Here is a 556,772-nt window from a genome sequence, read left to right as displayed (position 1 = left end):
CTTCTTACCCAGAAGACTCAGGAGACACGGGCCCACGCAAGAGACTTTATTATCTGAAGGAGAGAGTGGCTGCCCTGGACAGGGGTGGGGAGAGAGGGAGCAGCAGAGAGAGCAGGGAGAGCAGGGGGACAGAGAGACAGAGACAAAGAGAGAGACAGACACAGCTACAGAGAGAGTGACAGAGACACAGAGACAGAGACAGAGAGCAGCAGAGAGAGAGAGCAGCAGAGAGAGCAAGAGACAGAGCAGCAGAGAGAGAGAGAGACAGAGAGCAGCAGAGAGAGAGAGAGAGACAGAGGGGGGTGGGCAGCAGCGTGGTGCCTTTTATTGTGGCGGATCCGCTGGGCCGTTGCTTTGGGGGAGCGTTGGGATGTTTAGAGATGAGGCGGGGTCAGCCCAGCAAGCCCCAGGCCAGCCCTGGCATGATTCTCACCGGCTTATGTGCTTGGGACCATGGGGCAAATGGAGGATAAGTTACTATATTCTTACATTCCTCCCTTTTCTGTTTTATCAGTGGTAGAAGATTCGGGAAGGGGTGCAGGTCAGTCTCCAGTAACTGCTTGCTGCTGATTAGGGGCGATGAAGTTCATTTTTGTACTGTTGGGGGGCGGTCCTCAGATGAGCCCTTGGTCTGCAGTGGCGATGGCGTGTTCCAGGTTCAATAAGCATCATCGTGTTTGGAGAGGGGTTGGTAATCCTGTAATATAAGCTGGTTAAAGGTTTGGTTAGAAATTTTTTGCATTTGGGCTGATTGCTATATTTACATAGGGTGGCTGAATTAATAGCATTTTGGGGGACCTATGTGTAGGCAGCAAAGCAACCTGTAGGGCAAAGGGAATCCTTGATGGCGCAATCTTTTGGACAGTCTGAAAGAGAAGAAAGGGTTGGCATTGGGAAGATGGGTCTGGTGAGAGAGTAAGTGCTGAGACCAGGGTTAACAATCCTGGGGCATGACGCACGGCGGTTGTAAGGGGGGTCTTAGGACTCCGTGCTGGCAGAAGCTTCAGTGATGAGTGGAAGCACAGATGAGCAGCGCGAAATGCGGAGAGTAAGAGGTCCCGTCAGGGTGGAGGAGTCGGAACCTGTGGGAGATTTGGGGGGAGGGGAATAAGCTGAGACAAACGGCTTATGGCAGGAGTTGTGTACCTAGAGGGGAAGACCCTGGAGTTTAACTGCAGTTGGCATGGAAAGGATCACTGTGTACCGTCTTTGCCATTTGGGAGTTAGGGATGGTGTTGCTTGGTGTTTGGAACGGGGATGGTTTGGAGAAGTTTTTTCCTGTCTATGGTAATGGCCTTGTAGCGCAGGGAGAGCTGAACTCCCAGGTATGCGACCTGAGCGGCAGACAGCTGAACTTTGGAGGGTGAAACTTGACAGCTGTGTTCTGAGATAAAAGTTTAAAAGGAGAATAGTACCCTGTTGACAGGTTTGTAGGGAGGGACTGCACAGGAAGAGATCATCTACATGTTGAAGGAGGCTGGAGCTCGAGAGAGTAAGGGATTTGAGGTCTTGTGCTAGAGCTTGTCCAAAAAGGTGGGGACTATCCCTAAAGCCTTGGGGAAGGACTTGTTAAGTGTTCTCTGAATATTAAAAATTAACAACATAAGGAATCTCCTGCCTTGATTTTTCTCTGGGACACCGGCGTCTTGGTCTGGGAGCGTATCAAAAGGCTGCCTGCTCAGCGCCCAAGGTGGGCTGAGGTCCTGTCTATTTGCTAAAGAATCTTGCCTTTTACCATGTCGTCTACACTGTGTCTGCAGCTAAGTTAGTTGCTCAGTTTGCAAAATCACCTCCTCAGATCTGGAAGAGGAAAGACAGCACATAGGCCTGGGCCTTTTAGCATGCTAACGTGAACCTTACACATGGTTACAAATGATTAGCATAATAAAACATGTGCTACTCTTCTTTATCTGGGGAACATTAACTGATCTCACTGAAGAATGATTCGAGAGCTTAATGTTCAACATAGTTTTAGCAGGGGGGCGGTTTCCTAGCATGTAGTTTTATTGCTCTGACTGCAAACATCCTGCCTTGCTTTCTCCAGAGGCTCTCACCTTATTCTAAGCTATGGTCCCTGTCTCATTTCCCCTCTACAGATGGAGACCCTAGCTGCTGCTAGGGAAAGGGGGCGACGACCGCTCTGGCTGCTTCATGCTGAGAGGGGGCGCAGTAAGGGGTGCAGCTTGGTCTCCATCACTGGTCAGTTGAGAGGGCCTCAGAAGGTTGGCGCTTCTATTCCGGGTTTCATTTCTATTATTATTTACAGTTTTGTGGCTTTTAGGCTAGAGCAAATTCCTCTGACATGTTCCAGGGGCCCTCTGGAAAATATCAGAGTGAACTAGAGGTTAAAAGCACCTTGTTGCATTTGATTTTGGGGAAGCTGTTAAAAGTTTTAAGGCACTTGCTTAAATAGTTACTCACATTAGACAAAGCTACACTTCACTTTAAGCATTTTTCTTTGAAAGATTTAACAGATACCATCAACTTAAATGACTTTAGGTAAACTTAGGCAGCTGATAACCATAAGGACATGTCTATTCAGTTCAACTTAAAGTAGCATTAATGCTTAATATCTTCTATTAGAATTTTCTGGAAATTTTAGAATGCCCAATTTTCACAAGCGCTTGTCTTTAAATCAATTTTTATTAATACCATCCGGAGGTAGAAAAATATTTTTCATTTACACACTTAGACACAAACATACAGATTGAGACATAATGATACAGTGAGAGGACAGACAGAGCTCCTGGCGTGAGCCAGGATGGGACAAGAGAGCCCGTGGTGGTGCATTGGCTAGGGGTTTTATAGGCAGTTGAGGATATTTGGGAATGTGAGAAAAGCTTAGGGGTGTGGACTTTAAGGCAAGTAGTAGGTGTTTAGGATTGCAGGGGAGACAGAGAGAGAGCTGGGTTCGGAGGTAGGAGAAAGCCTGGATATATGGGACATCTTCCCATTTGCCTGTACACTCACAGAAGTTGTATAAGTCGTGGAGAATTTTAGGATCTAAAGAGCCGTTTGGGTCCATTTAGACTGACTGTCCAAGGGATATTGTGGCCAGATCTCATTACAGTAGCAAACAGATTTGAGGTCTGGAGTGAGGTGGAGGGGCTTTAGATTATTGAGTAAGCACCCTAGCAATGAATCTGCGGGAATGGAGGGGCCAGATCCCATGGTGAGAACGAGACCGTTCAGAAGTCGCTGAGGCGTCCCTGAGCGATCGAGAAGGTCATGGAGAAGACCAGGCACAGTTAGAGGGTCATCACCACCTCTAACTGTGGGGTCGAAGCGAAAACACTGGGGAGGCTCGGTACCTGGTACCAGGAGTTTTCGAGTCAAGTAGATATGTAGATAAAGGGAGACTGGGCCTCAGTGGATGAGGATTCTCACCATGGGGAGGCAGAAAAGGGTTGACTATGGGGATCAACTGTGACTCTGAAAGTCGTGGTTGGGGGTGCCCCTGTCCTGGAGGAGCCCTTGGAGGTGCCGGACACTCAATGGTCACTTCCCAGGTTCCAAAGGGACATTTAAGTCAACCATGAAGGGGAGACTCACCAAATCGAAGGTCGGTGTTGGGCGAGAAGACGAGCAACCAGGGAAGTGGATGGTGAGCCCGTGGAGGAGGATTGGGCAGTGAGGGTTCCCAGAGCAGCTCAGGTTCCCGGAGGAAGAGCAAAGTCAGTGGGAGAGCCTCATCCGAGTTACGGCACCAATGAAAGGGTATCTCGCCACTACCTTCCTTACCCAGAACAACTCAGGAGACACGGGCCCACGCAAGAGACTTTATTATCTGAAGGAGAGAGTTGCTGCCCAGAGGGGGGTGGGGGTAGAGAGAGAGAGGGAGCAGCAGAGAGAGCAGAGACAGAGAGAGAGAGACAGAGAGACAGAGAGAGAGGGAGAGAGAGCAGGGAGAGCAGGGGGACAGAGAGACAGAGACAAAGAGAGGATAGCAGAAGGAGAGCAAGAGACAGAGAGAGTGACAGAGAGACAGAGAGAGAGAGCAGCAGAGAGAGACAGAGACAGAGAGAGAGCAGCAGAGAGACAGACAGAGAGAGAGAGAGAGCAAAGAGACACAGACAGAGGTGGAGTGGCAGCAGCCAGCATGGTGCCTTTTATTGTGGCGGATCCACTGGGCCCATTGCCTTGGGGGAGGGTCGGGATGTTGAGAGATGAGGCGGGGGAAGCCCAGCAAGCCCCAGGCAGGCCCAGGCATAATTCTCACTGGCTTATGTGCTTGGGACCATGGGGCAAATGGAGGATAAGTTACTATGTTCTTACACCGAGGACTTGCAGGAGCTCTGGGAAGCTAGGAGGAGGTGGGGGAGGATTCCACCCCGGAGCCTTCAGAGCTCTTCCAGCACCTTGATTTTGGACTTGCGGCCTCCAAAACTGGGAGAATAAATTTCTGTTATATTAAAGACACATAGTTGTGATAATTTGTTGTAGCAACCCTAGGAAACTAATACCGAAACAAATGCCTTTCTCCCCACCCTCATTCTCTGTTGCATCACGAAAGCTTTGAGTGCGGGACTGAGAAATTCCAACTATGTTCTAAAGGCAGTGGGAACTGAATGAAGGTTTCCGTTTTGGAGCCAGGCGCCGACCCGTTGGCAGCGTTCTGGGAGCGACTCCGAAGGCCCATGCAGACGGCTGGCGCGGTTATCTGGAGGGGCAGTGGCGACGCCTGGGACAAAGCCAGTGACGGTGCGAGTGGACCGCCGGAGGAGACGCAGGACTCTGCGGAGGGCACAGCGGGGTGACCGAGCAGCAACGGGATGTGAGGGGTGAGAGAGGCAGCAGGGCGGCAGGCGACTGGGAGGGTCCAAAGGGCGATGGCCCGTGGTGTGCCGTGATTCGATGCTAAGAGGCACACACGGGTCTGACGTGAGAGGGACATGGTTGTTCGATGCTGCTGCTTGAATAAACATTTCCCATCGGTTCTGCTTTCCACCCTCACCGATCTTCCCCGACTCTAAAGGTCCAGATTAGTCCTTACAGTTTCAAAGGAGGGTTTATACAAAGAGTTTTAACCTTAACTCGTTTGGAATTGTATCTCTTTAGATTAGGAAAGTGCCTTTTGGGGTCTTCTGGACCCTTCTACATTATCAAAAGTGGTCATCCGTCTGCCTGAGCATGTCTGCTGCCAGAAGGCTCACCGTGGGTGACTCTCTTCTAAAGTTCCACCATATTTATAGACGGCCTCCGTGAAGAATCAAATTTGCATCCCTGTAAATTCCAGCTGTTCATGTTAGTGCTGCCTCCTAGAGCTTCAAGTCAAACTCCTATATATATGCATATATATATATATACACATATATAAATATACATATATGACAGCCCTTCAGTGCTTGAAGATGGCTCTCATGTCCTTATGAAAACTTATGTTCCTCAGAATATGCTGTTCTGGTTACTACTGCTGTATAATACATCCTTCCAAAATTTAGCAGCTTAAAAACAATTTGAGCAGGGCTCAGCCGGGCAGTTCTGGCTGTGGTTCTCTCAGGAGATTGCAGTCAGATGGTCATGGAAGCTGGAACAGCTGGAGCCAGCCATGCGTTTCTGTTTCTCCAGGTAGCCGCGAGGGTTCTCCAGATGGTCTTTCTGCGTGGGTAAGCTGAGCTTCCTCACACCATCGTGTTTAGGTTCCAAGAGTGAGCACTTCAAGAGTGCCAGCACAAGATGGATCGGCTTTTATGACTTACCTTAGAAGCCTTTAGTACCGATTCTGCCCTAGGCACACAAGTGCTCCCAAATCCAAGGTGAGAACTGTTGTCCATCCCTTCATCTCAAGGGAGAAAAAGGGGCATGTCACAGTTAATATTTTGAGATTGTGTGGGGTGAGAGATACTTGTTGCAGACCTTTCCGAAAACACAATTTGCCACATAATTCATTCCCTCAACTGTCCTAGCCAGCCTCCTCTGAAAGTGTGTTATAATAAAAATGAACTGTGGTTTAGGAAGTAGATGAGCTCTGTTTGAATCTTTTCTCACAGGCAGCCTGGAACCAGTTTAACTCCCAATCTTCCGTTAGTTCAGGGTAAATGAGGAATCCGAACTCCCCCCACACAGGAAGTAGCAGACACCTTTTTGTGTAAATACTTGACATTCAGTATTCCACTTTCTCTTGAGCACTGCTGTCCCCTCTCCTCCCACACTCCACCCCTTGGCTCCTGGGCTTCAGCTGCCGTGTTAGTGATGTAAAAACCCCCTTGCCTGCTCAAGTTCATTGGACCCCCAAGGCTCTTCCTGCCACAAGCTGAATTGATCAGATTATTCTCCCTGGAAATCTGGGCTTGGGATTTAGAGGGTTGTGACTAAGGTATGACCCTTGGAATTAGACTCTCTGGTTTAAATCTTAAACCTTTCCTTTCCTAGCAAGAAAATATGTATTAATTCTTCTGGGCCTCAATTTCCTTATTTGTCAAATAGGATAATGGCGACTGATGTCAGGAAAATAACTCCTTCACAGAATTGTTGTAAGGGTAACATGAGTTAATGCCTGTGAAATTTTCACCCAGCCTGTGTACGGGGGCCGGCGCGACGCCAGAGCACTTTGGAGTGCCTGTATCTTCCTCTGGTACAGGGAGGCCCACCGTGCTGCTCTGAAGACACGAGACCATTGTGCAGGACACTTACAGAAGAGAGACCTGTTGGGGTTTCTGACAACCTCCTGGGTCCCACTTCAAGGCTCCACCAAGGCTGAGGGCATTCCTGCCCCCAGATTCTACAGTGAGGACAGAATTAACCTGGGAAATGCCCATGGGACCGAGGAGACACAATGTTCAATGAACAAGTATGTATGTATTCCGTCAGCATGGAGAATGTCAATAACTGTCATAAAATATTGCTGAAATCGCCCTCTATCCTTAAGTCCCTTCAGAAGAGGAATATTTAGGGTTGGAAACACATACATCTACAAGCCCTGGGAAGAGAACTGCTGTTCTCATGTAGACGGTAAGCATGATGAAGAGAGAAAGGCAGCTTCGTGCAAGGAGTGAAAGCATGCTCTCGGGAGTTCTGCTACCCAGTTGGCATTCCAGCTCTGCCCCTTGCAAACTGGGACCTTGTTGAATCGTTTATCCTCAGTCTGATCCCTAACATGGTGACGATGGTGATGGCACTTGCCTCACTGTGCCAGGCGCACAAAGGGTGAAATAATCGTCAGCTCTTGCTGTTACCGTTAAGATGGTATCACTATTACTGACTGATCAGAACTCCCATCAGTGAGCCTAGGTTACTCAGCATTATTTAGTACATGGGACTCTACCGTATTCCTCAAGGATAGTTCACCGCCTGAAATGACAAGGGTCCTTAAAACAATCCCCACTAGGGTATGCTCTCAACAGCTCAGGGCTCCTCATTCCCTCCGCCATCACCCCCATTCCTTCAGAAATGCAAATCACCCACCCAAGGCCCCAAAGGGAACCTGTTGTGGCCACACAATTGGCACTTTAGGCCAGTTTGCAATGCAGGGGTGGGGTTGGGGCCTGCCCAGGGACAGTCCCAAAGAGCTGTGGGGGAGGTTGTGGGCACCTCAACCACGGACATTTGACAAGCACAAATCCAAGGGGTTATCCATCCAAGAGGGAGTCAGAGACCAGGAATTTTAATTGATGGATTTAAGAAGGGTCTCGAACTTCCTAATGTGCCCATGCTTGGTTTTTTTTTCTTTCTTATCTTTGCCTAGTTAATCAAGTATTAAGTAATTTTGCTTAATAAAGTAAGCAGCAAAAATAGGCTAATGAAAGGATGGAAGTGCCTTTCTCGAGTAATAGCAAAGAAAGTTCTGGGAACTAGACAGTGTCCCACTGAGGAATCAGAGGGAAAAAGCTCAGAGCACAGCAAGGCAACTTATTGGGGTCATGGGCTTGTTGAGTAAAGCTCACTGGAGAGGCGGCCTAGCTTGAGAAGAGCCCCGGGCTGGGGCTGTAGGTCAGGTGGGCTCTAACTGGCAGCATAGCCTGGCCTGGACATTCTTTTCAATCCTCTCTACAACCCCAGGGACCAGCCTAACCCACTCATAACAGCTGCTGTGAGTTGAGTGCTAGTCACTAGACACATCCCGGTTTATGCACTTTCCACACATGTCCTTTGTTACAAAAAGCTCGTTACTGGGGCTTTACTTTAGACACTGGATATGCCATGGCTCCTGAGGAACTGGCGGATGCCTGATAACAAACATCCCAGGGACTCTGGAATCATTTGATTTCTATAAGACAAACTTCCAAAGCCATTCCCGTTAGAAGTGGGCTGACAGGCTAATAAAAAAACTGATAATGGCTTAAGTCAACAGAGAGGATCACAGAGTAATGACAGAGCAGGCAAATAATTAAATAAGAGGCTTTCTATAAATCTGATTAACAACTGTATCTGTCAGCTCATCCTAAGTTATAGAATGGGGACCACCCACCTTTGAATCTCAGCGGCTTATAAAAGCACGGCTTTGCCTCGCTCACATGACTCGTGCAGCACAGCCTGGCTGAGGCTCCTCTGCTCACATCATTTCCATTCCAAGCCCCAGGCTGAGGAATCAGCCCCTCGCTGGGAACGCCAGGTTTGGGGCAGAAGGAGAGAAAGCGGCAGACCACACGGGGGCTCTTCAAGCTCAGCTCAGAACCGCCACGTGGTGCTTCTCAGCTTTCCCTGGACGAAGCAGATCACATGGTCAAGCCAAGCGACGACAGGGCAGGAAAAAGTAATTCTCTCCCGGGGAGGATGTTATATTATCATGTAGTGAGAAGTATACATTTTGTCACTCATCCTTAGTTCCTGGCTCACGGCTCCTAAAACTCTCGTAATTACCGAAGTGATTAGAGCATAGGAGTATCTCTCATTACAGTATTTGGTTTTTGCCCTTCATTCCTAAATAGTAGCAGAGTATTAATGGAGAGAGAGGTTATTTTTGGAAAGCTCCTAGATAACTACAAGATGGGGCTGGTTACCAGGGCAAGCAACCACGTGGTTAGAGGGTATGAACTTTCATCTCCCCCCCAACCATGACCCCTATGTTGGGGAATGGGACAGGGGCTTGGAGGTCGAATTGGTCACCAATGGCTAAGGATTTAGTCAGTCGTGCCTACACAACGAAGCCTCCATATTTAAAAAGGGGGTCTGGGGGGACCTTCCACGTTGGTGACCACATGGAGGTGCCAGGAGGACGGCACGCCTGGACAGGACACGGGAGCCCCACACCCCTTCTCAGACACCTCGCCCTGGGCATCCCTCCCGTCTGGCTGTTCTTGAGTGGTGTCCTTCTATAATCAGCCAGTGGCCTAGGAAGTAAACTGTCCTGAGATCTGCAAGTGGCTCTAGCAAATTGTCAGACAGAGGAGGGGCTCATGGGAACACACGGGAGCACCCTGGACTGTGACTGGCACCTGAAGTGGGAGGAGCCAGTCCTGTGGGACTGAGCCCCTAACCTATGGGATCTGATGCTAATGCCAGGTACAGTTAAATCATAGGACACCAAGCAGGTGTTCCCACAAAATTGGAGGACTGTTTGATGAGGGGTAGAAGCTCACGCATTTGGAGTAAAGAAGTATTCGGTAAGTAGACAGAAAACAGAGTTTTTTCCTTTACAGAAGGACTCCAAAACATCTACCGCAATAAATTTATATTTCACAATAGTTAACAAGAGCAAACATTTATTAAACATTGACGGCTTACCCAGCACAGGTCTAGTGTTTAATCCTCACAAAACCCTTGGAGGCACACACTACTATTATTATCCTTCATTATACAGACTGGTAAAACATAACGAGAACATTTCAGTAACGTGTTCAAGGTCGCGTACCTGGGATGCAGTGGCCCTGGGATTTAAATGCACATAAAAATTGGAACATGCATGTGAGCATTTTCCCTAAGGGTGATCATGGATTGGTACCTGACCTAATCATATTTTCTGGCATAAAAGGTAATACAAATAACAGTCTGTTAGTATTATGCTTTACAGTTTAATGTAATATGTAGTTTCCACAAAAGAGACACAAATTACTAGGGGAGATGGAAGAAAAAATAATTCTTTACTTGGCAGTGATTGAGGACACAGGGGTAGCATTTGCTGAGAATACTGGGCTCACAGTGGCTTTGTAGGAAAAGCAGGCCTTTTTCTGTAGGACAAGGCGGACCATGGTTTGTTTCCCCCTGTAACTCTGTGCTTGCTTTGGGCATTCAAGCCTCTGGTCATTTGTATGTGAATTGGGCACAGTAATACCTATTTCACAGGGTTGTCTTGAAATTAAATGAGATAATGCATGTAGAATGCCTGGCTTGGTGAGTGGCACCTACATAGGAGACATTCAGTAAGTGGTAGCTGGTATTGTCACTACTGTTACTGAGTAGAGGCTAGAATTCTCATAGGAGTATTTGAGGAAGATCAGTGTAAGTCAGGGACCGTGGGAGTGGAAGCACCGTCGCAGGAAGATGATGAAATGTGGTTTGTTAGGGAGCCATCAGGGAGGGAGCACTGGAAGGGCCAGCCCCAGGAGAGATCAGACACTGAAGATGGTCTGGGAATGGGCTGTCCGGCTGGATTTGTGGAGGGCCTGAGGTAGGAGATGAGCAGGGACTACAGCGGGGAGAGGGTCGGGAGACATTACTGGAGGGAAGCCTCCGTCTACACTGCAGATCAGAGGGGGCCTCTCGCAGTAGTGAAATCAGAACAGGATCCGAGGTCTCTCTCAATGCACAAACCCGGAACCCACCAGCGTAGGCGCAGTGACCTAGCCAGGGGGTCCCAAACCTGGCTGGCCCTTCTGCGGAGCTTGCTAAAACGGAGTCCTGTGTGGAGGCAGGGCCAGCTGATTCTGGACTAGCCCACGGCTGGACTGGCATTGATGAATAGCTTGGCAAGGCCCCCCCAGCCACACCGGCTGCAGCCCACAGCGTTGGGGATCATCTGCGGCTGCCGTAAACCCCTAGTTCTCAAAGACGGGCTCACGGAATGATTTGGAACTGGCCCAGACAAAACAAGGTGAGCAGAAGCCCACACAAAGCTTAGGCCTTTCCCGACCAATATTCCCACCTATGAAGACTTCAGGGGGAGCCGTATGGCCGGGCGCACAGGAGCCAGAGCACGTTTGTTTCGATTCTACAGAGATCACTGGTAGGGTACAGAGCTCACCCCATGCATCTACTCGTCAATCCATTCATTTATCAAATGTTTACGGGGCAGCTGACACCAGAGGTAACTGTGGGACTTGCCGGGGAGTCAGACACAGACTTTGTATCTGCTGGGGATTCGGACAGACATTATCTCTGCCCTGAAGGGGTTTCTGGGCAGGGGAGGAGAATCTAGACTCCATTTAAAGTGGCCATGCTCAAGGCGGTATGACCCAGTTGGGTGGGAAGCAGCAATTTCCACCCTGAGGGAGGCTTCACACTAGAGTAGACTTGAGGAGATCCTAATGGCTCAGGAGTGGTTTGCCAAGCACAGAAAGAGAATAGCTTAGGAATGACTGGGTTGCAAGAAACAGAGACACACTGGGGCTGGCTGAAGCGGGAGGCGGAGGAGAATGGGAGAAGGCATCTCTCGGGGAGGTGAGAACCGCAGGCCCCATGAGGGGAACAGCCAGTCGGGAAGGCTGAGAACTCAAAATCCTGCTCTGTTTCCTACCAGCCCTGGGTTCTTGCATCTGCGTCTGCATGTCTGATTGATTCTTTTTTCTCTCTAGATGAGCCTTTACACATAATGAAAAACAACCCCCTTTGACATCTTGTGTGTGTATCTTGTTCTGCTTCCCAGTAACAGCTCACCACACAGGGCAGTGATCAAAATCTTGTCTCCTGTGAATTCAGGTCCAGTAGAAGTCAGCTGTGCACTTGTGCACACATGTGTGGGCGTGCTAGCCATAGAGGCAGGAGCCAGAAGTTTTGGCAGACTGAAGCAAAGGCAGAGTCTACTGGGCCGAAGCGACGAGTGTGCAGGGGAAGGTGGGGGGCCCGCGGACTGGGGGAGGGCAGGAGATGAGTCATGGGCACAGGGAACCCGAGGGGCAGGCGGCCGGGCAGGCCTCCTCTTCTGGCCTGGGGTGCCAGGCTGGTGACTGTCCTGCCCCCACCATGTTCATTCTGCTGCTGTGTTTCTACCACAGAGGGTATTTTTCTTTCACTTGGCAGAAAAATCAACACGGATTATATCTCTGTGTCACCTTTAAGCGTGCAGTCCTCCAGCCTGACCCTGTCAATCTGCGGTGTCCCTTCTGGATGTGAACCACATCTAATCAGCCGCAGGAAGGGGAGCGCCTGGGACAGTGCGCAGGGGTCGCGTCTGGGCTGCCTGCAGGTGCTGCGCGCCCTGGAAGAGCAGGGTTGGGGCAGGGTGTGGGGGTGCAGAGGGGGCGCAGTCAGTGACGCCGAAGGACTGGCGAGCCTGCGGGGGTGGCCGGAGCTGCTCCTGAACGGCCTTGTCACCTGTGGGTCATACACAACATGTCCTGCCCTGTCGCGACCCTTCAGGGACCGAAGCAACACGCCCAAGGTCTTGATTCTTCTCTAGGTTTTATTGTCTAATCTCTCGCGGCAGTTACAGCAGTTGTTGGGCAGCTCTTCTCCCTCCCGGTGGGCTACCTTATATTCAGTCACCCAACCAATCCGGGACAGTATCACGCGTGACCTTTAAGCGGATAGGTGTCACGCGCCACTCTAAGCGGGCAGCACGAGCTGTGCACGGGTACAGAAGTCTGCTGGGCCAATCCCCAACAGGGAAGAGGGGAAAGGGTGGTGAGCAGGAAGCAGGCGCCATCTTTAGGGCGTTGTCCAGCTAGAGTGGGGCTCAGCCTCGGCCGTAGGCCGGGCCCCCACACTGCCCCAGAACGAGAAGGTCCCAGCACATTCACTCAGTGACATGGAAGGAGGGGATGGAGGAGTGGCTCAGGGGAAAGTCTGGGGCTAGAAGGCCGGTGCTCATCTTTACTTCCCAGGCCACCTGGGTGCCCACTGCCCTCGCCCCCTTCCTTCCGCAGGGACTCTGGTCTGTTTCTTGGCTTGTGGCCTGCATATTCTACGACACCCTCACGTGGTTTATGTATCAGGCGGTAGGGAGGGATTTATGAAACCATCAGCCCTTGCGTGTCCTGCTCCTCGTCCTATCCCAGCCCTCAGGGGCAACCCCTTCTAACCTTACCGACCTACCAGCTGTGTGACTTTGGGCAAATCACATGACTTCTCTCTGCCGTAGGTTCCCCATCCACAGAATGCCACTGATAACAGAGCTGCCGCACAGGGCTGCTGACAGAATTAAGCAGCAGCCGGCATTGTTCCTTCACAGCGTAAGGCGCCAGTAAGTGCCAGCTGGCGTTACCACAGTGTGTCACCATCACTGGTTCTATTGTCTCCCCCTGGACTGTGAGCTCCTTCAGGAACTGGAGTCTGTAAAGTGATGGACGCAACGAAGGGACCCTGTAAAAGGTAGTTATTTGCGTTATTACTGTTGCTGAAAATGGTAGAAAACTTGCCTTGCTCGTCTGCGTATCACCAACCGGGGCTCGGAACCGCAAGCCCGGGGCCTTCTCGGTGGGACGGACGCGGCGTGATGGGTCAAATAGCTGGGTCCGTGTTCTTTTCAAAAGAGTCAGCATGGAAGTGAATGGGCGGCGATGGCGATGCCCCTGAATGCTTTCCTTTCAGAGCCTGAGCCCCACTCTTGTGAGCATTCTCAGTGTGGGCAGGTTTTTGCTCACCACCTGGTCCTGGAATTTTCAAACTGGAAGGGATCTTGGAGATAATTTAACCCAGTCACTTTGCCTTAGATACACTGGCACCTGAGATGTTAGGTGGCTTGAGTAAGATCACGCCGCCCGTCAGTAGCAAAGCCAGGAAGGTGGGCCTGATTCTCATCAAATTGCCTGAAGCCACTTGCGGTTAAGTCCAGCGGTAAGATGGGTGAATCAGCTGGGAAATGGTTGGTTCAAAATTGGCATATGAGGCATGAAGAATATAGTCAATGATTCTGTAACATGTTTTTTACGTTGATAGTAACTGCACAAGAGGGGGTGAGGATTTGATAGTATGGGTAGCTGTTGAACCACTGTGTTCTGTGTTTGAAACCAACATAAGATTATACATTAACGGTACTTCAATTTAAAAAAAAAAAACCCACGCCTGAGTGCGAACAAAGCAGACTGCCTGCCCTCATGGGGGCAGCTCCGGAAGAGTCCCAGAGGGCGGAGCCCTCCTCCCCGGCATGGGGGGCTCCGAGGGGCTGTGCTGACCAGCTCCACCCGCGTCCTACCCGCTCACGGGTCCTTAGCCCCTGGCCCGGTGTTGGGTTTTTCATGTAAAAGAGCCCCTTCCCGTGAAGGTGAATCTGGCCTGGAGAGCCTGAGCGTCTCACCTTGCCTACGACCCCAGACGCGGGTTCCCCGCCTCCACCCGGTGCTCTGCCCGCCCCTTCTAACTGGACGCTTTGGACGTGCCTGTTCTGAATGAGAGAACACAGGAAATGAGAAGACTGATTGTTTTCTCAACCCCCAAGGCTGTTACATGAGTAGCCCCTCCCGAGGTGCCTAGGAGACCCTTACTGGGACACACAAGGAGGCCTTGGGGCGCCAGGGGCCTAATTCCCTTGGCACACGAGGCGGAATGCTCTGGTAGAGCCCAGGGAACCGGTGAGGAAAGGTGCCAGCTGCCCGTCCCTTAGTTCCCAGTCCGCCAGACTCCGGCGTCTCTGCTTCACACCAAAGATACAAGCCCACTGCACCCCCAGCCTCACTGGGGTGTTCCCACGGGACAGCGCTCTTGTCAATGAACAAGCGCTGGTGTATCTGCTTTTTTTAAAAAAAAACAACCTAACATTTTATTTTAGTCACATTAATATCAAGGTTGACAACTAGTGAAAATTCTATGGGGAAGTTACAAACTGGTCTTGTTGGAGTCAGTTAAAGGCAGCTGTAAATTAATATTTCCCTCCTCATGGAAGTGAAAATACTCTTTTTCCTTATCTAGAAGATTCAGGATACACACCGGCTCCTTTGAACTGATTCCTAACCCCCTGGGGCCTCGTTAGACACATCTACAGATCTTCCCTCGCCCACTGTAGTTGCCTCCCAGAAAGTCTTTAAGATGAAGGAAAACAGTAAGCTGTAAAATCTTTCTCCAGAAAAGCCCCGTGGCGAGAGCTGGGAGTTCAGGTTTCCGGAGGAAGCCCTTGCTGGGGATGGATTACAGCCCTGCTCCTTCGCTCTGCTTCCCAGGGGCTGCCTAGGTATGGCTTTGCGATCTTAGAAAGCATTTCCTAAGGACTTTGCCGAGATTCTGAGACAAGGGGGAGAGATATGGCTCTAAAAATGACTGTTCCCTTTTGAACAAGATGATCCCACATTTCTGTGGAGGGAGTGATGTGCTGTAGTGGCAGAGGGCAGATGTGTTTCCAAAAATAGATCGCAAGGCAACAGTGTAAGGCTATTGAGAACCTCCTGCTTGTGTGATGCTCTCTCAGGAAGAGCTAAGCCAAATTCAAGCATCTATTGGCCTTAAAGAAGACTTCAGCTCCACACATATTTATTGCCTCCACAGTCTATGAAATCATTATGATAAAAGGTCAAATATCTTCATATGACTGATGAAGAGAGAGAGGGGTGACAATAAATTCTCCTGTAAGAGCTTTTTGTACAGAACCAAATGCAGCATGTGGAGTGTTGAATACTGATTCAAACAAACTAAATATAAGCAGACATTCTGGGGTCCAATCAGAAAAATTTTACCATGGATTAGACAATAGATGATAATTAAGGAATTATTGCTACGTTTGTGAAGCAATGGTGTTTTGGCTATGCAATTTAAATTTTTTAAAGATTCATAATTAAACCAAGGCAAATATATCTGGGATTTGCTACAAGTACTTTCTCAAATATGTATAACAGATGATGCAAAAGTGTCTAAATGTCAGTTATTAATATAGGTGATTGTTATGTTGAGGTTTGTTATGATAGATTTTATAATGTTTGAAAATATTTCATAATAAAGTGTTTTTAAAATAAAAAATACAAATACAAATTTTTAAAGAAAGTCTCTATTACTACAAACAGATCACTTCTCACAGAAGAAATATAGAGGCATTTTGCAAATGAAATAAGGAAACTTAAATAGATTATTTGCAAAGCACATTTAGTTTTTCAATTAACTTGGTCAGTAATTCACCATCAGACACAACGATGGTACTGAACACAGGAGTCTGACCACAGTGAAGGCATCAGATGGTTAAAATAATATAGAATAGGTTTCACATGAATCTCCAAATGCACTTTCAGATTTTAAAAAAGTCATCTTTTTTTAGTCTATGATTTATGACAAAAATTATTCTTATGCATGTAAACAAACTGTAATATCTTTAGTATTTGTTGGTTTTTAAAAGTATACGAGTTAAATGTACAGATTCTTTACATTAATGGGAAAGTTGCACAAGCCCTACCAATCAGGAGGTGGTTTCTCTGGTGTCTAACAGGTGACAGGACTGCATGTCATTGCCAGGATCCCCGTGTGTCTGAGGACGTGCAACCCCAGAGACATGTCGCTGCCCTGTGACCGGCCTCGCTCCGTGCATGCTGACTTAACTGAGCTGGGATTGCAGGCAGAGCGACAGCCCTGTTCTGGCCACTGGGCCGGCGCAGCCAGGCTGCTTCTCTGAGAGCCTATCAAGACTGGCCCGAAGGACGTGCGTCTGAAGGTAGAGCGGAGGGCCTCCTAGGACAGAACTCGTTCTAAGGAGAGAAGAAAGTAGCTATTTCCCCCAAAAGATGGGGAGGGTTCTGAGTAAAACAGAGGGGGCCAGGCTCTAACTGGGTCAGTCGTGGCATCCCAAAGATGAAACAGGATCCCTGTAAATTAGGGTAACTTGAGGAGAGTTGGGGGGCCTCCCACAGGGTGAGGGGCCACCTCAGGGAGCAGTGGCCTGGGTTAGAACCAGCGGCGGCCTTGCCGCATGGATGCGGGAGGGGAAGGGGTGGTGGCTCAGCAGATGGAGGCAGTGGTGAGGAGAGGGCACCTTGCGAGGAGCGGGGACTCAAGCAGCCCAAGGCGGCCCTGCAAAGGAGAGAGGAGTGTGTACTCCCTCCCGGTGGGGCTGGTGGCCCCCTGCCCCTCAGCCCCATACCCACTGAGCAGCCACAGCAGCCAGAGAATTGTCCCCCAAATCCTTCTTAGATTGTGTCTCCCCATATTGAAAACCCACCAGCTGCCTCCCCTCCACCTGGAGGTAATCTAACTACCCCGAGCCCCGGGGCCATCACGGCCCGGACCTGCCTGCCCTCCGGCCTCGCCTCTGAGCACCCTCGGCTCGGCTACAGTGGCCTTCCTGCTGGACACACCAGGCTTTCTCTACTCAGGGCTTTCATCCTAGTCTCTGCCTGGTTTCTTTGTGTCATTCATGTCACAGCTCAAGGGCCACCTCGGAAGGCCTTCACTGAACCCTGTCCAAAATAGCCACTGGTCCCAGGCGTCCCTCCTCTTGCCCTGGGTTCAGCGCTCTCCCTGTTCCTGGGCACGCGTGGCCCCTGATCTGGGTGCTGGGCTTTAAGGGTGGCCCTGCTCGGCCATGCCCTTCCCGTAGGGCACGTCCACTAGGCCAAAGGGGCTTGTGCCAACCAGAGCCCACACCTTTGAATTAGGGTGCATCTGAGAGGCCAGATCACTAGGGGAGGTATGTACCCTCACACGCGCACACACACACACACTTGGAGAGAGGGCTGGCAGTGGGGGGAAGGGGCTCCGTCCCAGGGACCTGACCTCCCGCGGAGGAGGACCCAGCAGCCCCTGTAAGGATGCTGTCCCCGGGTCTGATGTCGGAACTTGGGGCCGGCAGGGCAGACATTTGGAAGGGAAGGTGGATGTAAAGTGGGGCGGTGAGAGCGCAGTGGAGCCCACAGAACAGACCAAAGCCGCGCTAGTGCTTGTTGACCCTGACCTTATGGATTTGGGTGGCCTGCACAAGCCAGAGCCCTGTGTCACAGAACTAAACACACACCTGGCTGGGGAATCAGAGATGCTGAAGGGGAGCCAGGGGGAGACAGAGCAGGTGCGGGCTGCTGCCTAATGGGCATGAGGTGACGCTGCCCATTAGCAAGCACACCTGTCATTTGCAGAATGTTGCTGTGTCCTTTCTGCCCTCCACATCTTGCACAGGAACCCGGGAAAGAGAATTCAGGCTAGCCAGCTCCGTATGTTAAAAATCCCAAACCCTTGCTCTCCCCTGCTCTTCAGGCATCTCATACCCTGAAATGCCCCAATGCCTTCCCACTGCTCCCATAGTCTTCATGGACCTCTTTCCCCGTCCTGTCTTCCTGGGGCCGCCCGCACTGCCCAGAGGCAGGCCCCAGGGGCGGCTGTCTTCAGTGGTGTTTGAACGCGCAGGCCGGTGCACTGTGCATGGAGGCCACTCAGGATTCAGGACAGAGGGGGAGGTGGAAGAGAAAAGGAAAGATCACGGGCCAGCCCTCCCCCGTTATTTTATCCCAGAACGAAATCCTGAAGAACCAAGAATCCCAGATTTGAACATTGCAGACCATTATGAACCAAGGTCCATTTGTCAATGTTGATGGATAAAACATGTTTTATTTAACTTTTTTTTCTGTTGATTTATACATTTTTAATATTTAAACTCTAGAGGAAAGAGTATCTATGCCAGTTACTGGGAGGCTGACAAAGGTAATTTATGTTGAATAAATAACCCCTGCATGAACAGTATCCACTTGTCACATATTTAGGATCCCAACAGGATGGATGAAGTCAGAAAGACTCTTAAATCCTGTTAAAATCCTTGATTAGTTAAAAAAAACCAACATCCAGAAAATTCTGTTTTCTCACTTTAAGTATAATTTTAACTTACATTTTTCTTATGACTGAAATTGGGCATGTTCATGTATTTAAGAATCATTTACACACATTTTTCATAAGATATCTCTTCATCTCCTTTGCCCATTTTTTCTGTTGGGTTGATGGCCTTTCTTAGTGATTTATAAGATTTTTTTTATATGTGGGGGAAATTGGGCCTTTGTAATATGAATTGCAAAAATATTTTTTATACTTTCTGTCTTCTGTTTTTGTTTAAGGTGTTTTGCCCCTAAGCAAAAACTACTTATTTTTGTCAAATTAATTATTCTATTCTTTCATAGCATCTGGGTTTTGTTTCACATTTTGAAAGTTCTTTCCCACTCAGGATTTTAAAATTCTGCCATTTGTACTTTTATTTTATTATTAACATTTAAATCTCTAAACCTTCCTGAATTTATGATGATATAACATATGAGTTAAGATCCACGTTCCTTTTTTTCCCGATGGCTACCAGTTGTTCCAACCCAATTTATCAAGTAATCTTTTTCCTACTAATTAGACATGTCACCTTCATCCTGTACTGAATTTCCATTTGCACTTGGGTCTCTTTTCTGTATGTTTCATTTGATTCCACTGATCTGTCTCAGAGAGGTGCTTTGGCCTGTATTTTATTAGACTAATATTATAAAAAAATAAGCAGGCAGATATCCAAGACTCTGGCAGAAATTTATTCGAACTCCATCCAGAGCAATGTATTTAACAGATGAATTGCTCTTTGGAGGGAATTTGCTGAAGCCCTACATCTGCTGAAATCCAGTCTTCTTCATCTTTTGAGGCTGAAGTCCAAACCATAACTATTGTCAGTATTAGTTAATGAATCTTGACTTTTTTATAGCAACATAGCTGGCCAGGGTCAGCTTTGCTTGCTTTCGTGGTTAGCATGTTGGCGAACTATGCTCATGGTTAGGGTAACAATCGGATCCCACCATTTCTCTGCTCACCTTCTTACGTTGTCCCAAAGCACAGCTCTTTGTTTCATAAGCTGCTTGTATACATTTAATTTGTATTATTTCCACAAACCACTCTGTTCTCAGAACTAATGGAGTCCTGATTAGTAGGCCGTGTTGAGACGGCGCCGACCTCCAGCTCTGGGAGTGGGACTGGCCAACCCAGCAGCCGCTGTGCTCTGAACTCCACAGGAATGTGTGTGCCCAGCACATGCCCCCCGAGGGAGGCGCCTCCCGAGGGAGGTGCCCCCAGCTGTGACTAAGGGAAGCAAAGGTGCCAGGGCAGACTGTTCTGGAAATGGGGAAACCTCCCTCAGCTGCCACTGGCTTCTGGCCACCCCACGGCCTTGCTGAGCCTTCTTTCAATGGCACAGCCGGACGTGTCTGCCCACCTTCCTTCCCTTTCGCCTTCACTCAGGGCCAGATGTACATGCTGGTCTCATGGCGCTCTGAGCCTCACGCAGCTTTCTCCTCGGTTTTGTCTCACACAGGTATTTTCCCTGCTAAAATCCTTTCACATTTAATCCCGATGAGATATCTGATATTTGGAAGATGTGCGCTCTCAGGCTTCCTGTTCTTACAGCCATTAAATATTCTTCTTGGCGCTTTTCCTACATACCATCACAGCTGTGCGTGTGTGTTGCTCCTTGGCCCCCCGCCACCTGCTTCACCCTCTGATTGTGCAGTGGGAGCAGCTCCTTTTCTCAGCCCAGCACAGCGTCCTGCCCCTTAACCAGGGATGCAGTCAGAGACCAGTCATCACATGCCGGTGAGTTAGCACTTTCAGACGGGGGAGCTCCTGTCGCCGACAGGAATGGGATCTTCACCTTCAGAACAGACGGCGCCTGACTAATAATACAAAGAGATCATTTCAACCCGAGCTTCCTAAGGGGCGTACCCACAGAACGGAGCTGCCCCTGGGAGCTGAGATCACCTTTGTGACTGTAGGCGGGGCAGTACTCATGCATCATCTTGATCCACCCGGTGACGAATAGACACACCCTTCAATTTGGTTAAATATCCACCCCTCCCTCCTGCCTTTTCTCAAAGTTCAGTGTTTCCAAGGCTATGGTTTAATTGCGAACATTCTTCCTCTTTCTTCCTTCAGGGATGCTCATATTCTGGAGAGACCAGATGGTGTTATCTGAAGGTTAAAGCTCTGTGTTTAATCCTTTCTCAGAGTTCCAGGATAACATTATTCGTTTTCAAGCCTGGAATGCTTCACAGGAGGGCTGTTGACTTCCAGCCTGACCAGTTTTCACGTTGTGGCCTGTATGATGCACAATCGGCTTGGAATGTCTCTGTGGTGACTTCTGCAGGTGAGTCTTCCCTGTGAGTGTCTTTGAGGCTAGATTGGTCATGTCCATTTCACTGCTGACGAGGTGTTTGCATGAAAAAGGACTTTTAGATGGTTTACTCAACAGCTCTGATTAACATTTAGCCTTTGGATCCTAATGTATCAGTTATAGACATTTCATCTCCCATCATTAAACATTCCTACTGCGCAAAGGAGGATATGTCTGAGCAACATATGGGTGGAGTGGGTTTTTGAAAGAATTTAGGGTGGAGAGAATTACACAATCTTTAAGGGAAAGCATGCATTTTCACCAGGCTTGCCTCAAACAACGTTCCTGTGTGTTTACAGACCATCCCATTTTTGTACTCCAGCTGAAATGATATGCGACTCGACCGCATTCCCTCTTCCCTGGCCCTTCATGCTCCGGCGTCATTGGGATGCACTTACCCCAGACTAAACTCTAACAGGTTCCTCTCGCTGTAAGTGTGGCCGGCAAGCCAGCGCTGGCACTCCTCCCTGCAGTGGACTGTGAAGAGCCATTGCCACCTGTAGATGGACTTGAGTATTAATGAAAAGACCAGCCTTCCTAAATTGCCTCTGGACATCACTGATCTGCCATTTCAGCAATTTAAACATGCTCCAAAGAAGAAACTCTAATTAAAATAATGAAAAATCTCCATCCATCCTCATGCCACTTACATCTCTTTTATAACTGTGGACCTGTTCCAATCTGTTTTGATGTGTGCATGTAGCTTTCACATGGTTAGTTAGATGGTTGTGTGTATAGAGAGTTGTGTCCTACTTCTTTCACTTGTTCAATGCTATGACACAACCATCATATTTATTATTTTTAATAGTTACATAATATCCGGTCATTCATATGTAATTTACTTATTTCCCCCAAATTGTTAAACATCTAGATTTTTTTTTGGTCTTTGGCTTTTAAATGTTCCTATTAATGCTACTATAAACATCACTGTATGTAGTATTTTCAAAATGCATTTTCCCTGGATCAACTCCCAGAAATGGTACTAGTGAATCAAGGGATATAACTATGTTAATGACTTTTGATAGGTAGCCAAATGTTCCTCCAAAAAATACAATACAGATTTATAAGGCTACTAGTATAAATAACATCTAAGACATGTATTAAAGAAATAATTCATTATGTGTTGTTATCAAGCATAAATAAGATAATAATACATTGTGGAACTTAAAATCAAAACAAAAGAGAGTGAACAAAACAGCAGTAAACTCATAGACACTGAGAAGGGACTCATGGTTACTAGGGGGAAGGGGTTGAGGTGGGTGGGAGGGGAGGGGAAGGGGGACAAAGGGGCAGAAAAATCTCAGTCATAATATAAGTTGGTCATGGGGATGGAAGTGCAGCCTGGAGAATATAGTCAGTGGTTCTGTGACACCTTTGTATGTTGACAGATAGTAACTGCACTAGTGGGGGGAGAGGATTTATAATGTGTGACTGTTGAAACACTGTGTTGTATATTTGAAACCAATATAATATTGTGTATCAACTATACTTCAATAAAAAGCAAATTATAGTACAAAAAGAATCACCTGGGGAAATCTCAGAAAAAAAAAGATTATAGTAAAGTGCCAATGAACAGTTCAAATTAGCAAGACTTAAGGAGCAGTAGGACAGGGGAGAGGCTTAAGGAGCGCTGCCCCCTCTCATCTGCAGAGGCTCTGAGGGTGCTGATGTCACTCGTGAGGTGTTAATCATGTGCGATGTTTCTTTTTGAGAGAGATCGGGTATGGAGAGATTTTTAAGCTGGGATTGGTAGAAGGTTACGTATTGTAACAAGGGAACCCGTATCAGGGGACTCAGAGCAGTGGAGTGGAGCAAGGATGGATTTGGGATCTAGCCAGACACGGGTTGAAACCCTAGACACATTTTTTGAACCATGTTGCCTTGGACAAGTTCCATATCCTTTCTCAGCCTCACGGAGAGTTGCAAGGATTAGAGGTGGAGCATGCAGAGAGAAAACTGTCATGGTCTGCAGCAGTCTGACGCGGCGAGTGCCAGAAGACAGCACATTCCAGAGATGGTCACGGCTTTGGTTGCAAGGTCATGAAGCATACAAAGGTTATGGAGGACGAGGGTGCGGGAGAAACAGAAGACAAGGAGGGGGTGGCGGGAGAAGAGGGGGCAGAAGAGCAGCAAGAAAGAAGGGTGACGATACGGGATGGGATGGACCCCACGGCAACTGATTAGGTCCTCAGGTTTGCCCCTGGCGATGGCCCAGCACTGACAGTCCTGCAGGGGGTAATCTAAGATTTGTGGGCGCTTGAGTTCAGTGCAGTGTGACATCTCTATCTGATGTGGGAGGACAGGTTTGACCCAGTGTAGTAGAGATTTTTTATAAGTGACAGATCTGCTTGTCTGGTGGCCCAGGTGTTTGGGAGCAGGATCCCAGACAGTGAAGAATGGGCCTACGGGGCACTCTCCAGAGCGCATGGTGGTGGCTGGACAAATTGGAGAAGGTTTTGGGAGTCAGAAAAGGGGACCAATCAGGCAGGATTCAGTCTCAAGAGGAAACTGGGGAATTAATTAGGCTAAGGTAAGACACCCGGGTGTCCAGGCTGGAGAGCAAACGGATTGGGGAGAGGTAGCAGGTCCCAAGCAAGAGGATAGCCAGGCATCTGACACCAGTCAAACATTGAAGAACTAATTCCAGACACCATCTGATAGTTCATTCATTCATTTCTTCAACAATTTTAAATTGAAGGCCAGACTGCGTGCTTGGCCCTGGGAATGTAAGGGTGAGGAAATCACCGCCTTACCCTGAAGATCTCTGGTGTGGGAGACAGGTACATAGAGACAGGGTGACCAGTGCAAGGAAAAGGAAGATACTGTGGGGAGCTTTCCCATGAAGCTTGGGCTAAGTCTTAAAAATGAATAGAGAGAAATCGGACCCTTCCCATATGCGGGTGGGAATGTAAGATGGTGCAGCCCCTGTGGAAAGCAGTTTGGCAGCTTCTCAAAAAGTTAAACACAGAATTACCATATAACCCAGCAATTCCATTCCTAGGCATACCTCTAAGAGCAGTGAAAATGTGTGACCACACAAAACCCTGCACATGAGTGTCCACAGCAGCCTGATTCCTAATAGTCAAAAAGGTGAGAACAACCCTTTCTGATGTCTAGAAACTACTCAGTGATTTACAAAATGTGTTAGATTTATACAAGGGAGTATTATTCAGCCATATAAGGAATAAAGTACCAATGCATGCTGTAACAGGGATGATTCTCAAAATTATTTTAACTGTCAGAAGTCCATCACAAGAGGTCACATATTGTATGACTCCATTTATATGAAATATCCAGGAGACAGAAAGCAGATTAGTGGCTGGGGGGCTGGAGGGGAGGGAATAAAGGAGAGTGACCTCCTCGTACATATGGGGTGTCTGTTGGGGACAATGAAAATGTTTGGGACTATATACAAGTGATGGTTATTACAGACACTGCGGCTGCATTAAATGCTGCTAAGCTGTACAGCTTTGACTGGCTACTTTTTTATGTCATGTGAATTTTACTTCAATAATAAATGAATGGGGACTCACCAGGTGTACAGATGAAGGAAGACATTTCACAGAGTTCACATCACCTGCCATGGCCCCGAGGACAAGCATGAATTGTTTGGAAGCAGGAGGTATGTTAGCGTGGCTGGAACATACCAGCGAGCAGCGGAAGAGGAGACCAGAAATGTGGGCCGAGACCAAAGGGGTAGGGGGGCTTTATTTGGTGGAAGTAGGCAGGTCCTAAGTGAAGGCTCGAGAACTGGGCAGGGCTGAAGGGCAGGTGGAGACCCTCTCTCCAAGGTTGGGGTGGCCCAGTGCTGCTTGTCTTTGTTCACAGAGTGTTGGAAATGGAAAAAGGCCTTGGAAGACACTCAGCCTAGTCCTTCCCAAGGTGGAACCATGACGTGCTGGTTGGTGTGGGCTTCCAGGGGGAAAGGGCTCTGTGACCACGTTATTTTTCCACTGCTGTGCCCCCAGCATCTAGAACAGTGTGGCACACAGTAGGCATTCAGTAAGTCATTGTCAAATAGATGGCATGAGTTTGGGAAGAGCTGCACATTGTTTCTCTCCTGGAGAGCAACCGCACACATTAGCCAAATTAAGCCTCGAAGAGGCCCGTAGTAAAGGAGCCAGTTTCCAACCAGCATTTCCTGGCCCGTGTGCCCACACGTCTCTATCTTCACAATGCTTAGCCACATCCTATAGATCTAACGCTCTGCAGAGAAGTTTGGGAAATGATCGTCTGGCTCATCCCCCTCATTTTACGGAAGGCCAGATGAGGAATTTTCAGTCAGACCCAGCTGCAGTGCCGGTCAGAAGTAGCCAAATGGCAAGAACCTAAACCCCAGGAAAAACAAGGCTTAAGATGATAATAATGAGTCAGGGGGTGAAACTGTCCCCTGGTTTGGATGGAAGCAGAGCTGCCGGGCAGCCACTCATTTTTCCTGCCAACATAATCTGCGCTATGCCCAGGTTGAGGAAGAGCTATTTCCCCTGATACCCTCCAGTCCCTGTTGGTACCTCCCTGGGTTGACAGCAGCAGAAGGCTCAGTCTTACCCCAAATCAGACACATTAAACCAACACCAGTTTTTCTTACCTGTTAAACTGAGATAAGACATCACCTCTCTCCCCATCGGAGGATTTACTATGGAACACTTGAAACTTGAGTCTACAGTCTTTCATTTAGGTGAGCCTCTTCTATAATTTTTTGCAATTTCCATATTCATAAATATTTGGCACTGTGAATTATATTCTCTTTCTTACAGAGCCCTCTCCCCACCCCCGCCTCATATACACTTGGGTGCAGCGCGGATCCCAAACTCATGCGTCAGGTGGAGTGACCAGACCGGAAGCTGGGAGGGCAAGAATCCCCAGCACTTGGCCTGCAAAGCCTGCCTGACGGTCAGGAGGAACTCAAAGGTCTGGGGGGGACTGACTGTAGAGATGCTGTACGTTCAGCACTTGGCGACTTAGTCTTCATTACACGGTGTTTTTATCAGTGAGCGGTCAGGCAGAAAGGTTAAGTGCTCCCAAAGTTGTTTATATGCAGAAGTCACTGGTTTTGAGCCAACCCACAATACCTATGAAGATTATTCAACATAGGTACAAATTACAGGTTTGGGAATGTAAACTTGTCTCTGCTCCAGAATGAATTTGCTCTTTCTGAACGTCTACTGTCCAAGACTATGATCCCTACTCATTCGGAAGGCACTGCTGCAGTGTGCCCTTGTCTGCAAAAGTGTGACAAGGGGACTCGGATGCAACATTAACTATATCCTCAACTCCGTGAAGTGCAGATGAAGTCATTAGGAGAGCAAACACTGTCTAAGTTGCTTCAGAGACTGGGGATTTTCTCAGTTGGTGAAGATTGACATTCTTTATAATAACGATGGGAAGCCAGTCAGAAGGCTGTTGAAGAAGTAGGAATAGGGTGGCACGCGGGTGTGTGTGTGCCTTGGCTAGAGCTGCCTGTGTGCACGGAAACCCGGCGAGTCCTCCGGGAGCGGTGATCACTCGCAGCAGGGAGTGCCTGCGCTGTGGACAGTCACGAGCACAGGCAGCGCCGGGCATGAACGGCGCTGCCCTCCCCGCTCCGCACCCCCCACCTTCTCCGGAACCCTTCCCAGAAAGCACTCACCCTCCTCATCACTCCCACGAGGAATGGCTGGGACGTGAGGGTGGCTGGACCGAACCTCTGCCGCTTTGTTGTCTGTCTGAGGCACCGCTCCAGTCTGGTGAGAGGAAGTTAAAGTGGAGGGACAGCCCAGCTCATAAACGCTGGGGACCAGATGCCAGTGCCACCCGCTGCTGGCTACAACACTGGGCTACCGGTCACACAGAGCCCCATCTGTTCAAGGCAGAGGAATGCTACTTGCTTGGGGAGGAAAGGAAGAATTGATAGCAATATTCCCTAGCTTTTTCATCAGAGGGCTTGAAAAACAGCCTTTCAAAAGAAAGACACCTTTATATTCCAACTGGGTCATAAATGTGGAAGCGTCCCTGGGCTGAGGTTCATCATTTGCCTCAGTTGGCTCTGAGATGCCGCAGAACTCCAGGCCGCTCCTTTCAGAATTCAGCTGTGCGAATAAATCCCCTGAATCATTGGCAGTTTCTTGCTGCCAAAAATACAAGCAAAAAAAAAAGACCAAAAACCATTTGGCTTATTATTTTATGGTGAGCAAAATTCTAAAGGTAAAATGAAGGGAAATGATAATGGCTTTAGTTAAGAGAAAAGAGCATTTGCAGAAAACTTCTACACAGTCACCTCAGTCCTCAGCAAGGGATGATGTTGAAGACAAATATCTAAAATTAACTAAATCCTTCATTTATCCACAGTTTTCAGAAAATTCGTGATGCGCGCCTAGTACTTTCTTATTATTGTCATCCTCATGTTCATCCTCATTGTGATGGGTTTTGTCATTCTTTTAAATCTGGACATTTATTTTGCAGTTCTGAAACTTTTCTTCATTACCTCATTGATAATTTTCTCCTATTTTCTTCATTCTCTCTTTTGGGAAAATCTGTTAGCTAGATTTGGAGTCTCTTGGAATGATTCTCTAATTTTTGTATTTTTTTACTCCTGTTTTCCACCTTGTTCTACATTCTGGGAAATTTCTACTCACATTACTATCCAACGTTTCTCTGGAATTTTTTTATTTGGTTAGCGTATTTATCTTTTATTTCCAGAAGCTTGTTCTTGAATGTTGTTCTTTTTGCTTAGAATCCTGTTCTTGTTTCTCTTGTTCTTTTGAGTTTTTTTTCTTACTGCTCTGAAGGCTGGTAATTCTAGTTTTGTGTTTGAGGTTTTCTTCTATTCTTTGCATTGTTTTTGTTTCTTCTGGATTATGCTGTTTGTCTGTCTGCTTGTTTTGGACTCTCTTGTGGTCACATCATCAGGCATTGCCCAGGTAGGTCCCTCCACCTGGAATCTCTCTCTCCAGACTAACTGAGCCACTAGAGACGCTGCTCACCGCCTGCCCAGCAGGAAGAGTTCTCCCCATTCTCCGCGGCCACTCTAGAGTAGGGCTGTAATGCAGCCGCTGTCCAGCTGGTGCCACTTTGTAGTGTGAAACAATCTAGAAACCATTCTTGAATCTTCATCTGCAGTCTAAGTAACAGGCACTCTGGTGAGGCCGTACGCATGGGGTGGTGAGAGGCAACCGCACAGCAGAAGTACGTGGGATGGAAGTGGTGCCTTGTGCTCAAGTCCATGTCCGTTCAGTGGTGGGTAAAGCAGTGAACAGCTGAGTGGAAGTGGTGTGAGTGGAATGGGGGTGCTTTTCCACTGGCAGGGCGGAGGACAGGGTGATCATGTGCCAAGCTAGCTTTTTCATTGGAAAAACTGAAAAACACTGGAACACTGAGCATTAGAAATCCAGTTTCTAGAAGTCTTTTTCTGGGACTGTTTTCTACAGAGAAGATTCCTTTCATCTTTCTAAGAAATATGAGCCTGACGCCTGATCACGAGCTTTCTGGAAACAAGGTGAAATGAGAGTTACTTGCTGAGGAGCCCACTCTGCAGCACACACATGCTCACTTACCACCCTCCGCCCCGGCCCCCTGTGCCTGCTAGTCTTGTCTGGAGATGCTCTTGTTCGATTTCTCCAGAGAATGAATCCCTAGGTACACGGGGAGAGAATGTGCCTCTCTGCCCACATGCGGGGGGCTCACTTCTTTCTTATACAGACTTCCAGAAAGTATACAGATTCTTAGCCCTTGTGTCAGTCCTGCTGCAATACCTTGCACCTCTGAAACCTGAGATTCCCTTTACCTGTGATGATTCCTCCCCAGGTTTATTAACATATAACCGATATACAATATTGTGTAAGTTAAAAGTATACAACATGACTTGATATACATATGAAATGCAAAATGGTTACTATGATAAAGTCACACATCCATCACCTCATGTAATTACTCTTTGGGTGTGTTTTGGTGAGAACATTTAAGATCTACTCCCCTAGCAGCTCTGAAGTATATTACAGTCTTGTTAACTCTACTCACTGTGCTGAATGCATTAGATCCCCAGAACCTCTTCGTCTTATAACTGGGAGTCTGTACACATCTCCTCATTTCCTATACACTCTAGTGCCTGGCAATCACAATTTTACTCTCTGTTTCTACGAGGTTGGCTTTTTGCAGATTCCATATGTGGGATCATACAGTTTTTGTCTTTCTTTGTCCAACTCATTTCATTGGCATAATGCCCTCAAGATCCAACCACGTTGTCACAAATGGCAGGGTTTCCTTCCCTTGTGTGACTGAGTGACAGTCCACTGTGTACAGATGCCGCAGTTTTGTCATCCATCCACCTGTTAATGGGCACTTGGGTCCTGGCCATGTCTTGGGTATTGTGGATAATGCTGCAGTGGACATGGGGGTGCAGATATGTCTTGGAGACAGTGATTTAATTTCCTTCGGATATATACCCAACAGTGGGTTACATCTTATTAGATCACAGAGACAAGACAAAGTAACTCTAATGTTATAACAGTGGTACTGTCACCAATAGCAAATTCATCCGTGATCAGCCTGATTCCTCTGTACAGAATCATATACCAGACCAGGAACGAGTCTTAGAAAGCTTATGAGTACATTTCCTTCATTTTATAAATGAGCAAGTTAGTGCCCCACGTCTTACCCAGAAGACAGGCAGCTTTGCATGGAAGTGTGGGTAGACTACAGGCCACCAGATTTTTAGTCCACGTTGGCCTCAAGGGAGAGTGGAAGGATCCAGGTATGAACTGTCAAGGTGCAGGACGTTTTGTGACTTTGGTGTGAGGCAGTGGAAATTTGCTGTGACAAACAGACGGCAGAGCTGCTGAGAGGAAGCGTCGGGCCCTCTTCTTGTATTGACCCTTTAGGACTGGTTTCCCCAGCACTGCTGACCATTCCTGGGCTGTCTCCCACCTGAGGGCCCCTGGGTAATGGGAAAAACATTCTAGATTGGCTTCGCTCAAGCATGTAATCCAAATAGCTCTCTTCTTTCCTTGGAGACCTTTTCTGAGGCCTGTCTCTTCTTGTCACTAGAATGCTAAGATCTAAAGGACTGATATTAAAATGAAGGTTTGGAGCAGGGGTAATAGTGGGTTTCAACTTATGTATCATGTTAGTTGATGTTTTGTAGGTATTCAGAAGGCTGCTTTGAGGACGACCCTGAAGATTTATCCAAGCTCAGCAAGAAAAGGCAAGTATTCTGATAAATGAGTCATGTATTCTGACATGGCCACTGCGTTGGGTGGATCCCACGGGAACAGACTGGGACCCAGAGCCCTGCTTGCAGGAGATTTATTAGGAGACATGCTTGAGAACTACACTTATAAGGAAATGAGGGAAAGAACATGAAGCACTGCGGGTGCAATAAAGGCCTTAGCCGCTCTCCTGAGGCATTGCTGAGGACGGGTTGTCCCTAATGAGACAATGTGCTAGGGCTGCGTCACTGGCCTCTTCCCCTCATTCACCCCAGCATCGGCCCTGGATGGCTGTCACCTTGGGCAAGGCCATTCCCAGAGAACATGCAGTTCTGAGCCAGCAGCAGCCAACACCCCCAGCAGCTGTGGGAATGCATGCGTGGGTCCTGAAAGGGGGAGCTGGGGTGCACACCCCCATACCCACTAAGCCACAGAAGTGGGAGGGGCCATGCACGCCAGAGACATTCATCATTCTGGCCTCGGGGAGAAGGGCAAGGGAGTCACCTGCTGCAAGAAGGAGCAGCCTTAGGCCAGAGGCGGGGCAGATCACGCAACATACAGGGGCCCGTCCAGCTCTCTAGAGGACGAGACCAAGTGGTCAGACCCAAAGCCATTGGGTCAGAAACCACTCCTGAGCCTGGTCATGTCTGCTGTCCATATGCTTCCCTTGGGAAACTCGTGTGGGGTGACAGCTGCTTCATTAGCAACTGGTGAGGGTTTAGGGATTTGGGAATTTGAATTCTGTCATCTTTCTTAATATCCTTCCACATTGGAGACATGACTAACATCTAATTAATGCCAGCTCATCATAACTAATGGTATGATTCTCCGTCACTTACCCCACCCTGCGTCTCTGCCACGCCTCCTGGCTCTGGGGGCGTCCATGTGAGAGGGTGTCAGGGCCCCAGCTGGGCTGTCCCCAGACTCTGCACTGACTGCAGAAGAGCCTAGAGAGGCGGTCATTTAAAGCCTAGGGTTATCCGCAGTTCTACTTATTCCCAATCCCCCAAAGTCCTTAACTCTTTCCCCAAACTTTAACTGTAAGAAACTCCAGTATTGCTAGTCTGTGAAGCCAGCGTTAGAATCAGAATGTCCCCTAGATTCATAATACTTATTCTTCCATCCAGGTGAATTCATACTGTGTTGCTGCCAAATTTTTAACATTCCCCAACTTAAATAATGGATAAACTCACCAGCAGCCGGCCTTTTATACTCTTTGATTCACCTTAAGTTCTTGTCTCCCTTATGATTAAAGAAATAAATAACCAATGACCTAAATATGAAACCTAAAACTCTGAAGTTTCTAGGAGAAGCCATAGAAAAATATTTTTATGACCTTTGGGTAGGGAAAGATTACTTAGACTAGACACAAAAAGCATAGAAGACAAAATTGAAAACTAGACTTTATCAAAATTAAAAACTTCTGCTTATCAAGACACATCATTAAGAAAGTAAAAAGATGTAGACTTGGGGAAAATATTAGTGGTACACACATTTGACAAAGGACTTATATCCAGAATACATATATATAAGCTTCATACATGCCCATAGTAAAAAGACAAACAGTTCTGTTAAAAAATGAGCAACAGACTTGAGCTGGCACTTTATAAAAGAAAATAACCAAAAGGCCATCAGGCATATGACAAGGTCCGCGAAATTATTATTCATCAGGGAAACTCAAATTAAAACCACAAGGACATATCACTGCAGACCCGAATGAATGAATAAAATCAGAAAGGCTGACAAGAACGCATGACAGCAACGATGCAGAGGGACTGGACCCTCAGGATATATTACTGGCGGGAATAGAAAACGGTGCAACCGTTGTGGAAGCCTGCTTGACGGCTCCAGCGATGTGGACCATGTGTCTGTCTTACAACTCAGCAGCTCCACTTCTGGGTATATGCTCATAAATGAGTGTGTATGTGCACAAAAAGACTTAGTGTATGAATTTCATAGCAATCTTATTCATGAGAGCCAGAATGGATAATCAAAGTGTGGCATAATATAATGGAATACCTCTCATCTGTAAAAAACAACAAACCATTGATTTAGGCAAAAAAAAACATGGATGACTACCAAACACATGAGGTTGAAAGAAAGAAGCCAGACACCACTAAAGAATACAGATGGTGTGACTCCATTTACATAAAGCTCAAGAATGGGAAAATCTGATCTACGGTGATAAGAGTCAGAATGTAGGTGGGTGAGTATTGACTGGAGACAGGAGGATATATGCTATACCCTCACCCAGAAGGTGGTCCCACAGCAATGTAGATGTATAAATGTTCATGATGTTTTTCATTGAAAAATTCATCTTAAAACATACATTTTACCGTATGTATATCTCAATAAAGTCCTAATGAAAGAACACATAATCTTAACATAGAAATTGGAAGTGTAAAAAAGCAGAGAACAGTTGCCCATAATCCATCACCCCCAGGCCATCTCTAACACTTCCCCCAGTTTTGCACCACTGTATGTTTTGTGTGGATGAACTATTATCGTACACATTTTATTTTGCTTTCTCCCCTTAACATCACATCATAAGCACTTTGTCATGACATGAAAAACTTCTCATGATCACAGTTTAAATGGCTGCAGCGCACTTCATCATCCACAGTAGCAGTTCCTAGGCATTGGCCCTGACCCTGGACGGGGGCGGGAGTGGGGTCTGCTCCAGAGACCTGGGCCTCCTTGAGGTCTCTCAAGGGACACTCGGTCCCTCTGCTTCTTCCCTTGGCACCTCTCTTCCCCCCTCTGGGTTTTTTCTGCTTATTCATGTTTCCATTGCTTCTTATCTTTGGTTAGGTTTTCATGGGCACAAACCGACCTTGGGCATCATTGTGGGCACCCGCTGGCTTCGCGCTTCCAGTGGCTAACTCCTTTTCTTGTTATTCTTCAGTTCAAATTGCTGGTGGAGAGAAGCCACCTGGCCGCGTTCAGGCTGGGAGTCATGGGCAGCCCACGGAGAGTACATACCTGTTTGGGCCAAGGGTCCCCTCTTGGGCCCATCAGCCACGTCTAGAAGAGGCTGTAGGAAATGCCAGACCCTGCCATTTGGACGGGGGATGCTCGGCGCAGCACTGACCTTTCCGGGGGCGACAATGACCACACGGGTACAGATTTCAGCTGGCTCCCCTCCAGGAACTCCCAGTCAGGGTGAGTTATGCTGAGGGAGTCTCACAGTGAAGATGGCCAAAAAGCTTCTATTCATATTAATGTGTGTCTCTTAGACTGGGGAAACTGAGGCAGTTAGGCAGACTATTCTGAAGGGTAGCCAGCACTGGAACACAGCGCATGCTCTCTGACCTGCCGTGGCCCTGAAGCCGGCCTGGCCTCCCTAACTGTGAGGCGGTGGGGCCAGCATGGCCACTGTCCAGAGCTGTGTCCGTTGTGCGTTGCACAACTCCAGGGAGTACTTTTTTCTCATCATCTCTAACTTGGCCTCCTCTTTGCCCCCCAGGACCATTCATGTTTCTCCAGCTAGAGGGCAGATAGAACAAAGGCAAACAAAGAGAATTCCCACCCTTCTCCTTATCCTCCTGTCAAAAGGTCTTCCTCCAAATACGTGCCTGCGGTGGCCCAGCTCATCTCCCTGTGCCGTGGGTGTGTCCTGGGGTGCAGTAAAAGGCTACTTGTCCACTCAGGCTTCTGCACCTAAATACCGCAGCCTAGGCAGCTTCAAACAACTGGGCTGCAAGCCCAAGACTGGGGCCAGCAGGGTGTGTGTGACGAGGCCCTTACTCCTAGCTCAAAGCTGGCACCTTCTCACCGTGTCTTCAGTGGTGGAAGGGACAAGGGAGCTTCCTGGGGCCTCTTTCATGAGGCCCTCACCCTGTTCATGAGGGCTCTGCTCTCTTGATTTAAGCACCTCCTGAAGGCCCACCTGCTAATACAACACTATCACCTGCGGGATTGGGGTATGGATGTATGAGTTTGGAGGGGACACACACATTCAGACCATGGCATGGTTTTAATTCCTAAAGGTGACTTAGGGACGTGTAGGAAGCCCCAACTGCCTCTTGACTGTAGTGTCTGGAAGGGTTCTCTTCCCAGCGGTGATGGAGGCGCCGAAGAGCAAAGTGGACAATGTGCGGAGGATGGACCCAACCTGCTGAGGGGTTCTGGCCAGGCCAGCCCTGGCCTGGGAACATCCCATGACCATTAGCGCGAGGACAAGCGGCCTGCATCCATGGGCCCCGGGCAGAAGCGGCCGCATCGGGGACTAGAGTGAAATCAGACAAGAAGGCCCATGAAGCTTATCCCTCCTTCCCAGCACTCTCTGCGTCCCTGTTAAAGCGGAGAAGGGCTGCAGAGCTTGGAGGGGTCGCCGCTGGACGTGGAGCCAGGCAAGGCCGCAAAGAATTCTGTACAGTAGCTGCTTCTACTCAGTTGACAAAGAGGAAGGGAATTACTTCTCCCTGGTCTTTCCTTATCAGTTCATATTTCTTGGTTCCTTGAACACACCCAGTAATTTAGTGCCTAAGACTATGCCAGTCTCTGCTTTGAACTCTGCCATGTTCAAAGCTCATAATTCTCCTTAGCCAAGATGTTGAAAAAAAGTTTTACAAGGAAAAATGTTTGAAAGACGAAAATAGAAAGAACAATATAATGGTATAACATGCCCAGGAGTGAGTTGAATGGTAGCCCTAAGAAGGTGTGTCTATGTTCTAACTCTGGAAATCTATGAATATGACCTTATTTGGAAAAAGGGTCTTTGCAGAATGTAATTAAGTTAAGGATCTTGAGATGGATTATCTAGCAGACCCTAAATCGAATGACAAGTGCCTTCATGAGACAGAAGAGGGGACACAGACCCAGGGTGACCCGGGGCAGAGACGGAAGCGATGCAGCTGCCAGTCAGGATGGGCCTAGAGCTGCCAGCGGCTGGTAGGCATGAGGAAGGGTGTCCCCTAGAGTCTCTGGATGGAGTGTGGCCCTGCTGACACCGAGGACGCACGCAGCCCTGCTGACACCGAGGACACAGCCTACTGCTGTCACTGAGGAGGACGCAGCCCCGCTGACACCGAGGACGCAGCCTACTGCTTGCCGTGGCTGAGAGAGTAAGCTCATTGCTTTAGGCCTTTAAATTTGGAATAATTTGTTATGGCATTTGCAGGAAATGAACACACTCCACAGACCCATCCCACAGTTACCAGATCACAGTTTTGTCATATTTTCTTCATCTATTTTCCCTCCCCCTCTCTCACTTCTTTCTCTCTCCTTTTCTTCTGAAGGGTTTCAAAGCAAATTCCAAATATCACATCATTTCACCCCTATATACTTCAGCATACATCTCAGGATTCACGAACATTAAAAAATTTAACCACAGTACCCTGATAATAACTACGCAACTAACTAAAAATAAGTCCTTGGTTTCAAAAATGTCTTAACTTTTTCCTTTATCTGTAACTCTGACATCTTGTTTGATTTTTTATCACTGTTCTTTGAATTGTCTTTGTTTTCTAGCTATCTTTCTGGAAAAGCAATGCCCGGGATGAAACATACCATTGCAGGTTTTGGCCTCTGTGTACGCATGGCAAGTATATTAACGTTTCTGCACTCACTGAGGAAAATTTTTGGAATTCTTCCTCTAGCTAAAAATATTCCCTTTACAATATGAGCTTTTGTGTAGGATTGGCATTCATAAGTTCCACTTCACAGTCATGTTGGAGGCAGACAAGGATAAGGTCATGACAGAGAAAAGTAAGCTGGACTCCCCTGTGTACCCCACACTGCAGACGAGCATTGCTTTGGAAAATGAAATAGGAAGAGTAAAAGCCAGGAAGTTACTCGCCATTGACTCGTAAATGGTTTTCTCATAGGTTTCCCTTTTCTCCGAGAAATGTCTCCACCCGTTTAAAACTGAAAATTTATGCTCTGAATAAGGGCATGTGGGAAGCTCTTTCAAGAAGTGTGGTGCCCACGGGCTGTGTTCCGGTGTTTTCTCTTGCGGAGATGTGTTCCCTTTGCTTACTTTACCATGTTCCCCAAGTTGCTTTTCTCCTTTAAGGAGATTAGTGGTGACCAGCCCCTCAGACTCCTAACCAAAGGGACTGAGGATAAATCACTGTTACAAAAAGGAGGGACTGGTACCCTCCCTTTGGGGGTATGATGTAAGCGGGGCAGCTAGAATCCTCAGCCTGAGAACTGTACTCTCCCTATCTTAGATTACTATCTTAGAAGCTTCTGATTTTAAGATGTCCCTTGGAAAGCTCATACTTTGGCACCTACTGAGATGTGCTGGTGATGGGAACAAGGTCAAGATTCTCGTGGCTGGCCCCTCGCTGAGAGCTAGACTTGCCAAAATCCAGTATGAATATTTCAAGGAGACAAAGAGAGGGCGGTGCCATAAGGGGTAGAGAGAGTCAGCCTGAGTGACAGAAGAGTGGCAGGGCACCAAGACTACAGCCCTCTGCTTCTCCCATGTCTCTCCCTCCTACCCTATGCCTCTGGGCACCCGGCTGACTTGGCCACCAGGGTAACTGCCAAGTGCAATTTTTTATGTCTGAAAACAGTGGAATCTCAACATCTGAACTGGGTTTAATCAGATCTTGAGATCTAGCCAAGTGATTCCTTCCTCTTATCTCTACTGATATGTGTTCCATGAATGGCATCTTTCAACAAGGTAACTACACCTCCCTCCTAGAGACTTTGAAGCCCTTGATTCATACAACTTGGTTGTTCATGCATAAATGAAGCCCTTGGCAGAGTAGAAAAGCTTGTTCACATCTCTTTTACTGGTAATATTTTCTTCTACCATAATCCCCAGTCAAGGGAAGGAGGAATGTATCTAATAAGCACACAGTTTATAGCATAAAGAGTTAGGACTAAAATAACGCAGCTTGAATTCCATCCCTTGCCTACCTTCTTCGGAAAGTGTCTTAGCGTTCTCAGCGCCCTACCAGAAGGAAGGGGGGCAGATCGGGAGAGGTCTCTCAAAGCACAGGACCGCTCTGGTTTCAGCTCTGACATTGACAATGCTTGGAAGTCATCACTCCTGTCCTTACAACAAGAAAAAGCTAAATAAGCTGAAAGGAATGACTTTTCTTAAACCTATTAGAGAAATGAGGTCACAATGCAAACTACCATCCTGAAATCTGGAGAAACAGATGAAAATAGAGAAAAACCGATCTGCTTACCTGGAGCAGCAGCTGCTAGAGCCATAAACTCGCAGCAATATTTAAATGGTAATTTTGACTAATTGCTAGAGGCTGAGTGTGGATCAGCTTCAGAATGAGAAACTCAAGGGGTCCCAGGCTCCTGGGGACCCCCACACGTCCGTGGGTTTCAACCTCTGGGAATCCCCTTTACCAGAGGCTTATATAGGTGGCATAAGGGCAAGGAGCCAACGCCAGCCATCTCCAGCCCTCTGTTTCCTTTGAGGGGAAGAAAAGGAGGATAAGAAACATTTCTGAATGTTGCAGCCCAGGGACCCAGGCCCACTAGGAGATCGAGATTCAATTGTAAGATCATAGAGCACTTGCCCTTCCCCACGCCCTTCCATCAAACACGCGGGGCTCCAGCGCATTCACAGTCAGTCACAACTAAAGGAAAAACAAGAATAAACTCTGCTGAACCCCTTAGGGAACCCAGGGGAAATCGGGCAGGAGACACCAGCAGGGCACGAGGGGAAACGGAAGCCTCCGGCATCTACACCAAACGGCTCACAGCCAGATTGACATCACAGCGCGAGGAAGGCTTCCTACGTGATGTCGCCACAGTTCTTACTACCCAAACGTAATGTCCCACTGTCTGCAAAAGATGACAAGTCATGCAGGAAGGCAGAGGGAGATGCACTCTGAAGGGACGAACAGAGCACCAGGTCAGACTCAGCTGTGGTACAGACGTCGGGATTACAGAGGGAATCTGAACCAACGATGGTTAATACATTAGTGACTTTAATGAAAACAGTGTAAGACAACACACAAGAAGAGATGGGTAAGGGAAGCAGAGAGATAGAAACCCTAAGAAAGAATTGAAAGGAAATGCTAGAAATTAAAGGCACTAAAATAGGCTCATCAGCGTGCTGGGGTGACCAAGGAAAGACTCAGTGAACTTGAAGATATGTCAATAAAAACTCCCTACACTGGAATATAAAGAGAAAAAAGAGTGAAAAAAGAACACAAAGCAGAACTATGTGGAAAAATTGCAAAAGGTGTAACACGGGTGTAACTGGAATACCAGAAGAAAGACTGGAGGGGGCAGAAGAAATATCTCAAGTTCTAGTGCCTGAGAATTCTCCGAAACTAATGACGGACATGAAATCATGGAACCAGGAAGTTCAGAAAACAGCAAGCAGGGTAAGTCCAAGAAATTAGTACCTTGGTGTATCATATTCCAAGTACAGAAAGCCAAGGAAAAAGAGAGAACCTTGAAAGAAGCCAGAGGGGGGAAACACCTTGCCTAGAGCGGAGTTAATTTAGGAACTACTGACTTTTTATCAGAAAGCGTGCAAACGAGAAGAGAGCGGAATGAAATATTTAAAATAAATGATAAAAGAATACCCCCACCAACCTATAATTCCATATCCAGGGAAATTATCCTTCAAAAATGAAGGGGGCAAAAAAAAAACCTGACTCAAACAAACAAAAAAATGGAGGAATTCATCACAGTATGTTAAAAATAATTTCAGAGAATAGGAAAAGATATAGGTCAGAAACTCAGATCTACATAAAGAAAGAAAGACTGTCAGAGAGGAATAAATGAAGGTAAAATAAGATATTTTGTTTTTCTTAATTTATCTCATAGATAACTACGTGTTCAAAGTAATACGAGTAACAATGTATTGAATGATCATAGCTTATGTGGAAGTGAAGTCAGAGGCAGCAGTGTCATAAGGGACGGGAGCCAGGAATCAAGGGCACTCCAGGAAAAGCTCCCAGCACTGTCCACGAAGCTGTTCAGTGTCACTTGAAAGTGACTTAGGTTAGTTGCAAACATGTATTGCAAATTCTGCATCCACTAAAAAAATGTTTTTTTGAAAAAGACATGTAATTGATATGCTGAGAGGAGAGAAAATGGAATCATATAAAATACTCAATTAAAACCAGAGAAGGCAGGAGAAGATAAGATTTTTAAAAAGCAGCAAAGAAAGAGTGCAACAAACAGAAACCTTTACAAACAAGTTAGATATCAACCCAACTGCATCGACAGCCACTTATATGAATGGTCTAAATAACATCATTTAAAACAAAGGGACTGACTGAGTGACTTAATAAGACCTAACTATATTTTGTTTGCAAGAAACCCACTTTCATTATAAAGATAGAGACAGGTGAATAGTAAAGGGATGGAGAAAGATATAGCACACCAACTGTCACTAAAAGTAAGCCTCAGTAGCATCTTAATTTCAGACTTCAGAATAAGGAAAATGATCATGGATAAGAGGAGTATTACCCGGCAATTAAGGAGTCACTTTTTAAAGAAGGCTTAAGGATCCTTAATGTGTATGTGCCTAACAACAGACAGTCAAATTACACGAAGTAAAACTGAGAGACCTGCAAGGAGAAGTAGATGAATCCACTGTGAGCTGGAGGCTTCAACACCCCTGCAACTGTGATTCATAGACTCAGAGGCACAAAGTCAGCATGGATGTAGTTGAGCAAACAGCCCTGCCAATCAATTGGTCCTAACAAAATTGGGAATGTGAAAATATACACTTAGGAGTCCAATGAGTTTAGGTGTGATTATTCGGTATACAAAAGGATTCTTCAATTGACTGAAGTATTTTGATTCTATATTCTACCTAATAACTTTTACAGATTTCCTTTAAGCATTTAAGTTATGGCTCCATTGAGAAGTTTCCAGCTTACCTAATCAGAAATTGAACTGTGAAATAAGCCGTCACAAACCCCTCTAAGCCCCTCTAAGTTTTGGAAAAGCACCAGTGGATGCCAAGGGCATCCAACCTCTATGGCACTCTCTCCAAGGGGCTTATCTTGTAATTTGGGGTTTTTTCCTTGCCAAATCTGAAGGAGAGAGTGGCAGAGGCCTGTTGTTGGTCTAAACTGAAGGTCCCACCTTTTAGTGGCAGTCACAGAGGAGAGTGCACAGGCAGCTCCTTCTCCAGGGGCGCCAGGCTGGTTTTGTCAGCAACTGGTCAACCCATGACATTCATTCTTTCTTTCAATAACATTCATGAGCACCTGCTGTAGGCCAGGCACTACCCCAGGTGACCACAGGCATACAGACAATTGGCAGGTCATCAATATCACTACCTACAACAAAACAATGACAGATTAGGATAAAAAAAAAAAAGGACATTCTTAGCACAAGCTTTTCACCCAATTTTGCATCTGTTATCAACCACATGGTTCTCAGGTGGCTAGAATGAGAGTCACAGCATCTCAGGGCCACCTCTTTATCTCTTTCCTCTTCTCCTCCCCCATTAGCCAGTTGAGGCTCTTTTCCTGGGAGAATTTAATGAAAGTTTCATTAAACTTCTTATTAAATTTTTTTCCATTGAACTTTCACTAAGTTCTCACAGCGACAATGAACCCTCGGTGAGCTTCCTGTAGGACTCTAGAAAATTGTATTCCTTCAGTCCTTCATTCATTCAGGCCTCACAATAGGCTGTGTTGAGGACTGTACAAAATGCACAAATAAATAAACCTCAGACACTGCCCTAGGAGTTTACAATCTATCATATTCCTTCCAAACAGTTCCTGTAAGGTTCTCACCTGTGTCCTGCATTTCAAACAAATTTGGTTTCTTTCATTTAATTGTTTTCTTCCTCACTTTTCATATCTTTTGAAAGCAGCATGCATGATATGGGGATAATATATAATAATCTATTTTTGTATGCATATGTGTAATTCCATAATCATCAACAAAGCAAGATATAACCCTCCTTAGAACAGATTTAAGAATTGGAAAATCTGGGTTTGAGTCCCAGCTAAGCCTGTGTGGTGTTTGAACCAGCCACTGAACTTCTCGGAGTCTCAGTTATTTTGCCTGTAAAATAGGATGAAATATTTCTGTCTTCTGCACAAAACTATTGTGTGTGTATCAAATAAGCAAGTTTATATACAACCATTTTCTAACAGAAAATGATATACAAATGGAAGTTGTTATTATTAAAAGCTTGTAATGGAGTCAACCCCTGGGTTTGCTTATGTGTACAATACAAATGCCATAGAAATAGTAACTAAGGGCAGAATTTGGCCCAGGGCATGGAATTGCAGCAATTTTTCTTTTTTAAAAAAGGGCAGTAGGAAAAAAAAAATCAAAGACTTATTATTCAAAGCAGAAAACTTTCAAATAAGAGTCACTATTTGTCAAAGACATGGTTACTAAGTGGATCTTCTTGAGGGAAATTCAGAGCATGAAGGCAAGCTTCAGAGAGCAGGAACTGAAGGAGAGAAGTCTTTAATGTTATCATCTTCCTCCTCCACCCTTGCTTAGAATTCCTTATCTAATCAACTGGTGACACACATCTTAACAGGCAAACAATAAAAATGGGATGCAGTTTAAGTGTGGATCCAACAGAGGCCAAAAAACTTTCCGATCAGGCTGCTAATATTGTGCCCAGAGGGCACTAGATTCCACTTTCACTTTTAAGGGAACTACAAGCAGTGTCTTTCTCTCCTGAGTTTCTGAAGTGTTTTGTTGTTCAACCTTGTTAAAACCTAGTGCTGCAAATTACAGTATGTTCCCAGAACCTAGCAAAGAAACAGTCTATGCTCAGTTCCCCTGATGTGCTTTGGCAAGTAGAAGGGAACACAGGGCCGTGGCAGGAAGCATGGGCTGCAGCCACCCATCCTTCCAGCTTGGACTCCTGTGTGTTCTAGAAAAGTAGAAATAGGAGAGGTTAGCAGAAGTTTGCTTGGTGTGAGAGACCAGGTGGATAAGATGAGAAAGGGTGAAAGGAATTGGAGAATACTCACTGCTTCAGTGAAAAACAAAGAAGAAAATCTCACACCCACTAGGATGGCTACTATCAAAAAACAGAAAGTCACAAGTGTTGACAAGGATGTAGAGAAACTGGAGCCCTTGTGCATTGCTGGTGGGAATGCCTGTGAAATAGTGTGGTTTCTATGGAAACAGTATGGTGGGTCCTCAAATAATTAAAAATACATTACCATGTGATCCAGCAATGCCACTTATGGGCACACATCCAGAAGAATTCAAAACAGGGTAAACAGGGCATCAAAGATACTTGCACATCTGTTTCCATGACTGTATTATTCACAGCTTCCAAGAGATATGATAATCTGTGTCCATCATAGATGAATGAATAGACAAAATTATATAATATATACATACAATGGAATGTGAGTCCACCTTTAAAAGGAAGGAGATTCTGACGCATGCCACAGCATTGATGAACCCTGACATTACGCTATGTGAAATAAGCCAGTAACCAAAAGACAAATCCTGTATGATTCACTTACATGAGGTACCTAGAGCAGTCAATTCATAGAGACAGAATGTAGAATGCTGGGGGGAACTAGGGAGAGGAGGGAATGGGGAGGTGCTATTTAATGGGTACGAGTTTTCATTTTGCAAGATAAAAATTTTGTGGATATTTGTTGTACAAAAATGTGAATACTTAACACTACTGAACTATGCACTTAAAAATGGTTAAGATGGAACTTCAAGCTATACTATAAAGCTGCAGTAATCAAAATAGTATCATACTGGCACAAGAACAGACCCATAGGTCAATGTAACAGAATAGAGTCCAGAAATAAGCCCACACATATATGGTCAATTAATATGCAATAAAGGAGCCATGAATGTACAATGTACAAACAATGTACAATGTCCTTCTGTACAGCAAAGGACACCATCAGCAGAACAAAAAGGCAACCTACAGTATGGAAGAATATATTTGTAAATGATTTATCTGATAAGGGGTTAACATCCAAAATATATAAAAAAACTCATATGCCTCAACACCCAAAAAACAAAATAGCCCAATTTAAAATATGGGTGGAGGACCTGAACAGACAGTTCTCCAAAGAAGAAATTCACATGGCCAAACAAGCACATGAAAAGATGTTCCACATCACTTATCATCAGGGAAATGCAGATCAAAACCACAAGGAGATATCACCTCACACCAGTTACAGGGCACCCCATCCAAAAGTCAAGAAGTAAGAAGTGTTGGTGAGGATGTGGAGAAAAGGGGGCCTCCTACACTGTTGGTGGGAATGGAAATTAATGCAGCTACTGTGGAAAGCAGTATAGAGGTTCCTCAAAAAACTAAAAATTGAAATACCATATGAACCAGTAATGCCACTTCTAGGAACTTACTCAAAGAAAACAAAATTCCTGATTTGAAAAGATATATGCACCCCTATGTATATCACCACATTATTTACAATAGCCAAATTATGGAAGCAACCTAAGTGCCCATCAATAGATGAATAGATAAAGAAAATGTGATACATATATACAGTGGAACATTATTCAGCCATAAAAAAAGAAATCCTGCCATTTGCAACATCATGGATGGACCTATGGCTGAGTCCATCCATGATGCTGAGTGAGATAAACCAAGTGGAGAAAGACAAATACTATATGATTTCACTTATTTTTGGAATATGAAAACAAAACAAGACAAAATTAATTAAAGAGCAGTAGACTCAGAGACACCGAAAAGTGACTGGTGGGTACCATGGGGGAGGGGTTGGGGTGGGTGGGTAGAGAGGGTGAGGAGGGTAGAGTGGCACAAAAATTCTCAATCGTAACATAATTTGGTTATAGGGATAGAAGTACAAGATGGAGCATATAGTCAATGATTCTGTAACATCTTCCTATGTTGACAGTAACCGCACTAGTGGGGTGAGATTTAATAATATGGGCAACTGTTGAACCACTGTGCTGGGTACTTGAAACCAATGTAAGATTGTATATCAATGACACTTCAACTAAAAATATGGTCAAGATGTTTTTTTTTTATTTTTTAATTTTGATATCATTAATGTACAATTACTTGAACAATATTATGGTTACTAGACTCCCCCCAATACCAAGTCCCCCCCACATACCCCATTACAGTCACTGTCCATCAGTGTAGTAAGATGCTGTAGAATCACTACTTGTCTGCTCTGTGTTCTACTGCCTTCCCCATATCCCCCCCGGCCCCCCTACATTATGTCTGCTAATCATAATACTCCTTTTCCCACCTTATCCCTCCCTTCCCACCCATCCTCCTCAGTCCCTTTCTCCTTGGTAACTGTTAGTCCATTCTTGGGTTCTGTGATTCTGCTGCTGTTTTGTTCCTTCAGTTTTTTCTTTGTTCTTATACTCCACAGATGAGTGAAATCATTTGGTACTTGTCTTTCTCCACCTGGCTTATTTCACTGAGCATAATTCCCTCCAGCTCCATCCACGTTGTTGCAAATGGTAGGATTTGTTTTCTTCTCATGGCTGAATAATATCCCATTGTGTATATGTACCACATCTTCCTTATCCATTCATCTACTGATGGACACTTAGGTTGCTTCCATTTCTTGGCTATTGTAAATAGTGCTGTGATAAACATAGGGGTGCATCTCTCTTTTTCAAACTGGGCTGCTGCATTCTTAGGGTAAATTCCTAGGAGTGGGATTCCTGGGTCAAACGGTATTTCTATTTTTAGTTTTTTGAGGAACCTCCATACTGCTTTCCACAATGGTTGAACTAGTTTACATTCCCACCAGCAGTGCAGGAGGGTTCCCCTTTCTCCACATCCTTGCCAGCATTTGTTGTCAAGATGTGTTTTTAATGCAGTTAGAAATAAAAAGCTATTTAAAAAATTGAAGGTAAAAAAGAAGGGAAAGCTAATGAAACCTCACTGTCCAGATTAACTTAATAGCTAATGGCCAAGCTTATGGAGTGTGATGGTTTTCCAGGCCTATCAGGTCCAAACCATTTAGAACAGCCTTCCAGGGCTTCTTGGAGGTGGCCCCAAAGACCCATCCCCTCATTCGTGTCCCCTGCCACCTCTCACAAGCCCTGCATATGTGCCCTGGGCAGCCCTGTCCTCTCCCAGGTCTCCCCACACAGGGTCCCTGCTCTGCTGGCACTGCCATCATCTTTTCCAGCCTAAGTCTCACCCACCCACTAGGTCCCTTCAAGTGTCCTGGTGAGACTTCCCCGACCTCCTTGGAGGCGGGGAGCGTCACACGCCCTGCCCTGTGTGGTGAGGTCTTGTGATCTTAGCAGCCGTCAGCTCTCCACAGGCAGGGCTGGAGCCATTCAGTGTCTTGCCAGAACCAGCAGCCAGCGTGTTGAACGTGAGGCACATCATGTAACTCTTCTGCTGAGAATCCTCCAATGGCTGCAGTGACTTACGCAAGGGCTTCAAGGATGGCACCATCTCCACCAGCCTGCATCCCCACATCTGTGTTCTCATCTCCTGCCATTCTCTCCTCTCACCCTCTGCTCCCAGCTCCTGGCCTCCACTGGACCCACTAGGTCTGTTCTGTCTTTGGGGCTCTCCACAGGCTGCTGTCTCTCCCTCGAATGCTCCTCCCCCCGATTCCCACCGGGTTCACTCCTGTTACCCGCTTCAGGTCTTTGTGGACATGTCCTGTCCTAACCATCCTATGAGAGCCACAGCCCAGTGCCACCTCCACCCAGCACCCCTGGCCCCTTTCCTGCCTCTATTTTCTTCTACCACACTTACACCAGGAGACATATTTCATTTATTCATTTGGTCTCTGCCTCTTCATTGGAATGTCAGCTGCATGAGGGCTGGTATTAGTTCACTTTTTTATACACTGTTTTGTTTTGATTTTTAAATCCTCAGCTCCTTGTATAGTGCCAGCACATGATGGTCGTCCAATAAATAGTTTTCCGATTAATTCAGTGATTGATGACAGAAAGCACTTGCAGTCTTAGATGGTGGAATACTTTCTAAACGTTTGTAATCCAAGTCTTTTTTTCTGTGAGTTCTCATCCTGGGCTTGGGGGAAGAAAAATTGCAATATAATCTCTGCTTTGTCTCTACTGCACAGGATTTGACCTTACTAAGTAGCCAGTCACTTGATGTTTTTCTGTTGGCTTACTCTTTCATCATTTGCTGTCAGAAGCTCAGCAAAGGTCATGTTGGATAAGCACACTCAGCTACGTCCTTAGATAATGGTGATGTATACGCAGACTTACTGATCCATACCTGTAATTAATTCTCACACTACCTTGCAGGTTGTTTTAACACTGGGGTGACACGATTCCTGATAACTTGTTCTCCTATTCCATTCTGAGTTCTGATCTTTTCGTAAGGCTCCGTCCCAACATTTTATTGTGAAAAATCTCAGAAGTATAGGCAAATTGACAGATTTAACAGTGACTCTCTATATACCTGCCCCCTAGATGCTATTAACATTTTAGCATATTTGCCTTAATATTTAACTATCCACCTCTAATTACATCTTTTTTTTTCTTTTAAGCAGGGAGTGGTGTACTTTGTTGACGGTGTGTGATAAGGTACGGTTCCCCGAGCCCCGCCACTTCCTCCGGGGCTGTGGGGTAGCACCTGTGTCAAGGATGAGAGGTTCTCAGGGTGTAGTGGGACTGCGCTGGGACAGGGACCTCCAGCAGCTGAGCGCCTCCCTCCTCCTCTCGTGCCCACCTGGGGCTGGGGCCGGGGTCTCTTACTCCATGAAAGCCATGAGACATAAGGTCCAAGGCCCTGTCGCTGTAGCCAAATTCGCTGTCAGACCACAAAACGAGCTTGGCAAAGTGGTGGCTGAAGGCAGCACCAACTCCAGCTTGGAAGACGGAAGAGGGGTGTCGCTGTCGAAGTTGCAGGAGACCACCTGGTGCTCAGTGTGGCCCAGAGGCTCCGTAGGGGACCCCCCAATGCCTGCTTCTCTACCTTGTTGATGTCCTCATGTTTAATTGGAATATTAATTCCATTTATATTTAATATGATCACCGACATATACATGAGGGCAGGGCTGGGGTTCACAGAGGTGCTCGAGTCTACAGCTTGACACCTTCGATCAGCGTAAGTTCTTAGCCACTAGCTCTTTAAATGCGGATTCTGCCTCTTGTCTGCGCCCCTCCTGGGGCTCTAGCCGTGTACGTGTCAGGTCCGCCCGAGCTCCCTAAGCCCCCCACGGCCCCACTCCGCGTCCCGGCCCTTGCTTTTCCTGCTGTCCTTCCGTCTGCGGGTTTCCCAGCCATCTGTCTCCAGGCCGTGGCTGCTCCCTTTTGCTGGGCTCAGTGTTTGATTTGGGTGTTCTTTCTTCAGTGTCCTCATTTCCCTTTGATTTTTTAAAAACAGATTCCATTCTTTTGGTGAAATTCTTCATCCTTTAATTAATTTCGTGTACACATTACTCATGCTTATTTTAAAGTCCTTCCCTGATAACGCTAATATCTGGGCACGTGCAGGTCTTTTTCTGTTGTCTATTGTTTGTCTTGGTTTTAGGTCATTTGTTACTGTCTTCTAGAATGACTGCTAAAGATTGATGAAATTCCAGACACCGTGGGTGTAAAGTTTGAGAGGATCTGGCTGTCGTCATATTCCTTCCAAGATCTGTTTTTCCTCCAGCATGCAGTTAGCCTAAGAGCCGGTCAACGATCCAGTCAGGGATTGAGGTGATTAAAACTGCATTTCAGGCTTTGGGAAGGTGGGCCTATTTCTGGTTTTCTTTAGCCCTAGAGCAGTAGTTCCCAACGGGAGATGGTTTTTGCTCCCAGGGGACATTTGGCAATATCTGGGGACATTTTTGATTGTTACATTGTTACACGGTGGGGATGGGTGCTACTGACATCCAGTGGGTAGAGACTGTTCCATTTCCTGCAGCACACGAGGCCTCCCCCCATGCTCCAAAAATTATCCAGTAAGTCAGTGCCTTATTGTTATTATCCGATAAATCCTTCCCAGGGCAGAGTCCTCTAAGATTCTCAACTGAAAACCGGAGTATTTACATGGCTCTGCCCCTTTGACAGGCCCAAACCCCAGTTTTTGTCTCCCGGGCACTGCAAGGCTGCCAGACCTTTGCTCACCTGCACAGACTCCCAGTGGCTGCTTCCTGCTTGGCGTTTCAGCCTCTTGCTCCGATCACACAGTTTCGGAAGCAGCGGACTCTTCAGGTGGGAAAAGCCATGTTGAATGTTGGCATCACCTCTCCAGGATCTTGGCCCCTCAAGGCCCGGCTGCTCTGGTTGATTTCTGATGCCTTGAAAAACCTATGTCTGTTTGCTCATTGACTCATTTTGGTGGTTGTTATTATTGTGCATTTATTTCAGCTTTTATTTTTTTTTTGTTGGCATGGTTATGAGGAGCCAAGCTACTCTCATAGCCAGAATTAAATAAGCCTGCCATGCTTACATGTAATTGAGTCAGTTTAATTCCACTTTGGAAGTCTTTCAGTTAATAAAATCTCCAACGATGACTCGGGTGACTAGTTATTTAAATAAGAACATGTTTAGGTTTTATTTTCTGTCCAGAAAAATGATATGTGAAAACACTCAAATGATAATATGCCTTTTAAATATATGGGTAGATAATGTAGAAAAATTAAAAGGACAAAGAAGAAAATTAAAAATAAAAGCATTTCCACCACTCAAAAATAGCCATCAACAAAACTTGGTATAGTTTTTTCAGTGTTTCTTCTGTGCATTCCTAATGTTTCTTTCAGGTCCAACTCACAGGCCTTTATTCATTTATTTTGCATTTTAGAAATAATTTTAGTGAGGAGTAATTTATGTACAATCATATTCACTTGCTGTAAGTGTACAATTCAATGATTTTTAGTAAATTTACAGAATCATACAACCACCACCACAATCCATTTTCAGAACCTTTCCATCCTGCCAAAAAGAAAGTCCATTTGTTGCAACTTCTTTTCCCACCTCCAGTCCCAGGCAGCCCCCCTCGTCTACCTCTGTCTCTATGGGTTTCTGCACATTTCACCCAAATGGAATCATACAATATCTGGCTTTTTGTTCTGTCTTCTTTCACTTGACATAACATCCTCACAGTTCATCTGTGGTGCGGCGTCTACCGATCAGTCCTTCATCCCTGTCATGGCTGAGTGACACTCTGTTATATGGATATGCCGCCTTTCGTTTACCCAGTCATCACTTGACAGACATTGGAGGTTTTTCTGCTCTACCTAAAAATATTTTAATTACAATAATTTAAGGCGATGGGAAATTACTGATATAGGTATTATATCCATATTTTTAAAATAGTCTCAGGAACACTTTAAGCAAAGATTATAATAAAGAATCAAATGATGTAACAAATAAGAAAAAGAAAGTTTAACAGAAGAGCTACACTTCTTTTAATGATGCTCCTGCTTGACATAGAATAGCTTCTATGCCCAGATTTTTCTTTATGTAAAGTCTACTGAGCAACAGTCTCAAATGCTTTTATGAAAACTGAAAAATAACTGCATAGAAATTGCACAAAAATAATACTTTGCACAAAGAGGCAGTGTATGATGGGGAAATGGGGAAATGATTGCAGTTGGGTTGACCCCGACTGGATAGTTTATTGCTGATGCTGGAAACCTCTGGAACACTGCATCTCCACAATGGCAGCATGGCTAAGAAGAACGGCATTTACTCCCTAAACCTCCTCACTCTTTGAGGGAGCATCTTTGCCTTTTACCCAAGCACTTCCTCAAAGAGTGCACCAGCTAGTTCAGTTGACTAGAGAAAGGGGCTTATGAGGTGAATGAATTCTGTTCATTTTCAGTGTGATAGACAATCTTAGTTTTGATGGCTATAACACAACATCATAGCCTGAAAAAAGAAATATTTATTTCTCACAGCCCCAGAGGCTCGGAAGTCCAAGATCAACGTGCAAGCAGATTCAGCATCTGGCGGGAAACCTTTTCCCGGGTCGTGAGCGCTGCCCTCTTTCTCTCTCCTCACATGGCACAGAGAGAAAGCTCTCGTGTCTCTTTTTCTTTTTTCACAAGGTCATTAATTCCACTGTGAAGTCTCTACCCTCATGGCCTAACCAGACCCTGATCACCCCGCAAAGGGCCCACCTCCAAGTGCCACCGCACTGGGGGTTACATTCAGTGTAGAGGTCTGACTATCATCCTAACTTCAGGCATTAGTCTGTGCAAATTGGGGCATTGTGAGAAATGATGAGTAGTTTGATCCCGAAACTGGTTGTTCATTTGTACACATACACACAACTTCCTGAGCCCAAGTCTCACCATAGGAGAACCTATAGTTTTCTTAGGTGTCCCAAGTGATTGCGATGTAGTCAATTCAAAGATCAATTCAAAGCCATAAATGAGGTACACACAAAGGCTAGCAGAATAGGACTACATTGTAATTGTTCCCAGGGCAATCTTCTTATTGGAAATGTTTAGGGACCTTGTAACGTGGGTCCCACAAAGCACCTGTTAATCAAAAACTGTTTGTATCTTGCTCTGGGCGATGGTGACTTGAGTATATATCACACAAAATTCATCAAGCTGTATGCTAAGATTTGTGCATTTTATTGTATGTACCTCAATATAAAATATATTTTTTAAACAGTTAATAAAATAAAATAAAATAAAAATAAAAAATGGACTGAATGCCTACAAGTGCCAAGCACACACTGTTTCTGTGGTAGTCGCTGGGGTGACAGTTGTAGAGCAGACAAAACCTCCTGCCCTTGAAATCACGCGTAGGCCGTAACTACAATGAATGGAGGAAGTGCTCCGAGGTGGTCAGCACAGGGAGGTGAGAGGCTGTGAGAACTGATGAGAGAGACATCAGAGAGATAAGAGAGAGAACTGACCGGAGGGCGGCCTTCTGTGAGGGCAAGGCTGGAGGCATACCCTCACCTCAGCCCTCACGGGGATCGCCCCCAGGTGACCCAGCCCTCTGGCACTCCTGCCCTGGAACGAGCGGGAGGTGGCCGGGAAAGTGAGACAGGAAGGGCATGTCGGAAAGAGGAACCTGCCAGGACACGAGGGATGATGCTGTGTTTGGAGAAACAAGACTAGGACGTGTGTGCGGGGTGGCGTGGGGCAGAGGGGCAGTGGGCTCAGCGCCTCAGGGGTGTGCGTGCTACATTCAGGATTTTAAATGCTGTCTTTTCAGAAAGTGGAGTTCAAAGTGGAGTATCGGAGCAATGTTGGAAATTCTCTCTCTTTTCTTTTTTCAGGAGAACCAGGCAGAGGCTTTTATTTAGAGATAGAGAGGACAGAGCTCCTGGCTCAGGCCAGGAGGGGACAAGAGAGCCCCAGAAATTCTATTTCTATTTACTTATGTCATCCTCTTTAATTTCTATCCTTACATGTCTTACAGGACACAAGGATGTTATTTGTATAGTAGAACAGGTATGTAGACACATGTGTGGGCACATGTATTTGGGGCCCACTCAGCAATCCTTCTTTGGGGGACTTGCAGCCAGTGTTGTGGGCAGAGAGGAGCAGGTGAAGGATTCTGAGCAGGGGAGTGGCACCGTCGGGATGGCATTTTGGTACCGGGATGCCCCTGGCCCAAGGAGGGGCTCTCAGATCGCAGCTTGGGCTCCGGAATCGAAGGCCGATCGGAGCCTCCCTCCCTCTGCGCCTTTGCGGCAGGTTGGCACCCCTGCTCTGGTTCAGCCCTGATTCCCGTCGGCCCTGGTTCTCTGCCTCCCCGTGGCGTTCAGCGAGGTGCTCTGTCCGGGCAGGCGCGCGGCTCCGGGTCCCGCTGGGAGGACGCCCCTGCCCCCCGGCTGGGGTGTGCGCTCAGGGCCTCCCTACAGTGTTGGCAGCCGTGCTCAGAAAATAGCGCCCCATGCAGGGCAGCCGGAAGGCCCCGAACTTCCTAATGACAAATCATCCCACACCACTAAACTACATGCTAATTGCGCCTTGGCATAAGGACCAATGAGACCCACCAAATGGTTATGCTAATAAGGCATATGGAGCCGCACCAACCAGGTCAGAGCATGAGAACTATATAAGCAAGCCTCTCCTTCCCCTCTGGGTCCTGCCCAACTCATTTGTTTCACAAAGAGCTGAAGAATAAAGCTTTCTGCAGAAGAATCCTGCTGTTGTTGCATGCTGTTCTTGCCGGCGAGGACAGGGCACGCGACAAGTGGTGCCGAATCCCGGGAACCAGAACATCACCGGCACAGGGAGGACCCTTCAGACATCTGGAGAGGATTCAGAACTGCAGGTCAGAAGAAAGCCCGGAGGGGTAAGTTCCGAGAGGCCCCTGCTTTTTAGGATAATGGTTGATGGTTCTCTGTAAATAAGGAGGCACCATGGGGAATGCACCGTCATTAGTCACGGCGCTGCAGACAGCTCTCAAAGAGTGAAACTTGAAGGTCTCCAGCAAAGTCTTAGGATCTTTTGTGAAGGAGATAGACCGTGTGGCCCCCTGGTTCATTTGTTCAGGGTCCCTCTCAATCCCGAGCTGGGACAAACTGGGGAAAGATCTTGATAGAGAGGAGGAGGAGGGTAGCCTGAGGGGAGGCACCAGGCCCCTCTGGAAACTGATTAGAGCTTGTCTGCAAGATGAGAGATGTGAAAAGGTAATAAAAGAAGGTCAGAGAGCATTGAGAGATATCCAAGAGAGCATGTCAGAAACGGAACGGGAAACAGAGAGCGCGCGCGGCCGAAAAAAGGCCACAAAAACGAAAGTAAAGAAACCCCAGAGTGAGGGAGAAAGCCCGCCTAGGGCAAAAGCGAAAGAGCCCCGAGAAGCGAGTGATGATCGCCTCGGAGAAAATAGTAAATACCCCTGGAAAGAGTTGAGGGACCTCCAACTCTCCAATAGGGAATCTGAGGAGGAATTAACGTCTGCAGAGGAAGGGGAAGAAAATAAAACCGCAGAGTGTAGAAGTAAGGGAACCAGCAAAGTTGAAAAGCGGACCAAGGAAAAAATGAAAGTAGGGTGTCCCCCGACGCCCGTTGCCCCGCCACCTTACGTGAGTGGCGCACTCTCCTTTTGCCACCCAGATACTCTTCAGGCAATTAGACAAATGTTTCCTGTATTTGAGGATAACGGTGTACGCTCTCACCAACCCCTGAGTCATAAACAAGTTAAAGACTTAGTGGAATCCGTTCGAGCGTATGGGGTCAGTGCCAACTATACCATAGCACAAGTTGAGAGATTAACAGAGACAGCCATGACACCCGCAGACTGGCAATATGTAACTAAGGCATGCCTTTCTAGTATGGGGCAATACATAGAATGGAAGGCATTGTGGCATGATATCAGTATGACCCAGGCACGCGCAAACGCGGCCGAAGGACAGCCTGCATGGTCATATGATATGCTGACGGGCCAAGGACAGTGGGTAGCCGACCAGACCGCCTTCCCCTTACAGGTATATGCACAAATAAACACGTGCGCCGCCAAGGCATGGAAAGCCCTCACCAACAAAGGAGAAGTATCAGGCAATTTGACAAAAATTATTCAGGGGCCGAGCGAGCCATTTTCTGACTTTGTCGCTCGTATGATGGAGGCCGCAGGCAGAATATTTGGAGATCAGGAACAAGCAATGCCCCTGGTAGAGCAATTAGTATTTGAACAATGTACCAAGGAATGCAGACAGGCGATAACACCCTGGAAACAGAAAGGGATACATGCTTGGTTGAAAGCCTGTAGAGAAATAGGAGGGCCACTCACCAACGCGGGCCTAGCCGCAGCCATATTACAGAGCCACAAACAAGCCAGGATCACTAACAGAAGTATTAAATGCTTTCACTAATCTGTCACAAGGCCTGTCCCAGTATCTTTCAGGAAACTGGTCCCAAGACTTCGATGGGACACTAGAAGAGCTGCGGCGAGAAATTATCCACATCAACTCCACCCGTCTAGATATCTCCGTAGCAGAAGGACTCTCTTCCTGGTTCCTCAGAGCTCTCTCCCACGTCAAGGAGTGGGCGGGCATGGCTGGGATGGGCGTGTTCATGCTTGGAGGTCTCATGCTCCTACTCTGGTTGTTATGCAGACTCCGCAATCAACATAAGGACAAGGTGATCCTTGCTCAAGCCCTAATGGCGATAGACATTGGCGCCTCTCCCCAAGTGTGGCTCAATATGCTTAAGAAGGAAGCTCAGCTTTAGCTTGAGGTAGCTCTTGCACCCTGAGCCCATGTGGCACTGCACCAGGCCCGAGTACCTCAATGCTTAATCACAGCTTTCTTTAAGAAGCTCATGGTGCAAGAGGGTTGAGAAAAAAGGTCCAAACCCTTTGTACCAAGCGGTCCCAACGCCAGCCAGAGGATGCGAGGCAAAGCACTGCAAGAGGTCTTGGACCCCTCTGAGAGGCATGCCTGACTGCATAGGGGTAGATGCCCAGAACCCCTCTCCAAAAAGGGGGCATCAGGAAGTATGATGGAGGTCAGGCCTCTGTCTCCGCCTCTGCTGGCAAGTTCTGCCTTGAGCTTCTGTTAGACAAAAAAGGGGGAGATGTTGGCAGCCGTGCTCAGAAAATAGCGCCCCATGCAGGGCAGCCGGAAGGCCCCGAACTTCCTAATGACAAATCATCCCACACCACTAAACTACATGCTAATTGCGCCTTGGCATAAGGACCAATGAGACCCACCAAATGGTTATGCTAATAAGGCATATGGAGCCGCACCAACCAGGTCAGAGCATGAGAACTATATAAGCAAGCCTCTCCTTCCCCTCTGGGTCCTGCCCAACTCATTTGTTTCACAAAGAGCTGAAGAATAAAGCTTTCTGCAGAAGAATCCTGCTGTTGTTGCATGCTGTTCTTGCCGGCGAGGACAGGGCACGCGACACTACAGAGCTGCTGCGGCCGGGCCCTCGCTGCCGCCTCTGCCCTCTGCCCTCGCCCCTTCCCAGGCACGGACCTCCAGCAATATCCATCGCGTTACGCTGCCAAAACAAATAACTGGCCTGGGGGGCTTACACCACAGACATTTATTTCCTCACTGTTTCAGTGGCTAGAAGTCCAAGGTCAAAGCGTCGGGGGGCTGGTTCCCTCTGATGCCGCCATCGCCCCACGTCCTCACACGGTCGGCCCTCTGTCTGTGCTGTATCCTGATCCCCCCTCCTGTGTGGCTCCATTCGTAGTGGAACAGGTTCACCCCAACGACCCCCTTTTAACTGAATCACCTCTTCAAAGACCGTCTCCGCAGGTAGAACCAAATTCTGAGGCACCGGGGCTGAGGACGTCAATGCTTGAACTCAGGGTGGACGTAAATCAGCCCACGACACCCATTCCATCTGTCCTGGCATCTGCCCCCCAGACGGCAGGTCAGTCTACTAGGACATGTAGCCAGGTGGGGGCTCAACATGACCAGCGACTCTCCTGCCCCAGCCTGACTCCGTAAATCCAAGCACAAATGAATGAATATACAAAACATGAACAAATATGTTTCAGATATGAAACATGTCTCCAGTTTCTTGGGTCCACCCCATCCTTCGGAAATCTGTGAGGAGGGACATCATAACATGGAATGCAGTGGCGTCCAGAACCAAGACCCTTCCTCTCAGCGGACCCCCAGCCAGCAGGCCGACAGGAGGAAGCTACAGACCTGCTCCCTTGTGCTCACACCAAAGACCATCCCCACAGCCGGGAACAGTCCTCTCCAGCCAAGGCAGCAGACGCAAAGCTTAGAATGCTGGGGTGGGCAAGAATGTGAGTGAAAAATAAACTCTATCAGAGATCTGGTGATTGTCATTTATTGGGTGACATCTGAACGTTATTGGCAGTGTTTTAGGGCATATTTTGCTTTAACAAGTAGGGAAAATGCTGTCATTGGTGCCTCTTATTTACAATTTTCATCATTCATACCCATGGAAAATTCCAATATCTTCCATGTACATAATTTCTGGGGCTTTGGCAGCATGCTAGACCAGCAACTGTTTCAATAGAGAAAATCTTTTCTTTCATGCAGCAAATATATTTTATTGCTTAGAAGATTGCTCTTCATTCATACTACCTGGTAAATCTAATCTGATCCATAAGTTTAGGGCCATCTCCCACATGAGTGTGTTTTTTATGGCCCCATTTTTTCTCAAGGGTTAGTCAACATTTCATGAGGGCTCATGTATGACAAATTCCACGTGAGCTAGGACTGGGTTTCCAACTGAGGTTCCAACCCCATTCTTCTCTGCATGGATATCTAGTTGTTCCAGTGCCACTTGTTGAAAAGACTATGATTTCCCAATTGAATAATCTTGGCATCCTTGTAAAAAATCAGTTGGCCATAGATGCATGTATTTCTGGACTCTCAATTTTATCCCACTGGCTTATGTGTCTATCCTTATGCCAGTACTGCATTCCTTTGAATACTTTAGTTTTGCAGTGAATTTTGAGATCAGGAAGTGTAAAAAGACATAGTCCTTTTACACTTTTGGCTGAGGTCCCCTTTACCTCCCTATGAATTTGAGGATTGATTTCTCAACTTCTGCAAAGAAGACTGCTGGCATTTTGATGGGGCTGCATGAACTCTGTAGATTTGGGGAGTACGGACATCTTAACGATATTAAGTCCTCCAATCCATGAACACGATGCAATTCCATTTTGTAAGGTGTTATTTCATTTCTTTGAGCAACGTTTTGTAGGTTTCAAAGGACAGTCTTACACCTCCTTGGTTAAATTTGTTCCTAAGTATTTTATTCTTTCTGATGTTATGGTAGGAAAATTTAAAAAATTCACCCCTTTCGAGTGCACAGTGGGATGAGTTTTAGTTGATCTGCACTGTGGTGCAACCCTTACCACAGTCTAGTTTTAGAACACCTGCGTCGCCCCGGAACGCTCTCCTTTGTCATCTGTAGCCAGTTCTGCTCTCCACTCCCATGCCCTGCAACCTCTGACCTGTTCTCTGTGTCTACAGTTTTCCCTGTTCCACCCGTATCATATAAGCAGGTGCCTACATTTATATAAAATGTATTTGGAAATAACACACCATTTCTTTCTTTTGTTCCTTCTCTCTCTCACTCAGGACACAAAACACACATCTTAGTTTGTCTAAATCCTGGCCTGCCCGAAAGGACCTCAGCTCCTGAAGCACCAACTCGTTACCAAGTGAGAAAATCTTGGCTCATCCTTATGTCAGGGGAGGATGTCAAGAGCCAGGCTGGCAGTGCCGCCTCTGAGGGACTAGTTCTTGGGAAAACACCAAGGTGAGTGTCTAGTCCTCCAGGCATCTGAGGCTGCTGAGCTTCTCTTGGGTAAATTCACTGGAGAGAGAGACTCACCAGGACTGAGGATGCCCTGGGCTCTTTCACTTCACTGAAAATCCAAAATTAGAGGCATTGTTTAGCCATTGTCTAGAATCCAGTCTAAACTGCTGTGTGTGGTTAGCTCATTAGAATAAGGTCGTGCTGTGACTGAGGTTTTAACCCTTCAATCGTGTGAAATGCGAGGTTGCATTACTGCAAGGCGGATGAAGTGACACTAGGGGCTGGCGGGGGATGGGGCCCATCACGCATCGTTTGTATTGGATTCAAATACAGCGAGCGCTCCAGTCCAAGCGTGAGCCTTGTGGAGGATGGCCCAGATACCCCAGTAAGTACCCAGCTTCCTACAGCCCCTTCCCGCTGGTGGCCTCTGTTGACCCTCCCTTTGAATTCCCAAGACACCCTGTCTGTGTTGTGCTCAGCAGTTCTCCTAAGGAGGGAGATGCTTCCGGCAGCTCAGACCACAAGCTCAGTCAGTTTAACCCCCTTTTCCAGGACAACTACAAAGGCCAGGCAATGCTCAGATGCCTCTAGGAGTTGCTGGGCACTTTATTCTTCAAAAGAATAATAAGATTAGGTTTCCTGGAATACAGTAAACCCTTTAATCCTCAGCTTTATAAATTATTCAAAGGGTGAGAGACAGGACAGCATTTTTGGTGAGGGTGAGGGGCAGAGCACCTAGAAGTTTGTTTGAAATTAAGAGGGAAAATATGGAATCAGAATTCATTTGAGCTATTGTGTCCTTGTCAGCTCTCAAGGAGACAACAACTATTTATCGAGGACCTACTATGTGCCAAGCATGGTTCTAGGTGCTGGGGATACCGTAGTAAGTAAAACAAAGTCCCTGCTCTTCTTTCATGTTAGTGGGAGAAGACACACAATAAACAAAATAAACCCGTGGGATGTAAGTGGTACACGGTGCTAAGCGCTACGGAGAAAAGGGAAGTGGGAGGAGCCCGGGGTGTCTGGGTGCAGAAGGGTGACTGATGGCTGTGATTTTAAACGGAACAGTCATGGAAGGCTCCACTGAGAGAGAGGAAGGTGGACAAGGACAGAGAGAGGTTAGGCAGCAAATGCCGCCAGCATCTGGAGGAATGAGCGGGCCGGGTAGAAGAGCAAAGGCCCTCCTGCACGAGTGAGGCGGGATGTGCAGCCCTGAAGGGCGGTGGGTGCTGGGGACAGAGGGAGAGGGGGAGCCAGAGCAGGTGGAACAGAGGGCAGTCAGGGAGCATGCAGACCGTGTGGGGCCCCCCGGGCTGTTAGGAGGACTTTCACTTCTGTCCCGAGTGAGATGGGAGCCATGGAGGCTTCGGAGCAGAGAAGGGACTAGACCCGACTGAGGTCTGAACCCTTCTTCCTCTGGCTGCTCTCCAGATGGCATGGGAAAAATACTTGGCACCCTGCCGGGCATGAGCTCTGCATTCTGTGAATGTCTATGGTTTGTTGTGTTCCAAACACACGCATGCCATACCTGCACTGAAATTCAGAACATTTTCCTACAAGATTACATGTCCTGAAAGGCACCTTCTTTAACGTTTGGGCAGGTTGAGAACATTCAGCCATTCATTCACCTACCAAATATTTATGAGTAGGTGTCTACAGTGTACCAGGCACCATTTGTTTTAAGCACTGGGGACACAGTGGTGAGTGAATAAGCTAGAAAAAGCCCATGTCTCAATGGGGCTTTCATGCAAGTGGTGAGAGGGCAGAAAATGAACACAGTATATGAAGGAACACATACGTATGTAATGTCAGGTGGTGATAGGTGCTAAGAAGATGAAGTAGGTAAGGGGACATTGAGTGACAGAAGTGAGGGGTTGCTTTAAGTGGACTGGTCAGGGATGTCCTTCTCTAGGGCAACACTATTTGCTGAATTCTCTCTATAGGTAAGGCTCTGAAGCGTTCTCCATACTATCCCCATCCTACAGGGACTTAGAAGCCGTGGTAGGTGGAACTCTGTGGTGGTCTCTTGGATTCCTGGACCCCAGGGCACACATCCTGTGTGAGCTCTGAGACTTGGGATGCAAAGTACTGAGAACCCGTGTGGTTAGGTCAGGTCATAAGGCGCAGCTGGCTTGAGAAAAGGGGTTTTATCTGGGTGGGCCTGACTGGGTCATGTGAGCCCTTAAAGAAGGCAAGGCCCACCCCAAAGGAGAGACCCAAAGCATGAGAGAGATTCAACCCCAGGAGGGTTCTCCGCTGCTGGTTTTGAAAATGGAGGAAGCCAGAGGGAAAGGGCCTGACAGCGGCTTCTAGAAACGGAGAGGGACTTGAGATCAACAGCCACCAAGAAGACAGAGCCTTCAGTCCTACAGCCACAAGGAACTGAGCTACGCCAACAATCTGAGTGAGCTTTAAAGCAGATTCTTCCTTGATCAAGTCTTCAGATGAGAACTCAGCCCAGCTGGCACCAAATGTCAGCCTTGGGAGAACCTGAGCAGAGAACTTGGCCATGTTGTGCCTGAATTCCAGCCTTACCGAACTGTGATATAATCAATGAATGTAATTCTAAGTCGCTAAATTTGCAGTACTCTGCTATGCAGCAGTAAAAAGTAATACAGAATCTAATAAGACTTTGGGTTTCTGTTTCAGCATAAGAAGCTGGAAGTCACCACCCCATCCTAACAAGTAAAAAGCTGAACAAAGTTGGAAATCAATTCTTTTTAAATCTGTAAGGGAAATGAGGTCATAGAGCAAAGTGCTGCCCCCAGACTTGGAGACCAACAGGCAAACACAGAGAATCAGGACTCACCGGCCGAGCAGAACCTTCGTGGGGACTGGTGCCGGTGCAGGAACCTGGCTGTAACCGACAACTTGTTGGAGGAGGCTCCACGAGGGCAGGATTCAGAGATGAACACTCCACAGGGACCCAGCCATTGGGAGCCTCCCACAGGTGCGCCTCCAGGACCTCCACCAGGTCCTCACAGTGAATGATCAGAGAAAAGTCCCCCCAAGCTGCTGGCAAGGGGAGGGGAAAGGGACTGCTCTGGAAGGCACTAGGGCGCTCCAGTCTTCTTAACAAGGTCTGCCCTCAGGAGAAACTGTTTAACCTGAGCTAACTCACCCAGGTTTTAGCAAAGCCTAACTGATCTGAGAGAAGGGAAACACCCAAAGCCAGCCCACCCTGCCCCACCTGAGGGGAGGGGGCACCTGATAAGCATGTGTGAAGTTCCCAGGCTGGAGGCATAGGACCTAATCATAGCACCAAAAAGTGCTTCCCCTGCCCCATCCCTTATCAACCCATTACCGAAGGCCTATTTACGGGAGTTTGTTTTCCTCAGTGTATCGGGTCCAACTTTCAGAAGAATATCATAGAACAGACTAGAAGGCAAAAATCACAGCTTGAAGAGACAGAGCAAGCAGCGGGCAGACTCAGACGTGGTAGGGATGCCGGAGTCATCAGGCCAGGAATTGAAGCACCTGTGATTCATATGCCAAGGGCTCTGAAGGAAAAGAGCAACGTTATTCCAGAAGGTGCCTCGTGTAAGCGATGAAACAAATTCTAAGAAAGAGCTAAAAAGAGGTGCTGGCGATAAAAAGCACTGGAACAGAAATGAACGCCTTTGACAGGATTATTAGCAGACTGGACATGGCAGAAGAAAGCATTTCTGAGCTTGTGGATATCTCAATAGAAATGTCCAAAACTGAAAAGCAAACAGAAAGAGACAAACAAAAACAATAAACAAAAAACACCCCAGAACAGAATATACAAGAACTTGTGGGACAGCTGCAAAATGTGTAATATACCCGTAATGGAAATACCAGAAGGAGAAAGAAAGAAAGAGAGGAAATATTTGAGATAATAATGACTAAGAATTTCCCCCAAATTAATGCCAGACACCAAACCACAGGCCTAGAAAACTCAAGAGGACATCAAACAGGATACATACCAAAAAATTACACCTAGGCATATAATTTTCAAACTATAGAAAATCAAGGATAAAGAAAATATCCTGAAACGATCCAGAGGGAAAAAACAGTTTACTTATAGATGAGCAAAGATAAGAATTATATCTGACTTCTCCTCAGAAACCACCCAATAAGAAGAGAGTGGAGTGAAATATTTCAAAACAATAACTGAGATAAAACAACAACAATAATAAATAAAATAAGAAGTGTGTAATGAATAAATCAACAATGAAAACATGTAGAATTCTATTCTCTGTGAAATTATCCTTCAAGAGGGAAGGAGAAATAAAGATAAACAAAAATAGAGGGAATTTGTTTTCAGTAAACCTGTCTTGCAAGAATTGTGAAAAGGAGTTCTTCAGAAAGAAGGAAAATGGTATAGGTCAGAAAGCTGGGTCCATATAAAGGAAGAACTTTTGGAAAGGACTAAGTGAAGGTAAAATAGAATCTAATAAGTGGAAATGAAACCTATATTGGCATCTATATTACAAAGGACACTCACAAAGGCTGGGGACAATCTTTGCTTTACGAATAACAAAATGGGTAAACAATGAGGTGGGCAGGCTCACACAGAAACTGAGGCGATTGCATCTGATTCCTGTACTCACAGCTTCGCCTACAGTTCCTTACTTGGAACTCTTCACAGCGTCCGGGTCATGGACGGGGAAGCCGGCACGGCTGAGCGGGACGTGCATTCCAGCCCTGCCGTCTTCTCCATGACCTACTATTCCCGACTCAGCTCTTACTGTCTCCCAGACTCTTGCCAGACGTGGAGTGTAGCAATCCAATACGCTTTGGACACCCAGAATCCTTCTCCACCATTTCACACCACTCCTCCAGCCCAGAATAGAGCAGAATCACTGCCGACGAGATGAGCCACGGCCTCTCCAGGCCCACTGCTCTCCCCGCCCCCCCATGTGTTTACACAGGGAAGTCCACCAGACTCCGCCTTTTCAGGGTTTTATGGAGGCTTCCTTACATAAGCATGACTGATCAAACATTGGCCTTTGAGTCAAAGTGACTGACTCCAACTTTGGCCCCCGCCTCTCCCTGGAGGTTGCAGGGTGGGACCGAAAGTTCCGACCCTTTAATCACATGGATTGCTCTACGGATAATCAGTACCCATTTTTAGGTGGGGGTTCAAAGGTCACCCTATTAACATGACAGTTGACACCTATGTCTGCTCTCCTCACTTAGGAAATTCCCAGGATTTTAGGAGCTCTGTGTCAGAAACAGGGGTACAGAGCAAATGTATATTTCTTATTATAAAATCACAATATCAGAATATATTTAAAAATTGGAAGATTCTGAGATAATAATATTAGTATCTTCCAGTCTTATTAATTGGCCATTATGAAGCTCAGGTAATGACCTCCCAGTGACCTCTGACTCCTGGTTCATATCCACATGGAATTCCCTCCTCTTGCACGTAGGTTGGACTCTTTGGCTCATTTTTAAAGAATAGTTGCCGCAGAAGGGAGGGATGTCATTGCAGACACTAGGTCATAAAAAGACTGTGGCTTCCCATCTTGGCCATGTTCTCCTGAGCTCTCTCTTGGATTACTACCCTGAGAGAAGCCACGTATCTTGTCCAGAGACAGCTCTTTGGAAAGGTTCATCTGGTGAGGGGTTTAGTTCTGCTAACAAACATGTGTGAATGAGCCTGGAAGCAGCTCTTCTTACCTGACACCCCCGTTGAGCCTTCAGACGAGGCCACATGGCCAGACAACACTTTGACACCAATCTCATAGGAGTCCTTGAGTCAGACCCACCCAGCTAAGATGTTTCTGAATCCCTGAAACTGTGAGGTAATTCATATTTCTTATTTTAAGCCACTAAATTTTGGGTTAATATGTTATGCAGCGATAGAAAACTAATACAGAAGCCTTATCCATCAAAATTAAAAGATTAATTTAAAAATAAATATCATCAATAACAACAAAGTATATTAATATCAAGTAATTCAGGGCACTTTGTGGGATGGGGAGAAATCAACATTTGAAATTAGGAAATACAAGACCTCTAGAGATTAAATTTCAAAAGCTTCCATCAAAAGTGGGGTGCTGTTATTTATGTAGCATCTGGCATATTATCATGCATTATGCTCATATCAAATTGTAGTGGTATTGCAAACTTTCAAACTTTAGACTGAAATTTTCAGAGGAAGAAAATTGTAAATCATAGGCTAGTACATGGAGTCTCACTGGCTTGGTTGCAGCTGAGCTCCCCACAGGGGAGGGCAGTACAATAGTGCCAAGTTTTCCCCAGATGATGAGGGAGAGTCCCCCCAGGCAGGGCATGGTCCTCCCGTGTGTGGTCTGTTAAAGGGAGCCAGACACCTGTTTAGCCAGCATTAGTTGATCGTCTACACTTACTTCTCTGAGACTGAATTTGAATAATCTGAACTAGAAAGAGATTTTTTGGTGAGCATTATCTATGTACTGGGAATCCCAACCCCACAAGAAGAATGAGCTTCAAGTCAAGGAAGGGGAGTTTGAAGAGAGCCACATTCAGAGCTTGGGGTTTGGGGACCCAGGGACAGTGCCTGACTCTTGCCAAGAGACATCTGGAGGTGAGGGCGCACCTCTGGGGCTGCTCCCGCTTTGCAGGGGAGTGAGGACAGGGGGCCATGAGGGTCAGTCGCATTTCCGTTCATTCTTCCAGGGGCTGGATGTGAAGGCAGATGGCCTGGATTTGCTTGCACGTAACTGTCCCGGAGGCCTGCCCAGATGGCAGTGTGGCACAGACAGACGCAGGGGGACACTGGGGGCCCAGCAGTCACGAGCAAGCAGGTGGAGGCACACTGTCCCCACCAAGGAGCAGCTGGCAGACTTCTGAGGAGGCTGCCGAAGCTCACCATGAATGAAAACATCTGCCATCCAGAGGCCCTGGCAGCAGGGCCACGGCAACTGAATGAGGCTGTGTCCTTGTCCCGCGTCCCTTCTCCCCAGGCCCCAGCCTTGGAGGGTTGCAGATGCAGCTGGTAAGTGGGGAGCAGAGGAGTGGGGAAAGAGATAAGAAAGTGACATACCCTCAATCCTGCCTCCTGGCTTGGCCAGGTCCAAACTGGGGAGGGAAGGAGTGTTAACTGGATAAAATCTAGCATTCTGATTTTTGCACTAGATTAGATGGGAATTATATCATTAGCAAACAGATTTACTTTTTAATGCCCAAACAAGGAGCTTTCTGTTTATTTTCTAAGAATGACTGTGAAAGCCATGGGATGTGCCCATGATTCCATCCTCAGGTAGGGAAAAATTAGACCATGGAGTGGTTTGAAAGGACAGTGCAAGAAAGAATAAATATATCTTATGCTTATACCCCACCAAGTCTAGCACATTCGACAAAATGACTACAAGTGTTTATGAAAAGAAGGAGGGGAGGGTCCTGATGCTTGGAACAAGCCTTTCGCTGCAGAGGACATTTGGAGCACTCGTTAGTTCCCAGTGAAGAGCTTAAATGTCTCCACTTGAGTAGGAACGACACCTGCCCCACGGTGTGGGACCCCGAGAACACCGGGAACCTCAGGGCCCTGGTCCCACTCAAAAGCTGCTCGGGGAATTGATCTCCTTGAGCATACCTCTGTTTTCAGAGCTGTTTCTGTGAAGCATGACACCCCCAGGACTTATGAAGAGGAATTACCAAGGAAGACAGGGTCCTATGGTTGAAAGGTTTGAAAAATGCTAAGTTAAACAGAGCTAAACAGTTGTATTTTCCACAAGACTTCTCAAAACCTTTACTAGGCTAAGGTATGCTGCTCATGTTTCTTTAAGAAAGATTGCATGGAACAGCGTTTCTTGTGGCTTCTTTTATCGCAGAATATTTCTCTTCATGCTAAGGAATATTCCTTAGGAAACATGGATGTAGAGAGTTGCATCCAGGAATAAACCCACAGCTGCTGGAGAGAGGCTTACAGCCCTGGGGCATCAGGACAGCCCCCTGGCAGCTCCTTGGGTCCTGGGCTGGCCCCTTGGGGTATCTGCTTTTCCCATCCAGCCTCTGACGTTGTCCTGCCAGCCTCCCTGTGGCTCCAGGACTTACCTCTGATCCTGTCCCTTGCCTGTCCTACCCAAACGTGGTGGACTGTTCTCCGATACAAGCCCTGTGTCATTGTATCCCAGAAGCCTACAGCCTGCTGAGGCTTGCAAAGCTTTGAATTAAGGAGAAATTTCATTCTCCTCAACTACTGCGCTTCTGCAAGATATATTGTGGGAAACGTCTAGGGCACAATCTAAGATTTTATGTTAAATCCCTGCTTAAACATTTCCAAGGCCCCCTTGTTCGTACTCCGTACTCTAGCCACGTGCCTGACCCTGTTTCCTCAACTTGTTTTGCCTGCCCCTCCAGCCCTGCTCCCCAAGCTCTAGCTGCATCCCCTTATTGCAGCTCCTTGCAACTTGCTTTTTCTCTTTCTTTCCCTCCCTCTTCTCTCTGAGTCTCTCCCAGACACTGTTTGGGGCACATTCCCTGTTTGAGGACACTCTTCCTTCGGGGTGTCTCCTACCGAGTCTTCACCTGAGCCTCCCCTCGCACCACCCTGACCAAATGAGGTCACTCTCCCTGGTAGCCGCTCCTTAACCCAGCCCGAGACCGTGGCCAAGCATTTGCATTTGGGATTGGGGTCCTTAACGCCTCGAGGAGCTTGGGTTGTGACTATTCCTTAAAATTCAAAGAAAGCTTATATTATCTGCAGTGTGTTATCATTAAGGTTCACAGGGTGCATTCATGCCTTCAATTCTGCAGACTTTTTATTTCCGTGCAGAAACATCGCCACGCCTTCCTGTCACTCTCTCAGCCCTTTCAGTCAATTCCTAACCCTGCGGAGGCGTTTCCTGTGGGGATGGGCAGTGGGCTCTGATTCTTCTGTTTCTCATTACATTTGTATTAATATAGACTCTCAATTCATAAAAATCTGTTCTCATGAGGAAGTGATTAAGTGTGAGATAGTGTTTCTGTGGAGCTGGGCCTGCTTGGAAAGACAAAATATGTAACTTTAAATTCAGACTTAGGCTAAAAGAGGGCATCCCTCTCATTGTCCAAGTCAAAGCATTTCCCACCTCCAGGGAGCTGTGTTTTGAACTTACAGGGAGTCCTCTCCCTCGGACAGTAAGCTACCTATTCAAGAAATCTTTCTAGTTTCCAGATAGATCATGAACATATATAGCTTTACCCTTTTCTCTCACTCCATGATAATCAAATAAGATAGTTTCAGCCTTTTCCATTAAAACTATCCTCCCAACATAATGTCTCAATATCAAGAAATTATTGCATGAGGTGGATAGTAGAATTGAACTCTCTAAGCTTAAAATGGAAAAAACAGATTTCTGCATGGGAGAGAAAGGTGGACCAGGTGAACCTCAGCTAATTGTAAAGTTCATATGCTGGTCAGGAAAATACAAAGAGTGATGGACAAAAGGCCTTGGGGAAAATCACATGTTTGGAAAAACGACATGCCGATTTGGCCATAGGAAATGGTCGGTGGGGTGTTTGTGGCAGGTGTGGCTTTATTCCTTGGCTCTGCGCACTTATTCTTACCTCCCTGTCGTTGCTCGTGCTTCTCCTCTGCCATCCCCTTCATCTGGCCACTCTTCCGTGCTCCTCCCAGCCTCTGTGTAGATGTGATTTCCTCCACGAAGCCTTTCCTGCCCTTTTCCACTGCCCGGGCCTGGTGGGGCCACTGTGATTGATCACAGCCCCACCATGTGGCCCAAACTCATCACGTGTGTATCCATGGCTGTTAAACAGGCTGGTGATCTCCTTTCCCCACTGGATCGTGAGCTCCTTGGGAGCAGCCAAGATGTGTCATTCACCTTTAGCCTTTGCACATAGTTACAGCTTCTTATAAACCTTTGTGGAATGGCTGGGTGACTGGCTTACTGCCTGAAAGAGCCCTGCATCTCCTTTGCAAGAGCCGTGACCACCCGCGCCTCTCCCCGGTGGAGGGAAAGGCGGAGGGCAGAGACATTCACTGTCCCGAAAGCTCAGGAAGGACCGCCCTCCCCGGTGGGTGACAGTAAGAGCTGCCAGGAGCCCAGGGCGCTCCCAGAGGGGACGTGTGCTCTCAGACCACACCCTGGGACACGGCGAGCTTGTCCTTATGTGAGGGTGTGTCACTTGCTGCTGTCATGCGTTACACCCCAGAAGAATAATAAAATTCCATCTTAAACAAGGCATGAAGTAGGTGCCCTGAGTCTCTGAGCCTCTTATTGAGTGAAGGGCTTTCATTATACATAAACTGGCATCTTGGTATAAGGGACTAAGGTGCCCAGAAGGCGGGAAGGAAAAAATGAGCCAGCCGCTCAGCTCTCCTCAGTTCATTGTCCTCTAGGCTTTACAAACACGCAGAGGGGTCAGTGAAGACGCTGGGAGATGACTTAGTGGCGGGCTTTCAGCGAGAACTGGAGTCAAGTTCCAGGGTCTTGGAGCCCTTGGACAAGCCACTTAACTTCACTCGGTCTCCAACTGATCAGCTTTAGAGACTGTAACATACCTAATTCTGTAGTACTGTTGTGAAACTTAAATGGCACAATTCAATTTCTATACAGGTTCCCTAAAAGAAGATTATCAATAAATATGTTTCCTCCTTTGCCTCCAAAAGATCTTATTTAGCTCAAGATCATTTGCTCAGCAGCTTCTCTCTGGCACCCTTCCTCTGAAGACTGGTTTTCAGCCCTCCGTGGTCCAAGATCCCTGTGAAAAGGCGGCTTACTGGCCCAGAGATTCCTGAGCGGTGGGTCTGCGTTACGGTGCAGGCAGTTTCATCTTTAACCGTTGTCCCAGGTTATTTGGTCAGGTGGACTGCTGTCCCCACTACCAGAACCATGATTTGAAAGCTGTAGTCTTTCTTTACCTTAGCACTAAGCAACGGCCTGAACACCTCCTTTAAGCCAGAATATTTAACGGCATTCTGTGTCTTGGGAAGTGGTGAGAAAAACAGGCAGTAAGATGAGAAGGTGATGGAATGGGGAAGGCTGGCATTCATCAGCCTACAGAGCGTGCTGTGCATCCTCCTTGGGGAGGGGTGGCCAGGGGGAAACCGAGCAGATGGCCACATTGCAAGCGGGGTGCCAGGAGGGGGCACCGCGGGGTCTGGAGGGCTTCCATCCTAAACCAAGCTGAAGCTTTGGAGCAGAGCTCTGTGTCTTACTTCGAGGGTTATGAATTCCCTCTAGGTCAGACCTGCTCAGATTTAAGCACCAGTATTCATGAATGTTCCTAAGTCCCGTCTAAGAGTCCTCGCTGTTTACTGTCTGGGTGCCCGGTCCGTGCATTATCCCTGGAATGGCAAAGTGATTGGCGAGCGGGCATCTGTGCAACCTCCCTCTTGCAAAATCCTTACCCAGGCTGGAGGTGGGCAGGGCCGCAGGCTGCCTCCCTTCCCAGGAGCTCGGCAGGGCGTTTTGCCCAAGAACACTTGACAGGGGCTCCCCAGAGTGTTAACTAGCTAATTAGGTGTGGACTATCTGTGGAATTTCTCTCCCAGTTCTTATTTTCCACCCTTCATCCTGATTTTAAACATCACTGGAATTTGGAATTCATTGCCCTTTAAAGAAATGCAACCTTTCAGGATTTCAGGGCCCCTCTGCCCTGTGTAGCGCCCCCACCTTTGTCCTGCCACTGCTGAGTCCTTGGTACAGAAGGTTAAGTGCTATTCCCTACTCTGCATGTATTCAGTAATCTTTAAAGAAAAAATTGTGATAAGATACACATACTGCCAAATTTACCATCTTAGTCATCTTTAAGCGCACAGTTCAGAGGTGTTGAGTAGGTTCACTGCTGTGCACTCAGCCCCCAGAACTCTTTTCTCTCGCAGAACTGGAACCCCGCACGTTACACAGCTCCCCGTCGGCCTCCCAGAGCCCCCGCACCCCCATCTGCTTTCCGCCTCTGTGGGTTTGAGAGCTCTAGATACGTGATGCCCCAGTGGAATGGTACACGGGTTGTCTTTTGGTTACTGGCTTACTTCACTTAGCCTAATGCCCTCAAGGTTCACCCCTATTGTAGCGTGTGTCAGAATGTCCTTCCTTGTTAGGGTGGGATCATAGTTCATTGAAAACACAGACCACATTTCATTTATCCTTTCGTCGGTCATCTTAAGGACACTTGAGCTGCTTCCGCCTTTTGGATATTGTGAATAATGCTGCCGTGAGCATCAGTGGACAAGCACCTGTTTAAGACCCCGCTTTCAATTGTTCAGGATATCCACGCAGAAGTTGTACTGATTAATCGTATGGTAATTAAAAAATTTTTTTGAAGGACCACCAAGCTGCTTTCTGCAGCACCTGCACCATTTTCCGTTCCCATCAGCAGTGCCTGAAGGTTCCAATTTCTTCCCATTTCTGACAGACTTGCTATTTTCCGCTCTGTTTCTTTGCACAGTAGTCACCCTGATGGGTGCGAGGGAGTCGGTATCTCATTGCAGTTTTGATCTGCATTTTCCTGGTGATGATTAGATGTTGAATATCTTTCATGTGCTTGTTGGCCATTCGTGTATCTTCTTTGGAGAAATTCCACAAATTTTCTCAGCTGTCTGTGGCTCACCTTGCCAGCAGCCGTTTCCTCTTGACCTCTTGGCTGACCTCCGATTCCTTTTCTCTCCAGTACAGTTCAGGGATGAATCCTGACTCACCTAAGTCGGTGGTTCTCAATCCTGGCTGCACATGAGAGTTACTGGGGGCAGCTCTGCAAAGCACCTCTGGCTGGGCCTCCTCCCCAGATTGACTAAAATAGAATGTCTGGAGGTGACCCTGGGTACCGGTATTTTCAGAAGTTTCCTCCTTAGCCCCAGACACCCAGACAGCTGCCAGGAATGTGAGCACGGCTCCAGACCAGCCAGGGTGGTCCCATCTCTCTTGCCGGTGACTGGGATAGGCCTGGTCGTCTGTCCGGTTCCAGTCAATGTGATGGGACGGCTTCTAGGGAAGAGTTACGTTCCCTGAAATGAGACCTGGGACAGGGTGGGAGGTGGGATGGAAGGGTTCCTCTTCTTCCAGAGAGCGTGACCCTTCCAGCTAGGGCAGTCCTTTTGCAGCTGAGAGGCTCCAGCCTGCGGGTGTCCGGGGAGGAAGACACCGCAGAGCCTAGGTTCAGCAGCCACCCCGCTCACTCTGGGGCCAGCCTCCTTCCGAAATTCGAATACGTGATACATGCCCTTCCTTTTTATGCTGTTTTGAGTCGGGCTCTGTACTTGCAGCTGAAAACATCCCCACGTTACACCTCCTCTGAGCTGGAGCGCAGAGAGGCACAGGGCTATGCTTATGCCTGTTGTGATAGAGGAAGGGGGCGGAGACAGTGTTTCGAGCAGACTGGGAACCTGGACTCTCACATTGGAAGTGTGGAGCTCTCCTGTGCCAGGCGGTCAGGCTCCATTCAGATGCCAGGTGACGCGGAGAACCAGGAACGCTGGGTAGGCCTTGCGGTCAACAGGCAGACCCGAACTGGAGGCCTTCTGAACTCAGATCCCGTCTCCCTTCAGCTTGCCCTGTGGGCCAGGACCAGTCCTTCAGCCTGGGTCAGTTACAGAGCTTGAATATAACACGAAAAGACAGAGTAATGTTCTGTTCTATCCATGAGCACTTTCTGGGTACAAACCACATTTGTCTTTAGAGATTAAATCCAGCACCTCAGTGTGATACCTGAGCCCAAATAAGTAACTTATTTAAATTAATGGCAGCCAGATAGTACTTATCATGTTACTTGATTCTCAGTTTTATAGCAGGAGTGACCTTGAATTCTTCTTTCCTATAGATATTATCAGATCACATGACATTTCTGCTACCATTTCCTGAGTAGGCAATGGGTATTGCCATTTAGTGACTCTTAAAGCCAAGACTGTGAAGGGAGACCATGGGATATTCTGTTGCTGGTCACGATTCTCTGCCTATGTGCCAATTAGAGCTCATATGCAGGACTGACACATCCTAAGACACCAAGATCCTTCAAAATGACAAGAGATCGGCTGGCACCTCACAGCACTGCATGATGAGGCAGCCACAGAAAGGTCTGGTTCGACATAAAAGAGTGAAAAGGGTAGGCATGTGTGTCTCTAGGAAAACCACTGTGTGGAAAATACTAAAAGCCTACTTACTGTCAGCTTTTCAGAATCTATTTTCTGATTTATTCTTGGAGACAGGATCAAAATTTGAAATGAACATTGATGAGCATTAGGTCTGTCCAGATCGCCACCTGCCAATAATTCACACGTGACCTTTGAATTGCTTGTCTTTGTGGTCCCTGCACCGAAGCCACAGGCTTGCATCAGAAGGGAGGTGTGCATAAAATGCCTCTCAGTTTCAGAACGAAGATGAAAAATGTTGGGGAAAATGTGTGTGAAGGAGACAAGTCAGGGGGTGTTCCCCTAATTGGACCAGCATTAATGTTGGTGCAGTTGCATCCTCTCTTGCTGCTCCCAAGTCTGTCACTAGGTCTGTGAATAACCCTGAAATAAGGAGCTTTGAGTGTGAAAACCATAAAGGGAGATAAACCCTACCCATGTGCAAAATAGATTCAGAATTACTGCTAGAATCTTGAGGATGCAATAAAGCAAATGTAGAAAACACGGAAGGACACTCCAGAAAGGTAAAAGCAGCATCATTTCAGTGATAGTTACTGCAAATCTTAAGAAGAGAGGGGGAGTCCCTCAGCCAATCTGGACGGAGCATCAGCTTGTCAGGAGAGAAGAGGCTGCCTGCTGAGCCTGAGCCGGTGCTGGGAGGCAGGAGAGAGGCTCCCGGGACTGGATGACTTGCAGGGATGTTCTGCTGCTGGCCTGGTGGAACTCAACAAGCAGGATGGAGGCTTTCATGGGCCTTCTGGGCAAACCCTGGAAGGCGCCTGTATGTGCTACTCTTTCCCCCAAGCCCAACTGCAGTGTGGGAAAGTGGAGCAGGACTACAGCAGATGAGTGAGTCTAAGCTGGTCCTTCTTCCTTAAATCTGCCAGGGACATTGTCCCACCACATCTCTTTCCTCCAAAATAAAGAGACTGCCTGCAAGTCTGGGGAGAGAAAATCCGGGGGCAAAATACCTCTAAAAACCAAAATCAGTCAAAGGGAGAAATAGAGCTTAAAACTCCTTTATTGCTTACAAACTGCAGTCCAGCACCGCCTCTCTCCCCTGCCCCGGAGGAAGCAAGCCAGCCCCTCCCCTTAGCCCTTCAGGTTCAGATAAGCCCTTGGTTGCCCAGGTAATTACCCACTGACAAGGAGATGGACTTCTCTCCATCCCTGAGGATATGCAAATGCACCAAAACCAGGCGAGATATTCTGGAAATATTACAATTTTACCCACACTGTCACACCCAAAGAGACTGAGAGAGAAAACCATCACCACAGAAGCAACCAAATATACAAACCTGGGGAAATAGAAGGATGGGGAGAGTATGAGAATTGGAGGTAAGAACTGAAAATGGAGATGGAGAAAGACCACCAAAGAAAAGGGCAGAATTGAATGGGAGAGAAAAATGAAAATGTTCAGCCTTGGAACAAATATGAAAAATCATGCCTCTAACATGGCATTTCCCAGAACTGTAGATTTTTGCTCAGTTAAGTTTGGAAAACGCTAGATCTTATATCTAACCACCCCTGACATTTTGCAATTTTTAATTCAAAATAGCTTATTAATGACTCTGAGAAATGCTGCAATAAAGAAGTCCATTTAACTCATAAATTATTATTTAAATGCATAACCTCTTTGTCCATATCACCTCATTCTAGTAACACCCTGTAGAGCTAGAGTTCTGCACTAGGCATTTGTTACACGCTCTAGAGAACAGGAGGCGATCATAGCAGCCGCAAAAAGAGTGGTTACCTACAGGAGGAAGCACAATACAAACGGAAAACCAAACGCATTAGGAGGCCGGAGAGCTGACATCAGCCGATCACTCTCTCCGATTCCGCATATTTATGTAGGAAAAAACTGCTGTATGCAGCATATACTGCTGAAAACCCAAAGGCAGAGAATTCAAATGGCAGCAAGGGTTAGAATTTGGGGTTTTCTCCTAAGAAGATTAATCGCTTGTCCAAAGTACTTAACCTCTCCAGGGCTTCAGTTTCCTCACTGAGAAAGCAGAGGCATTAATTAGACATCAAGATTTCTAGGATCCTGCCATATCCTAAAACCTTATACCTCAAAGGCACTGTGATAATTCAAAAAATCCTTTCAATTGGTACTTCTCCTCCCACTGGTCAAAATAGCCAAACAACTTGTTAGGAGTTTGATGTGTCAGTCAAAACTCCAGGGAACCGAATTATTTTCTTCTGCGTTGGAATTCTGAGCACAGACTGAAACCCAGCTTTGTGCAGCCTGGACATAAGGTGTGAGGTTAAGTCCTTGTAATGTTTTCTAGAAGTGTCTGCCTTGCACTCTCTTAAAGCTCCTGAAGGTGGAAGTCACAGACACCAACTCAAACTTATTCAAGGAGAATGGGGAATTTATGAACGCGGATAACTAGGACATCCAGGGTCACATCCAGCTTTGGGAACAGAAAAATTTGGAGACCCACATACTGTTCCATGGATGTTGTCTTCCTTAGTCTCCCAGCTCTGCTTTCTCGTCTGTGGGCTACATGTGGGCAGGCTCTCTCCTCATGGAGACTAAGACGGTTCCCTGCAGGTCTATACTTGCTTAAAAAGAGAGGAAGTGCCTTATCCCAAACTGGTCAAGCAAAGTAAGGGTCATTGTGCACTTACCACATGCCAGGGACTGTCCTAATGCACATGGACAAAATTCACACCTCACAACAATTCTAGAAAGTGGGTACTAGAACATTTCTATTCTACAGATGGGAAATTAAGGCTCAGAGAGATTAAATAATTTACCTAGACTCCATATGTGTGATCTTGGGCAAATTATTTAGCCTCTCTGTGCCTCAGTCTGCTCACCTGTAAAAGTGCCAACAGCAACTATTGCCTAGGCTGTGGTGAGGATTCGACGAGGTTCTGTAAGAACTGCAGGATGGCATATCCAACACAGAGCCACCACACTCAATGAGAAGCCAGTCATTCTCAGTGCCATTTCCACTCGCTATTCTCTTATCTTCTGCCTCTTTCCCTGTAATGGTCCAAAAAATTCGACTTGAGACATTCCATAGTTTCTAACAGCATCCGGTAAGCTAGACAGTGTCACAGTGGAGCGCAGCTATGGATTTTGGGATATAGGGGGGCCCAAAGCAGCAGCGTGAGGGCCACGCTGAGACCAAAATGTGGTTGCCATGTTAGGGCCGTGGAGCTGAGGGCGAAGGCCAAGTCAGGGCTGCCAGACAGCCTAGACGGGAGCCAGGGGTGAGGTCTCTGCCCTGGATGGCAGGTCCCAGGCACCGGACCGGGAACCCTTTAACTGGAAGCCTCTTCCACAGCTCCTGCTGGGGCAGAAGCCAGCTTCAGAGCTCGCCAGCAGGAGAGCCGCGGGTGGGAGCCCATTCCCCCCACGAGCTGAGTGGGCTAAAAGAGAGAGTGTGGAACCCAAGCGAAGGTCATATCCTGACAGGAAGCCTTTCATTGATGGTGATCACATGAAGAGATGGCGCTAAATATTATTCATAAATTATTTGTCAAGTTTCACAACAAAGACAGGATGTTACAGACAATTTAACACACACTCTGGCAAAAAATACTTCTTAACTCCATTATGAAATGTCTTGTCGAATCAACACACTTTTGAGGGTGGTTTCCACTGGATTTGAAGCTGTTCTGCATTTCCTGGCCAAGTGATGGGTGTCTGGAGTTACAGCTACCAAATTCATCTAAAGTATTTCTTGATTTATGAGAAAAGGAAAATGACTAATTTTAAGATGCATATTTAATGTCTGCCAGGGGGACTGGCGCAACCTTGCGGAAACTAACTCCAAGATGGGGAATTGGTCCCCTGAATCATCAGTTTCATAGTCGGTCCGGATGTACAAGTCAGTGGCTTGAAAATGGAAACTGACTGCATGGCGCTGGACACTTGGGAAGAAAGGTCATTTTGCTGAGGTCTCTTTCAGAACACCTCACTCATCAGAACACAGCCTGGGCACAGGGCGCGCGTGTCTGACGCGAGGGAACTGGGGTGGGGGCTCCTCCGAGCCTGCAGGAGCCACTGTGCAGTCGCGGAGCCCACGGCACAGCCCAGCCCTGCCGCTGCAGGTGGGCTTCACGTGTTTACAGGGACTCTTCTCCCTCTGTGCGGCAGCAGGGGACAATCGCCCTCAGGATTAGTGAAAAAAATGTCTTGAAAACATACACCCAACTGAACTTTCCTGAAGCTTTACAATAATGTAAAAGACCAGGAGCTAATTTAGAGTCCACTTAAATTTTACTGTATGAAATCAAAGTACAATATTTTTGCCCTGTGAATAAACTGTGATACGTCATGGAAGTTCAGACCTCTGCTCTACCTCAAAATTCACCTGCGTCTTTACTCTTCCTTCTTCGTCCCCCCCTCACAGACCCTGTGCTCTGTTCACAGCGAGAGCCGGTTTCCTGGCCGCGCTGACCTCCGGGGAGCAGCGAGGGGCGGCGGGCAGGTGGTCTATTTGGCTAATCCCCTCTCTCTGCACCATGAAACTTTTGCTTCCGTGTTTCAGGATCCCTAAAATTGAACTCCCACTGAGGGCCACTAATGTTTACTTTGCTGAAGAGCTCGCAGTTTATGTGGTACCTTCACTGTTTTACAAAATTTGGATCTAGGAGATGATTTCCAGGAACACAAATTCCACAGTGACGAGTCAACTCAATTAAAAAATGGTAAAAGTAGTTTTCTCTAATTAAAAGTGTTTAAATATCTACATGCTTATTTATGTTTTCCAATTCTACTGCAAATGTAGGTTACTTCTACAATGGTGGGAGTGGGGGGGAGACAGCATGTCGGGGCATCTATGTAACAAAGGAACAGTAACGTGACAGGAGGGAGCCCCGAAAGGAGCACTGGGGCCTCGGGGTCTGGGAAGCGTGGCCTTTCTTAGCCAGGCTCCTGCCTCTCGGGCTGGCTGTCCACCTCACGAGGGAGGCCTTGCACAGCGCTCTGGACACCAGATCAGAGAGCTCCCAGCCCAAGAATTACACTCTTGGATTTTTGAAAATAAGAAGTACATTTCATGTTCCTTTAACGAAAGTGTTCCATTTAGGGGAATGTCAGAATTTGACTCCTTCGCTCGGAGTCCTCCTGAGGCCCGGTCATAGGCTTTGCCCTCGCCATCTCTGCACAGCCGCTCAGAGAAGGCGCCCGCGTGTGGACCGTGTGGCACTCAGAAACCATCAGGACATGGAACTGTGCGCTGAAGCCCTGACACCCGAGGTTCTTCACACAGAACCTTCCCTGCACTGATACAAGTTGACAGGAGCAGTAGAGGTGGGGGCAGAGACACCACAAAGGGGCAGTGGGGTTGTTTGTGCCCTAGAGAAGTGGGGCCCAACCTGGGCTGCATACGGGGCCACCTGGGGGAGAGATATAAAGAGACCTGCTCTCCCCAACCCAGAATGCAACAGGCTTTGGTTATGCAATCCTGGTGTCACTTCCTCTGTGTCGGTCTCGGCTTCTTCAGCTGTAATGTCCCCTTAATAAGACCTGCTCTGTCGCCCTCAGAGATATTGTGAGGATCAGATAAATGAGAGCTCTGTAAAACAATTTTCAAGTACTGTGGACATGTTGGCTAGTTTCAGGTCTTTAATCACGGTCCCCTACCACCAAAGGTCCCCTTTTATTACAAGACCAGGTTCTGCTGGAACCCTCTGGGTGACACGAAGTGGGGTGAAGCTGCCTGGCCCCCGTTGGGACAGACCCTCACCCCCATCGGGACAGAGCCTCACGACACGGGACTCAGGCAGGGACTCAGGAGACTGGCTTCCTGGGTATGGCTTGGAAATCTGCGGTGTCCCTGTGGGCCGCATGTGTGAGCCCACATGCTATGTGAGAAAGAAACAGCAAGACTTTCCAGGAGATGCAAAGAAACAATAGAAATGGACTCCACGGGGCAAAAAAGCCCGTTTCTAAGGAGTTTAAGTACTCTACCAGTAAAAGTCGAGCGTCAGTGCAACTACGTGCACATACGTTTACATGTGTCCCCAGCCTTCGACCTTCATGTCCTTTCCCACTGCAGAGGTCACCGTGGAGCATGGAACAACCCAGTCCCAAGTCCTGGTGCTGCCTTTAACCACCTGGTGATCCAAACCAGTCCTTTGATGGCTCTGTAGGCCTCAGTTGCCATCTGAGTGCATGGTCATAGAAAACTCCAGTCCTAAAACTCTATGGCTGAAGCACAATTTCATAGGATCATTCTGTAAGTCATCTTAGGTTTTCGTCACAGCTGTTGCTATGACATTGTTAGTCAAACCAATGATTGATTTGATCAGAGTCTTGTCAGGAAATTAGCTCCCTATAATATCATTGTTTCTACAGGAAAATATGAGCGGCCTTTCAACTACTGAAATGGATATGCCACACATTCTATATAATTTGGAGCCAGCCAGTCAATAAAATGTCCATGGCTCGGCTTCCCAGGCAGGACGAGTACCTCCAAGGAAGCTAGAATCGTCTTTCTGAACCCATTATTAGCCAAAATTAACCCAGAGATGACTTCAGCATGCCCCCAAGCCCACCAGCGGGTGGGGATGGAGCAGCACCGGGTTCCTTCCCTCCATCCTGAAGCCCCATCAAGGCTGCACCGTGGAGGGTCAGCACACCGGTGCTTCTCCGCTCCTCACCATCTGACAAAAGTCATGACTCCTGAACACTTGGGCAACGCACACACCTCAAAGTCCCACATGCCTGGTGAGATCGGGAATGCGGTGGCTGAGAACACGGGGTCTTCGGCCTGTCCAGCCTGGGCTGCCACAAAGTCACCGCTGTGCTTCTGTGACTCCCTGCGGTCACTCAGCGAACCCACCACAAATTGTTTTCTTTCTAGCCCAGCGTCCCCCCACTGCCCTGCTGCCTACAGCACTTCTTCTTCATCAGTGAAGGGAATACACAGTCTGGAAAAACTCCTTGGGAAAAACACACTAACTCAGCAGATGTCTGTGAGCATCTACGGTGTGTGAGGTGGTGTTCCCGTCAGGTAGGAATACGGTTGTGAACAACACAAACACCTTCGCCTCCATGGAGCTCACATTCTAGTTGTTGGAGGCTGACAAAAACAAAAAACAAAAAACATGCTTTCTAAATTACTTTTCAGGCCTTTTAAATGTACTTTAGCTTATCATGATTTTTCTTAAAATGCAGCACCCCAAAATTGAGCAAACACCCCACCCAAGTATTCTGCAATGGAACCTGGCCTTCTAGATTGTAGCGAAAGTGTATTTAAAACTTAGAGTCATGTTTGTTAAGGATAAAGTGCATTTATTTAACATTTTTCTGGCTTAACTTATAACTCAAATATTTATAGACCAGAATGTGGGGCCCCACTAGGGTCTCGGGCCCCCCAGTATTATGGAGTGGGTGTGTTAGTGGGAGACTTGTTGCACCCCTCAGCATTACTTTCTTACCCATCAAAACTGGTTGGCTTTAAAGCAATCTATAGATTCAATGCAATCCCTATCAAAATACCAACAGCATTCTTCAACAAACTAGAGAAAATCATCCTAAAATTCATATGGAACCACAAAAGACCTCGAATAGCCAAAGCAATCCTGAGAAGGAAGAATAAAGCAGGGGGAATGACACTCCCCAACTTCAAGCTCTACTACAAAGCCACAGTAATCAAGACAATTTGGTACTGGCACAAGAACAGACCCATAGACCAATGGAACAGACTAGAGAGCCCTGATACAAACCCAACCATATATGGTCAATTGGTATGATAAAGGAGCCATGGACATACAATGAGGAAATGACAGCCTCTTCAACAGCTGGTGTTGGCAAAACTGGACAGCTACATTCAAGAGAATGAAATTAGATTATTGTTTAATAATCCATACACAAAAGTAAACTCAAAATGTATTAAAGACTTGAATGTAAGTGATGAAACCATAAAACTCTTAGAAGACAACAGAGGCAAACATCTCCTGAATAGAAGCATGAGCAACTTCTTTGGGAACCCATCTCCTCGAGCAAGGGAAACAAGAGCAAAAATGAACTCAGGGGACTACATCAAACTAAAAAGTTTTTGTACGGCAAAGGACACCATCAACAGAACTAAAAGGCATCCTACAGTATGGGAGAATATATTTGTATATGACATATCTGACAAGGGGTTAACATCCAAAATATATAAAAAACTTACACACCTCAACACTCAAAAAGCAAATAACCCAATTAACAAATGGGCAGAGGATATGAAGGGACAGTTCTCCAAAGAAGAAATTCAGACGGCCAACGGACACATGAAAAGATGCTCCACATCGCTAGTCATCAGGGAAATGCAAATTGAAACCACAATGAGGTATCACCTCACACCGGTAAGGATGGCCAGCATCGAAAAGACTAAGAACAACAAATGCTGGTGAGGTTGCAGAGAAAGGGGAGCCCTCCTACACTGCTGGTGGGAATGTAAGCTAGTTCAACCATTGTGGAAAGCAATATGGAGGTTCCTCAAGAAACTAAAAATAGAAATATCATTTGACCCTGGAATCCCGCTCCTTGGAATATACCCAAAGAATACAACTTCTCAGATTCAAAAAGACAGATGCACCCCTATATTCATCGCAGCACTTTTTACAATAGCCAAGATATGGAAGCAACCTAAGAGTCCATCAGTAGATGAATGGATAAAGAAGATGTGGTACATACACACAATGGAATATTATTCAGCCATAAGAAAGAAACAAATCCTACCATTTGCAACAACATGGATGGAGCTGGAGGACATTATGCTCAGTGAAACAAGCCAGGCAGAGAAAGACAAATGCCAAATGATTTCCCTCATTTGTGGAGTGTAACAATGAAGCAAAACTGAAGGAACAAAATGGCAGCAGACTCAGAGACTCCAAGGGACTGGTGGTTACCAAAGGGAAGGGGTGTGGGAGGGCGGGTGGGGAGGGAGGGAGAAGGGGACTGAGGGGTGTTATGTTTAGTGCACATGGTGTGGGGGATCACGGGGAGAACAGTGTAGCTCAGAGAAGGCACATAGTGGATCTCTGGCAACTTGCTGCACTGATGGGCAGTGACTGCATTGGGGTGTGTGTGGGGGGACTTGATAATGTGGGTGAATGTAGTAACCACATTGTTTTTTCATGTGAAACCTTCATAAGAGTGTATATCAATCATACCTTAATAAAAAATTTTTAAAAAACCTGGTTGGCTTAAATTCAGTTTTCTCCAAACACATCAACAACACAGCACACTTTGTTTAGGTCCTGTTGGAATGAACCAGTGCATACAGGTTAGCATTCCCCAGGCATTTTCTTCTCCTATTCTTACCTGGATTTCTCATACTTGCGCCTTTCTTCTGCCCCCTGGCTTCTTCTCACTGTGATTCCGGCTCCCTCCCTGCTGCTCTGTGCCCCTCGCACTGAGCATGCTTCTAGCAACCCCCACCCCCCAGGCTGCCATCTGCCTGAGCTGCTCATATTTATCAATTTAAAATTTCAGGGACAAGAATGTGCTTGGATGTCCTTGCTCCTTTTTTGGAAAACCTGTCCCCCCCAGGCCACTGTGTGTATGCCAGTGTCCTAGCCTAACGAGGACCCTGGGCAGGACGCTGGTGAGCAGGCTGCTCTTCAGTTAGGTGTGCGCCCTTTCCAATCGGCTCTGAAGGGGATCAAGTGGTGGAAAACATGGTGGCTGAGGGCTGGCTCACCAGCAGGGCCTGGGGGAGAGAGTTTTCCCTAGAAGTGGCTGTGGGCATAGCTGACACCATGATTGTTCAGCACGGTAGTTGTGGTGAGTCTGGCAGCCTCCCTATCAGATTTTCTACCTGTTCTTCAAGAAAACAGTTCATCTCCTAATTAACCACAGTGTATCACTGTGAGTGGAGTACTGACCGCCAGCACATGCCAATCATCCGTGGCAGGTGATTAAATCTGCTAGCATCAGGGGTCCTTCCTCACTTTTCTGAGGTATATGGAATACTGCATCCTCCCTCAAAAGGTACATGATTCATTTCCAGGGGGGTCTGCACCCCCTTTAGTGAGGGCTCACAGAAGTTCTAGATAAGGCACTAGCAAAGTGGGAATGGTTAAGGTCCTGGGACCCAGAGTGAGACTTGCTGGAGAGGAGATTTATGAATCTGAGCCAGAGTCCTTAGCAACCGCCATGGCAAACAGGTCAGGTGGTTTGTCCAGAGGCAGAGCAAGGTCAGAGACAATCTGAGGGCCGGGATTTGAGCAAAACTAGAACAGGAGGGTGGTGTGAGAACGGCTAGAAGCAGAGCCCAGGGGTCTGCACCTGCCTTCAGGGCTCAGCAGGTGGCCCGCGGGGGCAGCACTGGTCAGAACACATGGGCTTGAGGGTCACTTAGCGAGAGCCTGTTTCTTCCCTGCCTTCATCTGCTCCTGCTCACATGCTTTGGCCTTGTGTCCCTGGAGAGTCATTCCAACTCTCCTCCATCCCTTTTATTTTCTGCTGAGATTACATCTTCCTGCCTATCTCAGACTCTCTAACCTCTTTAATAGCCTGGAGCTCGGGGAGACATGTCTCAAGCCCTATAAGCAACCTGCCGCAGGGACACAGTCCTGGAGATGAAATCAGCACCTGCCCTGCAGGTCGCTGGCCTGTTCCCTTAGTGCATGGATGTGCGGACATCAAAAACAGCAAGTTTTGTGTCCTCCCCGGGGAAACTGGCTTCTAGATTGTGCCATTCCTGGGAAGACCTGCTTTCTTTTTACATCGCGCATCAGCAGCCCCCAATGCCAAGCCCGGTCCTCTGCCAAGGAAAGGAGCCAGTTGCCAAGGTCACTGGTTATCACCTCTCTGATTGGCTTTCACCGTCTCTCCCAGACTCACACCCCATTCTGCCGGTTGGGTGATCCCCACGGTCACAAGTAATCCCTCGATCACATACCTCCATGCATGCTGCACAGTCCACACCTATGAGTGCCCTCTGGAAAAGACACTCGCACAGCTCTAGAGTCAAAGACGAGGCCACTGATAATCCACACAGAAGGAAGTCTTGAATTAGCTCATCTGAACTTGACACCATTAAAATGTCATTGTTCCTAAGGAAACCTTTTTAAAGGTCAAGTGTGAACCCCTGTCTCCACCGGAGGCAACTTTTCTTGTTAACATAACTCAGACGAGCTGTGAGGTCACTGGCCCAAGGGTGACCTCTCTGGCGGTTGGCCCCAGATCCCTACTTGGAATGCGTTTACAAATGGAGGTCCAGGCGCCCGAAGTCTCCGTAGAGCCGCATGACGGGAGCTCTGAAAGCAGAACGGGCTTCTGTGGGCTGGCGTGGGCACCAAGCTCTTTCAGCTCCAGAGGACAAACCTACCATCTGGGCCATAGCTTACTTGTGACCAGGGCTGTCCCTGTAGTGCGTACACTGCATCTATTCACACTCTGTGTAACAGAATCCCTTGTTGGTAAAGTATCAGCTTTTACCTAGAAGTCTTGCTATCCAAGAGCAGGATTTTCTCCCTGAGGAAAACTTCCTGCCGCTGCTCCTGAGGTACCGGTTATTTGGTGCTATTCCAGCAGCCCTAGGCTCCGAGGTGTTCACACTAGCAGCAACCACACAACTCGTAAGAACTAGCCACTTCCCCTGGAATTCCCACCTATCCACGTACTCAATCGCGGCAGTAAAGCAGGCGTTATCCTGGCCAAGGCCATACTTCAATTCAAGTATTTAAGTGTTTACCAGGGGCCGAAACATTGACTGAGGCTCAGGGAAACGTTTCATGAAGTACACGGTGTTTGCAACACATGGGACAAATTTAAATCGCATCGAGAAAAGCCCCAGCATGAAGTGCTTCCGGTCACCACTGATGATCCAGAGTCAGACAGACATTTCTGCCGTGAGCTAAGCGCGGCGACCTATCTCTTAGTTAACATGAATATGTAACAGGACTGTCATCCAGCCTTCTAACACTAGCACGGATGGAGAGGATTCTACAGCAGCTCACAACTTACGCCAACACAGGCCTTTCTCTAACAAGGATTTCCTGAGTGCCTCTAGCGGCAGAGATACAGAAATTCCAAGACACGCTTACCTTTCGAATAAAAAGTTCAACTGCTTTTCTTATGCAGGTAACTCAGGACCCAGTGTGACTCCACCTACTGTGCCATCAAAGGGGTCCCAAGTTGAGCTGAATGTCCACCACAAAATCCTTTTTCCCTCGACCTCTATGAAGTCTCCTTTCTCTGTGAGTCCAGCTAAAAGAAATAGCTTCTTGTAAATACAGTACACGCCAAAACAATAGACATTCACATGTTTTCCCCCACATGTTACCCTGTTTAAGAGCAAGCGGGTTTGGAGTCAGAATGGACTGCCAATTGTGTCTGTCACAGTAAATAAACATGGCCTTGGGGAAGCCACTTACGCTCTCTGGGTCTGTTTTTCACCCCTAAAATGGAATAATAACACACATTGATTGGGTGGTTGTAAGAATGATATGAGCTAATGTTTGCAAATTTCCTAGTATAGGGAGTACATACTCAGTAAATGGTAGACTTAATTATTCTTTAATAATTGCCTCAACCTTTGGAAGTTTGCCAGGCAGTTATGATCACCCACATTGGGTAGGTGAGATGAAGTTATCCAGGGTTAGATGATTGATCAGTGGCATCCCTGGGGCTTCTGACTCCAGGCCCCAGGCCCCACCACACCCCATCACCCCCAGTCAACCTTGTAGACTTTTACAGAATGAGCTCCACTGTCCAGCACAAGAAGGGAATTCTCCTTGGTGAAGGTCAGCGCCACAGGGTGGGAAAGCCCCTGGGTGATGAGGGGCGTCAGTACGGGGAACTCCTCAGGCTTCCCTAAGCATAGGACGGCCTGACCAGAAGTGTCTGCAATAATCACGTTGCCCTGGTGGTCAAAGGTCACGGCAGAGGCAGTTATTTTGGAGAGGAAAAACAGGCTCAGCCCAAAGGTCTCCACCTGCCCGATGAGCTGCATGCTGGAGCTGAACACCTTCACCCTGGGGCTGCAGGCCCCGGTGCCCACGGCCAGGGGCCGCTCCAGGACTGCGATGGCCCCGGTGAGCCAAGAGACCGCCACCTGGCGTGGACCGCACAGGTGAGCCTGCAACCTTTCCGTTCTCCGAAGGACCCCTTCTGGAAAGTCGACTTCGAGGAAGTGCAGGGACCCTGCCTCCGCATCGGTGACCACGATTCCATTCTGAGGGGTGGTCTCCACCCCCCAGGGTAAGGAGAACTGGCCTCCAATGACAAGCTTGACCTGGCCAAAGAAATCAAACACTTTGACGGAGCGGTCGCCGGCGTCGGTGACAACCACATGGCAGTCGTTGGTGACGGTGACATCCAGTGGGTACCTAATGTCCTGAGCAGCGTCGCCCTTTTCTCCAAACTGATGCGCACATTCTCCTCCGGAATCAAAGACCTTGACCCGCCTCTTGCCGTCGTGCACCACCACGACCCGCCCGGTCTTGGGACACAGCGCCAGCCCGGTGGGGTTGACCAGGGTCCCCCAGCCGCCGAAGACGAGGCGGCAGGCGAGCGCCGCGGGGGCGCCGGGGGCGGCGCGGCGGGCGGCAGGGGCCGGCGGCAGCGCCGAGCCCAGGAGCTCCAGGAGGTGCAGCACCGGCAGGCAGTCGCTGGTGTCGCAGCCCCGGCAGGCTCGCCGGCAGAAGGGGCACTCGAGCGCCAGCGTCCGCGGGTGCGCCAGGGCCGCCACGCAGGCCAGGCAGACCACGTGGCCGCAGGGCAGGTTGCGCGGGCGCCGCTGCTGGCGCGGCCCGAACCTCTCGAAGCACACCTTGCACTCGAGGAGGCTGGCCTCGGCCTGGCGCGCCAGGGCCCGCAGCGCGGGCGCGCTCCCCGCGGCCTCGGCGCCCATGGCGCAGCCCGCCCGCCCGCCGTCACGGGGCGGGGCGCCGGGGCTCACGCCGCCCGCCGCCGCGGCCTCCGCCTCCGCTGCCCCCTGGCGGCCGCGCGCCGCACCGCGCCGCTGGCCGGGCCCGGGGTCCAGCGCTGGCGCCCGCGGTTTCCAGGCCGCAGCGCTGGGGGCCGGTGCTCGGGCGGCCGGGCGTAAAGCGCGCTCTCCTAGCTCGCGGTGCCCCTGTTCTGACCGTGCAAACGCACTCGGGAGAAGTTAGCCGCCAAGGGGCGAGCCAAGTGTGTGCCCGGCTTCGGGGTCTCCTGTCACACTTGCAGTAGAGTAGACGCTTGATACTTGCCAGATGACGTAGGAACGATAATTGTAAGATGATGATACTTGTAAGATGACGTAGGAACGAAGGAATGTTGTAGGACAATACAAGACTCACCCCCCCCAGGTGAATGCATAAGGAAGCTGTTAGTCGTAATAGTTATAAAACTTACTCCATGTCTGCCCTGTTTTAAGTGGTTTTTATTTAAACCTCGTAACAGTCCTGTAAGCGTATGTTATTTTCATCGCCCCTTTTCCAAAATACAGTTTATAGAGATTTCAGTAGCTTGCCCAGGGGCACACGGCTAGGAAGTGGCTAGGCTGGGATTTGAAGCCAGTTTGAGTGCAGAGCTCACACTCTTGACTCTCCCAGTGATTTTTCGACCTGGTGATGTGGTTCATGGTAAACAGCCTGGGTCCCATCTGGAGGTTTAATGGGTCCAGGGTGTGGCTGGGGCAGCTAGAATTTGTAAAAGTTCCCCAGGTGATTGTAAAGCGCAGCCGAGGTTCAGAACCGCAGCACGGTGATATCGCTTCACACAGCACCGAGTTCCCATCTTCCACCCTCAGTCAGAAGGAAAGTAAACAGTCTGCCCTGTGTTGGAAGGTCTTCAATAACATCATCTCTCAGGAATCCAGTGTGACACTAGTCCCATTTTTAGGAGTCCTTGCTCACCCACATGAACGGTGTCTTTATAAAACCACTTCTCAGATCACTTCTCTTCATTTAGATGTCATTGTCATGGTCGCTTGCCCTCTTAGGTGCTGGACTTCTGATAAATGGGATTTTTATCCCCTGTTAAAATCCCGGGAAGGAACTTCAAGGCAGCAAAGAACATTTTCTTATGAAATGTTAACACAATCCAAAGATTATCTGTGTATTGGGGGGACACAATAATCGACTTACATTTTAATTTCAGACTATAATGCATTTCAGTTCCAAATAAATAGCCAGCTAAACTCACATCAAGTAGAAATGACTGAAGCAATCTTTAGGTCAAGGAATGTACTCAGGACAATGAAAGCAGAGTATTTTTACAACTTTAGTGTTGTCCAGTAGAAATAGAACGAGAGCTATATATGTACTATTACATTTTCTAGTAGCCACATTTTTAAAAGTCAAAAGCAACGAGTAAAATTTAATTGCAGATTTTATTTGACCCAAAATAGCTGAAATATTTCATTTTGACAGATAATCGCCAAAGAACTTAATGATACATACACCCCTTTTTTCCCTAAAATCCAGTGTGTATTTTACACTTACAGCGCTTCCTGTTTCAGACCAGCCCCATTTCAGGGACTCAGAAACCGTATGTGGCTGGTGGCTGCTGCGTGAAACAGTGGAGATCTGGAGGAAGTTTGTCCTGTGATATATTGCCTTCTCAAGATGCTTTCCGGGCTGCTTCTTTGATCCTTGACTTAGTTTTGACTTGTCTCTGCTCCAACATTGTTTTTAAATGGGTGCAACTCATTGCTGATTGCTGGCTAAGCTTTTGCACCCCGCCCTCCTCCCCCTCAGTGACTTGCCAGCCTGTGAATGAGTCTCGGGAGAGGGGCTGGAGGGCTCAGCAACCGTGCGGGGCTCCCTGATACTCTTACCTTCTTCTTAGTCCTTTGCTGCCCCTGCGGGGCAGTCAGCGGTACTGCACCAAGAGGCCGACGGCGCCTAGCGAGGTAAACAAAGCTGCAGATCGGACCTATTTAAGGATGTTAACGGTCATCGCTCCAACTTGGTAGTGGACGGCACAGCGGTTCTGGAAAGCAGTGGGGCAGTAACACAGACGATCCACGGCCATCTACTGTCAAGACTCTAATGGGAAACGTAAAGTATGGAGATAGAACTTTGTGGCCTTTGGGAGATAAGGTTATCTCAATTACCCAGAGCTTCAGAACTAAAAACATGCAGGTTTCTCAAAATACCTTACAGAGTATAATCCTCATCACATATGTACACAAGTTGATTAATAAAAGAAATGCCCTGAGTCCAATCCTAACCTTTTTTCCTTTGACGAGTTACCTGTGATGAATGCTTCCTCCCCTGTGGCTGAGTCTCCAAGCATTCGCTCTGTGCTTTGCCCCAGCACTGCTCACTCAGCAGGGCCGGGGGCAGCGTGCCCATCTCCTCTCGCTTTCCCCCAAAGGAGCCCTGGAGTTTGCAGGGGGCGAAAGACTTGAAGACCAGGACCTGTGGTCAGCGGCTGGCTGTGGGCAAACTACCGCCAGCAGAGGGGAAATGGAGCCCCAGCTCAGGTGGCTGCAGTGGGGAAGAGGGTGCACAGAGGTCGGGCTGGGGAACCTGGGCAGGGAGGCAGCACTTCGGCAGGCGGGCTCCTGGTTTTGCCGTTTGGTATGTATGTCACACACGTGCAGCTTAGAAGGACTCCCAGAACAAGTGCAGTGACGCAGGTGCATCCCAGACTGTACCTGTCGATGACGCGAGGGGAAGGAGGAGGGGCGAGGCTCGTAGAATAAAGCATCTTGATGAGGGAGGAGGCGCGCGACTATTAGAAAGAGGAGCAAAGGCGGCAGGCGCTTTAGCCTGGGCCCGGAGTCCGGAAGGACGAGCTTTACCGACCGGGAAGCACCTGGCTCAGCCAGGTTTGCGTTTCAGGCCGGCTCCACGGCACATCCTCACCAGGCCAATGTCTGCGGCGCGTGTGGCTGTTGGGCTCTGACCTGGGCTACCGTGACATGTCCGGCTTTGCTCTGCCCCAGGGACAGCCTGTCTTCCATCACCCACGCTGACCACCTATTGAATTTCATAACTCAGGCCCCATGTGCTCGGCTTCTCAGGGGTGAGGGATTTGGTGGGGAGGGGAGAGTAGTTCAGGCTTGAAGCTTTTGAGCACCTACAGAAAAATGAGCTGCAGATGTATGGTTGGAGATGAGGATCTGGAAGTTTTAATGTCTCTCAAACTTGAGTGTTCTCCTTGGCCATCCTTGGTCTTTTTCTCTTCTCTTCCCACCTGCTGTCCTTGAGCAATGTCATACTCACGTGCTCATGGTTTAAGTGGCCACCTATTTGCCGACAGCTGCCGGCGTGTACCCCTAATGCAGCCTTACCACACCATATAGTAATAATGAGCATCCTGTCTCTGCCACTAGACTCTAAGATGCTTGAAACAGGTCCCTGCCTTCAGTCATCAGTGGCTCCTCCTCTCCCAGCACTCTCAGGAGTCCCTCGGCCCTGGAACAACATGGCAGATAGGGGAGCCATCCTTGTGTGGTCAACTGACTCTCCCCAAACTTAAGCACTAATAGCCTATTGTTGACTGGAAGCCTTACCAGTAACATAAACAGTTGATTAATACATATTTGTATGTTATATGTATTATATACTATATCCTAACAATAAAGTAAGCTAAGGAAAATATTTTTTCAAGGGTCAATGGCATTTACATTTGAATGACTTGAATACTGAGGAAAGATTAAATAATTATGGCACTACTATATGATAGAACATTATGAAACCACTAAAAAATGTTGCTTTTTAAAAAAATATTTAATGACATGAGAAGGAACTGCTGAAAATTAAGACTAGAAAAGCAAGTAGAGATACAATACTGTATCCATAAGAGGATCTCAGTTTTGCAAAAGCCTACACACGTATGAGCAGACGAGGAAGAGAAGAAAATGTCACCATTTTTAGTTAATTATCTTGTGATAGAATTTGGCTGCTTTTGTTTTTCTTTTTTAGACTTTCCTATACTTCTCACATTTTCAATGAGAAGGTATTATTAATTAAATAAAAATAAGTGTTAATATTTTATGGTGTATTTTACTTCTAAATATTTCCCCTGTCTTCCTACCTGCTACAGATAATACCAGCATTCAAACAAATTTCTCTGAATACCCAGTGGTTACAGATCGGATTTTCAGACATGTATTTTCAGCTCACACACATAGCAAATAAACCTGGGACATGATTAAATACCACAGACCAGCAGAGTGGCTGGGCTTAAGGTACTGTATGGAGTTCTAGCCTGTCCCCACCAACTAGCCATTCCAGTGAATTTGTAATGCAGTGTCTGATAAGAAATAATGCACACTGGGTAAGAATGATGGAAAGTCAGCTGAGCTGTAAGAATTAAAAGCAATTGTGATTTTTTTAAAGCAGTCAGTAGAAATATTTAAGAGAAAGATCTTTAAAGAGTGTGTACCATATACCTATATACCTGTATGCATAAACACACATCTAAATTGCTCCTTCTTATTAAAATGACGACCTGTAGTTTTGCCCTGTAGTTGTGAGTGGGAAAAGTGCTTGGACTAATTTCTCAGTCAGTCAGGTTTCTACCTTCTGCCTCATGGGCGAGTCTCTCTCACGGGGGACATTTTTCAGACCACCTTCGTGGTCTCCATACCATTAATCCACTAGAGAACCAAATCTCCAGCTTGGATACCCAAATAGGCATTAAAAGCTCTGGATATATTCCTAAGCGTTTTCCTTTCCACATTCACCCAAATGGACAATTACATCCTTGTTTCGTCCTCTGCCGCTGAAAACACTGACGGGAATTATGCTAATGTGTTCACACCTGCTTTCTAGGGAGGACAGGGCACCCCGTAAATCAGTTTGCAGGACACACAGACTCAGGTAAACTATTATTTAAGTTACAAAATTAAGTGAAAGGCATTTTTAGGCAATTCTGAAAAGAATTCAATTGCTCTAAAATAACTTACGTGTAGTATATCTTCCATCTTGAGACTTTTTAAAAGTCTCCCCCAACAAGGTCAGTATTCCCCCAACAAGGACACGTAATACATAAAAGATCAAATACATAAGGATATCTGCATTTTATTATTTAAGATTCTTTGGGAGCAAGTGATAGAAAGCAATTCTAACCAGTGAATGAGAAAAGAGGTCTACATCAGAGGGACGCAGGGCAGCTGGGTTTCAGGAAGGCGTCAAACGGAAGCCCAGCACGCCTGGCCCCCCAGCTCTCTGCCTCTTTCTGCGGATCCAGGTCTCTGGGTGCCTCACACCTGTAGGGGGAGTGTGGCTGCCCTGGAGTCCCTGGGTCCACATGTTCCAGTTTTACCCACTCTGAGCAGCTAACTTGCTTTTTTCAGTCCCCAATTCTAAAAAAATCTCGGATTGGCCTGGCTCTTGGCCCCTTTACCTGGTTGCAGAGGTGAGGCCAGAGTGACAGCTTCCGGAAGCCTGCACTATGCACTGAGGCAGGGCTCAGAGAAGTGAGAACCATTGAGAGCTGGGAGACTACAGACTAATAGCCTTGTAAGTATCAGAATAAGACCTGTACCAGAGAGCATGTCAGCCAGGCGTGTAGCATAACCAGGGGCAGAAAGAGAGGTCAACAACTCTGAACCCCAAGACACATTCACAATATTCTGCTTATGACACAGTTCTGGGGAGAGATCTACAGCTCTCATCAACATTACAGGGGTCTAGAAACTCCCCCATTAACAACCTTTAATAAGGTTTAATAATAACCTTTAATAATACCCACCATCCTGTTAACACGGGCTAAACAATCTCAATCATTTAGTTAGTGCAGCCCTAGAAAGGAGTGTCTGATTTAACAAGACATGACTGTTAATGAAAAACGGGTAGGTTTTGAATCTAGACTGTCATGAACAGTTGAGAATCTACCCCTGGGTTTACTGTACTTTGTAAGACTTTATCATTTAAACAAGATCAAGGGAAGAGAGACAAAAAGTTGCCAAACCCAGAAAAATGTCTTTCTTTAAAAAATTTATTTTTACAGTTTGAGAAAAATAATTTATTGCATATATGTTGATTTATTTAGTTTTAAAATTTGTTTCTTGATCCTGTTACATATAAAATTACATAAAGAGAACAAAGTATACCAATTTTTCTATGTCTATCATACTTCTTGTACATACACTGCATTTCTTTTATTTTTAATTATACAAGGAATGCTGATTCCAAACATTTCTTGCAGTCTGTAAGTAAAACACACAGGTAGAATCTTGCACCCCCGATCATGCTCTCCATTCTAACGGCAGCTACTCTAACAATGAGGTAAGTGGTTTTCTGAAAAGTTACATGCATTTTGGAGCAAAGATCTGTGGTAAGATTTGTGAGCAATTTTTTTTGAAAGTCACCCGTTATAGTTTCACATCATAACATAATCTTCAGTTGCCCCAAAGCTCAAAAAACAAGTGGATATTACTTGCTTTTATTTATGTCCTGTTTACTTTTCTGTAAATAGGTATAACTTTTCAACAATGGAGTCAATTCCCCAACTTTTATGTCGCTCCTCAAAAGCATCAACCTTCTCGAGACAGTGAATATTGCACAAGGAACCTGAAACAAGAAGAGAGGGTGACCATCATGGACTTTCCTAACAACACATCAGATGGTCTTAAAAACAGTATGTACTGAAGATTTTACGTTATAGTGAAAATGAGAACATGCTAATGGCAAATTTTCTAAACTCTGAATTGTTCATAATTATATATATATATAAATCACTTCTAACTCCTAAGGCCTAAATTAAACATACTATTTCTCCAGAAGAATTCAAATATCTTTAGCAGAAGAATATCACTTAGCTAAAAAGGCGTTATTACAGAGATTGGTCCCTTTTCTAGGATAAAATAGAGTTCAATAAAATGGCTTCTGACTTTTAAAAGTTATATTTCTAGGAGGCGGAGCCAAGATGGCGGCGTGAGTAGAGCAGTGGAAATCTCCTCCCAAAAACACATAGAGCTATGAAAATATAACAAAGAAAAATCTTCCTAAAATAGAGACCACAGGACACAGGACAACATCCAGACTACATCCACACCTGCAAGAACCCAGCGCCTTGTGAAGGGGGTAAGATACAAGCCCCAGCCCGGCGGGACCCGAGCGCCCCTCCCCCCGGCTCCCGGCGGGTGGAGAGAAACCGGAGCGGTTTTTTTTTTTTTTTTTTTGGCGAGCGCTTTTTGGAAGCCTTAGAGGGACGGGCCCCCGTTGCTGGGGAGGCAGGGTGGCGGGACCGGTGAGGAGGTGCCTGGGAACGGCGCCGGAGGACAAAGAATATCCTGCGTTTCTCCCTGCGAGACCTGGGGGCGGGTGCCTGAGACCGGTGCCTGAGGACGGAGGAGGTCGCGCGTTTTTCCCCTTTTTTTTTTTTTTTTTTCTCTTTTTGGCGAGCGCTTTTTGGAAGCCTTGAAGGGACGGGGACCCCAGTGCTAGGGAGGCACGGTGGCGGGACTGGTGAGCGGGTGGCTGGGACCGGCGCCTGAGGACAAAGAATATCCCCCGTTTTTCCCTGCGGGACCGGTGGGCGGGTGCCTGAGACCGGCACTTGAGAACAGAGGAAATCGCGCGTTTTTCCCCTTTTTTTTTTCTCTTTTCTGTGAGTGCTTTTTGGAAGCCTAAAAGGGACAGGGACCCCGGTGCTAGGGAGGCAGGGCGGCGGGACTGGTGAGCGGGTGCCTGGGACCGGCACCTGAGGACAAAGAATATCCCGCATTTTTCCCTGTGGGACCGGTGGGTGGGTGCCTGAGACCAGCACCTGAGGACGGAAGAAATCGCGCGTTTTTCCCCTTTTTTTTCTCTCTTTTTGCCGAGTGCTTTTTGGAAGCCTTGAAGGGACAGGGACCCCGGTGCTAGGGAGGCAGGGCGGCGGGACTGGTGAGCGGGTGCGTGGGACCAGTGCCTGAGGACAAAGAATATTGAGCGTTCCTTCCCTGCGGGACCGGTGGGTGGGTGCTTTTTGGAAGCCTTGAAAGGACAGGGACCCTGGTGCTAGGGAGACAGGGCAGCAGGACCAGTGAGCGGGTGCCTGGGACCGGCACCTGAGGACAAAAAAAAAAAAAAAAAAAAAAAAAAAAATCGCTTGTTTTTCCCCTTTTTTTCCTTTTTTTTTTCTCTTTCTTTCTGTTCCCTCTCTCATTGTTGCTGCTGTTGTTTTGGTTTGGAGAGTGCTTTTTGGAAATCTTAAAGGGGCAGGACAGGTCACTTAGACCAGAAGCAGGGAATCTGGGGATCTCTGGGCACTCTAACCCCCTGGGCAGCAGGGAGCACAGAGGCCCCTTACGGAGATAAATAGCCTCCTGGCCGCTCCCCCTCCAACGGGGCTCCACCATTTTGGAGGAACAGCCCCAGCCAGGCCAAGCCCACAGCAACAGCGGAGATAAACCCCAAAGCAACTGGGCAGGAAGCAGAAGCCCTGTCTGCGCACAGCTGCCCAGCACAAGCAACTAGAGGTCGCTATTCTCCCAGGAAAAGGCTACAAACCAACAAGAAGGGAAGCTCTTCCAGCGGTCACTTGTACCAGCTCTGCAAACTATCTCTATCACCATGAAAAGGCAAAACTACAGGCAGACAAAGATCACAGAGACAACACCTGAGAAGGAGACAGACCTAACTAGTCTTCCTGAAAAAGAATTCAAAATAAAAATCATGAACATGCTGACAGAGATGCAGAGAAAAATGCAAGAGCAATGGGATGAGATGCAGAGAAAAATGCAAGAGCAGTGGGATGAGATGCAGAGAAAAATGCAAGAGCAGTGGGATGAAGTCCGGAAGGAGATCACAGATGTCAGGAAAGAGATCACAGAAGTGAAACAATCCCTGGAAGGATTTATAAGCAGAATGGATAAGATGCAAGAGGCCATTGAAGGAATAGAAGCCAGAGAACAGGAACGTATAGAAGCTGACATAGAGAGAGATAAAAGGATCTCCAGGAATGAAACAACACTAAGAGAAATATGTGACCAATACAAAAGGAAAAACATTCGTATTATAGGGATACCAGAAGAGGAAGAAAGAGGAAAAGGGATAGAAAGTGTCTTTGAAGAAATAATTGCTGAAAACTTCCCCAAACTGGGGGAGGAAATAATCGAACAGACCATGGAATTATACAGAACCCCCAACAGAAAGGATCCAAGGAGGACAACACCAAGACACATAATAATTAAAATGGCAAGGATCAAGGACAAGGAAAGAGTTTTAAAGGCAGCTAGAGAGAAAAAGGTCACCTATAAAGGAAAACCAATCAGGCTAACATCAGACTTCTCAACAGAAACCCTACAGGCCAGAAGAGAATGGCATGATATACTTAATGCAATGAAACAGAAGGGCCTTGAACCAAGGATACTGTATCCAGCACGACTATCATTTAAATATGATGGTGGGATCAAACAATTCCCAGACAAGCAAAAGCTGAGGGAATTTGCTTCCCACAAACCACCTCTACAGGGCATCCTACAGGGACTGCTCTAGATGGGAGCACCCCTAAAAAGAGCACAGAACAAAACACACAACATATGAAGAATGGAGGAGGAGGAATAAGAAGGGAGAGAAGAAAAGACTCTCCAGACAGTGTATATAACAGCTCAATAAGCGAGCTAAGTTAGGCAGTAAGATACTAAAGAAGCTAACCTTGAACCTTTGGTAACCACGAATCTAAAGCCTGCAATGGCAATAAGTACATATCTTTCAATAGTCACCCTAAATGTAAATGGACTTAATGCACCAATCAAAAGACATAGAGTAATAGAATGGATAAAAAAGCAAGACCCATCTATATGCTGCTTACAAGAAACTCACCTTAAACCCAAAGATAAGCATAGACTAAAAGTCAAGGGATGGAAAAACATATTTCAGGCAAACAACAGTGAGAAGAAAGCAGGGGTTGCAGTACTAATATCAGACAAAATAGACTTCAAAACAAAGAAAGTAACAAGAGATAAAGAAGGCCACTACATAATGATAAAGGGCTTAGTCCAACAAGAGGATATAACCATTCTAAATATATATGCACCCAATACAGGAGCACCAGCATATGTGAAGCAAATACTAACAGAACTAAAGAGGGAAATAGACTGCAATGCATTCATTGTAGGAGACTTCAACACACCACTCACCCCAAAGGATAGATCCACCGGGCAGAAAATAAGTAAAGACACACAGGCACTGAACAACACACTAGAACAGATGGACCTAATAGACATCTATAGAACTTTACATCCAAAAGCAACAGGATATACATTCTTCTCAAGTGCACATGGAACATTCTCCAGAATAGACCACATACTAGCTCACAAAAAGAGCCTCAGTAAATTCCACAATATTGAAATTCTACCAACCAGTTTTTCAGACCACAAAGGTATGAAAGTAGAAATAAATTCTACAAAGAAAACAAAAAGGCTCACAAACACATGGAGGCTTAACAACATGCTACTAAATAATCAATGGATCAATGAACAAATCAAAATAGAGATCAAGGAATATATAGAAACAAATGACAACAACAACACTAAGCCCCAACTTCTGTGGGATGCAGCGAAAGCAGTCTTAAGAGGAAAGTATATAGCAATCCAGGCACACTTGAAGAAGGAAGAACAATCCCAAATGAATAGTCTAACATCACAATTATTAAAACTGGAAAAAGAAGAACAAATGAGGCCTAAAGTCAGCAGAAGGAGGGACATAATAAAGATCAGAGAAGAAATAAACAAAATTGAGAAGAATAAAACAATAGCAAAAATCAACGAAACCAAGAGCTGGTTCTTTGAGAAAATAAACAAAATAGATAAGCCTCTAGCCCAACTTATTAAGAGAAAAAGAGAGTCAACACAAATCAACATAATCAGAAATGAGAATGGAAAAATCACGACAGACTCCACAGAAATACAAAGAATTATTAAAGACTACTATGAAAACCTATATGCCAACAAGCTGGAAAACCTAGAAGAAATGGACAACTTCCTAGAAAAATACAACCTTCCAAGACTGACCAAGGAAGAAACACAAAAGTTAAACAAACCAATTACAAGCAAAGAAATTGAAACAGTAATCAAAAAACTACCCAAGAACAAAACCCCGGGGCCGGACGGATTTACCTCGGAATTTTATCAGACACACAGAGAAGACATAATACCCATTCTCCTTAAAGTGTTCCACAAAATAGAAGAAGAGGGAATACTCCCAAACTCATTCTATGAAGCCAACATCACCCTAATACCAAAACCAGGAAAAGACCCCACCAAAAAAGAAAATTACAGACCAATATCCCTGATGAATGTAGATGCAAAAATACTCAATAAAATATTAGCAAACAGAATTCAACAGTATATCAAAAGGATCATACACCATGACCAAGTGGGGTTCATCCCAGGGATGCAAGGATGGTACAACATTCGAAAATCCATCAACATCATCCACCACATCAACAAAAAGAAAGACAAAAACCACATGATCATCTCCATAGATGCTGAAAAAGCATTTGACAAAATTCAACATCCATTCATGATAAAAACTCTCAGCAAAATGGGAATAGAGGGCAAGTACCTCAACATAATAAAGGCCATATATGATAAACCCACAGCCAGCATTATACTGAACAGCGAGAAGCTGAAAGCATTTCCACTGAGATCGGGAACCAGACAGGGATGCCCACTCTCCCCACTGTTATTTAACATAGTACTGGAGGTCCTAGCCACGGCAATCAGACAAAACAAAGAAATACAAGGAATCCAGATTGGTAAAGAAGAAGTTAAACTGTCACTATTTGCAGATGATATGATACTGTACATAAAAAACCCTAAAGACTCCACTCCAAAACTACTAGAACTGATATCGGAATACAGCAAAGTTGCAGGATACAAAATCAACACACAGAAATCTGTAGCTTTCCTATACACTAACAACGAATCAATAGAAAGAGAAATCAGGAAAACAATTCCATTCACCATTGCATCAAAAAGAATAAAATACCTAGGAATAAACCTAACCAAGGAAGTGAAAGACTTATACTCTGAAAACTACAAGTCACTCTTAAGAGAAATTAAAGGGGACACTAATAAATGGAAACTCATCCCATGCTCATGGCTAGGAAGAATTAATATCGTCAAAATGGCCATCCTGCCGAAAGCAATATACAAATTTGATGCAATCCCTCTCAAATTACCAGCAACATTCTTCAATGAATTGGAACAAATAATTCAAAAATTCATATGGAAACACCAAAGACCCCGAATAGCCAAAGCAATCCTGAAAAAGAAGAATAAAGTAGGGGGGATCTCACTCCCCAACTTCAAGCTCTACTACAAAGCCATAGTAATCAAGACAATTTGGTACTGGCACAAGAACAGAGCCACAGACCAGTGGAACAGATTAGAGACCCCAGAAATTAACCCAAACATATATGGTCAATTAATATTTGATAAAGGAGCCATGGACATACAATGGCAAAATGACAGTCTCTTCAACAGATGGTGCTGGCAAAACTGGACAGCTACATGTAGGAGAATGAAACTGGACCATTGTCTAACCCCATATACAAAGGTAAACTCAAAATGGATCAAAGACCTGAATGTAAGTCACGAAACCATTAAACTCTTGGAAAAAAACATAGGCAAAAACCTCTTAGACATAAACATGAGTGATCTCTTCTTGAACATATCTCCCCGGGCAAGGAAAACAACAGCAAAAATGAGCAAGTGGGACTACATTAAGCTGAAAAGCTTCTGTACAGCGAAAGACACCATCAATAGAACAAAAAGGAACCCTACAGTATGGGAGAATATATTTGAAAATGACAGATCTGATAAAGGCTTGACGTCCAGAATATATAAAGAGCTCACACGCCTCAACAAACAAAAAACAAATAACCCAATTAAAAAATGGGCAGAGGAACTGAACAGACAGTTCTCCAAAAAAGAAATACAGATGGCCAAGAGACACATGAAAAGATGCTCCACATCGCTAATTATCAGAGAAATGCAAATTAAAACTACAATGAGGTATCACCTCACACCAGTAAGGATAGCTGCCGTCCAAAAGACAAACAACAACAAATGTTGGCGAGGCTGTGGAGAAAGGGGAACCCTCCTACACTGCTGGTGGGAATGTAAATTAGTTCAACCATTGTGGAAAGCAGTATGGAGGTGCATCAAAATGCTCAAAACAGACCTACCATTTGACCCAGGAATTCCACTCCTAGGAATTTACCCTAAGAACGCAGCAATCAAGTTTGAGAAAGACAGATGCACTCCTATGTTTATCGCAGCACTATTTACAATAGCCAAGAATTGGAAGCAACCTAAATGTCCATCGGTAGATGAATGGATAAAGAAAATGTGGTACATATACACAATGGAATACTACTCAGCCATAAGAAGTGGAAAAATCCAACCATTTGCAGCAACATGGATGGAGCTGGAGAGTATTATGCTCAGTGAAATAAGCCAAGCGGAGAAAGAGAAATACCAAATGATTTCACTCATCTGAGGAGTATAGGAACAAAGGAAAAACTGAAGGAACAAAACAGCAGCAGAATTACAGAACCCAAAAATGGACTAACAGGTACCAAAGGGAAAGGAACTGGGGAGGATGGGTGGGCAGGGAGGGATAAGGGGGGGGAAGAAGAAGGGGGGTATTAAGATTAGCATGCATGGGGGGGAGGGAGAAAGGGGAGGGTGGGCTGCACAACACAGAGAGGACAAGTAGTGACTCTACCACATATTGCTAAGCTGATGGACAGTAACCGTAATGTGGTTGTTAGGGGGGACCTGATATAGGGGAGAGCATAGTAAACATAGTATTCTTCAGGTAAGTGTAGATTAAAAATTAAAAAAAAAAAAAGAAAGAAAGAAAGAAAAGGGGGATTACTCCTTAACAGGATAAAACTATTGGTAAATCAAAGATCAACGCATGCTTTAAATATCCTTAATGTTGATCACTTAAAGGGTGTCAGATGATCAGCTATGGAGGTACTCTTTTCTGATAATATTCCTTTCTCTTAATTAAAAAAAAAAAAAAAAAAAAAAGCAGTTACTGTGTGCTGACCTCCAATGAGTTCTGCACAGTGGTATAGAGGGCATGTCAAAGTGTGGGCAAAGGGTCTGTTTGTTTCTACGCAGAAGATCAAGGCCTAGCTTGGATACCCAGAAAATGAACTAAGATACGATATGAGGAGGAGCTTCCGGCATCAGCACTCTCTGGAGGACTCGTGCCGGGGGATGATCATCAAAAAGCCTCCACAGGGATCCGGACGATGCTGCGGTTGTGGCTGCATCCAGCCCACCGTCTCCTGGACTTGCCATAAGAAGGAGGAGGGAGATGTCTAGGCTGGCATGTGCATACAGTGAGACAACGAATTTGACTGGATCTGTACTGTTGGAACTCTACCAGGAGTTGGGAGGGGTGCAAGTTGTAGCACCCCAAAATCTCATGACTATAGACTATCTATGGTTAAAAGAACATATGGGATGTGAACAGATCCCAGAAATGGGCTGCTTTAATTTGTCTGATGGTTCAAGTACAGTTCGAAAATATCCATCATATCATAGATAAATTTTCACAAATGCCTAGGGTGCCTAAATGGTTTTCTTGGCTTCACTGGAGATGGCTGGTAATTATAGATTTGCTTTGTTTATGTCACCGTATTCCTATTATGTTAATATGTGTGTGCAAATTAGTTAGTAGTTTAAAACCTATACATACTTAAGGTACTCTACAAGAAGATATGTCAAAGAAATAATCAATCCTCCCAAGTTTCCTTCATATGCTACATCTATAGCTTTTCTTCTTCCTTCCTAATTACAAACCTTAAATAGAATTCGTGCCTCATATCGAATTTACCGAGTATCATAATTCCTTCAGGTGGTAAAGATACCTCGAGACAAGTGCTGGGCATAGAAGCCACAGGGCATAAATCTGCAAAGAAGTTAAAAGCTAACCTTTGCAAACAATATGGCTTCTCTCTCACTTACCAACTTTACATTTCCCTGTATGGCCCCGGAAGATGACTGGTTAGCCAGAGACGGGTAAGATTCCTCAAGGGAGGAACAACCTAAGACAGGCACAGTCGCAGGGGGGCCATCAGGTGAGAATTTGGGGATCAACAGAGGTGAGGCTCAGAACCTCACCCCCCCTGCTTTGAGAGAAATCTTCTGCATCCATGGATGTCTTGCTGCCCTTGTCTAGCCTGGATTAATACTTAGTCCATAGGCACACACCTGATCATCTGATCATCTACATTTGCCTTCTTACAGCACTAAACTATGTTTTCTACCTTTATCTTGCATCTACCTACCACTTCAGCATTTTATTAAAAATAAAAATAATAATAATAATAGGAGAAATGTGGGATCAACATATAAATCAAGTACAAAAATCAAATGAATATTCATATTTGACCTGATGGTTTATAGGTCATATTGCATGATCAAAACCGAAAGTTTCTGTGATGAATGCCCTTGTACTGTTCACCATGTAAGAATTTATTCACTCTGTAAGAATTCGTTCACCATGTAAGAACTTGTTCGTTATGCTTCAGAAGATTGGAGACTGACGAGAATTAGGCTTGAGATGGATTAATGATTGTACATTGGGCATTGACCCCCCTATACTGAATTTTATTGTTGTTAACAACCATTTGATCAATAAATATGAGAGATGCCCTCTCAAAAAAAAAAAAAAAAAAAAAAAAAAAAAAAAAAAAAAAAAGTTATATTTCTAGATGCTAATAGTTTGCTAACAGCTCAAAGATGTTAACTGTTGACTTTAGTTCAAAAGTGACAGTGCCTATCCGTAACTTACCAAACAGGCTTTTAATTTCAGCATCTGGGACGTAGAAGGGTGGGCCTAGGTGAAAGAGAAACATGGTGAAGATTAATCTCTATAGATCTAGTTCTAAGGGGAAATGAATTCTCAGGGCCCACCCCCCTGCTTCTGGGCAGTGACCTCGGTATGCTTATGCCCTACACACAACTTCATCATCCCAGCAGGTGAGGATGCGGCGGGTCTCTCTGCTTGCTCTTCTGCACATCTCGTACCAAAGAAGTCAACTGAGGGGCGGCAGTGGGCGACGTGAGGTGCCCAGCAACCGCGCCGGTGAGCCCGCTGAGCCTGCCACGGGACCTGGGCACGCTCGAAGCAGAGTGGAGCTCAGCCACAAACTCCCCTGCAGTTTACTTCATCGTCCGGAGCACGGGCTTCCCAGGACTCCTGTGTTCACCCGCACTCCCCCCCGTTCTGTGCACTCTTCCCGCTTTGCTGCGGGCCATTTAGTTTAAAGGAAATTTAGCCTCTACCCTTTTCTAGAGCGGTGTTCTGAGCTCCACCCCACACAGAGCCTCCTGGTCTTCTGCCCACACGCCCTTCCCTAAGCGCCCTGTTCAGGAAGGGAAGTGAAATCAGATTAGCAAAGCTGATGCCTGTCTCCATTAATTTCTATTCCCATCTGATTGCCCCACACTTAATTATGGACACTAGGCCTTATCTTTTAATGAGTTTTAAAGATCTGATTTACTCAAACAGAAACACAATACTAATACATATAAAAACTTAGAAAACACGGCACTTTTTAAAAAGTTTGATTAACACTCAAAAAGGAGATTTTACAAATTAAAAGTCTACGTGTTTGCTTTTCACTTCTTTCTGAAAATAAAGCTCAGCTATGACACAAATTAAATTTGCAATGTTCAAGTAAGTCAAAGAGAGTCCAGAAGAAAATATCATTTTTATAAATTCAAGACAAAGATAAATGATATAATCTCAGAAAGTAAGAATAGCAATAGTTTAGAGATTTTCCTTCACATCCCCTACCCCCATGTCCGCTCAGCCCATCCTCTGAGGGTGTTTGTGTGCTTACAGGCATCTGCCGGACACAGCCACCATGGATGACACCGATACACTATGCCCACAACAGGGTGACCAGACCTCTTCCTCCTAATCCAGGGCTCGTGCCATCTCTCTTTTATAGTAGGGCCATCCTTCTAAAGTTTGAGCTCTGAATGACGAACAAAATGGGAATGGAGTACCAGAAAGACATGTCAAGTGTGAAGAGAAGAAAATGTTTATACTTTCCATTAGCCAAAAAACAGACTTATTTTCATATATATAAGCAGTATGCTTCCTATGAGATAAATCAGGAGAGAACAATGCGATCTATGTCACAGAATTAAATTAGGAAATGGAGCAACTAGAAAAGCAAAGAAACCTCACCTGCATATTTAGTTGGATCGTAAGAAAGGACGCACAAGAGGTAGTGACACCCTTTTCCCATTAGGGACAGCATTATATCTGCATAGCTAAAAAGAACACAGAAAGTATGTGTTACATTTCTCTACAGACAGAGCCTGCAGGGGACAGGAGGCAGGGAGGGGAACCTGCATCTACTTTCGTCTACATGACAGTTTAATTCTAACCACCATATGAAGCCAATTTTCATTCTAAAGCCCAGGAATAGGGTTAGCAAATGATGTCACCTGCCTAAGCTGGGAAAGAGTAAAGATGGGTCTCAAAACGAGCCCTGCTTCCAGAGCCCACCAGACAGAGATACGGAGATGAGCAGCGTCTCCCTCCAGCCGGTGGCCCTTGCAGGCCTGTTGACTTTGCACACATACTCCTGAAGGCCCGCCAGCCCTGGGGCAGCGGCTCCCCACCAGGCTGAGGACCACAACCCCAGGTGCTTGCTGAAGAAAAGCTGATTTCGCATCATTGACTCAGTGGGTTTGCTGTGGGGCCTGGGATACTGCTGTTAACAAGTACCCGGGATGGCAGAGTCCTCCCCAGGGCCCCTGTAAGAGGTACAAAATGCAACCCCTTTCCTCTGTTTGGCTGGGGAGAGACAAGATGAACAAACACGCAAAAATTCAAGGTGGTGTGAAGCTGGAGCTGGGCCAGTACGGCGTGACCCACGGGACCTGGGGGAGTGCCCTCATGCGAGGTGCCCGGGGAGCAAGTGACACCGCCTCCCGGGTGTGTCTGATTCGTTCAGGGGGGGACCCCACTCTCACGGGACCCATCCGTGCAGGGCCTGGGAGCCAGCGCGGTGGGTTGGACCAGTCTGATGACTCCACCGGGAAACTGACCCAAGAGACCAGAGAGGACTAGTGGGCTTGTCAGCTATGATCACCGCACCGTGGCTGGAGCCCTGGTGTGTTGGGTGGGGCTGGGGCGGCTGAAGGCCGTGAGCAAGGGAGGTACGAGGCAGCACCAGCGGGACGAGGGGAGGAAGCGCAGTGGCCAGAGGGCAGAGCAGATGCACGCAGGGAGGCGGACAGACACCCAGCAGGGAGGAAGGAGCCCTGGCTCTTGGCACACCTGTTTCCGGGCACGGCCATGCCAGGCTCCCTGGCCAGAGTTCTGTGGGAGGCGAGGGAGGCTGCACAGCGCGGAGGTCAGGAGTGCGCCTGCCGGGGGCCTGAGCCCAAACCCCAGCTCCTCCCCTTACTAGCTACTTGGCTTCATGGTGCTGCAGTTTCCCCACTTGTAAACTGTTGTGAGAATCCGGAGTTTGCACACAGGAGTGCTCAGCACACCGCCTGGAATGCAGGGTGCGCTCCGGGCTGGTGTCTGCCATCCCCCTGGGCACGCGCCCCTGGCCGGCAAAGGAACCAGACTGTGGGTAAAATTGTAACATTTCTAGAATATCTTGCCTGGCTTTGGTGCATCTGCATATGGGGTGGAGAGAAGTTCGTCTCCATGTCAGTGGGCAATTACCTGGGCAACTGAGGGTGTGTCTGAACCTGGGAGGTTAAGGGGAGGGGCTCGCTTGCTGGCTGGCCTGCTTCCTCCTGAGCAGGGGAGAGAGAGACGATGCTGGACTGCAGTTTGTAAGCAATAAACGGGTTTAAAACTTTATTTCTCCCTTTGACTGATTTCAGTTTTTATTGGTATTTTGCCCCGGGATTTCCTCTGCCAAGACTTACACGGACCAAAGTGCTCTTTTAAGCGGAAACCTTTCTTTCCTACCTTTCTGATTCTTGTTCTTAAGAAGAAGAGAGCAACAGCCTGCTGTCTCCGTGAAGGGGTCAGACTGGCCTGTCAGGCTTCCGAAGGGGGCAGACCGCACTCTGCTCGGAATGTGGACTTTCACTCTCAACCAGCTTCAACAATTTCAGGAAAATGAGAGAGGTATGCCCCACTGACTTATGTTAGGCAAGAGACCTGAGGGGCGCAGCAGAAAATACCCAGGACTAACGACTGACAACAGGAATGAGATAAAGCACCACGTGCCATGTACATGCACTACGACCAGTTTACCTTCTGGCAGCTCAAAGTAAGCAGTTATTCTGGTTAACAAGGGCCAACATGTTCTCAGGTATGCCTGGAGCTGTGACCACACACACACATAACTCCTACTTGCTCCCCCCCACACACACACCCCTACATGCACACACACATATGCACACACCCCTACATGTGCACACATAACCCCTACTTGCTCACACACATACCCCTACAGGCACACACACTCCTACACACACGACACACACTCCTACACGCACACACACATATACACCCTTACATGCACACATACACACACCCCTACAACACACACATACATGCACACACACCCCTACATTCACAGACACATGCATACACACCCCTACATGCCCACACAGGGCTGGAAGGGGAGTAAATACTCAGTGTACAGCTGGGGGGACACACAGTCTGTGGCCAAGCTAGAACTGATTCCTAGTAGCAGCCTCACTACTCTTTGTTACCCACGAAATAAACAGTTCAGAGGCCACGGAGAAGGAAGGCCTTTGTGTCTAGGACAGAGGAGGTGGTGGTGGCTGGCAGCCAACAGTGTATTTCCCTTGCTCTGAATCTGCTTTGCTTTCATACATTAATTCAACAAATATTTATTAATGAGGCTCGTACTCCATGTTAAATGTATACTATGCCAGATGGTGGGGATGTAACTGAGCACATTGTGGATGGTCTGCCCTTGAAGTGAGCTTTGTGACTTCCTGTTTGTTCCCCACTGACTGGTGGATTTTAACAGGCACACCTTAAGGAAGAGGATGACCACCCTTAGGAAGTGGGGGACACCTTCAAGATTAGACATTTAGCAGAACTGAGTTTAGTATACAAATGTAGTATTTTCTGGAGACAGAGGCTGCAGGAGATACTCTGAGCTGGTAAAGGACACTGATGTCACACGGGAGATGCAAAGCAGACCCTGGAAATGTGGATGTTTGGGAGGAAGAACAGAGCTGGAAAAATTAAAAGGATGTGGGCAAATACCGTGGGCGATTTGCTCAGTTATTCCCCACCATCCAGCAGAGTATATACTTGGAACATAGTATTTGTTGAATGACTAAATGAAAGCAATAGGACACCTGAAGCGATCACTAGACAAGCAAGTGTGAGAGAGAGGCTGCCAGCACAGAGGCTGGGTGGGTCCCGGAGGGGGTGGTGCTGTCCGGTGACCCCGTGGGGAAGGGCCCAGCAGAGAGATGCAGGAGGAGGGGTGACAGACAGAAACGGGGAGAGGAGCGGGGGTCAGCTCTGGGGGAGCAGGTGGGTCGAGAAGATGCCGCATGATCTAATTAAAAAACATTAGCTCTGGCAATAAGCCTTACTCATGAAACAATTTCTAAAAGTAAGCATTTTATCTCACCGATGTGTATCCCATTTTGCTGTGTGTTAAGAGTCCGCCTCTGTACAGCTAAACAATTCAAATTTTATGTGCTCCATCCAAGTAGCGTGTGAATGACAGTTCACCCAGGAAGTACTTGGGAGCGGGCACATCTCAGCATTCTTCCTCATATTTGAGTTTTGTTTTCTGAGCAGACCGGGCACAGTAGCAAGGGTCACCAGAAACATCAATCACAAAAGCTCTAATATAACAGCAGCTAACATTTCAACAGTTTTACACAGTTGACAAGGCCCTTCCCCATGTGTCATTTTGTTCAAGTCCACAGTGACCCTCGGAGGGATCAGGAGCGGGCGCTTTGAGGCCGAACCCCCTGAACCTGAGTCTCATTTCTGTCACATACTCGCCGCCTGAGTTTGGCTCAGGGACTTCATCTTTTTGACCTTAGTTCCTTATCTGTAAAGAGAGTAAGACAACACATTCCTCACGGGGCTGCCTTGTGGATTTAATGTGTCCATCCACAGAAAGTGCTTCAAACAATGCCTGGCACATGGGGTACCCAAGTGTTAGCTGTAATACCAGCGGACGTGGTGGTGACAGTAGAGTCGACACGCCACAGTTTTGCACAGGAGGACACTGAGACTTAGGGAGGTCAGAGACATTGATCAAGGCAACACAGCTTAGAAGTGACAGAGCCACAAGCCTTGCACCCAGGTCCCTAGAGCCAATCCTATACTTTTTAGACAAAGCTGGTATTGGATTCAGGTCTTCTAATCCCAAATACAGTCGGCTATTTCTACTAGACAAAGTCTGGTTAATTTTCTGGAGCCCAGAAAAAGAACAGGTCACTAAATTAAGAAGGGGAAGGAGGGAAGGAAGGAGGGAGGCAAAGGCACCTTAATTAAAGAAACCAAATCACTGACCGTTTATGATCACTCGGGTTAACAGCAACTAATGCTCCTCTATCCCAAATCCTGTCAAATTTGCCAATATTTGCTCTATCAAAACAAAAAAGAAAAAAACATATTTTATCTGAGAAAACTCGAATCTTTAGCAAGATGAACAGCGCTCCGCACCGCCTGCTGGTACTTGCCCAGCGGCTGAGGAGCTGGGGCCTCACACCTGCCCACCCGGGGTCTCGGGGGTGTGCGGACCCGGGTGTGAGGAGCTGTCCATCTCCCAGTTTCCGGAGGTGGCGGCCGCCGCCGTCCCTTCTGCTCTGACGCAGGAGCACAAAGAGGCGCCAGAGGAGGGTTTGTGACGACTCTCCTCCCAGCCCTGGGCCGGGGACCGGGGACCTTCGGGAGACGACACCTCGCCTCGCTCCACACCTTGAAACTCGTTTCTTCACTGACCCAGGTGTGAGGTGGAAGACCCTGCCCGCCCTCCCTTCCTTCTTGCTGCCTGCCTGGAGTCACAATGACGTATTCCATACTGTGGGACAAAGATAGCAGGTGTGCAGACACCCCGGCTGCAGTGAAATAAGCGCAGGACAGGGACTCCAGTCGGAGCCATGTGGCTGGTGCGGGGAGCGGACGGGAGTGGCAAAGACACCCGGCCCCCGCCGCCAGCCCTGCTGAGGAGGCCCCCACTCACACAAGTGCAGAGGCAGTGCCCGGCCTACCTGGGCAGGTCAAAGAGGCTGCAGCAGTACAAGGCGATGCTCCCGGGAGAACTCTGTAATGAAAAGTCGAGAAAAAGGCTCTACACACCTAGACAGACGGCCAAGGAAAGAGCACAAAGCCGAACACAGACGGTGGAGAGGGAACACAGAATTCAACATGAAGGACAAAATTTTGCTGCAAATGAGTTTTTACATAATGTTTTAAAGGCACTTTTAGACAAAGACCTGTATGGGGTTCTTTTGGACCGACCCGTAGAGGAGAATCACAGCGCGGTCAGCCCTGAAGATGAGGCAGCCGGCTAGGCCGCTGGCTTTGCGGACACTGCATTTTTTAAAAAAAAAACTGTAGGTCTGTGGCCACCCTGTGTGGAGAAAGTCTACAGGTACCATTTTTTCCAACAGCGTTTGCTGACTTCATGTCTCTGGGTCTTGCACTATTTCAACCTTTTTCATTATTATCATATTTTTTTATCATGATCTACCATCAGTGATGATGACTAGCTGAAAGCTCAGAGGGTGGCCAACATGTTTTGGCAAGGAAGTGTTTTTTAATTAAGGTATGTACACCTTTTTTTAGACACGATGCTATTGCACACTTAATAGACTGCAATGTAGTAAACATGACTTTTATACGCACTGGGAAACTAAAACTTCATTCGACTGGCTTTATCCAGGTATTCGCTGTATCACTGCGGTCTGAACTGAGCCTGCCGTATCTCCCAGGTGCACCTGTATCCATTTCAGAGCATGTTAGATTTTAGCAACACTTACTCTAGCAGGGTCCTGGCATTTTGACTCTTCTAAAGATAAGTATGCAGGTCAACTGATTTCCAGGCAGGCTGATAGGGAATTTTAAAACTTATTCATGAAAAGTGCAATTGTACTGACTGCCCGGTTTCCACTCATTCATGAATAATGAGCATTTATTTCCTGAGCATCTTGTGGGCAGGACTATCCTGGGTCCTAGAGAGTGGATGTGAATTTGACAGTCTGGCCACAGCAAGCACAGCCTGGGCGGGGCAGAGAGGCGTGGGCGCAGGGAAACGGCCCGTCCTGTTCTGGTTGTGTGTCGGACAACTGTGGGGCCACGAAAACAGATGGGTGGCTGCCTGAGCACCCCGGGAAGCCTGGGCAGGAGGCGACCGCTGAAAAGGTGTCTCGATGACTGTGCGAACGTCACAGGAGGCGGGCTGGGGGCCCAGGCCAGGGGGAGTTCTGTGACAGGGACTCTGTCACGTCCAGGGGTGTGAGAAGTCTGGGGATGGAGGTGATGGGCAAGCTCGGAAAGGCAGGACACAATGTGAAAGTGTTGGATTTTATTCTAAATGAGGTGCCGAGAGGTTTACAAATAGGGGAGGGAGGGCCTCTGAAGACCAGTCATTTTCTCTGCCTTTCCTCTTGCTTCTCCTTCATCCTTTACCACCCAGCCAGTTATCTGAGCCAGAACTGTGAACGCATCACCCCCTGATCCCCGCTCAGCGAAGCACGGGGTCCAGTGTTGCTTTGATCTACCCATCCCTCTAAGACGCCCACCATGCCCTCCGGTCAAGCCTTCAGGAGCCCTCTCCCGGACCGCTCGCGCAGCCTCACAGCTGGGCTCTCTGCCAGGAGGCAGACTGTCTCAAAGGAAAGTCTGTCCATGCCACCTTCCCACTTAAAGCCTCACTGTGCAGGGCGAGGTACCAGCTGCAGAGGGCAGCTGAGCCCGTGGACCGGACTTCCTGCCTGTCCCAGTCCCATCTGTCACCCTGCTCCAGGAAGCTGCCCCAGGCTGGGTTTGGGAACTCTCCTCTTTGTCCCCTCCACACCCTGGGTCACCACACTTTGCTCCGTGTCCGACAAACAGCTTACGCTGTTTCTCTTCTCCCCTAAGCTAAGAGATTCTTTAGGGCAGGGTCTGTTTTTATCTCTTCAATGTCTTACTCAGGGTGTGGCACACGCCAGGCTCTTAGAACTGTCAGTTTACAAATAAAAATCAAACAAGCCCAAACAAAACACTCAAGTACAGACAAGCTTTGACCTCAGCTTACATATATATATTTGTCCATGTCTAGCTATCATCTACCTTTGTAAGCCCTAAGGCCTGACACCGTACGCTGTCTAGGTGACCCTGGTGATTGGGCGGGTCATCTGGCACAGGTAACAGCAGCCCCATTCACTCATGCTGAGAAAGACCTTCTTTTGTGGGGGTAAGAAAATAATTTCTCACCGCGACCAAAACAAACCTTGAATACTCTGGCTCCAGGAATTTCCATGACTGGCTCTTCTGAGTAAGAAAGATCCTGCTCTTTAAAAAATTCCCGTATCCCAAGTTCGCTGATTTCCACGCCAACTACACTGTGTCCTCGGTCTGCAAACCTGCATAAAATCACATATTTATACTTAAAATTTTTCTTCAAGTATAGTAGTAAATAAAAGCATATACCTTATAAGCATACATTTCTCTTAATTTTAAGAAGTTTGTATGAATCCAGGCTTATAGGGTTTCAGATAACATACAGATCTATAGAAAATGGATCTAGGTAATACTCTCAAACTTTAGGTAATATGGAATTCTGAAAAATTGATTTAGATGACATTAGGACACACACTTTTTTATTTGGGAAATGATACCTTAAAATGATGATTTACTACTAATGGACTTGATGAGAAGAATTAATGATTTAAAAGCATCCTATAGATTATAAATGCTTTACAACATTTCTGAAACAGCTCTGTCCATTAAACCTTTCAGTAATGATGGACATGCCTACAAATGGACGTGCTGTCCATTCCAGCAGCCAGTAACCACTAGTAACCACCCTGAGAAGCAGCTAGTATGATTAGTTTAAATCCAAATAGCCACATGTGGCAGTGGCTATGGAACTAGAGCATTCAGCTAGAGAACACTAGTATCCATTTCTGTAATAATCTTATAGTTTCCACTTAACATACAATAAACACTATCTAGAAGTTTAATTACCATAGACAAATAACTAGTATTTCCTGCTAAGTTTTATAATTACAGAATTCAAAGTCTTGGGATCTTGGTCTCCAGAAAAAACAGTATGAGTGGCACAAATACCCAGGCACAGTACTGACCTTATGCCACATTCAATAAACATATACAGTCAGTTCTGCTATAAAGCAATATATGCTTTTCTGAAAATCACCACTATGTGACAGGCAATAAAAATCAAAAGGCTTATGGGGAAAATGGTGATAGGGGTATAATATTAAAAAAAACTTTGCCACAACGGAATATTACTCAAGTCACAAAAAAGAATGAAATTTTGCTATTTGTGACAACATGGATGGACCTTGAGGGTATTATGCTAAGTGAAATAAGTCAGAGAAAGACCATATGATCTCACTTACATGTGGAATCTAAAAAAAAAAAACAAGCTCATAGATACAAAGAGCAGATGCCAGAGGTGGGGGCTGGGTGAAATGGGTGAAGATGGTTAAAAGGTACAAACTAATAGTGACAAAATAAATAAGTGACTATAGTTAATAATACTGTATTGCATATTTGCAAGTTGCTAAGTCTTACCACAAGAAAAAAGAATTCTGTGACTATGTATGATGATACATGTTAACTAGACTTATTGGGTGGTCATTTTGCAATACATACACATATTGAAATATTATGTTGTATGTCTGAAACTAACAATGTTCTAGGTCAATTATACCTTAATTTTTTAAAAATGTTTTTTAAAAAAACCCTGTTACACATTTGTCATAACTTATCTCTGTGGATCAGGATTTTCTCAACAATATACAATTAAAATCTGGAAATAAACTGGATGAGTATTACATAAGAAAAAAAAAACTTTGCCAATGCCACATTAAAAAGAAAAAAAGAAAAGAACCTAACAGAAATGGTGCAGTTAGCACCCTACTGCACAGGTTAGGCGGTTACAAAATACGTAAGAACTACATGACACTTTACCTGGAGTGAGACCTGAAGTGTGCTTGCAGAAGTGGGTGTTGGAAGGGCTGTACTTTAAGGTGTTGTGAGGTGATGGCAGGGGGAAATAAAACAGGAAGTTCTAACACCAGCTGTGGACGGGAGGGGCTCTGGGCACACAGGGTGAACTGAGGCATCTGGGAGCTGGTTGAGGTGTGTGGCATGCATGTGTTTCACCTATTCATACATGGCTTGGTTCAGCTGGGTGCAGTTTCTGCTTTCAGATGAAATTGCACATAAGCAAATGTGAAATTCACATCACATCCAAATTATTTCCAAATATATCAACTGTGAGAACTAAATTAGCATTTTCAAAACAAGACTTGGAGCAGGACTGGCTGTACTTATTAGCCCACACAAGACTACACACTTCGAAGGTGGTCAGAGCATGAACTGTTTAGAGTTCTCAAATAAACATACCAATAACTTGCCTTTCATACTTCCTAAGAAATATCTAAGTTAACAGACAGGAAACTTTAAAAAATTCTCCATACAAAGTTATCCAAACTGGCTGTGTGGATTTTTATTTCCATTCAACATATGGAAAAACAAAGCCTAGCCTGCTATAAACTGGCATAGGCTAGTTATTATATCAGGATATACTGTCCTTAAAAAAAAAATAAAACCTAAGAAAACATCTTAAACATTTTATTTTGATGCTTGGGCTGTAGCTTGCAGTTTATTCATATCCAGTTACTGTACAGACCTCAATATACAAATTAGTTACATAAATGAAAAAAAATCCTCTATTATAATAACACACAATTACAATAGCTTAGTTCTGGTAGTTTTATTGCAAGTGACTTTAGACTTAAAATATTCAATGATCACATGTGATTTGCGGTTTCACATACCATTTCCTAATCTCATCTCGCAACCTCTGCTCGACTGTGATCGGTCACGGTACTGGCAATAAAGCAATCTGTACAGAGGTAATGTTTTATCTCACATACAGGTTTCAAAGTAACTCCTCCCTCTGGTTCAGTGAGTTGGTTAGGGTACAAGTCTAGTAAGTAATATAGCTTAAATGTTCTCAGTTTTATGGCCACACCAGAATCTGAAGCTGTGAGCAGCCATCTTACAAATGCTCTCAGCTACAAGTTGAAATGCTGCAAAGTCCCACCATCTGTCTGAAAACCCATTCTCCATGCATATGTGTGTGGTGAGCCGACCACCTATGTTTACTTAGGGACCAGCACATTTTTAATTTACTGTATATTTCACTTATTAATCTTTTTTCATATATAATTCTTTGTTTTTCTTTCCTGTTTAATAATCAAAATTCGCCACATTCAAGCTTACAAATTAATGGTATGTCTTAGTATGTACAACAGTGACCGCACATTATTATTACAATTGACTTCTGTTTAGGAAACGCACTGTCAGGTTTGGGGCTGTAGGGTAACCCATAGTAACAGTGGCTTGTTAATTAAAGGGAATTCTCTTCACAGAGAATTACTCACAAGAAATTGGTTTTATAACAATGATTCATGAAAACAAAACCCCTATGTGCTCATGAGTGGTGGGGGGCAAGAGTTAAGCTGAAGTGTGGGCTGTTCATACCATCTTGTGATTACAACCAAGTTGCAATTCATTTTGAATTTCTCTGTCCACCTCTAAAATCAACTTAGCTAAATTCCTCACCACCTACAGCAACGCTACTGTGCACAAAGATACAGAATTGGTAAGAGGGAAGGCTGCCCCCTGCCACTACTGGTCCCACACTAATTCTTTTTCTTAGAAACTCAATACACAAAGATAAGGCTGCACCTCTGTTTCTGCCAAGTCTTACTGTTAGAGAGCATTATCTCTATGAACCAGTAATCGTCTACTAAAAATAAATAATTCCAGTGCATTTCCTGAGGAGGGAATTTTAAAACTTATATCCTATTAAATATTCACCCAGCATATTTATCATCAAGACAAAATGTGTTAATGCTTATGTGCTCATACCATTTCATCTCAACTGCTTTTCCACAAAGAGGAAAAAATACCCTCAGTCCACTCTTGCCTTTAAGAAAAGAATCCAAATACTTCTTTAATAGCCTGGGGAGAAAATAAAAATTTTTAATTTTAATTAGCCCAGTGCACAGAGGAAAGGACCACAATTGGATGAGTCTAAGCACTTTCATGCATTATGTTGCTTAATATTCCCAGCAACTTTGCACAGTAGGTGACATTAGTTGTTATAATCTCCAGCTTATATATGAAGAAACAGGAGATTAATTAACTTGCTCAGTCATATAGCTAGTGACTGGCTAATCTGCCAGAAAGCTGGGCCTTTCCTGATTAGTAATTTAAAAAAATTTCCTTGGTTGATATGCTTTTAAATTCTTTATTCACTTCCAAAATGTACACTTGTATGTGTGTGCATGTTATGTGGAGTGGGGGGCGTCTGAACCCACTGAATTTTCCAACATTCATTGTATGATAAGTTCTGTAAACATGTACTCAGGTCTTAGAAGTATCTCTGAAAAGTTTAATTCTTGGAGTTAATTCCTTCTGTGAAGACATGCTCTTCTAAGGCCATCCACAGGACAGACGGAACCCGTACAGCGGTTCTGGGAAGATGACCCACTCAGTGTACGAATGTAATGACGACTACGCCCCGTGGGAAGTCAGGGTGGCTTCCTGGAACAAGGACCTTCTTCGTGACTATTTCACACAGCACTGGCCCATGATTTACTGCCGCTGTTCTGAAGCCTGCTTCTTCGTGTACGGTGCTTAACACCCCAGCTCACTTACTGATTTCTCTCAACTTCCCTTCTTCCATAATATAGATAATACTTGAACACCTGAATACATACTATTGGAAAGCAAAGTCAGAACACCACTCTTCTGTGCAAAGATGCAGAAGACGTACAAGAATACAAGCATTAATGTTGCTTGAGCATCTATTATACATATGAATATGCATAACTAATACCCTGATGTTAGAGGGGCCTAAAAAAAGACATATTTCATAAATCTAAGATGACTTCAATTGTGAATCACACCATCTCTTATACTCTGTGGGAAGAGATATTAGCAACTAACCTATGACATGCCATAGATGCATTCAGGTATCAGAGATGCTAAAATGTGAAAAACTAAAAACGTGCATCATAAAAGCAGTTAAATAGCATGTACATATATTGTTTTTTCTATTTACAAAGCCAGTTTCTGATAGAGCATTTCTCTGTTATATATCAAACATTTCTTACTGATGTCCTTGCTCTTGATGAAATGAAATTTTGTGGTCCACCCACTTTTCTTGCCATTCTTCCAGAGTTAGTACTCGGTTTTTCTGAATCTCAGGATCAGGGTACTCTTTAATATCAAGTAAAGTTCTAGTATCATCCATAGTCCTGCCGAGAAGTTTGCTTTGCAAGCAGATGTCTCCAATGCCTAAATGGAAAATATTTGCAATGTTGTCATCTAAGGGTATTCAGTTGATGAATGAAATAAAAACCTGTTATCTTCAGCAGCACAGCTATTAAAAAAATATTTCAAAATCTAAGAAAAAGCCATACAAGAAAAAAAGTGACAGTTGAACCCCTGAACAACAACAACATGGGTTGGAACTGTGTGGGTCCACTTACACATGGATTTTTTTCAATAAATATATTGGAAAATTTTTTGGAGATTTGTGACAATTTGAAAAGACATTTTCTTTTATGCTTTAACTTGCCTTACTGTAAGAATACATATAACATACAAAATGTATGTTAATTGAATGTGTTATCAGTAAGGCTTCTGGTCAAGCTATTAGTAGTTAAGTTTTTGGGGAATCAAAAGTTATATGCAGATTTTCAATTACCCAGGGAGGAGGGAACCCATGTGGCTCAAGGGCTGACTGACTGCGTTTCAGTGAGTCTGATGGTAAAGGCACATCACACATACATATGAGAAGAGATCTTTAAATAAACTGAATCATATCTTAACATTAGAGGAAAAGGGTTAAAGGTTATAAAAAGGAGAGGACAAAATAATAAGTAGTCGTTCCACATTTCCTAACTTGTAAGCTTGGAATTTTTCTTAGCATCTCACCTACTTTTTAATTTTTAAAATTTTATTTAATGTTTACTTTCTTTTTGATGTTATAATGCACACAACTTAAAGAGTCCCCATTCTCAGTGAGAAGGACAACCATCCTTAACTCTTTTAGTTGAGTCTTGGAATCTAATTCTATGTTTCACACTATCAGATTTCTTTTCTCTTCCTTATTTTTTCATTTCTAGATGGCATCTAGAGAAGATAAACTTTAGCTCTCCTTCAACTTCCCAACACACCCACACCCACTTCCCACTTTTTCTATCCTTTCAATATAGACATAGCATATACACTTTTTGTAAAATATCTGGAGTACACATTACTAAGTACTATGCACAGCTAAGCCATAGTATTTACTTTTCCTTTTTCTTTATTCTGTAGTTAACAGCTTTTTCTTTTTCATTTACAAAATTTCTATGTATTTGTTACTAATTCAACTCTAGGCTCTCTCAGCTGTCCTGATTGCCAATCAATACTCTGTCTCTTCAGTCATCCAATCATCTGTCTGTCTCGTGCTCTTGGAGAGCTTCCAGGAGCTTTCTGACCCGGAAGCTTTCTAATCCTGGTATACAGCTAGTATTCTGGAATCTCTCTTGCTCATCATCCTGGACATTTCCTTCCAATCTTTTGATTAATCTTCCATTTCCTTTATCTGATGGTTTCCTTTTTTTTTTTGGTTACCGCCCTTATGTTTGTGAAACACAACCTCCAGTAGCTTTCTGAGGAAGGATGCATGGGAGAAAAGACTTTTACAATTTTGCATGTATAAAGTGCTTTCATAGCACTCCTGAGCCTTGATGTATAGTTTTGCTGGGTATAGAATTCTTGGTGAGAAACCATTTTCTCTCACAATTTTGAAGGAATCATTCTATTGTCTTTTAGCATCCAGAGTTATTACTTAAGTTCTAAGACATTCTGATCCTGATACTTTCTATGTGGCCAATATTTCTCTCTCTCTCTCTCTCTCTCTCTCTCTCTCTCTCAGCTTTTCTCTGCTTTAGTTTTTGCAATTTTATAATTCTATGCCTTATTTTGGGTGTATTTTCATCCATTTAGCCATGTTTTTAAAAATCTGGATGCTCATATGCTTCAGTTCTGGAAAAATTCTTTAGTTATTCACATGATGACTTATGTCCCCCCTTCCCTTTTTTTGCTATTTGTCTTTCCGGGACCCCTTTTATTTGGCTGCAGAATCTCTTTGACCTAATACTGTAAAGTTCTCATATTTTGTCAATTTTCCATCTTTTCATCGTTTTGCCCTATTTTTTGGAGACTGCTTTAATTTCTATCTTTCTATCTTTCTGTTTAGTTTTTCTTTTCTGTTATCAAGTCTTTAATTTTCAAGAGCTCCTTTTTGTTTCTGATGCTCTCTTTTTATACTGTTTTGTCCTTAATTTATGGATAGAATAGATGTAATATTTTATTAATCTGCGTTCTCTGTTACAAGTTGCTTTTTCTGTTGATCTGTTTTGTCTTCTATATCAAACTGGTGAGTTTCTTCAAATGCCTAGCAATTCTTATTATCTGCTCATATTTCAGAGCAGATGCCAAAAAGCTGACTAGAAGTTTAAGTATATAGGTTGGGCTAACTGACTGCAAGCTTCACTGCAGGATGATGAGAGTGGATGTCATTTAGACACCTTGATGTTATTATTTTTATTTTCTTTGGACTGGTCAGACTTCCCATAGACAGATGTCCCAATTCCTCTTGTAAGAATGAGGTCCTTGGGGCTGTGGTTCTGTACTCACAAGAGAAAGGATGGAATTAGGGGAGGGTCCCAGGACTCAGTTTGCCTGTGTTCTGTTAATCTCCATATTTCCAGTATGGTACTCCCGTCCTCAACTGTGTATTCTGTCTTCCCAATCCACAGACTCTTCACCCTCTTCAGGAAATAAACCCCCAAAGTCTGCTGGTGTGGAAAGGGGCAGATTCCCAGGGAGTTGGGAAAGGGATCTGGGGATTCTGCCTTTCTAAGCCAGAATTTCAAGCAGCCGTCCAAGTTTCAAGCACGCGCTTCTACCTCCTGGATGTGAGCTGATTCCCGAGCATTTGGTGGTCTACAGTGCAAACAGGATTGCTCATTGACTTTCCTCACTGCAGGTTTAGAATTTAGCTTTCTTCAGTCTACAAAATCCTTTACTACATGTCCATCTGCTTTCTAGATTTTGAAATTTTATTGTTTTTGTCTTCTGTTCTGTCCTTCCTATCCTCGTGGTTTATTACTTTAAAAATCCTTTTATTGTTGTTTTGATTTTTCAGAAGACATTAAAGTGTATGCGTGGGTTCAATATCGTATTTCTATTCCATAAATTTGTACTTTCAAATAATTTTCTTCTAGCTTTTTCACATGGGAAAATGCACAAAGGGAACTAGTAAAAGGATGTGTAAACATGCAAATCCATCTGAAGGAATGAGGAAAATGTCCCTTCAATGTGAACTTAATGATACTAAAGATGATAAAACACCATAATTTAATATTCCCTTTGAATCATTAGTGAAATCAATTCAGTTTGGATTATATTAGCATGATATTTTTGGTGGCTTTAATTAAATGAGTTATCCATGACAATAACAAACACCACATAAAAGCCGATACTTCAGGAATAGTTAGTTCCCTTTATGCAAAATTTGGCTTCAATGTCCTTAGGATTTAAAGAGAAGGCACCTCCCTTAGAATTGGGAGGAGAAATTCACTTCTCAGCAAACATGTGTTAATAAATGGCTTTTGCAAGCCCCTGATGCTGTCAGGAGGTGAATCCCAGAGTGTTCTGAGAGGTCGGGGGCGGGGGGTGCGGGGAGTATCTGATTATACTGGGTACAGAAAGCAAAAGAGAGTTGCAGTTTTCCCATCTCCATTTTCAGCCCAAAACTTTGTAACCTGAGCTTGAGCATTCATAATGCAATTCTCTACTTAAAACAAAAGGGAAGCATAATTTTATCACAGAGCCAAGGCTACTTTGAATCGTACAACTCTATTCCTTTCACACAAACTTGAAATACAATTTACATCATGGATATAACTTAATCAGTTCTTAGCTGTTCTAAATAGCTTCTCAACGTGTATTTAACTTGTCCATGCCCTTTACTGGAGAAATAAAATGTTTCTTTCCATAACAAGATAAAAGTGCAAATTATAAGAACCAGGAAGGCAAAATTCGCAACCATACCCACCCATGCGCAGAAATAGCAGCAGTGCTAATATGGTCGCCCAAGTCTTCGGGTGGACGCCCAAGTCTAGTTTCCTCCGGCACCTTGTCAAAAACATGTTTCTGCTTTAATTTTCAAATTTTGCTAAATTGAAGAATAACTTCCCCGAAGCACACAAATGTTATTAGGACTATGGCTGAGTGAACTTTCACAAGTCATACACCTGCGCAGGCACCATGGCGCAAGACACAGAATACTTACAGCCCCCAGGCCCCTCCGCCCCCCACAGTACCACTCACGATCCCAGCAGGTGCTTCTCCTTTCTTGCAGACCCCGACTACACAACAATGCCGCGGGGGGCGCCTTAAATCCTGGACGCCGAAGCCGTTCCCTGCCGACCTCGCTGTTCCCGGTTCCCACTCTGCTCCCCGACCCCTTTCCAGCGCGCGGACTGCCGGGCCGTGCACGCCCGCTGGGGCGCCCCGTCCCGGAATCCTACCGCGGGCTCGCCCCGCCCTCTCCGCGCCGCGGGAGCCCACCTGGCGCGCTGCCGGCCGCCCTCCGCGGGCTCTGGCGCCGCCGCGGCCGCCGGCCCGGGAACTGGACGCCCCGGGCCCGCCCCGGCCCGCGCCGCGGCGGAAATAGCCGGGGCGGGGCGAGCGCCGCGGCGCAGACCCAGGCGGGGCCCGCCCTCCCCGCTCCCGCGGCCCCGCCCACCGCGGGTCACGCCGTGGCAGGGGCGGAAGCGGCGGCGGCCGAGCGGCGGCAGCGGCGCGCGCGCGCGGGGCCGGCCGTGCTGGGCTGTGCGCGCGGCGGCGGAGAGGCGCTCGCGGCCCGGGGCGGCGCGCACCGGCTCGCCCGCGCTCCGAGGTGGGGCCCGCGGCTCCGGGGACGGGGGCGGTTGACAGGTCTGCACAAAGCGGCTCGGCGGAGGTGCGGGCGCCCCCTCGCCCCCTGTGCCGCGCCGCTCGCCCGCACGGGGCGTGCACCTCCGTCCCCGGGTGGCAGAGGGGGTGCGCGGTGGGGATCCCGGTCTGAGGAAGGGGAATCCCGGGCCGGGAGCTGCAGCGACGGGGCTCCCCGGGTCGCCGCGGCGCCGAGGGTCCCTCCTGAGCCATACCGCGTTTCCTCTCTGCTCAGCGGTGTCGCCTCCCCGCGACTCCCGGCACCGCTTCGGCGCAAAGGTGAGCCCCGGAGGCTGTGGCTGCTCCGACTTCGGAGAGGAGGCGAGGAAGCTTTTCAGAAATCGAGGCGGCTTCCCTGTGCCGGCTGGGGCGCCCCGCTGGGGGCTCCCAGAGCCGTGCCCCCCCCGGGGGGACCCCAGCCCGGGACCAGGGGCCCCCTCGCCATTCCTCCCGGGCACCCGTACAGGTGTGCGCTCCCGCCCGGCGCGGAGCCGCGTCGCAGGGCCGGGTGGCTGGGTGACTCCCCGGCTGGGGACCCGATTGCGGTAGCTGTTGGTCAACAGGGTGGCAGCTGGACGTGAAAGAGGAAGGAAGAGTCAGGCCCAGCTGTGGAAAGTTGGGGTTCCGCGATGGGGAACCGAGCCAGATGGGGGCCCCGCCGGCTGCTGGGTGAGCGTGCAGAGCGCACGGTCCGTGTGTTCGGGGAGATGCCCCTCCGCATATGCACACACAGCTCAAGGCTATGGCGTTTTGTTTGGTTGCTTTTTAAAAAATTCATTTTAGTGGAAGAAAGGCGAGTGGGAGGAAGGTGTCTTCAGGAGGTACGGGAGAAAATGACCGTCAATTATTAGTTGTCTTCCAGGCAGAGAAGTAGCCACAGAGCACCCAGGCAATTGAACTGGATCCGTATTTCAGAAAATGTGATTAGTGTGGGTGCAGGAAGGTGCTAGTCCTGCGTTATTGTAAGGAGCCCAAAGGGAAATTCTTGTTTCTGTTGTCTCTGAAGAAGTTTCTAGTAGTATTTTCCACTTTTAGGTATTAGGCTGCCCACCACTATAAATTTTTATTACAAACTGAAATCCAGTTAGGATTATTCCAATCCAGTCCTTTTGATTGGTATTTTTATGAATTCTGTGTATAAGTGTTGTAATGTTTCTGAATAAACTACTTCAGAAAAACTGGAAATTATTAAAATAGAAATCTAGACATTGATATATCCACATATGTATACACCCCCAAAAAACCCACCACTTTTTTTCTTTCTTTTGTCACAATACAAGAAAACAGCTAGGAATTTAAAATTAGGAAGAAATATGCTTATAAAATTCTACTGAACATGAAACAAATTGATGATATTTAAAGTTAGGAGTGTTTATTAATTTGAAGAACCAGGTGGGAAAACTTTCACTTTACTAATTCATTTTAATGACACTTTTGATCAGTATTTCTAAGGTCATATGTAAAAGCACAATAACTGTAGTCCTGCCAACTTTACTTGAAATTTTTTCCTCCATATTAACCCCCAAGAACCCAGCAAAAGTGAAATTACAGTGTCAACTATAGGTGAAAATGTACTACCCTAAAAGTTGTCAATCATGGTTTTCCCAGACAGCATAGATTTAGTAATGGCTTTCACAGCTAATGTTTAGGAAATGTCCTGTTAGCCATTTCTTGAATCATGTCATTGTTTATTGCAATTAAATACATATTTTCCAGTATACATCTGGATTAACAAGTTTGATGAAATGTCCAGAAACTGCTTGCTTTTGAGACTGCTTGCATTTCTAGGTGACAGGGTCAAATGTTGCATGACTGTAGGCTGATTTTATTTACATTCCTAAACATCACATTAGACTCAAGTGTCTTTGCCACCATACTTATGTATATTCTGCATTTACATGTACTATGTACATGTTCATATGTGCTTTGCTTGTGGTTCAGTTTATGAATAATGTTGCTTATGTTTTATATGAAGAGATTTGTTAAGATTGGACAGCCTTTTGAAAATACAGATGCGATCGGGGAAGCCTTGCTTGGCTGTAAGCTCTCCGTGGACAGTAGTGCTTTGAGCATCGCTGGTGGTTTATCCAGCAGTGTAATGGGTGCTGTAGAACCGGTAATTTATTTAATGCTTAAAAAACTATCATGCAGAATTTTAGAATCTGTGTAGGGTTTCAGAATGTTCATTTCACAGTATGGATAAGGGTTTATGTACACATGTAATGTTATCCTTGAAAAATGTTCTTGTGTGTGTTAGTACAATTCATAGATATGAAATAATAGGATTACAAGCCCCTCAAAGTTTTTCTTCAAGGTCAAGATGATATATGTGGAATTTGTATTTTATGGTAATACTTTTCAAATTCCTTATCCAAAGGTACGTCCTATTTTTCATGCTCTCATTTTGTGTTTTTTGTGCATAGTAAATATGATGGATCAGGGAAGGAGATGTGTGATAATTGTAGAATCCATATATTATTGAATTACTCAACTTATGCCAAGATTTTTCATTCCCAGGAACATTTCGTCCCCTTAGCTAATTACATGAGATAATTTAATCTGAAAAATACTAATTTGATAAGTCTTAATCTTTCATGGTTACTGTGAATTATTTTTCTCATAGGCTTTTGGTTCTTAATGTTGAACTGTACTGTTATTAGACTAGTTTGAGAACTCATAAAACTTCCACTAGAACATACCAGTGACTATCTAGCCAGGATTCCTGCGTTCAGCAGTGAGTATAGTGTGCCTGAGATTTAGTTGTTGAGCTTTATTGACAAAGAATGAACGAATTGTTGTTCTTCTTAAAGCATAACATGAGATTAAAATTCAGCAACTGCTAAGAAGGCAGTAAACTGGAGAGAAACATAACAGACAAAAACTAGGTGTTTTTACTCATTTAATTTTATAGTCATGTGATTTGCTTATTGGTGATCCATGTGATAAGTTTCTCTTTTTAATATTTTCAAATGTATATACTACTAATGGATAATATTTATTGTGTACTTATAATTTGCCAGGCCTGGTACTTTAAATGCGTCCTCCTAGGCCTCACACTAATGCTGTGTGCGTGCTCGCTAGACCCACTTCATGTATGAGAACACTGAGGCTTAATTTTGAAAGCAAGGGCTTCACACTCAGGCAGACTGACTGTAAAGCATGCAACTCCATGACTTTGTTCCAGAGTGTTGAAAGTATTATTTAACAGTCTATTTTTTTTTTTAAAACAGATTTTCTGATACAATGGCAACCCCACGGAGAAGGACAAAGAAAAAAGCATCTTTTGATCATTCTCCGGACAGCCTGCCTTTGAGGAGCTCCGGCAGGCAGGTATTACTCGTTTGCTCATTCACTGCAGCCGTGTCTGGAGTGCACAGCATTATTACGGTGGGGCTTGAAAAGTTAGAGATGAAAAGACAAAATTGCGGTCCTCAAGGAACTTGTAGGCTAGCGGAGAGGTTGGACCCTGGGGCAATCACAGTGTGATAAAGTGACAGATCGTAGCAAAGAGCATACCTGGCGGAGAGCTGCAAAGATAGGTGCACAGAGTGCGAATCCGCGTGGGGCGTTCAGAGAAGCCGGGGCCAGATGACGCCTGGCTCCCTATCCGGCATAGGGATCTGGGGTTGGCTTGGAGTTGCTAGGGTGCTGTGGGTGGGTTACTTTCTGCCATCTCATTTGCAGGGCAGATTTTTTTTTTTTAAAGAAAAATAATGATGTAATTCTCTTTCTAGAATTATTCTAGTTTTTGCATTACTGGGAGGCTGTAACTGCCTTTAGTAAATAAAAAAATCTTACTTTGAGAGGGGCTTTTATTTTGACTAATAACAGCTTTTTCCTCAGAAAGGCTCACATGCATTTTCATTCTCGGAGCCCGATCGTTGCAGGGCTGGTTCTGTATCTCTAGCCAGCTAGTGAATTATTTGCACAGTGCAGTTTCAAGAAAGTGGTTATACTGTCAGCCCCTGACCTACTGTCAGGCTGTTGTTGATTTTCACGTTTGGGACAACTCCTAGCGGAAATGATTTCAGGAGTAAACCCTCACCGTTGGCCATTCTGGCGAAATCTCAACCTCAGCTGATTCTTCTACAGGCAAAGAAAAAAGCAACGGAGATGACGGACGAGGATGAAGACGGCGGGTCTGAGAAGAAGTACCGGAAGTGCGAGAAGGCGGGCTGTACGGCCGCGTGCCCCGTGTGCTTCGCCAGCGCTTCTGAGAGGTCTGTGTGGACGGGGCGTCGGGCCTTCCATTCCTGCCCTGAGGCCCTCTTTCCGGTGACCTTGCCCTTGAAGGTCGTTCTCCTAAAGATAGCTGGAGATGCCGCACGCCATGTGACAGCAGCGGGGTTCCCTGCGTGCTCTGCACACACCGACCGCATCGGGGGGCCCAGCCGTATGAGCTGGGCACAGGGACCAGTCGGTGTCCTCAGGCCCCCCCCAGCTGTCCCCCTCCCAGAGGTTGAGGAAGGAATGGGCGAGGGGTGGGGACACAGTGGAGAGACCATGAGCTCCCTGTGGAGACCTGCGTGTCCTCTCTTACCCCGGGCCTCTGCCAGCGGACACAGGCAGGCCTCCCCGAAGCCAGGTAGCTAGCTGCACCCTTGCCATGGTCACTGGGCCCTCCCAAGCATGACCTTTGGCTTCCAGAGAAAAAACTTCAGTTAAGGCTTCCAATTCAATAAAATCTGGAAAACAAATCCCATTTGTTAAAAAAATCACAAAGAAGTGGTGGTGGTAGTGTTCTTAGTGGCAGTATATTTCATTCTTTGCCCTGTTACTGGCTGTGTGGCAGTTTCTGTTCGCCAGATTGCCTACGTGATGATCGCCCTGCAGCTGCCCAGACGCATTCCCTGTTTGATATTTAGGCAGATACTCTTCCAGTGCCACACTTCCCCCCCGTCACGCACACGCAGCCCGCCCAGGCCGGCGGCATCTGGGTCATGTCATTAAACCCTGTCACCCACCGCTCTGAGGAGTCTCGATGAAACCCCCGAGCCCCAGGCCTCCCTGACGTTTGGCCGCCTGGGTCGGCGGCCTCCACGGCCCAACACCTGTGTCCTCGTCATGCGTTATTAGGAATCTGTCATCCAGTCCATTCCCCTGTTGTTAGCTCCAGGATGGGAGGATTTAAGTGGAGATAACGCAAAAAGGGCTCATAGGAGGTGCTTGATATGTGCTTTTTTAAGAAAGAGAGTGTGAAGAAATATTCATTCATTACCAAAGCTACATGTTTTTGCTGTTTTCAGATGTGCCAAAAATGGCTACACATCCCGATGGTATCACCTGTCCTGTGGGGAGCATTTCTGTAATGAATGTTTTGACCATTACTACAGAAGGTTTGTCCTGTAATTGCTTGAGATTCCCGTGGGGGAGGGGATGGCGGAGTTGGGGGGCAGCAGAGGGGGTCAGGAGGTTAAGGCTGTGCCCCCGAGCTTACTGAATTATGCTGCTGTTCCAGCCACGCCGTGCGAGAATTCTGATGCTGTAGTTTGTGTGTGCGTGCACCCTCAGGGCCCAAAAACACCTGCTGTGAGACAGTTATCCTCTCGTAGACACGGAAGTTGATAGGAATGCCCTCTTCCCGCCCCACCTGGTAACATGGCTGGTTAAGTCCTTTCAGTAGGATTTACTAACCTGCCTCCTGTTTGGAAAACCTGATTAATTGTATCTTGATACATTTGTTTTTTATTCTTTTTCAGCCATAAGGATGGATATGACAAATATACCACATGGAAAAAAATATGGACTAGCAATGGGAAAACTGAACCTAGTCCTAAAGCTTTCATGGCAGACCAACAACTCCCCTACTGGGTAAAAAAGATAAGGCCTCATTGACCTGCGAAGCATTTGTGGAGCTAAAAACGAGAGCAGTGGGTGAAAATACTGACTTTTAGGAAATTTTTCTTTTCTTGTATTTATTGTTCTTTCTGGACCTATTAAAGCAAAATTATATTTTTAATCTTTGTAGAAAACCTAGATATAACTCACATAGTATAAAGAAGAAATGAAAGACTCAGCACCAGCTGGTGATTGTCATTGCCGAGCTTGGTACCTGTCTCCCTAATGTTTTTTTATGTTCATATTTTCATGTGTGTGTTTAAACAGTTTGATGCTGCATACACAAATCCCAGTTAGGTTTAAAATCATACTTCACATATAATTTTTGGTAGCTTTTATTTTTTTGTTACTAATTTAACTTTATTTTTCCATTTAGCCATTCTTTGAAATTATAGTTTAGTGATTGCATATATAAGATAAATATAAGATGGTTTAATAAATAATTTGCTGATTTTTAAAATATAGCATTCCTGAGCTTCTCTTGCATACTTAAAAAACTTTTTTATTGAAGTGGAATTCACATAATGTAAAATTAAAATTAAAGTGTACAATTCAGTGGCATTTAGTACATTCAGTGTTGTGCAGCACCACCTATGGCTAATTCCAAGCATTTTTATCATTTATAAAGGAAAACCTGTGCTCATTCCTCTCTCCCTCCAGCCCCTGACAGCCACAAACTTGCTTTTTGTCTTTATGAATTTACCTATTTTGGATGATTTATATAAAGAAATCTTGCAGTTTATGACCTTTTGTGACTGGCTTCTTTCCCTTAGCATAATGTTTTTGAGGTCCGTCCATGTTGTTGCATACATTAGTACTCCATTCCTTCTTATGGGCAAGTAGCATTCCACTGTACGGATTGCCACTTTTATTTTTCCATTCATCTGTCAATGGACACTTGGGTCATATCAGCCTTTTAGTTATTGCAAAGTGTGCTACTGTGAACGTTTGTGCGCAGATGTTTATTTGAACTCCTGTTTCCATTCTTTTTTTTAAAAATTAAATTAAATTAAATTTATTTTTATTTTTTATTTTTATTTTGTTATTATTAATCTACAGTTATATGAAGAACATTATGTTTACTAGGGTCCCCCCTTCACCAAGTCCCCCCCCACAAACCTCATTACAGTCACTATCCACAGCCCTCCCCATTCCCCAACCTGCATTATACATGCTAATCGTAAGGCCCCCTTTCTTTTCTTCCCCGCCCTTATCCCTCCGTCCCCTCCCATCCTCCCCAGTCCCTTTCCCTTTGGTAACTGTTAGTTCAATCTTGGGTTCTGTGATTCTGCTGCTGTTTTGTTCCTTCAGTTTTTCTTTGTTCTTATGCTCCACATATGAGTGAAATCATTTGGTACTTGTCTTTCTCCGCTTGGCTTATTTCACTGAGCATAATACCCTCTAGGTCCATCCATGTTGTTGCAAATGGTAGGATTTGTTTTCTTCTTATGGCTGAATAATATTCCATTGTGTATATGTACCACCTCTTCTTTATCCATTCATCTACTGATGGACACTTAGGTTGCTCCCATATCTTGGCTATTGTAAATAGTGCTGCGATAAACATAGGGGTGCATCTGTGTTTTTCAAACTGGGCCGCTGCATTCTTAGGGTAAATTCCTAGGAGTGGAATTCCTGGGTCAAATGGTATGTCTCTTTTGAGCATTTTGAGGAACCTCCATACTGCTTTCCACAATGGCTGAACTAATTTACATTCCCACCAGCAGTGTAGGAGGGTTTCCCTTTCTCCACATCCATGCCAGCATTTGTTGTTGTTTGTCTTTTGGATGGTGGCCATCCTGACTGGGGTGAGGTGATATCTCATTGTGGTTTTAATTTGCATTTCTCTGATAACTAGCGATGTGGAGCATCTTTTCATGTGTCTGTTGTCCATCTGAATTTCTTCTTTGGAGAACTGTCTGCTCATCTCCTCTGCCCATTTGTTAATTGGATTATTTGCTTTTTGTTGAACTGCGTGAGCTCTTTATATATTTTGGATGTCAACACTTTATCGGATCTGTCATTATGAATATATTCTCCCATACTATAGGGTACCTTTTTGTTCTATTGATGGTGTCCTTTGCTGTACAGAAGCTTTTCAGCTTGATGTAGTCCCACTTGTTCATTTTTGCTTTTGTTTTCCTTGCCCAGGGAGATATGTTCATGTAGAAGTTGCCCATGTTTATGTCCAAGAGATTTTTGCCTATGTTTTTTTCTAAGAGTTTTATGGTTTCATGATTTACATTCAGGTCTTTGATCCATTTCGAATTTACTTTTGTGTATGGGGTTAGACAGTGATTCAGTTTCATTCTCTTACATGTAGCTGTCCAGTTTGGCCAGCACCATCTGTTGAAGAGATGGTCATTTCCCCGTTGTATGTCCATGGCTCCTTTATTGTATATTAATTGGCCATATACGTTTGGGTTAATGTCTGGAGTCTCTAATCTGTTCCACTGGTCTGTGGCTCTGTTCTTGTGCCAGTACCAAATTGTCTTGATTACTATGGCTTTGTAGTAGAGCTTGAAGTTGGGGAGTGAGATCCCCCCCACTTTATTCCTCCTTCTCAGGATTGCTTTGGCTATTCAGGGTCTTTGGTGTTTCCATATGAATTTTTGAACTATTTGTTCCAGTTAGTTGAAGAATGCTGTTGGTAATTTGATAGGGATTGCATCAAATCTGTATATTGCTTTGGGCAGGATGGCCATTTTGATGATATTAATTCTTCCTAGCCAGGAACATGGGATGAATTTCCATTTGTTAGTGTCCCCTTTAATTTCTCTTAAGAGTGTCTTATAGATTTCAGGGTATAGGTCTTTCACTTCTTTGGTTAGGTTTATTCCTAGGTATTTTGTTATTTTTGATGCAATTGTGAATGGAATTGTTTTCCTGATTTCTCTTTCTATTAGTTTATTGTTAGTGTATAGGAAAGCCACAGATTTCTGTGTGTTAATTTTGTATCCTGCAACTTTGCTGTATTCCGATATCAGTTCTAGTAGTTTTGGAGTGGAGTCTTTAGGGATTTTTATGTACAATATCATGTCATCTGCAAATAGTGACAGTTTAACTTCTTCTTTACCAATCTGGATTCCTTGTATTTCTTTGTTTTGTCTGATGGCCGTGGCTAGGACCTCCAGTACTATGTTAAATAGCACTGGGGAGAGTGGGCATCCCTGTCTTGTTCCCGATCTCAGAGGAAAAGCTTTCAGCTTCTCACTGTTCAGTATAATGTTGGCTGTGAGTTTATCATATATGGCCTTTATTATGTTGAGGTACTTGCCCTCTATTCCCATTTTGTTGAGAGTTTTTATCATGAATGGATGTTGAATTTTGTCGAATGCTTTTTCAGCATCTATGGAGATGATCATGTGGTTTTTGTCCTTCTTTTTGTTGATGTGGTGGATGATGTTGAGGGATTTTCGAATGTTGTACCATCCTTGCATCCCTGGGATGAATCCCACTTGGTCATGGTGTATGATCCTTTTGATACATTTTTGAATTCAGTTTTCAAATATTTTGTTGAATATTTTTGCATCTACGTTCATCAGGGATATTGGTCTGTAGTTTTCTTTTTTGGTGGGGTCTTTGCCTGGTTTTGGTATTAGGGTGATGCTGGCTTCATAGAATGAGTTTGGGGGTGTTCCCTCCTCTTCTGTTTTTTGGAAAACTTTAAGGAGGATGGGTATTATGTCTTCTCTGTATGTCTGATAAAATTCCGAGGTAAATCCATCTGGCCCTGGGGTTTTGTTCTTGGGTAGTTTTTTGATTACTGCTTTAATTTCTTTGCTCCTGATTGGTTTGTTTAAATTTTGTGTTTCTTCTTTGGTCAGTTTTGGAAGGTTGTATTTTTCTAGGAAGTTGTCCATTTCTTCTAGGTTTTCCAGCTTGTTAGCATATAGGTTTTCATAGTAGTCTCTAATAATTCTTTGTATTTCTGTGGAGTCTGTTGTGATTTTTCCTTTCTTGTTTTTGATTCTGTTGATGTGTGTCAATTCTCTTTTTCTCTTAATAAGTTTGGCTAGAGGCTTATCTATTCTGTTTATTTTCTCAAAGAACCAGCTCTTGGTTTCATTGATTTTTTCTATTGTTTTATTCTTCTCAATTTTATTTATTTCTTCTCTGATCTTTATTATGTCCCTCCTTCTACTGACTTTAGGCCTCATTTGTTCTTCTTTTTCCAATTTCGATAATTGTGACATTAGACTATTCTTTTGGGATTGTTATTCCTTCTTTAAATATGCCTGGACTGCTATATACTTTCCTCTTAAGACTGCTTTCGCTGCGTCCCTCAGAAGTTGGAGCTTTGTGTTGTTGTTGTCATTTGTTTCCATATATTCCTTGATCTCTATTTTAATTTGTTCATTGATCCATTGACTATTCAGGAGCATGTTGTTAAGCCTCCATGTGTTTGTGAGCCTTTTTGTTTTCTTTGTATAATTTATTTCTAGTTTTATACCTTTGTGGTCTGAAAAGTTGGTTGATAGAATTTCAGTCTTTTTGAATTTACTGAGGCTCTTTTCGTGGCCTAGTATGTGGTCTATTCTGGAAAATGTTCCATGTGCACTTGAGAAGAATGTGTATCCTGTTGCTTTTGGATGTAGAGTTCTATGTATGTCTATTAGGTCCATCTGTTCTAGTGTGTTGTTCAGTGCCTCTGTGTCCTTACTTATTTTCTGTCTGGTGGGTCTATCCTTTGGAGTGAGTGGCATGTTGAAGTCTCCTAAAATAAATGCATTGCATTCTTTTTCATCCTTTAGTTCTGTTAGTATTTGTTTCACATATGCTGGTGCTCCTGTGTTGGGTGCATATATATTTATAATGGTTATGTCCTCTTGTTGGACTGAGCCCTTATGTAGTGTCCTTCTTTATCTCTTGTGACTTTCTTTGTTTTGAAGTCTGTTCTGTCTGATACTAGTACTGCAACCCCTGCTTTCCTCTCCCTGTTGTTTGCATGAAATATCTTTTTCCCTGTGTCCATTCTTTTTGATATATATCTGGAATAAAATTTGGGGTCCTACGGTAATTCTGCATTTAACTTTTTGAGGGCCTGCTGAACTCTTCTCCATAGCTAATTGCTACAGCATCTTTCATTCCCACCAGTTGTGTGTGTGAGGGTTCAAATTTCTGTACGTCCTCACCAACTCTTACTTTCCTTTTTTTTTTTTATTCTGGTTCTTCTAGTGGGCATGAAATGGTGTCTCATTTTGGTTTTAATTTGCATTTCTCCAATGACTGATGCATCATGTGCTTATTGGCCATTTGTATACCTTCTTTGGAGAAATATCTGTTCATCTATCTCTTTTGCCCATTTTTAAAGTGGGTTATTTGTCGTGTGTTGTTAAGATGTAAGCATTCTTTATATATTCTGGATACTAAACCCTTATGAGATACATGATTTGCATATATTTTCTCCTGTAGATTGTCTTTTCACTTTCCTGACAGTGTCCTTTGATGCACGAAAATTTTTAATTTTGATGAAATTAAGTTCACCCCATTTTTTCTTTTGTTGCTTGTGCTTTTGTTGTCATGTCTAAGAATCCATGATCATGAAGACTGATTCCTATGTTTTCTTCTAAGGCTTTTATCATTTTAGCTCTTGTATTCAGGTGCATTTCGAGTTAGTTTTTATGTATGTGTGAAGTAGGGGTCCAACTTCATTCTTTTGCATATGAATATCTGCACATCCTTTTAAAAAAGTAATGTTTTTATTTTAGAGTAATTTTAAACTTAAACTTACAGAAAGTTGTAGGGATAGGGTACAGAGTTCCCACACATCCTTCAGCCAGTTTCTCCTAACATTATCAAACACCCCATGATTATTTGTCAAACTAAGAAGTTAACACTGGGTCAGCACTAATGACTGTGTTGTAGACTTTATTTGGATTTGACCAGTTTTTTCACTCGTGTCTTTTTACTGTTCCAGGGTCCAATCCACAATACCACATTGCATTTAGTGTGCATTTTCTTTGACTAACTGTAACTAACCACACTTAACTGAGTATTTCTTCTGCTTAAACATTTCTGACAGCAGTGTTCAGATCTCCTTTACACTTTTCTGGTGCCCGAGCTGTTGTTGCCTCAGAAATGACCTTGATGGGATAAAAGTGGATTACGGGTGGCGCCGATAGGAGGGGAGGGAAAGTACTGACATGAGAAAGTTGTTCCGATCATGTGGAGAAGACGGCAGAGTGAGTGGTGGAGGGTGGAGATGCTAGTTCCCACTCATCCAGCTCGCTGACCTCAGCACATCGCTTTCTGTCCAGGTTCAGTGCACAAGCCCTGCGTGCAGAAAGTGGAGGCAGCTCACCAAGGAAGTCCAGCTCACTCCACAGATGGCGAAGACCTACCGGTGTGGTGTGAAGCCAAATACTGCTGCCAAGGTATGATCTCTGGTAGTTATTTTTTTTTAACTAATTGATGGGTTTATTTACTGGTTGCTGTATAGTAATGGGAGCAACATCTGTCCAAGTATTTTTTTAAAATTGTCTCTGTCTTGTCCCGTGGGAGTTCCTACGTGATCTGGATGCGGTGGCTTGGATCTTGGGTATTTTTGCCCAGTCTTTGTTCTGCCTTTTCATTTTCTTTGTAGGTCTTTTGATGAACAGTTTTAATTTTGAAGCTTAGCGTATCCGTTTTTTCTTTTATGCTTAAAACTTTTTGTATCTTTTCTGAAAAATCACTGACTACCTCTCAGCTTACACAGATAGCTCCCTGGATTTTCTTCAAAGAGCTTTGTAGTTTGAGCTTTTATATTAAAGTCACTAATCTAGCACGTGTTAGTTTTTGGCTTTGATGGGAGGTATAGGCCAAGATTCAGGGTTTTTTTTTTTTCCTATAAATATTTCATTGATTAGTACCATTTGTTGAAAAGACTTTTTTTTTTTTCCTCACTGAATAATCTTAGCTCTATTACCAAGCATCAGTTGGCCATACATGTAGGTCTATTTCTGGACACTGTTCCATTTCTCTGTTTGCTTATCCTTGCCAAGTACTCTGGTGTCCTGGTGATTCTATCTTTATAGTTAGTCTTAAAATCAGGTAGTGTAAATTCCTCCAACTTTGTTTTTTTTTTTGCAAGATTGTTTTGGCTATTTTAGGTCCTTTATGTTACTATATAAATTTTAGTATCAGCTTGTCAATATCTACAAAAAGGCCTCTGGGATTTTGATTGTAATTTATTCAGTTTATAGATTGGTTGAGATTGGTTGAAGGAAGATTGACTTATTTATATTTTTCTGTCTTCTAATCCAGGAGTTAAACACTGTGGGCTAAATTTGGATCCCTGCCTGTTTTAGAAAATAAAATTTTATTGGAACACAGTTTGTGTTGAATAGAAATTGGAGAGAGCAGGCATCCCTGCCTTATCCTGACCTTAGGAGGAATGTGCTCAGTATTTTATCGTTTTGTACGATATGGGCTGTAGATTTCTGCAGGTGCCTTTGATCAAACTGAGGAAGTCCCTTACTGTACCTAGTTTGCTGAGAACTTCTTGAAATGAGTGAATGTTGAATTTTGTCAAATACTTATTGAACATCATTCATGATGTTCATGTGGTTTTTCTGCTTTAATCTATTACTGTGTTGAATTATACTGATTCTGGAATGTTGAAATCACCTTGCATTCCTGGGGAGGCAGGAATCCCACTTGTTCTTAATGTATTAACCTTTCAGTGTATTATTGGATTCAGTTTGCCAGTATTTTGTTGAGGATTTTTGTGTCTGTTTTCATGATGGATATTATCTGTCATTTTCTTTTCTTACAATAGCCTTCTCAGCTTCTGCTGTCCGAGTTATGCTGGCTCCATAAAGTACATTGAAATGATGAGCCCCTTCTATATTTTGTTAAAGAGTCTGTGTAAGGTTGATATTATTCTTTAGTGTTTAGTATATGTCATTGGTGAAGTGATTTGGGCCAGTTGTCTGTGAGTTGTTTGGAAATTTGGGGTTCAGTTTCTTTAGCAGATCCATGGCTCTTCAGGTGGTTTGTCCTACCAATTTTAAAAAGCTGTGTTTTTAAAGAAATTTGTCTATTTTGTCTGCATTGTCAAAGTTGTTATCTTAAAGTTGTTTGCACTGTTTTCTTATTCTGTTAATGTCAGTGGGATCTCTGGTGGTGTCTGTGTTTTATTCTGATGTTGATAATTTGGAAGTGAAGGGTAGAAAGCACAGATCTAAGACCAGGATCCTATAATTAACAAGTCTTGTCCTAAAACGTTTCAGTTTAGACCTACATTGATTCTTGACCTCCATCTTCAGAGCAGAAGGCGTATCCGAGGGACAGAAGAGAAAAAAGTGGGAGGAGGCTGACATGGTTGGGGAGCAATTCATTTTCCCAGCTGAGTGGTGCCCTGGTGAGAACTGGGGTTTGAGCAATGAAGGTAGCATGAGCCTGTGTGTCGAGGGGAGTGTGGCTAGCCGGCCCAAACAATGTGGTCGCAGTGAACCGAACTAGCACCTGTGCCCCAATTACTTCTCAAGTGAAAAGTATCGGCAGTGGCATTTCATTATAATACGTAAAGCAGAGTTCAGCCAAAGAGCCGTCAAAGGGGGCAGACTGTCTTAAGAGGTACTAACCTTTGGGCTATTTTTCCTCACCCTATTTCTACAAGGTTTCTAAACAATTTAGGAAATTTTGGGGGATTTACATAATAATGTTACGTTACCCAATAGTAAGTGTTATTTTACATGAAAAGTTTCTATTAAAATCGTTTCTTACTCTTCTCTGACTAGCTTTGGTTTATCTGTGCCTCGGAGCCACCAGGGTTCTTCTGTGTCCTTCCTGCTGGTTATGGAGTGTGCGGCCTTGACTGCAACTCTACTGACTGTCCAGGTCATCCGGGTCCCTCTTCTCGTTCACTTGATGTTTCTTTGGGTGGTAATTGTCACTTCCAGTTTCTTCAATTTAAGTGGTTTTTGAAAAGTCTAAGATTTTCTATAGGATGCGTTTGTTTTTAGACAAATGTTATGTGTGCATCCTTGAAAAATTCAAGCAATAAAGAAGAGAGCAAAGGTGGTAACCAAAAAATCATGCATTTATCACTGTCCGTAACCATCACTGAATGACATTCGTCCGGGAGTATCCCTGCCTACATCCAAAGGGAAGGCCTGGCTGATAAACACATGCTGGTTTTATATGACATGAGTGAGTTTACTACAGTGAAATTTCAAGTAAGAAAAGGAAGCCAAAGTGAAACAGGAAATTGTTGAACATATGATAATAATGTCTTCATCTCAAAAAATAGTGGTTTCTAAAGGGACCCAAAAAGGCTAAGAAAATATATAAGAATGTTAAGAGATTGGGATCACTTTTTAACAATTGCATGTTCCAATTAGAGAAAGTGACTCCCTGCTGTGAAGAAGAGAAAAGGAATGACGGCCCCCTTCGGTCCGCCCGCCCTCTCCGGCTCCCAGGTGTTGTTAGTGTGTGTTGTTCTGTTTGCTTTCCAGTTCGCTGTGTTGGTATAAGTGTTGTGTCTACTTTCCGCGACTGTGCCCCCTCTGTTGTTCACTCTTGCTTCTGGAGTTAGCAGCTCCCACTGTGTCCCTCGCCGCAGTTCCTTCTACCCAAGATCTCCGTTTTGATTTCTCACATGGTTGGTGTATTTGAACATGAAGTACCTTCTTCCAGGAGGGCTCAGAGGTGTCAGATTCCTTAAGTTTTTGAAAACTTAACTGCCTTTCTCTCTTCCCACTTTCTTAAAATTGAAGGCTTAGGATCTTAAGTCCCAGCTTCTAAGTGCGGTGTCACATCTTTCAGATCTCTTTTCCCCCCAGGAATCCTCCTCTGAGACCCTGCTGCTCCCGTCTGAACTGATTGCCCGATCTGCACCCTGTACTTTTGAAATATTTATTTAAATGTTATTTATTGACCCAGAGTTACTTTGTCTTTTCAGCTTGGTATTCTGTCAAGGACAAAGTCTGGAAATGCTTATTTGTCAAAGAACATTAACCAGAATGGTAGCAAAGGACACACACTTTTGGAGCTCGCTTTTGTCATCTAATGTATCTTAAAGATGACTTCATATCAGTACAGAAAGATTTCTTTCTCTTCAGAGGTTGTATAATAAATAGTCAACTGAATGGAAGTATCAGGATGAATTTTGCCCGATTGAATGGGTTTAGGTGACTTGTAAACATTTATCATTACTGGCAGTGCTGCAGGGAATAGCTTTATATCTATGTCATCTTTTAATGTATTTGTAGGGTCCATTCTTACAAATGGAATTTCTGTGTCATGGAGTACATGCAGTTATTTTAATATGAAATGAATCATAGTCACAAAGAGGACTTACAATTTGTATATAAGGGGTAAAGAATTAAAGCAAACATGTGCCCAGCACCCAGTCTTAGAGCTCAGAGCCTGACCAGTGCCTCTGACTCCCTGGGTGCCTGCAACCGGCTCTCTTTCTCTCCCTGCCCTGCGAGGGTAAACAGGCACCTGAATTTGGATTTATTATTCCCCTGCCTTTTGTTAGATGGAGTCAGTACCTATTTATGAAACCCTAAACAACATGTAAGGCCTTCCACGTTTTTGTGCTGGTTCTGGATCGTATCATATTCTTTGTATTCCTCTGCCACTTGCTCTTTTTAACTCAGTGTTGAGGTTTCTCCTCTGCACTCAAGGGGATGCCTAATGCTCTGGGTCGTGAGTTTTTCCTTCTGCTCCGTGTGTTATGTTCCTGAGCACTAGGTGTGATTTTACATAAAAAGGGCTTTGGAGTATCCACTGTGTACATCTATCTCGAGATGTGTTCTCCCATCCACGAACGTGAGGCTGTACCTAGTGTTGGGCTGTTCCGTGCAGCGCTCCTGTGAGGCGCTTGCTCCCCCACTCCACACGTGCAAGGGTTTCTCTGCAGTATGTTCAAGGGCCAGATTTGCCCGGCCATGGGCTATGCCAGTCTTCAGTTTCTTGGGGAACGTTTTTATCGAGATATAACACACAGACAGAAAATGCACACATCAAAACACACACAGCTCAATGAATTCTTACAGAGTCTGCATTGGCGAGCGCCCAGTGAAGAAACTGAATACTCCCCAGACCCTCCAAAGCCCCCTCATGCCCCGTCACTCACAGCCTCCCACCCTACTCCCCACCCACGAGGCTGTTCAGCTTGCCGCGCTTTCTCGTGAAGAGAATGACAGCGTGTTCCTGGGGGTCTGGCTTCTTTCTCTCACTACGACGTGTGTGAGGTGCGAACCCCCTGCGGGGGGGAGTCGTAGGTTGTTCATTCTCATTGCCGTGGCCGGGGCCATTGTTTGAAATGTAATGTTATCTATTCATCCATGTGACCCTCGATGGACTTCCAGCTTGTGTTCAGCCTTTTCCTATTGCAAACAGTGTGCTTGGGGCATTTTCTAATACTTCCGTTGGCACACATGTGCACGGGTCTCTCTGGAAAGTACAGCAGGATTAGAATTGCTGGACATGTATGTACATCCTCAGTCATACAAGATGATGCCAAGTTGTCATGCATTCAGGAGTTTCATATCCTGTCCAGTTGCTCCCAGAGCCTTACTGCACCGTTAGATCCCCCCACACCCTCGAGGGAGCAGCTGCTTTACTCCTGTGGTGTTTAATCAGTTGGGTCGTTTGCCAGCCTGATAGATGCAAAGTTGTATCTTATTGAGGGTAAATTGACACTAAAACTATATTTTATAAGTAAACCCAATTAACACGTGGTTTTCTTTTGCAGCCTGAGACCTCGGATCATTGTTCCCTTCCGGAGGATCTGGTGAGTATTTCTGCATTTTCTGCACTGGAGTTCACTGTGCCTTCAAAAACAAATAAGTACTCTACGTAAGTAACTCTAAGAGCTTTACGAGTGCCTTTATCTGGCTGCTGGTCAAAGGCTTTCAATCTGGCGTGGTGACTGTGATGGGAATACCAGCCATAGTGGCAGCGCGGGTCATTACCCCCCAACTTAAGAAAAGGTGAAGTTGAATCGCTGTCTTACTCCAACAGCCACACTGTTAGGCTTGTTTTTCGTGGGTGACTTTGTGACCTCACCTCTGCTTGATGCCTTCTAAGAAAAGAACAGGAGGACCATCATTTGATGGTCGTGGCCCAGATCCAGCTGCGAGGGTGTTCCCGGGTGTCCGACCTCAGCTCAGCTGCCTTGCCCTGCCCGCCCCGTGGTGGGTGGGGCACCTCCCCCGCCGGCAGAGCCCGGCGCCTGTCATTGTCTTAGGGAATGTTGCTGTCTCGGCTGCCAGACTCCACGGGCCCTGGGACCACATCCATTTGTTTCACAAAATGGTTTTTTAAATTTCCGAGTTCCTAAAATTCTGAGGTTCTGAGTTATTCTGCATTTCAGTGATTGAGGATTGTTAATTTTCAGTTTTCCTAGATGTCTGAAACTCAGGGACTGTGATTGGTTTTTAGACAAAAGAGAATTGATACCAAGCAAATCTGTTTTAAATCTGTTTTGTTGTGTATGAGATACACAAACACACACACACACACACCCCCACACACGCACACGTACACATACACTTTAACAAAATAATTATTTGAACCCTCAAACATTTCCATAGTAAAGCAGTGGCCTACAGAATTTCTGGATGTGGAGTAGATAGACTGAAAGCATAGAAAGAAAAGAAAAATAACCTTAAACACAGTTACAGGACCTTATGAATCTGTCTCCTAATATTCAGACCATTTTGCATGCAGAAGAGTCTGAACTTCAGGACAGAGGCTGTATTCTTGGAATATAAGAACTTTTACAAGTTTGGTAGAATCCCTGGATGTTCATCTACTAGTTATTTATTTTTGAGTTTGGTTAAGAAAGAGTCAGGGGCAGGTTTATAGACATATCACCTAACTCGACTGTTTTCTGTGGATTCTCGGGTCACTTTTAAACAGTTCCTAAATTGAGTGCCCACGTTAGTGCCCTTGGCCTGCACAAATCACCACGGCAAACGGGTGGCGTAAAGCGACAGGGATTCATCGTCTCACGCTTCTAGAGCCTAGAAGACTGAAACCAACATGTAGTGAGCAAGAGAATGTGTGCTTCGGGTTTGGACCCTGTGAGTTTCCAGGGCAAACAGAAGGGCGTCCACAGAGGGGATCCTCCCTGTTGGCCTCGAGCTCTCAAGCCCTTGTCTGGTGGCAGGTGGTATTCGGTCGGGCCTGGGGAACTGACATCGGAGGGTCCCTGGCCCCAAGGTTTATCCCCCATCAGACTGTCATGATTCTTGGGGCGTACATTCAAGATGACGTTTAGAAAAGGCTGTCTGTTCCAGGACCCGTGGCAGTGGTACCGTAGAGGCCAAGTACACTCGATTTTATTCCAATAGTCAGTCATCGTGGGGTTACTTTGACCCGATGACTCCCTGTGTTAAAGCAACTCTGGAATGTGATCAGGTATTTGAAGACTGAAATAGTTTTTTTCGTTCTGTTCTACATTTAGCATCTTATTTTGATGATTGTTGTGCACTTTTCTCTGAAGATGTTTTAGTAGCCTCTGGCGAAAAGCAACAATGCTAGAGAATTATTTTTTTCTGCCCACGTTCACCATTTCAGTTATCTTCAGATCCTCAGTAAAAAATGGGGGATGGAAGGTAAACGGTTACTGAACAGAAAGAAATGTCACATGTCAGACTTAAACCTAGGCTTGCAGTATCGTCAGCCGGTGTGGGTGGGATTTTCCGAGCGGGGACAGGGGTGGAGGCAGAGCAGAAGGCTTGGGGAGGAAGGGCCTGAAGGGAATCCTCCCCCGTCCTTGGCCGAACCTGCCGAACATTTCCTCCCGCCCTTGCCTCGCTCTGCCCCACTGCAGAGGGTGTCGGAGGTGTCCAGCCACTGGTGGTACTCCATGCTCATCCTGCCTCCGCTGCTGAAAGACAGCATGGCGGCGCCCCTGCTGTCCGCCTACTACCCCGACTGTGTGGGCATGAGCCCGTCCTGCGCCAGCACCAGCCGCGCAGCCTGCAGCGCCAGCCCCGGCAAGCTGGAGCCCTCGAAGGCGGCCCCCGCCGCCCCGGGTGAGAACTGGGCCCGGCCCTCCCTGCTCCCCGCCCTCCCCGCCCCTGGAAGCGTGCGTGGCAGCGTTGGGTCCCGGGTTTGGCTGTGTCAGGAGCAGTTGTAGCCTTTGTATACCGGGCACAGGTCACTTTCCCCTCGGTAATTTGGGAAGCCTGCAGCACCTGCCCGGTGAACACACAGGGATGTGCGTTGACAAGTATGTATTTGGAAGTTGGGTGGCCGCGTGGTTTGATGATGTAAACTCTGATGTGCCAGAAGGAGTTTCGACTACACGAGCAACCCTTTTTTTCTCTCTGAGTCTTCTCTGTCTAATTATGCCGTTGATAATCTCAGCAAAACAATCCACTCTTGCAAAAATTCAAAATTTCAGGTCAGGGCAGGCATGCTGTTGACCATTTACAGGAATCTTTAAAATTTTCGGTGTATAAGCAAGAATGAATTCTAGATCTGCCTGCACATAAGCAAGCTTCATAGTTAATGGTGCAAATAGATTTTGACCCTTGCGGTCCTCTCACAAGGTTTTTAGCTAATCACAACGGGCCATCTGAAAATGCAGACATGGCTGCTATCAAAGCTGACGTGCTGACTCCTGCGGTTAATTTAGGCGGAATGAAGCAGGCTCTCTGGGACTAGCAGGCGTCTGCGTTCATGAAGGACAGTTTAGCAGTGTGAGTCAAAGGCCTGACTGTATATACTCTTTGGCCCTGGGAATTTATCTTGCATGAACTATCAAACTTATTATCATAAATCTAAGTTTGTGTTGCATTGTTTATCATCGTGAAATTACTGGATGAAATTTAGATGTCCAGTGATTACATATGGTTAAAAAATAAGAAAATACTGTATGGCCACTGATGTCATACTTCATGACATGGGACAGTGTTCTTGCAAAGCAGGTTAAAAAACAGCATTTCTATAGAGTGTTTTTCAGTATTGTAAAAACAAATACGTAATGTATTAATATTCTCTATTCATAGAGACAGATTTAAGGATGGACTGTACCGTTCAGTGTAGCCTGCCGCTCAAGGACTCTCAGGGCTTGGTGGTGGTTACTTACTTCTGTGAATCTATCCATTTTATAATCAGAGAAGTTCCAATAAAAGTCACTCTGAAAATACGTGAGGAACGTCCACAGAGAATGGGTGTTCAGTGGGTTTAGAGTTTCAGTCTTGCAAGACGAAGTTCAGGAGGTCAGTTGTACAGCATGAACACACTTAACACTGCTGAGCGACACCCTTAAACATGATTGGCAGGGCAGATTTTATGGTATGTGCTTTTTACCACGATGAAAACTTAAATATTTTTTTTCCCATACCATGGACATGAAATCTGTTAAGAAAGAATGGGAAACACAGTTGTTGATTTCACGCCCGTTTGGTCTGATGGGCGGAGGAAGCAGAAGTCGTTGTGGAGGACGGACGGGGGAGCTGTCGAGGCCGCGTTCGTGGCTTCGCTGCCCGGCTCACGCACATGCAGAGGGTGCAGCCTGTAGGACCCCCCGTTTGTGTCTCCTGTCAGTTCCAGGCATGAACCGGTACTTCCAGCCCTTCTACCAGCCCAACGAGTGCGGCAAAGCCCTGTGCGTGCGGCCGGACGTGATGGAGCTGGACGAGCTCTACGAGTTCCCGGAGTACTCCCGGGACCCCACCATGTACCTGGCCCTGAGGAACCTCGTCCTCGCGCTGTGGTACGCCAGCTGCAAGGCGAGTGTGCGGGCGTGGCGGACACGCCTGCGGGGGGACGAGAGCTGCCCCTCAGGGCCGGGAGCTGCCCGTCAGGGATCTCCGCCTCGGCCCCGCCGACTTTCTGGGTGGATACTCTGGGGGCAGGGCGCACCTCCTGCGCATGTGGGGTGTTTAGCGGCATCCCTGACCTCTGCCCACTAGGTGCCAGTAGCTCCCCCACCTGTGACAACCAGCATTGTCTCTAGATATTGCCAAATGGGTGCACAGCCTCTTGCTGAGAACCACCGCTCCGGACTGTATGTTAGCAGAATTCTTGACTCTCCCGTCAGTGAGTTTAAGGTGCGAAGTCTGGCGCCCAGAGTCTCAGTGGCAATGCCACAAGGAAAAGCAAGCAGGCATCCAAGACTGGGTCCTAAGCCCCTGGCGGGTGGGGACTCCTGTTTACCCATTTACTCAGACAGCTGAGGCCAGGGCTTCGCCCTCTCTTGGGACTGAATGAATGTCTGGGGCCTCACACGGCACTTGCCTGGAAAGGGATGGGGCTAATGGAATATGAGCTTTTGGTTTTAAACAAAAGCTTGCCTGAACCTAGTGTTTTCTGATGTAGTAATTTCTTCTTCAATTACTTGAGTGGCTGCTGAATGCAGAGCATTTTGCAAGGTTGCCAAAGTAATCTTGGTCAGAGAAAGTTGTCCGCTTCCCGCCCTCCACTGGCACATCACTGGATCAGAATGGACTCATACTCTAGGATGAGGGGACCTGACTGAGGTACAGCTCTTAGTGCCGTTCACAGAATTATACCCGGGCACGTAGGCGGGGCAAGGCAGAATTGCTCATTTCCTCCCAGAAGGCTTGGGGCAGGTGCTCAATAAACACTGGCTGAACTGAACACAATTGTGGTCAGAATTTCCTGTAAATAAGTTGTAAATATACACTTTTCAGAAATAGCCTCAGATTCAGTTTTCTTTGCATTTCTTTTTACTTGACTGTGAAATTGTCTTATACTGGGAAAAAGCCTCATAGAAAAAAATCCTGAGTTTGTGAGCCTAGATCTACTTCAACTTTTAATAAGATGTATTATATATACTTATACAAGTATATATATAACTGTTTCTATATACTTACATATACATACATATATATATAGACACACATACTACATATGAATATAGTATGTATTATATACTTAATCCTTTAGTAGAAAGTCATAAATACGGTCGCTTTGAAGGAATTGAAGACTTTGGAATGACTTTTTAACTTCATGAGTGCAGAGGTTTTTATCTCCTTCAGCAATCTGAGCCAATGTTGTGCGTGTTATTTCATGAATATTTTGAATATATGGTCATCTTCCCGTGATCGGGCTCCGTTGGACGGGGGTTGGTGACGTGCAGAGGAGAGGCCAGAAGTGAGGACTCACCCCTGCTAAACTCTGTGCCTGTTGTAACTTCGTGATGCAGGCCGAGGCTGCATCTCTTTCGAATGTTTGAAATGGACCAAGGCCTTGCCAAGGCTGGGTTGAGCAGAGAAAGGCAATGTCTTTCCTTAAACTTTCTGGTTCCCCCCCACCACGTCTTATCAGTGATGAGAACCGAGCTTGTCCTGCCGCCGGGGTGTCGCAGTGGCCGCCACTGTTCGAGTCGTTGACCCAGGGGTGCGCTCGCAGTGCGGCCTGCCCTCTGGCGTGGGGGTCCTTCTCGGCAAGGGGAATCGTAGGTGGCAGGACTCGGAGTGCCCTCTTTTCTTCTGCCCCTTTTTTCTTCTGTTTCTTCCCCAGGCAGGCCTCCCTGTGATCTCGCTGTGTCTTAGGGCTGAGTGATGGGTTTGAATTACCCCGAGAGCTCTTTTTATTGCTGTAAAATATACACAAAGTAACATTTCCCATATTGACCACTTAAAGCGTTGCAAAATGTGCAGTTCATTCGTCAGTATTAAGCACATGCTGTGTACAACCATCGCCATGGTCTAGTTACAGAACTTTCTCGTGCCCCGAGAGGAAACTCCACATCCACTAAGCAGTGACTTGCCATTTTTCCCTCATCGAGCCTCTGGCAAAACACTAATCTACAGAGTTGTATTATTTGCCTTTTCTGGGTATTTCAAATAAATCGATTCATTCGGTTTGTGGCCTTCTGTAAGTAACAACTTCGCATGGTGTTTTCAATTGATGTAGGACGGGTCACTACTTCATTTCTTTTTATGGCCCCCAGTACATTTTGTTTACCCACGCACCCACTGATGGATGGCAGTTTGAACAGTGTTGCTATGAATTCCATTTGGACGTACGTTTTCAGTTCTTTTTGGTACATGCAGGAGTGGAACTGCTGAATCATGCAGTAGTAATCCTATGTTTAACTTTATGAGGAATGAAGAGTTGTTTTTTTGTTTGTTTGAACAGTTTAGTTTTATTTCCAAACACAGGAAGCTCTTACTCCGCCGAAATGTATTCCTCACATCATCGTCCGGGGGCTCGTGCGCATCCGATGTGTTCAGGAAGTGGAGAGGATCCTTTATTTTATGACGAGGAAAGGTCTCATCAACACGGGAGTTCTCAGTGTCGGTGCCGACCAGCGTCTTCTTCCTAAAGATTACCACAGTGTAAGTGACGCCAGCGAGCCACACCGTTGGTCATCACATTATCCCTTTTGTACAGTAAGTGTGTCTCTGGCGGGGAGAAGATTGAGCACTATTTCCGTACACTGTAGAAAAGAGGAAGAGATTACTTACAAGTAGCACTGTTTTCTTTTTCTTTTTTTAATTTTTTATTAAGCTATTATTGATATACACTCTTATGAAGGTTTCACATGAAAAAACAATGTGGTTACTACATTTACCCATATTATCAAGTCCCCACCCACACCCCAGTACAGTCACTGCCCATCAGTGTAGCACTGTATTCTTTAGGAAAAGAAATTCTGACAGACATCAGAGAAATGTAGGTGAACCAACATTTACTTGGGATACCTTCTAGATTAAACTAGAACAGTGCATTGTTTTTGTTGCTCTAGTTGGATTTTTGTTCCTTTTTTCTTTCCTAAAGAAATCAGTCATCATCATTGGGGCTGGTCCGGCAGGCTTAGCAGCTGCGAGGCAACTGCATAACTTTGGAATTAAGGTAAGATTTCGGGACGTGGAGATAGAAACGAGTGGTTAACCTTCAGGTCCAAGTTTTCTAAGACTCAGAAACCAGGTCGTGATTTTAGCAAAGAAGGCTAAATACAGTATACCTTTCTGTCTTTACAAGGGAGCCTAGAAAAGATACACAATCTGAAATTGGTTTACTAGAAGAGAGGTAGTTAAAAGAGAAATTCCCGACAGCTTTGGAGAGCATTTTGGACTCTTCACAAGCAAGTCAGAAGAGATTGTAAGTTTTATTACAGCAGAATTCTTGACAGGTGGTTACTGACCCCATATGGGAGACATTGGGGAAAAGCCCTTGTCTCTGTAATAGTTTGAGACGAGTAATAATAACAGCTTGGAAATTCACCGTTTCTCGTATAATAGTTTCCGAAATTCCCAGTTAAAATTTTCTTAAGCAAATCAAGGCACACTTTGCATCTTCCTCTGGAAAACAAAAATACTTGCTTTTGGAAGCAGGATTGAATTAGTTAAACCATGGTTAAGACATAATTGTATGATTTTAGAGCACTGTATGTATCTGAGGTAACCTGCTTTCCCAAGGTAGGATAGTTTTTCTTTTTATCTGATATGTTGCCTTATTCCAGTTGTTCAAAATTAGCCAAAATAGGGACTATCGTTAAAAAAAAGTGCAATTCAGTGTCTAATTTTTATTAAATTCATTTAAATTAACCATCCCCTGGATTTCTCTTATTTCCTAGGTCTGACACATTTCTCCTTTTTAGAAAGTTACTTTGCAAGGATTTGCTTTTCAGTTAAACCGAACGTGAAAAATCAATTTGGTAAAATTGAATTAGTCCCTTCTCTGTTCTCTGTCTGGCTAAAAAAATGACAGCTTCTTTTTCACCATGTCTTCTCTGCGGGACAAGTTTCTGAGATGAAAAATTTTCAATAGTTGTGCTTAAGAGAGATTTTTTTCGTCCGAGAAATCTGATTTGGATTTACAGGAAATGAGTTTGCCTTTCAGAGTACTCGGTGGTATTAAGCTATGAGGCATTTTAATTGATCATTTGTTTATTTTAGTGTTAGATATAGGGCCAGTGTTTCTCATTTGTTTTTTACTTGGGAAACCCACAGATTACAGGGAAAGTTATTAATATCCAAACTCTAGGAGGCTGTCTTTGATGTTCAGCTTTCCTCTTACACTAAAAAGACACTAGAAATAAACGGTTACGTGTTGATATGAAGTCAGGAAAGAGGGTGGGGAGGGTAGAACCATAAATAGCTTTCCCAGTTGGAGAAAATGAGGAATTTAGGTCTGAGGAGGAGGAATATGAGGGCCTCTGTTACTCTCCCCTTTTTCTTGCCTGGTGATGAGGGAGCCCCCCCACAGAGACCGCCCACCCCTCTCCTGGTTAGGAAATAGATGCCTCTGAGTAATGTAAGAGAGGTTAGGTCAGGGACTTCCCGAGCAGTTCCGGGGAGCCCTTTCGGGGATCCAGAACTGAAGTGACTGCCTTAAACTGAAGCAGGCTCATGTTTCTGGTGAGTGCGACCCGGGAAGTGTAGCGGTTTGTGTCCCAGGGCCGCCCACCCGGAGGCGGCTCCTCCTGCTGCCCAGCGTTAGAAATGGGAGGAGATAAAATAGTCTGGGTGGGCGAGCCCACCTGCTTAGGCCAAGCCTGTATTATAATCTATATATTATCTATTGTAGTAGATAAAGTGACATACAATTTAAAAAAAAAATTAGTCATAGAGATCTTGCCATTTGCACTGACATGGATGGACCTAGAGGGCATTGTGCTCAGTGAAAATCAGCCAGAGAAAGAGGAATACCTTATGATTTCACTTACACCTGGGATCTGAAAAACAAATAAATGAACAAACAAAACAGAAATAGACTCATAAACACAGAGACCAGACTGATGATTAAGGGGAAGGGGCAGGTGAAATAGGTGAAGGGGACAGAGGTACAAACTTCCAGTCACAAAATAATTTAGCCATGGGTAGAAGTACAGCAGAGGGAATGTAGCTCAAAGTATTATAAAATTTTGTCCAGTGACATGGCAGCTACAGTTAGGGTGACAATTTAATAATGTATATAACTGATGAATCACTAAGTCGTTTATCTGAAACCAGTAGAATATTTATATATAAACTAAAATCAGTAAAAAGTTTTGAAATTCATCAATTCAAACAATAAAGCATTTGCCACACCTGCACACCAGTAAAATACATATATAAATAAATAGTCCTATCTTAGAGAAGTTAAGGACGATTTGCAATGCTACAGGAATTTTGCTACATACATAGATATTTCGTAGGAAAAAAAATCACCTTTCACTGAGTTGTTAATAGTACTTTTAAAATTATGGAATACTACTTAGTAGAAGCTTTCACCGTGCCTTCCTTGCTCTGCATCATCAAATCTTATCGCCATGGGATTTGAGAGGAACGTGTTTGAGGGGTCTCTCCAGCAGACCATTCGTCTACTCCTCGCTAGAATCTGGACTTTGTTTCGACATCTACTTCGGCTCCTGTTCACGCTGCCCTCTTAAAGCCGTTTCCCTGGTGACACGACACCTTAGCCAAGTACGGAGCTGCGTGTGTGGTACTGCTTTAGACCGTTCCAGCTTCTCTGATTGTCTTTGTAGGTGACTATCCTGGAAGCCAAAGACAGAATTGGAGGCCGAGTCTGGGATGACAAATCTTTTAAAGGCGTCACGGTGGGAAGAGGAGCCCAGATTGTCAATGGCTGTATTAACAACCCAATAGCACTGATGTGTGAACAAGTGGGTTTCTTTCCGATTTGCATTGTAGATAAAGAGATGGAAAAGTTGTGTCATTGTGCTTGTGTGTGATAGTAATATGCTTCGAGATAACATATTGTGTAACAAAACTCCAGAACAAATCCCTCATCCCCTCTGCAAAGTACGTAAAAACAGTAATGGTTCTTCCTTTCTGTGAAGGTGGAACTAGAGGGCTTAAAATATGTATTTTTTTCTTTTTTAAGATTTTTAATTATGTTTGTGTGTTATATGCAGGCTGCTTGATTAGCTCATCATTTGTTGAATCAAGCAAATAAAAGCATGGAATGCCCAGTTGAATTTGATTTTCAGATAAACGTAATGTTTTAGTGTATGTCCCAACTATTGCATGGGATGTTTGGCATGCAATAGTTGGGACATACTTATGCTAAGAAAACAAGTTATTTGTTGTTTATCTGAGAGTTAAACTTACCTGGGCAACCTGACTTTATCAGGCAACCCTACATAGTTTCTATAAAGACCTGGCAGGAGCCAAGTTTTCCCGGAAATATTCATTGGCTGTAAATTCAGCTGAACTGCCGTGAGAGTGTGTGTGTGTGTGTGTGCGTGCTCATTACACGGGCGTCCGCAGAGGAGGCCGCGTGTCGAGCAAGGAGAGGCCAGGCACAGCCACAGCAGCGGACGCCCGGGGCCACGTTCTGAAACGCGGCAGCGTGAGGTCTGGGAGCAGTGCTCCGACCCTCAGGTCCTCATAAATAACCTCTCAGGTTCCGTGCTCCGTTTCCACTGCCTGCTTTTGCTGCCCTTCCCCTTAAGCATATTGAGCTGTACATTTGAAAGGTGCTGGGCCATTTTTGCCTTCAGAGCTCTGTCTGATTTCAGCTTAGAACCTCTATATATGTTTTCCAGGGACTATTGTTGACCTTGTTATTTTTATTGTCTTAAAGCTTGGCGTCAGCATGCATAAATTTGGAGAAAGGTGTGACCTGGTCCAGGAAGGCGGGAGAGTCACCGACCCCGCCATCGACAAGCGCATGGACTTCCACTTCAATGCTCTCCTGGACGTCGTCTCTGAGTGGAGGAAGGACAAGACTCAGCTGCAGGACGTCCCTTTAGGAGGTACGCGGAGGCGCTGCTGTGGCCGTGCGCCTGTGCCTCCCAGCCTCGGCTGTCCACGCGGTCCTCGGGGCGTCCCGTTGGGACCGATGAGCCTGCGTGCCCATCCCCACAGGGGAGCCGAGCTTCCGTACGGACCTGGAGCTGCTTGTGTGCACACGTGCAGATCTTACTGTACGTGGTTTCTGGTGTTTAAATGTTCGATCGCATTTCCCAGAGGAGCTGACTTTTAAGGAAATGCGGTAAGCCCGTGGTGAATGGACAGCCACCACGTCATGTCTTTTCTAGACAAGACTTTCTGTATGCCAGGATTTCTTTTCCTTTTGTTTGGCCAAGAGGGTAAGAAATGTTCAGTGTATTTTGTTGGAGAATGCAATGTGATTGTCATTTTAAGAATTTTAATTCAAAAATCTTAAGGCTTGGGTACTTAAATGGTAGTTAATAACCCTCAACCCTTTAGAAAACTTGACCATCTGACTCATTTCCTTGAGGGTGCCAGCTGAGATTCTACCCTGTTGCTATGTTGATATTTATTTAACCTACAGTTTTTGACCTGAGTATATTCACTCGCAGCTCTTGGAAGCATGGCAGAGTTTCTTAAAGGGGGAACATTTGAACTCATTTTGCAGGGTATTAGCTGGCTTCAACTCTGTTCCTTCGCAAGGGCTCTCAGTTCCTCACCCTGGTGTATTTCCCATCTCTGTTGGGGACTCACTTCCCGGTAGCAGGGGTTCCCTGTCTCTTATCCTGCCCCTCCTCCTCACCTGTCCCAACCCACCACCTCTGGACCCACACTCATCACCCGGAGTAAGTGTTGACCAACAAGCCATGACAGAACATTTTCAGAAATGCATGGGGGTGGGTGGACCATTTGATCAAACATGGTAGTGTCCAGACCAAGCAGTGAGCTGTGGAATTTTCTGGAATTGAGGACAAGTGGGCCGACCTGCAGGAGTGAATTACTGTTGGCACAGGGCTGGCAGGCACTGGATGAGGTTTTTAAATACTTCTTTCAGGGTCACCACACAAAAATGCTAGCAATATTGCTTTGTCTTGGCCTTACTTAAAAAAGTTCTTAAGGAAGGGTCAGCTATATATATATCAATAGGTATTTCATCTTACTGTTATTTTTTTGGAAAAACCTTAATATTAATGCACATGTCCCTGTGTAAACCTTCAGTCCTATTTTGCCTGGCAGTATCTCAGCTGTGTGACGTCTCACCTTATTAGCACAGAGCTGGGAAAACCAACCTGTCAATACTAAGATGCTGGAGTTAATTTCACCAAGCATATGTTAGTTAACATAAATATTTTTAACTATAATATTATTTACCATAAATACTATCCATATACAAAATCTTCATATTACATAAAAATCACAGTAAGGTTTCTCTCAGTCTGTTTATACCTAATTGTATACACTACTCTAGCAATCTTGCTTCCCAAATCTCTAAACATAAAGGCAGGCAGAAACTGCACAGTTAAGAAGCAGGCATGGGACTGTTACAAGAACATCCTGCAAGGGGCCCAAAATCCAGCGGTCTAGGGGCAAAAGCCTGGCACAAATCCAGAGGTGCATGGACATCCCCACTGTACAGTCTGGTGGAAGAATTGGAAAATTGTAGAATCTAGGGTTGTCAAAAAAAAAAGTTAGCTGATTCTTAGTTTTGTTCTGGTCAAGTAAGTGCACAAGATATAGGAGCTTTAGGCTGCAGTGCGTGTTGGATGGCATCATCACTGGGAAGGTTAGAGAGAAGCAGCCTGTGCTAAGAGTCTTTCAATTTATCAGCCATGAGCCTCCCCACAAGCAGGGGAAAAAAGGAATCTAACATGGTAATTGGAACGTATCCCAGGGCTGTGTACACGTGGTTGAAAGTTCCAGTTGGATGGGATAGGTGAGAGCTGGGGCTGATACCAAGGAGCGATTCCCGGGGCTGGTCATGGCCAGGTGGTGCTGGGCTGGAAAGGACGGGTGGGGTTGGCATGGGGAGGGCACTCCGGTGAAGGGTGTGGGGGCAGCAGACCTTGCAGGGCTGGAATTTGCCAGGAAGAGGTTGCACAGCAGCGCAGCAGAGCCTGTGCAGTGGGCAGGGAGTAGTCGCTATCGTTGGAGAGGCTAAAGATATGCTAGGGTTTGGATTTTATTGTAGAGGCTGTGAAGAGCCAGTGATTAGAGGCATGGAGCAGAGGGCTGACGTGGTGAACGTCCGTGACCGAGAGACCCTGGGAGAGAAGCTAGCACATAGTCAGTCTATTATGGGTGTCTTGAGGTGAGATGTTATGAGAATCTGACTTTCAGGGGCTGGCAGTGGGGTCAGATAGGGAACGGGAATTCTCTGTGTGTGTGTCTATATGGGCAGGGGGTGCTTCTGCTAGGTCTTGATCAAAAGAAAAAACAGTTTTTCAACTAGGCAGAAATGAAAGATGGTTGAGCATACAGAGCCTGCATCATTTTGTTACCGGTTAAGATAAGCGTTTACTTCCTGAGAGGAACCAGCCTTGTTGAGATGCCACCCCCTGCCCCGAGCTTCCCTGGGGGAGGACTTGGGAGTCGGGGATGTTTGGGGTGGAGGGGATTGAAAGCACAGAATAGAGTCAGAACACAATGTTAAGGCCGTTGTTTCTGCCTCGACCCCTTCTCATTGCAGAAAAGATAGAGGAGATCTACCAAGCGTTCATTAAGGAATCGGGGATCCAGTTCAGTGACCTTGAAGAGCAGGTGCTCCAGTTCCACCTCAGCAACCTGGAGTATGCCTGCGGCAGTAACCTGCACCAGGTGCGCCGGGGCCGAGGCGCATGCGCTTCCGGAAAGCCTGATCTTGGGTCTGTGTGTGTATCTTACATAGCGAAATGCTGAGCCCGGGCCGCTTTGGATAGCAGGAAACAATGGTGCTGCTGCTTAGAAGTTCAAAAACCACGACTTCAGAGCATATTAATGCCCCCAGTGGTTTTTGAAACTTTGTTTTTTTAGAAGCAAGAGAAACAATCCTTTCTTCAAATAATGTCTGTGAAGCAGCTCAGTCAGTAAACTCAGAACAGGCAGGCTCTTGGGAGAACCCGGGAGGGGCCCGGAGGCATTTCTGTGGCACCGTGCACGCTCTGAAAACACTCGCGAGACCCCAAGAGAAATGCACGTGCAGTTACGGGCTGTTCATGCTGCCAGAGCGCATGTAAACCTGCCTGATTTCACCAGCTGCGGTCTCAGCGCTCAGATATTCTGGACCGTGAATCGCAGGTCACGGATGCCCCGCCCTGCCTGTCCTCTTCGGGGCCTCTGTCTTCATTTGATTCTGCTCCTTTCAGCCTCTCTAGAGCTTGTGTGAAGACAGATAGGTGGCATAGTTACATAGGGAGCTGATGAAATGCAGATGCACTGTCATGGACTTCTCCTTTGCAAGGGTCACTGAAAACGAATACACCTTGTGTCTTTACCAAGGCCTGCTTCCCACTGCCAGGGCATGTCTACTGTGTGCTCCTGCGAGGGCCCTTCCTTGGCTGTGCTGCCCGCCTAGGTTGGGCTGCTCGTCTCCTCCCTTAGGGTTTTGCTCTGCGGCTCTGCCCTCCTGCCTCGTGGCTCCCACCCCTAGGGACCCTTTATTGTCCCTCTGGCCAGGCTCAAGGGGTCACGCTGCCTCTCTGGGCCCAGCCTCTCCTGTTGTTCCCCAGGTGTCTGCTCGCTCCTGGGACCACAATGAATTCTTTGCACAGTTTGCTGGTGACCACACTCTCCTAACTCCCGGCTACTCAGTCATCATTGAAAAACTGGCTGAAGGGCTAGATATTCGGCTCCGATCTCCAGTGAGTATCAAGAGCGGTGAGGCTTCCCAATACTCGGTGGGCAGCCCTGGCTTGGCTTGGCTTTGGAGGACGTGAAGTTTGGGGCATGTGGCTCACACAGGAGACAGGTGCTGCCTGTACGTTCAGTCTCCACGTGCTTTCCTGGTACAGTCACAGCCTGTGATGAGTGGCATCATCTGCTTCAGTCATGTAACTGCTGCTGTTTGGAAGCAGTAGTGGGTCAGATGCATTTTCATTAATGATACAACGTTCGAGTTGCTGACAAACTCGCTGACTCAGTGCAATTATTTTTGCTCTTAAATTTTCCCTTCAAATATCTGCCCCTGTGCATTTGTACTTTCTGATATTATAATCACAGGGACAGTTGTTTACATGCATATTTCCCTTCCCACTATATTACAATGATTTTCCATACTCTGACATAGAGTGTGTAACTTGTGGCTGAGTGATGGCCCCCTGAAGTTAGCTGGGACTGTTGTTTAGATCTCCAAATACCAGGAAATGATCCTCCATGGCCTCGGAGACGCAAACTCACATAATGCGAGAATTGGAATGGGTCCTGGATCCTACGACTCCGGCCCTCATTATGTTTTTCAAATTGCTCTTCTTGAGCAGGTGCAGAGTGTAGATTATTCTGGAGAGGAAGTGCATGTCACCATTACCGATGGGACGGGGTATACGGCCCAAAAGGTGAGTCCTGGCATTTCTCCCCGTGTCGCCAGGGGCCTGGGCATGAGGGAAACAATCTTTTCCACCAAGATGTTTGTCTCTGGCAATCTGCCTGGAATCTCGTTTGATTTCTGAAGAGTTATGTATGTCCACTTAGTTGTGTGTAAATGTGAAAATCTGATTTAATTTAACACTATCTAGATTTGCAGCAGATGGGTTCTGAAAGGTGTTTATTTAAGTGGGTTCTATGGTACATTCATCCTGAGAATTGAACAAGAAAATTTTTTGGCCAACTAAATGTGGGAAGTATCATATACTAAAGTCTAGTTTTGTTGGGGTTTATTTTTTTAGTCTGTTGATTTGTTTCATGATGTAACCATTTTTCTAATCAAGAAAGCTCTGTTTTCATTTTGAGATGGGCAGAAATACTTTCATATTATTTGAATTTTTTGTAAATATCTTTAGTAGGTAGACAAGGAAAGGCTGTAATGTAATCAGATGAAATTACACTGAGATTTCTGCAGTATTGGAAACAAAGGTGCTTACCCGGGGGTGGAGGAGGGCTTAATAAACCCTATAAGTTTATTTAAATTTAATTATATATGAAGTGATTTCCAAAAAAATACAACTGATGAACTGTCCTTAGGTCCTGGACTAGCCATGTTCTATACTTTGTTACCTGAAAGTATTTCCCAGGCCTTGACATGCATGCAGAAATAAAGGATTGCATGTCAAGTGGGAAAAACAGGGGTATGGATGTAAGTCCAGAGGTATGTGGCCTCATGTTATTTCTGCCACTCCCTAGCTGGGTAGTTAGAGTAGTAGTATATTTGGACCAGAAGTGGTTTTCAATCCTGGATGCACATTAGAATCACCTGCGGGTGATTTACAAGAACAGTTGGAACCCCCCCCCCCCCCCCCCGCACAGACATTCTCATTGAACTGGTCTGGTCACATCTGTAAGGCTTCCCCCGTGATTCTGACACATGGCCAGAGCTGAGAACCTCTGGGCAACCCGTGTCCTTACCTGTGGGCCCCTCGATGAGAATTAGGCTAATATTGTGAGTTCATGGTGGCACATTTTTTTTTTTAAATACCCATTTTTAAAATTGAAAGAGCTGATGGCTCAACCCTGTGTATTTTGTGACTCTGCCTCTGGGTGTCCAGCAACATCCTGGTCTGGCTTCTCTGCTGGGTTGCCCTGTGCCTGACCCAGATGCCATGGGTCTCTCTTCACATTCTGGCATTAGTTCCACAGAAATTAATGGGCATAGCTTCAGGCCATGTCCAAAGCCTGCGCTGAAATGTTGAAAGCAAATATTTTTATTTTTATGGTAGTCAGCACACATCACCTGGTTTGAATTGGAAGTTTCTCAGCTTGTAAGTGAAAGATTTCCAGCTCAACGTGATACACTGATAACATTGACAAACTGTAATTCAGTCCAGGCTGCTTCCACCAAGATCCAGCTTTCGTTCCCTACCAGGCTGTGTTTGTATCTTTTGCACATTTGTTTACCTAAGTTCATGTGCTTTGAAACCTTTTTTTGTCATGGAGAAAGCATCTAGATCTTATTTCCTTGCAGTTTTTATAGATCCAAGAGAAAACAAATCTTGTTTTCTTGGAGGGGAGGGAGGTTGCATGAACTATTACCTATAACCAGATTGAGGATAGAGAAAATGCTTTATCCTTGATAAAATTTTCATGTGGCAGAAAATAGCAACAAATCTCAGGAGGAACTTGGACCCCCCTGTGACCTTGGAGTTGGGGTTCAAGGCAGCTATACCACTTTTTTGATGAGAGTGATGGTAGATGGGTGCTTGGCATTCAGCAACCCCCCATTCTCACCCTCCCGTGTGGTCCTGCACTGCATGCACGCCCCCCACCCCCACGCACACATGCACACCCACCTCCCAGACTCCCTTGCAGCTGAGGTTCTAAATGTGAACTGTAGGAAATGATGCAGCCACTCAGATGCACTTGGATGCGATTTGGGAGGATGGCTTTGGCTTGACTTCTGCCCTCTAGGCAGACACATATAATGGTCAAGGTGTGAGTTGTGCCGCAGGGCCAGCGGAGGTCCCAGGACCCACACATGAACTATATGGGAGGCAGCAGGCGGGGCAGGGGAGCCCATTTTTACGTGCAGGTTGTTGTACAAGTGCAGGATTCCGGAGCTGGTGGCACTGGTAGTGGCTCCTAATTGTGGCAGTGGTTCTGGAGGCAGAAATTTCTGGAGCTCTCTTGGATGGCCTGGTTTTACGATGTCACTTTGGGAGTCCTTCATGCAGCTGTTAGCATGAGTTACTGCAGGCCTCCTACGTGATTCTGTAAGCCATTTGAGACCCTGCAGTAAATTGCTTTGTTGTTAAGATACTTCACGTGTCTCTACATCATTATAATGCATAATGTTGGGATGTGCTTCACCACTATGAAGCGTACCGACACACACTGTGAGGCTTTGAGTTTTAAGCATTATCCCAATCCTTTGAGGTTAGTAGGGGAGCAGTTACCTCGGTCACACATGATAAAATGTCAGGAGTGATACACAGATCTCTTTGTCCTAACTCATATTTAGGGCCATTTCCTCCAGTCACACTGCTTTTCATGATTGGGACTGGTGTTCATGGTTAACCCCTCTCACCCAGGGTTATCCTAAACCAAGACCTTCCTGTTCCTCCAGTGGGTCTGCATCTGCTCAGCCCGGCACCCTTGTGCAGTGAACAACCTGCACAGCTGTACGTGGCAGCCTTGCTCTTGTCAGTATATCTGCAGGGAATGTTGACAGTCTCCCGGCTGGCAATAGAAAGGAACATTCTTTAGGTGCTGAGGTTTTCTTGGACATGAACTCCCCAAGTAGCTGTGGTGTTAGGTTCAGCTGCTGTTTGTGTGTAACTTACTTATTTCCCTTAGGTATTAGTCACCATACCCCTGGCCTTGCTGCAGAAAGGCGCCATTCAGTTCAGCCCACCACTGTCAGACAAGAAGATGAAGGCTATCAACAGCTTAGGCGCAGGCATCATCGAAAAGGTACCTAAGCTCCTGAAGCCTCAGAACTAGTGATTGATGTCAGATTGCTGGAGTTGCTTAACTTCTGAGAGTGAGAAGAAGTGGGTAATTTTTTTAATCCAAATAAAGCCCAAAGATTTCCAGAGAATACAAAAGGCTATCAAAACAATGGGAAAAACCAGCTATGGTCTGTGAATTTTGACTTTGAGTGAATCTGATTATTCAGAATCAGAATTTGGTATATAAATAAGCAATTCTTTTTGGGGGGTTGGGGGGATTTCCATGTCTGTTCTCCATTAATTGGCCCCATGGTGGAGTGTATTTTACTTCCTTTAAAAATCTCCCTTATCAGAACCTGGCAGTGCTACCTGCAGGTGGCTGGCAGACCCACGAGCCATGAGGGTTCACCTGATGGACATGTGCTTCCAGGCCAAGGCCCAAACTTCTTAGATCAGTCTGGAGGTTGTCACTGGGTCCCCCACTAGCCGTGGGACTGAACGACGTAAAAGCCAGGTGCTCACAGAACAAAGGAGGCAGGGAATGGCAGGGGGTGCTGTGGTCGGTGTTTAATATGCTTTAGCTCAGAGCTATGGGTTGGTTCCTAGAGACTGCTGTGTTTTTGAGTCAAGAAACTTTTAACCCGCCCTTCTTGCTCACTTTCCAGATTGCCTTGCAGTTTCCTTATAGATTTTGGGACAGTAAAGTTCAAGGGGCTGACTTTTTTGGTCACGTCCCTCCCTGTGCCAGCAAACGAGGCCTTTTTGCTGTATTCTATGACATGGATCCCCAGGTAAGTCCCCAGTAAAATGGCTTGAATTCCTTTATTGCAGCTTGGAGTTTGGTCTGGAAATTGTGTGTCAAGCTCAGGAACTAATGCACGGTGTAGCCACTCCGGGTAGATGCCATATTCTGGGGGGACGTTTGGACTGGGATGTTATCCTGTTGGAAAGGAGCCCAATATCCACATTTTCTTGCAGTACCAAAGCTGCTGCCTGGGAAGTGAATTAGTCACTTGTGGAGTCTGTGTTATTTCAAGTTAATGGAGGAGTTCCTCCTGGGGAGAGTCAGCCGAGCCCAGGAGTGAGTGGTGCTTGTAAGGCGGTCTCCCAGGGTCCTGGGGGACGCGCGTGACGCGTGGATGTGATTGGCTCAGGGGAAGGTGGGTCTCGGGGGGTGGATGTGATTGGTGGGGGAAGGATAACCGGGTGGGCTTGCAGGGAGCCGGAAGCTTTGGCAGGTCGGTATCATGCAAAAAAGAATGGCAGCTATTTCGCTTTCTGTCCTTCCAAGAGACTTTATCTTAAAAGGTTTCCCATGGGAGCCGAGGGCAAGATGTTCTTACCACTTGAAAAGGTTTTTTCCATTGTTTTGTTTGCAACCTCGTTCTACCTCTTCTAAAACAAGTCCTTATAAGGGAAGAGCCCAGAGAAGCCTGATTGACGGTTACACAGCTTCCTGAATTTTCAGCAGGGGTCAGTAAAATGTGTAGATGCATAGTGAGTCTGTGTGAGGCAATGGGCTGGTGATGGAAGCGAGGGTCGGGGACAGGAGGAATCCTGAGTCTGTGAGCGCCGGGGCCTCGTCTGCCTGGGCCCCTGCATTCGACACGTCTTCCCCTGTGAAGCATGACCCGCTGTCCCCCCATGTCGCAGAAGCAGCACAGCGTGCTGATGTCCGTGATTGCCGGGGAGGCGGTGGCGTCCGTGCGGAACCTGGGCGAGAAGCAGGTGCTGCAGCAGTGCATGGCCACCCTGCGGGAGCTGTTCAAGGAGCAGGTCAGAGGAACCCCCCGGGGGCAGAGGCAGGCTTGCCGTCACCTGGAGCGCACTTCGGGGCGGCGTGGGACCCCAGGCAGGGGCGTCACCGAGAGTGGAGGGAGCCGAGGCCGTGGCCACGTCATTCTTTCTCCCCGTAGTCCCGGATGAGTTCGCCAGGGTGCCTTGAACTACCACACACCCTGGGCGGTCTAAACAGTAGACGTGTTCTCCCCGGTCTGCAGGCTGGAGTCAAGGTCTCGGGCAGCAGGCCTGGATTCTTCTGCGGGTCCTCGGCTGGCAGGTGCCGTCTTCCGCTGCGTCATGCGGCCACCCCTCTGGGCCTCCTGGTCCCTTCCTGCAAAAGGACACCAGCTGCACTAGATTAAGGCCCACCCTGATGACCCCATTTTAACTTGATGCCTCATGAAGGCCCTTTCTCAAAGCCGCATTATGAGGTCTTGGGCATTAGGGCTTCCGCATAGGAATTCCAGGGGGACACAGTGTAGCCCAGACACACCCTGTTGCTTTTACATGACGTCTTGCTTTTCTCTTACTTCATGTGAAACACCTGTTTCTTTCCTACGTAAAGGCCTCAGCATTTCCCACGGATCCTGTTTACCAAACCCTAGCAAGCTTTGTCCCTTTCCTTTTAAAGGTACATTGTCCAGAATTTTCTCCCACCCCGTGCAGCTGTCTTTCCTCCAAGGAGCTCAGGGTACTTGATATTTGCCAATTGATGAAATCTCCCCATCTCTAGATCACTAAATGCTCTAGCTTGTATCTTTTTTCAAATGAAGGAGAAAGACCTGAGATGCCTCAAAAGTTCCATAAATTAGCTGCATAAACATCCAGGAGGTGTTGCTTATGTAACATGATGTACTTGTATCTCACAGTAGCCTCCGGTCTGTGGTTTGTGTCCACAAATCTGCTTCAGATTAGTTATTTGGGACTTAGAATACATGTTCTGTGGAAATATTTTTCATGGTGGTGCTTGTCAGAGAGAGGCCAGCCTACAAAACTGTTTGAAACCTGCTGACTGTGAAACATACCCTGGTGTAGCTGAGACACCGGTTGAGAATTCCAACCTGCAGTCCTAGGACAATGCCCCTCCCTTTTCTACTCTGGCCAGAGACCTTTCCCACCATCTCCAGCACATGCCAGGCCACAGGAAAGGGAATGCCCAAACCCTTAGCCATGGGTGACAGCCCCCAATAGGTAGGGGTCTGTGTCCCTGGCAGGATAGGGTGGAGAAGTGAGCTGTGTGGGCGCTGCACAGACAGAGCTTGGGCAGGAGACTGAGGATGCCGCACACATTAGTGGCCTGGGAGGAGCTGCAGGGCAGCGGCACGACGGACCGAGAGCTGCTGTTGCAGAATGCCGCAGGAGCTGACTCTGTCCTCAAGGGAGGGAGGACTGTGTCTGTCCTGGCACCACTCGGGTATAGCAGGCTCAGTTCCAGGCCACCGCAGTTAGGCGAGCATCACGACAGAACACATCAAGTGAGTGGTTTTCCCAGTGCATAGCAAAGCTGTGTTCACACCGTACTCTCATCTCTTAAGTGTGCAACAGCATGGCTAAAAAACACCGCATACTTTAATTAAAAAATACTGTGCTAAGAAATGCCATCTCTCAGCCGAGCTTTCAGTGAGTAGTGATCACTGACCACAGGTCACGGAACAAATGCAATAACGAAAGGGTTTAAAGTATTTCAAGAATTACCAAAATGTGACATAGAGACATGAAGTAAGCAAATGCTGTTGGAAAAATGGGCCCAAAAGACTTGTGTGAAGGATTTCTGCAAACCTTCAATTTGTAAAATACTCAGGGTCTGTGATGCGCCAAAAACCCAAGGTGCGCTTGTACTCAGGCTGCACCATATCTGAGTCTTTGTGATCCTGCCACTTGGCCCAGGAAGTGCCGGACCCCACCAAGTACTTCGTCACCCGCTGGAGCACAGACCCGTGGATCCAGATGGCATACAGCTTCGTGAGGACGGGGGGCAGTGGTGAAGCCTACGATATCATAGCCGAGGAAATCCAAGGAGCCGTCTTCTTTGCAGGTGAGGTGAGTATCGTGGTCCTGAAGCCAGCCATTTCCTTTGCTTTGTTAATGTGCCATATGCCCAGAGGTTAGAAGCAAAGCCGAATTCTGCCAAAAGCCTCATGACAACAGTAGATGCATCTCAACATAACTCCTCCACCTCCTTGAGCAGCCATTTTTAACCCTTTCTGCTGTTCCTTCTGAAATGTACTTGATGTTTTAAAACATGTGTATGTCTTCTGATTTAATAAGTCAGACACTATCTACTGACTTCCTGTCAGGTTAAAGATTTCGCCCACTGGTCCTCTCTGCAGGTTGCTTGCCACGGAGCCCAGGTGGTTTTTGTTTCCTTTCTTGCACAGCTGTTTTTGACGGGCATAATGGCTTTTTTCATTAGCTTAGTTCTTCTTGTGCGTCTCCTTAAGCCTCTGCACCCTTTGGTCATCTCCAAGCCTTAGTTGAATTCCTCTGTTAGTTCCAGTTTTTGAGACGCCCCTTCCTGGCATCCTCTGCCCTCTGCTCCATCTGCACTGGTGGATCTCTGCGACACCTGCAGGATCCTCCTCCGGGGACTCCTACCCCTTCCCAGGGTTGAGATACTTTTGTGCATCCCTCTCTTCTTTCTTATATCTAGTTCTTAAATTGTGGTAAAACATGTAATATAAAATTTATCATCTTAATTGTGTCTAAGTGTACAGTTCAGTGTTACTAAATATTCACATTGTACAACCATCACCACCATCCATCCCTAGAACTTTTTCATTTTCCCAAACTGTACCCCTTAAACATCTCCCCCCTGCTCCCTGGCAACCACCGTTGTACTTTCTGTCTCTCTGGGTTTGTTCTAGGGAACCCACCATGGAAAATGGAATCATACAGTATTTGTTGAGTGGCTCATTTCACTCAGTATGTCTATCAGGTTCATCCATGTTGTGGCATGTGTCACGATATTCTTCCTTTTCAAGATTAAAAATACTCCATTATATGCAGATACATTTTGTCTATCCCTCACCTGTCGTGGAACCTCAAGCTGCTGCCACTGTTTGGCTGTTGGGAATAATAATTGCTGTGAATGTGGGTGTGCGGACCTCTCAAGAACCTTTCAGTTCTGTGGGGCATCTCCTCAGAAGAGGTATTGCTGGATATGTTAGTTACATCTTTAATTTTTTGAGGAACTGCTCCTTTGTTTCCCATAGCAGCTGCACCATTTTACATTCCCAGCAACAGTACACAAGGGTTCCAATTGTTGCCGTCCTTGCCAGTACTTCCTATTTTGTTTTTTGATACTAGCCCCCTAATTGGTGTGAGGTACCTTTCTTCCCACTTTTGTTGAGAAATGTTATGCTGTCATATTCTTTCTGTGCTTTTTAAAAAAAATTCTTTGTAATCTAGAAGCGCATGTCCTTCAGTCCTGGTTGGCTTGTTTTTTTGGTCAGTCTCTCCACCCTTTTTATTTCTAGATCTTCTGTAACATATATTGGAACTCTTATCTCACTCTCTTTGCTCTTATTCATCTCCATCTTTTTATTCTACTTTTGTAATGAGATTTATCTTCCAACCCTTGCACTGACTTTTTAAATTTGGCTTTCATTTCATAAGTACTTTCTTGTTCTCAGATCATCCCTTTCTGGTAGCATCTTCTTGTTTCGTTAACTTGTCCCTTGCATGGCTCTTCAGCGCTCCTGTTTTTAGCTTTACCCTCTGCCTCCCACACGTCCAAATATCTAGTCCTTGACCGTCTGCTCAGATTTAGGTGAGGCAGTTTTTAAAAAGCCAGCTGAAAACTCCAAACTTGCCAGCTGGCAGTGGGGTGCCCGGGCATCAGCATCCCCCTCTTCTCTGGGAGCCTGAAGCCCCGCTCGTAGTTGAGGACCTCACGTGAACCATCTGAGCACCTTGCCCCTGCTGAGGGTAGTGGGGAACCTGCAAGGTCAGCCTGCTCTCCCCCCTTTAACCCTCAGCTCACCCATGCTGGACATCTGCCTCCATGGGTCTGATGCCACCAATGGCCATGATTTTTGAAGGATTCTTTGGGGTGAATTGGCTTTTCATCACCCCATTTCCCTCCACCCCCCAAACCTAGCAGAGTAAAGTGAATTCTCCACACACTTGCATACTTCATATATTTTAGTTTCAAATTACTGAAGGTCTCATTTCATCTAAAAGTGTTATTTTTTTCTCTTCTTAATTTTTGAGTGATTACAAAAAGATGTCATTTTAAAGCCAGCTGTCTTTGATTATTCACTTGTCACAGATTCTAACAGACTAGATGTCTGTTGAGAGGGACTGTGTTCTATTCTTAATTCTAGTACCTGGCATATATATTCATGTATGCATTTAGACAATCATATCTAGATAGTTATATGTATATATAATCATGCAAGATATTTAAATATCTTAATGAATTCCACACAGTACTACCCAGGAGTGCTGAGTATGTTTGTAGAATGAATAAATTCAGTGACGCCTGCTGAGTTAACCAGAGAAGTTTGGGTTATGATGGGTGAGTAGAGTGTTAATGTGAACACAGAGAAGAGACACAAATTTAGGTGGGTCAGAGAACATATAAACATATCACCCTGCAATTATTCTGAATTCCTTATACGTGACCTCAAATTACACAATTATATTTTACAGGCAACAAACAGGCATTTTCCACAAACTGTTACAGGGGCGTATCTCAGTGGGGTTCGAGAAGCAAGCAAGATTGCAGCATTTTAAATAGAATTTGTCTGGACCAGCTTTCTTCTGCACCCCAAACAGGAAAATATGGAATACAGGTTAAACCTCATTTTCATAAAATCAAACAAAAAAACCTCGCTGGAGAGCAAAACGGAAGTTTTTCAGGCGGTGGCGGTGTGATAATACAAACCCATTTCACTACTCCGAGGGCACTAGCCCCAAGAATCTTTTGTAAGCACTTGTCATTGCATTGTACACAGGTTTGACTGTAGTGCTGTCTTCTGGATTTCACAGCAAGGCAGAAAGAATATAACCTTAAATTAAGAGCTTGAATGTGGTTCTTCCATGGTCCCTTTAAATTGTGATATTCTGTTTGATTAGTTTTCAAACATTGAGAGACCAAGTCGGTCAAACAGCAATTATTAAAAATTAAAAATGAATTCCACACAGTTACTTCCCAGGAGTGCTGAGTATGTTTGTAGAATGAATAAATTCAGTGAAGCCTGGTGAGTAAACCAGAGAAGTTTGGGTTATGATGCGTGAGTAGAGTGTTAATGTGAACACAGAGAAGAGACACAAATTTAGGTGGGTCAGAGAACATATAAACATGTCACCCTGCAATTATTCTGAATTCCTTATACGAGACCTCAAATTACACAATTATGTTTTACAGGCAACAAACAGGCATTTTCCACAAACTGTTACAGGGGCGTATCTCAGTGGGGTTCGAGAAGCAAGCAAGATTAAAAAACCAGATATTAACCAGATAAAGCCATGTATTTTTCTTCTATAATTAGTATCTTTGCCAGTGAGCCTTACAGTTTTTATATAGCTCCAATATTGAGCTTTTACTTAAAATTTAGGCAGAAATCTTTACTTTTTGGATATAGCACATACTCTTCAAAAGCAAATGAAGCTTCTAGATGATTTTATATTGTATATATTTCTTCCCACTGGGTGTTCAAGAGAATTTTAAATTTCAGGTATCTTTTGTCATGAGACATTTTAGATGTGTGCACTCATTGGCAAAACAGCAAACATTTAAGTCCTTAAACACTGAGGGTATCAGACATGGGGTTGGGATAGTGTGGTCTTCATACTTTAGAAACACAATATGGCTATTTTTCTTCAAGACAAGTTTGGTCAGATGGCACCTTAAACAGCCTTAATTTTGGCAACTACTAGCAAAAGGTCTTGTCAGAATAATTTAATAAAAGCCTCTTCCCACTGCCTCTTTAAAATAATTGATTCAATCTCTAGAATATTTTTTACGGGTGTTTTCAGTACTCCATGGGCAGGGCCACTGGAAAACTGCAGAAAAATGTGAGATATCCTGGTTAATATTACACATTTTATAAGCCGTATCATATCTTAGCCTGAGAACATGGCAAATATTTTTTTTCACTCATGACAAAAAAATGTCACTTAAAATACACTAGTTTCAGGGGCTTCAGAACCCTTTCTTGCAAAGAAACTTCAGTTTAGAGGCTAAAAACATGGACAACTTAAGTGCTTTTGTTCTAAAAAGTCTGAACAGTTGTTTCAATTATATTGGTGTTTAAAAAAGGAACGCAAAATTAATTTGAAGCCACTTTCCGAAATACCACATACTTTTTAAATTCAAAGTTTTTAAGTAGAAATAGTGTTTTATGCAAAGAATGTAGTGAATATTTAGAAAGTTTAGACATACCTCCCTCCCCTTTTTGATGGAAGTGCAAATGGAAGTATAGCACTATATTAGTTTCGAAGTTAACACAGGAAAATGTTGGTATGTAGGTGATGAGACTCACTGGTACTGATTGGGAAGTATTCTGCTTTCAAGTGTTATGTATTAAAATGTTTAAAAAATAGCATGTGTTAAGTGATTAATGCAAAATATTTTAAGTTTAAAATGGCTCACAGTAAATTATTACTTTAGTCTCTGGGCACTTAAAGTTGTACTGTCTTACAAGCAAATTAAGGAAAAACCTACTAAAAGTACAGTGAATGTGTATTTAAAGAAAACCCTCATTTCCTCTCTCAAATGACATGTGACATTGTTAAGGAACCATGGTACTTTTCTGTTATTCTTGAGTTACTTTAAATATGTTTTTCACTGTTGTCTGAAGATTTTGTAATTGAGTAGCAGTGGATACACAATGTTTTAACTGCAGCTTGAACTGCTGAATAAAAGTAGATTTGTTTTTCCAATACACTGTGCACTGTAGTGGTGGAAACACTCCTGAAACAGTCCACCTTCGACACAAGCACGCCAGCTCACTCCCCTCAGACGCCCAACTTACCTCCTTCTCAAGTAAAAACAAACAATCGTTAACCCTGATCGGCTTCACTCGGAGACGGCTTGTGATTTTTGGGTAGTGTAGGGACCAAGCAGAAGTGGTCTCTGTGAGCGTGCTCCAAGTGATGTAGGCCTTGGGGCTAAGTCCACTTAAAATGCCCTGTTCTCAAGTCCTCACATAGGGGAAATGCTACAGAGACCTTTAAGACATCAAATGCAAGAGACAGCACTGATTCATTTTACTGATGAGGTTTATAGGAACAAATTAAATATTTAAAATCAAAGGCCAATTCTTAGGTCTCAGTTGTTTATTCCATTCATCTGTATTAAGTATATCCCTCTAATGTCTTTATAACTTTATCAAGAAACAAGTCAGACGCTTGAAATACCTGTTAACAGTCAACAAAAATCATTTTTATGTATTTCTGTTCTGTGGACACAGTATTTTTATTTTAAACACTCAGTTGGTTTATCAAAGGCCTAATTCTCTCATAAGCAGCATGTTTTATTTTAAAACTCAGAGATTACTTAATAAACTGATTAAGACAGTCACTTAAGAGATAAAATTAATTTCATTCAAGAGTGGTCCATATGTTGATCACAGAGAATCCTGATTGGCCAAAATTTAAAATCCAACAGCCCTAATTCCACAAATACATTAAATTTCTTTAATGTTAAAAATAAGTCTATTATCACTTTTGAGAAAAACTGTCAGAAATGTGCATTATTGCCCACACATTACCTCTGGCATTTCACCTGGTAATTTCATCACAATTATAAAGGTAAGTATCAACATTTCACATGGGCAGAAAGTTTTAAAAAATCAATTCATTTATTATAAGCCCACAATGTACTTGTACTTAATCTCACTCTCTTCCAAATTTTTGAACTTTGATGTGTTGATTTTGGTCTATCCTTGATATAAAATATATCTGCAGACACTGCTGCAGAGTCAACATTAAAACTGTAAATGGACACTTTCAAGGCAAAGCAGAGACTATCTGTCCCTTCAATGTTTTCCCCACTGAATTCTGACTTTCGCTGCTCTGTCACACCATCTGGCTGAACACTGACATTTCATAGTTTATAACTGTAAAGGTATCTACTTGTGTGAGTTTAAAAATTGCTCTGCACAAAAGAAATAAAAAACTATATACAACAAATTTGTTTTTAAAAATATAAAAATAACATCTGTCACTTTTGTCATGCTGACAATCTGACATATACACATGCAGGAGAAAATTTCCCATTTAGTCATCTGGACAGCTGAAGCTTGTATATTTTTAATATGATGAACACACTGCCTCTGAGTTTTTACACTGACAAGGATGTGTATTCAAAATATTTCATATACTAAATACTGCAATTGTCTCTGCATGTATAAATGCCAGTTATAAAAATTTCTGTTCTACTTGATTAAAATTATGTCTGAAACAGGCTAACATTAAGTGCGCTAAAAACTACAACAGTTCAGGAACCTATGACCTTATATAAAGAAATCCAAAATGTACAAAATACAACTATAAAATCAAGATAACTGCCATGCAAAATTTTAAACTAAAAACTGCATAGAAATGCAATTTAAAAACAAACTCATGTTTACGTAACACTCAGGATCAAAAAGGTCAGCACTAAGTTCTACCAATACAATGCTTGCAAAGATTTAGAAAAGGAAATACATTTCTTTGCTGGTATAATGGTATAAATCAGATCTTTAAATCCATGGGAACAAGTCATCTGTCTTGGTCCTGTAGCTCAAGAAATCAGCTGCAATGACAGAAGGACATTTGCTCACTGACACGCAATTAGGTATGCATAAGCCATAAATACAATTTCCTTTTGTGACTTATTTAACTACTGTGACCTTGGGAAATCAGTTGGGGTAAGTACACAGTTATGGCTACGGAAGGTCTGTGGCCGTGTGGATAGGCACGTATAATTGAGTTTGTGAGCTCCTGAGATGCCTGGCTGGCTTGTGTACACCGTGAGCCCCAGCTTCATCTCAAGTCAGGTTTTGTTCAGAAGACTTTATTTTTAGGCTTTAGAATGGAATAAAAAGAAATGTCTTCCCCATCTACTTTGAGGAAATTTGAGGATCAAATGAAAAATGTGCAGTATTTGACAGAACTTTTTTTCTCTTCCCTGTCAGTAATGATCAAAGTTACAAAAAGTGGCTATATTACCTCTTTAACAGTTGTTTTTATGAAATCTTTTCTTTCAGTTAAATCATAAGCAGGGTAATTTTCATATACCTATAGTGAAAAGAAAAAATAATGTTAAAAGTCGATTCAAAAAGTCCAGTAATATCCTCTTATCTTTGGATAAAGAAATATATGCAATGTACAACCAGCTGCATGTGCATTCTAACAGTACTCCAGTTCACCATATAGAAATCTATTGCAACCAAGTAGTTTAATAATAGTGTATATAGAGCAGAAAATACATTAGCATACAAACATGCTCATTGTTTTATAAACGAGGAGTATCAGCTGAATTAAACACGGGTGAGGAAAACATTTAGCCGGACCTTAGCGAAATGGGTAAGTTCCGCAGGCCGGCAGGCCGGCAGGCCGGCAGATCCTCTGTAGAGACGCTCTCTCACTTCCTTGTCTGTCACGTCATCCGACACTACTTAGGGTTCCTCAACTTACACCCTAACGAACTTCAGTCTCCACTCCTCTGCTCAATCCTGAGTGAAGCTAAATCAGTCAGATCCAGGGGTCTCTCAGGAGACCTCTTCTAAAATTTTACTCCCTACATTTCCCTCTCCTCTGTCAACCTGCTCCCTGCCTGACCCCACAAGGACGCCTAGTCCTGACTGTGTGCACCCTGTAGGCGTCACTCCCACGGGACAGTTGAAAGAAAGCACACTTTTCCTGTAAAGGGCCAGAGAGCAGGTGGTTTCAGTTTTCCCAGGACACAATTTCCGTCACAACTACTCAGCTATGCCAGCCACTGTAGTGTCAAAATAGCCACAGGTAACACTTGAATGGATGTGGCTACATTACAATAGAACTATTTACAAAAACTGCCAGTAAGGTGGATTTGGCCCACGGGCTGTTGTTTGTCAACCCCAGTGAACATGGTCAGTCATTTACATTATCTCATTGTTTACCCTTTGTTCTTTCTCTGCAAAACCCCAAACCTGAATTGGCCTACCTACCAACTTTTCTATAGTTAAGCTAGAGGAATGAATACTGTGGGAAAATGTAACTTTGAGAAGACTGGCCCCATTTTGAATGGGCAGCGTTCACTGTCAAAGCCTCCCTGCAGTCCCACGTCTCTACTCAACCCCTCTACGTGCAGTCGCAGGTCCTCCTTTGAGTGGTCCCTCCATCCCGTTACTCAGGTGTCCCACACACTTGCTCTCAGCCAAGACGCCATTACTATGAACCCCTCCCCCTTCCTGGCACAGCTCTTCCCCTTCAGTTTATCTGTATCTGGGCCCAGAAGCGCGCCCCGTCTCCTCTGCCTCAGCAAGGACCATCCACGCGTCCCGTGCCACAGCCTCTCCAATCTCCCCGCGCTGTCCCTTAGCCTAACCGTGCTTTGGGCTTTCTCTCCTCGACCTTTTTAGAAATACTTCATCAGCTTGTAGCCCCGCCATTAACCATCTCCCTCTAGAGCGAGCCGTTTAAAACGAGCTTTAAACTTCCCTTTCCTCAGACTCGTTAATGCGCAATCCAGTCGTGTACTTACCACTTATTAAATTTGTTCTTACTACGTGAATAATTATCCTGAGTCCAAAAAAACCCTCAACTCATTCTCACTTGACCTCACCATGTTATTAATAATCCCCTTTAAAGATTACATAAACGATTTACAGAAATCATTCAAATGGGCAGAACTAGGTCGCCCTGATGTGCCCTCTGCGGGAGGAAGGAGTCACCAGCTAGCTGGGTGTGCCTCCAGGCCTTTGAAAACAGACCTGCACATGTGTATACATGGGTCGACAGCAATAGAACTCTTTTACATAAATGGGGTAAATTCTACACACTTAAAAAGTTTGACAATACTTGCATATTTTTCCATGTTCTTTTGAACTGCTACATAGTATTCCAAAAATATGGATGTACTAGTTTAAACATTTCCCTACTGATGGTCATATTTAGGTTGTTCTGATTTTTCAACATTACTTATCAATTTTTGCAGATGTGACTATGCCTTTAGGATAGAGACCTAGAAATGGAATTGCTAGGTTAAAGGGTATTTGCAGTTTAGATTTTCAGATATTCCCAACTGGTTCCCAAAGTTGTCACAACTTTAAAGCCGTAGAGTACTTTGCCTGTATCCCTGCCAACCACAAAAACTGTTATCTTTATAAAGATTTCTCAAGATAATAAAAATATTTCAGTTTCTATCTTCCCCGTTAGTAGGGAAATTCCAATGTGTTTTCATGTGTTCACAGGTCATTTACATACTTTCCCCGTGCAATGCTCCCCAGAGCCGCCACCTTGCCCCCGTCCCTCTCCGGGCTTTCACGGGGCCACAACTCTCTGGCCGGCCCTGCACTGCCCTGACTCTACACTTTCTCACATTTTATAGAAATTACTTCTCGACTCTGATGGTAACGGTCTCCAGGACTCTGCTCTTGGTTTTCCTCATGCTTTTATCTTCACCCCTGTGCAACTGTATCCACACTTCCGGTTTTAACTCCCAGCAATACCTCAGTCTAGGTTTCTCTTCTAACCTGAGAAATTAACAATGTTCACAATGTCTCCCACTTGGGATGTTCAAAGCACCCCATCTCAAAATGTCTAAAACAAAGCTCACCTTTTCTTAAAAAGCGTTCCTTTGTTTTAGTTCCTACTATGACTGATGCCCCCGAGCCCTGGCACCACAGTCAGGCAGCCCCTGGTCAGGCTCTCCCGATTCCTCACTTGGATCACGGTGACCCTGTATCTTTAATCATGACCCCACAGTGGGTTTCTTGCCTCTCGGCTCTTTCTCTACCTGTCTGTCCTCCTTGATGTGTCCAGGACGACTCTTAAAAAAATAAACACCTGACTCTGTTATGCCTCAATAGCTCTCAGTAATTACGCAACCTCGCAGTCCCCCATTAGTTTGAGAGAAAACCAAACTCTGTAATAAAACATATGTAAGATCTGCAAAATACAGTGTTCTCTCCTAACGTCTGTGAAGACTTCCTTCCAGCTCCAGTCTTCAGCCAATTAAATGAATTCCTCGCAGTCATTATTTGTCATATTTTACTTGTACTTGTCAATGTATCTCAGCTGATGGACAGCTGATGCTGAGACCTCTGCCAAGGTCTTTCCTGCCCCCAACCCCAAACAGGCGCTTCCTGCCCTGCAGTGAAGCAGCACCTGCAGCCCTCGCCCCCTTCCAGCACAGTCCTCACACTGCTTGAATCCTCACACATCCTTCCTGTCCCACTGGACCCTAAGTTTCCCCCAGCCAATTGGAGGAACTGCCAGCGTCTTCGGCTCTCCCTCTAACTACTACCCCAGTGCCTGATAGGAAGTATTGGCTCAGTGAATACTGAATGAATGAACAAAACAATAATCACAGTCTTCAAAAAGCCTCGAGTATTTCAACTTCAGTATATTTCAAATTTTAAATTCATTTTACCATAAGAAACTAAAATTAAAAATCCCCCAATTTTGATGTAGGATAGGCAATCTCTATAGAATCATATTCAACACTAAATCAATTTATTTCCTGAGAAGTATTAGAACTTTACAGAAGTTTGAGCTAAGAACCTAATCTATAGCATCCCATTTACCAGAGTAACACTGAGAATATGGTGGCCCATCAGATGCTGCTTTTTAAAGTTAACATAATCTACAGATACATCAATAAAAGCAGTCTCCAGGTCAGGAAAAAAAAAGTGTCCTATGCAGTTTGGAGTACGTCACTTAAATTTTATTCACCATATACGTTCTAATGTTATTTCCAAAATAACCCCAGTAGGCCACAAGCTTTGACAATTTAACTCAATATCCCAGCACCTCTAAGCATGCACATAAAAATCTAGCTTTGAACTGGGGGTAAGTGAAATAATTTTTCAAATAAAAGCAAGATGATGTAAGCATTTGTCCAATTACCTCTTTGCAAATCTGCTTCATTGTGACTTCCTCCAAGTTAGCATTGGCCAATAATTTCTTTACTGTTTCCTTTAACTCTTCATCTGTAGGAGGTTTCTTCAATTTCTTAATTAAAGGTTCATCATCTGAACTATCCTCAGATTCACTTTCTAAAAGTAAGATATTTTACTACATTTGAATAAAAATTTTCTTATATTGCAAAATAAATTAATATTCAAGACAGACTAGAAAGACTTCCATAAGAAGCATTCATCAGATATCCTGAAGGGGTATTAGATCAAAAAAATATTCTAAATCACCACTCCATAAATTACTTTAAAATGTGTGGGAATTCTTGTCAATTTTGAAAAATTATAAACTATAAAAACTTGGTATACTACTTTCTCCCAATGTTCTTCACCATTTACTTATTTTCTACACACATTTAAAATGTTATAGCATATAAAGTGCACCCTGGAAGTGGCCGAGCATGTGTCATTTCTAGCATACCTTTTTTGGAGCTGTTTTGATTCTTCTTGGTGGTGCTGCTGTCTGCCTTCTTAACATTCGCACTTTTTACAGATTTCTTACTTTTAGAAGTAGCTTTCTGTTTAGGTTTTTCTCTTTTAGATGTCTTTTTTGGTGGCTGCTGGGAAGGAATGCAAAGGTACATACACTCATGAGATGACCTGCCATCCCTCTACACCGCTCAACAATGTTAGAGAAAATTAATGTATTCAATCAATATCACCAATGAAAATTATTACTTATCATCAATTTCTGAGACAACCAATATGCTCAACAAACTTACCTTTGTCTCAACACAAGACTGGCCACATGTGAAGCTCAGAAGCAAACACTAAGAATAGGAGATGCATCCCTTTATTCCACACTAGACAGCAAGCTTTACATGCGTTGCCTCACTTAATCCTGAAAAAAGCCTAAAATTTAGGTACTACTAATATCCTGCTATTTACTGTCAGTCTCTCTTGAGGAATGTGAGTTCCATGAGGAAAGGGATTTTTTCAGTCCTCTTAGGTTCACTAGGGGCCCCTAATTCCTAAAATAGTGCAGGATGCACAGCAGTTGCCCATTAACTGTTTATGAAATATGAGAAAATATAAGGCTCAGAGATTATTTTGTCCAGTCACATTAACTAACAGAGTGAGATTCCAACGACTCCAGAACCTGTGATCTTCACTGCCGATAAACCAAGTACAAAACACGTGCATGTTAAAGCAACAAGGTTACAGTTTATAGTCACTGAGTCCCACCAGTCTGTGAAATGAGGAAACATTAATTCCTCTTTAATTAATTTTCCCAAAGGTAAAATATAAGCAAATATCCCAAGATAACTTAAAATCTCATCTTTTCACACCAAAAATACTGCAAATCACTTTTGACAGGACGTCTCTCCAAAAGTTTTACACTCTTAATTTCTGATATTGAAATTCAACCATTTTTTAAAAGGTCAGAAATGTGACTCACCCTTTAAAAAAATTAATATGTATAGAAAAATCTGTTCCAAAAGTTAGGTGGGCTTGGCTATTTCTAAGTACAGTTTACTGGATTATTTATTTATTTATTATTTTGGTATCATTAATGTACAATTACAGAAAGGACATTATGTTTACTAGGCTCCCCCCTTCACCAAGTCCCCCCCACATATCCCTTCACAGTCACTGTCCAGCAGCGTAGTAAGATGCTGTAAAATCACTACTTGTCTTCTCTGTGTTGCGCAGCCCTCCCCGTACCCCCCATGCACTAGACATGCTGATCGTAATGCCCTCTTTCTTTCTCCCCGCCCTTATCCCTCCTTTCCCACCCATCGTCCCCTGTCCCTTTCCCTTTGGTAACTATTAGTCCATTCTTGGGTTCTGTGATTCTGCTGCTGTTTCGTTCCTTCAGTTTTCCTTTGTTCTCATACTCCACATATGAGTGAAATCATTTGGTACTTGTCTTTCTCCGCCTGGCTTATTTCACTGAGCATAATACCCTCTAGCTCCATCCATGTTGTTGCGAATGGTAGGATCTGTTTTTTTCTTATGGCTGAATAATATTCCACTGTGTATATGTACCGCATCTTCTTTATCCATTCATCTACTGATGGACACTTAGGGTGCTTCCATATCTTGGCTATTGTCAACAGTGCAGCGATAAACATAGGGGTGCATCTGTCTTTTTCAAACTGGAGTGCTGCATTCTTAGGGTAAATTCCTAGAAGTGGAATTCCTGGGTCAAATGGTATTTCTATTTTGAGCATTCTGAGGAACTTCCATACTGCTTTCCATAATTATGGTTGAACTAGTTTACATTCCCACCAGCAGTGTAGGAGGGTTCCGCTTTCTCCACAACCTTGAATATGGCATGATTTTTAAGCACACAAATTAAGAGCAATAACAGTCTAAGTATAAAAATTTGCAGTGATAAAGGATAATCAAGCCATCTCCATAAAATGTTACTATGGGACAAACGTAAAGACTTAAAATGAGGCTATATTTAACATCATCTTCTAGAAGGGATAGTGTTCCAGTTTAAATGGACAACTAGCCTATAATCTATTAACAGGAAAATTCCACACATCGTCGTAAACACTACAGAGGCCTAACAGGAGAGGGTGTGGGCTCTGGGGGCGAGCTCCTTGGTTTCAAATCCTATCCCAGTACAGCTCGGGGCCCTACACTCCTCATTTACAAAATGAGGGAAATAACAGTACTTAATTATCTTATAGGAGTAAATGCATTAATATGGGGAAGTACTTTTATTGGTGCTGAGCACGTAGGAAAGAATATTAGCTATTGTTACCATTATGAGTGCTTCCTTTTGCAGTGAAAAAGAAACACTTTCATCATACAAACATAATTTCCTCCAATAACCTGAAGTTTGTTAAGATTTCTTTAAAGGCAAAGCAGACATGTAGAATACATACATAGAATGCAGGTGATTAGACTCAGTGGCACCTGTGTTAAACACGGTGCATCATGCTCATTCCATTACATTCAGGCAGACAGCACTGGGCTAACCAACACCCTCTCTGGCATGACAAACTACATTATTTATACTGTGTTTGACTTCTCTTTAATAACTGGTTAACAGATGATTCTGTGACAAGCTTAAGGTAGGGTTTCAGTGAACTCTCTTTAGGCTGATGAATGTTGCCATGAACAATGAAAGCTGAGAAGGGCAATGATCAAACTCAGTAGAAATGCGTCCCCTCAAGCAGGGAGGCAGTGAGATGACTGATCAGCCCACATCGTGTGCGTTAGCTCTGTATGTGTGGACACACTGCAGGTGCCCTCAAGTTATTAGGTATGGAAGGAAGAGGTCGACACTGGAAAATGGGACATCTCAAAGAACAGATCTGGTTTTTGGCAGTTAAGGTAAACATGGATAACCTGGAATTGTGGAGGTAATGGAAAGAGGTCCTGGGAGAGCTAAGAAAAATTAAACCATACACACTTAACTTTTACATGAACTTTCAAATCTTCGTTCATTTCCCCTCCTCTATTTAGGAAAATCTCACTCATGATTCTAATCCAACTTAGCAATCACCTACTCTAAACCTTTCATAACACCACCAATTTGATAAACCCACAGTGCCACATTGTCTGACGTACAACTCATTCATCCCTACTTTAGGGAAGGCGTTACGAAGCAGTGCTAAGAACCGGGTTTTAGAGCCAAACTTCCCGGTTCAAACCCTACTTCCACCATGGGCTGATTTTGCATTCTCAGACAAATCCCTTCCCTGCCCTGTGCCTGTTTCCACATCTGTGAAATGGAGTAATAATACCAACTTTGTGGAATTTAACACTTTCCCCCCTACACATTTTATTTCAGACATTGGGGTACACTTTACAGTTTACATGAAAATGATGCCTTATAGGTCCTGTGGATTCAATGAACTATAGAATGAGGAGAACTGTTCTGAGGATCAAATGAGTAAGTATATGTAAGGCAGCAAACAAAAACATTTTTTGATGTACTTACAATTAAACTAGCTACTTCCATCTGTTTCCCCACTATACTGCAAGTTTCTTGAGGGCAAAGCTGACAACTTCCATGAGGAGAGAGACTGGACCATCTCATGTAGCTCTACCCACTCCCAGCAACTGGAGTGTTTGTATAAAGAAGCTACTTAAACATTTGTCATGTTTATCTCGGTGTCATCTGTAGGACAGAGCTTATTACTCTGAACCCAGGACATGGTTAAAAAAGGATTTGTCTAGCACTCCTGTCACATGCACTATCTCCTAAGAGCCAAGAAATAATCCGAAGGCAAGCAAAGCATTTATGTCATTAGAAATGGGGACACTGCCTCTGAGTGGTGAGCGAGCCAACGCCTTACAGCTCTAAGAACGAGACCTTTAAGCCCAGTGTGTCACCGACATTAGGTGCTTATAATGAGGACTAAGCTACCCATTCATTTCTTACCAAACTGAAGTATAGTAACAGCCAGTAATACTATAACCTATTTATTATACTATTAAATCTAACCTTTCCCATTACATACAAATGTCATTAATGGTGACAAAGATGACAAACGTCGGCACAAACCACGGAATGACAGGCCTCTGTATCAGGGCTATCTCTGGCCCTTGGCCTCTAGACTTTGTATGGGCTCCCAGGTCACATCTTCACATTTTTTTTAAAGCTAACATGTACCTGGTGTAATCCAATTTTGTATAAAAAATGTTTTCTCCAACTCCCTTTCTTTCATTATGCCAAGATGTCCTGTTTATCCTCTTAGAGTCAGATTGAACCATTACCTCCTGTGAAGGTTCTGTCTGGATCTCTGCTCCTCACATGCCCTAGAAAGAAGTAAATACGCAACTCCTGTGCCTCTGTTCTAGCCGATCGTATCTCCTCGGAGCTCTAAGTCATATTCTATTGTATTTTTTTCCCTCCTCATCTTTGACTTCTACCAACTAAACTGAACTTCTAAGGTATAGAGACACTCTGTCTTACTTGTTTCTTTATTTCCAGTGCAGATCTTAGATCTGGTCCTTAGTAGTTGCTGTGAAATTTGGAAAACTGAGATGGGAACAAGATCCTTGGATACTAGAAAACCTTTAATGATCTATTCCAACACTGCGGTTGTTCATTAGAATCACTCTGCTTGCTAAGACAAGCATGTTTTCTATTAATAACAGTTAGTCAAACTTCTCGATTGTAACATCACTGTCTTCTGGCACAGACTTGCCTATATGGTTGTACAGGAGGGAAAGGCCCCCATTAGGTCAAGTCATCAAGGGTGGTGCCTGGGTACCTATGTGTGTGTGTTTTTAAGCCCTACAGCTGACTCCTTCAGTGATAAACCATATAGAGTGAGAAGTGAATTTGTCAAGATTTGTCACCAAGCCTTTTCTATTAAGTGCCACATAAGTATTTTAGATTTTGCTAGCTACATACGGTTGGTTGTTTTTCATAAATCTTTTTAAAATGCAAAAGCCATTCTCGGCCTCCAGGCTATACAAAAACAGCCCAGTTTGCCAACTCCTGATCTAGATCATGAATCACTGGAGATACAAAGGTAAAAGACAGGAACCAGATAAAGCAATCATTAGGACAAACCCTCAAAAGTTTATACATTTGTGGCAAGAGCTTTTAGTTTTAAGTTTTTATAAGCAGAAGTGAATATACACTCATAGTAAGCTACTGCTTAAATCAAAGCTGGATCTAACTCGGCAGTTCTGTATGGCCAACTCTGAAGAAAGAAGTATGAGAATAGCAGCTCTGGAAATAGTAATACAATGAATGCATTTAAAAAATTGTTATTCATAACATCCTTAAAGTACAAAAATTAGGATATATATATACTCTCTCATGGAGTCAAGACTAAGTAAGGTGTAAGATGCGAAAGCAGATGACACAGCAGATTTTCGGTAGTTTCCCCCTTGTATGTACCAATAAATTCTTGAACAACCGGTAATTCTCCCCAGGTAGACTATGTCTGCAAGACAGAAGCCATGTCTCTCTTTTTACGCACTTAGCAGAATACTCAGGGAGAGTAAGACAATCATTCTGAATGAACAAGAATGATGAATCTATCACCAAAGGCTGCGCAATCCACACAACGCCCAGCCCACGGATTCTCCAGTGAAGTTGAGTGTATGCTGCTCTAGCTCGCCTCTCACTGCCTTACTCCGGACACAATGCCTAATCACACTCCGTACCCTGGGCTTTTCTGCTCCCCATCTTTCATACTCACAAGGTCAATTTCAATGGGTACTTCCATTTCTCCCCAAAGCTTTCCCTTATCCACAGATAAGGAGATTTTCTTTTGAAAGCCTGTAATATTAAGTATCACTCAAATCGTCTCTGGGTATAAAAGAACTTCTGTAACCCCAACAGCCCTTAACACACTCCCGATTTATTGAACTGGGCAATCGACAAGTGATTACGTTAAAGCAAGTACTGGCTGCCTATTAGTCTCTCTTAAAATATTCTGAGAATGTTAGTGATTATAGTAAACACACTATGTGGCATTATAAAGGAAAAATGTTGGAGGTACTCAGGATAGTTAAACCTTTATTATTTAATCAAGTGCCAAGACTTCAGTCTTTCAGCAAAATGGGAAATGAGGTGGTAACTAAAAAAAAGAATAAAGAAAAAACTAGTTTCAAAATTGTTATGGGATTTATTTTTAAGATTCTGGCTTGCCATTTTTGAATATACTGTGATTCAATTAGGACCATTCAGTATTTTAGGTATTTTTGATGTGCTAAAGGGAAACAGATAAAAACTGATGGCTGCCATTAATTTCATACAGTATAATATACTGTAATCTAAATTTTAACAAGATTAATATAAATTTTTAAAAATTTGAAGGGACTCTTCCATGGCTCTGATAACCGTGAAGGTATAAATCAGAGGAATGACACAAGCGCTTTTTGAAGGAAGGCAAAAAAAATTCCTGGGAGAAAAGGCTTACCTATGGCTTATAGGCAGCAGGGCTCTTGAAGAAGGGTCTCCAAAAAAGACGCCTGTCACAGAGCCAGAATTCTGTCCTCACAGCGGAAAGGTACTGGGTGAACAGATGAACAAAATTAATATTAGCTTAAAACACACTATTCTTTTAACAACTTGGCTGAGAAAACTCAAGAAAGCCAAGAGGAAAGAATGTGCAGGTCTCGCTATATACGCCACAGAAGATTGTAAGGGCAAGTTGAAGTCTAAGCAGATTCCATTACAGTGACCAACTTTGCCTTCCAACAATAGGTGTCAATAGCTGATAAGGTTTTGAGATTCCTCTGATCAAATTATGAGTTGGAGGAATACTTATTTTTTAAAACACAATTAAGGATGAACAAAACTTTCACATTTACACTCACACCACTACCAAATAATTTCCTCAGTGGTCCAATATAAATATATAAGTTTATCATAACCTGTAATGGAAAGTTTCTCTGATCTGGCAAACAGCATAGGATGGCTCACTCAACATCCTTTTTCTTCACCTTCCTTCCGTAGAGGCAGGAAAGCTAAAACCTGCATCTCACAGCTTCCCTTGCCGCTAGAGGTGGCCAGGTAATAAAGTACATGTAGACCTCTCCTAAAAGGCACCCCTTCTAGGAGAAAAAAAGCCAAAACACCACCAGAACAAAGCCCCTTGCTCTTCCCTATGGGGGAACAGGGGAACAATGCCCATAGGTACAACAATCATCTTGTGATCATGAGATTAAATGCCACATATAAAGATGATGGCTCAAGAAGAAAGATGGTACCCAAACTCTCAACACCTTTCTTGAGCTGCTACACTGGCCCAGAATTCCCTGTCTGTGATCTTCCTGTCATGATAGACGTTAACTCCTGTTTTGGACATTCTTAGTAAGGTTTTACGTATTCACAGCTGAAGACAGTCCTGATACATATGGGAACATTCAGGCAACTGTCAATACAAAGTAAAAAAACACTGTTCATTTTATACTTTTCTAGGGATAAGTGCTATAAAAACACAGGGAAACAAAAATTGAAAAAGTATAGGATAAAATCAAAAAAAGAAATTTAAGCTTTAAAGGGTCTAAAAGTATCAGAATTGTTTTCTGTCATGTGGTAAACCGCTTCTCCTTTCTCAGTACTCCCCAGGAATTCTCTGTGCTCGAGGCGTAACTCCTGGGGTGAATGTCATGGCTGAGCTTGGTTAATCTCACCAGTTCATTTTAGCAATCCCAATTATAGATGCTAACCCAATATGGGAACGAGTTTTTTTCAGAATACGTCCACAGAAAATAACTGAACCTACCATTTCCTCTTCTCTCACTTTTATGGACACTCTACCTACCGTTCTCCTCCTGGTTCTGAACCCCCCTTCTACTCCCCTAGGTAAGGACATGTCCAGGAGCCACAAGGCTGAAGTTTAAACCAGTTCTTTCATAAAGGAATTACCACCCAAGTCACTGTCAGAAGGAGCCCCTTCTCACTGAATTCTAAAGAAAAGAAGGATTAAGAGCTGCTGTGAGCCGCTTACTTCAGGTCACAGAAACAGAGGGACAAACACGGAGACCCTCCAACAAGCTGTCTCGGCAATCACGGGCTGACATGCTAACGGTGACATATTTTCTTATAAAAGACTTTTTAAGAAACACCAATTCTGTTCTAATTATGTAGTTTTCAATGTCAATACATTTAAGAAATAAATTTACTTATAAATTAAGTATACTCTTCTACACAGTTAAATATATGAAAATTAGCAGGTGAATAGTATTTGACCTCACATGGCCAATGGACAACTAACTTGACCTGTATTTCTGCTGGAGTTAAGATTTCTGATTGCAGTAATACAGCCCTCAGTGTACAGAGAAAACAAGAAATGTTAAAATTAATCTACCCAAGTTTATAGTTACATACTCTAAGAATCTAAAACAGAACAAGAGGCTGATGATCTTAATGATCTTTTATTTATGAAGGAAAAATTTATTCCAGGAAATAAACAGATTAAATAATACCAACTTAGCAATTTTCTTTGAAAAAAACTCCATCTACAGGTAATCTACAACTTTTCCAATCAACCTGCAACTCTCCTTTATGACTTCTTAAAAAAGAGGTTCTCTCACAGCATAACAAAAATACTTCTTTTATGAAGTTCCTAACAAGAGTGCCACTTAACCAAGTCTTCAAAACAATGGAAGAATAAGGAAAAACAAAGTTACCATAGAAATACTGTTCTTCCCGCTAGCACTTACCTTTCAGAAGCAGTTAGGACCTTTCATACAAGTGGAAATCAGGAGCAAAGGTTTGAGGAAGTTAACACTAAGTTTTGAAAGCATCTTTGGAGCAACGAAGAACACCTATGCTGCTGGAGGGGCATTTAGTGGGGGGCAGGGGGGAAGCTTTCTCAGAGCAGATTTCACTGGATTGCACTTTATTAAGTCTTATCAGTACCAAACCAAGCAGAAAAACTGGCAGAAAACAGAGCATTATGATATAGCTTTTATATTGTGTGACATTATATACTCAATGTGCTTTTAAAAGCATTTTTGTTTTCTTTTTTCCCTCCATGGATTTTCATCATTTGATCTGGGTTTCCAGCACAAGATCTTTGCTTGTGGCCCTGTAGAAGAAAGGCTTTGATTTATAGTGGTATTATTCCACTTGTTACCATGACCTATGAACCAATATGGTTATAAATCACGGTTATCCATATTCGCAGACCTCAACTAACTCTATTTAGAACAATGGGACAACAAACTGGAAAGCAAGTAAGCAAATGAGTATGAAATACCTTTAACCTTTAACACAATCGTTTGAAGCTGATAGCATTCTTACCCCTCATGTTACAGACAGGGAGCTTAGGTATAGGCAATTTATAAGTAACTTGCCCAAAATCAAACAATGATAAAGATACAGCTGAGATATGAATCCCTGATAGTTTCCAAAGTCCATGCTCATAATCATATTGCCTCTATGACAAAACTTGTGTTTATCCTCTATGACAACTTTTCATGCTTTACGTCTGCCTTTAAAAAGACTTTAGGAAGCATAGTGAATACACTTAGCAGATAACCAAAAATTTCTTGAATAGGAATACTATTATTGCAAAATTGCCAATAATGTATATTCACATATAAACAACATGTCTTTCTCCCCAATATCCTTAAAATCTATTCCATAAAAACCTTAGTATTCAGATTACTCATCTTCCATCACACTAAAAATGTATTGATATTTATGAAACACATGCTAGATCTGCAACACTCTATAATCAAGAAGCATTTCACAATTAGCTTTACAAAACTCTATGAAATTTGACATTAAAATAATTGTGGATTTTAAATCCCAAAAGACAGACGTATACAAAATATACACACATGTGAAATCAGAGTTCACCACATCTTTACTCCTTCTAATGCAGGGGTTATCAACTGATGGTGACTTTGCACCCCAGGGCGACATTTGGCAATTTGGAGACACGTCTGGTTTTCACAACAGGAGACTGCGGATGGGTGCTACTTGCATCTAGTGGGCACTCTACGAAGCTCAAGATGGCCCTTCACAATTAGGAATCATCTTGGCCCCAAACCTCAGGCCACATTAATCAAGTTCCTAAATAAGACAGGGGAGGTGACCCAATTTACAAAGCAAGTTCTGACCACTGAAGGGGTCACCAAAACACTGTTAACATAAGAAATCATCTCCTTGTACCACTTTTATTTATCTCCTTGACTAAAGACACACATCAAAGAGAGGATAAAATTAACCCTTTAAATGGTTTGGCAAACTTCTCCTCTTCCTGAAGTTTCACTTTGGAAACTAAATATTCTCAGCATTTTACAAATACTCCCAAGTTAAAGAAAATGGCAGGAATTCCTAAGTGATAAAAAACCTCCCCACCAATCAAATAAAGTTCAAGTGCTGTTATTCTCATTAATAATCCTCAAGTTGAGAAAACATGATGGCACTTAAATACTTGCTTTTTGTATAAAACAGGATAAAATAGTTCAAGTCAGTGATAAAATATGAATACACAATGCAAAAATACAAAGAAAAAAAAATCTGCTCCTTTGTGTTCCCGCTCAGGACGTGCGCCCCTCCTCCCGTCCTCTCATGTCCCACTTACCTACCCGAGTCTGCAAGGTCCAGGTCGAATCCGCCCCACACCAACCTCAGTCTTTTCCAACCCCTACACTCTGGCGTGGCAATACAACTAAAAGCGACTTAAGGGAAAGAAAGGATTATACTTAACTATTTCTCTGTCTAAAAGCAACCAATATGGTACTGAGAGTTCCTGGAACTGTTTTCTGGCCATAACTATTATATAGCAGGATATTTAATTAACTCTTGCCATACAAACAACTGAGGAAACACTCAACATTTTACCTCGTCTTCACTCTCTTTATCTTCATCATCTGAAGACTCCTCCTTGTTTCTCTTCTCATCTTCATCACTGCTAGACTCATCTGACAGGATCTCGGGACATCTGGCTCGCTTAGCTTTCCTGGCCATTCCAGAACTATTCCGTTCCTTTTTGTTGCCTTTGCTAAAAGACTTTTTCGATTTTGGCAATGGCTGCATGAAACACAGATAACACCAGTGAGGTAATATACTTCCAAGTCAATCAATTACTTTTGATATCCACTCAATTAATAAAATTTCCAAGCTTAGCAGTTTTACAGAGAATAATCATCTTTAATATGAGAAGTTCATTTTTGGTCTGTTACCAATGACCATTCACTCTTAACATGCAGGCATTCTTAACGTTCTACAAATGTTGAAAGAAGTACATACTCTGTTTCTGACATGGAACCAGAAGCCCAACTACACTCTGTAGCAAACTCAGATAGTTGTTCACACCTTACCGAGACAGGACTTTGAGTGAAACTTGTAGTTCATCTCACTACTTAGAGGACTGGGCAGGACCATCCATGAAGGAAATAAAACCCTACTTTACACACCCTGAATTTATGAACCATACAGTTTATATTCTTATTACCTCTGGGTTCTACTTTCAATAATGCCAGGATTATATTCTCACTGATGATTCTAAATATGCAATTAGTGCTGAGGATGTTAATTATGAAACTAATTAAGAACTACAAAACAAGTGCACTGCTATTCCTCTGATAGTCAATTAAACCATGCATATTTAAAAAGCAGCATTGCTCAAATGAGGAAAATGATTTGACTGTATGACCCAGCATAAATGCCTTCTTACGGGAGTGTTTGCTAACTTCTGAAATTGAAAACCATAATATAGTTCTATGACAGCTTGCATAAAGGATCTGAAAAGATAATATACTAAGGAAATAAAATTCCTGATTTCTGAAATCATGGGTATCTTCTGTTTTATTTTTGCCCATGCTATTTTACTCTCAGCAATAAGCAGGAACATTAAGGAAAGTTCCATAATATAACTTTAAGATGCACAGCTGTATAAATGTTAGTGCTCATCTTTCATTAAACTAGCAGAGCCACAGGCCCCTTCTCCCAGGAACTTCCAGTCATCCGGGTGACTGTCGCCTGCACAGAAAACTAAGCAGAAGTGGCTGCTTTGTGACGTAGTGCTCCCAGGCTGTCTGCAGTCCACAGGAGCCCCTAGTTTGCCTAGACCGCCCAACTTCTCAAGGGCCAACTGAGACCACTTCAGAGATGTGAAGTTCATAGACCAAAGATATTTCTCAGAGGGGCCGTGTACAAGAAATGTCCTGGAATGTGTAGATACCCTTGTTATGTGAATTATTACCATTACCGACTATTACCAGCAACCGAATCCATTTGGTAAAATCCACTGACTATTATAGAGAAGAAAAAGTTAGTATTAAATTTTTATAGTGTCTTACTTAAATTACACAATTGTATGGAAGCCCAGAAAAGAGCTTGAGATCAATACTATCAGATTACAGCATAACATTATGGAATCAGATATGAAAAACAGATTTAAGAGTTAGCTTCCTTAGGAAAGGATAAGACAGTGGTTCTCAAAGTGTGGTTCATGGACCCTGAGGTTTCATGAGACGTTCACAGAAACCTACAAAGTCAAAATTATTTTCATAACATCAAGGCATTATTTATTTGCTCTTCTCACTGTGCTGAAACATGCAATGCTTGTGCACAAGCAAAGGCTGAGTGGAACGGTTGGCCCCGCACCGTGCTGGCAGTCATACTGCACAACCACTCACGAGCGGGAGGTCGGCGCTTCACTTGAATACTGATGAAGTTGTATTAATCGTACTAACTCTCGACCTCTAAATACATGTCTTTAACAAAACGGGAGGTATATATAGAGTACTTTGGCTGTATATTGAAGTTCACTGGCTTTCTCAAGGAAAATCACTTGTGTAATTGAGTTGTGAACTAAGCTAGCTACTTTTTTACAGAATACTGGTTTTAAAAGGTGATTGAAAAACTATGCTTATACAGACATACATATTTAACAGACATGTTCTCAAAAAAGAACCTGAAAGCCTGTCACTTCAAGGAAAACAATTGACAGTATTTACTGTCAACGGTAAACTTCAAGTGAAAATTAGAATTCTGGAAAATTCACCTCTATGCACTTGACAGCCTCCCAACACTGAGATTTTTTTTTTTTTTGATGAGATGGTGGTTATATTAACAAATATAACTTTCTGACGTTGTTCAATGAAATGTACCAACATTTGGAAAATCTGTGTAGTTCAGGGAACCAATTATTTCCCAAATGGTGAATGCGTATTATAAAATCATACATAGGTAAAAGGTGCAAGTTCACTGCCATGGTTTCACATAACACATTACAACTAACCTTTAAGAAACTACTACTGTGGAGTTTTGGTGGTTTATCAAAGGAGAATATCCACATTTATTTGACAGGGTTTTCCAAATATTCCTTTTTTTCCAGCTATATACCTGTGTGAGGCTGGATTTTCTCCATATACGTCAAGCAAGACAATACATTGCAAAAGACTGAAATGCAAAAGCCAATGAGAATAGAGCCATCTTCTCTTTAAGCCACACATAAACAAATTTGCAAAAACAAAGTACCATTCTTCTATTTTTTGTGAAAGTATAATTATTTTTCATTCACAAAATATTACTTCTGCTAACATATAGTGGGCTGTTAGTTTAGAATTTTTCAGTTTAATTTAGAATACAATAAATATCAAAACAACCCACATAAACAAAAGCTCTTGGGATATTCACTAATTTTTAAGCGGGCAATGGGGTCCTGAAACCAACACATTTGAAAATCACTGAGGAAAAAATGAATAGCAACACATTCCTTATACTTAGGTAACTGTTAACTTAGTATGTACTAACTATATACTTAATGTATGTAACTACATACTTAGTAACCTTAACTTAGTTAACTGTTTCTGGGGAAATAGTGTTCAACTTGTCACTTGAAATTCTAAAGTAGAGGACGGCCTTTAGTAAAAGTTTAGAAAAACAGGTAATTTCTCATCTTTAATAGGCCAGTCCAAAACATCAAGAGAATCACCATATACCCCTCGACATACACGTCACTCATCTGTCCCTGCCCAGCTAAGGGTAAACAGGACCAGGAGCGCAGAAACAAAGCCTCAGGGCTGGTTTCCGGTCTAGTCTTTACGCCTTCTCCCCTCACCACGTGTTCCTTTGGGCCCTCAGGCCCCCTGGATCTCTTCCAAATTTCTTTGCTATCAAAATGAGCAAGAAAATGAAAATACTTAATGACAGACTTAAACTGAAAACGAAAGATCACGTAACATTTCAATAGATGTTTTAAGTCAGTGATATTATTTGCTATTGCTAAACAATTAGGGCAAACCTAATCCACATTTTAGGAAGAATGGGAGAAATTGTAAGGCCATTTTACCTCCCTGTCGTGTTCCTGGGCCCTGCTGAGGATTCTGGAAACCTAATCCAAGAAACTGGTAAGCATCAGCTTTCCGAAAGTCATGTGTCATAACCTTATTTCAGTACCTAGAAAATCCCCAGTTCTAACACCCCCATCCTGACTTTCCTGTTTACAGGTTGCACATCCTCCCCCACCAGCCCATCACCTACCTCATCCTCAACTCAACCTGTTTCTTTTCCTAGTGCCTTCTAGATACACAATCCTGGATACTTAGTTTGTATTTCTATCCCATATGACATCAATTTGGCTAATAACTATTTTTCTTTATCTTATACATATTACATCTGATAACGAAGAACATATCCACGTTTTTCTTGTTGTTTCTATGTGAAACTGTTGTAGATGTCAATGGAAGGCGTATTCTTTGGCTGTAGAAGATATTTTTGAATGTTGACAGCAATACTGCTCACTAACTAAATTGTTCCATAAAAGAGAAAGTAAGCAGAGACTATAAATAAGTGATGTTACTGAAACAGTAAAAACTGGTCTTTACTTTGCCAGAAGGCTTTGGATGCATTAGGAAATTCAAAATCCTCTTCACTAGTTCACTATTTACACCCGATCTCTCCAAATCAAGAACCTCGCAGATGCTCTTTAACATGGCATTTCTAAATCTGAAACAGAAAATGGAAGAAACTAGGGTGATTATGTAGGAACGTTTATAAACATTATCCACAATGAAGACAACAGCTAAGCAAACTGGCTCAGCTACAAACATTAAAAAGAGCAGCCAACCTCCTCCGTCTTAGAAGTTCTTCTAATAAACTTGACTCATGTACAAAGTACAACCCGACATGATTATTAGTAAACTGAAAACATCACTTAAGTTTTAAAGGCAATAAGAGAATAAACCAAGTGAATTACTAGAAAACAGTGTGAAAAGTTTTCAATATTATAAAATTCATGGACATGATAATTCTTCTGGCTGGTGATTAAATATTACATTTTCCCCTTAGCATTCCTACTATGACAATGTTTCAGCGAAGGAATAGGTAATCATCTTTATAATTTAGAGTACTTAAACTACTGGGGATTTAATAAACTCTAAGAATCTACATTTTGCTTACAGTGAAGGACAGTTTTTATCACGTTATCTTCACAATAGCTTCAAAGGCACTTACATGTGTGGGAGCAGAATGCCTAACAGGGCACAGGATTGGAAGAACTCTACCTTCCCTATATAGAATTCACTGTATTCCCCTTAGACCTGCTTTTTGGTCTGTATGAGTGATTTACCTATGTCTATCACGCATCTAAAAAACATAAAGGTCTGAGTTTTCAGTAATCTTAGTAGTCACTATTCATTAGAAAGTAGTGGACATCCCAAGTTGATGGTTATGAAGACAAATCAGGTCTTGGTATTTGGCAAAGAATTAACAGTCCACTGAAAATGTATGGGGGGTCATATTTAAATGTTTTAAAATAAATGTAAAGCACACTGATCAAATCATGATATTTATAATAAAACTTACTTTTTCAACATTTCTTCCTTCTTTTTGTATTGGACACTTCCTTTTTCAAATGGAAAGCCACTGAACTGACCCACATTCTTCTTTAATGAGGACACCTGAAAATGTTTCTTATTATTAATGCAATTTATTACCTAGTAAAGTACACAAGAAAAAATTCAAAGCCAATACCATTATTAGCACAATGTCTTCCAAGTTACCATATTGGTTTATTCAACAGTTCTTATTCACAACTGAAAACGGTATTTGTTACTAAAATATTAACATTACAAAAGGCTTACAAACTTAGTTATGTGAAAAACAACGTGAAACTGAATGAATTTCCATCTGGGAATTTTTATTGGTAATGATAAAACCACAACTAAATGCTGTCTGACAGTTGCAGGGAATAAAGTGACTGTGCTACAGTTGATCCTTGAACACAGGGATCAGGGGTGTAAACCCATCATAGTCAAAATCCACGTATCACTTTTGACTCCCTAAGAACTTTACTGTTGATAGGAAGCTGTACTGATAACATACACCGCTGATTAACACATATTTTGTATGTTATATGTATTATATACTGTATTCTTACACTAAAGTAAGCTAGAGAAAAAATGCTTTTTCAAGTTGTTGCAAATCTCCAAAAGAATTTCCTTATTTATTGAAAAAAAATCTATTTTTAAGTGAACCTGTGCAGTTCAAATCTGTGTTGTCCAAAGGTCAACTGTACCTAAAAAGACATCTTCTCCCCAAGTAATACAAGTCACTAGAAATATTTCTTACTTTCCAAATTAGGAAGTCAGATATTTTATTCTTTGAAAAGTGAAGAACAGCGCTCCTCTAAAAGTTAAGCCACTGAGCAGTAAGGAAGTGGTGTAAACGAGGCTGCTGAGGAGCGAATGAGATCACACACATGAAAATAATTACACCATGATTCAGACATTCTCTTCTAACACGGTCACACTTTATTCTGATCATGCACAACCCAAAGCAAAGTTTCCTCAGAATAATGAAGTTGTGTGTACAATAATTTAGTGAGTGAAACACTGACTCTAACAAATCCACTGGCAAATATCTACCACCTAATTTATCAGATATTTGCTTGCTCAAAATAAGATTCAGTTATACTGTATCATTTATTCCAAATAACAAGAACTATCCAAAAAATAAATGTTTCAATACATTTAAAGATCACTAAAACCGTAACAATCTGAAATTTCAGTTTGACATAAAAACTACAGTAGAAAGGACGTTGACAATCTTTGTTGCGAATATCCAGCTATGTGTCTAAGTCATTTAACAAGAACACATCTCAAGTTTACTTACTTGTATGGTACAGACATCAAACTAGCCGATGCCTAAAGTCCTTTCCAGAATGAAAATTACACTTCTATTGTGAAGTATCTTAATGCATAAATCTGCTACTAAGTTAAAGGTATAAAAAAAAGTCTTACTGTGCCTGGTCTGTTGTAAAGCAGTTTATGTAGATTTCTTAGTTCATCCGTTTTCTTCTTACTTAGAAAGAAATGTATCCTTTCAATTTCACAAAGTTTCTGCCCCTTTCCTAGGGGGGAGAAGAAAAAAACCATAGTAATTAAATCTAAAACCCCATTAAGTGTTAATACATTTACAAAGGTTAACTTAGTAAGAATTATTTTTACAGAATATAAATATAACTCGTACTCTGATAGGGCTGATTAAATAATATTACATCAATAATGTATTACTACTTAATAAACATTAAAAACTAAGCACTGCTAACCATCATTTTGCATATTTAGATATTTCACTGTAAAATGAAAGGAACAGAATAAACTTACCTTGTGCAATTGTAAATGGCTCTCTTTGTAAGGAAGAGACTTGCATAGTCAACCTCTCTACTTTTTTCTTTTCTCTCTTGCCTTCCACGATGAGGCTCTTTTCTAGAAATTAATTTGATACTTCTTAAATAACAAAAGCTTAAAGAATATTCACTTTGTTGCATAAACATGTAGGAAAAAAATCACAGAAACCTAATACCTTACTATTCTCCTGTGCATAACTTTGAGAAGCAAATGACCTAACAAAGATGAAAATATTTGTTTGTTAATGAATGCTGAACCATTATAAAAAAAGAAAAGAAAATACTTGTTAAGTTTATGGCATCACTGAACTGTTTTTAGAGTAACTTTTTATTTACCTGGCAACCTTACAGGGGATCCAATAAAAAAAAAAAAATCAGAAGGCAAACAAACTTTTAGCCAACTGCAGTGACTGCTATAAAAGCCCAGTCACTTTGTGTGAAAAATCGCCTTCACCAAGCCTTCTCTTTCAATTGGGACTCATAGTTTACTGTACATCAGAAAACATCAAGTTTAGATAGAGATTATAAGAACCTCAAAAGATGCACACAAAAAAGCATTAATTTAGTAAACTGACAAAAGAAAAACAAGGACCTTAAAACAGCAATCAGGAGTTAACATGAATAAGGTAAAATTCTACAAGTTTACATTTCCTGCAATCAATTGGAAAAGGGTTACTTTATAGTTTAATAAATGATGCCAATAAAGGTCATAAATCATTCTAAAGAAGTTAAATTGTTTAGTCTGGACTTTTTTTTAAAAAAAGGGTAGGAAATACATACATAACATATACTTCAAAACAACACATTAATTTTGATTTTCTAAAACCACGTACCTGACTGACATTAATTAGATAAATAAGAGGACACTACATATCGTCGGAGGTCCTTCCATTCATTCAACTGAATGCCTGTTCTGCACAAAGCTGCACTAGACACTAAGGGGGCACGGGGATGATAAAATAAGACACTGAGTATCTCTTGAGATCATGTCTGTCTACTAGGGGCAATGAGATACAATTATACTCTAAAGTACTATGATAAAACACCTTAACAAAGATAGACATCAAAGTTTGGTTAGTTGAGGAGTAATTACTTTTGGATTAGGGAAAAACTATCAAAACATTGAAGCTGGCTTTGAAGGATAGGTAAGATTTGTAAATGTAAGGATTTGCAAAGAATTGGTAAGGAGAAAGTGGTTCCAGCAGGCCTACCCTGGCGACTGGGCACAGAACGAAGGGAAAGCACCCTAAAGCAACCCTGGTATCACCCTGCTTCCTTTCCGTGAGTGATTTAAACCATTTGTTTGCCTTTAATTCCATCTATAAACTGATGACTTCCCTGGTCTATCTCCAGTCCAGACCTTTCTCCTGAGCTTCACATCAACCAACAGGGCTGCCAACTAGACACTCCACTTCATGTCCTACAGGAACCTAACTCAAAACATCAAAAACAGGAGCCATAATCATTTCCAAACTTGCTCACCTTTGTGAGTTCTGTTTTTCAGGAACAGTAACAGTATCACACAGCTGCCAAAGACAGAAACCTAGGAGTCATCTTTTACCAGGCATCCCCCCCACCACACCACCCACAAGTTCAGCCAGGCCCACCCCTTATTCGGCAAAGATGCACTGCCTTGTATTCTATGATGCCTAACTAGCAGAGTTAAATTTTCAGAGCTAAGTAGGATAAAAATGTTCACAATCTTAGTTGTTCTACAAACACCTTGAATGAGGGACACAGAAAAATAACAACTACAGAACTACATGGAGATTTTTTTTTTAATGTTCATGTTTTAAAAAAGAAAATCACAATTTGAACTACCACTAATTCCCCAAGCATTGCTGTGTTGGCCATTTACAGTATTTTTAAACCTAAAATTTTTCCTGACATTAAGAAATTCTTCATCTCTGGGGCATCCATACTTTGTCTTAAAACAAAAACAAAAAAATTGGAGGAAAACGCACAGAGAAAGCTTCGGACTAGCAGTGAGACACTGCAGCCAATTCTCACTGTATTTTAAAATATCATTTATACTTTTTTCTAAGCATTTGTGTACACAAGCGGACATGCTCCCTTCTTAGAGCACCTAACCACTTTAAACATCAAAAGACATACCCTGTGATCTCAACCCAGGCTGTTACTTACAAAATGCTGACCATGGGCTGGTTTAGGCATAAAAGAAATGGGCAAGTAAAACGCAGGTTTGGAAAGGAAACTTCAAACCTCTCCGCAAGTTTGGCAGAGTTGTGACCACATGCTGAGTAAGCCTCGCCCAGGCTATTATCAGCAGAGAATGCCCAGGCCGGGGGTGCGGAGTTTTTAAGTGGCTGGAAACATGTTGGGAAGCTGTTCCTAAAGATCTGGGGCAGCTGCCCATGCGTCCGGGACCCACCGCCGCAGCACCGGCCCTTCGTCCCGGGAGGCTCAGGCTCACCCCCTCAGGGGACGGGTGGTCCGGCTCTCCTTCCACTCCGAAACCGAGAGCGCTCGGCTACACGGAACTTTCACAGCTCGCTGCTTTCAGTTAACTTTCTCGGGCAGCCACAGCTTTCCCCGGGGCTTCCCCGGGCAAGGAACTCCCCCTAAGCCTTTCAAACTCTGCACCTCTGCTGAGGCTCAGCAGGTGTATCAGAATTATTAACACAGTCCCAGGACCAGCACTGATGAACCCCTTTAAGGTCTGATCTGTGGCTCCCGAAGACCTTACAGCGACTTCAAAACGCAGACGACGAGTACTAAGTGCATCAGCAGGAGACTGAAAACGTTATCTCGGGGACTCCCACGGCTGTGCTGGGAACAGATCTGAAACGTACAAACTTCCTGTCAAATGGGAAACGCTTTGGACGCGAACTGCTGGCGGGAAGTCAGCTCAGCTCCGAAATACGCGTGACCAGTACTTCTGAAAACTGGGACTCGCAGAGTTTAACGCCCTGCTTGCTGAACACAAGAGCAGGGCGATCGCGCAAACACTCCTGCGGAAAACCACTCGCACGCGGCGTCGGGCACAAAGACCGAGCCCCGCTCGCGCGGCGGCCCCCCGGAGGCCTCCCCACCTTCCTCCTCGTCGTCGCCGCCGTCCTCCTCCTCCTCCTCACTCTCGTCCCTCGCGTCGGGCAGGTCGGGCTCCCTCTCGGACGCGGGCTGCCCGGGGGCCCCCTCTCCGTCCGCGGCGGGGCCCGGGGAGGACATGCTGGCGGCCTGCGGCGGGGAGGCCACACGTCTCGGTGCCGCGGCCCGGGCGGAGGCCGCCGCGCCCCCGCCCGCCCCCTCCGGCGCCGCTCCCTGCGCGGCGGGCCCGCGGGCTCCGCCGCCGCGCCCCCCGCCCGGCCCCTCCCCCCACCCCGGGCCGCCGACCGAATGGCCGCGGCGCCGCGCGCGCGGGCCCGCCGCCGCATCCTGGCCTCCCGCCCCGGGCGCAGCCCTCACCGCCGGTCCCGGCCGCCGCGGGTCTGCCAAGGGCACGAAGGGGCTCTGGAGGCGGAGGCGGGCGCCGAAGGGGAGGCGCGCGGGCTGCTCTCCGGGGGACACTCGCCACGCGCTCGGCTCCCCGAAATCAACAAGATTTTCAAAATGGCGGTTCGGGAAGGAGAGCGGGAATGCGGCGACCAATCAGCGCAGCGGGCAGCGCGGGCGCGCGGGGGGCGGGGCGGGCGGTGCCCCCGCTGGGGGGCGGGGCCGCGGGAAGGGAGGGCGGGGTCCGGCGTCCGGCCTCGCGCGGGGAGTGCGGCCGCGCGGGTCGGGGGCGGCCTGCGCGCGCACTGTGTCCGCCGCGCGCTCCCGGAGGAGGGGCTGCGGCGCCGCGCGGGGGAGAAGTTTCCGTCCCGCGGAGTCGCCGGCGCCAGGGGCCAGCCCGTCACGCCGAGAGTCCGTGTCGCGGGGACGGGGCCGCCCGGGCGGCCGGAGGGCCCGTGCGCCGCGCCGCAGCCCGGCTGGACGCCACCTGCCCGGGGCGGAACTCGGGGCTCCCCAAATGCTCCCTCTTTCAGTGTGTCAGCCCCTTATTCCCCCCAACTCCTCCCCCGGCTGCCCGAAGGAGCCGTTCACTCTGTGGCCTTAAAGGAAATAAGGTCAGTGACATTTACCTGAAAGGCCTCTGGGTTGCAGGGCAAAAATTAAACATTTTCTTTAAATCCTTTTGGGCGTCTAGCGAACGCATAAGCAAATTCTGTCATTTCTACCCTTACGTTCTATGCCATTTTGCACCCTGCTGTTGCCATTCAAACCTTGTCCACTCCTTTTTGTTTTGCTTGGATTTCTTCATAGCCTCTCACTGGTCTGGTGGCATCCACAGTGCCGCATAGTCTAGTCCCCTACTAGCCACATAGCAGCCAAGGTGATTTTTTTCTTTTTAATTATCAGATTGCATAATTTCTTGCTTAAAACTCGCCAGTGGTTCCCAATCCTAACTGGAATAAAATTCAAAATACTTACGGCTTTTGAGGTCCTACGTACTCCAGTTGCTGACAGCTTTTACCTCGTCTCCCCGACACAGTGGCTGTTTCAGTCCCACCAGCCTCTGATGTTCCCCCATAAAGCCAAGCTCATTTCTACCTTCGGGCTCTCGCCTTCATTTTTTCTCAGAATCTTCGAATGATCTGCAGCCTCACGTCCTTCAGCTGTGCGCTCACGTGCCTGTCCTTGCCCAGTGCCGGCGCTATTCCCTTGGCATTGTAGTGAGCAGCTGCGCTGCCTGTCACCAGGGCTTGGCAAGTAGGACTAAGTCCCTCTCGTCTTCACGCTCATATTCTAGCCGAGATTAGGAGCAAATACACAAGTGAATATATTGTATGACAAATGGTGGTAAAAGTAAAGCAGGTTAAAGGAGATAGGAAGTACCAGTCCGGGTGGGTGGGACTTGACTTTACATATTTGATAATTAAGGAAGATCTTAATAAGATGACATTTGATAAGAGATCTTAAGTAAATGAAAGCAGGGCAGAAAGACCGGATAAATTCTGAAGAATTCTTCAAAGTATTTAGCGTGGGGTATAAGAGAAAAGTCAATGATGACTTTGGATTTTTGGTTCGATAACCAGAAGAACTCAGTAGCCATCTACTGAGATGAGGAAGACCTCAGGGATTGGGCAGGGGGCCAGAAGCGGGGTGCATGCTTTTGTTGGTAGGAGGAAGAGGTGGCGGTGAAGGGGATCCGTTGTTCTGTTTTGGACATGTTAGGTTTGAGGTCCCTGTCATCGTCTAAATGGAGATGGAGAATAGGCAACTGGATGTGAGAGTGGCATTCAGGGGAAGAGGCTCTAGCTCAGGATACAGATTTAGCAGTTGTCAACATGTGGATGGTATTTAAACCTGAGAGTGGGTGAGATCACCAACAGAGTGAGTACCAGCAGGGTGAGGAGAGGGCCAGGATTGTACCTGGAGCTCTCCAGTGTTTGGAGGTTCAGGAGAGGAAGAACCAGCAGAGATGAGAAGGAGCAACTGTACCCAGTGATGTGGGAGGAGAATGAAGTGGAAATCGTGTCTCCAGAAGACAAATGATTAAGAAGTGTCTAAGAAGGAGAGTGATCAGCTCAGTCAGAAGCTGCTGAAAGGTCACAGGTGGGATGAGAACGGAGAATTAGCCATTGCCTGTAACAAGGATGAGGTATCGGTGACACGGGAGCAGTTTCCGTGGAGTGGTAAGTACGGAGTGGGGACAGAGAGAGACAGGCAGGCAAGGAATGGATTCAGTCACTCTTTCCAGGAATTTTGCTATTCAGGGGAGCAGAGAAATGGAGTAGTAGCTCAAAGGAGGTTTTTTTTTTTTTAATACATTTTAAAAAATTGAACTTTAGCTGATACACAACTTTATATTAGTTTCAAGTACACAACACAGTGGTTCACCAGTTATCCACATTAAATCCTCACCCCAACTAGTGCACTTACTATCTGTCAACATAGGAAGATGTTACAGCATCATTGGCTATATTCTGTGTGCTGCACTGCCGTCCCCATAACCAACTTATATTATGCTTGAGAATTTTTGTGCCCCTCTGCTCTCTTCCCCTTCTCCACTCACCCACCCCAACCCCTCCCCCATGGTAACCACCAGTCACTTCTCAGTGTCTCTGAGGCTACTCCTATTTTGTTCATTTCATTTTGTTTTTAGATTCCACACACAATTGAAATCATATGGCATTTATCTTTCTTCACCTGGCTTATTTCACTTAGCCTAATACCCTCTAGGTCCATCCATGGTGTTGCAAATGGCAGGATCTCTTCTTTTATGGCTGAATAATATTCCATTGTGTATATGTGCCACCTCTTCTTTATCTGTTCATCTGTTGATGAACATTTTGGTCGCTTCCATATCTTAGCTATGTACATAATGAGGCAATAAACAGGGCTGCATATATTTTTTTGAACCAGGGATTTTGTTTTCTTCAGGTAAATTCCTAGAAGTAGAATTGGTGGGTCATGTGGTATTTCTATTTTTAGTTTTTTGAGGAACCTTCATACTGTTTTCCACAGTGCCTGCACCAATTGACATCCCCACCAACAGTGTAGGAGGCTCCCTTTTCTCCACATCCTCACCAACACTTGCTATCTCTTGTCTTTTGAGTGGCGGCCATTGTGGCTGGTGTGAGGTGGCATCTCACTGTGGCTTTGGTGTTCCTTGATGATCGGTGATGTGGGGCATCTTTTCATGTGCCTGTTAGTCATCTATATATTCTGCCATATTGTAGGTTGCCTTTTTGTTCTGTCGATAGTGTCCTTTCCTGTGTAGAAGCTTTTTAGTTTGATGTAGTCCCACTTGTTCATTTTTTATTTTGTTTTTCTTACCCAGGGAGATGTGTCTAGAAAAAACTTGTTCATGCTTATGTTCAAGAAATTTTTGCATGTTTTCTTTTAAGAGTTATATGGTATCATGTCTTACATTTGGGTCTTTAATCCATTTTGAATTTACATCCGTGTGTGGAGTTAGACAGTGATCCAGTTTCATTCTCTTGCATGTAGCTGTTCAGTTTTGACAAAACCAGTTATTGAAGAGGCTGTCTTTTTCCCCATTGTATATTCATGGCTCCTTTATGGTACACCAATTGGCCATATATGTGTGGGTTTGTATCTCTGGGCTGTATATTCATTCCATTGATATATGGGTCTGTTCTTGTGCCTGTACCATAATGTTTTGATTACTGTAGTGTTGTAGTACAGCTTGAAGTCAAGGAGTATAATACCCCCAGCTTTGTTCTTCTTTCTCAGGATTGCTTTGGCTATTCAGGGTCTTTTGTGGTTCCATATGAATTTTAAGATTATTTGCTCTAATTTATTGAAAAATGCCATTTGTATTTTGATAGGGATTGCACTGAATCTGTAAATTGCTCTGGGCAGGAATGCTATTTTGACAATATTAACTTCTTCCTATGCATGAGCATGGGCTATATTTCCACTTATTTGTGTCTTGTTTAATTTCTCTCATGAGTGTCTTACAGTTTTCACCTCCTTGGTTAGGTTTGTTCATAGGTGTTTTATTCTTTCTAATGCAATTTTAAGTGGAATTGTTTTCCTGATTTCTCTTCCTGCTAGTTGTATTGTTTGTATATAGGGATGCAACAGATTTCTGTGTATTAATTTTGTACCATGAAAGGAATTTGGCTTTTAAGAAGGGAGGTATTACTGTATGTTTATATGATGATGGGAATGAATCAGTAGAGAGGGGACAACTGCTGATGAAAGAGAGAGAGGGAATAACTGGAGCCAGCCTGAAATAGGTTGTCAAGTTGGCTTCTCTGTAAGCAGATGCTGAAGCAGAATTTGAGGGTGCCAGAAATACTTATTAGGGATCAATACCTCTGAAAGGAAGGGGAGGACACATGATGGGGCAGGGGAGGAGGTCAAAGCTTGAAGCAGACACAACAAAGCCTCAGCCAACCCTCTGGGGGGGTCTGGAGTGAGTACTGTTCTGCAGAGTGTCCAACCTGGCTGGGACTTTACACCCTGCCTTGCTCAGTCACTGCACACAAGCTGCCCCAGGAATAGCGTGACCCCAGTCAAAGTGACTCTGCAGCTGTGGCAGGCCAGAGGCAGCTGATGGATGGAGGCTGCTGAGTGCGGGCTCCAGAGCTGGGCACCAGGACCTTCCTAGAAGGGGGGTCTGGGCAGCACATCTCCATGGTGACCGCAGGAGACGGCATCTAGCAAGTGGAGGAGCTGCCCTTAGATGGACGATGGGCTGTTTCGGCACAGTAACAGGAGGAAAGATAGAGGGTATAGAGACTGATGCAGGCTGGGGGTTGGCAGATGTGGTGGGGGCTGTAGAAGTTTGGATTTCTTCAAGTTTCTCAGTGAAATTAGGAGCAAAATCACTGGCAGTGAGGGAGTGTGGGAAAGGACTGTTGGAGGTTTCAGGAGAGAGGAAATGTGAGCTCGTCCCATAGGAGAATGGGGGATGAATGGATTAGGGAATGTAGCAGGGTCCCTGGGAAGCTGCACGGGGCCCCAGTGAGCTTAGTGGCCATGAAGTTGAAGTGAGACCAGTCCCCGGTCAGGGTTATTGTTTCTCTCCAGCCATATTCAGCTACCTGGGAGTTAGCATGAAGATGGCAAAGATTTCAGTTTAACCAGGTTGGGATTTTGCCCGGCATGTGTGAAGAAAAGAGAGAATGGTGAGGTAAAGATGGGGGCAGGGCAATGGATATGATGAGGGAACACAGAATCGAGTAGGGAGAAAAGTAAGGATGGGAGGGGGTAGACAGAGAGAATGGGACAAGGTCGAGAAGCAAGGTCCTTGTTGCTCTATTGCATTTACCACCAGCTGAAAAATTCTATTGTCTATTTTCCCCAGCAAAACGTTTATAGCTGCAGGGACTTCTCTCATCACGGTATTCTCAGCACCTGAAGTAGTGCCTCACTTACACTAAGTGGTTAATAGGTATTTGCCAAATGAATGCAAACCAAACTCTTACTATGAAGATTAAGAACATTTTTTGTTTCATGTGATGAGGTAGTGTGTTATTTCAGGTTATTGCAGAAAAGTTTATTTAACATCAGTTAAACAGTTCTAACAGCAAAACTTTATTTCTTACTCTATGAACTCTGTCAGTTCAGAGAACTCCCCAGAGCTTCCCTTTATGTGTTATACTCTTCGCTTTCGACAACTTTGATCTTGTAGATGCACCATCTCAACCCGAGTCCTTGGTGCCCACGGTGGTAGGGAAGCAGAGCAGGAGAGAACTTACTCCTGTGCTTTTATGATTCTGCTCATTGGCCAGTGGCCAGATCAGTCGTATGACTCCACCTAACTGCAAAGAATCTAGGCAATATGGGAGCAACGCATGGAAAAGTTGTTGCACATCGCTAGCTCTGCACAGAAGGGTGTGTTAATTGCAACCAGAAAAGGTACAGTTAGGATGAACGGTTGTGTATGAAAATACCTTCTGGTTTTATTTTGGAAATTCTAAAACCGTGATTCTAAAAACCCTCAAATTCTAAAACACTAAGCGTAACTTTTTTTTTCATTTTGTCTTCAGAAGTTTTTATACACACCCATGCACATCTCTCTTTCTCATACACATCTAGCTCTTACATACACATATCTATCTTTCCCAGACTCTAAGCTTCTTGGGCAGAGCCCACGTTCAATGTACTTATTATTCTCTCCCAGTATTTGGCACAGTGCCTGACATATAGTAAATACTTTGAAAATATTGTTTAACTGAAATGCATCCTGTTTGGTTCTTAGTGAAATGAGACTGTTGTCTGGATGCCATTTAACAACATTCCAGTAATATCAACTCAATAAATAAACATGGCTTAAAGAAGCTGATGACCAGATTCTTATTTAAACCTGGTCATAAGTATAAATGTAGTGACACATCTGCTTTTTCTAAAACAAGATATCATACTCTATTTTGGTAGAAAGAGTTAGCCAAAGTACATGGTTTAGTAATTTGAGATTATGTTTAAAAATATGTGAATGCAACAATATCCAGTTGGTTGATACACTGGACATTCTAGCTCAGACAAAGGGAAAACTATTCAAGGTAAGCAGTAAGAGACAGTGGTCAGATCAGTCTCAAATGGTGAGATTTACAAAAGTTGGAGAACAGAGGATAAATGGTTATTAAATTGAGGCCTTAGTACCTAATTTTGCTTTACTTCTGGTAAGTATTATGGATATATTTTTATTAATTGTTCATTTTATATCTTTATTAATATAGCCACAGTTCATTAATACATCCTTATTAATTGTTCCAGGGGATGAGACCAAAGAAATAGAGAAGCACAGAGCTTTGGTATTATCCCTTCTTCATTATAAAATATAAGATTATCTCTGTTGACAGGGGCTTTTAGCTTATAGACTAACATTCAGTGCTTAGATTATATTGAAGGCCATCACTGTGGGCCAAATCATAACATGAGATGCAGTAAAGTGTTTTCTACTACAGGATGGCTAGAAATCCTCAACATTGTCACCACATTATCAAAATGGGGTATTATCTTAGAAAACAGGTATGTCTAGATCATACCCATGATGATTAATCTCAATTGGTTGCTCACCACACATAGGACAAAATGTAAACCTGCAACAATTGTATGACAATCTGAGCCCTAGCTCACCTGTCCAGCTTTTTTATCACCTCCTTTTCCTTGCTATTCATACAGGCAACATATCTTTTTTTACAATTTACTGAGATATAATTAGCATGGCAAAGTAATATAATGCACATAATGAAAGTATACTGTCTGATCAGTTTTGACACATATGTATATATAAACACCATGGAACTGTGACCACAGTCACGGTGAGGAACATGCCCATCACCTCCAGGAGAGTTCTTGTGCCCCTTGTTTTCATGCCCTCTCATCTCTCCAATACCTCTCCCTGGAGAGTGACCGAGAGCCTTTCTGCCACTATAGAAAAAAAAGAAAAAGACATGTCTAACTCTAAAATATTCCTGTAAATATTTATTTTGAAACTAGGCTTTTATAAATAAGATAATTCTTTTTATAACTTCTTTTTTACTGAAGTTGAGCTAGAGAAGGTTTGGTTGGGTACTTTTCCCATAGGTAGCTTGGGTTTAAAAAGTTAAATTTAGAATAAACAGATGTTTGCAAATTAGGGAAAGAAAAAGATTTTTCAAAAGTGATGCACTCTCCTAATGTATTTTTTTGAAAAAGACATTTACTGTGTCTCTCTCCCATCCACATGTCAAGTGAATGCAGTGTTTCTCAAGGTAGGGGGAGCATTTTGCCCCCCAGGGGACATTGGACAATCTCTGGAGACATTTTTAGTTGTCACAACTTGGGAAGCATCTCTTCACTAGAGGCCCGGGATGCTGCTAAACGTTCTATGATGCACAGGACAGCTCCCACAGCAAAGAATTATCTGGCTCACAACATCAACTGTGCTGAGAATGAAAAACCCTCATATAATGCAATGTGCTTTCTTTTCCTAGCACTCAACTAAAACTGCTCTCATAAAGACCAATAATGATCTCCAAATAGGCAACCGAAAGGCTTCCTTTGAATAGTCCTATGACATTACTTAGTTTCTATGCAGGATTTGGCACTATTTACCATCCTCTTCTTTCAAAGCCATTTTCTCTTGGCTTGCATGACATCACTTTCTCTTGGGTCTCCGCCGTTGCTGGCTACCCTGCATCTGCTGGCCTCTCAAATGTCGGGCTCTTCCGTGATCCGCCTGGGCCCTTGCTTCTTCCCTTACACGTGATTCTCTGGGTGATCCCATCTATACCCATGGTGGTAAAGACCTTTGGGTTAATAAAGTCCAAATGAGTAACTTAATTTCTCCTTGAGTACCATACTCTTATCAGCTGCCTATTAGATTTCTTCTCTCAGTAGTCCATCAGTATCTGAAATTCAACATATTAAAATCTAAACCCATTCTCTCCTCTAGCAAATCTCTCCTCTTTTTATTGATCCATTTAATTGCTCTGTGGTCCACCTTGTTCCTAAGCCTGAATATTTGAAGTCCTCTTTGACCTCTCCCTCTTTCACAACTCCCAACGTCAAGGCCTCTGGATTCTAAACCTCTAAATGTCTCACACACATCTTCTTAGCCTTCAGACCATATCAGCTCTCTCCTTAACTGTTGTAATGGACTCCTTCCTGGCCTCTCACTGAAGCCTTATCCTCACCAAAAGGCTAGTCCTAAAGACTAGCTAGTGTGTTGGCCTGGCAAACTCAAGACTTGAAACAATGCCTTCTCTGTGAAGCATTCCTCACATCTCTGAAATGAAGACGCCTTTCCCTGCCCCTGCAAAGAAAGTACATTCCTTTAGTACTTTGTTCTTTTAGCCTTAAAAATAAAATTGTTAATTTACTAGCAAAAACAAGTTTACTTGGGAGTAGCAAAGAATTGCAATCCTCAACAAGAAGACAATGGCAAAACCACAGGAAAATCTGGAGAGCAGAAGAGAGGTACACTCTTGGAGGAAAACACTATAAAGGAAGGGGCAGGTTGGGGAGGGCTGTTCTAAGCAAGAAGTCCATTGGGTGAAGTAGAGAGTCCCATATATCATGGCTTTTCATTGGATGAGTCGTGACAGCCTCTCATTGGCTAGGCTGTTGCTAGCGGATAAGGAAGGGTGGAGAGCTTTCCCTTAGTTAATTTTCACAGTTTATATCTTTATTATAGTACTCATGAAATATATTGCAATTATTTACATATCTACCTTTATAGGAAAAATATATTAAGTTGTCTGCCTGGAGTACTCTTTCTAAAGACCTGCCTTCCTCCCAGCTTCCTTAAATACCCTTTTATTCTCATCCCCAATCCTATGTTAGCCACCATCCATGTATAGTTGATCCTTGAGCAACACAGGTTTGAACTGTGAGGATCCACTTATATGCAGCTTTTAAAAAATAAACATAATGGAATACTTTTTGAGATTTGTGACAATTTGAGAAAAGATTTTCTTTTCTCTTGCTTACATTAGTGTAAGAATACAGTATATAATACATATAACATAGAATATGTGTCAACCAACTGTTTATGTTATTGGTATAGCTTCCTTTCAACAGCAGGCTATTTAGTAGTCAAGTTTTAGGAGAGTCTAAAGTAAAAGCCGTAATCTCTCAGCCCTACCTCCCATTCTCATTTGTTTTCTGTCTGCAGCCAGTCATCTTTCTCAAGCAAAAATTGGATCTCATCATTACCTTGCCTATAACATTTCAATGCCTCCCCACTGTCTGTGGAATAAAGTGCAATTTTAAAAGATGGGCTAAACAACCCCACATGATCTGGGCTCTGCTTACTCCTCTAGATATGTAGATTTTCAACCATCCGGGGTGTCAGCACCCCTTGCCCTCATATTATTCATGGTCAGCTGTCGTTATGTGAAGAACTTGTGGGCATGTTTTCACATTGTCACCGCCATACCCTGTCCTCCTCGCCTGGGCATCTGACCCAAGCAAGACAAGTTAGTCCCCTCCCTGGGAATTTGGACTTGAGAAAGAATGAAGATGAAAGTGAATTAGGATAAGTGAAGAACAAAGATTCATAATTTTATTTAAGTCACAGTTTCAGATCGTTGGGGAAGCCTGTCTGTATCCATGCCTCCTATGCCTTCACCTTTCAGGGGACAGCCATGACCTTTTAACCTGTTCCCTTTTCCCCACCCCTTCAGTTATCTTGACTGCATTTCTGTTATTTGCGACTCTAGAGAATGAATTCAAGAGTAGGGACTTGTCTGGGTCACCTTTATATATCCAGCACTTACCTTAGTAACATAGGAGATGATACTATATAGATACAAAATAAATATTAGATACAAAAGTATTTGTGGAATGAATCAATAACTAGAGGAAGAAAGGAAAGAAGGAAAAAAGAGAAGTGAAGAGGCAGTTCAAATAAAAAGAGGAAAGGAGAAATAGAAATGAAAAAATATGAAGGGAAATCGAGGAGAGTAAAACGGAAATGAGAGGGAGAGAAGGCAACCAGTGATCTTAAAACAACATAAACAATAACGAAGACAGTGATCTGGGTGTAAAATGTTGGCCGTCCTGCTCTGGCTCTGCCCTCCTGAGTCAGCCAGCGTCTCCCCTGCTTTCGCCTTTGCCCGTTTGTTCTCAGAGGCAGGCAGGTGGGAGGCCCTGCAGGGGAGCCCTGGGGCCTGGAGCACAGCGGCCCCAGTGCTCACGCTTTCCATCAGCTCTCCTGATTACAGCCCACCAGTGTCCGCAAGGTCATCCAGCGCCCCGTGGCGGCCGCAGATGGCTAGGCCTTGTGAATCTAGAGAGCGTGTCCTCGTAGAAGTAGCATGAACTTTGATTTCAGACACATGGGTTCAAACTGAGGAAGGTTATACAACGATGAAGTGGCAGGAGTGACAGGTACTAGGAATGAATTAAGTCTCAGAAGTAGAGGGGAGCTGGGGTGGGCGCACGCCGGTCCGCAGCCACACGGCAGGAACTTTGCAATGTACAGTGAAGTGATTCCTGTGTGTCAAATGTTCCCTTCATTTATTCCACTCCTCAGTTACAACCAGCATTCTTTTTATCCTTGACCTGGGTGAAACTTTCTACAGTATAAACTGTATCAATAAAATATTCTGTAAAAAAACAAACCCACCAAACAAACCACTTTCTTTCTGTAATTTTTCTATACCTCCCTTGTTTCTGAGTTGTTCGCCCCACTGCCTCCCCTCCTGCCACACCTGCCTCCAGGAGGTTTCTCTCTCTAGGGCCTTGTCCTGGGACCGAACTTAGATTCTACAGAGCATGAGTCCATACGCTGGTATTCGCTGGTATTCGCTGGCCACGGGCCCCTCTAGAGCATCTCTCCCTGACTGGCTCTCAGCCCTCCCTCCCTTCTCCTTTGTTCTCTGCCTGAAGCCAGTCATCTTTCCCAAGCAAAAAACTGATCCCATCCTCACCTTGCCTATAACACTTCAATACCTCTCCATTGCCTGTGGCAAAAAGGGCAATTTGAAAAGCTGGCCTAGAAGACTCCACATTATCTGGGCTCTGTTTCCTCCTCTAGCCTTGTCTCTCCATTCTTCCCACCTGTCCCACTCCCACCCCTAAGAAAGAATCCTCCAGCCATGATGAGCTATTCTTTAAATTCTTGGATTGCCCAGTTCTTTCTTACCGTTGGTGTTCTCCACGCTATGCACCCTCCGGGGAACCTCTTTCTCCTCCTGCTCGGCTGTCTCTGGCCAAATGACACTCACTCTTCAGCCCTCAGTTTAAAAGCCACTTTCTCTGGTTTTCATATAAACTGCCCCCTGACAGAGTGTGCCACCCTTGGTCAGGGCATCTGCTCTTAACAGTCTATCCCTCTGTTCAGCTTGGTGAGGTCAGGGACGTTGCCTTTCTTGTGAACTCTTCTATCCCGGGTACCTAGCAGTGTTTGGAACGAGCAAGCATTCAATAAGTATTGGCAGAATGAATACGAAGGGCCGAGTCTTTGCACTCTCCTGCCTCCGCCCGCCTTTCTCCTAAGCGTGTCCTTTCAGTTGCAACAGCTTGTTTGCTGAGCTTATTTTCCAATACCCACCTCCTGCCCAATAGAGAAAACTGACAATTCTATTAAGTGCCCATTTTTTTTCAGCCCAGATTAGGAAGATATCTGATAAGGTTAGAGAAGGTAATGGATTAATACAGTCTCTTTGATAGGTATTTGCATTTTCCAGGGGTCTGTAATTATAAATTGGTCGCTTCTCTAGTTACCTCCTACATCTCTTAAACTATGACTTAAATTATATACTATTATAACTAGTATGTGTTATACATTTACTTAAGCATCTCTTAAGTTATGACGATGAATAATGCTACACCATCTCTAAACTACTCTATACATAAATGTCATATTGATAGGTAAATGAATGAATGAATAAATGGAGTGCCGTTTAAGAAGTCACATTCCACATTCCCGGTGGGCATGTCACTCCCAGCTTCTGCATTTAGTGAGACAGTGACGTCTCAGGGATCCCTTCCCATCCTTGTTGTTACCTGCTGTATTATTCAGTATGCTCCTCCCATTGCTGGCTCGCTCGCGTTGAGGACTCGCTTTGAATACCTCCACCTGTTCTCTCTCAGAACTTAGCAGAACTGCGTCTCTCCCAGCTGAGGGGGGAGGCCCCAGGCATGGTCCCTGACCAAAGGCTGGTGTCATGGCTCTTGCCTTGACTTTGGGCCCTGACAGGTGGCAGGTATCGACAATGGTGGCAAAGGTATCGACTGTCCTGTGCGGCTCACCATATTCTTCCCGAGGCCAATCTGAAGTCCTGGCAACCTAAGGTCAAATAGTATGTAAAATAGTAAAATGGAAGGAGCTATTTTGGTAAAATTAAAGCGACTGGCAGGAGACTCTTCAGGGCACTGTCTGCATGAATATGGAGGGTTAAGTGATGTGGCTGAGACAAATGAGGCCGGCGGGAGCGGGGCACGTACGGGAGCGATGCCCGCTTTGAACGCACCGAGCAGCTCAAAGATTTTCAAAGATGTTTCTGACATGGCCCAGCCCCAGGCTCTCCGGAGCCACGCGCTGCCTCCTGCGGAAGGAGAGCGCCCCCCGGGGGAGGCGCGGCGCGCGCCGGGAGCGCGGCTGGAGGGGCCCCGCGCCGCGGCCGGAAGAGCCGGGGAGGAGGCGGCGGCAGGCGCGGGGCCGGGCGCGCGAGCCTCGGGGGCCGAGGCGGCTGCCTGGCCGGGGCGCACGCCCTCCCGCAGCCCTGCCCCTGCCGCGCCCGCCCGTCGCCAGCCAGGTAAGGGCGCTGCGGGTGCCGACTCGCCCGGGCTGCCCGCCTGGCCCCCCCGGCGGTCCCCGCCGTCTCCCCGCGCTCCTCGGCGCCGCGCTGAGCCCCGGGCGGGCGCCCGCGGGGACCCCGTCCTTCGCCCTCCGCGTTTCTGCTCCGCCGCCCGCCCTCCCTCGTGCCCCTTCCCGGGCAGCTCCCGCGCCCCGCTCCCGGGCTCTGCGGAGAGGGCGGGGGGCGGCCCGGAGGTCGCCACCCTCTCCAGGTGTGGCGCCGACAGCGACGCACCGTGTCCACCCCGAGTCCGCAGTGCCTCCCAGGCTGGGGTACCGCCGCTCTGCGCACCGTCCTAACTTGGGGGTGGAGGGTCGGCGCGAGAGTCCCCCTGCTCGAGGTAGGTGCACCGGCTTATCTTTTACATCTGGGCCAGACGATAGCTGAAGGTTCTCTGGGGTTTATTTGCCCCGAGAACCGAATCCTGTGCTGAGTTTCCAAGGGTTTCTGGGTGAGCGGGGCTAGAACTGCATGGCAGCCTAGCGCGGTCGCTCGGGATGGGCGCCGAGGGCCCGAATCAGAATCCGGGCGGGTTGGGGGGCGGGCGCGCGCCGGGGCCGCGTAGCTAAAAGCGCTCCCGTGACTGCGCTGCGCTGTCCCCTCGTCGTCACCTGACCGTGTGTAAGGCCCTCGTGGGAGGGGGGGACACCCAACTGTTGGTAAGCGTCATCTGGCAATAGCGGTGGGAACAGGGAATACAAATGGGGCGACGGCTGCTGCCCTTCATTCCGATGGCTTTGGTGTGGTGTCATTGGTTCTGAGACGGCAGTTTCGGGAAGGGAGTTGACTGTTCATTTGAGACTCTGGCTGGAGACAGTTACCGAGCTTCTAAGGGCCCTTGTCAAAGAGTTAGCTTCTCAAATCAGCTTCAGAAAGTAAGAATACCTTCACAAGTACTCTGGCGATTTGGAAGGACTGCGGCCTCTTCTCGTGGGAATCAGAAAACCGCCCTTCACGTGCTGGCACCGACTGCCAGTAATAACGGCCATTTTTACACGTTGGTTACTTTTAGGCTAAATACACAAATGGATTCTATCTCTAGAAACTGGAATGAGGAATTATCGTATAAATTAATTTAGATCTTGTTTACATTCCTAATTATTTGAACCAAGCTCTTCTACCTTGAGTTCGCTAAGGAAGCCTGTGAATGATAGTGTATTTGAATTTACACAGATTTCCCCATTTCCCTCTTTGTCATACATAGACATACATCTGCTTTCATATCTAAATACACATGTACCTGAACCCTTCTAAATATCTAATAAACTCTCAGAATTTAATTCCGAGGGAAAATAAAGATGTTTGTCTTTTGGAGATTGAGGTGAAGCACTGCTTTTTAAACATACCATAAAGTAGGTATAATATTAAATCATACAACTTTTTATGAAATGAGATGCTTGTTATGAAATAGGAGGATATTTCGTACCTGCTTTCAAGGATTCTGAGGACAAGTAAGAGACTGTAAAGCAGTTGGAACTTTAAGAGTCACTGCCTAGGTATTGAGCCAATGTGATTGTTTTCCTGGCAAACTTTTTTCCTTTCTAAAATTAACTTTCCTCTAGGAAAAACAGTGCGGAGGCACACGATGCAGCCGACCAAGCCCAGAAAATACTGTCTGAATTTTAAAAGTGACCTTAATTCATCCCTATAGACCTGTTTTTTGCAGCCTGTGCCACAATATATGCAGAAATATTCATTGCTTGCTGACCTTTTCAAAGGATTGGCTTTAATGAGGGGCATTATGGACAGAGTACAGTACTTAGGCAAAACCATTATCATAATTTTTGTAAGGTTTTTGTGTGTGAACACTGGGTCTGGGACTTACATAATTATGTATATATATGTAACACATATTCTTAATAGGAACAAAACCCACAATATTTTTCTTTGTGGCAGAACACTGTAAACATTGGGTTTTGATTACTTTTTCATGGAAATTTTAATATGACAGAACTAAAAACTTCAAGGAAATAATTCCATAAAGATCTATTTGGAACTGAAGGCCTTTTTAATAAAAGAGATTTGAAGCCCTTAGTCTGCGTGCATAGCATACGTCAAGCGGTCCTTTGTGAGTGAGTAAGGGTGGTGGATCCAATTCTGGCAGCCTCAGACAATGGATGATTAGACCCCGCCACCACTCTTCTCCAGACCTTTAATTTGGTCTGTAACTTGATGCTTCATTGACCCCACATTCTCCCAGCCATGCCAGCTTGCAGAGGAATTGCTGGCACTCTGAATTGCATTTTTCCCCCACTCCCATCAATTAGAACAGGTTTGCATGGGTCGCAGAATGCAGTGACATTTTTAGCTCAGTATCCTAAGAAATGCCGTTAGCCATGAAGAAAGTGGCCTTAGTGTAGCCTGGATGACAAATTGCCTTAATCGTGCTATGTTAATTTCCCAGGGATTTAACTGTGTAGAATAACGGAGTCACAGAGTGTTAAACTTGGAAGGCACTTGAGAAGTCATTAGGTTCTCATCATTTCTTTTGACAGATGAGTATTGAAGCACAGCCATAATCCAAATTTTGAGACTAGATGTTAAATTTTATCTTCTTTCCAGTTCTTATATCTTGTAGTAATGAGAGTTTTGCCCATTTGAATGAATTTATATTATCAGTGAATTATGCCATTTAGGAATGGCAGCAAAGGAAGTTGCAAATCTCAGATTTCCAGTGAATCTGTATGACTTGAAAGCAATGTAGGTTATTTACAAAAGTGGCAAAATATTCTGAACTAGCATCCTAGGTTTTTCATTACACTGGTGTGGACTACAACTGACTGGCAGAAGAATAGGAGTATACTAAGCAGAGGGGTCGTTAGGAGAGGAGTATGGTGGTGGGGCATGTGAAGAGCCTGGCTTACTGGACCAGCATGGCCTTCAGGAATGGTTCGCCCTCAGACGCCTCCCCAGATTTCAGTCTGCAGTAAAGGAAGAGATCACTGGAGTTTCTAGCCCTCACAACCCTATGAAATTTTTGAATGTCCCACTTTTAGATGTTTCTGTCTTTTATGATCTCCTTTCTTAAAGATCTATCTTCCCAAGATCCTAATGTTGAGACTTTTTTGTTTCTTTGTCACTAGTGGTAAAAATGTTGCTCTGACCCATAGGCACTAAAAGGATTGGAGCCAGTCTTAAAAAACCACATGGAATCTAGGGAAATATCTTGCTGGTGCTGCAACTTGCTGCCATTTGTTGATTGAGACACTTTACCTCTTGCCAGTGGGCAAGTTCACTCTTGATTTGGTGAGACCGAATAATGACAATGGAACATTCCTGGGATGGAAGGATTTATACCCAACTTAATTCCCATGGTGGCAGGTCAAGTGTTAGAATCATGTCTGCATCCAACAGTCTGTGGGTTTTAATCCTCCTCTGTCTCTCTGTCTCTCTGTCTCTGTCTCTGTCTCTGCCTCTGCCCAGAGTGCTGGGTGGATCTCTTTTATATAGAGTCAGTAATAACGTATTACCCACATGTGCACAGCGGGCAAGCCAATCAGGGTCAGGTGAGAATCATGGCCCTAGGAACTTTCATTTTTTCTGTATTTATGGACATTAAAAAAATATCTTCCCAGCCTTAACAGGTAGCTATGACTATATAGCTTTCTTCAGACCGGTGATTCAGAGAAGTTAGGATCTGTCTTGACCAAGGACAGATACCACTTTCAACACCCCACACTGCTTCCCTGATGAATGCAAACTGCTGATTGAAAAGCTCTAGAGGAGCGTATGTTCATTTTGGGATCTGACAAATTGCCTAATTCTGTAAAGACTTTATAAAGTCTATGTTTTTATATTTCAGTTTAGATGGATTTGGTGTGTGGAGCTCAACATTCTTACATTGATCTAATGATTAAAGACAATTTAAAATGTGTCCCAAAGTGGAATTAATCCTCAATAAGCAAGATGTCTTTAAAAATACATTTTCTTTATTATTTCATGAAATTTGATAGTTCATAAGACAGCTATACTGCAAATAACTTGCCACACTTTCCACTGCTCTCTGCAAGTGATTCTCTGTTGCATGGTGCCTTTTCCTTCAAGGCTTTTAGGAAGTCTGTCTTCTAGTGTCATCCTGGCACAGCACTTACAAATTAAATTGTGCATCACTATTGACTTTCCTTTATGTCTCCTCTATATTAGTTAGGATATTACATTTGTTTGGTTTTGAAAGTGTGTTTGTAATTAGGCTATATTTCTATGAATTTCATTTCAAGATATTAAAGGGATCACTTACAAAATATTTGTTATAAAAATGAGCATTAATCTGATAGGGTTGGGACTTGTTGCCTTAGAAAGAATATTTCTTCCTGAATCTGACACAAGTATAACTATTTAGCAGTGAAAGTTTTACCTTTAGTCTCATGAGCCTGTACAATTTAACTGGCTTCTTTTGGCTTTTGTTACTTATTCTCCTTGATTGACATTAAGCCTTTTGCACAAAAAGGTGAAGAGGTAATGCCTTCAAGTTTCATTTCGAAGCTTCTACCTCAGGATAGAGCCTTTGCACCTGTAGCGGCCTTTCTTTCTCTTTTCCCACTGTTCTTCCATTGCAGCTTTTTTCCATATCCTCAAAGGCAGAGGTTTTTCTCCAAATTGGTTCATGGTAAACCTTCATGAATCTTCGAAAGGCTCCACCACCAGCTCTGGCATGTACGGCGGTTGTTCTTCGGCCGCATCCTCGGCACAGCCCAGCTTCCAGGTCTGGAGGTAGGGAATGTTGCTGCAGCAACTCAGGCAGGGGGTTTGCCTGCCTCCTCACCTGCCTCACCTGCGCCTCCTTCTAGAGAGAGCAGAAGTGCCTCATGACATCTGGCTTTAAGTTCTCAAGAAAGTTCTTGTAACGTAATCCTTCTTTTCCATAATATTTAATTAAAACAGACTTTTTCTTTTTAAAATAGCACTCTCCATGCATGCTTTGGTACTTTATCACTACTTAAATGTTTTCTGGGAAACCATGTGGGCAGAAAGACGTAAGAGTTTGGAGTATTGTGTATATATTGTATATGAATCTATTTAAGTTTATAAGCAGGCTGATGAAAAAAGTTAAGGACCATGTCAAACAATTGACTAATGGTACATTTTGGTTTTAGAAAATACAGAGGAGTATAAAGATGAATATCAGAATCACCTCTAATCCCGCCACCCAGAGAAACCACATTTTGACGTGACTTTTACAAGTTTTTAAGTATATATGTGAACACATACGTGTATGAATGTTGTATAGAATTCACATTTTTTTCCTGTGTGTTTTTTTATTTACTTGTAAAAAATTTAACAATACATTTTAAGAATTGCCCATGCTATTCAACATTTTTCTGTAGCTATCTGGACTATATTTGCTCACTTTTCTGATAGATTAAAAGTCATAGATCATATTTTTAAAAAGCAAATGATTGCTGCTTTTAAGACTTTTGTTTTTTGATATATATATATTGAGCTTGTTTTTAATATATATTTAATATTTAATATTAGTTTTTCCTAACTAATGCCAGGAGGAAATGGTTATTTACTAACATCTTTCTGTAATGTGAGAAATATGACACATTTCCTACTTCTTTCTCCACTTCCATTTCCTAGTTTTTGTTGATGTAATTTAGGATTATTCAATTCAAATTTATTATTATTAATGAATGCTGAAATTTGTTTTATAGGTAAAGACTTACTTTTGACATTTTCCTTAAAGGTTTTTACCCATACTGACCAACTTTACTTAGACTTGACTCTGGCTAGGTTGTTTTACTGCTTATACCAGTTTAGTAATATTAAAATTCCTTCATCCTTAAATTCATATCATAACAAATTTGAGGATAAATTCAAATAAAGTTTTTCGGAAGCCATGTGTGGTTGAGAAGGTTTTTGAGAAATTGATTCTAGGAAGTGCTGTATAGATAAGAATACTCTTTGTTCTTTCTTGCTTTACGTGAGGGTCCTGGTCTTCACGTCATGGTCTCCAGGTGTTGCCTGATTGAATTCTGGCAATCAGGGTTGCAGATGAGAAGTCTGAGGTCTGTCTGATTGCTCTTCTTTTGTAGGAAATCTGTTTTTCTGTCTGGATGCTTAAGGAATTGTTTTCTTCTCTCTAATACTAAAATTTTTTTACCAGACCATATCATGGTGATAATCTATATTTTATTAATTTTTCCTGGTACTCTTTGAGGAGTATAAATTTGAAGACTTAAAATCTCTCTTGCATCTCAGTATTCAATTATTTTTTTCTGATTATTTCTTTATTAATGTTTTTCTTTGGGGAATTATGTATGCTTCTATGTATTCATCTCCCATATCTCCTTTTTATTTAACAAATTTAATCTTTCTGCCTTTTCTCTCAATATTGGCAGAACGTCTCAGCTTATTGTCTGCTTTGATTATATTTTTCAGTCGTTTCTAATCTGTTACTCCCTCCATTGCAGCTTTTTATTTGGCCATGAAATTCTTGGTATCCAAGTTATCTCTCCTAATTGCAGGTCCTTCCTGTTTTATGATCACCCGCCTTGGTGCCGTAGCTATGCTGTCCTCTGACACCTTGCTGAGTCCACTAAATAGAGAATCTGCAGAAGTTTCTACTGTGCAGCACCTCTATTTCAGTAGTCACCACTTATGGTAATTCCCTAGAACATAGTCTTTTCATAGACCTAGTGGGGTTTTTGTTTGTTTGTTTGTTTTTGTCCATTTGCTCCCCCTTTGAGCAGTAATCCCTGTTAGTCCAGAAGCAGCACTTAAGCTGGGTCCCGTATCTGTGGTGTGGACACCTGGCTGACTCTGTGGACTGTGAAAGGGAATCAAAATGTTGAAATGGCTCTGATGTACTTTACCATCTCAGAGAGAAGGGAGAGAGCAGAAGGCAGAAGAGAGCTTTGGCTCCTTATAAAATTTTCTTCGGTATACAATGCCTGAGCATCATTAAAATAGAATGTTTTACAACATTTTCATACAACTTTTTATACAGTTTTCAAACATTTTTATTCATTATCTTACTTTATGCTTTAAACTGTTGATTTAAAGTCAAGGGACCATGGCTTTTGAATTTGGATGATTGGGGGTTGAATACATTCCTTAATACTAATAATGGGAACTTTGCAAATTACTCTGGTTTTCTTAACCTCACTTCCTTCACCTGCAGAAGGTACTATGTGCCTAATGGCGTGGTGCAGATTCCCCGAGCTGTAATTATACGGAGATGCTCAGAACGCAGGTGATGGTAGAGGCGTGGATGAGATGGTCCTGGGAGGGTGTGAAGCAAGAAGAGGCCTTCAGTAGGGGAGCCTGAGGACAGAGACAAAAAGCCAACAGAAGGAGACTGAGCAGGGGTGGCCAGAGCGAAGGACAAAGATCAGACGACAGCGACATTGGAGAATCAAAGGGGATTTAGAAATTTGAGATGAAGAGAACAGAGAAGCTGCCACGGGGTCTGGCAGTCGGGCTGGTGTGCCCGGGCACTTTCAGAAGAGAGATGCACACAGAAGGAAGACTGCAGGGTAACCTTTCATCACCTAAGGAAGAGAGGAGGGTGTAAACAGTCAACAAAAACAATGTTTCTCCCTTGGGGCAAAGGGACAAGATAGGAAAGAAGACAGATAGGTCGGTAGTGGTACCTAAGATTGTGGAGTTGGCTTTAGATTTGAAGGAATACCAAAATTTCAAAAAACAAAACACTAGGGACTGAAAGTTTGCCAAGTTTTATTTTTTTCCAAGTAAGGACATTAAAAATACTGCCATCTAATATTTACTTATTTTGGAAAAGATAATATTAACCTTGAAAAGTTGAATAAATTCAGCTTTATGAGAGTCAGTATCTGTGGTGATGAGGTTTTTCTTTTCCTGTCCAACATTTACTTTCCCTTCTGGGTTCAAGGTTCCGTCATTCTCCCTCCTTTGGAGATACGGCTTCGCCAGTTTTCTTCTCTCTGAAATATTTTCAATCTCTTCTTCTCTACTGACTTTTTTCCATCAGCATGTAAGCATGCTCCCCTCACCCATCTCAAAACAAACACAGTAAGAGTTAATGAGGACCTGAATAAAAACAGTGACAGAGGGGTTGGGAGGAGGGGCTAAGGAGGAGGGGTGATTTATAAATAGCATTAATAGGACTTGGTGACGGATTGGATATGGCAGGTGGGAGAGAGGGAAGAATCTAAGGTGACTCCCGGGGTGACTTGCACTGCACGGCACTGTCATAGAGGAGGAGCAGGGCGGGGATAAAACCCCAGGGCTCAGTCCAGCGTGCGGTAGGTCATGCATGTCGGGAGCTCTCACTGTGTCCTTGACCCCTGCTGTGTGCACTCCTAGTGAGGCCCCCACATTAGACATTGTCATTCCATCCTTCATGGTTGGTGCTTAAACCTTTGCTTCTGCAATTATTTAACTCTTGGAAGTTCAGTCCTTGCTTGTGGAAGTTTGTGAGCTAACAGATTATAGTATATTTTCTACTGGAAAAAAAAAATGAGCCAGTTGATAGAAATATGAGTACACATGTCACAAGATGTTCACATGGAGCCTTTTTAGTTTTAGCTGTGGCTCAAGACAGTAAAGGTCACAGTCCAAAGTCAGGAGTAAGAACACAGTATTGACTTGGATCAGGAAGCAGTTTAGCCTTGTTCGTGGTTCGCTCACCAGCCGCCTCCAGTTGATAGAATGAGGCTGGAAAGACCAAGAAAATATGATGTAGGAGACAATTCTTAGAGACCTGGTGGTTGGCTTGGGTTCCCACTCCTGCCACTGTGAGGGAGGAGTGTGAGGGGCCTTCCCCTTCAACTCAAGTCTGGGAATAGGGGTGTTAGACTACTTGGAGAGCTTCATGGGCATCTCCCATGGATTGGGTGGCACAGTGGGTCAGAGGTTCATGCCTGCAAAATCTACAGGACAAGAGACTGGCTGGCCTGCTCCTCCAATGGTGGGTCAGATGAGGTGCAACTGCATCATCCCATAGTCTGATGAAGCACAGAGCACAGTGTTTGGTCCGACCTCACGGACCAGAGGTCATTCATGCTGGAGAGTGAGCTAGCCTGGGGTCATGCAGATCATGTGTAAGAGGGCCACCTGGACCCCAGCAGGGTAAACTGAGGAAAGAGGCATAAGTAACCATTTGCAAAAGAGGATCTGTAGGTGAAAGATCCCCAGTGATAGGATGGAGTTGAGGTTCTTCACCTCTCAACCCTCCATCCCCCTCACCACCATCCTAACTCCTGCTCAAGAGAAGAAGTAAACTTTAAATACCCACCAAGCTCACAGATCACCAGCATTAGATCATTATATCTGTGCTAATCAAGGAGGAACTTCCCTGAGACCTCTTCTCACAACCTCAGCCTCATTTTTGTAACAGAAAGTGGGATAACCTTGATTAGCAATCTGGCTAGAGAGAGTAATCTTTCCCTGACTACTTCCCAGTGCAAGTGGGCAAGTCTTCAGTAGGCCAGAGCTGAAGGAGAGAGTTTAACTTTATGTGAAGTTGGAAAAGTTTGAGTGTTAGATTAGCACGTTAGATTGGGTGCATTAATTACAGAACAGGATTGATATTTTGGATTTAGAGTGACTTAAGTGTCTTCATTATTTAAGAGTGACTAGAGAAGTCAAGATAACTGTCCTAAATTACATCTAAGGACTAGGGAAGAACTAGTCCCACATACTTAGAGAGACGATGGAGGAAACATAAAGTCATTTCTGATTACACCCCATAAGGGTCACACATACAAAACTATCTTCTGTCTGTCAATAACACGTAATTGGCAAGAGGGTAGAAGGGAAGGGCAGAGATGGCTGTTACAGGAATTAAACTTACTCGGAGATATTCACAGTAGCTCTCTTCATTTCTTAAAATGATGCTTGGAGACTTTTAATTAATCAATTAAAGTATACATTAGGTAATTTTAAAATGAGATTTGCAGTCTGTTCTGCAGCTGAGAAAATGATCTGCAATATTGCCTTTGTGTACTAAGCATATAAGACATTTTCCCTCTTCTGTTTCCAGAGACTCACAGAAGCAATAAATGGCTAAGATTAATTGTTCACCATTTGTTTTATGACATTGATTTAAAAAAAAGTCTATGTTCCTGTGAAACAATAAAGATGGTGCCCATAAGCCAATAAACTCAAGAATAAAGATGAATGCTAAGGGATTTCTCTGTTCAGCTTTTGGGGATTTTGAAAGGGCTATAAACTATCAGCTTTGATATTATTTTCCCTGAATTTGCAATGCTATTCAATCAAAGTCTTTTAATGATAAAGGAAGGACAAGGGGACAATCTAAATAACTTTTCTATTAATTGTTCTTAAAGGTTGAAAAGGCAACTTGAAGAATACACGCGAGTCACACACAAAGTATTTACGTTGCCAGACTACAAGTGCAGCTTATTCCATGGAAGTGGGATCTTGGATCCAGAGGTAAGATGTCAGATGGACCTACAGAGGTGGAGGAAACCTGTTGAGTGGCACAGGGATGCGAGCCAGCCTGCCACGGCTCCCAGGAGGACCGTGAGGGCAGTGCCACGTCTCTGCGGTGCTCTGCTGGGAGTTGCGTGCGATTTCTTTAGTGCGGGGTAAGAATGAAAGTGCCGAAGCCTGTTACGTCTTCTGATATTGCTTTTAACCCATGGTAGGCAAAATTTTAAGAGGTTGCCCAAGATTCTGCTCCCTGGTGTGCATTCCTGTAAACCCCTTCCTCGTGAGTGCGTCTGGAGCCTGTGGGCGGGAAGGGGTGCTCTTATGATGTGTCACGTGACATGGACGGGAGGGGACCACTGGCTTTGAAGAACAGGGTCCCGTGCGCGGGCTTGAGCAGCTCCTGAGTTTGTGGTAAATTGCCTCACAGCGACAAACAACAAATACATCCCCCATTTTCTCTAGTCTGTACTCTTAAAGTCATTACAAGCATCTGCTGAGTCTTTTCCTGTCCTCACGTCTCTTCACGTCTGTGTTTTCCACTGAACTTGACTCTCTGTGTCGTGTCCTGGGCTTTCTTCAGCCTTCTCTCTCACTTCGCCGACTCTCCCCTCAGCTGGCTGCACGGACCAGTGTTGCTTCGGTAATGCAGTGTGACACACAGCCTTAAAGTCTCCGTGGCTTAGAGCACACGTTGCCCGTCAGTGGCTGCAGGCTGGGGGCGGTGTCTCTGCCCCAGGGCTGGGTCACGTTCGGCTGCCCCATGTGCCTTCTCATTCCGAGACACAGGCCGAAGGAGGAGACAGCCCCGCCTGGGACGTGAGGTTCTGCAGCCACGCAGGTGGGCTGTGTCTCGTAAAGCCTCTGATTACAGCCGGTCACTTAGAAAAGTGACCAAGACAAGTCAGGGGCCAAGCCGAACATTGAGAGCTAGAGGATTCGACTCCTCCCCAGGGGGAGAGGAGACAACAAAATGTAAACAGTGTATTAAAATGGTCTACTTATTTTTTTCATTAATGATTTTTTAAAATGCTAGATCTCTGTGTGGTTCTTTTGAAATCTCGTTCTTTTACTTCCTAATGTCTGTTTTTGACGGATATGTTCTATTTCAGACTTTGTCTTGTCAAATAGTTAGAAAGCATTATCATTTGCAGGGTACCCTATTATCTGTTCTTTTTGTGGAGTAAATTCTGCATCTGATTCCCCGGCTGATCCCCTGTCTTGGTGGCGTTTGCCTTATCATCTTCGACTGTGGGTTCAGCATGTGAGTTTCACGTGTCCTGGGCTGTGGAGGTGTTGCCAGGAGACAGTTTTGCATTTCTTTTGTTGAGATCTGCGTGTTCCCAGAGGCTGGGATCTGGTTTCCAATGCTGTGTAGCTGGAGCGCCTTTGAGCCCTTTGCCTGTGCGTCCAGCAGGCTGAAGGCTCTAGTTTCCGCATTGCCAACTCGTTTTCCGTCTCTAGCCCGGAGCCAGTGGCGTGCTTTTGTACTGCTTCCCTTTGGGAGGATGGAGACTTCCTAGTCCTTCCACCTTCCTGACTTCATGGGAGGTGCTTAATTCCAGATGCACGTGGTGGTCAATTCCACCTGCCAAGGCGAATATCCTATTCTCATATTACTACTAGGTCTTCACTTCCTAATCACCATTGAGTTTTGAGCTTCCTTTTTGTTTCTGGGAGGTTTCCCTTTCCTGCTTTTTGCCTAGCTATGCATTTAGAACTAATTTGTTCTATTCAATCCAGGGCTTGTATGTGTTGGCACAAAAGGGTGTGGGGTGAGGATAGGGGGCCTTCCCAGATCACCTCAGTGTGCCTTATTGACTCTAAGTCCTCATATTTACCTTGTGACCTATCCCCCCAAATTTCCATTTTATTTTTTATTGGAGTTCCTTGAATCCATAGATTACTCTGGAGACAATTTATGTATTTACAACTTTGGGTCCCTTCGTTTATGAATCTGGTTTATATGTTACCATTCATTTGAGACTTTGATGTGCTACTGAAATGTTGCAATTAAAATATTAGTACCACAGACTTACCGTTAAATTTACTTTTAGGTTTTGTATTACTAAGTATTATTCTTGGCTTGCTCAATAACCAAGAGAAAATTATCTAATCATTATAGTTTTAATTTAGTTGAACTTTTTAATTACTCTTATTTAACTCAATAACATAGTGAATATAAAGTAACAAACTTAATGGAATAGCTCAGTTGTTTTAATATTTTAATTTATGAGTTTAGTCTTAATTTACTATAGTTTAGAATTATAAATATGCATTTATCAAAATTACTCAAAATACGTGTAACTAAAACTATTTGAAACATTAGGTGAAAAGAGCAGCTAACAGAGCAGCCAGCTAAACTAACACATGTGCTTTTGTTATTGGATGCACGCCAGAATCGGGATCGGTAACGTTGTCAGTGGGAAGAAGGAAGGTCTGGAACTCGGTCTGTTCCTTGACGTGGGTGCTAACGTAGGCAGCAGCCGTCAGGTGAGTTGAGTGATCGTCGTTGCCAGGATATATATGGTAAAAGTCACAGCAGACAGCAGACATGTTAAATTCCCGGAGGGGCCTGGTGGGCTTTTGGCGGGAACTCTGGCCTGCACCCTTTGGGGCAGCGTCACATCCCCTTGGTTTCATGTACTCTCAACTTTAAGGGATTTTTGGAACATTATTGTGAAAATTTATTCATTCTTTTAATTAAAAAATAGATGCCTGGCTCCACATGTCAAATGATAAAAGAATCTAAGGATGTATTCATCCCCAAATCAACCAAGCCTGAATAGGCAAATCTTAAAATACATTAGGGATTTCTGGGCTGTGCTGTCCTCTGTGTTATCCTTAGTCATTCTGGTGTGCTTAGATAGCACCCTATGTCAACATTTTCTCATTTTAGAAAACTGTGCGATTTATTTTTCATGGTTTCAAGTATTGGAAAACATTTAAAATTAAGTCTTAAATATGCATATTTATGATTTTACAGAACTATTCTGAGGCACATTAGAGAGGTTGTGGGAAATAAAAAAGCCTCAGTAAGTGATTCACTAAAGTGAAATACGTATGTGAAAAACAAACTGGGTATCCATTATTGAGGTTGGAAGTCATGCAGGGTGTTGTGGTTACAGATCAATGTATTCATCAGGGAAAGAAGCCTTTTTCACATTTACCTGGTTAGTTTTGTTTTTGCTTTTACCATCTCCCTATGATATGGGAGCCAAGGAAGAAAATGAGAGTGGAAGACAGTTAAATCTGTCGTATCTGAGAAGCCTGGTGAAAGGCCGTTCAGAGTTGCTGTACAATGGCGGGCCTTTGTGTTTGCGTAGCATTAATGTTAAATAACTTTGATATACGTGATCCCATTTGGATCTCAGAACGTTGTGAAGTAAATAGTGAAGATATTAGCATGCCTGCTTTACACAACTATGGCCTCAAAGATGAAGCAACCAGCCCTAGGGCTTCTATTTAGAAAAGTAGGGGATTTGACTTGGAAATAGAAATAACAAAAGGGAGGTGTGTGGTTTAGGAAAGAGAAATAAACGGAGGTTTGCAGATTATTGGGTGTCATAGTTCATCCATCTGTAATATACATTTCCATCACTGGCATGAAGAACACTAAGACCACGGTTTTCCCTTTGAATCAAAACGTTTTATTGGTTTCATAATGAGAAAAGCCTTTTAAAACATAGGAAAAAGCTGATCTTTAGAGAAATGAGACCGAAGCAGAAGGAAGTGTGATAGGTTTGGAAGGTGCATTTACCCACCACCTATGCTGAGCCAGGCTCACCTGGGGCACTGTGCAGAAGGGAGAGAGATTCTCATTCCCATTTTTTGTATGGGAATATATATAAATTCCCATGAGGCTCAGAAAGTTTGAAGTTCAGTAATTAGTGCGAGTTTAATTACCCAGCTAGGAATGAAGAAGCAAAAATCTGAACTTGGTTCAATGCTGACTCCCCTTCTCTCCAGAAGACTTCGTGTGAAGTGCAAATCTAGTATTAAACCCTTCTCAGCAACTGTACCCTGAGGTGGAGACAGACCTGGTGCAGTGGCTCTTTCACTACAACGTCGCCATGTGACCAAGTAATTATTATTGTTGGCAGAACCTTACTGATTCAACTCTGCAAAGCCCTTTTTTCTTTAACGCATTTATTAATGTAGAGTTTACGCCTGGAAGGGCCTTCAGTGATTAGAATTCACAAACTAAAGGTATGTATCAGAATCCTTCTGTGGAACATTTTCAAACTAAACATGCTGCCTGGTGATTCAGGTCTGAGATGTGGGTGAGTATGTGTGTTTGGAAGAATTTCCTAGGCAATCTGATGTCCTCTTCAGGTTAAGAATCATTGCTCTAGTCTAACCCCTTGTGTAGATGAGTTTTCTTGGAAGGAAGAAAAACGCTTCTAATGTAAGATAGCCTTGGTTAACTTAGGTAGTTGGAAAATTTAAGCCTTAATGGTTCTATTTCTCTGGTTCCTTCTGAGCTCATATTTTACCACCATCAACTTGCAATGTAGTTTCTGGTTTACTGACTTGGGGCTTTAGGTAGACCTTTATTTTCAAACCAAATCTCTGTGTTTCTATAATGTAGATGAATGAACAATGCTCTGCACTGTGTTTTGGGTCCAGAAATGGTGAGAAGCTCTCTAATGATAATAATTCAAGTTAGTTGCCAGCAGCTGCAGTAGGCAGAGAGCAGGCAGAGCCGCTGGGACTGATGCTGGGGGCCACATTGGAGTCCCTACCGCTCCCACAGGACCAGGCTTAGCGCTGGCCAGGAAAAGAACTGTTATTAAACCCACTAAGCTTATTTTACCTTCATATACATCTGATTAACAACATGTACAGTTTATGACTTGGTATCGTTCTCCCACCCTGGTCATGTTCAATGACTCTGAAACCTGATTTCCCACATCTTGAGGTTCATGCAGGTATAAAAGTTTGCTCTTTTTTGATGGGTAAAGCAGGCTCTTGGAGACAACAGGAAAGCAACAAGACTGTCTTCTCTGTACACTGGATAATTGGAAAACCCCACGGAGGGATCTCTCATCTGTGTGAAAAGCATGTAGTTCACTTCATCGTACATGAAGTTGAGACCATCCTCACAGCTGATTAGTAGCTAACCGGGGATCTCTTTTCATTTATGAGGTACCAGATTCAGCCTCCTTAACAGCACAGATCAAGATGTTTAATACCATAGGATCCAAATTAAATATTTTGGGTTCAGGTGACTTGCTTTTATAATCTGTCTTTTATTAAAACAAATTCACTTTTAAAAGGGACCCATAGTTCTGATTTCACATCAGGAGCCTATACTGGTATCTTTCCTTATTATGTAAAACAAGAACATTGTTTTTTCTATTAAGCTCATTCCTGATGACCACGAGTAAGTTATGAGTGTCCGTATCACCTGGTGGAGGTGAAATGTCATGCGCTGAGCCGTGTAAGGAGGAAGTACAAGGCTACATTACTGCTGGGCGGAATTTAGAATTCTCTCCACCCAGTAAGGAAAGGGGCGAGTGAAAGCAGAGAGAAATAAACAGAACAAATATTGGGCATCTAGGCAGAGCAGGAAACCGGCTGTGGCTTGGACAGCTACTCCCAGATGCTGGTGTAGGAGTCCTCGGGGTAAACCCTGTGGAAGCGGCATGCCACAGTTCCTGTGACCGTGTGGAAAAAGCAGAACAGAAAGAACAACCAAGTCATCACCATTTCTGTATGTTTTTTTGAAATTACAAGTTGTATGTTTGAATGTTGCATTTTTCAAGAGAATATATCTTGATGTTAGCATTAATGCAGCAGGAGATGGCCTCGCATACATCCACATAAACTCAGGGAGTTAGGACCGTAGGTCTTATACGGCTGGAGTAGTCATCCTTATACCTTAGGGGTCATCCTTATACCTTAGGGGTCATCCTTATACCTTAGGGGTCATCTTATACCTTAGGAGTCATCCTTATACCTTAGGGGTCATCCTTATACCTTAGGGGTCATCTTATACCTTAGGAGTCATCCTTATACCTTAGGAGTCATCCTTATACCTTAGGGGTCATCCTTATACCTTAGGGGTCATCCTTATACCTTAGGGGTCATCTTATACCTTAGGAGTCATCCTTATACCTTAGGGGTCATCCTTATACCTTAGGGGTCATCTTATACCTTAGGAGTCATCCTTATACCTTAGGGGTCATCCTTATACCTTAGGGGTCATCCTTATACCTTAGGGATCATCCTTCCTCCCTTGTTATTTTACAAATGTGGAAACTGACGTGGCTTGCCAGGCTCATTGGTTATCTGATCGTTGAACAAAGGCTATTGCTGACGGTTCTTGTTTCTTAGGGACATTCTTTTTAGCTTCTTTCTGCTTATGATAAATACAGGTACTTAATAAACTTGTATATTCATTCAGAGAAGGTCAATATTCAGTTTTTCATGTTTCAGAAAATATAAGGTGTGGTGGTAATGCTCTTCTCCAAATGTTTCTGGCTGTCTGCCTTAAGTATGGCATGTCCTTGCCCCCATCTGGTTGTACTGGGATCATGCAGCCAGTTTGACCAGTGACCTGGGAGCAGAATTGGGTGTCGTTTCTGAGGGGGAGTATTTAAACCACGGGCGACATCCGCTGGGGACCCGTCTATGGCAGCTGCTCCACCAGCTCGCGTCCCTGAATGATAACAATGTGCAGTGCCCCCTGCTGAAGCAGAATACACTTCAGCATGGCTGAGAAATCCCTTTTTGTTTTAAACCACTGAGATTTGGGATTATGCGTAGGGTCAGGTTATAAACCTGCGAAACGTGTTTTCATTTAAGGAAGAAAATGCTTCTAATTTAGGCTATAGCACTAAAAGGAAATGGAGAATTTAGGCAACACATTTGACAATTTAGGGCAAAAGAGGGATATGAATCTTTTTGTTTACTGAGGGTCTTTTTTCTTTTTTCAGGGGTGGGAGATATTTCTGTATCATCTTATTTTTCCACTTTGGTTACTTTTTTCACCTAGAGTAGCAAACAATGTAAGGAATGACTGCTGTAACCAATCTCAAAATTTTTCAAACTATTGTTATTTTAAATCACAACTAAAATTCAGTAAGTTAAGAATCAAGGAATCTAGGCCCTAGTTTTCACAACGCCACTGCGTGACCTTCATCCTGTCTGGATCTCAGGACACTCCTCTATAAATAGGTGTTGAAACAGATCATCTTGAATATCTTCTAGCTCTGTTGATCTGTAATTCCAGGAAATCTGAGTAACATGCTGCTAGCTATTTTGGGTTACGGATCTTAAACACAATTAAAAAATATGAGAACCAGGACTAAGTAGATCTTGGTGTAACAGTTCAAGGCATAAAATGATGCTTAAATCACCCCAAACTTGAACTGTCCCAGCATATGATATATTTTACTGTCAGAGTCACCTTCCTTTTCTAAGTGTGATCCGTGATTTTTAAAAAATATTTTCCAGATTTGTTTTTTGCTGATACTTAAGTGTATTTTCCTTGTGCTTAGGCACTTTTTTCTTCTTTGGCATTCAGAAAAAAATTCCCAAGGATGTACTAAAACTGTGTCTGCTTTACTTAATTTGCTTTTTTAATCGCTCCAGTTTCTTACAGAATGTGGATGCCAAGGTCTTCAACACTTTGTCATGAGGTTTGTTGACTTTATTTAAATTAACCTGACTTTTCCTGAGTTCTAAGACTTTGTGAAGATATTGGCAGGCTTGGCAGTAGCCTCTCTTTTTGATGGAAGGGCCACACAGCTGCCTTGAAAGGTTCAGCTATCAGATCTTCAGGATATTTTGTGTGCCGTCAATTTGCGTGGAAGGCTCAGGCGACAAAGCCTTGAGGATCAATTGTCATGTCCCCTTAATGGTGGAAGAGATGTCACTAGTATCTTGCACTGGCTTTTGACTTCTGTTTTCTCAGAGTTAAAAGTAAGCTGAAGCCATAAAGCCATACATAGCACTGGCCAGAAGGTGCCCATCTAAGTTACGTGAATTTCACTCCTATCCTAATGCGCTGGTAATGGAACTAAATTATCTATGAAAGCTAATTCTGTTATTTGCTTTTATGCAATGTTTTAGATTGCTCGTTTTTGTATTGCAGTTTAATATAGTTAGTATTGTAGCATGATATTCTTTTATCTTAGGAAGATATTAATGATGCAAAAAGTTACTTACAATGATTGCCTTTATTGTTGGTTGTAAAATATACTAATAATCAGAAATTGTCTGAAAATGTAAGACTATTGAATTGTCTGAGCTCCCGACACCTTTTAAAAATTCAATGGCAAATAGAACGCTTTTTATGCAAGACTCAATTTTTAAGAAAGCAGAGGTGTGACATCTTGACTAGTGTTACTCATTTTGCATTCCTAAAACATTATTTTTATGTTCTGCTTCCATCTGAATCTTAAATATAAGTCTCAATGCTTTTATCCAAAGAAATTAAAGTAACACAAATGCAAACATAGCTCTGTCAGAAGAAGCCTTAGGGAGCTTAAAGTCCCATTTACAAGAGCAACATTCAGTGCTTTTAAAAGCTGGAAAGGGGTGACCTTGGTGGTACAATCTTATCGTCCTTCACTAGGCATCTACCTGATCTTAAACACAGGCTGCTTACACTGGAATGCACTGTCAGAGGTGACTCAGTGCCTCCAGATTTCAGTTGACTCTGAGGAATGCAGAGGGCCCCAAGGCTGGGGTAATGCACTGTAGGCTTTCTGTGTGTCCACGAACCACCGTCTTGGGGTCGTCGGTAGGTATGAGAGTTATGCAGGGGGAGGTGTCACACCGACCGCTCTGTGCCATCAGGCTCGCAGCGTGCAACTGAGCTAAGCCAGAACCTGCATACCACAGCTCGGGGGGCTCAAGGGGCAGGGAGTGTGCACTGTGTGGATGCAGTACACGGAGGATGTCCTGAAATGTATTCAGATTTGATGGTAATGACAGATATGTGCGTTGGGACGCTTGCTATTTTAGACATTCTCTCTTAGTCTGTTGAAACCAAGAAGGGTTCTTTTCCTGATTTGTTTTCATAGCCATTTCGCCAAGCCCAGTGGATAACCCTGGGAAAAGGAATGACGGATGCTAACTGAACTTGTGCTGCTACTCATTTCACAATACGTGTGAATCTAACCACCATGTTATACATCTGAAACTTACACAGTGACATGTGTTGATTATTTCTCAATAAAACTGGAAACAAAGAAAAAGAAAATCCTAATCACTCCATTACTCTGGGATTTCAGTTAATAGTCCCATATGATTTTTCTTATCTCAGCAACTATTCACAAAAGGGAGGAGCTGTATTCGCAGAGTGCTTAGCATTTGAGGTAAGTGCAGATTTTCTTCATTCACACTTGAGAAGCTTTACAACACACTTCAGTAACTACCTACATTCCCCAAGGGGATGTTGACAATAATAGGTCTGATATTTGGGGGAAAAAAATGTTTGAGCTCATGAAAGTAAAAGCAAATTAGAGAGTGAGCAAATGATAATTCTGGCACAAATGTTCTTTTAGTCTCTCTCTCTCTCTCTCTCTCTTGGGCTCTGGGGGCAAGAGTTCGCCATCTCTCCGGGGTGGGTGTTGGGCGCCCGGCCTGCGTCAGCTGCTGCTAAGTGCCTGTTCTGCAGGGCCCCTGACCCCTTTCCTCTTTCAGACCGAGAAAAGAACTAATTGTAGCCTCAAGATGCAGTGCATTCCAAAATATATTTGCTCTGCAGCAGTAAGCTCTTCCGCATTCTACAAAGCAACCAAGAGGGACAAGTTTTTTTTTTATCATTTAGATTTTTTTGATGTTGAATTTAAAACTCTAAACATCAACTGTCCTGAAAAAATATAGTACAAATAATGCAATTGGTATATAGCTCAGATTTTAATAATGAACTCAGTGAAACCGCCCACGTTCTTACCACACTGGAATTACGCTTTGTTCACTTTTACTTAAAATAAGAAACCGGTTCAGAGAGCATCTTCTGACGAAGGTATTTGCCATGATGGCCTTGGTCTGCATCTACATCCACCCCTTGGCCGAAGCATAAACTTGGCAATGTCTGCTTATCTCTTCTTCATTTTCTTTGTTCCTTAAAATTGCTCGGCAGCTCAGAAGCCCTTACTGTCATTCCAATGAACTCCTAGTATTGGACAAAGTCCCTCCTTAACCACAGTAAAAAAATCTGCTCTTTGGAAGGAATGTAAAATGAATGCACACAAAGCTAAAATAAACCAATAACAATGAGCAGAAATCGGACATCTCTGCCTTTGATGGGCCTGGACTGACTTGCTGTAACAATAGGGACATTTTTACACTTTACTCTGTCCTCGGAGCCAGAAGACCTGGCCCAGGCCGGCTCAGCCACTCTCTCTCACTCCGTCTTCCTCAGCTTCAATTTATATCTGTTACTTGGGGGCTGCAATGATTCTGCGAGATGGGTGTACAGAAGGGTTTTGTAAAACATGAAGCGCTTTGCAACTGTTCTTTTTTTAAAAAATTGCTTTTAGATCATGCAACTCTAAATAGGGAGTCAGAAATCCTAACCTTTGAGACCTTGGAAGAATCTGCTAACCATGCCAGGCCTGTTTCCTTGTCATGCAAACCTGGAAATTGAACCAGAATATCTCTGAGGTCTTTTCCAACCCCAGGCATTTTACAATTTCATGAAATAAAATTATTTGCAAAGAAGACACTGTAGCACCAAATACCGGGAACCCAGAAGGTGGCATGAGTTGGAACCAGGAGGGAAGAAGAGGGGTAAGGGAGATGGTGGTCACGGGGAACTGGGCCTGACCCTCCCTGAGAAGTGCAGATGGGGACCACAGCGAAGAGGGCGGTGAGGTGTGTGCGGCAGGACCCCTAGAAGGGGGGGGCCTTAGTCCGGACCCGCTCAAGGGTTTAGGCTGAAGGTTGTAGGGGTGTCTGGGAGCTGTGTGCATAGGCTTATTAGATTTTGGGGGTCAGTGTTGCCAGGTGGTAGGATCTAAGGCTGGAGGGATTCTGGCGGTTGGCAAAGACAGGGGTAAAAGTGGCCTGAGTACTGCTGCCGAAATCAACCAAACTACCAGCTGTGCGTCTCCCTCTCTCGTCCAGGAAGGATTGACTGGAATTGTAAACAGGACCATTTCTCGCTCCTGCTTAAAATCGGTTCATGGCCTTCATTGTATTGAGATTAAATACAGAATCCTCATCTGGACTCCCAGGGGCCTGAAGGAATCGGCCCTCACCCCCCTCCGTCCCGTTGGGCTCTCTTTCCTTCTGCATTCCAGCCGCGCTGGTCAGCGTGGAGCCACCAGGGTCCCTGCACGTACTGTTCCCCCGCCGTCTTCATAGGGCACGGTGACCTGTGGGGACCTTAGCTTAGCCATCTCTCCAGCGGTGCTTCCTCGGGGCACGCTATGGGTAGTACTCACTGTCTGCCCTTTATTCGTTTCCTCGATGGCAACGACCATAATCTGTGATTATTGTGCCCTGGCTGGTGTCGGACCAAAGAATTCTTTGTCAATTGACTGACTGGCTGAATGAGGACTTTCATTCTTTTTTCCCTTTTTTTCTCTTTTCTTCCTATTTTGTCTTTCCTTCATGTTTTCAAAGTCAGGGTAGCTTTATATATATTTTTCTGATTATAAAAGTAGTACATATCTGACATATCTGTTTCAAAAAATTAATACCTAAAATTGGGCTCTTAATTTTGAAAAGACCAACAGTTTTATTTCCAAAATTTAATGAAACAAGTTGTTGGCCCCTTACACCTTCAGTTAGTCAAGTCTGTGCATCCTTCCCAGGGGCCTTTCCTTTCCATTGACACCTGCCTGGGAGGGAGGCTGACCCTACCTTTCTCAGGCATAACATGGCATTTATCTTTGGTTAAAAAAATGTAACTGTTATTCTTGTCTTTCAAGAATTGAAAGCATTGCAGACTGGGATTGTGTATTTGGAGAGGCCAACAGCTGCTCATGCTATTTCCAATACTCTTTAAGATCCACCCAGGATGTGACCATGGAAATGTTTGTCATGGTTTTCGAGAGGGAGGGATGGGCGTAAAATCATGAGCGATATGCAGAGATGAAAACTAGGTGAGAAATATCTCAGCAGATTGTAGGCTTGTCATCTGCCATCTAGAAAAAAACTGCATTTCTTTAAACAGCTCTCAGAATGCTCATCTGCCTGAACTTGGGCTGCTACAGATCGTGAGCGCTTCAGAGACTCAAGTAACAGGTTCATTTCCAGAACAAACAAATTCCACTCTCTCCTGTCCTGTATTCATTCAGATGTGTGTGTACATATATATATGTATATGCATACATACACACACGTAGTTTATATGTATGTATTTGGAGAGCAGTATTGTTGCATACTCTGTAAATTACCAGTCAACAGATAAAACAAAACAAAACAACAACATGGATTTTTCTCTTAAAAAAAGTCATTTGGGTTGATTAGGAGGCCATGGGCACGCCCTTCCCATCTTTGAAGCATTGAAATGCACAGCTAGATTGTTCCTAGTTGTTCATATGTACTTCAGTTCAATCAATATCTGATTCATTTTGACAGTTTTGGGATCCAGTGAGGCTGAGAATCCTTGTTATACTTGAATAGGGCCAATTTTTCATGGATTTTCTTAAAATATTTTGCAACCCAACTCCCAATAAGTTTTGATTAAATTTTTATTTCTCTCCCTTTCATATAATACTAGATTATTTAATGTTCTAGGAATTGGGGGAAAGAGATGCTTAAAATTAGAACATTTTCTGTCACTGTAATTACCCAAAAAAGCCATTACTGTTATTTCCTGGACTGTTTGGGTGTGGGGAGGGGCAGGCAGGCAGCAGCTCAGCATTTGCATCTCATGCTCCGGTCAGTGTAGCAGTTCTTATCATTTCATTGGCTGCAGACTTCCCACTGCGAGTATCTGGAAATCTGGGGAAATTAACACCAGCCCCCCAGAAACCCTCAATCAGTGGCTGATGAGAATTAAGGTGTAATTACTTTGCTCCCTCCCCCCTTGGGGGAGGTGACTTAGGCCTTTCCTGGTGGAGGTAAGTTCTAGTCACAGCCTAACACCCCGGCTCTATTGAGCACCCTACCTTTCCTGGGCTACCCTGTCAGGAATCCTTGCACCTCCCCAGTAAACTATTTGCAATCACATCCTTGTCTCAAACCAAACCCTCACTTTGTGGGGATACCTAATCTAAAACAAACTTTACCATCAGGCAACATTTTAATCTATTATCCTCAGTAGACAAAAAAAGTCTTGGTTTAATCTACCTAACAGGTACTTTATGTATCTTCATTATCTGTGTTGTCTACTAAATAATGTCTTTGTTGTTATTTTTCCTTTTAAAAGGAAAGTTGTGTACACCTAAAATATGACTGAGACAATTAAAATACAATGAAAGCATCAGAAAAATAAGTACCTATATTATACATAATCTTTTTTTAGTAAAGTATTGTTGATACACAATCTTATGTTGGTTTCAAATATACAACAGTGGTTCAACAGTTACCCATATTATTAAATCCTCACTCCCTCTAGTGTGGTTACTATGTATCAATGTAGTAAGATATTACAGAATCATTGTATTCTCCACTGTGCACTACCATCCCTGTGATCAACTTATATTGTGACTGTGAATTCCTGTGCCCCTTTATCTCCTTCCCCCTCCCTCTTCTCCCTCCCCAACCCCTCCCCCTTGGTAACCACTAGTCCCTTCTCCGTGTCTCTGAATCTACTGCTGTTTTGTTCCTTCTTTCTTCTTTGTTTTTATACTCCACAAATAAGTGAAATCGATAGGGTACTTGTTTTCTCCTTCTAGCTTATTTCACTAAGCATAATACCCTTTAGATCCATCCATGTTGTTAGAAATGTGAGGATTTCTTTTCTTTTTATGGTTGAATAATATTCCACTGTGTATATGTACCACATCATCTTTATCCATTCATCTGTTGGTGGGTACTTAGGTTGCTTCCATATCTTGGCTATTGCAAATAGGACAGTGATAGACATAGGGGTGCATATATCTTTTTGAATCAGGGATTTTGTTTTCTTCGGGTAAATTTCTAGGAGTGGAATTACTGGGTCAAATGGTATTTCTATTTTTAGTTTTTTGAGGAACCTCCATATTGCTTTCCACGGTGGTTGCACCAAATTACATTCCCACCAGCAGTGTAGGAGGGTTCCCCTTTCTCCACATCCTTGCCAGCAATTTTTGTGTCTTGGCTTTTGGATAGTAGCCATCCTAACTGGGTTACACACAATCTTTTAAGAGTTCCCAGCCTCAATAGTGACACTTCATAACAGAACAGAATATGTACCAAGTGATACATTTAATGACTAAACTTATGATTAAATGTTTATTGTGCTTTTCATAGCATCTTCTATATTATAGGATAGCCAGGGACTTAAAAATCTGTAATATTAGTGATGATAAGGTCTGAGGTCAAATACCATTTAATGCACATTAATGTAAGAGCTCTACATTATAATTTGCCCCTGAAATGTCTACAGTACCATTGAATGCAAAGTAAATGATTTTGCGGAACTGGAAATTACACATGGAAAAGTCACCTGAACCTTGAAAGACATGGGGTAATTGTGACTCTCCTAGGGTCTATGAGGGCTGTTAATTGCTTGGGTTTTCAGCTGCCATCTGGGCTCCTGTATGTGCCAGTTCTCCTGGAAATGCACAGCCGTGACTATGTGGGCTTTGGGGTCACAGGTTATGATAGAACCAAATTCATGATCATTAGCTGGAAGTACATTCTGTCTGTGGAGGGCAGGGCCAGTAGTGTGTCCTATAATGTACAGAGAGGCAGCAGGGCCGGGGGCGGGGCCGGGGCAGGCACGGCCTGGGTACCAATCCTCATTCTGCCATGCCAGTGTCATCAGATAAAGTGAAGTAATTCATATCCTTCAGGGTATCTATAAAGATTTAATTGATAAGGTGATTTAAGCATAGAGCCTGATAAATGATAAGCTCTTGGTAAATGGTAGCTATCATTAGGGTAATTTATTTTCCAAACTAGTACACTTTCAAAATGAAAAGGTGGGGGCTAAAATGATACATATTATATAACATATATGTACATATTTTATGTAGCTTAAAAATTATTTATGTATTGACTGATCAATTAATTTTATTATATGGATAAGCCTATAGAATAGTTTTGTTTAAAAACCTTTGAAAATGAAATTCTTTCCAAAAAATAAAAATATCCTTGTTCTTTAAAAAAAAACCCTTTATGTATCTTACTTGAACATGAAAAATAAGTTGAATGATAGTTGCATATTCACATAATTCTTTTTTTAGTCATATCTGTTTCTAATATCAGTTCACTGGCCTTTTTCTTAATATGGACATACTATTTTTAATTGTTCCTAATGTCTGCAATATTTCATAGAGGTACTTTATATTAGTAAAATTGAAATTGTTTACACCTTCAATTGACTCTTCTCTGTAAACTGTAATAGTTTTAAACATCATCTCTCTGCAAGAACTGGGTTACTGGGTAAAAACTAAATGAATTCTGCTTAAATGGAAAGTGTTCTCAATTGTTGTATTTTTGTAGTAAAATGAATAGGAAATCAGCTGAGGTATAATCCTTGATTCTTTCTCCCCATCTGTTCTGAGTACCTTTCCTTGACAGATGTTTCAAGGAGGCAAATTCAACAAATAAATTATTTCCAGATATGATTCTTGTGATGTTTCTTCAAACTGAGATGCTACAAAATCATAGACCCTCTTAATTTGTTCTGTACCAGTGGACATTATAAAAGTTTCTCTCCACAAGTGGAATTGTTCCAAAGAGCAGCTATGGGTTTTTATCTTGGACCTAGTTTGAGGGCTCATCATTTGATTTATTCCCTCCTGTCTTTGCTGTAGTTGAGATGATTCAGTGTCTTCGTTTTTGCCAGGCTTGTTTTTCAGTAATTGTAATTCTCCAAAAGCTTAAGAAGTTGAGGAGTTTTGGTGCCCCTTGAGTTCTTTGACTAAAATTTCTAACTGATATTGAACTAAGCACACCCCAAATCTAGAGGACTCATTTATGGAAAGGTTTAGCACTATTTCTGGACACATATTGATTACTAAGTCACTCCAGTTTGTGATGGGCGGTAAAGGGCGCAGTCTGGGGTCGCCATGCTGAAGTAGTTCTTTTACCCCCACTTTCGTTGAGAAATCATTGGCATGTGTCATGTAGAATTTTAATGCATATGGCATGATGGCTTGACTTACCGTATTGTGAAATGATCACCGTGATAGGGTCAGCTGACATCCATTTTCTCATATAGATACAATAAAAAGTAAGGAAAAACAAGAAAAAATTTTCTATCACACGGCACTGCTAGCTATCGTCGGCATGCTGTATGTTTCACACTAGGGCCTATTTACCTTATAACTGGGAGTTTCGTACCTTTGACCCCGTTCCTCCAGTTCCCCGCCCCCCTCCACTTCTGGTAACCACATATTTGATCTCTTTTTCTATGCGTTTGTTTTAAGATTCTACATATAAGTGAGATCATACAGTATTTGTCTTTCTCTGACTTATTTCACTTAGCTAATGCCTTCAAGCTCCATCCATGTCACAAATGACAGGATTTCCTCCTTTTTTAGTGAGTATTCCATTGTGTGTGTGTTTCTGTCTGTCTCTATTTATCTGTCTATCAGTATATATATCACAACTGCTTTATTCATCAGTGGCATTTAGATTATAGCCATGTCTTGGTTATTGTAAATAGTGCTGCTTTGAGCCTGGGGGTGGAGCTATCTTTGAGTCAGTGTTTTTGTTTCTTTGGATATATTCCCAAAAGTGAAAGTGCTGGATCATATGGTTGTGTTTTTGTTGTGCTTTTAATTCAACATCAGTTTCAACAAAAACTTGGCATATTCAAAATTTGTGAATTTTGACATATACAGTTTTAATTAGTACAACAGTGCAAATTATGACTTACTGCTTCTTTGGGTGAAATTATGACCTGCATTTACACTGTTGGGGTGGCCTCTCTGTTTCCTAGTTGTCTTGGCTCGAGCTGCTGTAACGAAATACCAGGCACTGTTTCAACAAATAGAAGTTCATTGCTCACCATTCTGGAGGCTGGGAAGTCCAGGGGGAACGTGCTGGCAGATTCACTGTCCGGTGAGAGCCCTCTACCTGGTTTGCAGGCGGCCATCATCACGTTCTATCCTCACGTGACCCTTCGTTGCTGTGAAGACAGAGTGGGAGGGAGAGAAGGATGGGCCGGGGGTGCTCTGATCTTGTCCTCTTCTTGTAAGGGCATTAATCCCCTCCATCCTCATGACCTCCCCAAAGCCCCGCCTCCAGATACCATCACATTCTGCACGACTCCTGGGGGGACGCAGGCATTCAGTTCACAGCCCGGCTCACGCGCCTCACCCAGTGCTGGACGAAGGCACAGAAGAAGCCAGGAAATACAAAGGGCCACTCAGCCAACCTCAGCTTCTTTCAAGGTGACCGTTGACAGCAATTTTCCTGAAAGTGAAGACATCCAGGCAAATATTAAACCAAACCGGATGACAGGACAATAGGCCCAAATCAGGCCTGTCCAGGACAAAAAGGGACCCAAACCGTTAGGAAGGATGGCACTTTGTCTTAAAGGAAGTTTTTACATAGGAACACTAGAGGGCGCGTTAGACCAATTAAGAACCTGCCAATCTGCACAAGGAAGCGCATACTGTGCCGGATTGATGCTGCAAATTTCAGGAGCGAATGGTTAAGTCCGCACTAGGTGGTTTTGATATTCCATGAACACGAACAAATTCAATACAAATGTTTTGGTGTGCGTCCCCAGCTCCCCCATGCTGCGGGTTATGATAATCCCATCATTGTTTTACTTCAGAATGCTTTAAAAAAATCTTCAGAGGGCCTTAAGGCTGCAGGTTGGAATGCAATCTACCCTCACTGAGATTTTTTTTTCCTGGGTGTGGGGTAGGGGACGAGTGCTATACTGTCAGCTAAACAACTGTGACATTGTTGTTCTTTAGATGTGAACCTAATGATATTGTAGATAAACGTGCGTGTATTGTTCTTGTCATAAATGCTGATAAGTAGGGGTGGGTAATGAAGGTAGATTCTCAAGTCTTCAAGGAAACAGTATGAACCGCGAGAGAAAATGTCTGGCCTGACCTCTGGCCAGAGCTGAGGTTCTGTTCCCAGCTCTGGTTTTGGGCAAATCTTATAATCTTTCTGGGTTCCTTTATTCGTAAAGTGATGAGGTTGAGCTAAATAACTCCTAAGTGTTTTTCAAGTCCGGAACTCTCTAATCCTGACTACCACTTAACATTGATTAATCTTAAATTTATATTTTCATGCAAGTGTCACATCTAGAAATTACCTTCAACTCAAATCATGAAGCCTGTGACACTGGGAAAACTTGACTCAGGAGAAAGCGGGAGGTAGGTGGTCCCCTGTTTTGGGGTCACATTTCAAAGATGAAATGGTCCATTTCACAATAGAAAGAGACAGCTAGAAAATCCTCAGACAAGTGCTGCTGCCCGAACTCAGATTTTCATTGAAGCAAAAATGATGGTCAATTGTTTATATTTCATTGACTTCCCTGCTAAGATTCACATTATGTGAATGGCCAGAAATCACTTGAGATTTTAAATTAAGCCTCATCAGTCTATTTCTGATGCTATAAAAACACCTGAGGTAAACATTTGCCAGACAGACCTCAGCTCCATCTGCCCTTACACACTGAGGCCAGACTCTCTGTCTGATGGACTATTGTGCTATAGAGTTGTTTTTTTTTTTGACTCCTGAGGAATGCTCTGACTTTCTTGATGGAGTTCATTTCTAAAATAAACATGTTGTTGAATGGTGTACTCTTTACAAGGAAAAATGACCTGTTAGCAACATTCATCTCTGTTGGAAAAACAGTTTAGTTGGTGGAGTTGTACAGCTCCTGTCTTATACAGACATAAAAATGTGATTCTTAGCATGTGTCTGACTCTGTAAGCTTTCAGTGACCTTCTGCATGTCGTCGTGTCTGTGCGTGGTCCCCTGCGTGCACGCGTTTATGCCTCTGTGTGAATGCGTGCGCACCCCTTGTGTCTGCAGTGATGTCACTGTGTGCTCATGCTTCAGGTGTACCGTCACTTACAGTTAGGACCCCCTGGATGATAAATTATTTTAGGTCTTGAAAGTTTCTCCACACTTCATAGTTCCCCATCTGTGATGTTGAAATCAAAATTAAGGAGATCCCAAAGGGAACTTCCATCTCCTGACAGTTTCTTTCTGACTCGCAGTGTGTGGACTGGGCTTTGGGGAGGAAGAAACAGAGACGCTGCCCCGGAGAGCAGCGTGAGGCACGGCCGCGGCTGCGTCTCACTCCAGCGAGTGTGGGCAGGTGTGCGCACAGCTGGGCAGGTCTGCAAGAGAAAGCCTGAGGAGGTCAGGGTGCGGAGGGTCCAGCCCGTCCAGTCATCAGCCCTGCACTGAGCCCCTGGTTTGTGCCCGGAGGCGTGATGTTGAGAGGAACGTGGAAGTTTCTTCCCTGCAGCATGTTGAGGACTAGCAGGTGGAAATAAACCGTGATAAAAACCCTAAGTTTAAGAGGAATCCCATGGGAGCCCAGGAGTTCGGGCCATGGGCAGAGAAGGCCTCCCCGAGGAGCTAACGCCTAGTGTCTTTCCAGGGAAGGCAAGGGTTTCCCAGGTGTGACTGCAGGGGTCACGAGCCTGTCGCCTGCAGAGTGGTTGGGGGAGGATGCACGCTGGGCGTGTGATGGCGCTTTGACCACTTCACCGGGTCTTTGGTGAACATCCTGGCTGGCTTGAGTTCAAGACGGTGCTTTCCAAACCCATTTTTCCTGTTCCTTAGAGAATCTTCATTTATTTAAGGAGTGCAACCATTTCCTCAGGCATTTATCCAGAAATTAATTTTCATACTCTTCATTAAAAATTGTCAAAAAATGCTGGAAAGAGATGGAAATGGATATCAGTATTTCCACTGTCATTATTAAAGTGGTCATTCTGAGATTATCAGTCAAGACTCTCTTAGTTGCAAGTGCCTGAAGCTCCGCTCAAACAAGCGTATGCAAAAACAGGAATTTGTGGGCTCCCGTGATTGGGAAGCCGGAGGGGGTGGAGGCAGCCACAGCTGGTTCGGAATTTCAGATGTTGCCACAGAACTTCTCCATGCCCTTCACCTCTATTCCCCTCGGCTTTCAGTTTTGGTTTCTACAGTTTTTTTTGTTCTTTTTTTAAATACCCTTCTTGAGGATTCTAGTGAGGTGGTCAACTTCGGTTGGCTTAGCATGTGCCAGATGCTATTTTGGCCTCTCTAGCACAAGTGATGGAAAAACTAGGGGAAATTATGAGAAGTAAATCATCTTTCTGCACCCATTCCTCCACTTCAATGGAATAAAAGTGTCCAATATTGAGAAGAAAAAATGCCCCTTGTCATCAGTGAGCAATGAAAATTGAGGGTGTGATAAGCTGATTCAGATAACAACTTACTCTGAGAGCTCAGGATGTGCTAGGGATTTTTCCTAAGCCTTTTTTGTGTAGCACATTTCATTTTTGGCACAAATTTTATCTCCACTTCATGGATGAGGAAACCGAGGCCCTGGGAGTGGAGGAGCCCACCCAGGGTCCCACACCCAGTGTGTAAAAGTGTCTTCAGACGTGGTTCCTAACCATTACCCTGTACAACATGGTCACATGGCATAATAATTAGTGAAGAATATCTAATGAATGACTATTATGTTACAGCAATACTAAGCACATAGTAAAGAAGGAAAAAGGAACCCCACTTCATATGAGCGAAAAAATTTCACTTCAGGTTTGTTCCCAGTGGCTAGCACCATGATTCGGTGAATCCGCCCTCAGCTCCCGAGAGCCCAGTGGCTTGGGAATGGACTTTTCTGGGTCACACCAAGGCTTACCTGAAAATAGTTCATGTGGGTTCAAGGCCACCTGCTATTTAACCCTTGGGAAGGGGTGGAGGCACAGAGGGAATAAGAATGGCGCCCACTTCTGAAGAGAAGAGACAAAATGTGTGGAGGAGACACTGCTGACCTCCGCGTGCAGCTCTGTTCTGTAGCCCCCGTCAGGGGACAGCCAAGCCCTTGGGTCCCTCCATAGCCAGACCTCCTTGGGTTGACAACTGTGTCTACTCCTTGCAGAGCCAGAGAGGACGGACAGGCAGGCACCAAAGGGCCAGGAAAACTGGGGGACGTGGGGTTGGGGGAGGTAGGTATGTGGGTCTCCCTTTGCTAATTTTTTTTTGCTCTTTTGTTGTAATTTTTAAATATGCAAGCATAAAGTCGACCGTTTGTAAGAATACGGTGCAGTGGCCCTAAGTACGCTCACAAATCGTGCAGTCATCCCGCTGTTTCTGGTAGGAACTCCGTGATCTCAGTCCCGGGCAGCCTCTCTTCTCCTTTCTGCCCCTGTGTTTGCCTGGTGTGGGTTCCTTCTGCGAGTGGGATCATACAACACGTGCCCGTTTGTAACCGACTTCTTTCCATTAGCTGGTGTACCTGAGGTTCATCTGCACTGTAGCACGTGGCAGAGCTTCAGTTTTTGTAGAAGTCAGGAAGACTGGCGAGGAGACCGCGTGAGCTGGCCTGGGCTTGCCCTCCGTGGTGGCAGTGGGGGGCGGCAGCGGTGGGGGGCCGTCCTCATGCCCTCCAAGAGGCCTCCAGCTACCTCCTTGCTGTTTTCCAAGGCCAGCAAGGGGTGCAACTGGCTGGGCAACAGAAAACCAATTTCCCATCCCAACCTGCACTCACATTCTCTCTGTCTGCTGCCTAGAGTACAAGACAGGGGGGTCACTTCATTTATCAGTGAGAGACAGTGGGGAGCTGAGGTGGGAGAAGGCCTGTTAACCTTTCACACTGCAGTGTGCATTTGTGTCATCAGATCATTCTCCAGCACCCCCAGGAATTATGGAGTTGGAGTGGAGAATGGAGTAAGACTGAAGTTGGAGCACAGGTGTGGCAGCCTTATTCTGATGCCGTCGAAGCCCCTGGTATGTGGGAGAAGGAGGCAGAGAAGGGCAGGGGGCCCAGTCTTACCCAGCACCAGCGGGACACTCCCCACCCACCCAGTAGCTGTCATCTGAAGCGTCTAAGATCCCTAGGCCACCTGGAGTCACGGAATGGGGAGAGCTGGATTGCACAGCCCCCCACCTCCTTTTCGGATTCTCAGGTGATGGGGACTTGGAAGAAGCTTCCAAGGCCAGCTCTGGGCCAAGTAATGCAAACAGAGGTTCTTGGGGGAGACCATTTCTGTTCTCTTCAGCCAGGCTCACTCGGTCACTTCCAGCTCTGAGCTCCTGTGGGCGTGACTCTGCACAGGCGTCTGTGTGGGTCTCCGTATGGTGACATGCCCCTAGGAGGAGGGCCCCTGTCACCTCTGCCCTTGTTCTTTCTCAGCCTTGGAACACCGGCCTGGTGGGGCAGAGGTAGCCGGCGCTGATGGCCGGAGGTGGGGAGACAGGAAGGAGGTTTCCACGTGGCGCTGTTGACCTAATTCTGCATTATGCCGTTACTGGCATCGCTTTTCGTGTTTCGATTTCAATGAAAACATTAAAACAAATCATTTTAAAAGACATATGCTCTCTTTGTATTTTGAAACCCTGATACTTGTGTTATCTTGATGTCAGTTTGAGCATCAGAGAGATGTCCTGAGCTGACATTCAAGGTCATGGGCGTCAGGGCTTTTTAAAAAAAATCTAAAACTTGCTCAGTTGTGCCCAATTACTGCTGATATGGCATAATGAAAAGACCCTGTGGCCTCGTGTAAATTTGATTTTTGTATCCCCTCCTTGTTTTTCAGTAAACTTTGAGATTCTTCTCACTTCTAAAAATTAAGTGGGAATAATAATTTGACTAACCCTGGCTTTTCAAATTGTTTAATAAATAAGACATCATTGCTTAAAAATTATTTTAAAAAATCAGGACATTCTGAAAGGAATGATTCTTAAGTCCATATTAATCCCTTCCTCTTACATGAATTGTGAGTGTGATTTATGTATGGGTGTGAAACCTATGTTAAGTGTAAGTAATTAATATAGTACCTCTTACAGTAAAATTTCCCTTTCCCCATAAAAAGTATACATTTATTTTATAAGAAGTGGCAAAATTTATATATTTTGTAAGCAGTACAATTTTTAAATTATTTAATGTCAGGTATTTTTTTGCACATTATGCATTATAGTATTTGTGTTTCTTTTTCCTATTCCTAAAGAGAAAAACGAGTTTAGTGGAGAAAGCGGAAAAAGGATTTTGGGTCTCTGTCCTTAACTCTGATTCTGCCCCTTTACTGCAGCTGTATTAACCGAGTGGACGGCTCCAGCTACGTAATTCTTTGCAGCAGCCTCACCTAATTCGATTCAAAATCAGATTAAAACAAAACTTTTTTCTTGTATGTCCAAACCCAAATTTAGACTGTTCTCAGCTTTTAAAAGAATGCCTAGCCAGTTTTTATCTTCCCACCACAACTTGATACAATTTCCTTAAAAGGCAAGAAAATTGTTGCACGAAGATCCCAGATTTTGTTGTTTAGGGGCTGTTTCTTATGTTGGGGAGGGATTAGCTGGAGCACCTTAGACTGCTTTCTTTTATAAGTACTGGAGAGAAGCAGGCCTGGGGCCGGGGGTGAGTGAATCAGCTCAGAGAAGAGTTGGCAAGGGTGGGGTCTCCGCCCCTGGTGGCTGCATTTCACTGGGACTCTGTTTTTATGACTCTTTTCCCTCCCCCATTTCCTTCCCATTTTTTTCTTCATACATTTTTTTTTTTTTGTAAATTCGGTAATATTCAGATGCTCTCTGAGCTTTGGAAAGACATTTTCCTTGGGTTCAGTCCACTGGGTCCCTTTAGTTCTGCTATTTCCATATTATATTCATTGGAAAAACATAAAGTGGAATGAAGTGTGCGTAAGTATTAAATTATCTCAAATTCCTTCTTGAATCATTTCCACTGATGAGTTTCTCTTTCTTTTACTTCTTTGAAAACTGAGGGCTTTGGAAGCAGGGGATCCCCAAGCCACAAAGCCCCACTGTAGCTCAGAGCCTGCAAACCACACTTCTCTCCATGTCCCCAATGAACCCCAACATCCACTTTATGATTTGGTAGGTGGCAGAAGGAGAGATTCTGGCTCGAGTGGCTGCAAGAAGGACATGGTCAGCTCTAGCTCCGCAGCGTGGCAGAAGGGTTGCTCAGATATGCCAACCTGAAGATTTTTATTAAAGAAACAAAGGATTTTGGTTTAGATATGTAGCTAATATATGAAGAAGGAATTTGGAGTGGTGATTAAGATGAGAACCCTGGCCTTAGATAAACCAGGCTCAAATTGTGGGACAGCCATTGATTAGCCTGGTGACCTTGATCTATCTAAGAGGTTTTCATCTGCGGAGATAATAATATATACTGTCTTGGGGACATTTAGGACTACCATCCCTATTGTGATAGCTAGCACAACTCAAGTCCTCAGTATATTGGTCATTTATTCATAAATATATTTATTCACAATTATTTTGCCATGTGTGTAAAGAGTGAGAAATAGACATTACACATTTCTTTGTGGCTAACTGCAATGTAAGAATGTAGGATCTTGTCTTCAGTATTAAGGGCACTCTAGGGTAAGGTGATTCCACATGGCATGATATGCCAAAGGCAGTTTCCCGGCCTCCTGCCTGGTGACCTGTTTGTCCTGTGAATCCAGCTCTTCACCGCCATCTCTGAGCCTCTAGAAGGCCATGGCGCTTTCCTCTGTGTTTCCTTGGCACATTGGGCCACTACTGTGTTGTTCCCTTTACCTCAGAATTCCTGTGGTCTCCCCTTTCGGACTGTGAGCATTTTGAAACAGGGATTGACTTATTCATATTTACCCCCTACACCACCCCACTGCTGTCTAGCACAGAGCCTGGCACAGAGACAGCTATTACTCAGACTGAAATGGATTGCATTTAATGAAATCAAATACCTGTACAGAAAATAGGGCCATGCAAAATATTTTGGGTTCACAAGATTTAGGTCCAAGTCCCTGAGGTGTGTGCTTTTATAGGGCTGTGTTTGATTGCAGGACCCCAATCTTGACTTAGCACCAGAGTGCGTATTTGATGCCACTCAAGACTGCCACCGTCCCTGCAGACAGCAGTGTAGGGTGAGGCAGCTGCCAGCAGGTGTCAGGTTTCTCGAGGTTTTCAAGGGATTGGCTGTTCTTTGGGATACAAACAGCCATGAGGGCCAGTCTACCAGAATCAAGAGAAGATTGCCAGTGTGACAGTAGGGAATAAGGACTCCGGTACAAGCTCAGGAATTGTGCTCATATGTCAGAGTTTTCCTGGTGAGGGTGTTCGAATAGATTTAATCCATGTTTTTAACCTGTCAGCAGCGGTATCTCCTTATTTGTAGCCTCCATTGTGGCATAGGTTCCATTTTGGGTCCGTCAGTAACCTTTTCAAGAAAATGAGAACATGCTAGCCCCCTTTTGGCGGTGGTCGGAAACAACACTGACAGTTATATCTCAAAAATACCTGGTTGAGCCATTTTTTATGTGTCAGTTTTATACAGTTACCACATCTGTGATTTAAGTGTTAAGACTGCAGGCTAAGTATAGATTGCACTGCCATATTTTGATCTTTTTGAGAGGAAGGTATAATTTAAATATATGTTCCACCTGTTGTAATTCTTTACTGTCCATTGAGTAAGCCTATGCTTTTTATCTTATTTAAAAATCGACTTCAAACTCCTTTTCCAGGGCCACGCACCGAGGTGGGGGCGGCAGTAGGAGTGGCCTGCGGTGGGCGAACCCAGGGAGGGGTGCATTGTCGGGGGTAATTATCAAACAATGATAAAACTGACTGAAAGTTGGTCTCCTTTTATTGTGACCATGTGATGACAATTCTAAACAAATGTCAGTGATGAAATACTCTTCCCTGAAGAAACCCTTTTGTTGGCCAAAGTCCTGAAGAATTGCTGAGGTTACAGCTGAGTTTTAATGATATGCATATAAGCTACAACCGAGCACTCTTGTATTACTTATTTTTTAATAAACATTGTTTCTTTGTGGAAGTTAATTTGGAGAACCCCTGTTTAAACACTGAGCTACACACATTCACTTTTAAAAACAACTAATAAGCTATCCTTATGTCACATGGTTTCTGTAGTCACAGTGTTTCGTGAGGTTGTAATGAAGATGTCACTTCAACGCTGGAAGTGAAGATGTGGCTGCAGGCCCTGGAAGGTTGCCTGGGGGATGATGTAGCCTGGGGATATGGTAGATGGAAAGCATATCTGAGGATGGGCACATATATGTGCTTGAATGTGCTGGTTACATGAATGAGCTGCTCAGACTTAATGTTAAAAATCAACCAGGAATTTCTGAGTGTCCCTTAACTATCTGGTGTCCCTTCATATCTGCAGACTTGGATACATTTGCTTGCTTTTCCCCAGATGTATTTTCAAAAGAGCTCTTTTAATAGAATGGTTTGGGGCAGACCTCCGTAATTTATTCTATTAGTTCATATGTTTATTCTATTCATGCAAAATACAAGGAGGATACCTGTGATGCAGTGGCTTGCCATCTGAATGTCACTGTCATAGTGTCAGAGGCCAGCCAGGACCCCTATCCTTTAATTTTCCCCACTTAGTGTGGCATGGGCGAAACCTCCTGTCCTGTGGCCTCTGCGTAGAGTCCACTTTCTGTTGGCTGACTGTAATTTTAATCATACACGATCATCTGGGGGAATGCATTAGCCGGAGTGTGTCATTGTCTCAGACAAAATGAAGGTGTTTCCTGAAGATGTTTAAGGAGAGAAAACAACAGTGTGAATTTCAGGCTTACGGAGAAGAGTCACATGGTGTTTCTGGAGAAGGAATTCTGGCTAAAGCATTAGGACGATCAGGGTATAAATCCCGATTCCTTTATCTGTTAGCTAGTGATCTTGGGCAAATGACTAACCTCTTTGAGACTCAGTTTTCTCATCTCAAAAATGGGAATGATAATTCTAGTTAGCAAGGTTGTTTGAATTACATGGGATGACAGATGGTAGACTTCTTAGCACATAGTAGACTCTGATAATTGGCAGGTGTAATTGTGATATTTAGTGTCATTTTAGGTTTCTCTGAAGCCTCATTCTGCTCGTGAGTTTCTGCCTGAATAGCTAATACCAAGCACTGGTTTTCTTTGGAGTTAATAGGAAAACTCTTTAAATTGAAAATGATACCCACACACTTAGGAATTATTAGTTTGGATGTTAGTTTTATCATTTGATTTGTGTAGGTCGTCTTATTTGTCTTGAATCCCCTCCTTTTGAATTGATCGGCGTCTCTCCCAGAACACCTGGTGCTGATCACTGACTAGTTTGAAGGTTAAGGGGATGATGCAGGAGGCCCGGGCTTCTCTCCGAAAGGAAGTGAACGTTTGCCTTTTAGAGGTGAGGCTGGTTTTACATGTGGGCACAATAAAGGTAAGAAAATATTATTTTGAATGAGTGTCTTCCATTTACATATACAGTAGCTAGTGGCTACCCTAAGAGAGACACATAGTTATAATTTGAAAATATGTTAAAATATAAGCCTCAGGATGTTCAGTTTGTGAGGAAGAAAAAAGCTGTGACTTTCCCTTATTTGAAAAACCCCAGTTGAAATATTAAGGAGCTTTAGAAGCTCTGATAAAAGAGCCCGAGAAGGTGATTTGGGCTGTTTATTTAACCCATGAGTCCAATGTATTTCATTCTTTTGGCTAAGGAGGGAAATTATTTTTTCCTTAAAAAAGTAATTTCCACATTAAATGAAACACTTAGACTCTGGTGTCTATTTTTAATGAATGAATATGTGAGCTGGGAAAGCCATTTAATTTGCCTATGCGTCAGTTTCTTCTCTATAAATGAGAGCCTTGGGCCAGGCCCAGACCTCCTCCGTCCTCACATGCTCTTCTCTGTAATGCACGACACGAGGATGGAAGACTGTTGACCATTTCTCCGTCGCTCTCTACCCTTTAAAATGAGGGTTGGCCTCTAGAAGACTATACACTTCTGATATTCCAAGGGAAGAAGTGGTTTGAACTTATAAACGGGTAAAAAGGCAGCAAGAGAATTTTTGATTTTTCACTCTTTTGAAAAAAATTCTTATCAACAAGCAAGTCACGCTTCTTCATTGAAGCTCAATAAATGCTTTTCTCCATTGAGTTTTTCTGGGTAGTTTCCCCAGAGTTGAGCTCTGCTCTGACAGAAGGTGCTATGCCTAAAACTATTCTTTCCCCCTCTAGGAAATTCTTAAACTGTGCCCACTGGCAGCTACCACACTATTTTCTGTAGGTTTGATTATAAATTTGCTTCATAAAGCTTAAAAATGAAAAATTCAGTAACCTGGAATTAATGTTTTTTTTTTTTTATTAAGAGAAAGGAATATTATCAGAAAAGAGTACCTCCATAGCTGATCATCTGACACCCTTTAAGTGATCAACATTAAGGATGTTTAAAGCATGCATTGATCTTTGATTTACCAATAGTTTTATCCTATCAAGGAGTAATCCCCCTTTTCTTTCTTTCTTTCTTTTTTTTATTTTTTTTAAATCTTTAATCTACACTTACATGAAGAATACTATGTTTACTATGCTCTCCCCTATATCAGGTCCCCCCTAACAACCACATTACGGTTACTGTCCATCAGCTTAGCAAAATGTTGTAGAATCACTACTTGTCCTCTCTGTGTTGTGCAGCCTACCCTCCCCTTTCTCCCTCCCCCCTATGCATGCTAATCTTAATACCCCTCTTCTTCTTTCCCCCCCTTATTCCTCCCTGCCCACCCATCCTCCCCAGTTCCTTTCCCTTTGGTACCTGCTAGTCCATTTTTGGGTTCTGTAATTCCGCTGCTGTTTTGTTCCTTCAGTTTTCTGGAATTAATGTTTTTAAATGTCATTATAATGTTAATAATGTATTTTAATGTCTAATAATGATATTTTAGGTTCAAACTTTTACCAAGTTTGACTTTCTCTTTTATTCTTTAAATCTCACTTATTTTTATTAGATATTGTGGTGGTACCTTTGAGAGAAACATCCATTATGTCGCCCCTTTCGGGTTACCACTTCATTAGCACATACATTTTAACAGATTCCCAAGGGCTTCGCTAATACTTAAACTCATCGAATCCTCATTTACACCAAGGTAAATCTCATACCAAAACTTAAAGTTTAGCATGGTTATAATTATCAGCCTTTTATAGATTAGGCAACTCAGGTGTAGGAAGGTTAAATAACTTGCTGGGCAAGCTGGCACAGAAACCCATAATCTAAATTCAACTTGTGTGGGCTTCGTCCTCACCAGCTTGTTTCAAATTAGCAAGCCTGCTGTGACACACCCTTTTTTGGAGTTTAAAAGGTTTCTGGAAGAGAAACCCCAAAGAATGAATTTGTAAGGGTGTGCTTTTACTTATTGTGACACTTGGGACAAATGAACTTTTTCCTCTTTCTTAAAATACTTTGTAGGTCATTCTTCATCCTTTCCAAAAATAAGTATGACACATTTTTAAATTAAGAATTTCAAAATGTTCAACATAGGAGGATTCCATAGGCCACAGTCAGTTCATTCATTTCACAATTAAGTGAGTGTCCACTCTCCTCGGGGCAGGTCAAACAGCAGTGAACTGTTTGACAAATTCCAGCCTTTCTGGAGCTGACATTCTAAGGTTGTGGGGTGGGGAGACAGACAATAGAACACGTAAGTAAAAACATAGTGTGTCATCAGAAGCGAATATGTGCTACTGAGAAAAATAAAGGGATTGCAGCTGTTTAAAAAGTGATTGAGATGATTTTTAAGTGTAGACCTAAAGGAGGCAGGTGAGGGAGGAGTCCCTGAATAAATGGGAAAAGAAGGCTCCTGACTGAGGAAGCAGCAGGTGCCAAGGCCCTGAGGTGGACACACCGCCAGCCAGTCGAGAAAACCTTTATAAGTGGAGAAAACAAAGCAAACTTAGCAGAACTTAGCAGGTAGTAAGCAGGCACCTGGATGAGCCTTTGCGTGATTTTGAGATGCTTTTAGTGCTAAATAGTGGAAATGATACGCCCTCCAGCTCTTTACACAAAGGGTAGTATTATTGCTGATTTTTGTCAGCAATTTTGTAGCAATTTTGGTTTTCAAAAAACCTAATTTTAGTGTATTGTTTTTCTGAAGGGGAATGCACTCATAGAGGATAAATTTCAAAGGACACATAAGGGTGGATACATTAAAAGCGTCCCTTTGGTAGTCGAGCACCCAGCTCCTCTCGTGGGAGCCAAGGATGGTACCGCTCTTTTTAGAGGTCGGGGGCACCGGCTTTGCAGCCAGATGACCTGCATTTCAATCCTGGTTTTGATGTTTGCTGCCCCTGGGACCCAGGCCAAGCAGCTAAATGTCTAAATTGTCTTCCTCTGAAGAATAGAGAGAACAACACAGGGTTGTTGTGAGAATTAAATGAGATGTTATATTACATAAGGTACATATAAAGAACTTAGTATAGTTTGCAGCAAAGAATAAGTACTCAGTAAATGTTAGCCAGTGTTGGCATATTTAGTTCTCAGAGGAAGCTTTTGAAGTAATCCCATTATATAGAGGAAGCAAAGGAGTCTTAGGAAGGCCAAGAAGTCCCCTGGGCAGCTGGCTAGGACATGCTGGCCCCGTGGTGGTCAGGTGGAGGAGGGCCACGGTGTCCGGGCACAGGCTCCGCTCCGGAGTTGCCTGGACGAGTGTCGTTAAGTGAGATTACGTGTCTATCGACTGAATGGTGTAAGTGATAGATGAACGTGAATGTAGAAAGACATGTAGGGGTTTGCTTGTGAGGCTGATCAAATTCATGTCTTTTTTTTTATGGTTCTAAGCAAGGCATTTCACAAATGCACATAAGTTGTGTTTTTACCCTGGGCAACTTTCATTCTTCAGACCAGTGGTTCTGAGTACTCACGTCTCTCACAGCACAGCAGGCACACAGTGGTAGACGGAGTGCCTTGTTACAGTCGAAGTTAAGTGAGAGACATAGAAAAAGAGATCTGTGACACACCCATTGCTAGTTGCTCTCATAGGGATTTGTCCAGTTTAGGGAAAGGTTGATTTCCTTAAGCCAATGGCCAGTTTTCAAAAACACTTCCTTTTTCTTTTCTGAGAACTCACCAGGTTGGTCGCTCATGGACAGACATGAATCATTCTTAGAAACAATCAGCTTGTTTTTCACAGGGTTTGCCTGAGAATATGCTAAACGGTTGGGGGTGGTGCTTGTTTTGAAGGCTCAGTGGGGCTCAGGCGGGTATTGCCCAGGAGAAGTCACTATCAGTATGGCACCTGCAGGAGATGATGCCTTTAGGGGGTACAAAGGGACAACAATAGGTGTGGGTTTTAAATGGAACATATTAAAGGTGGGAAATGTGAGTGCAGTCTGCCTAGGAACAATGTTAAATTATACATGCTGTCAGCTATTATTTCTTGGATGAAGAGAACTGAAAAAAAAAACTTGTGCAATTGATTCTGACTTGCCTGTGTATTTGGTCTACTCAAGCCCTCCATGCTTAGGGGAAATAAAAGGCATAGTGGAAGGTATGAGAAGTGATAAACCCTTCAATCAGCTTTAAGCAGGCTTTCTTTATTTTTTTCTTTTTCAGTGGTAATGTTTATTTTTCAAATTTGCTAATAGACCCTGGTAGGAGCTCAGTAAGAAAGGAACGCTTACAGGATGACTCGGCACGTTTACTATCATTATTTGGCGCCTTCAGTGAACACCATTGTATCGCTGCTTTTGTTCTTTGGATCTTCTTTTCGGCTTTATTCCACTTCGCCTCCTTATCTACCCCCTCACTGCTGTGATCTGTCTCTGTCACCAAACTCACCTGCTCTTGGCCTTGAATGGGAGCATATCTCTCTACAAATTCTAGCCCTGGCGTCTCTGCTTAGTTAGGAGTGGGGTTCACCTGCAGAATTTTGCCTCCCTTTTAGGTCCAGTGAATGCCCTTGTCCCCAGTTGGAACCCAGGTGAAAAGCCTGCATAGCTTGTGTTCTAGGGTCAGGGCTGTGTACCAGCAATGCTCATGTTGTGGGCAGGCTCTTTGCCAGCCCTTGGAGACCGCCGCTTTTCAGCCTCGCGGACCTGCCTGTGTATCTAAGTCCCTGGTTTCTTGTAGGTTTTTTCTGTTGAGCTGTCCAGCACAGAGTTCCAGTCTTTTCAGCCTCTCCGGACCTGTCTGTGTATCTAAGTCCCTGGTTTCTTGTAGGTTTTTTCTGTTCAACTGTCCAGCATAGAGTCCCAGTACTGTTAAGGCCTCAGTGTGAGCCCTATGACCTGGCAGATAGCACTGGACCCCCAGAACGCCGGAGGTCAGACAGACTCTCTTGTGGCTCTTCTCAGACAGACGGGGTTGGCAGTGCACAGTGCCCCTAAACAGAGATAGGAAGAAGGCGGCGCTTAGCAGCCACTCAGCACTGTTCTCCCTAAAGCCACAGTTAGTATCTCTGGGTCACATGCCAAATGCTTAGAGTCCTTGGAGTTAAAGATATTGTGCTTGCAACCCCTTCCTCTCTCCCTCACTCCTCGGCAGGACAAGGAGTTGCTCTGTGCTGCAGGTGTTGGAGACATCAGCTTATCTTTAAGGGCACTGTCATGTCATGTCATTTCTCCGCGTGGGTGGACTGCTGCTGTTTGTCCCAACTTGTTAACCTTTGCTCTGAGAAGCAGCATGTCCCCACGGAACTCCTGTCCCTTCCTGAGCCTGCGGAAGTCCAGTCCTTTCTGAGTCTAAAACCTTCAGGGCTGCACCTCTGAGGAGCAGCCTGCGGTCACTCTGCTCAGCATCCCCACAACCAGCTCTTCAGTATCCGGCCTGCCAACTGCACTTGGAAGATTTCTTTGGCTGCTGTGTTTGTTTTTCTGCATAATGCCCGATAAGTGTTAACTCCTCCATTACTGAGTCAAGCAGTACATTGTGTCTGTGCAAATGGCTCTTGGGTTAGCTGAACGTATGATGTACCTTAAAGCACCTAGCCCAGCACTTGGAACACATGGCAGGGATCCAGCAAACAGCCTCCTTGATCCTTCCTGTGTTCTTTTCCTGGCAGCTCGTGGAAAGTGGGCATGCACATCAGCTTTTGTTTGGTGTGCACCATTCTAGTGGGTCCAGATTCATCCTCTAAGTGCCTTGGGTAACTTAGGCAATTTGTTTAACCTCGGTTTCCTTATCAATAGCGCTCACAAGAGTTCCTATTCCTAACATTGTTGTAAAGATTGAATTAGATGATGCACTAGGTGCTGATAAGACCATGTGCTGGGTACATGGTGCTGAGTAAGTGGGAGACATATCCTGTTAGGTTAGTAAGAGAAGTGGGGCTTCAGAAGTCACTGCAGGATAAAACGGTAGGCTTCCATGGCCAGGAAGCTTCAAGGGGAGTTGTTCACTTTCTTGGGGAAAACCTAGGTCCGGCTGGAGCTGAATTCATGGGATGGGGGCTCCGAAACTGGGGTCGAGAGGTCCGCTGGGCAGTCTTGTTCGGGATAGGAGTTCCCGACTCAACTACACACTATAGATGCATTTCTCAAACCCCATTGTAAGAATGACCTGGGGCACTTGTTAGACAAGCGGATTCTAGGGCCTTGCAACACAGACCTACTGAATCAGAATCTTTAGGGAGGGGCTTTGACTGATGCGTAACAACCCAGACAAACAGTACCACCTGGAAACCCCAGCAACATCCGGGAGGTTTGAGAAAACACCGGTGCTGGTTCTCATACCCTGCACACTCCGATCTGATTGGGTGGAGGTCTTGGTGTACAGGCATGAGGATTTGTTTGTTTTTTTAATCTTTTCCCAGAAATCTAATGTGAGCCAGGGTTGAAAACCACTAAAATAGAGAATCAGACTTAAGTCAGCATTTCTCAGAATTGGTTGGGGTGTGTGTGAAAAATACAGATTTAGGAGCCCCACCCTGCTGACCCCGACCCTCTGCTGTGCAGGAGGGGAGGGTGGGGTGAGACCCTGGGATTCGCATTCTAAACAGACTTTCCAGGCGATCCTTCATGCTGGACTCTGAGAACCGCCCACCGCACAGTGTTGTACCTTAGCCGGCATGAGTCAAACGGGCTGAATGAGTGAAATGGAATCATCATTTCCTCCCCTGCTAAATCTGTCTGTTAGAAACATGCTTCTTCACATACTGTGTATAATGTCATTACCTGATCTCCTTTGATTGCTGGAGGGTTTCTAGATAGTTGTCTCGTTTTTAATGTGCTCTGATTTGACCTGGTGGAAATCGATGGGAGTCGGGTTCGGGGTTTTCCGTGGCCACGTGACTGTAGCGGGTCTGATGATGGAGCCAGGGAGAAAGGCTGTGGAGCGCGGCTGGCTGGCTGAGCGCGCCGGGGTTCAGCCGCGGGGCTGTGTGCTCGACACCGCTGAGGCCGAGGCCGACGGAAGGGCAGGGAGGCGTCCGCCCCATCCAGTGCGTCACGTAGCTGCTCTAACAACGGAAAGCGCTCTGCCTTGCCAGACGGCCGCCCTGCGTGAGGGCTGCGGGCTCGTCTGCTTCCGCTCACCCCGAGCCTGACGCGTGCTTGACACGCGACTGGGGCTCCAGTTTAGCAATGAGAGTTCTTTCTACTGTGGCAATAGTGTGAGTGTAGTATTTCCCCTTTTCCATGAAGACAAAGAGAAATAACCATTTCTTTAGAGAGCTCATCTAGGGATTCATGCTCCCGAGTTCAGTGCAGATTTATCAGGTCCCTCTGGAGGGAATAACTCGTAGGGTCAGTATATAAACCAAGTGAAACGTTTTAGTAACACACAGAATCTGTTACTCACCCTGGCAGTGGGAGGAGATTACACGTAGAAACATGGATGAAGAAGCGTCTCTGGGACTTCATGTGGGTGGTACCCATGCAAACCCGCCCCGGCGACAGTGAACGGCCTAGGACAGTGCAACCACTGAGGGCAGGTGGTGGGTTTCTCTCTGTCAGGGACATGGATGCATCAGGCAGCCAAAGCCTGATGACATCGAATGGTTAAGTGGCCAGCCTCTCCTGCAGTCATATCAGCTCACCAGTCAACCCTGGTCCTTCAGTTTTTCATGGAGCTTGTCTAGACCATTGTTGTTCAAAGTGTGGCCCCTGAGCCAGCAGCAATGGCGTCGCCTGGGAGCTTGTTAAAAGCGCAAACTCTTGGGCCCGGCCCACCAAGCCCAGCGGGTTGGGCTGGTCTGGCCATGTGCCGTTCTGTGGTCTTGTCACACTCACTGATGTTTAGTTAATATGAATCAGCAGCCAGGAGTTTGATTAACTTCAAGATACTGTCAAAGTAGTTGCTGAGCCTGTGAGGCAGTGGGCTGACTCTGGGGAGGGGTGAGTCCATCAAAGGGACGTCGCTGAATGGGTGGCCAGTCGCCTTCTGCAGGTGACCTGCCTTTTTGCTGTATGCTGCCTTTTGATTTCAACTCTCACACTACAGGTGGCCTCGGGGAACTGCCTGGGCCTCGTTTCTGCTCTGGCATGTGCACTGCGACGAACGCTTCCCTTCCGGCTGTGAAGCATGCTCGTCTTTAAGCCACCTGGGCCCTTCAGCAGTTTCTGAGAGTCTTTGTAAAGGTGGAGAAGGGAAACTTATTTGTTGAAATTCCATAGGGCACATTTGTCTAGAGATTATTATCATTCTTAAAATTAACTAAAGTTCTTACTTTATTCAGTATTCATACTTTCAGACTTTATGCACCTTGTTCAGCGTTTAGACTTTATTGACTTCCCTGGTTTTTACGAAATGTCCCTTTTCTGTTCCAGGATCCCATTCAAAATACCACATTATATTTGGTCATCATTTCTTGAGCTCCTCTTGGCCGAATTTCTCAGACTTTCCTTGTTTTTGATGACCTGGACTGTCCTGAGGAATACTCGCCAGGGAATTTTAGACTGCACCTTCACTGGGTTTTGGGATTTGTCTGGTGTTCCTCTGATGATCAGATTAGGATTAAGGGCTTTTGAAAGGACAGCCCCAGGAGTAAAGTGCCTCTTCTCATGCCATCCTATTGAGAGTGTGTGCTGTCAGCCCAACCTGTCACCATTGGTCTTGGTCCCCGGATGAGGCAGTGCTTGTCGGCTTCTCCACCAGAAGTCACTTTTTTCTCCCCCTTTCCCGGCAGAGCTCTTTAGAAGGACGTCACTATGTGGTGTCTATACTTGAGGATACGCGGTTTTACTCCTTTCCTGGAAAACGGAGTTTCTCCATCACATACTTGGAATTCCTCTGCATGGGAGATTGGTCTATTCTCCATCATTTATTCAGTCAACATGAGCTCACGAATGCCAATCTTATGCTTTGTGTTATAATCAGGCGTGACTTTCTTCTGTGGCTCAGATTCGAGCCGTACTGCTGTCACTGTCCGTGGAAGCACAAGGGTCTAGGTCTGCCTGCGGGCCAAGGAGATGACTGCTCAGCTGGCTAAGCCCCGTGGGGCTTATTCTCTGGTCCTGAGTGGGGCTATTTGAAATGCTTAGTTTCTTGAGCTGCCATGGAAAAGTACCATGGCCTGGGTGGCTTACACAACAGAAATGAATTTCCTTACAGCTCTGGGGGCTGGAAGTGTGAGGCCAAGGTGCCAGCAGGGCTGATTTCTCCTAAGGCCTCTCCTTGGCTTGCAGGTACCGTCTTCTCCCTGTGTCTTCCCTCTGTGTGTGTCTGTGTCCTAACCTACTCTTCTGATAAGGACCCCAGTCATATGGGATGGAGACCCACCCTCAGGACCTCTTTGTAACTTTTAATCACCTCCTTCAAGACCCCACCTTCAGAGGGGGTCACAGGCTGAGGTCCTGGGGTTTAGCACGTGTGGATACTGGGGGGACACAGCCCATCACACTGGTCAAGGGAGCCTTGGATGGATACACATTTCATCAGGCATTAACTGGGAGGAGCAGCCATTGGTCAGGGTCTTTAGTTTACCTTACTAGCACCACCATCATGCCAAAAGGGCACCATCTCTAGGATGGCCTGGGATGCTGGCGGTTAGGAGCCTGGGATTTGGAAGCAGCTGCTCTGCGATGGGCATGCTATTATAAGGACCCAAGGCTGGTGACAGCATGAGACCCCTGAGGGCAGGGAGCTTCAGGGCAAGTAAGTAGTCGGACACTAAAATAGGGAGTTTGTGGTAACCTGCTTTCTGTGCAAGATGGCTTTGCCCTTTAATGCTTTAGCCTCCTAGTCACACCAAAGGGTATAAGAGCGGCCTCAGGGTCAAATGTCTGTGAGAAAAGTGGGTGATTTATAACTGTGTCTTTGTATGCCTGCTACTCAGCATGATGTAGAAGAATCTCAGGCTCTATTCTTAGCCTAGGGTTATGTTTAAAAGACCTGGCTTGACGTGTACCTTGCCCAGAGCGGGTGCAGGCATTGTGTGCTGAGCGTATATCCCTTGGTCCTCAGACCAGCCTTTGAAGCTGAGTCCATTGTGACCTTTTACACAACAGATCCTGCTCATGCAATCGGTTCGGTTTCCTCAGTTTATTCAACCATGGCAGAAAAAATGGTGTGGAGTTTTATAACTTCACGTTTCCTGTCATACTTGTCTTCTGAGGCCAGTAATGGTTTGGGATGACATTCGACAGTGAGGCTGGATCAAGCAAGACAGCCAGATGGGACGGAGAGAGCCTGAGCTTTGTGCTGATGGCCCGTCGGCGGCTGAAACAGCACATTGCCTTCCTTCTCCTTTAGCAAGAACCTTAATCCAGTGAAGAACTACGCTTCCCAGCCTCCACTGCAGTCAGTGGGGCCGCGGGATTACATTCCAGCCAATAAAGTATGAGTGTTTGGGAAACTCCAGAAGGCTCCTGAGAAGCAGGGGCACACATTCTTTGGCTCCTTTCTTCTCTCCTCCTTCCTCTAGTCTTGTGTAAAGGGCTGCAGCTCCAGCGGTCATGTTGACCCAGAAGGTGATCTTGACAACAGAAACCCAGCACAGGATTGTAGATTCAGAAGACAGAGTGAGCTCTGGCCATGGGCGACTCAGAAAGCACTTCTGAGCACTATACATGCCCTGCCGTGCACAGACTTAAAAAAAATTTGTTACTATGAACAGAAAAGATAACCTTCTGTCTTAAGACATTACTATTTTTTCCCCTTTATATGCAGCCAAATCTAATTCTTACTTAATGAACCTTGGGGACGCATTAAAATCATCTGGGGAATCTATTTAAAAATACTACTGCCTGGGCACCACCCCTGGAGATTCTGATGTCATTGGTTTGGTAAAAAAGCCAGGCAAGCGTTGTCCTTAAAAAGCATCATCGGTGATTGTAAAGTGCGCCCGGGGCTGAGGTCCAGTCTCCTAACTGCTCTGTCTCCTCCTAGTAACTACTCTTGTAAGGATTGTGTTTTCTGATATCACCCGGGCACTTGTTCTATTCCTGTAACTCTTAGGAAAGGGGAGAGTACTAGGGATAATCCGAAAGAGAACTAATTTGAAACCATTTGTGAAACAATTTTAGCTGTTGAAAACAATTTTGGAGATTAGAATGATAATTTTGTAGGTATCAACATATCCTGCGAACTCAGAAAGCATCAGTAATGACAACATTCATGAAGGCTGCATAATATGGCTTTATTTCTGAGGAGAAACCCAAGCCTTCCATGCTTCCTTTCTCTCCACCAAATTCAACCACAGCTCTGGCGATCAAAAAGAGTTTAGTAACAGAGTTTAGTACTGGGAGGTAAATACATGCCTTTAAAAAACTGAGCTGGAGCTGAGCTGGGTGGAAGGAGAACAGGGCAGCTTTAGATTTTTATTTTCTATTAATACAGTTAATGCTTGGATCTCCGAGGAGAACTGATGGGAGATAAAATCCCAACCTACTGCCCCAGGCTGTCAGTTACACCTCACTTGGCGACGATGCCCCCTTCCCTGTGATGTTTTTAATTCCAGTCCTTTTTTCACAGTCTTAGGCTGCTAAACCCTAATCTTATTGTAGAACGCGTATTGTAAAGACTGTGATTTGTAGGTCAGTGTCTAATATTCTTGACTTTGTGTTTGTCAATAGCAAGATCACTTTTTTGTCATGTGGTAAGAGAAGTTTCAGATATGAATATGATGTCACAGCTCCCCTTCCTCCAGCTTCTCTGGGGTATTTACTACAAACTTTTCCCCAGGAATTCCAGAGTGAGAAGTCAATGACCAAGGCATGTGAAATCAGTTTGATTGTGAATGACGAAGGAGTTACCATATTGGGTTTCATTCTTTTGATAGCAGTTTCCATCTAAGCATCTTAGGGTTTTAGAAATAATGAGAATTACCTATAACAGATGTATTATTATGTTAGAAATAATCAGTATGTTAGAAATATACTAAGAGACAAAAGTGCCTTTGTGACAGCTGCAGGACTGAGCACCTGCCAGGCCACCTGGCAGGAGTCTTGCCTCCCTCCCCTGTGTATCAGGTAGTAGGCATCTGACCTTGGGGCGGTGGCCCGTCACCCAGCTCCAGCCCCTGTGAGGCATGGCCCAAGAGCCCCTGGAAAACTCTGTCTTAGACCATCACTCATGGATGAGAGAGCCTTTGTGGAAGCCCAGGTTTCCAGAGAAGGTCCGGCCATTTCCCTGTATATCCTTTGCCGTCGCTGTCTTTGTTACCTTTCTCCTCTATTCATTGGTGTTCCTAAGAGGTTAGGTTCTAAGCTCTCTTCGCCTACACTTAAATCACTCTGTAGGATGTACCATTCACAAGCATGGCTTAAGTAACCATTATTAAGGAGACTTCTCCTAAATCAGTATTTCACAGAGCTCTTGTCAAAGAGCGTAGTAGGCATTTTCACTTGTATATCCACCTCCAGTTCAATGTGCTTAAGCCTGAACTTGTGTTCATCCACCCAATTGCTCTTAGCAGAAACGTGGAAGTCAGCATTGCATTCTTGAGCTCCCACATCTCCCACATCCTACTATCCCCTGGTCCTATCAATTCTATCTCTTAGGTCATGTGTGAAGATGTTTACTTTTCTCCAACCCTTGGACTACTGAAAAAGATTCTTACCTAGAAGCACCTGCATTAAATTTTGCTTCGCTTCAACCTATTTCTACTGCGGCTAGGCTGATATTTAAAAAAATAAAGATCTGGTGATTGTCAGCTTGCTTAAACATGCTTCCCATGGCCTTTCAGTTCAACTCTTCAGCTTATCAATGCCTTCTCTATCAAGTCATCTGGTCTATCTCTTCACCCTTATCTCAAAGCACTCCTCCCTAACTTCTCTTAGTAATTCCATAGCCCCATTGCATTCTGAAAATTCCTCAAATGCGCCATGCTGTCCTGCCCTCTGCCCTTTCCACATGCAGTTTTCTCTGCCTTGCAACTCCTTTTTTTCTATTTATTTACTGACTCCTATTCATCCAGGACCCAGCTTAACCATCACTTCTTTGGGGAGGCTTCTCCCCTGGGGACCAGTAGTTCTCAACCATCGGCCACACAGTAGAATCAGCTGAGGATGTTTTAAAATACATGTTCCAGTTTAACTGCACTGGGATGTGTGTGAATCCCAGAGAACTTTAAGCCAGTGCTCAAGATATAGTAGTGTAAGTGCCAGTGTAGGGTCTGTGAAGACTACCGTGGGCGTATCACCCAGGTAACATGCCCAGACAGGCGGGGGCCTGGTGCACTGCATTTCAGGGAAGGTGTTAGCCCGGGAGTGGGAGGTTTGATGGTGATCGCTTGCCTGTGGGTCACCTAGGGGCACATTCTGACACATAGACTTATTTAGAGGAGTGCCAGGTGTAGAAGTTTATCAGACAGTTCAGTTCTTGGGGGCTCCTGGGTGAGATTCAGCAGGAACAGGCACACAGGAGAATGTGCAAAATTTTATGTATCTATGTGGATCTTCTGAAGGGAGAGCTTATAGTTTTTATCAATGTCTCAAAGGCCTATGGTCTCCGCAAGGATTAGAATCTGTACTTTTCATTTCTGTGATGTGTAAGCTGATGGAGGGGAAAACGAAACGATAACAAAGTGACCCTGTGGTTAGAGTCGCTCCTGGGATTTCTGTAGGACTGTCCCTCCAAGTACAGAATCACTCTGTGGTAGATGGTGCCTGAAAAAGTATTTTAAAATCAAGCCGTACTTTGCACATACTAGAGTATCTCAGTAAAGACATCTGGGTTGAATTATCTTACAAAGAATTTAGGAAAAACATCTTTCTGTCTTCACAAGTTCTGGTTTTTGGATATAACCCTCCTGTGGAGTTACCTGTGGTGATACCAACACTGCAACCATGACTGCCTCCCGTGAATTCTACTAGACGTTATTTACTTTGTGCTTACTATGTGCTGGAGGCTCTAGGTATGTTTCTCTGGTTTTCACAACAACTGTACATGGAAGTTATTATCTTCATTTTGTAGATGAGGAGACCAAAGCTCAGAGAGGCGAGGACACTTAGACGACACTGCTACATTCAGTGGGGCCAAGATTCGAACCCAGCCCTGGCAGAGCCAAGGGTCTGTGATGCTGATTTATTTTATGGTGATGCAGTTCAGTCAAAGTGTTTCTAATTTCTAATAACTGAAATAAATTTGAACTAGCTTTAATTAACCAAAAGGGAAAATTTGTTGTAAAGACAAGGAGTGTGTGGAGGAATTTAAAGATAGGTCTGCAGGCGGCTCTTGGAAGGAACTGGAAAGCCATCCTCTCTCCCTGCCTCTTTTTCTCCTCCTTTGCACATCTGCTTTGTTGTTTTCTCTCTGGATTTTTCTGCTGCTCAAACAGATGATGGAATATGGCCACTGTACAGCTTCAACCAAGTACAGAGATAAGCTGTCCGTAAGTCCAAATTCCAAATTCCTGGTAGAGACATTCTGATCGGCTCTGCTTCAGACAGACGGAGCTTGATTGCGGGTCCCATCAGCCTTAGCCACGGAGGCAGGTTCACGCCATCCAAGCGCAGCCACATCCTTGACTGGTAGGAACATCTGATTCTTTATTTTTTTCCCCGACTCAACCAGTTTGACTAAAGCTCATTCTGGGTACTCCAAGTATTACATGGAGAAATCTAAGAGTTCCCCTGAAGGTCTGACCCGTGATTACAGCTCTTAGAAGTGAAAACAAGACTCGAGTAGGCTTGGCCAATATGTTGTCATGTCAGTGATTTTCCCTTTTGAAGCATATCGTATCATCATCTCCCAGTCTTATTCCTTATAGCTCAATTGCCTTTACACACATACACACACACGCACACACTTACATGGGGGTATACTTACAGTATCTTCTCAAAGAAACCACCTGCCTCTTTGCAGCTCAACCTTTGCCTTGGGCAAGAATAACAAGAACTCCACTGACTCTCTTTGCCAATATGGAGTGAATAAAACCTCCCCCTAACCTCTTGTCCCTACCAACTCCTTGTAGTATTGTTGAGAGCCCTTTCCCCAGCAGTCACTGCTTATCAACAAGTGGGCCAGTTCCCCTCATTGGACATAGTGGGGAGAATGAATTCACCGAGGGCTCTTAGGAACAAACGGTGGTCACCAACTAACTCCTTTCTCAAGGGAGAATTCTTCAAAGGAAGGAGGTCAAATGTCAGCACCTAGTTATCCACACGTACACCTCCTATATTCTTCTGCAGCTGTAAAGGAAAAGAAACTCAGGGGAAAAATTTATTGTTACCTTTTTTTTAGGTGGTCCAGACTTAAGAATATCAAATATCCCAAAGGTTTTTCCACAGGTCACTTGTTTAGAACTTGGACCTCATTTTTCTATGGGAAACAATGTCATACTTGCTAGTTTAGGTTCCCAGCCAAACGGATCTTTTGTAAATGATCTTACAGCATAGCTGAAATGGTAATAGTGATCTTGAAATTAGAGTCTGATGTCTTCTGGGTCTAAAGCCCTGAATACCAAAACTGCCCTGAACTTCTCCCGAGTTTGATGTTCTCTGGAGCTTTCACTTTCCCTCACTCTAAAGGAGGCAGGGAGAGACCCCGGGAGCGCGCTGGTGAGTGACGGGCCTCGGCTCCAGGAGCTGAAAGGTGTGGTGGTCCTGGGTGCTGCAGGAGAAGGCAGACAGCAGTGAGGCGGATGTCCTCTGTGGTCCCCAAAGGGGAGACAGGAGAGTGTGGGCTGCACGAGACGGGAAGAAGGAAGGCCTGTACGCAGCACTTGGTAAATAGGTGTAGTAGTGAGTGAGTCAAGGCCTGTGTGTAAAATGGTCGTTAACCATTGTTTCTTGTATGCAATTCTTGGAGTTTGTCTTTCTCCTCAATTAGCCTGCAGTAAATTAGTAATGAATTTCATAGCATTCCCAATTAGTTTAGCTGGATTCCTGAGCTCACCTCCCCAGGACGGGACATCATGACTGCAAGAAGCCCAGCCACGTAACAGGAAGGTTTGTGCTGGCCTCCAATTGCGCAGCTGTTGGGTAGTCGCAGCCTCCGAGGGGCTCCTGCACGTGTGGCTTTAGTAGATGATTTCATCCCCTTTTCTGACTTGGAACCAAACAACTTTACATTCTCAGCAAATGGATGGGCAACAAGGTTGAAGTAGGGTCCTGTACTAAAATAGTCTTGGAGTCATGCTCTTTGGTGATTCACGCTTCCAGGAAATTTGCCCTGTCTTCCTTGCTGAAGGCCAATGCCGAGAGTTAACGTGCTGAGAGTTTTTGGACTCTTCCCAGGGTAGGGTTTATATTTTTCTTCTTGGTCAAGCTTGGGCTTCCTCTAAGGTAGGAATGTTGCCTAATTTGTTCTGGCATAACAGCTGGCCTTCTGCCCTATGTAGATGTTTAAAAATAGTATTAAAAGTTTTGCATCAACCTTCTTTTTTTGTCCTCCTTCCAAAAGGGCTCCTGATCGGAGAAGAAGGCAGCTTGGTATCACCTACGACTTCATTTTGAGAAGCCAGGGTGCTCTAGCAGACCGCTACTTGGCTTGGTTATTAGGTTCTTGCCCATATTGGGCCACTAACTGCCTGTTGGACCCTAGGTAAGCCAGGTCACTTTTCAGTCTCAGTTTCCTCATTGGTAAAAGGGAAATGTTAACACTTCAACTGAAAGGTTGTTGTGAGTATTCAAGACAACGGTGTTTGTGAAAGCATGCAGGTAAGGTAACATTGCTGTAGCACCATAGGTTTTGGTTAATTTTCAGAGATTAGAACTATCCTTAACCTGTAAGAAAATCATTCATAATGAGCAGGGGGCTATTCACTTAGAGATTCATTTCTACAGAACCTAGAGTATTGTGCTTGATGTCTTTTAATCAATCCTTGCAGAAAAGGGGTGGCAGTATTCACTCCTTCGTCACTTCACCCTGCATTTGATTCTTTGAATGCGGCATAAAATGACAGTACAATTCAGGGCATGACGTCCTGCTCATGTGGGGTATTTACGGTCATCATGCTTCTGGATGAGACGCAGAAGCTGCTGTGACATCAAAGGAACATCTTTGGCGGTGTGACCTGCTAAGCTGAAAAACCAGCACAGACCGGGCAGGCGGCCACCTGCATTTACAGCAGCTTTTGGGGGTGAGGGCGTCTGCTTTCTGCTTCCTCATCTCCCATTTTGGCCCTGGTAGGCAGGTACCACCACACATATACCGTCCGAGGTCCTGTGGGAGCATGTGTAAAAATAGCAAGTGGAAAAGACTGGAAACATTTCTTTCAGAATTTAAATAACAATATGGAATAACATCAGTCCCTCTGAAAGTTTCGTCTTTCTTGGTCAAAGAGGATACAGTTTTGGGTTGGTGATTTTCCACATACCACTGAGGACAGCTTCAGCCTGTACGTGTGTCTTAGGCCACAGGAAAGGAAGACAGCGCCTGACAAAGGCCCTGAATCCCATAGGATGGTCTGGAAGCCTGGCACCAATGTTTCTCTCATTTGTCTTGCTTTGTTCTCGCCCTTACGTGGGGAGGTGAGTCTCTCCTCTTCACCTCATTTCTCCGTTTACTCTGTTAATGTCTCCCATGAACTATTTATCTGTATTTGCTAATGCTTATCAGAGCGGTCATAAAATAGCCCTTTTGTCTCTAGTTTTAGCACATTACTAATGAGCCTTGTTGGGTTTAAGAAAGCACTGGATGTAATAACAATCAGAAATAAAGATAGGATGGACTTTGTATGATTATCATTTGTTTTACAATAGCCTGGAGTTTATAAATTAGTAGTTAAAAAATTTTTTTTTATTTTAAATCGAATGTTTTGGCTGGAGAAATGTTTTCTGTCATCCACAAAGCTCGTCTTACCCATCTCTCTGCCTCTGTGTGTGAAGTCCTTTTGTCCAACCCCTCTGTTGGCTTCCCACACTTCCGGCCCTTAAGTTCTCCCCATCCGGCAGGGTGGGGCCCCCAAAGCTGCCTTCCTGGGTCTGGGTGGCATGTCACTGGCCTGACTGGTGTGCATGTCTGTCTTTTCCTTACATCACTTGAAATCTTGTGTTTTATTTAACTTTGTATTTTCAGCACCTAACAAAGAACCTGGTAAATAGCAGGAGCTTGACAAATGTTTGTTCAATGAAGGCACGTGAGCTATAAATGGGTCAGAGCATGGTCCCCAGGGAGGAAGACCAGAGGGACTCATCTCACTGTATGGGGGATGAGGACTGAGAGAGGGGTGACCCAGAAAAGATACACCTTCAGTGACGTTTTGGGTAATGAGAGCTATTCATCAGGTGAGAGGTGAGGAAGGGTGGCCTGGGTAAGCGGACAACCAGAGGAACAGGGGAGTGAGAAATCCGAGTGCCTGAAAATTGTTTAGTGTGACTGGAACTTAGATGCACAGTGGAAAAGGCAGAAAGTGAATCTAGAAAGGTAGGCAGGTTATATGTTACTTTGAATTTTGCCCCCATTAAAAAAGCCATTTAGGTTATTAGCCAGAATTACCTCAGTGATGCACTGATCAATTGTATGATAGTGTCATTCGATTTCATGGGGTAGTTTGATTAGATGAGTCACTTATCTAATTTTTATGTAACAATTACTTCAGAGTAAATGGATGGGCATATTAGTCAATATTTGAAATAAGGTTTGCTTAGGTTACAAGCTGAAATCTTGGATGTTTTAGGGGCTTTTTGACTTAGAGGTAAAAATATTAGATTCTTAATTTAACCCTAAGCGATCTGTATCACAAGATATATCTAGAGCTGAACCTATATTTTAATGAGCCTTTCCTAATATATCAGTTACTAACCATTTAAAAATGCAATAAATTTATTTTTTACCATGACTACTTCTGTGAAGACTACAAGAGATAATATATACAAAATACTTAGTACCAAGTACCTCGCCTGGCACACAGTAGGTGCTTGACAAAATAATCTATTCCTTCCTCCAACTCACCAGGCCTGAGGAAGTTTCCATTTTATCTTTAGGAACTTTTAGGAGAAACATTAAGAAAATAACACCCTGCCTGCAAGTGTATCTTTGCTGAAATATCCCCTAATTCTTTGGTAAGAGTTTGGAATTTCCTTGGTGATTTTAAAAAAGACTTCCTCTCTTCAATGTGCTCATTGTATGAGTCTTAGATCACCAAGGCTGATCTGAGTACAGAATCTTCAAAGCCTTGGTGGGACTAAATATTTTAGCAGTTACTTGCATTTAAAACTGTTCTAGATCCTTTCAACTCAAGGCTTCAGCAAATCATGTTGAGGCACCCTTGGCACGCAAGATTAATGTTTTTCTCTTGGATTTGTAGGTTTGCCTGATGTTTACTAATGCCTGTTAATGCTGGAGAGGAACTGAGATGCCAGGTTGGAAAATGGAAATTTAAAGTTGGCGTTTGCTGGGCACCATTCAATAGTATTGCGTGTCTTTGGTTTGTTTTAATTAAATTCCAAGGTGATAACAATCATCTGGCTGTTAAAAATAATTAATGGTCTTGTTTTCCACTTAGAGGTGTAGTGCTTCCAGATTTGCAAGTTATAATGTTTTTGTAATGGGACACTGAAGCACAGACCATTGTTCCTGTGACAGCCGTTAGGTGAGCAGGGCAGGTAACTTGGTCTTACTGCCAAGACACCTTTCAAGGGGCATTTCAAATGTGTGCAATTTTTCAAACCCCAGTTGCTGGAAATAATAGAATTAATAACTTGCTTGGCCAAAAACAAAGGAAAATATAACAAATGTAGAAAGCAGAGATTTTTTTTTAGATCACATTCCCTCATCATAACCCAATTAAACTAGAAATAACTAATCAAAATATCCAAAAACCCACTTGGAAACTAAGAAATCGTCTCCTAGATAAACCTTTCATCAAAGATCAAATCAAAGAGAAATAATAGGTCCTTTAGAAAGCAATAAAAATTTGTACTTCACACCCAAATCTTTAGGGCATAGCGTATATAACTTTACTCAAAGGAAAACTTATAACCATACATTTTTTATATGCATGAAGAAAAGACCAGTAAAACACCTGCCTTCCTCAAAAAAGAAAAGAAAAAGGAATTGATAAAGTTAAAAGTTGGAATTAATGGAATAAGACAAAAAACTGGAAAAAGTAAAAACATACAAGATTAGGAATGAGGAAACACACAACCACATATAAGGAAGACAGTTGGAAAAAATGATGCACGAAGACTATGTGTAAAACTCTATAAAAACAAATTTGAAAATGTGGAAGAAATGGACAATTTTGTAAGTAAAACATAAATGGCCAATACTGACTATGTAGAAAATTCAAACAGATCCGTTTTGGAATAATCTGCTTTGGCAGAAAATGAGCTAAAGAAGTACAAAGCTTAATGAGAACTAAGTACTGAAATTCTGTTTCTTAAGAAAGATGGTGATGAGTGTGTAATTCACACATCTACTGAGGTAGCATCTGTTATCTACTCTAAAAGTTTGTAATTTTAGAATATTTTTCCCAAAGACCATCATTTAACACATGCAACATAGAAGGTGTCATTACATTTTCATTCTGGAATAGTATGACTTTTTATTTAGATCAAATGACCCATCCAAATCTATTCTACCCATTTTTAATTTTAGGTCTTCTTATGCATTTATGAAAATTGATGTAATAGCCGTTACTCTGTCAGCTCCATTAGCAAAAGAGGAATTTGCACGCAGTTCAATTTTGCTAGCTTTATGTAAGTATTACCAGATGCTTTGAATAGAAAATATTACGTGGAATGGTTTAATATTTAATATTGTGAATTGTGGATTTATTTAAAAAGTTTATCATTAAAAATTACATTTGTATTTTTAACATTTTTTGAGGTAAAATTTACACACCAAAGTTCCACACATTTTAAGTGCACAGTTGCAAGGCTCTGAGTAAACTTAGACAGTGTGCAACCATGACTACCATCCATTTTAAAAATCACCCTCTAAGGCTGTCCAGAACCTCTTTGCATTCAATCCCCACTTTCACATCCAGCCCCACGCAACCACTGATTTATTTTCAGCGAGAATACAATAAAGATGTTGGTAGGGCACAATGTCATAATATATACAATGGAATTACTAAAGTGAGAAATCCATGGCGCAAAATTAGCGCATATCACCCATTATTTCTTTCAAGTAAACTGCAATAGAAATAGAAATAATAGCCAAATTTTAAAAATAGTTTTCTACCTATACTAAGTAGATGACATCATTTTTGTGATAAAGCTGACACTGAATATAAAAACAACCTCCCGCATGCTGCTGCAGGTTTTCTCTTTACAGCCCGTTATCAATCAGATTCTAGATTTGTTTTGAGTCTTTGATGAATTACTTTGTACATCAGTGCCTATCGATAGTATTGACCATTTTTTACAAAAAAAGTCCTCTAAATATGTATTGTGTTTTGTTTGAAATTGGTTGGAAAATTTTAATCCAAGTAGTCAGTTAATGGAGCAAGCAAAATATTCAGCTTTTGAAGTTTTACAAATTGTCGTTATGGAAAGCAAAGCTTGTAGATGGGAAGGCGACAGCATTTATACTTACACAGTAGGAACTGAGCAGATTCAACAATAAAAGCTGAACCACAATATACAGGATTTAATTTTGAAATTTTGTAGTTGCCCTTAGAATACCTGAACATGTGGGAAGAATATCTGGACTATTTTGAGGATGATACATTCATATTTTCTAACAGAATTTGAAATAGGGCTGTGATTTCAAGGTGTCTGGTGAAACAGTAAAAAGAATCATAAGTAGTAAAATTTATTTGATGACCTTTTTGGTATAAATATTTCTCAGAGGTATTATGAACAAAAATACAGTGTCTTTTAAAATACTTTGACTTAACTATTTATATTTTCAATTTAAAAATGGGGAATTGATAATATACTCCTCCCCAAAAAACTAAAAGCAGAATATTCTCTGAGCTTACCAGGTATGTGAGCATTGGAGAACAGGTATCTTCTCAATTAAAAATATTATGTTAGACAGAAAGGAGTCAATGAAGGGGTCAATAACTTCAAATTTATTAACTGTAATATGTACTTGTGAAGATTGCAGGAATTTTTATAAAAAATTAAAAAACCATATTGAAAATATAATGTCTTTCATAAAAATAGCAATGACTCAGCATTAGTAACAAACAGAATAAAGTATTTGAATGTGTGCTAAAGATAATTTTCCTCATCATAGTTTAAATATCAATATAGATCAATATAGAGAAGTTTTTAAAAATTGCTCTAATGAATATAAACATTATATTTTTTAGTTTTCATTTAGTTTTTTTAGTTTTATTTTTGAAAGCAATTTTTGAATTGAACTATTTTCTCAGTCCACCAGTATAATAAAACCAAGTACTTTGTCAATTAATATATATTTTAAGAATATATATGTTTTTATGTATTTATTAGCATCTTCTTTCATTCTTTCATGTCCTGGTTTGAATGAGAAACTTTATAGTCATTCTGTTTTAAAAACTGCAATGTTATTTTTACATTTCCAGATCACAGGAAAAGATAAGTACCTCCCCAATTGTCTTTATGAAGCCAGCATATCTTTAATACCAATATAAGATAATACAATATGATCAAGAAGACATTATTCCAGGAGTGTAAATTTTGTTCTGCATCAGAAATCCAGCCATTGAATCCATTTTATCAAAATTTTAAAAGATAAGTAACTTAGGATCAAATCAGTACTTGCTGAGAAACCATTCGATAAATTCGGCATTATTCCTAATGAAACTCTTCAGAGGAATAGAAGGAAACCGCTCCCATGCAGTAAGACTATTTGTGAAAAACTAACAACAAATTTAATTATGAATCGTGAAATACTAAAACTGATTAAATAAGGATCCAGATTACAGTGCCTATGACCAGCATTTTTATTATTATCTTTTATCTTCTAGAAAAGGCAATAAAACAACAAATTATATTGCTGATATATTGACTGGGACAGGAAAGAGAAAAAACATCTTTTTGGGTTGCTGATGTGATGGTTATACATCCCCAAACATGAGACCAAGTTAAAAAAATAGAACAGCGACTCTAGCAGAACTGATAAAATGCTCAGAGATGGCTGCATGTAAGGTAGATGTATGAACTGAAAGCTTTTCTCTGTTTAAGCGATCAGTACTAAGAAATGGAGGAACCATCCCCGTAAGTAGTAAAACCATAAAAACATAGATAACATATGTTTCCTGCAGTTCAAAAATAGAATAGTAACATGTACTTTTAAAGATTGTATAAAATGATCTAAAGTTTTATATTGCTAAAGAAATACCCTATTATAGCCTAGAAAGGTATGAAAAATAAGAAATACTGTAAAGTCAATGCTATAAAGATGGTATTGGCCTAGCAATCAACAAACAGATCATTGGGACAGTAGATTCAGAAATAGATCATTCAGAATAGGTAATCCCAAATATAGAAAACTTAATATTTGATACATATTACAGTCTAATTAGTGGATTACTTAATAAATTACTCTGGTATAGGTAGTTTTCTATCTGGTTAGAATAAAACAGGATTTATCAATATACAATTTAAAGGTAATCCCTTGATGGATAAAAGACAGATTGAAAAAAACAAATCAATAAGCACCTCATGAGAACACCTAGGAAAGCTCACGTATATACGCTCTAAAGCTTGGGAGACCCTCTTAATCAAGACTAGACACCCTACAAGCTACATAAGAAAAGGCGGGCATATCAGAATATTCTATGGAAATAGTAACATAAACAAATAGACGTCAGCCATATCTACAAAAAGTATTTGTAAAATACAGGCAACATGTTAATATCTATAATTTAAAAGAGATCGTATAAACAGAAAGGAAAATACAAATTATTCCAAAGCAAAATGAAGAATATGAACAGTTCACAGAGGTAAGATAAAAGGTGTGTGTGTGTGTGTGTGTGTGTGTGTGCATGTTAGCATACAGTTGTATGATTAAATGAGCCCAGAGAAAGATGATGAGAAGACACTGTAGCTGTTGACTGTGGTGCCTGCCTGGATGAGTGGGGGGCTGATGTGAATGTAAAGTGGAAAAAAAGTCAAGACACTGGTCACAGACCACTGAGGGATGGAGATAATAATTAGAGTGCTGTGTGGGGCCATGGTCGAGGCATACAGGGAGAGCTGAGTTAGGAAGAAGGAAAGGCCTGCCTGTTCTGATGGCGAGAACTCTGGGCAGTAAATTGTTTTCTTTATTACTGGCCTCATGAGACCATTGTTTACTCGCAACTAGTGACACAGTGACTGTGCCGAGATCAGTAGAGTGAGGTGGCTCAGGCATAATATGGGTTTAAAAATTATTGTGAGCCCCTTGGAAGCACTTAGCAAAGACATGTCACGTGACTGCAATTATTGCTTATTTAAACTGATCTTCATGTATTTAATTTGACAATGATTCTTCTCCAGGGCTGAGGGGAATGAGAAGGACCCGGGTAAGGCACACTGACTTCTAAGGAGGAGCTTCCTGGAATTCCGTTTTGTTGTTGATGCAGACATTGTTGCACAGAGCCCATGTTTTTTGCCACAACTGTTAATACCCAGCCCCGTCCCTGAGGAGCCCCTGGGGAGGGCCTTACTGTGGCATGGACTATATTGTAACAACAGCCAGGCCCTCATTAAACATTCTGAGGAGGATAATAGAGGACTTCAGGTGCAAAGGAGCAGGTGGGGACGGAAATGACCTGCCAAGTGTACGGGATTTGCGTCTGGGCAGCAGACAGGAACTGTGTCTCTCCACCCAGCAGGTTTCTTGATCTGTTACACATGATGGCATTTGTTTGTTCTGTTTGGCTTCTGGTTTCACTGGGGACTTTATGGTTCACTCTTTCGTAGGAAGTGGGAGGAGACGGGGGAAAGGGAGAAGGTGGGGAGAAAAGTGAATTAGCTGTCTGTGTTACAGAGAATATGTATGTTTTTAAGGTGCTTTTCAAAATAAAGCCCCACTGGAAAATTAACATCTATATTATTTGAAGTACCATGATTTAAGTCAAGAAATGGTTTCATTTTTATTTCAGCTGAGTTTTTTATTAAGGTATCGTTGATATACAATCTTCTGAAGGTTTCGCATGCGCAACATGGTGGTTACTACATTCACCCATATTATCAAGTCCCCCCCACATACCCCATAGCAGTCACTGTTCATCAGAGCAGTAAGATGCTATCAAGTCACTACTTGTCTTCTCTGTGCTGTACTGCCTTCCCCGTGCCCCCCTGCATTATGTGTGTTGATTATAATACCTCTTAACCTCCTTGTTTCCTTCTCCCCACCCACCATCCCAGTCCCTTTCCCTTTGGTAACCGCTAGTCCCTTCTTGGAGTCTGTAAGTCTGCTGCTGTTTTGTTCCTTCAGTTTTGCTTTGTTCTTATACTCCACAATGAGGGAAATCATTTGGCACTTGTCTTTCTCCACCTGGCTTATTTCACTGAGCATAATACCTTCTAGCTCCATCCATGTTGTTGCAAATGGTAGGATTTGTTTTCTTATGGCTGAATAATATTCCATTGTGTGTATGTACCACCTCTTCTCTGTCCATTCATCTACTGATGGACACTTAGGTTGCTTCCATGTCTTGGCTATTGGAAATAGTGCAGCAATAAACACAGGGGTGCAAATATCTTTTCAAATCAGGGATTTTGTTTTCTTTGGGTAAATTCCTAGGAGTGGAATTATTGGGTCAAATGATATTTCTATTTTTAGTTTTTTGAGGAACCTCCATACTGCTTTCCACAGCAGTTGCACCAATTGACATTCCCACCAGCAGTGTAGGAGGGTTCCACTTTTTCAGCATCCTCACCAGCATTTGTTCCTTGTCTTTTGGATGTTGGCCATCCTAACTGGTGTGAGGTGATATCTCATTGTGGTTTTAATTTGCATTTCTCTGATGACTAGCGATGTGGACATCTTTTCATGTGTCTGTTGGCCATCTGAATTTCTTCTTTCCAGAACTGTCTGTTCAGCTCCTCTGCCTATTTTTTAATCAGGTTGTTTGCTTTTTGGGTGTTGATGTGTGTGAGCTCTTTATTTTTGGATGTTAACCCCTTATTGGATATGTCATTTACGAATGAATATATTCTCCCATACCGTAGGATGCCTTTTTGTTCTACTGATGGTGTCCTTTGCTGTACAGAAGCTTTTTAGCTTGATGTTGTCCCATTTGTTCATTTTTGCTTTTGCTTCCCTTGCCTGAGGAGATGCGTTCAGGAAAAGTTGCTCATGTTTATATTCAAGAGATTTTTGTCTGTCTTTTCTTCTAAGAGTTTTATGGTTTCATGACTTGCATTCAGGTCTTTTATTCATTTCAAGTTTACTTTTGTGTATGGAGTTAGACAGTAATCCAGTTTCATTCTCTTACATGTAGCTGTCCAGTTTTGCCAGTACCAGTTGTTGAAGAGGCTGTCATTTCCCCATTGTCCATGGCTCCTTTATTGTATATTAATTGACCTTATATGCTTGGGTTTATATCTGGGCTTTCTAGTCTGTTCCATTGGTCTATGGGTCTGTTCTTGTGCCAGTACCAAATTGTCTTGATTACTGTGGCTTTGTAGTACAGCTTGAAGTTGGGGAGCATAATCCCCCCAGCTTTATTCTTCCTTCTCAGGATTGCTTTGGCTCTTCAGGGTCTTTTGTGGTTCCATATGAATTTTAGAACTATTTGTTCTAGTTTGTTAAAGAATGCTGTCAATATTTTGATGGGGATTGCATTGAATCTATAAATTGCTTTAGGCAGGATGGCCATTTTGACAATATTAGTTCTTCCTATCCATGAGCACGGGATGTATTTCCATTTATTGGTGTCTTCTTTAATTTCTCTCATGAGTGTCTTGTTTTCAGGGTACAGGTCTTTCACCTCTTTGGTTAGGTTTATTCCTAGGTACTTTATTCTTTTTGATGCAATTGTGAATGGAATTGCTTTCCTGATTTTTCTTTCTGCTAGTTCATCATTAGTGTATAGGAATGCAACAGATTTCTGTGTATTAATTTTGTATCCTTCAACTTTGTTGAATTCAGTTATTCTAGTAGTTTTGTAGTTCAGCTGAGTTTTTTGTGTCTGTGTGGGCTATAGATGCGCAGCACTGAGTCCCCCATTTCCTGCAGACCAGTTGGCATGTTGGCTGAAATGATGACTTATGGGATCATTGTTTAAGGATTTTAAAAGATTGATATGCAGTAATGTCTAGGACATGGTAATATTAGCAGAACGATTAATACAAATTTCACAAATATAAGAGTTCTTCAGATTATTTCATGACTTTCTGGTGGAGAATCTTAATTTAAGGCTAATGTAGTCCTTTTTTTTCTTGAGTTGATGATGACAAAGAGTGCTGAATTCCATTTTCTCATTGGCTTGTGACCCTAGCTTGCTAATGGTGTCATATGTGGGATATTAAGAGCCGTGAACAACTGAATCCTTTGGGGTCTTGCCCTCTTGCTCAGCTCTCCATCTAGAGTCATGATGGGCTCTTGTGTGGCATAAAGGTTTGATATTATTCTGGTCAGGGTTTCCTTGATGGGCCAGCTGGTTTTGACTTGCTTTGTGAGATGTTGAAATGCTCTTCTATATGCAAAATAGAACAAATTACATGTCTCCAGCTTCTGAAAACTTTTTTACTGAGTCTCAGGTAACTGGATGATTATTCCTGGGTCATGTTTGGACTTCCCATGTAGTTTGACTGCCATGACACCGTGAATGTATCACTGGCAGTTTCTATCATATTTATTTTTTAATAGTCTTAGTCTTTTTTTATATTGTATCTTACTCTTAGTTCTATACTCAACACCTTCAACAAATGTTGAATGAATGATATGATGAGCACCATTGGATGCAAGAGAAAAATGTTGATGAAATTGTAGCTATTTCGAAATGGAATGACTAAATTGTCAGAGGCATAACACCATGACTTTTGCCTTAAATCTTTTCCTGTGGAGAGAGAATTGCACCTGCTGCAGAAGCTGGTTTCCCAATACTTGTGTTCTTTCATCTGATTTCTTGAAACCGAACAAATCTTTAAAAAAATTATGTTTTAGCACAGGATGCAATTAAGATGTTAAGTCTAGGGCATATGTTACTAACTTACATACTAAGTAAGGTATATTAGAAAAGTAGTTTCAATAGCATAAAAGTGAATCTTGATTTCTCTTTAAAGAGATTAATTTTCCAAAGAAATTCTTTGTTGATTCTCTTCTTATGTAGGACTTCAATGCATTTTATAATCTATGTTATCTATTACATATTACATAGCATGGCATATATTATTATATAAGTAGCTTACACATATATATTTAGTAATCTAGTAATTTTATTTCTCTATTTTTTTACTTCACATGCAGGGAAAAGTTAAAATAATACTTTGGGTTTATTTTGGTCTTGCCTTTTTTTGTATGACTTTAGATATATTACAAGTTAACATAATTCCAACAGTTTGGATTGCTTACCAATAAATGCCAAAATTTTGTTTGCCTTTTCTTCAGGAAGGTCTGTAATTTAGATTAGGAAATGGTTCTCTATTATGATGAAGGTCAACAATGACTGCAATCTCCGGTAGACAGTTTGTAATATGCATATTATTGCTCAGAAGGCTAAATCACTTTTACAATTGTGGTGGCTGGATTTTACTGCTCAGTCTGAGGTATCCAGAATCACATTTATGTTTTCAGCCTGAAAGCAGCAGTTCCTTTGCAGGCTTATTTGAGAACTCCTCTCTTACTGGTGTTTCTTTGGGTTTTCCTTGCTTATCTCTTTCTTTCACTTCCCTTTTTCCTTTCTTCTTAAATGAATGACACTGACCGCAACCTGATATAGCAGGACAGGGCCATGCTGTACAGCGGAGCAGGTTGTGTACCGCACAATTCCAGGAGGTGACATTCACTGCCCCACCCCCAAGACATGTGCACTGTGCTCGCTACTTCACAAACCTCTCATTTACCATCAAAACAGCCTGTGAGGTGAGTGTCATCCTTCCTGTTTTATAGATGAGAAAACTGAGTTTTGGGTATGTTAAAACTTGTTTAAAGTTAATAATAAGAGGACAATAGAGTTTGTATGGGCCCAAAGCCTCTTCTTTTTATAGCATGCTGCGTTATGTGGGTGATCTCTGCTCTTGTTAATCTGAGTCATGAACATCACCTAAATGACGAAAGATTCTCCACCCCAGATCTCTCTCTGTTGCCGGACACGTCTACTAGACAAGCCTTCCAGTGAGTCCCAGAGGCACCTCAGATTTGAAAGGATTTAAGCGAATCCTCGTCATTCCCCTCTGGCTGCTGCTTCTCTAGCCCCACTCCCAGCGAGCGGCTGGGCTCTTCTCTCCCCTTCATCCCCCACCTGCAGTCAGACACCAGGTCCTATCCATTCTGTCTGTGAAGTTTCCCCAGTCGCCTCTGCCCCTCCACTCCTGTTGTCATTATGTCAGTTCAGACTCTCATTCTTTTATTCTGAGCGCATCTGCTCCGAGTGAAGAACGCCTCACTTAAAGGCTAGTGTCTCTAGGCCTTTGCACCGGGCTGTCGCCTCTGATGGGTTGCGTCCTTCCACCTTCCCACTTGGCTATTTGAACACTCAGTGTTCTCAGGGAAGCCTTCCTTGATTCTTTTCACTAGCCTCTTCCATTTAACTAAATTATTATGCTGTGCCTCCACAGCACGTCACGTTTAAGACCGCCATATGCTCATCACAGAGCCCCGATAACTGACGTGCTTGCCTGACTCCTTCCTGGACTAAGAAGTCTTCGAGGGCAGGGACCGCATCCAACTTACCTTGCCTTCCTAGCATCTGGCAGCTTGTCTGGGAGGAGACCAATAAATGCTCAAGAGAATGAATGAATGTACACTGTAGACACGCTAGATCTGAAAGAGTTTTGCTTAATTATAGCTTGTCATATGGTTTGAAATTGGCACCCCTCATGCTTCCATTTTGTTCTTTCTCAAGATAGCTTTGGCTATTTGGGGTCTTTTGTGGACAGATTTTAAGATTGTTTATTCTAGTTCTGTGAAAAATGCCACTGGAATTTGATAGGATTGCATTGAGTCTGTAGATGGCTTTGGGTAATATGGCCATTCTAACAATATTATTTCTTCCAATCCAAGAGCATGGAATATATTTCCATTTATTTGTGTCTTCTTCAGTTTCTCTTATCAGTGGCTTATTGATCACCTCCTTAGTTACATTAATTCCTAGGTACTTTAGCCCAGATCTGAAAGAGTTGTTCACATAATATTATAGTGTTCTCCATGTTTATTTAGTCCTATTAAAATTTTAATCCAACTTGTATAAGATTGCATGGTTGAAAATAATCAATGCTAGTGTTATTTAATTGTACAATATGTATTTTTTTCTTTTCCCGGCCAGTTGCCCAACAGGCAGGGTGATATTTCTTAACTCATTTTTTCATTCATGTTGGCAGCAGCTTCTTCCCTTATCCTGTTGACGAAAGATTATAACTTAATTGCAAGGTAATTTATAAAGTGGACTTTGCTTTGAACTTTGCTGTAAGGTGCCAAAGTTTCGTACTTACACTAATGAATAAACAAACCTGTGAGAAGGTGCTTTGTTTCTCTCTCTTGATTCCTGTCCATCAGTTGTGGTCACTACCCAAGGAAATACCTTGAGGCTGATTATCTCCGAACCCAAAGCAATGCTGCATTTGAACTTAGACGTGTGGGGTGGTTTTCATTAACATGTACCTTCATCTAACACAGACCTTCTGTTACAGGTCTGGCTCCAGATCTGCCTCTATCTGCTTCAAGCCGACCGCGTAAATCTCCCTGGATAACAGTTTCTTCATCTTTAAAAGTAGGCGTTTGGACCAAGGTAGCTAGGAGGACTTTTCAAGCTCATATATCCTCCGGTTTTATTGCTGTGGGTCCCCACTGTGCGCACTTCTACTGTCTTAAGTCTCTTGCCCGCCCTCCCTTCCTCCCCGCTGGTGAACTTGCTCCGCCTGCCTGTCCTACCCTCATACCCATAGATTCACTGTGTTCTTCAGCACTTGACTTTGACCTAGAGGTTTTCTTCAAGAGGACTGAGAAGCAGTTTGTGTCCTTGGGAACCGTGCCCACGGCTCCTACTTCACTGGCGCGCTCAGATCCTTTCCGCAGAAGGCTTGGGAGACCAACCTTTGTGGAAGCCCCCACTCCGGACTGCGGTTGCAGTAGGAGAGCGAGGTTGCCGAGTGAGCACAGAAAGACTGCTGCTTCCGGGAAGAGAGTTCTGACTGCTACGTTCAACAGATTTGGGACTGATTGTGGCCAATGGGGTCGGGGAGGCGGGTGGGAGTGAGAAGTTATGTGATCTGTTGTAAATGTCACACAAGTTAAGTGTCCGGGGTGCTGGCGTGGGGAAGGCACACCCTGGCACTCCACAGCTTCTGGAGTATTTTGCTGTATTTCCTTTAACGGAGGGGACAACCCGCTAGGTTCCTCCCGGTTCCCACCGACTGTGTGGACAGGGCACTTCAGGCGAAATCGTTGTGTCCTAAAGGGGATCTGTGTTTTTTGAGGTCATCTAAGGCTGTCCTGACTTGCTTTGCCCGCCTTGTAGGTTTATGATAAGACGCACGAGGACAAATCAGGCACACGGAGTTTTGGCGAGAGAGGCACGGGCAGCGTTGGTTCGAAGACAGCCTTCGGGCGGGTGGGCCGGCAGGCCGGGCTGTCGGTGGGAGAGCGGGCCCCGAGGGCTCGCGCGGGCGGGGGCAGGGGCACGGCAGGTGCCCGGGAGGGCGCGCGCGGAGGCCGCAGGCTCCGGGCCCGGGGAGCCGGGGCCCGGGCTGCGCCGTCACCTGCCGCGGACGCGCGACCCCGCGCTGAGTAGGAAGTGCGGCGCCTGCGCTTCCTGCGCAAATGAGCGCGGCCCGCGCGCTCCTGCTCCGCCCCGGCCCGGGCGCCCCGGGAGCCCGGCCGCCGCGGGGCGCAGGGGCGGAGAGCGTGCGCGGCCCCGGCGTGCGCGCGCCCGCGGGAGCCCGCAGGCAGGTGCACGAGCCCCGCGAGCGCTCAGGGGCGGCGGACGCTGCTGCGCCGGGAAGGAGCCCGCGGGGGCGGGAGGCTGGCGGCGAGTCCGCGGCTTCTGGCTTTATGGGACCATGCCGAACTGAGTTCATTCTGGAGCCTTAAACACCTGTTGACTTTTAAAAATAGATGTCTTTGCAAAGGTAAGAAGAAACTAGTTTCATTTCTCATTGAACAGTCTCTGCAGAATGTATTGTAGAATTCAGGATCGGATCAAACCTCCCCGGGTCTTAAGGAGAGACTAAAAGTTGGCGTAATAATTAGATGTTTACCTTCTGTTATTTGGAAATGCTCTGCAGTGTGCTGATATATATATATGATAGATAGATAGATCGATAGATAGAGAGAGAGATAGAGAGAGAAAGAGAGATGAATGAATAGGGTGTCATAATTTTCGTGGGAGCTCGGCCATGCAGCATAGTGATGATTTTGGCTGGTAATTGCTGATAAACAAAAACCCTGATCCTATATTGCTGTTCTCAAGTTTAAGTTAAAATGAAACTGATTCCTGTTTCAGCAGAGAAAGGTGTCTTCCGCTCACCCTTTCCAGGGCACCTTTTGCTTTTCTTATAGTTTCAGGAATTCTGAGTCACCCCCTGATGCATATACTTCTCACTTTCAGAGTTCTCACAAGTGAATTGATTCCCCTTCCTGGGAAAATGGTCTCTGTCTTCATGCTTACACTACAGTCTGTCACTCTCTTTCTTTCTGCTGTATCTTCACCAAACATTAGCTGGAGCTCCTAATAGGACCATCAGCGTCCTTCTCATTTGGCATTTCTGGATGTTTGTTTGAACACTGCCGGGTGGGAATTCAAGAACAAGGTATCTAACATTTCTGAAGCAGCAGATTGGGGGTGCAGGCCCAGAAACAAAATAAATGAACTCTGAGATGACTCAGTTTTTAGGGTGTGGGTACGAGGCGAAAGGAGCCCAGCCAGTCTTCACTGAGTTGCTGGTTTATTAAAGGACCTGACTGCTGCCGTTTCCAGTGACCTGAAGCCTGTTACAGGTCCCTGGTCCCTTTCACATCTCTTTCCTCTGCTGGTCCCTCCTTCTCCTTGCCTGCCCTCCCTCCCCCACCCTAGTCCTTCTCTTGGGGAGCAGTCCCTTAAGTATTTCTGAACCTCTCCTGGGTGGCAGAGAAAATAATGTACAGCAGATCCGTGAAGCCACATGGACATAATTGAATTAGGAAATCCAAGGCCACGTTTTTCACGTAATTCGTTCTTACCCTTGCACACCTATGACTGCTATTTTATTCTCTGTGGTAGGCATAAATTTAGAAAAATAGGAAAGCAAAAACAACCCTTCTGTTTGTAAAGGAGCCTCTGACTGATTGGAACTGTGTTGATAAGTAAACAAATGCAAAGTAAGTATGTACAGAGAATGTGAAGAAACATGTCTGAGTAGCAGTATTGGGCTGCTTGGCTTTTTATTTAACACAAACAGAACCCAAAAAAGCCCCAAGCCAATCACCCTAGATAACTTGCTGCTACACTGCTGTGCTGGAAGTGAGGTTTGAGTGTGGTCAAACACTGGCCCTTTACCCAGAGTTTTACAAATATTTACAGTCATCTATGCCAAATATCTTTGTGCTGAGCCCCAAGGAACATTCTCAGCATTCAAAGGCCCCATTCTCATGAATGGTTTCAGTTCATTGGCGATTTAAAGGCATCCAGAATTTCAAACTAGGTCAGTTTAAGACATGTCTTTTTTCTTTTTTTTTTTAAATAATAGTTTTTCAGTCTCCCAGACTGTGAACCAGGTGTTCAGAGCCAAACTCTACAGCTGAGAGAAAAGTTATGCTTTATCTAGAAAGAGAAAAGCAAAGCTTATTTAATCTGTATGGTAAGATCATTTAGCTTCCTGGAAACTCTTTAACAACATGAGTGCTGTTAATCTGAGAAAGCATATTTAATTTTTCCTTACTGAAGAGTAGTGTCAGTATTTTCAATGTTTAGAAACATTTATGAGGACATCAGAATCATTTCTCTGTGGTGTTTCTGCTCATCCTGGCTTCTGTGTTACCCCTGGCCTTGACCTGTGTCATTATTTTCTCGTTGGGTGAGGTTCTTAGTAATTGGAATCACTAGTTTGAGGCAGAGGTTAGGAATCATGCCGAACCCAGATGGTGCTGGAGGACCAAAGTCCCAACGGTTTGGGGACCAGAGTCTACTTTATGCAACTGCTGCTTTTGCCTGTGGGAATGGGGCCAAGCGGCCACACATGTCCTGCTTTCCCCACTGAGCTCTGGGGAGGGTGGGCATCTGCAGCCCCTGCTTCTGAGGACTGAGACTTTTGATGCAGGGCTGCCTGCTTTAATTTCTAGAAGGTGCTTAGCTATAGCAAATTATTAGTATTTCCAGCTTTTGAATTGCCTGAAGTGAATGCAGATGAGAACCGGGCCTTTAGGATTTTCTCTCCTCCATGTACATCCGGAGAAGTCATCCACTGTCGCATTGAGTGACCGCTGCTCGTCAGATGCATGCTAGACGCGGAGGACGTGAGGATGTGGCTTCTGTCCTGGGGGAACTGGCGGAAGCTTGGAAGTGACTTTGGACTAAGTGATGATTCTTAATTCATATTTTACCTGAGCATGAATGGCACTTTGATGTTTGTCATCTTGATTTTATATACACAACACACATCTGTTTCACTTATTTATTTATTTTTGGGTAATGTTTCCCTGATGTCACCTGAGCACTAAGTAACTTGAAGGGCGTAACAGTGCACAAGTTAGTTTATTTAGTTATTTTAATGTGTTCTTTCACCTTTAGGCATATGTGCGAAGTCTTGTACTCATGTTTTTAAAGTTTTTTTATTATTTTTATTTTGGTATCATTAATGTACAATTACATGTGCAACACTATGTTTACTAGGCTCCCCCCTTCACCAAGTCCCCCCCACAAGCCCCATTTACAGTCACTGTCCATCAGCGTAGTAAGATACTATAGAGTCACTACTTGTCTTCTCTGTGTTGTACAGCCCTCCTTGTGTCCCCCTACATTATGTCTGCTAATCGTAATGCCCCTTTTTCCCCCTTATCCCTCCCTTCCCACCCATCCTCCCCAGTCCCTTTCTCTTTGGTAACCATTCTTGGGTTCTGTGATTCTGCTGCTGTTTTGTTCCTTCAGTTTTTTCTTTGTTCTTATGCTCCACAGATGAGTGAAATCATTTGGTACTTGTCTTTCTCCACCTGGCTTATTTCACTGAGCATAATACCCTCCAGCTCCATCCATGTTGTTGCAAATGATAGGATTTGTTTTCTTCTTATGGCTGAATAATATTCCATTGTGTATATGTACCACATCTTCCTTATCCACTCACCTACTGATGGGCACTTAGATTGCTTCCATTTCTTGGCTCTTGTAAATAGTGCTGCCATAAACATAGGGGTGCATCTCTCATTTTCAAACTGGGCTGCTGCATTCTTAGGATAAATTCCTAGGAGTGGAATTCCTGGGTCAAATGGTATTTCTATTTTGAGCTTTTTGAGGAACCTCCATACTGCTTTCCACAATGGTTGAACTAATTTACATTCCCACCAGCAGTTTAGGAGGGTTCCCTTTCCTCCACATTCTAGCCAACATTTGTTGTTTGTCTTTTCGATGGTGGCCATCCTTACTGGTGTGAGGTGATGTCTCATTGTGGTTTAATTTGCATTTCTCTGATGATTAGCGACGTGGAGCATCTTTTCATGTGCCTGTTGGCCATCTGAATTTCTTCTTTGGAGAACTGTCTGTTCAGCTCCTCTGCCCATTTTTAATTGGATTATTTGCTTTTTGTTTGTTGAGGAGCGTGAGCTCTTTATATATTTTGGATGTCAGCCCTTTATCGGATCTGTCATTTATGAATATATTCTCCCATACTGCAGGATGCCTTTTTGTTCTGTTGATGGTGTCCTTTGCTGTACAGAAGCTTTTCAGCTTGATATAGTCCCACTTGTTCATTGTTACTTTTGTTTTCCTTGTCCGGGGAGATATGTTCATGAAGAAGTTGCTTATGTTTATGTCCAAGAGATTTTTGCCTATGTTTTTTTCTAAGAGTTTTATGGTTTCATGACTTATATTCAGGTCTTTGATCCATTTTGAATTTACTTTTGTGTATGGGTTTAGACAATGATCCAGTTTCATTCTCTTACATGTAGCTGTCCAGTTTTGCCAGCACCATCTGTTGAAGAGACTGTCATTTCCCCATTGTATGTCCATGGCTCCTTTATCATATATTAATTGACCATATATGTTTGGGTTAATGTCTGGAGTCTCTATTCTGTTCCACTGGTCTGTGGGTCTGTTCTTGTGCCAGTACCAAATTGTCTTGATTACTGTGGCTTTGTAGTAGAGCTTGAAGTTGGGAAGTGAGATCCCCCCAGCTTTATTCTTCCTTCTCAAGATTGCTTTGGCTATTCGGGGTCTTTGGTGTTTCCATAAGAATTTTTGAACCATTTGTTCCAGTTCATTGAAGCCCATGTTTTAATTTTCTGAACTTTGTCACTTGGCTATTTACTTGGGCTGGGAGTGCTTCTAAACCTAGCGTATAATACTGTGGAGCATGTGGTCATTACAAAGTGGAAAACTGCAAAAGAGCAGAAGTGACCAATGCTTCCTCAACACAGAGAGAGAACTTATCTGTGATCAGATCCCTTCCTTGAATTGAAAGCCCAACCACTTGAGTGAAATACACTTCTCTTATTTATAGCTTGGGGATACATCCTTCTGATCACGTGGCTTGTGGTAGCTGTGTGAGAACGTGCTTTATGAGCCATGTGGGGCTGCTCTGTGGTTCCTCCGTAGTCCTTCCGATTCCTCTGCAGTGATGAGTTTGTGTCCCAGACTTTTAGTCAACTGGATTTTTGTCTTTCTTGGGAAGACAGGACAAGACGTGTCGTTTCACTCTTTGCTGGACTTGTGGCTGAAGCTGTAAACCCACAAACTGTCCTGTGCACGATTATATTAAACTGTATCTTGACAACCTCCTCAGCTAGTTTACTCTGTATAAGTGGGGACTGGGCTTAGTTACCTTTACATTTTAGCACCTAACATATGTGGAATTCAGTTCTGTGTGGATTGACTTTGTTTCCTGCGTCATTGATTCCTTAAGAAGCTCATGTGGCAGAGATGTACAGAAATACACACCCTGCACCTTGCTTTTAGTGTGGGGTGGAGGATAGTCCTCTCCCTAACTGGTTTTAAATTCATTTCTAATTACAATCTGGGTAACATTTACACATGCTTTTATTCCCTTGGAGAAGGAATTTTGATTTAGATGTTTGTGCTTCAGCAACTGCAGTTTCCTGGGAATGTGAGGATCCAAGAAATCAGCCAGTCTCTCTGCAGGGCCCTCTGAAATAACAGTTCTCCTTGATCTGTTAATTACATCATTGTCTGACCTGCCTTTAAGTGGCGTTCCTTCCTGCTTCTGAGCTTTGTTGTTATGCCAGGCAGGGGGAAGAAAATCATTCATCAGAGCTGTATGAATAATTGTGGGAGGCAAGGGAACCACTGATTAAAAAAGGGGTGGGCAGGGCACAGTGGTGGTGCTGAGGGGGAGCTGCCCTGGCGCAGGTGAAATCACAGTGCCACAAATGCCGCTGAGCTCTTCCCCTCAGAGGCACTCCTACCTTCTTTGAGAAGTTTTTATTGCCAGGAAAGCTGGGAACGGACTTTCTCCTCTTGGGCCTTACACTGTAGTGGCAATGAGAACATGGAAAGAAGACAAGGAAAAAAGAAATGTGCTTTTTAGAAAATGGATGGGCATTTTGCATATGTTGAAACCTGTCATCCCAGATTCCCTGTACTGTGTAGGGTTTAGAGTTAGCTTATCGTGATGTCATGTCCTTTGCTGGCCATGATCTCATATCTCTTTCCGTAATTTCTCCTATATATTGTTTAGGAAAAAATATGAAAAGAGTTGTTTTACCATAAGAAGCTTGCAGCTGTATAAGGCAATTGATGTGTTCACTAACCTTATTATGGCAATCATTTAGCAAAATTTATATATGTATGTATCATATCATTATTGTTTGCCTTTATATTATGTATGAATTACATCTCAAGCTGGAAAAATTAGATCTTATTAAATAGTTGTAACAAACTTTATAATTTAATTTCATAGAGCAAAGAGACTGCCTAGAAAACCATTCTTGCTAATATTTAGAATGCTTGTGTCCTTTCATCCAAAAAAAAGTTAAAAGGGATGTATTTACATGTCAGTTCCAGTTTTGCAAGATTAACAATCTCTGGGTCGCAAAGTAATAATTTTATTGCCGTCTGGAAACTGTTGAGATGAAGATGTAAAAACTAAGAAATTATAGACTGAAGTACTGTTTTGTTTCTTGATTTCCTCTGACTGAAGCCGGGAAGCAGTGGGGAAGAGCACAGAAGTCCCCTTTCCTATCACAGGAGGCAGAGAGAGAAACACGTTGTACCTCACAAAGCCCGAGTCGGTAAATATTTACTTTCATCCCATCTAAGAATTAAGTATTTCTTGGGTTTGTTTCTACTAAAGAATTGTTTCTGATCTATTTAATTTTTTTCAAATAATGACAAAGGGTCCTACGTGATGCTCCGAGTCTACTCACTGGCCTTTCAGCATTATTCTTTAAAAAATAATTAAATAGATACACAATGTACTTGAGTAATTACACTTCTGTGGTGACTGGGGAGGCTGCTGGTGTTCCCCTTTGCTCAGGCCATCTCAGGGCGCCGACTGGAAGTGCGGCCTGGATATTCCCGGGTGCGCCCTTGCCCATCTCCTGCCTGCCTGATTTGAGAGTGGGGCAAAGATGAAGCGGGTAGTAGAACCGTGAGGCTGGCCGGTATGGACGTCTGCGGGAAGGCCGGCCCCACCGAGCACCAAGTCCCGCTGCCCTTGCTGCTCTACCAGCCAGCTGATCTACCTGCCATTCCAGATGGTATTTAGGGTAGAACGTGAGCAAACGGCCAATGTCAGTACCATCTGAGTTACTGATATTTTCTGTGAAGAAAGTGAGCCGGCAGCTGAAGAAATCACTGTGTCGGGCACAAGTGCCAAGTTCAACACGGCAGTGATTTCCGACGGGTTGAGTGGACACTGATTGCTGGGCATGCTGTCCCTGGTTGGTTCTGGAGAGCTTTCCTCCCCAGGTGCCTCTGGACAGCTCTGTCTTTCTGCTGTGTCCGAGCACTGGCTTGCTGAGAATCTCCCTGCCTCACACACACAGCAGCAGCCTTGCCTCCACCGCCGCCCTGCATGAGCACCTCTCCCCTGTCAGCTCCTCCCATAGTCATGCGTCCGTATCTTTTGTCCAGCTCCCTGGGTGACTTAGTGCCTTCCATGAGCACATTAACTTTTGGAGAATATCCCTGTGTCTCCTGTTTTATCTCTTGTTCTTGAGTGAGTCTCCGACTTGCGTTGCGTAGCCTGGAATTAAGACCTTAGCACAGATCTGCTGGATTTTTACATACGTTACATTCTGTCGCGTCAGTAACATCCACTGATGCACTTGGGTAGCTTTCTATTTCCCTTCGTCTCTTTAATTATGTTTTATCAATTTATTTAAATTTTAAAGTTTTTACAGAATGGTGAAAAAATGCCAAAGTAACTAGATAAGTAACCTCATAAAACATTATTCTTTCCATCACATTATGTTTTTGTGCGATGGAATTACTGCTGTGATTTTGGGTACTGAAACAAGCATGAACTCCATTAGTTAAAAATACTTTGAATGTTGGCTCCCCTACCTTCTGCATTTTTGGGGCAAATTGGTTTTTCAGCCCCGCAGTAGAATATGAAAATTCCTTCTACACCTTTTGCTTCCAGCACAGCTTCTAACGTATTCCTTTCTTAGGCAACCCTAATGAAAACACGCGAGGGAAAAAGTGGCTTTCCTATCAGAGATTAAGTACTTGCTTCTCAGCCAATGAACACTGCCGTGCAAGAGACACTCCGGGTAGCAGAACTGCCAGTTCCCCTTTGCTGGTAATTCAGTGCAGAACGAGATGTTTTAGAATGCCTCGCCCCCCTTGCGTGCCTCCGCCAACTTGTCCTGTCTTGTGGCCAGTTATCTTTAAGCAAGTGATACTTGTATGGTTTGGGAGAAGTCTGTCCTCACCACCACACCCCTAACCTTGCCACCAACTTCAGAAACTTTTCAACAGGGCCCCTTGCATTGTCTGCCAAAATCATTTTCCACTGGGGTCTTAACACCCAATAAGAGTCTCCCTCACATTTGCCGTGATTGTAAAAGTAGTTACAATTGTTACTGTTGTGAATCAATCAGTAGCAGGGAATGTTCCTGTCACTTTCATATTTTAGGTAAAACATGAGTCATAAGGCAAACCAAGTTGAGCAAGCCAGAAGAATGGGTTGCTGGCCCCCTGAAACGGACTGGGTGTGAATTGTCTGTGTCCATGAAGATGTGATCCCCTGAAAGGGGCAGGAGGAGCAGTACTTGTGTTTCCCCTGGGCACCCACCCACTGCGAGCTTCATGCCACTTACCGGGATTTGCGTGGGAGTTGAGTTTCTACTGTGGCTGTTTTTGTGTTGTGGAGACCGGGGAATCTCAGTAAGCCATTGACAAATCTCCAAGTGGGGAGGGATTCTTTAGAAACTTAGGGATCCTCTGATTCTTGCTTGGAGAGCTCGATTTCTAATGAATGGTGAAAGGATTTCTTGTTTGATATTCCTTTTTCTGTGAAGTGCTCGCTATGTGGCATTTATTTTTAAAGCATTCATTATTGATTTTGCCCAAAGTGAAACCCCAAACTACATCATGGAGAAGCCTTCGGTTTCTGCGATGGTACCTCGAAGGCTGCTGAGCGGAAGGCCAAGGCCACCCGGCCTGGGCCTCCAGGACTGCCTCAGCCAGCACCAGTCTACTTTCTTTCACACAGTGGCATTTACTTAAGCCTTTGGCTATACAATAGTCCATTGCTTTAAAAATGCTGGAAAGCCATCCCTTTAGGGAGTGGGTGTTTTTGTACACAGGAAAATAAGCCACCTCTTTTTGAAGACTCATTTTGGATTGTTCACATCTCAAGAGATGAAATATGCGACTTCCTTCTTCTGTCCCGTGCAGTCACAAGTACTGCCTCGACTGGCATGCTTGGAATTTTCTTTGTTTAAAGAAAATAGATCTTTGCTTTGTAAAAGGTTTCTACACCATAAAAATATTTTTGTTCATAAAAATATATTTTGAATTTATGTACATATTTTAAACCACTTTACTGAGGTGTGATTGACAGACAAAAAGTTGTGCATATTTAATGTATACAACCAGTGTCCATCCATGAACAGCATATGCCTGTAGTTAACCACACTGTACTGTATCCTTAAAATTTTGCAAAGAGGGTGGATCTTAGGTTAAGTGCTCTTATCACATATACACACAAAATGATAAATAAAGGGGCAGGAAAAGACTTTTGGAGGTGATGGATATTTTTATATTTTTATAACTTTGATTTCATAGTCTACCGCATGTAACTCCCAAACGAGGAAGTAAAAAGTAACGTATCTGGCAAGAGACAAGATAATGTTTAGATGGCCTCAACACAATTTCTAGTTCCGCCTTAAAAAGAAGACTGCTTCTCAGAGATAACCTTCAAAGCAGTATCCAATTATGTCTTTATTTTCAAGCACATTGACTGGCCTGTTAAATGTCTCTTTCTAAAAAATGATACAGGTGGAGACTGTGAGAAATAATTGACTTTCTTGAAGAATGCCTAGATCTTTTGCTAGGTTGGAACAACATAATAGATTTATCTATTCACAACACCTTCCTCCTAACAGGCTCTGCTCTTAAGAGTAGCACTTGTGGTGTGGGGCGCTCTGGCCTGTGTCTGTCATTTCCTGTCTTCCCGACTTAGGAAGCCCTTAGTGGCTTCATTTCTTCTTGTTTGACTTGGAATCTCTCTTTTTGAGGGGGAAGATAATTCAGAATTTGTTGGATGAGTGGGAAAAGAGAGATGAGAAGACAGAATTTGTTGAGACTATGTGTGTTACAAACTGGGGAGTTTTGGAGAAGCAAATGGTGCTAGTCGCCTAAGTGTAAACTGGGAAGGGGGGGGAGGTAAAAGCGTTCACTTTTACCTCTAATGGACCCTAAAGAAAGGTTTTTTTTTTTCTTTAAAAAACTTCAAAATCCTGGATTTGGCATGCAGGTTGATTTTAATTTAATTTGCTTTGGGATGATAGCTCATCAATAGTTAATCGAATTAAGAACACTGTCTTGAACCTTAGGGGCCTTTCCCAAGAAATATCAAATTGGAAGCCAATCATTGGTATCATTGGGTAGCTTTCTGTTTAATGTATTTCTAATCAAGTTTTCTGTTACTACTCAGGAGCAGGCGAAAATCCTTAAACACTTCAGATTACTGGAGTTAACTGTTGACTCTGGTATGACATTAACAAAGTTAGTACAGTTAGACCTCATAGATTTTTTTTCTTTCTGTCTAATGAGATTTGTTTTTTCCTCCCTAGCTTTTGTTCTTTTGTATACTGTATATTGAGATTTATGCCACTGTGGGGCTATGTATCAAATGCTGAATATGTGATTTCTTTTGCTCAAAAATTGGAAGAGAATCTGATTCTTATAGAGGGAGAGAATATATATTTACAATTATTTCTATGGTAGAACTTACTAGAATTGGCCACAGTCTTTTAAAATAGTGAGAACTTTAGGAGTTTGCTGTGATTTGGTTAGAACATGAAATTTCTTGATGTGACAGAAACGATGGATACGCAGGAAGATTGTTTTCACAATTTGTTTACCTCTTTTAAGGGCATTCTGAATAAAAACAATCTAGTGGAAGGGCTTTGGTCATAGTTTTTATTTTTCAGTGTAGTCATACCCTTTCTCGCAGTCATGCTGTGTGTGGAGACGAATATTATTACCCTTGTGCCATGTCAGTGACCTTCTAGTAGCAGCAGTCCCAGACTTCACTTCTGTTTCCCTCTCTTGCTGCCCTTTCCCCCTTTTCTCTCTTTCTGCCCCATCCCTCCACAGAATGTCCCCTTGTGGGGCAGCACTGCTGTGATGGGCCAGGCCCTGGGCCTGGCCTCGGAAGATGGGAGTTTTGAGCTTTGCTGTGCCACATACAAGCTCTGAGAACTTGGGCAGATTACTTCTCAGGACCTCAATTCACCCATGAAATGAAGGAAAGAATCATCATGGTTACAGAAGATTAAATGAAATAATGTATGTGAAGGAATACAGTCAACACCGACACCCCTATTGAATTTGTTTTTTTTTTAATTGGGGTAAAATATACATAACATAAAATTTAACATTTCAACCATTTGAAGTGTTCAGTTCATTGGCATTAAGTACATTCCTAATATTGTGCAGCCGTCACACTGTCCGTATCTAGAACTTGTCATCATCCCAACAGAAACTCTGTGCTTCCCCTGCTCCTCCCCCTGCCCCTCCCCCTGCTCCATCCCCAGCTCCTCCCCCTGCTCCTCCCCCTGCTCCATCCCCAGCTCCTCCCCCTGCTCCTCCCCCTGTTCCTCCCCCAGCTCCTTCCCCAGCTCCTCCCCCTGCTCCTCCCCCTGCTCCTTCCCCAGCTCCTCCCCTAGCTCCTCCCCCTGCTCCTCCCCAAGCTCCTTCCCCAGCTCCTCCCCCTGCTCCTCCCCCAGCCCCTCCCCCTGCTCCTTCCCCAGCTCCTCCCCCTGCTCCTCCCCCTGCTCCATCCCCAGCTCCTCCCCCTGCTCCTCCCCAGCTCCTCCCCCTGCTCCTCCCCCAGCTCTTGGTAACTGTCTTCCTACTTCTGTCTCTGTGAATTTGCTGTAGGACCACATGGAAATGGAATCATATAATATTTAGCCTCTTGTGTCTGGCTTATTTCACTGAGCATGTCCTCCAAGTTCATCTGTATTATAGTCTGTGTCAGAATTTCATTCCTTTTTTAAGGCTTATTTCTTGGTATGGATATACCACATTTGTTTATACATTTATCTGTTGATGGACATTAGGATTATTTCTACCTTTTGTCTATTGTGAGTAATGCTGCTATGAACACTGGACTCTCTGAGTCCCTGTTTTTAGTCCTTTTGGGTATACACCTACAAATGGAATTGCTGGATCATAAGATAATTTAACTTCGTAAGTGACATCCAATCTTTAAGTTTTTAAAAAATCTATTGAATTGGTCACAGTCAAGTGGCTCCTAGATGGTGTGCTCTTTCATAGCAGTCGTAAGTCCCAGAGTTCATATGATCTGAGTCAGGGTAGGGAGTCACCTGATTCCATGACTTAGCAGTACTGTGCTAAGATGGCAGGGGCTCAGAAATGCATTCATTATACATGCATGGAGATCGTGGAGGGTGAGGGCGAGGGTTTACTCTGCTCGTGCCCAGAGGTGTTGGTCAAACAAGAGCTGTATCCATGGAGATAACATTTTCTGCTGTGGACCTTTCTGTAGGGATTGAGGAGACCCAAGAAGGCTGGTGGGCTCAGCCGGCGATCTCCACTGCCTCACCATGACCGCTGAGAATCCAGAGCCTGGAGACCTGGCCCTGGCACCCCTTCTCACCTGCAAACTCTGCCTGTGTGAGCAGTCTCTGGACAAAATGACCACGCTCCAGGAGTGCCAGTGCGTCTTCTGCACAGCTGTAAGTTCTCTCTGATGCTCTCATCACGAGAAATACGAAGGGAGGAGTCGCAGAAGTGCAGGGTGCATTTCTGCGGCTCACTGAGAAGCCAGGTGTGCCCACGTGATCCTGTCTGGTGAGCAGCCCTACATCTGGATCTGTATCCCAGCGGTGTCTTGATTAGTAAGTCTGATATTTGTGCATTGTTAGGCAAAGTGTAATGTGTGTGTGAAATTTAATTATTGGTTGAATAAGCAGTGTCTTTTTTTGTTCTGAAAGTTCTAGCTAAGGAACAAAACAGACACATTTTAACCTTAGTTAAAGGCCTTAGTTAAATAGCACCTGAAGAAGCCCATCAGGTAGTTGGAAGGATGGAGAAATCAGGTGGCAGCTCACTGAATTTTAGTTCATGTATTTGCTTGTCTCCTACAAAGCACACAGGACACAACTGTTTTACTTTGTCATACCTCCCTTTTTCCCCTGTTTTCACCATATGCTGGATGCTGCTTATTCCATAATGACAAGAACCCATGGCTCTCCAGGGCTGGGCTTGTCCCTTTTACTCTGGTACTTGGTGTCAAGGTGGTGGCCTTCATTGTCCATCTGCCTGAAGGTTGGCTGGTGACAGTGTAAAGATAAGAACAGACTGGTGAGTTCAGAGTGACTGCTAGGTGTGCAGACCTCGGTGGTCTTATTCACATTTTTATTTAAATGTTTTTTGAGCTCCTGCTAAGTACCAGGCGCCCTGCTGGTTGCTGGGATATGAAGAGGAAAAAGGTACTTCCCACAGGGTGGAGGGACCCATGGCAGGAGAGCGGGCATGGCTCCGGGCAGCACTTGGGCGGGCCATCCATGTTCTTGCAAATAGCAGGATTTCTTTTCTTTTTATGGCTGAATAACATTTCATTGTGTATATGTACCATATCTTCTTTTCCATTCATCTGTTGATGGACTTAAGGAGCAGCTTAAGTTGCTTCCATATCTTGGCTATTGCAAACAGTGCGGCAATAACATGGGGGTGCACGTATCTTTTTGAATCAGGGATTTTGTTTTCTTTGGCTAAATTCCTAGGAGTGGAATTACTAAGTCAAATGGTATTTTTATTTTTAGTTTTTTGAGGAACCTCCATACTGCTTTCCACAGCAGTTGCACCAACTGACATTGCCACCAGCAGTGTCGGAGGGTTCCCCTTTCTCCGCATAAAACCAGCATTTGTTATTTCTTGCCCATTGGATGTTGGCCATTCTGACCGGTATGCAATGATATCTTATTATAGTTTTAATTTGCATTTCCCTGATGATTAGTGGTGTGGAGCATCTTCTCATGTGCCTGTTGGCCATGTGTATTTCTTCTTTGGAGAAGTGTCTGTTCAGGTCCCCCGTGTATTTTTTGATTGAATTATTTGTTTTTTGAGTTGAGGCTTGTGAGTTCTTTATATATTTTAGATGTTAACCCCTTATCAGATGAGTCATTTACGAATATATTCTCCCACACTGTCGGGTGCCTATTTGTGCTGCTGATGGTGTCCTTTGTTGTACAGAAGCTTTTTAGTTTGATGTGGTCCCACTTGTTCATCTGTTGTTTTGTTTTCCTTGCCTGAGGAGATGTGTTTGAATCAGCTACACTTTTGAACTAAGGATGGATTAGGAGTCATTCAGGAAGAGTGCTGGGTGTCTCAGCGTGTTGGAGGGGAGGACCTGAGGCCGAAATTATATATTTACTATTTTTTTTGTTTAGGTAAGCCTTATACAGGGAGACTGTTAATATTTGTTACATAGCAAATACAATAATCACTAGGCAAATGTGGGTTAATGCCCTGACTTGTGAAGGAAATCAAAGAGTTACAGGTGTTTAAATCAAGGGGAGGAAGGGGAAGGGGTCATTTGGGAAGTAGAATCATTTGTAAAGAGGCATGTTTCCTAAGTACATTTTTCTTAATACAGATAAATTAAGGGGGAATAAATTTTACTCCATCTCTTTTTTTTTAGCTTGATCAGTGATGCATTTTCAAGCTTGTTTCTATCAATTCTTTAAAAAAACATTGTTTTTTTGGATCGAGGGTTAGGGCAGGGAGAAGTCTGGGAATGGCTTCCAGGTGAAAAGGGACATGGCTGAAGTCTTTTCCTTGTGTGTTGAACTCTGGGATCCAAACACGGCGAAGCATGGCATTGTTTATCCGTTGATTCAACAGGTACTTAGTGATGCCTGAGTCCCAGAGTTGTTCTAGGCGCTGGGATTGATCAGTTAGGGGAACGAGCCAGCAGAGGCCTTGCTCTTGGGAGCTTATATTCCATCAGCGGAAGTTAAGTAATAAACAGTAAACATAATAAATGGGTCAGTTACGTAGTACTGGGTAATAAGGGCTTAGGGAAAATGTAGAGCAGGGTAGGGGAGGCTAGGAGAGCTCGGGAGGGACGTCGCTGCCCCAGGAGGCCGGGGAGGAAGCCCCCCGAAGCGACATTGATACCGCCGCTTCCTTATCTTGCCAGCATGTGTCACTTTGTAGGAAGTGAGGAAACGGCCTTGTCATCACGGGGCAGCGGCAGTTTCCTTCGGTCTTGCTTCGCTTCTGAGTGCTGAGCTTCAAACATGAGTACGTCTCCGCACTTCTCACAGGTGCCTTAGGCCCGTCCTGCTCCTGGACGTGATGAGTCAGAAGCGACATTTGGCTGGAGACAGGATGGAAGTGTTTGTCCAGGGGTTTTTGTTTCAAAGCAGCCTAGGAAAGTCTGTGTTTTTGCTGCGAGCTCTGATAGTGTACCGTTCAAGTTTGTGTGCCAAGGTTGGGTAAAGAGCACACGAAGGCTGTGGTTTGTACACCCAGGGCGCTTGCACTGGATCTTCGTTCCTGATTAAAAACAGCACAACTGCTTCTCATGTCTCCTTCAGCAAGGGGGGCAGGGTGGGAGCTGGGACCATTACATTATTCTGTCATGTAGATTCATACTTCCCCATAGTGTGGAAAGCAGAAAGTCAAATGGTGGTGTATTTTTGGTATCTGTCCAGCCTTGGAACTTTTAGTAAGTACAAGCATTGACTTCCCTGGCTGCCTGATATGTTCCCAGCGGTCTGCCTCATATAATAGTAAGCTGTGTTTGAGGACATTAGTGTCTGTAAATCTGCAGTTTGGAATCAGACTTCCCTGAAATACTACTCTTTCTGTTAGAGCTTTTAGAAAAACTACTTAAAACTGTGTCTAATCTTTCCCCCCAAGATTTTAATTTGCACTCAGAGACATCAAATGTGTTTTGTGTTTTTGAGGCTGAAAAGACATTTATGACATCTTAAAATATGCCATATACAACTAATTGCCAACTTTAAATATGATTAGATGGTGTCTCCCAGTTATTGGCTGGGAAAGACTTCTGGTGAGGACCATATATTTAAAATAGTGATGCCAAGGTAGTTCCCCCCGCGGCCGAATACCCAAATGTTGACAGTGTTTCTGCTAGATGAGGCGCGTTATGATACACTGGCATATTTTCGTAGGTCTAATAAAGCTTTTTAAATACATTCTATCCTTGTCCTGTTTTTCCTAGGAGGCATTTTTGTTTCCAAGATCAGTGTGCTCTAGGAGTGCCGAGTGAGCCGACATGGAGGGTCCGAGCTGGCCATCGGCTATTTCCCAGCTTTTTAGGGAGACCTGGTGTTTAAATAGCTGCTCTATCCCCAGTGTGTTCCGTGGGCCTCCAGCCTGTGAGGTAGATGCAGTCCTTGAATAAAGTGTTCTATAGTCAGGTTAGCTTGGACGCTGTCACGTTGTCTCTGCTTCACTTGGAAAGACAGATGCATATTTGCATTTAGAGGCTCTGCGAAATCTGTGGTTAAAAGGAAAGCAAGGGGACACTGTTTGACTTCGGAGGAAACATCGCCATTTGGCCGTGCCACCGTTCTAGTGAAGCGCCTCTTAAGCCCCGCCCCCCCCAAGCAGTGCTCTGAGCTCCTCTCCCATGTAGGTTGTTCTCGATTTTAACGACATCCAGAGAAAAGAGTGACAGACATTGCTTCAAATAATCCATGAATATATCTAGTTTCTTGTTAAAGGAAAGTCTGAATGTTCTGCTCGTCATGAGGGTTTCTGGTAGACTATTTGCTCAGTTTTATATACAGAAGAAAGCACAGCATAAAGCAAAGGGAGCTAAGTATGCAGAACAGAATGGGCGCCTCTCTCTCACCGGCGTGACTGAGTCACAGGTCATCAGGGGGGCTCTGGGGCCGAGGAAGTTGGTATTTCGGGGTTATGGAGAGAGGTGTTGCCGAGTTACTGGTACTTGAAGGGCACATTTCTCTGGGATGTTAGTCTAGTATTTCATGATATGCAAAAAGCCCTCTCTCTGTTTTCTGCCTGGGGATTTAAATAACCCAAATATAAAAATTCAAATTTTCCTTTTCTGGCTTTGGCAACACATTCTTTCATATAATGCCACACAATTATAATTCAAGAGAAGGAAAAAAATTCACAGAAGTCAGTTATCAAAGGAGGGAAAATTTGTGGGTTTGATCCTTGTGAGTAATGTTTGCCTCTTTGGTTTATTTTGGAAACTCTTTCTGTCAGCTGTGAATTAAAGAATCACGAAAACACAGTTGTTGCTTGTTTTTATAACCTAGATAATTTCACCTGAAAAGAGCTGGTATGTTGGGCATGGCCTGTTTACCTTTCAGATTAAAGCCAGGATATGCTGAGCAGCAAGAAAATAAAGTCCAGCCATATTTCTGGCCTTTTTTCCATTACGATTTGTTGGCGCTAAGTAGCTAGAACTTCTTTTACCATTCATTCCTCTGAGCCAAATGGATTTTCCAATGTTTAAAAAAGTGAGAGGAAATATAAAACTTTTCAGACCAAGCCCTTCTTTTCCTTGGGGGCCTGTTGAGTGACCTTAAAGAAAAGCCTACCTGTGTCCTGGGAGACATTTACAGGTTGGGGAGATTGGCAGTGCGTGTGTACATGCCTGTGTGTGTGTGTGTGTGTGTACGTGCGTGTGTGCATGTGTGTGTACACATGAGAGCCCACATGACTGGGAAACCTCTAATGAAGCCAAGAACGCACTGTGGCTGTCTCCCGGGTTCTGACTGGTGTCTGCATCAGGAGAAAGGAATGCCCTCTTCTGCTCCAGGTCCCCATCCCTCCCCGTGCAGTACCGTGGTTAGGAGTGCAGCTCTGGAGACAGGAAGACCCAGGCTTATGTTCAGATAGCCATTTAGTGCTGTGTGACTTTAGGCAAGATCTGTGGCTTCTCTGAACCTCAGTTTCCTCGCCTAGAGGATGGAGGGAGGTAGGGATGATAACATGGATCTCAGAGCGTTGTTGGAGGCGTCAAATGAGAATCCCAATAGAGCCCCTATACACCGGTGGCGGGGTTCCTTTCTTCCTAAGTTCTGTCACTATCCTGAGCTGTTACATTTTTTAAAGTGCTTCAGAGGAAGGTAATCCTGTAAAGACTTGACAGGCTTCCTCATTAGCCTTTTATAAAAAGGTAGTTCCGTAGGCGGTTTCAACCTTACTACTCTTAGGAGACACCCATAGACTAGCAATTAGGAGTGAGAGAGAGAAAGGGAGAGAGGGGGAAAGGGGGAGAGGTGGGGGGAGGGGGAGGGGCGAAGAGGGGGGAGAGGAAGAGGGAGAAAAAGGGAGAGGGGAGGGGGAGATGGGGGAGAGCAGGAGGGGAGAGCGGGAGTGGGGGAGGGGGAGGGGGAAGGGCAGAGAGGAGGGGTGCCAGGGGAGGGGGAGACAGAGAGAGGGAGAGGTTTCTGTGTTGGATTTATCTAAAGAGTGGCTGGTGATGTTTCACCTGAGGGTCGAGAAGTAGGACTTCCAGGAAAGTACCAAGAAGCCAGTGCCACTTTGAAGTGACTAGACGGATGCATTTCTGACACATGTGACAGATTCAGATGGCACTGTCTCAAGCTACCATTTATTTAAGAGCTGCTTATCCCCAGTAAGAATATGATAATATGATTACTTCTGAGCTTGATGTGCTTAGTATCATTTTAAGTATGTTTGATTGAGAACCCTCTGAACTGTGAGAAAACAGCGAGGCATCTTGGTCCAGCGATGCCATAGAGCAATTTACGTCCCGCCTTCTGGTCACGTGAGCTGCATCCTTTCCCTAAGTGCTCAAGGTGTCCAGCTCCCTGGATCCCCAGAGGTACTGTCAAGCGGGCAGAGGTGCATTCTGCCGTCTGAAGCCATGTCTTATTCTGCTGGTTTCTGGTACTAAAATGCCCTGCCTGCAAGGTTAGTCTTATGCTTTCCCTTAACTTTGCCTTCGGTGCCCAACAGTGAGTCAGTGGCTGTATCTTGTTTACTTGTAAATGGCTTCAGTGTGCTCGCTGCTCGTGCTCCCTAAGAGCTTGAACGCTGCTGCCACAAGGACTTTTGTTTGTAACAGTCCAGCCACTGGCTTAAAATGCAAGTTTTGATACTATAATTCTCCACAGACACTTGAGCTGCTGCAGGTCAGCTAGCGTCTGGGAAATAAGAGCAGATGGTAGCAGCATGAGGAATGGATCAGAGATGACTCAGGGAGCTGCCTGTGGACCTGTGGTCTCATCCATGCCTGAGCTCAGCACTCCCTCACTCTAGGCAAGAGGTAAAGTGTGGCAAGAGAGGAGAGCGCAGCAGAGGAAAGCCCCGGTGGTGGGGCTGAAGGGCTGCTGTTGCGTCGGGGGCCTCGGAGGCTCTAGGTCCTTCTCCTGGATGCCAGTTTGCTTTGGGCTTAAGAGAGTGAGTCTCGTGTCTCGTTGCCTGGGCTTCATTTATTCAACAAATAGTTCTTGTGCCACACACAGTTCTGATGGTGAAGACACGGTGGTGGACAGCTGATCAAAGCCTGGTTCTCAGATTGTTCAACTGTCAGCGCATGCTGCGGACGCCCGCACCTGACTGCAGAAGTCAGGGGAGACGTGCTCTGCAGAGAAACAAAGCAGGTGGAGGGCGGCAGGGAGTGTGAGAGGAGAGGGGGCTTGCGTCCTGCGTTAGACGGGCAGGGGCGTTTCACTGATACGGTCCCGTCTGAGCAGAGACCTGACGGACGCGGGAGCGCGCGCAGGCTGCTGTCTGGGGGAGGAGACTTTTAGGTCTCACTGTAATTAGAGAATTTAATTAGAAATAGAGTGAAACCCCACTTATTTATTTTCCTGCTATCCCGTTTTTCCCTTGCTCTCTTCTCTTTAAAGACTTAATTTTTAATCTTGAATGTAATACAGGCTAGCTTTACAACAAAATAAAATGAAAGCTTCCAAAGTATAGCTTAAGTGAAAAGTTTACCTGGACCCCCTGCCAGGCAATTTCTCTGTGTGTAAATATATAAACATATGGGTGGATGGATATATATTCCTACAGTCACTTAATAGACAAATGGGATCTTTATCGACACTTTTAACTTGAATTTTACAAATCAAACCTAGTGCACCATGGGTGTGCTTCCAGGTAAGAATGTGTAGGCCTGTCTTGCTTTTACAGTGCTGTGTAGTGTCCCACGGCCCTGCTGGGACGGACTCCTGAGCTAGGCCTCTCCTAACAATGGGTCCATTTTTGCTTTTACAAATGAAAATTTTTGTACTTATGGAAATGTGAAAATGTATCTCTCCAGGATAAATTTCCAGAAGTGGAATTGCCTAACCAAAGGGTATGTGCATTTTAAATCAATACGTGTTGCCAAGTGGCTGTCCCAAACCGTTCCTCCACTTGCCACCAATAGTGTAGGGAAGCCCCCTTCTCTGACACTTGGGGTATTTTTAGATTCTTCACCTTCTCTGATTTGATATGTGAAGAAAATCTTTCTCGTTGTTTAATCAATGCGTCCTTATTTTTAAGGAGGAAAAAATTGTAGTAAATAAGTTCATCTCATGAATCTGTCTTTCAAAAATGTACAGTATGGCCAGTGCCTGTACTGTTTAAGCTGACTTTGTACCTTGGTATTCACAGCACCGTCAGGTTAGGGAAATGGGCCATGTTATGGAGGGTAATGAATCCCTTTAATTTTGTTGCTGTGAACAATGGTGAGCCCCGTATTAGGTGTTTGGGATCCTAAGTGGAGTTTCTGAAGTTTGACAGTGGCCTATATAATACAGAACTGACAGCTAGTTTTTATGTACTTAAAAATTTAGTCAGTATGAAGAAGATGTGAAGAGCAACTGATTGAAAAAAAAAAAAACTCCAAGGAATTTTCCAGAGAACAGAGTATATAATGTGAACACACTGGTGGCCATAGCCCCAGACTTCAGGGATTGAGTGGTGTGCTATGAACTTTCAACTTCTGTGACTTGAGGCAAGTTATTTGAGGGCACCGAGGGCTGAGAGATTAAGAGGTCTGCTTTCCGCACCTGGAAGCCCCCAGGGCCCTTAGCATATGTTCAGATGTTGAAACTGAAGTCAGGGTTCAAGCCCAGACCTCATGTTCAAAACTAGGTTCGTCCACCCTCCCGCATACATCGTGTTTGTGGGGGTCACTGCTGGTCCCGAGAGGGCCCCAGTCTGGAAGCTGTTTCCAAGTGGTTCCTGTGTGCTGAGGGTAATGAGTGAATTAGTAATGCCAAAGCACAGAGATGTTTACATCAACTGGAAAAATTTTTTTATAACTGTAATATCTGCTTTTCCTGGGTGGTGTGTTAAATACAAATTGTTTTCATATGGAATGGTGGTGTCTTTGAAAAGCTTTATGGTTTATGGTGTTGATAACCTGCAGAAGGGAAAAAAGTAGTGTTTTCAAGATCATAGAAATTACAGTATTCTCTCGTGCTTTAGTTCTAATAACATGGAGATCATTGTGAGGTAGCAGGAAAGCAAGCAAGGCCTCTGTCTCAATTAGATGTTGGTTTAAATCTCAGCTCCGTTGTTGACTAGTCTCAGGCACGGAGGATAAGTCACCAAACTGCTTTGTGTGAAGTGGGGTTAGTACCCGTCTCAGAGTGGCTCCGAAGAGTAAATGAGGAGATCTAAGGTGCACACCCACAGCTATCATAGGAGTTTCCAGATACTCTCTCCCATCATCTCCTTTCCCCTGCTCTCGTATAATGAATTTTATAGTTCTAGACCAGGGGTTCTCAAAGTGTGGTCCTCAGACCAGCAGCAGCAGCTGTGAACTTGTTAGAATTGTAAGTTCTTGAGTCCAGCCCAGACCTCCTGGAATCAGGGACTGGGGAGGGGGCCCAGTGATCTGTATTTCAGCTTATTCTCTGCAGGATTCTGATGCTCTGGTCTAAGGGATTTGCTGAGTACTCTGTTGGTGAAGCATGCATGAATTGCTCACTACCATGTGCTTTGAAACACATATGCTTTGTGACCCATGGACACACATTTTTGAAGCAGCCAGTCACATAGCTTGACTTATGATCTTTGCCTTGCTGGTCTAATCTGCTAGAAGGTGGTACTAACTCAGAACATGTGGGAAGTGGCAGTTCAAGGACAGTGACTAGGTTAGAGTCTAACAGGGGAGTCAGGAGCAGTCTTGCTTATGTGAGCCTGTGGACTTACCAAGAGAAAGGAAAGGAAGACTGCATCAAATTATGGCAATTAAAGTGAAAAAAAATTAGCACCACATATCAGACCCTGTGATTTCCAGAAGCTTGCTTTTTTTTTTTTTAGGAAATGCTAAAAACAAAGCTTGCTTTTTTTTTTTAGGAAATGCTAAAAAACAGATACAATGCTAAAAACAGAACAAAAGTCTTGGGGAAAAATAAAAATTATGAGGTGAAGAACGGTTGCAGTTTTATTACCAACTAAATGATAGGTAGACAGTCTGATTTTGCTATGGAGTAATTGAATAGAGTCATTTCCAGTTAATTTTGACTGAAGCGAGATTGCTTGTATTCAACTTAGTCACTGTAGTCATTGTCCAGCTTTTTTTTACATTTTCAGAGTTCATATTTCTTAAATCTAGTAAATTCTCTCTTGTAAATGTAGCCAGGGAGGAAGTTTGCATATGGCTTAGGTCTCTTCTGAACCAGTAGGACTGAGTTCCTACCCATTACCCCACATAGACAAACAGCTACGTAGACACCAGCTTCCACGTCAGTGATGGGAGCTAGTTTACACGTTGGCTTTTAAGTTACATCCTGTAGGAAAAAAAACCATAGCTGACAATGAGTTAGCTTCATCGTCTCACTTACACACTGTAAATATTCTTAAAAATTTTGAAAATTTAGATCATCATTAATTAATATTGCTACCAGTAGTTTTAATTAGTAAGGTTTTATTTCACTAACATGTATTCAAACTCTGGATTAAAAACTAATACAGATATTGAGGGTTCCTATAAAATCTAATACAGATGATTCCTGCTTAAAGGAACATTAAAACCTGGTATTTGCTGAATGGCATAATTTGTTTTTTGCTTCTTAGTTAAAAAAATTGTACAGCAGTGTGTTATGAAACTTTTCAAACATACCACAAAGGTGAAAGAATCTCAGAAATGAGTATCTATATTCCCGTCTCCTCTTGGATTCTAACATTAGCTTTTTACTCTAGTTGCTTTGTCACACATCCGTCCATCCATTTATCCTTCTGTCCTTTGTGTGGTGTGCTCGTAACACTCGTGAATTCTTTAGTACAATGTGAGTAAGTACCCTCTCCAATGTGTCTGCTTTGATTGAATGGTTATATTTTATGCATCTTGGCCGAAGGAGTTTCAGGACCCTTTATTAATTTGGGTTTATTCCTTTCTGCGTTGCTAAGATCTTGTGTGTGTTCAAGGGAGTCAGAAAGGCTGTCTGAGAGTTCAGATCGGGACTCCTTAGGAGCGTGGTGGGGGAGGAGGGGGAAGACGGCGATAAATGAGTTCAGTGGAATCTCCTGATGTCCAGTCCAGGGCCAGCTTATTCTGCCTGTCAGCCTGTGGGTTGAGGCCTTGGAGCCAGTGGAGGGCTGGCTGTTTTGAGGTCTAATGTTTCTTTGGAGGAAATGGAAGGATGTAAACCTGGCAAGGCTTCTTGTTTTCTTTCTCCTGGAACTGTCAGTTCTTTTTCTGGATATATTGTCATAAGAGAGCATCTGGCATGGATGGACCTCTTTGGAACTAGTATAAATAATAATAATAATTGGGCCTGCCTCTGTTCAGAAAGGCAGCAGAGGCGGGATAAGAGAGAAAGCCTCTGAAAAGTCAGTCCAAGAGTCACTGCATCGCTCAAGTTGGAAGCAGATCGTCCCAGTGCTAGTTCCCGCCTCCTCCTCTGATCGCGACACTCTTACAGGTTAGCAGATTTGATTGGCTTCATTGTTTAAGATTGGATCAAGCTGTCACATTTCCAGTGGATTTCTCTTCGTAACTACTTCTGTCACTGAGTTTCTTAATTTAGATGTTTCATGATCACTTGAGATAAAGATAAAAGTGTTTGATCACACTTGGTTGGAGCTCAGATTTAATTTCCCATATAGAATGACTAGTCTCAAAACTTACAAGGTGGATCTGAGCGCCCTTCTTCATGAAAAGTGACAGCACTATTTTGGGGTCAAGTATTTAAAGGATTTCAATAGCTTTAAATTTTGCATATATAATTTCCCCCTCAAGCTTCCTTTACTATTTCTTCTGGAACTAGCTGATTGAATGTATTCTCAATGGAGGTGTGGTTAGAAAGGAGTCCTTTTTGCTTACGGAGATCATGCTTATAATTATTACAAAGTGACTTAAAGGCAGTGATGATGGCCATTACCCTCCTGGATTAGACTTGAGGGCTCTCAGACTTGGTTGCATGTTGGCATACTGATGCCAGGTCAACAGACTGTGGAATGCAAGGTCAGTATGCAAAGATCAATGATACTTCTATACACTGGCAAAGAATACTGTAATAATGGCATTCAGATAACAATTTTATTTACAGTATTAGCCAAAGGAATAAAATACTTACTAATAAATTTAACAAAAGAAGCACAAAGCTTATACTCTGAAAAGTACAGAACATTGGTGAAAGAAATTCAAGAAGACTACATAGAAAGACGTCTCTTGTTCATGGTTTAGAAGATTTAATATTGTCCAAATGGCAGTATTTCCCAAATGGACCTACAGATTCAACACCATTCATATCGAAATCTCAGTGATGAATATGAACATTTCCGGGACCTAGAATCTTGAAAAAGAAGAACAAAGTTGGAGAACTTAACTTCCTGATTTCAGACTTAGTATAGCACTGCAGTCACGAAAGCTGTGTGGCACTGTTGCAAGGATAGACAGATCGGTGGGGTAGAATTGAGAGACCGGAAATTAATTCTCAGTTTATTGTAACTGATTTTCATCAGGAATGTCAAGGCAGTTCAGAGGGGGGAAAACAGTTTTTCAATAAATGGTTCAGTGACAACTGGATGTCCTTTTGCAAAAGAGTGAATCCGGACTGCTTCCTTACAGCATGGAGGTGTAGGATCTCAGGCCCCACCCCAGATCAATTCAGTTGGAATCTGCATTTTTAACAGGAGTCTTGGGTGACTTGAGTGGACAGTAGCATTTGAGAAGCATTGTCAGGAAGGCGGTTGAATAGTAAGGCAGAGTGCTGTCTCTGGTACTCACTACCCTCCTAATGAAACACCCCTCCTCCTTCCACCCAGGGCTTTCCCTTAAGGCTGCTCTTTTGGGTTCCTGTCCCCTCCTCTACAAGTGTGTTAATGGAGGGTGCGGGCGCTTCCCCGCACACCACCAAGCAGCACTCTGACACCAGCAGTGTCTGAGATTTCAGCTCAGTTCTGATCCTAGCATCAGATTCCACAGGTTAAGGGCCCAGTCCTGCAAGTCGGCCCCCCACCTCAGCTTCCGAGGCCAGTCACAGCCCGTTCATTACTTGTGCTTCTGGCTGACTGGCCGCCGGTGGGAGGTTCCCATGGCCCCTGACTCAAGTCCAGGTTCCCCGTGCATCTGACCAGCTGTCAATCAACGAGTAGGGTCCCACTCCCTGCTCCTTAGGGTTAATTTGCTAGAGCAGCTCAGAGAAGTCTGAGGAACATTTGACTCGCTAGGTTGCTGGTTTGTTATAAAAGGATGTAACTCAGGAATAAGCAGGTGAAAGCATATTGAGCACGTGTGGGAACACTGCATGCTTTTAACCTTTTGTCCGCGTTCTGCAGAGCCCCCTCCTTTGGGCGGATGCTAGGCCTCAGGTATGTGGATGGCCTGGGGCTGGCCACACCCAGGCCTGCCTTATCGATGGCAGCATCTCCTTGGGAAGCAGACCCTGCTGATCAAGCTTTTGTTCCTTGGGGAGCTGGTCACACAAGAATGATCTCTTCTGGTAAAGCACGCAGGCTCTGTGCCCTCCCCTGGCATGTAGGCTCTGTGCCCTCGCCCCTGGTGCACACAGTCCCTGCCCCTTGCCCATAAAAGCAGTTCCTTCTGTGTCCGTGATAGTGGTGAGCAGCCTCACCCCGGCACTGCTCCTGGACCCCCTGTGCCTGTGTACCAATAAACACTCTGGTCTTGTGTGGCCACTCTGGGTGTTTCTTTGGTATCTCACGTGCTTTCCCATCACAGTCCAGCCCCTTGGGCATGTGCTGGGACTCGTGAGCACATGGCAGGGTGTAGGGAAGGGCATGGAGCTGCCGTACCTCCTCCAGGTGGGCCACTCTCCTCAGATCTCCCCTTGTTCCGCCCGGAAGCTCTCCGAACCCTGGCCTTGTGGGTTTATGGAGGCTTCGCTGCATAGGGTTACAGAGGCATGACTGATTGGACTGACCACCAGTGGCCAGTTATTTAGCCTCCAGCAGCTCCCTGGAGGTGGCCGGGGGAGGGAAGGGGTTGTGGGGGAGTTGGGGGCTGAAGTCCCAACCCTCTAATCATAGGATTGGTTCTCCTGGCAACTAACCTGCATTCTTAGGTGACCTAAGGACTTTCCCAAAGTCACCTCATTAACATAATAAAAGACACCTTTATCTCTCTCAACCCAGGAAATTCCAAGGGTTTTAGAGGCTCTGTGCTAGAAATGAAAGATGAAATACGTATTATTTATGATCAATCACACACCACAGCTGCCCTTCCCAACAGTGCCCACAATTTCAAGTGCCCTTGTCCTGCCTTCTGCCCCTTGCTTCAGGGCTGTGGGCTCTGCCAGGGAACCACAGGCCGGCCTGGCTCAGCCGGGTCAGTGGCTTGCTGTCACCGTGATCTGTGAATGATGGCGGGAGTCTCCTAGAGATGCTGTGAAGGAACCTTAAGGCTGGAATTTATGGTAATGTTAATAGAGTGAGTGGAGAGAGTGAGGTTGTTGGGGGTGAGTAATCACACACCCTAATTTTTAAATCCTAATTCTGATCACTGCTACAAAGGCGACATGAGGGTGCCGGCAGTTATGGAAGGTTCTCAGCAGGTGGAGAAGTGCTCACACTTAGATGATTTTCAAGTTTCCTCATCAAGAGACGAGCTCGGGGCAGGGGCCAGGAGATCTCACAGGGCCTGGTGAGCACGGGAAGGAGTTTGAGGGGCGATCCAGACGAGATGCTGTCGTTGGAGGGTTGGGGCAGGAGAAGGAAGTCTAGTTTGTATTTCAGAAGGATGTGTGAAGCACAGCCCAGCCACGCCGAGCAGCATGTGCCCAGAGACCAGCGGGGAGGCTGGTGCAGAGCTCCTGGGGAGAGGGGACGGTGACTTGAATCGCAGTGGGAGTGCTTAGATTTGGGACATGCTTTGGTTGAAGAGTTTAAGGGAAAGAGGGTGGCAGTGTTTTGGGGGTTTCTTGGCTAAGCAACTGGGTAATTGGTTCCATTTACTGAGATGGGGAAAGTCGGGGTGTGTGGGGAAACAGGCATGTCAATATGTTGTGGAAGGTGGACCCAAAGCTCTGTCAGGTCTGAGGCTGTGGGCAGGCAGCCAGCTGAAGTCCGGCAGGCGTCTGTAGACTGCAGGGTAAGGGAGCACGCAGTGTCTTAGAGGACTCCCAGGTTTTGGGTGTGCACCTGGGTGGACGGAGACGTCACTCACAGAGCCAGGAAATCACAGGACGGGAACAGTATTCGAGGAGAGGATCATGCATTCAGTCTGTGTTTGTTGACTGGGAGGTCCCCTTGAGCCATTTGAGGGTGAGCGTGCGCAGCCTGCTGTTTGTTGTCCAGGTCTGGAGCACGGAAGGAGAGGCCCAGCCTGGAAGGAGAGGCCTGGGATTTGCTGACTTACTGATTGACATTCAATCAGGAAAACAGAAATCACTCCAGGTCTTTCAAAAGTGGTGGTAAAGCACCCCGATATTAACAGCAGGAAGCCACTACTACCCTGGGGTCTGGAGGGGACAAGAGGAAGAACGTATTGCCAGAACCCCAAAGTTGGGGCTCTCCGATGAGAGCTAGAGCTGCCGTGGGAGCTGCGAGCACGGGGAAGGGTCTGGCCGGCAGGAGGGGGCGATGTGGCCACCGTCAGAGGTCAGTACTGGAAGCAGAGGCATCGGGGCAGGGGACTGCCCCGCGCCTCCCCCACCCCCCCCCTCCGGTCTCCCGGAACCTGGGCGATACATGGCCTGCATTACAGAGCAGGGGAGTGGGGCTGGACCTGGGGGCAAACCCGAGTGGCCGCTGAGGAGGTGTAATGAGAGAGCAGACCCCGTCCTGACAGCCCAGCATATGACCAGTTGAGGAGAGGCAAACGAAGGAGACCGAGAAGGCACGGCCAGGGACGAGGGGTGAGCGTCAGAGAAGTGCGGGGCTCTGAAGGCCAGGGAGGAGACAGTGGCAAGGAGATGGGGGTGCTTAGCCGAGAGGAAGGAAGGGCGGGAGGAAGCGTGTGCTGGGTTCAGTGACATGGAGAAGCCTGGTGGGGGCACACAGCCCGGTATGCTGTGGGGAGGGACAGCGATGGGTTGGGGACGGAGGCGGACGTGGAGGCAGCATCTCTTTCTAACATCCGACTGTGAAAAAAGGAGAGGAAGGCAGGCCGTGTGCAGTATTAGAGAAGCGGTGTAGGGCTGTTTTCCTTTGCTCTTTTATTACTGTTTTTCCTTAGTCAGGATATTTTTGGACATGTTTAACTGCTGAAGAAGGACCCATATATAGGGAAAAATTCAAGACATAAGAAAGAAACTAGATAATAGGGTAAATTTCCTGAAAGGTGGGAGGGAGTGGGAACCAGCAGACAGTGGAGTTGGAAGGTGGACTTGGCTCCCGTATGTCAGAGGAGGGGAGAAGGGGGGACGCAGGCCGGTCGGCAGGGAGGGTTGTTAACAACTAACGAATCAGTCGTTAACGTCTGGTGCTACGTAAGGTGGCGATGGGAACACTGGAAAGTCGGGAGAACTGAGGGCCGAGGGGTGGGTGTGTAGTTGATAAGATTCTCTTTGGATGCCCTGATGTTCTCATAGCCCTCCAGGGAGAATGCCTGACCACGCCCCACTGCCACGGGAGGCCCAGTGTCCCCCTCTTCTTGATGGGTTTCTAGGGATTCCTTTTGAAGGGGACATAACTGGAACCCCAGCACTGAGCTGTTTTAAAAATACTGCATTCTTAGGGTAAATTCCTAGGAGTGGAATTCCTGGGTCAAATGGTATTTCTATTTGGAGCTTTTGAGGAACCTCCATACTGCTTTCCACAATGGTTGAACTAATTTACATTCCCACCAGCAGTGTAGGAGGGTTCCCCTTTCTCTGCAACTTCACCAACATTTGTTGTTGTTTGTCTTTTGGATGGTGGCCATCCTTACTGGTGTGAGGTGGTATCTCATTGTGGTTTTAATTTGCATTTCCCTGATGACTAGCGATGTGGAGCATCTTTTCATGTGCCTGTTGGCCATCTGAATTTCTTCATTGGAGAAGTGCCTGTTCAGATCCCCTGCCTGTTTTTTTAATTGGATTATTTGCTTTTTGTTTGTTGAGGTGCGTGAGCTCTTTATATAATTTGGATGTCAACCCCTTATCAGATCTGTCATTCATGAACATATTCTCCCATACTATAGGATGTCTTTTTATTCTATTGATGGTGTTCTTTGCTGTACAAGCTTTTTAGTTTGATATAGTCCCACTTGTTCATTTTTGCCTATGTTTTTTCCTAAGAGTTTTATGGTTTCATGACTTGCAATTAGGTCTTTGGTCCATTTTGAATTTACTTTAGTGTATGGGGTTAGACAGTGATCCAGTTTCATTCTCTTACATGTAGCTGTCCAGTTTTGCCAGCACCATCTGTTGAAGAGACTGTCATTTCCCCGTTGTATGTCCATGGCTCCTTTATCGTATCTTAATTGGCCATATATGTGTGGGTTAATGTCTGGAGTCTCTATTCTGTTCCACTGGTCTGTGGCTCTGTTCTTGTGCCAGTACCAAATTGTCTTGATTACTATGGCTTTGTAGTAGAGCTTGAAGTTGGGGAGCGAGATCCCCCCCTCCCCACTTTATTCTTCCTACTCAAGATTACTTTGGCTATTCGGGGTCTTTGGTGGTTCCATATGAATTTTAGAACTATTTGTTCCAGTTCGTTGAAGAATGCTGTTGGTATTTTGATAGAGATTGTATTGAATCTGTAGACTGCTTTACGCAGGATGGCCATGTTGACAATATTAACTCTTCCTACCTGTGAGCATGGGGTGCATTTCCGTTCATTGGTTGCCTTCTCACTTGCTCTTTACCGTGAGTCTCTGGGTTTGGTGTGTTTCCATGAACAGGTGGTAACTCGGTGACTTTGTCACTTTTCTCTGTTGGAGTCACTGGAAGTCTGGCACAGCGTTGCCCGGGCCCAGATACTTGCGCACTTCCATCTGCCTGGGCGGTGAGGGTGTTCTTGTGGCCAAGCAGGCCTGCACCACAGTCCCCAGTGCCCGTGTGACACTGAGTGGGAAGGAAAAGATGGTCCAACGCATGCTTTTATTAATATCATTAAGTGAATGTAAAATGGGAAGATCCTTGTCATAGAGAACTCACGGGCTCCCAAGAATACACCTTTGCACCCAGTTTGAAAAGTCAGTGTGCCAGCTGGGCCTCAGGGTGCGGTGGGAGCAGATGGGCAGCATGCTGGCCCAGGGACAAGGTGAGGAAGGCATTCATTCTTCATTAGAGAAGCTCAAGGCTGAGAGCTGCAGAACTGAGGTCTCATTTGATCCATACTTAGGACTTCTTGTTTGAGTTGGGGCTGCTGCTTAGCCAGCTGGTACCAGGGTTTCCTGTTGATCCTCTGATCTCTGTGGTTGGCAGAGGGCTGTGAAGGTGATTCCCATCACCAGTAATGTCGTATTTGTGCAAGCCAAGGTTTCTGAAAGTGGTTTTAGAAGAAAAAGTTTTAGGCTTGTACTCTACGGGGAACTGGCTGCCTGGCTGTAGTTGTTGATTTGTTTGGATTTTTTCAAGTGATTATACATTTGCAAACCAGGATGCTTTGGGTGTGTTAACAGGCTTTTGAATTGGGAGAGACACCATCTTGAGTTGTACTAATAATTTAACTCATCAGCATCCAGTGAAGAAAGCCAGATTCATGTTTATTCTTTATTCTTGGACCATGTGTGGTGCTCATAGTCGGAGCTGGCCTGAACAGAATATTGGCCCCAATATGAGATGTGATTGGGGCTCACCTGAGACCTGGAGATATGGTCGTATCCTGAGGCAGAGAAGTGTTGGTCTACATCTTATTAAATATCCATGTTCGTGGGCAGCACTATATTGGGAAAAATCAAAACACACTCAAGGCCTGTCAAGATTTTGGCCTGTCAGTACTTTCCCATCACCACCTTCTCTACGCATGTCTGAGCTTAAGGATGAGAAGTCTTAGCCAATAGTCTGCCAGCTCAGCTTCACGCCAGGGGGCTGCCGGTTTTAGTTTAGTACCTGCATGCAGAAGCATCCACGATCCTGGGGATCAGTTTAAACTCTCAGCTAATGCACTCATTACCTGCACCCTCCCAACAATACCTGTTCTCCTCCCACATCCCCTTCTCCCTCATGAGACTGACCTCCGGGGCTCAGATCTCTTTGGGGTCTGTCATTTCTGCCCGTAGTTCAGAAACATCTATTCCATTTGTCAGTTCTACTTAACCTTTGCATGCCTCTTTCTACTCTTTGGAGTATTTTCACATACGGGCCCTCATGGAGGACTCTCCATTTTTCTTGAGAGTGGGCAAAGCAGGTGGTATTGTCCCATTTTATACCTGAGAGCTGTAGCTAAGGAGGTTAACGACTGCCTGCAGTGCAGGTGAGACTTGAGAGCTCACACCTCAGGTTTGATTGTTAGAATCCAGTCCCACTGACTATTCATTGGAATGCTTTTTTTCTTAGAAAAAAACCCTTAAGGTATTATCTATTGACAGAGAATGAGCAACTGTGCATAAACATATGTATGTATATATGTATGTATATTTGTGTTGGTTGTTCTTGGGTGGATTCCAAGGAACTTTGTCTGAATGTTGTGGCATTTTTTGCCTTGTCCCCCTCACACATGAGAACACCTTATGAAGGTATACTTTGGTACTTTGGAAATAACATCCCTGAAAGGGGTCCAGGAGAACCTCCTTTCTGGGCAGATCCCATTGTGCGTAATTCATAGGCTCTCAGGGTTGGAAGACACGAGGCAAATCATCTGGTTCACCAGATGTTTGGTGGTTAAATCCTTGGTTAGATCCCATCTGAATCCTTGAGGGCTGTGGAGTGATTTTGAGGAACAATCATACTACTATATATGATCCTTCATCACCTAAAAATGTTTCTATGTTCTTCTTAACTAATTGGTGAAATGTTGACTATTCAAAAGAAAAAAACTCTGTCTTTTTTTGGTCATCAGAATTTTGGAAAGGTGCTGTTCGAAACATTTCCTTTAGAATTTCTTAGCTGTTATGAAGATTACCTATTTAGACATCTGTTTGATGCTATTGTTGAATGGAATGCATTTTTTGTGTGTGACTAAATGATGGTAGTTTTCTGTCTTCTCTTTCTGTGTCGCACTGTGTTTATTTACAAGATAGATGCCAGTTTCTTCCAGAATTGGTAAGCATTTACCTGTTCGGTTTGTATGACCTGCACAGGGATTCATGAATGTCTTCAGCTCCTTTGTGTTTTAGCCCAAAGCACTGAAGAAGAGAGGGAGGGCTGGAGGCTAGATTGGTAGTGAAAGCTAATGGAAGACGTACAGGGAATCTTTCAAGGTACTTGAAAATTCAATAAGAAGCAATAACCAGGGCCAGCTGTTTTCCCTCTTTGCCTGTGAATAGAAATACCTGCCCATCGTGATGGAGTGTCAGGTGCCTGAGTTACATCGTCACTTACAAATCTCTATCTTGAACAAGCGTTTCTTAGATTTTTTTTTTAAGGCCATCTAGGGCCTACACGCTTACCCCCTGCAGTCAGTGGTACAGCTCTAACATGGCTCCTAAAATCATGGGTCACATATTGTTGTGGCCAGGAGTGTCCTTTTGGGGAGCTTCACATTCACTGGGTTTATGCATTGCAGTTTCAGGTACCGAAGAACATGACTTAGCACACAGAATATCCATCGTAAACTCTTGGGAAAGAGTAGATTTCAATGTTACAAATTTGCAATGTAAGTTGAAATGAATGTTTTGCCTATAAAGACTCACATAATCTGTACAGTTCCTATTTCAGCTTTTTCTGTAGATGCAAGTATTTCTGAGAAAGGCTTGAAAGGGGTGTGTGTGGTGTTCTGCCAGTTTCTGTTCTGTTCGGGAGCCTCTCTACAAAGTTTTTGATGGAAGTCTAAGAGCAGGTAAAGGGGAATAGAAATATAACCAAGTATTCTGCAATTTGCAGATTTTCAAAGGGCCTCCCTGTACAGAAGTTCAGGTTTGTGTTTGTGTTTTAAACCCTGTGAGGTGGCCATAACAAGTATTATTGTCTCCATTTTAATTATTATTTTTATTATTTTACTATTTTATTGCCCCCATTAGAAATTAAGGGAAGAAAGTCTGGGTCAGTATAAAAGAGTATCTTTTATTTTCCAGTTCATGCTAAACCATCTTTTATTCCCCAATTCATACTAAATCATGAGCATTTTCCCATGTCTTTAAACTAAATATCATTTGACAATATTTTTCATGGTTCTTCAACATTCCATTGCATGAATTTAGCATATTTTATTTATGTGTTCTTCTATTTTGGATATTTAGGTTATTTTCTAGTTATTCTCTGTGAATGTCATGGAAAAAAATTGACTCTGAGAGGAAATTATTGAGGACTGGGGGAACTAGACATCTGGTTTAAATGGTTTGCCTTTGTGATTCATCAGTACATGCAATAATTTCAATCAGATAAATTCATGATTTTTTTCTGAAAGAAGGCAATTTTTATTTTCAGATGGGGAAAATGAAAAAGGTGGCCAGTAAAGGAATAGATTTCACAATTCTGTCATCGTTATTCTGACCATATAATTTATTTAATAGTTAAGCTTTTATAAAAGGTTGGTGCAATGGCAGTATTTTTAATGTAGCAGGTTGATGTGTAAGTGTGTAAACTTGAGAAGTCCAAATTCAGTTACACATAATGGTCTCTTTGTAAGGCTCTTCATTCATTGACTAGCTTGGGTTTTTTGGGGTGTCCCCCTCAGACATTTGAGCCTGACTTTTATCCGTCATGCATATAGAAAAGAGTTCACCAGTTATCACATGAGTACAAGTTGAGGAGCCAGCTTTTGGAGCTCTTAAGAGTTCGACCTTCTGGAAGTGTGGCCGTACATTTTCTGTGGGCCTGTGGGATGCGAAGGGAGGGCAGGTGGTGTCCGTGATGCTCTCAGTCTCTCTCCGGCCTTCTCAGTCTGACTCCTGTCACCCCCATGGCCCGGGATCCGGGTGCCGCAGGCAGCCAGCAGACAAAGTCTGTCCTTGGAGTTCTGCTTTTTCTTCTCTCTGCGTTTTTCTTTTCCCATCCAGTTCTTTCTTTCCCCTGGTTCTGTTCAAACTTCCCCATAACAGCATTCACTAACACCCATAGTTTTGGGAAGGTCACATTCTTCCAAGTTGTGGAGATTTTTTCCAGGAGTATTTGCGGTTAAGAGTGTTTTAAGTAAGTCAGTGTCTTAATGTTAGTTTGATTCTCTGTGGCTGGCTCAGTATGAAGTCACAGAGTTCTACTTTTGGGCAGACTTTGAGGAAAAGGACCACTAGGTAAAAATGGAGCTGGGAAATCACATAAATTTTTAAAAAAGTAAAAGAAAGGCCTTTGCTGGTAGTGCAAAAGAGCGTCTCTTCTTTTTCCAGTCTGTGGTGGATAAAATGTGTGCACGTTCAGGAATTTGACCCGTTGCCTTGGGTAAACTCCCTCTTCCCAGGGTGAAGGTGTACATAGTCAGCTGCCTGCCTTTGCACTCTTTCCAGAGTGATGGCTCTTCGTGCTCACATGTGTGACAACTTGGGCTTTCTGAGTACAAGAGCCCTAGGACAGCCGGTTAAGGAGGAGGAGGAAGGGGTGGTTATGTAGCCTTTGTGCTTTGGTAACGCAGTGGGTGATTGTCTTGTCTTTTTTCTTCTTAACTTCTAGTGCCTGAAACAGTACATGCAGCTGGCGATCCGAGAAGGATGTGGGTCGCCCATCACTTGCCCCGACATGGTGTGCCTAAACCACGGGACCCTGCGGGAAGCCGAGGTATGGATGAGTGCCACGCTCTTCCCCTTTCCTGCTGACGTGATTTCCTAGGACCTTGACTCGTGTTGTTCCCTACCAGGGAGTCTAGAAACAAAGCCCAGAGGTGCATGTTTAAAGGGGTGCCCTATTGCTATGTGCCTGTGGATTCTTTATCCAAACTGTTACAGCTGCTCCTTCCCTTGGTTCTGTTCATAAATTCAGTCTGAGTGTTGAGGAAGCCCTAGAATAGGCAAGGTGCTAGAAATCAGATTTACCAAATGTGAGGTTGGGAGGCTGAATCATGAGTGGTCTTGTGATACTTGGACACTGTAAAGATAAACAGCTGGCCGATTAGCTGCAGCTATAGACAGCATAAGCTATTGTGACTCTACAAGGGTGGCCTGAGCTGAACCATTTCCAAAGAACAGGGAAAGGCCTTTCGTTTGATCTTTATCAGGCATCAGAAATGTCTTTTGAGTGAGTTCTTCTTCCATTTTCTTCAGGTTGTGATAGATTTCTTTCCTTTGTTCCTTCGATCTCTGATTAGTAGCCTGTCCTTACATTTGCTTTTAATCTTCAGATCCTGCTCACTTGAAATCAGAAGATGACCAACTCTTGTCCATTCTTAGGGAGTTTGTAAGCTCTGAGAGAGGCCCCCCCAAAACAGAGGGAGTGAGTCATTCATTCGCGAGTACTTGCTGCGTGTCCGGCGCACTTCCAGTCGCTTTCATGCCGTATACTATCAGTCCTTCCAGCAAAGGCCCCAAGTGAGTGGCCCCAAGTGCGCACCTGAGAAGTAGAAGAGCTAACATCTGACCCGGCCTTTCCGACCTCCATGATTACATGGCTTGTAGAGCAGGACTAGGTAGGTAGATGGAATGGCTGATAAAGGACCTGATGATTGGCAGCTCAGTAGTGTAGATGTGCGTGTGTACGTGTATGTAGATGTGTGTTTTTATGTAAACACATGCTTTGTCTACAAACATGTATGCTTTTACATATATATCCTTTGCTTTGTAAGCAAAGCGACTAGGAAGATGTTGTAGACCATTTCGAAGTGGTCTGCGTCTGGGTGTCCTGCGCTCAGTTTACGGAATATCAGTTCACAGGTAGAAGCGGGTTGAAGTGTTTTCTAGGGAGGATTAAAAGGAATACATAATGATTTAGAAGTGCTTCATTTGAGGGAAATAATTGAAAAAATTTTTGATAAAAAAATACTGAATGTATGAATCCTGTGGTGAGAATATCATGTACTTTTCTGTGAGTAACTGGTGGAAGGAGATGAAAGTGGAAAAAGATCAAATTATCTGCCAAGAATACTATTGATCTGTGCACCTTGGGAATGGTTTTTAAAACAAGACTCATATTCAGGAGCATCTTTTTATGCACAATCTTCCTGGGAAAGATGCTTCCGTTCAGCTTGCTTCTCTGATGTCGGACCAGTCAGCAAGTGTTTTCAGTGCCCACGTGTGCCAGGTCTCATTCCAGGCCAGGCCAGGGGGGCGAATAAGACGGGCGCCTTGCTGCCCCCTAGAACATCTGATCTAACAGAGAGATGTGAAGCTGACAGCGAGGCAGATAATTATGAAAGGGAAAAGCCTGAGATGGAGCAGGCAGCAAGAACTGTGTCTGGCATGAAATCTGAGTTAATTCATGTCTGCAAAATCTCTTAATCACAAATGAAATAAACAGTTTGGTTAAGCCACTGGAATTAATTGCAGTCCCATTTCTAGACCTGTGCCGTCCGGTCCATCCAGTAGCTGCTAGCCGCATGTGGTGTTTACATTTAAATTAATCAGAATTAGAATTAAACGTTAATCCCTTTGGTTGTGCTAAGTCACATTTGAAGAGCCCAGTAGCCACACATGGCTAGTGTCTCCCGAATCGGACAGCGTGCGCAGAACAGCTCCATCACTGCAGAAAGTTCAGCTGTGGAGTGTTGTGGACTTTTAAGAGCAGTGACCATTAGCCACGGGCACTGTGGACGTCACGTGTTAGGGCTGATGTGTCCAGACAAGTGAGTGAAGACACGCCGTGGTCTGTCTCACAGTCCTTTAGAGGAGAGTTGAGTTTTTCTGATTTTCTTAGTATAGATGTTTTCTTTTCGTGTCTCCCTGTAGTTTTCCCCTCCTTCTTAACCCTGCGCTGCCACGCTGTGCACATTCTCATTCACACTTTCCTAGTTCTGATTCCACGACTCAGCGTTAGTCTACAAACAGTTTTACTATGAGGCTGTCTTAAAACCAAACAAAGCCGTAATGGCTCTTAGAAATTACAAGGATATTTGAAAAAAACAGAGCAAGAACATATTCCAGACTGAACGCTGGTATCCTTCAGATCTCCAAAGGGAGTGTTTCTGTGCCCGTCGGTCTTGCCGAGGGCCTGACCGAAGATGGGCGTGAACGTGCAGTCATCAGATGTCATCAACCAACTTGCCACTATTTTGATTTTATTCAGTAAAAAATGTGGTGGTGGTGGTGCTGGTGGTTTCCTCTCATTCTGAATTGAGACATGAATGGAAGGTTGTATTGGAGATGGTGGTAGCTTCATTGGTGTGTATGGGGCTACTGCCTTCAAAGTAGGTGTCCCCCCACCGGGGGCCTGGGCCTGGCCCGTCTTCCTGACTCCCTCACACCAGGCTTCCTTCCTCTGTAGTCATTATTGTGACGCACGGCTCTGAACCTAGGTGCGAGGGGCTGCACCCCAGCGGGGCCGCTCCGCATGGTGCCTGACCGCATTCTGTCTCTGTGCCTGCTTCTTCCACCTTTTAAAAAATGTTTAATTGTACAGATAACATATAAATACACTTCACTTGTTAAGAATAATTCTGATTGAGGCTTGAGTTCCCTTTGTGCTGCTGTTATTTATATTGCAATATATGGGTCTTCATCTTTCCTTGTCTTATAAAACGCAGAAAGTACAACATTTCTTTGCCTTCAGAGGACCTGGGGAATGTGATCTCTTTCCTGTGCTCGTGCTCCTGCGCGGCCGTGGCTCACGCAGCTGGCCGAGCCCCATGCCTGCCCGCTGCGGCTGCCTTCTCAGGGCTTCCACGGGGACTCAGCCGTGACTCAGCCTCTTGACTTTTGTCCGTCAGGAAGAGCCTCGTTGACAGCGGCGTAGTTGCCCAATTCAAGTACCAGTTGCTCATGTAGGAAAGAGGAGGAAAAGCGGCTCCCCTCCCCCGGCCAGGAAGCTGGTGGGAGGCAGGCAGGAGCTCCGCAGGACTTGTGGCTCCAGGTACAGCCAGTGGGAGCCAGGGAAGAGGAAGGCCTTCCTGCCCTGCATCAGCTGGCGCTTTCAGCTGCTGCTCTGCAGGACTTTCTAAAGGGACCTTATCCAGGAATCTTGTCCGACGTGGAACTGTAAAAGGCAGGACACAGGTGGTCAGTACTTCAGGCAGGGTTCTTTCTGCAAGCCAGTAGCCCTGTTAAGAAGACAGAACCTAATTTAAGCGGGTCCCTTATGGTGCCGGGGAGGTAACATACCTTAGTTGCTGGGAGGGCCTGAACCGTTTGTCTGGGCCACGTAAGATTTGAGTGGCAAGAGCGTATCCACCATTACATGGCCTGAGAAATGAAACTTCCCGCTGCCAGCTGGCCGTGGAGGGCAGGGCGCGGCCTCACACCCGCTGGCCATCCTCCCAGGTCCTGGGGCTCTGCTGACCAGCCTGCATTTTGCTGCCAGTGCCACGGCAGGCACCAGGCAAAGGATGGGTGCCCCTGCTCTTGCCAGGAACTGGGGCTCCCGAATTTCTGTAGGAAGGGGTTCCAGGTGGGGCTCTGTGCAGAGCTAGGGTAGCGGGATTGGGCGGGTGTGCTAAGGAGTCTGAAGAGCATTTGCAAAGCCAACAGTTATTAATCGTATTGCATGTTGATTTAGGGTGGCTCCGATCGAGGCTGCTGGACCTGCAGGGACCCACATGTCCCTCGAGTCCCCCTCCGGCCTGCCTGCACTTGCCATCTCCCTCTAGCACCCTTTCTTCCCACTAATGGCAGAGGAAAGGTGAGGATGTTCAGCAGACGATCTGATTCCTGTCCCGTGGTTGAAGGTCCCAGGTGGGGGGCTCTGTGTGTCCAGGAGTCTTTGGTGGCAACATGCGTCAGCTGGAGAGGAGTGAAACCTCAGTGGGGAAGGATGAAGGCGTCCACTGCATCAAACTAATAGATATCTTTGACATCCCAGCTGAATATTGTTTTTGAACATATTTCAAACTTTGCTTTAAAACTGTGTACAAGTGGAGAGTAATGTTTCTAAACTGCTTTTTAAACTCAGGGCCAGTAGGAGAAGACCAGCAGCGGTGGGGTGCAGGTGTCAGAGGACGTGCGTGCGTGAGCCCAGGGTGAAGGGCATGGGGGGCGGTGCAGGGAGATGTGACGGACAGCAGCACAGGCAGCCCCCTGCGGGGAGCTGTGGACAGGGTCCCCGGCCCTGGCGTTCCAGGTCTCCCACCCACCCCCGCGCCGGTGGGCCGTCCTGCTGCCCCTCGTGCCATCAGGCCTCTGGTTTTCTCAGCCAGGTGGGACCTCTGGCCTGGCGGTGCGGTGGTGTGAGCTCGGCTGATGGTGCTCAGGTGAACAGGCCGTTTCCCTTTTTCTGTTGCGAGCTGCAGTTCTTGTTTTCTAGTCGCGTAGGAAACACGAGCTCCTGGGTCAGTGAGATAAGACGCACACCCACAGGCTAGTTCTGTTTCTCTAGCTGCTATTTTTGCGAGTTGCAGCACCTCAAAAATTCCCCAAACCTCTTAACATACCGTATAATCTGCTAGAGGCCAGCTCCACTTCAAACGTACCCATCTGTTGTATTTTTTGTTCAGCCTGTTTCTTTAATTTTTAAAAACAGCTGCAGCCGCAGTGTGGTTCAAAGGGCCAAGACTGAGTGAAGTCTGGCCTCTTTCTCTTTTTTCCTTCTGTGCTGGTTTTCCAGGCCTGGGTAGGTAGTCCTGACATGAAGCAAATCCCTAGCGTCAGTGTTTTAACCACTTCCCTTTCCTAACTAGAAGATACTACATACTGTATTCATCAGTATGCCCGTCTTTGCATAAATGCTTCTGTGGCAAGCAGGTGCCACTGTTTGCCCCCACTTTTCTTTGCTTTTGTAAGGCCATTGTCAGTGTAGGCGGTGGTGGGCAGGGGGTGCCTCAGCTCTCATTTGTCTCCTATGGGTGGTAGTTCTGTCCAATCACCCATTACGTGTAACGGTTACCCCCCCACTTGCATACATTCTGAACTGCCTGGTTGTGCTCTGCTGTGGGGAGAAGGGGGAAAGCAAAGACTTTCTACATAAAGGGAACCTAGGAACTGGGTGTTTCATGAGTGACCCCAGGTTCATTTTTACCAGAAAAAAAACCCCACAGTGATTGTAGGCAGTTAGCAGCTTTTCATTGTTATTGTTCTGATATTATTGTTCTTGTTCTGTTAAAATGAAACTGAATCTATTTTCTCTTTGAGTTATAATTTTTTTCTATTTGGAAAGAATTTCTAGAATAAGGATAAGGAAAAGTGGTCTTTCATGCTTAGATAGGAGGAGAGTTGTTTTTGTTTAACAAGGAGATTAGTATGAATTTCAAAGAAGAAATAACAAAAACACACTTTAAATCAAGGTAGGGATTTTTTTTTAGTAGTTGATCTGAGGGAAGGGGTCTCTTGATGATTGAAAACGTGCTAATGTTATATATAATATAATAATGCTAATAATTCTAAGATGATAATTAGAAATTTTGTTTCTATTGCTTGAATATAGCTCTGATCACCAGTGGATTAGAACCCTCAGAATAAAGTACCTATCAGTAGTCCATACTAACCTAAATAAATGAATGAACAAATATATAGGGGAGAAGGGTTCTTCCTTACAGTAGAATTTTAATTAACAAACAGACTGAACAATATAAATAGAAAACCGTCATTAAGTAAATGACATAGTAACAATTACCATAGGCAAGATCTGTCAATAGATACAAAATTAGTGGGCAAAGGTATGTTGGCAAACAGGATATTTGCAGAATCTTAAAATATCTTTCTGTGAGACACCAGTTTATTACAAAGGGGGGAGAGATCTGACATACAACATCTTAACCAAGTTAAACAGTTATGGCCAGTATCACCGGGACTGAGACAGGCTGTCCCCAGGTACCTCCTGAGGGCTGAACATTATTTCTTTGATATTCTTGCCCAAACTGCACAACCTCAGTGTAATCATGAGAAAGCATCAGACAAGCTCAAATTGGGAACATTGTATGTAATAACCAGCCTGGACCCTTCCAACTTGTCACGGTCATGAAAGGCAGAGACAGACTAAGGAACCGCCACTGGAGGTAGAAGGCTAAGGGGACGTGGTGACTGGATTTAGAGCAATGCCCTGAGCTGGATCCTTGACTCACAGAGAGAGACGTTAGTGGGGAATTGGTGAAATCTGAATAAGGCCTACAGATTGCTGAATTATTTCATATCAGTGTAAATTCCATTATTTTAATAATCAGCTATGGTGCTGGAAGGTTGTTAACATTAGGAGAAGTTGGGGTAATGGGATTTAGGAACTGTATACAATTTTGGCAACTTTTTGCAAGTCTAAGATCATTTCAAAATTAAGAAGTTAAAAAGGAATGTTCTGGTTGGATTTTGAACAATTTGGAATATCTTTGTGGGTAGGAAGAGGATATTGTTTACCACAAGACACCTCTTTATAATCTCTTTTATTAGTCTCCAGGATTTTCCATTTCACAATCAATTTTAGAGACCCTGCAATTTTTTTTAAAAAAAGGAGGGGCCCTTTAACCTGTGGCTCAACTGAACCTTCAATAATCATCGTAATGCATTTAATTTCACTTTTATAATTGCAAGAGACCTTGGGCAGTAGTCACGTAACTCCAGATGGTAGTGGGACCAGGAAGTGAATCCTTTGGACCACCTTTTCAAGCGGGTCTTGCTTTCCCTCATCTAAAGCCAAAGGTGTAATAGAAACATGCCAAAAATTAGTCTAATCTGTGACATCTAACATATGATACGGTCCAGGAGTAGATTCTTTTTTAAATGTATGTATATTGATTGCCTTCTAAGTTTCTTGAGGGGCTTCTGCATCTCCTTGCCTCGTGGGTCCCCAGGCTTCCCGCCCGTGCCCCACCCACGGTGCTCTGTCAGTGAGTCTGTGGGAAAGACACACACCCAAGTGGCTGGGCTGGGGAGGAGAATGGGGTGTTCTGGGGGTTACCTTTATTCCAGAAGGATCAAACAGAGTGAGGAATGGTAGAATTAACTTTCTGTGATCACAAACTTCAATAGAAAAATGACTTGCCTTATTAAGGCTGAGTTCCATACAAACTTTTGACCTGTAAAATAATAGCTAGAAGAGTCAAAGTACAGTAAGGAAAGAATCGCCAGAGATCTCTGACTTCCCTGTTGGCAGTCATGTGTGTGCTGATGAGATGTGTCTTTCTAATGTGAAATCAAACATCCACCTCTACTGTTTACTGTTTTTACTGAATTAATTTCTGTCATTTTTCTCATTAGCATTTCATCTGTGTCTAACATCTCTTACCTCCTGTTTCCTTTGTCTTCCATAAACTGTATCTGACTTAGCTGTTATATAAATTGCTTGTCACTGGAAATGTCAGGACTTCTGGGGGTTGACTTTGAGAGGTTTGAAGAAGGCCCTCACCAGTCCAGAACTCTGTTAGGTTGGGGCAGGTAGAGGACAGCACTGTCTGTAGAATCAAAGGCCTCAAAAGCTTTTCTTGGGGGAGGCGTTAAAATCTCTTTATAGAATATTACAGAGGTCTCCTGTGCCCAGAAGATATTCCCCAAGTCACCTTGGCCCCAGAGTGGAAGTAGTGTTAGATGATTTGTCCTCTGTCTACAAGTGAGTCAAGGACGGAGTCAGGAACTGGTCTCCGATTCCTTACTGCTTCCCATCCCTTCCCTCACTGGCACCTTCTGTCCCCCACTCGACCTTTTATCTGAGGCACCTTTGTCTTTCAGGAAAGAGGTCCTGGTAGTATTATACAGATGAAAAAAAACTGGCTCTCAGCATAGTAAGAGGCTAACCATACTTAAAAAAAAATTATGGTAGAATACACATCATATATAATTAACCATAATTTTTTTATAGTGATTGCCAGGGAGCTTTCTTTTAAGGTGCCAGAGAAAATGCAAAATTTTTCTCCTAGTTGGAGAAAAATGTTGCCATAATTTAATGTATATGTTTTACTATACTCAGAGTGGAAAAGACTAAACTTGCCTGTTTTGTGATTCTTGATACAATTTAGCTAACTTAATTTAATTCATTTGCAAAAATAAACAAACTGATTTTTTTTTGGTGGGGGGAGGAGGATTAGATTTTGAATGTCTTTTAAAATATATTATGTTTATTAAATACCATTTTTGCTGCCTTATTTTTTTACTCCAGTATCCTGAAGCCAACTTCCTTCCATTAGTTGCAAGAACTTTCATCTGTATATATTTTGCACCAAAAAAATTGTAATGCTTTAGAGTCAGAATTATCAAGGCTAAGACTGTGACCTGTGTCGACTTGCTACATGTTTGGAAGCCTAGCATCAAATCCTTTGATTTTCTTTTTTCAGTTGAAAATCTTTTAAGTAATGTCAATATAGTTGATGTCAATGGAATTATTATTTATAGAATGCCAGTTTAAGACCAGTTAGCTTTTCCTGCCTTTGAAATGCAATTTAAAAATGATTAATCTGAAATGTCGTTTGTTTGGGTATAAATCATTGTTTGCTAGTAAACCTTTAGTTCATATTTCCATTTGAAATGGAAATCGGAGCCTAGCCACAAGGAATATCTTAGGCATTTTTTTTCTGCCAGAGCATGGCTGGCAATGAGTGATCACCAAGGACTCTATGAAGTGATTTTTGTCTGAAGAAATGATCCTTACATGCCTTAGAAGGTACTACTGATAACTAATGAAGTTTTTATAATTCCTGAGGCACATCTGCCTGACCTTAGTTTTTGAGGGTCCTCAAGCTACTGGGATAATCTCTTAAAAATTTCTTAAATGAATGTGGAGAAAAAAGGAGCATCTTTCATGTATGTGTACAAATAATTTGGGAAGCCCCCAGATTTGGTTGCCTGGTCGTAGTCTGTGCTGATAAAAGAATGGAAGGTGGTCGGTGAGATCTCCAACGTGTGCCTCGAGCCGTGGTGATTCCAGCCGTGGCAGAGGACGGGCTGGTTCGGGGACCGCTGTGTGACGGTGTAGAGAGAAAGAAGTTTGCAGACAACGGGTATAGGGGGGACCCAGTTCGCCGAGAAAGGAGAGATCATGAAAGACTGGTAGCCCTGGGCTCTGCGCTGACTGGAATCTCTTCTTTCCAATGCCTCTGCTTTCAGGTTGCCTGTCTGGTTCCTGTGGATCAGTTCCAGCTTTATCAGCGGTTGAAATTTGAACGAGGTATGTATGTGTCCTCCTCATCCTGGCGGTGCATGTGGCTTCACACGTGTCATTGTTACGCTGACCTGCCTGAGAGGGGAAGGCAGCTGTGGGCTGTCAGCAAGGCATGAAGGCCCCCCAAAGGGGGAGAGGGTGACTTCAACACAGAGCTTCAACTTCCTCAGCCACAGCCAGAAAAAAATGCAGACCAGCAGGAAATAGAACTTTCCTTATGTTGGTGTTTTGTATTTTTAATTTGGCTCATGTGAGAGAACTTTCCCAAAAGTTGTGCAATTTCATAATAACAGTGAGACAGAAGAAAGTGACCCTCGAACATGGGCTTTACCAGCAGTTTTCCCAGTCTTGAAGATCACTTCAAAACAGTAATCAGCCCAAACACTTTTACTGCTCCTTATAATATTCACCATTAGTCTTTTGATACCACATTTGTGATCAGAGAAGTGGCTGTGTCGTTCCAATGCGATTTACATTGTCTTGGACTGATTTTCTTTTTGACGTTGGACGTAGAGTAATTTTATAGCTTTTCTAAGTATTTGGAAATTTTATCTATAGGAATTATTTTTTTTACTTCTTTTGGCTTCGCATGCACTTCAGAATCCCTTTCCCTGCTGTCGCACCCTGTAAATTCTTGATCAAAATGGTCTGTTTTTCCATATCTGGGTGGGAGAAAATTGTTTCACCTAGAACTCACAGGTCTGGCATAGACTCGTTGAGTGTATAAAATAAAACTCTTATTACATACACTTTTCTGATTGCTAACTTTTGAATCTGGATTAATAAAATCCAGAGGTAAGGGTAGGGGAAAAATGAACACACTTATCTATCATGTGCCAGTAATTCTGGCAACACAGTGACCTTTAACTCATTGGATGTTTGCAATATGCCGGCGGATAACGTCAGGTGAGAAAAGAAGGAAGGCCGTGCAGAGCGTGGAAGGCGCGAGGGCGGGACGCTTGTAGGTGGTCGCACGCGGCGCTCACTCCCTGGGGCGAAGGCTGCTTCTCCTGCAGCTTGCGGAAGGCAGGTGCCTTTCTCGTGGGTAGGTCATTTAACGGAATTTGCAAGGCTGGTCTATATTAAGGTGGGATTCACTAAACATATGCTTGGACTCGATGACTTAACTGCACTTACCTTGTAGGAAGACACAGATCAGAGGCTAGAACAGTGAGAATGTTGTTGAACATGGAATCAGATTTGATAGCCAGACGAGGTTTACGTTTAGTGGATGAAGAGACTGCCTGAGGCATGTGTGTTGTGTGAATTCTAAGCTAAGCAGAGAAATTCATGGTGGGGTCGTCAGCACTGGCCTTGCATTGGCCCTCCTGAATCCATCCGTGTGGGCTGATGAGACTGAACGCCGTGGCACCAGGGGCTGATTTATTGAATGTGATAGCCAAAGGTGGTGATGGTGCCAGGCATTTGCCCTGCCACGCTCCAACTTTACCCCAATATTCTCTGTTATAAAAATAAGTTGCTATTGGAACATAGGCATTCCGTGAAGTTACCCTGTGATGGATGTGGCTCTTGGCTCGTGGGCTCTTACCTGGGGACAGTCAGAGGACTTAGATTGGATTTCAGGCCTCTTTTTAAATGGTGAGCCCTGTAACTCTCGCCTGTCCTACGCAGCTGCGGGAGCTTGGCCCAATCACAGTGTTTCCTGGCACCTCTGCACCCCTCCTCTCCCAGGACCACCAGCCTCCTCCCCAGTCATCCCTCTGCCCCAGCTGGTACAGGTGCTCACATTTCACAGACAAACTCATTAGGTACAAATCCTTTTTCTAATTAACTGGGCAAATTCTAATAGTACCAGGAATTAAAGCTTTCTGTGGGTCGGCTCCCATTAATGAATGTAAATTTTCAGTGTATTTTTACAATAGTGGTTAAGAACCTGGGTGGGAAGCAGGCTCCACCCTTTACTGGCTGTGTGACCTTGGACAAGTTGCTCAATTTCTGTACTTCAGTTTCCTTCATTGTCTGCAAAATGAAGATAAGAATAGTCTGTATACCATGGGATTGGGATGAGTCTTAAATGAATTAATACGTGCAAAGCACTTCCTTGAGTGATTCCTGTGTCTCAGAGTCCCACGTATCAGCAGTTGTTTGTAATGAACACACTAATAAGAGTAGCACCTTTTATACTGAAGTATATTCAATATTCTCCTGTCCCCTTTCTCCAAGATGAGATACCATGACATTCTCTGCGATATATCCTCACACTGCAAGAGGGATTATGCCTGTCTCCTTGTCAGTGGGATTAGAACGCTTGAAGTTAACTGGCCACTTTTTTTGTTTTTTGGTGTGTATAGTCTGTGAGCTTGGGTCTGCCATGATGGTATCATGCAGAGGAGCTTCTCGGCCCAGAAATCCTCTGTACTCTCCTATTCGTCCTCCAGCCCCGGCAAATAGTGACCTGTTTACCGTGCCTTCTCCAAATGTCGCAGAGCTGGAGTCAAACAGTATGTCGGCTTCTCAGATTGACGTCTTTCACTTAGCAGCATGCTTGGAACTGTGTCCAGAGCCACATCGCCTCCACAGGAAGCATCCAGTCCCTTTGGCCAGGCTGCACATGGCGGTCATTGGCCAGGACTCTTACTCCTCCCCAGATGGGGCTTAGGCAGATGTCCCCACACTTTGCTGAGTGCCTGGGACTTTCTGAGGTTCTTGAAGTGGGCAGCTCTCCTTCTCATGGGCTTATGTCTTCATTCAATGTGATAATATATTTGGTATGGTTACGGTCAAGTCGGGCAGGCTTTGGAGCCAGTCTTTAGGTGGTCTTGCATCCATGCACTGTAAATTGATCAGATAGTTTTATTCATATGTAGAATTAATTTTTTCTCACAAGTTCCCTACTGTAGATCCCATGAATTGACAGTTGATTTTATTATTCCTATTTTATAGATGAAGAAACTGAAAAGGCAGAGGTTGAGATTTGTCTAGGATCATAAAGATTGTACCTAAGCTTCCTCACCTATAGAAATGTTTAAATCCTGTAATTTTTTTATTGGGGTAAAATATATATAACGAAATTTACCATCCCACCCATTTTAGGCTTACAATTCAGTGGCATTAAGAACGTTCATGGTGCTCTGCAACCATCACCACCATCTATTCCCAAAACATGTATCCCCCAAACAGCAACTCAACGGCTATTTAAATCATAACTCCTGTTCCCTTCTTCCCCCAGCCCCAGATTAGCAGTCTAATCTGCTTTCTGTTGTGTGAATTTTCCTATTTTAGATATTTCATGTTAGTGGAAGAGTCATGATATTTTCCTTTTATATCTGGCTTATTTCACTTAGTAAAATGTTTTGAAGGTTCATCTATGTTGTGTTATGTATCAGAGCTTCATTCCTTTTCATGGCTGAATAATATTCCATTGTATGCCTGCACCACCTTTGGCTTATCCAGCCACCTGTGGATGGACAGTTGGATCGCTTCTACCGTTTTAGCTGTTATGAATAGTGCTGCAGTGATGCTGTGCTGCAAGTATCTGTTTGAGTCCCTGCTTTCAATTCTTCTGGGTTAATAGCTAAGCAGTGGAATTGCTGGGTCATACAGTAATTCTATGTTGAGCTTTGGAGAAACTGCCAAACTGTATAACTCTGTAATTTAATATAAATCTAATCATATGTTTTTATAGTTGTGTAGTATGGCAGTACATTAAATTTGGAAGTATTTTAAGTCTGGTGATAATTTGGTTCAATTCCCTCATTTTATAAAAAAAAAAGAAACCAAGGCCCAGACACATTTTGATCTTAGGTGAGTTTGGAAGGCAGTTTGTAACTGTGCAGCTCTTCATTATAAATAATTCTTATTACAAAATAGACATCCCAAGAGTAAGTTTAAATTAATACAGTGCAACATGGAATTTACTTGATTGGGATAATGTTTATCTAAATTGTTATCCCTTCTTTACATAATAGACTTCACATCCATCTGAAACTCAAGAGTTACCAGCTGGGTGACTTTGAGGTCCATACCATAAGAATGTGTTATGTGGAACTGTTCAGAGGGGTATCTTGAGATGCACTAAATATTAATAGCACGAATAGGTTAAATGACTAATTGGCAGAAAGTGAAACTCATTGGCTGAGCCCTGAGACAGAATTGTAGAGATTGGTGTTGCCCTGAAAAAAATGCAGAATCAGATCAGTGGCATCCCTATATCTTAGTTATGAAAACTATCATTAGTTTTGTCCAATTCTTACTGCCTACCTAGTTCTTTTCATTAGAACTAAACTAAAACCTGTTTTCAGTTCATCATCCTGTTCTGTCCTCTGCTTTATGTTACATTTATGATTAGCTTGCCTCTTATGTCTTTGTTTTCATCTAAGTCTTTGTGGGGAAAAGAATCTTTTGAATAGGAATAGGCCTAAGTTATCACCGTTTACACAAAGCAGAGAAACGCCGTTTGGCATGGATTGGTCATTGTATGAATCCACTTTCCATCCGTCTGTGACTTTTCCTTTGGCCACTGCAGTGTTTGTGGCTTTCCCTCTCTGTGTCAGCCTTCCAGTGTTAACAAAGGACAGGGAACACTGCGCGTAGCATGCGTTCCCGATTACTGCTTCACTTTCTACTGGTTCTCCAAGCACACGCCTGACGATTAATGCTAGGATTTTGCTTGTCTCTCGTTTCCAGCATCTTCTTTTTCAAAATAGCTCTTTTGGGAATTGGGTTAAGATTATCCACCTCTGATCGTTAAGTAACTTTTCCTATTTTTTGTGACCCTGTTTGCCATCCAACAACTGCAGGTCGCATCCGTTCTTGGTAGGTTAATGGGCCTGGTCTTAGACATTTGTATTGTCACATAGTCTGAGAAACTATTACAGATGGCTTAGTGCTGTGTGGTTCTCCTTCGTTAAAAAAAAGTAAAGTAGAACAGGAACTTGCTCTCCGGTGACCTGTTCACCCTACTCTCTTCCACTCTGGATTCAGTGTGTACTTACTTACGCACGGAGCGTCTGTTGTGTGCCACGCACAGTTCCAGATGCCACGTTATGCTGTGGTTCCATCTCTCTTCGAAAGTCCTTTTGTTCTCAGCATTTTTCACAAGCCTCCTTTCAGTGTGAGACTCAGCATTTGCGGGGTGGCTCTTTGGGTTTCATCTTGTTCTTTCATTTGTCTGTGGTGAGACGCTCCCACCCCATCTCTTCTTGTTTTTTAATGAAGTATCATTGATGCACAATATTATATTGATTTCATGTGCACGAGTGATCTAACAATCACGTACATTACAAAATGCTCACCACACTCTGTGCACTTACCATCTGCCACCATACAAAGGTATTACAATATTATTGACTGTATTCCCTACGCCGTTCATTTCATTCCCGTGACATCTTTTTTAATGGGAAGTTTGTTCCTCTTGATCCTGCATCCCTTGTCTCTGATCGGTGAGGTTCTGTTTCATCAGAGCTCCATGCATAGTTACATGGTTTCTTCATCCTTGTTGAGACTGCGCAATACTTAATGACCTACCATCAATTCAGTTTTGTTTTTTAACACCTCCCGTCTCTCACTAGTTATCTTCCTTTTCGTAGTGTCTGGTCACAAGCCCATTCTTTTCTGTGTGTGGGTGTCTTCTTTTTGAGCCTGCTTTTCTGGGGGTAGACATGACTGAGCCTCTCGCATCCTCCCTAAGGTGCTCTGTGCCTTCAGAGGATGACACCTCTCAGCTCCACACTTCCTCTGCTTTACCATCCAGGCCTTTCTTGTTGATCAGTTTTCAGTCTAAGACAGCACTCTCCACATATTTCAGCTTTCCTCTGAAAAACTGAAATATCTGCAAGAAGAGACATTTATCTGCAGGCAGGGTGAGATCTCCAAAGGGGCCTAGATGAGAAGCACACAGTCAGCGTGTTCTGCTGCCCGTGTGCACTTCCCTTTCCTCATCCGTGGAGTGGGAACGGTAATGGGCCGATGGCCCTGGGGCTGCCGTGACGAGTAAACGCGTGGCTGCTGTGTGGCTGCCGCGGCGCACATCCAGTGAATGATTGCTGCCGTTATTGTTATTGCTGTCATTCCTCACCACCAACAACAGATCCACTCTTTCCTGTTTTCTAGACTGAACTAAGAAAGCATCTTGCAGAATCCAGATCCTATCTTGGACAGAGTGTATCGAATAATAATATCACTTGTGTTTTCTTTTCATTGTAATCCCAGTCTTTTCCATCAGGTTTCCACCCTTCCTGTCCTAGATTCTAGATAGTCACACAGAAGCCTGATGATTGATGCTTATTCCTTGTGCCACCTCCTACATCAGTTTCCTTCACACAGAATACTCTCATCCGGGCGTGAGGCCGCCCCCCATCACCTGCAAGGAGGTCATGACCTACTGCCACGAAGCATTCAGAGTTGTTGCTGTTTAAGAGAGAAAAGGTTCCTGTGGTGGTAGTGAAAATGAAAATCTATTTAAGAACGTGATTATGTGTTTACACAGAGAATGGTATTCTAGGAGTACAACAGGCCTGACCCTATCATATGCTCACTAACCACGGATCACGCAAACTCCTAACTTCTGTGGGTCTTAATACAACATTGTGAGACTAGATAACCTCAGAAGTTGTTTCCAAGTTGGAAATTCTGTGGTTTTCTTCAGCTGTCCTGAGAGCAACCCCCAGCTGATGGCCACCTCTGTTTGAGTATGTTTATAGTGGCACATGTTAATTCTGATCATTTTAGTTTAATTGCATTTTAACCATCTGCGGTTAAAAAGACCTTTGTTCTTTGAGATATCAGAAAGCAAATTAACTTTGGCATATTTAAAAATGCAGTGGGTCTTAAAAGTTAAAACAGTTTGACTTATTTCAGCTGATAATTACATTAGCTTGCATGCATGGTGTTTCCTACAATAATAAAAATTCACGTGACATCTTTTTTGGGCTCAGCCTCACAATGGTCGAAGATGGCAGAAAAACCGCTCATGTTAGTTAGGAGATTATACAACAGAGTAAAAAGCAAAAAGCAGACTCTCTCTATCCGGTGCTGATAGTTCCAGGAGGGAAAATCAAGGGTTTTGAGTTCAGTTTTTGAAAACTGACATCACTGGAGTCAGACATGGACCTCAGGTCCGGGACAGCTCTATTTTCTTGAATATGTCTATTTCCCAGTAATTGTCAGAATACAGAAGTAGAAAATAGTTTTAAATAGCATTTCCTGCCTTGCGTAATTTGCACAAGGAAGCAGAATCTTAAGATCAAATAGTCATGGGCCTTTTCATCAGTAATCATTTCTAGTTTTTGTAAGTAAATTCCAGCACAAGTCCGTGAATTTGTCTGTCTCTGATGAAAGCATATCACATTTAATCACTTTTAAATGATGTTCATAGAAAAGTGTTGGGAGCTGATTTACACAGGCCCTGGTTTCTCTTTTTCTAGATTTCTGAACTTTTCCCGGTCGCACAGCTACAGGAAGCTTTCATCACTGGCTGGTGCGGAAGAAATCAGTAGACTGCATGGGTTCACTTTCTTCCAATTTTGGAATAGAAATTTGAAAGGGGAAGACACTTGTTGGATAGTTGGGCATTTTGCTTATCTACATAATTGTGTTTCCTAGGCCAGAAGTCAGGAGGTATAATTGAATTCATAATAATAGTAATAAAAATTATTTTTGAAAATCTCCCATGAATGCTGCGGGGCTCCTCTTCGCCCCTGACTCCTCCCAGATCATCGGTGTGGAGGAGAGAGAGAGAGGGCCGCGCCTGCTCACGTCGTGGTGGCAGCCTCCCGTCCCGGGCCCGTCGGCCTGCGCCTTGGCCTGGGCTCGGGGGAGGCCTGCCAGCGTCTGATGCCCCTTCGGCGATTCTTCCCCCTCTGCTGATCTGGCCTCTAGGCCCCACTTGAGGCCCACTCTTACCTGAGGGACGGAAAGCAAAGCTGTGCTCTTAGTGGCATGTTGGAATTCTGATTTTAAAAATTACAATTCTTTTAGTTATGTTGACTTTACCTTATAACTGCTATTGTAGGAGCTGGGTTGCAGGGCAATAAGAAAGACCGCTGTGCTCAAATACCTTTTCAGTGTCTTCTGGCCACACCTGTTCCACGGGGAAGCTCCTCTCCAGGGGACTCCAAGATGCCCTGTACAAGGGTCTCTGAATAATTGTTTCTGTTCTGCAGAAATACCTGGGTGCAGGGCTGAACAATATGGAGCCCGGCAGTGTAGCCATTGTCCTTCATCACCATAGGGAGGTGACCTACAGATACTCTTTCTTACATATCTGTTACGTCGCTTCATTCATTTGTTCAACTAATCCTGTGTCCCAAGCATCTTCCCAGGTTGGCTGTTGTTGACTAATGATGACTGTGTCCAGCCGCATCTCTACTAGGAAATCCTGATGGTTTCAAAATATGCTGTAAATTTCCAGCACTTCCCCTTCTAACATATAATCTGATGTGTCATCTTGGATTGGATCTCTCCAAAGCCTCCTAATAGAGCTCTCTGCTGCCACTTTGTTAGGCTACCATCTATTCTTCCGACAGTAGCCAGAGTGATGTTCTGAAATTGGCGGTTGTGTGACGGCAGCCCCTGGTCAGGACGGCACCCCCCTCCCGGCTTCCCATCCTGCTCAGGCCGTACCATCGCCCCCCGCGATCGGGCCCCCCAGGGCTGCCCCCACGCCGCCACCTCTTCCCCCTGCTCACGCAGCTCCTTGCGAAATCCGACTGCCTTATTACACGTGTAAATCACATCCTTTGAGTTATTTGGAAACAAGTTGGAAATCTTTCAGATCAAAACCATGTGTAGATTGACTTGTTTTTCTTTTGTCCCTTTTTTAAAAACAGACCATCGATATACAATCTCACGAAGGTCTCACATGAGCACCGCTGTGGTCTCGACATTCACCCATGCGGTCAACTCCTCCCCCCCATCATCCCACTGCAGTCGCTGTCTGTCAGGGTAGTGAGGTGCTATCGAGTCATTACTTGTCTTCTCCATGCTGTACCAAGATTGGCTTCTTTTTCTTGTTTCTAACCTATAGACTTAAATGGGATTTAAAAAAAAAATGCACAGCTGTAAATAACCCTCAAAAGCAGAAGTCGTGTGCTCTGTGTCATTTGGTTCTCACGAATGTGACAATCCCCGAGGCTCCCTGTCTCTAACAGTTCTGACCAAATTGTTACCCAGTTGAAAGAGTGGAGGTGTGCATTTGGGCTGAGGGGGTCTGTCATGAATCAAAAATAGAGAAGGCAGAGAAAACCAAATCTGTAAGTATTCTTTGTGCCTTCAGACCCAGAGGCATCAGTGCACTGTTTTTCCTCATTCAGAAACTCCTCCGTCAATTTCTGTGGAACCTTACGTGTCCTGTTTGACCACAGGGATGAGATCATCTCTTTGCCCTGTCTCTGGCTCCGGCGGGAGAAACGGAGTCCCTGCTCAGCGCTCTGCCTTAACTCCTCACTCACTTTCTCTGCTCCTTACTTTCACACAGAAATATAAAGCCGAGAGGACCTTCAGGAGTTTGACCAAATTTGTCTCTTTTCTCAGAATAGTTACTTATTCGGTTTTTAATGGCTTGTCAGGAGGACAGTGGCGCAGCTCCTTCGGCAAGGATCTCTTTGGTAACCAGAGCAGGACTTGAAAGCCCTGGGACAAGCTGTAGGGCAAACTTGGGTATATGTGCACGTATGTGAAAAACACCTGTGTCCAAAAGCAAAGGTTGCAGAAACAGATGACACTGTACGGTGGCTGCGGGCGCCCCTGTGCTGACGGCCTCTGTCCAGGAGTCGTGTCAGGCTGACTAGTGGTGATCTCTTTTTATTTAAATTATTTAAGACGGGGACTGATGGGAGAAGAGGGCTGTGTTTGGGTGCAGAAGTTGTTTTCTGCTCCCAATAAGTAGATATCTGGTCTCTCTTTGCTCCCCTGACCTTCTCTGTACTTGAAAGAGAAACATTTTGGTCTGCTGGGGAAGACAGGAAGGTACTGACGGATCCCATCTGACTGGGGCTGTCAGGGGTGCTTGGAAGCCTGATGGGAAGGTCCTCAAATATCTGCCTGTCACGTGCTGGGATTCCAAGTGGGAGAAGCAGCCTGTGCTCTGGGGAGCTCTCCCTGGGTAGAAGATTCAGACAGATGTACAAGAAGTGACGAATGAACAGCAAACTAGTACGTAGAACCAAATACTCTTCAGAAGCTGTGTGCAGGTGTGGGTGTGACTTTGGGTGTAAATGCGTACCTGTATACAGGGTCTCCAGGTGTGGGAGCGGTTGGGAGGCGGACGGGCCGAAGGGCTGTCCCTGCTGCCTCTCCACAGGCCCTCGTGCTGCGTGAGCACCGCTCCGCGCTTTCCCACCCACTGGTGCTCCAAACTTGTCTGGGTGGGAATCGGTTTTGTGTATTTATTCACTCTCAGCTTGGCCTGCTAGTGATGTGTTGGTAAACAGGTGTTTCAGGGGAAAAACAGGTGCAGTTATGGTGTTTGCCAGTTTCTGTGGTGTCAGTACCTCCACAACGCTGATTTCAAGCAGCCAGTGAGATGTCCCTGGGCGCAGCCGGGGAGGGATGTGGCTGGTTCCTGCGGGCCCGTGGGGGCTGCCTCTGCGTGTGGCTACCGCCACCCTCGCTCACTGCTGACTTCATGAGGATCCTTATTCTGACATCCGGAAGGACCCTCGTCTTTCCCCTTTACACCTTCCAAACTCTGGCTGCCTACAGAGTTGCTATCCCAGGGACTGTATTTTTCAATCTCTGTTTATGTGTTACTTAACTCTTTTTAATGAGTTTCTTTGTATCTCATCTCAGCACGTGTCATCTGCTTTGTACTGTGATTCCAAGGGACCAGTTTCACCTCCTGATTTTAGAGATGATTAAAAGGGGAAACTTCACTGTGGTTATTAGACAAAAAAGCATAAAAACATGTATATTAAAATATTTCTGTACCTTAAGAGCCCATATGTTAAATATCCCTTACCTCCACCTCTAAGAGCTGCTCACAGATATTTATTTCATTGTTTGTTACCATTACTACTCTGCTGGTTTGTCCACATTGCATTTATTGCAAACCTCCTTTTCCCTTTTCATGCTGTGAGATTCCTGAGGATCAAAGTCTCTATTTAGTTCATCTTTGTACGCCCAGGTTCTCTAACAAGTCCCTGAAATCAGTCGTCTGTCAAAGGCACCATGAATATTAGACATTTGCTTCATTTTCATCCTATCACAAGAAATCACACAGGAGACAGTTACAGGGAGAGTACTGGATGTAAGATGGATTCAGAAACATTTGCTGGATGACCAGAGGGATGTCAGTCGTAAGTCTGAGAGAGCAGTTTGTGAATGTGCTGGGATGAAACCTTTATTTTAGAGACTTAAGGAGGATATGTTGGGATAGGAACGAGAATCCGTGAACATGGATCGCTCACCCAGTGCGTGGAGAGGAGAAGAGAAGTGACATGGATGTGAAGCATAGACATGCAATAGGGTTCTAGAAGCGGTAATTCTTACTCACTTTAATGTTAGAGAAGTTTTTCACTGTTGCCCTCACAAGTGACACTTCATAAAGGAGGTTTAATTGTGGAAGTGCTGCATGTAAAGTTCTGTGTTTTGCTGAATTCATGTCTTTCCAAACGTGGAAAGCCCCAGCTGAGGTGGGTGGAGATCTGCGGTCTAATGTTAGTAGGCTGTGCTTGCTACTAACATTGTTGGTGAGAGACTAGAAGAGGGTGAAAAATACATTCCAGTGCAAGGCAATTCAAGATGCTACCATTAGTGTACATATTATAAGTTAATAGTTTGCAGAGGACTATGTAGCTATGCTTTTGAAAAACCCAGATTTACTGCTTTAAACCAATAGGTAGCTTCCCATGTCTGTGTCAGGTATATTGGGGCACATGCATAGAATAGGAAATAGCCCTCGTGTACAATTTTAAAGAGAGACAGGCTACTTCCAGGGAATAAATGGAGAGCGGCAATGACAAGATGTGGACTTTGTGACAGCAAAATTAAGGCAAACGCATAGAAGTAGGTCCTTTAAGACTGGATAGGCTATGACTTGGTGAAGAAGAGAGGGGAGTTTTAGGAGGAAGGAAAAGCATAGAATGAGAACTATATATGTGGAGAAGAAGGTGAAACATGGGAAATGTGAATATGTTTCAGTATTATAAAAAGAAAATGATTTTCCAGAGGACAGCTCAGTTCCAGAATTATTTTATTAATCTGTTGCTCACGTGCCAGATTGAAAGTAGCTTTTTTAAAATTAGCTTTTAAAATGATAAAAGTTTGTTTCTATTTATTCCTGTTTTTTTTCCCTTTAATTCAAGCTTAATAATAAAGCAAATCTTTACCTCCTCTGGCAACCCCTGCCCTTTACTCCAGGATACCGCCTGTTATGTTTCATGGATATTCTTCTGGAAGTGTTAGAATGCATTTCTCTGCATACATATTTTTGTAAACATGGTTCAAACTCTTCCTCAATATACTTTTTTGGCTTAGCAATGTATCTGAGAGATCTCTCCATACAGTTGTATCAATTCACCTTAGTCTTTCTTAAGCTACATAGTGTTCAACTTCGTGGATGGTACATCATTTGTCTACGTGCCTACATAAAAGCTTTATAGATCTAGCAGAATGTGTTAACTTTTTTAAAAAGTTAATGATAGAAAATAATTTATTATTATTATGGTAGACAAGGTTTTTCTACAGGATAATGTATGTGTTATGTATTTTATGTCTATTTACATGCATGCATTTCCATGTCTTCACCTATGGAATGTGCTAGAATCATCAGGTTGGAAAGGCTTTAATGGTCATCTTGGACGTGATGCTTCAATCCCCTGTATAAAGTAGATGCCACATGAGGAGCAGTCCTTGTCGGAAGAGGGCATCTGCCCACTGTTACTAGCGGTAGCCTAGATGCTTTCAGCTGCAGGGAACAGCAAAGGATGCTATTTTTGAATGAAAACCTATCACAAGCACGAGTCTAATTGTTGTATTTTCTAGGTGAGACATTAATGGAGACAGTATTTACTGGAATCCTTCAGGCTTTTTTCCCCCGATACTAAATTTATAAAATTATTGCCTTTAAAACTAAGCTCATACTTAATGTCTTCATTTCCTTTTTTGCACCACCCTTTGGGGTTGTTTGCCTCCTGCATGAAAATTTCCAAGAATCACAAGCCTGAGGAGATTTAAAATTAGAATCTCATCAGTTCATAATTTGCAAAATACATTGCTTCAGAGACAAAGGGCTACTCTACCCCTCCAGTAACATAATTTTCCACATGATATATACTCTTAAAGGTCACATTATATCATGACAACATGGGGTGACCGTTATTGAATAGAAACTGAAAACTGAACAAGATCTGTAAGCACTTGAACGACAGCTGTCCACCCCGGCCCCACCTGTCCTGCGTGCCCCGGGGACGTGGCTGATGGGGTGTATGACTGACCCTCAGCGTTTGGGTCTGCTCTTACCTAGCCTATTGCTGAGGCGGCAGAATATCCAAATCGACAGCTATTCAGACTTCTTGGCTGAGGCTTGGTCTTTAATTTATCTCTAAACAACAGGAGAAACCTCATACCTACTTCTCAGTGCCTGACAGTACAAACTCCTTCATGAATCCTTTCCTCGTTTGCTTTGGTAGGAGCTTCATGTCGTTTTCCTCCTAGTACCCAAAATAATTGTAGAGGGGACTTTTGAGATTTTTGCCTATTTTGAGTGCTGAAAGGTAAGAAATATTCCAAAAGTGTTGCCCGTTTTGGTGGGACAGACCACGCCTTCTCCGTTCACGAGGGCGACGGGGGCCCTTCCTGTGGCACCTGCTCTGAGACGTGTGACCTCCTAGGTCTGCATCCATGGCGAGGACCAAGCATAGAAACCACCTGCGGCTGTCCTAAGCTCCCCTAAGTGTCAGCCTCGAAGGAGAATGAATGAAGGGAAGGGGGCCTGAGCCTGGACGCCAGGCACACGGGCCGTCACATTTCCTCTCTTTGCGCTGTAGAGGTTCACCTGGACCCCTGCCGGACGTGGTGTCCCGCCGCAGACTGTCAGACCGTCTGCCCCGTGCCTCCCAGCGAGCCGGGCCAGCCTGTGCTGGTGGAGTGCCCTGCGTGCCAGCGGAAGTTCTGCTCGTGCTGCAAGGACGCGTGGCATGCGGATGGCTCCTGCAGAGACAGCCAGCCCGTTGCCCTGCCAACAGAGCATGGGTAAGAAGGAAACTTGTTCTTGGGACTACTCCCTGCTTGGCTCAGAAACCCTGAATAGGTTGCTTGGAGGAGTTATCTTCTGATGGAATTTACAGATTAGTTATCACCACATGGAACTTTCTTCAGAAGTGTCTCAGGATGGGTGAGTGTAGAATAACCAAAATATAAAAATAATAGCAACCCAAAAAAACATTTCTAAAGGGATTTGAGTTATTTACCCCTGGAGAATCTTCCAGATACTGCTCGAGTCCGAGTTTGTAATGAGCTGTGATTTCTCTTTAGATGGAGAGGCACACAGTCCACTGGTTCTCTGTACAAAGTCCTGATTTGTCCACAGCCATTTGCTTAGGTACCATAATCGTCTCCTATTGATATTCTTCATTCTTCCTCTTATAAAGTGGCACAGAAATTATTTTTTTACCTAAGCTGCCAGCCCGTGAGTGGTGCCAGTCCTGTGAGCCCATGGCAGCAGACAGGGCAACGTTGCGTGCAGCACAGTGCCAAATCCATAGGTGCCAGAGGACAGAGCCTCCCTCTGCACACGTGGTGCCACGGCCGAGGTTGTGGCATTTTGGCATGAGGAGGAGCAGTGAGGGCTGTACGGCAGCAGGGCCCGGACGAGAGCCCTTTGTGTCGCACCCCTGGCTTTGCTCGAGGCTGTGTTGTTCTGCGTCAGCTGGAACAGAAGCACCTGTCGCGGTGCGGTCGGCCTCACCACCCCCACTTCAGTGCCCGTGGGGCTGTTTTTCAGGAGCAGTCGCGCCACCAGCCACAGTGCTGCGTTGGTCACAGACCAAACACGTGAGAGGAAGACGAGGTCTCCTAATGGGCAGGGTGACCTCTCTGGGCCACGGCCTTCGGCGCTCTCACTGCCCGGCCCTGGGGCCCCGGGCTCACCGGGCGCTGCACAGACCCGCAGGAGGGAAGGTGGGGCTCGGGCTTGTCTCTGGGTGTCTGTGGGACCTCACGCAACGCACTCAGCCTCTTTGGGTCTGTTTGTCCATTTGAAAAAAAAAAAAAAGGAGGAAATTAAAATAGTAAGTGTCCCGCTACACTGTGGGTTACTGTGAGGACCGCGTGTGATCCTGGAAATGCCAACATGTGAACGGGATGCCTCTGTGTGCCGGGTGGGGCCCCGGCTCACCTGGCCTCCCTCTGCCCCGTTTGTCCCACTATTTTACATGCTCCTTAGGCTGGGACCCTGTGCTGGCCGGTTCCTCTGCTTGGAGCAGGTCTTTTCAATGACATTGGGCATATTTATTTTAAACTATTGATTATTGACTCCCTCCAACCTCTTCCATTTGTTTATTTGGACACATCTTCAGATTATCGTGTTCCGTTAGATCCTGAGCTAGTTTTTTCTGCCGAGTAGCAGACTTCTTGCACTTTTTATTCAGACGACATGTGCTCAGGGAGTGAAACCCTAATTTGGCAAAACAATGAATTTAATCAGCTGTGGAAAATACAACTGTATAATTCACTCAGAGCCAAAGAAAAATAAATTAACAGTCTTTTTGTCCTTAGTTAACTGAACAGCTCGTAGTCTGTGTCTCTCCTATTTTTACCCCCACCCTTTTCCTTGGAAGTGAATTAAGCCCAGAGAATGAGGTGCCCACCACCTGCCCATCCGGGACCCTAGGAATTCAGGCTCGCATCTAGAAGGGCATCGTTTAACAGTTTGATCGTATCTGGCCCGCTCGTCCCACAGCCCTGGTCAGTGTGCATCATCCTGATCTAGCTTTTTAAAAAGTCAGGTTGCATTTGTAACCTCTACCCTGTCCTGTGTCGCCCGTTCTGCTCCCAGGGCCCTCTTTGGCATGGACGCAGAAGCCCCCATTAAGCCGTGCCCCGTGTGCCGGGTGTACATCGAACGCAATGAGGGCTGCGCGCAGATGATGTGTAAGAACTGCAAGCACACGTTCTGCTGGTACTGCCTCCAGAACCTGGACGTGAGTCCCTGGGGCTCTCAGGCCCTTCTCCGAACCGTACCCGTGTGACAGCCAGGACCTGGCAGGCTTTCCTTTGAAAATATCGAGTAGAAATGTATTTATCATGATCACACTTGCTAGGCCTGCTCCTGTAGGGATCTGACGCCTCTCCTTGATGGCCTCAGCTGCCCACCTTAGCTTTCAGGATCAGCTTTCCTGTCGGGCGTTTCCTGCTCCGGGGGCGCTGTCTCGTATGTGACGGGAAGGATTACTACTGTGCCCCTCTTGCGTTGCTGTTGTAACAAATTACCACAAGCTTAGTGGCTTCAAACAACACGCTTACTATCTCTAGTTCTGTATCTAAACGTCTGACAGGGGTCTCCCTGGATTAAAATCAGGGGGCTGCCTTCTTTTCTGGATTCTAGGGGTGGATTCCTCTGCCTTCCGGAGGCTGCCTGCATCCCTTGGCTCAGGGCCCAGCTCCCCAGCTGCGCACCAGCACTGTCGCATCTGCCGGCCCTCCTGCCCCAGCCCGGCTCCCGCTGCCCATGGCTGGGAGAGCTGCTCTGCCTTTAAGGACCCTTGTGATGAGATTGGACATGTCTGGGTAGCATGGGACACTCTCCCCCATCTCAAGGTTTTGATTCAATCACACGTGCGAAGTCTCTTTTGCCACGTAAGGTAACACACTCCCGGGCTCTGAGGATCCGGCCATGGGCCTCTGTAGGGGAGCAGTTCTGCCTACCACAGTAGGTTGTTTACTTCTTTTTGAATTTATGAAGAAAGAGGCTTTTCAACGGTATCTTTTAAATGACCATCTCATTCCTGGCGCGAGCAGGAGTCTTGCTAGGGTTCCCTTCCCACAGGAGGGCCCTGCGCATTCATCCCCCGTCACCGTTCACGAAGCACACCTTCCCAAGCTCAGCGGCAGTTTCGTTCAGCCCTGGGCCGGGCTCATGGTGGCCTCAGAGTTACAAGGTCACGAACGTGAAGGATTGGTGAGAAGGTTTTATTTCAATTCTAGGGTTTTGAAGTTGGGAGTAGCCTAAGTTACATATAGGCATTCCCTATTCTGGTGGTTTGGACCTTTGAAATATGTCATGTCAGCGTAGCCTGCAGTCACAGGTAGTGATTCTTTAATCGGCTTTTCATTTTAATTGTTTCCTTGCTTCTATTCCATAAGCGTTTGTGTAGTGCGTTAGCATCACAAACACTCACAAATGAGTGTGCCATTACCATGGGATGCGTGCTGGCCACAGGCCTGATTTTTCACTGAAAATCAGATCAGTTGTTAGGATGACATCTATGGGTAAGAATCTTAATCAGCTTGATTTCAGTGTTTCCAGAAAAGGTATAAACTGGGGAGAAGAAAATTGACATTTTAGACTCTAGAGGCTCTGTAAGCAGCTCACATTGAAAGAAATGTTCTCATGGTTAAAAAAAAAAGTCTATTTATCATAACCCCTTGGAATATAATTACAGTTGATATTTGAGACCTATTGTAACTCCACATGAGGACTTAGCTAATTATGCATCTCTTATGCTTTACAAATGAAAGAAGGGTTTTTTTCCATTCAGGTTTAACCAGGATATTAATTGGGTTCATATCCACAAGGAGGCTGAGCCCATGAGGATCTCTTTAGGAGGCCAGAGTGTAAGGAGGTAAATATGTGTGCCAGAGCTCTCCATCCTTTGGCCGAGATGTGTTTGGGGTATGGTGTTGCAAAGAACACACTGTTCTATTACTTGGACTGCTCTGGTCCTCAGGGTAAAATGGTACAGATGTTAAATGGCTGCATACGCAGACTTCAAATACTGAAGCATCTTTTTCTTGTCATTTTGTTTTTTGAGATCTCACTTGCTCAGTTTTGGCCAGAGGCATTGGCTTATTGGTAGTAATGTTTTTGCAGCCTAGACCCGTGTCCTATTTCAGATGTGCTGCCGATCTTTGTTTATAGGAAAGTCTCAGAGCACAGGCCAGCGGGAGGCTGATGGCCCAGAAGCCAAGCTTGAGACAGACACCAGAGTGATTGCTGGGGTGTTGAGTTTACCCCTGTCAGATTGTCACCCCTGTTCTTTCAGAGGATGAGATGTTCTTAATCTTCTGCTTTGGGAACCTCACAGACTTGTCCCTTTCAGTCATTTCTTCTCTGTCCTGTGAATTCCCTCCACCTGATTCATCCGTGCATGGAAGTGCGTCCCCCTTGAAGGTGCGCGAGCCCGCGTCTTTCCCTTTCTGCCACTCTGTTTCTCTCCTTCCCTTAGAAGCCAAGCCTCAGAGAGCACAACCACCTCTTGCTGCCGACACTTCCCTCCACATGTAGCTGTGTACTCAGACTGCCATGTTGCTCCGGAGCTTTGAGTGATGTCTTGTGGACAGAACCCAAGGATATTCAGCCCTCACCTCGCCTACATTCTCTGCTGCCTTTGGCATCTTGACACCTCTGTTTCCATGATGCCCTCACTTCTGACTGCTTCTCAGTTCCCTTTCCAGCCTCTTTCTGACCCATTCTTCAATGTCTGTGTTCCACATCCTCTTTGCTGCTTGGTCTGCGCTCTCTCCCTGGGGGATCGCGTGTCCTTCAGCAGTTTCCTCCACCCCATATACACTGATTCCCAAGTCTTTTATCCAAAATCCAGATCTGTGTGTATCAGCTGCCGTTGGAGCAGTGCTGCTGGAATATCTCAAGTATTTCCCAGGCTCATCGTGTCCCAAGTGTGGCCATCATTTTCCCAGCCAAGCTCATGGCTGTGTTGTTTCTCTCCGCCGAGCCCCTGCCTCCGGCCTGGAGGCCTCCCCCCATCTCTGCCTTCTCCTCTGTGTCTCCGCCTCTGGTTCATGGCTGTCTCGCACCTCACGCCTGGGTTCGCCTCTTCCCCATCGTGTCCCTGGCGTTTGCGTCCCGGCGCACGCCGCCTCGCTCGCCGCCCCACACCCCGGGTGCACCTGCGCTGAGCTCCTTTTGAGCATCTTCAGTCGCGTCGCTCATCTTATTTAGACTCAGTCAAGATTCTCATTGATTATGATCTGTTCTCACTCAGTGATTTATTGAACTCCTGAGATAGACTCTGTAAAGACTGTGGACTTGGGATTCCCAGCGGCCATCATTACCGCCTGAAAGAGATTTTGCTACCGCTGAGGGGACCTGGTGTGGTTCGCATGCGTGTCTCAGTTCAGAGCGGCTTGTCTGCTGACGCCCCTCCCTCTGTTTTTCAGAATGACATCTTCCTGAGACACTATGACAGGGGGCCCTGCAGGAATAAGCTGGGCCACTCGAGAGCCTCAGTGATGTGGAACCGGACTCAGGTGGGTACCCCAACCTAAACCGGACCTTGGGGGGCTGAGAGAGGCTGCCTGCGTTCACCCTCACCCTCTGCTCTCTGCTCACTCAACCCCCGTGGGCCCGGGGGTTCTGGGGAGCCCCGGGACAGGCCTGCGGGAAGGTCATGGAGCAGCTGCTGAAGTTAGTTCATGAGCACAACCTCCTGGGGATGAGGAGGGGGCCGGAGCCCAGAGCAGCCAAGAAATATACAGTGAGCACAGGGTGCAGGCGGGTCCTCTTCCCCCTGGAGGTGGTAGAACGACTTTCCTGCAGCCTTTTAAGTCCTATTTGGTATGAAAGGTGGCGCTCTACAACCCTGCAAGCCCCGGCTGGGGCTGAGGTCCCTCTGTGTGCGCTGGGGTGTGTGTGTGTGTGAGGTTCAGTGGGAGACCTGGTGTATTTTTAGGAGTGTTTCATACCTGTTGAAGGCTGTGGACCTGCAGAGGGAGGCAGCGCTCATAGCCGAGTGATCACCACTAATGCTCTGTGAGACTGTGGCGGGAACTCGGGTGTGGAGCCCACGCCGACACACTCACACGGGGTTTGCACCGCAGCTGCAGGTCACACTGGTTTATTCTCTTACCCGTGAGTTCATCTTCAGAGTCAGCCTGGTCTGTACCCACTTTAGAGCCCGCCTGGCACAGGCTCGAAGTTCTGTGTCCCTGAGATGGTGTTGTGAAGTCAGCTCAGGCCACACAGCGTGTTCCCAGGAACGGGAGGCATAAACAGCAGAAATGCATTTCCATGGCTCTGGAGACTCGAGTCGGAGGCCAGGTGCCCATGTGACTGGGTTTTGGCGGGGGCTCTCTTCCTGGTTAGAGGGCCTTCTTTCCCAGGCACCCTCCCATGGAAGGAGTGGGGGAGATAAGCCACGTTACAGGGGTCTCCTTGTGTAAGGATACTCACCTGTCGTGAGGGCCCCACCCACACGTCCGGACCCTCATTTCCAAATACCATCGTGTTGGGGATTGGGACTTCAACATAGGGATTTGGGGGACACACACATCCAGTCCCCAGCAGATGGTGGAGCAGGATACAGGAGGAGTCAGCTGCTGCAATGAGCCTCTTTCTGCATCTCCAGGTGGTGGGGATCCTGGTGGGCCTGGGCGTCATCGCCTTGGTGACGTCGCCCCTGCTGCTCCTGGCGTCCCCGTGTATCGTCTGCTGTGTCTGCAAGTCCTGTCGGGGCAGGAAGAAAAAGCGCGACCCCCCCACCACCTAAGTTCTCCGCTCGTGTCCACGTGCCACACACAGGTGTCTGGGCTCTGCAGGACAGTGGACAGCACAGTGGTAAAGCCCCACTAGCGACCTTGCCTCCTTCTCCTCGCCAAACTTTGGAAGTGCCTCTGTGTCCAGACTTTGAACCTGCCCGCCTGCCTTCGGCGTCAGAAAAGGACCAGCCTGGGTGCGTGTGTTCCTGTGTAAAGAGAACTGGTGTCTGTAGTACAGTTGGGGCAGCATGTCGGGAACTTTGGGGTGCTGGGGAAGAGCTAACGCATCCTCACTTTATCATCCCAAGGATCCCACCAAACTGTAGAATTTCCATCCAAATTCCAGGAGCCCCGGGGAACATGCCGTGTGATAACCGAGCTGTCGGGGGGCAGTGCACATGCTGGCTGAGGAGCCGGAGTCCGCTCTGTGCCGATCTGACCCCCATGTAGGGTGGGAAGGAGAAGGTCTAGACTATAGACTGTAAGATGTAGAATCATAAACATAACCTTTAAAATAGTATGGTATCATGCCATCTCATTTTGTAAAAACTAATGGATAATCAAGTTATTTACGCATTTTCAAACACAATTCAGAGCAGCTCTCTTCTCAGCAAAACCCATTTAGTATCGCTCTTTTGGCATCTAGTAGAGCAATCGGAATACTTTATGTATGAGAAACTGATACAATGACAGAAACGTGTAAACTACAATGGAAATGGTTTATACATCTTGAATAGTATGAATTTGTATCACCTCATTGTGAGTTATTTTTCCCATTGTGCCTTTAGCCAGATTTTGGATAAATGGGTTTTGAAAAAGTAATTTTTTTCTTCAATGACCTCTCATTACTGAATTGCCCTGAGCAATTAGCCGGGTGCTTCTTGGGAACATGTGACATGCCAGCAGAGCGCTCTCCTTAAAGCTGGGTAGACCACATCAGGAACGATGATGCTTTCCAAGGTTAAGGGGTTGCTCGGTTGTTAAATTATGAATTAAAGAATGATGCTTTGCTTATGTGATGGAATGAAACGGGGATTGGCATTTTTAAGGAACTTTAATTCACATGTGCATATCGATACTAACAGATGTATAGTACTTTTTTTTTACTGTTTATATAGAACATAGGTGAAAACTCTGGGAAAATTTTGAGTGGCAGCCAGCCAAAAATATTTTTAATCACTTACTGGGAAATTCTCTATATAAAGTGTCTCCATTTCCCTTTGAAACTTGAAACAGTTCAGAAAAAAGAAATCAATACTATCTCCTATCAATATATTTCATACTCATATAAATATAAATGTACATATATTTGAATAATCTGGTTGGTTTTACATTGCCTGAAAAGGGCATTTATAACTGCTCAGGGGATCACAGGAGCTCAACTGGAATTAAATTTTTGTATCAAGGATGTCAGTCACGGCAATGAACTCCCGCATTAGGAGCCTGTCTGTGCTTGGTTCCACGAGGAATCTTAACAGGCTGATTTTAAGTAACCTCAAATGCTGTATTATCAACAATAGAGCTCCTGATTTCGAGTGAAGTTGGAAGAAAACATCTATACTATTTCCTTGGCAAAACTAAAAAAAGGAACTTACCTTCTCACAGACACACTAGAACAGAAATAACATTTTTTTTTTGTGTGTGTGTGTGTGTGTAGGATAGGAAGTGAGGGTTGTATGTCAAACCGATTTTAAATGACTGGATTTAAGTCTATAAAGGTTGAAAAGTGCCTGCAAAAATGGTGACATCTTCCTTAAAGAGCTAAATGAATTGACCTGTGTGAGCTTGTCAGAATCAACAGGAACAGGTTGGTAGGTTAAACCCAAATCCATCTCTAGGGCATCAAAGAGCAACATGCAGGCTGATGTAGAAGCTTTGTTTATAAAGGAGAGAGCTGACAACTTCGATAACAGAGACTGATGTTTTTGTTTGGGATCGGTGCCCAGTGAAAGAGTTTAATCTGTGTCCTTCCTTTGTCTGTAAGCCTCACCCTTTCCTAGTGATTCTCTTTCTGTACTGGGAAGAAGTAGGGTGTTACATAATAATGTTTGGTTGTTGGGGCAAAGATCTTTTTGTGTTTGGGGTAGTATAGTCCATTTGAAATAGAAACCAAAATCCTTCACCAAGTTGTAATCTGGATGTCATAACCCCCCATCCAGAAACACCACTGGGTGTAACAGCATGTCTAGCTCCTGACCCTGCTGGGGCTGCGCTCTTGTTATTAGGCAGGGAAGTGAGGAGCAAAGCCATATGGAAGCAAATTCTAGAATCCTAAGCACTCTGTGTGTTCATGCAACGGGTGTTTGTTCTGGACTTGAAATCTCTATTTTGAAAGAGTCCTTTGAAAAATGAGTAAGTCACAGTGTGAATTTCCTTGTAGCCCATGTCATGAAAATCTTACCTATCCAGATTTGAAAATCTACATGTTTCTTTGAATTAAATCACTGTTTTTTGAAACCCCAAATGGTCTCTTAAAAACTATTCAGAACCTGTGTATGTATTCCTTAGCCTTCTCACACAGTGCTTCTGCAAGATTTTCTGTTCATGAATGGATGCCTTTATGTGTATAGAATCGAGTATATATGTGTACCTTTAAAGACAATTTCTTAATGCCTTAGCTGAATGACATTTTATAAAGCTGTCACAGTTGATGTCTATAGGCAATTATATATCATGTTGATTCATCATCCTGAAAATTTTGTTATGTATTTAAGAAATTGCTGCTATTATATTTTTCCAATTATTTGAGAGGAAAATACCTGTTTTAGTCTCTGTAGCCCCAATAAACGTGGAGCAGGAAATTAAGAGTATTCACCTTTGTTTGCAGCATGTTTCCAGACACATCGATTTTACCCTCCAGGAAACAACCAAGTCACTATTAAATCCGAGGTTCAGAATTTACAAGAAGTACCCAGATCTGCTATACTGTTTATGGAAATTACTTTTGCTACTTTGTTTCTTAAAGTGTTACCCTTAAAAATAAAGCTCAGTTATTCTCCCAGAAAAAATAGGTTTATTTGGGAATAGCTGAGAATCACAATTTGGCACAAACAAGCTATGGGAAAACTAGCTGGTCTGGAGAACAAAGGAGAGAACACTTTTTTTATAGAGGAGGGGACCGAGTTGTCACGGCTGTTTTAAGCAAAAGGTCCATTGGAGGAAACTGGGAGTCCCACATAACATGGCTTCTCATTGGCTGAGTTGTGACAGCCTCTCATTGGCTGAGCTGTGAAGCCTCTCATTGGCTGAGCTGTTGCTGAGGTCGGAGAAAAACCTCTCTTACTCCTTCTGAATAGTAAAGAGGTAACACAGTACTATGGATGGACTTGCAAGTTGTGTGTCTGGTACCTCTCTTCCCACTGGATCATCAAGACAAGTGATAGGGTGTGAGAACTCTCTCCTTAATGGCTCCCCTAACTCCATTTTAGTAAGGTTTCCTTTTTATTAATTTTTGCAAAAGAAATGGGGAGAAGTGCAATGCCTTCAACTCAGCAGACTTTTCTTGTATGTGTGGCATTTCACACTGCCAGTGTGCAGGCATTGATCATTATCCAGAGAAGTAACCAATAATTTAGGTCTCTGATCATTCTAATAAAAAAAATGATGTCAGGCATCAAAGCCATTAGTTCTGTAAAATAAGGGTTGGGCTACATGCCAAGTTCAGTTCTGACCTTACAAAAGTCTATTAGAGGAATACTTTTCCTTGTTCGGATTTTTAAAGGATTTACATTCGTGGCAAGGTCATTTCCATTTGATTAGTAAATCAAGGCAGGACTCCTACTAAAGTTTAGTACCAGAAGTTGATTAACAACTAGAACTAGTGTTTTTACAAAACTGAATTCTCACATCCCTAAGCTGATATTGATGCCTTTTTATTGAATATTATATGCTTCTAATATGAGACTCAAATACAAAAATATATAATTGACCTATAATTCAAGTTTTATTTTCTTACCATTCAGTTTTGAGAACATCAGTAAGGTCGTTTAAAACACGTTTGGCTTATGGCTTCTTAATTTGCTTAATTGTCTCCAGAAATGTCAACATTATTTCATTTGTAAGTGCACTTATTGTTTGCTTAACTGGAATTAGTATTCCCAGAGAACTCTTGAATGAACCATTTTATACAGCGGTGATTTTAATGCCCTAACCAGCAGACTCATTGCAATGTAGATTATGAGTCTAGAGAATGTGGGGAATTATAATTACATTTTTCTGTAATTAAAATATTTTTATTTGTTAGATAATAAAGCTAGTTTTCTTTAGACCTTGAAGGGCGTATCCAACTCCATGTTATGAAAAAGAAAGAAATTTCAAATAATTTAATAGCAATTAACATTTTTTATTTATATATTTTTACATACACTTTTAAAAGAATTTTTGAGGACAATCCTCTGAGTAAATGGGATATTAGATCCATTTCATAGAGACAACAATGGTTTTGTGTTGTCTTGCCAAGGGTCACACTACTTATGAGTGACAGCCAGAAAAATAATGCAAGACTCCTTTAAAGACATTTTATGCTCTTTTATTAGTAATTCTGAACCTTCTTCACTCCTAAATCTGTAAGTTCCAAGAGACTATATTTCCCTCTTAATTATCTGCCTGAATGGAGATATATATATAGTAGAATAATTCATTATTTCAAATAATCATTTAGAGTGTGTGCTGGTGTGTCTGCCAGCATTCTGAGGGCAGATGGCCACCCTCGGAGATCAACCTCAGTCCCTCCCCGGGGTTCAGCCAGAGCAGAAGGCAGGAGGTGGAAGGATGACCCATCAAAAACAACTAGGTGGTGTGTATCTGACTTGCTAATATTGGAACTAGAATTAGAGCTGGGTCTATGCACTTGCTTCAGATGCCAAAATGTTTGCCTCTTCCCCACAAATACAGAGTACGTTCTCACAGTTTCCTTTTAATGTTTACCATCAAGACAAAGGATTATTAGCTTAGATCCAAATCATTTCCTATTAACATTACCAGCTTGTACTCCAGTGTGTATCTGTGGACTATCATTAAATAAATCCACAAACTGGCAGCTTCACAAGCAAGAAAAGGAACTCTACACAATGAAGTTAATGAATTTCTGATGTGTATGAAGTTGTGCTTTGAATTCCATTTTCTGCTTTTGTGTTTTGCAATTTTATCAGTTTGCCTTTTTGTGTGTGTGTTAGAGCTACAATTCAGCCTTTTGATGAGAAGGAAATTAAGTCTCAGGTTAGCCATTTCGCCTTCTAGTCCTTTAATGATCTGGCGTGATTCAAGGACGTATATTTCTTTTGGAGGAATGGTGGGTAGTTAATATTAATGCCATTGAACACATTCAAATAAAATGAACATGAAGGTTTTCTTGACGTGAATTGTGACACTTCTGGTTATTGATCAGTCTGGATTTATTTTCTGAAGCCAAGCCAGTCTGTTTAATTGAACGCAAACAAGTCCAGAACATCACACACCAGCCTGCATGGTGTGTCCGGAATTCCAGCCTGGCCCCTGGGACTTTGGCGCCTCCAGGACATGTGAACACAGTGTTGAGAAAGGCTTGGCAAATCTGGTGTCACCCTGGGCATAGAACGAGCGGGCAGCATCCTCTGTTCTCCCTGTGTTTTTCCAATCCAAGTGGTGGGGGGTTGGGGGACAAAGGTCCAGCTTGCAGTAAGATAACTTCAGTTACAGGCTTGGCTTTGCTCTTGTTTGGTAGTGTGGTCTGAGGCCAGACATTTATTGTGAAACATCATTTCATCCATTTAAGCTCAACCTTTGTTACAAAGACGCATGTTACTAAATTGTTGTAAGTTGTAGATAGCTTAAAAGAGGAGAAAAGGAGGTTCTTTAATGTTTAAAAACTAACATTAAAGGCTATCAATATTTTAAATTAAAATTAAATTTATTATAACAAAAAATTAAGTTAACATATATTATAAAACTAAATATAATCATATCCATCAATCCATTTGGTCTGCTGTAATTCTTATTTTGGCTTCATCTTGGGTTAGCAGCTTTATAAATCAATCAGTTTTCCATTAGCGTTTTAGAAATTCTTGCCCAGTTCAGTGTGTAGACTTAAAGTCATCAGAAACCTGCATTTTAGGGTATATATCAGTGTCTTTTCTATAAATTTCTTTGAAGAGGATGCACTTTTGTGTGTAGTTAGTTGTAAATGCTTTCAGAGAAAAATCTGGAGTAAAACAGTAACTGTCTGCAAATGACAGAAGACTTAAAAATGGCCATGGTTAAAGAGCTAATGAGACTTTGTTACAATGCAGCTGACAAGGAATTTGGTTATTTCTGTGACATACATTTTAAAATTATGACTGAATTACCAGACATAGCAGATTTTTAGGAATTTTCTGCAAATATATCCTATAGAAACTTCAGCACCACTTCTTATTTAACAAAGCTTCCTGTGAAAATTAACATGCACAGTAAGTTACATAGTTGTAAAAAAAAAAAAACACAACTCTTTATTATATAGAGAAGACCCAGTTTTCTTAAGTATTCAAAGACCAGACAAAGGCAAACACCAAATCTTTGCTTTCTGGGCAGATGACTTTAAAGGGAAAAGAACCCTTTGTTTGGAGTCATTTTGTCTTGTAGAAGCTTCTCCATACCAATCAAAGAATGCATTCCATCATCTCTGAAAGGATCGGAATCTCTTTTTTTTTTATTTTGAGAGGGCATCTCTCATATTTATTGATCCAATGGTTATTAACAACACTAAAATTCTGTATAGGGGACTCAATGCGCAATCATTAATCCACCCCCAGCCTAACTCTCAACAGTCCCCAATCTTCTGAAGCACAACGAACAAGTTCTTCCATGGTGAGTAAGTTCTTCCATGGTGAGCAGTGCAAGGGCAGTCATATCACAGAAACTTCCGGTTTTGATCACGCATCATGAACTATAAACAATCAGGTCAAATATGATTATTCATTTGATTTTTATACTTGATTTATATGTGAATCCCACATTTCTCCCTTATTTTTTTTTTAATAAAATGCTGAAGTGGTAGGTAGATGCAAGATAAAGCTATTCTGTTAATGTGTGTATGGAATTTCTTTTTTAAGGGTTACCCCTTTAGGTGGATTTATCTAAGTTGAAGTTTTCCCCAAATGACCACTACATTTTCAAAAGTTCACCTATTTTGGCCAGTTAGAACTCAGCTTTGCCTTTAGGTTCCCCAAGATGTCATAACTACGAGGGTCCCGCTTTCCAGCAGCTGTTCCGAAGCACAGGAACCATGTATTCCTGCCCTTGCCCGCCTTCAACAGATAAGGGTGATTTACCAGGAAACGTCAATGAACGGAAACAGGAAGTGTGCTCAATCAAGCCGGAGAGCTCAGCGCGTGGAGAGAGTGGCGGGCAGATCCGCGGGAGACTGACCTTGACATTCCAGGGCTGGTGAGAAAGCTGTGAGCTCGGTGGGCTCGCTGGCTCCGAGTCATTGGGGGTCTTCCGGTTTCCTTTCTGATGCCAAGAAATGCCAAAAAGTCAGAAATAATGTACACAGAACCAATCAATCACTGAAGCAGTAATTAGGAAAAGTTGATCACACACCAAAAAGGCAGTTTGTGAGCCAGGAGCTCTCGAACCGAAGCATGGAACGAGACTCGGTGGTCTGTCGCTCTAAAGCAGCTTAAATAGTTGGAAAGCAGTGACTGTTTATTCTTTACAGTGAATGGTTATAATATTAGAATTTTCTTAAATGATAAGGAATTGGTTAGTAGTTACCTTGTATTGACCTTGGGAAACAGTTTTGCTTATGATTTTCAGAGACTTAAGCAAGAAATAACCCAGGTCAAGTTAGCCTTGCAAAATAAATTAAGCCTTGTTTGTATGACTCAACTGGACGTGTCTGCTCAGGGAATATTCAAAACTGGTATCCTTTTTTATTTTTTACTTTATTTTACAGAGTCCTCCTCATACTTCAGAGCTCTTGGACTTTCTCTTCTGCTGCACTTCTCTGACTCCCATCATTTAAAATTTTTGAAGTGGCTAATGGGAACATATTTATGTCTATTAATTTCAATAGGAAATTTAACTTTTTGCTGTTCTGTTTCCCTGTCTTGTGAAGCCAGTTTGCAGATATGATAGTGTCAGCTAGAAGAAATCATAAATTCAGGGAAGAATTAAGAACAAGATCTTGTTTCCCTCGAGGGAACCGTTGACCCAAAGTTTCTGCGGACCTTGGACGGCCGAGGTGTCAGCAGCGGCCCGGATTCCGGCTGGTGTGCTTGGAAGTTCCACTTGATCTCCACCTGGGACAGATTTCTCTCAAATGCACTTAGAAGAAAACTTGACCTCATCTATCTAAATAAACTTCAGAAGATTCGGAATAGGATTGAATTTTGTGTTAGGTTCTGGAAGGACAACACCTTTGAAGAACTGGTTTAGAGCACAGGACGGCGTCTGCACTCGAGTCAGGCGGGTGCAGCAGGGGAAGGGAGCCCTCCAGTCGTGGTCTGCTGTCGAGGGGCCCGCACCGAAAGCCAAGCTCATCACCTCGTTCCCTTCCTGCCCCCGTGCAGGAATACAGACCCTGGCCAGAGGCTTTAGATGTTTTAAGTGAGGATGGCCATTCTTCTGAATAGAAATGGAAGACCAGAGGGAGGGGTGAGGGCTCTCTGAATCCCTTGAGGCTTTGGACAATTTATAATTGATCTTGGTCTCAGTTTCCTCATCTAGAAAAACGGAAGTGATTGTTTTCTAGGTCCAGTTCAAATCCAGTCTTTTGTTTAAGACAGAAAAGATCACTGTACCCCCCTGTGAGCCCCGTATAGGTCAGTATAGCTAGCACAGGAGCAATTCTCCTTATTAGACAAGGAACTGGTAATTGCCAGGAGAAGCTTCCAGGCACTACAGTATGGAGAATCCCAGAAGCATGGGAAATTACCGGATTATAGAAAATAAGCAAATTCAAAGAACAATGATTCATCTTTATGGTTTGTTTGCATCTCTTAATGATGGAAGAGACAAAAGTTGCCTGGGGGATTTCTAGGGACATGTTTCCTTTTGTATTTACATTAAAAATGTCAGAACCTCAGTATTCTTATTTGAAGCATGTGATGGATTGTTTATTGTGTGTCTGAGGATTCTTTTTAACATTCAGTTGCTTGTTACTGATTAATTTTTCTGTATGGTTCTGGTACACACTGCATGTTCTGTGAATTATTAAGTTTAAGGTATATATTTATATGTGTGAGAAGATGGCATATAGGATAGTGTATGTATAATTTTGTGTGTCTGTGTATACATTGACCATTGAACAACGGGTTTGAACTGCAAAGATCCACTTATATGTACATTTTTTTCAATAAATACATTTGAAAACCTTTGGGAGATTTGTGACAATTTGAAAAAAAATATGTTCTCTAATTTCTCTAGCTTACTTTATTGTAAGAATACAGCATATAACATGTATAACATACAAAATATGTGTTATGAACTATTTATGTTTTATGTTATTGATAAGGCTTCTGACTTTCAATAACAGTAGGCTATTAGTAGTAAACCTTTTGGGAGGTCAAAAGTTATACATGGATTTTCAGCTGGAAGTTGAGGGGTCAGTGCCCCTGACTACAGTTCAAAGGTCAACCATATGTATATATATATGGATAGGTACGTCTCCTTAGGTTCAAATACATTTTTATTTAGACTTAAATAATACATTTTATTCTCAAAAGTAGAACACAAAACTACTTCTGGGTTTCAAAAGCAGTAAATCAAGAAGTAAAAGCTAATTTTAAAAACACTTTGAAAGCATTCTGATTTTTTGAACTAAAATATTTTAATTTTCCACATATTACTTGAAACCCACAATAAGCTGTTCTGACAGATGATTGCTCCCACTTGTGACAAAATATTTCCACTTAGGCCTTTTAATGTTTGAGAGTAACATTTCATTTTCATAGTGGTCGTATCATACTAAAACTGCTTTCTAGTATTTATATCCAATGTCGCAAACATAATCTAGGAAGTAAAACAAAGACTTGGTAAAAGTCTTCAGGCTTAATATCTATCCCATTTTAATGAAAACAAAAGTGTGTGTTGATTACATCTTAAAATGGAAATGATGGAAAAAGAAAAAAGGAAATGATTGTGTTTGTGCCCTGTTACCCATTCATAATCTACAGGGTATTTCCCAGAAGTTTCCACATCAACATCGTCAGCTTGTGTAGAAACAGAAATTCACCCTGGGAAGGAGGTGAGGATGACTTGGAAGCTCTGCCTGAAGTGGACTTTTGAGGACTACAAGCTTGACATTTCCTGCTTTATTTTCTAATTTTATTGTCTACAATTCACCTAAAAATTATAATCTAGTCCATATTATTTTGATGGAATTTTAAAAAGAAGGTTGCAAATCCCTGAAGTAAAATGAACTTCTTAAAGATGCTGGTCCTCATGTTGTTTCCTTTAGGACCCCCCTGTGCCCCTGGGGTGCACCTAAGCCGGGTTGCCGCCTGGGCCTACAGTGGAACACACTGAAGAAGGCAAGTCTTCTAGGCTAACCTTCTGATCACGAGGCACACACGGTGCCTTCTTTGTACAAACAAATGTGTGGTGATTAGTTGCCTCAAGTGGCTTAGTCTGATTTAGGAGAAACACCACCTTGGGCTCCAGAATGATGAATTACAGTATCAGGCCCTGCCTGACGAGCGCCAGGTGAGGGGCAGAGATGCATGCTAGGAGCATGTGGAGGAGAGCAGATGTTGCTGAAAGTCTTTGGTTAGGGGTTACAGAGAAGGTTCCGGATCAGAGCTGTGAAAGACTGCTAGCATTGTGCTTGCAGAGCAGCGTTCGAGGCCATTACAGGGAGGAGCCCAGGAGTGCAAGCACATGGTTTGGGGAGTGCTAACTAGCCTAATTAAGCTGAAAAGGAGCACTTGCAGGGCAAAGGAGAACCAGAGAAGGAAGAAGAAAGGTCCTCTTGACTGCCAGGCTCAGGAGTTGCTGGGTGCTGGATGCAGTGGGGGATCATTTAAGGGTTCTGCGCTCGAGGAGGAATGAGTGCCAAGGTATGTTTTAGCGGGTTCACCTGACAACCGTGTGTTGGTTGAATTTTGGGAGGAAACTGGAAGAAGTGTGACTGGTTAGGGGACTCCTGAAATAGTCCAGGTATCATCTGATTAAAGCCTGGTCCAAAGTAGTATCTGCAGAGAAAGAAAGGGAAAAAGCAAATGAGAAAGATGACATAAATATAAAAAATTCAGTAGCATTTGGTGATTACATCATCTACAGGATAAGTGCTTTTAAAAAATGTTCTGTTAATAGAACTCTTGTTTTCTTCCTTGAACGTACTACTGAACTGGATCTTAAAGCTCCATACACTTGCTATCAGGCTGCCCCCAGAGCCAGTTTAGAAGGGGTCTTGTTAATGTGAGGCTTAATCATAGGACTTTCCCTTCAATCCTTTTTTGTGACAAAGCAGAGAATAAATAAAATTACCTACAGGGCATGATGAAAGAGCAGCCACATTGAATGCAGAACAACTGCGTGGGAGATGGTGTTCTTCGTTTTATGACTTTTGTTAATTCTAACGGAAGTAGGAGGCACAGGATAGATTCTCATATTAATGAATGTGCTCTTGCTTAAGAAATGCTTTCAACCGAGCCACCTTCCCCTTTGCTGGGGGAAGCCAGGGGCGCAGGGGTGCACAAGCAGCTCAACAAAGACCGGAAGTGCAGCTGAGTTCTCAGAGTGCTTTGAGGAAGTTGATTAACTGAGCTGTTTTCGTTTACTTGGAAAAAAATTCCCTTTCAAAGTTCAGCGAGGTGTGTCTTTCCCTTTACTCAGCTGCCACTCTGTCTGCTAATAAGATGAACTGATTAGTTTTGTCTTAGACGCTTCCATCTCGTATGTGAAGACCTAAAGTGGGGAGAGCCACCTCTTAACTCAGTGATTTATAATTAATGACGCAGTGAATTCTTAGAATATTCTTTGCGCCTTTGCCTGTGGAAACCATTTGCTCTGTACGTGTGACCAAGTAACTGTTGGAGCCCCACTTGCTAGAGCTGAACACAGAGACCTGGAAACTGAATTCTGGCCAGTTTGGCTGCTGTCGACCCATACCCATTACCTTTGGAGTTGAAAAAGGAATAGCTGTGTGAAATGATCAGAAACCAGCATGGCCTCTCTTGTAACAAATAACAAAAGAAGTGCTCAGTGCCCACAGTTCTGTACTGATCTGTTGATAGGCAGGGAGGAAAAGTCAAACTTGGGGAGGCATTTGCCCACAGATGTTGCTATATGCAGATGTTCCCTTATCAAGTCTGTGAATATTCTGCTTTATTGAGAGAGTGAAGAATTGCATCCTATTAGAGAAGTCTTTTTTAATTAAAAACAGTCTCTGATTCTTGGACTGATGATTTTTATGTGGTTTCCTCTTAGTTTCTTAATACCAGATGTTTGTTTTCTTTGTCTTTTCAAACAATTACCTTTTGGATTTATTAATTTTATTTTGCTTTCTAATTCATTAATTGTTTTTACTCTTTATTAGTTTTCCTCCTGCTTTTCTTATTTTTTTAATGTTTGTTTTACTTGGTTTGAATGCTTCACTTATTTTCATTCTTTCTTGTTTAGTTATAAGAACATTTAAACCTATGAATTTTCCTTCATATATAAGTTTGATACATCCAATAAGTTTTAATAAGTAATGTCATTGTTGGTCTTTTCTACAAAATAATCACCATGCTGATTTCTGTTTTCACACAGTAATCATTGAGTGCTCAGCGGTGCACAAAGGGTCCCTTTTCTCCTCATCCTCACTAACACTTCTTACGAACAGGTGTGAGGTGGTATCTCATCATCAGTTTAATTTACATTTTCTTGATCAGTGATGGTGAGTCCCTTTTCCTTATCTGTTCGTTATTTGTGTATCTTCTTTGGAAAAATGTCTATTCAGTTCCTCTGCCCGTTTTAAAATAAAAGTGTGTGGGTTTCACAGGCTGTTCTTGTTTTGTTTTGTTTTGTTTGCTATTGAGTTGTATGAATTCTTTATATTTTTTTAATATTAACCCTTTATCAGATACATGCTAGATATATACTTTGCCTAATATTTTCTATTTTGTAGGTTGCTCTTTCATTTTGTCAGTGATTTCCTTTGTTGTGCAGAAGCTTTTTTGTTTGATCTATTTTTTTTTTATTTTGTTGCCTTTGCTTTTGGTGTCAAATCCAAAAATTCATTGCATGTCAAGAAGCTTGCCACCTTTGTATCTTTCTAGGATTTTTACAGTTTCACTTCATACATTCAATCCTTTAATTCATTTTGAGTTGATTTTTATGTCTGGTGCAAAACCTAGCACCATTTCATGAAGAAACTATCCTTTTCCCCATTCTATATTCCTGGCTCCCTTGTCATAAATTAATTGATGGTATATGCATGGGTTTATTTCTGGGCTCTCTGTTCCATTGCTAGATATGTTTGTTATTATGCCAACACCAAACATATTGTTTGATACTGTAGCTTTGTAATATAGTTTGAATCAGTGTACTGATCTTTCAACTCCTTGGTTAAATTTCTTCCTAGACATTTTATACTTTTTGATGTTATTGTGAATGTGATTGTTTTATTTCATTTAATAAATTTGTGGATTAGTTCTAATAGATTTCTTTGGTAGCATTTTTAGGGCTTTCTGTATATAATGTCATGTCATCTGCAATTGGAGACCGTTTTACTTCTTCCTTTCTGACTTGGATGCCTTTTATTTTCTTTTTCTTGCCTATTTCTCTGGCAAGGACTCCCAATACGACGTTGAATAACAGTGTCAAGAGGGGTAACTTTGTCTTGTTCCTGATCTTGGAGAAAAAGCTTTCAACTTTTCACTATTGAGTATGTTAGCTAGCTATGGGCTTGTTCTAAATGGCCTTATGTTGCCGTATGTTCCTTCTATACCCACTTTATTGAGAGTTATCATGAATGGAGGTTGAATTTTGCTAAATGCTTTTTCTGCAACTGTTGAGGGGATCACATGATTTTTCTATCTTTCATTTTGTTAATGTGTTGGATCACATTGATTTTGACTGATTTGTGCATCCCTGGAATAAATCCCACTTGATTGTGGTGTATGATGCTTTCAATGTGCTGTTGAATTCAGTTTGCTAATATTTTATTGAGAATTTTGCATCAGTATTCTTTAGGGATATCAGCTTATGATTTTCTTAGACTGTCCTTGTCTGGTTTTGGTATCAGGAAAATACTGGCCTTGTGAAATAAGTTTGGGAGTATTCCCTCCTTTTTTATTTTTCAGAAGAGTTTGAGAAGAATTGGTGTGAATCTTCTTTAAATGTTTAGTACAATTCACCAGTAATCATCTAGTCCTGGACTTTTTTTGTCGGGAAGTTTTTGATTCCTGGGTCAATCTCCTTACTAGTAATTGGTCTCTGCAGATTTTTCTATTTCTTCATGATTCAGTCTTGGTGGTTGTATGTTTCTAAGAATTTATCCATTTCTTCTGGGTTATCCAGTTTTGGGGGCTTATTTTCCTACCACCAGAAACCATAAAACTATTAGAGGAAAACATAGGCAGCAAGCTCTTGGACATTGTTTTGAGCAATAGTTTTTGCATCTGTGTCGTCAGGCAAGGGCAACAAAAGCAAAAATCAGCAAATGGGGCTCTATCGAAGTAAAAAGGTTTTGCACAGTGAAGGGAACTATCAACAAAGGAAAAGGCAGTCTACAAAATATGTGCCAATGATATAACTGGCAAGGGGTTAATATCAAACATATATAAAGAATCCACACAACTCAATATATATTAAAAAAAAAAAAACCAAACAGTACAATTAAAAAATGGGCAGAAGACCTGAAAAACATTTCTCCAAAAACACACAGATGACCCAACAGGCACATGAAAAGACAGTCAATATCACTAATTATCAGGGAAATGCAAATCAAAATCACAATGAAATATGACCTCACTTCTGTCAGAACTATCAAAATTACCAAAAAGACAAGAAATAACAAGTGTTGGTGAGAATGTGGAGAAAAAGGATCCCTTGTGACTGTTGGTGGGAATGTAAAAAGTACAGCTGCTATGGAAAATAGTACTTAGGTTCCTCAAAAAATGAAAAACAGAACTACTGTATGACCCAGCAACCCCACTTCTTCATTTTATCTGAGGAAAATGAAAACACTAATTTTAAGAGATATATGCACCCTTATGTTCATTGCTGCATTATTTACAATAGCTAAGATAAGGTAGGAACCTAAATAGTCCATTGATAGATGAGTAGATAAGGAAGATGGGATACATATACACAATGGAATATTGCTCAGCCACTGAAAGAATGAAATCTTACCATTTGCAAGAACATGGATGGACCTAGAGGGCATCATACTAAATGAAATACATCAAAGACACTTGTACGTGGCATCTAAAAACAAAACAAATGAACAAACAAAACAAAGCAGAAACAGACTCATAGACACAGAGAACAATTTGGTGGTTCTAGAGGTTAGGGGGCTAGAGGGACTGACGAAATAGAGGGAAGGGATTAAAGGATACAAACTTCTAGTTATAAAGTAAAGATACAGGGATACAATGTATATTCCCTGTTACTGGGAATGTAGTTAATAATATGTAACAAGTTTGTATGGTGACAGATGGTAGCCAAATTATCATGGTGATTACTTCCCAATGTATATAAATGTTGAATCACTATATTGTACACCTGAAACTAATATAATATTGTGTGTGGCACTTCACTTAAAAATGTAATTAATGATAGGTATGGACTTACTATTGGCATTTTGTTAATTCTTTTCTGATAGTCTTGTAATTCCTTTGTTCCTTTTACTTCTCTTACTGTCTTCTTAGTCATTTGGTCGTTTTCTATAGCAATATGCTTAGATGCCTTTCTCTTTCTCTTCTGTTGATCTACTATTAGTTTGTCTTTGTGGATACCGGGAGGCTTACATAAAGTATCTTATATTTATAATATTCTGTTTTAAGTTGATAACTTCCAATACACACTAAAGCCATACATGTGCACCACCCCTTCCTCTTCATATTTTTAATATCACAATTTATACCTTTTTACATTGCATATCAATTTATAGTTACAGTTATTTTAAATAATTTTGTCTTTTAACCTTCATGCTAGTGGTAAATAATTTACCCACCATCATTATAACATTAGAGTATTTGGAAATTACCTGTAGATTTACCTTTACCAGTGAGATTATATTTTCATATGTTATCCTGCTACTAATGAGTGTCCTTCCATTTCACTGCAGAAGTCCCTTTAGCATTTCATGTAAGGCTGGTCTGATGGTATTAAATTCCTCCACATTTTCCTTGTCTTTAGCCCTCCTCCAATTCTGCAGGACAGATTTACTGGGTGGGGCGTTTCCGGGGCAATTTTTTTCTTTCAACATTTTGGTTATATGCCACTCCCATCTGGCCTACAACATTTCTGCTAAAAAATGTTCTCCTAGTGTTATGGGGAGAGGGTTCCCTTGTATATGACAAATTGTTTTTCTTTTGCCACTTTAAAAATTCTCTCCTTTGCCCTTAATTTTTGGAAATGTACTTAAAATGCGGTGTGGGTCTTTTTGAATTCATCTTTTTTTGAACTTTCTGGGATTCCTGGGTCTGGATATCTGTTTCTTTCCCCAGGTTGGGCTAGTTTGCGCCATTATTTCTTTAAGTAAGTTTTCTGCCCCCTTCTCTCTCAGTTCTTCTTCTGGGACCTCTGTGGTGAGTATATTAATTTGCTTGAAGGCATTGCTTATGTCCTGTAGGCTATCTTCACTCTCTTCTGTCTTTTTCTTTTGTGCTTCTCTGACTGGATGAATTCCATTGCTCTGTCTTTGCGTTCATTCATCCTTTCTGCTTGATCTGATCTGATGCTGAAGGCTTCTAGTGAATTTTTCAGTTCAATCATTACATTTTTCAGTGCCGTAATAAATGTTTGGCACTTAAAAAAAATCTTTCTGTTGAAATTCTGTTTGTTCATAGATTGTTCTCCTGACCTTGGTGAGAATCTTTGTGATCATTGTTTTGAACTTTCATCAAAGAAATTACTTATCTCCATTTCATTAAGGTCAGTTTCTGGGGTACCATCTGTGTGTTGGTTTCTGTTCTTTAGATAAAGCAGCCACGTCTTCCAGTTTTGACAAAGTGGTCTCAGACGAACCTTATCAACCCACCCAGCCTCAGTGCTTGGTTGTTTCTTAAAGCTTTGTGGTTGTCTGAGCCGCCTTCTTTCTTCTTTGTGTCTCTCAGACGGTGAGGTCATGCCTGAAACTGTCAGTGTTCCAGAAGAGATCACAGTTAGCACTTAGATCAGCAGGCTGATTGGAAGCTGGACCTTCCAGTCCCGACTAGTCTAGTTTATCTGCGTGAAGGGAAGGTACCAGTTTCTTCCTATGCTCGCTCTCACACTAGCCAATTCCCCTGTATTTCTAGTGGCTCTTACTTAGGCCTTTTTAAAAGTATTTTATTTCAATCAAAATTACTTTCATATTTTAACATATTATTAGCATGCAATATAAATTTTAAATCTATGATGGTATACAATCAAACAAGAGTCTCTGACTTCAGTCTGCTCCATTGATCTTTTAAACATTTTGGTTTTGAGTTCATCTAGTGGTGTCTCTGTGGATCTGAATAGTAAGTATTTTTAAAAAGAAAACCACAGGCTCCAAACGGAGTCACTCATGTTAAAAGCCCCGCATCAGAAAACCAAGACTTAATACCTTACCTAGCTGCAGTTCCACCTCCCCTCCCCCCGGAATGTAACCTGTGACCGGTCGCCTTGGAATTCCCTGGTCAGCGCTGGAGAATTTGCCGAGAGGCCCCTTCTGTTCCCCTTAGGAAGATGCTCTTGTCTAAAACAGTGGGTTCTCTGCTAGTAATTTCCTTTTCTCTGATCCCTCTCTACGTTTAAAAGCTTTCTTTTTCTGCAGCTCGATGGGAGGTCCTTTCTATTTGCTAGATAGACTGCTGCCTGGTTAATGAATTGTTTAGTAAAGCCAATTAGATCTCTAAGTTTTTTCAGATGCATTTTGTTGTTGAACAGTACACCACAAATTCTTATTTGGGAAGTTCATTTTGCTATAATCACAATATCAATTAATTGCCTGCCACTAGTTATAAGGATTTAGCTCATTTATACAATCTTTTTCCTACCCTCCCCACCTCCTCCTAACATTGCTACATCATTACTTTTAATCCCTTTCTTGGTGACCTTTCCAACCTTAAGAATGAAAACTTCCATTCCTCTTTCCATCAACTATAGACAGTATCTCCTGACTCTCTACTTTATAAAATAAGGCCATAAGTGTACCTGTCCTTCCCTGTACCTTTCCCTTCACCCTTTCTCCACTTTAATATGTAAAATCTATCTGCTGTATTTTAGCAAATGCAAATGAGGAAATACAGCACAGTGGTTTAGAACTCTGCCTCTGAAGCTAGACTATCTGTGGGTTTGGCCTGCCTATGACAAACTGTGTGACCTTGGGCAAGTTAAAGGACCTCACTGTTTCTTACTTTTCCTGTCTGTATAATATTTCTGAGTTCAGTATCTGATACATAGTATTGTGATCTTTAAATATTAGTTGTTATTGTTTTTATTATTATTAATACATTTCAAGATAGGTAAAATGTATTTTCTATTTGGTCCTTTATTCTTACATTCTCAATAGATTGATTCTAACAGTTGAAATGGAATAAATATTTTCATTTTTATGAATATTTATTTTCATTATAGAGTCAAGCCACATGGTATGATTATATTTCCTTAAGAGGAGAAACACTTAAAGGAGAATGTGCAAGTGGATTTTTCCTTATACTTCACTGTTTGTTAAAAATAGCATATTTTTTTCCCCATGGCTTTGTTGAATAGTTTTTTTTTTTATCTTTATTGTGGAATTGCTGAACACTTCTTCTTTTCCTAATTGATTAAAGAAACATTTATCTATCACTAGATCATTATCATTTTGAAGATTCTTAATGATTCTATACTTTGCTTGAGACTTATTCTATTATTTTTTCGGAATCTACTGAAGTGCTGTTCTAATGGTTTGATTTCCTGACACTGCATCCTGATGTATGACTCTTGCTTTTCCTGGGTGTATTGTATTGTATCTTTTTTATTGCACCTGTAAATTTTATCATACATCCAGGTATTTCCTCTTCCGAAATCCCAGCTATTGAGGGATGTTCGCGCCTCCCCGAGTGCATCCCCGCCAGGGGCCCCCTCTCCCTGCGGCAGCTGGCACCTGTGGCCATGCCCGTGGCTGCCATGCTGAGATGTCTCTTCCTGCTACTGTGTTTGATCTCCTGCTTCATGGATTCTGTATCTCCTTTTTCTTGGTTTATCCCCTTGTTTTTCTGGAGTACATTCTAAACTAAAATTTATGCGGGAGGTGATCTTTCTCAAACTTCATTTGTCTGAATTTTTTGTAGACTTCCCTTGCATTTAAGGGGGAGTTTGGCTGAGTATTAAATTTTAGACTGTAAATTAATTTCCCTCAGATTTTTGAAGATATTAATTCCATATCTCCTAATATCGAGCAGTTTGCAGGGCATTTGTTTTACTCTTCTTTCCTTTCGCAATAATGTTTACAGCCATGAGTCTTTTCCTTTTGTCCCTATTAGCTCATAAATCTTTTGAATGTGAAGACAAGTCTTCTGCCCTGGAAAATGTCCTTCTGTTACTTCTTTGACTCCATTTTCTCTTTTTAAAATGCCTGTTAAACAGTGAATCCTATGTGTCGGTCCTGCATCTCACCTTTCCTCTCCTGCTTTCCGTCTCTCCAGTCTTTACGTTCTCCTTTGTGAGAGATTTCCTCTATTGTCTTTCAACTGTCCTATTTTAGTGTGTGTTTTAGCAATTGCTTTTAATCTCCTTTTTTATTTTCATATTCTCCTTTTCTGTAGCATCCTGCTTAGGATGCAATATCAATTCCAATCTCTCTAATGATAATAATTAGAATTTTGATTAAAAATGTTCCCCCCAGTTTCCTTTGTGCTGCAGGCTTCTCTCACGTGTTTGATGTTTCTTGGTTGCCTGTTCGTCTTTGTGACCAGTGAACTGAATGATTTGGAGCTCTGTGTGTGTGGCCGCGCTCGGTTGACTGGGACGCTTCTCTTTGAGCTGAGTGGTCAGGGAACTGGCCTTTATATTCTATGAGTGCTGTGATGAGGAGGCATTTCTCTAAGGCGGCAATATCCACACTGATCGCTCTATTTCTATGAGCACTCATAGAATATAAAGGCCAGTTCCCTGACTTTTTTTTTTAGAGAAGAACCTATATCTATCTATCATCTATTTATCTATCTGTCTGTCATCACCTATTATCTATCCATTTATTTTGACCTTGGGGTGATGCTTTGTTTTAGCATCTGCTGGCAGAAGAGGGGAAGGCCCGTAAGGACTTGTGGACGGCTGCTCCTCACACATCTCTTCAGCCAAGTCCCGTGTATTCCGATGGAATTCCATTCCCCGTCTCTGCTGTCTGTGCTGCTTCTCAGTCCAGACCCTCTTTAGGTCTGTCAGACAGATCATCCCCTTCACTGCAGCAGCACCCCCCTTTTTGTCGAGACACGTAGAACCTACTTCTTTTGGTCTGTTTTATCTACTGATCACTGCTTCTCCATCTGGGTTCTGCTGTCGAGCATTCACTGATCTCTCATTACCCTTTTTTTTAGAAGGCTTATACTTGAAAAATTACTACTATAATAATAATGGGTTCTTATAGAAAGAGAAGAGATACTTACATATCTTCAGACCTACTATTCTGAAATGGAATTTTGTTTTATATGATTAAACCGACACATATATTATGTTGTTCGGTGCAAAATTATTCATGACTATTATACCTACATTTACATTTTACCATCTATACAGAAGTGAGAAGATCTTCTTTTGTCTTTCTTAATGCTTTTCTGTCTTGAGTTTAACTTTTATACTAATATTGCTGTTTTCCTTTTCTTTTTGTTAACTGCTACAATTTTTAAATCCTTAGAGTTTCTTTTATTTACTGTATATAGCAGAGAGCCCAGAGAATTCTCCTATCCCTTTTCTCCCTCAAACACAGTTTCCTCTACTATTAAATCTTTAGCATTTTCACACTAAGATAAATATGACATTTGATCAAGGTGGAATAAGGTTTCTAGCAGACAACCAGGGAGAACTAAGTAATAATATTTGCAGGGAAGAGTAAACCCAAATCAATGTGGAGGAGGAATGCAGTATAAATAATAGAGAAGACGCACTATGTCACCCATCCTAGAGTCACCTTAATTACAGAACGGCCAGTTGCTGGAAATTTTAAATAAATATTAATATGGCCTTGGAAAGGAGAAAACATATACTGGTTCTGAAATTAACTAGCTGTTTTACCTTAGACAAGTTGCTTATGAAGCTTCTACTGTATGGTAAGCACTGGTGTGCATACAGTACAAGTAAATTATGAGCTTTGCCCTGAAAGTGCTCTAAATGGGAGATAGGTATGTATAATTCAGCAGAGTGTTCTAAGTACAATAATGGAATGTATTCTAGGTGGAGTGATGATGAGGGAGTGATCACCTTTCCTTCTGTGGGCCCAGAAATGGCTTCACATAATTGTGGTTCTAGTTCCCCATCTTCAGTGCAAAGACTATTGTAAAAGTTCTGGCATGTTAGTTCCGTAGTACTACACGTGGATAAGTAGCGCTTTACTTCCTCTAAACAGTGGCCTTTGTGTACCTGAATGAATTCCTAAATGGTATCCAGGAGTATAAGTCAGGACCCAACCAGAAGACAGAGCTGCACAGGAATTAGAATAAGGAACATCTAACATGAAGAATGACTCTCCATACACAGGGTTAGGTTAATGGGGAACTGGTGAGTAAGAAGTCAAGGGACTCTGAAGAATTCGGGAATCACAGACATGAGAGGCGTTCACTACATCTCAGACGGAGCCTAGCTCCGAAGGAAGCGTGATCCCTCACCCTCAGGGCTGGGATGCAGACCTCACTGGACTGGGCACAGCTGCGGCTCGCTGGCCAGCAGGGGAGTCACTGCGAAGCTGTGCTTGCGGAACTTGCTAGACATCTGCCCTCTGGGGGGCTGGGAAGCCATCCACAGACAAATGCCATCCTTACAACTCATTGCAAATCCAACCGAGGGTGCTCTGGAAAAGCTGCCGGGCATCAGGTGCCCCTGGCTGTCCGCATTCACTGCAGAAGCCAGGTGCTGGCGAGCCCACTTGCTGTGAGAGTCGGGTGACACGTGGACCTTGCCTGCAGGCACCCAGCGCTGGAGAAATCAGGAGCTGTAGGAGTCTGGCAAGAGGAATGTGCCAGACCACAAAGAGAAAAATACCTTTTCTCCTCCAGTGTCCCTCCATCTCCCACCATTGACAAAGCTTAACATCATTGCCAGCTGGCAAAGAAGAAATATTTAAAGGCCCATATTCATTTTTACAGAACAGACCATAAAGGATAGATTTGGAGCTTAAAGGCAAATAAATTTAGCTGACACAATAGGATAGATTTTGGTGACTCTTTTTCTAAAATAGATCATCTCTGAAAATTCATATCATAGTTCATTGTTCATCCCTATGTTCTATAGTCTATTTTTTCCAATATTTGCTTAGAAAATTTTTGACATTTCCATTACAGCATCTCTATGGAGAACTAAAACGTGTTACAAGCTACCTTGTGGTTTAGGATATTTCAGTGATGGAGACATTAAGTGGGGAATCTGCATTGTAACAAATTTAGGGGCCAAACCATTGTTGTCTCAGAAGACGGAAGATGTTCCTTTAAAAAGAAACAGAGCTGTATCCATGCTGAAAACACCACCTTAACCAAGGGGCAATTCAACAGTGATCAATGACTCAAAGCACCTTCTGGAAACAGTGACCAACCAAGGCTGGTACAAGAGGGTCCGGAATGGTGGAACTGAGCCCAGCCTCCCCTTTGGCCGCCGCCCCAGTGCTCGTGGAATTCTTTGGAGGAGTGAATGGTAGGGCTACTATAAAGCCTTTCAGCAGTGATACATAGTCTGAAGAACCAATGCTTGCCATAGAATCGTTTTTTCCCCACAGTGGTGCTTAAAATAATAATTGGCAATATTTGAATATCCATCACGTGCCAAGTGCCTTGGCATTAGCATTTAAAACAAGATTTACTACCACATGCAAGGTATACATTATAACAGTTTTCTATGAGAAAAGTGCATCTTACAAAGTCAGATAACCTGATACGGCGAAAGTAGGGCCAACGTTCTGAGCCCTGAGAAGGTAGCAATTATAGCTACCTGTTCACTTAGTACCCCTAGGGCTCTGAAATAAGGTCTTTCACACAACCGGTGTGCAATAAATATTTGTTGAATGAATGAATGAATGATTTCTATATCTGAATGCTTTCTGCTATCTTCTTTCATCATTTCGTGTTAAGATTATTTAGGAGTTTGGTTCATAGCCTTCCTAGTTCTGTAGAGCAGATATTCCAAGGGCTTCTGAGTGGGAGACAGAAGGTGAGGCTAGTCATCTTTGGTGAGCTGGGGTCCTTGGAGAAGCAGGCATTTGGCTGTGACCGGCACGAATGAGAGAGAAGTCCTGGCAGACCTTGAGGCACGTCATCATTTAGTAGATGGTTTTGTCTTTTGGTTTATTAGATTTGATACAGGAATCTTTCATCTCGGAATATAGAGCCCAAGGGGCTCCCTGGGAGGTCCTCAGGAAGTCTCAATACTGAAACTGTAGGCAAGATTATGTTGTGTAGGTATTTTTCTTGAAAGAGCCTTTCGTAACTTTTAGGAGGCTGTGATGCTACCAAGAGTAAGTGTCCCATGGGACCATTTACCATTTAAATTCTGACGGTTTGGTATTTCTGTGTAATGCTGGAATTAGAAAGAAGTATTCTTTTTTTTGTTTTTGGTAAACGGAGAAAAATTGTTTTCTCCTACAAATAATGAGAGTGTTTTTAGGTATAACTGACATTTCTAAGCTTAGAGTTGAGCACTCTTTCTTGCTGAAAAGCCCAAGTCCCTCATTACCTCGAAGCCCAGAAGAGAATATTAGTTAATTTCCAACAAACTTGGTCGCAGGATGAAAATAAGTTGGTGTCTCTTACTGACCACCCAAGCGGCCAGCCACCCTGAATGCTTTTTCTTGTTCCTTCATGTTTTGGGTCTCAACTAGCTAAATCGGGGTCCTGTAGAGGTTTTCTCTAAATAAGCTGGTGAACATTTACCTGTCCCTAAACGGAACCCACAGAGCTGCTGCCTAATTTTGGCCATCAAAGCCCTGTGGCCGCAGCAAGTTCGCCTCCCCTCTGATCTGTGATGTGTACGGCACTGTATTTTTTGGCTGCTCTAAAGCGGACGCCCAGTTAGATCCAGATGAGTCAGACCGCCTTGGAGAAGGTACTGCTGGCCAAGATTCCATCAGCGGTTACGATTGATTGGTGCCTGCAGCGCTCCGTTCGTTTTTGAAACAGAAACCTACTCTCATCTTTAATCTTGGGGTCGGGAGTTGAGGGAACGGCGAGGAGCAGTCCCAGGACACAGTTCGATCACTTCGTCCCCTCCCAGTTCGCAGCTTTCCTTTCTCCTCTGACACAGGAAGGCCTCCAGATGGTAGGAGACTGTGATTCTCCTGTTCAGATGAGCGTTTGCTTTGCATTTTCTGAGAAATAGAGGCTGGAAGGAAGAGGAAAGAAGGTGCATTTGCTGAAAGCTCTGCACCTGCCGCCGGGTGAGACACTCTTGTGAATCATCTCCTTACATTCTCTCACGACTCGAGAAAATAGGAATTCGCATCCTGCATACTGTTGAGGAGACCATGGATCAGACAAGAAAAATGCAGTCCCTCCATTGCAGCCCCTCTGAGGGGCAGAGCAAATGCGCACAGGTGTCTGGGGGTCCGCAGGGCAGCCGTGCTCTTTCCTCTGCACAGTAATGTGAGTGTGTGTGATGTGGATCCCGCTGGCCCCTGAGAAGAGTGTCGAGAAAGCCTCAGTGCAAGGGAAACGGGAATGCTGGGGCTAGAAGTTAACCTGTGGGTCACCACAGACTGATGGAGGGGAAACAACAAAAGACCAGGGACTTATTTCTAAATTTCAGCTTTAAAATGTGCTGGTGTTTATTTTTCTCTTTTAGGCCTAGATTATGGTTTCTTGAAATCAGATCATTGTTTTGAGAAATAAACTGCATCAGGGGAGAGGATAGAGGAGAAAATACCAAACCTCTCCTTTGTTAATGTGTCATACTGGCGGCACTTGGGTTTTCATTGACACCAGTTGGGATGGTTTTTGCCCATATTTCCAGGGGGGTCCTAAGGATGGTTCTCAGGGCCGGCGTCTTGTTTGTGGTACCAGTTAATTCTGGAAACACAAAATGCATTCAGTTGAATATGTTTAAAAACGTTTTTCTTTTCTCTACCATGCTTGTTTTTGAGGCATGTAATTTGATACTTTGTGTCTTAAACACAAGTTGGTAAAGTATATACTTCACTCCAGCTATTCAGGGAAGGAAGGTTTATTGTAACCAGAACTCTCAGTTGTGGGGAATAGCCTAGAGCAGAAGTTGGCAAACTTTCTCTGTGAAGTGCCAGAGAGCGAATATTTTAGGTTTGCAGGTCATATGGTGTCTGGCAACCACTCAGCTCTGCTGGCAGAGGGCAAGAGCTGCCAGAGTACGTGGACAAACGGGGGCAGCTGGGCTCCAGCACAACTTACAGAAACGTGAGGGGGCCCAGATTCGGTGTCTGGGCTCCGGTTTGCCTGGAGTGCAGCTGGCTAGTGTGTGCTGCCTAGAGGATGTCTCAGGTTTTTCTATGTATCCATGCCAAGTGCATGATAAGTTCTTTCCCTCTCCCTCCCCTCTCTCTCCCTCTCTCTCTCTATATATATTTAAATGACTGAATACATATATGAAAGAATGGCAGAACTCTTTCACTGTGATCTGAGATCTTCTGTAGCATCCACACCCTGGAAGTGATGGGATTAGGATGTGGGGCCTTTGGGAGGGGATGAGGTTGCGAGGCTGGAGCCCTGAATGGGATTAGTGTCCTTATAGAAGTGACCCCAGAGAGCTCTCTCGCCCCTTCCGTGAGGACACAGAGAGAAATCAGCAGCCTGAGACTCGGAACGGGGCTTCACGAGAACCCAGCCTAATCTTGGACTTCCAGCCTCTAAAATGATCAGAAATAAATTTCCATTGTTCATAAGCCACCCAGTCTGTGGCACTTTGTTATAACAGCCCGCACTGACCAGACATCTTTCCAGACTTCACTAGTATGAACTGTGTTATAAAATTAAGAGAGGAATTGCTAGGAATAGACTCAGTTTATAGAGGAAAATAGCATGAGAAACTAGGGTCCCAAGAAGAAACAGGCAAATTTTCATTTAGGATTCAAGCTTCTCGACTATATTCAATGCTGCATTTACTGAACTGCCTTAATTTTATGTTATTTTACCATTCATGCTAAGGAAAGCCGCTTCTTTCAAAGAGAGTACTGTTTCTTTCTGCCGCATCAGATAAAGGTCTCTGTGTCGTAAGAGGTGGAAAACCCAGTTCAAGCAGGTTTAATCAATATGGGGAATTTGTTGGCCGGTGAAACTGAAAAGTCTCCCTATAGAGAAGGCTCCAAAACAGGTCTGACTTGGCCACTAGATTCTGCCCTGTGGGACATCGTATAAGGGGTGGGAAAAATGAACTTCTCTTCAAGCTTCTGCTGAGCTTGGCTGATAAAAGAAATAGCACATGGACAGGGGCGGACTAACGTGTGCTGGTTTGGACATGAGCAGAACGAAATTAGGGCAGTCAGCTAAATAGTCGGCAGTCTTGAAAACAGAGAGCAAACCAGAGAGGAAATGCATCCTAGGGAGAGGAACACCCTAGGGTGTATGTGAGCCTCTAGCAGGTCTGTCGAGCCCAAAGCCATTTAGAGTCACTGGAGTCTAAGGGGTAAGGAGGGACCTAAGGGTGGGTGGTAGGGAGGGAAGGACCAAATCCTGAAGCCACCGGAAGGACTCAGTTTTTATGTCCGAGACGAATGGAGCATTGCTGAAGAATTTTGAGCAAGGGAGGGATGAAGTCAGACTTAAATGTTAGAAAAATTACTCGACAGTTTTGTGGAAGGCGTTTCAGAGGGAAGCGGGGAGAAAAGCAATGAACCTAATACGGTGACCGGGATGTAGAGCAGAGACAGCTGCAGAGGAGAGTCAGAATGAACGCACTGGGTATGGGGAAGCGTGAAGCAACCAGAATTTCTCGGCTTCTAGCTCAGCAGCTGGGTGCATATGGTGGCACCGCAAACTGTGATGGGTAGTAAACATACCCTGCCTTACATGTGGGTGTCTGGGACGTATTGCATGTTTTTCCAGGTATGTTGGATGGAGAGAACCCTAACACAGAGGTGACAGTCCCTGGATACTATCCTAGTTGCTCAAGTCAGGATGGGGTCTGCAAGTGTCTGTAATCAGTTTTATAGGCTTGGTTCCTACTGACTTTGGGAAGTGCAGGGTACAGACTGCACTGAATTCTCATGCAGCCACAGAGCCCCTGGGCTTCTCAGCCTCTTCAAATGACCCCTGGGTGGGATCGGTGTGGAGGGAACTGGGCCTTTCTGTCCGATCTCCTTTGGCCGCTGCTGCTAGCGGCACATATTCAAGTGGTCAAAGCCGCTGTCTGCCCCAAAGGGGGAAAAGGCCTCTCTTTTGTTTTTGGAAGGAGGCTTGCAGGAGGACTGAGCATGTGCAAATGCCTTAGGCATTCTGCTGGTCAGGGAAGTGAGGGGGGCAGTTTGGAGCCCCGTGTCCATCTGGGACCCAGCCAGACCTCACGAAGAGCATTCTCCAAACCTGGGGTAGGGGAGAAAGAGAACTTCAAGGAGGCTTCTCATTGTTCTGGCTGTGGGAATGGATGCTGGGGACGTTGGTCCCCCCACCACCCCAGGGCGCTCAGCCTTCCTTCCCGGGCGACACCAGGCACTAAGTGGGGGACAGTGGCAGAGCCCAGCCAGCCTGCGACTGACCCGAGGAAGGGGGGCTGCTCCGGGATAGTGTGGGCAGCCTTGACTTTGCAGGACATGCTGCCCTTCTTCAGGGTCTCAGCTCAGCCTGCCTCCAAAGACCGGAATGTCAGGATATGTGGGCAGGAGGTGAAATGAACATGAGATGTAATGAAGATCGGTTCTCTGGTTAGGAAGTGCGGTGAGATTATGGCAAAAAGAATTCTAAATTAAATGCAGTGTCATTCTCAGTACAGATGCAGGAAGCCTTTGACCGCCCAGAGGGAGGGAGCCACTTTTCAGGTGAAACCAGTCCCTCAGCCCTGGCCACGTGGGTGGCGGGGCCCCAGGCGAGCAGCCCACGTGGCTCACAGGTGGGAAGAACCGCCAGGACCTGCGCGGGAGGGAGCCTCTCCTGCCTCCGCCTTCCTTTCTTCTGCGGTGCTGTTTCTTTCAGGGTTATGAAAGCGCTCCATCCTGATGTAGGACAAAGGAGGGCGGGCCTGAGGCTCGGTGTAGGCACAAACCAACAACTGACATGGTGAGAACTCTGATCAGGGCGATTCAGCAGACTGCTGAGTGCTTGCCATGCGCCAGGCACTGTGTCAGGGACAGAAGGTCCAGCGGGGGTGTTGGGGGGGTGTCCCTGCTCTCAGGGCGCTCACCGTCCATCGGGCAGGTGGGGCATCTTTTCAGGTAATCGTTGTACACGTCGGAACGGAGTAAGTAATCTGGGGAAGGTGCAAATCGGCTGCAGGGGGATGCAGAACAGTAGAAGTATTCTGCAGGAGACACGGGTTTCAGGAAAGAACTGGTGCAGAGAGAGTGCCAGCAAGGAGAGTGACAGTGAGGACAGACAGACAGTGAGGACAGACAGTGAGGACAGACAGACAGCGAGGACAGACAACAAGGACAGACAGCGAGGACAGACAGACAGTGAGGACAGTGAGGACAGACAGACAGCGAGGACAATGAGGACAGACAGCGAGGACAGACAGCGAGGACAGACAGACAGTGAGGACAGACAGCGCGGCTGCCCAGTAGGAGCCAGGAGGTCCTCAGAGGGCACATCCTCACGCTGCCAGATGGGGGGCACAGCAGGGGGCCCCTGTGGTTAGCTTGGTTCCCTCAGGGTCTTGGGATCGGGGACGGTTGCTTGTTCCCACTTAGAAAGTTGAACACCTGACTGTGTTTGAAACAGGCTGACCAGGGGTTGGTCCTCGCCGGCAGTGTCCGCCGGAGCAGGGGAAACCCACAGGCCTCTGCTCTTTCAGAATTAAATGGCTATGCCTGAAAAGGAGAAGAGTGGAGTGTCCTGGTCTGTCTACTGCTGTGGTTAGTTAGCATTTACTGAGGTCCCTCCCGGGGCTGCGGAAACCCCCTGCACACAGGAATGTGGAAAGATGGGGGAGATCCCGAAGCCGTTTCTATTGCTTAAATATGATACCGCTATTTTTCAGGGACCCTGAAGGCACGGAAGCCACTCATCTAACACAGCATTTCTCCTGGGCCTCTGCTCTGTGCAAGTCAGGACAAATGGCAGTCTTCTTGAGAAGACATATATTCTCTGAGACACATATTTTCAAAAACTTGAGTCAAATATACACAACTCTTTTTCGTTCAGTGACTGCTTCTGGACATGATTCAGATTGTTATGCAGCCTTTTCTGGGTCACCAGAGCTGCTCCTAGGAAAAACGGGAAAATGCAGAGGTGAGCCCACAGGCCCTGCAGGGGGTTGGCATGGGGTGGGGAGTGTGGACAAGGCAGGAAGTCACATTTCCTGCCTATGTCCTCTGGGCACTGCGCTGGGCACTTGCAGGCAGTGTGTCAGCTAGTCCTCGGGGCTCCAGGATGAAGTAGGTGGTATTCCTACGGAAAGATGAAGAAACCAAGACTCAGAGAGGTTAAGTCACTCGCCGAGGGCCTGTCTACTCAGCAGTGACACCGGGTGATTCACAGGCCGGAAGCCAGGGCTCGCACCTCCCTGCCCGTCGGCTCTTGCAGTAAGCGCTGCTCTCTCAGAAAACAGCGCTGTTCTTCCATTGTGCTGAGCCAGGAAAGGAGAAGGTCGAGCATTACTCCTGCAGCGCCCTTGCTGCTGCCATGGCAGAACTTTCCCACTGTTTTGGTCCACTGCTGCAGTAAGAAATACATTGGACAGGAAGCCCCTGTTCAGTTTTATATATAAAATTTCAAATGTTTCATAAAACCATTCTTACATTTATTAAGTGTGAACTGCTCTGTTCTTCTGTTGAAGTGGTGTGTCCTGTTTGCTCAAGGAGAAACAAAATGCCGGCCCTGAGCCTCCTGTTTGGGGGTGGCCTGCACAGAGGAGGCACTCATCGGGTGTAGCAAGCTGGGGGGCTTTCTTGTAGCTTTGGACAAAGGAGTTTTGACAACCTCCTTTTTCTTTTGCATACACCCCTCTGGCTGAGGGCATGATGTTACCCTTTCACTACTTATTTTTCCCACAAAGCCTGTCTGCTTCTACACAAAAGAACTAGGTGGAACTATTTCCCTGTATTCCAGAGCCTTCCACTCTACCTTGTGTGTAGAGTCACACACCAGCATAGATCCTGCTTCGTGGGCCTCCATCGGGACAGGGGGCTCCAGGCAGCCCTCAGGCTGGAAGGAGTTTTGAATGTGAGGGAGTTGATCACGTCTGCTTTTCAAAGTTGTTTTCCTTGTTTAGGTTGTATATGGAGATTCTCCCTTGTGACTCTGACCTGTGAGTAAATAGAACTTTTAAAACAACCATTTAAATTCTGCTGGACTTGTGGTCTCAAACCTGCATTGTTTGAGAGGTTCGGAGAGAGAAAGGTGGAGATTGAGGAGGTGGGCTTTGTGCACATCTGCCCTGATGGGCTCCCACCTGAGGGTCGCACTTGCCAGACTTGTGGGAAGAAACCTGCAGGAATACCCTGCTTGAAGGTCGTTTGCGTGCTATGTAGCACTAGACAAATATGAGCAATTATGGCTATTAAGTGGGGTGGTGCGTAAGAGCAAGCCCTCTATCCTGTGTGTAAAAGATGGCAGGTCTTTTCTTGACATAGCGGAGCCTGTCACAAATCATTGCAGTTTTACCCAACCACAAACATTGCTGCTGTTTATTTGGCCAATAAATCAAATCCATATTGATTTCCTATTATATGCTAAGTTTTGTGGCAGGCTTTGTGGAGGTTGAGAAAAAAATGAGATGTGGATTCGATTCTGTGCTTCAGGTGCTTATAAACTATCTTTAGGAGAAGAGAAATTAACAAAGCAGATTGTACACAGTCCGCAATGGCAAGTAACTCAGCCGACCTGGTGCAGCAGAGGAGAAAGCCAAACGCCCAGATTAGGTGGAGGACCTCAGACCTGCCTCGCGGACTGTGCTGGAAGCTCCACAGTGAAAGTAAAGAGACAAAGAGGCAGCAGAGGTCTGTTTGTCTAGAAATCCCTGGGGAGTAACCTGCCACCTGCAGATTTATTGGAACCCGCTTTGTGGTGGTGATTAAACTTGGGTGTTGCGACACCCCGTGTGCTATGGCGCATGCCTGAGGCCTGGGCCAAGGGCTTCACTGCAGGGTTGTGGCGGCTGAGCCCTGGCACCTTGGGCTGCCCAGGCTGCCGTAACAGAAGACCGCAGCCTGGGCAGCGTAAACTAGCAACGTGTGTCTCGCGGCTCTGGAGGCCGCGAAGTCCAAGATCAGGGTGCTGGCCAAGTACGTTTCGTTCTGAGGCTTCTTCTCTTGACTTGTGGGCTTCTGTCGTCTCACTTGACCGCCGAGAGATCTCTGAACTCTTCCTCTTTCTATAGGGTCATTACTGCCATTATGGGACTGTAGAGAAAGGGGAAAAGAGAATGTGTACCAGGGCTTCCACCTCTGCGGCCGCCTTTGAGCTTTGCTCTGGAGAGAAGGCACCCTAAAAACTGTCTCAATCCCGGGTTCACTCCTCTCAGGGCCACGCTGCTTGCAATGTCTTTGTCATAGTCGAATAGTCAAAACTGAGGCTTTGAATGTCACCCTGGGAGGCTGCCGTCGAGCCGTGCACTGAATGATGTGTTGAGTTAAGGCCTTTTGAACGCATGTGCCTGAGAAACGTAAGTTTCTTAGACAAATCATACCATGTGCCCATCAGCCTCCCTAGTCGATCTACTGTGTGGGTGGTAGAGAGGCACTGCTCGGCTCCGGCCAAACCAGCCGCCTGTCCCTGACTTCACGACAGCCACAAGTTACGGGCATGTTTTCCCCTCTGCTCCTTCCAGTCAGGACGTCCAGTGACATCTCTGGTTTGGGCCTTCTGCTCGGCCCCCTCTTCCTTGCCCAGAAAGACATACTTAAAGTAGCCATGAGTTGTTTGTCTCCTTATTTTTCTGGCTGGGGATAGAGTAGGCTCTCCTGGTGCTTTCATTTAAGATAAGCAGGGCTGGGTTGTAGTTAAATGTTTATAAAGAAGATTCCAAGGGAAACAGTGTGGGGGGGCTTGGTGGGGTGAGTGCCGTCTGAGTCAGTACCAGAAGGTGCCCCTCTTGTGTGCCGGGCAAGGCAATGCTTCACTGTGGGGACAGAATCCCACAATCGCAGTAACGGCCCATAGCCACTGGGCTTCTGAAGCTTTCCTTCCATGCAAAGCAGGCTCCCGGGCAAACTCCTCTTTTTCCAACATTGATTTTTCTTAGCAATATTCAGGTTCTTAAAGTGGTTGGTCAAGGTGGCCTGTGGAGGCGTGCCTGCACTTCTGGTCCTTGTCCTGCCAAAGTCAGATCACTTAGGACACCACAGAGGAGACCCATATGGTTACCTGGATCATAGGAACTTGGAGATGGCAGGACTTTAGGGGGTGTTGGTCCCAGAGCGGGGCTGCTGGGATGGTGGCTGCTGTCAGTCAGCTGGGGCTGTAGTTAAGCCTCTTGACCCCACCCCGTTCACTGCCTGTTAGTTGCGCCCTAGCTCAGAAACCTTAGGCTTTTTCCTCTGTGGTTGAGATGGGCTTCCTTGGATGAATGCCTGGCAGTTGACCAAAATGCTGAAAATTTTATAAGCTCACGGCTTAACAGGCAAGGTTGGCATTGGTTTCACCTGCTGAGCAGGCGATGCAGAGGTGATACATACCGTTCAGAAATGTCCTGGGACAAAAATCTCTTAAGTCAGCCACCCCAAGGCCATGTTTTGTTCAGAGCTCCAAATTTCATTATTAATTCTCTCTGGAGTCAGACTGAAATACTGCCTTTTTCTAGGTGGTTTTCACAGGCAGTTGCATGCAGATGATGCTCTGCCTTCAGGCATGGTGATGTCCATCAGGCAAGGTTGGGAGGCGGGTGGATGGCTGTGGTGCTGGGGGACAGACGTGTGCAGCCTGGCCGGAAAGGAAATGGCACTTATGTCAGAAGATGTGTTTCTTCTCCATCCTGGTTCTATCATCGAAACATACTCTGCTTCATCTACTAATAAGGAAAATGAAGATTGATTAAGGGTACATTTTATGACAGGTTGTGTTTTCTCAAAGGTCCCTCAACAGGAAGCTAGGAAGCTCCTGACCACTAAGAAGCCGGGAGCCTCCAATAAGTAACAGCGCCCCCTTGGGCCCTGGTTTCTTAATGGCATGCGGAGGTGAGGAGATGACGCCGTGAGCTGTCCTGTAGCTCCCGAATTCCAGATTATCCCTCACAGCAAGATGCCCTAGTCCTGAAATCATTTCCATTTGGGCGTGTGTTCTGCCAACTGTGTAAAGATACCCACACTGTAGTCCAGCATCGCCGGGTCAGCCAGGTGGCGCCTGGGCGGTCTACCCCCCCTCTCCTACCAAAAGCTGATGGGGAAGCTTCTGCAATCTGGGGACAGATGGTATGTCGGGAAGGCATCTGGTCCAGAAAATTCTTTCATCCCCCGTCTTGAAGGCTTGTTGCGATACAAGTACTCAACTAGGTGCCTGGGACTGCTGGCCTGCCCCAGGAGTGTAGAACCCCCTGTGGAGGTCAAGCAGGGGCCTTGGTAAGTAGTTTTGATGGCTTGAGGCAAGGTCTTAAGTTGTCATAAATGAAACTGGCCTGGGGACATTCTCTGATGGCCGGTGCTCCCCCACTGCCCTTCTGGCCCTCGTACCAACCTGTTCTGGATGCCCCTGGGAATTGCTTGCTTCCCCCCGGGCCGTCGCCACAGGCTTTGGAGCTGTCCCTTCTCTCAGGACTCTCCTTGGTGTGCCTGTCATGCCCCAGGTCCCTCAGGTCCTAACATGGCAGCCGATGATTTCCTGTCCCACATCATAGTTTATATCTCTACGTACACATGCATAGCAGGAATACAGAGATAAACACAGATCATATGATGGCGAGGGACGGGGTCATAGTCTACAAACTCAGTCTGTGCCAGGCCAAAAAACCCCGTAACTCAAGGCTTCCACCGGGTGCTAAAGGTGATGAGTCTTCTGTTCAGGAATAAACTGGATGGGTCGTTTTGGTAAAAGGAAAGGCTACTCCTCCTAGCACCATGTAGAGGAGGAGATGGGACCGAAGTGCTTAATTGCTTTGTGTAATAAAGTTGAGGGAATGTGAGCTACCTCAGGTGGCAGCGAGGACCCTGCGACTGTGAAGGGGGAAGGGTGGGTATAAAGTCTAGCTGGATATGGTGACGTTGATAGTTGTGGATGACTAAGGGGTATTCTGAGCAAAAATACTTCTTAGGATGGATTTATGAAACGCTGAAAGTAAATCTCAAACTGCACAATATGTAATTACTGTACATTATTAAGCCATATTTGTTAGGTGCGGGATGGCACGGTAAGTCACTACATCCAGAGTCTAGTTTCGATTCATACTAGTTCAATGTACGGGAAATTTAAATTTAATTTCTTCATTTGTCAAATAAGGCTGATAATCATACCTGCTCCAATCTACCTCTTGACTGGCCTAGAACAATACAGTGATTGTTGCAAAAGTTTCTTATGAAGGTAGGAAGTTTTGAAAAAGTATAGAGTATTGTTATTTTTTTCTTTGTGTGTAGTCCCATTTGGTCACACTCATAAAGGGTTATATATGGATATATATGTACATATATACATAGAGACATATGTAAATATATGTAAACACATATACACATGCATGTACAGGTGTATCTGGCATCCCTGGGCCTTTGCAAGCAAGGTGTGCCCAGGCAGTGCAGGCCAAGCTGAGAGAAACCACTCGGCCACAGCTGTGGACAAGTCCCAGGACCGCTGCAGCTGCAGCCCCGCCTCGTGCTAACCAGGCTTCCCGGTATGTTCTGAGGGTGACTGAATGAGCGTCGTTTCTGGTTTCTGTTTCTGCCCTTGGCTGACCTCTGTGGAAGACATCTGTAGGTATGAGATATAACAGGGGGGTAGTGTGGGGTCCGGGGTGCCCTGGAGAGCCGCTTTCCTGTCCCCCAGAGGAAGGCATTTCATGTGGGTGTCAACAAGAGTTTTTAGAGGGACCGTTGCTGGAATGGCCCCCGTGGAGGATGGTGGGCCTTCTCACAAGCTGTCTTTGATTCTTAGTTCCTGGTTACCTCCTTCTGTTGAACCTCTTAGGACAGAGAGGTGTCCTGGGCCCTTCATTCCTGTTTTAGTGCAGGAAATCTCTTCCCAGGGGCCTTGGGCTCTCCCCCATGGTGAAGGAAGGCCAACTCTTGCAAAGGCTTTACATGTGTTTGTCAGGAGGGGGCCCAGCAGCTCTTTTGGGCCAACGAGGAAGCCCTGGAAGGACCAGTCTAGTGGGAGGAAAGGGGCTGGTGGGTGCGCCATTCAGTCACAGAGGGGGGATTTTAGTAAAAACGTGAGAAGGATGGGGAGGTTCCCCCCTTTTCACAGCAGCCTGGAAAGCACTGTCCACGCGGGCTGTCTGCAAGGAGGATAGGAAATGAGGACCATGGTTTTACTGTCCAGACCCCCTTGCTTTCTGGAGCTCTTCTTTCCTCCCTGACCTGATGATTTTTCAAGGTAGCCAAGGTCCAAGGGTGAATCTTGGGTATGAGAAGGTTACTCTGGGTCCTTTTCAGCCCCAGGTGGAATTTGTGTTAAGTACTTAAGGGAATCTGAGGGACAGGACAGTGGCAAGGGGCCGGTACAGTCCCCCTATTTTCATTGTCTTTCTGCGCCCCACCCCAGTCATGAGGTCACTAATGTTGACTTGCACATGCTTTGCTCTTGGTCTCCTGGGAAGGGAGACCGAGGGCCTGCAGCTGTGGGTGTGGGGCATCCAGGCATCCCCAAGGCAGTGCCAGTGGCATTCTGGCTCCTCTCACTGAGCTTCCGGAGCAGTGAGGCTGCTGGGGGCCCGAGGTCTGCATTCAGGTCTGACCCCCGCTGCCGGCACCCCTGGGGCCTCAGGCCGTCCAGTGCATCTCCTTCCCTCCTTCCCCCTGTGGGATGGAGACACCTCATCGATTATAAAATAGAACGAAGAGTTACAGTATCATTAACTAAGTTTTGGTGTTTACGTTGTGGCTAGCTTGAATTCTGTTGAGTATGTGTGTGTATAGGGAGGGGGGGAGAGCTGAGTTTAGTGTTAGATCCACAAAATTTAGGAGTGTGGTTGCTAGGGGCACTGCTGGAAGGAAAGTGCTCCGGAGATACATTTCAGTGGGGTCAGTTGTGCAGATCATGCAGAAGGAGGAAAAGTTAGCTGGGGGATAACTTCTCTGTTTGGAAGTGATAATACAGTTTCTCTCTCCACAGGGCCTCACATTTGACCATTAGCGATTTATTCCTTTGGATGAAACACTGTCCTTTTGTTATATTCCTTTTTAAAATATAGATATTTCTGGAAGGGGTAGCATAGTAAGCCATCTGTCCCATTTTCTGTTCATTTCCCTGTCTGACAGGACAGCCTGGGTGAAAGTGATGGCCTGGGATTAGCCTGGGGGAGGGAAAGTTAGAAGCAGGGACTGGAAGAAGATGGGACTTTAGAGACTTTTCACTCATTCACCATTTTACTTAGGCTTCAGTCTCGCTTGGAGTTGGTGAGGGGACGGGCAGTGGGTGCCCCCCGCCTCTGGCCTGAGTCCGGAGATGAGTCGGGGTGATACAGTAACAGAGGGTGGGGAGGGCAGACCCCTGATGCCCAGAATCCGTCCCCTCAGTGTTCGCTCGCGAGCATGTCGGCCGAGCCCGATGGGGACCCTGCGTCCCCGGCAGAGCCCCCCCGCCTGCTGCACCCCGTTTCCCTCCCCGCCTCTGCTGCCCCGGGGCAGGCGCCGATCCCAGGGGGCAACGCGTGCTGAAGGCAATGAATGAATCACCCGCGGCAGCTGACCAAAGCCTTTCAGATCCACGACGGCACTCGGTTCTCACTGCTGCTCGCAGGGACCACGGGAAATTCTCTCCAAGTGTAAGCGGGCGGCGCGCTCAGAGCTGCTCGGGAAGTTCCGAAGTTGCCTTGAAGCCACATTGCCGGCCCCGGGCATTGAATCAGACCGCCGGCAGTGATAATGGTAGATGCCTCTTTTGTCAGAACACCGGTTTATTTTGTGTTTTCAGCTCTTCATTTCCTGGAGAAGAGGGCGAATCTGAGGCATCAGACGTGAAATGCTGACTCCCGGGGGGCCGGAGGCCGAGGCCGGGGCTGCGCCCGCGTCCTGTTAGGCGGCAGTTTCTGGCGCCACCTAGCGCCGCCCCGAGTTACCTGCAGATGAGAGGCTCTGGGTGCTGCGAGGGCGGCGGTGGTTGCAGTGAAGTGAGTCTTTAAAGGGACAGAGTTGGGTTTTTTTCCAGTTAAGGTCTGCGGGTTGTTGGATTTATTTCCAGAGGTTTGTGAGAATGTTTTCTTTAAACATTTTCTCCTCCCACAGATACTTTAGGATTGGGAGGAAAGGTCTGACGCACAAATTCATAGCGTGCTGTGTTACTAATTATGCCGACCAGTAGGAGTTGCATATTAACAGGGTTCTAGAGAAAGAACAATAGTTAACCCCAAAGAAGAGATCCCCCTAACTGAGTCATTTGAGGGTAGGGACCACGTCGGCCATCTTCATGCCCCTAGCTTAGCAAACACCAGCCACAGAGGGGACACCAAAACGTACGCCTGCGGTACATCACGGGCGGTCTGCTTTCAGCCGCAGAGGAGCTGTGAGGGGGAGGGACCCCCGGGACCCCGGCCCACCCAGGCAGCAGGCTCCTCACGCAGGGAGTCGTGGGAGTCTCCTCCCACTTCTGCAGAGGCCAGCCTCCTGAGCATGGGGGGCACCCCTTTAACTCGGTCCTTTTCTAGAAACAGGGCTGGACTGTGTTTTTAAAGGATGGTTAGGACATATGAAAAGATGAGAACCTTGAAGGCATATGCAGAGAGAACATTAACAATCCATTTACAGGCCCCACACTGAACATCCAGAAGTAGGAGCAGAGTCGGGGACCCTAGCTGAGGGGTGCGGGCCGGCATCCATACTTGAGAATACTTTCCACAGGGAGCGGGCTTCCCGGATATGACACTCGCCCTTAAGGATGAGCTGCAGAAGAGATACCTGGAAACAAAGGTTTACTCTTTAGACATGTTAGTCTTTTGGTGACCCCATGTGCAGGCATCACCAAAGGACTGGTTACTTAGAGAGCTGAGGTGGGGGCGCGGGGCAGTATCTGCAGAAGTTCAGCCTTTTATCCCCATGGAAAGACACTGGAGTTGAGCCTTTTTTAAGGAAAAGGGAGTCAGTCTAATGAGGCAGAGTCTACAGGCCTAAAATAAGTGATGATACTTCCCACTCATTCCTCTTTCATTTTTACATTTGCTTTTAGCAACAGCTGTATGGATGACAATTTGTGTCAGTCAAAATATGCTTTTACATGTGAGTGTTTAAAGGAAATTATGGTTAGTTCTTTTGGGAAGCAAAGAATCTTTTTGCAAAGTAGGTGATCACACCATTCCACTTGATAATCTATGAGTTGGCCAAGCCCTGTTCATTAAGGGCCTTTTTTGTTAAATGCATGTTACATGCTTAAGGGATTACAGAACTTCATGTAGTCCTTGAGCAAGAAATGAATTGTAGATCAAGAATGGGTTTCTAGATCAACCCTCCAAAATCTGTTAAATGCACCATATGGGTTAAATAATAAAATTGATAATTCAAAGTAAAAAGAATACTGCTAGAAAATTCGAAATTATAAGGGAGATAACACAATCAAAAGAAAAATGTCTTTAGTAATCATAAGATGCAGCATTAGAAAAACGTGGAGAAGAAAAAGACTTTTGTAAAGCTTGAAGGACTCCAAGAACTTGGTGGTGTTGATTCTTGGGTCTAAGTCAGTCTAAACATGGGTAGCTTTCTTGTGTTTGAGTGGATCCATGCTACTTTTACTTATTGAAGTTGGCCATTTCTTCTCCCAGAATTGAAAGAAATATGGACTACGAAGAGGAGAGTTTTAGGGCCTTACGATCAGCATGTCTAGTGCGTGGGGGACACGGGGAGGGCTGCGCACCACAGAGAAGACAAGTAGTGATTTTACAGCATCTTCCTACGCAGATGGACAGTGACTGTGAAGGGGTATGTGGGGGGGACTTGGTGAAGGGGGGAGCCTAGTAAACATAATGTTCTTTCTGTAATTGTAGATTAATGATACCAAAATAAAAAATAAAAAATAAAAACACACACACACACACACACACACACACACACACAAAAAGCTATCTAGAAAAGTATCAAATACTTGGAAATTAAGCAACGTATTTTCACGCATCAAAAAAGATCACAAGAGAAATCTAAAAATATTTCTAAATAAAATGATAGCGAAAATACACGACATCAAAACTTGTGAGATGCATCTGAAGGAATACTTAGAGGAAAATGTATGGCTTTATATACTTATATTAGAAGAGACAAAAGGTCTGAAAATCAATGGTTTGAAGGTCCACCTGAATAAACTAGAAGAGCAATGTGAACCCAAATTAAGCCTAAGAAAGGAAATAATACAGGTAAGGGCCGAAATCAATGAAATTGGAAAAAGACAGCAAGAGAGAAAACTAACAAACCTAAAGGCAGGTTCTTTGAAAGGATCAACAAAATTGATGAAATCCTAGTTAGACTGATAAGGAATAGAGAGAGAAGGAGGGAAGAAACACAAGTTAGAGCCATCACGGATGACAGCAGGAATATTACTACAGATTCTGCCTACGTGAAAAGGCTAATAATAGATGTAATGAACAACTGAATGCCCATAAATAGGACAATGTAGTTGAAATGGACAAATTCCTTAAAAAATATAACTTAGCCAAACTGACTCATGATGAAATAGAAAATCTGAATAGCTTTCTGATCTATTCATTTTCCAAAACATTATTTCCACAAATCAAACTCCAGATGGCTTCACTGGTAGAACCTATGAGATATTGAAGGGGATATTAACACCAGTCTTAGACAAACTGTCTCAGGGAGGAGAGGAGAGGAGGAGAAACTTCTTAACCTGTCTAATGGAGTCAACACACAAAGGAAAAAATAAAAACTTAATGGAGAAACCTGGCAGATGCTACCTCCATCAAATGATCAAAGCTAATGTCACCAATACTGGGACAAAGTGACATCAAGTACCTGCGGATGTGACAGTGTCTCACTTCTGTGGTATTTTACTATAAAAGCTTTCTTTAAAGTGGTCGGGAGGCATCACACAAACCCAAAGGAGGGATATTCCACAAAATGACTGGCCTGTAGCCTTCAAACACACAAATATCATGAAAAGGAAAGAAATACTGAGAAACTGAAGAAACAATACAACTAATTGTAACGAATGATCCAGGATTTTCTTTTACTATAAAGGATGTTATTGGGACAACCATTGGAATTTGAGTAAGGTCTACAGACGAGATAACAGCACTGTATCTATGTGAATTTTCTGATTTTGGTAACTGTTGTGGAATGTGGGAGAACATCTTTATTTTTAGGAAATAAACACTGAACTATTTAGGTGTGAAGAACTATCATGTCTGCAACTTAGTAAAACACAGTTCAGGATTAAAATATATTTTTTACATACAAATAAAAATGTTTGATACATAAAAAAAAAAAAAAGAAGAGAGTTTTTCCTGGAATTAGTGGGTAAGATCTAGAAGTTAAAGATAGAGGAAAAGAATTGGAAAAAAAATATGAGGAGTGTGAAAAAGAGATACCTTGAAGTTAGCAACTCACCTGTAAGTAGAGAAATAAAGAAAAGCGACTCATGAGAGTTTGTACAACCTCCCTGGTTCCTGAGGGAAGTGACTGATTCCATGTCCACTGGTTTCCATATTGGTTAAAAAGAAAATATTATTTTGCCTGTTTAATGACTTCTGAGAATCAATCGCAAGTTTGTTTATTTTTAACATGGCGACATGATACAGTGGTTTGGGAGACGAATTTCAATTCAGGAATTTTCTTTAACATCAAAGTCTACCTCCCTTCCACAGGCTCCCTTTGCTGTTTTGACTCCTGTCCCAGGGAGTCAAACTGGCAGATGCTACCAAGCAGGAAGGAGCCCGGCTTGGACTTCTCAGGGTGACACCCCATAAAAATCCATGGCGACCAGGCATTGCACATGTGGCAGCTGGCTTTCCATCTCTGTGGCAAACAGGCTGGCAGCTGTGAGTCATCACGTACCCATCAGAGGCGTTAGGGAGACAGGCTTTGTGAAAATGAAAAACGGGTTTGCGCACCTGGGGACTTCTGCATGTCGGTGTGGACGAGGAAACTCCGTCCAGGGAGGCGGTGGGTCCTGCAAAGCGCGGTCCCCGACCCGCAGCGGCCTAGGGAGGCACCCGGTCCGGGCCTGGGCTCCGGGTGACTGTGACGCCCTCTCAGGAGGAAGGACCAGAGGGGTGTGTGCCTGTGGCCGGGGGAGCTAAGGAAGCAGGGGCCGGGGAGAGAACCAGCTCAGGCCAGCTGCCCCCGCCGACCTGGCTTGGCTGGAAGAGGGGCAACAGTAGCCTGAGGGGTGGGTGTCCCCAGGGTCAGGGAGTGAAGCTCACCAACAGAGGGAGGGTGGCTGGGGGTGGGGACACTGCTGCTGATTTTCCCCTGGGGTTCGAGTGGGAAGGGTTCATTAGGTCTGCGGTCCTTTATCCAAAATTCTAACAGGAAAGCTCGGAAAACCAAGGATTTTACTGTAAGTTTGGCACCAAAATTCAGTGGTGGCAAAAGCTGCCTGGAATCCTTATGTGCTGTTCGTGATCACTACACGGATGGTACTTAGAGTGACTATTTGTGTTTTGCTTTGATAATATTAACACATTTGATCTTGAGATGTGGCCCCTGATCCGACGGGAGCTCTTAGCAATGCACGAAAATTCTGAAAGATTCTCTGTTCTGAAGCGTATCTGGTTCAAGGATTGAAGGTAAGGGACTGTGGACCCGTGTAGCCTTGGACATTTCTCAGAGGCCCCCAACGGGGCCGACTCCTTTTTCTCCTCCTCTCTCCTGTCTGAAGTCCGGGGATGCTCTGAGCCACCCCCTCACGGCTCCAAGCCGAGCCCCAAGGACAGCTCTGTGTGGGAGGCAGTGGGTCTGGGACCCACCGTCGGGACCGACACATCCACCTTCTTTGTCTTGCGCTCCCCAGATTGCAAATGCCTTGACAGTGAGGCCACAGCTGGCGTGTCTTTGCGCCCCTGTACCTGGTGCAGCGCTGGTGTGCCACGTGAAGGGAAGAGGCCTTGTGGAGGAAAGGTGTGAACCAGGGGATGGAAGCAGCACCAGTTCCTAGAGACGAGGGGGCCGTGCTCTGCCGTCAGCCGGCCAGGCCACCCCACCCACAGAGCAGAGACCAACGGGAAGGGAGTGCGGCGATATCTTTCCTCTCTCCCTCTCTTATAAAGTTAGCCGAACTCCATATTCTATTCAGGTTTTACTGATTTTTCCATACTGGGGGGAAAATCTTATCTGCTCACAAATCTTAGCTAGGACACCGCAGCACGTTTCATCTTCCTGCCTCCTTTGGCTGTGAGAGTTTCTCAGACTTTCCTCGTTTTTGAGGATCTGGGCAGTTTTGAAGAGTGGTCAGGCACTTCTGAATTCTTCTCTATTGGAATTTGATGTTTCTCTCCTGGGTAGGCTTGGGTCCTGGGTTTTTGGGAGGAAGGCCACAGCTGTAACGCAACCTTTTAATCACATCACACAAGGGTTATCCTTCCTTTTGACAAGGCTCCCCTAGGCTGTGGTTGCTGATTGCTTGTCATCTCTTCATTCTCTCTCTATTGGGATGCCAAGCTCTAACTCCCCAGGGCTATTCTCACCTCCATGGGATTCTGAATTGAGTTCTGACTAGCTTAGCTGTGCTAAACTAGGCAATTGCCAGAGAAAAAAACCTAACACAAACCCAAATCAAAAAAGGAATGTCTTGGTTCATGTTTTTATAAAACCCATAACTTGTTTCAGGCATGGCAGGATCTAGGAACTCAATCACAGTCATTGGGAATCTACTCATATATTGGCTTTGTTTCTTTTGAGTTGGCTTTATTTTTAGTCTGTCTCAGACTAAATTCAGAAAAGATGATTCCTGGAAATTTCAGAAGCCTTATATGACCCTTAGAGCTAGGAGTGTAAGGGGAAAAGAGCGTGCAGCAGGACCACCTCGGTTGGAGGCAGTCCTAGAGAAAACATTTCTTGTCTCTCTGACCACCTTTGGCTCCCATCCCCGAAAAGAAGGTAAGCAGCTAATTTTGGGTGACTGTAAACCTACCAGGTCATATATCACACAGTGTGTAGAGTTATTATGCGTCTAAGTGAGGATCCAATTCTACTATTTTTCTGCTTATCTGAAGAAGGTCCACAAGGTAAGCAGATGTTCTGAACAGGACCTGCTTCAGCAGCTTCTCCACTGGGCCCTGGTTCTTTTAGGGGCCTAATGGGACATATCAGGCTGACCTTGACTGCAGGGCTGGTCAACTGCCATTCAAGGAGAATATGCAAGAAGGAAGTCCAGTCTTAGCCTTAGGGATCTGCTTTTATTTCAGGTTTTAAGAAGATTACCCATTAATGAAGCTGACACTCTAGCTGTTCTTTGGGCTCGTGAACTTTGTGAATATTCTGGTATTGTGAGGAGTGTGGGTTAGGTAGGAGGGGATATCGATCCTCTCATCTCTAGCACTTTGAGGCCTACGTTTTTTTCCCCAGCATTTTAGAAGTGGCGAGACAAAATCATTTTGGGGGAAATGATTTGTTGAGAGGTGAGGAGAACTTTCAACTTGGGTTTTTCTTTGAAAGAAAAAAATTTCAAGGCTTCAAAATTCTAATTGGCTTTTTAGTTGCCTTGAGGTCTCACCTTGCCCACGTGCATCTGGATAGTGATGGCAGCAGGGAATACACAGGTGGAAATGAGGGAAATGCCCGGATCTGTGGGGCTGTGACTGGATTCCAAGCACCTCTGTGGTTCAGGCTCTGCAGCTCTGCCAGGGGTACGCAGAGGCAGGAAGACACATGGCCCTCTCTATAAGGTGGCTCTTTCCCTTGGCAGGCCTGTGGTATCTTGTGGAAGCAGAGCTCTCTTCAAAGGTGAACTGATGCAGAAACATTAACTTTATGTGCTGTGTCTGCAGCCAACACTTGAGTAGTGAAAGTACTAAAGAAAAAAGCAGTGATGTCTCCAAAGGGTGACATTATTCCAAGAGGTTCACGGATAGTTTACAGGCGTTCCAGAGCTGGGAGAAGCTGTGTACCATGGCCTGTCACTGCTGTCAAGCAAGGCAGACTGTCACTATCCCTCAGTGCCCATCAAAACAGTGCACAAATGACAGACTACAGCTGCCTGACTGAACTGCACCCTGGGTATTTCTGGGGAAGCTGCAAGAGGCTCCTTTGATTTTTCTCTGGTGCAGCAGACTGCCCGCCACTCCCCAGGTATTAGAAGGTGAGGATTTGTGGTAGGTGATGAAAAGCTGACCTGGGAGCATTATTAAAGAACATTTATTACTCTCTAAGCTCTCCTTCATTGCCTTTTCGTAGGCTAGCATGGTTTCTTCTGAATCTAGATAGTCATGTCAATATTCAGGTACAAAGCTCTTTTCAGCTGTTGATAAATATTTGATACTTACACTGTTTATACTATTTATTAGATATTTTAGTCTTTCCATTAAGCATTTATTTTTAAAATAATATAATAATTGTATTTTTGTGCTTTCAACAATAAAACAATTTTTATTTTGAAAGGATTCTGTGACCATTATAGAAAAGTTAGAACATAGCAAGAAAACATAAAAAAGAAAATAAAAGCATCCAGAATCCAAACATCCATAGATAACTGTGGGAGGGAATGAAAATTAAGACGTGAGTGACGCCTAAGTTAGTGGCAGATGCGAGGGTGCTGTGGCCCGGCTCAGATCTGTGTATCAGCCAGGCAGCTCCCCTCTCGGGGCAGAAGGGCTCCAGGTTTAGTTGTGCACACTGACCAAAATCGTTTCCTGCATCTCACTTGTAGGGCAAGACACTGCTTATTCTTTTTACCCCACAGATTTTATTTAATTTTGTTATCTTTGCAGCTTCTTTGAGGTGTAGTTGACATGCAGTCAACTATACCTATTTAAAGTATACAATTTGATGGATTATATGTATGAATCTATGTATATGCATACATACATGTGTGTATACATACATATAGGTATTTATACACACAGGTTTACATATATATATGCATGCATATGTGGTGATGTTTCAGATACATATGTATTTGTATATGTATTTTTATATGTGTGTGTGTGTATATATATGTACCTGTGAGACAGTTGCCAAAATCAAGTTAATGAATATATCTCTAGCAAGGGTATCTTCGTGCCCCTCCCCCTCACATCTGTACCACGTTTTTCCCGCCCCCCACCCTCAATTTACTACAGAGGAATATTAAGCAGTTTGGGGAAATTAATGCCACGTACGGTCCTTGTTTTTAAAAGCTATCTTAAAAATATCACAGATTCCATACAACTAAAGGAATAAATACAGCTCGGTTAGAGACAAGTCTCAGCTCGTGGGGATTACACGTGGTTTTGCTCTCAAATGCGCTTCATAAAACTGCCTTTTCCGGGTGGCTAGCAGATTCCACGCACCTAGTCCAGTTCCGCAAGCTGCCCACGGGGCTTTTACAGAAATCACATTCAGGAGATTCCCTCCGTTCCTCGTGCTGAACTCCCCTGTTTCCCGCCGTCCCGCCCCAGCGCCCGGCCGCCCCCCGGCGCTCCAGGCCCCTGGCGCGGCCGAGGCTACCGGGGCGGAGGGCTGGGTCAGTTCCCGGCCTCGCGGCTTCCTTCTGGGGCCAAAGGGCCTTTTCTAGGTAGTACAGGTGCTCCTCTTGGTTCGGGGCCTGCTGAGCACAGCCTTTGCCCCTCACGGAGGCAGCAGCTTTGCTTTTTAACCAAATGCTGAATTCTCTGCAAAGGTGACCTCCAGCCCCCTGGGGCCCCGAGCAGGAGGAGCGCTGAAGGCCGGAACTGAACGCGGCTTCCGCAGAACCGACCCTTTCCGTAAGCTCCTCCCCTTCCCGCAGGGCCCTCCCCCCTCCGCAGGGCCCTCCCAGAAGCCACGCCCCTCACGAACGCCCCTCCCCCGTTCCAGAAGCCGCTCGTCATTCCAGAAGCTCCTCCCAGAAGGGGCCGGCCGCAGTGCCCGGGGCCCTGAACCGAGAATGTGCCCTGCTTGGAGACCTGTTCTCGGTGCGGGTCTGGTCGCCGGTTCTGTCACTTCCGGTACAGCATTGGAAACTGGAGCTAGGAAAGAGAAGATCAGGAAAAATACATCAAAAACTAGGAGAGGATGTGGCTTAATATATGTATACACTGTAAAGTGATCCCACAGTCACACTATCAAACTAATTAATACATCCATCACCTCACAGCTGCTGCTTTTTTCTTGGTTCCTTCTTCATCCTTGTGTGTGTATGTGTGTGTGTGCAGTGATAGTACGTAAAGTCTACTCTCTTAATGAATTTCAAGTTTGTAGAGCAGTATTGTTAGCTGTAGTCACCATGCTCCAGAACTTGCATAACTGAAACTTTGCACATTTTGACCAAGAACTCCTCCCCATTTCCCCTCCACCCAGCTCCTGGCAACCTCCATCCTACTCTCTGCTTCTAAGAGCTCAACTGTGTTAGATTGTGCAAACAAGTGAGATCAATGAACGGAGCGTAAATCTTGGATCTAGAGGAAAAGAGAGACTGTTGGACAGTCCTTAATAAATATTAACGCTGTTAACTGGGGTCTGATAAAATTAAGCATCAGTGACTTCAAGGTATCTTTTCAGGAACAGCCGATGAGCAGGTAAGCCATGTCGCTGTGTAAGTGCAGACCCACGTGCTTAACAGCTAAGTCGGTCATAGGTTTGACAGTTTTGAAAGTTGAGAACCCTAATGGGACACGTGCCACTTGGAAATCTCCCCAGTTTCCATTTGGAACTGGGTGGAGTCCAGGCAAGGCTTAGATTCTTTTTGATTAATAGCTTTGGTTTTGCTCTTAACATATAGACAAATGGGCAAAAGACGCCCTCAATTTCCACTCTGAGGAGACTGGCTCAGTCTGTAGATCAGGAGCCAATCCCCACAAGCACAGGCTGTGGGTTCAATTTTATATATGTGTGCTATTTTTTCATTTATTCATTAATATTTATTAACTGTCATCTATGGATTTCACACACATTCTTTTACAGTGTGTCAAATATTTTAAAATAAATGGACACTCAGAGCGGCGCTTTTACTCATGGGGGAATCTGCAAAACCATTTTTATATTCTAGAGGCTCTCATACTTTAAAAATTTGGGAACCGTTGCCAAGGGCCATACTGCTATAAGGTCAGCCTGCAAAACTCTGGAGAGATGTTACAAAATGTTTCCTTTGGCCATTGAAAAACCTTAGTAAAACTCGCTGCTGTGTCCAGCACTTTCATGCTTATAAGCCGTATGCATTGGAACTTCTCAGTCAAGTCAGTTGCCTTCATAAGACTTGGAAGCTGAGAGGTGAGCCCCACTTTTCTGTTCCAGCTTCCCAAGGGCTCCATTGAATGTTTTCCTTGGTGGACTTTGATGCTGATTTTTTACTTTGTTAGCAAGGATAACTTAAATTTGAAAATGGTAGGAAAGCCTCCTGCGATTTGTCCTACAAACTGGCATCTAGCTTTTCTTCTGCTCTCTGCCCTGGACTTCTTGGCTTCTCTTTATCTCTGTTCTTGGGGAGAAAAAAGGGAAAGAATTTCTTGGCTGCAGGAGTGCCAACAGACATCCTGAACTTGGCTAGCTCTCAGGGACAGACCCAAGGAATCTTGCTGCAATAGCCCTGAGTTACCCAGGTATTCTATCAGTATCTCCCAGCACCGGAAACTAGATATATTAAGTTGGTGGATAGCATCGATTTTCCTGTTTTTTTATACTTTATCTTTTCAGTTTTATTCTTTTGTTTTTTATTTTATTTTACCTTTTTATTAAGGTATCATTGATCCACACTGTCTCATGCCACCATCTTGAATCCCCCTCCTCCCTCTGTTTTTTAAAAAAGTGGTATTTTGAAATCTTGAAGCATTTGTTCGATCTCTTTACGCAGGGAGAAAGCCGGTCTGGCAGTGTGGCTTCTGCCTGAAGATTTCACTAGCTTTTAGATTCTCCTCTTCCTCTTTCTTTCCCCCTCTCCCCTCCCCACCATTACTTTTTGAAAAGGGGCAGCCAAGGTCCAGTTATTGCTATTTTGGCAGGTTCCGTGTGCCTCCAGGGCCCCAGGATTACCTCTGAACTAGTAAATCCACTATTTTTAATCTTTCAAATAGTTCTGCAATGCATCCATATCTTCAGGTCCACAGTCATCTTTCTAGCCCAAGCCACCCTGGTCTCTGGCTTTAGAGAAGTTCATGAATGGTTGAGTGAAAACAAGCTAAGTGCTTTTGCCCTATGTCAAAAATGACCATTGGCCTTAAACATCAAGCAGTCAGTTATTTTACCTGCAAAAATGGATTTATTTGGGAAGAGCAGGGAATTGCAACTCAGGACAAGCAAGCTACAGCAAAAACCATAGACTAGCCCAACAAAGGAGAGGAATGGGATCTTTTGGCAAACAGGGGGCATGTTGGGAGGGATCGTTTTGAATGAAAGTCCACTGGAGAAAAGCAAGCGTCGAGAGCGTCGTGTTCTCATCACTTAGGTTGCTGGAGTGGTCGGTTTATTGCAGGAGGTCCATCTTTCCCGGTTGGGGCTGGAATTGAATTCCTGTGATTGACGTGTCCTGGCAGGTGTGAGAGCTCCCCCTTCTGGCCACCCGGAGGCATTTTGGTGAGGTTTTCTTTGATTCATGTCCACAACTCCTAAGCAGAAGTGTGGCCAGCGTCTTAGGACGCTAACTTAATTGCCCTTCACAACATTGTAAGAGAATAAAGGTCCGCTGCAGTATGCGCGCCGTAAGCCTTTTGCCAAAGGACGAGCTTTTTGCAGCGCAGCGCAGCGCAGGCGAAGGCAGGCTCCCTCAAATCTGCATCCGCACCTACCAGTCGGGCAAGAAAGGCTGTAAAAGGAGTGCGGGGCAGGGTCAGGATGGGGCCCTTTGGAGCCTGGTGAAGTGGGATTGGCTGAAGGTTGGGACATTTCTACTCAGGTTCTCTGTCCAGCAGTGATTTCATTGGCAATCAACCGCGTGCTGGTGGGACACGTTTCCTGTTTCTGGCTGCAGCTGTCCTCTCACGAGGTCTGGGTGGCAACTCTGCACGGCACCCGTCCCCTCAGATCCTCAACCCCAGGTCCCTGAGGTGGGCTCGAGAGTTCCTTGCCTGCAGACTTCTTGTTCGGGGGCTTTGAAAGGTCAAGGACCGGGCGGTTGAATCTACGCCGCGCATGCTCTGGACGGCTGGACCCGTTTCACCTGCAGCCACAGGGTTTCTGGAGACGGAGGATTCCAGTCCTTCTCTGAGAAACAGGCCCAGGAGTCCGGACTGATCAGCCGTGTCTGTTACCCAGCAAGGCGCGGCTTCAGCATTCCTTGGAGTTCCACCATTTCTCGGGTAAGATACACATGTGCAAAACCGTCTTAATCCTTACGTGGTGTTTCTGTTGAAAAGATAAGCTGCAAACAATAATTGCGGATTTCTAGCAAGATTCAAAACGGTCATTCGAAGGAGGGCAATCTTCCACTCAAAGAAATATGAGATCTAACAAGGCTTTCGTTTTGTTTTGTTTTATCATTTTTGGTTTTAATATAAGCATGATACAAGGATTTATATTGTTTTTTTTTGTTCAATAGACTTTATATAGCACTATGTTTAATCTCACATCTAGGGATTTATAAATACTAATTTAGCACAGAACGTAGGAGCCCTTGATCCTACCATTCTCCAAAGAGGATCATGCCATCATTTGAGATATTTTTTCTTAGCTTATATTAATATTATTAATATATTAATGAACACATGTTTTATGTTGTTACTTCGCTTACTCATAGTACAGGGGAGTAACTTTTGCAATTTGCTTTTTAGCTTACTGTATGTCTTGCATATCTAATTGTATAGCACAGTGTTTCAGGAGTTGCCCAGTTTTCCACTGTGTGAATAAACCATGGTTTATTTGACCATCTTTGTAGTGAAGGAAATTTGTACCATTTATGTCTTTTCACTCATAAACTTTTCATGGTATGGGAGTGCTTTTCGAGGCTAAATTCCTCGGAGGAGAAATGCTGATTCAATGTACTTTCAAATTTTTCTCCAATATACATCTGCAGCCCTGTGTCGGTGTACCTGTATCCTCACACCTTTGTCAATACAGGATATTAGAATTAAAACAATTAGCAGATTGATTAAATACAGAATAACAAACTAATATGCATATTACTGAGGTATTACAGATGAAGAAAGGAGAAAGAATTGAAAGATAATAATAACATCTAATGGGGCAAAATATTCTCAGTGAAGCCTGAGTGAGTGTAAGTTGGGAGGGAGAGAATTTTAAATCTCAGTATTCTGAGTACTTGAATGAAGATCAGCTGCTTTGCATCTATTTGCATGTTGGTTTGGAAGTTTTTTAGGCTAACTTCACTGTGTAAGCTCAGTGCTCAGCAGAAAGGAAACTGCTGTGCCTAGCACAATGCTGGCACACAGTAGGGGCTTGATGATTATATATATATTTTGTTATTTTCTTGGGGTGCCTCTGGTAAATGGAGAGAATGGATGTCAGACCTAGTACAAACCATCTACTTTTCAGGATCATAGTGTTTCAGAAATTAAGGGTTAATCATGATTATGTATGCAGCTGTTAAGGTAGGAAAGTCCTCATGTGCAGGTTAGCAGCCTATTGACTCAGCTCCCAGGCTTTGCTTGTGTGACATTTATAAATGGGATTGTGACACACCATGGTAACTGCTATGATAGAAACGTGCTGGTCTGTAACTATAGTCAACTCCCAGTTCTCAGTGCCTGTTTATACTCACTATTCTATGCTCCCAATAAAAATAACACTGAAAAGTACCAGCAGGAATATTGAAATAGATAAGCATCCATGTGCTGTGTTCTGCAGGGTGTTGGGCAGCCTGTGGGCCGGTGGGCAGTGTTTCTGCCGTCACGAGACAAGCTCCCTCCCTCACCTGTCCTTGTTCTAGTTTCCTCCCTTCCTCCCCTGACTCTAAGCGGGGGCTAAACTGGGGATTCTCGCGCACGGAGGTCATTTGAGAATGGGCAGGAAGATGTCCTGGTCAGCCGTGGGCAGCTGTCTCCTAACCTACATTGCACAAGGGCCGTCTTCACGCCCGTCTTTCATTTTAGGCTGATGACTCTAATCAGTCAGTTGGGGCGCTTGTGGAAGGCGGCTGCTCTCTGTCTTCCCTTGTGAGGGAGCTTAGCTAATCAGTCCTTAGTGATCAGTCACTCATCTGTACTATGTAGGAACAGCTGTTTTCAGTAAACGGGGGCAGCATTACTGGATGAGGGGATAACGAGCCCCCTCCCACCCCCCCACAAATTACCAAGAAACATTGCTTCGTAGTTCTGCAGAGGATCCCTTGGACATGAAGGGCCCCTGAGGGAAGGCTGCACCAGGCACAGGATGGCTGGGGCTAATTTGTTTTTCACCTGTTTCTATGGAGTTGTGTAATCAATGTGAGATCAGCTCGTTTGAAGGCCTGAACAGGTGCAAACACACACTTGTAACCAACTGGGTAATTGACTGCAGTGCAGCAAGCCCAGGTGGAGGATGCCGACCCCCTAATCACGCGTTCACCTCTTCCCTGTGGCTGTAGAAAGGCCTGCTCTTTGGCACGGGTCTCTCTGACTCTGGAAGGCCATGCTGTGTTGGGAGCCTAAGGGCTAGGCTCGTGGACTGGGTTTGTCAGTGGGTCCATCTCTGTTGCCTAGATACGATCAACATGGCTGTTCCCTCTTCTTGTTTGCATTTATGGCCTTCCTAAAAATATGGGGTTCATGTGGATGTTGTATCTGGTTGTGGGTAAATAGGTCTCTGGGTTCAGATCTCAGAGCCAAAGAATTCTAGAGTTCCAGGAACCTTTAGGAGCGACTGCCTAGTCAGGGGATCAGCAAACTGCAGTGCCCGGCCAACCCAGCCTGCCACCTGCCTTTGTCAGTAAAGTTTTTTTGGCACAGAGCCACACTCCTTGGGGTGTGTACTGTCCCCGATGCTTTCGTGCTCCCCTCGCAGCACTGAGTCGTTGTGTCAGAGACCGTGTGATACACGAAACTGAAATTATTCACTGTCTGGCCCTTTACAGCAGAAGTTTTCTGATCCTTGAGGTGAAGGGCAGAGTTTTTACAGTATGACTGCATGTCTATGAACATTTCAGAAGAAAACCCCTGTCCCACAGGGCAGCCAGTAGTGTTTTAAGGTAATTCTGATTCTCCGGTGTGGGAAACTACCTCTTAGTGACGTCCACGTCTTCATTCTGGTTCCGTCTTCCAACGCCACCTGAGCTAGACCCACGCGCTCTCCAACAAGAAGATGCTTCGAACATTTAAGGTCAGTCAGCGCCTTTCTCCACTAAGTAGTTGTTTTTTCTCTTCTTCCTCCACCTCCTCTACCTCCTCCTCCAACTTTCCTTGACATGGTTTGTCCTCCAGATTTCAACATTCTGTTAATAATGATGGTTCTAAATATTTTGATAATCTGAAAAAAGTTACGGATTCTTAGAAAACACACACACTCCAAAACAAAATGATACACATAATATTATGTATCACTGGTAAGTTTCTTGAAGCAAATCTATGTCAACTGATTCATGCTGGAGAAACTCTCTCTAAATTACGTCAGCCAAAATAACGCAATATTCACCCAGATGGAAAACAGCGCAGGGAGACCAGGGTGTATTCAGCACATCACATGTTGACAAGGTTAGCCTTGGAACTGTTAGGTCATGCAGATTTTGTCAGGGACTAAAATCCCCTAATCTTTTTTTTACGTAGTCTACCATTATACCACATAATTCCTATTCTGTTCTTTTGCAAGTGAAAATGTTAATTTGAAAGCAGGACTTCATGCCTGTATTTATTGTTGGGTTAAGGCCATTGTTGTGTTTATTCATGATCTTTTTGTATCTGAACTCCATCCTCTACTGTACTTTCCAAGGTTTATCATCTACAAATTGGACTGGAATGTAATATTTTATTTGCCCAAATGATTGACAAAATTTCTGAAAAAGAGAAGGCTGTGTAGGGCTGTCCCTTGGCTTTGAAGACAGTTGTCAAGTTTGATGTCTTTTCATTAATCAGCTACTTTGATCATTATATCCAATTCACATTTAGTGTATTAGCACTTTATGTCTAATTCCTCCCCAGCTGTAATTTCTCCCTATGTGAAATCTGAATTATTATTTTTTGCTTCTGTCTTTTCTTCTCTCATAACAGTAGATTGGGGTGCAGGATTAAATCTAGTTTCTGTTCTCAGTCTCTATCACAATACCTAGCCACAATATTTTCTCATTTCTTTAGTATCCATCTTCCTTACCTGGGTCCAGAATAGTACCATCGACTACACTAGATGCTTAATAAATATTGTATTTTATGGAACCCAAGAAGCTATCAGCTGTAAGCTGTACATACTATATACTGCTAAGAAAGAAAAAATACTGCCAGTTAATATCTCAGCATGTATCATAAATTAAAAGATACATGCTTGATTCAGAGCTATTAAAATGGGAAATAACATGTACCTTAAAATCAATAAATCAGGGTAATTGTCAAGTGGGTGGAAGAATTGCTGACCTAATGATAATGATTTTCAAGGTTTAGCTCACATTTTATTTTTTAATTTTTTTAATCAAATCAAAATCAAAATCAAATCAAATTGAGTAATTGCTGTGTGCAGTATTCTACTTCTTTCAAGTCATCACTGACAGTACCACTTTGGGGTGCTCCTTTTCCTGTGTCCCCTAAGCTATAGGAACTCAGAGCCTGACAACACCATTTAGGACTTAATTATATACTGTTTTTTATTGATCACCAGTGTTTCTAGTGAAGTAGCAGACTTGTCTCCACAATTAAATTATAAGCCCCTTGAGCATAGGAACACATTTTAAAGAAAAATTATATATTCACAATGCTTGCCCCTTCTGTTACCCAGAAAGGAGAATGTGGCAATTGAAGAGCTTGCAGGATTGAATACTAAGTATGGAGAAAACCTTAAAAAGCTTTTAGACAGATGGATAAGAGAGCAGTAGAGATGAACAGATTGAAGGAATGTGTGAGAAAGTATAATATAATGAAAAGAAAATGTATGACATATGGTTCCAGAGGATTCTGGTTAGATTGATTCAAGAGCACAGGAGCAGGGGACCAGCTTTGTAAGGAGCAAGGAGAAGCTGCAGATGCAGAATGAATGAGCAAGGGTAGGAAAGCCCCTCGGCGTTCACTTCCCTGGGAAAATCCAAAACAGGAAATAAGGAAGAGAGGGGACTACATGGGAAGAAATGGAGAAAATCGGTCTTTTCGAATCTCATTAGCTTCACTCTCTGTTCCTTTTTCTTTTTTTCTTTTCCCTGAAAAATTCAGCCAAGTTTTTATCTATTTAAAAAATAGTTAAAAAGTACAGTTGACATATGATGCTATGTTAGTTTTGGGTGTACAATGCAGGGATGCGACAGTTGCATACATTACAAAATGCTCACAAGTGCCACCATGCGGAGTTATGGCAGCGTGACTGATGGTATTCTCTGCTGTGCTTTACAGCTCCGTGACCCACTCCCGGTACCGGTACCGGCAGCGCCCTGCACCTTCACCCCCTCTCCTACTTTGAACCGGCCTCCATGGCCCTCCTCTTTCTTTACCAGCTTCTCAACACTCCGGGGAGTTAAATCCCAATGAAGCCCTTTCCGCCTTCTCTCCAGTCAATACCTGCCACTTCTTACAAGTTTCCTCAGCAATCCCTGGCTTTAAATACATAGTGTTTCTCAGTTAGATTTTCTAGATTTAGACAAATTCTTGGAATTATGGGGAGAAAGAAATGGGAACACGGGAATTTGGGGAAGAGGAAGGAGACTGTAATTATGGGTCACTTTTTTCTTTTGCATCTTTGCACAAGGTCTTTACATAAGATCTTTCATTTAATCACAGTTGCTGTCCTTAAAGATCTTAGGTACTTGGCCAAGGTCTCAAAGGCATTAACGAGCAAAGCTGTCATGCCGACTCTGGCTCTAGAACCCGGAACCCAGGCTGACATTTTATGATATCGTGTTGCCATTCAATAGAGTATATTACCTTCTTCTAATTATGAAAGAGTTATGCTTTTATGCATTCTTGTATTTAATACATAGATATTTTTCACCCCTTAAAGAGATTTTGCCAAGATTTACTGTTTTAAATATGTTTAATGACATAGTTGTATGTGTTCATAGTAAAAACAGTTGGAAAAGCAAAACATAGTAAAGATAGTTTTCATAAGCAAAATGAAGATAATAAAAGATTATCTGCCACCCTAAGTGCCATGCTTTTTACAATCAGTAAGATGAAAAACAATCCCCCTGCATCACCAAGTATTTGGAGTGAGAATATAAGCTAAGTGCTTGCTCAGAGACAGACTCTTGGACGTGGATTAACAGACCGACGGCCTAGAATTTCCTCCCTGGACAAAGTATTGATTTTAGGCCTTCTTGTGTGGGGTCTGTGTTGTGTTTTGTTTTCTTTCCTAATGAGCAGTTGGACGAGAGGATCAACTCTAATTGTCACCGGAGTCCCTTTCTGTGTGCACATCACTGCAGACCTAATTGTAGGCTGGCATTCCCGCTGTGGCCCGAGTGGCGATTAGCTTGCTGATAACGGACTGTTCTCATCAACAAAGCCTCATTAGCCATTGTTTTCTCAGCAAAATAGTTGTAAGGGTTGAACTTGTGATCGAGGACGCCCGGGCTCATGGTGCGCAGGGAAACATCACTTGCGCAGTTACATGACTAGGACCAAGGACTGGGCTCCGTGAATGATGCCATCTGGGGACGACCTGCTGCGGGTGGTACCAGGTACGAGATTCAGCAGGAAGATCCCCCTTCTGAGGGTGGGCAGGCTGCATGCTAGTCTCCATGCTGTCACTGACTTGGGGCTAATCATTTGCTGTCTTTTCCTGTTTCCTCATCTGAGAATGAGAGGATTCTACCCAATGATTAGTGAGATAATTTTTTGCCAATGAAAATAATTTTGCATGGTGCTTGTGCAATTTTCATTCTTCTTTCCGTATCTGTGATTTACCTCAGGTTACACACTAGAGGGCAGTGGTACATTAATATTACAAACTATGAATACACTTGGTCTACTGCACTTAGTTGAAATTCATAGACATTTGCATTAGGAAGGCATCTTATATATTTCACAGAGTATAGGAAGCTGCTGTTCCGTATCCCCAGTTGAAATCCATCACACCCCTCTTGACTATTTCCAGGGTGGGGCACCTTTCTACATCACAAGTCAGCTTTTTCTCTTGTTAGCTCTAGTTACTAGAAAGTTACTTCTTTAATTAAAGCAAAATGTACTTACCTATAAATTTCCCCCATCAGTCCTACAACACCACAGAAAACTATGTCACTTTTTTCTCGTAATGCACTCCAAATATTTCACAGAATTGTATTACTGAATAGTTGTGATTACTACTTGTTGGTAATTGGTAATCCAGAACTCTAAACTTATGGTTTACAGTGTATCAGGCAATGCATATGTTACTTAATCCTCACAATAAACTCTGAGGGAGATTTCCTCTTTATTTTTATTTTATAGAGACTCAGACCAAAATCATCTAACCAATAAGCTGTGAAGGTGGGATTTACATGTGTGTGTCCCTGATTAAAACCCCTGCTGTTGGCTACAGAATAATACCCCCTTTCGTAAAAGTCCAAGACCCAGAGATGGCAAACAGCTTGCTCCAGATCACAGAGCAAAATAGAAAAAGAATGGAAACTAGATTCCAGACCTTTGGAGAATGTGCTCAGTTTTTCTTGGCACTACCGCACAGTACTCTGAAGACCCTGCGCATTTACTTCCCACGTCTGTGTCTCTCTGTATGAAATGTTCCCATTTCCCTTCATCGTTACTCTAATGGGTTCCTTGGTATCCATCATGTCCTCTGAGCATTTTCCTCACTTGTCATATCCTTTCTAAATTATAAAACTCAATTCAAAGCAAGGCTCTGTCTAAACAATACAGAAGACAGGGAGACCATACTTCCTGTCATTTGGACTTAATTTTCTGTTAACTTTGAAATCTAAGGTTGCATCAGTATTTTAGTACAGTGTTGGTTTATTTCAAACATAAGGTCAACAACACCCTTTGTTCCCTTTAAGTTTTATGAAATGTGGGAATACGACGTAAAACGACCCTGTCACATTCTTTTCCATTGATAGAAAACCCCCCTGGTCTGATGCAGAGTCCTTCTGTGTTGATAATAACCCTCAGCAAATGCCTGGTTTCTGAAGGCACTCAAGGGATGTGATGTGAAAATGCTCCATTTTCTGGATGATGAGTGGATTCATGCTGCTTGTCAGCGGCCACGTCTGCTTTTGCTTTCCTGCCAGAAATGCACCCTGGCACTGTGTAATGCAAGCTTGTTTTTTCCTGCCCATTGTCTTTTGCCAAAGCACAACTTTGACATCTCTGTAAGGAAGGCTGCCCGAGAGGGACTGTTGGTCAAGGGGCCCTGCCCTTCAGTTGCCAAGGAACTGGCGTGTTGAAGCAATCCTCCTAGGACTGGGAATCTTGGTTTGAGCACAGTAGGATGGACAACGGAAGCTATTCATTCTGATGACAGTAGAGCCGTAGCAGCCTGCCCATTTGCTCTGCTGTCCCACTCACCCTGGGGTCTTATTCTTCCATGTTTCCTTGGAACTGTGAGCTGCTCCACATGGCACTCCAGTACCCTATATGCATAAGCATATATATGCATATATAGAATTTTGAAGTCAGAATCAGTTTCTGATAATTGCAACCCAAACAGGTCTCAGTCACACACTGATCTTTGGCAAATACTTACTTTTTGGGAGTTACCTCATCAGAAAGTTCTCTTCCATGACATAATATAGTTAATCTAACTAACAGAGTTTGTTGATCTAATACTACATTTATTGTAGAAACTTTTTTCCAACACATTTTTGGGGTTACAGTTTTAAAATGTATTTGCCACAACTAATGCAATAGATGCATTCTTCAGAAACTAGTGATAAATGAAATTTTATAAATTGGTTTCATTAAGGGCAATTATGTTGATATCCAATGTTGAATCTTTTAAATTTGCTAATCATTCATCTGTTATATAAAGTTTGATGAATTTAGTTTTTTCTCCAAGAGGGAAACATTTTTACATTTTCGATGGAATATTTATTTTTGTATGAAACCTGTTGGTATATATTCTTAGTGGCAATATCGTATCCTTATTCAGGCAGTGTTTTCAATACCATAGGCATAAACCCAAATAGCCACAGAACATTTTGAGTTCTGTTTCTTGTACTGTGTTGTCATCTACCCACCAGGCAACTCTTTCATGTGGGAAAGTCCCTGATTCATTCATATTTTTATGTTTTATTTGCTTCCTGAGCTTGAGATCCACATTCTCAACTTACTGCAGAAAATACTCACTCCATTGTTTAAAGACACGTACAGTCCCACTGATGTCCTTACAGCCAGAGCATTGCCAGTCTCCCCTTTGACGGGCGGGGGTGGAAACTTCTCCCTGGTTTTGGGACGAAGAACACCCGGGCTTCCTCCGGAAGGGCTTGGCTCTGCTCTCATGGGGCCTGTGGATCTTTCAGGGGTGTGACTGCCGGGAGCTTAAAGCGCAGTTTGTGGCCTCTTCTGGTTCACTCATGGCTTCACCTTCTACTTTTATCTAACATCATTTTTGTTTCAAATCTTATGATACTTTACTGCATAGTATGCATTTTGATAAGCTTGTGTAAATCCCTTTTTCACTAGATTGGGGTATAAATAAGCAGAAGCTAAACACATGGATCCAGCCTGTGATTCCATCCGCATCTCCTCCCGCTTTGCCTGTCGGTTGAAGCCGTCTCTGAATGGCCTCCCTCCAAGGCCTAACGCTTGGAGGTATTGCAGATCCTCTCTGTCCCTCATTCCTTATACCTGATCCCGATAGTCTCCAGAAGTCGTGCAGTTGTGTGACGATACCCCACCCTGGGGGAAAAGGGAACTGTGGTCATCTGGGAAACTCGAGATGGCGTTTGACGAGATGTGCTGACCTGAGCCTTCAGATCGCTGATCCTTTGGTGAACGCACCGCTCTCCCCATCTGTTCTCTCCATTACCTCTTACTCTGATTTGACCTGGATTAGCCCTCCTTACTAGTTACTGGAATGATTGACATGATTGACATGATCTGGTAATTGATTTTCTGGTCTTTAGATCAGTGACTCTCAACCTCGAGCCTGCATGGGATCCTCCCTGAAGGACTGATTAAAACACTATTCCAGGGCCTCATCCCAGAGTCTCTGCTTCAGTAGGTCTGGGGTGGGGCCCGGGATGTGCATTTCCTGCTGCAGCCCTGGGGGACCGCACTTGGAGAACCACTGTGCTAGCCAGCTCCCCTCATCCATTCTACTTGCAGGGTGTGGTTCTTTGAGGGGGTGCTTCTTTTCTCAGAAACCTTCACTGGCACTTCATTGTTTACTGAACTTATTTTCACATTTCAAATGTTCTGCCTAGTATTCACGACTCCCCAGAACAATCCTAATGCAGCGTGTGCCTCTCATTTCCTGCTGTTCTCCCGTGTGGTGCAACACTCTGCCTTCCCTCATCCCACTTGCCCGCCTGCACTCATTCCCTCTGCTCCAGCGACATCCACTTGGTGACGCTTTCCCCGATCTTCAGGTGTCATTGAGAGCCAGCCCTCTTTTATTCGCTTAGAGCACTTACAATATGTGCTTTTATTTATTAACGTGGTCATCTTATCTCATCCACTGAATTTAACAAGCTCCAAACCCAGATGCAAGGACCCTCAGCCTTTATTGAATACTTTTGCCTGGAAGGTCTTCTTTAAATTTCTTTTGACTGTCTGCTATGTGGAGATTTTGGGGGGTGGGGGCATAGAGGATGAATGTTTTTATGGAACATGAGATCATTTTTTTTGTGGCAAAATCATAACATTGCCACTTTCGTTAATATAAATGAAGTATTTCATGAAACATATAATAAGCAATTAAGAAATAAAGGCTGAAAATGAACTCACGCACAGGATTTCAGCTGAGCAGTAATTTTTGTCTCATCTAGGTTATTGCTAAGGTTTATCAATTAAGTATTATGGCCAGTTTATGGCCCATATTATATAGATGACAATCTATCAAAGAAGTACACCCTCTATTTGCCAATTTGTAAGTAATAAAATATTCCGTTTTGATACAGACAAATGAGCATATTAAAATAGCACAGCTTCATCTACTTTTTATTTAGTATCATTTTTCTCTCATTTTTATTTTATTTTAGGTTATTTTACCTTCGTACTGTATGAATTTTGGTAAGCTTTTGTAAATCCTTTTTTCACTAGATTGTGGTATAAATAACTAAAAGCTCAACACATGGATCCATCATTTTTCTGTCTGCGTCTCCTTTTGTTTGTCTCTTTGTTAAAGGTGCCTTTAATGATTATGAAACACTTTTTCTAGTAAATTTGTAGGTATTGACTGTACAAAGGAATTTTCATTAAATACATTTAGAAACTTCTGGAGTTAATTGTTCAATTTTATTGAACTTCAGGACTCCTCAGAGTCCACAGTGGGCTAAAATATTTTAAGAATCTTTAAAAGGGAGCATACAATATTCAGCAATTTTTCAAAATCCATCTGTATATTTTGATTATTTTAGTTTGCAGAGCAGCTCATGATGATAACTGCTCTTACATCACTATCGGGAACCCATCACAAAACTCCCGTGTGAATGTTTGGAAGAGAGGCAGTTGCCATTGGAATGACCTGAATTAAATGTGACACTGGTAACACCCAGCATTAGATATGGACATGCCTTTGTTCAGTGATGAAAGTGGTCCTCAGGGTGATGATTCTGAGTTCACATTTACTGGATTTCTTTGATTCCTGCAAGTCTTGGGGCGAGAGGATGGAGGAGAGAGGTTGCTGGACAGAAGATCCATCGGGCTGCGATCTGCTCTTGTGGCCAGTGCAGGGTCCTGCTCAGCCCTGTTCCCTGAGCAGGATCCACACCCCTGACAGAGCCCCAACAGAACATGTCCATTCACAGGAGTGTAGCTGACCCTTGAACAACATGGGGGTTAGGGGCACTGACTCCCCACACAGTTGTAAATCCACATACGACTTTTGACTCCCCCAAAGCTTAACAGGCTCCAAACCCAGATGCAAGGACCCTCAGCCTTTATTGAATACCTTTGCCTGGAAGGTCTTCTTTAAATTTCATTTGACTGTCTGCTCTGTAGAGATTTTGGGGGGTGGGAGTATAGAGGATGAATGTTTTTATGGAACATAAGTAGAATTTCCAATTAGTGGGCACTAATTGCCCACTATTGACCTGAAAACTTACCGATAATGTTAACAGTCAATTAACCCCTATTTTGTGTGCTGCATGTATTATTTGCTGTATTCTCACAAAAAAGTGAGCTAGGAAGAAGAAAATAGTTTCTCAAACTGTTGTACATCTCCCCCAGATTTTCCAATATATTTATTGAAAAAAAATCCATGTATAAGTGGACCCATATAGTTCAAACCCATGTTGTTGGAGTATCAACAACTGTACTGTGTTCAGATGTGTTGATAGTAATTTAAAACCAACAACTAAGATTAGTGGTGATTATAAAGGTCACATCAAGGAGCCAGAAACCAAGGGTTCTCTGCCACACAGTTTGATTGTGAGGCTAACGGTACAATATTCATGAGACTGTGTTTCTCTGGGGAAGGAGGATGGGGGGTGGTGGCTGTGCGGATCGGTGTTAATAGAGGAACGCGTGTCCCTAGCGGCCTTTTCCTCGGGTTTTCTGGATGAGATCGGCTCTCCGCCTCATCTCACTCTGCCCTCTGGGGGCCAGTGAGCATAGAGGTGCTTGGCATGCCTCAGGCACCTTTGATTAAAAGGGCGGCAGTGTCAAGTCTCTCTGATGTCTTTATCTTCAACCCGTCTCCTTGGCAGCATTTTCTGTATCCTCAGCGGACTCCTTTCTCTATCATGACTCTTTTAGATGTCGATTTGCCTTTAGTTTGCATCTGGGAATTTTTTTTAAACCATTGTCTTTAAATAAAATGCAGTGTGAAGTGTTTCTGAAGTATTTGATTTCTGAATGCTCAGGGAATGATACAATATCTCTTCCCAAGAATGCTGACCCACAGGTTTGCTAATTTATTATCTTATATCCTCTTATTATTATACTTTGACTCAGAGGTTTCCTTCTGGGTCCTACAGTCAATGTCCAGATGCTGTTTCCCTTAATCACTGGGCTAAGGGGCATTTACATATCGTTTTACCTCTTCTGACTTAGATAAGACGGTCCTCCTTCATTTATATTCTAACCACTGTTGACTGTTGGGGCATTACTGTCTTACTGGCTGCTTTCTGAAGCTGTAGGGGTTAAATGTGAGTGGACACTTGTTGCAGTTTGATGGCGGGAGATCACACATTCTGGAGATCTGCTTTTAAATCAATGTTCCAGCCACTGGATTTTAAAATAGCCCAAGCAGGGATTAAAGAAATCCAGCAGATGCTCATTTTCATATCGGATTTTTTGTAAGGTTCAAATGACTGATTTAATGTCCGCTGTCTTGGGATCTCATGGGCTTTTCTCCCAGGGCTCCGGGGTCCGTTTGGCTCCTCCTCATTCTTGGGTCCCTTCACTGGGCTGCCTAACTTTGCAACCTAACAGTCAACTTCAAAGTAGACCTGCCTCTTGCTGTGTTTCCTAGCAAAGAAAAAATAATGGATGGACATCAACAACTGAAAATTCTTTTATAACAGGAAACAACAGTGAACTCGTCCAAGTGTGGGTCAAGTGTCACTGCAGGGAGGAGGCGCACGGGCCAGACGCAGGGTGACCCCGGTGCTGAACGGGAGGGCCGGCCCGTGCTGCTGCCCGGGAGAACCTCCCTCTCTGCTGCCGTAGAGGGGGGCCACAAGGGAGAGCCCCCACCTGGGACACCGGAGGCGCCCTTCCTCGCCCCGTATTGTGCGCTGGGATGGCTGTGTAAGAGCAGGGCACGGAGGAGGACTGTAGCCGCCCTGAGAACCAAGAAGTGCAAAATAAGAAAAGGTTCTTGAGAGAAACTACTTCCCACTGTACCTGCAGGGGATGGTTTTTTGGTCACGATCAGTTTTGCGTCTTTCCTGGGAAAGCGTCCATCTCGCCCAGTTTTCTTCCAGACGACCACCTGGTTCCCCTGCAGGAGAGGGTGCTCTGCCCACTGCCCTTCCCGAGTGAGGCGCGCTCCTCGGAGGGGAAGCGAGGGCAGGTGCTGTGGAGAAACTCCTGGGAGGCTGACGGGGCGGAGGAGGCGCTCCGAAGTTCCTATGGACCGAAGGGCGGGACCTGGTTCCTAACCAGCCATCGGACGCATCTCACTCCGCTGATGTCATGCGGTATGGAAACCCTCTTCCTGTGGCTGAAAACAATCCCAGAGAGAGTCCGCATCATCCGGGAGGGGCGGGTGGGACGCCTGTCCCTGGCCAGGAGGCCGGAGGTGCCCCAGGAAGCTGTTTCCTCTGAATAGTTAAATGGCTGCCTCTCAACTTGCACAATGTCACATTGAATTTGAAACAGGGAACTTTTTATATTTTCCCCTGATTGTGCTGGCACCTGGCAGATGCCTATTTACACAGGCATCAATACACATAGTAATCAAAGGAAATCAGAGGCACAGATTAGCAACAGCTGCAAGTCATTAGTGACAGACACGGGAAAGCACAATTCCGCACCCAACTTTGAAATAACCAATATGAGTGTTTCAGAGCACGAGGGTTACCGCAGGGCACTGGGAACGTGACAGCAGCCTGACAATGGCCGGGCTTGTCTCAAGAGAGCCCTCTCCTCCAGGCAGCACCGCACGCTCCGTGTTAGAGACCGAGCGATCAGTCGCGCACTGCCGGTCCGTTGAGGCGTGGCCCTCTTCAGAGTATATTCACGCATCTTCTGATCAAAGGTGGCATCTACTGAGAATGAACCCCTGGCCGGTGGGAAAACTTACGTCCTATCTTTAGTGGTGACAGTTTGCAAGTATTCCTAAGGAGTTAATTATATCACCGACTTGGCTGGAGAGCGGCAAACAGAGGGGAGAATGAAACATTCCCCTGCCCCATTTTACCTCCTTTTTTCCACCTTTCTAATTGAAAAGCAGCTCTGATTGATAGCTGTTCTCTTGGAGTTACTTGATTTTACTGGCAGCGCTCACCTTAGCCCGCTCCAAAAAACACTCTTCAATCTTTAGCTTTTCCCTTATCAATTCATTCAGTGCCTTGGTGGAACACAAGTTGGTCATTTAAAAATGTCTAGCTGTTGCCTGATATGTCCTGAAACAAATTTAGCCAGAGTGGGTTTCTATTTTAGACCGTCTCTAGAAATGCAGATTTACTGTACAACTGGGTAATGGCTTAGAGATAAACAGACACAGTGAGTTGCTGTCAGATTCTCAGGATGGGGCAAAACTTAGCATTATATATATATATGTACCTATATATATAGCAATAATTGGACCACTGGACTGTAGGATGTAGATTAAATTGATCGCTTCACCACATATGGTCTCTTCTCCCTTTACTTAATATCAAGGTTGGATTATTATTTTTTTTCTCTTTAGAATTTCTTCCCCACTCTGATCTCCCTTCCCAAAAATACCTTGTGAAGGTTTTTCTCAAAATTCTTATAATAGGTGACTTGTTTGGGAGATTAGGATAAGGAATGGAGAAAAATGCTGCCTTTTATTTAGTTCAGAGCCAACCTTTAAGTATCAGCTCTTTAATAACAAGCAATATGCTATTATTTCAGAAGAAAGCCTCCAGGGAACGTGAATTCCATGTGGCACATGGCACATCATAGGCATTCGGATACATGTTATAATGTTATTTTTTATGTGTTGTTTTTAAGCTTTTGGAGGAGAGAAACTATTTCATGCTTGATTAGATACCATAATCTGTAGGCTGAGGGAGATGTGATTTCTTGGGGTCATTTTATGAAGAAACAAAATCATGGTATTAATTCTGAATTTTGTTTACTAATTAATTCAGCACATACTTACTGAGTGTCTACTTGGCCTCAGGGGATGTTTAAGGACTGTAGATACAGCAGCAAAATTAACAGGTGACCTAGTGATAATATACTCAGTATAGTGAGGTACGGGCTGCTTGCACTTGAGGCGGCAGTTTGACTACAAATCTTCACTGTGACGGCTTTTCCTTCCCCCGCCCTCCTTTCTTCCCTTCTCTCCCTTTCCCTTCTTTCCTGCCTTCCCTCTTCTACCCTTCCTTGCCTCCCCTTTATGATTTAGACCTTAGAAGGACTAAACATTGTTTATTGCACAGAATTAATTTAATTTAATATGCATTTTTGAGAATTAATCTATATTACAGTAAAGCTACTATAACAAATAAAGCTCCACATTTCAGTGGCTTAACACAGTGGAAGTTTATTTCTTGCTCATGTAACAATCTAGTGAGTGTGTTCCTAGTGGGTGGGAAGTTTTCCTCCAGGCAGTGACTCAGGTACTCAGGTTACTTCTGTGTGATGACCTTGGAATCCTCTTCTTTCAGCTGGTGGCAAGGGAAAGCGGGTGAAGAAGGCACAGCCATTTCTTAACCAACTTGGCCTGAAACCAGCAAACATTGCTCCTGTTCATGTCCCGTGGGAAGAGCCGCCTAGTTGGTTGCTCCTGGATAAAAGGAGCTGGTGAAATCTTAGTCTTGGTGACAGTTCTATACCCCAGAAGGGGGAGGACAGGTATGAGTAGACGCAATTGTGTGTCAGCACTATGCTAATTTCTGGAGGTAAAAGATGGGTAAGTCACTGTCCTTTAGGGTGGCAAGAGCCACGCGGGTACCCTGCTGACCAAGCATGACATTCAGGTTCTCAGTAAAGTCCTGTGTGAACCCGGATGCCCACTCAGGAAGCAGAATTTCAGAGGGCTTCCTCTCGCAAAGAAGAGAAGGGCTGGCATCAGGTCTGAACAGAGGCATAAAGTGGAGAAGATGCCCAGTATATGCAGACATTGGCAAGCCACTCCATGTATTAGGTGCCCAAGAATGTGGGGGTGATGGGGCGAGAGCAGAGAGGGACTTGTGGGCTGTGCCTTTCACACAAGACTTAGAGTAGGAATGTGAATGCGTGCTGTGCTCTGGAGGCTTCTAACACTGTCTTCTGGTCCAGCTTTCCGAGCCCTTGTTCTGTAGATATTTCACTATGTTCACGCAAGGGAACTGACCTGTGCAGCTTGAGTCATATATGACTTTTAAGATGAAGGGTGTTTGGTTTCTAAGAAAGGAAAACATAGCCTTGGCAACCTCGTCCCTTACTGGGTAGGAATGTGTCATCTTACTAAAGGGGCACATAAGAATGTAGGATCCCCTTATCTGACTTCAAGGTTGATACTGTGTCATATATGTCAGTTCTCTCCTTTGTCCCAGTCCTGGTAGTAGTGAGTGTGAGAGAGCTCAGAGTTCCAGATGCCAAAAGAGGTCAAGTCCATCTCAGCTGTTACGGGTGGAGAGCACCTGCACCACGCTGATGACGCTTGGCCTAGAGGACGTGCCAGGGAACCGGGTCACTGGAGGCTGAATGTGGGAGGTCAGCTATGTGTGGACATACACATTACTTTCCCCAGAAGTTTTCAGAACTGGAATCAAGGTGCTGGAAGATCACAAAATTTTGGCTTATCGTTTTAAACACTGTGAATTTCATAGTAAATTTTTGCTTGCTTTTTTCTTTAGATGGTTTCCAGCTAGTTAGCAAATATGATCATCCCTTTCTATGCCCACTTATATATGAAGAGAGATTGGCATAGTGAAATAAGTTTAAAAACTTCATTTATTAATCTGATAAATATTTAATAAATGTCTATTAAAAATTGAGGCTCATTCTGGGCCTTGGGTTGGAGAGGAGAGGGAGAGAGAAAAATGGGCTAACTGAGGTCTCTGCCTTTGTCTAATAGAGAAGATGAGGCGTCAGTAAATAACTCTAATACCACAATGAATGTGAAAAGTTCCATAAGGTGTGAGTGGACAGGAGGAAGAAAGGATTTGTTATTGGAGGAAATCAGAGAAGTCTGCATGGAGTAGGTGTCCTGGGAATTCAGTCTGAATATTATAGGTGGGGCAAGGCTAATTTAGAAGAGAGATATGGAGATGAGTAAGTATGGGGTTCCTTCTGGGGGGTCAGAGAGTCCCCTAGTCTGCTGGGGGAATGGGAGCGAGGAAGAGAGGGGAGAGAGGGGTGTCAGAGATGTTCACACTGGGGCCAGATTGTTTAGGGCTTTGAACCCACGGTTAGGGAGTTTAGATCTAAAATGCTTACAGGCAGGGGTGTTACCCAGATATTCCTGACAGAGGCTCTGATGCTCAGAGAGGTCACCAGACGTTGTCCCACAGTTACGTGCCAGCTTTGGTACAAGAAAGAGGAGGTTCGGGTCTCTCTGGGCAGGGCTCCTGGCTTTCTGCATGGCACCAGGCCAGAGAGAAGGCCTGGGGATGGGGCCAGAGGACACGGGCCCTGGGCTCCATGCACCGGCCAGCACACACCTCCCCGAGGAGAGCCGGCCAGCTGTGAACACACCTAGGACCCTTCGAGAAAGCCGAGACGGCCCCCCAACCCGCTCCCCGCTGTCCAGCCTGAAGCTTTGGCCCTGTTTTGTTTGTTTGGTTCTCCTGGAAGTGCGAGTTTAATTGTTGTCATTACTTTGGGAATCAGAGAAAGTTCCATGGGTAACAAGGACAGCTGATAAAATGTAAAGGCAAATGACAACTACAAGAAAAAAGCCTTTTGAGAGAATAGAGACAAAAGTTACTGTAACTTGAAGTGCATAAATGTGGTCCAATGGGCTTTTTTTCCCCTCTTCACTGTAAAATACAGAACAGAGAATGCTAGGAGATTTCTTTTTTAGAACTTGGTAAAAATTACAACAGATGAACATTAGGCAAAATCAAAGGGGGATTTTGCTCACACATGGAAGTTTGTAAGAAATCCAGTTGAGTCTGGCTCCAGTATTTGCTGAAGTCTGTGGCTGTGTCAACAAAGATGGGTTAAAGTAAGCATATTTGGGATCCTAAGCAGAGCAGTCTCACGTCTGGAATAGAGAGGAGCTTTAACATTTCTCAGATGGGTTTCCTTTTCTTTCCTTCCAGCTGTGCGGAGAGCTGGGGGAAGATGAACTGGCAAGTTCTTTGTTACACGGCATCATCCCCGCCCAGGGGAGGCAGGGCACTGGATTTTCAAAACTTCCAGTCCTTTCAACCTGTAGATAGTGGGGTTGGGGACAAGAGATTAGCAGAAGCTGCATAACCGGCTATTCAACACGGCACCCTAACGCCTGGAACATTTTAGCCACCTTCTCCTACACAGAACTGCTGGTCTCATCGGTAAAATTGGCCCCACAACATGGAGCAGCGGTTCAAATACACACACTGGCGTTTACTCTGCATCGTTTCGCCTGTCTGGCTGCTTCTATCTCTTGGCTGTGGCTATAATTTGAATAGTGTGGAGAAGGGCGTTAATTCCAGGTGAACTTGTTTTATTTTTGTACCATCTTGATTTTAGTTATAACTCTCTGCCCAGATCAGAATTGTCTTTATTTTATGTGTTTGATCAACCTCCTGTGCACCTAGGACCAAGAGACCATCTGGTACCCCAATATTCCTTTATGATTTGTCTATTTTCTCCCTGACTTAAAGTCAATTTTCTGAAGTTTAGTGGGATGATCTTCTCTTTATAAAATGCTCTAGATTTTGTGCTTAACAATTATTGGAATATAAAGTTTTTATGAGCCCATATCTAATGCTGAAGTTTTCTTAATGCATTTTATGTATGTTTTTCTTCTTCACCTTTATGGCTTAAATCAGGAGGGTTTCGCAAAAATATTCATTTTCCAAATCCATTTCTGGTCCAACAAGAACAGAGCCTACATTTTGAAGGCAAAGGAGTTTTAAATCAGCCTGAATATTAGGAAAGCTTGTTACCATTAACATAAAAGGTAACATAACATAACAACATATTGTTAAAAGCTTTGACATTTTCCCAGCACGTCCCTATCTCTGCCCTTTGTGGGTCAGGGACCCTGTCTGGGGCATCTCGGAGATTTGTCCACAGTGTTCTGTCCACGGAGCCTTGGGTGTAGCAGGTATTCAGAAATTCTTGTTAAATGTTGCTGGACAAATATGGTGTCTCATTTAAGCATCACCACTTCATGAGGCTGGGGATCTATAGCTGATTCTCATTATTCAGAGTAGTCATGTTCTGTGCAGCTATTGTGAACACTGGGTTAGTGAGCCCTGCCCCACTGCTCCTAAGGAATCCAGGGTTAAGTCCCTGTAGCCTCTGCTCCCTAAATTTTCATCAACTTGTCATTCATGCATCACCTTGTTTTCTGTGTGTGTCTGCGGAAAGCCGCCTCATTTAGTATGTGTTGTTGATTCAGTGACACTGAACTCCTGGCCGGCAGCCCTACGCCTCACGCCTGAACGAAGGTTCTCTAATACACATGCTGGAGACACGGCACAGCCTTCTTGCGCTTGGGGACACTAGACAGCCCTTCAGCTCTATGCCTGCAGCCCTTTCAAACAGGCCATTTCCAAGAGAAGCGCGAACATGTTGCTGCAGACCGTGAGGAGGAGCTGGGCGCGGCCTCGGGCCTCACCTGGGAGCAGGAGTGCTGGGGACACATTTTTGGCCACTCTGGGCATGTGCGTGAATGACTGTGAAAACACCGCTGATTTCGGGGTTACAAATACACATGAGTGTGTAGGCCAGCTCACAAATACAGAATACTTGAGGAGGGAGGACTGGCTGGTTCAGCGAGGCCTTGTGCGTGTTTGGGAACTCCAGAGAGAAGCTCCAAGTTCAGAAATGTCTGCTTGTGGCCGTCCAAGTGGAACTGACCCCCGGGTCTTCTGGCTGCGGTCTGTGTGCACCCCTCCCCCGCGGCTGCTTCTCAGGCGGCAGAGGAGAACCTTGCCCAGGCTCAGTCACATAGGGGTGGTGCCTCCTTTTGAACATGTGTGGCATCTGTGCTTAAGTTATCAAGCTCTGTAATTTGAAATGACTCGTAGAACTTTCTTGGAAATTATTTGGCGACTTGTAATGTTTCTCAGTTTTTTTTTTTTGGTATCATTAATCTATAATTACATGAGAAACATTATATTTACTAGACTCCCCCCATCACCAAGTCCCCCCCACGTACCCCATTACAGTCATTGTCCATCAGTGGAGTAAGATGCTGTAGAATCACTACTTGTCTTCTCTGTGTTGTGCAGCCCTCCCCATGCCCCTCCCCCACTATACATGCTAATCGTAAGGCCCCCTTTCTTCCCCCCCACTCTTATCCCTCCTTTCCCACCCATCCTCCCCAGTCCCTTTCCCTTTGGTAACTGTTAGTCTATTCTTGGGTTCTGTGATTCTGCTGCTGTTTTGCTCCTTCAGTTTTTTCTTGTTCTTATGCTCCACATATGAGTGAAATCATTTGGTATTTGTCTTTCTCTGCCTGGCTTATTTCACTGAGCATAATACCCTCTAGCTCCATCCATGTTGTTGCAAATGGTAGGATTTGTTTTCTTCTTATGGCTGAATAATATTCCATTGTGTGTATGTACCACATCTTCTTTATCCATTCATCTACTGATGGACACTTAGGTTGCTTCCATTTCTTGGCTATTGTAAATAGTGCTGCGATAAACATAGGGGTGCATCTGTCTTTTTCAAACTGGGCTGCTGCATTCTTAGGGTAAATTCCTAGGAGTGGAATTCCTGGGTCAAATGGTATTTCTATTTTGAGTTTTTTGAGGAACCTCCATACTTCTTTCCACAATAGTTGAACTAATTTACATTCCCACCAGCAGTGTAGGAGGGTTCCCCTTTCTCCACAACCTCACCAACATTTGTTGTTGTTTGTCTTTTGGATGGTGGCCATCCTTACTGGGGTGAAGGGATATCTCATTGCAGTTTTAATTTCCATTTCTCTGATGACAAGCAATGTGGAGCATCTTTTCATGTGTCTGTTGGCCATCTGAATTTCTTCTTTGGAGAACTGTCTGTTCAGATCCTCGGCCAATTTTTTAATTGGATTATTTGCTTTTTGTTTGTTGAGGTGTGTGAGCTCTTTTTATATTTTGGATGTCAACCCCTTTATCAGATCTGTTATTTATGAATATATTCTCCCATACTGTGGGATGCCTTTTTGTTCTATTGGTGGTATCCCTTGCTGTACAGAAGCTTTTCAGCTTGATGTAGTCCTACTTGATCATTTTTGCTTTTGTTTCCCTTGCCTGGGGAGGTATGTTCATGAAGAAGTTGCTCATGTTTATTTCCAAGAGATTTTTGCCTATGTTTTCTTCTAAGAGTTTTGTGGTTTCATGACTTACATTCAGGTCTTTGATTCATTTTGAAATTACTTTTGTGTATGGGGTTAGACAATGATTCAGTTTCATTGTCTTACATGTAGCTGTCCAGTTTTGCCAACACCACTGTTGAAGAGGCTGTCATTTCCCCATTGTATATCCATGGCTCCTTTATTGTATATTAATTGATCATATATGTTTGGGTTAACATCTGGACTCTCTATTCTGTTCCACTGGTCTGTGGGTCTGTTCTTGTGCTAGGACCAAATTGTCTTGATTACTGTGGCTTTGTAGTAGAGCTTGAAGTTGGGAAGTGAGATCCCCCCTGCTTTATTCTTCCTTCTCAGGATTGCTTTGGCTAGTCAGGGTCTTTTGTGGTTCCATATAAATTTTAAAACTATTTGTTGCAGTTTGTTGAAGAATGCTATTGATATTTTGATAGGGATTGCATCGAATCTGTATATTGCTTTAGGCAGGATGGCCATTTTGACTATATTAATTCTTCCTAGCCAAGAACATGGGATGAGTTTCCATTTGTTAGTGTCCTCTTTAATTTCTCTTAAGAGTGTCTTATAGTTTTCAGGGTATAGGTCTTTCACTTCCTTGGTTAGGTTTATTCCTAGGTATTTTATTCTTTTTGATGCAATTGTGAATGAAATTGTTTTCTTGATTTCTCTTTCTATTAGTTCATTGTTAGTGTATAGGAAAGCCACAGATTTCTGTGTATTCATTTTGTATCCTGAAACTTTGCTGAATTCAGATATTATTAGTTCTAATAGTTTTGGAGTGGAGTCTTTAGGGTTTTTTATGTACAATAACATGTCATCTGCAGATAGTGACAGTTTGACTTCTTCTTTACCAATCTGGATTCCTTGTATTTGTTTTGTCTGATTGCTGTGGCTTAGGACCTCCAGTACTATGTTGAATAACAGTGGGGAGAGTGGGCATCCCTGTCTTGTTCCCGATCTGAGAGGAAAAGCTTCCAGCTTCTCGCTGTTAAGTATGATGTTGGCTGTGGGTTTATCATATATGGCCTTTATTATGTTGAGGTACTTGCTTTCTAAACCCATTTCGTTGAGAGTTTTTATCATGAATGGATGTTGAATTTTGTCGAATGCTTTTTCAGCATCTATGGAGATGATCATGTGGTTTTTGTCCTTTTTGTTGATGTGGTGGATGATGTTGATGGATTTTCGAATGTTGAACCATCCTTGCATCCCTGAGATGAATCCCACCTGGTCATGGTGTATGATCCTCTCGATGTATTTTTGAATTTGGTTTGCTAATATTTTGTTGGGTATTTTGCATCTATGCTCATCAGGGATATTGGTCTATAATTTTCTTTTTTGCTGGGGTCTTTGCCTGGTTTGTTATTAGAGTGATGCTGGCTTCATAGAATGAGTTTGGACGTATTCCCTCCTCTTGTATTTTTTGGAAAACTTTAAGGAGAAAGGGTATTATGTCTTCTCTATATGTCTGATAAAATTCAGCGGTGAATCCATCTGGCCTGGGGGTTTTGGTCTTGGGTAGTTTTTTTATTACAGATTCAATTTCGTTGCTGGTAATTGGTCTGTTTAAATTTTATGTTTCTTCCTTGGTTAGCCTTGGATGGTTGTAGTTTTCTAGGAAGTTGTCCATTTCTCCTAGGTTTTCCAGCTTGTTAGCATATAGGTTTTCATAGTGTTCTCTAATAATTCTTTGTATTTCTGTGGGGTCTGTTGTGATTTGTCCTTTCTCATTTTGGATTCTGTTGATGTGTGTAGATTCTTTTTTTCTCTTAATAAGTCTGGCTAGGGATTTATCTATTTTGTTTATTTTCTCAAAGAACCAGCTCTTGGTTTCATTGATTTCTGCTATTGTTTTATTCTTCTCAATTTTATTTATTTCTTCTCTGATCTTTGTTATGTTCCTCCTTTTGCAGACTTTGGGCCTCATTTGTTCTTCTTTTTCCAGTTTCAATAATTGTGACTTTATACTATTCATTTGGGATTGTTCTTTCTTCTTTAAATAGACCTGGATTGCTATAAACTTTCCTCTCAGAACTGCCTTCACTGTGTCCCACAGAAGTTGGGGCTTTGTGTTGTTGTTGTCATTTGTCTCCATATATTGCTTGATCTCTATTTTAATTTGGTCATTGATCCATTGATTATTTAGGAGCATGTTGTTAAGCCTCCATGTATTTGTGAGCCTTTTTGTTTTCTTTGAACAATTTATTTCTAGTTTTATACCTTTGTGGTCTGAGAAGTTGGTTGGTAGAATTTCAATGTTTTTGAATTTACTGAGGCTCTTTTTGTGGCCTAGTATGTGGTCTATTCTGGAGAATGTTCTATGTGCACTTGAGAAGAATGTGTATGCTTCTGCTTTTGGGTGTAGAGTTCTGTAGATGTCTGTTAAGTCCATCTGTTTTAGTGTGTTGTTCACTGCCTCTGTGTCCTTATTTATTTTCTTTCTGGTGGATCTGTCCTTTGGAGTGAGTGGTGTGTTGAAGTCTCCTAAAATGAATGCATTGCATTCTATTTCCTCCTTTAGTTCTGTTAGTATTTGTTTCACATATGCTGGTGCTCCTGTGTTGGGAGCATAGATATTTATAATGGTTATATCTTCTTGTTGGATTGACCCCTTTATCATTATGTAATGTCCTTCTTTATCTCTTGTTACTTTCTTTGTTTTGAAGTCTATTTTGTCTGATACAAGTACTGCAGCACCTGCTTTTTTCTCCCTATTGTTTGCATGAAATATCTTTTCCATCCCTTGACTTTTAGTCTGTGTATGTCTTTGGGTTTGAGGTGAGTCTCTTGTAAGCAGCATATAGATGGGTCTTGCTTTTTTATCCATTCTATTACTCTGTGTCTTTTGATTGGTGCATTCAGTCCATTTACATTTAGGGTGATTATCAAAAGATATATAATTATCGCCATTGTAGGCTTTGGATTTATGGTTACCAAAGGTTCAAGGGTAGTTTCTTTACTATCTAACCATCTAACTTAACTCTCTTATTTAGCTATTATAAACACAGTGTGATGATTGTTTATTTCTCTCCCTTATTCTTCCTCCTCCATTCTTTATATGTTATGTGTTTTATTCTGTACTCTTTTGTGTTTTCTTTGACTGCTTTTGTGAATAGTTGATTTTATTTTTCACCTTTACCTAGTATTTGGTTGTTCTGCTTTCTTTGCTGTGGTTTTATTTTCTCTGGTGACATCTGTTTAGCCTTAGGAGTGCTCCCATCTAGAGCATTCCCTTTAAAATATCCTGTAGAGGTGGTTTGTGGGAGGCAAAATTCCCTCAACTTTTGCTAGTCTGGGAATTGTTTAATCCCTCCTTCATATTTAAATGATAATCATGCTGGATACAGTATTCTTGGTTCAAGGCCCTTCTGTTTCATTGCATTAAATATATCATGCCATTCTCTTCTGTCCTGTAAGGTTTCTATTGAGAAGTCTGATGATAGCCTGATGGGTTTTCCTTTGTAGGTGATCTTTCTCTCTCTGGCTGCCTTTAATACTCTGTCCTTGTCTTTGATCTTTGCCATTTTAATTATTATGTGTCTTGGTGTTGTCCTCCTTGGGTCCCTTGTGTTGAGAGATCTGTGGGCTTCCATGGTCTGAGAGACTATTTCCTCCCCTAGTTTGGGAAATTTCTCAGCAATTATTTCTTCAAAGACACTTTCTATCCCTTTTTCTCTCTCTTCTTCTTTTGGTACCCCTAAAATGTGAATATTGTTCCATTTGGATTGGTCACACAGTTCTCTTAATATTCTTTCATTCCTGGAGATCCTTTTCTCTCTCTCTGCCTCAGCTTCTCTGTGTTCCTGTTCTCTGACTTCTATCCCATTAATGGTCTCTTGCACCTCATCCAGTCTGCTCTTAAGTCCTTCCAAAGATTGTTTTATTTCTGTATTCTCCCTCCTAACTTCATCCCTTAGGTCTTGCATATTTCTCTGCAGGTCCATCAGCATGGTTATGACCTTTATTTTGAATTCTTTTTCGGCAAGATTGGTTATATCTATCTCCCCAGGACCTCTCTCAGGAGTTGTCTGGGTAATTCTGGACTGGACCAAATTCTTCTGCCTTTTCATGGCAATAGAGGTAGTCATAGGCAGTGGCACGTGTGTCAGCTGGGAGAACAAAGTCCCTTCCTGCTTGCTGGTCGCCTTGCCCTTCTCTGTTGCCTGTGTTGGTTTCCTGCACACTGGGAGCTGTGTCTGGGTTAATCCCTTGAGCTGCTGTGGGCAGGGTGGCCCTCGAGGTAGCTCAGAGCCTTGTAGGGAGTGGCAGGCATGGTGGGTGTGCTCTCCTGTGGAAATGGCGACCCTTCACGCTTTGCCCCGGCTTCTTCTGCCTGTGCTGGGCAGCTGTGCACCAGCGACGGCCTCTGGGTCTGGCTTGGGTGGCTGCGCACTGGGAGGAGACTGTGGGAGGCTGCTGTGGGCGCAGCTGCTCTCTGGCTGCTCGGCTGCTGTGGTCGGGCAGTGCTGGAGGGGGAACAACTGGCAGGCTGCTTATCACCATGAGGGGCTTCAGATCTGTGCTGCCTCCCAGGGGGCTGGGGTGCCTGAAGTTCCTCAGGATTCCCAGCCTGCTGGGCTGAGTGTGCCTGGACAATTCAGTCCAGCTGTGAAGCCTGTGTCCCTTTAAGACTTTCAAAAAGCATGTGCTTTTTTTTGTCCCAGGGGAGCCGGCTGCAGGGACCTGCTTGCAGATTTTACTTTTCCGTTTCCCAAATATCCAGCACACCATGCAATGTGTGTCTGCACTCCCGGTGTGGATTCCTAGGGCTGCGTATTTAGCAGTCCTGTGCTCCCACTCCCTCCTTGCTCCAGCTCCTTTCCTCCTGACAGGGAGCTGGGGTGGGGGGTGCACTTGGGTCCTGCCAGGCCACAGCTTGTATCTTACCCCCTTCGTGAGATGCCGAGTTCTCGCAGTGGTAGATGTAGCCTGACTGTTTTACTGTATCCTCTGGTCTGTCTTTTAGCAATAGTTGTATTTGTTGCATTTTCAAAAATATATATGGTTTTGGGAGGACATTTCCGCTGCCCTACTCATGCCACAATCTTGGCCGAGAGATCCTGTTTCTCAGTTTTATGAGAAACATAAACACTGACATCTTACCCTACTCTGTGTGTAAAAGGAGAAATGATCAGAGCTCTTCAGGGCAGAGGGCACAGCCCAGCTAACTGCTTTGTTCTGAGACATCCAGGTAGCGCTTGTGATGTACAAGGTGTGAGTATGAGGAGGAGGCTGGGGAAGGAAGAGGAGATGGTCCCTGCCTTCAAAAACAGCAGGAAAAAAGCAACAAATGAAAATTTTGTTAGCATCTTCTGGGGGAAATGGCACAATATATTGTTCCTATGGGAATGATGCTACTGCTTTGGGAAAAGCCCTGACAGGCCTTTTGGTTGAGAACAGCAGGATTCCTGGGCAGGAGGAGGTGGTGGGTGTGCCAAAGATGATGCTTTATCGTTCTGTACAACAAAGTCAGATAGATAGGAGCTGGGGTCTGTGATTGGTGGGTGGGCTGTGAGGAGGATCCAGTCCGAACGAGAGCTCCCGGGCAGGGAGGGAGGCTGTGTGTGGCATCTGCAGGACTATGGCTGCCAGTACATGCCTCCCATTGTCTGCTATTGCAAGGGAGTCGTTTCCTGGCGGACTGTTACCCTCACGCTATCAGTAAATTCCACCGTGTGCCATTTGGGGTCAGGTATGCTTCTGGAAATGCAGGAAAGCCCAAAGCACCCAGTATGTGGGGGACATGGCTGGGGCAAGCCTGTCACGGAAACTGGCATGGGGGAGCAGCGGATGGCAGGAGCAGAGGGGGCAAGACAGGGGAGGTGGCTAGTTCTATGGGAGGCTCACCTCCGGCTGAGGTTGGTCTCGCTATTAAAGGGCACGTTTATCCCAGATGAATGGGGGGCTCATTCAGACCATAGGTATCTGGGTGCCTGGGTAAAACTCAGATGTGCTCAGGAGTGAGGGTGGGTGCATAGGGTCTGAGTGAACTTAACTGAGGGAGGTTTAGCTACTGATTAATACAAACTACCAAATTAATTGTTTTATGTTGTTAAGCTCAATATAACTGGTAAAGCACCTGCCCCATATTCAAAAATATTCCCCAAAGGCTGTGTATGTATAAGGGTCTGCTTTTTGGGGGCAGGCTGGTTATTAAGGATTGGGTAACATGGACAGACACTATCCAATTAGAAAATGCTATAAACCATTGGTTGGTGATGCATAAACGTGATTCTCATTGAACACGGAGGGGAGGGAAATGGGACAGGCAGAAAGACAAAAGCAGTTGGTAGGGCGTATGACAGGTGGGCGCAGAAGAAACAGGAAGTTCTAATCTAGGCATATCCCATTCAGCACTGAAATACAAAGTCATTTTGAGAATGGAGAAGTGGTTGGTTTACATCTACTTGGTAAAAACTAATGAAAGTGGGAATTGATGCTGAGTGTGTTCATTCTGCCAGATTACCATGATCACCCTTGGTAGGTACGTAAAGGTTTTAAATATTCAGTGATCGGTAGGTGTGACACAGCATTTAAGGCTGTGATTCCGTTTCACCCAAGGCTGTCAGAACTGTGAGTGTAAGTTAATAGGATGGAAATTATTATTACTCTGGGGATTACAGTGACCTGTAGAACAAGGGCTGCTTTGGGGGGATAAAGTCCCCTCTTTGTTTATCGGGGACTCTTGACTTCCTGTGATGTTTTCCCATGTGATTAGATGGATGCCTGGTGTCTGACTCCTTGAGAGGCTTGGCTGAGGATTACATCACTCGTTCCCAACTGGTCATTTTTTCTCTGTAGATGGGAGATTCAGTGCTAATTGATACTTTGATGTTTAATTACACTTAATTTCTTCTGTCTGGCTTCCCTGAAACCTAGAAGAGGAAAACAGTGTTCTTCATGCAAATCCTCAGACATAAACACTCCTTAACCTCATTTGCTTCAGGATTGGTCCAAATATAGAATCCTTACGGTAAGAGTGGTTTAAAGTGGTTTCTTATCTGTATTTTGATCATATCTCTTGAGTCCCTCACTCCGGAAGCCATCTCAGTGATGGGAACTTGCTCAGTCCCTCCTTCCCTAACACTCAGCTCTGGTGTAATCGTTATTATGTGGTCATTTCCCAGTCATTCGGTTAGTTTGCCTGCACGAATTCCCCAACCCCTTGCCTCGCCGCCGCCTCCGCGCCTGCTGGGCAGCCAGGCACAGGGCTCTGCCCAGGGTGCTCATCCTCCTTCAAGACCCTCAGATGAATAAAGTCTGTTTATTTGCTTCTGAGTAAAGTTCCCAATCCCGTCCCAACACACTGCTCCTGGGCTTCCACTGTCCCTTTGTACTTGTGTGTTTGGTGCACGCTCTCCCCACTTCCCTGCGTTGTCCCCACCCAGAGCGCTGCCTCACTTCTCCTTAGCTCTCTGGGAGCCCCCCCTCCTGCTCTGGGATGCCCCCCAGCCCCCGGCTACTCCGGTCCCACGGGGTCTTTCCCTCCTTCATGGCCTGCGAGACTGGCAGGCGCATTGATTGGGCCACCAAGGAGTCAACCCAGGGAATTGAAAGAAAGGAGGGTTTGGGAAAAAAAAGGATTCCAGTATGAACTTTGTGACTTGAAGGTAATGGGAGTGAGATAAGTTTGTTCATCTCTGCTGGCTTCCATTTTCTTATTCCTAAAATGGAGACAATATTCAGTCTCCTCTTCCTGGTTGTCTTGGGGATTAATAAATGTAATATGCGTAAAAATCCTTGTAATCCACAAAGTCCTATATGGGCACAAGTGATCATATCTGCTGTTGGAGATCTGTGATTGATAGTCAAAATCCTCTGTTGTTTAATGCTTCCTGTATTTATATTTAATCAATATAATTAACCAGCCAATGTACAAATGTAATGACATCACACATGTTAACTTTTCTACCTCATCGCTTGATCTATGCCCTCCCTCACCCCATACCCACTACTATTAACAGACATCTGTTATCTTCTTCTTGGGATCCCCAACATCTCCCTTTTTTAATTGTTTAAAAATCAGAGAATTTACTCAGTCCTAAAGGGGCAGGTCTCGTTTGTAAAAGGCAGAAAGAGGGGACTGAAAACTCCAGTCAGTCCCCTGATGAACCTCGGTTTTGGGGTGGCCTGGTGGACCCTGGTGGATCCTTGGCAGGTCCAGAGGACTGTCTCGGCCCTGGAGGCTGTGGGTCCCCACGCACGGTGGCAGCAGGACGTGCAGCCAGAGGGCAGCAGGAGCACGTGCTGCGGGGTGCGCGGCTGGGGGACCGCCTCCGGGGTGGCCCCACCCTAGGTCGGTGGAGGTGGGGTGGGGCGGGGCGTGAGGACCCAGTGCGGACGCTTCTGGAGGCTCCCTCCGGGCTTAGGCCACGTGCTGCCCCCCCCCCCCCAAGGGTCTCCTGCCCTGCAGTCTGCGGACTGTTGTCACCGTCCCCTTCGTCCTGGAGGGTCACGGTCTGCGCTCACCCCCTGCCTGCCTGTGCGTGTCTGTCAGATGATCCAAAATGACCCAGCAGGGCCTCCAGCGCCCCCGTACCTGCCGGCCTCCCTGCCCTCGGGGCGCCCCTTTCCTGCGGAGGGGCCCTTCCGGCCCTGCCCCACGCGGCCTAACGCCGCCCTCAGGGGGTTCGCGCTGTTTTCTCTTCTAAGACTCGGTGTCCTCCTGCGAGCATCTCGCTGCACCCGGAGGGGGAGTCCGGCCCCGGTGCGCCTGCCCGTGGCGCACGCGCCACCGCATCCTCGCCTCTGCCGGGGTGCCCGGACCCGCGGGGTGCGAGGCGCCAGCGGGCCCAAGACTCACGGAGGCTCCCCGGCCGTGAGGACCTCCGGGGGCGCCCGTTTCATGTATTTCCTCGTCCGCCACTGTGTTGACTACAAGCTGCTTTTTTCCTGTAAGCTTCTTGCGAGCTGCCCCCTGTGTGCCAGGTGGCTCGGGGGCCGTGGAGGGCCGGACATTAGCGTGAAGATCTCTTAGCCGTGCGGTTTCCAGGGAACGCAGACTGGTAGCGACGGCTGGGAAACGATTTTCTTCTCTTGAGCATTGTGTCCACGCCCTGGACAGGCTGCCTTTCATTTATCCGTGGTGGTGTCCGGTTTGCCCCCGCACATTACGTCATTTGACCCTGGCCTCCTCTGTGGATGTCAGAGTAAATATTAGTGCCTTTCACGAGGTGGAACTTGAGACTCGTTGAAGCCTAGTGGCAGGTGTCCAAGGTCCTGGAGGACTTACTGGGTCTGGTGCCCTTGTCCTACCAGCCCCTTAATCAAGATGCGACAGGATTTGCCTTTGTCTTCATGCCCTGCAACTGCTAACTCAGTTTCCTTCATGAAGCGCCCCCCCACCCCCATTTCTCTTACTCTCAACCCTCAGCACTCGGGGGCAGAGGGCTGGAGAAGACGTCACAGCTTCAAACGCCTGAGAGGGCCGCGCAGGCGAGGGTGGCGTCGCAGGGACGGAATCCTGCTGTCGGGGGGCAAGAGGCAGCAGCAGCGGGAAGACACGTGTCCTGTCTGAAAGGCAGAGTCCCTGTTCCGTCCTTGCCCCCCATTCAGGGAGGCTGGCCCAGGGTGGCTACATTTTCAGTATTTCAAGGGAAACTGGAAATATATATTTAAATATGAAATCTGCCTTTTAAGATGCTCAAGAAACTAAAAAAATTAAAACTATGAGGTCCAAACACACTCACTTATTGGTGGTGTTTGGTCTTATAGAGCCACAAGTTAGGGACCTCTGATTTGGAGGGTTGAGCCATGTTTAACCAACTCAGGGAGTTTCAACCCCAAAAGCCAATGAAGGAATTTGGTGGATTTTGCCACTTTTATTAGAGGTTTGGCATAAATAACATGGGAGAATAGCCACCAATTGTCTGATGCCTGCCGTGTTGCATGGAGTCTGCCAGGTGTTGACGGCCACCGTCACTAATCCTCCTGGCAATCTTAGGAGGCACCTGTCATTACCCTTATTTCACACTGAAGGCGTGAGGCCCAGGGCTGACCTAACTTGCTGAGGCCGCACGGTCAGCAAGCCTCAGAACGAGGATCAAACTCAGGTATTTGCCCTCAAAGTGTGCTCTGACTCTTTATTTACTGTATTTATTTTATATCCCGTATGTATTATATAGACCATCTTTATTTATTGTGCTGTATTACCAACATCTTCAGAGAAGAAAGAGAAAGGATGAAATGGAAGATGGGGTCCTTCTCTTATTTTGAAACAAAAGTGATCTCTCTGTATGTCTGGGGGACGTAAAAGAAAAGCATGATCTCTTCTGTGTGAACGTGGGGAGGAAAGGAGGAGAAAAAGAGACGCTTACAGTGGGAGGAGCCCCTCCTTTCTTTTAGAAACTCTAGCCAGAAGTAGGTTCCCAGCCAGCCACTGTTTGGCTTTTGTGCTCAGACTGTCCTCTGCTTGGACCATAATGTCCCTTGAAATGGCCACCAGCTTACTCCTGCTACCGTTTACTCCTGTTTCCAGAAAGCAAAGCTCGGGTGAAAAAAGAGTTTTTGTTTAGGATCCGAAGTCAAGTCCAAATATAACAAGATCCCAATAACTTCCTCCACCCCCTAGGGTTTAAAACCAAATTCCCTGTGCCCAGATGGCTGCTACAGAAAGACAGCACTCCCCCACCGCTTCCTCTTTCTGCGGCTGCCCACTGATTACAGCTAATGACTCCCAGCTGTACTGCCTCCAAAGACTGGGAGATGAATCCCTGCAAAATAATTTAATAACAAGACTCCTCCAGGGCTGGGTGGGGCTGATGCCAGACCCGCCGGAGTCCCCCCACCCCCTTCAGAGTCCAGCTGGGTGGTGCGCCCTGGGGAGAAAGGAGACTTGCTCTGTGCATTTGGAAGCCCCCTTGATGTTCCCTATAAGAATCTGATTGGCTGTTTCCCAATCTTGGCTGGAAAAAGACTCATCTCCAAATACTACAAAAAAAAAAAAAAAGTTAGATATGTGTAACAAATAATTCTTTAGCTATGATTCAGACAATTTGAGGAAATATCTTTTAGGGCTGTGACTTCAATTCAGATGTGCTCCCGGATCAGTCTCTCTGGGGGATTTTCCAACATGGTCATGTCATACGAGTAATTCGATGTCTACAAAATGTCAAAACTCGGCAACCTGGTGTTTCCTTTCTTTGCTTTGAAATATCAGATTCCTTGAAAGGTTGACTTCAAATACCGGGACCTGTCAGAGAGAAAAATCAAAGCTCAAGGCCCCCACCCATGAGAAGCGCCGACAACCGACTTGTGCATCGCTAGCTCTCCCTCCGCGTCCCCCTCTTCCACTTCTTACATCCTTCCCTTGCCTCCTTCTCTTCCTCTTTCATCTTTTTCTTCCTTTTCTTCAACAATAAAAATAATAATCTGAATTGCTGGGTGGGTTTGTGGGTGGGGGAAGGGAGTGGAAAGAATTTTAAAGTTAGGTTTTTTTTCCCCTAGAAGTGTTTGATAGTATTTGTAAGCCTTCCTCCATGAAGTCTTCCTCCAAAACTGTGGACAAGATTCATTCCATACATTCAGTGAACATATCCTGAGATCTAAGCCAGGTCCCGAGGTTAGACCCATAAACGGCCCACTGGTTTCTTTATGTCCACTCAGAGCACTGGCTGAAGAATCTCGCACTTGAACAATGGATCACTGTGTTGTCTAGTTCTCTAATGGTTTCTCCATGGACCATCTTACCCTCCTACAAGATACTGTGTTTTAGGGGGAAGAGCATGAGCCCTGGAGTCGGAGCTAAGTCTGAATTTTGAAATGCCCCTTGCTTACCCTTTCTGAGCTTCACTTTCTGCACCTGTGAGATGGGACTTGCAGGGTTGCTGTGAGGAAGAGCGTCATGTCAGGGCCCTGGAGGGATGCTGCATAGACCTCCTTTTAAGCACTTCCCTGTGGTCTTTATTATCATGCTCCCTATTCACTACGTATTGTGTACTTCTGCACGTTTGTATGTATATGTGCATATATAAAATCAGGCAACGGAGTTTTCATAGTGCTTTCAATTAGCTCAAAGGGAAAAGAGAATGTGGGTTGTGGATTTCTAATATAAAGTGCTTACAATTTTGATCTTATTTTCATATTGTTTTTCTTCAGACCGATCATGAGAGGTAGATACCATTAAACCCATTTTAAAGATGGGAAATTCAGTCTTATAAGGGTTAGGTCCCTTCCAAGGATTAATGTCTTTGGAAGATTTTGTATCGTGGTTATATTATATAAATTTGAAAAGCTGGTTTTCTGGCATTTCTGTTTTGTCTTTGAAATATTGGTTGTCTCCAAATACTTGCTCCATGCAGGATTCTGTTCTAGCAGAACATAAGTAAGCATGCAGAGCATGTCTCGGGGGCCCAGGGGCAGTGAGGGGGCCCTGTGGCTGTGTTATGGCCACTGCTAAGCATTGAGCCCTTAGCATGCAGAGATTCTCAGCTTGAGTCCAGGGCGGCTCTCTTGGGAATCAGTTCAATAAGAGCAAAAGATAACTTACTGTGAGAAACTTATTTAAGAGTCTAAGTTCAGTGGAATCTCTTTTTTCTAAACATGTATAAAATTCGGAGAATAGTGCTGCACAGTGTATGAACGACTACTATTTTTGCAAGCCTACTAAAGGGGCAGATACAGAGCTTCGCTCTTTTCGGGAGTGGCTTCCCTCCTCCCACCTCTTTTTTATTGTTTGGAGGGGCTGTGTACCTCACAGAGTTACCACCCTTCTTTCTGTAGTCAAAATCGACTTCCTGATTATAGAGGGGGCATATCGTCTACATTTGGCCATGCAGATCCATCCCAACGAGGAATTTGAAGTGTGTGGACACCGGGGATAAAAAGCAATTGGAGCTGGGTCACATGGCGGCCGGACCTCGCTGGGCAGTCCAGGGAAGGGCGTCCGCTGCTGACTCCACGGTTTCTGCCCTTCCTACGGGCCTTGCTGTGCGCCTCTCCCGTAGTTTGGTTAGCTGTCACGGTACCTTCCCAATGCGTTAATCGTTTGGCATAAATTAGTCAGTTAGTTTATGTTGCTTAAAACCAAAGAAGCTTAATTGACTAGACATATATTATCTATCTTAATTTTCACACCAGTCCTGCATATTTGTGAGGATAAGTATTTGCTCAAGGTCATACTGTTAGAAAGAGGCAAAGCTGGTGTCCAAATTCAGCTGTATCTGATTACCAAAGCCAATATTATATCTGCTATGTTTTGATGGCTTAAATTTGAAAGAAAAAAATGAACAGTTGGAAAAAAGTATTGGTAATGTTTGAGCTAATCTACGAAGCTTTATAGCTTTAATATATAAGGAGTTCTTAGCAATCACAATGAAAAAAAACCTAACAGGAAAACACATGAATATGCATTTATCTAAGAATTCATAACAATGTGTCATATATGTAAAACAAGTTTAACTTCATCAATAATACAAAGAATGCAAATTAAAACAATGGCATACCTCTATGGAAAGCAGTATTGAGGTTCTTCAAAACCTAAAAAATAAAAAAAAAAAAATACCATACAACCCAGTAATTTCACTTCTAGGAATTTATCTGAAGAAAACAAAATCCCTGATTTGAAAAGATACATGCACCACCCTTCTGTTTATTGCAGCATTATTTACAATAACAGATATGGAAGCAACCTAAGTATCAATCAATAGGTGAATGGATAAACAAATATATAGCACACATATACAGTGGAATATTATAAAAAGAAAAAATCCCAGAAACCTTATCATTTGTAACAACATGGATGGATCTAGAGGGTATTATGCTAAATGAAATAAGCCAGGTAGAGAAAGACAAATATCCTGTGATTTTACTTATATGTGGAACCTAAAAACAAAACAGAACAAAACTGAAATAGACTCATAGACACTGAGAAATGACTTGTGGTTACCATGGGGGAGAGACTGGGGTGGGTTGGTGAAATAGGTGAAGGGGATAAAGTGGCACAAAATCTTAATCATAGTATAGATTAGTCTTAAGGATGAAAGTAGAGCATAAAGAATATAGTCAATAATTCTGTAGCATCTTTCTATGTTGACATAGTAGCTGCACTATTGGGGTGAGCATTTAATAATGCAGATTACTGTAGAATCACTAGGTTGTATATTTGAAACAAATATAATATTGTATGTCATCTCTATACTTCAATTAAAAAAAAAAACCTGCCGTGTTCACACCTAAATTGCAATTTTTCTAGTTCAGAGCCCAGGCCAAAAAAAAAAAGTGTAAATCCAAAAAAAAAGACAGTGGCATACCATTTTCAACCACATTCCTGATTAAAAAAATATGAAACTAAGTTCTGACAAAAGTTTGGTGAAAACATTTCTGTTATTATAGGTCTGTACAAATTTTAAAAAGAAAAATTTGTTCACAATAGAATCTCAAGCTTGCTCAAAACTTTTATTTATTTGAATAAAATAATTATGGATAAACTGAAAGATTTATGTACTAGGATTTTTACTATAATGTTAGAATAGCACAAGTAAATGTCTAAAGATCTGGAAATGGGGAGCATGGGAAAAAATAGGTTTTAAAAAAGCAGGTGATCCAAATATTCACTCATTCACTCCAGTTATTTATTGAGCATGTGCAGGGTGCAGGGCCTCATTCTAGGCCTGGTCGAGACGGCAGTCGGTTTAGCACGAGCTTCACTGGGCTCGACACCACGTTGAAAGTCATGCCCAGGCCTGAGTCACGTGAGCGTCATTCTTCTTGGGTCGGCAGGTCAGGCGGGGCATGTTTCTCTTGCGTCGGGGACAGAGGCACAAGAGGGCAGGCCCTGCCACCTAAGCACATTGCGAACTGGTACTTGTCACGTTCTCAAACATTCCATTCCGGATTCCAAAGCAGATCACGCGACACGTCCAGTATCAGGGGACAGGGAAGCCTATCCCGTCCAGCCCAGGAGAGCTAGGTGGGTGAATATCGAACCAGTACGGACACATCCAATCACACGGGAGGTACGTCCAGGAAGAAGAAAAGCACGTGCAAGCTGCCGTGTTGAGGGTAATCGTGGTCCCTTGGGAAGGCCGGCGAGGCGTGAGTAGAGCAGGTGGAAGGGGGTGAGAGGGCGTGAGGCACGCAGGCCCCGAAGGGCTCTGAGGCTGGGGTCAGTGCAGGAGTTTAGATTGTGCGCTAGAGAGCTTTTTAGAAGACAAATGATAATCTACTTTACATGTGAGTAGCATGACCTTAATTTTGTATAAAAAGATATATGTCTACATAGAAAAAAAAAGAAAAAAAAAAGACAGATATAAGCAGTGGCTATATCTCAACAGTATGATTATGTATAGTTTTATATTTCATTATTTAAAGTTTTTTGTAGTTTCCAGACATTGAGGATAATCATGAACTTATTTTTTAAACAGTAAAAAATGTATTTTATAATGAAAAGCTCTCATAGAAAATTAATTAGCAAGATATATCAGAGGACTAGTAAGCCACGTTCAGCTCTAATTTCTCTATACTTTGTAGAGCTGATGAGGTAGTCATGTTAAATGTGATCCTGTTTCAGTTATATCTATATTTATACTTATATGTATATTTATATATATATTAGCATGTCTCATTTTATCATAGATATTTCACACTAGAAAGTATAGACACTAATATAAGAAATCATGTAATTACCATTCAGCTTATTCGTATCATAAATTTTTCCTTATTTACTTCAAATCTGTTTTTATCTGTCCCTCCTTCCCTTTTTCTTTCCCCTTTCTTCATTACAGGTTAAAATCTTAACAGACATAGTTGAGGCCCCTGTAACTAACCCAGTCCCACCCTCTCCTGCCATCTGCAGAGGTGACAAGTATCCTGCATTTGGACTTTTAATTCCTGTGAATATTTTACACTTACACTCTCTGTGTGTCCATAAACAATTTACAGTGTTGCTTTGCCTGCTTCCCATCTTTATTAAAGGATATCTTCCATGCTTTTCTAACTTCTCAGTCAATACTCATTAACACACATCCTGTAATGCATTTACACTGTCATAGAGTATCCCACTGTATGAAGACATCACACTTCACCCATTCTCTTGTTGATGGATCTTTGTTTCTATTTTTTTCTCAAACAATGAAGGAATAAGCCTTCTTGCACATGTCTGCCTGTGAGAGTTTCTCCACAGAGCACACACCTGGTTGTGTGCTCACTGAATGGCATAAGTCCTTTTTTTCTTGAGATAGAATGCATATACCATTATATGCATCCATTTAAAGTGTATGGTTTAGTGGGTTTTAGTAGATTCGCAGAGTACAGCCATCCCCACAATCTAGAATTCTTTTACCCACTAGCAGTCACGCTCCCTCCTCCCATCCCTACAACCTTAGTACCTACTGATCTACTTTCTACCTCTATGGATTTACCCATTTGGAAACTTCTTGCAAATGGAACCATACAATATATGACCTTTTGTGTTTAGCTTCTTTCGCTTAGCATTATGTTTTCAGGGTTCATTCATATTGTAGCATATAATGGTGCTTCATTTCTTTTAAGGCTGAATAATATTTCATTGCATGGATATACCACCTTTTGTTTATCCATTCATCATTTGATGGACATGTAGATTCTTCCCACGTTTTATTATTACAAATAGTGCTTCTCTGAACATCCATGAACAATTTTTTGAGTGTTTTCAATTTTCTTGGGTATATACCTAGCAGTGACCTAACAGCAGAATGGCTGGGTCATGTACACATATGCTTAGTTCTCTGAGGAGCTGCTGAACCGTTTTCTAAAGTGGCTGTAACATTTTTCACTGCCACCAGCAGTGTATGAGGGTTCTAATTTCTCGCATCCTCACTAAAACTCCTTATTGTCTGTCTTTTTGATTGAGGCCACCCCGGTGAGTGTGAAGTGCTATCTCATTGTGACATTGATCTGCATTTCCCTGATGACTAATAATGTCAAACATTTTTTTCATATGCTCATTGGATGTTTTTAAACATTATTTTGGGAAATATCTAATCAAATCTTTCGCCACTATACTAGTGGGTTGTCTTTTTATGGTTGAGTTGTAGGAGTTTTTATATAGTCTGGATATTAGTTCCTCAGATATATTATTTGAAAATATTTTCCTCTACTCAGTGGCTTGTTATTACTCTCTTGATAGTGTCATTTGAAGCATGAAAGTTTGAAATTTAAGTCTAATTTATCTATTGTTGTTTTGCCCGGACATTTGGTGTTATATCTAAGAAACCATTGACTAATGCAAGGTCATGAGGATTTATGTCTAAGTTCTCTCCTAATAATTTAAAGTTTTAGCTCTTGCATGTAGGTCTTTGACCCATTCTCAGTTAATTTTGTTCTGTGGTGTGTGGTTTGGGTCTAGCTTCATTCCTTTGCATGGGATATTCAGTTGTTCTAGTACTGGTAAGTGCAAGACTGTTCTTTTTCCTCTGAATTATTTTGGTACCTTTGTCAAAAATCAATTGGTCATAAGTGTATGTGTTTATTTCTGACTTTCCATTTTATTCCATTCCCGTGCATATCTGTCCCTCTTGCCGGTACCAACAGTCTTGGTTAATGTACCTTTCTAATATATTTTGAAATAAGGAAGCTTGAGTTTTCTGTGATATTTTTTAAAGATCTTTTGACAATTTTGGGTCTCTTGCATTTCCATATGAAGTTTAGGGTCAGCTTGTCAAAATTTGTGCAAAAAAGGCAGCCGGGATTGTGACAGGTAGTGTGCCGAATCTGTAGGTCGATTCTAGGGAGTACTGCCGTTAAATATTAAGTCCTTCAATCCATGAACTCAGGGTGTCTTCCTATTTTAAACATCCTTAATTTCTTTCAGTGATGTTTTATAGTTTTCAGTGTTCAAGTCTTGCACTTCTTTTATTAAATTTATTTCTAAGTATTTTGTTTTTTGTTGCTATTGCAAATGGTGCTCTTATTTCATTTTCATATTGTTCATGGCTAATGCGTAGATATACAATTGATTTTGTATATTAATCTTGTAACCTGCAAGCTCACCAAAACTAACTAGTTCTAATGGCTGTGTGGTACCTTGTGACAATCTGGATACTTTTTATTTTACTTTCTTGCCTAATAAGCTTGACTAGAATTTCCAGTACGATGTTGAAAATAAGTGGTAAGAGTGGACACCTTTGTCTTTTTCCTGATCTTTCAAGCTTTTAGTCTTTCACTATTAGATAGGATGTTAGCTGTGGGTTTTTGTAGACGCACTCTATCAGGTTGAAGGCGTTACGTCTACTCCTCATTTGTTGAATGCTTTGTAATGTAAGGGTTTTGGATTTTGTCCAGTGCTTTTTCTGCATCTACTGAAATGATCATGTGACTTCTCACTCTTTATTCTACCAATATGGTGTTCTGTGTAATTGATTTTTGTATGTTGAGCCAACTTTATATTCATGCAATAAATCCCATTTGGGCTAATGGCATATGATCCTTTTTATATGCTGCTGGATTTTATTTTATATGATTTTTTTGTATTTTGTATCCCTATTCATAAAGAATATTGGTCTGTAGTTTTCTTTTCATGTGTCTGGTGGTCTAAGGTGATGCTGGACTTGCACAATGAGTTGTGGAGCATTCCCTCCTCTTCTGTGCTTTGGAAGAGGTTTTAAAGAATCAATATGAATTCTTTGACTATTCAGTTGAGTTCATTGGGGAGCCATCTGGTCCTGGGTTTTTCTTCATGGGAAGTTTTGATTACTGATGCCGTCATATTATTGGTTATAGATCTGTTCATATTTTCTATTTCTCTTGAGTCAGTTTTAATAGCATGTTTCTTTCTAGGGATTTCTATATTTTATTTAGATTACCTAGTTTGTTGCCATACAATTGCTCATTAATCCTTTCTATTTCTGTAAGACTGTTAGTAATGTTCCTACTTTCATTTCTGATTTTGACAAATTGAGTTGCCTTTTTCTTTGGTCAGTGTAAATAATGGCTTCACAATTTTGTTAATCTTCTCAGAAACAAAGCAGTTTTTCGTTTTGTTGATTTTTCTCTACATTTCAATTCTTTACTTCCTATATTTCTATTCTGCTATTTCTCCTTCTGGTGGCTTTGGGTTGGGTTTGCTTTTCTTTCTGTAGTGCCTTAGTATGGAAGATTAAGTTATAGGCTTGAAATCTCTCTTTTAACATAGATGTTAAAGTTGTAAATATCCCTCTTAGCACTGTCTTAACTGAATTACATATACTTTGGTATGTTACGTTCTTGCTTTCATTAATCTTAAAGTCTTTTCAACTTGTTTGTGGTTTCTTCTTTGACCCATTAGTTGTTTGACAATGATTTCTTTAAAAATCACTAGTTCAAAGAGATATCTGCACTCCTAATGTTTATTGCAGCATTATTTACAATAGCCAAAATATGGAAGGAACCTAAATGTCCATGGATAGATGAATGGATAAAGAAATATGTGACACATATATGCAATGGAATACTATTCAGCCATGAAAAGAATGAAATCTTGTCATTTGTGACAATATAGATTGGACCTAGATGGTATTCTGCTAAGTGAAATAAGTCAGACAGGCAAAGACAAATATAATATGATTTCCAACAATTACCTCTGATTGTTTTTGATGACCATCCCTGGAGAAAGGGCTGTCTATGCTGGAAGAGCTCGGAGTCAGGGCACAGAAAACCGGCTTTGCTGGAGCTTCAACCGCCTCCTCTTTCTCCAACAGCTGCTGGGCTGTTGGTTTCCACTGTCATTTCAGGTTGCTGGCTTCCAAAGTTACCGTGGAGCTGGGAAGGGGGAGCTGGGTCAGGACAAGTGGCAATCCTGCAAAGCTGACTGCTCTTGCTGAAAGTCATCTGTTTTTCTTAAATAAACACTTTCTGGATCATTGAAAACCTTTGGTTTGTTTCCAGAGTTCTGGAAAAATTGATTCTGACAATTTTGCCAGTAGTCCTGTAGCTTTTATGAAAGAGAGCAATTTTCAGAGGTTCAACTCAACTGTCTTCCCTGACATCACTCCTTGATCCATAGCCATTGTAGCGGTAACATCTCAGTCAAATATTAAAAGATAAGAGGAACTCATGGACATTTCTTGTACTTTTTAATACTATGTAAAAAAATTAATGTTATCTCTGTTGCTATTCAGAAAGAGAATACTTCCAACATATAAAATAAGTAATAATAATACTCTCATGTATTTGAATTGCCAACTTAATAATAAATAAAAAATAAAGCCAAAATCAACAGGCAACTTGTTGGCACAATCAGAAAAAGACCATGGAAATTTGATCAAGAAACCCCATCATTTAATGAGTGGGTAAAAGAGGGGTGTCCAGAAAAGGGGGCTGAAGTGTATTGAAGGAAGCAAAGAGCATGTTTTAGTCAGAGGGAGTGCAAAACAATTTGCATGTTTTGAGATGTCAAACAAAATAAAAATGAAGAATCCATTGGAACTGATGGCATGGAAATCATCGGACACCTTGTACAATTATTTGGATGGAATTGAGTGGTGCATGTGAGTGAGAAGGTCAGAGCGCTTGAAGACTTTTAGGATATGAGGAGATGGTAATTTTGATCCATGATCATCCTTGGATAATTTTTCTGTCAGGGGAGGAGAGAGTGATTGTGTTTAGACAGACTGTGAGGGAAGTATACAGGAGAGTCTGAGAATTTGGAGACACCTGAACATAGTTGAATTTAATAGAAAGGGGCCAATAAGAATGGATTAATCGTGGAAGAGAGACACTTAATGATGAAAGGTCCTTGGTCAAACCAGAGAGGATAGAATGTGGAATGCAGATGGGAGAACTGGCTTAGGTAGATGGATGAAAGATGGGTATGTAAGGGGCTTTTTTGGGCAGTAGAAGGAGTTAATATCTGATAGTTCTATTTTCCACAAGAGGTCTTCTACAATATGATAAAAGAAAGGTTGATGATATTGGGGATACTTGAGAAACTTTGAAGTGGAGGCTGGGAGGGTTTGGTGAGAGAGGAGGTAATATTTCAGGGCAGATTGCAGGGGCCACATGAGCTTATTGATATGAATTTTTGATGGTTCTCGTCAGTCTGGTTGAATTTCTCTGGTAATACTTAGCAACCTGTGACACATTCATCAAGACGTGGAATACCTGACATCGCCTAGGGTTGGGGTTTTGTTAGCCATTGCAACTAAAAGGTAGTGGAGCAAGAAAGTTCCAGACTGTTAGCAACAGGGACAGATGCTGTATGATCTCATTTACTTGTGGGATCTAAAAAAAGCTGAATTGATTAAAAGAGAGAATAAATTGGTAGTTACCAGGAGCTGGGGGTTGGAGAAATGAGGAGATGTTTGTCAAAGGTTAGCAAGGTGACTGTAGTTACCAATACTGTATTATATACTTGAAAGTTGCCAAGAGAGTAGATCTTAAATAGTCTTACCACATTCATATGGCAGTTATGTGAGTTGATGGAGGTGTTAACTAATTTCATTGTAGTAACCATTTCATAGTATGTACGTGTAACAAATGATCATGTGTACACCTTAAATGTACATAAAGCTGTATGTCAATTACATCTTAGTGAAGCTGCAAAGAAAAAGGTTATCAAGAGGGTTAGTTGTTGTGCCTTTGAACCACAGGGTCATAACTAGTAAGTGCCGCATAGACGTCAGCAGGACTGGGGAGTGTGTCGGCTGGGATGGCTGTAGTCTGTAGCTTATATTAAGGAGTAGTTTCAGGCATGGAACCTGTCAAATATGGGAGAGGGTGGCCGACATGGGGTGGAAGAGGACGTTTCTGACGTCATAAAGTTGGATTGGCTATGAAGATAGAAGTCGGTAAAGATGATGGCAGAATTTAGGGTGAAGAAAAGACCTGTAAGCCAGTTGCCAAATAATTCAATAAATGCAGCACATGCAGTGAAACAAATATTGCAGCTTCAGTCTGGGGCCCAGGATTGTACTTTCTTGAACTATATTCCATACTGTACTTCCTTAATTACCTATGTTTACCACCCTCCATTATATTATAATTATTTTTAGAGGCTCTCCTATAGCTGATTATAAGGTCCTTTAGGTTTAAGTGTAGTGTTTTAATTATCATTGACTTTATCTATGCCAGATAATGCAATACATTTTATGTTGGTTAAATGAATAGGAGAAAAATCAAACAAAAAGTAGGTACCATTTTGGAGAGTAGAGAGGCGCGCTTTCATTTTCCTGAACTCAGTTTTAGAAGATCACAGGTCTCCTCTTCTTCCCAGCTCTGCTGTAACCAGTTAGACACATATTAAAAAAACTGGAACAACATCTAGAGACTTTGGTGAAACGGGGAGAAACAAGGCTTGCTTGTTATTTACCTTCGATTACCTGCTCCTACTTCCTACGGCCTCTCAGCCCTGCAACTCAGGATCTTCCTAGTATCAAGTATCAAGTTGTCAAACAAAACTTAGGGTGGTTTAGATTTTGAAAGCCTTACCATGGATTCAGTTTTCCCCCCTGAAACCCAATAGATGCCTAAGAAGGAACAAAATAAAGAGAAAAATGAAAGGCTGTTGTTATCTGGATCTATTACAATGTGTCCATCTTCTAAAGTTGTCCTTGCGATGATTAAGATTTTTAGGAATGAAAATTGATTTCCATGTGACCTGACTTGTCCCTTAGCATTATTGTTCACTTTACAAAAGTGTCATTAATGCTTTGTATTTAAGAAAATAATAAAAATGGAGAAATGATTTAATATATATAATGAAGTCCCTCATTATGCCACTTGTAAATACGAATTTTCCTTTTTAAACTTGAAAACTAGGGGTAACAATAAAGGATGGGGTAAATTAACTAAGGAAAAGTAGCACTTCCAGTTCTGTGGCTGAAGGCATACCTGGGACTTGCTTTCTGTGTTCTTGGTCAAAGTGTATTTGTCTTTCTGTTCCCCCCACTCCTTCCTGGGGCGCAAGAGTAAGTTGTGCCCTCCGTGTGGCTCCCCCTGCAGCTCTGCGGGGGGGCACTGAAGAGGGTGACCTTCCGTTCGTCGCACATGAATAGTCAGGCCCATTTGTCAGTATTTCTCGAGCCTTCGTCCGTCTGTCTGTCGGTGTTTCTGCCCCCCCTTCTCCTGGGTGCCCAGCATTCCTCGTAAGTCTTTAGCCCTTGTAGGTGGCCGCCTAGGATCCCACATGGCAGTGCAGCACGCAGGCCTCCGTTTCGCCAGCACGTTCCAGTGCTCCCTACTTTACGTTTCATTATTTCCTTCCCTTTAATCCTTCCGTCAAAATTTCCCTTCCTGTGTGATCAGTGAATCAGTATATGTGCAGTATCTTCTGTGGTTTATCATAATATTTGGATCTGGTGCTTAAAGAACTTATCCTCTAGTATGAGTCAAAATTTATTTACATAAACACTCACCAGAAAAGCAATTAAGGGTCGCATTATATGACATCAGCCTTGGGAGTAATTTTCAGAGAAAGAAGAGGTTGGTATGGGTCGGAGTGGCTGGAGAAGGACGAGTGGGTCCCAAAGGCACCAGCGTCTGGAGTGGAGGGTCAGTGTTTTATTATCTTATTAATGACCTACTGCAATCGCTTGCAATGAGTGGAATTAAGGTACCTGGCATGGCGGGGAGGCTTCTGGTCAAGGCTATAGGTACCCCTCGAATTGCTTGGTCCCTACCCAGGGCACTTCCCTCCTGTTAGCTGGGGGCCTGCACCCCCACATTGCTCCCTAACCATGTGGGCACTGTTCAGAAGCCAAGGCCAGACCCGCCCGGGGCTTTGCTTCCAGTGGGTTCTTGAGGGCTGACTGGACATGCAGGTGGTCCCAAGTCCCAAGGGTGTCATGCTCACCCCCAGGTCTTGGGGTACATCATGTCTATAATTTGGGAAGGAGCTGTATATAAGCTAACACTTTTCAAATGCTTGGAGCTTATCTAATTTTAATAGTTTTTCAGTGACATGAAGAATCAGACTTCTTTCCGCAAACCATTTTCTAAGAATCAAACCTGATACTTCTGCTCCCCCTGGTAGACCAGTTAGCCTGCCACTCTCTCTCTCTTTTTAACCTAAATTTGATTTTTGAGAGATTTAATCTCATTCCCTATCACAATATTATTTTTCATAACAGCAGGAGGAAATTTGATAAACTAGTCTAGTTTCTTACATTTGTGAATTTAATTCCCACTTCGCCAAAATGGGCTTCCACCGGGGGAGGGAACCAGATGCGCTGTGTTGCTCGAGTCTTAAACGTCTCTCCAGCTTGTTGAAGCAATTGCATTAAAAATCTTAATAAATATGGTTGCTGACTTCCCTGCTTCCTCTGTGTTCCTGTGGCCGTTAAACCATTTACACTGGAGTTCTTGCCTCATCTGGTTCGAATGCAGTGACTGCCGGCCCCACTCCCTCCTGTTTTAAGTTACTATCCCCTTCAAGGTTTCTCTTCCATGCATTGAACTTCCATTAATTCCTTTCTTTGGTTGAAAAGAAACGGGGTGATGTAGCAAGGAGAGTGTGAGCGCTGGCCCCAGAGATGCCCACGTTTGAATGACCTTGGCTATTTCCATTTTTCTGGCACTCAATCTTGTTACATTTACCTTGAAGAATTCTTAGTGTTAAATAAAATGACCCCTGCCACAGCATCTGGTACAGTGATTTGCATATAGGAGCATTCATTCTATTTTTTACACATGTATTTACGAATTTGGCCATAGTCTAGAAACAGCAATTTCTTATTCAAAGAAGGCTTACTCAAAACCTAGTTCTAGGTTTCATCTACCTTCTACTAGGCTGTTATTTAACTCCCATTGTTATTTCTTAGTTACGTGTTTCCTATACTATTTTTATTATTACTTTTTATCCACATGCACTTGATGCTTAAGATGTCCTTTTCTGCTTTTAGATGCCTTAATGTGCTTTCCTAATGTGTAGTGTGCACAGCCTGGAATTCGCCTCATTGGCTCATCATTCTGGGTGGGGTATTGCCTCCATGTTCTGCTTATTCTGAGCAGCACAGTCTTAACTGCAGAGTTCACTTGGCCAAGAAATTCAGTCGTGACACAAGTGGTGCTTTTCAGCCTGGAACAACAGAAAATATCTATTGAGCTCCAAGGAAACATGGTAGAGGCTTAATCTAAGATTTTCTCCTTCTCCTCTTGGAAATTATACAAAGCAAGAAACTGAATGAAAAAAGAAATTCACAAATTCCATTTTCAGTGAATGTAAGAGACCCAGGTATCTTGTAAAACTATATAAAGTGTGTGTACATGCTGCCAAAAGCAACCCAGGCCACTGGAAGCAGGCAGGAAGCTTGCCCGGGCCTGGGCATGGTGCTGGGCGAGGAGGAGATGAGGGTGGCTCAGCTGTGGGGAAAACACAGGAAGCAGCACCTTCCAGAAGGGGAGGAGTCCCCTGAATGGCACAGGCAGTGAGCAAGGATGGATTCAGGTGGCCTGCTTGTCCCGCTTTGCCTGGACCTTCCTTTGCCTGAGCACTCACTGCAAGTCCCACGTCCCAGGAACCTCCTCAGTGTGGGGCAAACTGGGATGTTCTTCCCCCTTAATGAGATGGAGCAGGGTGGGCATTTTGGGGACATGGGAAGGGCCTGAGGGCCACACAGATGGTGGTCTACAAGCCAAAATGTACCCACAAAAAGTGGGGCTACTACCTTGGAAGGGAAGAGGCATATCTCATATAGCAGTGGCTGGTGAAGAAACTGGAAGATCACATCGATAGAAACCATTCTGAACCTTAAAAGTGTAACAGTGGCATGTTTTTTAAAGGAAATAGTCTGTTGCAACAGACTAATAGATTAACAGAACAGAGGAATCCCATGAGCTGTAAAGGTTGGCAGACCGGAGCTGTTCAGTCCTTCCCTCCTGCCCCCTAGTAGCTTTGCAAATAGCTGTTGCAGGAAAGTTAAACTCATTCAAATATGAGTAACAACAACAAAAACGAGTTGGAAGAGCATCTATACAGAGATACTACTACACTGTGGAAAAGAATGGAAATGCTTTCCTGTAGAGGAATGAAATGCACCAAAAAACTATTGCCAAGTTGCAGATAAAAATTTTAACCTAACAGTCCATGTATAAAAAACTTAACAGATTATTAATAGTTATTAATAGAAGTAGACAAAGCAGAAATACAGTGGCTTGGATTGGACAACTGAAGACGAATAAATTAGAGGAGGTGAAATCAATTTGGCAGCAATCATGAAAAAAACAAAAACAAAATTTTTTTCAGAAGTAGAGACTAAATTAGAACACTGGAAGAGTAGATAGCATTGACAGAACAGGAGGAGACAAAATACATATGAGAAAAGATGAATGAAATGGACAAGAAATAAGGAGATAAAAATAATGAGAGAAAATCTTAGAGGAATAAAACATAAGCAAATACATACATGTGGATTCTCCCCAAAAGAAAACCAAGACAAAAGAACAGAACAAATATTAAAAATTCAACTCAAGAAAGCTTTTCTAAAAATAAGATGAGGCATTAATCTTCATATTAAAATTTTCCCATGGACCAGGGAAAATCGATCCAGAAAATTTTACCTCAACACATACCCTGAAGTGATTAGAATAGAGAAAGAACATTCCGGAGGAGCAGGTAAAAATCCCAAGTCACTCAGGGTGCGCAGTGGAGCAGGGCAGGCATCAGACTGTGAACCAGTCCCAGAAGACAGTGGAGCAATCTGTGTAAGGCAGTCAGGAAAAGAAAGAATGAGCTAGAGATTTCATATACGGCCGAGATGTCTTCCATACCTGAAAGGCTATAAGAAAACAGCTGTGAATGTGCAAGAACCCGGGGTCTATTATTACCACCAACTGGTTTGCAGAAAATGGTTACAGGATGAACTCTCGCCAGCCAATGCCTGGGGAAACTTGGGTGAAAAGGATGACAAATGAACATTAAATGAATTTAATTACAGATTTAAGTCCAAAGCAGAAAAGTGCACAAGCCAAGGGGTAAAGTCTGAAGTCAGTGGAGCTGGTAGGATCCAGGTTAGGTTTGAAGTGGCTGAACCTTGATTGGAGCTGAGGTATGAGAGGAACAAGGAAAAGCTGATCAGATGCAGGAAGATGATTTCTAGTATCCCTGGGAAGTAGAAGTCAAGTCCATCCACTAAAAGTAGGGGACTAGGACCAGGGTAAGGGTCAACAGCACAAGGAAAAAACAATTGTGCCGTAGAGTGTGAGTTCATCTTCCAGACAGTCATAGTAGAAAGGGGAGTTTGCTGCTCAAGGAAAATCTTCAGTGAATCTGCTCAGGTGAGCTGTTTGTCACGAGGTACCTGAGTGTATTTGTTCTGTACATTGGATGCTGAATAGTACACAGAAGTTTGGGACAGACTTTCATATTATTTTGCACCTGTGGACAGACTGGTTTGCATGCTTCTTGTGCCAACCCATCCACTTGGAGTCCCTTCTCTACCCTGCTCTGGACACACTGAGGCTAAAGAGCATCTGCGCGTTTCAACCAGTCCGGGACTCTGCCTCCTTCGGGCGTTCCCTCACTAAGGATTTGATAAATTAACAAGTGAAACACACCTGTAACATTCCATTCTGCTCAATATTCATTTTCCAACACTCACCCCAAAGAAATTATTCCTACTTTTAATAATCATTCAATTTTCAGGCTCTGAGAATGTAATACACAAACTTGAAATTTCTGGTGAAGCTTAGCATAAAATATTACAATGTTTTTAAGTGCTTAACTGCATACATTTCTGACTTAGTAGGCCAAGGCATATATGTGTCTCACTATCCCTCAGCCAGAAAGTCCAGTGAGTTGTGGGCCCACGAGATCAGGATCGATCACAGGACTGAACGTTAAAAGGCGGTCTGGCCGGTCATTTCTGGATTGGTCTGACCAAGGGGGAGAATAAGCTTTTTCTTCTCCAGGAACTTCAGATGAACCGTGGTTGAATGACATGCTTATTGGTACGGCCAAGAGAGCATGTCCAGCTCTTCCTACCTGTTTCCTACTGACCCAGAGACAGTTTTTCCAAAGAGGCTCCTTCAACCCAACTGCAGTTAAACCAATATATGCTTGACACTGTTTTCCCTACAAAATTTTAGAAGTATACATTTTCCTTAATGTTAATTTACTCTGAGAATGTCATTATCCCAATACAGCACACTGTTCATGACTTTGTGTGAAAGAGGAATCATCTGAAGACTAACCAATGTCAAAAATAATTCATGGTTACCCAATGATTGCTTATATAAGTAAAAGGCAGGATGAGATGACAAACTGTGAGCAAAACTGGAAAGAAGTAAAGAAATTCGGAATACCCCATCCCTTGTATCATTGGTCTCTTTAACTGACAATTTTTGAGTGATAATTCAGAATGTCTGTAACAATCACTATGCCTCAGTGTGGAAGGATTTGAGGCTAAAGGTAAAGGGATAGTCTAATTCAACCATCCCACCTTGCCATATTCTGTCCTTTAGAATAAAAGGTCTATATCCACAATAAAGAATTGAGGAGCCCCAGATTCAATGTCCACAACTCTAACCACTGCAGGTTTTGGGGAATGAGACTGTGACTTAGTTGTAGCACCACAAACTTTGTGACCAAAGAACTGGGCTCCAACCCTTCACTGCCATGTGCATGAGCCACGGGACCAGAATACCACAGTACCTTCTTCCTAGGATTGTTACTAAATATGAGAAATAATGTGAGTCAAGTACTTAGCAGGGTGCTGGGCACATGGTGAGTGCTTGACGAATGAATGGGAGCTTTGATTATTACTGTTTCATGGCAAGCAATTCTGTCAGGGTCAAAAATCTCAGAGAAACAAACATCCACAGATCTCAAACAGCCGTTTGTTTTAAGCAACATTCATACTATGAAACTTTAGTCCACTGAAATGATTTGGATTCCCCCTTAAAACTCACCATAATGAGATTTGGCCTGCACCAGAGAAAAGCCATTAATGACCCCATTGTCAGATCAATGGCCTGTTTTCAGTTATGTTCTTACTAATTTCCTCTGTGGCTGGCATGCTATTGACTGTTCCTATCTTCATTCATTTATTTGGTTTCCTTAACGACACTCCCTCCTGTCTCTTCTCTTGTTTCAGGCCCCTTTCCCGGGGTCAGGATTTTGAAGAGGGCTTTTCTCTGTTTCCTGATCTCATCTTCTCCGAAGACTTGCCTTAAGTCCACCAGCAAGAGTCGATGTAGTTCAGCACAACCTTGTTCAGTGGGCATATGCACCTGCCCCTCTTCCAGGTGTCGGGGCACAGGAGCAAGTGAGATGGGAGGGGTGGAAGCTCCCGTTGCTCAGTGTGTTGAATTCTCAGCTTCCTGAGTGCCAGGCGGGTACATCTCAGCACCCCGCAGGAGATGGGGCGCATCACTAGTTCTAGTCTCAAGATGTGAATGCAGTCCGTGGGTTGAGGCGTGTAGGAGCCAGCACACTGCTTCCTTGCTCCCCCTTCCCATGCCACCATGACCCAGAAACCATGTGGTACTGACCTTGTGGCACAGCGGAGGGAGCCTGGGCCCAGGCAGGAAATGCCTCCTGACTTGCATCAGATTTTGTATGACTGAGGAAACAATTCGTCCTCAGCTGCTGAAATCTCAGGGTTTGCTATTGCATCCCATTCCAGCCCAGCCTATCCTAGACCACTAGAGTATGATGTACCTGGAGGAAATGGGAATAGGTACAGGAGCAGATACCACCCAGAAGATGTGCCAAGTGCTATGATCCAGTTATCAGAGGATATGTTTGGAGGATTGAAAAGGGGCGGTGAACCCCATCTGCGTGGGGAGTGCTTAAGGAGGACGTGACTTCCCGGTTCTAATCCATCTCTTCCTGGGCTTCCTCTCCACCCCTGGGCCTGGCTTTAAGGAGATGCCAGGGGAGGGTAGACATGGATTTCTGTGAGCAAGAAACTAGAGACCAAGCACCCCTCTGCTTAGTCCAGACTTCCAATACCTGGGGATTTCTTTTAAGCTGTGAATCTTGAAGAGACCAGATGAGGCACTCAGGATACACAGCTTCATGATTTTTCTACTTAGTGCTGCTTGGACTAGAGTCGGCCAGAGCAGCCAGCTGTGTCTGAGGCTGTCTTGAATACATAGTCCTGAAGTGACTCTCTTATTTATGTCCAATTCTTCTCATGCATTTCCAGATTTATTATCTATGTTTCTAACACATCACAGATTTCTTGAAGATCTTTGTCCGGGTCTTCCTGTAAGGTAGAGCTCTCTGAAAAATGTGTTCCCTCTAGTTGCTCGGTATTTATTTACATTTCATTTTTTTCTGATTACAATGCCATTTCCATAAGGTTTGTATCCTACTACCAAGGAAAATGTAAGTTTAGCCCATTCTTTACCTCTGCTTGACCAGAGTCTTCTGTTATTTTGTTAATTTCAGTTTTTTAAAGTTAAAAACATGCAAACTGCTCCATAGTTATGACTTTTTCTGTTTGTTCTTATTCTCCTTTCCCCTCAAGGCATGCCTATCCTATAGAGTCTCTTGAGTTATTATTTTAGTCCTTTGATGCCTTTCCTTCTCCCTACACCCTGTGTTTCTCCAGTATTTCTCTTCTGATTAACACTTTCCACTAAATAAATACAGAGCAACTAAGGGAACACGTTTTCCATAGAGCTCTACCTTATAGGAAGACCCAGACAAAGATCTTCAAGAAATCTGTGAGGTGTTAGGAACCTCGGCAGACATGGGTGAGGAGACTCTTGAAATGAAAATGGAGAATCTGGTATTATTTATCCAAACCCACAAGAGTTGGACCACTGCTCCAGACAGGGCACGGGCATAAAACACCATGGGGTGCTAAGAGAGCTATAAATAATTCTGTACCGAGGGAACATATACAAAGACGGGGGTGACATACTGCCTTGTCCCTGGCAGTTGGGTATCCGTAGAGTTATGACTTAGAATTGACTCCCAAGAGCTTTTAGAAGTTGGTGTATGATGCTCATGCCCAAATCACACAAAGACTCCAAGATCTGGGATATCAATCTAAGGCTGGTGGAAGGAAATCTAGATTCATGAGAAGGTTGAACTATAAATACAAAACCCAAAGGCCAGAGTGGGGTCCAGGTTGGAGTCACAGGGCCAGAGACGGAGAGCCAGGAGATGGCACTGGAGCCCAGCCGGGGGCAGCAGCTAGGGGCCTGGGCACCAGAGGGAGAGCCCTACGACCCAGTGGGCGCTTGGTCTGCATGGCCTGGCGGGTTCAAAAACGGGTGACAGTGCGATCAGACTGCGTCACAGGCCTACGGCAGGGCAAACATGCAGGAGATAAGATAAACACCTGGGGGAGAAGGAGGGCTGTAGATCACGTCACGGAGAGTTTTTGGCTAAGGGGCCTTTACCTTATGTTATAAGCCATGCTGAGTCGATACAAGATTCAGAGCAGAAATGAGAGAGGTTGTCACGGGTGGGCGTCTTCCAGCCGGTGTGGAAGCCGGCCCCGCGGAGGGTGCGGCAGGAGGAGGCTCCCTGGCCGGGGGCCCCTGTGGCTGTCCGGGAAGAGGAGGTGGGGCTGGCCAGGCGGGCAGAGGACAGCAAGCCTGGGCCACTTACCCGGGGACGGGCACAGGTGGCAGGTAGGTTCGCTGGCCCCTTTGCCCTGGTGTGGTGTGAGGGGGCAGGCGGGGGGCCTGAGCTGACCTGCAGGCTTCTGGGCGGACGGTGGGGTCAGCAGCAGCAGGAGGTCCCAGGGAGGGCGCCGTGGGAAGGACGTCGGCCGAGGTTTGGACATGACGCTTTCGTGTTTCTCACAGGATATCGCCGTGCAGAGATTGGCACTCCATCGGGATAATAAGTCAAAAACTACAGAAGGGAGAGCACAGATATAATTTGGGAATCCATAACTGAAGATAGACTCTCACCCTAAGAGAAGATAGAGAGGCTAGAAAAGGGGGCTGAGACAAATCCTCTGATTTTAGATTAAAGACATGATAGAAAACCCCTCAAGGGAAGAGAGGGATGGCCGTGGAGGCAGGAGTGGACACGCTGCTCTTGAACAGGACGGAAGGTGCCTTCATCCACAGAGTCAGGACAGGCCTGGATGGCAATAGGAGCAGCTGTAGACTTTCAGTGGCATCGGGTCCAAGGCTGATGCACCTGCACATCTTCTTGCTGAAGGAAGAGGCACTGTTTCCCGCTATGCATTAGGCCAGGAGTCAGAAAACTATTTTTCTGAAAGGCCAGATAGACAATAGACTTTGCGGTGTTCTTGGTCACCCCCACTCAGCTCTGCTGTTCTAGCTGGGAAGCAGCCATGGACGACACCTGAAGTGAATTCTGTGTTCCAACGGAACTTTGTTCACACAAGAGGCGGTGGGCTGAATTGGGTCTGCCGGTCATCGTTTGCGGACCCCTCTATTAGGGAGTCGAAGCTTAGGCTGTGGTTTTGGTGTGAATGCCAGGGATTTAGAATAGTCTGTGTGGGACATGGGACACAGTGAGTGTTGATGAGAGACAGGGAAGAGCATACAGGGGGAGCGGAGTGCGTAACTGACATCAGAAGGCTGTGGCCCCATTTATATATTGTCTGCGAGCCTCCCAACTCTGGGTTCTTCCTCCTCTGCGACCCAAGAGTGTGGCTTACATTTCTGGCTCATCATGGTGTCTCGCCCTTAGATTGTAGACATTTTGAGGGTCTCATTTATTTTTGTAACAGCCTGATTTTCGTCAGTGTCCAGCTAACAGCCATATCCTGTAGCTATAGGCATTTGCCTCTCACCTCACAGCCACAGAGAACCCTTTCCTGGGCCTGAGCCACAATTGCCAGGCCTGTCTCCCTCCACGCGGAGCCCCCAGGCATGTCTGACTTCACACCAAGCCCACCCAGGCCTGTCTCATCTTGGAGGACTGGTGACTAATGCATTCGTTTAGTTAGTTGGTCAGAGAAGCTGAAGTCATGCAGCAATTATGGCTCCACACACACACATCCACTGTTTTATCTGTTTTTCACCCCCCCATCTTCCTGTCTTTGGAACAAAAAAATCTCTGACTTCACATGGCTTGCACAGCTGTCCAACTGGCTGCAAACATAGAAGCGGTGAAGTCAGTGAAAGGCTGAGTCACTGCACAAGAGTGTCATTTACACTTGTCTGCCCCCTACCCACTGTCTAGGCCCCCAGCCCTCTAGGATTAGCTGCTGGGAAGGAGCCTGGGCCACACACCCAAGGACAGTGTGCAAGGAAGAGCCTTTGAGCAAGGGCATAACTCACTTGGTGACCAGTTGTTCGCTGAGCACTTGCTGAGTGATACCCTTTGGGTCTTGGAAGTGGTATGATTTAAGGGGCACAGACAATTGGCTGAGTGACTTAGTGGTGGTTAAATGTTTTCCAGCAAAAGGACACACAACACACATTTCAAGACCTAAATCCACTCTGTTTAGTTGTAGCCTATAGCGCTTCCTGAGTCGTGACACGGTGCGAGCCCACGGCCAGGAAAGCCCATCGCCGCTAGCGGCAGTCTTACGGTCCTGCTGGCATCCACGTCGGTGCACGAAACTTGATGGAAAGGAACACCCGGCAGGGCCCGGTGCCGCCTGAACTGAGGCTCTTAGTGTGGATCGTGACCAGTGGTTTCTCTGGTTGGTATGGATTTGAAATCTGTGATCCACAGTAATAATATCAATGATATTTTTAATAAACAATTTGTTTTCTCATTGTGATTTCTGCCTTTCTGTTAATTTCTCCCACCCTGAGACTGGAGCTGTTCAGAATATGGGAAGCTCAGGATCGCTGCAGTTTGTGTTCGTTCTCACACTGACTGCACTTGGGCTTTGGCGCCCCCGGGCAGCCTTCTGCAGTCAGCACCTGTGCATCGCCCTCTCTGAACGTTCTCTCCCTCCTTTTGGCTGTGGGCCTCCCGGGCACGGCCCGCAGCTTCTACGGCTGCAGAGGAGAGGCGGGAAAAGCCGTGGGCACCCCCCTGCGGCCAGGGCTTGGCAGCAGGCTCCTGGGGGCGCAGGAGGCACCTGGCTCACAGGTGGTCCTGCTTCTGGCTGGCAGAGTGCCGCTTCCCTTGTCACCTGAGCCACTGGGCCTGTGATCTCGTGCGGCCTGCCAGGGGCGGAGAGGGCCACAGGGCCGCGGCACACCTCAGCGGAGCAGGTGCGAGCCACATTCGCCGATGAACAATGGGCACTGTGCATGCAGGGAGGCTTTGATCTCAGGGCCAAAAAGCCCTTCTGTTGGGCAGGATGTCGGCCGGGGTGGGCAGCGGTAAGAAGCCCAGGGAAGGGTCCTTTACCCTAGAAAGTCAAGGAATACTTGGGGGGTCAAGTGCTAGCGTTCTCAGAGTGCTTGGGAGAAAGCAGCATGTCTGTGTGATCCTTCTAGTTGATTCTGTATGCAGGCCATCCCCCGGATGAGGAAAACATTTCTTCTTTATTAAACTTAAGTCTGTCTTCCACCCCCCCCCACTTCAGTCCTCTCTTCTGGGTTTATATTCAGCAGTTCTGCTTGAGGAGGGTGGTGCACATGCGAGCGCCTGCCATGTGTTAGTAGAAGACCACACTCATGTTGTTCAGGAAATGCTCATAGGACATCTTTTAATAAAGTATAAATAGGTAAAATAATAAATACACTTCTAAGTACATAATCCCTAAAATAAGATACACTGCTCTCTTCATGTGCTGACTGGGCCCTTCCTCCTGCAGAGTGACCGCGACGGCTCTGTGCAAGTCTCTTGTTTCTTCCCCTAAAAAAACCAGAATTGTAGCAATTTATGATGGAAAAGGCCTTAGAGATCATCTTTTCTAAGCCCTCATTTCCCAGACTGGGGAAGAGGCTGGCAAGGTGAAGTCACGCAGGCCAGACCAGCACGGAAGCCAGGCCTGGGCTTGCACCTCGGGGTCCTGTGTCCGCAGCCCAAGGGAGGGGCTGTGAATCTGTGCCAGGCAGGGGGCAGTGATCCGCCTGGCTCTTTAAGTCTTTACAGACTTCTGTCCTGGCACCTTCCTTCCCCTCCCCACTGAGCTCAGAGCGTGACCCGGCGGGAGACTTGTTTGCATTTCTGCCAATGTATTTCTAGTCTGTATTTGAATCCTTCCATCTCACTCACTCTTCCTTGGGGAGGGCAGAGTGTTGGAAAAGGGGTCTGAGGCTTCACAGAGCAGAGGAGAAAGGGCAGGGGAGTTAGGGAGAGGGTAAGGGCTGTCTGTGTGAGGAGACAGTCTCACCAGGGCGAGGACTCTCATCTGTCAGGACATGTTTGGTACGGCCGGTGCCAGGCGAAGGGGCGTATTCTGTCCATGTGAACACAGCAGGGATGCTGATGAGTCAGGAGGTAAACCTCAAAGAAGGAAGTAGCACAAGTGAACTGTTCAAAAGCTGCCTGTGCCAGGAGCCAGGTGGGTCCACAGCAATAAAAATAGAATCAGATGGTCACTGTCCATAGACCCATATAACCGGCGATCTGGCCATAGCCTAGATACTGCACCTGAGCCCTGTGAATATCATGCCAGAGGGAGAGGAAATACCTACCTGAGCATGTGTGTCGGGAGAGGGTCATGCAACACTGAAGCACACAGGAGAGGGGTAGGAGTGCGGAGTAGGAAGGGTACATAAAAACCCATGGGGGAAAGGCAGACACAAGGATCCCAAGCCTGACGTGGACAGGCTTCGGGCCATTCTTGGTTAGGCTCAGAGCAAGTGGGAATATGATGCCTTAAAGAGACAAACATCACTTTTTTTTCAAATCCTTGCCTTTGCTTTTGGTTAGGTGGCTACTCAAGAGTAGGGGCTACCCTGCTGGAGGGGATCCCCCACCTAATATGCTTTCTCACCTCATCAGGACTGGCTCAGGGCTCAAGGTCAAAGCTGGGGCCGTCAGGCTTCTGTGAATTCAGATGAACAGGGCTCAGAAGAGCAGATACTGACACTGCAGGTGTTAGTAACACTTCCTGTCTCCCTGTTCCCCCCCCTTCTCCCACCTTATCAAACCTCTGTTCTATGGCCCATACCATCTGGACCTAGCTATTTGTTAAGGAACTAATCAATTAATTTTGCAGGAACATTATGGCTAACCAGAATACAGTATCAGGAGACACTTGGCATAGAAGTGGGAATGGACAAGTGAATTTACTCAAAGGAATGGGAAAGTTGAATGTCAGGGTGTGTGTGTGTGAGAGAGAAGAACAGAGAGAATTGATCAACTTGAGAAAACGATTCCTCCACAGTACTTTGAGTTATCAGGTGAGGATATTATAGCCCCCTCTGCCCTCTGTACATTCTTTTAAGTTCCTACAATCCCCTTTATCACCATCAGAAAATTACTGACCCCAGTGGCCTGCGGTCTGCAGGGTTTTCACCATTGCTAAGGGTTTTCAAGTGTGTTCTAGTCCCCAGCAACCTTATTTTCCTAATCAACTGCATTTAAATCAGTGGATTATGTTTTCCTTTTTCTCTGCTGGAATTTGTCTTTTTGACAGCAGCTGGCATTGTCTTCCACTTTAAAAAAGTTTTTGAGACTGGGATCTTTCCCCTTGCTATTTTTAATATGTACGGTTGAGTCGAGAGTGACAGGCCAGTGTTTCTGCTGAGTTCTGTTTCCAGTCTGAGCTCTGTGCTTCGTTCTCCATCGTCATGGTGGGTGTGGGCCCTTTGCATGTGCAGCACCCTTGCTTCGCTGCCTGCTGGTGGGCCACAGGCGTTGCTTCCCGAGAGTAGAGGTTGACGGGTACCGATTCTTTTCCCTGCGGGTTTTCTCAGCGAGGCGGGCAGGGATGTGTGCCAGTGTTCAGACTGGCCCACAGACTTCACTGTGCTTCCTCTTAAAATTTCCATTTCAAATTTCTTTAGCCATTGAACATTTACTTTGTGCAGTTTTTTTTGTTCTCTTTCCTAGTTCTTGTATTTGGTTTTGTTTTGCTATGGTTGGATAATTCGTTCCGGGATTTCAACCTTTATCCTTATGTGTTTTTTTTTTTTTTTTTTTTTGGTTTTGCAGTTGGTATTTTGACTTTTGCTGCAATGCCAAATTGCATAAATGCCTGCTCCTGCCCTCAGGATATAGGTTTAACAACCATTTAGAGTTACTTATTTGCTCATTTCTTCTTCGTTTTCATCAGAGAATCCAGCGGTTTGCATGAGTCGGTTCGCATGAGTGAGAGGTGGTTGTCCCCAAAGCCCTCTTCATCCACCTCTGGCTCCTCGGTCCGCCTCCCCCTTGTGCTTCCTTCAGCGTGGTTCCACGTGGCTCAGGCCTCCTTGCCAGAGAGTTTGGGGACAACTGGAGAACCCTGAAATCTATCACGTGGTGAAGACACAATCCCCGGAGAAGCGTGTTTCATCTGTGCGATGAAGGATGGTGGAGGGAGGCTCTCTGCCCTCCTGCCGGGCTCGGGTGTCATTTTGTGCACAAAATGAGCTCCTTCCTCAGGAGCCGGGAAGCGTTATCGTTTATGTCTCTTCTGTTAACTGGAATGTCGTCTGTAGTCGAGTCTCCACTCAACTTGAAGTCCTTTCAAAGATAGTCTCCTCTTTTTCTAGCATCTAGCAAAGCAGAGTGTGGAATATAATTGAATGTCAATATATATTTGCCAGACAAATAGGTAAATGTGTTTTTTCCCTAAGGCCATGTCTGATAGACATTCAATAATTTAACAGTTACTGATAACATTTTAAAAATCACTGGCAGTTTATAGCTCCACATTCCCTTGTTCCATGAGAAACGTACCCATTTTTCCTTGATCATGCCTAATTCTTAATTTTGTCTTTTGGAAGCAAATATAAAAAAATTGGGATCGTTCAGTATTTCTGAGCAGTTGCATAAGAACGAGACTGTCAGGATGGGTAGCACATGGAGTGCGTCCTTATTGACAAACCTGCTAGGATGATCGTTAGCTGTGCGATAAACAGGGAGGGAGAGAGATGGGGAGCCGTCAGGTTATCTGTGCAAAGCCTCGGCTGCTCCTGGCCCTTCCTCTCGTGTGGTCCCCAGTGACCAGTATCGGTGGACAGAGTGGCCTCCCTGCTGGGTCTCTGTTTGACTTTATTCTGTGCAGATGCAGAGAAGGTGGTGCTTTCCTATCTTGATTGCAGAGAAGTCAGGCCAATCCAGTAGTAGTCTTCATAATAAATGACTATTTAAATATAAAATCATAAGATGAATACTTCAACTGATGCTCCCAAGAATTAATTATCTGCTTAAATCTAGAGGGGTTACAGTTCAGTGCTTTTGAGCAACTCTGTGAGAAAGGTAACACCTTACGTGTAAAACAGAGGCATAGCTGTCCTCATCTTCCAGTGCGTGTGTCTCCTCCCTTTCTCCTCCATCCTTCCCCACTCGAGTATTCCTCTGAGCAAAATGTGAAACATGTCATCCGGGATCCCTTGAAAATTACACTGCACATTTTCTCTATAGAATTATCTGCAGAGTTTTGGGTTGTGAGAATAATTAAAAGAGAAATCGTGAGCACGTACGTTGAGATTCTCGCACACACTGGATGCTCAGTAGCTGTGATCTTCGTAAATAAACATAGATGCGGCTTGCACAAGCACACAAACAAAGGCAGTGGCGTGGAAGCAGACGTACGGACCGAATCGGAGCACCTGCATGGCGCTAAGGAATAAAGGTGACCAAATGCCGTGTGTAGGGTCATCTTAACTTGATTCAGTCTGTCCTTCTGAAACTCAGAGAGAACCTTCCAGAACACAGAGAGCTAAGGGGACTTGATATGAACTTTAAGTGAGCAGTGGTCATGATCGGAGCTTGCAGATGATATAGCGGCTTCCCGCTCTTGCTCACGGTTTTCCCGTCAAGCTTTCTTCTTTATATGACACGTTGCACACCCTGTGTTTTGGGGCAGTGATATGTTTCACGAAAAAAGCACTGGAACTAAAACGTGAATGCAGGATCCTCTCCATCTGCCGCTTGGCTCACTGTGCTCACACGTTGATTACTTCTAGGCTTCTTTTCCTTTCTTTTGGTTCTCTGGGTTAAGTCATTTAAAACTCAAGTGAAGAAAACTTTTTTTATCTGGGAAAGGTATGAATCCTTCATTCCGATGTTGTGTGTCTTTGTCTGACTAATGGAAGATGTTCTCATTTTCCTGCCAGCCCATGGGATGTGTTCCCTCAAAATTTATCTACTGCATTACTAAATAACAAGCATCCTCATTATAACTGTACAGCCCTGGATAGAAAAATTGGGTGTTAACCTTGTGCCCTAAGGACCAATAAGTTTCCATCATTTAGAGGCAGTTCCAGAGCCAAAGGTTTGCCATGTAAGGTGCCCATATCCAGTTCTTTAGGGTTCAGCTTGGTACCATTAGCGTAGCCTCCCTGCTCATCTCAAGAGACTTAGGCAGCACTTGTCCTAATTGCCTTGTTTGTCTGAGCGTCCCCAGGACTTTAATTTGCTTGGCTGGGGAAGGTTCCTTTTTCCTTTGTTCTGCCTCGAGCTCCCCACGTGATGTGAATTTCTGCTGCGCGCCGGTGCCTTTCTGGACCTGGTTCTCACTGTGACTTTGCTTTTAGGAGTATTCACCAGTGACTATAGAACAGCCTAAAATTGGGTTGAAAAATTTAGCCTGAGTCTAACAGTACTCGTGCATCCTGTCATCCCACCCTGCCCCTCAAGCATGGCGATTCTCCTGCCTGGCCCTGAGCACTCTCCTCTTCGCGCCTGCGCACCCACGCTGCCTCCCCCAGCAGGGTCTCCAGCTCTGCCTGTTTGAATCTCTACCCATTCTTCAGTGGCCAGCTAGGAGTTCACCCTCTCCATGAAGGCCTTCCGGATTCTTGTCGCTGGGGATGCTGTCCCTGCTCTGCTCTCCCTCGCTGGCCCAGCCTCCTCATGGCCATTGCCGCGTCCTGCAGTGGCTCACCCTTACTGGGCCTGTGCATGCATTTGCTGGTCTTCCTAGCCTATAAGCATTTTGAGAGGCAGAGCTTGGCTTCCTCAACAGTTTTCCCACCAAGACCCTCTTAAAGAAGTTGCTCAGAAAGATTCACTGAATGAAGACCTAAACACACCTCAGTATAAAATGATCTGTGTACTAGAGTAAATTTTTTCCCCCATTTTCATCTGGATTTTGAAAGTACATAGACACAGCCAACTTACAATGCAAAATAACTCCCCCCTCCTCCCAAGGCAGGTTGCATAAACTGTCAAAATCGTAAGTGCAGAGAAGCACCCATGTGTTTGTAGGTGCATGCCTGGGCTTTGGGAGAAACATGAATTGAAGTTTTGGTAAAGGGATTCAAAAGTGACAGTAACCTCCTTGTGTGTGGCCTGTTATTTTACGCAAAGTATTTTGTGTCTTGGGAAAGGTCATCTTGGTGTTTTCTGAAACCTGAGGTGTGTATCACCCCTCTAAGGCTCTAAGGTCGGCTTCAATTCAAATTTTCTAGTCACAACTCTGTCCCTGAGGTGCCGACTCACCACCACTGTTCACCCTTGTTAAATTTTTTGGCACTAGGACACGTACTGTGACTTTTTTTTTTGTCCCCAAAGACTACATAGTCCCATTAGAGAAGAACTTTCTCCAACTTCTTTCCCCCCAATGCTCACTAATTTCAAAGTACTTTTATAGCTGAAAGAAGCAGTTCTACACCCTCAGAGTTCAATTTAACTGTTTCATAAGCTTTCAACGAAATTCTATTTTGCTCTTTGGGAAATAAGGGATCTTTATGGCACAGACTCTTCTGGTTGATTAATACAACTTCAGTAGTAAATTTAGATATAAAGAGACAAATTCCATTTGGAAAATCCACCCACTGCATGTAAGAAATTTATTTATGAAAAGATAATCCAGAGAAATACAACATAGACTCTGCCCTGAAGGAGCTCAAGGCATCACAGATACTAAAAAATCGAAACAGAGTACAGTGTCAAAAGGAATATAATGTCAATATCATGAAGAAAAGACAAAATGAAGCATTTATTCGACTCACAAGGGTATTGTCACAGTGAGATAATGTGTTTAAAAAACTTGGAGATATTCTGAAGAAAAGTGAACATTTCTGTTGAGTGGGGATGTCAATGGTGGTTTATTGTGTAGCATAAATGAGTTAATAGAGATAAGGTATTTGGACACTGGCTGGCAAATATTAAGCAGCCAATATGTGCTAATTATTTGAATGATCATTTCTCATCTCTATGAACGATTTCAAAGCTCTTTACAAATAGTTTCTATATTGTCACCGATTCCCAAGTAGGTAGAAGGACCTGGTAATGTAGTAATGTATGTACTTCTGTACTTGGTAACATATTCAAGTACATAACATAGGTTACAGTGATGGATTATGCCACCTAGAGCTTGAGAGCTATGACATTTGAGGAAAGAAAAATTCCTAAGGCTTTATTATGTGTTCACAACAACTTAACTAAAGGAAGAAACTTCAGAACCAAACATGTATTTGCACACAACAAATATCTGATGGGCTTTCAAAGACTCACATGGATTAAGCAGATCTTGGATGACACACAGCATCGAGCCTGACCAGTTAATACCTAGCTTCCTGTATAAACTGCCGTATAACTGTGCCAAAATGAGTAACAGGGGCGGAGACTTCTGGATGACCAAAAGCAGCCTTAAGGAGTGAAAAACCCAGCCAAGCATGAGATTTATTGCTACGTCAACAAGTAAAATCTTGAACCAGTTATTAGCAACACTGGGCATCATTTTCACCCTCGAACAGCGGATCGTACCTCTGCTGGTTTTTCCTGGACTGAGATGCCGTTGCTCTGGAGGGAGGATATATTATGGACACTATAGGAAAGTCATTTGCAACTCATTTGAAAGATCCTTTTCAAAGGAACAGTTTAAAGTGTGTGTGTGTAACACAGTGCAGAACATTGCTCAATGTTGATTTGTCAAAAGATTACAATTTAGCCCTTGAAATAAACGTTTCCCAAAATAACAGCATTTGGGAAACTTTGAGCTCCTTTTTCATCCTTTCACAGGAACTGAGAGGTCTTTCACATTCTGAAGGTGGAATACTGAGTAATAGAAGAAACAAGAAGCCCTCTGTCCCCGTGCTCTGCCTGGGGACCCGCTGGACTATTATTAGCATGGGATACAAAATAGATTTGGTAAACATTGGAAACGTCTTGCCAAGCAGCATCCCAAAGACATATGGTCCTTTGTAAGTCTCATGATCATTAAAAACAAGCAAGATGTTCTAATTAAGAAGCAGTCTTTGTGAGGACACTTGTTCTATAACTTAGCATCGAGGGTCTGAAACAGTCAAAACTCTGGGGGTTGGCAACGTACCCCTATTTCTTCCATCCGAGCCTGGGACAGAGACCTGCCATCTCTGCCTTGGCCACTAGAGGGAGGGCCACTACGCGGAATCCCTCCGGCGGGAAGGCTGCCCAGCCGCCCGCGCAGCCTCGGCCTGGTCTTCACAGCCCGCCGCCCACTCGCAGAGGCGGATTTTCTTTGGCTCTTTGCGAGAGCGGGAGTGCGGCAGAATGGTTTCATCGGGGCGTATGAGCCCCATCTTTTACGTGCCGTGGGGTTATGGTGGGGATATTATTTTCTTGTCTTTACAACCCTCACTAAGCACAGTAGGGATCTGGTTGGATAACGGAAGGAGGGAATGAATGGCCGTTCTTCTCACCTGCCCTGCCTTGTGCAGGGGGCCTGATGTTTCCACTACGACTTTCTCTGAACCTTTGTAATTTACGGGATAGAGGTTGGAACTAGAAGGGCTTTGATAACGCTTGCAACCCTAAAATTCTAGGATTCTGTATTTCTTCACTTGGAGGATTCCCTTCTCGAGGTCAGGAACTGTGACCCGGATATGATGCCTGCGGCCAAGGCGGGCCCGGTGCGCATGCTCCTGAAGGGCCCCCGACGGAAGTGACGTACAGGGCAGACGCACGCGTGGGATCATGGGATCACCCACTGGCTGGGGCACCCTGAAGAACTGGGCAGCGTTTTGACTCTCGAGGCTTTTAACTGCATCTCCTCAATATTTTTTAATCTTGAAACTTAGGACACTTGTGGTTAAACAGAATGCTCAGAAATAGTACTCCTTTTCTCCTCACTATAACCACCTTCCCCAACAGACATGCAAATACATTCTCACCCTAGGCACACACATCGCGCGGCTCCCCCAACCCCGCACCCACACACTCAGATTCGAAGGCAAAAATCTCTACCAAACAACGTTAAGCTAAACAACAGCAACCGTGGAAAAGAGTCCTTCTCATGAAGCAGAGACAAGAAGTACAGTAAATGAAAAGAAGGGAACTATTTATGATGCACTGGTGAGGGAGGTGTTTGTAAGCCTTTTATAACATCATGCAATTGCAATCATAAAACGTAGAGACAAAAAGTTTGGCGATGACAGTGATATTAAAAATCTTCCAATTTTTGTTCTCTTTTTTTTTTTAAACAAAGGAAAAAGCTGATGTTGAGCAATCACACAGGTGGTTGCTGGTGAGCGGGGGCCAGAACCCAGGTCTCTTGGCCCTGAGCCAATTCTGTTACATCTGGAAGTAGAAATATCAGTGCAAGCTGTCCCGGCATTTAAAAGTCGATCTTTCTACGAGATTCTCAAGCCAAACTCTGTAAGGACTCACAGTCTGGAAAGGAAGCTCAGTTGGAAAATATTTCTAAATAAAAAAAAACAAAACAAAAATGAACTAGGACACAAAAAGTAAGCCTTCCATAAAGAGCGTAATTCTAATAGGAAACAAAAATGCCTAAAAATAAACTGTGGAATGAGAAGACTTTGTGTTGCTAATTCAGAGCCATTAATAACAAAGATACACTAAATAAATACATGGTTTGTATGTTGCTTTTAATTGAGTCACAGGAGAAACTATAAATGAGGACATAAGGATAGAGTGGAGGCTGCTTTGTGTTTAATTTGATACTGCCCCTTTAATATAAAGAAAGTGAGAATATCAAAACCTACCCAAATTATCTTAGTACTAAAAATAGCGTTGCTGGTCTCTGTTTGGAGAGACTACAAATTCAATTAATTCCAAGGCTGTTTCCAATAAGCTCTGGATGAGTCTAAAGGGATTATTAACATGGCCATGTTTGAAAGATTGAATCACAATAACAATTTCTTGCAAAAATTTTGAAGCTTTGCATTCAGGAGAATAATCATCTACTAACCTGATGTGGGGGAAGGAGCAAGAAGGGTGGAGAGGTGAAAGGTGGGGAGGGGAGCGGCGGGCCGCATTCTTATTTATCCACCGAGTGACAGGCAATGCCAATGTCAGTTTTTATTTTTTTCAGGCTGACCCCAAAAGGGTAAGTTCTGTTTAGGATCCATTTTGTAAGACCAGGATATTTGACAAGACTGAAAAAGGGCTGTGGCCTCTTTTGGGTCCATGTGTCACAACTGTAGATAAACTGACTCAAGCCTTCTGTCCACCGAGGATCCGGCATTGGGCAGATGTGTGGAACTGGCCCCCGTGGTGGTGGTGGTGCAGGTGGTAGCAGTGGAGGGTCACCCCGTGACCTGGATACAAAGAAAAATACTGAAGATAATTGTTTGACAAGGCCTTCCAGAAAAAGGAATAGCCAGAATCTCCACTGGATTATTAGTTGACTAACTCAGGACTAAATATTACAAGTCTTATGAGCAGAATCCTCCTGTTTAGCCAGCAATCAATACAGACTTCAAGTCATGGATGTCTAGAGGCAAGTCTTATCCTTAGCTTACCTTTATATCTTTACACTTAAAGTAATATTCTAGGTTTTCATGCCTACATTGAATTATTTGCTTGTTTTATTTCACACGAAGGTACAGGGCCAATGGTTTCCAGGGTGTAAGGGTTGTGTTTCCTTGCTATGAAAATGCCTCTGCGGCTCCTCTGGTCACATTTCCTTCTCTTAGTCACGGTGGGTCATGTGGCTGTGGGTCATGTCACTGGGTCACGTCTCTGTGGGCTGGGACAGGTTCCTTCCTGTACGGTTCAAGCTGTTCCGCCGTCTGGTCCCAAGGACAGGTCTCCTGCCTGCCATCAGCTATGATGGATGCCATCAGCTGGCTGATGGATCAGGCTGTACGTAACCAGCCAAGTCTCCTCTTTTCTGGCTGTGATAACCCCCCAGACTTCACCACCAATCCTGCCAGTTCGCCTCCTGCCGGCTCGCCTGGGCTCAGAGCCAAGGGCTGCCGATGACACGGTCCTGCCTGGCGACCCCTGGTCCGCTGTGCTGGCGTCCAGTCTGCTCTGCTTCTCAGATGCCTGTGGGCTGCTCACCCGGCACACTGGCGAGGGCTGTCATTACCTTCTGTAGGGACAGGGCAGCAGGAGCCTGCAGGCACAGAGCCATTAGAGTGCCTGTTTCTTAGGCACAATCAAGCCCTTTCTTTGGGGCCTTTTCCTGTTTCTCTTCTTCCCCAGGCCTTCTTTGGGATTGAAGTGGTGCCTCAGGCACTTCAAAGTCAGAAGGAAGGGCTGGGGGCCTTCGAAAAGCCCTGTCGCCCCACCCTCCACTGCGCAGCCCTTGTGGGTTACACAGACCTCACACAAGCCACTGTATTTCACTTGCATCAAGACTGGCTTTCTTCCTGGGGTGAAATAGTTACGGGCCGAGTAGGTTGGGTCCGGGGAGTAGGGAAGCATTCTTTTTCTTTTACATTGTCCTTATTTTGAGTCACAGGGAGGGGAATGGGGTTTGCACATACCCATGATTCTTAGTAAGATTTGTTAGTAAGTGTGACTAACGATGCAGAGAGAGAATGGAAGTGGGGCTGCTACGAAATCAGACACGTTGGGCCTTGAGCAGTGCCACTAGATGTGCCTTGTATTCCGGACGGTGGGATTTCTCGGGGCTTCCGTTAGCGTGGCCAGGTTTCGGCACTGCATTTCTTCCCTGGTCTTGGAATCAGAGAACTGAGAGGAATGGCTGCTCCCACTGCCAGGCGAGTCCCGCTGTTCTCATGAGGAGGGAGGTGTGGGAGCATTTCTAGCATCTCCCGGCTTCTTGCACAATCCTAGAAAGAACAGAGGGAGGGGAAGCAACTCTGGGCATCCCAGAGAGGGCTGTCCCACAGAAGGCAGTCCCTGGACAGGGTTGTCCAGGAGGTGGTTGTCTCCAGATCTGGAATTTGCCACGTCCTGGGGCTGTGGTCCCCAGGGTCATGACTGTTGGGAGGACTGCGGGCGCTGAAAGTGTCCAGGGGCCCAGAGGATCCTGTGACACTGTTAGAGCAATAAAGTTAAGAGGTGGAGGATTGAAGCCAAAGCTACTCAGAGTCCCTGAAACCCACCCTCCACAGCAGGTCTCTGAGAGTGACGGACCCGCGCTCGGTCTTTCCACCTGGTCTGGAGCTGGGCTGCTCCCAGTGAACTGGGAAAATAAAGAATGTTGGCCCTGGGGCAGAAGGGGAGTCGTCCACTCGATCCGCCTGACCTGGGGCTTCCTGCGACCAGGGGACAGGGCAGGCCTGCGGAGGGAAGGGGTGCCGAGGAGGAAAGGGCACCGAAGAGGCGTTCGTGCCGATGGAGCAGCTGGCGTCCTGCTGGCCCGGGAGGATCCTGCGTACTGCACGCTGCTGGCATCCCAGAGAGGGCATCCCTGCGATGGGGCAGCGGGGGCTGGAAGGAGACGTGAGTCAGAGCCCTGGGCAGGGGGAGCAGAAGGCGGTGGTGGAATCGGTCCTCCCCGCCCCCCACCCCCCCAGCTTCAAACAGGAGGCTGTGGGCAGCTGCCTGCTCAGGTGGAGCCCGCTGCCCCCAAGAGCTGGGCCAGCCCCTCCTGCCTCATGTCCAGGGGCTGCACAAGGCCCCTGCAGGTCTCTGCAGGTCTCCAGCCAGCGGGGTGGGTAGGCGGTTAGACAGCTCTCTTTGTGGGAGTTCAGAGGGAGAACCCACAAGTGTGATGAGAGGTTCAGAGAGAGCTGGGCTGGGAAATGGACCTGGGTTAAAAAACAGCGAAACATGAGACTTCTGCGGGATTATCCCCGAATCAGAGAAAAGAATTATGAAATTTATCATTGAGGGATATCGGTTAGGTGATCTCTTTGATTCATTAATCAAGGAAAAATAAAGCTATTTCCCCTTCTGTAGCCCCTGTACTCTGCGGGAGGAATCCCCCCACTTTGGATAAATTCCCAGGTTTAAGGGTGAACATGTTTTGGATGGTAACACCAATAGTACCTTTGAGGCCAACTTCCCAGTGAAGTGTGACACTGAGCTGGTGGTTCCGGCTGGTGTGCAGGGAAATGCAGCAAGAATCTGGGGGGTCGGGGAGCGGGAACCGGGGTGAGAGGGCAAGAGGCCGGGTGAGGCAGGCGGCCGCTGTGGAGATGGACGTGTGCCCCTCCGGACTCGCCTGCTTGCTGCCTGGCTCACAGGAAAATACCAAGATTGGCCATTTCCAGGGACTTCTGATGAGGTTCAGGTTCCCCCCTGCAAGTCTTTGTGGGGTTTTCCTGCTCCTGATACCAAGGAGACTTCTGGAAGACAGGAAGGCATGACTGATTCGTCAGCCGATTTGTTTCCTCGGTTGGCAGGTGCCTGGTCACAATACGGGGCTAACTCCCGGACGCCGCTTGCTGTGTTCACACCTAGCGTGGCTCACTGCTGGTGAAATCTTGTGGAGTCCCAGAATTTAATGGCTTTTTACTCCCCCTTATTTTTCTGTTGCCCTTTATTCAGCACAGCCTAGTTTTGGCCCCAGGGCATCACGCAGCCACTGGCATGTTGGGGCCTCTGGGTTCACATATGCGAAGCCGGCTGCTTCCATTGAGACGTTTCAGGATTCATCTCGAGATTATGGCTCCCTTTCAGTCGCTTCACAAGATAGGACCATCCCAAGGGTGGTGGTGTTGGGAGGCTGGGACGCACACGTCCTGCTCCTTTGTGTAAAGAGCCGCTGCAAAATAAACCTGGTTTGAGGGCACAGACTTGGTTCCCCAGCCCATAGTGTTCATTCCCCCTCGATCCTGTGAGCTCGGCCTGCGGGTCTGCCTGGGCTCTGATGGCCTCCCCCGGGGAAGAGTGTGCCGTGAGACTGCAGGTCCACCGTGGCCTCTGAGTGGATCCTCTTACTGAGAGCATGTGGAGGAACATAGGACTTAAGCCTCTTTTCTGCAGTTCCACAGGCCTCTTGTGGTCTTGGTCTGTGACCTTCCCAGGAGCCGTCTGAGAGAATGTAGGATTTTGATAGGGAGGTGGGACTGGGATTTGGAAAGGGGCAGAACTACCATTTTAAGACACTGTGACCTCTGTAACGTTTCCTGTATGTTCCAGATTTATAAGTCACGGAGTCATTAGAATGGCGCTATGTTAGACAGATTGGCTCCACAGTTCACCTGGAACGTGTTAAGCTATGAGGCAGTTTGTTTTTCCCTTACATGATAATCCAAACAGAAAATCTCAGCAAGACAAGAATACAGTGGGCATTGGCATTTTAATGAGTATAGTTTTGGAAACCTAATTAGAATCATGTGTTGGGGAGGCAAAGATTAATTAGCGGGGTAAATGACACCATATGTACTACACAGCTTATGGCCAGCTCCAGTGAATCAGAGTCGGCTACTGTGCGTTCACACCTGGAGACACCGATGGCATGTTGAGCAGGCAGAATGGAAACCTTGTCTGCTGTTGACACGTGCCACCGCGATGTATGCTGTCTTCCTTCTTCTGGGTTTAGATGCTCCCCATTTCCTCCCTTGCTCTGTGTGGCTTCAGTATTGGGTAGGAGGGATGGGGTTGAGGGTGGAGATGGTTGTCTCTCTGAGTCTCACCTTCACATATAGGCTGCTTCTGGCTCAGTTCTCTGTGACTTCAGAACTCTGTTTCCCATCTGAGCGAAATAAGTTACATAGAAAGTTATGTGATTCATGCGAGAGACCCTTACCCAACGCCATATACAAAAATGAACTGAAAATGAATCAAAGACCTAGATGTAAGTTCTAAAACTGTCAAACTCTCAGAAGAAAACATAGAGCAAAAGTGTTCTGGCATAGAGACTTCGCACTTGGCTGTGACTTCCGGCTGTAACACCAAAGGCACAGGGAACAAAGAAAAAAAACAGACAAATTGGTCTTTATGGAAATTTAAGAAAAATTGTGCACCAAAAACCCATGTCAACAGAGTAAAATGGCAACCAACAGAATGGGATTTCTTGGGATATTTGCAAATCACAGATCTGGTAAGAGATTAATATCCACAATATATAGAGAACTTTAAAAACTCAACAACAAGAAACCAAAACCAAATAACTCAATTCAAAAGTGCACAAAGCACTTGTATGGACTTTTCGCCAAGAAGATACATGAATGGTCATTAAGTACATGAAAAGATGTTTCATATCACTAATCATTAGGGAAATGCAAATCAGACTACGATGAGATACCACCTCACACTCATTAGGATGGCTACTAACAAAGAACAATGACAAGAAAACCCAGAAAAACAGAAAATAATAAGGGGTGATCAGGATATGGAGAAATTGGAACATTTGGGCACCATTGGTAGAAATGTAAAACGGTGTAGCTGCTGTGGAAACGAGTGTGACAGTTGCTAAAAAAGAATGAACAATGGGATTAGCATATGATCCAGCCATTCTGCTTCTGGGTATATACCCGCCCAGACTGAAAGCAAGGTCTCAGAGAAGCACGTGTGTCCCCACGTTCATGGTAGCTGCATTCACAACAGCTAAAAGCGGAAACATGGAGGCACCCCAGAGTCCCTCGGCAGGTGACATGAGGAGCCAAATAAGGTACATGCAATGGGGTGTTATTCAGCTTAGAAAGGGAGGGAATTCTGATGTGCGCTACAACATAAATGAACTGTAGGGACATTATTCTAAGTGAAATAAACCAAATATGGTGTGATTCAACTTACATAAGGTATACAGAACAGAATTGTAGAGACAGAAAGTGGAATGTGGTTGCTGGGGGTGTGGGGGAAGGAGAGATGGGAGTTATTGTTAATAGGTGTAGAGTTTCAGTCTTACAAGAAAGATGAAAAGAGTTTTGGAGGTGGGTGACGGTGACGGTTGCAAACATTATGAATGTATTTAATGCCACTGGAATATATGCACTTGGAAATGGTGAAGATAGTAAATTTTATGTTATGCATATTTTTGCCACAATACAGAAAAACTGGGAAAAAAGTTTTGTGATTTTCTTTGCCATCCTCTGTACTTGAATTAGCTTTATATACTCATTTTAATGTGTATACATACATTTTTATTATAATTGATCAAACAGTTGAAGTAATAAGGTGTTAACTTGGTATTTATGAAATCTAAGTGCTGAATAGGTAGAATTAGGTAAATTAGTGTATCTGTGAGTGGATTAATATATAAGGATTACTAATTATGTTTACAAAAGGGAAAATACTCAATATAATGGTAAGTACCAAGATCAGAACACAAGACTATGTACTGTGGTGATCTCATATGTGTGAAAATATGCAGAGAAAATAAGCTTACAGGAAATAAATATAAAAAAATGTAAACAGTAATTATCTGTTTGAAAATATCTGTACTGAATTTTCAGTTAATTTTTCTTTTCTGTGAAACATTTTCTACAATAAACATATCTATAATCCATAAGAATATTTTTTTTTTTGAGAGGGCATCTCGCATATTTATTGATCATATGGTTGTTAACAACAATAAAATTCTGTATAGGGGACTCCATGCACAATCATTAATCCACCCCAAGCCTAATTCTCAACAGTCTCCAATCTTCTGAAGCATAACGAACAAGTTCTTACATAGTCAATAAGTTCGTACATGGTGAACAGTGCAAGGGCAGTAATATCACAGAAACTTTCAGTTTTGATCACGCATCATGAACTATAAACAATCAGGTCAATTATGATTATTCGTTTGATTTTTATACTTGATTTATATGTGGATCCCACATTTCTCCCTTATTATTATTATTATTATTATTATTTTTAATAAAATGCTGAAGTGGCAGGTAGATGCAAGATAAAGGTAGAAAACATAGTTTAGTGCTGTAAGAGGGCAAATGTAGATGATCAGGTCTGTGCCTGTAGACTAAGTATTAATCCAAGCTAGACAAGGGCAGCAAAACATCCACGGATACAGAAGATTTCTCTCAAAACAGGGGGGTGAGGTTCTAAGCCTTCCCTCTGTTGATCCCCAATTTCTCACCTGATGGCCCCCCTGCGACTGTGCCTGTCTTAGGTTGTTCCTCCCTTGAGGAATCTTACCCGTCTCTGGCTAACCAGTCATCTTCTGGGGCGGAAGAATATTTTTATTGTGAAAAATTGTCATAAACTTAGTATTTTATATTTAGCTAACACTGGATATTAAGTTTCTCCTTTATATCCAGTCAAACTGACTGAACATATACCTGAGTGAAATTTGGGGATCAGGCTCCTGGTCAGGAATATACCACGATTATGAAATCGTTTCTAAAGATTAGTAAAATCTGCCTTACAATATTTTGACTTCCAGTGCCTTTTGCAGGCACATAATCTGCTGTGAATTGGAGACTGCCAGCTGGGGCAATACTGCTTAACTAATGAGGTTTAAAAGCCTTTCTTCAGTTCATATTGGTAGCATTTTCTTACTGAGATGTAAATCTCACAGCTGGTGAAGGGGCAACATTAATTAGCAATGGGAATTGTGCTGGGGGACAGGAGGAGTCCGCAGACCTGTCCTGGGCTCTGCCCCCAGGTAAGAAGCAGGTGGGCAGGCAGGTACTGCTACTCTGCAAATAACCATCTCACGTCCTCAGTCAACATCACCTCGAATTCTCAGTGAAGACCCCCCTACATCTCATGGCTGTGAATGAAAAAGTCATGAAGGGGGGGCTATTTTCCATAAATGGGTTGACATGAAGAAGAGGGAAGGGAATGACCTCAGGAAGAGAGGAAAGAGATGCTGTTAGGATTTCAGTAGAGAACTGGAGCTAAAGATGTCAAGGTAAAAGGGTTCTGAGATTCCCAGAAACATCGAGAGGCATGAGAATTCAGACCTTTCTGACTCCCAGGGCTGTGTCTGTCAGTGCCGTAGTCCCACCTCCAGAGAAGGGGTCAGCGCCTGGATGGGCTCAGCATGTGGATCCGAGGACCCACCAGAAGCCGGGTGGCAGAGGGGCCATGGAGCCAACTGCCTTCTCAAGCAGTTCTTAGCAGTGTCGCCCAGGTCAGCACCCAAACGGGATGGTACCTAAGATGGGAATTCATATGCTGATGGAGAAGCAGACTTTCAGGAGCCAGGGACACCTTCCCTGCCCCATCCCTGCCCCTTGTTCCCCAGACTATGCTGATGTAGGTGCAGCTCTTCCTGGGAGCCCCAGTAAGCCATCCGTGTGTTTGCAAGCGCCCCTTGCTCTGCCCCTGACACGTCGTTTCTGCCCATCTCCCTACGCTCTCTGGGGGGCTCTCAGATGCCTCCTGCGCAGGATGCAGGCATTTGTCCTTGTAGCCCTGGAGGCGTGGGAGCGTACGGATGAGACATTTTGCAGCATTTAAAGTGGAGAGCTTCCCAGGAGCAGGGCTGGCTTCTGTGGGCTGAGCTCGGCCTGCACGGGGAGCAATCAGAGGCCCAGGACAGATGCTGCCTCTCTGCGGGCTGCTCACGGGTGTCCTGCTCACGCAGCTTTGGCCAGAAGCTGACCACCTTGGTAAAAATGGCCTTAGGAAAGGTGTGCTTTATTTATTTATTTATTTTTATTTTTAATTTTTTATTAAGGTATGATTGATATACACTCTTATGAAGGATTCACATGAAAAAACAATGTGGTTACTACATTCACCCATATTATGAAGTCCCCCCCACACCCCAATGCAGTCACTGTCCATCAGTGCAGCAAGTTGCCAGAGATCCACTATGTCCCTTCTCTGTGCTACACTGTTCTCCCCGTGATCCCCCCACCATGTGTACTAAACATAATACCCCTCAATGCCCTTCTCCCTCCCTCCCCACCCGCCCTCCCACACCCCTCCTCTTTGGTAACCACTAGTTCCTTCTTGGAGTCTCTGAGTCTGCTGCTATTTTTTTCCTTCAGTTTTGCTTCGTTGTTATACTCCACAAATGAGGGAAATCATTTGGCATTTGTCTTTCTCCACCTGGCTTATTTCACTGAGCATAATGTCCTCCAGCTCCATCCATGTTGTTGCAAATGGTAGAATTTGTTTCTTTCTTATGGCCAAATAGCATTCCATTGTGTATATGTACCACATCTTCTTTATCCATTCATCTACTGATGGGCACTTAGGTTGCTTCCATTTCTTGGCTACTGTAAAAAGTGCTGTGATGAACATAGGGGTGCATCTGTCTTTTTGAATCTGAGAAGTTGTTTTCTTTGGGTAAATTACAAGGAGTGGGATTCCCAGGTCAAATGGTATTTCTATTTTTAGTTTTTTGAGGCACCTCCATATTGTTTTTCACAATGGTTGAACTAGCTTACATTCCCACCAGCAGTGTAGGAGGGTTCCCCTTTCTCCGCATCCTTGCCAGCATTTGTTGTTCTTAGTCTTTTTAATGCTGGCCATCCTTACTGGTGTGAGGTGATATCTATTGTGGTTTTAATTTGCATTTCCCTGATGACTAGCGATGTTGAGCATCTTTTCATGTGCCTGTTGGCCATCTGAATTTCTTCTTTGGAGAACTGTCTTTTCATATCCTCTGCCCATTTTTTAATTGGGTTATTTGCTTTTTGGGTGTTGAGGCATGTAAGTTCTTTATATATTTTGGATGTTAACCCCTTGTAGGATCTGTCATTTACAAATATATTCTCCCATACTGTAGGATGCCTTTGTGTCCTGTTGATGGTGTCCTTTGCTGTACAGAAACTTTTTAGTTTGATGTAGTCCCCTGAGTTCATTTTTGCTTTTGTTTCCCTTGCACAAGGAGGTACATACAGGAAGAAGTTGGCTCATGCTTATATTCAGGAGATGTTTGCCTATGTTGTCTTCTAAGATTTTTATGGTTTCATGACTTACATTCAAGTCTTTGATCCATTTTGAGTTTACTTTTGTGTATGGGGTTAACATAATCCAGTTTCATTCTCTTGTATGTAGCAGTTGCCAACACAAGCTCTTCAAGAGGTTGTCATTTCCCCATTGTATATCCATGGCTTCTTTATCGTATATTAATTGACCTATGGTTGGGTTTATATCAGGGCTTTCTAGTCTGTTCCATTGGTCTATGGGTCTGTTCTTGTGCCAGTACCAAATTGTCTTGATTACTGCAGCTTTGTAGTAGAGCTTGAAGTTGGGGAGCATAATGCCCCCAGCTTTATTCTTTCTTCTCAGAATTGCTTTGGCTATTTGAGGTCTTCTGTGGTTCCATATGAATTTTAGAACGATTTTTTCTAGTTCACTGAAGAATGCTGTTGGTATTTTGATGGGAATTGCATTGAATCTATAGATTCCTTTAGGCAGGATGGCCATTTTGGCAATATTAATTCTTCCTATCCATGAGCACAGGATGTGTTTCCATTTATTGGAATCTTCTTTAATTTCTCTTAAGAGTGTCTTGTAGTTTTCAGGGTATAGGTCTTTCACTTCCTTGGTTAGGTTTATTCTTAGGTATTTTATTCTTTTTGATGCAATTGTGAATGGAATTGTTTTCCTGATTTCTCTCTCTGTTAGTTCATTGTTAGTGTATAGGAATACCGCAGATTTCTGTGTATTAATTTTGTATCCTGCAACTTTGCTGAATTCAGATATTAGATCTAGTAGTTTTGGAGTATATTCTTTAGGAATTTTTATGTACAATATCATGTCATCTGCAAACAGGGACAGTTTAACTTCTTCCTCGCCAATCTGGATAACTTTTATTTCTTTGTGTTGCCTGATTGCCATGACTAGGACCTCCAGTATTATGTTGAATAGAAGTGGGGAAAGTGGGCTTCCTTGTCTTGTTCCCAAACTTAAAGGAAAAGCTTCCAGCTTCTTGCTGTTAGGTATGATGTTAGCTGTGGGTTTGTCATATATGGCCTTTATTATGTTAAGGTACTTGCTCTCTATACCCATTTTGTTGAGAGTTTTTATCATGAATGGATGTTGAATTTTGTCAAATGCTTTTTCAGCATCTGTGGAGTTGATCATGTGGTTTTTGTCCTTCTTTTTGTTGATGTGGTGGATGATATTGATGGATTTTTGAATGTTGTACTATCCTTGCATCCCTGGCATGAATCCTACTTGATCATGATGGATGATCTTTTTGATGTATTTTTGAATTCAGTTTGCTAATATTTATTAGTATTTTTGCATCCATGTTCATCAGGGATATTGGTCTGTAGTTTTCTTTTTTTGTGTTGTCTTTACCTGGTTTTGGTATTTGAGTGATGCTGGCCTCATAGAATGAGTTTGGAAGTATTCCCCTCCTCTTCTACTCTTTGGAAAACTTTAAGGAGGATGGGTATTAGATCTTCATTAAATGTTTGATAAAATTCAGCAGTGAAGCCATCTGGTGTAGGAGTTTTGTTCTTAGGTAGTTTTTTGATTACTAGTTCAATTTTGTTGCTGGTAATTAGTCTGTTCATATTTTCTGTTTCTTCCTTGGTCAGCCTTGGAAGGTTGTATTTTTCTAGAAAGTTGTCTGTTTCTTCTAGGTTATCCAGTTTGTTAGCATATAATTTTTCATAGTATTCTCTAATAATTCTTTGTATTTCTGTGGTATCCATCGTGATTTTTCCTTTCTCATTTCTGATTCTGTTTATGTAAGTAGACTCCCTTTTTTTCCAGGTATGTCTCACTATGGGGTTATCTATTTGTTTATTTTCTCGAAGAACCAGCTCTTGCTTTCATTGATTCTTTCTATTGTTTTATTCTTCTTGATTTTATTTATTTCTGCTCTAATATTTATTATGTCCCTCCTTCTACTGACTTTGGGCCTTATTTGTTCTTCTTTTTCTAGTTTCATTAATTGTGAGTTTAGACTGCTCATATGGGATTGTTCTTCTTTCCTGTGGTAGGCCTGTATTGCAATATACTTTCCTTTTAGCATGGCCTTGGCTGCATCCCACAGATTTTGCAGTGTTGAATTATTGTTGTCATTTGTCTCCATATATTGCTTGATCTCTGTTTTTATTTGGTCATTGATCCATTGGTTATTTAGGAACATTTTGTGAAGCCTCCATGTGTTTGTCAGATTTTTCATTTTCTTTGGGTAATTTATTTCTAGTTTCACACTTTTGTGGTCTGAGAAACTGGTTGGTACAATTTCAATCTTTTTGAATTTACTGAGGCATTTTTTGTGGCCTAGTATATGATTTATTCTTGAAAATGTTCCATGTGCACTTGAGAAGAATGTGTGTTCTCCTGCATTTGGGTGTAGAGTTGTGTAGATGTCTGTTAGGTCCATCTGTTCTAGTGTGCTGTTCAGTGCCTCTGTGTCATTACTTATTTTCTGTCTGGTTGATCTGTCCTTCAGAGTGAGTGGAGTGTTGAAGTCTCCTAGAATGAATGCATTGCATTCTATTTCCTCCTTTAGTTCTGTTAGTATTTGTTTCACATATGCTGGTGCTCCTGTGTTGGGAGCAGAGATATTTATAATGGTTATATCTTCTTGTTGGACTGACTCCTTTATCATTATGCAATGTCCTTCTTTGTCTCTTGTGACTTTCTTTGTTTTGAAGTCTATTTTGTCTGATACAAGTACTGCAACTCCTAGTTTTTTCTCTCTATTAGTTGCATGAAATAACTTTCTCCATCCTTTCACTTTTAGTCTGTGTATGTCTTTGGGTTTAAAGTGAGTCTCTTGCATATAGATGGGTCTTGTTTTTTTTTTTTATCTATTCAGTGACTCTATGTCTTTTGATTGGTGCATTCAGTCCATTTACATTTAGGTTGATTATCAATAGGTATGTACTTATTGCCATTGCAGACTTTAGATTCGTGGTTACCGAAGGTTCAAGGTTAAGTTCCTTATTATCTACGAGTCTAACAACTCACTTAATGTGCTACTACAAACACAACCTAAAGGTTCTTTCCTTTTTCTCCTCATTTTTCTTCCTCCTTCATTATTTATATATTAGGTATCACATTCTGTATTCTTTGTCTATCCCTTGATTGACTTTGGGGACAGTTAATTTAATTTGCATTTGCTTAGTAATTAGCTCTTCTACTTTCTTTACTGTGGTTTCATTTCCTCTGGCGACAGCTATTCAACCTTAGGAACACTTCCATCTATAGCAGTCCCTCCAAAGTACACTGTAGAGATGGTTTGTGGGAGATAAATTCTCTCAGCTTTTGCTTATCTGGAAATTGCTTAATCCCTCCTTCAAATTAAAATGATAATCTTACCTGATAAAGTAATCTTGGTTCCAGGCCCTTCTGCTTCATGGCATTAAATACATCATGCCACTCCCTTCTGGCCTGTAAGGTTTCTGCTGAGAAGTCTGATGTTAGTCTGATGGGATTTCCTTTGTATGTGATCCTATTTCTCTCCCTGGCTGCTTTTAATAGTCTGTCCTTATCCTTGATCTTTGCCATTTTAATTATTCTATGTCTTGGTGCTGTCCTCCTTGGGTTCCTTGTGTTGGGAGATCTGTGGATCTCCATGGCCTGAGAGACTATCTCCTTCCCCAGATTGGGGAAGTTTTCAGCAATTACCTCCTCAAAGACACTTTCTATCCCTTTCTCTCTCTTTTCTTCTTCTGGTATTCCTATAATGTGAATGTTGTTCCTTTTGGATTGGTCACACAGTTCTCTCAGTATTCTTTCCTTCTTAGAGATCCTTTTTTTCCTCTCTGTGCCTCAGCTTCTTTGTATTCCTCTTCTCTAGTTTCTATTTCATTTATTGTCTCCTCCACTGTATCCAGTCTGCTTTTAATATCCTCCATTGTACTCTTCAACGATTGGATCTCTGACTGGAATTCATTCCTGAGTTCTTGCATATCTTTCTGTACCTCCATGAGCATGTTGATGATTTTTATTTTGAACTCTCTTTCAGGAAGAGTCTTGAGGTCCATGTCATTTAAATCTTTGTCAGGAGTTGTATGAACAATTTTACTCTAGACAAGGTTCCTTTGGCGTTTCATGTTTGTATATGGCGCCCTCTAGTGTCCAGAAGCTCTATTCTGGAGCTGCTGAGCCCCTGAAGCAATGTCGGGGGTTGCAGGGGAGCGGTACTGGTGCCTGGGGGTAGGAAAGAGCTGTTCCCCGCCTCCTGGCTGCTGTGCCTGTCTCCACTGCCTGAGCCAGTGGGCTGGGCACACAGATATGGTTTTGTCCCAGAGCAGCCGGATATGGATCCCTGCTTTCCACAAGCAGCCGGAATCCCAGTCTCCCCAGGAACTCCACCTGTATTAACTTTCCAACCCGCTAGTCATGCAGGTCTCATGAATGCACCATGGAATGTAGGTTTGTGCTCCCAGCACAAATCTCCATAGCCAGGTATTCAGCAGTCCCAGGCCTTTAACTCCCTCCCTGCTCTGTTTCTCTTCCTCCCGCTGGTGAGCTGGGGTGGGGGAAGGGCTTAGGTCCTGCCGGGCCACAGCTTTGGTATGTTACCCTGTTCTGTGAGGTTTGCTCTTTTCTCCAGGTGTATGCAGTCTGGTGCAGTCATCTTTCCTGTTGCTCTCTCAGGGTTAGTTGTATTAATTATATTTTTGTATTATATGTGGTTTTAGGAGGAAGCCTTTGTCTTACCTCTCACACCGCCATCTTTAAGCCTTGTTCAAGGTGTCCTTTTTTTAAAGTTTGGAATGCAAGCCTGTTTGTATAAATATATATTGGAGGTGGTGATGCAGGCTGCTTTAAGGGAACGCTGTTCATCTTGAGGGCTGTGGTGCCGAGTTCCTGTCTTGCCCTCATGCCACTGCGGTTCTGTCTTCACTTGGGTCTGCACAGAGCCGCCACACCCTGTTCTGGTTCTGGATGTTTGAGCCAACAGCTTTGCTGACCTGAGACTGGGAGATACCAACATCAGAAAAGCGAAGCATCCCAGAGCTGGGCAATGTCAGGGAGAAAGAACCTTGAACATGGACACCGCTGCCTTACTGGATCTCATTTTAACCACTTGGAAACTTCCTTTCAGTGTCTAGAGAGCAAGATTGCTACAGATACGAAACATCGACTGACTGTGCTTGCTGTTAACAGGATAAAGCACTAATTTCAGCACTATCCACTCAGAGCGACATGTTTTGTGGAGGATCTGGGTCTACAGTTCAAAGTTCATCAAGAACCAGATACTTCAGCATGATGCTCGACCCCTCCCCGAGAGGGGAGTGAGTGGAAGGCATTGCTTCCTGACACCCAAGGTGTCCTTTTAGTTTTGAAATTGCCACCATAACTTCATTGACTGCAGAGAAAGTCTTCATGCTTGTGTGACTTATGGGTCCACGTTTTCTTGGCAATTCTGATCTGCGGGCCACGCTTTCAACCAGCGTGCTCTCAGCAGCGTTCTGGCATTTTTCTGAGAATGACACTTGATGAGGGTTTGATGACATACTCTGAAATACTGTAATCGATACGAGGGTTGGAGGTGCATCTCGTGTCCTTGTGTTCTGTCTGTAAACGACTTGTAACCTATTCACTGGGGCCTCCGTGTCCTCTAGCATTTGATTATGTTTCTGCCTAGAAACCCATGGGTTCTTCATGCAAATGTGATAAGAAATCTGAGAAGGAAACAGCTGTGGAGAAGAAAGGAAACCATGATAGGCTGCCAGTGAGTGGGCAGACGAAAAAACACCGAGGTAGCCCCGAAGTCTGATCCCCAGGATTACAGTCTAGAGGGAAACTTTGATACTAACCATCAAGAATTCAACCCTCCTCACCATTTCACACATTGGGCATATAATTTGTGCAGGGATTACAACCTGAATCTTAGATACCTCTGGCTTCTGACATGGCAGTGGCCTTTGAATCATTGAGTGTTTGCTCCTGGCCGCTTAATCTCCCCAGCAGCCAGTTTATAGATGGGAGTTGTTTTCGCTTTATCTGTTGCAGCCACATTCCTGCTTTATGCCTCTGTGTCAGGGGGCAGCTTCGGCTCTGTTCTCGGCGCGGGCTGGCTGGAGGGTGAGCACTCCTGTGTGTGTGCCTCTGCATATCCCTGCACGCACCGGGGACAGTGGTACACGAGGGTGGGAGGGGAGGCACCTGTGTTGCATTACAAACCCAAGGTAACAAGGAGGATGCATTTGTTGGGAGTTAAAAGGTTTATACAAAGATTTTCTTAGTAATGTCGAAGATTTTAATAGGGTAATTAATCTTTCTAAGTGTTAGTGCCAGATTATGGGATCAGCTATTATCCCTGGCTGCAGAGTAATCTTTTGTGTATTGCTATGAGCAGGACTAAGTGGAGAGAATACTCAGGTTGCCAAACAAAAATCTGGCTGCGGCTAGCTATTTAGGTTTTTAAATGCATTTTCTGGTGCAGTTCAAAGAACCCATTTCTGTGGGACCACCACTGCCCTTTAATAGCCGTTGAGTTGCAGGGAAAGGCAGAGACAAAACTAGACATGCTTTGTGTTTCTGTCCTTAACAACCAATTATTATTATTTTTAAAATAATGACAGGGATATTCACTGGAGACTTTAAGCCAGAAAATACAATTTCACAGGAAGAAAGACTTGCAGGCATAAGGGCAGAAGGTTTTCTTCTAATTCCAGAAGTTCTGCTTCTCAGTCTTTCCGTGCCCAACGTTTAGTGAAAACGGCCACATGAGCCAGCAAGCCAACAGAAACCAGAGGCGAAACAGCAGCGAGTGGCACCTGCTATAGCTTTGAAGCAAGATTGATTGACGTAGCGTAGCGTATCAAGATATTGATTACAAATACGTGGCTTCTTTCTCTGTAGTTTTCATATATATGAAAGAAAGAAGTTCAGGATACACTGTGCCATGTGAAAACCTGCAGGCACAATGTTCATGCTGCAGTCTGCTCGGCTCTGCTTAAACTTCCCTTGGCTCTGACGAGGCTTCTGCATGGGCCGTCCCAGCGAGGCAGTTACGTAGCTGTGTGTCTAATGGCTTGGAGGTTGGTTGTGGTTACCACTTATTTTCCCCAAACTGCTCTCTTTCCTTTACAAGAACTCCTGTAATTCTCAACTGCCAGCATCACTGCTGTAGTAGAAGACTGCTTTTCTTTGGGACTGTAACCCCTTCCCTGTCTGCAGGGCCACCCCCTTTGTGTCTGCTCCGCTGTTATGATGGGCCGCTATCCCATGCAGGGTCCCGGGGTGTGTTCTTTCTTGAACAATGCCTGCGTTTTGGCGTTAAATTCTGATTATGTTTGAGATCCGCCCGCCCGAGGATGTTGGTGGGTGGCGGGGTTTGGTCTGTACTTTCTTGGCCTTTTAGAGGGAGTCGATGTGAGAATGATGACCTGAACAGGATGCAGCCAGGGTTTTCCTCTGCAAGGGTGTGTGTGAGTGTGTTGCATACAGACCTGTAAGGAGTGGGGAAGAACTTAGGTTGGTGTCGTGGTGATCTTAAAGTCACATCAGTGCTTTCACTGTATCTAAAGAAGTTGTATAGTTGTGTCTCTCTGCCACATGCCAAGCTTCCAGCTCCTGAGCTGATGGGAGGGAGGTCAGCAGAGAAGGAAGTGCTCAGGAAAGCAAGATGACAATCGGGAGGCATGGGACTGTCCATCAGGCTGCAGCTTGAGCTGGGGTACCTGCTGGTGGAGCCCCTGTGTATCAGGTGATGCTCACAAGTGGCGTTCCTGGACTGCTGCTGTGTTTGGGGCAATATTACCCCAGGACAGTCATGGTATTAATCCGTGAAGGTCAAAGGAGAAATCACGTTTCTCAGCCACAGGGGTTTCAAATGCTCATTTCGTTGGTCACCCAGGCAGACTACTGACATGATGGACGAGGGATGAATCAGGTAGTTCATATAAAAAGGTGGGTGAGAGCTACAGCCTCAAGCAGTCATTCCTGTGAGTAAGTGAAGGCAGCAGTCAACATTTTGCACTTTGCACGTTTGCACAGCATATTGATGAGATAAAAACATCCTGGAGAAATTTAGTGAAGACTCATGATTTAAAATGAGTGCTTAGCCTTGCAGATGAAAAGCTTGAGCTTTGGGGAAAGCTAGGGACAAGCGCACTGAATCCATTCCAGAGCGAGCTAGGCATGTGCAGGAGAGGATTAGCACACTCTGGAAGAATGTGGGTTGGGCAGAAAGACAGACTGTGTGCTAGAGCAGACGAACTGGACCTTGAACTTAGGGAACATTGCATAATCCCTTTTGCTGGTTTACATTTGTGTGTGCAGCTGGGTCTTGTTGCCGAGTATGGATTTTGACGTATCCTCATGTTGCCTTACTGGAACACTTGGTGTTGAGTGCCTGGTCTGAGTGGACTCATTTGACTATTCAGGGCAAGGGCTGGGTCCCACATGGGCCCAGATGGAGAGGCAGAAACTCAAACGGAAAGCTGCCTTGACAAGCCCAACTTCGGAGTGGGCGTGCTCCTCCCAGCGCGGCGCAGGGTCACCGCGACCAGGCGCACCCTCATGTACACGGCCTTGGAGACACTGCCAAGGACACGTGTCTTGTGGGTCAGTAAGAATCATTTCATGGCATTTTTTTTTTTTTTTGGCCATCCACTGCATAGTTGAAGAAAATGGAGGCAGAATATAGAGGGTAAAGTTGGGAGGCAGGGTTGGCCCCCCTCCCCTTGAAGGAAACGGGATAGAGTGCGGCTTCATTCTGACACCATCATTTCTCTTCTTGCTGATATGAGGTCGCTCTCTGTGTGCTGGAATTCACAGCTGGTTTTTTCAGTGAGCTCATGGTAACTCCCAACCCAAGTCGCCAAGAAGAGTAAACAGTGAACCCAGACTCAGCCCAGTGATGGGGAGAGTGACAGCCATCACATTATTCATCATAGTTTCTCATGTTTCAAAACATGTCCAGTTACAGAGCCACTTTATCAGTTTATAATCATCCTAAAAATTTCTTCATATCAAACAGATGTAAGTAATAAAGCCATTTTACATGGAGGTGTTTTCTTTTACTCCTCCTAAGATTTTAAATTTATTTTTAAGGATACTCCATGGCAATGGACAAAAAAGAAGCCAAGTGTGAGGCAATAAAAAGTATATTGTCTAAAAAAGATCAGAATGGGCAAGAGTATATAGTAAAAATTGTAAGAGGGGTTTTTCAAAATTTTAACTTTTTTTGAGCATCAAGTTTCTGTGCTGCTCACTTGCCTTCAAAAAAATGAATACAAATCTCCAATACACGCTTTTAATTCGGAAGCTACTTCTGTTCTACTTCTGTTTTTGCAATTAAGAGTATTGGTCAAATTTATCTATTTCTTAATAGGCTTAGAAACTTTCTAGTCTTAAAAAACAGTTCGTCAGTGGAAGTTTGGGGAGAGTTATGTGTACAACTTAAAAAAACCAGACCTAGTCTCTCTCTCAGGACTATGCAGTCTGACTTCCATCCTCTGGTCTGGCTCCTCACAGACACCACAGAGCTTTACATGTATGTGTGTGTTAGGTGTGTGTGTTCACGGGCTCATGGAGTGGCTGCTGGTCCCATTTCCACCTCCCAATTAGAGATGATCACCTGGGGGATTTGCAGAGAACGTCAAATCCTATTTTACAACCCAGCCTGGTGTTAGCGCCCGTGTTTCTTCGCAGCGGCCTTTTGCTGGCCGTGGGTCCTTCCCCCTCCGCCCTTCCTTCCCCTTCCTCCTGCCCTTTTCCTTTCCCTCTTCTCCTTCTCTCTCTTTTCCTCCCTCTCTTCCACCTTTACTCTCCCTTCATATTTTTCCTCTTGTTTCCTTCCTTTCTTTCTTGCTGTTTTGTGCAGGATTTTTTTTTTTAAGGTAAATAAGAGGTCTGATTCTTGGAACAAGAAACACGATTTTAGTGCCGAGTAGGTTAATATCATTAAACACACACAATTAGCCAAGGTGCTGAGGAGGAATGATTTATAAATTATGAAATTACCAGGGAGTAGTTTCATGAAGAGAAATAGCAGTTTTATTATGCTACCTGCATATGTCAACATATATTCACATGCATAGACAGGTGACTGCTTTTCTTCCCAGTGCTTACTCATACTGCAGGGGAGGGCCGTGGCCATCATTCAGTTCATCCGTCTCACTTTGCAAAGCAGGAAACTAAAACCCCAAGAAGTTAGGCCACTTGCCCAAGGTCACCGAGATACGTTTGTCAGAGCCGTGTGCAAAACCCAATATTCAGACTTCTAAGCTTCCCCCGTTATATCACAGGGTGATGTATTTGTTTTGCATGTCTTCTTCCTGAAGTTATATCGAAAAAAAAAAAGCTATAGAAAAATTGGAGGAATGGCAAATACTATGATGACCAATATGCTAATATGCTCTTTGTCAGTTGTTAACATTTTGCTGCATTCGTTTCCCCACCATCTCTCTCTCTGCCTCTGTCTGTCTATATCTGTATATGCATGTGTACGCAGAGGTATGTCTTTATTTTTTTTACACTTTCTTTTTCCTTTTATCTAAGTTTGAAAGGAAGTTACAAATATCACTCTTGAACAGCTCAGGATGTGTCACCTAAGAACAAAGGCATTTTCCCTAAGCCCAGTAGATTATCCCAACTTCACAATAATGCTCTATTATTATTATAGAATATTCAGTCTATATTCAGATTTCCCAATTCTCCTTATAGTGTTTAGTTTTTCTTTTCCAATCTAGTGGCCTGAGTAAGGGCCACATCGCATTTAGTCGTCAGGTCTATTTAGCTTCTTTTAACCTGGAATGATTCTCTCGTCAGGGTCTTTTGTGACACTGAAAGTTTCAAAGAGTCAAGGTCAAATCTGGATTTGTGGCTTGTTTCACCATATCTGCGGCCAGATAAGCATTTCTAAGGCAAGAACGGTCCATATCTGATGTGTCTTCCCACTGTGCTGCATCAAAGGCTCCTGTTGTCAGATCGCCTCGTTATTGATGAGGCTGACATTTATGTTTCTTTTTAATAAACCTGTGGGCCAAAGACATTTAAAAGCGCTATGAGAAGAAAATCATCTCACCTTGGCAATCCTGTGTATTTGTGATAGAAAAAAGTCACACAGTCAAAGTAGATGAGAAGCCAGTTCTGAAGCACTCCGAGCAGTATGTCTTCAGTCTGGGGCCTTTAAATCTGGTGATTGTGTTCACAGGGGCTAATTATCCAACTTCCTCTGAATTAGGAACAGTTTTATGACTATACTGAAATTATATTTCAGCTGATTAACTCTGACATTAGCAAAATTCTTAATGAGAGGTCAGTGTCACCGGCAGTGGGAAGCAGAGGGATCCTGGGGGCCGGGTTCCGCGGAAGGATCGCGCAGGATTGGCGGCATTGGTGGAGAAAAGGCACCAGAAGTATTGACATTGGCTCAGATAATTCACGGGGCTAAAGTCTATCTTCTTTTTCTCTTATTAAAAATCATGCCAGCAGTCAGTTATCATTCAATCACTGGGAGATGAAACAAACAGCCTTTCTTGAATCTGTGAATCATAAGTTTTAGTCATTTCTCCTGGGTCCAGATGGAGCCTTGCAGGAGTAAAAGGAAGTTCCTCTGTATCCTTGGTTGAATGGACTTCCGCTCCCGGGCTCTTTCGCCTCATCTCCTCTGTTCTCCTGACCCCGTCACCCGTCAATCACTTCGGCCCACCAGTCAGTTGAGTGCAGATCTAGTCTCCTGTCCTTGAGCTTCGTTTTCTTCCTAAGTTTGTCATCATCCAGAAAACTCTCAGGAAACAGCCTGTGCATAAGGCCACCCACATTCTCCTTTCACCCGCAGTCGCCTTTTATACCCTTATCCCAACTCTATCCAGAGGAACTGGGACATTGCCTTTATGTCTACAAGTGTGATATCTGGCTTTAGCTTTCTCACTGTCAATATGGTTTTTATAAAAACATCAGGTGCTGGATGACACCACAACCTCAGTTCCTCTCTTCCTTCCATCACTTCTTTTTTCCACCTTATATTTGTATTCCTGCATTTTGATGTATTGAACATCTCCTGTCATTTTATAACTGGGGCTATGCTCACGGATCTCGCTCATTTGTTGTGGAGCCCAAATGAGAAGGGTTTGGCCCATTCCTGCTGAGGGTAGAATGGTGTTAGTTCTGACAGCATGGTTTCCTAAAAGAAATGCAAAGTCTTTAAATGTGTATTGAGATGTACGGTGGTCACGTGAATTCTGTGTTCAGGGTCCGCAGGGGTGCACGTCAGAAGTGAAGAGGTTGGCTTTCTGTATGGCAGTGGACCCTCTCTTTCTGTCCCCATCTTCAACAAAAGTGGTCAGTCTTGCATGCTGATGGCTCTGCTACCAGCTAACTGTTATTTAACCATTAATTTGTAACTGAAAATCTTGAGTGCAAACCTTCTGAGGAGTAGTTACATGACCTTTAAGTATGGCTGGAAAGAACCTAGGCCAGAACACGATTGGGAAGGTGATTTTTTTGTGGGGTGGAGACTAATGGTGGAGGAGAGAAGGAGGGCTTTTCTTAGATTTTACAGATCACGCCATGATTTGACTGACTCACAATCTTCCTTCCTCATGTTTTTCTGAAAATGTGACCACTTTCATGATTTGTCTTGAGTATTTAAATGGCTATTATAAAAAATATTCCCAGATTCTCTTAATTTTGAAGAAAACAGACTCATAATCCACTTCCTAAGGAAAACCTATTGCTGGTCTTTCATTCATGCTTTTCACACAAAATTCAGCATCTAGTGCATCACAACCACATTAGTTTTGGGGTATTTTCCTAAGATTTCTTCTTTTTTTTTTTCAGTGAAGAATGTGCTGATTTGTATTACATAGTTGTTATATAGAATATATATGTTTCCTCTTTTTTTAGACTAAAAATTATAACAAGAATTTCTCTTATAGCAAATTCATAGTAACCATCACTTTAATAGCTATAGTATCCTATTATAATGATGAGCCATAGTTTATTTCATATTCCTTGTGGTTGATTATACAGGTAGTGTCTATCCTTAATCATGAATTAATATGCCATAAAAGTCTTTGTAACTAAGGATTTTTTAATATTTCAGAATATTTCCTTGAGATGTTGTGAATCTTGATGTACAGCTTTGCAATTTGCAAAAAAAGTAGGAGCAGGTTATGTTTCTGCTATAAAAACATGTGCCAACATAATATAAAGTGTCTGTGAAAATATAGGCAGAAAGTATCAGCCAGAGGTCTCTAGAGAACACAGGACCAGCAGGACACACACACACATACATGGACAGGGAGGCGGTTTGCAGACAAGTCAGATATCAGGCAGCCTAGAAACTGTGACCACAAAATATAAATGTATGTGAAAATAAAGACAACTTCACTGTCAACATCGTGCGTGTTATATTTTTCAAAAAACTTTGCTCATTTCATAGGCTAAGTTTAAAAGAGTTGATCTTAACTTGTCTTTATTGGAATACTATGAAGGTAGAAACATTTCCATGTTTTGGGATCCAGATATATTTCCTCTTTCGTGACCTGTCTATTCATGTCCTTTGCTCATTTACATATATTTTGGAGTTTTGGTGGTTTGAATTTCAGGTTTTACGTACTTGTTAATATAACAAAGACAATAGTCGGTGGGCTATTTTATTTGTTAATAGTATTTTTCCCCGGTTATTTGCATTTTACTTAACCCAGTTTTATCTCTGTCTTTTCTATCAAGGAGAAACACAATTAAACTTTAAAACATGAAACTAGCATGAGTGAGAGGGAACTAAGCTCGAGAAGGTGGGAACACTGCGCTTCTTCAGATGAGTGAAACCATTCATTCTCTGATGAATTACTTTTCAAGGTAATGAAAGAATTTGGAGATGCAGTCATGGGAACAATGTTGCTAATCTTTTGAGGAAGGTGGTGTTTCTAAAAATGAGCAAAACTATAGAATCTAAGTGTATTATGCTAGTACTTTGATGGCACTTTTGCAAAATTCAACATGAGTTGTTTATGAAAACTCATCACAAAAGAAACTGACCAGTTAGAACCAGAATGAGTCCATAAACAATAACTATGTCAAAGGAACACTTTTTGCATGGATTATTAGACTGAAAGATGGGAAGAATTCTGTGAAGATAGGCTCTTTTATTTCTGCAGGGCATTCAGGATATTCTGTGAAGATAGCTATTTTATTTCTGCAGGGAAACTTTAAAAATATTCCTGCAGGCAAGATGGAGAAGTATGGGCTCGGTGGTAATCCTGTCAGGTGCATCACCATCTGGTTACAAAGCTCACATAATAGGAAACTGGTTGATAGGAATTTCAGGTTGTGTTCAACAGGGCCCCAATATAAACTATGGTTTGACAAACACCTTTCTAATTACTAGGATGAAAAGATCAAAGCCTTCTTATCACATATATGTAGGTCCCAAACTGGGAACCTGAATGAATATTCTAGATGAAGGAATTAAAAAAAATGTCTCAGTTGATGGAAATCTTGGTAGTAGGCATGCATGGAAAGTATAATCAGCTTAGTTTAGAGGAAGGAATTGAGCGAAGCTAAGATGGGATATCTTTGTGCAAGTAAAATAATTGAGTATCTCCATAGTCTGAGAACTCCAAATAAGGAAAAAGAATAATATCCTTATTTTGTATCAGCCAGAGTTCTCTAGAGAACACAGAACCAGCAGAGCACACACACGTACATGAACGGGGAGGCGGTTTGCAGACAAGTCAGAAACCAGGCAGCCTAGAAATTCCTGGAGTGTATGCTGCAGTCTGGAGTCAGAATTCCTTTCTTATGGGGATTCAGTCTTTTCCTTTAAGGCCTTCAAGTGATTAGGTAAGGCTCACCCCCGTGATGGAGGGTCATCTGCTTTACTCAAAGTCTGCCCTTCACAGCAGCATTTAGATTGGTGTTTGACCAAACAACTGGGTGCCATAGCCAAGCCAAATTGACACAGAAAATTAACCACCACAATGTGTAGGAAATATTGAGCAGAAGTGATACAATGAGCATATCCAGACCAGCAGGGTCAGCATTTACTGTTCTCTGCACTGCTGACAGCACATCTCATAACTTGGGTTTAATTCTGGGTATGAGATTATCAAACTCATTTCCACTGGAACAAATTGAGCAGAGAGTTGGTTGAGAGTGTGAAAAACTAGGAAGACATAGTAGCTGAAGAACAGTTGGAGGGGCTGCGATATTCCTCCATAGGAATAGTAAGACCTGGAAAATTAATAATCGGAACTCTTTTGGTTGGCAGGGATTCATACTGACTTGCACAGAGTGAAATGGATTGACTTACAGAACTGCAAGGTCCAGGGGTAGGCCTGGCATAAGGTTCAACTGATACCAAGATTTCAAATAGCTTCATCTGATCCCTCTCCGTTATCTCTGATTTACTTGGCTTCATTCTCAGGCAAAAACCGCTCCATGAGGTGGGGTTTTTTTTCTTCACATCATTCAAAAACTAACAACCCACAGAAGAAGAGAGCTTCTCTTTCTCAAAGGTTCTGTAAAAATAATGGGAGTTGTGTCTCACTGATAGAGCTTTTGCCAAATGCCCAGTTAGAAACTAAGCACTGGGGCAGGACATCTGTGTATATTTATTGACAGGTCTGGGTCACACCCCCATTCCAGCAGTGCATACCTTTGTCCCCTGCAAACAGCCACATGGATTAAGAGTGGAGAAGATGTGACACTAAAGGGAATTAGATGCAGTTCAGGAGAAGGGGCGGGGGGATGGATATTGGCTAGCAAAGAATGCCATTCTTCACTATAAAGGGCTTGAGAACCATTTATCAAACATTTGTAGGTCTGTAATGAATGAGAAGGCTTAGGATTTTTCTATGTACTCCCAAGGGCAGAACTGGTGTCAGTGAACAGAAGGGAAGGGCAAACTGATTTTTGTCTGTACATAAGAAATACAATTCTCATGGAGTACCAGTATGGTGTGTGTTGTAAGGTAACCAGTGTCCTGTCCCTGGAAGAATTTGTGCAGAAACTTGAAGGATATTATAGAGGAAATTCCTGTTTATTTTAAAGAATTGCCTAGGCATATTAGATAATCCATTCTGTTTCTATGACTTCATTATTCTGTTCTCTACATACACATGCGTGCTGGGGCATACACACAACCTGTGGTTATTAGATTCCCCCAAGAGGGAAATTTAATCCAATTGCCTGATAAGGGCATTATTTAATGTCAATTGCTTTTGAATTGTTACTTCCATGCTCGCTGAGTGGATTCCACATTTCTAGTTCTTGTTAATATAGCATTACCCACGGAGTAAGTAGCTACATGTTTGGCATAGAGGATGTAATGCTGACTAGGGGCAGAGGGAGTGGATAGACACGTGAGTAGGGTTCATTTTATCCTGGTGTACAGGTCACTTCCACAATCATAGAATATTCAATTTCCACTTTATATTTCAGTTCTAGTACCAAACGCTGAGAGAATGCAGACTATAAGAAAGAAATAACACTAAAGGGAAGCCCTCAAAGATAATTCCATCATCCGTAACACCAGGCGCTTCCTGGCATTATGACTAATAAAACTCAGCTAAAAACATGTTCTAAATATTTTTATGTGCAAAAAATAGAAAATTGTAATAAAATAATGGCTGTTATTTCAAACCATGACTATAAAATGCCCCTGGGACAGAAATGCCTAATTATGAAATAAAACAACTTTTGTATCCCTCAGGCAATGTTTTCAAACTATTGCTCTCTCCAAAGTAGTCCCTATAATTAGTCCAATTCCCCAGAAGAAATGAAAAATGTAGAGGAATTCATTTAGGGCCGTAGCTCAGGGCTGTGTCTTGGACTAGGACCAGATGGACTGTTAAAACGTTATTCTGGAACAACAGTTATCAGTATCGTGGGTCAGAGGAATATGTCTATTAGGAATCACTTGATACTGTCTTTGATTATGATGCTCATGTTATTTGCTCTGCAGCAAGTGAGCTGAGAGCTATGAATTCTAGGAGGTGTTGGGGGGACTTTGATGGAAGTTTATTCCAACAGTGGTTAGCTGTGCTGTCCTCTATACTGCAGTTTCCCAGTTATCAAGTGGGGTTAAAAATGAGTCTGCTCATATAGAAATGTGAAGGCTCTAAAAAAATAATGGGCAAGGAGTGGAGGGAAAACTTTCTTGTATGGTTCCCCTTGAAATATTTTAAGGTATTATAGTACTCAGTGAGGAAAATATTCTGGAATTATAAAAATCATTATTAGGATAAGTATTTTACATTTTGCTACCTAGAATTTATTCCTTAAATTATTTCTAAAGACATTTACTTAGAACTATTCTATGTGTAATTTGTTAGGAAATATCGGTTCATTCTTCCCCTTTTGAAGGCCAGCAGTGTGCAGCATTTAAAGAATGGGATGAATACTTTGCGACTTCTGCAGATCGTTGCTGTTTTCTGAAGCTGGGATGCTCTGCCTTCCACGCAGATGTCCTTTCATGGATGTGCACCTACAGCTCTGGCCTCATCCCCCTGACAGGCTCTCAGGGTGGGAGGTGGACAGGGTCTGCATCAGTCAAGGCCCTGGCAAGAAATTGGATAACTTGAACAGTTTAATAAGGGGACTATTGACAGCAGTGTGTTCAGATTGTATAAAACTCATGAAGTATAATCAAAATGACTAAGGCAAGGTGGAGTCCCCAGGGCCCTGACAGAGAGAGTTAGGAGAAGTCTGCCCTGTAGCAGCTGTGACCTTCAGCCTGGGAACAGCGCCTTCCTGGGGGGGCACCGCTGGGAGAGAGCAGGGTGAGTGGCCGACTTTCCGCTTTTCCTGATTGCCCGTTTGCTGGCTCCTTCTCCCAGGAGAGTGCAAAGAGCTTGCTGTGGGGTGGTCTACACTGGTTTTTCTGATTTCTGGTGTATTCGAACGGGTTCCCCTCAGAGAGCCCAGCTGGAAGCTCGAGTGAGAGAAGCCTGCTGAGGGAGTGGTCCACACAGGTCAGCCTCCCAGGACCCAGTGGAGAAGGGTGCCCAGCAGACTTGGATGGGGCTGACAGAAGGTCATTTTATAAGAAATATACATCTTCAAATAAAATATATTAATGCATTTTGAAGGGTCTCCTTAAACACAAAGATATGTATTTTTATTTCCTCCCAAATTTTCTTTCCTTTTCTTTCATTTACCCTAAAGGTCAAGTCTGGGGGACATGGTTTTGATTAACTCCATGGCATTAAAGTTTTCACAGTTTACTCATGGATCACAGATCTATTTTGAGAATAAATAACACTGTAACTGTAAAAAAAAGTCAAGAGTCTTGAGCGGAGAGAAATGATATGGATTCTAGGTATCATTATTAAGCAAAGGGCCCATTATTCTCTAAACACAGCTATGAGAGGGCAAGACAGAAGGGCCTCCAGTGAGGTGGTCATTTTTTTCAACGTGCAGTTTATTTTATAATTAACAAAATAAATGGGTAGTGTTTACATTGGAGACAGGGTACCTGCAGATACTAGGAACATGGGTGTATATGTGTGTTTTGAACTGTTTGCTATGCAGGGAATAGTATTGACATGCATTTCTGGCTCTGAGATGCTTTTTGAAGAAGATAGAATAGGATTTGGTCTACTAGATTGGACATCCAGTCAGGCTATGATGGTGATTTAAACTTTGTGGCTGCCCTGGATCTGTGAGTTCACAGAGATTAGTCCCTGGATTGCTTTCCAAATCACTCTATAGCTTATGAGCCATGGAGCTGTTACATTTCTTATTTCGTCATGACTGAGAGGTCACAAAACTCAGGAAAATCTCATTGTTGGTTAGTCTTGGCCAAATGGAAACTGACAAACCCTTAAGGAGAATTGAGATAAATCTCTTCATTTGTTTATTTCCAAAACCTGCAGAGAAAGAAGGTTTATGTTTATCTTGGAGCATAATTTCACAAAAGTGGGCAGTCTGCAAAAACCAAATTATAAAAGAGAAGTTTACTCTTTCCTAAGTAAGCATCTCCCCTTGATTAACTACTCTAAAAAAGTAAGCATAAATAAGTCACTAGGGAAGTGTGAAGTCAAATTGCTATGGAATTTGTTTTTAATTTTAAGTTAGTATTGAACGATTTCTATAGCTAGATATTACTGTCAGATTTATATATATATGAACTAATTTAAATCTCCAAGGGTTCTATGAAGTAGGTACCAATACCACCTCATTTTACAGATGAAAATCTTTTCACAAACTTACAGCATAGTGGGGGAGGCAGATGAAATGGAGGCATAATGAGAGGCGAAGCAATGTGCTCAAGGTCACATTAAGTGGCAGAGCTCGGGCTCAGTTCACACAGGCTCCAAAATTCAATTGTTATCACTCTTTTTTGTAGACCCCTGGGCAGAATTTGAACTGGCAGTTCTATAGCACTGCAGTGCAGGAGTAAGTTTGCAGTTAAGGAGTGACCCTTGCATCCAAAACTCGGTTAGTAGATCCCATGAATTTGCGCTCAAAGGATCTTGAGAAAGTCAATGAGTCCATGAGCCTTAAAGATTAAACACTATTATGTAAACAGTAGAGACAAATGGTCAATTCTTTAAAATATCCATGAACACAGGGATTCGTAGTAATGTTACCGCAAGATCAGCTTGCTTTATTTGCCCTCCCTCCCTCCCTCCCTCCTTCCTTCCTTCCTTCCTCTCTCTCTCTTTTTCTTTTATTGAAGTATCATTGATATACAGTCTTATATTGGTTCCAAGTATACAACACAGTGGTTCAACAGTTACCCATATTATTAAATTTTCACCCCCAACAGTGCAGTTACTGTCAACACAGGAAGATGTTAAAGAATCATTGGTTATATTCTCCATGCTGCACTTCCATCCCTGTCACCAACTTATCTTCTGATTGAGAATTTTAGTGCCCCTTTATCCCCCTCACCTTCCCCACCCATCCACCCCACCCCTCCCCCATGATATACTCACCAGTCCCTTCTCAGTGTCTGTGAGTCTACTGCTGTTTTGTTCATTCTGTTTTGCTTTGTTTTTAGATTCCACAGATAAGTGAAATCACATGGTACTTGTCTCTCTCTGCCTAGCTTATTTCACTGAGCATAATACCCTCTAGGTCCGTCCATGTTGTTGCAAGTGGCAGGATATCAGCTCTCTTGATAATTTATTTGACAAATGTTTTTTGAGTACCTATCACCATGCGAAGTACTATGGGGCATTCAGTGGGGAGGAAGAAAATGTTTCCTCTTAACAACCTTACCGCATAGTGGGAGATGATGCAGGTGCAGTATCACGAAGGAGTTGGGAGGTGGGTGCAAGCACTGGGGGGTGTTAGCAATGTCAACTAACTTGGCCAGCGGGGTGTCAAATAGAATGCTTTTTGGCAAGAAGTGGTGCAAAATAAGGAACTCGAAGGATGAATAGATTGGAGCAGGTGAAAATGAGAGGGGAGGTAGAGAGGTGAGAGGGGGCAAGGCTGTGCCTGTGAGCTGCAAATAGCTCAGAATGGGCGGGAGGCCCAGGGCCGGGGCTGACCATCAGGGAGAGGCCCAGCTGGGCAGCGGGCCGTGAGCAGCTCACGCAGGCCGTCTAGCTCACGGTGGGCGCAGCCATCTGAAGGGCAGGGTAGCCTCCCGACGTGATTCAGAGAAGGGGAGTGGTCCAGCGCATGCCTGCAGTATATCTGGAGCATACAGACATGCTGTCCTACTGCCAATTTTGAAGGGCCTTTGGGGAGCACGTTTTTATTTCTGCCAAATTTATACTGAGCACTGATCAGATATATAAGGAGCTTAAAAACTATATGAAGGAAAGATAAACTTTCACTGAAATTTTAGCATGTGGCCGTCCCTTCTTTTCCGAGTGAAGTTTTATTTTGGTGAAACTTAAGGACAAATGTGTGCAGTGCGATAGTTTCTCTACAAAATCATCAGTTAATTTTATGGAGAGGCAGTTGAACCTGATTTCTAGTCTTACACGCTCTGTGAACCTGGGATGCATCAGTTCACCCTGATTCGTTAATATCTTAGGCCTTTTTTGTTTAAATCTGTAACATGAGAAAGAGAAGGTGAAGATGATCATTGAAGTTTTCTCCTAGCTCTAAAATTCACCTTTTGAAATATTCGCTTGTGTGAAAAGTGACTAATTTTAACAACACACCGTTTTCTCCTTCCCCTTCCCGGGTGACTTCAGGGGGGATCTTACCGCAGGACGGGGCTGCAGTGACAGCGGAGTGTGATCCAGAATGACTCGAGCTGGAGAGGACCTTTACCCTGTCCCACAGGTTACAGGCAGGGACCCCGGGACACGCTCATGGTGGGACGTGTCCACATTCCCACGGCGGGTCAGCGGCAGGGTGAGGTCCAGAGCCCCCGAGCCTCATGACCCAGCTCGGTCCCCTTCCCACCCTGTGGGCTCACTTTTCTCCCCTCTGCTGGGGGACCTACGATGACGTCTTGGGTAGTAAGTTGGGAAGAAAGATGTCCATGGGAGATTTCAGATGTTCTCTAATAGAAGTGCCGTCACTGCTAATCAAGGGCTGTTGTGTATTTTTCTGGTTTCAAGTAGTCTAACATACATAATGTATATCTAACAATATATGTAATAATGTAGATATTTTGCTCTCATTCTTTATGAATGAGTCCTCCTTTTTTGCTGTTTTTTTTTTCTCCAGTTTCTCTAAAAGAAAGATTCCTCCCGTCCTCTCCCCACTCCCTGTTCTCTAACATCAGCAACTAAATGATCTTCTTTTAGTTCAGGAAGCTGGCAGCCTCCAGTCTGCAGCCTTTAGATAGCCAGCTAATTGAGGGGAAAGCAGGTGTGGATGGATCTATTCAGCCTGCAAATAAGTGCCAAAAATTAAACTTATTGGTCTATGAGTGCTAGCAGGTGGAAACACTATTTTATACCTTTAATAGAAGTGAGGGGTAGGGGGAGAAAAAGCCGGGGTTAGAAGGCCTTAGGGTAGGGAAGAGAAAAAAATGATTTTTTATGACTCAAAGCTCTTCAAAAGAGAGTGTATCTATTTCTGCATCATTGTCTTGGTTGGAATTAATCCTGAAGACATATAATTGCCTGCCCTAAGGGTGTAATGTTCCCTGAGCAGGGCTCCATGAACTCTATGGCCTGGGTAGAAATAATTCATGACTGGCTGCCGACTTAGTATCTGTGTTCTGTGATTTCTCTTCTCCCTTGCTTACGTATGCTCAAATGCCCAGTTCCCTGTCTGCAAAAACTCTCACTTAAACTGAGACAAAAATATGATCTATTGTTGCACAACTTAATGCATTACTTAATGAAGCGATTTGGAAGCAAAATTTATATGAGGAAATGAGTTCCTGGGAGCAGACTTTGCCCTTTGTCATTTCTTTTCTCTTCCTCATTTTTTCTCCCCTTTTTCCTTCCTTTATGTTTAATAATTTATTTTAGCATTTCTTAATGGGAGGACATTTTCAGTAGGGTGTTATGGCAGAGGACCACAAAAGCATCATATATTACACATTCAAAATGCATTAATACACGGCTGAAATGCTAACCCACACAATAGAATAATTATAGTGTATCTTCATTGGAATTGTACACACGGCTTTGTGATCACGGTCATTAGTTTAGATCCACATGAAGCACAATTATTCTGCATGGTTGCTGAGTTAATTTATGTGATATAAGTAAAGAAAAATTAAAGTGTGATGGAAAATGGGATTGCAGCCAGGCAATTAGGTCCTGAGGAAGAGGTGCGCTCATCTTCCGGGCGGGTGGGTCCCTCTTATCTGCAAAGAGTAGTCATGTTCTTCCAAATTTTTTTTCATTTCAAGACTGTACCTTGGGAAGTCTTGATCGAAGTTCTGAAGCATCTTCTTCACAGCTATTTTTTTTTTGTGAGGGGAAGAATAAAGTGCCAGTTGGATAGATGCTTTTGCTTGGAACCGTTCGAACATCCAGGTGAAATAAAACTATATGGTGGAATGGAGAAAATGCTGCTCATGGGGCTATTTTTAGGGGCTTGAACATGTTAACAAGTAGATTGCATATTATGTATTGTTTCAAGTAGACAACATGTGTGCAATATTCTCTTCTTTTTAATTGTGGAGGAAAAAACATATCACCATAATTTTCTAGTAGTCCAGCAATATACATATGCACGGTGCATCTTAGAGAAAGGTACCCTGTTGCTTTCTATGTTATTTCAGCTCATTTTCATGTGTCTGAGAGTGGTGACTGAGTTTCATTTTGTCATCAGTGGGATAATGGTTTCTTACAAGATGGAAGGATGATTATATTTATCTGTAGATAGAAATGGGATCAATTTTGAATCTAAATGCCACTTAAAAGCATCCACATAAACCTGTCCTTCATCTACTTAAACTTTCATCTCTGAGGGAAAAGCATATTCAATTCAATTGGAAAAATTTTCACTGGCCTGAATGTTGGAGGTATAATGATAAATAGGATAGCTCTGTATCCTCCTGATTGTTTGAGTCCAATAGACTGAAAAAAAAAAGAAGACCTGCACATAGCTAACCATGTCTACCCCAGGCTAAGAGATGGTTCAAACTACAGTGGAGACTCAAGAAATATTTCACATCTCAGTGGGACTGGGATGCAGACAGCCTTCCTGAAGGAAATGACCTTTGGTATTGACCTTGGAGGAAAGCGCAGGCTCTGATGGAGAGGACCTAGAGATTTGGGGCAGAGGAGGGGAGGGGTAAAGGGTGAAGGTCAGGAGCTGGGCAGAGGTCTGTGGTGGGGCAGTTGATGAGGGTAAGACTAGAAAGGCAGATCGGGATAGTATCGTGGGACTGAGGTTGGATGGACGCACTTCTAAGTCACTTGGAGGCAAGGAAGGGGTGTTGAAAGCTTGTGGGTTACTGGGTGCTGTCAGGGATCCAGGGCACAGGTGGGAACAGGGGCCCTGGGAGGCCGGGAGGTCATCGGGAGAGTGTGGCGGCTACCTGGCCACAGGGTAACCAGTGATTAAATTGGGAAAATGTCCATGGGAATGAGGACAAGGAGATTGTACCAGACAAATTTGCAGCCCCAAATGACTGATTGTTGGGAGAGAAAGGAGAAAGAAGGTAGAGAGAGAAGCTGGGACATCGGAAAAAATCCATAGGGTTGTGGTGGGAAGGTGAGTCCTGTTTTATACTTACGTGTTTTGAGGTGCTTCTGGGACATTAAGTAAAAGATGTGTAACAGTCAGTTGGAAATTCAGGTTGGAGCTACTTTGAGAACTTGAGCTTAGAGAGACACTTTAGAAGGCTAAACACATGTGGTCATAATTAAAGCCATGGGAGTGGGTGACATTCTCGAGAGAAAAAAATTCTTGAGAGAGAAAAGCAAAATGAATGAATTTGGGGGTAGGTTTCTTCACTTAATGAAAGGAGGTGAAATTGAAGGAGAGAGAGGAGTGATTGAAGACACAGGGGACCGTGAGGGTGGTGTGACTCGGTGACGTGGAAGGACGAGAGCTCTAGGAAGGACGGACCCACAGGGTCAGATTAGCAGGGTGGCCGAGTGGGAGGGGGGCCAAGACAAGACTGTGGCCCAGAAGGTCGGCGGCTTCTTCAGGGCGGTGACAGAGGCAGAAAGCGGACTGTACGTGTTCAGCCTCAGACTAGCGGTGGGTTCAGGGCGCTGCTCTCTCAAGGAGAACACAGCGCGGTGAGATCATCAGAAAAAAGGAATCTTTTGAAAAGATTGGATGAGGATCTTTGCGACCTCCCTAATAGATGTTTCCAGCCTGTTTCCCTGAAGCCTCTGCTCCTCTGAGCACGAACCCCACCCAGTGTGAATTCCCATCATCTGGGATACTCTCCGGAGTCATTTTTCAGTGGAAACCTGTCCTCTCATATTTGGACCATGAACATTTCTCTACTATGAAAGAGCTTCCTTTTCACCTTGACATGTTGTCCTGTCACGTTTTTAAGGAATAACGAGTGGCCGCTACTATTGCTAAAGTCAGAGATGCTGCTGGAATATGGCAGCTCATACCTCTGTGGCTGCCGAGAGTTAGGAGTACATCGGCCTGTGACCTGAAGGTAATGAGCCACTTAGCTAAGGAGCAGATTTCACATCTTCCCCTACTGTCCCCGGATCCTCTTCCTGAGCTCCCTTCCATCCAGTGGGGCTTGTGCCTCAATCTGCTTTGCACCCCTTACATCTATTCTCTCCCAAGAGCCAGTTGTGTAGACTGTGTAAGAGTGACATTTTGGTAGAGGAGTGGAAAAGAAAGAGGAAGAAAGATTACGGAAGAATTTAATGGAATTCTGCACAGTCCGAATTCATTTAACGAACCTCTCATTTAAATTTTCATCATTAAGGGAGCGGCGAATGTCCATTACCCCTTTGTCTTTCATTTTATCCTGCTCTTAATGATGCTTTTCTTTAGTACTGCTTTATTTACTGTAGAAAATACAGTACGAAGGCTTCAAATAAATGTGTGGTTAAATCTCTGTTCCCAAGATTCCAAAAATAAGTGGCAATACTTTCTGGTGCTAACTTTTTTTTTTTTTTTGCTTTAACCCTTTAGAACCTTTTGTTTCTCATCTCTATTCTGTACCATGTGATTTATGCAATCATGACACTTCAAAATAAGGTCCTCTTTTGCATATCAAGGGGTGTACAAAGTTCCAAACATTCTCTAAGACATTTTAAAGATCACTTGGGGGAAAAGTGCTGCCACAGCAGAAATGTTGTCACTGTCCTTGATTTGTGGAGACATCAAAAGGAAATGAAGGGAGACCAAACACTAAATAAAGCAGCATTTCAAGTGCTATAAGTAATCCCCAGACAAAGTCGTGCTCATTTATAGTTTTCACAGTTTTAGAGAGTTAATGCCTGGGGTTTTTCCTTGGCCCCTTTTGTTTATGTACAATTATCTTGAGACTGATTTTCTAGCAAATAGTATGCTCAAAAATGAGAGTAATTCATGAGAATGTATTTATTCAGTGACTCATTAAAACTACATTCACATTTCTACTAAGCTATACAGTTTTGATTTTCTGTGTGAGCTGTTTGGCAGAGCCTTATGATTATTATATCTGCTCTGGAATATTTGTATTTAATTCTCATGAAGCTTTGGCCTCGGTTTCCTTTAAATCGTCAGTCTGATTTAACTTTTGTTCAAAGTTAAGTGTAACTATCCTCCTCTACCTCTCTCCCCTCCTTCTGTTAGCTCAAATTCTCTACCCTCTCCTTAGGAAGGTAGGGAACCCCCTTTTCCCTAACATTAAAGACGCTTACCTTGGAAAGCACGCTTTGTGGCTGCTCATGGTTCCCGGTGCTGACCCACCATTCGCTCGCAGTACCTGACATCTCTATTGTCTTCCTACCCTCACCTTTCACCTCTGACTCTAATTTACTTCCCTCCGGCTTAGGTTCTGAAAGTACACGGTAAGCAGTTGTGGGTTGAATTCTGTCCCCTTAAAAGATATGTTCAAGTCTTAATGCCCAGTACCTATTACTGTGGCCTTATTTGGAAATAGAGTCTTAGTGGATGGCAGCACTTTGAGATGAGGTCTTGCTGGGCTAGGATACACCCTAGTCCAGTGGCTGATGTCCTTACAAGAACAGGGAACTTTAGATACAGGGAGAACACCCATGAAGATGAAGGCAGAGACTGGAGGGGTGCATCCACGGGCCGAGGGATGCCAGGCATCGCCAGCAGCTGCTGAAAGCTGGACAGAGACACAGGCAGATCCTTCCTTAGAGCCTCAGAAAGGACCCGACCTGGCCCATACCTTGGTTTTGGACTTCTGGCCTCTAGAAATGTGAGAGAACAAATCTCTATGTTGTAAGGAACCCAATTTATGGTAATTTGTTATGGTAACCCTAGGAAACTTAATTTACTTTTTTTTTTTTACATATTTAAAAAATTATTTCGTTTTTAACAACAGCAACAATAAAACCTGAGGCTAGGCACTAGTGGAGCCTATTAATCAGCGTTCTGAGTTGTAAACAGTAGAAACTGATATTGGCTATTTTAATTAGCCAATAAAGTAAAAATTTTCAGAATGGAATGGAATTCATTATAATTAGAATTCTAAATAAACTAGAATTTATCAGAATTCCATTAGGTAATGGAATCAACAGGAAAGCTGGGGATCCCGGCTGGCGACCAGGGCTGCTGCCACGGGAGGTGCCGAGGTCTGAGACATCCCGGTGGCTGAACACACCCTACCAGGAGCGGCCGATTCCTGCACATTCACAGTGAATTCCATTTATGATTTTGCGGCCTGACCCCGAGTTAATCCTTTGGAGATTTTCCCAACAGCGGGAATGTTCCAAGCTGAGCCTCGGCCACAGGCCTGTGCCTTGCCTGCAAAAGAACAGGGGTACACCACACCTCCTGAAGCTCTGGGAGTGGGAATCTGTGCTTTCTGGTGATTCCAGCCTGAACTTTCCCTCATCTGTGTGGGAGAAAAATTTTGCACCTGATGCTTGTTAAAAACAGCAAGGCAGGTTTTATTTGAGCTACTGCAGTAGGGGAGAGAGACTTCAGTTCTGAATACAGCAAAGAGAGCTGGAGATTCGCAGCCAGCACGCAGAGTGAGGGTGTCCGTGGATGGAAAATTACGCAGAGGAACTGGATAGGACAGTGACGGCGGTGGGGGTTTCTTGCTAAACGGACTTTGCTGAAACTGGCTGAGGCCTAGTTGAGAAGGGGGCTCAGAGAAGCCTGAGAAAGTCGGGCCAAGGGGAGTCTTCATCATCCATTCATGTCCAAGGTAGGGAAGGTGAATGATAATAATGGCCTAGTTCTCTTGATATCTAGTATCTGTTAGGAATTTAGAGGAGGTAAACAGCAACTTTAAAGGCAATCTGCCTGGACTTGAAAATGAGTGTTAATTTGTGGGTGTCCTAAGTCATGTGTATTCACTCTACATGATTCAGCCATTGCTAAATCTCTCCTGTATATGCCTGGTTGGGGGAAGCACCTTTCTTCTTGGTATTTTTCCTTTTAAGTCACTTAGTTTCTTGAACATCTGGAGGAGAAGGGGTAACCCATCCCCTGTGCTGGCTTTGCCCGTCTGCGTGCTTCTCTGCCACCCTTGCACTCCCCAGGGAGCTGCTCTGTCTGGACCAGCTTCCCACCAGGGCAAGCCTGTGGGTGGCACTAGCAGGAGACTGAAGGGCAGGAGTGAAAAGGCTCCCTCCCTCCTTTGGTGGCATGGTTCTGGCAGCAGGTAGAGTCTCCTCCACGTTCAAGGCTTCAGCTCTTATCGGGCCCTGTGACACTATTTCTTCCTTTGGCCCATTCAGTGTAGGTGTGGAAGTAGCTTCTCACCCGTCGTCTTAATCCTGCCCATAGCACTGCAAATCATCCCTTTATTAAATCTCTTCTGATGAGCCATCAGACCTGTATCCTTTTCTTCCTGGGACCTTGTACCAACCATCGCCATAGTTAGATGTTCTCTCTGCTCAACAATATACTTTCTACTTTTCAAGATGCTAGTCAAAATCCATCTTTCTCTAAGGCCTTTCCAGATTGTACCCTTGCTATTTCCAGAAAATTGTGAATGGAAGCACTTTTCTTTGAGAAATTGTTTGTGTACTCCCATATTCTTAACTTCGAAAATGCCCAACTCAGTAGATTATAAATGCCTCAAAGTTAAGGGCGGTATGTATTGTCTACTTTAGATGCTCCTTCTCTCTACCCTGCCTAATAGGCCTCTGTAAGATCCTGCACATGTTGCATGTAGTAGACCAAGTCCAAATGCATACAAAGTCAGATTTCCTTGCACTATAGTATTTATGAGGTGCTTTGAATTTCTGGAAAGAAAAGTATAAGTATTTGTATCTTCAACTTTTTAGATAGTTTAAAAAGGAAGGGAAAAAAGGTTCTTTGTTCTTCAACTACTATGGGCCTCTTCTCTTACTGTATTTTTTCCCAGCTTTATTGAGAAAAATTGACATATAATATTATATAAGTTTAAGGTGTACAATATGATGATATTATGTATATATTGTGCAGTTTACCATAATAAGCTTGGTGATTAGTTATGCTTTACTTTTGTGGATTTTGACATGATTTCAATTTTGTTGTTATGGTGAGAACAGTGAAGCTCTATTTCGATAGCGACTTTCAAGTATACAATACAGTTTGTGAAGGGTAGTCACCATGGTTGCATTAGACCCGCAGAACTTTTCTGATTGTATAACTGAAAGTTTGTAGGCTTTGGCCAACACTTCTCAATTTCCCCCATCCCTAAACCCATGGAAAGCACCATTCTATCATCTGAGTTTAACGTTTGTGGATTCCACATGTAACTGAGATCATACAATATTTGTCTCTCTCTGACCATTTTCATGCAGCGTAATGCCCTCAAGGTCCATCTATGTTGTAAACAGTAGGATTTCCTTCCCTTTTATGACTGAATAATATTCCATTGAATATGTAACAGATTTTATTTATCTATTAATCCATCAAAGGATACTTAGGTTGTGTTCATGCATTGGCTGTTGTGCATAATGCTGCAATGAGTGTGTGAGAGCAAATGTCCCTTTGAGATCCTGATTTCTTCTTCTTTATTATATATTCAGAAATGAGAATGCCAAATCACATGGTAGTTCTGTTTTTAGCTTTTTGGGGAACCACCATATTATTTTCCATAATGGTTGTACCAAGTTTACATTCCCACCAACAGTGCCCTAGAATTCCTCTTTCTCCACATCTTTGCCAGCATTTGTTATCATTTGTTTTTCTGACAACAGTCATTCTAACAGGTATGAGTATATCTCATTGTGGTTTTGATTTCCACTTCCTATTGACTAGTGATGTCGAACCCAGAGGAATCTCTCAGCTGTCTGTTTGTATTGGGGCATCGCACTAGATCTTACAGATATAGAATATCTGTTAACCATTTGTATTTCTTCTTTGGAAAAATGTCTTTTCAAGTACTCTGTCCATTTTTAAGTCAAAAAAAATTTTTGGCTATTGAGTTGTATGAGTTCCTTATATTTTGAATATTAACCCTTTATTAGATACAGGGCTTGAAAATATTTTCTGCTCTTTCTTAGATTCCCTTTCCATTTTGTTGATGGTTTTTTTTTATTTGTAAAAGCTCTTGAGTTTTATGTAGTCCTACTTGTTGATTTTTGCTTTTGTTTTTGGTGTCATATCAAAAAAATAGTTGCCAAGAATGATGTCAAGGAGTTTTATCCTATATTTTCTTCCAGGAGTTTTGTGGCTTCAGGTATTACATTTGAGTTCTTAATCTATTTCATACTAATTTTTGTGAGTAGTGTAAGATAGGGGTCTAATATCATTGTTTTGCATGTAGATATCTAATTTTCCCAACACCATTTATTGAAAAGGCTATCCTTTCTCTTTGACTGTTTTTGGTTATCTTGTCAGATATTAGTTGACTATGTTATATGGGTTTATTTTTAGGCTCTCAATTCTGTTCAGTTTGTCTATGTGTCTATTTTTAGGCCAGTATGATACTCTGTTAATTACTATTGCTTTGTAATATAGTTTGGAATCAGGAAGTGTGATGCCTCCAGCTTTGTTCTTTTGCAATATTGCTTTGCTACTTGTGGGTATTGTGTGGTTCCATATGAATTTCAGTGTTGTTTTTTTTTTCTATTCTGTGAAATGTGGCATTGGAATTTTGATAGAAATTGCATTGCATTTATTATTGACATTGTGTTGTTCGGACATTTAAACAGTATTCACTCTCCTGATCCATGACCCTGGCATATCTTTCCATGTGTTTTTATCTTTGTCAGTTTCTTTCCTCACTTCTTATAAGTTTTGGTGTATAGATCTTACACTTCTTTGGTTGAATTTATTACTAGGTATTTTATTGTGTTTGATGCCAGTATAAATGAGATTGTTTCCTTCATTTCTTTTTCAGATAGTTAATTGTTAGTGTATAGAATCCACTAATTTTTCTGTGTTCATTTTGTATCCTGAAACTTTACTGAATTTATTAGGTATAAAAGTTTTGTGGCAGAGTCTAGGATTTTTCTATATAGAATATCATGTTATCAGCAAACAGATATTTTTAATTCTTCCTTTCTGATTTGGAGGTCTTTATTTCTTTTCTTGCCTGATTGCTTTGGCCAGGTCTTCCAGTATTTTATATATATTTATTTATTTTGGTATCATTAATCTACAATTACATGAGCAAAATTATGGTTATTAGACTCCTCCATTCCAGTACTATATTGAATAGGAGTGGCAAAAGTGGACCGTAATTCCACCCGTATGATCTCATCTCTACCTGATTACTTCCTCAAAACCCTACCCCCAAATACAACCACATTGGTGGTTAGGGTTTTAACATAAATTTTGGGGCACATATAAATTTCAGTCCAAAACAGGAACAATAATGTAATATCCTTAAAGGAATTGGCTAGTGGAGTAGTTGATAAATACGTATTTCCTTCTCATCTTCTCTTTCTGCTAACCTAATTACCCAGAGGAATCTCTCAGCTGTCTGTCTGTATTGGGGCATCGCACTAGATCTTACTCTTTGTGAAGTGGTTGCTGGTGTCTTATGATTGATTACATGTTTAGGATACCCATAGTATCCACGGGCTTCTACATGCTAAATGACCCTTTCACAATGGCAGTAAAAAGCTCAGAAATGGCAGTGAATGCATACAGAGCTGTTAGGAATGTTTGGAAAGGCAATTTTTATGTAACTTGTTCTTTTTCCCTGTTTGGAATCACTATTGAGAGCTTATTAGAAATGAGAAGTTAGCTTGATGTAATGGAGAGAGGACTACTTTAAGGTGGTGCTTAAATTTGACAAATCTGAATTTGTATTTAGGCTTCATCATATATAGTTTGTAGTGTCTGGAAAATTATTTCACTTTCATGAAGTTCTCAAACGTGGATGAAAGTTTATTTTTAAGATCAAATGGGGGACAAAAAGGAATTGAGGAGGGAAATGGCTGACTATGACAGAAAAGCAATGATCTTGCCATATAACACATGAAGATAAAACCCTAAGCTACTAACAGTGCGACTAAGGACAGTCACTCATTCCCCCATGGGTCCTAATGCAGCATCTTGATTCATTTAAATTCAACATGTATTTACAGAATTCTTGGCCTGTTTAAGGCAACTTAGTGGAAATAAGAGCTCTACCAAATGTCAAGGCTTTATCCCACCAGGTGGTCTTTTGAGTTAATTAGCCATCTTGAATACTGTGCAAATACTTTCACTGAAATCTTAAAAAAAAAAACCAAATTATCCCACTTAGATTGGAACTGTGCAAGAATAGTTTACGTAAGCATATCCAGATATTTCCTAGCTTATATATTTACCATTTTTAGCAAAGGGCAAACAGAACTGTAATTCTGTCTTCCAGTTAGACTTCCATAGTTCTCATGAAAGTCTTAGAAATGTTCCCAATATCTGGTAACTGTAGCCCAGGAAGCCCCACTTAGAATCATATCTTGGGCAGTTGAAATGGGTCAGCTTAATCTCCGCTTTATACTACCACAGGCCATACTGTGGCAGAAGGAGGGTAGCAGACAGACTTTAGGATGACTCCCTCATGACCTGATGACCCAGTGCCTGCTGATATTGACATCCTGTGGAATCAACTCCCTTGGAGTGGGGGTGGGAGTCATGATTTGCTTCTAACCAATAGAATGTAGCGAAAGTAAAGATGTCACCGCTGTAATTTTGTTACAGTGTAAAAAAATCTGTCTTGCTGGTAGTGTCACTGTAGAGACTCTCTCTCTCTACCTGGATTTGAAGTAGTCTTACCGTATCAGAGGTCCATGTAGCAAGAAGTCGGGGAAAGCTTCTAGGGCAATTTCCAATTGACAACCAGTAAGAAGCTAGGCCCTCAGTTCTAATGCAAGGAGATGAACTCTGCCGACAGCCTGAGCAAGCTAGGAAGTGGGTTTTTCCCCAGTCTAGCTCCCAGGTCTAGTGACCATGTGGGGCCCGGAACAGAGGATCCAGTTAAACTGTGCCTGCATTTCTAGTCCAAAGAAACTGTCATTTCCTATGAGATAATAAATACATGTTTTGAATCTCTAAGTTTGCAGAAATTTGTTGCCCAGGAATAAGTAAATTATACAGGAAAGTAGATATTCTACCTTATGCAATTCTCTATATAGCTATTATAATTGAAAAATACATTTGTATTGTAACTTTTTTCAATATTTTCAAGTTAGTGTCTTTTTAATGTAAGAAGCAAAGAAGGTGCTAGTAGTAACTTAGAAAATATTATAAAGCACACCTTAGGCGCTATGCTCTTGAACCTGCTCTAAGCCTTTAAATGTACATAATAGTTGAAAAGTTTGGAAAACATGCCCTCTCCCCACGTGTGTAGCCTGCTACAGTCACCTTTGGAATTGAGAGGGAAAGGACACATTGTTAGATGTTCATGGTTGAGCATTACACTGACTGTATGTAAGAACTTCCTTTCAGAAAGGTATAGTGCATTCACCCATTTTAAGTTTTATTTAATATTTTCCCCCAGATATCATTATTAGTGCTGTTAGTTTGATAGCAGACAGATTGGCAAAAAATAGATGATTTGGCAAAATCTCAGGCTCTGGAGGTCTTAGGAATCAGGCGTTGCCCTTGAACAGCCTCAAGGAGCACCCCTGGCAGGAGCTTGCCTTTCTGTTTGGTGAGGACTAATGTGCTCCCAGGCTAAACCCTGCAGATAGGAAGCTGGGGTGCAAGCAGAAAGGGTCCGTGCGCTGGTCATGAACAACAAGGAGAATGAGTTCTTAGAGGCTGAGATGATTCCTACTTCACTGCACAGAGCCACTTAATATGAGCACAAAACATTTTGTTCTCTTTTTTTCAAGAGAATGTACAGAACTTATCAGAAAGGGACTGTGGGCTCAAACTCATGGAGTATTTCCTCTAAATGGTATGTTAATAAGCATAACCATTTGTCAGTAGCCCTGGTATGTCTGACCAGTAACCGAAGCTGGTGTATCATTCAGATACTGTTAATCATAAAGATGGGATATTGCTCTTGGCATTGTCTCAGGAAACCTTGAGCACTGGGTCAGCACCAAGGATTCTCAGGCTTGGCTGCACGCTGGAATCTCCTGATGGCTTTAGAAACCCCAAAGCCCAGGTCATGGTACAGAATTGCATTAAAGTCTCTGAGGCTGGGTTGGAGTCGTCAGTAGTTTATAAAGTTCCTCAGGTGATTTCCAAGGTGAAGTTAGTGTTGAGAACTACAGGGACTATAATTCCTATTTTATAACAACACTTTCCTTGTGTTCATATATTTTGATGACTTGAAGTAAAATGTAATTCGGGGAAAAATTGGAAAAAGTAAAACCATACAAACAAACCCAAAAAACCCAAAGAACAAAACAACATGACTACAAACATTTTTTTCTCCCAGGGATGCATTTCTTCTTTCATCAGATACCTGTTGTGTGCTTGTTATATTTCCATCCCTTGCTGAGGGCTGGTATTCAGACACAGTGATCCAGGCTCCAACCACATGGAATTTCTCATTTGGTGTCTGCTACAAATAAACCAATAATTTTAACTTTAAGATTAAAAATATTCTTAATGTACATAATGTTAGATAAGCATGGAGGAGAGAAGCGTAATTCAGGTAGGGCTGGTGGTGTGAATGCTTATTGAATGACCTGATGCTTGATTTGAGTCTCAAATGATAGGAGATTGACTCAGAAGGAGAAGCAGGGAAACTGTTACTGGCTGAAGGAACAGCATGTACGGAGGCACAGGGGCGAGGGAAAACCTGGTCCTTGCAATAGGCAGAACAATGTCCTCTCTCTTCCCCTAAAGACATCCATTTCCTAATCCCTGGAACCTGTGGCTGTGTCATGTTATGTGGCAAGGGGAGACTGTGTCACCATGGAATTCAGTTCACTAGTCAGCAGACCTTAAGATACAGAGATTGTCCTGGATTCCACAGGTGCATCCAGTGTGATCACAGGGGTACCGTAAAGTAGAAGAGAGAGAAAGAAGAGAGGGTCTGACCTGTGTGGGTTCTCAGTGGCAGCAAATATTTTATAGAGAGAGAAATGAAAATGTTACTCTGCTGCCCTTTGAGATGGAGGAAGGGCCCAGGAGCCAAGGAACGTGGGTGGTGTCTGGAAGCTCAAAAGACATGCTGACCCTGAAGAAAACCAAGTCACTAATTCAAAAAGATGTCTGCACCCTTACATTCACTGCAGCATTGTTTATAACCATCAGGATACAGGAACAACTTAAATGCCCATGAAGAGATGAATGCATAAAAAAGATGTGGTACATACATTAGCCATTAAAAATAGTGAAGACTTGTCATTTGGGACAACACAGACAGGCCTGGAGGTATTATGCTAAGTGAAATAAATCAGATAGAGAAAGACAAATGCAGTATGATTATCACGTATAAGTGGGATCTAAAAAGCAGAACAAACAGAAAAGAAATAGACTCATAAACACAGAGAACAGACTGGTGGTTTCCATAGGGGAGGTCAGGGATGGGTGTAATAGGTAAAGGGGAAAAAGAGGCACAAACTTCCAATTATAAAGTAAATTAGTCATGGGGATGAAAGTATTACATAGGGAATATAGTCAGTAATATTGTAATATCTTTGTATGTTGACAGATGGCAACTACACTTATTGTGAGCATTTAGTAATATATATAGTTGTCAAATCATTGTACACCTGAGGCCAATATGATATTATAGATCAGCTATATTTCAGTTTTAAAAAAATTGTTCAAAACTAAGAAAAAGTGAAGGCAGTGTAATAGATTTTCCAGAGCTACCAGATGGAATGATGCAGTCCCGCCAGCACCTTGACTTTATACTCCTGACCTCTGGAAGCGTGGGGCACTGAATGTGCATTTCTTCAAGCTGCCGAGTTTGAGGTCATTTGTTGTAGCGGCAACAGGAAGCGAAGACAGCCCCTTGCAGAGAACTGCGAGTGGAGGTTTGCTTTTTTTGTGAGCTATTGAATGGCTTTTGGCTCAGTCTAAATGAGCCGATGAAGCAGGATCATACTGTAGAAAAGCCAGCATGGAACAGTGTTGCTGATGGTCTGGAAGAGAGTCAACTGCAGGAGAGAGCAGGATACCCAGAGAGGGCAGAAAGGAGACGGACACAGCAATCCGAGCGAGACTGACAAAGTGCTGCTGGCTGCTTCTCACTGAGCGCAGGTCGATGCATAGGCCTGCATTTTATACCTTAAATTCTAATTCTTAATTCCTAAAAGTCTCTCTCAAAGGAAGAGTTAATACCCATGTTTTCTAGGTGAGGAGACTGAGGCTCAGAGAATTAATAGAGTTGCTCAGGAGTATGCAGCTAATCAGGATGAGCTAAGTTTGGAACCAGATCTGTTGACTTCAGAACACAGGGACTTGCCACTGTATCACTGTGCCTGAGAAGAAAGACAGAGAGCAGCTAACCTGGGCACGAATGAGGAGATTTTTACAAGTGTAAGAAATCAAGGCCATTGGAAACAGTCTTCAGTGCTTGAGAAGCATTTGAGAATTTTAGAATCATAATTGAAAGTCCAAGAAAATGAACTTCAATCATGAAGTGAAAAATAAGGGTTAAACATTGACTGTGTTTCCTGTCTGTAAAATACTAACCCCCTTTACAACTGTGCCAGTGACTTTTAATCAGCGTGTATGGTATTTGCTGCCAATGAGAACCCACACAGGTTAGTGCTGGTGGGTGAGGCCTGAGCCGATACACCTCGGTGCAGAGTGGGTGCAGCTGACCGTGATGAGTGACAGAGACCACCGAGCCCGAATCAGGAAAGACGGCTTGTTTTCTGGGGATGTGTAAGGGATTTCCCGCGGGATGATGAAAGGGGTCATGGTCAGGGAAGGTCAGAGTTCTTTCTATTCAGACACTTACAAAATCATGAAGGATCACCATGTGTGTGGTGAGCGACCCTCAGCCTTCCCAGTGTGCCATCAGACACCCCAGAAGCTCGTTCAGCAAACTCAGCAAAGCTGAGGACTTCAGACTTTTATGCTTTGTTCACTTCTGTCACCTTAGTGCCTAATAGGGGCTGTGTTGAATATTCTGACTTGACTAAATGCATATTCAAGTGCATTTTTCTCCTAATTGTTACTGGTTTTATGATAGGCTGCTGCCAAGATCTTAGCCCTAATGATGACTTTAGTCCTTTTCTTAAAGATAGCTCAGGAAAAATCCAAATTCTTGGGTTGTACTATTAATTCACAGTGAATATTGCCTGTAGTAAGAGTGACTTAGATTAGGCTGGAATATTTACTTTTGTAGTCCCAAAAGATTGTCATTAAATTTTATTTGTTTCAGTGGGAAATGGTATATGCTATTACTATGATATTTGGGTGGAGTGTGATTTGATGTGAATCACAATGGTGTGAATGTTTTCTGTGGATTCATGCAAAGAGTTAAACAAGAGCATCTGAAAGGAGAGAACAGAGTAGATAGGACGTCACTGCTGTGGTCTCAGAAATGAACACATGTGAATTTGGACTGAGAGACACAAGATCCCCAGGAAGATAGAAGGAGAGTGAAATCAATGAGCAGACTCAGAAAATGCAGGCAGAACAAAACAGTGCCAACTGAAAAGCCATCAATAGGTCAGAGGTTTAGAGATGCTGAGTTAATGTGGTATGAGACTGCAAAGACAGACAAATTCTGCTCTCTGATCACGGGAATCGGTAAGAGGGAGGCAGCTGATTTACCAGCTCCTGTTTGGTGTTATAACACATCTGCCCCAAATAGGGCTCCCTTCAGTTCCTAGACTGTTCATAGTTCAGGCACAAGTTGGATGGTCAAGTGTGGCTTCTGCTGAGTCCTCCACGTACATGCCTTCAAGGGCTGGGGATGTATTAGCACTTTACTAAATCCTGAGAATTAATTGGATGTTACAGTTGCTTTTGGATACATCTGTACCAGTTTCTGGAGGTCTGTTACAGGGTCCCCAGATGCTAACTCAGAGACTAGCTGTGTCTGAATCCTCTGAAAGGATGTATAAAATACAGCCTTGTAGGTCTGTCCCCTGGAGATTCTGATTTGGTATGTCTGAGGGAGCCCAGCCATCTGTATTCTTTTTAAGTGTTTTAAGGGATATAATGCAAGAGCTGGCAAACTTTCTCAGTAATGGGCCAGAGAGAAGGTATTTCAGATTTTGCGGGCCATTTGGTCTCTGTTAACACCAATTAGCTTTGCCACTGTTGCCTGAAAGCAGCCACAGGCAGCACGTAGCAAATGTGTTATCCCCTCAGTTTTCTGACCAAATGAACATGGCTGTGTTCCAGTAAAACTTTATTTACAAAAACAGGCCGCAGGCTTCCGCAAACAAAACAAAACAAAACAGAGTTATCATATAATCTAGAAATTCCATCCTACCCAGAAGAATTGAAAGCAGGGACTTGGATAGATATTTGTCTGCCTGTGTTCACAGCAGCAAGATTCACAATAGCCAAAAGGCGGAAGCAACACAAGTGCCCATCAGTGAATGAACAGATAATCAAAATGCAGTGTATACGTGAAACGGAACATTGTTCAGCCTTAAAAAGGAAGGAAATCCTGACACATGCTACAACACAGGTGAATGTTGAGGACACTGTGGAAGTAGAATAAGCCAGATGTGAAGGCGCAAGCACGGTATGATTCCCTGGGGTCATCACAGAGAAAGAGGGAGAATTGTGGTTGCCAGGGGCTGGGGGGAGTGGGGAATGGGGGGCTGCTGTGTGGTGGGCACAGAGCTTTGATTTGGGAAGATGAAAAGGTTGTGGAGATGGGTGGTGGTGGTGGGTGCACAGCGGTATGAATGTGCTTCACGCCACTGAACTGAACACTGACAAAGTTCATGGTGATTTTTTTGTTATATTTTACTGTAATAAAAAAATTAAAAAACATAAGCAAAAAAAAAAAGTAAAACAAGAAACAGATGGCAGGACACATGGATTTGACTCGTTCGCCAACCCCTGGTCTAGGGGACAGCCAGCCTTGGGCATCCCCAGCAAAGGTCGGCTTCCTCTTTCACTCAGCGTGGCAACCAAACCCTCCTTCACTTTCTGTGATTTGAAACTGTATTCAGATATGGAAATGTCTGGTGTTTAACAGGACACAATTTTTGCCAACTTCTACAGAAAACAAGGCTCTCTCAGTGTCATATTCAGATCAAATTACATATCGTATTATGATCGGCTCTAGTCCTTCCAAATCCACCTGCCGCCAAACACTAGACAGGGCTTTGCAGGAGGACATAGCCAAATACATTACTTGCCTTCACATGCTTTTTATTTCTATGTCTGTGTCTCTCTTTGCCTTGATTCTTGCCTCAGTTACATTGTTTCTCTTCCCACATGGAGGAGGAAGTGAGGACAGAGAGGCCGGAAGTGTTTTTCTCACATTAGTCCTTGTGGGGAAGCGGAGTGGAAATCCTCTCCCATCTGTGGAGACGGAGACTTTAGAGGTGACTATTCTCTCTCCAAATGCTATTGATTTACTTGTCTTTTCCCAATAATAGTTTAAAGATCAAACTCAAGCAAAGTGCCTTTCAGGTACAAATTTGGTATTACTGAATTTCTACAAGTTAATAAGGCTTTATTATTTATAAATGAATCACCTATTTTTATACGTAAAACTGGAATATTTAATACGAGGCAGCATAGGTATTTTATCTATAGACATTTCTTCGATCTAGCAAAATTTTGTACTTTAATGACTGAAATAAAAGTGAAAGGATATAAAACCAATTCCCTTATTCAGAACAGTATCCTTTATCCCCTCAGTTTTCTGACCAAACATTCAGAGAAGTCACAAAATAACATGTTTGAATTAGCTTGGTAAAATAGTACATCATTATATGGGGCATAGTTGCCCCATATAATTGGTAAGTTCTTATTTTAATTTCTTTGCTTTGTGAGAATGTAACCCCTTTCCCCATACTTGTCACTATTGCATACACACCTTAGATTCCCTTTTAAAAATTTAAAAGAACAATTAAAATAAGGAATTAATGTCAGAGGGTGTGTGTGTGTGTGTGTGTCTATGGACTGAACGGTTGCAAGGCAGCCTAGCTTCAGAGCAAAGTATTGCAGGAGGTAAACTTATGTACCCAGACTTATGTTCCTAAGTTTCACTTCAGTTGCATTGAGAGACTCTGGGATGAGACGTTGTGGTACAGCTCTGAGATGGTCTTCCCAGAGTCCGCTCTTGTTTTAGACTTGTTTTGCAGACGGACATCTCTCTGATGGTACTGAGGCCATCTGAGGGGATCTTGGACTACACAGATTCATGTGGTTCATGTGATTCATTCATTCACACATGTATGCAATAGGAAGAAGCAGTGCTTTCTTGTCTGTGGAGGCAATGTGTTTGGAGGCCAGGGACAAGGTGAAGAAAGTGTGATTGCAGGAGCAATTGCAGCTGTGACTGACCTGGCCTCGTGGTGGTGGGACTAAAAAGGAGTGGTTGGTAAAAGGACTCAGGGGATCAAACAGCAGAGGTTAGAAAAACAGCAAGGTAACACTTTCACCAGACAGAGCAGCTCCTATGCGCCCAGGCTCTGCTAATTGCTCAACAGACTTCAGTCTTCCAGTCCTTAGCAATGCTCTGCGGGTTCTGTTACTACCACTTCGCAGGGAGTTTGAATAATCACAGTCACAGAGCTACAAATTGTTGGCGCTAGAATTAACTCAGAATTTAACGTCAGGGGCTAAGCTCATAACCACATGCTCCTTCACAAAATGCTGCGACTGTCCTTCTCATACTCTAGATGGACAGAATGCCACCCTGGCTGTTTGGGGAGATGATGCTGTCTTGCCAATGGGCATCAGCCCCAGGCAAGTTCGCTATGGATTCAATGTGACCAAAGAAATGACAGTAGAACGTTCTTGGGGCAAAAGGATTTATTACCCGGCTTGTTCTCCGGCGGTAGGTCCAGCACTAGGGTCTCTGCCTCTACCCGAAGCACTGGGCCGAGCTCTCTGTATAGCGCAATAGTAGCTTATTGCCTAGGGGTGTGGAAACGGCAGCCTAGCAACAGGCCAGTTACATCATCACGTGGTTTAAGTTCAGTGAGGATCCTGGCCTTAGGAACTCCAACTTCCCCACAAATGCCTTGAAAATGTGACAATAAAAAGGGGTGTAGCATGGAAGTAGAGAGAGTGTACACTAAGAGTCCTAACTCAAGGAAGCTTCTATTGACACAGGTATCTGTGGAAATATCGCTTCACGTGTCTGAGCCTCATTTTTCTCAAGTGTGAGTGGCTGTTATGTTCTGTGGTTTGGGATATCACCAAAAGCATTAGATGAGATGATGCATGAAAAGTGCCTTGTTTTTTTGGAGAGCAATTGGAAGAGAACAGGATCTCAATAAAAATGGCTCTGTTTTGATAATGATTAAGAAGAGATGTGCCTGGCCATCTCCTCTTCCAATGTTACTCTGCTGTTTGATTTGGAATGAGCAGAGGATCGGTAGTTATTGTTCATGATATTTTTCTACAGAATGTTTGAACAAGGGCCACAGACTCTGTGAATGAAGATCAGAATGAGTAAACATTAAAGGAAAGAAAATTATACAAATATTTTCCGAGTCATCAGACTATCATAGACTCTTTTTGGGACAGGGATAGAACATAAAACAGCATAACTGGAATAGTGTTCGAAATATAACAGTAATTGGCAGTGTTCTAGAGAGCAGATTCTCTTCCCAAGGACATCTGAGCGCTTTGCTGATATATCTTAAAAACCCCTGGGCCTGAGCTCACATCACGGCCCTCGTCCGGTTTCCCACCTTTTGCCTGGGGGCCCTGGCCATCTGCAGCTTCCTTCTGCCCCTTCTCCTTCATCGAACTAGCCAGTGTTACGTTTGAAGAAATGTGCGGAAACTGTAAAGCGCGTAGCGTAGCACCAAGCACCTAGTCCACATTCAGTAACAGCCAACCAAGCACCTAGTTCACATTCAGTAACAGCCAACCAAGCACCTAGTTCACATTCAGTAACAGCCAACCAAGCACCTAGTCCACATTCAGTAACAGCCAACCAAGCACCTAGTCCACATTCAGTAACAGCCAACCAAGCACCTAGTCCACATTCAGTAACAGCCAACCAAGCACCTAGTCCACATTCAGTAACAGCCAACCAAGCACCTAGTCCACATTCAGTAACAGCCAACCAAGCACCTAGTCCACATTCAGTAACAGCCAACCAAGCACCTAGTCCACATTCAGTAACAGCCAACCAAGCACCTAGTCCACATTCAGTAACAGCCAACCAAGCACCTAGTCCACATTCAGTAACAGCCAACCAAGCACCTAGTCCACATTCAGTAACAGCCAACCAAGCACCTAGACCACATTCAGTAACAGCCAACCAAGCACCTAGTTCACATTCAGTAACAGCCAACCAAGCACCTAGTTCACATTCAGTAACAGCCAACCAAGCACCTAGACCACATTCAGTAACAGCCAACCAAGCACCTAGTTCACATTCAGTAACAGCCAACCAAGCACCTAGTTCACATTCAGTAACAGCCAACCAAGCACCTAGTTCACATTCAGTAACAGCCAACCAAGCACCTAGTCCACATTCAGTAACAGCCAACCAAGCACCTAGTCCACATTCAGTAACAGCCAACCAAGCACCTAGTCCACATTCAGTAACAGCCAACCAAGCACCTAGTCCACATTCAGTAACAGCCAACCAAGCACCTAGTCCACATTCAGTAACAGCCAACCAAGCACCTAGTCCACATTCAGTAACAGCCAACCAAGCACCTAGTCCACATTCAGTAACAGCCAACCAAGCACCTAGTCCACATTCAGTAACAGCCAACCAAGCACCTAGACCACATTCAGTAACAGCCAACCAAGCACCTAGTTCACATTCAGTAACAGCCAACCAAGCACCTAGTCCACATTCAGTAACAGCCAACCAAGCACCTAGTCCACATTCAGTAACAGCCAAGCTCTTTCCCACTGGCTCAAAAAAAAACAATACAAAGTCCGCGAACAAATGGTTTTCTCTATTCTTTCTACAAAGCAGAAGAATGTCATGGGAGCCTCAGGGTGTGGACCCACCCCTTCATTGTCATACTGGTTTTGAAAAAAACCCCTCAAAATACACCTCAATCTTCAAGGCGGATGGTCTCAGCACCTTCATTAGGAAGTTGTTTTGACATGTTTTGTGACTGTTTAAAAAAGGAACATGTTTCACAGATGAGAAGTGTCTTGTAGCCCGTAGCTCTGTTGTGCCAGGTGACGTGGGAAGGCTTTTTTCTCACCCCCAAAGGAAACTTCTAAGGCCATCTTGGTGGCTCAGAGGTCTGGAGCTACGCTCAGGTTCCTCCAGCTCTGGAAACAGGGTGCCCCAGCCCAAACATGCTGTTAGTGTTCCATGAAAAGGGGTGATTTGGGGAATGCTGTGTTTGCCGTGCACTGTCATGCCTTGAAGCCTTGGTTTCCAGCCTTTATTTATAAGCTTAATTGTTGCTATGGAAATTCAATATTTAAAGAGGTAATTATTGCTGATCTTGTTGCATGTGTCCATTTCTGATGTCCAGCTGTTAGCTCTTTAGCTCCAGTCTAGCAGATTAATTACCGCTATTGATTACTTTAAGCTTCTCTCTTCACACCTGCAGTCTGTGTAATTAGCTGGTGGCCTCCTCTGAAAATTAGGAGCAGTTTCATCCTGGCGCTTTGCCATTTCCCAGCCATGTGCACTGCGCTGATGAACAAAAGCAAATCTATTTTAAATAGAGATATCTGCGTAATGAACTCTTTGTGTTTTTTAACTATCCGTGGATAATTCAAATTACCCTCTGTTAGCAAATATTGTACCTTATTTGATGACTATCAGAAAAGAAAATATTCCAAAACACTGGTTGTTATTCCCACTTCCACCTTGCAGAAATTTGCTCCTGTGCATGGTTTAAAAAAAGAATTCCAAACAACTTTTGATGTCTGCTTCCGAGGGAGTTAGGGAACTGGAAAGTTTTCCTAATGAGCCCAGGAGAAGCAGCTGAGCTAGCACTCTGAGCATTCCAGGAATCTGGGTATTAATGTTCATCCTCTTGTTAGATTCCCGCTCCTAATTTGAGAGACAAACCGCCATTTCATGGGAATTGTTGATCTACATGGGGAGTGAAAACATTTCCTATTAAATAAATGATTTAGGTGGAGATACGAGAGAGGCTTTGCGAGAGTCCTTACAATTTTCTTCCCAACCTTCTTTCAGTTAGTAAGATTTGTTTTTTCCCTCTCTGCTTACTGGAGACCAAATCTGTAACTGCCGCTTCCTGAGATCTCGAGTCCCACCCCCAGTGCCCCGGGGGGGACGCGTTCTCATCGGCCGTGTCACTGCCTAAACGCTCAGGCCGCTTGGTGGTGGCACTGGGACGGGACTTCCCGAGTAATGACACGCGATGGTCACTAAGAACTCCGGGTGTTCCCTTCCGTGCAGGCAGGTCCCCCTAATGTTCCCGTTTGCTATTTAATTTGTGTTGAGTTATTATGCAAAAGTTTATTGCCTATTGTAGGAAAAATACAGTCCTTTCCCCGCCTCATGCCGTGCATCTGCCAGCTTTCATTTGAAGCGGAAAGTGGCCAAGTGTGTCCCAAAGCCCACCCAGCACACGGAAGGAAGAAAGTTCACTGGTCACAACCGTGGGAGCGCCGCTGTGCCAGCCGCCTGCGTGTTCGGTTGGAGAGCAGCCCCCCGGGAATGCCCCGTCAGCTCTGAGGCACCTCTGGGGAAGCACAGAAATGCAACCTCCCGCTGTCCCGGGCGTCAGGTGGGCGATGGGCACGGGGTTGGAAAGAGTCCAAGAGAGTAGAGCCGTCCACTCACCACCGCAACGAGGCTTGGAGGTGTCTGGTGGGGAGGCTGAACGCTGGCCCTCAGACCAGAAGGTCCCCAGCTGGAACCTCATCATTTCCACTGTTTCCAGATTATAGTTTAAATTGTGGGCTGCCGTTTGGAGGCCTTCTGGGCAGGGTCTCACAGAGTCGCCAGTTATTAGGAATGCCTCCCATTATCACGGCCCTAAAAGCTATTTGAACAGCAGCCTAATGTGATTGTGATTTCCAAGGATCATTTGCCGTTATTGCCGCTCTGCTCAGATGCGAGTGAGAGCGACCAACCGAAGTCGCCTTCCCTTAGCACCAGAGTGGAGAATCGGAGGCCCCAGAGAAATAGTTCACTGGCCATAAATACAAATTTGCTCCAAATAAACAATCTTCTGGTCCCTTCATTTGGGCAAGGTCATCTCTAATTCTGGCCAATAGGAACACTCCTTGCCTTAGAAGAGTATAAACTTTAGAAATTCACACTAATCACAGTTTCACATCAACAGGAAAAATGGAAGAGGTTTAAAAGGGTGTCACAGAAAAATACAAATACGACGTGATAGTCACATACAACATTCCATTCTTAGGGATGATGTGATACTTTTCAGATGATGGGAATTTTACACATGCATACCTACATATATAGTATATACACACATACATTTGTAAAAAATTTTTGGCATTGAAAAATTCAACATTTATTTTGAATTCAGCTTTATTTAACGAATGTCCGAGGCAATGCACAGCGCATGTACCGTGGAGTGTGACTTGTCACAGTATCTGGTGTCTGGTGTTCGGCCTCCGTCTTTGAGCACCACCGGGGAGAAACGACAAGTCTGTCTAGTTATGTGTTTTAAATGTGATTTATAAACCAGTTAATTTTTCAAATCATGATGAAGGCTCAGTGTATTTTATCGTGTTTAAAGTTACTGGGAGTATTTGGCATCTCTCATATCACCACAGGGTGTACTAAAGGTCTAGGTAAAATGACAGATGAAAGTTTATCCAGCAAATAATAAAAATAGGGTAGCTGCCATGTATCAAGTGCTCATTTTGTGCTAGGCACAGAGCTTATTTGAATATATCATCTGTTTTAATCCTCACAGCAAATCTATGTTATGGAAAGCTACTGTCCTCTGGCTTTTACAGATGAGGACATCGAAGAGGTTGCATGACTTGACCCTGGTCAAATCTAGTGCAACTTCATTTGTCTATCAAGCCAGGTTTTTAAGTACCTCTGGTTTATTACAGCTTTATAGCCTTGATGAGATTTTGCCCCATTTATATGGATCCTTTAATATTTGGGTTTACCAAATGAAATATCCACTCATAAACCTGGTGTCTTTGAGGCCAGCTAATGTTACTGAAGTCTTAGCTATATAACATTTAGTTTTTCTTGATTTATTGTGACTTATTACAAGCAGTTGTGCTAGGAGTTCCAAGATCTTGTTAATCTTGTTCATGAGGAAAGATCCCATATTAACAAAATGTGGGCAGAACAGAACTGGGCATTTGAGCACTGTTGCCCAGCCCGGGTCGGGGCAGTGCTCAATGACTGTCATATGTTCTCCTGTGGGGAACCTGTTTGCTGGAGAATCACAGATTATTACTGGATCCACTACTGGAAACACAGGGAATATCTGCCCCCACAACTTTGCTCTTGTTTCTTTGTCTCTTTTTTGCTGTGTACAGTTATTCTTGTTTTACTTAGATGCCTGAAAATTTTATTTTTCTCTCCCTACATTTATGTATTCTACATAAATATATTATGTGCATATGTATTGCCATCACACACACACACACACACACATACACACTACAGCTGTTCCATGCAGTGTTTCTGGCAAGGACCTTTGAGGGAATGAAGGGCAGAGCCTTCTCTGTGTCAGTATGTGTGTAAATGTCTTCAGATTCTATGAAAACATCTTCACTTTTTCGACCACAGATTCCTGTTTGGAGGGAATCAGATACATCAGATAACCTTCAAGAAGGTCTCCTGGAAAAACAGAGAGGCCGATTTTCTCTTCTGGTATTTTCCCTTTTTATGTCTAATAATGTCCCATCTCTAGCATCAAGTCTCGCCTTAATGAGCTGAAACTACATTAGCAAAATCTTAGGCAGATAAATTGACTCAAACCTTGGTTTGATTATCCTACTTAAGACATTCAATTAATTCTGTTTTGCTACAAGCTAATTTATGACTTTGTATTTATTCAAAAAATGTTGAAGGTACAAAGCAGTGGGAGACAAAATAATAAATTATTCTGCCTTCCTTCATGTGCTCATGATGTGCTCAGTACAGTAAGGGAGGAAGGGAATGAGGAAAAATGCTTTTGATGTAGATATGTGGGTATTTTCTTGTCATATCAGACAGTCTCTAACTGATATGAACACATTTATATCCCTCTAGGAGATACTAATTAGTGCAGTAAATGTTGATTTATTAATTTTTTGTTAAAATTTTCCTTATTTACCCAGTAAATAGTTTTTATGTTTTCCTTTTCCCTTCCCTCTCTCCATCCCTCCTAAGGTAGCCCTTGGTTTACTGTGGTCATAAGGCTTGTTTTCCTTGTAGACAATGACTGCCTCCTTGATAAGGCTGTGATATAGTAGCGGATATTATGCTCCATTTTTCTGTGGCAAAGCTTAATAATTGATCTGTATGATGTGAGAAAAGAGATTAAGTCTGAGAGTTTTAAAGTAATTTACAGCCCTGTGCCGCACTTGGTGTGTTTTTAATGAGCTTCTCTAGATCTACAGGTAGTGAAAGTTTTCCCTGCTTGCTGTGCGGGCAACTTGTCAAGACGTCCTGCAGGGAAGTGTGTTCAGAGAAGGTTAGCCAGGGAATAGAATTGTGTTAAGTGATGCTGTGGTCCATAATTGACTTCCTCTGTCTCGGGAAAGTGCTAGAAGGCAAGGTTAAGATGAAGCTGCCGCTTCTCAATTTCCTTTTCCTATTTCTTACTGTATTAAAACTGCTTTTCATGCACTGCCTTCTACCGTTTCTCTTTCCTTTTTGCATTCTCGATGCCTAACATTCTAATTGCCACCTATGCTTTTGTTGCTGAATTAAAAATATGAGCTATTTTCATATATTAATTAGCTCCAAGTAGCCAAACTGCTCTGTTTTATAAGGCTTATGTGTTTCTCAGGGCAGGCAACAGTCGTGCTTTTCTCGCCAGCCTGCCAGCCAGTGTTACTGTGTAAGGCAGGTTAGGCTTGCTGTGCTGCAAAAGAAACTCACATTCCTTGGGATTCTTTGCTGCGAGTTGTTTTTTTTTTTATTGTCTCTACTCCTGTCCTTTGGGGGACCAAGTATATCCACCCATCTCAACGACCTTTTGCCAGCTGGTAATAACTGTGAACAAAATATACATTTGCCAAAGTCATAGATTTTTCTCAGTATTCTTATGTCAGTTGGAAAAATAGGTACTTAAAATGTTGATATATCAGTCAACTTCAACTCCGTCTTCACGGTATGAAGAGGGATTAATTGTACCGAGTGTGTTTCTTTTGCTGCATATTTTAATGTAGTTCTGAGTACCTACTGAATTCGACAGTAGTTCAGTTCATGAAATACCAGCTTCACTGTATCCAGGCACGTGGAGAAGGTGAACTTGTCAGCCATAAGATCAGTGGCCAATCAGGTGACATGGGTACTTGGACAACAGTGATGAAAAGTGGAGGCAAGTGAAGATAGTAAATATGCAAACATACTAAAAAAATGGATTTTTCTTTTCTTTTTTTTGTGGCTGAGAGGGCTTCCAGGAGTGTTTTGTGGGGCTGAGTTTACAGACAAATGGGACCGCGTTCTCGCTGGGCGGGATTCATCTTGCAGTTCCTGAGTAGGGCTTCTGGAAAGGGGGCTTCCCTCGGTGGTCCAGAGCAGGACAGAGCCTGGGCACCCTGTCAGGGCTGTTGTGCTGCCCACAGGGAAAGGGACGGGCAAGAAGCGAGGCTCAGGGCTCAGCACGAATCTGTCCTGCATGTATTGGAGTTGCCAGGGGACATGTCGTGTCGAATTCTGATTGTAGAGGATGAAGAAATAAGGAGCGGATGAGGGGTGCTTCTAATGGGCTCTGGAAGTCAGCGTATGTCTGAGGTTATAGCTTAACTCCCTGATTACATGAATGTTTAGAAGGTTTAATTTTTGAAAGGTCATTTTATGAAGAAAATGGTGGCAAAGGCAGAGAAGATAATGCGGCTTCCTGGAGGTCTCCCGAGAGGTGTGGGTGTGTCTCCGCTTCCCTAGGCTGAGCTGCTCTCTGGATGGTACAGAAAGCCGGGGGGGGGGACTGGCAGACAGAGTCCAGGCTCAGCGTGCCTGGGGACCTGGGACGGTCTGCTCCTTGTTCTCTGCAGTGACTTGCAAATTTTATGCTTCCATAATCACGCTGAATCAGGTTCTAACATATAACTGTCGTCTCAGGGGTTGGCAAAATTAAAAAAATAAATTTGTCACCAAGAAACTAAGAAATTAAGTACCTATTACCTGACATGGTAAACTTTCTCAGTACCTGGTAAGTCTTGATAACTCTGACCAGCATTACTCAGCATAGTTGCACCTAACGTGGGCCAGGCTGCAGCACCCTTGCGCTGCTCTCCCCGGGTATTACAACTACAGCCCAGTGCAGCCACGACAAGCGCTCACCTCTCCTACCCTTCACCTTCTAGACAATGTTGATGCTCAGTTGATGACCAACACTGCCTTGGCCAACCTCCTGGGTTTATCCTGTGTGTTGTTTGATCCCCTTTATTACTTGTGATATGAAGCCATTGTTCATTTTGCCATTTAAATGTAGACATAAAAAATATTTCATATTTAAGTCCTGATGTTTTGAACATCTCTGTATGCCTAGAATCTTTTGGGCATGACGGCTCTTACAAACTTTCATGGTTACATGTTTATGCATAAGTAGTAGAGAAAGATAAAATTTTGAGCCTGGCCGTTACTTGAGTTATAAAGTGACATATTTGAAGACTGAGTTTTCAAAATAACCTGTATCCAAACTTATTAGTTGTTAGTATTTAGATTAGTTATAGTAGTAATAATAGTATGGTACATTAAGCTAACTATTCTGAGACATGGTCAGAGAGTGAATATTTGGTTTTAAACAAATTTGGCTCTAGAAAGGACCACGTACTGTGGATAGTACACATCTGTATAGGAGAGAATAATATATACTTAATTCTAAATTGATATTGAAGAGAATTTAATCTTTTATTTAGAAAGCTTTTGGGGATTTTGCAAGGCTTTACAGTTATTCGGCACAACACTTAATATGTCCACTTTTATGGAATGTATACTGAAGGCATGTGGAGTGTATGCTAAAAAACTCAGGTATTGTTTTGTTGCAGTAGCTGGGTATTTGCAAAAGGCAGTGATGTTCTCTTTCGGGGGTGTACAGTGGAGGAAGCCCTCCCTCCCTGCTCCCTCCTTTTCTTCTCCCTCCCCTCTCCTCTCTTCCCTTCACAAACACCATCAGGTGGCTTTTCTGAGCCACTCATGGTGCTGCGAAGATACAGAACTGAGTTGCACATTCATTCCAGTTACTATCTGCTTACTTTCTTAAGCCTAAAATCTAAAATGTCATTCTTTTGTTTTTTTACCTCAACCAATGCATCCATCAGAAAGCTGGTTGGCGCTGCCTCCAGCACACATAGCCTGGGTCTGTTTCACCAAGTTGGCTGCGCACCCAGCTGCTCTGACCCAAGTCGCCATCACGCTTCACGCAGTCTGCTGCAAGTGCCGCCAAACTGGCACCCCTCATCATTATCATGCCTTTGTTATCATTCATCTTGTACTAGCTAAAATGACTTAATCATATAACTTCCCCCATTTTTTACCCTTCCGGCAGCTTCCATGGCTCGGTATTGTACCGCGGATCTCCAGTTCCTTCCCTTGCTTGCACCATGCGGCCCCTGCACATCCTCTTACACACCCTCCCCAGGGACACTCACGCTCTTTCTGGGCCTCCGGCACACCCAGCCTGTGCTGCCGACTCTCTGCCCTTGGTTTTCCTTCTGCCCGGAACGCTCCTCCCCTGGGCCGCGGGCCAGCTTCGGTGCCTCGTTCCTGTCCTAGTGGGGGGCCTGCCCGCACCACCACCGCGACCCCCTTCTCAGTCCCCCACTCTGTCACATAACATTGTTCTGTCTTTTCTCACGGAGCTATTGTTTATAGTAAACTTCGGAAATCTGTTTACACATTTATTATTTGTCTCTCCCAGGAGGGTGCAATCTCTGTGCGAGTGGGCGCCCTCTGTTCTGCTCATTACTGTATCCTCGGTGCCAGGAACAGTGCTTAACATAGCCAAGGTACTCAACGTCGGTTTTTTTGTATTAAAAAGAAAATGGAAACTTTTGCTTTAGCAGCTAGTTTCTCATGTCCTCCCAGTTCTGGAGGTGGGAAGTCCCCAATCAAGATGCTGTCAGGATTGGCTTTGCCATAATTTTTTGGATGTGGCACCGAAAGCATAGGCAATGAAAGGAAAAGAATATTCAAGGGGGTCCACATCCAACTAAAAGGCTTCTGCACAAGGGAAATAATCAACAAAATGAAAAGCAACTTAACGGAATGGGAGAAAATACCTCCAAACCATATATCTGATAATGGGTTAATATCCAAAATATAAGGAATTTCTCACAATAACAAACAAAACAAGCAACTAATCTTATTCAAAATGGACAAAGGAACTGAATAGGCATGCAGAAGACCAGTAGATATTTCATCTCTTTATAAAGAGGTGTTCCACATTGCTAATTACCAGGGAAGTGCAAATCAGAGCCACAGTGAGATACCATCTCACACTGGTTAGGATGCCTTTTAGTTTAAAAAAGCCATAAGATAACAAATGTTGACAAGTAGGTGGAGAAAAGGGAATCTTTGTACCCTATTGGCGAAAATGTAAGTTGTTGCAGCCACTATGGAAAACAGTATGGAAGTTCCTCAAAAGACTGAAAATAGAGCTACCGTATGACCCAGCAATCCTGCTTCTGGGTATTTACCCAGAGAAATTAAAATCAGGATCCCGAAGAGATAGCTGCGTTCCCGTGTTCATTACAGCATTATTCACAATAGCCAAGTACGGAAACAACCCGAGTGTCCGTCAATGGACGAATGGATAAAGATGTGGTGTGTTTATTATTCAGCCATGAGAAAGAAGGAAATCCTGCTGTCGGACAACTTGGGTGAACCGTTGTACTCAGTGAAATGTGACAGACGCAGAAGGCCAAATACTATGTGATGCCACTTATGTGATGAATCAAAAATAATTTAATAGAAGTGGAGAATAAAGGTGTGTGCCAGGGGCTGCAGGGAGAGGAGGAAATGGAAAGCTAATAGTTAAAGGATACAAAGTTTCTGCTATACAAGGTATATACGCCTTAAGGATCTAGTACAGTGTAATACCTGTAGGTGACATTACTGCACTGCATACTTAATGGGTTGCTAAGGAGATTGAGCTTGTCAAATGTCCTTATCACACACACAAAATAAGAGGGCAGGATGAAACTTTTGGAGGTGATGGATAGGTTTATGGCATAGATTTCGGTGAACATTCCATGGGTGCATATGTATCTCCCAACTCATCAAGTTGTATACAGTTATTATGGACAGCTTCTGGTATGTTGAAAAGATTTAAAAATAAAAAGTACCATCAGGTTCCTGGTGCAGCCCCTTTCTGGCTTGGAGATGCCACCTTCTCACTGTGTCCTCACATGGCCTTGTCCCTGTGCACAGGGAGAGAGAGAGATCTCTAGTCTCTTCCTCTTATAAGGCTACTACTCCTGTTGTGTTAGATGCCTGACCTTATGACCTCATTTAACCTTAATGACCTCCCTAAAGGCCTTATCTCCAAAGTCACACTGGGGAGTAGGGCTTCAATGCAGTGAATTTGGGGAAGACAGAATTCAGTCTGTAACAAAGGGTGAGGAGAAAAGCACTTTCATTTCATTTGCTTGAACTGCGGTGGGTTTGTGCAACCCTACGGAGGAGCAGTAAGATCCGTGCACATTATTTGGCCAAGGTATTGCTTGACTTGTAGTCTATGTCCATGCAGGTTATGGCACAAATTGTGTATTTTAACGGGATATTTCTTTGGGCTTCTCCTGTTGACTAACAACTGGGCCCAGGCATACTGATACTTTAAATCGGGATCAGCCTCTTCTATGGCGTGATGACTTGGTCAGGTGACTTGCAATGCTCAGGACAGGTGGCCCTTCTCAGGTGTTTGCTTTTCAAAATTCCCAGAAGCTTCATGTTTTCAATGAGCATCCCACTATGATGGTCACAAATTTACCATGAGAAAAATGTAGTTTCATGATGCCCGAGTAGGAGGCTTCAAAATGAGATGAAAAACAAATTGTGAAAAAGAAGTCTTTTCATTTTCCTTTGTTTTCCTTCTCACCATGTCTTTCTCTCTCTCTCTCCCCTCTCCTCCCCTTTTTACTTCTTTTGGAGAGAATCTTGGGTGAGAGACCATCCCCTTAATTCATTTTATTGCCCATTTCCACAGCATGGAGGCAATTAAGGATGGTTTTTAGGCAGTGACAGAAATGGAAATTATTCACCCCAGGACCCCTGAATGTATTCTTGTTAAGTCATTTGCATACTGTTAAAAAGATAACATATTGGTGGGACTGGAAGACTGAAAACTCTTCACCACCCACATTCCATTTTTATATTCTGTTTTTAGGGTGAAGATTGTTCTGTTTGCCTAAGTTACAAGTCTTCCTTTATGTTGTACAAATAAGAAAATTAGTTGTGCAAAAACATGCATGAATGAAGTCATTGCTTTGCTTTGTGTCTTCTCAGGAATTTGAGGAGGAATGAATGGGCCTATCAGGTTATTAGTTTTCAGAGGCTGAGGAAGTTAATAAAGAATTGAAGATATTACATAAGTATGGCTATGATTATATGTGCACAAGATAAAATCCAACAAATACTTAGAATAAGCCAAATCCATATAAGCTTAGAGAGCAGATTGCTTAGACATTGAGGAATTCTTAGAGCAACTGGTTTGCGATTTGAATTTTGAAAACCTTCATATAGACCCTGATTAACTCACAGTGCCCTAGTGAGATAAAACCAAACACACGGTGACATGTTGGTCATCAAGTCACATGTAAGAACGCTTATCAGTATTATGGAATATAAATAAGGAAGTTGTCATATGCACATTCAAAACAGCATATATTTGAATTTGGTTTTGAAAACAAATTACCTGGGATGGGGTGGGAGTGTTGTTCCCTAGCCTGGAGACTTTTTTAGGAGCTTGAAGGAAGTAAAATTGTATGGCCTGTGAGATCTAATTCTCTTACGCATCTGAATAAATGAACATTTTCTAAACTGGGCGATACTGGGTATTCCAGCTACAGATGAAATGATTGCTACGTTTCGAGCCTCCTGGCCTCGGTGGAACCCTCTGGTATGTTCACGTGCGTGGGCGTAGGGCAAGGCTCCAGCTGACCCTGACCTCTTCGGCTAGTCTACGCTGTTTCTTATTTTCCTCTTCATACCACACCTGGGTGCGGAGGCAGAATTAAAACTGAAGCCCGAATCTCTTGTGCCCATCTTTAAGCTTATTCTTGTGTATTTTTGGCTTTCACCAAGGTGTCGATTTTTAGAAAAATTGTTGGAAATGGAAAAAAAAAAAGAGCACTTATAGCTGAGGAAATCTAAAGTGGGAGAAATTTTATTTCATTCACATTTAGATGTTTTGCTCCAATTACTGCTTTGGATCAAGGGGAAAAAGGTTTATATATGCTTTTCCCCCCATGTGCTACTTTGAGCAATGTACATGTGTTCTGTGAAATGGTTATGCCAAATGTCTGTGAGAACGTGAGTCCTGGTGTGGAGATATAATGAGTCTATGGGACTCAAAAGAGAAAAACAGGGAGAGGAAAGGAAAAGCGAGGGGTTTTTAAGCATGAAGAGCTAGTCTGAGATGGGCAAATCGGGGATTAAATGAGAAATTGGGTGGTTTGAACAGATTGTGTATATATTTTCCTCTCTGAGACCCCTACGATCTCTCCTTGTACACCGTATGGGGAAAAATAATCTTTGCTTTCTTTCACTTCTTAACTATACACTTTCATTATGGCTGCACAATTATTAAAGCTTGTCTCAGAAAAAGAAGGGGCGAGGTAGCACAGGAGCTCAACGTGGGGACTGAAAACTGGCTTTGGGTCTACTGTTGGCCAGGAAAGACACAAAGTAGATCTTAGATGCATGTGATTAGTGCTAAACTACACATATCACTACAGGTAAGAAGATTAATGTAATGCCTAGCACATCTGTACCATTTTTTAGAAGTCATGCTGCAAACAGAAACAGCATCTTTTAGAACTGCACACAGTCTGGGCATGTGCTTGAGGCAGAAAATGCAGATTGGTGTGGTCCGGCGGCTTCCGCTGCCTCTGGTTGCTGTTTGGGTGCTAAAGGGTCTGATTCAATTAGTAATCAGAGACATAGTCATTGCTTTTTGGTGACTTTGAGAGACTTGATTGTGAATTATATTTACAGATTACAATTTCTTTCTAAATAGGGTCCTTGTATTCAAGGATCTGAAGAGTCTTGCAATCTGAGATCAAAATTTGAGTTTTCTCTCCATAATAATACATCAGGCATCATTGTATTTGTCAAGATTTCAGTCAGTAGAGCCAGGCAAAATCCATGTATATGAGTAATGAATTTAGTCACATTTTGTTGGTGAGAATGATTTTGTTAGCCACCCCCCCCCACTCTTCCATCCTACTCCAACAGAGATGCCAAAGGACTAACATGTATAATTTCAAAATAGAAACATCCTAGGTTTTAAAGTCTGAAGCTACTGGTCCTTAAAGATTGAGCCTTCCTTACTAATGGCACTATGTTATATCAGAGGCATCAAAAAATATAAGGCATGGTCTTATCCCCGAAGGAGTCCCCTGTCTTTGGAAAGTCCAGTTCTATTTAGGTTTAAGAAACAACCAATTTCATAAACTATTTTGTGATAAGGTACCAAGTGTATGCTTTATAATAAGCAGCTTTGCTATAAAGGTGTATGTTTTGACTGTAGAGTCAATTAGAATGAACTTAACCTACAGTGGAAGTGTCTGTGCCAGGAGGTTGGAGAGTCATTCTGTTGGTGAACTGGCCCATGGATCATTTTGTTTATGAGCCAGACAAGTATGAAAGGACATGAAGAGCAAATGGATGACAGCCATACTGAGAGTTAAAGAGTTAGTGAAGGGACGGTGAGAAGGGTGGTATTTGAGGCTTCCTCTTGAGGAGCAAGGAATACACATTTCCATGGTTCCGTCTACGGATGTGGTCTCATTGAGTGATTCATCAACAGGTCAGATGTGGGAGAAAAGCTGAGAGTTTAACCCATTGTTACATTCCTGATTTTGCGTAGCAGAAAACCAGTTAAGACAGGTTTTGCCCATTGCTCTGCCCCCAGGTAATATAGTATATAATTCCCATGCAAGAAAAAAAAATGCATCACAGACAAAAGCACCAGCTTGCTGACACCCTCATAGTGGAGTATGGCCAGGCGATGGTTGATCTCTTTCAGCGTTTTGAAGAGTTAGCCCAGCAGTTAAGCTCTGAATAGGTCCACCCTTCTGCTATGTAGCCAGCAGTCTGCTCCCTTCCAATGAATGGACTAAAAGCTGAGAGGCAGAATTTCATCTCTGTTCAAATGAGAAACCTGCCACCTATAAGCTGGATCCCTTCCTTCTCCATTAAAATCTTCTGCTACCAAGGGAGAGAAAAAGATCTTCCATGTGCGGTTTAGCAATCATGCCATCAGCTGGCAGCCTCACTTGGTGATTTTTTTCTCTGTGAGTACGAGGAAAGTCTAAACGTGAATGCTAAATGCAAATGCATTATTCTTAGTACCGCTACCTGTAATTACCACGGCCCAGTGGAACGTGAAACATCTTTATGAAAGACACAACAGAGTAACAATCACCATTATCCCAACCCGACTCCTCCTCCTCCGTGTTTTCATCCAGAGAGCGGTGTTGTTCCTTCAGCGGGCACAGTGTTGTGGTGACTTCGCGGTACAAATAAAGCAAGACTGAAATTCTAATTGTGAAATTTAAAAGGAAAGTAATCGCTTCATGTTGGTTAATTCCATCTTAGTGGGATGACAGCAGCTGCGTTTCTCTGCCTCGCCTACTTTACCAGATGGCATTATTATTTCTTAGGGAGTGTTACAGCAGCGACCGGGGTGACACTGAAGGACCTTTCTGCGACAGTCAGTTAAGTGACATAATACTGACAGCCCTGTTGAGCAGTGATGCAGACCTGCTGGTTATGGGTCGCTCCTAACCCCAGAGCCCCCACCAAATGGTTTCCACTGTGGCGTGTGCAACCAGAATGGAAAGATGAATGGAAAATTATGTTCTTTTCCAAATTCACTTCTTTGCATACCATGAATAGGCCTGGAGAGAAGGCACAAATCTGGCAAAAAGGTGCATGCATCAATCCAGTATTGTGTTGATGCACCTTTTTATTAGGTAAGAGAATGGAAAGGTACTAATAGACCAGGATCTGTTGCAAGTCATTTTTCCTTGGACTGGTTTCTTTTGTGCACAAGGCTGGAATTTGACTGTGATCAGCTGTCTCCAGGACCCCTACTATTCTAACTCCCTGTGATTCTGAAGTCCCGAGCTTTGTGTACAGAAGACAGAGTAGAATGCGTGATGAAAACCAAATTGTTCTGTATGCTATTGATATTGATGTAGAGAAAATACCAATGGGCCACAAGTCAGGAGATCTGGTTGAGGTTCAGCCATGAAGCAAGTCACCATGTCAGTCTGTGTCAGCCTTCTGACCTCCTCAGCAAGGCTGTAGTCAAGGTCTGATGGGATCATGCTACTGAAAGGTGACTGACCAAGCCACCACATATTGTGTGACTGCTCTGTGTAGACACCATGTCAAGTGCTGGGAATTCATTGATGGGTAAAGCAAGGTCTTTGTTTTGGAGGAGGCTGTCTAGTTATGGAAGATAGATTGAAGTGGGTAATTACAATAGAGAGTAGCAGGGGCTCTGAAGGGTGCAATACAGGGTAATGTAAAAGTATAGAGGAGGGCAGCTCACCCAGCTGGGGGCACAGGAAGCTTCCAGGAACAAGAGGATTCTCAGCGAACACGAAATACGGGTGGAAGTGGGAGGGACAGATGATATAACCAGCAGGTTCTTGAACTGACACTTGGAAATCGTTATGGTTTGGTTTCCTCTCACTGCTGAGCTTTTTTAAAAATTTTTTATTGAAGTATAGTTGATGTCCAATATGATATTGGTTTCAGGTATAAACATAGTGATTCAGAATTTATGCACATCAAGTCCTCACTTACTATCTGTCAACATAAAAAGATGTGTGTGTGTGGGTTGTGTATGAACCAGCGGAGGGGGTGAGTTTCATGTCCAGGTTGATGTGGAATACAGCAGTGACAACAGGAGAAGAGAGGGGATCTAAAGGAAGCCAGAGGGCTGAAGGTTGGTTACTAGGAATTACAGCAATTTTCTGAAGACAGTGGACTTGTATAGATTGTGGACTTTGAGGTTTGAGGCCATTGCCCTCAGATCTCCAAGATGATTGGGCCCCCTGGGTATCATCTTTGTTATGAGCTGTATCTGCTGTATAAAGGATTTGATCTTGACACCAAGCCCCTCTGTCCCCCCACGTTACTGTACCCTCCATATCTAGTCTTCTTACCCATCGGCCCCAGCTCATTCTTCTGAATTACCTTTCATATTTGGAGCCTGGAATTCAGAAAGTGATATTCTAGGAAAAATGGAAGTTCCTATGGCCAGGATCCTCACCTGACCCTAAGGTACTTGATGATGTGATTGGCCTTCCGCTGGGCTCCTGCTCCCACACCCCTAGGCAGTGAGCTGTTATTAGCTGAGTCACTATATAAAGAGCTCTGCCCAGTGCTCTGGGAGGAGGCAGAGACAGGGGAGGATTTCAGGCCTGCAAGCTGCTAGATGCAGACATTCTAGTGCTTGACCTGCCACTATAGGTATAGGTCAAAGCCAGGTATAAACCCTTTTACCCCAAAAATGGTCTGTTGTCATTTGTTGGTCTCACTGAATCCATAGTGAACTTGCCGGGGGCTGAAGTCTCAGGCAAGGCATCTACCCAAAGGTATGTGACAAAGTGGAAATGATCGTGAATATTAATGTCATTTTTATGGGTGATTCAGCACATCCTCATTTAATCCTTATGACAATTCTGACATAGACCTTATCTCACTTTCACAGATGGGGAAAGTGAGTCTCAAAGGCCACATAAAAGGAAATTGCATTCAAATCTGGGTATTCTAGTTTGATGTAGTCCCACTTGTATTTTTGCTTTTGTTTAAATTAAAAGCTGCTGTACAGCAGAAGGAATCATCAACAAAATGTAAAGGCGACCTCTGGTCTGGGATAATATATTCTGAAATGATACATCCAGTGAGAAGCTAACATCCAAAATATATAAGGTACTCACATGACTCAACACCAAAAATACAAATAACCCAATTAGAAAATAGGCACAGGACCCGATCAGACATTTCTCCAAAGAAGACAGTACAGATGGCCAACAGGCACATGAAAAGATGCTCCACATCACTAGTCACCAGGGAAATGCAAATGACAACCACAGTGAGATGTCACCTCACACCAGTCAGGATGGCCACCATCCAAAAGACAAGAAATCACAAGTGCTGGTGAGGATGTGGAGAAAAGGGAACCTCCTACACTGTTGGTGGGAATGTCAATTGGTGCAGGCACTGTCGAAAGCAGCATGGAGGTTCCTGAAAAAACTAAAAATAGAAATACCATACAACCCAGCAACTCCACTTTTAAGGAATTTACCTGAAGAAAACAAAACAAAAATAACTGATTATAAAATATACATGCACCTCTGTTTATTGCTACATTATTTACAACAGCCAAGATATAGAAGCAACCTAAGTGTCCATCAATAGGTGAATGGATGAAGAAGAGGTGGTGCATATGCACAATGGAAGCCATAAAAAAAGAAAGGAATCCTGCCATTTGTAACAGCATGGATGGAGCTGGAGGGTATCATGCTCAGTGAAATAAGCCAGGCGGAGAAAGACAAGTGCCCAATGATTTCACTCATCTGTGGAATCTGAGAACAAAGCAAAACAAAAAGAACAAACCAGCAACGGACACACAGACACTGAGAAGAGGTTGCTGGTTGCCGTGGGGGAGGGGCTGAGGTGAGTGAGTGAAATAGGCGAAGGGGATAAAGTGGCACAAAATCTCAATCGAACTGTGATCTAGTCACGGGAATGCAAGTGCGGCATAGAGAACGGAGTCAGTAGTTCTGTAGCATCGTTCTATGTTGACAGGTAGTAACTACACTAGTTGGGATGAGGATTTAATAATGTAGATTACTGCTGAATCACTATGTTGTACACTGAAACTGATATTAATATTGTTTATCAACTATACGTCAATAAAAATAAATAAATAATTTAAAAAATTTAAAAATAATTAAAAAAAAGAAAAAGCCCAGGCATTCTGCTTTTATATCGTTCCTTCCCAAATAAGTCTGGAATCACTCAAGCAAGACTTTAAATAGCTTCCCATTAGTAATTTAACAGTCATTAAACATGGAAAATTTCCCTCAGCACTTAAAGCACATCCTCTAGTCTGTGCCTTTGGTGCTTAAATGAGAAGTGGTGAAGGTAAGACTGAATCCTTAAAGCAACACTAAGTAGATGCAAAACTACTGCCAGAATCTAAATTGTCTGGAAACTTGTGTTCCGAATAACTGGCCCAAAAATCTTCAGCAGAGGTTTATGATGGGACTGGTTCTTTAAAAAGAAGCCAGTCCTACCAACAAGATCATTCTCAGAACTTATGAAGTACTTACAAACTCTTAACTAAGGAGTCTTAGTTACTTTCCATGACAGAGAAAAATTTATCTTTTTTGGATCATGCCCAATAATGTGACATGTGAATTGTACTTTTTAAAAAATATTATGATAAATTCCAAATCAAAATATCTTCTATATCCGAAACCTTAGAGAGAGCAATTTCTAAGTGCATTGCCTGCAGTGTGACCTAGATAATGTGGTGACAGCCCTTTGGGACACCATCAAGACCTCTCCGTACATGTGCCCCTTATGAGCAGGCATTTCAGTGTGACAGTTTGAATTACGCACAGTCTTTCCTGTTTTAAGGTACACCCAAACATTTCCCAACCATCTTTAAAACATGGATTTATCTAGGATCCTTTATGGTTGTTTATACACTTTGACCAACCTAGAAAGATGGGACAGGGAAGGTACATGACAACAGGACTTGTGAGGTAAAGATCATTTGAATCATCACGTGCAAGTAGATTTGTGGATAGCTCTCAAGTGACAGTTATAAATACCAGCCACGCAATTTAGCTTTCCCTGTGTACACCACAGAATGGACGGCAGTTTGTGATTATCAGACATTCTAAAGACTTAGCCATAAAGGGAGTGTGGAGCTTCTTACCCTAGTGATGGAAGCTATCACTACATGGTTGGTTCTGCAAACTGACACTTTAAAGAAGAGCCCTGTGTTTATCGCAGCTCTATTTCCAATAACCACGACATGGAAGCAACCTGAGTGTCCAACAGTAGATGGGTGGGTAAAGAAGATGTGGTACATATACACGATGGGTACTCTTCATCCATAAGAAGAAAACAAATCCTACCATTTGCAATAACCCTGGATGGAGCTAGAGGGTATTATGCTCAGTGAAAACTTGAATGGATTTTAATGATTCCATAGAATATCTGTACCCAAATTTCTTTATCTGCTTTCCTATTGATCATGCTTTCCTATCTTTTGTTTTTCCCTGTTGAAAGCAATCTTGTACTGGAGTTTGTAAATAAGTCTTTATATACCTACACAATGATCTCTTTAGTGGTTATAATGGTTGGGTGAAACTTCTGGGTATTTGAAATGAATGGTCGTCTAGAACATAAATTTTTGAAGTGTCTGATATCCAGGACACTCATTGTCTGCCATACAGATTAAATTTACCTTAAAGTAAAAATAATCCAGATTGACCGCAATATTTAAAGAGTGAGGTATGGCCAGACACTAACAACGAAGACAGCCAGCATTCTAGAATGGACACGAGGAGTGAAAATAAGATCTGTCTGATGACATTTCTTCACTTTAGGGCGATCAGGACCAAGCATCACACAACACTTCCTGATGGAAACAAACCAGGCTCAAGGTCGGAAGTGGCTCTGATAATATTAAGGAACCAATAAATATTTTAATGTTCATCTCAGAGCCAAATATTATACCTAGAGGTAATATTTGACTGGATCGGGACCAAAAGGATGAATGAATGAACAGGAGCTGTGAGCACATCTGTAAATATTTTACTTGATTTAAACATTCTTCTGGACTGCTCCTCCAAATCTATCCCATACTGTAGTTCTTGATTGTGAACATCAATTATTTTCTGTTTTTACCTCTACACAGAATCTCACAGCTGTCCATGCCACCTGCTCATGACGAATGCTGGCCGTCCATGTCCACCTCTCCTTCTTTGCTTGGACACCAGTGAATACCTCAAACACGCTGACAACCCGCTAACGTTACCTTTTACTTTGTCTCTTTCTAAATACCAAGAAGGGTGTTGACCTAAAAGGAAATTCAGTTACAAAAAACCACTAAAAAGAGAATGAAATAGTGGTTTTGCATTTGGAGTGTTATCAAATGCTTTCTGCTTTCTGTTCTTCCTGTCTCCTCTGAAGTGGAGCAGGAGAGGATTAAACTGAATAGAGGGATTGTTTGAAGGAGACCTGTGTTTAAGTGACTTTCTGTATGTGATCTTAAGCTGAATCAGTTACCACATTATTATTAACAATTCCTCTCATTTTTTTGGATGAGTCACATCTAAAAAATAGCTTTATTACTTTAAAATGGAAGCATGCTCATTATTTTAAAAACTCAAACTATTAGGAAAGGATGAAGTTTCATATGAAAATAATCACCTGGAATTCTTCTGCCAAGGAATAACCACTGTTAATATATTGGTGAAAACTCTGTTAGTATCTCTCTATGAATGTACGCGTGCGCACACACACACACACACACACTTTTATGTAGTCAGGATCACACTATGTACTGTCCTTTATGTATATACTTATGTATTATATTTATATTTTCACCAACTTTGAACATTTATTCATGACAAGAAAGATTCTATGTTATGTTTAATGCTGCAGAGTATTATCTTATATCCTATAATTTACTTAAATAACATTTAAGATCGAGGGAACTTTTCCTTTTTCTCCTTTTCCCCTCCCCTTCTCTCCTCCTGCCCCCTTCCTTCCCTCCCTCCCTTCTTTCTTGTCCTCTTCTCCTGCCTGCGTGCCTGCCACAGCGACCTCTGGAAAGGGGATATGAATTGCAATGCTCATCAACAAATCCCAAGTGTCTGATTTTTCTATTCCCTTTTCAATATAGATTTTGATATTTTTCACCTTTTCCAATCTACTAGTATGACATACAGTTGTTTTAATTTGCATCTCTTGGTTATAAGCAAGAAAGAATATGTTTTCATGATTGCTGGCGATTTTTAAGCTTTTCTTTTGAGTAGTTATGTATTCTTGTCATGCTTTTTTCCTTAAGATTTTCTTTGAGCTATTTGCATATTAAGGATAATATTCTTTTATCATATGCTTTAAGAATGTTACTTCCTGCTTTGTATTTTTACTTTAAAATATGTTCAGTACACCTGATTTTCCTTTTGTAATGAAGTTTTTAGTTGTATGTGGTCAGTTTACAGTGTTTTTGTTTTATGCTTCTGAGTTTTTATGACATGCTAAGATTTTCCCCAGTATGTGACTATTTAAAACAAAAATCCCTTCTAACTGAAGGAACAAAACAGCAGCAGAATCACAGAACCCAAGAAGGGACTAACAGTTACCAAAGGGAGAGGGACTGGGGAGGATGGGTGGGAAGGGAGGGAGAAGGGCGGGAAAAAAGAAAGGGGGCCTTACGATTACCATGTATAATGTGTGTGGGGCACGGGGAGGGCTGTGCAACACAGAGAAGACAAGTAGTGATTCTACAGCATCTTACTACGCTGATGGGCAGTGACTAATGGGGTATGTGGGGGGGACTTGGTGAAGGGGGGAGTCTAGTGAACATAATGTTCTTCATGTAATTGTAGATTAATGATACAAAAAAAAATCCCTTCTAAACTTCAGTTAGCAATTTTGTGACTTAATTTTACTCTTTAAATATCAGGTGAAGTCCTATTACTATTGTTTTTTCCTCCAAATGAATAGTTCATTGTCCTGAACATTTGGCAGTATTTTTCTATCAAATGGACAGCTTACTGCCCAAATGACTTTATTGAACAATAATTGGAAATATTTTTGAACCCTCTTTTGGCCAAGTTTTCAAAGTTATTTGGTTGGGACTGTGAATGGCATTTGAATAAATTTCTATAATGTTTTAATTCAATATGTGAGAGTTTAGAGAAATTTATGTTTTTATAATGTAATTTCATTCAAGAGAACATTTATTAATTTATTTACTTATTCAGACTTTTCTTCTGTTGTGTCCCTTGGTGGAGTGTTGCAGTGTTGCTGGTCATTTTGCCCATTTATTAATATTGTACCCAGTTGCTTTTTTATTTCTTTGATAATAATTGAGAAGGAGTATCTTTTTATGTTATTGTTGATCACTGTATTTTTTCTTTGGAGCTTATGTTCTTTTGAGTTTTAAAAACCAATTAGCCTCTTTGCCTTTGAAGATTAGTAACCCATTGTCACGTGTTTTGTAAATACTATTTCCCAGGTTCATTTTGTTTTTCAGATATATTTAGAGTTCTTTTGTTTTTCCATTAAAAGGAAGTGTTTCATTTTATGTGGCCAATTTAGCAGTCTTTTTGTTTAATGTTTCTTCATTTTTATGATAAAAAAATGTAATGAATTTATTCTGCTAAGGTCCAAACTGCGCATGCCATTCATTCTAGTCTTCCTCATTATAGCTCTGATTTGAATGTCTCGTAACAAATAATGGTGTTAAGTAAGCATCTTCTTTCGCATTTATTTGCCCTCTGTGTGTCTGCTTCGGGGAAGAGTTTGCCCAGATATGTGGCCCAGTTGTTATCAGGTGGTTTGTCTTCTTACGATTGAGTTGTACAACATCAGACTATATTCTAGGCACAAGTTCTTGTTTAGGTATGTATTTTGCAAATATCTTCTCCCAGTCTGTGCTTTGTCTTTTCATTTTCATGACTTTGTTCTTTGAAGAGCAAAAAACTTTAATTTTAAGTCCAATTTATCAATTTTTTTCTTTTATGGATTATGATTTTTGGTGTCTTACTTAAAAAATCTTTGCCAAGCACAATGTCTGTTTTATTCTATCAGTTTAATGGTTTTAGCTCTTACATGTAATTCTTTGTTCTTTTCTGATTTAGTTTTATGTATGTTGTGAGTTAATCAAGTTTCATTTTCTTTTTTGCTCATAGCTATCTAATTGATTGTTTTTAGCACCATTTGTTGAAAAGATATCCTCTTCCCATTAAATAGCCTTGTAACTTTGTCAAAAATCAATTGACTATACATATGTGCAATGATTCTGGAGTCAATTTTCTTCTACTGCTCTTTATGTCTACGTTTATGGCAATTTCTTAATTACTGTACCTTCATACAGTAAGTCTTGAAATCATGTTGTCTAAGTTTTCTTTGTTTTTCTTTTTAGAAATTTTTTCAAGATCTTTTGCATTTCCATATGAATTTTAGAATCATGTTAGTTTCTGTAAAAATCATGCTAGAAGTATACAGTTCTCTTAAAAAAAAGTTCCATTAAAAAAAAGAAATCTTGCCTTTGCAACAACATGGATGGGCTGAGAGTGTATTATGCCTTGTGAAATAAATCAGAGAAAAACATATGCCATATGATTCCACTTATATATGGAACGTGAAAAACAAAACAAACCAACAAACAGATAAGAAATATAAATACAGAGAACAAACTGGTGATTGCCATAAGGGTGGGAGGATGGATGAAATAGGTGAAGGAGAAAAAGAGGTACAAAATTCCAGTTATAAAGTAAATGTTATCAGGGAATATAGTCAATAACTTTATATGGTAACTGTAGTTATCATGGTGAGCATTTGTAATGTATATAATTGTCAAATCACTTTGTTGTACACCTGAAGCTAATATAATATTGTGTCAATTACACTTTTCTAAGAAAGTATATTGGAATTTTTGAGGTTGTCTCACAGTTTCCTCATGTTCTTACTGTTTTTTTTTCCCCATCTTTTCTGTTTCATTTTAGGTAGTTTCTATTGCTATATCTTCAAGTCCACTAATCTTTTCTTCTGTGGTGTCTAATCTCTATTTCATCCAATATATATATATATATATATTTATCTCAATGTATTTTTCATCCTTATGAGTCTATTTTCTTTCATTTTTATATTTTCCATATTTTTCCTTAAGTGCTAATGCTTTTCTCTACCTTCTTGAACATATGGAGTATATTTATAATTGCAGTTTTATTAATTTTTGACTCACTCTCTCATCTATGCCATTTATGGGTCTGTTTTGATTGATTTTGTTTTACTTGTCATCGTGTACTGTATTTTCCCACTACTTTGTGTGCTGCAAATGGGGCCCCTCAGACTGTCTGCACTTCTACTCCAGTGGCTCCAAATTTGGAATTCCCACAACCCAGCCTCCTGTTTGATAATTTCTTAGAAAACCCTCAGAACTCATGAAAGTGGTTTACTTACTGTTATAAAGGCTGCAACTCAGAAACAGCTGAATGGAAGAAACGAGGGCAGGACGGTGAGTGTGGAGGGCTCAAAGCTTCCGCACCCTCTCCTCATGGAATTGGGGTCCCTCTCCCTTCCAGCTCATCAGTGTTAGGCAGGAAGCTCCTTCAATCCTCAGTGTCCAAGAAATTTTATGGGGGCTTCATTACTTAGGCACAATTGATTAAATCATTGGCTATATGATTGAAATCATTCTCCAGTTCTCCTCTCCCCAGAGGTCAGGCAACTTGAAATTCCAGCCCTGCAATGACATGGCTGGTTTTTCCTAGTGAGCAGCCCCCATCCCAGGGAAGCCACTTCAGGAATCCCTTCCATGCATGATCCCATTAGCAGAGTGCTTCCACTCGGGAAATTCCAAGGGGTTTTAGAGCTGTGCCAAGAATCCAGGGCAAAGACCAGATATATTTTTTTATCACACCACAGGACCAAAACAAACAATAGTCTAGGGCTGGATTAGTCTTTCTGCTGAGGCAGTACCGTCGGAGTACTCAGCCTGAGGCTCCGTGTCCTACGATGCCTACACTGGTTCTTGGGAGCATGAGTATTCCTGACTGTATGGGAGAAATGGGGGTGGATGCCTATGAGTTTTTCTTGTTTCCTCACATTTACACCACGATCAGTACTCCTGTGAGCATTCACTGGGAGCCCCTTGTTGATCTCCAGGGCTTGCTGGTTGTCTCTTCTCTGGCACTCTGCCTTGCAAGTTCTAATTACCTTGATGTCCTTGAATTGTCAACTCCATCTCTTCACTTAGGGAGATTGCCAGGAACTTTTGAGTCTTCCCTCTCTGTGTTGTACCCTAGAAACTGTTTCTGGCAGTAAATCGGGGCAATCATAGTGCCAACTGTGTTTGTTTCCATTCTCTTAGGAATTGCTGTGTTTTCCAATGTCTTAAGACTGTTTTATATATTTTGTCTTGTTTTTTAGTTGTTTAAGATAGGAGGGTAGATATAGTCCCTATTACTCCATCAGGGCTGGAATCAGAAGTCTAGGAGCTTTCTCAATCTGAATTCTTTCCAGGAAACTTACCTTTCTTATTACTGCCAGTATAGCTTTCTCTCCATTTTTGTCTCCATCCTTTTCTAGCATTTGGATGACCTCAGTATTACCATTTCTGCCTTTATCCTCCATAGCTCTTACTTTTTCTTCTGTATTTTTCTTCTTTCTTTCTTTTGGTAGCCTAAATCCACTGATTTATTCCTCAGTTGTCTCCATTATGTTATTTATCTTATTGGCTGTGTTCTTTATTTTAACCCTTATATTTTTATGACTAAGATTTATGTGTAGTTGTTTTTTTATATTTTCTTGTTTCATATTGCTACTATTTTCTGTTATCTAATTTAATATAATTAATTGTCTAGTTTTAAGTTCTTGTTGTCTGTTGCAATCTTTTTTGCTTCTGATGGGAATTGTTATCCAGTATATTTTATTTTTGGGAAATAATTAGGATCTTCAAGTGCCTTTTTACTTTGGCCTGTGAGCTCATGTTTCTCTTAGGGTTTTGCTACTCTGTCAAAGCGAGCTTGTGGATGACCACCAGAACCCAGTGTGTGACATCCCCAGTGAACTCAGGGGTGGGACGTGAACTTTAGAACGAAGAACCCCACATACTGGAAACCACGGGTAATAACCGCCCACATAAAGTAACTCCTCCGTGCACCAATTTACCTTTTGTGCTGCCACGGAGAAGCAGGGCTAAGAGGACAGTGGTTCTCAAACCTTAGTGTTCATCAGACTCACTAAAGGAGGACTTTTTAAAAACATAGATTACTGAGTATCAATCCCCAAATTTCTGATTTAACAGGCCAGGGAGGGGGGGTGGGCACAAGTATTTATTTTCAGCAAGTTTTCATGCGATCCTGATGCTGTTCGTCCTGGGACAGCCTTTTGAGAACCCCTGGCACAAGAGAATGAAAGGCAGAATGCCAAGGTGCCGAGGCTTCTTTCTGCCTCCGGTCAACCTCCTGCCCCAGGTCAGACCTGCCCGGTCCTTCCCCACCCCCACGCCACCCCGGCCCACGCAAAACCACTTGAAAAAATTACACTCCTCCCCACCTGGAATTTCACTTCTCTCCATTCTGTCTCTCTCTTACTCTCTACTTCCTTCAGGGCTGATTTTGGAGGAAGAAAACCTTCAATGCAGTTCAGCTTCTCGCGAGAATTAGGACCACCTATTAAGTTTCTAAGTGATTATCTTATTGAATTCCTAATTTTCAATGGTTTTTTCCAGTTGAATCTTTTGCTTCATTCAGGTGTACAAATATATCATTTTGACACCATGGTGATTCTGCCCTCTTCTTTTCCCGTAATTGTGCTTTTAAAACTGTTTAATTGTGTATGTACATAAACACTCTAAATAATGGAGTTAATAGCAGAAATGACTATTTACCCTTGTCCTTGACCTTCATCTGATCGATTCTGGAGCGTCACCATTACCCCTGAATCTGGCATTTACTTTGAGTTTAAATTTTCATCATTATGGGAGTCTATTTCTATCAAATGCCTTCTTGGCATCTGCTGAGATAATATTATTCAACCTGAGGAATTTTAAATATGACCAATTTTCTTGTTACATTTTCTAATAAACCACTGACTGGTTTTTTAATATGCTGAATTTTCTTGCTACATTTTCTAATAAAGAACTATTGTTGTATCCCTGACATGATAACCACTTAGCAGTGATTCATTAGTTACTCTTTTAGTTACTGCTTGACTCAACTTGCTAATATTTTATTTAGATTTCTTTTGCTTTATGAGAAGGACTGGGCTTCGTCCAGCGCTCGGTATTCACCTACATGTAATTTGAGTACACAATACTTTGTCGCTAGAGAACAAGAACGCTTTCCTTCCAATTTTTCTTCCTTCCAGAATTACCTTGTGTCAAGGCACTGTGTTGAGAGAGAAGGATTCAAAGACAAATGTGCTCTGGTTTCTGCCTCGGAGGAACACACTGTCTTCTAGCAGAGAGAAACAAGGAAAGAGGCCCCAAGTGGCGTGGGGGCACAACAGTAGAGGCACATTACAGATAATCGGACAGTGCAGAGGAGGATGCTTTTGGCAGTTATGTGGCCACTCCGTATGATTGGCTGGTCTGTACGTGTTGAATTGAACCCACCTTGTTTCAAAGAGGACTTTTAGGAGAGGCTTCACAGGGCAGTTGACTTTTGATATGATTCATAAATAAAGAAACAGAAGCCAAGTTCTTTCCTCTGAGAAGAGTGAATTACTTAGAGAATTAGGAGGGGAGAGCCCCATCTTTTTTTCATAACCAACACCTGCAATTTCAAACGGAATCTTTTTTGTCTTCATGAGTTTGTTGTGAGTCATAGTTACTTTCTGAATTGTTTTCAAACCCCTTACCAAACTTAACTAAACATGGCTATGCCATGAATTCAGAACAAATATTTCAGAAAGTTATTTAATCTGTAAATGGTTTTAATCCCAGAGAAATTTTGTATTGAGATTCTTACTTTTTAATTATCAGAAATTATTTAAAGAAAATAATTCGCATGGTCTTGGCATCCTGTGTTTGATTTTTATTGTACGTTAGCTTTTCTCTATTTTGTCTATTTTTAAAATTATTTTTCCACTGGTCACATGACATAGAATAGGGAAGGGGAAAAGGGCTGAGCTTGTATGGGTCATTTGTACTGCGCCTTACATCGCTGGACTGTTTACATCTGTCCTTGAGGGACATGGTCTTGCTATTCCCATTTTCTCAGCTGCACAGAGACTTTAGGAACTTTCTGTTGGGCACATGATATAACTTCACACATTACAGTGAAGCTGGAATTCTAACACAGATGGGTCAGAGTCCAAAGGCTATAGCTTTTCTGTCACAACATAGAAAGGACTGGGTTTCAGAATGAAATAGATGTTTCTATGCATTTATGATATACTTATGCCTTTATCCAGGCAGGTCTAACAACTATTAAGCCAAACGTAAGAACCCCTTGGGTAGTTTGGCAAAAATGCATAAAGAGTTTATATCTAGAGACTCCTGATTCAGTTAGTTACTTGTGCCTTGGAATCTGCATTTCTGAGAAATTTCTCAGATGATTCTCATGCCCAACCAGTTTTAAAAATGAGAAATTTGTGCCACTGTTTTCCAGTGGTAGAAATTATGTTATGGATCTGAACTCATTAGTGCCCCTCAGCACTACTGCAGGCTTGGATGTTATCTGTGGCATTGAGCCACGTTATAAGCACTGAGCTAGAGAAGGTGAGTGTCCCTTATGGAAGAAGGTGCTGACTCCCCACAGCATCTCAGGTTCTTCGTGGGTGAACCCAGTGTAAAGATGTTGCTTTTTGTTGAGACTGTTGTCCACCATCTTTCACTAGAATGGCTCTTCTCAACCCTGGCTACACATTAGCATGGCAATGCCTGGACCCCGAACCAGACCAGTTAAATTGGAATCTGGTATGAGGCCTGAGCAGCAATGTTTTTTCAAGATCCTGATGTATAGTGCACGTTGGAAGCACTATTTTCTCAAGTTTGAGCAATGGACATTTTTCCATCTGAAAATTGGAAAAATATCTGAGTTAAAAATGTTGAATATTTTCTTTTTAAAAAAGAAATTGCATATATTTAAGGTATACAGCATGCTGATTTTATATTCATTTATATCTATGTATGAAGTGATTGCTACAGTCATGTTAACCTCTATTCTCCCAGTTACCATCGTTTTTCGATGAGAGCACCTGAAATCTGTCTTAGCCAAGTTATAGTATTCAGTGCAGCATTGTTAACTACAGCCATCATGCTGTGCGTCAGCTCTCTGGCCTGTGTAACTGCACCTTTGTGCCCTATGACTGCCGTCTCCCCGTCTCCTCCACCTCCCACCCATAGTCACCGCTGCTCTACTCTCTTCTGTGCATTTGGCCATTTTTTAGACTACATATAAATGCAGTTTTTTCATTCTGTGTCTGGCTCCTTTCATTTATCATAATATCTTCCAGGTGCATCCGTGTTGTTTAAGATGGCAGGATGTCCCTTTTTGTGACTGAGTAATATTTCGTGGTGTGTGTGTGTTTTCAATCCATTCATCCATCAAGGGACACTTAGGTTGTTTCCATATCTTGGCTACTGTGAATAATGCGATGAACTTGGAAGTGCAGATTTTCTTTAGTTGTGTACATTATTAACACTTTACATATTAAGACAAGTCAAGAATAAAAAAGTAACCACTGAAGTAAATGTTTGTCTCGAACATGCATTCTTCCCATCAACTTTGCTCATCTGAAACTAGCATGAAAACACCCCATACTTACACATTCTGAGGCAGGTCTTAGGTTTTTAGATAATCTGGAGGTAACTGTGAATGGCATTAGAAGGAACATGGAGTTTATAACCACTGATTTAGGCTTCAATTGATGCACTCATTTTTTCTCCACTCGTCTATTCTACAGATTGCTCATGCCAGCTGTGGGTCACTCTATGGGGGTATTTAAGAGTAAATAAAATATGCAGGGTTCTTGCCTTCTTTTTTTCTAATGGGTGAGAGAGAGAGACAATGAGAGACATGTTACAATAGGATAGCTGGAGGATGTTAGGATGGCACAGAGGAGGAGAGCCAAATGTGGAGGCAGTCCAGAAAGCCCCAGAAATCAACTACCCTGCATCACACGAACAAAGGCAAGTGAAGAAAGGTATGGGATAAAATGAGTCTTTTTCTGTGGCTAGAGATTAACACATACACCAACACAAATACAGCTCTCAATGTGTGTGTGTGCAGATTTTTGAGTGATGTCCTGTGCAATAATTTCTCTTGGGGTGCTGGGAATCTTTGTGGTGATTTTTATGAACTATTTTTCACTTACCTATACATGGTTTTGCATTATGCTACTATGATATTTTGTATAGAGGAAAGGCAAATCGGTCAGTAAAGTTTGCACTGCCTAACCCCAACCCTTGATCTCCCATAACCACTGTGAGGGGTTGGCAGGCTGGCACCACATTTCTTATTCTCTGAGTTTCCAATTTGGGACAAAGATCACCAGAATGCATTGACTCTTAGAATAAGTATTTGGGGCCTCTTTGTTATGTGAATAAACTTTATTGTTTATTTTTATGATGTTTTTTACGTCACTCCTGCTACAATCTACACATCGAAGAGAGAGTGCATGGCTTATATTCTCAATGATATTTAAAGATAGCTCTGCTAAATGTGATATTTTCCAAGAGTTGAAAATATCCTTCCTTTCTTTTCCAAGTGTTGCAAATGTCCTTTTTGTGACACAAGACTCTCATTAATAACCACTGAAGAAACCTCTTTTCTTGAAAGTTTGAGTCCTGCTATTGACTTAAAATTTTTTTTTAATGCCCTGAGGATTTTTAAAAATTCCCTTCCTAATGAAGAAAAGAAAAAAAGGTCACTGAACAAGAATGGTATTGTCTCTATAAAGAGATGTGGGCAAAAGAATAAAGTCGATGTTGGGGTTTTTATTCTTGCCAATATCCTTTCAGGTATATTTTGTAGACTGAATTAAGGCCAAGGCCAAGGGAAGGCTTGAAGGCTTGAAGGCTTGAAGGCACACACACAGGCATTCCATTTGGCTCAAGATGCTTCAGACCCAGTGAGGGCAGGATATTCATTTAGAAAGAAATTTTTCCAGTAATAATCTTTTAGGCATAGATAACCCACCAAATGAAGCCAAAAGGCTTTTTATAGTAGATGAGAGTGAACTTATATATGGAGACTAACAGAAGAAAGTCTGTTCTCTGGAATGTTCTTGGTGATTTTACTCTTTGGAAGCCTGTGTGAGTGTCCAGACAAATCTGTATTGGTCGTCTTTATCTTTTTATTGATATGAATATCATTAAAAATTAAACTGAGAACGTTTATGGAGAATAAAAATTATCCTATTCTTCTGACAGGTTCCAGGGTGACGCTTCCAAAATAAAGTATCTTGGATACATATAAAATGTTCAGTTGGTTTTGTGTTAGTGTTGACTTTTAGGATGATTAGATACTATTTCCCAATCTTGTTCAAAGAGGGAACAACCATTTGACATTTCTGCCCCTCCATCCATTGAAAATGAATTTCAAAAATGATTCAATCTCCAATTATGCTTGTTTCTTAAAACTGACCATTCAGCTTATCTGGTGGCAGAAATTTCCATGTACCTTTTCTTCTCCAGTATGACTTTGAAAAATACAGCCTCTTCTGGTGATGCTCTAACTGTGACATTTTCTACAAGAAGGAGTCATCGATCGCGGGTCATTCAGAGGATGCTGGGTCGTGACTTTCCCAGTCCTCTCGGGGACTGCCTTTCATCCGACCTCATTTAATGGCGGGGCACTTGCTCAGCATGTACGCTGCAGACCCAGGTGGCTACAGTTTCAACCTCCCCTCCTGACTCACGCCCTGAAAGGGAAAAGAAACGCTGTGCAGAGGGTGAACCTCAGAGCTTGCTTTGAGGGAGCACCTGTTTATATGTGCCAGAGCGAAATGAAGTAGCCTGGTAGAGGGCGGGCACTGGGTGCTGGGAGTTAAGCGCCACCGCCCCGAGTCTAATGGGTAATAGAGTCATTAATTCTGCTGATTAACTTGGCCTTGGGGTTCATGGAAATGACATCCACTTCCTTTTTTTTTAAGCTCAAACTGTGGAACGAGGGAACATAAAAAAACAAGCTAATTAGAGAGAAATCTGGAGAAAAGAAGCAGAGAGAAAAAAAGACAGTTTGAGCATTAATGAGACTTGTTTGGGGAGAGAATGTGACAGGCCCTTCAAAAGCATTACTGTCAAATGTGTCACCATTTCATAGACGGCGAGAGCTACCTTTGCGCTTCATGCTGATAGTTAATGATTCGAAACTATAAAAAGATTGAGAAGGGAAAAGGGACGATGTCAGACCCAACTGGATTTTAATGAGCTTATTATTATTTTTTACCTAATGAAAACAGCCCGGAAAGGAGAGAAAGTTCACACTCTTTCCGTCCCTTGCTCTGATTTCCATGTCTTTCTTCAACACGCAGTTGGCAAAGGAGCCGTGGGGGAGCGACAGCCAAGGTCTGCACTCGAGCTGGGACGTTTCACTGCCCGGGGATGGCGGTTGGTAGTGAGGCAGCGCAGGGGTTTGGACGCCGGCAACAAGGAGAGATGGATGGGGGAGATGGCCACCGCGTTTGTTTGTTTTGGGGGGACGTGCTGAGCAGAAGCCATCTTCACGCTGTGAGATGTAACAAAGAAATCCGAAGTGATGACGCGGGTTCATTTATCAGCATCCCCGCTCCAGCCAGCGCTGTGCGCAGCAGTGAGATGAGAAGGCATTTACTGCTGGCGGTTGCTTATTAGTCGCATTATAGGAAACGTTAGCAGGGTGCATAGACTGCGGAGACAATAGCTGTCGGGGCTCAGAACACAGCAGGCTAGCCTTGTCATTGAATTTGGTAGTGCCAATTTAATTAAAAAAAAATAAACTGCAAAGAAACTTTGAAAATGAATTCTGTCACCCCGTTTTTACCCTAATCGTAACTGTCAGGGCTGCCCTCCCTGGGCTCTCGGTTCTGTGTCAGCAGGCGGAGCACACGAAGAAAGCTCACATTTTCAAAGGAACTGAATGCTCGCGGGCCAGAGCAGAATCCCATTTCAGTTCTTTTCTAGGTGATTTTCCTGCGGTCTTTGAAACATTAAATTTTGATTATGGAACAGTACCTAGGAGAAATTACTGATCAGGTACCAGGGTCAGGCCAACTGCCTTACTTATGACTTTCTGATGGTTTCCTTTCTGAAATAAAACATCTGCATTGCTGATTTGGAAGTGGTAGCCCAGGTCCTTGCAAAGCAAAGAGACTGCATACGGAATAGGGACCTGACGACGTTTTGTTCCTACAGAGGCCCTCATCTCGTCGCGGCTGACGCACATATCCCTAAACTCACTGTGCCGCGCACCTGAGCCTGCTGGGTCCCTATAGAGGGACTGTAAACAGGACAGAGATGAAAAAAGACCCATCTGATGAAAATCTTGAGGGAATAGGGGATTATTAAATAAAAGGATTCTTCTACTTAAAAAAATACTTCCTATTCCAAAGTTTCAGAATACATTGAAACACTAATTCTCAGGCCAATCCCACATGGTAGAAATTACTGAGCTAATTCTGCTCTTCAATAAGTGGAGGCAAGTCGTAATCCTCCGACTGAAGACTAGAAGCTTGGATATATATTTCAGAACTTCTCTAATTTTTTTCTCATGGTGCTAGGGGTACACTTTTATTAGATTTAAGTAGCTCTCTTCCATGCTACTGTGGATCATTAAGATAAATTTTCTGCCACTCGGTGGCAACCAAGAGGGAGGCCCCTTAGGCCTCTCCAGTGATGCTGGGTAAGAGCAAAGTTCTCCATGAAGCACGGAAGACACTTGTACAAAGTTTGCTGGAGAAAAGGAGTTGGTTCCAACCAAAAAGGCTGCTGTTTCTTGGAGAGAGACTGCTGTTTCCCTGAGGGCCGGGTTTAGGAATTTCCTCTTTAAGAAGCCTCTGATCCTAAGAGCTGTGTTATCTATCTCTATTTGTGCTTTTCTATCGTTACGTTTAGCATACTTCTTTAAAACTAGTCATTTACACGGCTGCTCTTTTCCATTTCAGGATATCAGAAATGAGCACAACTATTTAAAATGGTTGATTTTATTTGCCAATACGCTTTACGGAAGAAGACAGAGAAGCCCAACTCAGTCTTAGTCTGTCAGGTCTTTCCTGTGCTTTTCCTTTTTAAGTTCCCCTGCTCTCTGCCCATTTTCCTCTGGCCTTATTCACAGAAGTCTTAGAGGACGATTCACATGTTTCCTGTATCTTTTTCCCAGCCAGTCATTGGCTTTTAAGTGACGTCTTAGTTACCAAATGAAAGTTGTATTTTTAAGGTCAAAGTTTAATCCTTCATTAGTATTTGATTTAATCTCATAGTCTTTCATAGCCATGTTATAGAATATTTTGAGAATGAGAATGTTTGTCTGGAAGAGAAAATACTTGAGTCCAGAAGTGACCAAGATATACTCCTATAAGGAAGAAAAATGGAGGCCCACACATTACCCCTTTTCTGAGTTGCTTTCTTGGGTTAAAACATTTGAAGTAAGTTCCTGTTTCAGTCAAGGGACTGGGGTGGCATAAACGACGTGCTGGATAGTTTACAAGCCCCGTCATGTATGTTTCCATTATGTGTTCCTCACACCCCTCTGAGCCGGGCAGGCCAGAGTCTGATTCCTGTTGTGCCACTGAGCCAACTGAGGGACAGGGACTGTCTTCTCCTTGGGTGGGAAGCCAGCTGTTGGCTGGTGGGGCTGATGTCTAATACTCGATCTTCCTGCTCCAGTACTGCATCTGTTGTTCCCATCCAGTCAGCAAAATGAGCCCTTCAGTTTGCTGCAAGTTGCCTAAATGTTACGGTATTATTATTGTTGCCACATATTGCGCCAGAAGCTCCTCAGAAAAGGGAACTACGTAAATGAATCTCAAATCTTCACTTTTTAATGGATATTTCTAAAGGTAGGCCAGCTCCTTCTTTTAGAGTTATGTTAGGCAGAAAAATAGATATGAGCAGGCAGAGGGAGAATAAGGCCAGCGTAGCCCACTAAATGGGACTCAAGGAGTTAGCCAGATAAAACCAGAGGGCCAGGAAGGGCTCGCAGAGTCAGCACCCTTTGCCATGTGAGTCTATTCCACAGGCTCTGAGTCGGGGCTGACCTTGAGACGTGCCCTAGCTCATGCAGGTGAGGTGGGGCGCAGACATGGGACAAGCATCATGATTAATTTTCCTTAAAATGCCAAGGTGTGAATAGCATAGTGGGAACAGGAAGGGCTTATCCGGAGGCTAAGATTCCATTTTAAGAGCAGACAGTTGGGAGGTTAGATTCCTAACATATTCTCTGGTAATCAGCCGATGACTTCCCTAAGGCAGGGCAAGCAGTCTGTAACTGATGGGTTCCCAGAGCTTGGGAGTGGCCACTCTCTTGGAGAGGAACAATAACTTTGTCCTACAGAATTACCTAGAGGACCGACTATAGACAATGACATATTGTCTCTCACCAGAGATTGACATAATGAGACCACCTGCCAAGTCTGCTTGCCCTGACCCTTTACCTTTATCCCATTCTTGAAAATCCTTTAAAGACAGAATCCCAGCTTTTAAGTGTACCTCCTCTCTGAGATTGCCCACTGTGAATAAAATTGCAATATTTTCCGACTCTCTCGCCTGGCCTTAGGGCATCTCCATTATCAGTAGGTGTTTCCAAGGGGTGGAGAGAAGTAGTCCATCTCCATATCAATGGGTGCTTACAAAGGGGGGGTGGAGAGTGAGCACACGGGGACTGGAGAGGTCTGGTGGGGTCCTTTGGCAGCCGGATTGTGGGAGACACGGGTGACTGGAAGTAGATGACTGCTTGTAAGCAGTAAACTGGTTTCTCCTACTTTGTTTCTCCCATTGACTGATTTTGGCTTCAAAGATCATTTGCTCTGGGTGGGAACATATTTTTTTCCCTGGAGTAACACCCACACTCCCCTTTCTTTGGGTGTGTGTTTTTTAAGTAAAGCCTTCTTCTCATTGCTCCACTTACTGTGTTTGTCTCCATGTTCTTCCAGTGGTAAGCATCTTTGTCTCTTTGCTGTTTTATTCTGTTTCCAAGTCTTCACTCTGTCTCTGTCGTACGCTGCTGAGAGCTTTGACTTGGGCTAGCAAGTTCTCGTTGCCTGGGTGACCCAGACAGAACTGCAGCTATGTGATCCTGCTCCTTAATAGCCTGCCTGAAAAATCTCTTTTTTGCCTTTGGGAAGTTCTCAGAACATCATCTCACTCCAGCCAGTGCTGTGCAGCTCCCCCAAATCCTGGGGTGGTGGGGGCTTACTTCCCGCACCCTGCAGATCCACGCAGACACTAGAGGTCGGGTGCCACTGGCCTTAGGAGTTGTCAGGGCAGGTGCCCTATGCTGAGCAGGAGTTCAGTGAACTTCCCTTACCTCTTTGTTCTTCCTTGTTCTGCTGCCCGCGAGGCGGCCGCCGTTCCCTGCTGTTTCTGCTTTCATGGATTCCTTCCCCACCTTGTAGTCTGTCCTCCCTGAAGCTCTGAACCAACTCCCTCCCTAACAGTCACAGATGTACCGATGTTAAATTGAAGGATAAAAGGCCTGTGTGTGACAAACGACACTTGATGTAGAAGGAGCTTAATATCGCTGGATATAAACCCGTGTATGATTTCAATGCAGAGAGTAAAAGAAAAAAATATGCTTGAAAAATAGTTATAAAAGGAGAAAATCATCTTGACCATCCTAAGCAGATTGTCTTAATGACTTAAGGGCTAAGCACGTTGCCAAGGTGTGTGTGTGAGTAGAAGTGTGTATGTGTGTTTTTGTGGATATACACAATGTGCCAAATTTTTGCCAGGGGTGCTAAATAGGAGTTATTGAGCAATCACAGTGAGGGTTCCAGGACTCCACAGCTGGAATCTGTGCAGGTGCAGCTTTCTGGTTTCTGGCCAGCATTATTTTGCAATATTGCTGGCAGTAACCACTTTTAAATAGAAACATGATTGCACTTTATTTTAATATTTCTCCCTTCTATTTTCTCCCCCTACTGTAAATCAACCCTGCTCTGACTATAAAGTCCTTGCCGAGGTTTCGGGAAACAGATTAAGCCCACTAAGCTGAGCCTGTTTTCAGAGCTTGGGAACACACTAAGTTTATTGCAATTGGTGTAGCACACATGACTAAGTGAGAAAATATTAACCACACAAAACAAACCTTTCTTAGGCTTTTGTGGCATTTGGAGGTGAGCCATCTCACTACTCCCAAGACCGTGGTGGTAGCAAGCATACATCAACTGTGTGACCAAATTAAGAACAGCACCTTCTCCTGCTCTGCTCTCTTACCCTGTAGGTTCTGGGGGGATTCTGTGATAAAAGAAGTCATTGGGAATCAAACAACTCCCTTTTCAGAACGGAAAGTACTCAGACTTAGGTACCGCTCTGTGATCGTCACTATTCTAAAGACTTGATGTGTTTGATTCACTTAATCTTCATTCCAGCTCTGTGGGGAAGGCACCATTCTTATATGACTTTACAGATGGGTAAACTGAGACACAAAGAAATTAAGTAACTTGCCCAAGATCACACACATAATAAGTGGAGAAGTCAGGATTTAAACAAGGATCTAATGTCAGAGCTTGTGTTCTTAACCACTTGGCTGTACAACATGCCGCTGTGGAAATCTGAGGCTCTCTCTTTTCATACCAAGGCAGGATCAGCTTCCCCACATTCTCCCTGTGCTGTTTGTGTACATATCTGTCTTGCCAATGGGACCGTGAGCTTCTTAAGGGTAAGGGGTGGGTTTTTAACCTCTATATCTGTGCTTGCCATCTAGAACTAGACTTTTCCATAATAAGTATTCTTATAAGATACACAAAGCAGACATTTCAAGGGTTTGAAAAGTTTATGCACCAAAATGTTTGACAATGGTGAATCAAAATAATTAAGAGATTAGTTTTAAAGACTTAAAATGCACTAAATTCAGCATAAAGAGAAATACCTGGTGTGTCAATTTGTAACACTTTCTGACAGGATCAGGGCTCATGTAAAGTTCTCGCCTGGCCTCAAACAAACCTACTGAAATTCTCTATTATCTGTAACACAAATTCAAGCAAATTGTTTCCATGCAGGAGGAAACATCCTTAGTAATTTTCCTTAGTGTTGGAAAACCTAATCCTTGCTTTTCAATTAACCCCTTCTTGAGCTAGTTCCCTTGGCTCTTGGCTTTGCCTGACAACTACACCTTTACTTAGTTTCTTGGAACACTTATTATAAGCACAAATGACTCACAAATGATAATATATTTTTCAAAACACCTCGTTCCTGCCCCTGGCTCTTTGATCCTAGGCATAAACAGACACTGTTGTCCTACTGGGTGCAGCTGGATGGTCCTATAAAGAGGTCATCATACCAGCCTTTTGCTCGTAAGCCATTTGAAATGCCAACCCTCTATTAGAACCTGTTTTCCTCAGTTTTCTGTAAAGTTTCATAATTGTTAAACACTCCTCTGAAAGTAAAAGTTAGAAATGGAAAATATTACTTTCTACTGCAGAAGTCAAAGCAATGAATTGGGAGTTAAGAGAGTGATTTTAGCTCCACGTTTTCCATGCAACTAGCTAAGGTGACCCTGAGGAAATTGAAATGGGGTAAGTTTTCTCGATAATAAAGCCAGAGGGTGGAATTAGATCACATCTTTTCAAATCTCATCTTTTAATCCAGCTTCTAGGATACAAGAAGCCCCTCTTCCCTGAACCCTCATCACTACCACTTTCCACCAAAGATCTTGAAAGGAACACAACACAGTAGGAAATGGAAGCACTGGCCTCTTCTTCTGGTAAGTGAAGAATGCAAGTTCTGCTGTTGAATTGTTGTTGAGATTTTCTGGAAGAGGTCGGTTGGTTTCCCATGTGCAGCTGTACATTTTGGAGCACACACATTGACCTGAGAGTTAGGTTATTAGAGGTTCCTTCCTCTGCTGGCGACTTGTTGAATGATCCCAGGAACACTTGCATGCTGACAGCAGAGAAGGACCCTTTTAACTCTACATTTCTGGGAAGCTGTATTTACATCGCTCTTCCTCCAGCTGCGCACTGACACTCTTTACCTTTGCTTGTTTGCCCTGCAAATCCTTGAGCTCCCCAAAGTGTGACGGTAATTACCTGGGAGCACATTAGCTGTGCTGACCTCCTGGATTCGAAGGTGAATTTTAGCAAGATCCCCAATGATTCTCATGCCCACTAATGTTGGAGGTGTACAGCTCTAAGGCACTGAGACTGCTGAACCAAAGTTCCTCTCCCTTAAAACCTGAGAGTTCTGTTTGATGTGGCACCACCTGACTGGCACACTAGAAACTCAGATCCTTGAGCTTAATGCCTCACTAAGAAGCATGTGTGTGGTAGGGGAGAGGGCAGGTGGCATCAGTGTCAAACGTACTAGGAAGCTAGTTCCTCCAGCTGGTACAGGCCCACAGCAGAATTTTGGACTTTGATGCATTAGGCATCAATCAACTCCCGTTGCACACAGAGGGACATGTCCAAGAGGGTGGGATTGTTCCACAGGCTAAACGAGGAAAGAAAAATGGGAAAGCTGCTCTTTAGCAGATGGGGTCCTTGCTTTGGGGTCTCCTTGCCACTGGTTCCAGACTTGTCCTTTTCTATCATCACCTTGTTAGGTATGTGGACCCTCCGGGTGCTTCTGGGCCCTGCACCTTCCTGCCAGGCGCCCGGGTCCCTCATTCCTCATCTTCCTCCCTCCTGACACCTGCTCTCTGCTTTCTCTCGATTTGCGTCACAGTAAATGAATCACACAAGGCTTGAGAGTCTCTTTTTTCTGGAATATCTGAATTTTTACAGCAACAAAATCCTGTCTCTCTCCAATAATTGCCTCTGCTGGCCCTTCAGACCCCAGTGCAGGGGCGTGGAGGCGATGACAGGGTCAGCGGAGGGCAGCAGGCTGCGCCAAACCCTCTGCCTGGGTGTCGCCCTTTGTTCTCAGCCTGGGGGTCTGACGTAGACACACGGAGGACGGGAAATTTGCTTGCCTTGTGAAGTTGCTGCGGAAGGTCTTAAGCTTATAAGGAACACCTCGTTTAGGTGGAGATGGTCACAGTGGGACTGTGCACCTGTATCCTTGGACCACACGTGTTATGGGGATGCGGCGGCATTTTGCAGAGTCAGGAGGCTGGCAGGTGAGGCTGAGAAGCAGTTCAGGGGCCAGTGGGAATGGACTCTGCTCCCGCTCTGACCGCTGCTGAGCCTGGCCTGAGCTCGGGTTGGAGGAGGTGTCATTATTTCCAGTCAGACCCACAGGTGGTCGGTGCGTTCTCGCTCACCTTTTCTTCCTTCATCTACAGCAGGAACGGGGCTGTTGGTCTGGCAAAAGCCTTTCTCGTGCAGGCAGTGCGTGGGCATGTGACCCGGGTCGGGACACCGGGGGCCCTGGAGGCAGGCTGCATCTGCCTCAGCTTTTTGTGGCCATCTTGCCTCCAATATATTTGTGACCCCGGACAGCTTAACTGGGAGCTGGATCCGCTCTTACGTGGCACTGTGTGTGTGGTCGCTCTGCCTGTGGCGCATCTGAAGTGCTGACGTCTTCAGTCTTGGAAGAGAACTCTTTGGCCGTGGGTGAGATACATTTCAAAAATGCCTGCATAGTTAAAGGACAGCTGACGGTGGAGCCGATACCGTGTTGAGTAACCCCTGAGGCTCTGCACACAGACACCCTGGCAGCAAGTGCTACCTTCTCTATTTGACAGCTGAAAAAACTGACGAGATTTAAAACTGCCTGGAATCATCAGACGTGGGACGGTTGTTTCACGCAGCCAAGTTGTTTCAGCTCCAGAGCCCATCCCTGAAGCCTCCTTTGCCCCTTGAATGAGAACATGATTGAACACATGCGTTCTCTGTGGGCATAGAATATTTTCTTCCAATTATAGTAGTTACATGAACACGTGACAACTAAAATTCAAAATTCTTAGTCTATATTCTTTCAGCTCTCTAGGGTCAGTCCTCATTCAGTTTGTCTGCCCACCTCTGGACACTTTCACAGGTCTGGAAAGTTATCCAGTTATCAAGAAGGCAGACTTTGTCGTGAGGAACTCTCTCCTCGCCTTTTCTGGTTTGCATTTTTTTGTAAGCAGTTACACCCTTCATCCAAAGCTCATAACGTTGATATAGTCTCTTTCAAGTGGTTCATTTGGCTTGGGTACTACTTAAATATCTTTATTGGATTCATTTCTTAAATAAACAAATTTGGAGAAAAAAAGATTTACATTCTCCATTCAACAAATATTTGAGTTTCTATTTTTTTTTTATTTTTGTAAAACCCTGTGTTGGGAGGGATGGGCATGTGACGTTCATTCCAAAGTTCTGTGACCAGGTGTAATGGTTAATTTTGTGTGTCATCTCGACTGATGCCAAAGGGTGTGCAGTCTGTGAGTCTGTGAGGGTGTTTCTGCATGCGGTTAACTTTTGAACTTTTGAGTGAAGTCCATCCACTCCCTAATGCAGGCAGGCGTCACTCAGTTAGCTGAAGATCTGTGCCTGGCTGCTCTCAGCTGGGATGTTGGTCTTTCCCTGCCTTCAGATTTGAAGAGAAAAATGAAACACCAGCCCTTCCTAGGTCTGAAGCCAGACAGCTTTCCTGTGGAGCTATACCATTGGTTTTCCTCATCCCCATCTTGCTGGTGGCAGATCTTAGGACTTCTCAGCCTTCATAATCACAGGAGCCAGTTCCTTATAAAAAATTCTCCCATTGGTTCCGTTTCTCTGGAGAACCCTTGCTAGGATACCAGGAGATACTAAACATGCCTTTCAAACACATGCCTTTTTTTTTCTAGTTTTATTGAGAAATAATGGACATGCATTGCTGGGTAAATTTTAGGGGTCCAGCATGATGGTTTGATTTGCATACATTGTGAAATGACTACCACAGTAGGTTCACCGACCTTCCACCATCTCATGTAGTGACAAATAAAAAGAAAGGACGGGAAATCACCCTTGTGCTGAGACCTATTGGGATCCATTCTCTTAACAGCTTTCTGTGCGTCCTGCAGCACTGTCAGCTGTAGCCGTCACACTGTACTTTCCATCCCGAAGACCTATTTATATTGTAACTGGAAGTTTGTACCTTTTGACCCCCTCCCCCCAACCCTCTGCCTCTAGTAACCACAAGTCTGATTTCTCTGAGTTTGGTGTTTTTTGCTTGTTTTTAAATACATCCCTTTCTACCACAAGTGTCTTACTTGGAAGCTGTTTTCCAAGATACATTAGATAAATTCCCAGTAGGTTTTGTTTAATGAATCCTATAGATATAATGCATTTAATAGGTCAGTCTGAGGAAATAGCAACAGTGATTGGACGTGCTTCAATCAGTACGCTGGGCAAAAAATTCTTCAGATGGATCTTTTCATAGGCGTTGTGGCAAGTCTGTAAATGGGAGACAGTATCTCCATTGTTTTCTGAGCTTCAAAAGGAAGGAAGACGTTAACTGCCAGCTGCCAGGCCCCAGAGGAACAGCCGCTGTTGCCTGCCCGATGGCCGGGCCATGTCCTCGGGGTGGGAAGGCGGCTTCATGCGCCCAAGTGCGGTGGGGCAGAGCCTCTCGGTGAGAAGTACAGACAAGGACATGCTGTGTTTTCACATGGGCCAGGAGCTTGATTTTCTGAATGAACACAGGCCCTTCCTTCTCAGATTCCTCAATCTCATTTTAACATTTTTAAATCATTAAAATATTCACCATTTAAAAGTGAACAATTTGGGGGCATTTTCCGCATTCACAGTATTGTGTAACCATCATTTTCATCTAGTTTCAAACATTTTCGACCCCGCAAAAGGAAACCCCATACCCCTTAAGCTGTTGCTCCTGGTTACTTCCCCTTCCCAACTCCTAGAAACTCTGGATTTACCTAATCTGGTCTTTACATAATACTCTTTTTTTCCAAGGAAGAGTCAACAGGATAGACTGCAGATAATGTAACTGAAGGAGTAAATTCAGTTTATGGATAGTTTTGGTATTTCTTGCACATAACTTGGAGGGTTCTTGGTGAAGGATAACTCCGTATGTGTCACCCAGCACCCTTCACACTGGGGTGAGATGTGAGCTTGCGAGCTGTCCGGGCGGAAGGCCGTGTGTCCTGGGTGTCTATCACAGCACCCCACACGCGCAAAGCTTATTTCAACGGCCAAAGTGACTTCATGTGTAAAAACATACGTAACTTTATTCCCCTTCATAATGTTCCTGAGAAGTGGTTAAGGGAGAGCCCTCAGTTTATTAATCAAGAGATGTTTAACCTCCTGTCTCACTGTATGTTCTGTGTTAACAGACACAGATGGGGACCTGGGACACCTGTGCATGGCACAGGTATTTCCTAGTGTTTTTTAGGGGGTTGGGGAATCTTGGGCTCTGAGGGGCCAGAACGCCATCTCCGTCACTCATGCTATGGTTTGGGGGCTGCACCGAGGGAGCCTTGTGACCCTTGGCCTGCCACTGGGGACTGCCCTCTCCTTCCGTGGGCCTGCAGGTAACGATTCCTTCTCTGCCTCCCTCCTTCAGGTCACACCTCATGAAAAGACTGGGCTGGCACCAGCTTTTTTCCTGTTCCCCCTTGGTTTGCTTACAATTGCACTCGGCTGTTGTATACACTTGTCCATCTGTAGAACTTTTCAGGCCTTTTAAATCCTAAATCCTTCCCTTGGAGCATTGGCTATAATGACCCAAACAACCTCTTTGCCCCTGAAACCGCGGGCAGACAATCCTTTTTGTTCTATGTTTCTTTTTGTAAATGTTTTACAGTATGTGTGGGAACAGGGATGTCAGTGTTGGCTTTTTGCTCGAGTTTATTGAGATATACTTGACATATAACATGGTCCAAGGTGGACCACATGGTTTGATGTCTGTCTATATTGCAAAAGCCATGCTGCTGAACTTGACAATTTGCCATCAGATCTGGTTTGCAGAGAGGTGAGGCTTAGCGAATAATAGTTTGGGGCACGTGGGCTGTACCTCCTCATGCACCCGCCCCCCACCCCCCAGAGAGGATGCGATCAGAGAGCAGCTGCACCTCGGGGAGGCGCCTGCAGTGGTCCCAGAGCTTTGGACTTATAGGGGTGACTTGCTTTCACTCAGTCTGGGGGTGCGGGCAGTGGGGTGTAGGCTATTGAGGGGAGGCTGCCAGATGTTTTCCTTCCTTAAACTGCTGCTGCCTGTTCACCAACTAGAGCAGCCCTGCAAAGTGACACAGGGGGTGTCAGCTCAACACCAAGCTGCCCCGTCTTCATCTGCACTTATCAAGGCCTTTCTGAAGGTCGCTCGTCTCTAATTTTAACCACAGGAGAGTTAATCCTGCTGGGAATTCTGGAGCTAGGCCATCACATGAGTTCTTTCTTGCTTTAAAGTCCTCAGGTTCATGGGGGAGCAAAGACTCAGAAATGTGCAGACCAGGGTGGGCTATGTACTCAAACTGGGGCTTTTCTCGTTGGGCACTGCACTCGTTCAGGTGTTTTTGGTAATGAGGGAAGGCTAGGAAGGTTGCTTGCTTTATAGTTTATTCCACTTCCCAAGGTTTTAGGATATATAATATACATCTTAGAAGAAAGAAACTTATGTTTTCCATTAGTAGTATTCATATAACGTTGCTATTACTCTTTTATGTCAAAACTGCTTATTTTAAATAAGTGATAACACGATTACTAGCTAATGCATCTTTATTGCTGAGATAAATAATTCCTTATAATATGATGGGAATACTGTTAGGAGTAACTTGTTCTCCAAATGTGATGTCACAACACGAAACTGATGGGTTGGACTCTCTACTAAGGGAGTTGGTCCATGCAATTCTGTAAAGAAAAGCCACAGATCTGCCTCTGAATTCTTTCCAAGTCTGCTTTCTGACACTCAGACTAAACCATCTTTAGTAGATATGAGGTGGATTCAGTAGTAGGTCCAGTATTTTTTCTCGAAGTCACTGTATTTTGACATGTGTACAGTGTCCTTTTGGTAACTGAAAACACTGTTCAGGAGCTCGTTTCTCTCCATGCTCACTGATAAAGAGCATCCCAGTTGTTAGAAATGATGGTGTTTCCCTAGGCTTTTTAAAGTCATTATCTCTGAAATGTAAGGTGTTCTGATGGTTATTCTATGTGTAACATGGCTGGGCCATGGTGCCCAGACATTTGGCCAAGCATTATTCTGGATGTTTCTGTGATGAAGTTTTTTGGGATAGATTAGCAGTTAAACTGGGGGACCTTGAGTGTCGAAGATCACCTCCCATAAATTGGGCCTCCTGCAATCAGTGGAAGGCCCTGATATTTAAGACTGACCTGCACCGAACTGGATTCAGACTGTGGCTCTTCCCTGTGGCTCCAGCTGGCCAACCTGCTCTGCAGATTTCGGACTTTCACCTCTATAATCATGTGAACCAATTTGTTAAAGTCAGTCTCTCTCTCTCTTTCCCTCTCTCCCGTTGGTTCAGTCTGGAGAATACTGACTAATGCCAAGTATTCTTAAAGCTTAGAAGGAACTTTCAGTCATCTAGAACAATAGTCTTGTTTTAATGATGAGGAAAGTGGCACCAGAGAACCAAACCGACTCACCTAAATCAGCCAACTAATTAACTGCACTTCCCCATACGTATTTATTGCAGATATAAATAAAGCAAAACCCAAGAGAGCAGGTTGTAACAGAGAATATATGCCTATAGGTAACTGCCTAAACTTTTTAATATAAAGACTGCAGTGTTCAATGGGTAGATTGTAGGGGCAACTAAATAGAGCTTTCCATCCAGTATTATTTGCTTGTCCATCATTATATTTAGCCTAGTAACCAGTGCTGTCCTTGAAGAACAGTAAAATATTAGAAGATGTTAACCCACACAAAACTCTGACCTAGTTTAGAAATGCCTTCAATGAAGTTTAAAAAACAATTACTGCAAGGATTTATCTGGGGGAACTGGCTCCATTTCAATTTATTCAGGGTTCTTGAAGCACCTAAAAGAAATGCTTTAAAATCCCATTTCAATTATCTTTAATAAGATCGACTTGTCTGATAGATGCAATAGGAGAGGCAGTGCAAACAACACCCCCCCTTCCAAATCATTCTTTCTAAAACAATTATAGTGCATTTTCTTTAAACCACTTCAGGGTGGTGAGTCTTGTTTGTCATTTTAAATTCCTTCTGTCTTAGGAAGAACACAGACACCATCTCTCTGGGAGCCTAAATGATTTTGTAATGAACACCCGATCGTGGCAACTTGCTTGTAACACTATAGCAAAAAGACAGTTTTTTCACCCCAATCTCAAGGATATATTCCTGCACGTAACTTAAGAGTCTTTTTGCATAGGGTTTTATTTCATTTTTTACTTTTTATTTTAAAATAACTTCAGAAAAACATTGCAAAAATTGTACAAAGGATTCCCTTAAACTCTTCTTCCGGAGTCTTCCACATATCACATCTGCTTTACTTTCTTCCTCTTTCTGTATCAATTTCTCTTTGCATTTATATTATATATGATATGTATATATACCATAAGTACTTATGTGTGTATATATTTTTTTCTTAATTGATGGAGAGTAAGTTGCAGACACAAAGCTCCTTTTACTCCTAAATATTTCCCCCTTTGTCCTTCAATATTTCCTAAGCTAGGGCATTCTCTTTCATAATGGTGGTATAATTACCAACATCAGTACCAATTATCAATTACCAATAAGTACTAATACCAAGGAAATTAACCTTGATGTACTAATGTTATCTAATCTACAGAATTTATCCAAATGTCACCAAATTGTCCACTAGTGTACTTTATAATAAAAGAAAAAAATTATCTGGTTCAGGAACAACCAATTGATGGAGTGTTTTACTTAAACATTTATAACAAGTCGAAGGTTAAAGGTTTGCGTGGAAATTCACGCCCTGCCTTCTCTCTCAGCTCAGTCCTACCCCTGCTAGTGAATCACAATCAACATGGATTTTTCAATATTGTCTGTACTGTTTCACGTATACAAAGTGTATTTATTTCTTTTTGACTTTGTGAAAATTAGGAAATTTACCACATCCTAAGATGCATTCTGGCTTTTTCATTTAGTTGTGGATCCGGAGTATCCTTTGTCAGAAACAGAGTTATGCAGCTTTGTTTGGTTTGTTTTAAAATTTCATTTTAATTAAGGTAATATATGCATGTTGTTGAAGACAAATGAACTTTTCTTTCGATACAGAACGCTGGTATTTTCCTCATCTATCCCACTTTTCAGAGAAAACCACTCTCACTTATTTTATCTACCTACAGATGGATTATTCTACTCCATCCACGGTATAAATAATACTCTTATATCACCTCTTAGTTCATCATATTTAGTGGTATTTTATGAAATTCCTTTTGTGGTATGTGAGGATTTCTCTCTCTGTCCTCACTGTCTTTCCCATCCCTTCTTTCTAATATAATTATGCTCCAAATTTTTTATTAAAATATTTTTAGGATGTGCACTTTGTGATTATGAAACAGCCTGTTTCATGAAATGTTGTTCACTGCTGAGTCATGTAGTATTCTGGGGCCAAGGTTTTTCCTTTCTAAAACTTTTTTTCCGTGCAGTTAAAAATTGTCTCATTTTTTATTGGCTCAGTTTGTATGAAACTAATTCTAATTCTTCTCATACATCCAGCAGCTTTTTCTCTCATCTCCAACAGCTGCTCGGGGCACTCAGCATGGGAATCGTGAGAGGGGCTCTTCCCGTTTGGAGCTCTTAGCTCTCGTGCGCCAGGTTGGGCAGGGACCTTTGTGGTCCCGCTCTGCACCGCTTGTCCTGCACTTCTTTTGGCCTGTGTTCTGGAGAAGATCCTTCTCCCCATACCGAGTTTCCTCTTCCCCCGTTCTCTCCCCTCTATGGACATATCCCTTGCTTTGTTGCTGTGCACCTTCCAGTAGTTTCCCGCGGGCAGGGACCTTGTTCTGTGTCCCAGTGTCTTAGACCTTGTGCATCAGCGTCTTCTGCTCTCACTGACAACTGACGGGCCAGGTGCTGAATTCTGGTTGCCAAGTTTCCCACAGAATTTTGAAGTCATCATTCCCTTGTCTTTGGCTTCTAAAGTTGCTTTTGAAAATTCCCATGCTGTTCTTATTCCAAACTGTTTGCAAATGATCCACATCAGCTCCCCTGGGACATGGTTCGTGGTCTTCCTTTCATCTCTGATGTTCTAAAATTTCATGGTTATATTTCTTATTGTGATTTATATTTTATCATTTTTCTGAGCTCTCAGTGGGCCTCTTTCTACCTGGAGAAGCATGTTTTCTCATCTGGAAAAGTCTAATTTATTATCCTTTTCATTAATCCCTCCTTTTGACTCTCTTTCTGGAACTCCTTTTGATCAGATACTAAAGTTCCTGGATTGATTATCTTTTTTATTTTTTTTTTACCTTCTAGCTCATATTACCCATTTCTCTCCCTTTTGTTTTACAGTTTGAGACTTTTCTTCAGTTACATTTTCAGTCCTATTACGTTTTCTATTTCAGCATTTTGATTTCTCCAGGGATCATCTTTGCTTGTCCTCTTCACCTTGCTGCTCTCTTCTTCCTCCTCCACCGTTTTCTTCTAGAATTCTCTTCCTGTTCATACATGCAATATCTCTTTTACTCTTTCTGAAGATAATTTAGTTTCTTGGTAGCTTACCTTTTCAGCCTGTATTCTGAATTGTTTCTATTTCCTTAGAGTTTCTTCCTTTGGTATGTTTTAGGCTGCCTTCCCTGTTGGACATCTTGGTCAGTTTCTGGTGATCCTCGGCAGCCTGTGCAGGTAGATCTGTATTGGTGGCAGAATTTATTGGCTTGTGGAAGTCATTGCAGGGGGTGAGGCTTTCTGTTTTTGTTGTAAGAATCCACCAAATGCTCATTTCGGTAGATCTTTTCTCTTGGTTACCCAGTTTTCTGACAGTGATTCCATAGAAATCTAAAATGCCTGTTATTAGTTATCTGCGGCTGCATAAAAAAATCACCACAAAATATAGTGGCTTGAAACATTTATTATCCTGTGATTTCTGTATGTCAGGAATCCGGACGTGGCTTGGTGGCGCCTCTGTTTCAGGGTCTCTCACGGGCTGGGCCAAAGTGTTGGGTCAGGCTTGTTACCTCAAGACTCGACTGGGGACGGATCAGCTCCCGAGGTTACAAGGCTGCGTTAAGTTTCCGTTCCCCAGGGGTTACTGGACTGGGCGCCTTAGCTCCTTGCGGTCTGGTGGCTGGGCTGTTTCTTGCCACCGGAGGCTCTGCCATGTGAAGAGATGCTTCTTTAAAGTAAGTGGCCAAGAAGACAGGAGAGAGGGAGCCGGCTAGATGGGGCTCCTGGTCTTTTATAACGTCATCTTCCCATACTTTTGCATATTTTATTTGTTAGGAGTGAGTCCCTAGACCCAGCCTGCATATAAGGGAAGGCTGTGACATACGGTGTGAATACCAGAGGACAGGGATTGTCTGGGGTCACTGTGGAGGGCTGTCAACCACGGCGCCCAAGGGGTTATCGAGTCTGCGGGCATTCTGGCAACTGGTCGGAGAAAGAGATTGTAAGACTGATGCCGCC

At 43.9% G+C, this 556,772-nt stretch overlaps 5 protein-coding genes and 4 long non-coding RNA genes across 32 annotated transcripts; 4 read left to right on the top strand and 5 right to left on the bottom strand.

Annotated features, from left to right (window-relative positions):
- The first annotated feature begins 20,782 nt into the window (after positions 1-20,782).
- LOC108403576 (uncharacterized) lies at positions 20,783-22,236 on the top strand. The gene is made up of 2 exons (XR_001854739.3): positions 20,783-21,088; positions 21,415-22,236. It is a non-coding gene; the product is annotated as an uncharacterized lncRNA (long non-coding RNA).
- Positions 22,237-83,781: 61,545 nt separating this feature from the next.
- NHLRC1 (NHL repeat containing E3 ubiquitin protein ligase 1) lies at positions 83,782-85,174 on the bottom strand. Its single transcript, XM_017647928.3, has one exon. The coding sequence runs from the start codon at positions 85,131-85,133 to the stop codon at positions 83,946-83,948; it is 1,188 nt and encodes a 395-aa protein (XP_017503417.2). The 5' UTR covers positions 85,134-85,174; the 3' UTR covers positions 83,782-83,945.
- Positions 85,175-91,144: 5,970 nt separating this feature from the next.
- Positions 91,145-119,186, bottom strand: TPMT (thiopurine S-methyltransferase). 6 transcript variants are annotated; one of them, XR_012126002.1, is made up of 11 exons: positions 118,816-118,982; positions 118,541-118,620; positions 114,540-114,723; positions 113,290-113,382; positions 109,613-109,745; positions 107,388-107,440; positions 106,687-106,761; positions 102,379-102,464; positions 102,026-102,163; positions 100,972-101,016; positions 91,643-91,737 (listed from the first exon to the last, which is right to left on the bottom strand). XR_012126002.1 is itself a non-coding variant. In XM_036994398.2 (10 exons), exons 2-10 carry the CDS (start codon positions 118,542-118,544, stop codon positions 91,625-91,627), a joined length of 786 nt encoding a protein of 261 aa, XP_036850293.1. In that variant the 5' UTR covers positions 118,545-118,620; positions 119,056-119,186; the 3' UTR covers positions 91,145-91,624. The 6 variants fall into 6 exon arrangements, 5 of the variants coding, with proteins under 5 accessions (XP_036850293.1, XP_017526280.1, XP_036850294.1 ...); XM_036994398.2 differs by lacking the exons at positions 102,026-102,163; positions 118,816-118,982 and adding an exon at positions 119,056-119,186 and having other exon boundaries at positions 91,145-91,737; XM_017670791.3 differs by lacking the exon at positions 102,026-102,163 and having other exon boundaries at positions 91,145-91,737; positions 118,816-118,978.
- An 81-nt stretch (positions 119,187-119,267) lies between these two features.
- On the top strand, positions 119,268-179,161 carry KDM1B (lysine demethylase 1B). 6 transcript variants are annotated; one of them, XM_036994308.2, is made up of 22 exons: positions 119,288-119,386; positions 119,657-119,700; positions 122,652-122,751; positions 123,514-123,641; positions 124,668-124,757; positions 125,121-125,232; positions 131,520-131,636; positions 136,952-136,990; positions 139,037-139,241; positions 140,761-140,945; positions 143,346-143,522; positions 143,965-144,039; positions 146,657-146,794; positions 147,718-147,889; positions 150,535-150,662; positions 151,553-151,684; positions 152,300-152,374; positions 155,265-155,381; positions 156,025-156,150; positions 157,013-157,135; positions 159,029-159,176; positions 161,795-162,331. In XM_036994308.2, the coding sequence occupies exons 3-22, from the start codon at positions 122,665-122,667 to the stop codon at positions 162,103-162,105; spliced, it is 2,685 nt and encodes an 894-aa protein (XP_036850203.2). In that variant the 5' UTR covers positions 119,288-119,386; positions 119,657-119,700; positions 122,652-122,664; the 3' UTR covers positions 162,106-162,331. The 6 variants fall into 6 exon arrangements, with proteins under 6 accessions (XP_036850204.2, XP_036850203.2, XP_036850206.2 ...); XM_036994309.2 differs by lacking the exon at positions 119,657-119,700 and having other exon boundaries at positions 119,268-119,386; XM_036994311.2 differs by lacking the exons at positions 119,288-119,386; positions 119,657-119,700; positions 161,795-162,331 and adding exons at positions 119,724-120,090; positions 178,487-179,161 and having other exon boundaries at positions 159,029-159,181.
- DEK (DEK proto-oncogene) lies at positions 164,408-192,825 on the bottom strand. 6 transcript variants are annotated; one of them, XM_036994313.2, is made up of 11 exons: positions 191,703-191,865; positions 191,330-191,474; positions 188,254-188,355; positions 187,888-187,997; positions 186,452-186,546; positions 185,473-185,593; positions 181,481-181,669; positions 170,672-170,810; positions 170,183-170,331; positions 166,301-166,369; positions 164,408-165,884 (listed from the first exon to the last, which is right to left on the bottom strand). In XM_036994313.2, exons 2-11 carry the CDS (start codon positions 191,463-191,465, stop codon positions 165,873-165,875), a joined length of 1,122 nt encoding a protein of 373 aa, XP_036850208.1. In that variant the 5' UTR covers positions 191,466-191,474; positions 191,703-191,865; the 3' UTR covers positions 164,408-165,872. The 6 variants fall into 6 exon arrangements, with proteins under 6 accessions (XP_036850208.1, XP_036850209.1, XP_036850213.1 ...); XM_036994314.2 differs by having other exon boundaries at positions 170,672-170,807; XM_036994318.2 differs by lacking the exons at positions 191,330-191,474; positions 191,703-191,865 and adding an exon at positions 192,708-192,825.
- Positions 192,826-201,356: 8,531 nt separating this feature from the next.
- Positions 201,357-205,350, bottom strand: LOC118967604 (uncharacterized). Its single transcript, XR_005054793.2, has 4 exons — positions 205,220-205,350; positions 204,192-204,474; positions 203,329-203,579; positions 201,357-202,789 (listed from the first exon to the last, which is right to left on the bottom strand). It is a non-coding gene; the product is annotated as an uncharacterized lncRNA (long non-coding RNA).
- On the top strand, positions 204,513-548,498 carry RNF144B (ring finger protein 144B). 8 transcript variants are annotated; one of them, XM_036994324.2, is made up of 11 exons: positions 217,837-217,855; positions 281,032-281,122; positions 287,080-287,269; positions 309,608-309,712; positions 313,574-313,696; positions 319,036-319,096; positions 333,037-333,241; positions 335,046-335,190; positions 338,387-338,476; positions 339,574-350,718; positions 545,931-548,498. In XM_036994324.2, the coding sequence occupies exons 3-10, from the start codon at positions 287,138-287,140 to the stop codon at positions 339,712-339,714; spliced, it is 1,002 nt and encodes a 333-aa protein (XP_036850219.1). In that variant the 5' UTR covers positions 217,837-217,855; positions 281,032-281,122; positions 287,080-287,137; the 3' UTR covers positions 339,715-350,718; positions 545,931-548,498. The 8 variants fall into 8 exon arrangements, with proteins under 8 accessions (XP_073080148.1, XP_073080147.1, XP_036850219.1 ...); XM_073224044.1 differs by lacking the exon at positions 217,837-217,855 and adding an exon at positions 274,558-274,818; XM_073224045.1 differs by lacking the exon at positions 217,837-217,855 and adding an exon at positions 276,630-277,241.
- Positions 224,400-232,809, bottom strand: LOC118967605 (uncharacterized). The gene is made up of 3 exons (XR_005054794.2): positions 232,680-232,809; positions 232,437-232,556; positions 224,400-228,274 (listed from the first exon to the last, which is right to left on the bottom strand). It is a non-coding gene; the product is annotated as an uncharacterized lncRNA (long non-coding RNA).
- LOC140846790 (uncharacterized) lies at positions 364,620-369,877 on the top strand. 2 transcript variants are annotated; one of them, XR_012126198.1, is made up of 2 exons: positions 364,620-368,193; positions 369,113-369,877. It is a non-coding gene; the product is annotated as an uncharacterized lncRNA (long non-coding RNA). The 2 variants fall into 2 exon arrangements; XR_012126199.1 differs by having other exon boundaries at positions 368,192-368,374.
- Positions 548,499-556,772: the final 8,274 nt, after the last annotated feature.

The sequence above is a fragment of the Manis javanica genome, chromosome 16 (assembly GCF_040802235.1).
Source record: "Manis javanica isolate MJ-LG chromosome 16, MJ_LKY, whole genome shotgun sequence".
Classification (NCBI taxonomy): Eukaryota; Metazoa; Chordata; class Mammalia; order Pholidota; family Manidae; genus Manis; species Manis javanica.
The sequence above is the reverse complement of the archived record's forward strand: the minus strand, read 5'-3'. Positions and strand labels throughout refer to the sequence as shown.

What these genes read in the sequence shown, in the direction of transcription:
- DEK (XM_036994313.2), bottom strand. Translation starts at nt 191,465, where the DNA reads ATGTCCTCCCCGGGCCCCGCCGCGGACGGAGAGGGGGCCCCCGGGCAG. An exon ending in CGGCGACGACGAGGAGGAAG is followed by an intron (nt 188,356 to 191,329) that starts GTGGGGAGGCCT and finishes ATTAATTTCTAG; the next exon opens with AAAAGAGCCTCATCGTGGAA. An exon ending in TGAAGCAGATTTGCAAAGAG is followed by an intron (nt 166,370 to 170,182) that starts GTAATTGGACAA and finishes TTTTCACTATAG; the next exon opens with GTATATGAAAATTACCCTGC.
- TPMT (XM_036994398.2), bottom strand. An exon ending in AAAGCAGTTGAGATGAAATG is followed by an intron (nt 109,746 to 113,289) that starts GTATGAGCACAT and finishes GATTTTATGCAG; the next exon opens with GTTTGCAGACCGAGGACACA. An exon ending in AACCCGAGTGATCATAAACG is followed by an intron (nt 102,465 to 106,686) that starts GTCAGTGATTTG and finishes TGTTCTTTTTAG; the next exon opens with CTATGCAGATATAATGCTGT.
- KDM1B (XM_036994306.2), top strand. Translation starts at nt 120,068, where the DNA reads ATGGGGGCCCCGCCGGCTGCTGG. An exon ending in TGTGGTACGCCAGCTGCAAG is followed by an intron (nt 140,946 to 143,345) that starts GCGAGTGTGCGG and finishes TTCCAAACACAG; the next exon opens with GAAGCTCTTACTCCGCCGAA. An exon ending in TTCCTAAAGATTACCACAGT is followed by an intron (nt 143,523 to 143,964) that starts GTAAGTGACGCC and finishes TCTTTCCTAAAG; the next exon opens with AAATCAGTCATCATCATTGG.
- RNF144B (XM_073224046.1), top strand. Translation starts at nt 287,138, where the DNA reads ATGACCGCTGAGAATCCAGAGCCTGGAGACCTGGCCCTGGCACCCCTT. An exon ending in GGACCCTGCGGGAAGCCGAG is followed by an intron (nt 309,713 to 313,573) that starts GTATGGATGAGT and finishes ATGTTGATTTAG; the next exon opens with GGTGGCTCCGATCGAGGCTG. An exon ending in GCGGTTGAAATTTGAACGAG is followed by an intron (nt 319,097 to 333,036) that starts GTATGTATGTGT and finishes TTTGCGCTGTAG; the next exon opens with AGGTTCACCTGGACCCCTGC.
- NHLRC1 (XM_017647928.3), bottom strand. Translation starts at nt 85,133, where the DNA reads ATGGGCGCCGAGGCCGCGGGGAGCGCGCCCGCGCTGCGGGCCCTGGCG.